The 576,716-nt window shown below is 39.1% G+C and overlaps 2 protein-coding genes across 2 annotated transcripts; one reads left to right on the forward strand and one right to left on the reverse strand.

Annotated features, from left to right (window-relative positions):
- Positions 1-194,783: 194,783 nt before the first annotated feature.
- Positions 194,784-440,920, reverse strand: LOC149302862 (TBC1 domain family member 22A-like). The gene is made up of 12 exons (XM_089482103.1): positions 440,871-440,920; positions 422,665-422,990; positions 415,621-415,782; positions 386,152-386,222; positions 378,647-378,775; positions 377,754-377,816; positions 369,122-369,236; positions 337,625-337,731; positions 313,687-313,762; positions 288,510-288,637; positions 250,979-251,074; positions 194,784-194,912 (listed from the first exon to the last, which is right to left on the reverse strand). The coding sequence occupies exons 1-12, from the start codon at positions 440,882-440,884 to the stop codon at positions 194,784-194,786; spliced, it is 1,416 nt and encodes a 471-aa protein (XP_089338229.1). The 5' UTR covers positions 440,885-440,920.
- An 82,856-nt stretch (positions 440,921-523,776) lies between these two features.
- Positions 523,777-562,724, forward strand: LOC149302863 (ceramide kinase-like). Its single transcript, XM_089482077.1, has 14 exons — positions 523,777-523,933; positions 534,115-534,186; positions 537,972-538,085; positions 538,930-539,052; positions 544,090-544,215; positions 545,417-545,480; positions 546,884-547,029; positions 548,723-548,797; positions 549,524-549,676; positions 551,560-551,665; positions 551,751-551,833; positions 560,885-561,090; positions 561,415-561,638; positions 562,640-562,724. Exons 1-14 carry the CDS (start codon positions 523,777-523,779, stop codon positions 562,722-562,724), a joined length of 1,734 nt encoding a protein of 577 aa, XP_089338203.1.
- The last annotated feature ends 13,992 nt before the right edge of the window (positions 562,725-576,716 follow it).

A 576,716-nucleotide genomic window follows, 5' to 3' on the forward strand; every position in this document is an offset into this window, starting at 1 on the left:
GTTCAATGTATTCCTCCACATCCTTAAGAGATTATTGTTACATTATTTTTATTTTATTTTACTCAAGTTAAAGTAACCTTGTCTTGGAGGAGATAAGGAAAAACTAAGTACAGAATTCAAAAATTAAAAACTTTGCCTCATTGTCACTGCCTTTTTGTAATTTGTGCTATTATGTTATGTAGTGTATTCTCGTAACATCAGAGTCAGAGAAAGAGTCAGAGAAAGACAGAGAGCTTGCTGTCTTTGCATGCAAAGTAATTAACATAATAATATTCTATACCAGGGGCGTCCAACATGCCAGGGCAACCGATCTTACGCGAGCCTCACCTCAAGCCCTGCTACTTACTTGTGGGAGGGTCTTCTGGACTGCACAGAGGAAGCGGAGTTCACGTGACATCCTACTTCCTCTGTGCTTTAGCAGAGAAGGCAGAGGGAGGCCGCGCCCCCTGCTGAAGTCTGTGAGCGGCATCGAGGAGCTGCAGTGCAGGTAAGGGGGTGGGGAGGGTGTTTGAATGAGTGTGTGTGATTGAGGGAATGAATCTGTGAATGAATGATTATATGAATAAATGAGTGTGTGTGTGATAGCATGGATGTGTAAGTGCTGGAACCTAGGCATGATGGGACTGTGATTGCTGTTAGCAATCACACTCCTATCATGCCAAGTCAGCCAGTACATGCTGAAACCTGGCTAGCTGCCCCCCTTGTGTATTGATGCTGCCAGCAGTATGGGGTCTGAACATCACTTACAGCCACCCTGTACCAGCGTGTATTGGCTGACTTGGCATGATAGGAGTGTGATTGCTAACAGCAATCAAAGTCCCATCATGCCTAGGTTCCAGCATTTACTGGATGGATGTGTAAGTGCTGGAACCTAGGCATGATGGGACTGTGACTACTGTTAGCAATCACACTCCTATCATGCCAAGTCAGCCAGTACATGCTGAAACCTAGCTAGCTGCCCCCCTTGTGTAGTGATGCTGCCAGCAGTGTGGGGTCTGCACATCACTTACAGCCACCCTGTACCAGCATGTACTGGCTGACTTGGCATGATAGGAGTGTGATTGCTAACAGCAATCACAGCGAGCACAGTCCCATCATGCCTAGGTACCAGCATTTACTGGTTGCCTGGGTATGATAGGAGTGTGATTGCTGTTAGCAACCACACTCCTATCATGCCAAGTCATATTGCTAATTTTGTCCAATTGTGTGTTACCTACTTTTATTAAACATGTGAGTTTTTATTATTATTTTTAAAGGTGGGGGTCATTTTCGGTTTTGGGTAAGTGAACCCTGATAGTTTTGGTCCAGAATTTTCATTTTAGTTCATCCCTAGAATCTAGGGAATCCTGAATTTGTAGTCGCAAAACTTTCAAGGCCCAGAAATCAGTGAGAGGAAGAGTAAAGGTTTTGTGTCATTTTACTTTATTTTAATCTGCATATTTTATTAAAGGCCATATTTTTTGTCACAGTGAAAAATGAGTGTGGCCCGCGCACGTATACAATTCTGATGAAGTGGCCCACTGCAGAAAAAACTTGGACACCCCTTTTCTATACTATGGAACTGCATGAAAACACGGTCATTCTATTGAAATGATCCACTGTGTTTAAGACATCCAATTTTCTACTACAGCAGACCATTTCCATTTAACCAGTATTCTAACTATAGCACATTTTAAAACCTTGTTTTCTATCTATATTGATTTATCAAGTTGCTCTCGTTTCTAAAGTATCTTAATAAATATATCACTTAATGTTCACAGATTTGGAGATCTTAGCCCAGTCTTCTAGGGCTGCAAGTTACAAAGCCTTCGATTATTTTTCATTTTAGTATTTATTTTGAAATTCAGCAGTCCTTTTTTAAATAAATCAAAAAGAAATAATCAAAAGGAAACATAGTCCTCACCAGAGCACTAACTAAACAAAAGTCATTCCAGACTGTTACCAAATGGCAAAATTTTTTGCCGGCAAAAGAAAAAGAAAAAGTAAATGCACAATTGGGGATTACTCTAGCCTTGGTGTAGAGCTAATTCTGAATTTTATTAAAGACAGGAGGCAAATATTTGCATAACTTCTTTACTACAAAACCTCCAGCAGCAAAGAAACAGTTAAAAAAACACAGAACAAAAGAACCAATCAGAACAGAATAGAGTCCATAAGTAATTCTTCGGAACCTCCAACTTCCTCTTCTTTGATATGCTGAAACAGGCAGCACCATAAAACATCTCCAGGAACGGGCTCAGAGAAGAAACCACAGACCACCAAAGGCATTGATCCTTAGAATCAAGCTGTAAATGGAAAAAAAACATTGTGAAAGTACACTGTATACATAAAACGTCAGGTAAATAAGACCAAAACAGTAATAAAGTAATAGTAAACATAATATAAAAAAAATTCAATGAAACCCACCAAGCAAGAAAACAACAAACCCAGGGAAGGAAAAAAACACAGGGTGGGAAATATTCGCCTTCTGTCTTTAATAAAATTTAGATTAGCTGTACACCAATGGCAAGACAGGAGGCTTCATATTTGCAATTTTAAAGCATCCCTACCACTGCAAGAGATGCATGAGAATGGGGACGGTAATAAAAGGTACGAAAGGTAGACTCCCTAGACCAATCCGCTGCGGAAAGTATGTGAGACAAGGAGCCGCCCAAATCGAAAGCAGCGGAAGCAGCTGCGCCCCTAACCGAGTGCGCACCAAAGGAGCCGTCCACTCCTGCCAAACACAGGACCCACTTAATCCAAAGGGAGAAACGTAAGAAATCCACAGAGGACCCGACGACGCTGGTCTAAGAGACAGTAAACACATAAACACGAACACATCTGGCCACACACAGTCTAGGGCGTCCAGGGAAATAAGGGTAAGATACCATGGAAGAGAAACATTTCGCCCTACGTAACTCCGTCTGGGGGTAAAAGAAAAAGAGTCCATATTGAACGCCCAAACATCTGAAACTCTCTGGAACAAGACCAAGCAGAGAAGGTGGGCTAATTTTCACCGAAAGTTGACTCAACGACAATACGTTGTTATCCGGCCACGCTTCCAGGAACTGTAGGGAGACATCCCAAAAGGCAACATACCTGAAAGGAGGGCGCCTGGCAAGACGAATCCCCCTAAGGAGACGACAAACAGTCGGATCCTTCCCGACACTAACCCCAGTAACCGGAACGTGAGCGGCAGAAATGGCTGACCGGACCACATTGATGGTCCGATAAGATTTCTCTACCGCAAACAGATAAGCCAGGAAGTTCAAGACTAACACCACAGGTGCTGTAAAGGGATCTGCCTGTTGTTCCACACACCAGCTATACCAGGATCCCCACGCCTGAAGATAGGACCGCCTAGTGGCCGGCGCCCAGGAATCCCAGAGGAGATCTCTAGCCTCAGCTGATAAGCCCGTCATATTCCAAGATCCCCTGAAACCATCCAGGCCACCAACAACTGGTCGAGAAGTACCAGCGGGTGAGGATTGTGCTGCTCCTCAACCAAGGAGGCTGGCGTCTGACTCCAGGCAAGGAGTCCAGTGGAGCTCTACGTGCACCTCATCAGTCAGCCGGATGGGTTGATCGTAAGAAGTTGACCGTCGAAGGTAGGATGTCTTAAAACGTTGCATGGCTCGGTAGTGTAGCGGGCCCGGAAACATAGCTTGGATGGATGCCGAAAGCAAATCCAGCATGCGTGCCAAGTCTCTCAGCGCGAGTTTAGACGAACACAAAATAAAGGCCTTAAAATGGACAATAAAGGGAAAATAAAATTTACTGTTTTAATAAACAACCAAATAGAACCTGTGTAGCACACTAGTATGGAGGGTGCTCACCTGGAGGCTAGCAGCAAAGAAGAGGAAGTTGGAGGTTCCGAAGAGTTATTTATGGACTTATGTTCTGATTGGTTCTTTTGTTCTGTGGTTTTTTTAACTGTTTGTTTGCTGCTGGAGGTTTTGTAGTAAAGAGGTTATGCAAATATGAAGCCTCCTGTCTTGCCATAAAATAGCATAGAATAGCATAGAACCAGACCTTCAGAATGCAGCCTTCCCTCTCTTCTGCAAGGAGAGGTATGAAGGCCCTTTTATTGTTCTGATATTTTAAACATATTTTTTAATTAGATTCAGGTGTATGTAAATAGCAGGTTCTAGAGGATGCCTGAAAATGTTGTTTTCTGGGATAAACCTTTCTGATCAATGGCGTAGCTGCAGGGGTCACATCAGTCGCAACTGCGATGCGGCCCATGCCTCTAGGCGGCCCAGGGAAACTCCTGTGACCACTTGTTCCTGCCTTATCATACATGTTCAAAATAGTTTAGAAAGGTATTTTCTAAACTATTTCAAACTAACATGGAGAGACAGGAACTTTATGTCACATGGCCCCAGAGTAAAAACAAGGCTGCATGAGTTTGGATGTGTAAGTGTGTGTGTGGGCATGGATGTGTAAGTGGTGTGAGACGGAGTGTGTGTTAGCATGAGTGGTGTAAGATGAAGTGTGTGTGTGTGTTAGACTAAATGTGTACATGTGCCAGAGTGTTTGTTGGAAGGAGCAATGGGTAAAGAAGGCACAGACAAGTTGTTTGTGGGCAATGTTGACACAGACAAGGTGTTTAAGCGAAATTATGGCCCAGACCAGCTGTTTGGGGAAAAAGACAAGCTGGGGAAAAGATGGCAAAAGCAGGCTGTTTAGGGGTTAGGGTGGTACTGATAACATGCTTGGGGCAAAGGCATCAGGGCACTGTGGGTTTTAGTTACACCTCTGTTACTGATGATATAAAGATGTAGGATTCTGGCTCCTAAGTACCTTCCTTCCACTACTTTATCTTGTATAATGTCATATATCTTCCTCCCAACTGAAACCTACTGGGGTGAGTTACCGTTGACATGAAACAATAAACTCTGGAAAGGCCATATATGCATTCTGCATTTTAGTCCCTGATCTGTATTCAAGGTTTGTAAGCTGAGAAATCAAATATGGAACCTGGGCCTTCTCCAAACTGTCCCCACAAAGTTGGAGCCATAGCATTGTCTAAAATGTCTTGATATGCTTAAGGGAAAATACCAAGACATTGTGGACAATGTTATGCTTTCAACGTTGTGGGGGCCGTTGGGAGAAGGCCCCTTTCTATTCCAGCATGACTGTGCCCCAGAGGACACAAAGCAAGGTCCATAAAGACATGGTTAGATGAGTCTGGTGTGGAAGAACTGGACTGGCCACACAGAGCCAAAGCCCTGACCCCATCGAAAACACCTTTGGGATGAACTGGAATGGAGAGTAGGAGCCATGCCTTTTCGTTCAACATCAATGCCTGACCTCACAAATGCTCTACTGGATAAATAGGCACAAATTCCCACAGAAACACTCCAATATTCTTGCGGAAATTCTTTCTGGAAAAGTGGAATCTGTAAGAGGGACTAACTACATATTCATGTCTATGTATTTCGAATGTAATGTCATAAAAGTCCCTGTTGTTGTAATGGTCGGGTGTCCCAATACTGGTGTCCATTTAGTGTATAATCTGAAACTGAGATCTATAAAATAGAGATACACATACTTTGGCTTTAGATTTTGATTACATCTGTTTTTTTGCTATTTTAGGGTCAATGTTTTCAATTCATAGAAGAAAGTCTTAAAAATATAAAAATTGCGAAATAGTATCTTTATAATATTTTGTCATTTCTACCTATTCTTATTTTTACTATTATATTATACTGCTTATTACAATTACGATTACAATGCTCTCCCTTTATTACCTGGTGGTCTAACCTTTAGAAGCCTAAGAGCTTCCATGGATTAAACAATAAATTTTCTTCTAACAACCTCATTTAATGCTTCTATAAAATTGATAAGTTTTTTGATGCTTGTTCACTGACGTGCTATAAATACATCACCTATAAATTGATAATCTGAGTCTCCAGTGGTCCATACCAAGCAATAATAAATTTCTTGTATGCGAAGAAAGGTGAACACAAATATATTTGTTTTCCTTCACATATATACAGTGTATATATATATATATATATATACACACAGCACACATACTTTTACACTTTTGTTTCATAAAAGTAAGACATCGTATTATGGTTTGGTAGGGTGTCAAATTTAATTCCATCTATCATTAATAAAACAAAATAGATGAACATAAACTATAGACAAAATTGTAAAATCTATGAAAATAAAGTAAATAGGCCATAAGAACTTAGCTGTTAACAGTATTAGAACATATACACTATTCATTTGAACTCTCCAAAATTACAATGAATAACATATAAGAAAACATGTATTCAAATGTCTTGTAACGTATTCAAGATCCTGAACATCTGTTCTGTGTAAATTAATCTGTTAAAATATGTTGGGAGTCAGAAGGGGTAAAAATATCTTTCAATCAGGCCTGTCCCAATGTCACTTATAATTTTGATGGAAGGTGCCAGCAAGGATGAACTACTATACAAATGTGCTTGTAAATGCAGTAAACCTTGGAAGAGCACAGAACACAGTCTGTAACACTCATCTGTTCTACTTTATAGAATAAAATGTGTGTTACCTGAAGTCTCCCTGTTAACATACAGGTAAAGATGAATTACTTTATTTAACATCAGATTTAAGGAAGTGGCTAAAGATATTTTGGTTACCTGTACATGTAATTTATTAAGAAATACAATGGCAATGACCCATTATGCTGCATAATAAATTCAAAGTTTGCAGAAAAGAGGGTAGGTCTTAAACTTATAGTCACTTACCCCTTCAGCTGAACCATCAGGTTCCATTATCTGCAGCAGGCTTGGACTGGCCATCTGGCAAACAGCACTTACCTTTACTGCCCTTTGGTTGAGCCACAACCAACAGAGCTGGACTGGCCATCTAGCAAACAGAGCAAGTACTTGGTGGGCCAGTAGTTTCTCATACTTACCTTTACTGCTACTAAAGCATCAGATCCAGCCTTTTAGACTTAACAATTACAAACCTATTCTTAGTAGTGATGGGAAGTTTGGATCAGTAAAGTGAATCGGTTCATTTCGAGTCGTTCATTGAAATGATCCGATTGATCGGATCACTCAATGTCGCTCTCAGCAGTTACTACCCAGTCCCTCCCTGCAGTCATACTGATGATTGGCCCCGCCCATTTCTGTTTCCCAGTCCTTCCCTGCAGCCACACTGATGGTTGGCCCCACCCCTTTCCTTATAGCATCTACACTGCTCAGCAACTCATCTAAAAGTAGAACATTAATATTTGGGCTGGTGAAAGTTAGGGGAGGTGAGGGTTAATTTAGGGGCAGTTATGGTTAATGGGATGTTTAGAGTTATTTTAGAGGCAGCTATGGTTAATGGGGTCTTTAGGGTTAATCTAGGGGCAGTTATGGTTGATGGGGTATTTAGGGTTAATTTAGGGGCAGTTATGGTTAATTGGGTGTTTAGGGTTAATTTAGGGGCAGTTATGGTTGATGTGGTGTTTAGGGTTCATTTAGGGGTAATTATGGTTGATGGGGTGTTTAAGGTTAATTTGAGGCAGTTATGTTAATGGAGTGTTTAGGGTTAATTTAGGGGCAGTTATGGTTAATGGGGTCTTTAGGGTTAATTTAATGCCGAGGACTGAGGGTTTATTAAATTAATTTAATAAGGTTAACTTAAGGTGCAGTTGGATGTAAATTCTGGGGGCAGTGAAGAATAATATTGCATTTATTCATAATATATAAAAATTATTGTGTCAGTGTGCTGTGAACGAGTCTGTTAACGAGTCATAGTTCTTCTGAAGGAGTCTCTGAATTCAAGAGCTGTAACCTGATCCCAGAGTCTGTCTTTGTGCTGTGCAGATGACTCACTCTAGGATCATGTTACAACTGCAGTTCATGATTCACAGACTGAACTGTTACAAATGAATCGTTCAGTCTACTGAACCGATTCATCCGGATCATTGAAAAGAATCGGATCAAAAGAACGATTCATTCATGAACCGGACATCACTAATTCTTAGTCAAAGTTCAGGTCAAATATTTTAGGTAAAATCCAAATATCAAACTGAAAGGTTTGGCCAGGCAGAGTTCTAGTGAAGCCACAAGGCAAGTCAAGGTCAGGTGTAATCAAACTACAGAATGCTGTATCCACAAGAGCACCGACAGGCTCATTACATGGGTGATGAAATGCAGCTCGCATTTTTTTTTAAGCAGTAGTTTTGGTGCGAAAAGCCAGACAATTTTGATGCATATGATTTTGCAATGACTGGGTATATTTTTACTTATAACAGAAATGTATTAGTCATTCTAAAATGTATTATTTTTTAGCAAAATACATTTCATACAAGATTCCTACCCCTATACCCCAAAAAATAACATTCACAATTTCTTAAACTATAATCAGTTTTGAAGTATCTTTTCTAACACAGTGATACATTCAGTCTAGAACATCCAAGAGTAAACAAGGTATTTCCCACATAAGCAGAAATGGGGTAATATAACTCTCTGACTTCATTTTCACTTTTTAGATGAATTTTCTTTATAGAATCAATGCACAGATTCAGTAAACAAGCCTGTATTCGGACAAGTGATCAAGACCTCATATGAAAAAGCATACACTGTCAATCAAGCACTTTCCTTTGTGCTTGCAAATTGAATACATTAAGCATCTATCATTTCAAAAGTCCAAGAAAGTGTGACGGGATTTTTATATAATTTTTTTAGTTTTGAGGTGTAATACACAGTTTAAAACAGTAGAACATATGTTTACTTAATGAAAATGTGTCAGAAGTGGCTGTTTCTAATGTAATGATGTTTTTCCCTTAAGTGTTTTGCATGAGTGGAACATCTCAAACTGAGGTAAGAGCACTTTGACAACTGTAATGAGGAATCAAATTCAGTTCCTTGTTGTACTGCCAATTTAAGACTCATGAGAGTCTGTCGAAAAGTGGAAAAAAAGAAAATGCTAAGGTCATGAAACAGGTTATAAAGCTTTTATTTGCGAGGATCAAATATTTTAGAAATTTAAGAATTCTTGGATAGGAAATAGAAACATTTACCATACATTTAAATATCTAGCAAAACCCAAAAAATAAGATGAATGACTATTTTTACACTGTGTCTCAATCTCTTCACTATTCTCCACTGCAATGAGAAAATACACATATTTCTGCATGGCTAAACAGACACACTTAGCAGTAAACCTGACAGAAGGTATTGCAAAGTAGCTCAGGGTGATTTACATTTATTTTGATTGCTTTCAGTTTCATTGCATTTAAATTATGCTGAAATATTTCTGTACTCAATTGTCTTAAAACAATTCAGTCAAAAAATGTAAAGGCCTCTCTTCTGACGAAATATAATGTTTTAACTATAATTGCAACCATATTTCTTCCAGGTCTGCAGTGTACGGACTTTTTTTTTTTTTTATGAAACGCAATAGCTATCTAATCCTTTGTAGCTGATATTTTCACTTTTATCCAATTTAGATAGCAGACAAATTCTGAAATGTCACTAAATTATTTTGGATTTTATTTTACTCCATAATTTGGATATATAACCAATTTCAATGAAATCTCCAACATATATTCTGTTGATCATTAAACTTCTTTTTAAGAAGACATTTGATTTGATGACATTTTTTTAAAGGGGTTATTTTGTGGAAAGTAATAACAAGGCAATTAATGATATCAGAACAGCAGAGAATTAAAAAAAAAAAAAAATAATAATAGTAAAACAAATTTCCCAAAACCATTGATTTATGCTCATTCTGTGGCGGTGAGGACCTGAATAAGTGTTTTGGGACATAAGGCACTATGGGACAGTAAAGTAACCTTTGGAATTCTAGACATTGAGTGCTATAATTTCCATTATGCATGTGCAGGTGTTATTGCATAGCCTTCATCAGTATTTGGGTAGCCAGACATACACTATATGGAGAAAAATATTTGGACACCAGACCATTACACCAACAGGGACTTTTATGTTATTGCATTCTAAATACATAGACATTTATATGAAGTTGTTCCCCACTTTGGAGCTATAACAGCTTCCTTTCTTCTAGGAAGCCTTTCCACAAGATTTTGGAGTTTTTTTTCTTCCATTCATCCAGTAGGGCATGTGTGAGGTCAGCCACTGACAAGAAGGCCTGGCTCACAATCTCCATGGTGAACCATGACTTTATGGCCCTTGCTTTGTGCACTGGTATACATTCTATAAGCCTCTTTTTTTTACATCCTATTGGTTCGATTGCTGGTGTGGAGTGTATTGATTTTTATGTCATAAGGCAATAATAAAACCTTTCCATGCAGGTAATAATCAAGTGCCTGTGCAATGTATGTATCTAAGATGAGTGGACTTGTATTTATAGATTCACAATAAAAGCAAATACATTTTCCTACTACATCTTTGCATGTGCTTGGAGCATGGTAAAAATTAAAACTTTTCCCTCATTCAAATAAACCAAGAGAATTTAATGTGAGCGCTTCAGGTGTATAACTGAAAGTAGATCTGCATACATCCTTGCTTTTAAATACAACCAATTTTTTAACAAAAGTTAAGAACCTCTACAATACTATTGTAGTAAATTATTGGAAAACGTGTATAGGTTAATCTGGAGATTAACTTGCCTGTGTTTTGGTTTTATGGAAGTATTTTGGAAGTTCCCGTTGGAACATAATTTTAATAGCACTTTTTGTTTACTTAAGTCTGAATCAGTAAAGGATCATAGAAAACATAGTAAATGCATTAATGTGGAAACAATTTTATTATTTTATCCAAATTAATACATGTAAGAAGTATTGATATAGCTATACATATGTAAGATAATACATTGATACAACACATAAAAAATAACAGAATTAATTAAATATTTTCACCATATTTTGCCTTAACTATTAGCAATCATACAGAGAAGTTCTTATGTTGCATTTTTTCAAGTGGTATACACAGTATTTCACTTAAAGTATTATGCCATATTTTAGAAAGTGTGGAAGAGAATTCCTTTTAATTTTCATAGTTCCATATTAAGGTTTAATTAGATAAAGCATATAAAGCCTAGCATTATTCTTAACACAAGTATGTGGCTTGGAAGCCCAACCACTTTGTCTTGGGTTAATAGTAACATGGTATTTCAGTTACAATTCTTTTTTTTGGTACACAATCTTGACCCGGATTGCCCTCCCCATGTAAACAGGTGAGTGTTGTTTTTAATTTCATTGCAGAGTCCTTATTTTTATGTGTATACTAAAATGAATAACTACTCAACACTTGGTTCATTGTTTTTCATATTTACACATAAATGTTTGTGAGTTTTAAAGGCTGTTTCTATCAAGTGCAAGGTGTTATACAAGGTGTTGTGTCTACATTTGAAGCATAGCATTGTCCAAAATGTTTTGGTATGTTCCATTTAGCATACCAAGATATTTTGGACGATGATATGCTTCCAATTTTGTGGAAACAGTTTGGAAGGCCCTTTTCTATTCTAGCATGACTGTATCCCCAGTGTGCAAAGCAATATCCATAAAGACATGGTTGGCAGAGTTTGACTGGCCCACATAGAGCCCTGACCCCAACCTCACTGAACAACTTTGGGATGAACTGGAACAGAGATTGTGAGCCAGGCCTTCTTATCCAACATCAGTGCCTGACCTCACAAATGCTCTACTGGATGAATGGGCAAAAGTTCCCACAGAAACAAATTCTTGTGGAACGCCATATAGTGTAGTATAGACTGTACTAATTACAATTTGAAAAATGACCCAGTACTAGAAAATCTAATCTGAAAAACAAATGTTATTGATCCATACCAAAAAGATCTATTGTTTCAGACCTGTAATGTTTCTTTTCTTGGGTTTTGATAAATGGCTCATTAAGGGTCCTAGTAGTGTGTATTGACTTCTGAATTTGAGTAAACATTTTGTATCAGCATTATATGTTTCAGTATCATAGCATTATGGAAACTGAACAAAAACAAGACATTTTTCCTGTAGTAACACATAGTTATTATCACCATTAAACAAAACAGATGAAAGTAAAAGTAGTAAAGATACATTTTCATGAAAAAAATAGACAAAGATTGGATGCAAAGACACTAGTGGGAGTGTCTACCAGACACCAAGAATTCTGATGGAAATCACATTATATTGATATTCTGCAACAAATATAGCAATTTGAAATTCTCTATCTCTCTAAAGCCTTCTCCTTTTTGAATGAATAAAGCTTTAATATTTTCTACCCTAATTGTTCCAAATGTAGTTAGGAGTAGCTCTATTAATACAGTAATGTAAATAGAAAGTAACAGAATGTTGCGGAATCTTGTGATACTTTTTTTTTTTTTGAATAACAGCATTTTGTAATGACACGCTTTCGGGAGTCTTCTCTTTACCAAATCAAAACCATTTCACACCTGCAAAGTAAAACACAGGTTTAATCTCATAAATACATGTCCTGATACTGGGAGGGGTTGAGAAACAGGGATTAAAACAATAGAGCAGATAATACAAAAATCCAAGGTCGGGTCAATAGTGTCTCATGAAGTCCAGGAACAAGCCAAGCTCAGAAGCCAGGAGGTCAAATGGTAAATAGGGATAGAAAAGGGACTGTAACTTTAAGGGAACAACTGGTAGGAGTACAGAAGGTAAACAACACAGCAGGCAACAAGCAAACACTAATGGCATGGTGTTTGGGGCTTTTATAGGAGATGCAGGAACTCCTCCTCCTCCTACTCCCCTAGGCCCCTCCCCCTACTGTTTGGGCGTATGGGTAGTGGGGATTGATTCTTCTCACTTTCCTCACTCCCCCTCCCTGTGTTTCCAATAGCGCTGCATCACCGTCCGCAAGACACGCCCCCCTACTGGGATCCAGGCTGGGGATGCGGCCTGCACGGATAGCCAGTGTAGCCAGAGGATTCCCCTGAAAGGTAGGAGTTGGGCCAGGAGCCTAACACCTATACTGTAAACTGCAACCATGCGTGGTTTGGTTCCATTATTTATGTATGTTGGTTCAATAGGTAATTTCCTATAAAACAGATCCTGAATCAGATCTGTTACTTTGGAGAAACACAGCCTATAAATTCATTACTCAGTTTAGACCAGGGGCGTCCAACATGCGGACTGCGGGCCAAATGCGGCCCGCGAGACCTCGAGGTGCGGCCCGCGTAAGATCGGCAGCCAGGGCAACCGATCTTACGCGGGCCGCACCTCGAGCCCTGCTACAACAAGAGCCCTGCTACTTACCTGTGGGAGGGTCTTTTGTACCGCATAGAGGAAGCGGAACCCAGCAGAGTTCACGTGACATCACATGACTCTGCTCCAGTCCTGCTTCCTCTGTGCAGTACCAGAGAACGCAGAGGGAGGCCGCGCCCCCTGCTGAAGTCTGTGAGCAGCATCAAGGAGCTGCAGTGCAGGTAAGGGGGTGGGGAGGGTGTTTGAATGAGTATGCGTGATTGAGGGAATGAATCTGTGAATGAATGAGTATATGAATGAATGAGTGTGATGTGTAAGTGCTGGAAACTAGGCATGATGGGACTGTGATTGCTGTTAGCAATCACACTCCTATCATGCCAAGTCAGCCAGCACATGCTGAACCCTGGCTAGCTGCCCCCCTTGTGTAGTGATGCTGCCAGCAGTATGGGGTCTGCACATCACTTACAGCCTGTAAAAGATTCTAATAAACCTCAATTAAGAAATGGACCATATATAATTATTGGTATAGGCAATAGTTCAATGATAGGCTTCAAGGTTTCCTTGACCTTAAGATATGGAATGAAGGATTTGCTGAACAGGCATTCTATAGATAGGATAGTAACTTGCTAATGCAGGGTATAGTTGTAACTCTAAAAGGGCATTACAGTATGCGTACAGCCACCACCTAAAATAGGGTCTCGACGTGTAAAGATCTTAGTGAGCATGTTTACCCAATTAGGTGAAGACCAATAGACTGACAAGACTGACATCATTATTCAAACTGTGTATATAAGTTAAGGCCTTGGAGAAGCATAGGAGGAGAGGTAGAGGGGAGATGTACTTGCCATCCATGTACTCTTCACGTCCCAACACTCCCTCCCTCCATCCTCAGGAATGCATAGGACAGATGTCATGAACTAAAATTCCTCTCCAAGGTTTTGTAAGACTTGTTTCGTATTATTTTTGTTATCTTCTTTTAATATTCTTCTTCTATTTTTGTTCGTATTAAATGTTTTACCTTTGTTTGCATCTAAGTGACTCTGCCTATTTTTGACGCACATATTTATGTGTTGTTCCTGATACGAAGTTTGTGTTTGGCCATATATATATTTTATTACATATCTGGCGAGCCAGCCCTGCGTATTTTTTCCTGACCTTTGCCCTCCAGCTTGCTCAGGGGGAAGGGCAGATATATCTGTACACTTTTTGCAAACTGTCGGGAGATAATTAAGAAAAGAACCTTTAAGGATACAGACTTCCAGATTTTATTGGAAAAACAAGTGCTAAGAGACGCTATTGACGGCAGACGCAAGAAAGCCATACAGCGTGATACAACAGCCACTCAAGGAGAGTTCATTAAGAAGGGTAAGTCATGGATTTTATAAAAACATATGCTAACAAAAGTAAAATAACTTTTCAATTTGATAATTGTCCTACTAATGCACAGTTATGGGCTAGTATGTACAAACAATGTGAGCTAGAAAATATGAAGATAGATAAGAAATTGTTATGTATTGATAAACTTAAGAAGAAACTGCAAAATGTCCTAAGCATGTTTAAAACGTTTAATGACTTGATTGTGGAGGATTTACAACCTAGACAAAGTATTTGCATGATTAACAAAGTTGTACCAGAATCTAACCCTGATGACAGTACTGACGACTTTAACAGCTGTCCCGACTGTTTTGTTTTAGCTCAGCAATTAGAGAACTTGGAGAGGGCTAGGGACAGACAAGCTCAGTTACTGTCTAAACTATGTTTAGAAAATAAGAAGGTGTCAGTTATCACAAGACAAGAAGGTAAGAAGGGCGTATCTTTTGTCCCTGAAATATCTGGTACCTCAACAATAGATTCTGATGAGGAACTTGACGTAGGAGGAGTTGAGAGACAAAAGCTCAGAGACAGTGCAACAAAATTGACTTTAAAAATTAATGATCAATTAATAAAAATTGCCAAAGATATTCCTAAATATGACGATAAGATGGATGCATTCCATAATATTGATGTATTTGAAACAAATACAGACAAATTCCAATTAAATAACAATCAAAGAAACACCATTTTTAGGCTATGGATACCTTCACATATGTCCAAAAGGTTACAGGACACACCTACAGAGGATGCATTAGGTCAATTAGTGCATGCAAATGATATGGATAGATTGAAGCAATTAATTCTGTTTACAACTGGTGACTCATCTCCATCTCTTGACTTAATTGAATCTCTAAAAGTAAATCTGCAAGATGATCTCTTTGCATTTTTGTTGAAATTTGAGAAAGCCTATAGAATGGTAATGGGAGTTGATGATGGAGATGAACCACAGGCAATGATTATAGCATTTGTAAGGAAATTTAAATATCTAGATCCTGTATCAGTTCAGCTTGCCTCTGAAAAACCTAGTTTGCAAGAAGCAGCCATATTCATTGATCGTATTAGAAGAGCAATGAAAATGTCAACTGTAAAGGTAAAAGTATCTACAGTACAGGAACTAATTGACAAACGGCGAGAATTAACTCAGAATGACTGTCACAAGCCACAAACTAATCCTACTAATTTTGAACGATTTGATAATACTAACCAAAAGATATTCAGACCAAATGTTAGTTGTTATCATTGTGGTCAAAGAGGACATTTGAAGTGGCAGTGTAAACAATTTCTTAAAAATAGAAAATTTGTCCCTAGAACACAAAATTTTGGGAAAGAGAATGGGCTGGTGCCAACAGCCCCACCTACTGGTGAACAATTTAAGTCAACGTCCCCATACACTCCACTAATAAGACAGGTGCAAGAGCTCACAACAAATAGTACTGCTACTAATGTAACAGGAAAGAATGTCAGGGGGGGTCTGACGCCCTCTCAGTGACTAGATAAGAATCAATCACTCTGTAAGTTGACCTATGTAGCTCCAGTGTCAACTGACAACTGTGGCAGACCATATGTCAAGGGAAAATTACAGGGAAAAGAGATTACATTCCTAATTGATACAGGAGCTCAATTAAGTGTGACTAATCAAGCTTTACCTATAACATCTAACTCACCTGTTTGCACGATTGTAGGTTTTAGTGGTAAAGGTAATACTTCAGCAACTTTGGTTACTGGTGTTTTGTTTGAGATTCCTGGCTATTTGTGTACTGAAATTGATATCTGGCATTGTCCTAGCTCAGAAAATATCTTAGGGGCTGATGTAATGAGAGAACGAGGCTGGGTCATTGACTTAGGGAATCAAGTGATTTGGAGAAGTAATAACCTTAAAGGGCCTGTAGTAATTGATCCAAGTGACTACAGTGTAGTGGCCGTCATCAATTTAATTGAGGCGGTATCCCCAAATCATGTATGGCCACAAATGGATTGTAATGACTTGACTCTTGTAGAAATTGTACAGAAACATCCCTCGTTATGGGCTCAATCTAAGAATGAGGTAGGGACGATGAAAGATGTTGTTGTCAAAGTGGAAGGAACAGATCCCATAGCTCAGAAACAGTACCGATTGCCTCCAGATTCAATTGAGCCTTTGTCCAAAATTATTGAAGAACTACTTCAACAAGGCGTCATACGCAAATCGAATTCGGTGACAAACTATCCGTTATGGGCAGTTAAGAAACCAGATAATTCTTATAGAATGCTTCTAGATCTGCGTATGTTTAATAAATGTACCCCAAATGTGGCGCCAATTGTAGCAGATACCCCCGACATCATGTCTCGATTGAATGCTAAGGCAAAGTTTTTTTCGGTACTGGATATCAGTAATGGTTTTTTTAGTATTCAGATAGAAAGGAGTTGTCAATACAAATTTGCTTTTACTTTTCTGAATGAGCAATATGTATTTTGCAGATTACCACAAGGGGCGCACGTCACCTAGTCTGTTTCATCAGGCATTGGCAAAAGTGTTATCAAAATTCTCAAGGCAAGATTGTATTCTACAGTATGTGGATGATATCTTGTTGGCAACAGAGAGTAGAGAGGAACACCTCACCTTGCTAGCAGAATTGTTTAATCTGTTGTACGAGTCAGGATTGAAATTAAATCCAAGGAAGGTCCAATTACTGAAACAAGAGGTTCAGTACTTGGGAGTTTTGATAAGTCCAGGCCAGAGACGTCCTTTGCAGGAAAGAGTAGCAACAGTAGCAGCTTTGCCTGTACCTACAACTTTCAAAGCTTTAAGACAATTCCTGGGACTTGTAAATTTTTCTAGAGACTTCATAGAGGGCTTTGCTGAAAAAGCTAAACCCTTATATGACTTACTAAAAAGTACTGATGATGACAATTTGTTTGGTCCATGGGGAGATGAGTAGCAGAAAGCGTTTGAACAACTAAAACTTGATTTACAGAGAGCACCAGCTTTGACAACTGTGTATCCATCTAAGCCTTTTGCTTTACAAGTTCACACCTCGGAGACGGCTGTCTCGGCAGTTTTACTGCAGCTACAGGGAAAGGAATGGAGAATAGTTGGCTATTTTTCCAAACTCCTTTCACCTGTGGAAAAAGGGTTTGAAACGTGTGCAAGACATCTGGTGGGTGTACACTTTGCAGTCAAGGCGACTGAACATATTGTTGGGTTTAACAAACTAATTCTGCAGACCCCTCACTCCACCTTGAAATTGCTTCTTGAAAAAAGTATCCCAGGAGTGTCACATCAAAGATTTGCACATTGGTTGTTGTCTTTATCTCCAAAACAGATTGAAGTGGATCATAAAGCTAAATATGTGCTCCCTCAACTAATGCAATATGAGGGTGAATCACATGAGTGTGTTGAGACATTTCAGGGGGATTTCCCATCTCTTTTTAGAAAAGAAGTAGAGGAAACTGATGAACCAGTATTTGTAGATGGTTCTAGATTTTGTTTGAAAGGACAATATTATACCGGATATGCCATTTGGTTTCCAAAGAAAGGCCGAGCTATTCAGCACAGACTACCAGGACATTTTTCTGCACAGAGAGCAGAAATTGAAGCTGTTAAAACAGTATTGGAAATTAATGAGAAAGAAAATAATGATCCTTTGGTAATCTATAGTGATAGTTCATATGTTGTACGTTCACTAACAGACTACTTACCTGTGTGGAAAAAACGAGGTTTTGTGGATTCATCTAACAAAATCTTAAGTCATGTTGATACATTGCAGACTATCTTTGAGCTAGCTTCTAAAAATCCTAACCGATATGCTATTGTCAAAGTACCTGGCCATAGCAGAGGAACTAGTGATTTAGCTTTGGGAAATAAGAAAGCAGATTCTCTAGCCAAGGAAGCAGCTTTGATAGGAGAGATAGTGATGGAACTAGAACCGTTGGAAGTACTACCAGTAAAGAGTAAGGAAGCAAATTTACCTTCATTTAGTGATGAACAGATGAAAGATCCGTTCATTGTGGAATGTAAGAATAAAATAACACCTCCTTTTGTTTGTGAAAATGGAGTGATTTGTTATGAAATGCAAGGTAATTTACTTCCAGTTGTGCCTAAACACTTGCAGACGGAATTCACCCGCTATAATCATGAAAGTTTAGGTCATGTGGGTCAGCAAAAGTTGCTGGAAATTCTCAAAGAGAAGTTTTATTGGGACAAAATGGAGGACTCTGTACAAAATGTTGTTCAGTCATGTCTCATTTGTGCTCAAGTAAACCCCAGGCCTAAAGGACAAAAGCCTCCACTTCTAAGAATTGCACCTGCAGACGGTCCATGGTCTACATTGCAGATTGACTACGTAGGTCCCCTACCTTCAGGTAAACAAGGTCTCAGGTACGCATTGGTTGTGGTAGATGTATTTTCTAAGTGGGTAGAACTGTTACCTGTCAGGAAAGATGATGCTTTGTCTACGGCAAAAGCATTGGTGAATCATGTTTTTTGTACTTGGGGAATCCCAAGGATGATTTCATCTGACAGGGGGAGCCATTTTACTGGCAAAGTCATGCAGGCTGTTTGCGCAATCCTGGGGGTACGTCAACAATTCCATGTTCCATACCATCCTCAGTCCGCAGGTATTGTAGAAAGAATGAACAGAACGATTAAGTCTAGAATTGCAAAAATGTTACTCGATAAAGGAAATACTTGGGTTGATGCAGTACCTCTGGTATTGATGAGTATTAGGGGAACAAGTTCCTCAACTACCCAGTATACACCTTTTGAATTAATGACAGGGAGGAAAATGCCATTGATCTTTCCTCATGAACCGTTTTTGTCTACTCCACAGAAAGATGCCATTGCAAGAACTAAGTGGTTACAGGTACTTCAGGATAATTTAAAAGCAATCCTTCCACACGCAGCGTCTAGAATGCAGCGTATGGTACCGCCTCACTCTTCTAAATTTGTGAAAGGAGCATCAGTAATGATTAAGACTTTTAGGAAGGCAGGACCTTGGGAAAGTAATTGGGAAGGACCGTTTGAAATAATCGACACAATGGGTCAAGTTATGATCCTTGTTCAAAGGACAGAAAAGACTGTGAAAAATACCCGTAGGCAGCAGAAGCTGTGGGTACATGTTGACCAGTGTAAATTATATGTTTCTAACTAAATTCTGTTCTTGCAGGAACACAGTTCTGCAACAAAATGGAGGAACAAAACTGTTTACTATTGGACAAAGAACCTCCAAAGAAACAGCAATACAAGAAGCGTGACATCAAGATAGCGTGCTACATATTACTTCCATGGTTGTTGGTGCTGAGTTTTTTGATTGCTGTGTTGTTTGAACAGTACCAAAAGCCAATTGAAATTGATGATCAGACAAAGGATTTACCACAGAAGATATTGTTATTGCATAAGAGAAGTTCGGGTGGATCAACTCCTGATATTGGACATTGATACATCAAGAGACATTGTTGGACAAATTAGATTCGTTATAATTTAAGACATACAGATTTTGTATTTGATGGGGAAAATCTGGAACAATTAGATGTTTCAGCTTGTCTTCATTTTGTTTCTAAAGTAATATGTCTTCCAGGGCAAGAAAAGGTTGTCTATCATTCTTGTTTTCACAATCATTCATCATGTGAGGCCAGGATTGAAAGTGTTACATCTATGCATGAATTAATGACTCAAGTAAAGATAGGGAAAGTTTGTTTTCAAGTAATGAAGGAAGAGTCATTGGTCAGAGCATTCTTTTCAAATTGTATGCATAATGATACTCTTCACAGAGGATTATATTGCATAGAAGGTGATTTGAAAAAGTTGGAGATAGATGGGAAAAAGTTTAATGTCTCCACTATAGGTACAGAGCGTTTAAGAACACTACCTCAGCAATTTAATCTGACACAGATAGACCATTTTCCTTGGAAAACATGGACAGAGGAAATAAAGAAAGATAAGGGATTATTGGCCATGTTAAAGCAACAATTGAAAGATGCAGAAATTGTTTTCCAACATAAACAAGGTGAATTAGAACAAATTCAACATCAATGGAATGATATGTCTGGAGTTAATTGGTGGTCAAATTTTAAAAAATCAGTAAATATGTGGTCACAATCTTCGGTAAAATCCGCAGCTGGGAATATATTGTTAAATCCAATTGTTATTATAGCTATACTTGTTTTATTATGTATTGTTTATCAAAGTTTTCTTATGTGTAGAATAAGTAAGATATATAAACATGTTAAGTATGAAGTAGATAAGGGAGATGGAATATTAAGGGAAATGATAAAAAGAGCACAATCCTCTCATTCCATAACAAATGTAGAGAAAAGGGTGTCTCATGCTAATGATTATCATATGGTCCCAGGTAAAGTGTGATGTGATTGTAGTATAAATGTGATACGAATGTGATACGAATGGTGAGTAAATGTGTGTATTTGAAAATATATGATAAGGATATTATCCTATCATCAGGGGGAATTGTAAAAGATTCTAATAAACCTCAATTAAGAAATGGACCATATATAATTATTGGTATAGGCAATAGTTCAATGATAGGCTTCAAGGTTTCCTTGACCTTAAGATATGGAATGAAGGATTTGCTGAACAGGCATTCTATAGATAGGATAGTAACTTGCTAATGCAGGGTATAGTTGTAACTCTAAAAGGGCATTACAGTATGCGTACAGCCACCACCTAAAATAGGGTCTCGACGTGTAAAGATCTTAGTGAGCATGTTTACCCAATTAGGTGAAGACCAATAGACTGACAAGACTGACATCATTATTCAAACTGTGTATATAAGTTAAGGCCTTGGAGAAGCATAGGAGGAGAGGTAGAGGGGAGATGTACTTGCCATCCATGTACTCTTCACGTCCCAACACTCCCTCCCTCCATCCTCAGGAATGCATAGGACAGATGTCATGAACTAAAATTCCTCTCCAAGGTTTTGTAAGACTTGTTTCGTATTATTTTTGTTATCTTCTTTTAATATTCTTCTTCTATTTTTGTTCGTATTAAATGTTTTACCTTTGTTTGCATCTAAGTGACTCTGCCTATTTTTGACGCACATATTTATGTGTTGTTCCTGATACGAAGTTTGTGTTTGGCCATATATATATTTTATTACACAGCCACCCTGTACCAGCATGTACTGGCTGACTTGGCATGATAGGAGTGTGATTGCTAACAGCAATCACAGTCCCATCATGCCTAGGTACCAGCATTTACTGGTTGCCTGGGTATGATAGGAGTGTGATTGCTGTTAGCAACCACACTCCTATCATGCCAAGTCATATTGCTATTTTTTTTTGTCCAATTGTGGTGTGTTACCTACATTTATTAAAAATGTGAGTTTTTATTATTATTTTAAAAGGTGGGGGGTCATTTTCGGTTTTGGCTAAGTGAACCGTGAATGTTTTGGTCCACAGTTTTCATTTTGGTGCATCCCTAGAATAAATAGAACTATTTCATTTTTAATTATCCTGAATTTGTAGTCACAAAACTTTCTAGGCCCAGAAATCAGTGAGAGGAAAAGTAAAGGTTTTGTGTCATTTACTTTATTTTAATCTGCATATTTTATTAAAGGCCATGAGTGCGGCCCTCGCACGTATACAATTCTGATGAAGTGGCCCACTGCAGAAAAAACTTGGACACCCCTGGTTTAGACCAAAGCCATGCATTTTTCCTGTGTAAATATTCTACACATATTACTTATTGTGTGCATTTAGGGGGTTAAAAGGCATATTATGGGGCAGAGTGGCATATAGGGAGGTATAAGGCATTTCAGGAGGCAGAGTGGCATTAAGGGGGTTAAAAGGCGTTTCATAGAGCACTCTGCCTACAGAAATCCCTTATGCCCCCCATTTAACACCCCCCCCAAAAAAAAAACTTACCGGTGCATCTGACTCCTGGTGTGTTGTCCGGGCAGCGTGTAGACATCTACGTGATTCGCGTAGGCAACATCCACTGCAGCTGGAAGGAGGTGTGGTTAGCAGCGGGGGTTGTCTGCGTCCATCGCACAGACCTTCCCCGGCTGTAATAGAGAATTCCCCGGTGAGGGGAACACCTCCTTCCGGTCTACACGCTGCCCCGGCTATGCACCGGGGACTCAGAAACACCAGTAAGTTGGGGTTGGGGAGGGGACACAGGAGGATCCAGGTCCCCTGCAGCGTTGCGGGGGATCTGGATCTTAGTCTCATAGTCATACCTTTTTTAGGTCTGATTATAAGACGAACCCCGATTATAAGACGAGGGGTATTTTTCTGAAAAAAACCTCATCTTATAATCGAGCAAATCCAGTATTTACACATTAAAGCACCCATCTCTAGTTGTTAACAAGGAAAGGAAATAGTTTTATATAATATTTTTAAAATATGAATTAAAAAAGTAAACTTTTACAGCAAATAGATACATTTAAGAAAGAATGTTACAGTCCAGTGGTAATAAACAGAAAATAATCTATTATTTAACACTCGGAAAAAAAACCAGCTACATACTTCAACTAAAAACATAGCTATACTTTTAATAGCGATCAATATTTTAATGTATTAATTTTTATTTATTTGTGTGACAATGGCTGTTTTAACAGTGCTCATGTGTAATTTTCCAATTTACTGAACCCACACAAGTGTTTTTTTTTTCTTCTTTAGATGTCAGGTATGAATTTACAGCTCCTGGTATATGTCACTGTCAAAAAACATATATGCAACATCTCCCAAGTACAGTGATACCCCCTATGCATAGGTTTGTCAGGTTGTTTGGGGGGTAATAGGCCACATTTGGGGCATGCGCAATTCAGTTTTTCAACTTGGAATTACACTAATTCTACAACCAGCAATAGTCAAAGTTTGTATTTTTTTGTATTTTTCCCCCCACCCACATTGTGCTATTAGGATGAATTTACCTCTCCTAGTATATCTCACTGTAAAAACCCAATATGTGTTCAGCAACATCTCCTGAGTACAGGGCTATTGCCTGTCTGTTTGGAGGCCAAAGGGCCACATTTGGGAGGTGCACATTTTTCAGTTTTGAACTTTGACATTTGGGGATCCTGTGCCCATGCCCTGTTCGGGACATCTTTGAGTCTGGCCAATTCAATGGACCCAATAAAACCATATATTTTTGAAAACACCCCATTTCAAATGCTGGTATTACCTCTTTACATGCACACATTTTACCACCAGCCTTCATCAAAGTTTGCAGTAGTGTATGTTGTGTGTTCTTTTCCACACAAATTTTACTTCAGGTATCTATTTGCAGCTACTGATATAACAACTGTCAAACAACATCACCATATGTGTTCAGTAACATCTCTTGAGTACTCTTGAGATCAGGTATAAATTATTTTCTGTTTACATACCCATTTGTGTGACTTCTAGAACAGTACAAAACATTAAAAATGTTTATGTAAGTTAATGCAAAAAGCAGAAGTGTCGTAGTAGAGTGCAGTAGAGGGTTGAAACAACCAGCTTCCATCCACTAAGATCATATTTTCCTCTTTATAACATTTTGAGGGGCCAAGTAATGTATATGTCATGACATTACGTTTGGTTTAAAAAGAATACTACATACCAACATGAAAACATAATCCTAACGGTGAAGCACTGTGGAGGGAACATCATGATTTGGGGCTGCTTTACTGCCTCAGGGCCTGGACGGCATGCCATAATCGGAGGGGGCAACAATGAATTCCCAAGTTTATCAGTTTAATGTTAAGATGGCTGTCCACCAGCTGAAACTCAGTAGGCATTTGGTGATGCCACAGGACAATGACCTTTAACATCAAAGTAAATCTATTCGAGAATGGCTAAAAAAAAAACAAAAAAAAAAAAAACGCCTTTTGAATTGGCCCAGACTTTAACCCAGTAGAGATATTGTGGAATGACCTTAAGAGAGCTGTTCACACCAGACATCCTAAAATGTGACTGAGGTTAAGCAGTTCTGTAAGGAAGAATGGTTATTGCTGCCAAAGGAGCTTCCACCAGTTAATAAATCCAAGGGTTCTCTTACTTTTCCCACCAGGAAATGTGGATGTTTAATGGGTGTGTTCAATAAAGACATGAAACTCTCATTATTTGTGTGTTATCTTAAGTACATTGTGTGTGTCTATACTTGTGACTTAGAGTTAGATCAGATCACATTTTATGAATAATGAATGCATTAAAATCAGGTAATTTCATTTACTTTTTTCTTGCCACTGTCACATAAATAAGAGTGTGAGATTTATACTGTTTGTGAGCTGCATGTAAACTGCGGAGTGGAGCACTGGGATGCTCCACTCACCCAGGGGAACCAAAATCCCTCCATTATCATCCAATGAATTCTGTCACTATATATATATATATATATATATATATAAATATATATATATATTAGGGCTGCAACTAACGATTATTTTCATATTCATTATTTTTTCGATTAATTGAACAAACTGGATATTAAAAACAAACAGCAGAATAAAAAAAACTTTGAGAAAAATGCATTTCTTGTTTTTATTTCCCAACCTGGCCCCCCTGTTCTGCACATTTGAGCCCAGGCTTGCCACACTGCCTCCCAGATATGCTTTATACTCCCTATATGCCACTCTGCCCCCCCAAGATATACATGGGCGTAGGAACCCCTAAAAATCTGGGGGGGACAGCATTTTCTCCCATCAGATCCCCACTTTCTCCCCATCTCTCACACTATCTACCCCCTCTCCCCCTTCTCACACTATCTACCCCCTCTCACACTTTCTTAGTATCTACCCCCTCCCTACCCTCCCTTCTCACACTATCTACCCCCTCCCTTCTCACACTATCTACCCTCTTCCTACCCCCTTCTCACTAGCTACCCTCTCCCTACCCTCCCTTCTCACTAGCTACCCTCTCCCTATCACCCCCTTCTCACTAGCTACCCTCTCCCTACCACCCCTTCACACTAGCTACACTTTCCCTAGCCCCCCTTCTCACCAGCTACCCTCTCCCTACCCCCCTTCTCACTAGCTACCCTCTCCCTACCCCCCTTCTCACTAGCTACCCTCTCCCTACCCCCCCTTCTCATTGTCTACCCCAGGGGTGTCCAAGTTTTTTCTGCAGTGGGCCACTTCATCAGGATTGTATACGATAAAATTATATCCCCTCCCATCAAAAAGAAAAAAAGAAAAAAAAAAAAGAATTGTATACGTGCACGGGCCGCACTCATTTTTCACTGTGAGAAAATATGGCCTTTAATAAAATATGCAGATTAAAATAAAGTAAATGACATGAAACCTTTACTTTTCCTCTCACTGATTTCTGGGCCTAGAAAGTTTTGTGACTACAAATTCAGGACTCAGGATAATTAAAAATGAAATAGTTCTATTTATTCTAGGGATGCACCAAAATGAAAATTCTGGACCAAAACATTCACCCGAAACCGAAAATGACCCCCCACCTTTAAAAATAATAATAAAAACTCACATTTTTAATAAAAGTAGGTAACACATAACAATTGGACAAAAAAAATTAGCAATATGACTTGGCATGATAGGAGTGTGATTTCTAACAGCAATCACACTCCTATCGTACCCAGGCAGCCAGTACATGCTGGTAAAGGGTGGCTGTAAGTGATGTGCAGACCCCATATTGCTGGCAGCATCAATACACAAGGGGGGGCAGCTAGCTAGGTTTCAGCATGTACTGGCTGACTTGGCATGATATGAGTGTGATTGCTAACAGCAATTACAGTCCCATCATGCCTAGGTTCCAGCACTTACACATCCAACCAGTAAATGCTGGAACCTAGGCATGATGGGACTGTGATTGCTGTTAGCAATCACACTCCTATCATGCCAAGTCAGCCAGTACATGTTGGTATAGGGTGGCTGTAAGTGATGTGCAGACCCCATACTGCTGGCAGCATCAATACATAAGGGGGGCAGCTAGCTAGGTTTCAGCATGTACTGGCTGACTTGGCATGATAGGAGTGTGATTTCACAGACTTCAGAAGGCGCGGCCTCCCTCTGTGTTCTCTGGTACTGCACAGAGGAAGCAGGATGTGATGTGATGTCACCTGAACTCTGCTGGGTTCCGCTTCCTCTGTGCAGTACAGAAGACCCTCCCACAGGTAAGTAGCAGGGCTCGAGGTGCGGACTGCGTAAGATCGATTGCCCTGGCTGCCGATCTTACGCGGGCCGCACCTCGAGGTCTCGCGGGCCGCATTTGCGGCGTTTCTATTGGGGGGGTTCCTACGGCCCTGGGGGGGATTTCTTCATTATCGGTCCCTCCCGCATGAGTTACTGGGGGGAACTGTCCCCCCCGTCCTGTCCCCGGTTCCTACGCCCATGAAGATATACCTTATATCCGCTAAATACCACTCTGCACCGCCACCCCAGTTTTACCCCCATACTCCATGGTCCTTGGTGTCTAGTAGAGGCAGCCGGAGAACGTCTGCGCAATGCACATAGACAAACCTCTGCTCCCGGCCGGCACTTTTGGTGGAGCTTCCATGACTGAGCACCAGAAGGTCATGTCACGCTGGTGCTCCATCATAGAAGCCCAGTGGAAGTGTCAGCAGTAGCGGAGGTTGTCTGCGCGCATAGCACAGATGCCCACCAGCTGCCAGAAAGGAGCATCCCGGTCTCCTGCAGCGGATCCTTCTCTCTGGCAGTCAGTGAACGTTGCGCAATACGCGCAGACAACCTCCGCCGCTGCTGGCCGGTACTTCCACCAAGGCTTCTATGATGGAGCACCAGCGTGACATGACCTTCCGGTGCTCCACCATAGAGGACAGTAGGGGAGGATGTCTGCACGCATCGCATAGACGCCACCGGCTGTCAGAGAGGAAGATCCAGGTCCCCTGCAGCACTGCGGGGGATCTAGATCTTAGTGTTAATATCCGACCTCTATTTGAAGTCAGATTATAAAATGAAGGGTTATTTTCAGAGCATCTTATATTCCATAAAATCTATTCAACTAATCGATAATGAAATTTATTAGCAACAATTTTACGTTACTCAGCTGATGCCTACGGCCATACCACCCTGAATACGCCTTGGATAGGAGACTTACTGAACTGATGTTCAATTAATGGCCTTTCCATCTATGTTACCACAGTCACCCACCTGTCTACTATCAGCCAGCCCCTTTCAGGCTATTTAATGGCTAAGGCTCATTCCCTCCTTGCCCTTGTGTTTTGTTCCAGTTACCAAGTGTATTCCTGAATATCCTGTGTATGACCTGGCTTCAACTGACTTCCCTTCTGGCTCCTGTACCCTGACTTCGCTGATCTCCGTACTCCTGACCCCGGCTCATCTGATTACCCACTTTGGTTACTGACTCTGGCTTTTGGATCACAATTTTATTACCTTGCTCTTGCCTGAATAAAGTAGTCTTTGTATTTTACATTTTCTATGTCTGTCTGGTTCCTGTCCCTTACAAACATCCCTTACAATCCCATTACAATTTTTCACCCCACATACCACCTCCATAAATCTCCACTAAACATGTCAACATTAATTTCACACTCAAGCATTGAAATGGCATAACATTTGGAAGGTGAAAATGAGAAGCAATACATATCAGAAGGTTTAAAACTGTATAGCTAATCTAATGTTGATGTGTTATAGGAATAATTGAATAATATTCATTCATCCCTTGTCAAAGTTTTCAAAGCCTTTAAAATACAAATTTTACTTAAAGGAGATATTTGTATGCATGTTAAAAGCGAATGAAAGGTTCAGATCATAATTAGACTTGATATAATGAAATGATCATTATGAAACCTAACAATTGCACCCCACTCAATGTCTTCATAAAAATATTTTCAATTATATTGTATGACTAACTATTTACTTATATAAAAGTAAATATGGACCTAAGCATGAACATAAAAACAGGAAAATATATATAACATTGCAGCTTGCATTATTTTGGTGCATTAAAGAGCTTTTGACATGGCACACCCATAAATCCTGTCTGACTGCATGTTTACCTCACTTTTGAAGACAACATATTTTTTTTGTTATTACATACCCACTGGTTAGTAACTCTACCAATCTTCCTTGTGCTTTCGCGTTTGAACAGTTTTTCATTACATCTCTCAAAAGGGAAATCTCAACGTGAACTTGCTGTATTCCTAGTTACCAACATTCACTGTAAAAATTCTTCAATGGCTTCCTTTGTGTACTGCCCTTTAATGTTAATGCTTTTGAAATATAAGGTAAGGGGTCGATATCAAAACATTTGCCTCAGGAAAAGTAAATTAAGTGTTTTAAAGCAGCTTTGAAAGAGACAATGATTTTAGGTGTAATGTTTAAAGCCTCCTCCGAAGTAGAGATGAAATGGACGCTGGGACAATCTCCAACATCAAGAAGAACAATTGCCAGGTACAAAAAATTGTGTAAGAATGAAAAACGCATCGGCAGAAATGAACTGGTACAACCATTAGTTTGCCAAACTAATATAAAACATCAGAGAAAAGAAAAATGTTGGTGCGCTAAGCTAGTCCCAGGCTCAAATAATACAAATGTGTAAAGTGAAGCTTACCGAACAGGTATGAGCATGCTGCAAATGCAGTATATTGGCTGTACAGTGTATACGAAAAACATTGTCTGCGCTTCTCACTCTAATAAAGTTGGCAACGAATATAAATGAGAGGTTTTGGTTATATGAATTGGCCAAAGCATAATTAAGCTCACCCGCCACATCAAGGCACACTCTCAATAGGGTGAGAACCTACTCTCACCGCTTACATATGTGAGTTTGTTAGGTCTTCATTTGTCTGGTTGCAGCTTGCTGTCCAACGGGTTAATTGGGAGGAGGTTTAATTGCACCTCCACCAACACATTAATAAGGTTTTGGTAGCAGTATAAACTGCTTTGTGTGCCCACTGTGTAGGAGGTGAGAATAGGTTCTCAGCCTATTGAGAAGTGTGTCTCCCATAATCTAATTTAATTGAAGGTAAATTCTGACTAATATACAGGGTTTAAATATATGTTAACATGTGTTTTACTGTTGAAGTTAACTGTGTATCCTATTTCCCATCAGCAAATCAATAGTGCTGTTTTATAATCACAAAGGAGGCTAAGTTCAGTAGAAATATTTAATTGAAAAACTTGAAAGATGATGTTTACTTCTAATACCGTCACACGGCTGGTATCACTTAAATACCGGCAATTCACATGCTGGTATTTTTTTGTGAGGGGGGGGTGGTTGTCAAGATGAGTCAGGCAGACTTAAACCAGTTGTGATTAGGATGTCAAAAAAAATAAGAGGTGCTGCTTTTTAAGTATTAGCAAATACAGCAAACTCTTTATTACATTAACCTCTTAACAACCAAAAACATGCCAGGCTTAATTGCTTTCTTCACTCAAACGGTGTTGCTGTAATGACTCAGCATCTGGCCCCTCCCTGGGACAACAACATCCGCTGTACATGTTAACAGACAAACCCATGCATAGGTGGTATCGCTGTACTCAAAGAGATGTTGCTGTATGAATATTGGGGTGTTGTTTGACAGTGACATATACCAGGAGCTGCAAATTCACACCTGAAGTACAATTTGTGTGATAAAAAAACAAACAAAATAAATTACTACCACACAGATTGACAAAGGGTGGTAGTAGAATTAGTGCATGGAATGGGTTAAAATACCAGCATTTGAAATACCTTGGGGTGTCTAGTTTTCAAAAATATATGGATGATGGGGTAAATTGCATTGGCCATATTCAAAGATGCCCAAAATAGCACATGGGGCAGAATAGCTTTTGTAGATGAGTAAAATATTTACTCATTAATAGGAAATTAGATCATATGATCAAACAAATGATATCTGAAGAAAGCCCTTCCTGTCCTGGAAAAAAAATATATACCTTTGTGTGTACACTAGATAGGAGAGGATAAAAATATCACAAAAAATGAGCACCACAAAAGTGTTAAAACATCCTTGGTCACAAAGGGTACCAAAAATTTAAAAACAGTCTGGTCCTTAAGGGGTTAAATAAAAGTACAAATCTCAGAGGTTCTGTGGACCTCAAGGTTCTTCTGCTGGGAGGCTGTTTCACATATTCACCACCTACTCAGTAAAGTAAGTCTTCCTTACATTAAGTGTAAAAATGTCAGGGAAGCATATTTAATATGCAAATTATTATTTACGATTTCAGTGCCTGTAAGAATTTACCTCTACAAACAAGCAATTGTCAAATTATATTTAGAGCAGCTTCTATTGCAGTCACAGAGTACACTACACCCTCTCCCCTTTCTCTTGTTGTTTTTTTCTCTCTGCAGCAGGGCATGGTCTCTGCTTCTGCAAAGAGAGATCAGAGAATACCAGAAAATGGCTGGAGAAGGTAGGTGAGCAAATGGGGGGGCATATACAAGGCACTGCGAGAGTGCAGGGGGCACAGACAGGACTGATGGACAGAGAGAGAGGAATTGTGTTGGGCAATACATTTTATTTCCGAATAAACAAAATTTGTTGCCCTAAAATGAATGTGCAAAAACAAAAGAAAAATGAGTTAAAATTTTGGGGCCCAGTGCAATGTATAATATATACCTGGGTGTGTAATTTCATCAGTACCATACTGTATTCCTAAATTGCAGAATTAAAATGTAGTCACTCTAACCCTTACTGTTAAACGTGTTGCTAGTCTTCCGCAATGCCTCTACGATGTTTATTGCTCCCAAACAGCTTGTCTGCTCCATATTTGCACAAAAACGGCTTCTCTGAGCCATCTTTGCCACCAAAAAAGATGAATATGACTGGTGGTGGTAAGTGGGGCGTTATCTGGGTCAGAAGAAAAAGTCAGAACCATTGTGACAATCCAAGATTAACTTAAAAATACAAAAATGAGGTTTAAATTGCTTATGGGAAAATGGAAGGTGAAAGTTAAAAAAAAAAATTCAAACCAATTACAAGCAACACACTTGGAAGAACAGATTAGACAGAACCATGCAGTGGTCAAATGAGATTACATGAAGGAAATTCTGTCCAGAACATATAGCCCAGAGGTCAAGACAACCCCCCAAAATTTGAATATTAATTTAGGAAAAAAAGAAAAAGCCTGAATATAAGACTACTCTATAGGAAAAAGTTTTACTAGTAAATCTTAAATCACGTATAAACTATTTTTTTCATATTGTTATCTGTAGAACTGTATATCCATATATTAGTCTCTGGTAATAGCAATTTATTGGTGGGTGTCATGGGTACACTTTGCTTAGATCTCATAAGAGCAGTGTCATTTGGGTTTGTCAACACCACTTGATAATTGTGTAGTGTGTGATAGAGAACCCATCCTGAAAAGACAACCCCAAACACTCCCAGTAGTATGTAGACACATTGTGGTGAAATTGTAGGTTCTGGATTTTGTCCTCGTCTCCTGAAAGAAAATATATTCATTGTGGATATTGGATAGACCAACCCGGGAAGATGTGTCGACCGCTGTGTGAAATTCGTTCAGGAGAAGGACCAATGTCCAATATTAATGGATGTTGGGTTTTACGTTTTTGTTTAAATCCTTGTTCCAGCAGAACTAACAGTTTTCCACGTGCATTTAAAGGCACTGTATGAGGAATTATTTAAATTATTTGTGTGTCCTTGCCCATGAAGAGTTGAAACAAAAAGCTGTACTTACAGTTCTTTAATTGGAGTCCTTTTAATTTTTACCTTTAAGGGTGAAACCTCTTCCACATGCTAACCAAAAGTGGAGGTTCCACAGGTCCTTTGACTCTGGTATAATGTGTCCAGTTCTTTTCTTCCGTTCGAAAAGCAGTTTCAGTGGTTTTGAGAACTTGGAAAGGCCCCTCCCAGATAGGTTGGAGTTTAGTCTCTTTCCAGGATTTGATCAGAATCCAATCTCCAGCTTTGAATGGATGTACTCTAATGTCAAGAGTCGGAGTCTGTGCCAGCATTCCTTGTACATTTAAATGGGATAGAGAAGAAGAAATCGCCAGTATATAATTCTTTAGAAAAACATCTTTCATTTCAAATATGGGTACATCATCAGCTTTTCCCAAAAAAGGTAACCCATATAACATTTCTTACGGTGAGACACCTATATCTTTTCTAGGTGCCGTTCTTATCCTCATTAAAGCTATTGGAAAAAATTTAGTCCAAGGCAATTTAGTTTCTATCATGAGTTTAGATATGTGATGTTTCAGAGTTTGATTCGTTCTTTCAACCTTTCCAGATGACTGTGGATGCCACGGGGTGTGAAACTCCCAGGTTATACCAAGGGCTGTGACAATCCCTTGTAACACCTTTGATGTAAAATGTGAACCCTGATTTGAATTGATATTTTCTACTCTTCCATATCGAGGTATGATTTGTTCAAGCAGAACCTTGACTACACCACTTGCTGTTGCAGTACACGTGGGTATTGCAGTACATGTGGGTATTGCCTCTACCCATGAAGTGAGATGATCTACAATTAAATATTTGTATTTTTGTACTGGCGCAATTCGGTATAATCAATTTAGATACTTTGAAATGGCCGTAGACTCCATTTTTCTGCCTCCCATTGGGGCTTTTCTCATATTTCTTTTATTTATCTTTTGGCACACCTTACACTTATCACAAATTTGCTTAGCAACCGTGTGTAGGCCAAAACATGGATATTTTCTTTTTATTGCATCACACATGGCTTGAGTTCCCCAATGACTACCCTGATGCAAAGTAGTTAACAATTCTCGCACTATTTGTTTATTGATCAATTGCCTTCCATCTGGAAGAACCCATTTTCCTTCCGATGTTTATATTTCCCCTATATTCTGCATCTTTTATTTATTTTCTGTAGAAAATATAGGTATTGGTAAATTAGTTTTAGTGTTGGTATCAATACCCTTATCTTTATACTTTCTGATAGAGTGGTCTCCTTGGATGCTTCTTCAGCGTACCGTTTCCTTTGGGCTTCTAATGAAGAGCTCTTTTGATGACCCGGTATATGTACTACTGCAATCTTATGTGGTAATAATAGATTTTCAAGTGTTTGAACAACTAACTGTCGTTTGCCCTCTATACATATTGTAGATCCATCAATAAAGTATCTTTCTCCCGATTCTAGAGGTACATCAGTCAAATCCTCCCTTGTCTTAGTTGGATATTTAATCAAATCTAAACAACAATGCTCTAGCAGATGACTCTGGTCTTGAATTAGTGAGCTATCTTTTACCATTTTGATGTAGACTTGATCTGACTGTATGTGGGCTACTAACTACCAAGACACCTCCAAAAGTTAGTTTAAGACTTTCCTCAATCAACCTTGCTGTGGCACCCACGGCCTGAATACATGTAGAACATTTACATTTCAACATTTACATATGAAATGAAAAGGCTGGTTTAAGTCGGGTAGTGCCAATACAGGAGCAGAAATCAGATCCTTCCTTAACTCCTTTATTTGATCTTTTTCCTGTTCAGACCAAATTATATAAGTATCATTTTGAGTCAATTTTTCATACAAATATTTGACCTTCTGGGTGTAACTCTCTATCCACAACCTACACTATCCCAATAGTCCTAGCAATTTTCGTATTTCCCTATAATTCTTTGGAAGAGGGAGGTTCATTATCCCTTCTATCCTTTCAGGATTTATCCGCCTTTTCCTTTCACTGATTAAGTGACCTAGGTACAACACTTCCTTTTCCACATACTGTAATTTATCTTTTGACACTCTCAGTCTCCAATGTCCCAGAAAATGTAACAAGTCATTGGTAGCTTTTTGTACTTCTGGTTTATCTTCCCCAGAAATCAACAGGTCATCCACATAACTGAATGTTGGGAGTTATTTGGAATAGTTCCAGTACTTGCTCTAGAACCTGACCAAATAAATTAGGTGATTCAGTGAAACCTTGGGGCAAAGCTGTCCACCGAAATTTTTATTTCCTTCTTGTTGAAGGATGTTCTCATTCAAATGCAAACAGATCCTCTGCCAGCGGACAAGCCCAAACGGCATCTTTGAGATCCACTACACTAAACCATTTTTTGATTATGTGGTATTTTACTCATTAGGGTGTAAGGGTTTGGGACTATGGGATGACGAACCTGAACTTATTAAGTTCTCATACATCTTGTACCATTCTGTACTGCCCATTTGGTTTCTTTACCGGTAGTATGGGAGTATTATAAGGAGACATGCATAATTCAATCAATCCATCCCATAATAAGGTCGCTATCACTGGTTGAAGGCCTTTTCCCCTTTCCAGTGAAATGGGATATTGTCTAACACATACTATCTCTCCTTTCTGTTTCAATGATACTTTTAAGGGAGGGATTTTCTGTTACCCATCAACAGGGTCAATTTCTTGTTCTGCTTCTTTGGTTAACTTGTGTATGTGTATCTGTACTTCCTGTTCTTTTATTCTAGTTTCAATTCCAAACCGAATTTGTAAATCCCTTCCCAACAAATTTATTTCAGCTTCCGGTATGTATAGTAAATCTTCACAAATTTGTTTGTCTCATATCTGTAAAGGTACATTTTTTACTACATCAACCAAAAAACGTTCTCCTTTTACCCCAGATACTTTTGAAGTGTTGTGTGTGAGAGTTATACCAGCAGGCAGAGATGCAATAGATGATCTGTCTGCACCACTATCTACCAGAAACACCATTTCTTCCTCTTCTGGTCCCACTTGTATGTTTATCAGGGGCTCTAGGTAGGACCTTAAAGGATAGAACCCCTGACACCCCTAGTTCTCATATTCCATGAGGGAAAGAATTTGTTCTTCCATCTGGATCTGAGGACATTCTCTCTTAAAATGTCCTATTTCTCCACATTCAAAACGTTTTCTCAGTCCCTGCTTCCAACCGTCTCCCGTTTCCTGACACTTTACCTCATCCTCTACTATATTCTGGTCTACCTCGTCCCCTTTGAAAAGGCCTTCCTCTTGAATAATTCACATTTACCAATGCTTCAGTACGTTTCCTCACCACCTCATCTACAGAACTCAACATGATTTTAGCTTTCTGTTTCTGTTTTTCAGCGTCTCTCCTTGCAAATGCTTTCAGTGCTTACCTTAATAACTCATTTAAGGGCTTATCATTCCACATTCCACTATTTTTTTGGAATTCATTACAAAATGTAATTTAAGTAATCCTTGACCCACAGGGTCTTTTGGATTCATGCCTGAATACTGCCGCATCCTGTCTCCTAATCTTTCTAGGAATGCTCAAGGAGTTTCCTCTCTGTGCTTCAAAAGGTTCCTTTAAATTCTGTTCCGTAGGTACCGCTTCTCCAATTTCCCTTACCACAAGATCTCTTACCTGCGTATTAACTCTATGGTCTTCATTTAAATTATGCCAATGGGGATCAACATTTGGATATTTTTGCTCTGGTGGGGGATTAGCATTATTTCCGGCTGGGTGTTCTCTCTCCCATATTGCCATTCCTGCTCTCCTTATTATCCCTCTTTAATATAGTCATTATGGACATCATTTTGGCCCATGTATATACATTAGGTCCCAAAAATTGATTACATTGTTCTGATAATCCTAGCGGAACATCTAACAATGATTTCATTTCTTTCTTAAAATTTTGCACTTCACTTCTAAACTGGTTAGAGGGGTTTCCACATATCCAATTTGTCCTGGCCCCATGGGTACTTCTCTCAAGGGGTATTGTCTATGTGTTTTAGACAGGGGCAGTTTCACTTGATTTCTTTTTCGTTATTGGAGCTCTCATGTCTGATAGTGTTGTTGGAGCTCTCGGTTCCTATCCTCTCCTAACCAACAACGAGCATATTCAGACTCTTCCTGATTAAAAGTCTGTTTATCATGTACATACAAATTAAGATTTTGACAAATCCACAATTCACTTGTTCCAAACTTAGGCCAAAATACAGCAGGAGGTAATATAGGTTGTTGGGGCCATTCAAAACAGCAATAATTAATCATGTTTTCCTTATTTTTAGTTCTTGTCTATTCCCAATTCTCCCATCCCTTTAACATCAACGGCAAAGGACTATCGGGCATAGATAATTATTTTTTTGTTTGTTTTTCTTCAGCTTTGACTGAATTATTCCCATGGTGTAGGCTCGTATTTGGTCTCACTCTGAAAAAAACCTTGTCTTATAATCGAGCAAATACGGTATATCCTTGGTTTTTACCTTCATACATTGGGTTTGAGGTTGCCAGCATTCTATGCATTTGACTGAGGTTTATGATCTGCTAACCAGGTTTTATATTCTAGCATTCACAAAGGTTAGAGGCATGGTGTGATGCTTCAGAGACAGTGATTTAAAATTTGGGCAGCCTCTAAAGGTCAGTCAGAAGAGGGCAGTTAGTACATGAAATACATGACTTGTCCTGCAATAACTGTAGGGATGTTTTTAAATGGCAAACAAGTACTTTTAATCTGCATCTTAAATCCCAAAACTGGATGATTCTTATTACTGAAAAGTAATAAATCAAACAGACAGTGGTATAATCTGTCTACTCATCTAGGTGCCTCCATCTATTTGTTTTTTACACTATAACCTCAAATATATATTAGGGTATTCTTTTTTATGGGAATTGTTTTCCTTACAGGACCAAATTATATAAATGTGATGTAGACTGCTGGAAATAGCCACTTGAGTAAGCATAAGAGGTATATGCAACAACCAATTGTGCATAAATATAAAATAAATCCTATCAATCCATTTTTGGATGCCAGAAGATGGTATTAACAAGGACTGAATGCCTATACAATGCTCATGTCAATCTTTCACACATTGACATAAAATATAATATTATATTTCAAAATTGTGCCAGGCAGTTGGTATGTTTATTTGCTTCAGTGTATAATTTTCCGCACTATTCTATTACACATTTGCCAAATATATTTCAGGTATCTAGTGCAAACAAGCAGTGATGTTCAACTAGGGAAGCAAATTGGAAAACTCCATAGAGTATAAAGTGCAGAAAGGTTAATAACATTCTTTAGTTAAAAAGCATGTCTCTCTATAAAAATACCACTGATTCCAGTACTGAGTAAAATACATAAAAAATATTTGTGGTATGTATTTTCCTCAGTTTTGTTTTCTTCTAATGGTAAAAAAGATACATATATAGAGATAGATATTTAATTATGTTATGTTTCTTTAAATGTAGAATTTTAATAGTTGGAAATAGAGAGTGATAGGGCTGGCAGGCAGAGACAGAATCTTTATTGGTCATACACTATATAATTGTCTTCCAGAGTAATACATAAATGTGTCAAGATTTTATCTGCTATATAATAAAATATATTTTATTATATATTATTACTTATGTCTAACTACTACGCAGTTATCTGTTATCACAATAATATATACAGTGCTTTACCATGATATACTATGGGATATTGCACTATATATACACACACTCTGAATGCCATTTCAGTATAGATTTCATTTTTTTCTGTGTAATGTGTAACTTTTTGAAGTTCTGTGGCAGATGGATATTTAAATATTAATGGAAATAGGTAATCTTATAGATGGATGAACAGCAAAAGATAAAAAAAATAATCTGCTAGTAGGCTCATTAACTATTTATTAAAAGAAAATGTAACATACACTAATAATACATTGCCAAGGAAGCTTACACAGACAAAATTCCATATAGAAATAAAATGTATAACCCAGGTCTGAGTAAAGACACAATGCAAAGACAAACCGTTAGATTCCAAGCAATTTAACACTGGATGCTTTAACAAGAGAGGGCTGGCATATATTTCATGGTGGCTAAATTGTATTTTTCTACAGCTTTCTTAAATATGTAAGTTATGAGAAAGTTACTAATCTGTGTTGTCTCCTTAGTAAACACTGAACTGTTTTGCTTTAGAGGCATAATGTGTGTAAGTTGCAGCTTATTTATCTTCATAATTAACTTGTTTGACTATTATTATAATATTAACATACACATGGGGTATTACGTATTGTGGTAGTGTCTGCCTATGCATGGTACTCTCACAGCAGGACAGGACATGGAAGTTTCAAAATAAAAAACATTTCATTTTGCACTATATAAGTGTAAAATAAGTATCTATAAGTATTTATACGTATCTCACAGGAAATCCATCACTGCAAACCTGGAGGCCTTTTTTTCCTGTGGCCTCTCCCTTAGGTTAAAAATTGTAGCATTTTTAAACCCAATTCATTTGTTTACCTGGTCCACCTGTGCTGCTGCTGCCTGTACACCATAGACAGAATTTTAAAGGCTTGTCTTCTTGCCCTTGTTTGGAGGTTTTAATCCTTTGTTCTTGGTTAAGGGAAGGGGTTTATACACTATACCTATACCACCAGCCTTTTGCTTCAACCTCTTGTAATGAGCTTTTGGATTTGGAGCCCTCATGCACCTCATGTCACTTCAGTTGAATCCAACTGTTTAGGACAGTGTCTCTGTTTGCACATGTGAGGGCTATATCTGCTCGCATCTCGCTGGTTCCTGGTCAATAGCAGAATATCAGCCACTGAAGTTGATAAAGCTACTCCCAAGAACATTAGTCTAGACTGAATGCTTGAGGGTCAACCAGGAGCAACTCACTTTATTATGGGACATGCACACATATTTATCCCAAACCTTCTCCCCAGACAAATAGGGCACAACAGTGCAAGTCCCAGGAGATAATTACATCAACAAATAAACAAAAGTCTCACAGGACAAGGTTTTTTTTACACTCCTGGAAACTAATAGTAAAATGGATTCCATCCTGGCACCTAGCAGCAGGGTGGTAAAACAGTCTAGTCAGTTTTTACAAGAACAGATTGTTCTTTCACACCAGGGAACGGAGGTTTCTGTGACAGTAGACATTCAGAGAGCATGAGAGCGAGAGAGTGAATAAGAGTGTGAGAGAGTGAATGTAGGCATTGAACAAGTCATTTCATTAAAATTATAATGATAACAGATATCACCCAGATGGCCCTGATCAAAAGTGTACATAATTTTGAAAGTTTGGCCTTGTTACAGACACACAAAGTGACACACACACAGGTTAAAATGGCAAAGGTTAATTCTCCACACCTGTGGCTTTTTAAATGGTAATTAGTGTCTGTATTTAAATAGTCAATGAGTTTGTTAGTTCTCACATGGATGCACTGAGCAGGCTAGATACTGAGCCATGGGGAGGAGAAGAGACCTGCATAACAAGGTAACGGAACTTTATCAAGATGAAAAAGGCTATAAAAAAAGATATTCAAAGCCTTGAAAATGCCGATCAGTGCTGTTCAATCACTTATTAAGAAGTGGAAAATTTGGGGATCTCTTGATACCAAGCGAAGGTCAGATGGACCAAGAAAGATTTTATCCACAACTGCCAGAAGAATTGTTCGGAATACTAAAAAAACCCACAGGTAACCTCAGGAGAAACACAGGCTGATCTGAAAAAAAAGGGTTTCAAGGAGCACAATACGAAGATCCTTGAACAAAAATGAGCAACATGGTCGAGTTGTCAGAAAGAAGCCTTTACTGTGCCAATGTCACAGAAAAGCCCTGTTACAATATGCCTGACGACACCTAGACACACCTCACAGCTTCTGGCACACTCTAATTTGGAGTTTATGATTGTGCCAGTCTGTTATAACCTACAGTTGAATATGAATCCCATAAGAAATAAAATAAATGTGTTTTGCCTGCTCACTCAGGTTTTCTTTAAAAATGGTACATATATTACCAATACACTCACTGGCCACTTTATTAGTGGCCAGTTCAATTGCTTCTTAACACAAATAGCTAATCAGCCAATCACATGGCATCAACTCGCATGTAGACCTGGTCAAGACAACTTGCTGAAGTTCAAACAAAGCATCAGAATTGTGAAGAAAGAGAAAATATCCAGTGAGCGGCAGTTGTGTGGACAAAAATGCCTTGTTGATGTCAGCGGTCAGAGGAGAATGGGCAGACTGGTTCGAGATGACAGAAAGGCAACGGTAACTCAAATAACCACTCGTTACAACCAAGGTATGCAGAATACCATCTCTGAAAGCACAACACGTCGAACCTTGAAGCAGATGGGCTACAGCAGCAGAAGACCACACTGGGTGCCACTCCTGCCAGCTAATAAAAGGAAACAATTCCCACAGGCTCACCAGAATTGGACAATGGAAGACTGGAAGAACATTGCCTGGTCTGATTCCAGCTGTGACATTCAGATGGCAGGGTCAGACTTTGGAAACATGAAAGCATGGATCCGTCCTGCCTTATTTCAATGGTTCAGGCTGGTGGTGATGGGGTAATGACGTTGAGGACATTTTCCTGGCACACTCACCAGATTTCAATCTAATAGAGCAGCTTTGCGGTGTGCAGCCAACAAATCTGTTGGCAGCTGCGTGATGCCATCATGTCCATATGGACCAAAATCTCTGAGGAATGTTTCCAGCACCTTGTAGAAAGTATGCCACAAAGAATATATATGCTACATTGCTACTCTAAAAGTGGAGGTGAGATCTCCTATTATGCCGTATCGCTGCTAAGTATACAAATGATTTCCTTTAGGCTGTCATAACTCACATTTTACCCCAGTTTTAAAATGTGATTGTAACCCGTCATCTCTTCTTGAGACTAGTGTTTTATTAATACACTCTCTGTGTTTTATTGTGCTTTATGCTGCTGTGCCTTGTTGTTGCATCATTAATTTTGTGCATGGTGCACTTGATTACTAAAAATACATTATTGTTCTGCCTTGTGCAAGATAGATGTATGTTATTGAAGGGTGTTCTAAACCTTTAAAATAGTCTCATTGTCAAGATTCTCTTTGTAATGGATAATGGCAAATCGGTATTAGTTCATGCCGTGGCTCCCTGGGAAATGTACTATTCAGGCTTTGTCATTTTCTGATTTTAGCAAGCATGGACTGTTTCGATACATTACTACGAAGGAAAATGGTATTTATTATAGTGGTAGAATTATCACACTATAAGCTCTGCAAGTACGTCATTGTGGATGAAAGTAAATGATCTTATTCTATTTTATACTGCAGGTAAAATAAATACAACAATTACATTTTTATAGTTGAGGGTGGGCTAGATAGAAATAAAATGTGTCTGGCTGTAAAAAATGCACAATATTAGCACCAATAATAGTCCTTTATGTACTATAATAAATACATTTTTAAAAGTTCAATACTGGGGAAAAAGCTTCTTTATTATTCAATGAATCAAGATTTTGGCAAGAACAAAAGTTAGTAAGTTCAACAACCAGATGCAATTACAAGTCAGCAACAAGTGACAGTTATAGATTATTTTCCATTTGTGCTGCTACTGCATAAAATTGTGAAATCTTTCTACGATACTTTATACATTAGTTTTCAGTTTGGTGATGAACACTGGCAATTGTATCTTTTCTTTGGATTAGTCTTTAGATTTATCACTCATGTTGGCTTTGATATAAATAAAATAAAGCTATTAAAAAAGATATGATCCCAGTTCAAATTCAATCATATGGAGTTGTTTATCTAATTCCAAGTGTGTCTTTTTTAGGTATATTAAAATAACATATATGTGAATCCACACAAATAAGATATAAAAAACAAAGCACCATTTGTGATTTTTATTTTAATTTCTATACCATACAGTGTTACTATATTTTAAATGTATGTATGAGTACTTCCTTGGTAGACTTATCTGACAATGGGGAAAACACATATCTTGAGATCTAATTTTGGAGTACCTACTCTCCTCTACATACTGCAATAACTTGGCAAGAAACAAGCAATCTATGAGATTTGTCTTAAAAAAATTATATATAATAATAATATATGCAAAAAATAGATCAGTAGATTTTGGGATACTCTTACTTCTCAGAGAGGTATGGACAAAAATGTATGTTTTACCTGGCGTACTATTTACTTATTAAATATTTTACTAGTAATACATTTTAACTTTGCAAATTCACAACTTCAAAAGCACTATTTTATTTTCCCAAGAGAAGTCTGCATGAAAATATAAATAAATAAAATGTAAATTTCTACATATATACGATAACAATATAATATAGATGAAGTCCTCCTTTAATCTTTTTTAATGTTTTGATAAGTATGTTTGGATTGGCATCAATGCACTATTCATACATATCTGTGTAATGGTTATATTCATATTTATATACATTATGGTGAAAAAGAGGAAAAATTTCACTTTTTCTGCATTTTTCTACTGATATGGTAACTTTCACTCACCTCTTATTATAGCTTGAAATTACACAGACATTCTTGACTGAGAAGGAAACCCTTTGCTTCAAAATGTACTGATATTTGTATTCTTCAATTAAAATTATGCTAAAGTGGAATAATCCAAAGGTTATTATAGATGTTCGCTGACAGAGACAAAAGGGAACTGAGAAAAAAATGGATGATGAAAGGGAGGGACAAATCCAATCCTAACCAAAGAAAAATAAGATTTTATACTTTCTCCCTGATAAGATAAGTTGTACCTATAATAGTATAGGCACCCCCCCTCTCTTTAGCAAAGGAGTATCCACTCTTTGATGTTTTAGGCAGCATTTGTTTAGAACTATTTACTTTACTTTCATTCAACTGGCTTTTGCACAGTTGAATGAGGAACACATTCAAGAGAGAATCTGGAAAATGTGTTTCTTGACTTCTCCAAGTATGAATCATAATCTAATTCCAGGTCATTGTCGTCATGAACATTGTCATCAAAGATGACCATATCCTTTTCCAACTGGGCAGAAGGCTGAGTAACATCTACTACTGCTTCAAGAGTGGACCTTCCCTCTTCTTTTTCACTATCTACTAGGGCAAAAATAGATCTGACAGTGCCACAGCTTGCTGCCCTTTTTTTGTTCTGGAGAGTACCGCTAGTGCTTACAGCAGCGGTAGCCCCAAGGGTGGTCGTGGTTGCACTGGTGGTAGTAGTTTTATTCAGCTTGTAAGCTATGTTTGCCCTGAATCCTGACCCCTCAGTGACTCCTTGGTTAAAATTTTGATTAAAACCACGCCTCACTTTGGTAGGTAGGGGGGACAATATTTTAGTGCTAGCAGTAGAGATTGCCCTCATTATAGTTGAGTGCACGAAACAGGCAATTTTTGTTAAATATAAAGTTTGTATGAAAACAAATTCATGTGCATAAGTCACTATTTCACTATTACTTTGCAGCTGTGTATTTGTCATAGTGATCATAGTGGATTTAATGTGAGCAATTTTTTAGGTAATTTATTTATTAAAATTGAAGTTAATGTAATTAATTTATGATAGCGACTCCAATCAGTTTTGATTTTTTATTTGAATCCTCGACAGAAACAAACAAAATAAATAAAATGGCAGCTCAGACCATATATTTGCTAATTTGAAACCAGATGACGGGTAACATTCTTTCCAAGGTTGCTCAAGCTTGAAATGTAGAGCACCTACTCCAACAGCAAAGCGAAACAATGACCAAACGCTGGCACTCCTTCAAGGAAGAGATGATCAACTAAAATATAATTAAAATCGTACAATTAATCCTTTTTTCAGATCCGTAGTGTCACAGTAAAAAAAATTAGATTTCAAACAAAAAAATACCAGCCAATAGAACCCATGAATTTTATTGATATTTCGTTGGATAGTCTCGTCCTTGAACGATTGTCAGCGTTTGGTCATTGTAGGGCAGAAACAAACCTATAAATTACCACTGCCCTATACGGCCCACAAATGTAATTAAAAAATAAGTACCAGAATTCAAAGCACAACAATATGTTTATTGGGTGGTAGTAAATACTGCCAGGAGCTGAACAAGGAAAAGGAATTTCCAGCTTCCCTTACCATCCCTGGCAGCAGTAACATAGAGACATAACAAAAATAAAGGGAGGAATTAACACAAGGCTATTCTTCACAAAATCTGTATCTGTCTGAAAGAACATCTAGCCTGTTAAATCTCATTAAAGTATGTAAGTTCTTGTGTTCTTTCATGCGTTGAGGCCTCTGCTTCTCTGTCTATGATGCCTCTCTTCTTCTGTGCAGGATCTCTTTCCATCACCTTATATGCTTTAAAAGCATCTGCAATAGCTGGAACAAACCAGAGAGCAATCATAGATCGCAACACCCTTTGAACACCCAGAAAAGGCAATCAAAAGTTTATAATCTATTCTCCGCAACCCAGTTATCTGATGATATAGAAGATACCCTCTCATGTCAAAAGATTCCTTTTGGCTTTAGACAATGTATAAGGGTGAATTACTTGGCTCTTATGGAAATTCTTTGTGACCTTTGTGGAAAAAAAATCCAGATGTAGCTTAAAGGTGACCTTAAAGGAGACATCAAAAACAGGTCTCAGACAGAGCTTACTCTTGCAAACTCTCCTGGCTGAGCTAATGGCTATACAAAAGGTGCCTTCTGAAGTTCAGTTCTGATGAGGCCAACACCCTTAATGTAGATGAACAGAGACTGTTATTAAAAACCCTCTTGGAAGTTCGGGGAATGGATGCACTGACTACCACAATCCATGTTGCAGAGTACCATGACAAGAACAACCTTGAAATCCTTATATAACTTAAGTGACCCACATTCTGCTCTGATGTTACGTTGACACCCCTTCAGAACCAATGTCATCAGCTTCAAACATTGTGTATTGTAATGAATCACTGAACCTTGAGGCAGAAACCCCCGGACAGAACTGCAATCTTTAGAGGTTCCCATAGTTTAAAAAGTAAGCTATGTTCAATAAAAACACAGATCAAGAACCTCTTTGGGTCAGAAAACTGTACTTGACGTCTTTAACATAGGAACACCCGAGATGTGACGCGGCATAGGCGTCTGACGCATGGCCAGTGCTCCAGCAGTCATCCTGCAGGCAAGGACAGGCACCACTAACGTTGTGTCATGTGGTAGTTGAACAGGCAAGGTATCCGGGCCAGTCATTGCTGCACATCCACCATCCAGCAATAGAGGTGGGTCACTCCTCCTCCCAGTCATCCAGGGCCAACAGCGATCTCCAAGCTAAGACCTTGGGACCACATAGTGGCTCAAATAGGTGGGAGGCCTTTTGGTGCAAGGATTGGTCCTTCTGTACTCTGATCCCTCCCCAGGGGCTGCAAATGCGGGAACCAGGCAATACAGGCAGGTTTCTGTCTCCTATATCCCTGTGACTTCAGGGTTTTCTTTGTGTTTAGAACAATACATTTTTTTTTGTTCTTACCCTGAATTAAAAAAATGTTTCCACAAAATTTCTGGATTAGCCACCCTTTGGAAACTTAGATTTTCTGAGTAAATAGGAATATGAAGGTATGCATTTGAAAATTCCAGAGTAGCTATGTAAGAAACATCAATCCCAGAGCAGGCGTTACTGTTTTCATTTTGAAACAAAGTTGTAGATATATTATGAGCCTTAGTTTCCCTGAGTCCTATGAGACTACAACCTTTCTCCTTGTTCCTTTAGTGACACAGGAATGAACACTTCTTTCGCTAGAAATTTCCGAACATTAAAATTAGAGCTTCTTGTCTGACCATGGAGGCTAGAAAAGTAGATAGCACAAAGCGAAAAGGAGGCCTTGCTTGAAATTCCATGTGGTATCCTCAACACTTTTTTGTATCCAGTTGTCAGAACTAATACTCTTTCAAGCATCTAGGAAGCAATACAGACAGCCCCGGAGAGAGACCCTAAAAGAGGGTAGAAAGGATCAACTTAGCGTGTAAATGCTCCCTTGAAATTTGCAAGACACTACCACTTCCACTGCTTATTAAATTGCGTTGAAAAAATACATATAGTCTTCCCGTCTTCTTTGAGCAACATATTGAGATTTGCCCTCGATAATTTCATATTCATATTTAACTATGTTTAGAAAAATAAATTTGCTTTATCTATTTGCCATGTATGGTTACACATTAGATAGAAAGCTAATATTGCCCTTTTGCAGCCCCCCAAAAAGGTTTTTACTCCTTAGCATATGCTAAATATCACATTTTATTCAATTAGAGCAACAAAAAAGAGCTTTTAGCATATATCAGTTAATAAAATTGAAACTCTCTATTGCCATACCTGGTAACTTCTGGGTTACCCGGAGCCTGCCCTTGCGACCCGCTGACTTTGCCCACTGACGTCGATGGGCAGCCTCGCTGACTTCAGGGGGCGTTCCCGCCGACATCATGGGAACACTCCCATTTAAAGGGCAAATGGGTGTGGAGTGAGGCCTGCCAAGACCCGCGACCCAGAGGATTCAGGTGTTGACCCAGGTCAAATCCTAGAGAGTTCCCATGTATGCCTATTGCTCTTGGTTTTGTTTGGCAATCAGTGCAATTGTTTTGGAGATGGTTTGTTTAAAATTGAGATTGGTTGAAACCCCTGGCAGATCCAGTATAATCTAACCAATTATATAGGTTTATTTGGTGTGTAAAACGCAGTGGTTATAATAAAAAGGAGAAGATCCACTTTGAGAATAAAACTGTATTTGGAGAATGGCATTACTGGAGAACGCAATAGACTACTACACATATGTATGATTTTTCCTAAATCATAATGCAGCAATGAAAGCGTTTGTACTGGAGATTTATTAGGATACTGTCTCAAGCACAAATAGTGCAAGTGTCCTATAGTGCAAATAGGACACTTGCAGAATGATTTTCATTGGTATGAGTTTGGAGGATTTTACCACTGCATGTTGTTTATGATAATGGGAATATATTGCAGATCAATAGCAGCAGCTGTATACACATTACAACCAGGAGTCAGATTGTTTGCTCTATTGCACACCAGATGTTGTATGCTTCAGTTTCTATAATGTCACATAATTATATTTTACTCCTAATAACATGGTGTCCTTGAAAATGCAATGGTATAATGTAAAGAGAAAATGTTGTAGTTAATGGAAAATAAATAATAAAGATCTCACTGAGTATTTCTTAATCATAAAAATGACCTCACCATCTGCAACACCATTTAAATGGCATTTTGTTGTATGTAATAGCATCTTAGATTTCCAAAATCGATTTGTTTAGATAGGAAAATCTATAGGAAAATTATATTGTAGTACAGCCAATTAAAAGCACAATTGTTTCATGCATCACGGTTTTAAAATGAAACATTTAAATTGCTTCAATATATTGTATATCATTTTTTATTAAATTGTTATTATAAAGTTATATTAACATTTATAAAATAACTGGATAGACTGAAGACAAAAGGCGTGCACTTTACAAAAAAAAACTTTGCTTGTACAGGAAAAAGTAGGCACAACTACCCTAAAATCTTACATACACACCCCTTTTTCAAGAGTCCTGAAAAGTGGGGGGTGTTAAACCGCTCCATGACATGCAGATTGTGCAGCTGTGCTGCAGCACAAGGTTTGAGTGGGTGTTCTGTGCGGCGGGAAAAATAAGCGCAGCTGATTGGTGCAGTCAGCTGTGCTCACGGCGCGAGGCAACTCTAAAAGAAATAAATAAGCTGCGCGCAGGGAGATTAAATTCACCTCAAGAGAAATCTTCAAGGAGCTGTTGCTGAGCAAGCGTACCACCCCCCCTCCCTTTTGTGTTTAAATGTAAGGTATGTAATATGTTATATTGTCGTAGTTTTATAAGGGGTAAAAGTCGCCTCTGTGTTGAGGTGGATAGAGGCTTGGTGTTACGCAATCTGGCTGAGAAAGGGGCGGATTGTATTTGGTGTATTATATATAAGAAGTTATTTGGTTATTACGTTAAATCGTTTGTGTTGTTAATGCCTCTTATACCCTTTTAAATAAAGCTATGGCCAATTTTATCCAATTTACAATTCTGTGTCTGTGGTTATTTTTATTGATTTGTTAGGGGTTAATATGTACATGCAATGGACATGCTTTTTCATAAATTTTTATTTTAATGTGGAAGTTACTGCTTTTATTACATTTAAAGACTTGCATGAAGAACTGGTTTTCCCATTATAAAATAAAGAGATCTTTCTATATTTGGCGGGCACACACTCGTTAATTATTAAGAAACAGGATTTATAATAGCAAACTTAAATATCAAATGCATTAGGCGCTGACCTTTTCACTAAGTAGAAATCAATAAGTTGCTGTTCAAGTTTTTATTCAGAATAATTTGAGTTATGGTCAACCTTTGCAGGAATAAGTTTCTGGCATTTGGTTTTAACAGAGCTCAAATGGCACTCTTGATTATGAAGTTAAGTGACATGTTCTTTATGTAATCAAGATAGTTTAACATGAGGTTATGAGGCACTTGCATTTAATACCATTCTTGAAGTTACACAGCTAAGGGTTTTCAAAGTATAATTCTTAAACACAGGCAAGACCTTCATAATCTTTTGTTTCTTGAGTTTCAAAGAAGTCACTATGCTTTATCTTTCAATAATTATTTTTGAAAAAATAATAATGAGGCAAAAACAATACTTTACAATCCTTAAGCTAAACAAGGTATTGAAATACCACCTGGATCAGGTAATAAAATTCCCTTTAGTAAATGTCATCTAATCTCTTTAGATATAGAAAGTAATCAACTGAGAGAAAGACTTACACCATTCAATGAAACCCAAGAATTTATACAAAATTCCATTTTAATTCAATGTAACATTGAAAAAGTTGAAACAGATACAAAACATATTAAAAAATATATTAGAGACAAACACAATTATGCAAACAACAAAATAAGGACATTTAATATAAAACAAGAATATAAATCTAATTATATACAAAGAGGAAGAACCCCCATGTAAAGATTACAAAGCAAAACACATAACCAAACACATATTCACTAAAATAAGCAATCACAAATACAAAGATCCCAATTGCAATCATATTCCTTTAAACATTCTAATGAGACACTCCACACCAGACATGATTTTGCACCAAATGTATCCTCACACCAACAAAGAACTCACTATAGAGAAAAATATAATAACAAGCAATATGCTTCACAACAAAACCACACGATCGGGCAGTTTAAAATGTAACAGCTTTCCGGGTTTCATGCTGGGAGCTGGAACATCAGATCAGACAGCAGAAAGCCGGCAATGCTGGCTTCTGCTGTCAGTGGGGAGTGTCCCTGACGCTGCACGAAGGGCTGGACATACCGGTACGTCCATAGGGGTTTCTTAATAGGCGTTTTTTGGACGCCCCGGTACGTCCATAGGGGATTGAAGGGGTTAAAGATACCAAAATATACACTTATTATCAGATACTAGAGCAGAAATTAAAAAAACTGTAACCGTATTTTTAGAAAAAAAACCAGCCAAATTTTAAATAAAAAAAAGAATACACCTATATAGATATTAAATAGCCATCCATCCCAGTGATATATTTCCTACCCAAAATACATAAAAATGACAAATCACCACCAGGCCGGCCAATAGTGTCTGGAATTAATTCCATTTTATCTCATATGTCTGAATATATTGATACTCTCCTCCAACCATGTGTGCAAACTAGTAAATCATACCTTAAGCATAGTATGAGCCTCCTACAAGTTTTAAATGGTATCAAATGAAAACCCAATTGCATCCTAGTTACCGCAATCCTTTTATACTATCATCCCTCATGATATTGGATGTGCTTCAGTTAATAGAATTTTAACCCAAGATAACAACATCCCACCCCTCCTAATTGATTTTACAATAGAAGGTATTAAACTAATTTTAGAACATAATTGTTTCTGGTTTTATGACTTTTTTACCTTCAACTATTAGGCACTGCTATGGGGACAAAGTATGCCCCAAGCTATGCCAACATTTTTATGGCAGACTGGGAAAACTCACATATTTGGACTGGTCTTGCTTGGGTTACAAATCTAATTCTATCTAAAAGATATATAGATGATCTCTTTATTTGGAAGGTTCAGAATCAGACCTCAATTTATTTTTAGCCTTTTTAAATAGCAACTCCAGAGGTAATTTAACCAGTACGTTAAGTAAACAGCTACAATTTTTAGATTGAGAAATCTATATTGAAGAAAACATATTGAAAACTCAAACACATTTTAAAAAAGCACATACAAATACTTTTATTAATCAAACTAGCTGATACTTGGCTTGATAGTATACCACAGTGGTCCCCAACCTTTTTAGCACCAGGGACCGGTTTTGTGGAAGACAACTTTTCCACGGACCGGGGTTTGATTCAAGTGCATTACATTTATTGTGCATTTTACTTCTATTATTATTACTATTAAGATATTTATTTATTATAATTTATACTCCACAGCACTACATACCTGGCTGTGTTTAAATATAAAACTTGTAAAGTAAAGCTGCGCCTTCTCCTGTCTGACTGCCTGTCCTCCTTCCTCGCGGTTTCCGCCAAACAGAAAAAAATGTAGTGTGGAAAACTTTATTGAAGACACAGCCTTCCCATGCAGCACTGCGGTCCGTCTAATGCACAATGCAATGCGCACGTAAGTTTTACACTAGTCGGCCAGCTTATTTGTATAGCAGGCAGTGGCAGGTGGCGATTTTTCATTGTGCTCAGGGAAGGGAGGGCTGGCAGCCTAAGGCTTGCAGGGCAAGTCTAGTCAAGTGGTCTGCTGAGCCACGGAATCAGCCCACCATCCATGCCCATCTTTTCCTGACACTAAAAAACGTCGTCATACACGGGACCCCTGAAGCCACAATTTAGTACCACTAATCGTTTTTAATAAAATATGCAGTGTAAGGTTTGTCTTACCAGAAGGAATCCGATATGCAGGACTGGAACACACTTGCTCAAAAACAGAACACACGCAAGGGGCCTGGTGAGGATAACAGGGCACTTGGTGGTGTAACTGTAAGCACGAGTGGTCAGAGGGCAACCGTTTAGCAGACCAGGGTCGGGACGCCAGAGGTAAACGTAGTCGGGTCGGATAGCCAAGGTCAGGATGCCAGAGGTACACGTAGTCGGGTTGGATAGCCAAGGTCAGGATGCCAGAGGTACACGTAGTAGCAGGGAGAGCCAGGGTCAGGAAACCAGAGAAACACAGGAAGCCGTTTAGCAGACCAGGGTCGGATACCGGGAGAACAGGAACAAGATATATATATATATATAGGATACGGGAGGAGCTCACGTAATACGGACAGAACCAGTATAACTGAGCACTGTGGATACTGTGCTCGAGGTTTAAATAGCCCGGGGGGGCGTTCCCCGACGTCCGGGACGTGATCGCGTCCTGCGTCGCCATAGCGACGCAGCGGAATCCAGCCGGCGGTCAGCTTCATGAATATTCATGAAGCGGCCGCGTGCGCGAGCGGCTGCTTCAAGCTCCAGTCTGCGGTGCCGGCGTTTCTGCCGGGGAGGAGAAGAGGACGGCCGGGAGCTGCTTAAGGTAGGTGCCTTACAGGATCCCCCTGCAAGACGCGACCTCCGGGGGCGAGGATGGCCTGGCTTGAGAGGATGCAGTTTATGAAACTTTTGAACACATAATGGAGCATGAACTTGACTTGCCGGTTCCCAGGTCCTTTCTTCTGGGCTATATCCTTTCCATTGTATAAGGTATTCTAGATGCCCTCGACGGATCCTGGAATCTACCACTTTTTGTACCACGTATTCTTCAATCCCGTCGATGACCACTGGTGCAGGAGGAGGAGGTACCCGGTCAGGAAAAGGATTGGCCACCCAAGGTTTGACCAGCGATACATGGAAAACCGGATGAATCCGACAGGTAGAGGGAAGTTTCAATTGCACTGTCACTGGGTTGATGATTTTCGTGATCTTGTATGGGCCAATGAACTTAGGTCCCAGTTTCTTGGAAGGGATCTGTAGGCGCAAATGACTTGTGGACAGCCAGACTTTGTCGCCACAATGGTAAGTAGGGGGACTGGAACGGTGGCGATCTGCATATGATTTGTAGGCCTTTCTGGCCTTGATTAAGTTTTGCTTCAGGACTTGAAATTGTCTTGTTAGCACGGTGACTCGATCCGAGATCCCGGGAATCGTAGGTTCGGTTGGCAGACCTGGAATCATGATAGGATGGTAACCATAGTTAGCGAAGAATGGAGACATCTTTATAGATCGCTGTGTTTGATTGTTGTAGGTGAATTCTGCGGAAGGGAGAAATTGGAGCCAATCATTCTGAAGGTGCGTGGTGTAACATCTTAAGTAATGCTCTAATATTTGATTTAGACGTTCGGTCTGACCGTTGGTTTGCGGATGAAAGGCCGTGGACAAAGTGGGACGAATGTGCAGCTTGCGGCAGAACACCTTCCAGAAACGAGATGTGAATTGCACTCCACGGTCTGAAGTGATAGTGCGTGGTAATCCATGAAGCCGGAACACTGTATCCAGGAACAAGGTGGCTGTGGTGGAAGCGGAAGGAATGCCAATTGTGGGAATAAAATGTGCCATTTTGGTGAATCTATCGATCACCACCATGATTGTGTCGTGTTTCTTGGAGGGTGGTAGATCGACAATAAAGTCCATAGAAATTTTAGACCAGGGAACCGAAGGAATAGGTAATGGGCGGAGAAGGCCCGTTGGTTTTCTACGGAGGGTCTTGGTACGAGCGCAGGTAGTACATGAACAGACAAACGAGGTCACATCTTGGTCTAGCGAAGGCCACCAGAATTGACATCGAACGAGGTCTGTAGTCTTCTTAATGCCCCCATGTCCAGAGAGGAGAGAATCATGGCATGTTTGTAGAACCTTTAAACGGGCCGGGGTCGGTACAAATATCTTATCACGGTAGTATAATAAGTTTCGGGTACGACGAACCGGAGGATTAGTTCTCGGAACTACGGCTCTGCGGGATAAGGAGCGAATGAAGTCCATGAGAGATGGTTGGTGTGTGAGGAAGAGGCTGGAAGGAAGAATAGTATCCGGTTGAGTCTCGGGACAACTCGATACAGTAGGTAACCGAGACAAGGCGTCTGCTTTGGTATTACGGGATCCAGGGCGATACGTGATATGTAGGTTAAATCTCGTGAAAAAGAGAGCCCACCGAGCCTGTCTGGGGCATAGACGCCGTGCGGAGCGAAGATACTCCAGGTTCCGGTGGTCAGTATATACTGTTACTGGATGTTGAGTCCCTTCTAGCAGATGACGCCAGGTGTCCAGAGCCTGTTTGATGGCCAGTAGTTCTCTGTCCCCCACACTATAGTTCATCTCGGCCGGGCTGAGTTTACGCGAGTAGTAGGCCACAGGATGCAAATTTTGTTTCTCCCCATGTCGTTGGGACAGAACTGCTCCTACCGCTAGATCCGAAGCATCCACCTCCAAATGGAACAGTTCCGCCACCATGGGTTGAATAAGGATGGGAGCAGTGGTGAAGTGTTGTTTGAGAGCGTCGAACGCATTCTGTGCTTCCGGTGTCCAGGCAAAACGGGAGTATTGACGAGTCAACTTGGTGATGGGCGCGATAACATGAGAGAAGTTTCTAATAAATTTGCGATAATAGTTTGCAAAGCCAATAAAACGTTGGACCCCTTTTTTATCAGAAGGTACTGGCCACTCCAAGATAGCTGACACCTTTTTAGGATCCATCTGTAGGTTTCCAGGCGTAATGATGAATCCCAGGAATTCTACCTGATCAGCTTCAAATTGGCATTTTTCCAGCTTAGCATAAAGGTGATGTGTGCGTAGACGGTCGAGAACCATTTTGACCTGGTCGCGGTGATCAGATAGGTTTGACGAGAATATGAGAATATCGTCCAGATAGACCACCATAAAGACATCCAGATAGTCCCGAAAGACGTCATTTAAAAAATGTTGGAAGGTAGCAGGGGCATTGCAGAGCCCAAAGGGCATGACAAGATATTCGAAATGTCCATATCGACTTCGGAAGGCGGTCTTCCACTCGTCTCCTTTACGTATGCGGACCAAATTATAAGCCCCTCGGAGATCAATCTTGGAAAAGATCCGCGCAGTTTTGAGTCGATCCAGGAGTTCAGGAATAAGAGGTAACGGATATCTGTTTTTAATGGTGTTCCCGATAGTCTACACATGGTCGCAGACTCCCATCTTTCTTTTCTACAAAAAAGATTCCTGCTCCTGCTGGAGAAGTGGAAGGTCGGATGAACCCTTTAGCTATATTTTCTTGGATATAGTCCTTAAGGTGCTGTAATTCAGGTTCTGATAATGGAAATATCCTGCCGAATGGGATGGGAGCGCCAGGGAGGAGATCAATGGGACAGTCATAAGTCCTTTGGGGAGGAAGTGTATCAGCTCCCTTCTTGTCGAAAACATCACGGAACTCTGCATATTGTTTAGGAATACGTGGATCAGGAGGAGGAGGCGAACAATCAGGAAGCAATAGAAGTGTAGGGTGGTCTGTCCGGCATTGATTGCGGCAAAACAGGGATTGGAAGGAGAGGGTCCCCTTGGACCAATCAATTGTAGGATTATGGAGTCTTAGCCAGGGTAGGCCAAGAATTACTGGAAACATGGGTGACGGAATAAGGTCAAAGTTCAAGTATTCCGTATGATTATTCCCCAATAGAGCATGAAGTGGTGATGTTTCGTGTGTAACGGGTCCAGTAGACAGGGGGGACCCGTCGACCACTTGTATATGTATGGGAGCTGGCTTAATTGAAGTTGGTATATGCAGTTGCTTGGCAAAGTCCTGGTCCATGAAGCAACTGCTGGCTCCAGAGTCGATGATAGCAGAAACGGTGGTAGAATTATTGGTCCACTGTAAAAACAAGGAGATGTACAGGTGAGGAGAACCGTCCTTAGGGAAGGAACTTAGGCAAACTTTATCAGGTGCAGGCTTACCCCTGGGAGGGCGTCGCGGACAGGTAGATATCAGATGTCCAGGTTCACCACAGTATAGACACAGATTGTTCCTCCGACGACGGGCCTTCTCGGCTTCTGATAGTGGGCCACGTGCCACTCCAATCTGCATAGGTTCTTCTGGAGGGGGCATGATCGCTGGAAACTGGAGAGGAGGACCAGTAGGAACCGTAGGAGCAGTATGAACCGTAGGAGGGAAGTGGCGTCTCGGGGTAGGAATGGCTGAAGCTGCGCGTTCCAGGCGTCTTTCCCGAAATCTGCGGTCAAGCTGTATGACCAGGTGTATGAGGTCTTCTAAGGAATCAGGAATGCCCACGCGAGCCAGTTCATCCTTCAATCCTTCGGCCAAACCCAGACGGAACTGATCCAACAGTGCTGGTTCGTTCCACTTGCTTTCCATAGCCAAGCTTCGGAATTCGGTCACGTATTCCTCTACTGGCCTCTTCCCTTGTCGTAAAGCACGTATGGCAGCATGAGCAGAGGTAGTGCGAAAAGGATCGTCAAATAAAGTGTCCATAGCGTGACTGAACTCGGTCCATGAGTTCAGGACTGGATTATTGGTGCGCAGTAGATGGTGAGCCCAGATCTGTGGTTCCCCTGATAATAAAGAAATCACAGTTCGTACCTTCACATGATCAGAGGCGTAGGTTCTGGGTTGGAGAGAGAACAGGATTTGGCAGGACGTCATGAAGGTACGATAACTGGCTCTGTCTCCTGAGAAGCGCTCGGGAAGAATAGCCTTGGGTTCAGGAGTAGCAGCAGCAGCAGAGGCCCCCTCCATTGGTGGAAGCGGAGCGGGAGCAGGAGATGGTGCCCCAGGGCCAGGGGGGTTAGTTTGCAGTTCATGAAGCTGGTGCTGCATATGCGCATGGCTGGCTTGGAGGTCCTGGAAGGAGCGAGTAAGTGCAGTAATCTGTCCAGCGATGGCTGCAAGAGCATCAGAAATTCCTGCGGATTCCATGTCGAGGCTCAGTTATTCTGTAAGGTTTGTCTTACCAGAAGGAATCCGATATGCAGGACTGGAACACACTTGCTCAAAAACAGAACACACGCAAGGGGCCTGGTGAGGATAACAGGGCACTTGGTGGTGTAACTGTAAGCACGAGTGGTCAGAGGGCAACCGTTTAGCAGACCAGGGTCGGGACGCCAGAGGTAAACGTAGTCGGGGCGGATAGCCAAGGTCAGGATGCCAGAGGTACACGTAGTCGGGTTGGATAGCCAAGGTCAGGATGCCAGAGGTACACGTAGTAGCAGGGAGAGCCAGGGTCAGGAAACCAGAGAAACACAGGAAGCCGTTTAGCAGACCAGGGTCGGATACCGGGAGAACAGGAACAAGATATATATATATATATAGGATACGGGAGGAGCTCACGTAATACGGACAGAACCAGTATAACTGAGCACTGTGGATACTGTGCTCGAGGTTTAAATAGCCCGGGGGGGCGTTCCCCGACGTCCGGGACGTGATCGCGTCCTGCGTCGCCATAGCGACGCAGCGGAATCCAGCCGGCGGTCAGCTTCATGAATATTCATGAAGCGGCCGCGTGCGCGAGCGGCTGCTTCAAGCTCCAGTCTGCGGTGCCGGCGTTTCTGCCGGGGAGGAGAAGAGGACGGCCGGGAGCTGCTTAAGGTAGGTGCCTTACATGCAGATTGAAATAGAGTAAAGAACACAAAACCTTTACTTTTCCTTTCACTGATTTCTGGGCCTAGAAAGATTTGTCCTCTGAAGTGACTACAAATTCAGGAGGTCACCAGAATCAGGAATCAGCACTCACTCCCCACAGGAACTCAGGTGCTTAGCTGTGCCGGGAAGGGCCAGCTCCCCAGTAAATCAAAATAGAAAAAGGCTCCAGGCACTCAAGGGTTCCATCAGACAGATTTATTGAAGGAAACGGACAACAACGTTTCGACCTCACAATGAGGTCTTTATCAAGTTGACCACACAAGTAAAAAGTAAAAGTTTAAATAGCACATATCAATAAATGAATAGCCAATCAAAAGACCAATCTAATCTAACACCATGTGTAGTATAATTGATAATCATGTATTAACATAAGTAAATATTCAAAAGTATACATCGCATAATAAATAAATGATACTTGCAGATATTAAAAGAAACCAGTGAAAAATAAAGAAATATATTAAGATCCATATGTATTAAATAACCAAAGAGAATATATTAAGAAAATACCCATAAAGTATGTGCAATCAGTGTCTATAATAGACACTTACAGAGATTTAACTAGTGCAGTTCCATGTAAACACAATCAGTGTTAATACTCCAAAAAAAAGTGTGAATCAAATCAAACCAAACAACCAAATCGACAAAAGCAAATATGCTGATTAAAATAAGAAAAAAGGGCAAGCATTTGTCAGCACTAAAGCGTGGTGACGCTCTGCGCATGCGCAAGCTTACTCCATGCATGCGCAAGAGCATTATCTCTAATAAAATGGTGCAGGTGTATTCATAAAGTGCAATAGCATTACCAAGTGCATGTATCATCAGATCGCCATCTGTTATCATAAAGACCAGACAAATAGTAAAAACGATCTATTGTGAAGGAATAAATAGTTATATGACACATATTGTGAATAAAACAAATAAAAATCACTGGTTCTTATAATATAGATAAAAAACTTGAATATTTGCAAAAACCAAAAATGGCAAAATCACCATAAATTGAATTAATATACAATGGTATATTATAATGTGGCACAATCAAATAAAGTGCAAAGTAGATATAAAATGTAACCAATTCTAAGAAAGTTAATAAAGTGCATTGAAAATAGAGGTCAGCAAAAAAGTGTAGCACATTCAGTGATGTATTTTAAAGAGGAGAAAGTTTTATTTTGCACAGAATCCCTTAAAGTGACACAGTGCTATTAAATTATCAATGAAATCATGTGAATTATGAGGGTCTGAAACTAATATAAGACGACATCAGCACATGTAGAACAGAGAGTAAAGAAGTAGAATCTAAAAAGGAAAAAGAGAATAGAAATCGATCATAAAAAATGAAAACTAAAGAAAAAACATAAATTTTAAATAAAATCAAATAAGAGGCATCAAGTCAAATTCATAATTAAGACCCCTAGGAAAGATGGTATCCAATTCTTTAATCCAAAACGCCTCCCTATATAATAATTTTTTCACCCTATCTCCCCTTCTGATAGATTCTGGCACCATATCAATAATTTGACATTTTAGTTGTGATATATTATGTCTCTTCTCTTTAAAATGTGCAGGAATGGGGAGATCAGTAAGTCCAGTGCGTATAGTGGATTTATGCTTTGAAAATCTATCTTTAAAACGCTGTGTAGTTTGTCCAACATATACTAAACCACAAGGACATTTTAAAATATATACCACAAAAGTGGAATTACAAGTAACATGATATTTAATTGTATACTTTTTACCATCATGAGGGTGAAAAAAATGCTTTCCAAGGATCATTGAATGGCAAGAGACACAATTGTAACAGGGTACATTACCTTTGTGTATTCATGTGTCTATGGATCGGTAGTAGAAATGTCAGCCTTGACTAGTTTATCACGCAAGGACGGGCATCTTTTATATGCCATCATCGGGGGCCTACTAAATTCTGGGATATTTGGAAAACTCTCAGAGAGAATATGCCAATGTTTATAAATTATTTTTTTAATGGAGCAAGATTGTTTACTAAACGTGGTAACGAATGTGAGTCTAGGTTGTGTAACAGTCCTTTTAGAAGGGTTTAAAGGAGATTCTCTTTTCAAATCATTCACTAATAACAGTTGTGACTCTACAATTTCCTCTGGGTAACCTCTTTCATAGAATCTTTGTGACATTTCCTGCAGCTGATCATTGACCTGCATTTCCTGGGAGACAATTCTCTTAACCCTAAGGAATTGGCTCTTTGGAAGTGATTTAAGTAAAGCAGGTGGATGAAAACTTGAATAGTGTAGTAAGGTGTTCCTGTCAAGAGATTTTCTAAATAAATTAGTCTCCAATCTACCATTCTTTTTATAGATCAAAATATCCAGGTATGTAATAGATATAAAATCATAAGACATTGTAAACTTGATACTATCCGAACAAATGTTTAGAAACTCAAGTAATCTCATCAGAAAGGAAAGGGTATCACCTGTGTATCCTAGATGTTTGAGTGCAATTTCTGAAGCACCCAACCCTTGACAATGTTTAATAGAAGTATACAAACTAGTTACATCCAAGGTAACCAAGTAAAGATCCTCTATTTCTGATATATTGTTCAGTTTGTTCAAGACATCTGAAGTGTCTTTCACATAGGACTTAGTTTCATATACAAAAGGTCTTAATACATGGTCCAAGAATGTAGCAAAGGGTGAGAGAATAGAGTCAACTCCAGACACAATTGGTCTACCGGGAGGGTTTTGCAATGATTTATGGACTTTAGGCAGGACATATAAAACAGGGACCACAGGATTAATTTTAAATAAAAACTTATTCAGATCACTGTCAATAATACCCCTCATACAAGCATCCTTAAGTAAAATTTTAACTTTGTTTTGTAAGTCAATAGTAGGATCTTTTGAAAGAATTTTATAGGTGTTACTATCATTCAATTGCCTCAAGATTTCATGTATACAATCAGTTTTGTTCTGTAACACAATAGCACCCCCTTTGTCCGCTGGTTTAATAACCAGATCACAATTTGTTTGTAATTTTTTAAGTTCTAACCTCTCACCTTTAGTCATGTTAGGGGGTGTATTGTGTACAGGATAGTAAGTACCAACCCTCTGGATATCTTTTTTAACAAGGTTAACAAAAGTTTCCAAAGCATGATCTACTACTATAGGATTAAAAACACTCTTATTCTTGAGGCCAAAATGTTTCAGAGTAAGCATAGACCCTGTAACAGATGACTTGTCAGTGCATGGAATTTTTTTGAAAAATACTTTTAGTTTTAAATTACGAAAGAAGCTTAATAAATCAATGTCCAAATCTACACGATTGGAAGTATGTAAAGGAGAAAAGGACAGACCTTTACCCAAAAGTGACAGTTCATCAGAAGAGAGTTCAATGTCAGATAAATGTATTATTGGAATTTCTTCCTTTTCGATGCTCCTTTCTTGTGTGTCCATAATGGGGGTAATTTCATGTTTTTTCTTACGTCTTCTGCCCCTTCTGATTCTTCGCTTGATTCCCCCTTGAATAGGGGGGTAGTGCCTAAAAAAGAAGAGGAGGTACTTGGCTGTTCTGAAGTCCTGTTCATCCGTGATCCATCCATTCTTTTCATACTGGGTTTCTCTTTAGGAGGATCTCTTCTGAAATAACGTTTGTTGCGGAGATTATCTTGTATTCCAGTCTGTCTTTGCCATCTATAGACATGCCCATTTTTATAATCCTCAAGGTCTCTCTGGAATTTATCACATTTCTTATTTTCAGTCTCCCTTCTCAACATTTGTATATTCCTCTCCAGTTTATTTTTAGCATTTATTAGTTCATCACCTTTTAGGATAGTTGATAATTCCGATTCCAATCTAACACATTCTTTTTTAGTTTCTGTTATAGTCTCTCTCAGAAATTCAAGATTCAGGAGTATCCAATCAGTTGAGCATTTATTCAGAATACTTTCAAGTCGCTTACAATAGTCCTTGTTGTCTCTAAACAATGTTGGCTGGACATTCATCCTCATACCACGAGGAATACGTTGTACTTTAACATATTCAGCTAAGGTGACACTGTGCAAATTATAACTGAGAAGTTTGTTTTGGCATTTCTCCAACATCTTAAAGGTAGCATCAGAACAAGGGGTTTGCAAGAAGGAGAAATTACCCTCAATAGATGACAGAATACTTTATGGGTATTTTCTTAATATATTCTCTTTGGTTATTTAATACATATGGATCTTAATATACAAATTCAGGAGGGCATTTTATCTCTGGATAAGTAAACATTTAATAGTTCAATTTATTCCTACAGAAATTAACGTGCCAGGAAACAGATACACACATATACACACAAGGATAGGCTCTGCCACATAGGCACCCAAGCACACACACCAGGACAGGCTCTGCCACAACAATACCCAAACACACACACCAGGACAAGCTCTGCCACACTAACACCCAAACACACACACAAAAGGACAGGCTCGACCATATCGACCCCCCAAACACACACCAGGACATGCTCTGCTACACCAGCACCTAAACACACACACCAGGACAGGCTCTGCCACACTGACACCCAAACACACACACCAGGACAGGCTCTGCCACACCGACACCCAAACACACACCAAGACAGGCTGTGCCACAGCGGCACCCAAACACACACACCAGGACAAGCTAAGCCTTGTGTATTAGTGCCCGACCAGCCCCCCCTTTAGTATTGATTAATGTGTCCCCCCCACACAACCTTGCGTATTGCCCTCCCTTGTGTAGTGATGCCCCCACCCCTTTTGTAGTGGTTAATGTGATGCCCCCAACCAGCCCCCCCTTTAGTATTCATTTATGTGATGCCCACCCTCTTGTCTATTGATGCCCTCATGTGTATTAACCCCAGCCACCCACCCCCCTGTTTATATTGATTTTGTAATGACAAAGCCCAGCCACCCCCCTCTCCCCACTTCCTTTAATATGGGTCCACTTTCCTCTAATCCTTAGCTTTTCTTTTTTTTTAAATACTTACATTTTTGTTTCTCTTTCTTTCTGCTTGCCTCCAACTTAACGATCCTCTCCTTGTCACGAGGAACTGTTCTGTGAGCCTGTCCCTTTGAGCACCACGAAAGGGGCGGGATGAAGGGTCTCAATGAGGCACTGCCAGAAGGGACGCAAGGTGCGTGCATGCCAGCAACTTTAAATGTATTAGGCAGACGACGGAGGTTGCTTTGAATGTTGGTCTGTCGGCCCACGGACGGGTCAGCCTACCGGGTATTTATATATTTAAGATAACGTGTGCAATATGTATACTAGGAAGAGTCGTGGTCATGATGGGGCCTTTGCCACGGGGGGCATGACCTTTTATTGCCTGGGACCCTGGATAATCTCAGTCTGCCCAGTCTACTAAGTATATGTTTGTTAACATTTGCTCCATGATATAAATGCACATAGGTGAGCACTACTTTCACATGTTCAACATGTCAAAACACAGTCAAAGCAGGATGGGTAGGGGAACCCCAACACAGCTTGCAAGGGGAGCCCAGGATTTGTATGCCATCTGTTACTGTCAGCAAAAACTGTTTTAACAATTAATATTAAGTTATTAAGAAATTTCAGAGGGTAATTTTTTTTCCTCATATGGAGACGTAGGCTACTTCTGAACACTTACAAATATTACAAAATCTATCCTGGCAAGACAGTAATAGTAAACACAAATACATAAATTGTGAGGGATGTCAATCAAGTAACCACTTACTGTGAGTGAGAAAAAAACCTAACAAATAACTAAGCTGGAAAAAAGACAAATATTCTTTTGCAATTAGACATACATGAATTATTTGAATTCTGCAATTTCTTACATAAAATGTAGCAGAGACAGAAATAATTGCTGTCAATATGTAGGATTTCTTATGGCAATTAGATATTATAACTAGATATTGTATTTCTGTGTTCACATATATATACTTTGATCATCTTCACATTTTGTACAAGCTAGTAGATCAAATAAATGCAAAATATTTCTTTTTTAGTGGACTTAATTATGCGTGGGCTGATCTTCAATTGTGTAAAAGAAAATCATTTCTGTACCCAAGGGGTATTTGCCTGCATTAAAAAGGGCCCTGAATATTTTGTGCTGGACATGTATCAATCTGTAGTTCGAAAGTAAGTGTTTTTCAATTTATGATATCTATAGTGATGATAGAGCAGTGGTATTTTAAACTGTCGCCCTTCAATCACCAGTGGTTTACCACTTTGTGGCCCTCAAAGTGATATAAGAAAAGAGAAAGCATGTGTTTGTGAGCAGAAAATGAGACCGGAAAGACAATTTCTGAAGTATGTCATTAGGTTTTGCATTAGATTTTATCAATTAATGTATATATATATATATATACACACCGTATTTTCCGGCGTATAAGACTACTGGGCGTATAAGACGACCCCCAACTTTTCCAGTTAAAATATAGAGTTTGAGCTATACTCGCCGTATAAGACTACCCCTCTACCCAGTATACAACAACCAGCCAATCACGGCAAGCGATGATAGGGTGCTTGGATAGGGTGGGTCAGCTCTCCCTAACATATACATAAATACACTGCCCTTACACACACACATATATATATCTCTACACATACTAACATATGCATTTATACGCTGCCCTCACCACACACCCCTGCCTTTACACACACATATATATATATATATATATATATATATACACACACACACCAGCTTACAAACACACAAATACCTACACTGCTCTTACACACACCTGACCATACACATATACTGACCTTACACACACATATATACACATACACTGCACTTACACCCCTTTCTCCCCATCTCTTACCTTTCTCATCTTCTATCTTCCATCCAGTTGTGGGAGCGTGAGGTCTGTCATTTCAGACCTCTGCTTTACTGCTCCCTCATCACTACGCGCCGGCAATTGATGCCGAGCGACAGGATAGGTGTCATGGACCGGGTGAGCAGGTCTAATAGGAGCCCAGGTGCAGGGGATATGAGGGGCTCTGTCTGTACCCCACGATGCATGATGGTTTGGGGTTGGTACAGACAGGCTCAGGAAATAAACCACAGACAGATGATGCTGATAATAATTGTAATGCAAAGGATGGTACAACATATAAACAAGGAAAGTCTCTTGGCTGGAAGCCCTCTGGATGGGGCACACACGACAGGAAGCCCTCTGGATGGGGCACATAGGGCAGGAAGCCCTCTGGATGGGGCACACACGCAACAGCTAAGCCCACTTGCAGGGCACACAGCAGATATCCCACTTGCAGGGCACTCTGCTTTGGAGTCCACTTGTGGGTTGCTGGCCGCAAAGCAGGAACAGATCAGGAACCAAAGCAGGAACAGATCAGGAACCAAAGCAGGAACAGATCAGGAGCCAAAGTAAGAACAGATCAGGAGCCAAAGTAAGAACAGATCAGGAACCAAACAGGCAGTCCTAAAACATCAATGTCAAGGCCTAGACTGAAGGGCTGGGCAGGTTTATAAAGGCTGGCTAAATCAGATAAGGTGCAGCTGGACCTGATAATCAGTCTGAGTGGTTCAGAGTGACAAGGGTGGCCACTAGTGGTTGGAAACGGAAATGAGCAACACAAAGTTTGAACAAGTCCAGCCAGCGAAGGGTGAAACGTTACATACCCCCACCGCAAGGAGCAGCCTCCGGATGCTCACAGAACCTGCGGTGTGACTTCTTTTTCTTTCTAGCACGTAGTGCCTTCTCAAACCCTTTCAGACCTTCACGACAAATCACATTTCCGTTGGAAGTCACTACAAGATCTGATGGCAGTGGTTCTGTTGTGCTGAGTTGGGCTGGATAGACCTCAGCTACTGGATACACAGATGTGATAGTCCCGGTAAGTGCTTGTCTTGTCCTACTTCTACTCCTGTGAGTGGTAGGAGTGGTGCTTCTGACCGCACAAACAGCCGGGGGGTTGATCTCCATGGATGTGTCCGTTACCTCTGCATCAGATGACGCACTGTCCATATAGGACCACTCGGGGGTGTCAGACAAGGTCTGGAGGTCCTCTGACATTAAGATGGAGGGCGCTGGATTCTCAGGTGCTGAGGACTGGTTAACCCCTGCATCACCTGTCTGTGGATGCGACAGGGTATGCTCCTGCTTTGTGACGTTGCTGGCGTCATATGCAGGTTCCTGGGCATGGGGTTTCTCCATGTGGGTTGCGGACAGCTTGACTGGTTTGTGTGGACAATACGTTATCCTGTGGCCAGTCTCTCCGCAGTAAAAACATAAGTCGTCCTCTTGTCTTCTCTGTTTTTCTTTTTTGGTGAGCGGCTCTCGCTTAAAGCTCTTTTTAGCAGCCTTCTTACTTATTGTCTGGGTCTTGGTCTTTGTGTCCACGCAATCAGCTTCCAACACAGTCCTTACTGAGTTGCATAACTGGAGTACACATTCCGCCAATAGTTCCAATACTGCAGGTATCCCCGCGGACTCCTTGTAATGGCCTTGACATTCTGTCTAATAGGAGCCCAAGTGCAGGGGATACGAGGGGCTCTGTCTGTACCCCACGATGCATGATGGTTTGGGGTTGGTACAGACAGGCGCAGGAAATAAACCACAGACAGATGATGCTGACCCCCGACTTTTGAAAAGTTTTTCATGGGTTAAAAGGTCTTCTTATACACTGGAAAATATGGTATATTATTTCAAGCGTATTAGAGTAGGGAGGTTGTGCTTAGGAACCAAATACCTGCTACCTGCTAAAAAATCTGTAAAAACTGTTGATTTTTTTATTATTAAACAATATCTATATATATATATATATATATATTACATTTATTTGATAGTATGTTTACTTTTTTCTTATTTGGTAATTGACCATGATAGTATTTTTCATAAACAGTTCTAAAATGATTTATGCCATTTTTTAAAATGTATTTTGAAACAGATTGAAACTTCCCAGGAAGTATATCTCTTCTAAGCTGGAAACAATCCGTACAACCAACTATACATCTCACAGAGTATAATTACAACATATTCTAATGCATGAGCAAATAAGTTGGCAGGTTTGTGCCAACAAAAATAATATCCATGTAAATGCACCAAATGTTTAATTATAAATATGTAGATATATTAATACATATGTTTATGCTTACATAAACAATTATATATGTACTACATGTAAAATCTAAAAAGCAATATTAGGTACGTTTCCTAAAATTACTTTTAGTTTCTGAAAATATTGCTATATTTACCATAGAACATTGTACTTTATTCTTAAGACTATTAGGCCTACATTTTCCAGGCCAGTCAACTGGGTATTTTCCGTAGGTACTGGTCTTGTTAAGGTTATGATCCAGCAGATGGCTATGCAGCAGGCACCTGAAGCAGCAAGTGTTTGCAGATTGTACAATGCATTTTTTTTATGCTGCCAAATGTATTAATATATGTTGTTTTCTTAGAGTTCTGAAAAACGATACGCTACATAAAATGTATTTATAGAAAGCCAGCAGATTTCATAGCCATTTTACAAAAAGGAAAATAAAAGTTAAAAATGTTGCAATTATTATTTTATTTACATAGAGCATGCAATACATATATTAAATGCACATTTTATAAATTCAATTGTTAACTGTATATTTTACAATGACATAGCATAGGTACACTGATACACCAGAAAACATATATTGTTTTAAAAGGGGAAAAGACTGTATTGGAATCATGTTAACAAGGAAAGTTTGAAGCCAAGCATTCTGGACACTAAGTGTGTTTTTGCAGGCTGCATAATGGTTTACAAATATGCATTTTCTCTATTAAGCTCTCACACAACAAAAAAATAGCAGAGTAGTATCACTGTTAGGTTTAGACCGGGAATAATTTGAAATGTGACATTTAACTAGGGCTGCAACCAACGATTATTTTCATAATCGATTAGTTTGGTGATTATTTTTTCAATTAATCAGATTATTATTATTATTATTTAAAATAATTGAATAAACAAACAGGATGTTAAAAACAAACACCAGAATACAAAACTTTGACAAAAATGCATTTCTTGTTTTTATTTCCCAACCTGCCCCCCCACTAATGCACATTTGAGCGCAGATATGCCACATACCCCCAGATATGCCACATGCCTCCCAGATATGCCACATGCCTCCCAGATATGCCACTCCACACCAGTATGCCTTATACCCCCAGATATGACTTATACCCCCAGATATGCCTTAGTGCCCTCATAGATTCACAGACTGGTTCTCAGCACACTGACACAATAAATACAGGATTAATCTGCAATCCTTCACCTTATTATTATTATTATTATCCTTTATTTATATAGCGCCAACAGTTTACGCAGCGCTTAATACAATACATAAATTCAAGGGATATGACAAGACAAGAATTGACAGACTAAGACAAACCGATACATTTGGTGGAGAGAGCCCTGCTCGCAAGCTTACAATCTAGAGGGAAATGGGGTGACAAACATAAGGCATAGAGAAAGGGTGAGAGGTATTGTGGGGGTTGTATCGATGACAAGGAAGTTCTAGCAGCTAAGATGGTATGCTTCTCTGAAGAAGTGGGTTTTTAGATGTTTCTTGAAAGTTGGGAGGGAGGGACAATGCTGAAGGTTCCTTGGGAGTAGATTCCAGAGATATGGGGCAGCTCGAGTGAAATCTTGTAGACGGGAAAAGGAAGAGGTGATGAGTGAGGAGGAGAGCCTTAGCCCATGGGAGGAACGTAGGGATCGAGTAGGAGAGTATTTGCTAATGAGGTCAGAAATGTACGGAGGAGCAGTATTATGGATGGCTTTATATGTCAGTACCAGGATCTTAAATTTAATTCTAAAGGTAATTGGGAGCCAGTGGAGGGTTTCACAGAGGGGGGAAGCAGAAGAGGAGCGACGTGCAAGGAAGATGAGCCTAGCAGCGGCATTTAGGATAGACTGTAAAGGAGAGAGTCGAGACAGTGGAGTGCCAACCAGAAGAGTGTTGCAGTAGTCAAGACGGGAAATGATAAGGGAATGAACGAGTGTTTTTGTGGATTCTTGGGTGAGGAATGGGCGGATACGAGAGATGTTTTTTAGGTGCAAGCGGCAGGATTTGGCGAGGGACTGAATGTGAGGGATGAAGGAGAGGTTTGAGTCAAGGATGACCCCAAGGCATCGGGCCTGGTTAGTAGGAGAGATAGTCGTGTTGTTAATGGTGATAGAGAATTCAGGTAGTGGAGTGGAGATGGAGGGAGGGAAGATAATGAGTTCAGTTTTAGAAAGATTAAGTTTCAGGTAGTGTTGTGACATCCATGAAGAAATAGCAGACAAGCAATTGGTAATACGGGACAGGAGAGATGGAGAGAGATCAGGAGAAGACAGGTAGATTTGGGTATCATCTGCATATAGGTGATACTGGAGGCCAAATGAGTTGATTAGTGTGCCAAGAGAGGAAGTATAAAGAGAGAACAGCAGAGGGCCAAGGACTGAACCTTGGGGACACCAACCGAAAGTGGAAGGGGTGATGATGTCTTGCCAGAGAAGTTGACAGAGAAGGAACGGTTAGACAGATATGAGGAGATCCAGGAGAGAGCTGTATCTCGAACTGCACCTTAAGTTAACCTTATTAACTTAACTCTCAATCCTCAGCATTAAATTAACCCTAAAGACGCCAATAACCATAACTGTCCCTAAATTAACCCTAAAGACCCCATTAACCATAAACGCCTCTAAATTAACCCTTAAGACCCCATTAACCATAACCGCCCCTAAATTAACCCTAAAGACCCCATTAACCATAACTTCCCCTAAATTAACCCTAAAGACCCCATCAACAATAACTGCCCCTAAATTAACCCTAAAGACCCCATCAACCATAACTGCCCCTAAATTAACCCTAAAGACCCCATCAGCCATAACTGCCCCTAAATTAACCCTAAAGACCCCATCAACAATAACTGCCCTTAAATTAAGCCTAAAGACCCTATCAACCATAACTGCCCTTAAATTAACCGTAAACACCCCATTAACCATAACCACCCCTAAATTAACCCTAAACACCCCATTAACCATAACTGCCCCTAATTAACCCCCACCTCCCCTATTAATGTTATACTTACTGTTAGATGAGTTGCTGAGCAGTTTGGACGCTATAAGGAAATGGGCAGGGCCAATCGTCAGAGTGACTGCAGGGAGGGACTGTAAGTAGTAACTACTGTAAGTGACATTGAATGAACCGGATTATAAAATGAGGGGTATTTTTCAGAGCATTTCAGAGTTAATAGTAACTAAAAATATCATGAACATGATTACAAAATCCAATTTCTTATAATAGTATAAGTAAAGTACAATGAATTCGACAAAAAAAACAATAGTTGCATAAATAAAGCAGTAGTTGGATTCTTACAGATTTTGGGCTAGGCAAAAGAGGGCTCAACTCAACAAGGTGGAGGAAGGAGAAGTCACTATGAGTAGTGTTAGATATACATGAGCTTGGGGAAGGCCACTATTATTAAAGATGGCTTTGAGTAAATTATCAATGTCTACTTAACTAACTTCCAAGACTATCCAAAAGCACATGTGCACTAGATCCACCAGCATTTCAGGAGATATTTTCCATTATGAATAGTAGATATGACTAAACTAGTGATCCTGTTCTGAATAGTGCATATGTAAATCTTATTAAATCTCAATGCCAGAGTGGTAAAAGAAAGAAGTATACTTAAGCCTTGGAGTCCCCATTTGGGGCTGCCCACCAAAACATTTGGTGTTCTGCCCCTTAAATAATCCCTAGAAGCAGGGCCGGCCCGACAATGGAGCCGAGTGGGGCAACTGCCCAAGCCCTTTTTTTTTTTTTAAACCGGAAGAGAGAGGGGCGCCGAGTGGGTTTCGCTTACCAAGTTGTCAGTACCTGCTCGGCGCCCCCCTCTCTTTATCCTCTGCGGCGAGTCTCCCTGTTCGGTCTCGGTGCCGGCTTGTAATGCTGAGCGCCGGAAGATGACGACATTTCCGCCGCTCAGCATTACAAGCCGGCACCGAGACCGAACAGGGATACTCGCCGCAGGAGTGCTGAAAGGTAAGTACAAGGGGGGGTAGGGTAGATAATAGGGAGGGAGGGAGAGGAAGGGTAGATAATGGGGGCGGCAGGGACGGAGGGAGAGGAAGGGTAGATAATGGGGAGACGGCATTTTAAACTTTGCCCCAGGTGGCATTTTGTCTTGGGCCGGCCCTGCCTAGAAGTGACCCTGCTCTCAGAGTATATATTTTTTTATCTGTCTCCTGTCTACGCTATCTACCAAGAGACTCCTGCTACTAACAAAATGTTTACTATAATCTCTGAAAATGCATCTTTCATTTTTATGGTGGATTCTATTTATGTGTGTTTTATAAATTTACCCCTCCATATGAGTTTTGAGCTTAACATGATACATTTATATACAAGAGAATGGAAAACATGAATTTATTTAATATTCTAGGAAACAGGAACATTTAATAAGATTACATTTACCTTTAAATTAGATTGGCAAACGTTTCCAGTTATTTAAGGTTTCATTGATTTTTGTAATAGTTTTGTGATATTTCTATAATAAAGATGATTTAGAGAGCATCTAAAATAGAAAGAATCTCAAATGTGATTACATTTTATCCCCTTGATAATCCCAATGATTAAATGGAAGAAACAGTCAGTGCACAACAATACTTAGGGTTCACAAATCAAATATAAAAAAATATCCTTTTTTGTCATAGCATTTAGCACAACCAAATTAATTTACTAAACACTAAAAAAATTGGTGTCTGTCATTCAGTGTTTTGGAGATATTACAGTAGCAGCATGTGATGCAGCCAGCTACATAATACATTTCCATTTGCTAAGTTATCTCCTTCCTCCTTCCCTCACCATTATAAATGCTGCCCAATCCAATAAACAACAATCAGCAACTTTATAAGGTGTTAGTTATTAAGTATTAGCAGAGACAAACTCCACAGTCCATTTTAGTGTCTGTAAGGAAAGCTGTGCATTAATTTACCTCTACAGAAGGATTATATTATAATTTAGAGCATCTTAAATTGCAGCCACTGTGTGTCTGTGCAATACACACCACTCTCCCTTCTCCTATGGTTTATTTTCTATGCAGCAGGACATTGTCTCCCACACTGACTGCCCACTTCCTCCTTGCTGCCTAAAAGCATGGTCTCTGCATCTGCCAATAAATCAGTGAAGATAAGAAAATGGCTGGAGAAGGTAAGTGAGCAGATGGAGGACCAGATGCAAGGAAAGGGAAGGGTGTAGGGGCTCAGACAGGACTAGGGGACAGAGATAGAGAGAGATGTGTTTTTGGACACAACTTCCATTTCGGAATAAAAAAATAGGAAACAAAATTGGTCTGAAAACAAATTAGTCAAAAACCTTGCGCACAAGTCTATAACATAGTTTATTATGCATATAAAAACTATAAAATAAAGTATTTGGGAAAAGTAACAGACACCCTTTGACCATATCTTCCCTTAAAGCATAAAAAAATTTATGCTTGAAGGCTTTTATACTAAAGTAATTGTAAGCACTTTTTTATTGTTTGATGATTGATTTCTTTTTCATCCTGCTTCAACTTAGAACCTAATAAACCCACCCCTATATTTTAAGGATAGTTAAATATTTCAAGATTACTTTACTTTGCTTTATGAAGGACAAACCCTAGTGAGCAAGAAGTCCTGAGACAGACCTACTATATGACATAGTATATGGTTCTATTTGTGACATTTTTGAACATCACCTCAACAATTGTTCTATACAATCCAAGCTATGCTAGTGTATGTGAGCAAATATAATGAATTGTATATATTGTATATCAATGAATATGTGAGTTATATTTAATAAATCAATATGTATTGTAACAGGTTCACCAAGAGAGCTGTAGGAACTCCCAGAGATCACCCACATGTATCCTCCTGTTGTCCCCGGAATCACTTCCAGCACCAGTCAGCATGCGCACCTTGGAACCCTGCTATGTGTACCCAATAAGTAGACACAACTACCTTGAACTGAGTACAGCAGGAATGAACAGTTTATTGTAGTAAAACATAGACTCATATAGCCACATAGCTTCATTAACATAAATTAACAGATACATGTATTCAGCCAAACCTTTAATCCCCAGTCAGCAATCCTATTGATGGGATTAATTAAACAATGGAGTTCCTGCCTGTTTGGCAGCCAGGCTGGAGCCATCTCTGACTAACTTGGGGCCTTGTACGACAGGTCATTCGGTCACATGTATATTCATTGGATGGATTTATTAATGATTTCAAATGAATAATTGTGTATCTATTGTGGGTTTGAGTTATATGGATATAATATATGTAAATAATGAATGTGTATAGTATAAATGTATATTCATATGTCATAGATAAGTGACATAAATGTATACAATGATAAATTATATATTTTATATAACAATGGACGTGTAATTATATTTAATAAATGAATATATCATGTATTCAATGTAATGTATGAGTGAAATAATATAAGAAAAATATAAAAAGTAAGTTTAAACTATGTATATATACACTCACAGTTGTGTGAAAAAGAAAGTACATCTTCTTTTAATTCTATGGTTTTACAGAACAGGACATAATAACAATCATCTGCTCTTTAGCAGGCTTAAAAATTAGGTAAACACAACCTTAGATTAACAATAATTTAAAAATATTTTTAATATACTTATAAACAATATTTAGTTTAAGGTGTCCTCCTTACTCTAAATAAAACCATGTGCAGCTATAATATTATATGTAAAAAGCAAATGATCATAATCAAGTGCCGCCATATTGCCCCAAGTTTAAGTGAGGGAAAAATGACAGAGCTTTAGGTGACGTCCTCTCCCCCCACCATCCAATCATGGGAGAGGACATCACCTAACATTCCGTCATCTTAGCAGACATTCCTGCCGAGTTATGTCCACCGAGATGTGGCTGAAGAGGGCAGATTGAACTGACTGGCTTCAAAGATGTCCCAAAAAGGACATGGGCACAGCATGACAAATATTAGAATTCGGGGAAAGGACATCACCGCAAGCACCACAATATTGCCCCAATATTGCGCTGACTTCTGCTCCCCAGTCAGTTCAATGCACGCCTATTAAAACTACATATATTCGAAAACTAGACACTCCAGGTTATTTCAAATGCTAATATTTTAAATGGTTCCATATATTAATTCTACTACCAGCCTTTGTCAAACTTTGTGGTAGTAATTTTTTGCGTCTATTTTTCATACACATTGTAATTCAGCTATGCATTTACAGCTCCTGGTATATGTCACTGTCAAACTACCGCCCAATATGTGTTCAGCAACATCTCTGAGTATAGTCATACCCATGTATGGGTTTGTTGGGTTGTTTGGGGGATGAAAAGCCACATTTGGGACATGCACAATTATGTTTTTCAACTTGGAATTTAGTCATTTGGGACATCTTTGAACCCGGTCAATTCCATTAAACCAATTTAAACATATATGTTTGAAAACTAGACACCCATGGCATTTCAAATGTTAGTACTTGCACTCCTTCCATGCACTAATTCTACTACCAGCCTTTGTCGACCTTTGTGGTTGTAATTTTGTTGTATTTTCCTCCATACACATTGTACTTTAGCCGTTAATTCTCAATTCCTGGTATATACAGCCATGCAACACCCCAATATGTATTAAAAAAAAGACATTTACAGGATTAAAAACACAAATCTTATTTACAATTGACAAATATATAATTTGCAATTCCCGCAATGTAGTGCATCTACTCAAATGCCAGTGTGGTTTTCAATACATAGAGTAAACCACAAGGGCACTGGAGGAAAGGATATTAGAACACCTTGGCAACATAAGAAATTAAAGTATCAAACACAGTGTACCATGACACTGCAATTCATGCCCATGTTTGGATCCTGCAAACATTCTTACCATATTAAATAGATTCTGGTAAACCAACTAGAACGAGGGTATAGCCCAAAAAGAGTGGATTTTTTAAATTGAAAACCTTTTAAGAAAGGAAGTTTAAATACAGATTAAGATGTACTGGCCTTTATGCAACGAGCCATATTTTTATAGCTTGTTCACAAATTGCTCTGATATTGTTTCTGTACCTATTGTGATCATTTGCTTTTTGCATATAATGTAATAGCTACACATAGTTGCGTTTAGAGTATGGCTAACCACTTAAACTAAATATTGTTTATAGGTAATTTTTAAGTGCATTATAATTTTTTTATTTTTTCCAGTATTTTTAAGATATATAATATGATATGTGTATGTGGCACTTTTTTTTTAAGTTTAAACCTACTATTCATTTTCTATATTTTAGGTATATTATTTCACTCCTAAATTACATTGAATATATGACATAATATAAATTTACACTATTCACATTCATTATTTACATACACTCACATTTTAGGTACACCTGTTCATTTGCTTGTTAACAGAAATAGATAATCAGCCACTCACATGGCAGCAACTCAATACATCTAGGCATCTAGACGTGGTCAAGACAAGTTGCTGAAGTTCAAACTGAGCATCAGAATGGGGAAGAAAGGGTATTTAAACGACTTTGAACGTGGCATGGTTGTTGATGCCAGGCGGGCTGGTCCGAGTATTGCAGAAACAGCAGATCTGCTGGGATTTTCACGCACAACCATATCTAGGGTTAACAAAGAATGGTCCGAAAAAGAGAAAATATCCAGTGAGCGGCAGTTGTGTGGACGAAAATGCCTCGTTGGTCAGATGAGAATGGGCAGACTGGTTTAAGAAAGGCCACAGTAACTCAAATAACCACTTGTTGCAACCAAGGTATGCAGAATATCATCTCTGAATGCACAACACGTCGAACATTGAACAGCTAAGAACAGGAAACTGAGGCTACCAAGTGAGCATCATTTAAATGTCTACCTGAGTATTGTTGCTGACCATGTCCATCCCTTTATGACCACAGTGTACCCATCTTCTGATGGCTACTTCCAACAGGATAATGCACAAATGTTACAAAGCTCATATCATCTCAAACTGGTTTCTTGAACATAACAATGAGTTCACTGTACTGGCCTCCAAAGTCATCAGATCTCAATCCAATAGACCACCTTTGGGATGTGGTGGAAAGGTGGATGGCGTGATGCCATCATGGCCATATGGACCAAAATCTCTGAGGAATGTTTCCAGCACCTTACAGAAAGTATGCCACAAATAATGAAGACAAAAGGGGGTATAACCCTATACTAGAAAGGTGTAACTAATAAAGTGGCCAGTGAGTGTGTATGTATATATATATATATATATATATATAATTTAGACCCACAATAGATATACAAATATTCTTATTTTTATGTTCATAACTTTGATGAATCCATTCATTACATTGAATACATAATATTTTTATTTACTTAAATAAAACTCACATATGTATTGACATGCACCATATACAATTCATTATCACATATTATTATATATCTACACAATATACATTAATTTACTACATATATTATACTAATATAATTTAGACACACACAAAATATACAATTACCTTTTTTTAAGTTCATAAGATATGTATATATTTAGAAATTCCTGAATATCTTTGGTCTGCCATATATACAACCAGTTTCTACATTATGAGTCCATTAAGACCAAGTGTGGCAAAAAACATTGAGCACATTATTCTGGGATTTTTGCACGTCGTTATTCATTTATTTATTTATTGGCCATTACACTTTATATGAATATCATGCACCAGACTTGATTGAAGTACTTTAAAGGGTGATTGTTTCCATATCATGTTTTGCACATATCATCCATGTGCAATTATTCCTGTAACTGTTCTGGATTTTTTCCATACCAATATTGTGAAAATACCGTGCTATTGGTGTACCTTAAGACAAACTTGTGTGTACACATTACATATATATTATTATATTTGGTATTCTACACAATTGGTTTTTTTTTCTATGTCCCTGGTTTGTATAACCCCCATATATATATGATTTCTTACCAAGTAACAAAAAAACTCTAAAAAGGAGCCTTCTCCATCAATTGATATTGCAGCTAATTAGTTATGTAGAAATATGCAGGATAATCAAAGGCCATTATTGTGATACAAACTTATTGTCTTCACACGCTTGTTTAAAAAACTGTCTTACATATCATTCTCCATGAGATATGTATCAGATTTTATGTATATCCTGATATATTGCGGCTTTATCCAGTAGTTGGAGAGCAATAAAAAAAGACCTAAGATTTATTAAGATAAACATAACAGAAAAATAACGGCTGCCAGATGGTTTAATGGAGAAACCTGCAACTTTGAAGTAAGATTGAAACCTGTCTGTTTTGTTGTTAGCTCCATTGAGGCATGTGTTCGGGGGGGGGGGGGTGTTAGAAAAAACTAATTTGCAATTCTGCATTAAGTAGTCTAGTTTAGAAAGAACATCAATTTGCACAGTTCACAGAGTTTTATGTGAAATTTATGGATTGGCTATATTTTAGTAATGGTGTCTGACATTTCAAGGGTAACATTTCTGGGTCTTATGGCTCATCTGTTTTATCCAAGTAAATGAAGCAATGGAGTAAATATAAATGGCAGGTGGCTAGTTTTACATAAATTTAGTTCAATATTTATATTGAAGAAAATATTTATCTACTCTCTTGTATTTATTTGCTATGTTTCTATAATGTTAATTACTCCAGACATTTGTTAGGTGCTAGACTATATCTCCTATGCCTCACATAATCTGTTTTAATGCACCATTTATTTGAATTATTATACAGATCTGTTATTTTCAATTGAAAGAGCAATGTTGGCTTTCAGCAGGGTCACACTATGTCAACGACCTAGGTTCCTTTTAATGCAACAACATTAAAAGGGTATTACTGTAATATCATGTAACCCAGTAGAGATGTATGTGTGATATGTAACATATCTGAGGGGTTTGTGTATATGGGATATTAGTGAGTTGACTCCGTTCCTACATAGCACCGGTGATGTCCTTTTTTTGAAAATTATCTATACGGGTAAAGTCATTGTTATCATTATTATTTATAGTTTTATATAGCTCGATCATATTCTGCAGTACTTTACAAATTACATAGAAACACAAATGTAATTTTGACAGAAGATAAAAAAAAACATTCAGCAAATCTAGTCTGCCTGTTTTTCCTAATGTTAAGACTCAAACCTTGAGACTTTGGTGTCGTCTTAGATTCAAGAGTGGTATTCCTAACCTGGACATGTTTAAATTCTCTTGCTACCACATCTGCTAGAAGTCTGTTTCACATATCTACCATTACTACTACTAATTGACAAAATGTTCGTAAATATGTATTTTATTTAAATATAGATAATAGTTATTTTCTTTTTAACTGAAAGTGAAATATGTTTTCATTTTTCTCTTTGTATACTTTTCCTCAAACTTAGTCAAATGAACTACAAATAATAACACAGTAAAAAATGTAAGCCCAATCACTATGAAATCAGTGGAAAACCAAAAACAGATGGTCCAAATCTTTGATCTTCCTTATTAGTTTACTTATTTTAAATAATCTAGTGGAATTGAATACTGTACGATACGTGTATTTATTTATTTATATATATAAGTCATGTGCAAATAGACCCCCAAAAAATTGGCTCATTTTAGTTAATTACATCCCCTGGGGACAATTTTAATTGGGGAACAAAAATATGTTGCCTGGTGCCCACATTCACTCTCTTTCCCTCTTTCACACTTTCTCTCTCTCTTATGCTTTCTAAATGTCTCCCTACCCTTGTCTGCTGACTCTTACTCTTCAACTTCCGCTTATGCATCTTCTATCTTCTGACGCATCTCCACAGACATAACCTGGCACAAACTTCCGCCAAAATGTCGGTGCTTTTGCTGAAGTCCTCTCCCTTGATATCACTGCAATGGATCAGGAACAGCTCCTGTCACTCCTCAAGGGCTTTGTAGCCCAGCATGGTGGCACTTCCCTGCAGCAGCTGCTGGAACAAGCTCAAGAGCCAGACCCCAGTCAGTCAGAGGGTCCTGGCACTGCAGAGATGCGGAGGGGAAGGAGGGCCAGGAAGACCCGGCCTCCTCCACGCCTTAGTCCTAGCCCGGTTCGTGGTCGGCGGTCCAATTGGCGCCACAGATGCAGTACTGTATCCCGGGGATCCGTGGCTGAGCTCGCGAATCCCCCTCCATCACCTCCTTCTTCCCAGCCATCCTCCGATGAGTCTTCTCCGCCATTCAGCCTTGCTCTAGGAGTCCTCGTGGCTCTGCACCCGGCCGCAACGTGGCGGCGCGGCGTACATCACCTGCGCATGCATGCTCTACACCTCAGCGTCAGACCAGGAATCCTTCTGCCAGGCCTGTTAACCCTTCCCGTGCCAGGCCTTTGCGCAGGCAGTGGCAGAGACCTTCTTCAGCTCCCAGGAGGGAGTCTTCACTCCAGCTTTCGCCTCCAGAGACCCCTGCAGTGATTCCTGAGGTGTCCTGCTCCCCACCGGTCCTGCATACAGCTCCCAGTTCCACTCTGCGTTTCGGTCAAGTGGCGGGTGAGTGCTCAGTCCTACAGGCCTGGGGCATAGGGTCTCAGACAGGTGGGGAAAGTTATGGTGGTCCACAGAATTCGGGTGACATTGTGGATGTCTTTAAGGCGGTTGTTGAGCGTCTGACCAGTCAGACTGAGCCCCAGGCTTCTGCGAGTGCGGGCGCCCCGGCTGTTTTGCCACCTGTGCCCAGTCCCGCTGCAAGCACCTGTGATATGGCTCCCCTAGGTATACATGTCTCCACTGAGATATGGGAAAAAATATGGAGAGGGGAATGTTACTCCTTCAGTACCGGAAAGGTGCGGACGGACGTCTGCTCGCACCCGCCAGTCTCAGGAATCTATACTTACCAGGGCACGGTCCTCCTCTGGTCCTGCTGACATCATAGGGGGCATGGCTAGGCAGGGCAGGAGGCTTGCTGCAGTGATGTCATCTGAGGGGCGGAGCTTAGGGAAAGTAGTGGATTTAAAAATCAGGAAGTGCTCTCTCTAGTTACCCTGTTGTGGTCTTCATGCTTCAGTATTGCTGTGAGTTTGTTTCCTGTGATTTTGACCATTTGCTTGCCTGACTTCCCTTCTGCTTATCGATTTTGTACCTCTGCCTGTGATATCCGGTTATTTATTTGGCTCGTCTGACTACACGCTCTGGTTTTGATCCCCGGCTTGTACGACTACCTGATTTGTGTACCGACCTGTCTATCCTGACCATCCTGTTCGTGTTAACCCCGGCATTGCTGAATTCATCTGTGAATCCTGTTCTACGCTGACTTCTACACCTTGCATTCTCAACTCATATCTACTATATCTGCTACACCTGGCCTCCTCACTGTTGGGATCATCTAAGTCCTGGTTGCTGCTCACGAGGGTCTCCTTTGGGAATGGTACTCCAGGTGGAAGAACTTCTGCGGTGAATGCCATGGTGTCAGCGGTTGGGTCTTTGGTGCAGCCTGACAAGGAGTCTGTGGATAGGCCTAGGAGGACTGAGGGTCCAGAGGCAGATAAGGCACGTCAGCTCCCCCGTACCTTTGATAACTGGTCGCAGGGGTTTGCCACTTTTGCTGGTATTTTATGTGAACGTTTCCTTGAGCGTGGTCCATCTTTATTTGCGTATTTAGACCTCATTTGGGGTGCCTATAAAGTTTATGGGGGTCAGATCAAATATGACCAGCAATTTAGGCAGAAAATGGCAGTGAGGCCAGGTCTTACTTTTAATATGCAGGATGGTAACTTATGGTTGTTGCTAATGACCACGTCTCGCCCGATGCCCTTTCATTGAGTGGCTGCTGCCCCCAGTGGAGCAGCGGCAGGATTTAAAAGAGGGGTATGTTGGCTCTATAATGACAGCCACTACCGCTGGTACAGCTCATGCCGTTTCAAGCATGAATGCCTGCACTGCGGTGGAGCCCACACGGCAATTCGCTACTTTAAGAAAGGTAGGACATGTCCCAAGCAGGGCGCCAGAGATGCCCCTGCCCGAGGGGAGGATGCCGGTGAGCATGGTAAAGATGCTCACGTACAGCAATAGGCGTGACGCGTTGTTGCTTGAGGATAGTTTTTCTAGGGGGCTTTGGATACCTTTTGTTCCTTCTTCTGAGTTATTGTTTGCCAATAATTTATGTTCTGTTTTGTTAAATGAAGATTTGGTGGCACAAAAGTTGCAAGCTGAGGTGTCCGCCGGTAGGATTGCAGGCCCCTTTTCTCACCCTCCTTTTTCCAATCTCCGAATGTCCCCGCTGGGCCTGGTGCCTAAAAAGGAGCCAGGAAAATACAGGTTAATTCACCATCTTTCCTTCCCAGCGGGGTCTTCGCTTAATGATAGTATCGATAAAGAGGAGAGTAGGGTTCGGTATGTATCATTTGATGGGGCATTGGACCTGGTTCGGGCAGCAGGGCAATCTTGTTTGCTGGCTAAATCCGACATTGAGTCTGCATTCCGTTTGCTGCCCATCCACCCCGACTGCTTCCATTTGTTAGGCATGTACTTCCGTGGAGATTATTTCTATGATATGTGTCTGTCCATGGGCTGCTCCATCTGCTATTATTATTTTGAAGTAAAAGGTTAAAACATGTTTTCCTGTAGTACTACAATAAAGTTGAACTGTTTTTTTTTCATAAGTATTCTGTTTATCACAAACATTGTATTTTGATATGCTTTACTTCAATATTAGAAGTAGTGTTTTCAATTCCTTTTTAAAAAAATTCTGCATAGCTTGTAGTGCAAAATAAGGAATTTCAATCTGAGTATTTTTTAAGGTTTCAAACTGTTCAACATATGCATCTAAGGTTGAATACTGTTGGTATAATGTACCATTGGTGCATTGACAGAAACATGCAAGCTTCCTTGTGACAAATAAAGATATAAAAAACATAGAAAGACCTGGAGCAACTAACAATGTTATGTGTAATTGTACATCTACAATTATTTATGTAATTTATTGTAGCTCTGAAAGATCAGGTATGGTCACTACTGCATAAGGGATTTACTAATTTGTGAAGGCATTTTCACTGTATAAACAATGAAAACTGCACTATTATTCCGCTTATTACTTTAAAAATGTATCGATTCCTTAACCCCTATATGTCAATGTTTTGGGTTTTTTTAACTCTCTTGTAAACTGCACTTTTTGCCATTTTTTCCAAAGTATGATTGCCTTTTTCATGTTTAAGGTACCCACAAAATGACTTATGGTGTCTTTAGGAATAGATGGGGATGTCTTTTGATACAGAGGGTACATATTAGATGTATGCCAAACATTTCGCTGAATTTTTGATTTGTTTTAATTTCTTTTCTTTTAATTCGGGAACAAAATGTGTTGCCCAGTGCCAATATTCACTCTCATTCAATCTCACATTTTTATTCTAGTTTATTCTCTCTCTCATGCTCTCTAAATGTTTCCCTACCTTCCATGCCGACCACTTCCGCATCTTCTTCTTCATCTTCTTCTGCATTTTCTTTATCTTCTCTTCTCTCTTTTTTATTCTATCTTCAATCCTTAATCTGGTATCTTCTTTCTTTGTCCACATCTCCATGCACATAACCTGGCAACTTCCGCCAAAATGGCGGCGCTGCTGTGACATCCCCCTCAATCCTTCAGGCGAGGAGGAGGAGATCACAGAAAGCACCAACTTAGGGCGATATGGCCTAAGATCCTCTAATTGGGGTGAGTACGTCACTGCAAGCACTACCATATTGCCCTTGGGGATAATGAGGGCAAAATGATGGCAGTTGCAGTGACATCATCTCCCCAATCAAAAGAGAACGTCATCGCAAGCGTCATTTTGCTCTTATGTAATTAAAATTACTACCACAAAGTTTGACATTTTGACATAGGTATAATACAATTTGTAGTAACGTTAATAATTCAAGAGTAGTCAACAGAAGGGCAAAACTACAAACAGAAGCAGACAATGTAGCAATGCCTGAGACACAAGGTGTAGATCTTTAAAAATGTAATTTTGAGCTCGGTAGAAAGAAGTACCTATGTTTTGTCCAGGCCCCAACTCAAGGTCGAACAGTACACTATTTGAAAATTATTTTCTGCCTTTTCAAGTAATCTTGTTTGACTACATTGCAAAGTCTACCAAGACAACAAGGAGTACATAGTACCAGATGTTTAGTTTGTCTGAAAGCCTACATTATCATTACTTAAACTAGTAAAGGTGCTTATCCAACTCAGGTGCAAAATGGAAATATAAATATGGATATTATGCACCTTTAGCTTATTTGGCCGTGTGTGTGTAAAAATCAGGAAGACACCATCATCTATCTAGTAACCTCATGATCAGCATGATATACCTCCAAAATATTACAGATTGGTATGTTTGATGTAAAAGGAATTGATTACCAAGTACCTAGCATTACATTGAAGTGAAATGTCCTTAAAAGTGCAAGTGAAGTGAAAAAATAAACAGTTTAAAAATATGTATGCTTGATTTACATTCACTGAGCACACAAGAGCACAAAGATATTAGTGACATCTCAAGAAGTATTTTATGTCGATAGTCTGAAGTACTTAAATATTTTACTTCAACAAAATTTGGAACAAGAAAAGAATGAGACTAATATCTTCTTTTAATTCAGAGCTTGAAAGGGGTACTAAAATATTAATTATATGGACTGCTTCAGTACAGTAACTTTATATATAAAGATATGTCATTTTTGATTTATGTATTAATTTACAACTCCATTTAACTGTGAACCACTTTTTATAAAATCCACAATTATTTCTCATTTTAAATTTTCTTGCCATTCTTTTAAATGACAGGTGAACATCTCCAGAGAGATTCTTATACTGTAATAAATTAAAATATCTAAACTGCCCTTTTAAAAGTTCATCTGTAGATAACAACTGCTACAAAACTCTGGTAATTAAATGTTATTACTGTATATTAAACTAAACCATTATCTTTTCTAGTCAGAAATGCAATTATGACAGTTAAATTGATAGCATAACAACTACTCACAGAGTATCTAATTAATATTCAGGTCAATCTATTATACATTATTTGCCATAGCTCAAAATTAATATAACTTTTTTTTGGTTTTTCACAACAGCTGCTAATGAATTTGTTAACTGTTATACTTCAATGTGTTTTCATTACTTTCTTACAGTATTAAATCAGTACCTGCACTGATGTGAATTCTGTCAGCAGACATATATTTATCCGTTGTTTTAAAAAGGTAGTTTTCACTATGGGTACTTGCCAATTTTAGCCAATTTTTAGCCCATTTTAAGGTTTCAAAACAGTTTTTAAACAGTTTCACAAGTTTACAAAACAAATTTAAATGGAAGGAGATATGGTTTACATCAACCATTGTATATTTTAAATGTTCATATTCTCTTGAAAAACATATGGCTAATTTCACTGTATATTTTTTTCTATTACTGACCAATTTTTCACTAGTGTGATGCTATTTGATTGATAAGGTAGTGAGCTGTAATCAAGAGCTTAATTGTAATAATTTTCGCCATTATAGATACAATTAAGAAAAACTGCGAATAAATAGGTGACAAGAATAACAACGTGTAATTAGCTAATCATATGGTATAATTTTCAATTCTTTAAAATAAATCCCCGGGTGAAAGCATTGAGCAAAAGGGGGCAAATGACTGAGGGGACGGCCGGCACCCCCCCTGTTTACTGTTAAATATGGGGTCTGTCAAACACGCAAATGATTGACTTCATGGGCTATTAGATGATCACCCACCTAGAGCCTTAATTAAAACTTGCTTTGGGACAGCATTCCTCCCTCAAGTCTATTTAGTTCCGGTTATTTCTTGGGCTGGCATGGAGCAAGAGTTAACCACCTTGGGGTGTGGTTTAACTCGTGGTGCACAGGCCCTAGCCCTAATTGCAGGACACTCCTTGGGCTGTGGTGATAAGGGCTGCCGTGCATGGGATGACGGTGGTTATAACAGTGAAATGAGTATCAGCATTTCTTGAAGCTACAGTCTTACTTAGTATCATAAGTGATATGCTTTGTGTTTCATCTAACTTAATAAAAACATATTTTTAATTTGTAAACAAGTTGTATTTTGACTATTCTAGAGGTTATAATTTCTTCATGATTTAGTTTTTATGTATTAGGTTTTTATTGTTTAAAAATGTGTTAAGTATTTTTTTAAATTAAAAATTAAAAATGAAAATATCACACCTTAGCTCAGTGCTAAACTTCATTTATGTGTGTAAATGGCTGAACTAAAAGTACATTTTAGGCCAGAATTCTATAAGTATTATTTAGCCAAAACTATTATAGCTGTGCAGAAAATCATGTAGAAATATAGATCCTATAACGTGAATGTTTTGGTAAGCCAACAAAAAAAACAGTTGATTGCTATTTAAAACTGCTTCTAAATTGCCCTTCAAAATTTTCCAAAAGTCTAAATTGATGTCAAAATAATAGATTAATATTTCATTCCACTTGGGACTGCCTCATGAACTAAAACTGGAGATCAAATACAATATTGACTACTGTATTGACAGTACAATTTAGGTTAATTGAGTTTAGGTAAAGATAATTTATAATTGATTTCTTCCTAGTCCTTTGGTTCCTCTTTGTCTCTTATAACCCAGACATGTTGAATCACTTTAATTATTATGAATTATTTACAGTCTAATTTTGTTATTATAGCCTCTCACAGCAGGAATACTCTAGATACTTCTGATGGTATTAAAATTACCTAAACTACCCATTGTACAGAGCTACAGAATTTGATGGCGCTATTTAAAACAATAAATAATAATAATAAATTTGTTAAGCTGACCAGAGGTCCATAGAACGGGACTTTTAACTTCAGCAGCTTTTGTGAGCTTTCCCAATTAACAATTTGCAGAGGGAAATAAGAAATATAAACTTGTCCTCATACAAAACTTAATTGAAGAAGTGTAGCAAAATATTTATCAATACGATTTTTATAGGGAAAACAAAAAGGACACCTTCTGAAGTGTTTTGTTAAATTAACCTACTTTGTTTCAATCTCATCCGTTTTTTGCATAGGCTCTCTGTAATAAATTTAATGTAGTGTGATGTAATACAATTGACATTATGGGTATCCAACAGACAAGTGCCAAAAACGTATCTCAAACAGGCAAACTGGGTTGAATAGATGGGTGATCATTACAGAACAGACAGGTGTGGCTTAATAGAGGGCATCAAATTGTGAGCTATGTCAGTAACTACACATTATGAAGGGTAACTCTTCTGCATAATATTTTCTAGAAATGGTGTCTGTGTCAATGTCATAGAACCAAGTCCTTGTAACATATATTGAACAGATCCAAGCTACTGAAATAATGTGTAAATTTAACCCCCTGGGAGATGAATCACATTTATCCCACTGGTAGCCCAGGTTAATTTTCATAATTTTCCTGTAGTTATATTATATTGACTACATATATATATTATTTCTTTATTATTTTTTTTAGTCTAGAGTTAGGTTAGTTTGGTTAGTGGTTAGAAGGAATTGCGGATAGGGCTTTATGGAGGGAGGAAAAATTATATATATATATACATATGTACAGTATATATGTATAGATAGATAGATAGATATTAATGTATAGTGTAGTTTGGTGGCTGGCTAGAAGGAATTAGGTAGGACATGTAGGTTAGGTCTTTTTCTTGTTAAACTTAAACTAGAACACTTCTACAGAGCAGAAGAAGCGTATTCCATTTTGTCTAACAAAGCCACTCGGCAGTATCAGATTTTCAGCCAATATCTGATTAGTCTAGTGTCACGTCATATATTGAGTCAGTATCTGAAGCGTCAGAGGACACTCATGCCTAGGTTCCATTTTCTGTCTCTGTGTCTGACCAATGCTGTATGCCCCCAAATATGTTAGAGACAAAAACCACTCCTGGAATCAGATGTGATATTCATGACAATGAGCCAATACATTTTTTTTTCCCTTTTAGCTTAACAGCCAAAACCAATATCTATGCTGTCCAGTGTCTGGCAGCTGACCAAGAAAGCAGTCGTCAACCCTGGCAACCCACTGACCCTTATGAAGTTAGGAAATTTTGGGGCTTGACCATAATGATGGGTAATAAAAAAAAAAACACCAGAAAAATAGACTCAATAGACTCACCATAAAAATAGACTCAAATAAACGTTATCAACCCCTCCACTTTTCTCCAGTATTATGACGAGACCCATATGTTTTGATCTTCTTCATTTCCTTTATTTTAGTTAAAATACTCAATGCCCCCTTGAAGTCACCCACAATTTGATTGATTATATAAGTTAAGGAATTACATTTTTTTAGAATTCAATTTATTTATCTATTTTTTTCTAATACATTTTCAGGGATTTAAATCCATGTATATATTTTTTTATTTTTTTTAATTTCAAGAGAGGCAGGTATATGGGCACCTGTAACATAACAATATTTAAGCCCTGCATATAAGCAGAAATCATACAATTAATCACTATGCGAAAAGTGGTTGGCACTCTATTTCAAGACCTTAAATAAAGCATCAGGTTGGAAAATCATTTGGTGCTATACCTGTATAATCTACAGACACATAACAGACTACAGAAAATAAACAAAGGAGTGTCATACACATTTTTACAGTTCTAATTTTTCCAACATACTGTAATAGTACAATTTAGTTATAAATTCTTATTGACACTGGTGTGTTTCTTAAGTCAGAGATTCCAGTGACTTGGTATAACTGATACAAATATTTTACAATTTTAATTCTATATAAACACTGAATGAAATATAACACGATGGTATGGTATAGTGGTCCTACTAAATACTTTGTTAGTCTGATGTTATAGATTTTACCACTGAAGGACCCAGGGACACACATTATTAACCATTATTTGTATATAGCACAGTCTTCTCAATATTCACACATAAAGTGAAGCAGCTCATACATCTTTAAGCCCCAGGGAAATTTGTATTGGCTGTTTGTTTCCACATATCTTTTCTCTCTCCATTTACTATACTTACAGTCTATCTCCAATGTTTTGGTATAATAAACATTTAACTGAAATAGTATCTGCACTATAAGTCTTTATCCAATTGAAATGAAAAAGATTTAAAACATTTAACCAAGTTATAGACTGCGTAATGAATCTGTGTTTGCCAGGTACAAAGAAGCACTGCATTTCTCTAGAGGATGCATTAACTTGTAAAACTGCTTTCAACAGACTTTTTTTTTTTTGCTTACAAATATACCCCAGCTGGCATAAGTAGATCAATGTAATTACTGCTTTGAATAAAAAGGACGAGAGTGCATTAAAAGAAAAAAACAATTTAATAATTTGGAACAAAAAAGCATTTTGGGAAGTAATGTGCCTTATTCGATAAAATACCAAGATGTAAACTAGGAGGCCTACAAAGTTAACAAAATTATTGCATTTATTAAAATAAAAAATTACATGTACTAAAGCTCTATTGATGACTGTAAACATTTACTTTAGTTTTCTTCTTTTTGCTCACTCACCCCTGTTGTGATCTTTATACCCAATTAGACATTTTAGCTCATATGAAATCATTTCACCAAGACTTGCCTGAAAAAATATGATGAAAATTTTGCAATTGCACTTATTTGCTTATAAAAAGTATGTCTTTTGTAATGATATTTTTAAAGTTCACTCTTAAATCACAACAAAAGACATAGAAGTGCAGAATTTGATGGCACATAAGAACCCATCTAGTCAGCTCATTTTCCCCTATGTGAAGACTCAAACCTTAATCAGTCCCTAGTCTTGTCTTATATTCAGGATAACTTTATGCATATGCCATGAATGTTTAAATTCCATCACAGTATTAGTCTCTACCACCCCTAAAGGGAAGCTGTTCGATTTGTCTACTACCCTCTCAATAAAGTAGCTTCCTTTCGATGTATCAATAGCTCTGACTCTCCAGTTTTAGATTGACGTCTTCTTGTAAAATCTTTCCTCTTTGGGGAAAAAAACATTTTGTATAATGCCTTAAATATTTAAATGTTTCTATCACATCTTTCCCTCTCTTTATTCCTCCATTGAGATCCATTGTTCTTTCCTGATAATTTTTATCCTGCAAACCATTTTGGTAGCCCAAAACGCATCTTTCAGGTGGGTATAATTAAACATACTGCATTTGGCATCTGCTGTAGAGGAGAGAGGAGGCAGTCAGCCTTAAAGCCCAAGACCGTGAAAAAGGTACAATGTGCAAAGTATTCTTGTGGATCTTGTTCAATTGAGGCTATTTATCGCTGGGAACTGGATTAGCTGGTCATTTGATAGTCTTCAAATTGGAGTTTGCTTATGTTGTTTTGTTACTCCATCAAAACATAATACTAAATAAATAACTTTCCAGGAAACTGCATCCTGAGGGTAATTATTTAAGTTATTAATTAATTCATTATTCCCTATGCTTAATTATCAACATTAAACTACAGCTCTCACACTTTGATTTAGACCATTAAACTATGATCTCACACTATTTTTCTAATTTACTTAAATAATTTCCCATTTGACTTGTTCCACTAGGGATGTCTTACCGTATATATTATCTTAAAAAATAAAAGACCTTTATGTAATATTGCTAATAAAAATATTAAAGAGAGAATTACCAGGAGAACAGTTGTTAAAATCTCACTGACTTCAATGTATCTTATTAATGACTAACCCGAGTAAGCTTCTGTCCCAAGCATATTTTACTCATGAAGGGTTCTTGAAAGTTACCACATTGATTGAAGTAGACATTACAGTGGGAATTACAGTTTTGCGAGTGTAATGGTACTGAGAAGGAAATTTTATAAATCCCAGGCTGTGTCTTGAGAAGCTATGGTTCACATTAAGTCCCCTTACTTTCACGTTAAAGATAATAATCATGGTGAGATCACCTGTCCTCCCTTCTTGAAAGCTTTTGAAATCCCCTATAAGGATCCTTATTTAAGGCCATTTATTGTGAGAACAAGCTGCGAAAAGTGAGGTTCATTTGCAGAGTAGTATCGCTCTCCTTCATGGTATGTTAGGATGTGCTTGTGCACCTTGGCTCTTTCAAGTGATGTCTAACTGATTTCATTGTTATCGTATCCTCACACTTGCTTCAACCATTTTAGGATGTGCAGCACTATATTCATACAAAGTTCATTTGTATGATTTGTTGTGTTAGATATTTATAAATTATTACTAGCCTTACACTAGTGCAATTATGATAACATATTATTATGTTTCTGAATTTTAGTAGATCTCAAGATAAAGAGTCTAATGTTTATTGGACTGCTTATTTTTATTTTTGGACTCTAACACCTGCTTGGACTCATGTTACGCATCACCTGATATAGATGCAAAAACAACTGATTTGGTATATATTTTTTATTAATATTATTTTCCAATAATTTTTGCTTTAAACACTAAAATTCTCAATAGCAGGGCATGGCATTTAGTTGGCATTTTATAGATATTCTAATAAATTAACACAGATATAGGAAAAAAATGTATTTACTCAACACAAAGTGTTTAGTAGATTCTTTGTTCTAACATAAATGTAAATTGTATTATAAAGGATATATATATATTAACACAAACTTTGTTATATTTTGAAGAGAAATAAAATATATCTCAACCTTGTTCAAATATAAGCAAAGGCTAAACGCTCAGCGGAATTTCTGAAGAACATAACAAAAAGAATTGGAATTAATATCTTACTATATCCAAGGGAACCTCAAACAAATACCATGATGAAGAATGCATGAAAAAATGAGATAAGCAAGACAATAGCTTCTAGGTTTACAATATAGTAATATACAGCATTGTGTACTTCACTCCCTTGGGCTGCTGGATTGCCAGTAACATATTTCACATTAACAAGCAGCCAATTAATTAACTTGCTATATGTGTTACACCATTAAACATGCTTCGGTATAATTACCTTTGAGAACATGGATTACGAAAAACACTATATGGACCATAAAGACCTTTTTTTTTTTTTTTTACCAAATCATCTAAACTAAAATATGATGAGTAAAGTATTACTTTTTTGATCAGCAAACTCACAAACAAGGTTGGCAGTAGTGATAATGTTCTTAGTCATTCTGATATTTTAGAGTGCTTTTTATTTTATCATTCATCACAATGTAATATTGTACTAGTACCGTATTTGCTCGATTATAAGACAACCCTGATTATAAGACGACCCCCCAAAATCTGAATATTAATTTATGAAAAAAAGAAAAAGCCTGAATATAAGACGACCCTATTGGAAAAAAAGTTTTACCAGTAAATGTTAATTCATGTAAACTATGTGAACAATTGTTTGTTAATAAAAGCTATGATTGAGAAAAATATTTTGTTTTTATTTCCTTTTTTTTCAACCTGCCCCCCCAGTTATGCACATCTGCCCCCTGGCTTGCCACTCTGCCCCAGAAATGCCTTATACTCCCTATATGCCACAGTGCCCCATGATATGCCTTTTAACCCTCTAAATGCCACTGTGCCCCATGATATGCCTTTTGACCCCCTATGTGCCACTCTACCTCCAGAATTGCCTTATACCCCTATATGCCACTCTGGCATTTAGGGGGTTAAAAGGCATATTATGGGGCAGAGTGGTATATAGGGAGGTATAAGGCATTTCAGGAGACAGAGTGGCATTAAGGGGGTTAAAAGGCATTTCACAGAGCACTCTGCCTCCAGAAATGCCTTATGCCCCCCCATTTAACACTCCCTCCCCCTCCCTCCTCCAAACTTACCGGGGCTTCTGAGTCCCCGGTGCTTAGTCTGGGCAGCGTGTAGAGCTTTACGCGATTCACGTAGACAACTTCCGCTTGAATGGAAGTTGTCTACGTGAATCGCGTAGAGCTCTACACGCTGCCCGGACTAAGCACCGGGGACTCAGAAGCACCGGTAAGTTTGGAGGATTATAAGACGAGGGGTATTTTTCTGCAAAAAACCTCGTCTTATAATCGAGCAAATACGGTATTACACTAGTATTTGTGTTTTATGATGCATGGAAGGTGCCAATGCTTTCCAAACCTTCTAGAAGGTCCCCTTATTGGCTGTACTAAAAGACATAAAGCCATATGTGTTGCAGTGTAATTGTGTCTTTTCACATTTTTGTAAAGGAATGCTGGGTTTATACTCTCTTGCCTTGTTTTACAGTGCAGATGGAATCTGTTTGTTCACACTCTAGTCCTGGCATTCATACCTGAGGGACAACCTGTCATAAAGCAAGTACTTACCCCAGCCATCGTTCCCACGCTGACATCTCTGCTCCTTCCCGGCTTACTGACACAGCAGCAAGCAGGGCCTCTCCAGCTACACTCCCACGCAGCTGCAGCCGGAGGTTAACAGGAGGGAGGGGGCGCTCGCTCCGTTGCCAGGGAGACGCGTCTCTCTCTAGCTGCCGGCAGAATCCAGTGAGACGCAGGACACGCTCCACCGTTGCCATAGCAACACGTTTCAAATACTGACGTCATTTTGGCGCCAAATTCGAACGTATTTAGACGCTTCAGTCCCAGTATCCTTTGCTGAAGTATCAGTTGAAGTTGGATTCCTATACCGAAGCGTTTTCTGTGTTTTGACCCTTTGTGTACCAGACCCTATTCTCGCTTACTGACCATTATCTATTTGCTGCCTGCCTCTGACCCCCTGCTTGTTTTTTGACTCTGCCTCCGCTCGTGCCCTATTGTACCTCGCCTGGATTTGTGTCCTGTGTGTATTGGAGTTTTTGCTATTAGGAACCTTTCACTTACCAGCTCACTTCCGGATAGTGACAGTATACTTCAGCCATTACTATGGTTCCTGCAGGACTCCAAGCCACACTTTCAGATATGAACGACAAGATGGAGAAGCTGGCCCAAATGATGATGGACATGCAAGCTCAATATGGAAATCTTCATAATGAAGTAGCTGACCTCAAAAACCAAGTTGCTGCTCCTATTAACCCTTCTCCACCACCTGCTCCCTCCGTTGCAGCTCCAGAGTTAGGACCGTCGTTTGAACCCCAAGTTCCTTTACCAACCAAATTCTCCGGAGACCGAAAGACTTTCCGTGCATTTATTACTAATTGCGAACTCATTTTTTCTGTTAAACCACGTACTTATAATTCTGACTCCGTGAAGATTCGTTCAATGATTTTGTTAATGGAGGGTGAACCTGCAAGTTGGGCACATCGTTTATTATCTTCAAATGATCCTGTTATTCATAATTACACCTCCTTTATTGCTACTTTGTCCTCATTATACGATGACCCACACCTCCACTCCTCGGCATGTTCAGCTATCCGTACCTTATCGCAAGGTCGCCGTCCAGTGGAGGAGTACATTACCGAGTTCCGATGCCTCGTTGCAGATACTAAATGGAACGATTACGCCCTTGCTGACCAATTTCGCCTGGGTCTTTCGGATGCTGTTCGTGACGAATTGGCTCATGGCCAAGTTCCCGATTCACTTGAACCTCTGATGGCTTTGGCTCTTTCTATTGATCGGAGATTGCGAGAACGTAGGGCCGAGAAACAACGTCCCTGGACTCCCTCATGGAGAACATCTATGCCTCGTTCACAGGATCCTACTCCTACACCCTCACCTCTATCGGAGGTGGAACCTATGCAGATCGGGCTAGCCAGATCTTCTCTGTCCGTTCAGGAAAAGAACAGACGTAGGGACAATAATTTATGTTTATATTGTGGAGCGGATTCCCATCTCCTGTCGGCCTGCCCTATCTGTCCTAAATCACCTAGAGGTGAGTCCAGAAACAGATCCTATTGTATTTCGTCCATACTTCTGGAGACCGCTACTCACCTATCTGTTCCTCTGCGTTTACAGTGGGGATCTCATCAACTCCATCTCCAAGCCATCATCGATTCCGGGGCAAGCAGCAATATAATTGATAAAGAATACCTCGCCAAACAGAAGATCCCTACCTCTTCTAAGAAACATGAGGTATTTATCCAGACCATTGATGGCTCACCCGTGTCTTCCGGACCAGTGCATTTAGAAACTGTCCCACTCACCTGTTCTATAGGGAATAGGCATACAGAGAGAATAACCTTTGATGTCATCAATTCCCCTTTATTTCCATTAATCTTGGGCCTGCCCTGGCTCAAGCAACATGATCCCGTCATTCATTGGACTACAGGACAAGTAACATTTTCCTCTCCGTTCTGCATCCGCCATTGTCTCAGTACTGCACATATTTCTCTTCAAACGTCCCCTACTGTATCCAGAACCTCCATACCGGGTTTGCCTTCATGCTATATGGAATTCCAGGACGTGTTTGATGAGAAGGGAGTTGAATGTCTTCCGCCACACCGTTCATACGACTGTCCTATAGACCTCATACCTGGATCTAAAATTCCTTACGGCCGTATATATCCCTTGTCGGAATCAGAACTGAGAGTACTACGAGATTACCTCGACGAACACCTAGCCAAGGGTTTTATTCGTCCATCCACCTCTCCGGCCGGGGCAGGAATATTCTTTGTAGGAAAGAAGGATGGGGGTTTACGGCCCTGCGTGGATTACAGAGAACTAAACGCTATAACCATAAAAAATCGATACCCTCTTCCTCTCATCCCGGAATTATTCGAACGTTTAAAGCAAGCCGCTATTTTCACTAAACTAGATCTACGAGGAGCATATAACCTTGTGCGTATTAAAGACGGTCATGAGTGGAAGACTGCATTTCGTACTCGTTATGGACACTTCGAATACTTAGTGATGCCCTATGGACTATGTAATGCTCCAGCTACCTTTCAAAACTTTGTCAACGATATTTTCCGGGATTTATTAGATACTTTCATGGTTGTCTATCTTGATGATATATTGATCTTTTCCGCTACCCTCCAAGAGCACCGCAGCCATGTACACCAGGTTCTTTCACGTCTTCGTGCCCACCGTTTGTTCGCCAAAATAGAAAAATGCAAGTTTGAAACTAATAATATAGACTTCTTGGGATTTCACATTTCATCCAAAGGCATCGAAATGGACAAAACTAAAGTGAAGGCCATTGAACAGTGGCCACAGCCTCAATCACGTAAAGATGTGCAACGATTCCTTGGATTTGCTAATTTCTATAGGCGTTTCATTCATAATTTTTCCAGAGTCGTCCTTCCTCTCACAACCCTAACATCCAAAAATACCAAGTTTTTATGGAGCACAAAGGCCGAGGAGGCTTTCGCCACGCTTAAACAAAGATTTACCTCTGCTCCTATACTGGTACATCCCAATTCTGATCTGCCTTTTATTTTGGAGGTAGACGCCTCTACAGTAGCGGTGGGGGCTATCCTTTCTCAAAGACAAGGACCTAAAAATCTACTTCACCCTATAGCATTTTTCTCTCGCAAACTCTCACCGGCTGAGAAGAATTACGACATAGGCGATCGTGAGTTGCTATCAATAAAGTGTGCACTAGAGGAATGGAGACATCATCTCGAGGGGTCTCGACATCCGTTTGTTATCTTTACCGACCACCGCAATCTGGAATATCTTCAACGAGCCAAGAGACTACGACCTCGTCAGGCGCGCTGGTCTCTTTTTTTTACAAGATTCAATTTTCACATAACTTACAGACCAGGAAGTAAAAATGGCAAGGCTGACGCTTTATCTCGCCAATATGTCAATGAACAGGATGACCCCAACACCACCCAACCAATAATTCCCCCGAGACATTTTTTGGTCACCAAGAAAGATTTTATTAGCTCCCTGAGGGACTACTTCAAATTCAGAGTTCATCGTCCTACAGTTCAACCGTTGCAGAGGAAAGGAGGACTCTTTTACCATCAAAATAAATTGATAATACCTCCACCTTTTGTGACCGACGCTCTCCGCATCTGCCATGACGCCCCGTTGGCAGGGCATCCAGGGATCTCAGGAACAATTAGTTTGCTTCGCCGTCGCTTCTGGTGGCCTAACATGGCAATGAATGCAAAAGACTATGTGAACTCATGCCAAGTTTGTGCAAGGAACAAGACCTCACACCAATGCCCTCCGGGATTGTTACAAATTATTCCCACTCCCCAATCGCCATGGTCCTCCGTATCAATGGACTTTATAGTGGAATTACCTTTATCTAACGGATATAATACCATCATGGTTGTTGTAGACAGACTGACCAAAATGGCGCATTTCATACCACTGAAACACCTCCCATCAGCAACTGAGACAGCTGACATGTTCATAAGAGAGATTGTTCGCTTACATGGAGTTCCTCTTCAAATACTGACTGACCGGGGTTCTCAGTTCACTTCAAAATTCTGGAGGTCATTTTGTAAAGGGTTGAAGATTGAACCAGCCCTATCTTCTGGTTATCACCCTCAAACTAATGGTCAGACGGAGCGAATAAATAAAAGTCTAGAACAATATATTCGTTGTTTCACATCTTACCTCCAATCGGACTGGTCCTCTTTGCTACCTATGGCAGAATTTGCACACAATAATATTAAGAACTCATCAACACAAGAAACCCCGTTCTTTCTGCTATACGGTTATCATCCTCCTGACCTACCTATATCCATAACCCCAGTAATGGTGCCAGAGGTGGCGAAAAGACTGCGAATAATACATAAAGCATTACGTATGGCAAAACAAAATCTGACGATTGCTCAACTACGATATAAGGGTCAAGCGGATAAACATAGACGTACTGGCCCTGACTATCAACCCGGGGATAAAGTATGGTTATCTACTCGAAATATGAAACTAGCCATACCCTCTTTAAAGTTGGGACCCCGATTTATTGGTCCATATACCATCACTCACCGTATTAACCCAGTCACTTATCGACTTGCGTTACCGCCATCTGTCAAAATCCATCCGGTTTTCCACACCTCTCTGCTCAAACCAGTTATTGCCAATAGACTGGCCACGCGGTCTTCCTTACCTCCTCCTCCTGTCATTGTTGAAGGTTATCCTGAATATATCGTTCAAGACATTTTGGATTCCCGTCTTAGGGGAGGCCGTTTGTATTATTTAGTGGATTGGGAGGGTTACGGACCTGCTGACCGTTCCTGGGAACCGGCCTCTTTAGTTCACTCACCTGTCTTGGTTCGTCGGTTTCACAGGAGTTACCCCTCTAAACCTGGTCCTATCGGTTCCCGGAGGTTACCGTTCGGGAGGGGGTACTGTCATAAAGCAAGTACTTACCCCAGCCATCGTTCCCACGCTGACATCTCTGCTCCTTCCCGGCTTACTGACACAGCAGCAAGCAGGGCCTCTCCAGCTACACTCCCACGCAGCTGCAGCCGGAGGTTAACAGGAGGGAGGGGGCGCTCGCTCCGTTGCCAGGGAGACGCGTCTCTCTCTAGCTGCCGGCAGAATCCAGTGAGACGCAGGACACGCTCCACCGTTGCCATAGCAACACGTTTCAAATACTGACGTCATTTTGGCGCCAAATTCGAACGTATTTAGACGCTTCAGTCCCAGTATCCTTTGCTGAAGTATCAGTTGAAGTTGGATTCCTATACCGAAGCGTTTTCTGTGTTTTGACCCTTTGTGTACCAGACCCTATTCTCGCTTACTGACCATTATCTATTTGCTGCCTGCCTCTGACCCCCTGCTTGTTTTTTGACTCTGCCTCCGCTCGTGCCCTATTGTACCTCGCCTGGATTTGTGTCCTGTGTGTATTGGAGTTTTTGCTATTAGGAACCTTTCACTTACCAGCTCACTTCCGGATAGTGACACAACCTTATGCTGTACTTTATTTTAATCATGATCCATAGGTAGAATAAATTATTAGTGTATTATTCACACCAACTCCATGTGTTGTGTGGTTGGGTCTAAGTAAGTGCTTTGCTTTTTGGTTATTGTCTTTCACATTGCACAGCGTTTGGCTAAAAAGACTTTACTCATACCTTTTTGGTTCCACTAATGCTTGAGGGCATTTGGTCTTAATTTAGACACCTCTGTTTTGTATAGCCATGAGCCCAATGCTGGATAATAAATTTTGTTTCCCGTATAATTTCCAACATTCGAGCAGTGGGATTTTTATTACTTCATTCAGCTGTATTGGGGCACATACATCATAGAGGCATCGCAGAAGACTAGCAACAACTCTAACAGTGAGGGCTAGGGTTTGGGAACACTGTCAAATATCACAGCTTGTTTAAGCCTGCCTGAACCATCTTGGCAACTGTCCCAGAAAATGTGTGATAGTTCCCACTGCACAACAAAATACTGGCTTTTGCATTGCCGGTATTTTGCCATCACTGACTTCAGAATGTTGATTACCAGCTGCGCCAGCAAAATACCGGCCGAGTGACAACCCTAGTTAGACCATAAAACAAATGGATTTACTATGCAGTAATAAGCTGGAAAACCTCCTTTCCAATCAAAGGAGTGCATTGTTACCAGTGATTGGACCCATTGCATTTAATATTTTCATTGATGGTATTGGAGAATTTGATGGTAAGGTATATCTTTTTTTTTTGCTGATGACACAAAGATTTGCAAAAGGATTGATGTTCCTGGAGGGAGAAGTCAAATGGTCTATGATTTAAGTAAACTGGAAAAATGGTCTGAGCTGAGGCAACTGATAATGACTGATGGATAAGTGTAAGATATTTCACCTGGGGCATAAAAAAAACCAAGGGCAGAGTATAGAATATTTTATCATACACACATGCACAGATGTAAGTATGAGACAGATAGACATGAGTCTGAAAAATAGCCAGTAATTGGGCAATGGAAGTAGAGGATAAAACAATCCAGCCTAAGGGTCAATCCCACAAGAGGTCAAATAAGCAATTTACACTACAGTATACATAATACTTAGCACATCCAGACCAAATGTCCTCATACTCTAACATTTCTTATGTGAAAGATGGAAAATGTTCTCCATTTTATACTGATAATTAATCTGTCTACAAGTCTGTCTACAAACCTCCTCCCAGTTAGGTCCCAGATGTTGACTGCAAGCAAGATACTGCATTTTTAACATTTTCATCAAGGGTAAATCAATATGAAATAAGAATTCATGGCATTGCAAGATTATATTACAATTATCTCTAAAGAAATCAGTCCCTTTTTGCTTAAGTGAGGACAAGCTCTCACAATCCCACCAAATATGATATAGGGAGCCCTCATTGTTAGCACATATTCAACAGCTGCTAGGAACTGATTGTTGAAATTTATGAATTTTGTCAGGTGCCGTAAACCATCCGTATAGACCATGTAAATAAACACAATGCCTGAAATGGCAGTAAATTCCCATTTCCTTATATATCTAGATTTCTCTGGATCAGATCAGTCATACAGCAGAAAGCCTAATCTAGAAATACGATTAGATAAGGTTTATCTATGAAGGTATCCAATATAGAATGTCTCCTTATTGCATTATGAAACTAAAAAATCTGATAATAATGTAAGAGAACCTGTAAGTAAACGGCAATCAGAATTTTCCTTGCAATTATCAAAAGTCAAAAATCCAATTTGTTACATATTCCAAGAGACTAGAAAACTGAAGAACTTCAATTGGAGTGGCAGTGGTAAGATAATCAGAAACCTGCATATACTTTTTAAGTTTACACATAATTTTATATTAGAAATGATTGGGGTCAAATTATCCTTTTTTAATCCAACACTTTTTTTTATCTATCCACTTAAATTTCTCATAAGAATACTATCCTATCTACGTATGTGTTTACCATCAAATCCCAGGCAAAAAATCATAAATCGTGGAAACTGCATACAATATATTTATATCAGGAAATGCCACTCCATCCTGGGAGAGCTTTCTTTTTAGGAGACTACCTGCAAGAGAGGAGGATACAGGTCCCCTGCAGCACTGCGGGGGGTCCTCCTCTCTGGGAGACGGTGAATGTCTGCGCGTTGCACTCAGACAACCTCCGCTGGTGCCGCCACTTCTGCAGGGCTTCTATGGGGGAGCACCGGAAGGTCATGTAAGGCCGGTGCTCCTTCATAGAAACACCGGCAGAAGTGCCGGCAGCAGCGGGGTTGTCTGCATCACGCAGAGGTCCACCAGCTGCCAGAGAGGAGGATACAGGTCTAAATCAAAAAGAAAAATACAAGGGCCCGGAACTGCATGTCTCGGGGGGAGGGGGAGTGCGGCTAATAATCTGGCAAATATGATATTTTATAGAGATTTTTTTGACCAAAGGTGTACCACCCTCTTAAACCGTTGAAATGGCAAGAAGATAAAACAGCCAAAATAATTTGGGTCTTAGGTTAATTTTGTAATTGGAGTATAAACTATATTCCTCTATTATTTCCAGCACTTGTAGGACTGAAGATGCTGGGCTGATGTTAGGAAAACATTGTTTGCGTACAATGTTATTTTTAAATTATATTTGCAAAGACTCAGACCTTTAACTTCAGAAGATTAGCGAATCAAAGCTGCTAATGGTTCTACTGCTAGCGCATATAACAATGGGGCCAGACGACAAGCCTGTCTTGTTCCATTGTTTATTATAAACTACTGTACTATTAAAATGATGGCCTGCAACTTTAGCTTGGGGAAATGAAAATAAAGCTATAAAGATGTTTTTGAAAGAGCTTCTAATGATTGATAGAAATATTAAGTATTTCAGACAAGATTTTGGAAAAAAATACATTCAAATCAATTAAAGAAACCAGCCTGTAATTTGAAACAAAGTTAGGATCTTTGCCTACTTTCAAACTGAACATGACTGTAACATTTCTACAGGTGATGATAGTGTTCTTTACCTCTCTTAAGAAAATAGGATCATTTAACAATTGTAGATGTCTCATAAGCTATTTGGGATAGTCCTACCGTAAGAAGAAAATCTCTTATTTCTGATTTTGACTTTCTACTCCCTGGTAGATAGTAAGCTATAATATTTGCTGCAGGTGTCTACAGTTTCTGACATTGAGAGACCTGGTTTACCATCCATCATAATTTTGGTAATCCTATTCTCTCCTGCTTTAGTTTTAGTTTACTAGTTAGTATAGACCCTGTTCTATGTATGGTACCATTTTTGTTTTACTTAAGTTCTAGTTAGTTAAGTGCTTTTCGTGTGTGTTTAGCCAACCTTTCCTTGATTCGTCTCTTTATTTACCTATTGTAATAGGAACCAGGGTGACCACTCTATCCCTGAGCATTGTTGCTGTTTTCCTCTTGCTAGTACCCGGCTACAAGATGATTAGCCGGTCTGGAACCCAGAGTCAATATGCTCCTCTGGGTAAAATCTCCATACCACCAAACACGCAGCAGTGTACACCAGTCCAGAAGCAGGGAAAGCACACACTTCAGGTAACACAGGGCTAAGAAAAGACAAAGGCAATAAAAAGGACATTAACGTGGATAAGCATTCTAATTCTAAACAGGGACTAATGAAAAGGGGAAGAGTGGGAACAAATTATAGACAAAGTTAAAAATAAAGTTCGTACGAAAACGAATGCATAAATCCAACAAATTAGAACACTCAAAGACAAACCAGGGAACCAATTACAAGACATAAAAGAGAACCAAAGAACCAAAGGCACTAAGGGATATACTAGGAAAGGGGTGATTATGCAGAGTAACCACTAGCCCTCTAACTTGCAATTAAATTCTCTGTAGGAATGTACACAGGCATAAAACCCCCTAGGTCCTGAGGCAGCCTGCGGCTTTGCTACACATATGTTTATGTAAGTATTTAATTTGTTAACCCTTTCTAATGATGCCAGGGAAATGTATAAGTCAGCCAAAGGTTTATTCTTTAGACTTCTTGATGTGAGCCCCTAGACCAATTTAAGTAACCTTTGGTAGTGCACTTAAAGGCCCACCAGAGAAAAAGAACATGTGAAAAAAAGGGCTCTGTAGTGCATGCTGGGTAATATAGAGTATAGACCCCATACCTACATTATAGTTATGTCTTGTAAAATAAAACATATTATAGAGGGGTTTTTTTACATGGTGCTTTATGCTTTAATTAAACTGAATAATATATGTCTTTATTGTCTATCTTCATCATATTTGTTTTTTTTAAATCTGCTAAATCTATACTCACACCTGCCTGAGAGTGCAATACTTCTCTACATAATATCAAGGTCACTGGCTTATTTAACATAATCACAACAGTAATAATTTTAATTCTCAGCAATCTTAGCAGGGTGTAAGAAACTGAATTGGAACAAATGTCACACACACTTATTGGGATGTCAGAAATGTATGAAAAAATATGGGGTCCGTGAATCTATAAGTCAGTGTAAAATATGACATTTTACTTTTACTTTATTACATAAAAAAAACAGTATTTGGTAGAAAATAGCTCAATACCATAATATAAATAATGTATGTAAGAAACTATTTTTCCAAACTGCATATGGTCAATATTATTCAGATTTGATGTTGGCTGTAAATAAACCTGATCTTTTTGTCAATCATCTAGTTACAATGAGTGTGTTTACACTGGCATTTGACTTATGTAGACTCTCACAGAAATAGCTTTATATTGCATCTTTTCTCATGGACTCATTTCACAGGGGCCGAACCATCAAACAAATCTGTAAATGGCAGCTATCCAAGTAGATGGCAAACGACTAATTAGTGGCTAATTAGCATCCCTTAAAAGAAAACTTCAGCAAAAACTTCATATTTTTAGGCATAACTATTTGTTCAGCTGTGAGAAGTTGACTTCACGTTAAATGCTTCCAATTATATTCTCACACTGCGGTATACAGTGTTTTGCCAAAGAACTCAGATCTGTTTAGGAAATGCAAGTCATACATGCCACATGTGCATACAAATGTGCCAGTATAATATGCCTTTGAAAACATAAACAAGAAGTCTCCTTCTCCCACTCTCCATAATTCAGCTGGTTGCAATGGTTTATTAATTATTGTAAATATTTCATTACTTCACTGTAGTTTGGGGTAGCCGTATTAATCCAGTGTATAAGAATGCAAAAAAACAGAATGTTGCAGAATCTCATAATACCTTTTTTATTGGACTAACAGTATTAAAAATAATAGACGAGCTTTCGGGAGTCCTCCCTTTATCAAGTCAAAAGCATTTCTGACCAAGCAAGTGAAAAACACAGTTTAACCCCTTCAAGACCGGGACGTACCTAGTACTTCCTGGTCATACGTCATTCTGATACAGGGGTTAAAACAACAAGGTAGAGAATTTGCAGACAAAAAACTTAAGAGGGTCGTAAATAGTAAATAGTGGCATATACTGCACAGATAAGGCTAGAGGGGGGGCAGGGGTAAGCATGTAGGAGAGAGAGAAGAAAAAAAAAAAAGCACAGGTTATAGGAAGTTTTGATAATGTGCTAAGAAGCTCAAATCCACATTAAGTCCTCTGTTTTTACAATCATAAAAATGTATCATTTTGGCTTCAAATGTCTTTCTTTCTTGGGTGTTTTTGAAATGACCTCTCAGTGTTTTGATTTTAAGGTCATATATGGAGTGACCTGTTTGGGTAGGTGATGCCCAACCGGAGTGCCAAATTTTTCTTCATCATGATGTTTGATGGATTATCTGTGCAGATTCATCCTTTTATTAAGTTGCTGGCAGGTTTCACCGATGTAACACCCTATTGTAAATTTGGTGCATTGAATCATGTATACAACATTTTGGGAAGTGCATGTGTACGATCCTTTAATATTGTATGTCTTGTTGTTGTGGGTGGCTGTGTTGCTGGTACAGATGTGTTGGCAAAGTTTGCAAAGCTAGATGCAAACTTTGCCAACACATCTGTACCAGTCTCTTCTTAGACTTCAAAAGGGTTGCACCAGTTGTAAGTTGCCCCTTAATACAAAAAAAATAAAAAATAAAAATTTTTGGGTACTAATAATGCCATCTCACCATGTTCCTTGAAAGTGAAAGTCTGACACCTGTGTCAAAAGGCACATACACGTTTCATTGAGCTATTACCCTTATGACTTGCAATATACTTAAACTGCTTAACATCGGAAATTGGCTAAAAGACAGAATGCAGAGAGGTGTTGTGAATGTGTCACGAACCTGGGTAAACAGGTTAGGATAGGAGGGGTAGGAGCCCAGACGCAGGGGATACAAGGGGTTTTGTCTGTACCCCATGATGCATTATGTCTTAGAGGAATGTTACAGACAGGCGCAAAGAAACAAACCACAGGCAGAATACTATGATATCTTTTTTTAATAAAAGCTATGATTGGGGCAGCGGGTAGACATCTACGCGATTCGCGTAGGCAACTTCTGCTGCAGCTGGAAGGAGGTGCCGTTAGCAGCGGGGGTTGTCTGCGTCCATCACGCATACACCCTCCAGCTGTCAGAGAGAATTTCCCACAGCGCTGCGGGGAACTCTCCTCTCTGATAGCCGGGGAAGGTCTGCGCGATGGACGCAGACAACCCCCGCTGCTATCCCCCTTCCGGGTGCAGCGGAAGTTGCCTATGTGAATTGCGTAGACGTCTAGCCGCTGCACACCAGGGAGTCAGAAGCACCAGCAGCAGAGGTTACCAGACAGGAGGATCCAGTTCCCCTGCAGCACTGCGGGGGATCTGGATCTTAGTCTCATAGTCAGACCTCTATTTGAGGTCTGATTATAATATGACCCCGATTATAAGACGAGGGGTATTTTTCAGAGCATTTGCTCTGAAAAAAACCTTGTCTTATAATCGAGCAAATACGGTTGAACAGCCTAATTTAGTCACAGATGGAGCCACACTACTAAATCTTTAAATAGATAGCTAAGAAATCAGGTGGAACATTAAGCAAAGAGCTAATAGATAAAGCAAATTTGCTTTGATTGTAGTAAATTCACATGTATTATTTCATTCTCATTAGCTAGGCAATAGCATTGAGTTTATTTAGTTAAATGCAAAAAATTTAACAAATTGACATGTACCCAACAGTTTTACAGACACACAAACAAAAACTATATAGGTCTTATGTCATCTTTCACAATGTATTATGTGTTTTATCTACTAATCTAAAGCATAAAATCAGTTGATGAGTATGCAAATGTTTCATGTCTTTGAAATTCAATAAAAAGAAGAGGAAATTAGCCACTAACCATTTATTTAGATGTAATAAACAAGTGTCTATTTACAAATGCCAAACTAGACTTTTTAAACTACTATTTAAGACCTATTTCATAAGGTGGAAAAATCATTCAGGGATAGGCACAGATATGGTTTCCTTTGTAAACTGCCTGAGGAAAAACATTCATGGATGAGGTTATTAACCCCTTAATGACAATTGCCGGTCCTGGCACGGCACGGAAAAGCATGTGCTTTACGACAATTGACGTGCCAGGACCGGCACGTCTTTAAACGGGTGCAGAAAGCGATCTACTATCGCTTTCTGCACCCAAAAAGCGTTGCTGAATGCCTCGACCTCGAGGCATTCAGCAACGCCGCGATCGGCACGAAGGGGCCATCTCTGGCCCCTCCACGGGGCGTCAACATCCGCCATACTTTGTATGGCGGCGGACGCCCGTTTTAAAAGCGTTTAGGAGGCGATCGACGATCGCCTCCTAAACTTAAATGGTGTCGCTGGAATGCCTCGATCAGGAGGCATCCAGCGACACCAAACACTAACCTTTTGATGGGCTGTGACCGCTCCGGAGAGCGGTCACAGCCGCAGCTGCCGGCAATCTTCGCCATCAAGGAAGATGGCCGCCGTCCTGTAACAGGAACCACAAATTTTAAAAGTTCGCTAGATAGTCCAGACCATCTAGAGAACTTTGGCTCCACTTGCAGGTTGAATACAGGTACTGCATTCACCATGCAAGTCAATGGAGCCCAGCTTTCTAATCACAGTGTGATTAGTAAAAATAAATTAAAAAATAAAATAAATAATAATTAGAAAAAAATAGTAAAAAAACAGTAAAATGTAAAAATCATTTCCCACTGATGTCACTATCAGGGGAACCTCCAAGTTGAAAAAAAATGTTAAATTTTTTTAAAAAAAAAATAAAAAAAATATATATATATATAAAAAATATATTTTTGTGAGCAAGTCCTAAAATTAGCATATTAGCTTAAAACAATTCTCGCATGGAAAGAGTTAAAATACTGGCATATTAAATGCCCGTGGGGTGTCTACTTTTAAAAAATGTATGATTTGATGGGGTAAATTGAATGGGCCAGGTTCAACAACGTCCCAATTAACACGGGGGGAAGGATGGCCACACATCTAATTTCCAATTAGAAAAATGCACACGTACCAAATGTGGCCTTTTAGTTCCCCCAAAAAATGACACACCCATGCATGTGGGGTATCACTGCACTCAGGAGATGTTGCTGAACACATTATGGGGTGTCGTGTGACAGCGGCATATACCAGGAGCTGTAAATTCATACATAAAGTAGGTGTGTGTGGGAAAAATACACACACAAAAATATTACTGCAAACTTTGAAAAAATGCTGGTGGTAAAATATGTGCATGCAAAGAGTTAAAATACCAGCATTTAAAATACCCTGTGGTGTCTAGTTTTGAAAAATATATGGTTTTGTTGGGCACACTGAAATGGCCCGGCTCAAAGATGTACCAAATAGGGCATGGGCAGTGGATCCCAAATGCCAAAGTTCAACATTGAAAAAAGCGCATGCCCCAAATGTGGCCCTTTTGCCCCAAAACAGCCAGGCAAAATCATTCATGTGAGGTATCGCTGTACTCAGGAGATGTTGCTGAACACATATTGGGGTGTTTTGTGATAGTGACATATACGAGAACATTTTAATTCATACCTGAATTAAAATGTGTGTGGAAAACCAAATGCAAAAAAATGACTACCACAAAGTTTGACAAAGACTGGTGGTAGATATGGTGCATGGAAAGAGTTAAAATACTAGCATTTGAAATACCCTGGGGTGTCTAGTTTTCAAAAATATATGGGTTTATTGGGCACACTGAAATGGCCCGGCTCAAAGATGTACCAAATAGGGCATGGGCAGTGGATCCCCAAATGCCAAAGTTCAACATTGAAAAATGCGCATGCCCCAAATGTGGCCCTTTTGCCCCCAAACAGCCAGGCAAAATCATTCATGTGGGGTATCGCTGCGCTCAGGAGATGTTGCTGAACACATATTGGGGTGTTTTGTGATAGTGACATAAACTAGAACATTTTAATTCATACCTGAAGTAAAATGTGTATGACAAAACAAATGCAAAAAAATGACTACCATAAAGTTTGACAAAGACTGGTGGTAGATATGGTGCATGGAAAGAGTTAAAATACTAGCATTTGGAATACCCTGGGCTGTCTAGTTTTCAAAAATATATGACTTGATGGGGTAAATTGCATTGGCCGGGTTCAAAGATACCCGAAATGGCACATGGGGGGAAGAATTACCAGATTTGGAAAAAATGGCTTTGAAATAGCAAAACGCTACCTGTACTTATTGCCCCATAATGGGTAGAAAAAAGCAAAAAAACATAAAAACATTGGGTATTTCTAAACTCAGGACAAATAGTAGAATCTATTTAGCAGGTTTTTTCATTACCTTTTATAGATGAGTAAAAGATTTTTCAACTAAAAGTTAGAAACAGTCATTTTTTTCTAAATTTTTCACCATATTTTATAATTTTTTTAATAGTAAATAATATGATACAATCAAAACAATGTCATCTAAAGAAAGCCCTTCTTGTCCTGAAAAAAACAATATCTAATGTGTGTGGGTTCAGTAAACGGGAAAGAAGAAAATTACAGCTAAACACAAGCAGCGCAGAAATGTTAAAAAGGCCATTGTCACAAAGGGTACAAAAAGTAAAATCAGCCTTTGTCTCGAAGGGGTTAAAAAAGAGATTTGCACCATTGGGTGAGGTAAAAAGCACATTGTAAACTTAATTTTGAAGAAAGATGCAAAACCAACATTTTTGAAATCTGGAGCAGTACCGTTGTTACTGAAAGCCTATATAATAGCTGAGTAAAAAAAAAAAATAAGCTATAGAAACAAGGAATTATAGTGCCTACAACATATAGTGCTTGGGCACTTCAACAACTATTCCCAAATTTGGCTGGAGGACAGTTTTTTCACTAATATTGGTTTAAATAATGCTTACATACAGCAGAATGTAGACAAAATATCCCAAAAACTGTTAGCCACTAATAAACACAAGGGTTTATTTTGTTATAGTTCCCGGCTCCATTGAGAACCACTGCACCGAGCAGCAGACCTGACAGTGAGAGGACGAGCATCATGGGAATGCGTATCAGCTATGTGTATAACACAATTATCAAAATCAAAATGGGCATAGTCAGAAAAGTGTGAAGAAGGATTTAGTCAAAGAAAATAAATTAGATGCTAGACTTTTGATTATTTACAATTTGGAAATACCTCTTGTTATCGCATGTGATATGTCTGCCTATGGGTTATGGGCAGACCCGTCTCTAAAACTGTAGTTAGCTCCCTGTAGCTTTTGCTCCTAAATCGTTAAGCCCAGCAGAGAACAATTCAACAGTGACTCAAACATAAAGTACAATTCAACAGAGAAAAAATATTTGGAAATTTATAGGGAAATTGTAGCTATTATCTGGGCTGCCACAACATTTTACTTATACCTATATGGTAGAGAATTTACCTAGCTAAATGACCACAACAAACAGGCCTTGTATTACAAACTGTCTTTGAAGAGCAAAAGTTTTAGTTTATTCTCTTATATTCTTACACTTGCACATACTAGACATGATCCTCACACTCAGATATCCATTCCCTAATATGCTTCATCTTTTCTAGTGTCTTTCTACATCTAACATACATGCGTACACCTTATTCATATCTCTGGCTCTATTTCTATTCTTATGTTGTATTTCTTATTGTTGTTGATGTTTTTGTCTTTAAGGATTCTAACAGTCCAGCATGAGACTCACCATGTGACCCAATGAAGATTGGTCTCATGCAGCTTGGTTGGTTTTTGTTCAATAGTTTATCCACAGGATTGAGTTCTAGTCAAACTTATTGTCAGTTACTTCAATGAAAGCAAGTTGTACCTGATCTTACCTCTGGTTCTTCCTTGCAAGTATATTACACTTGGGAATTTTTAATATAGCAATCAATTCAACCAAAAAGTTAATCCAATATATACAGTATGATGGGGAATGTAGATTGGGTAGTCACTCATAAAATGGGATCAAATGCCATAATTAGACTTTATTATTTTTATTTTGAATATATATAGCGCCAACAATTTATATACCGCTTCATACAATACATATATTCAAGGGGTCAGACAAGATGATAATTGACAGACTAAGACAAACGGATACATTAGGTGGAGAGAGCCCTGCTTCCAAGCTTACAATCTGGAGGGACTGGGGTGACAAACATAAGGCACAGAGAAAGGGTGAGAGGTAGTGTGGTGGTTGTATCAGTGACAAGGAGGTTCTAGCACCTAAGATGGAATGCATCTCTGAAGAAGTGAGTTTTGAGATGTTTCTTGAATGCTGGGAGGGAGGGTGAATGCTGAAGCTTCAGTGCAAGGATTCCAGAGATATGGGGTAGCCCGAGTAAAATCTAGTAGATGGAAAAAGAAAGAGGTTATAAGTGAGGAGGAGAGCCTTAGCCCATGGGAAGAACGTAAGGATCTAGTAGGAGAGTATTTGCTTATGAGGGCATAAATGTATGGAGGAGCAGTGTTATGCTAGTACTAGGATTTTATTCATTAGAACATAAAAACAAACACGAATCTTGAGTTTTTGTTGTTCAAAACGAATAAGGAATTAGCGAATATGGCAGCGGAAAAACATACACGAAGACGCACAACACCAAGAATCTTCGTTTCTTCATCTTCACGTCGCATACACTATTTATTGAAAGAGGAGGAGGGACATTAAATGAGCTGATCTTCGTTTGTCCAATCAGCACACTCTTGTGACATCATGCATTTAATAACACTTATTAAATTTAAAACTAGATAAATTAATAATAGCTCTTTAACCAAACCCGTGCACTACTACTATCCTTAACCTTACATTAACCCTATAACTCTAAATCTGAGCTTATTTTGAGAATTTGACCTACTTTCTTCCATCCGCATACCGGCTAACAGTCCTGAATTTCCTGGGACAGTCTCATTTTTTTCCAGTCCTGTCCCGTCAAAATTCAGATTGTAGGTAAAGTATGTAAAATGTGTCTCAAATTCCCTATTCAACTTCTTCTACATGTTGATGTATTGATTTCATCACCTTTTCACAGCATTTCCATGGCAACCAGTAGAAAACTGAGAAAAAAATGAATACCAAGGATGTATACGAATATTAGTCCAAAATAAGCAAGGAAATGGACAAATATTTGTAGAATATGAATATTTGTTTTTTCCCTGAAGATGAACACGAACACTTCACCGGCGCCCAAGTCTAATAATTATAACAAAGAAATATTAAACTTCAAGTGTCTGTACAGTTATGCCTGCTCACAAGCGAGTGAGTTGCTTTTATACTAAAGAGTAAAAAGATGCTGTCTATTTCTTCATTGGAGGACTTATGTTTGAAACACAATATTTCCAAAGGAAATAAGGAAAGGATCTCTCAACAAACAACTACTTACCAGTGGCGTCGCTACAGGGGGGCAAGGGGGGGCAATTGCCCCCCCTAGGTTAATCCTTGCCCCTCTGCCGAATTTGTAATAAAGTCGCAATGCGACTTTAAATCCCGTCTTTTTTTCTTTTTTTTATTATTATATTTTTATTTTTTTTTATTTTTTTTTAATGCAGAGGAGAGAGAGGGTGCGGCCCTGAAATCATTTAGTGGAAAAGTTATTTATTGTGTTATAATATTTATTTCAAGGATTAGTCGCACTCAATTGTGGCTTCAGGCTTCCCATGTTGAATGATCAAGTATTATTTTAGCCCAATAACAAAAGTATAATTCCAGAGCACATTACTTTTGGAAATTATGAATGCCCCCCCAGTTTGACTGTGGTATCTTGTGTGCCCCCCCCTATATATTTTTTCTAGAGTCGCCACTGCTACTTACAGAAAACATGTTTGTACAATTCAAATAAAAAATATGTAAATTTAGATCCAGGCGACAAGTTGTCACGCTGGATGAAGTGTACAGAACTACAGATCAAATGACATACTCTCCTGAACAGACTAACAACTTGTAACTTTGTGCAAAGTGTTTACTATAATCAAAGTGTAGGTAAGGCTTTTTTTCCTGTTTGCTTCTCAACACCTAACACTCTAAATCATGTGATGCTCCTAAAGCAATTTATTCAGTGTGGTTCATTTGAATTAAATCTTCTTTTTTTTCCATGTTTCCTTTTTTATTTTTAAAGTGTGTTATCATTGTCCTCTAAATAGGTAACAATTACAGTATGTTTCCCTAGTAATTGGAAAAAAAAAATGCCTGTATTGACAATCATCATAGTATCACTGTCTAAATAAATGATAGAAGTATCATTAAATAATTTGGAGCCTTTGCATTGAAACAAAGAGGAATTGTTTTCTCACACTGAAATGCATTTTAATTTCGCCTTTTATAACTGAGCTCTGGAACATTTTAACACATTTAATACTAGTAAAGTACTTCATGCTGGATATGAAGACTGCCTTAAGCACAAACAGTGCTATCACTTTAATCTACTGTTCCATTGATTAGTGTCTGCTACTTCTCCATGTATGATTTATCAACACAGCAGGTCTCAGACCTACAGGCTTGCTACTGATAAAAAGTTCATAGTGTGTGGCTTGTCATTCACTCAAAGATGATCAAAGCCAGGAGAACTACATGGTTGTTAACAAAATGTGTACTATTTCTTATGCAATATTTTATCAACCTCTGTGTGGCTTTATCCCACTTTGGGTTCTTTACAATTAATCAGTGTAAGAGTTGCATCTCTGTTTAAATGACTCATATAATGACAGCTTCATTACAATAAATAAAATAAGAAAGTCACATTTGTGCAACACATGGATAGCCAGAAGAACACTACAAGGCACTAGTCTACCAAGCCATATCCACCGACAGCCCACCCTTAGGGCTTGCAACAGCCTTTAAATATAAATTATTGTTAATTTTATCACAGAGACAATTTTGAAAGATGGTCAGCTCCATCAACCACTATGTTAAACCAGCCCTGTTATCAATACCCAATGGGTTAATCATTTTATGTATACCACTTCAAATAATCAAAGAAAAAATTTAAATCTTACACAGAGTCCAGTCTAATTGTGCAATGTTATATACCATTGTAAACCAGTCTAGAAATAGAATGCTATCAGAATGCTGAATCTATCAGCATATAAATCCCAAAAAGTTATCTTGTTACTATAGCACGTAAAGTCTGCAACAGCTCAGTGAAAACATAAAATATAGAGAAACTGAAGAAACAACACACATACATCAATAAAACAAATTAACTGGAATCATAAAGTTGGAGTTATATGCCACAATATAACCATATATACTCATATAAACTCTTGTTAAAGATAAATAATGCCCTTGAGAACATATTATGATATATACTTGCTGTAAGTATAAGTTTTTTAGAATATCAAGAAAACATAATAAAATCAGGTATAACGACAGCAAATACATAACTTGTGTTTGAGAATGCACACTATAATTTTTTGGTTTGGATTTGGCAATTATCGTTACTCAGTGTTTTATTTTATTAGTTTCTTTGCCAACCCTATCAAATTGGCGCTGTGGGATATATTGTTGTTTGATAAGTCAATAATAATAATTACGGATCCGTGATTTAGTATCTGCTACTTATTTGAGCTGCTGGCAGTCTTTTCCACAATCTAGGTTTATCTACTGAGATATCATTAATTTTCTATGACGCTATGACACAGATGATCAGATGATGTTCAAACTGATGCTATCAAAGTAAGCCCAGGGTGATTGGCTGAGAATGGGATCCAAGTAAATGATTTCCTCTTACTGTCCCTGCAGTGAGTGATATTAATGTTTTCTTTACACCAAATGTCTATAAATCTAGTCTAAAATCCGGTTGTTCACAGCAGGAGTAATACATGATGGTCACAAGCTTCACCATTGTATGAGCAGACAGTCCTAGCAAATTCTAAATTACAAGTTCCTTCCTTGAAAGTTTTTTTGAAGTTCAGCATCACTTCAAGCAGATACAGAGCACGCTATTTAACAAACACCTGGACACATTTATAGCAAATTTCAGAAGATAAATTTTGAAACTGCCTATTCAGAAGGGTTTTCCTTTAAAGCTCACTGTACATTTGGGACCTGTAACTTTTTTTACTTTATGTAGGGGAACCCATTGCAGTTCGGGCTGGGAGGAAAGTAAGCATTTAGTAGCCCATCACTTGATTACATCATTGAATGTCTCTCTCTTTTTCTAATAGTGATTGAAAAATATTGAAATGTAAGTGACATGTTATATTCTAAATCTATTATTGATATAGTCAAATAGCCAGTAAATTGAACATTTTAATAAAATTGATTCTGTGCATGAGTTCCCTAATATTTTTTTTAATTCAGCAAATGTTTTTAAAGCTTTGTTCAAACTTTTATTATAATGTTTTATTTATTCTATTTTTAAGGATTTAGCAGTTCTCTACATAGATGGTAGATTATTGCATGAAATTTACTATTTAATGAAACAATTAATGGGATTTAATACTGTGTAAGATGTCTTCGTGATGCACCCTTAGCTGCTGATTAACAGCTCAGGGACTTCCACCCTTTTAATTAAAGTCATAGTTTGGTTGATAGAATGTCAGATTATATCTTCACTGATGCCAGACACTGAGCTCCCTCACACAGAAGCCCCATATCTCATTGCATTATGTAGGATGAATTTAATCAAGAGATGTGTCTTCACAGCTTTTCCACCAGCAATATTTAAACCATTCATCTTGCAGTGACAAGCCTATGTTTATCCGCGAGATTGACATCGCTACACAGTGAAACCAGCAATACATAAAACATCTGATCTGTGAATATTATTTTTTTGCACATTTTTACAGCCATAAAAAATGAACAGGATGATAATGCTGGTACTTTTGTCTGGTACCAGACAATAGAAAAATATACAAATTCAATTATATGCACTACATGACTCTGTGACATATACATGTAAAAAGTCAAAATGTACAATAGTCTACAAGTGTCAGACACCACTAGGTGTCTGTGTTCCGTTCAGAGAAGGAGCCCAATATGCAGGACGACCAAAGGAATAGGGAAGCAAAAACAGGTGTAGTTCAGACTCACTTTACTAGGTACAGTCCAGGGTCTGGATCAAGCACAGGTACAGGTGACGGTACAGGCACAGGTATAGGCGCAGGTAACGATACAGGTGCAGGTATAGGCACAGGCACAGGTAACGGTACAGGTGCAGGCACAGGTATAGGCGCAGGCACAGGTGCGGTAGCAATACAGGTGCAGGCACAGGTGTGGGTAACGATACCGGTTCAGGCACAGGTTCAGGCACAGGTTCAGGCACAGGTAACGATACAGGTGCAGGTAACGATACAGGTGCAGGTATAGGCACAGGCACAGGTAACGGTACAGGTGCAGGCACAGGTATAGGTATAGGCGCAGGCACAGGTGCGGGTAACGATACTGGTTCAGGCACAGGTTCAGGCACAGGTTCAGGCACCAAACAGGGCAAGGAGCACAGCACTTGGGACGCTATGTAGCATACAGAGCGTCTCAGAATATCTGAGCACTGCTGAGAGGGAGCTTGGGGCTTTTATAGGGATCACAGGTGTGACGTATGACGTCACGCCTGTAGATCCAGCCCTAGTACCGCCTTTCACATGAACTCTAGAGGGAGACGGCGCTGGAAGCGCCGCCCCTCTAGCAATTGCCTCCTCAGTATCACCTCCCATCCTCTCCTGCACACAGACGGCAGAAGGAGGAGGTGCCGGAGCGGCATGAAGAAGCGCCGCCCCTCTCTTGGCACCCGACGCCGCTCCGTCGCCATCTTCCCCAGCTCCCCACGTGGATGTGGGGAGCGAAGAAGCAGCCGACCGAGACGACGCCGGCACCAGGGATCCGGGAGAAAGCCGGCGCCGACCCTCCGTGGCGGTACGTGCGTGACAACAAGTCTCGTGCCTGTGTGTAATCTGGGTGCTGGAGCAAGTCTTGTGAGTGCAGTGTGGGTGCTAGGGCAAGTCCTGTAGGTGCAATCTGGGTGCTGGGATAAGTTTTGAGAGTGCAGTCTGGGTGCTGGGGTAAGTTTTGGTCCAATCTAGGTGCTACGACAAGTCCTGTGGGTACAATCTGGGTGCCAGAGCCAGCCTTTGAGGTATCCAACCTGTGATCTATGTCTGTAATTTATGGTTTACATGTGATTTTTCCATAACTGCACAACAAATATTAAAAATTTGAGGAAACAAGGTCTACAATACCAGTGTCCAACATTAATCAAATACTCTAGTGACTTTTAATCACAGACAGCATGAGGAGCATCTCTGACTGAAGCTTTTTCTGTCCTGTCTGCACCCAGTTTTCCCATACAATGTTCAACCCTTCAGATATGAAAGTCTCAGTATATATACTGGCAAATTCTATTTTACATGTGAGACAGGGTAAATAAGCATTCTTACTCTTCCAAGCTTACAATATATTAAGAGGCTAAGGGTAAGAGACTGCATGGGCGAGGATCTTTTGATTGCAGCCAAAGTCATATGAAAAGGGACTTTTTTGTATTGACATAGTGTAGTTTTTAAGTCCAGACTGTAACCAAAATACCACATAACTGCTGGAGGTGGAGAGAGCTCCAAGCACCGAGAGGGTCCTCATCTGGACTTTCACTTCAGCAGAAGAAATACTGTATGCGTTCTGTGCAGTGCAGACACATACATCAGTTACACTGCAGTTAGCAAGCAAGCAGCAAGTGGGGGCTCCATTTGTCCAATTGTTAATCTTCCTCCATCCAGTACCCCATCTGACCTTTCACCACCCCTGATAACTGCCTTCAAATGCAAAATCCAGATCTGCACATAATAAAGTTTATTGGGTCAATACAAAACTAAACTTAATTCCTTTCAATGCAATACTAAATAACCATAAACAACACTATATTTAAAAAAACATTTTCCATGAGACTTATTTAGGAATAAACAGAATGACTTGGTTGTAGCTGTTGTAATCATTCTGATAATTCAAGTACCCAAATTGTTTTGAAATTATTTCCGGATTAGATACCGTAAATTGTGCATGATTTAGATGATTGTGTAACTACAGCGGTACATGTATTTCATATTCTAAGGAAGCCATAACTTTTGAAGTCACCATTTTACTTTATAGAGAAGGTTAACATACACTGCATGCCTGTGGGCAGATCATCAGAATTTTATGTAATCTTCTTCTGTGCTTTTAACCAATTGGAACTGGATACAGAAAATGGAATTCTCTTCCTTGAGTATTAAATCTGACAAGCAGCTCTGGACAACGAAAAGAGCTATGTATTTTTGGAAATTCATTTTAAAATACATTTCTGAAATTGTGCATGGACTCAATTATGAATATTACATACCCATCCTGGCTTGTAGTTATATTTTCTATTTTAATATTTTTTTATCAAAGACAAGTAAACCAATAGAAGAGAAATGCAGTTTTAATGGAATACATTACAATGAAAAGGGAGAATTAAGATTATTGACTATGCTATTGAATAATCGGTACTGTAAATCCACTGAGCTTCAACTGATCCAATTCTGCCAGACAACTTCTGCAAAAATAAAATAAAAAAGTAGAATAACTACAAAACCTTAACCTATTAAAGAAGACCGTTTAACATAAAAGCACAAGAGAACTTCCAATATTTTCACAATGGTTTTATTCAAGCAGATTTTTTTAAAACTATTGCATTTTGAAGTCAGGTAAGGGTTTAGAAAGTTTATTATTATTTATTCTGCAATATGATTTACAATGGATAAACAGGGCATAAGAAATAGAGCATCAGATAAAATTTTGGTGAGGAGGGCCCTGCTCAAATTAGTTTAAAGTCTAGTAGGTGGTGGCAATATATCTGTATCTGTGCAATAATTGTGAAGTGCAAATTTCTAGGAATAACAACACAGGAGGGCCACCGAGTGCTGTAGCACGTAGCGAGTAAAATTTGCCTTGTCTTATGTAGCATTAGTCACTACAAAGTTTCAAACTGATACTGGGAGCAATATTAGCATAAGCACTGTGCATTGGGAGCTTCATGGCCATGTAGGTGCACACAAGCTGAAGATCACAATGCCAAACATCAGCTGTAGTGATGTAAAACTCACCGTAACTGGACTTCGCTATCTGGAAGACGGATCTGGTTTTGGCAGATGCCAGGAGAACACTACCTACTGAAATGCATAGAGCCTTTTGTAAAGTTTGGCAGAGGAGTGATAATGGTCTAAGGCTGTTTTTCAGGCTTTGGGCTAGGACCCTTAGTTCCAGTGAAGGAAAATGTTAATGCTACAACATACTAAGACATTTTAGGCAATTGTATGCTTCTAACTGTGTGGCATCAGTTTGGGAAAGGCCCTTTCCTGTTTAAGCATTACTGTGCCCCTGTGCACAAAGCAATGTCCATAAAGAAATGAGACACACAATTGTAGCAAACAATGGATCTGATGCCTTTAAACTATATTGGAAAACAAGCAGGAAATAGCTGGCAGTTAGTCTGGGCGTGGGGCAAATTTAACTGAAATTTAAATTTACATACATGATTTTTTTCCTCTAACTTAGTGGGTATTAAAGCTTTTTTCCTGCTGTTTCTACTCAGAACTGTATGTTTTTATTGTTATACACTAATGGCTTCATATTTACACCTTTCTTACTGCTCTTTAACAGAGAGCAATGTAACATCTTGATAGACCTCAAGGATCTCTCTAACAAAAGTGACCCACTGATAATGTCATGATGACATCAAAGCGGTCCATTCGAAAATGTACAGTGCACCCATTTAATATTTATTTTTTGACACAAACACAGTGATCATCATGCCTGCTGATCGCACAGTGATTAGAAAGCAGGGCTCTAAGGTACTGTGTGTTTGTGATTAGCTGCAGGGGGTCATTGCAGATTATCTAAAAAGTGAGGAGAAGCCAAACAACATTGACAAAGGCATTGCTTTTCTCAAATGATGCTTAGCGTTTATGTGATTCCCTACAAAAAAATGATTTCATACACAAACCTAATGGAGATTTGCTGATTCTGGTCTGCCTGGGTCTCCAGGCAGCCAACAACAGTGATCTGCAGGCATATCATATGATGGTGCTATATAAAACAATAAATAATAATATCTGGCAAGAACAGTTACAGATTAAGCCAGTTCATAAATCTTGCCAGTTAATAGTTATGTACATTTTCTGAAGGGTATTAAGAAGAAGAGAAAAAAACTTCTTTAACAACAAAACCAGTCTTAAATTATATCTAGCTTTCTTGTTATCAAAACAGACTTGGTAGTGTATATATCTTATGCGACTGTTATGATCAGTTAAATAATTTCATAAACATGGTGATTTATTTCTCATCAGTTTTTATCAGTTGTATCATATACAACATGCTATAGATCTTATCTGCTTTTCTAATTGGGATTCATTTTATAAGAAGCAATAGCTTATCTTAACACAATACCTAAATTATAGAAATGAATTGGAAAGCAGATTGTGTTTGTCACCTAGAGGAACATAGGGATAGATTCTCCCTTTAATGGTTTACTGAAAATTGCTGGGACTTTATAATCTGATTTGAATTCAGTCTATCACCTTCAGTAAGCAAAATTATGAACAATATATAAAAAGATATCCACAGGAAATCAGTTGTACACCCAACTTAATAGTCCACAGCATGGTACTGGCAAAAAACCCCAAAAAGTTAAACAGAAGTTAAAGCTTGAAGTAGGAAAGGGTTTCTTAATGACAAGAGTTCGGAGGTAATTTGTCACATACAGGCAAATATTTTTCTTATCAACAGGAGATAATAGTCCTTAACATTTAGAGGGGAACAGTCAACTTTTAACTAATGGTTTGGTTTTTCTAATATGTGCAATTGTTCTACAGTTATATAAATTAAAAACACTATATTACTAGGCCCTGCTGGGATCCCTGAATAGTAATCAGCAATGCTGGTTTTACTTCAGGGAGATCATGCCAGACTAATTTTATGTATTTATTTAAACAAAAATAATAGATGAATGTGGTGCAGTGGACAATGTGTATCTAGATTTCAGTAAGGCCTTTGACACAGTTCCACATAGAAAACTTCCACTTCAATAAACTGCAATCTCTGGGTTTAGATCCCAATGTTGTTGAATGGATTAGGGAGTGGCAGACAACAGAGGGTTGTAGTCAATGGAGTATATTTGGAGCAAGGTCTTGGTACCAGTGGGGTACCTCAAGGATCTGTACTTGGGCGCATTCTTTTTAATATTTTTATTGGAGATGTTGCAGAAGACCTTGATGATAAGTTATGTCTTTTTGCTGATGACACAGATTTGCAACAGGGTTGATGTTCCTGGAGGGAGAAGCCAAATGGTAAATGATTTAGATAAACTAGAAAAATGTTCAGAGCTGTGGCAACTGATTTTAATGTGGATAAGTGCAAAATAATTCACCTAGGGCATAAAACCCCAAGGGCAGAGTATAGAATATTTGATACTATCCTAACCTCAACGTGTGAGGAAAGGGATTTAGGGGTAATTATTTCAGAGGACTTAAAGGTAGATAGACAATGCAAGAATGTTTTAAAGGCCCTCCTGCATGCTACTACAGGGCAACAGGCAACCAACTGGCCAGCCAATCCAGTCCCAGTCATAAAGTAGTTACAGCACAACACACGTTTGTTTGGACTGTAACTTTTCATAAAGTCTTAGGGCTTCTGGCTTAACTGCCTCTCTCCCTGTTTTCAGACCAATGCCTCTAACGGCTGCCCTTTAACCCCTTGATGACAATTGCCGGTCCGGGCACGTCACGGAAATTCAAGTCCGGCACGTCATTAAACGGGTGCAGAAAGCGATCTATTTTCGCTTTCTGCACTGAAACGGCGTTGCTGTAATGCCTTGACCTCGAGGCATTCAGCAACGCCATTATCGGCACAAAGGGGCCATCTCTGGCCCCTCCCCGGGGCGTCAACATCCTAAAGTATGGCGGCGGACGCCCGTTTTAAAAGCGTTTAATGGTGTCGCTGGAATGCTTCGATCAGGAGGCATCCAGCAACACCAAACACTTACCTGGGGATGGACTGTGACCGCTCCGGAGAGCGGTCACAGCCGCAGCTGCCGGTGATCTTCGCCATCAGCAAGATGGCGGCGGCCCGGGAAAAAAAATAATAAAGATGAAAAGGTTCGCTAGACGGTCTCCTGACCCTCTAGAGAACTCTGGCTCCACTTGCAGGTTGAATATAGGTACTGCATTCAACCATGCAAGTCAATGGAGCTCAGCTTTCTAATCACAGTGTGATTAGAAAAAATAAATTAAAAATAAAATAAAATTAATAATAATTAGAAAAAAAATAGTAAAAAAATAGTAAAATGTAAAAATAATCAGGGGAACCTTCAAGTTGAACAAAAATGTTAAAAAAATTAAAAAAGGCAAATAAAAAATATATATATATAAAAAATATATTTTTGTGAGCAAGTCCTAAAATTAGCATATTAGCTTAAAACAATTCTCGCATGGAAAGAGTTAAAATACTGGCATATGAAATGCCCATGGGGTGTCTACCTTTAAAAAATGTATGATTTGATGGGGTAAATTGAATTGGCCGGGTTCAACAAGGTCCCAATTAACACGGGGGGAAGGATGGCCACACATCTAATTTCCAATTAGAAAAATGCACACGTACCAAATGTGGCCTTTTAGTTCCCCCAAAAAATGACAAACCCATGCATGTGGGGTATCACTGTACTCAGGAGATGTTGCTGAACACATATTGGGGTGTCGTGTGACAGCGGCATATACCAGGAGCTGTAAATTCATACATAAAGTAGGTGTGTGTGGGAAAAATACACACACAAAAATACTACTGCAAACTTTGAAAAAATGCTGGTGGTAAAATGTGTGCATGCAAAGAGTTAAAATACCAGCATTTAAAATACCCTGGGGTGTCTAGTTTTCAAAAATATATGGTTTTGTTGGGCACACTGAAATGGCCCGGCTCAAAGATGTACCAAATAGGGCATGGGCAGTGGATCCCCAAATGCCAAAGTTCAACATTGAAAAATGCGCATGTCCCAAATGTGGCCCTTTTGCCCCCAAACAGCCAGGCAAAATCATTCATGTGAGGTATCGCTGTACTCAGGAGATGTTGCTGAACACATATTGGGGTGTTTTGTGATAGTGACATATACGAGAACTTTTTAATTCATACCTGAAGTAAAATGTGTGTGACAAAACAAATGCAAAAAAATTACTACCACAAAGTTTGACAAAGACTGGTGGTAGATATGGTGCATGGAAAGAGTTAAAATACTAGCATTTGAAATACCCTGGGGTGTCTAGATTTCAAAAATATATAGCTTTATTGGGCACACTGAAATGGCCCGGCTCAAAGATTTACCAAATAGGGCATGGGCAGTGGATCCCCAAATGCCAAAGTTCAACATTGAAAAATGTGCATGCCCCAAATGTGGCCCTTTTGCCCCCAAACAGCCAGGCAAAATCATTCATGTGAGGTATCGCTGTACTCAGGAGATGTTGCTAAACACATATTGGGGTGTTTTATGATAGTGACATATACCAGAACCTGTTTATTCATACCTAAAGTAAAATGTGTGTGAAAAAACAAATGCAAAAAAATTACTACCATAAAGTTTGACAAAGGCTGATGGTAGAATAAGTGCATGGAAAGGGTTAAAATACCGGCATTTGGAATACCCTGGGCTGTCTAGTTTTCAAAAATATATGATTTGATGGGGTAAATTGCATTGGCCTGCTTCAAAGATACCCGAAATGGCACATGGAGGGAAGAATTACCAGATTTGGAAAAAATGGCTTTGAAATAGCAAAACGCTACCTGTACTTATTGCTCCATAACGTGCAGAAAAAAGCAAAAAAACATAAAAACATTGGGTATTTCTAAACTCAGGACAAATAGTAGAATCTATTTAGCAGGTTTTTTTATTACCTTTTATAGATGAGTAAAAGATTTTTCAACTAAAAGTTAGAAACAGTCATTTTTTTCTAAATTGTTCACCATATTTTATACTTTTTTTAATAGTAAATAATATGATACAATCAAAACAATGTCATCTAAAGAAAGCCCTTCTTGTCCTGAAAAAAACAATATCTAATGTGTGTGGGTTCAGTAAACGGGAAAGAAGAAAATTACAGCTAAACACGAGAAGCGCAGAAATGTTAAAACGGCCATTGTCACGAAGGGTACAAAAAGTAAAATCAGCCTTTGTCACGAAGGGGTTAAACATGCAGGTTAATTGGATCCACCTGCTGACTTCCAGCAATTAACCCTCTCATGCTGGGAATACAGAGCGCTCCAACCTGTCACTGAAATAGACAGACTCCATTACCTTGCCACAATGTATATATATATATATATGCATACATCCATACATAAAACAAAAACTGTCTGCGCTTCTCACCCTAATAAAGTTGGCAACAAATATATAAACATAATATAAATGAGATGTTTTGGTTATATGAATTAGCCAAAGCATAATTAAGCTCACCTACCACGTCAAGGCACACTCTCAATAGGGTGAGAACCTACTCTCACCTCCTACATAGTGGGCACACAAAGCAGTTTATAACGCTACCAAAACCTTATTAATGTGTTGGGGGAGGTGCAATTAAACCTCCTCCCTGTTAACCCCTGGACAGCAAGCTGCAACCAGACTGATGAGGAGCCAACAACCTCAAATATGTGCAAACAGGGAAAAGAAAAAATGTCGGTGCGCTAAGCTAGTCACAGGCTCAAATAATACAAATGTATAATATGAGGCCTACCTTGACGTGGTGGGTGAGCTTAATTATGCTTTGGCCAATTCATATAACCAAAACCTCTCATTTATATTATGTTTATATATTTGTAGCCAACTTTATTAGGGTAAGAAGCGCAGACAGTTTTTGTTTTTTGTATACATTGTACAGCCAATTCACTGTTTTTGCAGCATGCTTACACCTGTTTGGTAGGCCTCGTATTATACATTTGTATTATTTGAGCCTGTGACTTGCTTAGCGCACCGACATTTTTTATTTTCCCTGTTTATACATACATACATACATACATACACACACACACTAAACACACATAGTCTAACACTGTTTACTTACACATACATACATACATACATACAAACACACACAAATACTCACTCTCATTCTATCTAGACATCATTGCAGCTCGCAGCTGTCCCTCCTCCTCTCTCTTACCATGAGTGGAGCCCTCTCCTTCACTGGAGCTTAGATTCTGCCTGCGAGCTACCACTCTACTACCACAAAGTCACATAACAAGCATTATATGACCTTGCAGGGCAACTTGATTACCAGGTACCTAAGTGCAGCATCGACACCCACCTTAATGTGTCATTTATTGGCATGAAAGTAACCTGTACTGGAGGATTAAATAAATTATGGGTAAACATGATAATTTAGTCCTCTATCACATAACTCAGTGCTGAAAATCTGGCTTATGATTTCTAAGTTGTTAGTTGCTTCCTTTATACTCCTAATGAATATCCCGCTTCGTTTACTTTTATTTTCAGTAATGAATGACTCATAGGAGAGAGCCAGCACTTTGCAGAGGACAGACATGGAGAGCTGACTGTAAGCAATTCATTGAACACCGGATCACACCATGTATAAAAGCTGCTGTCAGTGTGAACAGACAGCTCCCCAGGAGACAATGAATAAAACAGTAGAGACTGACATCACATGTATACAGGCTTTACGATAACCTTAAAAAAGGTTCCCTTCATATTACACTTGAAGGGAAATGTTCACCTGAAAATACACTGGATTAAACATACCTGAATATGTGATTTTTTTGCAATGCAAATTAATATGAAATCTTTAATGACATATAGAGATAAACATGCCAATCATACATACAACACAGCAGTTTGATGCACTGTATCTTACAAAATGGGAATGACAACTTGAAAGATATTAGTTATATTAGGAATACCTGTATTTTGCAGCTTATGATAAAGAAAATAAGCCCCAAACTAAATTCTTATTTGTGTGTATAAATTGATGTTAAATATATTAACCATCAGGGGGCGTGGCCGGACTCCAACCAGCATGGACGTGTGATCGTTGAGCTCCTGAGCACCCTGCCCGAAAACAAGCTTCGGTATTGCTACAAGCCGCCAAAATGGGCAAACATAACAAGATTTCTGCTACCCCTAAAGCTTCGGGTTCGAAAGAAAAGGCTCTCACCTCGGTCCGCGCGTTCTTTCAACCATCCTCGGACCAGGACTCACGCGACTCCTTTGCTGGGCCTTCCTCTGCTCCGGCTAGCCCGAGTAGTGTTGTGACGGGTGAACTCCCTGTGATCTCGGCTGAACAGGATCTGGCTCCATTGGGTCATATGTGGCAGAAGAAACTGGAGTCTCTGCCTACGAAGGAAGACATCTCTGCTATTATTGAGCGTGCTACCCACGGCATTCGCTCGACCCTCTCTGCTATACAGGTGGACATCCGCCATATTGGCGACCGCGTGGCTGCCCTGGAGGACGAGCAACCGAAAATCTGCCAGTCTGTCGACGCTCTCACTGTTCAGCTACGGGACCACTCGACTATTATCACGCATCTATCGCGAAAACTGGAGGATCTCGACAATAGGGGCAGGCGAAACAACTTGCGGATCCGAGGCCTTCCGGAATCCGTCCCCCATGCGGATCTCGTGCCGGTTCTACGTGAGATTTTTAACAAACTCTTACAGCGGCCGGCGGATACTGCTATCGACTTTGATAGAGCCCATAGAGCCTTACGTCAGAAGCCCTCGGGAGACGCTCCGCCACGGGATGTGGTCTGCTGCCTGCAAAATTACCCCTTGAAGGAGGAGATTATCAGGCATGCCAGGGATACCGCAGCGCTCAAGTGGGACACCTTTACCCTCGCTATCTACCAAGATCTCTCCCCTGCGACCCTGCGGGCTCGGCGCTTTCTACGACCAATTACCCAGGCACTCCGCGATGCCAATATCCCGTATCAGTGGGGCTTTCCATTCGCACTCATTGTGCGACGTGGCTCAGATTCCTTCGTGATCAGACACCCGGGAGATGTGCTGCCCTTCGTTGACGCTTTGGGCCTTCCTCCTTGCAAGGTGGATGATTGGGAACCCTCCTTTCTGGTGCCCTCTTCCGTGCCTGAATCCTCTGGTGAATGGTCCTCGAAGCCGCAACGACGAAAGAGGCATCGTCCGGTTGACGACACGCGCACCTGAATTGGTCCGGTCCCCGGGAGCAGACCGTCGGCCTCCTGATTTTGACGTGCACGCTTTTGTTTTGCCCGCATACGTATCCTTACCTGCGTCGTTTCGATTTGCTTTTGTTCGTTTTCCGTCCGTTGATATTCTTTGTGTGCTGTGACTATTCGCCCTGGCCGGACGGATCGTGGTACTTTTCGTCGGAGGTGCGCCACAACGGGACATGAGAGGACTGTTAGTCTGGATCGCCGCTCCGCGGAGCTAAAGGCTTCAGACATCCCTGTTCCGGGTTTGGGATTATTTTTTCCTTTTGTCCGCCTGCCGTCTACCTGTCTGCCGATGTGTGGTCCTGCAACCGCTTTCCATCTCGTGGGTGCAGCAGGCTCCCTGTATGTTATGTTTCTTTTGAGTTTTTCCTTTTTTTTTTTTTTTTTTTTTTATGCTCTCTGCAAGCCATATGGGGTATGTTTTGTGCGGCGTTAGGGCGTTATTCCTGCAGTATTATGCCTGGGTGGGGTGCGGAGACCTTCCCCGCTCGTTCTTCAGGTTGTATGTCTACTCTGTTCACATTCCTGCATAGTTTGCTTGGATTGTTGATCCCCCCAGAGCCTTTCTGCTCCGCTCCTACGGGAGTGATGCAGCAGTTTCTGACCTCTCCTGAGGTCTTTGGCTCATTATTTGATGCCATGGCATCCAGAGTCTATACCTTTGTTTTGTTTATGTGTATCAGACTCTTTCCTTGGTTCTTTTGTTTTGTTAATTTGTTTTGTGCTCAGATACTCCGAGATTGGTTATCCCGTGATGGGTTTCACCAGATGTCCACTAAATGGCGCCTGATCTGATTCGTGTCACTTCTCTGAACGTCAGGGGGCTGAACAAACCTCAACAGCGGTCCAAATTATTACACGTACTGAAGTCTTCTAAAACGCACATAGCGTTTCTGCAAGAAACGCATTTTAAATTGTCCAAAGAATTCAAACTCACAGACAAGCACTACACGCTTGCATACCTTTCTAGCTCCACTGTTTCTAAAACAAAGGGAGTAGCCATTCTTCTGCATAAATCGTTACCTTTTCGACTCCTGGACATCTGGAGGGACTCAGAGGGCAGGGCGATATTCTTGAAGGGTTGGATAGGCAACCACAAGGTCACACTTGGTAATGTATATACACCTAATGTTAACCAACCTTCCTTCCTTAGTTCTATGTTGTCGAAATTGAGTGATTTTAGTGACGGCATTACTATCTTTGGGGGGGACCTTAACATGATGCTTGATCCGGTTAGGGACTCCTCAGCACGCTCTTCTCACATTCCTTTCTCCAAAATTAGGAAAGTGAAGAAGTGGTTGCATCTCAACCAGCTGGTGGATGTTTGGAGAACGCAACATCCCACGACCCGAGACTATACCTTCTACTCTCACCCCCATGATAGGTACACTAGAATTGATGCTCTGTTCCTCTCACATCCACATTTGCTTCAGCTTCATACGTCCACGATAGGTATCCAATCGCTCAGTGATCACGCCCCGGTACATTTTACTTTGAAACTTCCCTGCTTCACCCCGCGGCCTGTGTCCTGGAGACTTAATGAGAATCTCCTTAATGACCCTACCTTCTCGTCTGACCTATCCTTACATATCCGTAATTACTTTTTGGAAAATGCCTCCGACTCCTTGCCATTTCCTATGGTCTGGGAAGCACATAAGGCGGTCATTAGGGGCCACTTAATCACATTCGGTTCACACCTTAAACGCTTGAAAAGGGCACGCGCTTTATCTTTGACGACTCAGATCTACAATTTGGAACAATCCCACAAGTCTACTTTAGATCCTAACGCACTTCAGCAACTGCAGGCCCTTAGGGAACAGCTGGCCTCCTTGTTAGATGCCACGACTAAACGTAATTTTTTGCTGACCAGGTCGCTTTTTTATGAACTGGGTGACAAGCCCGGAAAACTTCTGGCCCGGGCGCTGAGGGCTAAAAGAGCCTCCACTTTTATTTCTAAAATTAAGGACCACAAGGGGTCCACACATTATGAGTCGAATAAGATAGCTGAGTGTTTCCATTCTTACTATAAGTCCTTGTACAGCTTGCCTTCCTTAGCGCATACTGACCCTACTTACCTTGCTTCCATAGACTCGTACCTTGCTAAAAATTTGCCGTACCGCCTTCCGGCTGCAGCCACGGAATCACTTAATGCCCCAGTTTCAGAGGAGGAAGTAGCGGCTGCCTTAAAGTTGACTCCTAATGGTAAAGCCCCGGGCCCTGACGGTTTCACCGTGGGTTATTATAAACGCTTTGCTTCCCTATTGGGCCCTCAATTGGTGATTCTGTTTCACTCCTTGGCATCCAATGCCCCATTAGCTCCTCACACTAATATGGCTTACATCTCTGTCATCCCCAAACCGGGTAAAGACCCAGAACAATGCCCGAGCTACCGTCCCATTTCGCTGATTAACACGGACGTTAAATTGTTGGCGAAGGTCATGGCCATGCGCCTGCAAACTTACATCCCCTTATTGATCCACAAAGATCAGGTGGGCTTCGTCCCGGGGAGGGAGGCCAGGGACAACACGATAAGGCTCCTTAATTTATTAACATATGCTCGGGAGCATAAGCTTCCTATGGCTCTCGTTTCCATGGACGCCGAAAAGGCGTTCGATAGGGTGGCCTGGCCTTTTCTGTTTAGGGTACTGGAGACTATTGGGATTTCGGGCACTTTCCTGAATCAGGTGAAAGCATTATATTCTACTCCCTCTGCCCAAATTAGGGTTAATGGGATGCTCTCGCAACGATTCCGGCTTGACAATGGCACTAGGCAGGGATGCCCGTTGTCCCCGCTCCTATTTATCTTAGCGATGGAGCCCCTTGCGCACGCGATCCGCTCTAATGAGGACATAATTGGTTGTGAGGTATCTAACGTTACTCATAAACTGGCTATCTATGCAGATGATATATTATGCATAACTAGGAATCCTCTCCACTCCCTTAAATACATCACTTTGGAGTTGTCTGCATTTGGTGCGTTGTCCAATTTTAAGATTAATCTGCAGAAGTCGGAGATTCTGGGGGTAAATATTTCGGACACTATGAGGACCGCGATAACCAGGGCCTTCCCGTTTCGATGGCAAGCGACGGCGATCAAATATTTAGGACTGTGGATTCCCGCAGACCTCTCCAAACTTGCTCCCCTTAACTATGACTCGTTGTTACAGTCTGTGGCGGGCGATTTGCGACGTTGGTCAGCCCCTCATATCTCATGGTTTGGCCGTATAGGAGTCTTGAAAATGAACATCCTCCCTAGATTCCTGTATCTATTCCAATCACTGCCGTTCTTTTTGCCGCGGTCCTACTTCACCTCCTGTCGTAGAGTTTTCCTGAAATATGTTTGGGGTGCTCGGGCCCCAAGACTCGCCTACCGGCATCTTATTAGACATAAAACCAGGGGCGGACTGGGTCTTCCCTGTCTTGAGAGCTACTGGGTGGCTTCTCATTTGCGTCGGGTAGTCGAGTGGTCCATAGGGGCCCCTAAGCAGTGGATCTCTCTGGAGGGCTTCTTCCTGGGGGGACATGTTTCGGCGGCGCCCTGGCTACCGGCTCGGTATGGTACGTCTCTTTCGCGTTCCCATCCCACTATCTTCCCGACCCTCAGAGTCCTTCGTCGTTTGGCCGCCAAACAGATGCTGACTTCGATCCCTGGCCCGCTGTTCCCCCTTACGCATAATCCTGCCCTATCTCTCCATGTCAGTCATGATCTCCTACAGTCGCTGGTGCCCACGCACTCGAATAGTCTCAGGGTTTGCCAGGTTCTACAGGGCGACTCTTTTCGGCCCCTGGGGGATCTCGTGCCTCAGGATTCTCACTCCTTTCGCTTGACTTTCCTTTATCATCAATTAAAACATTATGTGCATACATTGTTGCCAAACCCTCAACTAAGCCGGGAGCTGACCGACTTTGAACGGCTGTGTGTAGTGAACTCTGAGCCTCCTCACCTCCTCTCTCGGTTATATGCCCTCGTTTTGGATACCCAGGGGTCTACTAAACCGTTCTTTCTTAGTTTATGGGAGAGAGATCTCCAAGCTCCTATCGCTGAGTCCCACTGGGACACCATGATTGGCCTGGTTCATAAAGGTTCGGTTTCCACTAGAATGCAGGAATGCTCCTATAAATTGCTCTCTCGTTGGTACAAAGTGCCTGCTGAACTGCATCTTTTCCTCCCGCAGGTTTCCCCACTGTGTTGGAGATGTGGGTTGGCGGAGGGTTCTTATATTCATTTATGGTGGGACTGTACTGATATCCACTGTTTCTGGCAAGCAGTGGTCCGGGTGATTAGAGAAATTGCTGAGCCTGGCTTCGTGGCCTCTCCGGGTACTTTATTATTGCACCAGGTTCAATCCTCTCCTGGTATTTACAGGAAGTCATTAACGATTCATCTTATCCAGGCGGCGAAAGCAATTATCCCCAGGTTTTGGAAGGTGGCGGGCCCCCCTCCTATTGGTGCGTGGGTATCTCGGGTAAACTGCATTGCGCAACTGGAGGATATGGTGGCCTCCTCCACGGGTCAGGAACACAACAATACTCTCAAATGGCTCCCCTGGAATTTATGGGTCGCTTCACCGCGCTTTATTGACATGTGTCAGTCGGGGGGAGGGGGGGCGTTAGGCCAGTTTTAAGGTCTTTGTGTGCTATACTTGACGTTTCATAGGGTAACTCACTTCCCTTCCTTTGTGCTTTTAATGGCGACATTGGTCAGCTTGCCTTTCACATTACATTGTCATGGACATCTTGGAGTATCTTTTTGTTTTGGTTCTTGGTTCATTGTTTTTACGTCAAGTCTGCCGTGCGATGCTCTCTGCTTGTCAGCATTAACTTGGCATACTCTCCATCTCTGTTAAGGCACAATGTTTCGCTTCTCTGTCTGAGTCTTTCGGACTCTGGTATGCTTACTGTATAAGGTTTTGTCTGACAACCTCCTGTATTACTGTATTGTTAGGAGAGACTCTGCCTATTTTTACACATGTATGATTTGTGATGTTTTCTTTCATATGCTTTCCTGAATAAACGGAGATTTGAAGTAAATATATTAACCATCATAAGAAAGGAAACTTTAACCTAATCTAATAATTGAGCAAGCAACATAGATAGACAGATAGATGATTTGCATACATAATAGCCATTCTGGTTATGTAATTTGACTGATGCTATAAAGGATACTAAAATAAAAAATACAATGTTATTACAGGAAATATATCATTTGTTTAGACTTTAAAGGACAAATGTGTATATTAGACCTCCACAATCATATCAATTTGGCACTGGCAGCCGTGAACACCTGTGTGATACGCGCAGATACCCTCGGCTGCCGGCACTTCCTCCAGGACTTCTTTGACTGAGCATCAGCCTAGAAGCCCCAGCGGAAGTGGCGAGAAGCAGCAGAGGTTGTCTAAGCGCATCACGCAGACGCCCACCGACGGCCCTCGCTAGACACCATGGAGTTTGGGGATGTATTGGTAAGTCTGGGAGAGGGGGGCAGAGTGGCATACCAGGGTGGCATAAAGCATATCTGGGGGACAGAGCAGCATATCTGGGGGGCAGAGCGGCATATCAGGGGTTATAAAGCATATCTGGGGGCAGAGTGGCATATCTGGTGGGGCAGAGTGGCATATCAGTGGTTGTAAAGCATATATGGGGGCAGAGTGGTTTATCTATAAGTAATGTGCATTACTTGAATTAAGGGGGATGACCTTAAAATGGCTATTGGCTTTCTGTTTGTATATAACCTATGCTGACTAACTGCATAATAGACACCAAAATGTTAAAATACATGTATTACTGTTCATTAGATAAAATATTGCTTTACCACTCCACTCATGTGTATTTTTTCTCTAAAAATATTTTTTTCTTTAAAATAGCACCAAACTTTAGGGGTACGGCCTATAATCGAGCCAATATGGTATATATATCTTTTTTTTGCTTAGGATTTTCATTTATTTTGGCCGCTATAGGGCCTATATTTTCCCAAATTGTCACTGACAACAGCAATGACATCACAAGTAAGGAAATGCCTGAATAAACTACTACCTCCACAGGCATCAACTGCCGGAATTTTGTTACATAGTACTACGGCCATCTTCGCGAAGGGGTTAAACAGATGAAAACGTCACACAGAAACATAAAAATAAATACCCTATAGCCCTACCTACATTGCCAACCTCAAGACTTGACTTAAACCTATCCCACCCATACATTAATTTCTTCACTGTAATAACCACTACCATTTCTGCTGGAATGTTGTTCTACTACCTTTTTAGCGTATTTAAACTCAGCAGAAAGGTATTATCATTTATCAAGACTGCACTTTAGTTACAAACTTGCTGTGTTTTCTAAACAAAAGAGAACCTCATCCGCATAAATAATAAATGTTACATGTAAATATTTACTTCATACCCTTGTACTTGAATTTCCCTTTCATGATTTTATGTTCGTATGGGAAGATGCTCATAGTATTGCAGAGATGTAGTCTGTAGCTTCCCCTTTACAACTTCTTATAATTCATTTTTATTCCTCTGAGATTTACAGCTTAGAAAATGCACCTGATGGCAAGCGTAAAAAAATGGATTTTGCAGTAACTACAAGATAAAAGATGGGAAGTAGGAGGAAAAGTAGGAGGGCCGGAGTAAGCTATGGGAATCTTTTTAGCCATGGTGGTAATGCTTACATGTTTTCACAGGAGAATTGTACAATAGAATCATTGAAAATCTGGGCACAGGTACTTTGCTGTACTACAAACATTGACAAAAAAAGAAAGAATTGGTTACAATCGTTTTGTCATGATTTCTATAGCACATGAATCCGTCCACAAACTGAGAAAAAGTACAAATGTACCATTTCTAGTGTTATTTTTTGCTACATATGTTTATATTGATTTACACTAAAACTGATACAATGTTATAAAAATGCAAATATATTCAAGGGCAGCAAATTGATTAAGATGGTTATATTTAATGTTTACACTTTATTAACAATTTGGCATTGGACATGTCTTTAATGGGGCATTGTAATCACACAAAGTATCAGGAAAAATTGCCCCCTGGGCCAATCAAGATTTTAAAAAGGGCGGGAACTCCGGAGGGACACGTAATGGCATTTTACATGATCCAGATCTAAAAATGTAGCTGCTTGCACACAGTGTGTAGAATAAAGCCTCTAGGAAGGTAAACTGAGGGAGGGGGAAGGAGAAAGTGAGAGACAGGGTAAGGGAGTAAAAAAGAGGTAGGGAGTGAGCATGTATGTATGTTCGAGTTATTTTGTATGTGTTATTGTGAGTGTGTTTGTGTGGGTTACAAGGTATGTGGTAATATGAGTATAGGTGTAATGGTGTGTGTCTTAACATGAGTGTGTAAGTGTGTGTTAGAAGTGTGTATTAGAAATAGTGTTTATGTGCGAGTGAGACATCTACTGACTGAGAAAAAACAATGAAGTGATTAGTTGAGGTATTTAAATGACTAGAGGACCTATCTGATCCTTTAGATGTGAATATATGTATTATTAATATGGTTTGGTCAGTGTTTCACAACAATCCAGCCAATGCAACTCCATTAAGAATGTCAATGTTCACTAAATAGCATATGTGCTTTAACAATGTTAACTCACCTCCCTGCGATCCCCCTGCACCGATCACACTTACTTTGATCTCACAGTGTCTGTGCCTCATCGTAGTAATCGGATATCTGTGCAGGGTCTGGGGATATCCTGTCCTCCGATAACCATCCGGGTGCATGATTGCACGATCGGCTTTAAAAACCTTTAAACAGTTGTCCGATGTTTGTGCCAGAAGATGTTACATGAGATCAGATAGAAGCCAGCCAGCAATGCTGGCTTTTGCCGTCAGGGGGGAGTCCAGGCGGTCAAACGACAGCCTGGTCTCCTGTGTAGCGGCAGGGATGTGTCCCTGCCACTGCAAGAAGGGCAGGACGTACCCGTATGTCCATAGGGGATTCTTGGGATGCGTTTTTTGGTACGTCCATAGGGGACTGAAAGGGTTAAGGGGTTAAGTCCTAAACTAGTGGACAGAGAGAACAACATAGTCTTACTTTTACAACCATGACTACAAAGATGATATACATCTTAAGAAACATTTATGTATGAAAAGCCTTTTTGTTCCTGGCAATTCTATTGTATTTTATGCTGAAAATGTATATATTTCCCTGTTAATACTTGTATAACTTGCGTAAAAAAATGAGTCTCTAAAAGGGATATGCAAAACAATATAACTGTTTCCGTAGCAACATATTGGATTGTAACCAAACAGTATAAAATCTGGCTGGAGATTAGTTTTTCTTTTCTAAAAGACCGTTATATAGCTAGAAATTGTATGTGACCACATTCTGCTACTCAAATATTTAAGAATGATCCTTTCAATTCTTATCTATCGCCAATAATAAATTAGATTGTATGCACTATAGACGGAAAGCTAATGTTCCAATGTACAAATTTTATTTCTTATATATGTTAACTACCTACCTATATTTTTAAAAAGGTAATGACAATTACATTTCATTATTTCAGAAATCTAATTGTGTTATGCCAATTTATCACCAAACATAAACTGTACTCAAATAAAAATACCAGATAAGCTACAATGAATAGCAACGCTTGGTAAAATGTTATTAATTTTCTTTGTTAATTATTGTGAAATAAAAAAAAGAATTTATATTTTAGCCACCAATCTAAAATTTTAGCCAATCAATGATGTATTGGTGAGAAAATAAACCAATCATTATAATACAGAATCGTTAACCAATCAAGCTCACTTTTTTTTTAATAATGCTATTATTACCCTAATACTCTATATTCACATATCATTGCTATTATAAGGGAAATACAGCCAATACAGCTTATATATATTGTGGCAAAGTGAGGGAGGCTTGTTAGTAGCAGAGTAGAGCGCTCTATATTCCCAGCATGAAAGGGTTAATAGATGGACGTCAGCACTTTTGAGGTGAATCCAATTAACTTGCACTGCAATGTTTAAAGGTCAGCCGTTGGAGGCATTAGTAGTCTGACAACAGGGAGAGAGGCAGTTAAGCCTGAAGCCCTAAGACTCTAAGAAAAAGGTACGATCTAAACAAACTTGTGTGTTGCTATGACTTCTCGGTTTATGACCGGGAACTGGATTAGCTGACCAGTTGGTTAGTGAGGGAATATCTTGTATAGATAGATGGGGTAGGATTTGTTTTTGTGTTTTGTTTATTTACCACTGCGAAGCACAGCACTGTGTACCTTAACCCCTAAATGTCCATTGATGGGCCAGGCATGTCATGAAAAAACAGTCACTTAACGACTAATGACGTACCTGGCACGTCATTTCATTAAACAAGATTAGAAAGTGATCTAGGATCACTTTTTTTACTTAAACAGTGTTGCTGTAATGCCTCAATGACGAGGCATTCAGCAACACCGAGATCGGCATCAGGGGCCATGTCTCCCATCCCCTCCATGGGGCATGTATATTAGGAGACGATCAATGATAGCCAACGATCACCTCCTAATTTTCGATCACGAGACATTCAGCAACACCGAACACTCACCTCAGGACGCGCTGTGACCGCTCTAGAGAGCGGTCACAACCGCCACTACGAGTGATTTTGCCACTCGCGAGATGGTGGCACGTCCTTTAAAAAAAATAACCAAGTTGGAAAGCTTCGCCAGCACCTTTGGATCACGCAATCATGTGATCTGGTCCGGTCACATGATCAGACATCGGCAGAAGGGCTACAGGAAGAGATTAAGTTATGGCGACACAAGGTATTTACGATTTGATTAGTGTCATTAATATGCCTGATTTTTTTGTAATATACTTGATAATGTAGATGTAAACATTTAAATTATTTGATGTTTTTAAATAAGATATTTAATTATCACTAATTGTTTGTATTACTTGGTGTGACTTTTCACTGAACCTAATTGGTTTATGTAGAATTATACTCATTACTTAAGTGTGTGATTTGGAATGAAGTGTTAGCTTCACAAAGGCCCTGTTTGGCCAAAACATAGCTTTTTTGTTTTGCTTTCCCTGAATAAAGTAACCTAAGGATTGGAAGCTGTTTGGAGTGCTGGGATTCTTTTCTGTGTTCGTACCCCTTTGAACCAAGGCTGTTTTAGCATTTTTGTGGTGCTCCAGTTTAGCTGTAATTTTCATCTCTCTCATTTAGTGAATGTTATATATGGGGGGGTTTCAGAACAAGAAGGGCTTTCTTTAGACATCTGTAGTTTGATCGTATCATATTATTTGCTACATTTCAAATGCTGGTATTTGAACACTTTCTATTCACTAATTTTACTACCTGCCTTTGTCAAAATTTGTGTTAGTAATTTAATTTATGCACCTAATAAGAATCCTTCCAAATTTGTAAGAAAAATTTATATAAGAGTACAACAATTAAAAAAAGGAATTTTATACATGGGAGGTGACTATAATTGCATTATAGACCCAGAAAAAGATAAAAGCATACCCCATTCCGCATTGCATTGTGGAGGCAATGGAAAGCCAATGGGGGTCTGGCAGCAAATGATGAACAATGGGATAAAAAAATACTTTCTTAGTCTGGCAGAAGTGTTCAGGATGTATTAGAACCATGAAAGGTAGTAGAAGGCGAGGTTGCTTAGTAGGAGGTTGCAAAAATCCAGAAGAGTTATCACAAGAGAATAGATTAGTATTTCAGGCTAATAGATTAGTGTGAGGAAACAATGAATGAGATATTTTGCAACTATCATTACTCTATAAAAACACACTTCATATAATGAAATAAATGAGAATATTCTCAATTAAGTTTAATCTATCTCACAAATTAATATAGTTTGATCAAGTTGGTGATATTTTATTTTTAAAAATATTTATTATGAATATTTGCTCATTAAGGAAAAAAATGGCAGGTTATGCTACTAAAGATGTTTATGTAAGAAACGTCGCCGTATGCTGCCCTAATTAGCAGAAATTTGTTATTAACTGAGACAATTTTTTATTTCAATACACACCATATGTAAATCCAAAAACAATACAGAAGGCTTTTTTAATGATGAAAAATAATATGTTTATATCTTCACCAAAAATGGCATCTGTTTTATGAAAATTACATCTAAACACATGGGTTACAGTAAAAGGTATCACTGACAAACTGCATATTTTATTTTGAATACTGCCCTTATTTACAGAAATGCCACAGGTGTTAATGCTCCCTGTCAGCGATTTATGACAATGCAAAACTTTCCAATATAGGTAACAACATTTCAAGGGCTTTTCACAGTCAGAATGTAAATATGACTAGAATTAATACACTTCCACAATTTGAGTATTCTTTTACACGACTGAAGTACTGTCCATGGCTGCCCCCAAAATAACCAGACACGTTTTAGTGTTTACATGTGTTTACTTTCCATTAATGGATGAATATTTGGCCATGTTGTGGCCACCAGTCAATCATACTGTGACCCTACAGATTTTTAAATATATAATGTAAACATACATATCATTATACACACATAATACAAGTTAATGTATTTAACTTATTTTTATACCTGGGAACTGAACTTCTTAGCTCCGGCTACATGGAGCCTTCCCTTGCAGGATGCAGCCAGAGCTGCCCACTGACACCCGATGGGTGTGTCCTACATCAGGGCATCGTTCTTAAACATCCAAATAATAACATTAACACACAAAACACAGTGGTATAGGCATCACACTTGTTGAAGCCACTGTTGTCCCCACTAGCACAGTGGTTATTATAACTAGATTTTCATCACCAGGACACCAGGCTCAGGGAGCGTCCTGCACATCTGGCCAAAGGCCTGTGCACCATGAGCAAGGCCACACCCATCAGTGCCTTAAAGCACCAAAAGCTCTTAAAGGCTAATCCAACATTGCTGGACACATTATGGCCAACCGTAATCGGATACTAAGCATTAAGAATACAAGATTTAGTGAAAATATGGGATTAACCATCAGAAATTGCATTTGCTCAACTAAAGAACCAATCATTCCAGCCACTAAATAATTCCTTACTTATAAACTTACTAGTATCAAAATTTTAATACTGGGATAACAAAGTGGAAATCACTAAATACCAGTGCATAACTAAGGTTAGCTGCAAGTCTGAGCATGCATCCCTCTCCTGCAAATATTTCAAAATCAGCACATCTCCATATGGTGTCACTAGCAATTCTGGCTATCCTGGATATCACCCAAATGTTCTACATGTAGATATATAACCTGGCCATTTAACTGTATTACTCACAAGTTTTCTAACATAAAGGTAGTAGCCCATCTAGGCCTCCCCTACTATTCAGTTTTAACCCCTTCACGTCCAGTGACGTACCAGGTACGTCATGCCAAAGTGGACTCATAGGTTCTGTGATGTACCTGGTACGTCATACGTAACAAATGCTCCCACGTTGCCACAATCGTGGTGATCACAGGTACAGGTTTACAGACAAATGTGAGGACCAGCTACATGAGAGGGCTTGTGCACCGCTAACTGCATCAATGCTGAGATTGTATCATGTTAGGGGTTAATACTTGTTTTACGCAGAGGCGCTGCTGTAGCTGTGTGCCTGGGCAGACCAGCAAAAAAGAGCCCTCATGAGCCCTCCCTACAGGAGCCTTTATGATCAAAATGGTGTGGTAACTTGTCTTGTCCCCATAAACAAAGGAAGTAGGTTAACGTGGGCGTTCTTAGAATCCTTCCCTCCCACAGTTCACTAAAGGAAGTGATGAAACAGGATGTGATGTCAAATGAAGGAAATATAATATAATGCCACACATGAACTCCTTCAGTTCTTTTCCTTTTCCTCCATGGTGGATGTGGTAAGAGTCAGCTCCCAGCATTGAGCTAGTGTCGGATCTGGAGGCTTAACAGTGGGTGAGATCAAATTGTGTTGAAGGGAGCTGTTATATGTATAGATATATGTATAGAATGAGAGACAAAAGGGGGTTGTTGTCCTGTGGGGTTTGGCTATGCGTGTGTATATGAGATAAATGTGTTTGCTGTGTTGTTACCTTATAATAAATACCTTTGAATGTAGACGAACCTTTGTGAGATATATTTTTATATTTGGTTTAAACACCACAAATGGCTCCTCCCCACAATCATCGTCTCCCCACAATTGCATCCCAGTTGCCAGAGGCAGCTTTAGGGACAGGACTGACAGCATCTTCTGCCTCTACACATTTGGAGACTAGCCCCAACCCTCCCCTGTCACTCCAATGTCACTTACACCCTCATACTCTCTTACTCTCCAAATGTTTCCCTACCTTCTGTGCCAACCACTTCTGCTTCCGCATATTCTTCTGCTTCATCTTCTTCCTTCTCTTCTCCATTCTATCTTCAATCTGCCTTCTCACGCTCTCTTAATGTTTCCTTACCTTCTCTGCTGAACACTTCTTCATCTTCTTTCTTGTCCCTTCTCTTTTCTATTCTATCTTCAATCCTTAATTTGGTATCTTTTTCTTTGTATGTATTTCCGCAGATATAACGCAGAAACTTCTGCCAAATTGGAAGATAGAATGTAGAAGAAAGAATATGAAGGTGTGGAAGAAGATGCGGAAGTGGTCGGCAGAAAAGGTAGGGGAACATTCAGAGAGTATGTGGGCTGAATTTTGGGGGCTCTGATCTCAGTTTCAGGGCTTCGTATGAATTGTAGAATATACCAAACTTAGGTGAATTTGCAATTTATACGAATCCAAATGCACAAGTCTACTATACAATACTGTAATACTGCCTATAGCTTTCCACTAACATAGACCTGATGTTACTGCTTATGTTATCTGCTAGCCTCTAACCTAAATCGTAGGTATTTTCACTAAGCTGTTAGTTATTTGAAAAAACAGCCCCAAACCCAGGGAAGGAAAGATACCCAAACAGTATTTATAAAATGCTCCCAAACCCAGCAAAGTAGAGAAACAAAGCAGCCATTTTTAAAAAATCCCCCAAACCCAGGAAAAGGGAAGAAACCAAAAACAATTGCCCAACAACCCTGTGAAGGAACTTTGTAAAAAAAAAAAAAAAAAACCCTGCCATGTGTATAGTGATACCACCATGCATAGGTTTGTCAGGTTGTTTGGGGACTAAACGGCCACATTTAGGAGGTGCGCATTTTTGGGGGGATTTTGCATCTGTTAGTATGCGCCCATTTCCTTTTTTGGGACATCTGTTTCTATGCCAGGATTTTTGGAAAGTTACAGTGTTAATTTTAGTTTTTTATATTTTGTTGGATCCTGATGGTTACATCACTGGAAAAATATTTTTACATATTACCACATTCTTTTTTTCTAATAACATTGTAATTAGTAGACTTGTGCATTCGTCTTCGGGCGAACATGAAAACGAACACGAAGAGTCCGTTTTCGTGTTCGTTCCGAAGACGCGCCGAAGAGAAGACAGCGGCGGTAAAACGTAGGTGAAGACGAAGACACACACCACGAAGATCTTCGTGATCGTCTTCGTCTACCATTCCCCCCCCCCCCTTCTAACTTACCTTGTCCTCGCGGCAGTTCACGGAAGTGGAAATCCGCAGGTTCGCCGTCACGGGTTACAGGGCAGTGCGAATGAGCCTATTGGTCGCCTACAGGGACCTCCTCTGGCATCAACCAATTGGTTGATGCCAGAGGAAGACCCTGCAGGTGACCAATAGGCTCACTCGCACGGCCTTTGTAAGTTGTAACCCCTGACAGCGAACCTATGGATTTCCATATGGAGCGGAAATCCGTAGGTTAAAGGGCCGTGCAAGCGACCAATAGGCTCACTCACACGGCCCCTTAACCCTTTAAAAAAAAAAGTTAACCCCTAATAAAAGTTAAAAAGTTAACCCCAATGCTGCAACTTACCCGGCAGATCCCACTGGTCTCCCTGTTCTATCAGTTAAATGCCCTTACAAGCGACTTTATTGGTCGCTCGTACGGACATTTAACTGATAGAACAGGGAGGCCAGTGGGATCTGCAGGGTAAGTTGCAGCATTGGGGTTTTAAAAGTCTGTACGAGCGACCAACAGAGTCGCTCGTACAGACTTTTAAAACCCCAATGCTGCAACTTACCCTGCAGATCCCACTGGTCTCCCTCCCTGTTCAATTAGTTAAATGACCGTACGAGCGGCTTTATTGGAATACGAAGATTTTTTTCCCCCCGAAGACGAACACGAAGAGCCCCCTGGTGCCCAAGTCTAGTAATTAGTAGACTTGGGCACCAGGGGGCTCTTCGTGTTCGTCTTCGTGCTCTTCTTCGGGGGGAAAAAATTATTCGTATTCTGCGAATATTTGCCCGTTCCCGTCTTCTCTTCGGGCGAATATTCGTGGACATTCTTCGTCTTCGGTTTTTCTTCGTTTCCCCGGTTAAGGGGTTAATACGGGGTTAACGCAGCTCTGGCGCCAGGAGTTTAAATGTACGTATGAGCAACTCTATTGGTCGTCAGCAGGGGGCTCGTCTGCCATTGGTTGATGGCAGACGAGCCCCCTGCTGGCGACCAATAGGGTCGCTCGTACAGACTGTTAACTCCTGGTGCCATAACTTACCCGGCACATCCCACTGGTCTCCCCCCCTGTTCAATTAGTTAGTCTGTGCCGGGTTAAATGTCCGTACAAGCGACCAATAAAGTCGCTCGTACGGACATTTAAACCGGCACAGACTAACTAATTGAACAGGGAGGGAGACCAGTGGGATGTGCCGGGTAAGTTGCAGCATTGAGGTTTTAAAACCCCAATGCTGCAACTTACCCTGCTGATGCCACTGGTCTCCCTCCCTGTTCAATTAGTTAAAGACCAGTGGCATCTGCAGGGTAAGTTGCAGCATTGGGGTTTTTAAACCCCAATGCTGCAACTTACCCGGCACATCCCACTGGTCTCCCTCCCTGTTCAATTAGTTAAATGTCCGTACGAGCGAGGGAGGGAGACCAGTGGGATGAGCCTATTGGTCACCAATAGGTTGATGCCAGAGGAGGTCCCTGTAGGCGACCAATAGGCTCATTCGCACTGCCCTATAACCCGTGACGGCGAACCTGCGGATTTCCACTTCCGGGAACTGCCGCGATGCCGCGAAGACAAGGTAAGTTAGAAGGGGGGGGGAGAATGGTAGGCGAAGACGATCACGAAGATCTTCGTGGTGTGTGTCTTCGTCTTCGCCTACGTTTTACCGCCGCTGTCTTCTCTTCGGCGTGTCTTCGGAACGAACACGAAAACGCACTCTTCGTGTTCGTTTTCATGTTCGCCCGAAGACGAATGCACAAGTCTAGTAATTAGTAAGCTGTGCTCTATTGACATGCATGGTTGAATGCAGTAACTGAACAAGAAATTCATATCAATGACCATGTGTGCAACTTCCAATCTTCGTGTTCCTGAGACTAGCAGAATATAACATTAACAGATATTTACTGCAGATAAATAATATAAAGTTGTCAAAGAATTGTTTCGTAGCTGTTACAACCTGCTCTGTTCAGAAACACAGCTGTCTGTCTTTGTTCTAAAGGAAGTGGTCAACAAATTCCTCATGCATAAGTATATATTGCTCCCTCTCATTTCCTAGGCTCTCCTCTTGCTGACTAACCCCTGGCCAACTATGAGTAACATCACTAATCTACCAGTCCTGCCCCAGTTATGCAGCCCCTTTCCAGGTTTTCCCTCTTCTCAGGACAGGCGAACTAGTGCGGAAGAGAGAGTGGGACCAAGCAGATGCTGAAAACTTTCTCACAAACTATATTTCATAGTGTTTGCTACCAAGGTATACATGCCCTATTGAAAAGCAATTGAAATGGGAAGCCCTCTGGTTTATTGAAGAAACTACAAAAAACAGTTTGCGCCAACGCGGGTGTGGAGGTCCCAGAGATGTAGCGGAGGCGAGTAGTTGTAATATCAGTCTACTAAGCAAAATGTAGAGAAAATCCACAGAAAGGAGTATCCAAAATATATTTTAGCAAAAACAGTCCACCGGGCAAGATATAAGCATTTGATCCAGTGGCAGATAACTGTCCAATGTCCAGTGTTCAGCAGAATTGAGTAACAGGCAATCAAGCCGCACAGTCAAACTCAGGTAAGGACAGGAGTGGATGGGCAAAGATGAATGTAATAGGTTGGTAGGCAGGAACCAATGAATGGGCATAGTAGCTGGAAAAAAAAAAACTAAGCTTCACGAAAACAGGGATATAACTGAGCACTAGAAAAACATTGGTCAATTCTATATTTTATATGAAAAGTTTACTTTTTTGTCTACCAAAAGCATTTTAAACATATCATAGCTAGTAGCATTCAAAACTCCTTGTTGTACTAGTAGTGGTATATAGTGTTGGGGTAAATACAAAGTATGTATATTTGTAATTAACCCCTTAACGACAATCCACGTACATGTACGGGGTTGCCGTGCAACGAGGTAACGACAATGTCCGTACATGTACGGGCTGCCGTTAAATAGCTGCATCGCCGCGATCGTGGCGTTTTCGCCGCGATCGGCGGCTTTGCAGCATCCACGGAAGCCTCACAAGTGAGGCTGACCATGGATTCGGGGAGGAAAGCCCTCCCCGGAAGAAAAATGGCCGCCGCCACACCGATCATCAAAGATCGCAGCGCCCAGCTAAAACATCTTAGGAAGCGATCGGAATCGCTTCTTAAGCATAAACGGTGTTGCTGATATGCCTCGATATCGAGGCATGCAGCTACACAACCCCCCTACCCCGATAGCCTTGTGATTGCTCCAAGGAGCAACCACAAGTGCCATCCTGTAAATGACGTTCCCGTCATTCACAGGATGGCATCAACAATAGATATGAGTTCACAGAGTTCACTTCTGGATAGACCCTCTTGAGAACTCTCGAGCTCCTCCTGCAGGTTGAATGCAGGCACTGCATCCAACCATGCAAGGTCAATGGAGCCCAGCTCACTAATGAGTGATTAGTAAAAATAAAAAAATGTAAAAAAAAAATTTCAAAAAATTTAAATGTTTAAAAAAATAAAAATAATATGGTAACATGTAAAAATCCCCACTGTCACCAAAAAAAAAAAAAAAATTTAATAAGCAAGTCCTAAAATTCTTGATCTTTACTAAAATTCCAGCATGTTAAGAGTTAAAATATTGGCATTACAAATGCCCATAGGGTGTCTCGTATTAAAAAATGCATGAGTGGATGGGGTAAATTGAATTGGCCGGGTTCAAAGATGTCCCAAATATGGGACATGGGGGCAGTAGGATCAGATGTCTAAATGGCATAAAAATACACACCTCACAAAGGCAGCCTTTTACCTCCCAAATAACCCTACAAACCCATGTATGGGGGTATCACTGCGCTCAGGAGATGTTACTGAACACATATTGGGGTGTCTAGTTTTTAAAAATATATGATTTGATTGGGTAAATTGCATTGGCTGGCTTCAAAGATACCCGAAATAGCACATGGGGGGAAGAATTACCAGATTTGGGAAAAAAAGGTTTTGAAATAGCAAAACGCTACCTGTACTTATTGCCCCATAACGTGCAGAAAAAAGCAAAAAAACATTGGTATTTCTAAACTCAGGACAAATAGTAGAATCTATTTAGCAGGTTTTTTCATTCGTTTTTGCAGATGAGTAAAAGTTTTTTGTTTAAAAAGTGAGAAAAAGTAATTTTTTAACAAAAAATCCCCATATTTTATCATTTTTTTATAGTAAATTAGATGATATGATAAAATAATGGTATCTAAAGAAAGCCCTGTTTGTCCTGAAAAAAACAATATATAATATGTGTGGGAGCACGAAATGAGAAAGAAGAAAATCACAGCAACACTGAAAAATGTTAAAATAGCCATTGTCCCACAATATACTACGAGTAATAACTCCTATTGTCCTTAAGGGGTTAATATGTGCTTGATTAAGTTTATGTGTGTATATATATGTATGATAGCTGCAAGCCACTTAGGGGGGAAGTAACAGGAAAGACAGCTGTAAGAAGATATCACACCTATACACTATGTAGAGAAGGAAGGAAATGCATCACCTGGAGATAGGCATGGGAAACATAGCAAGTCAATAACATCACACGGTGAGGTCTTGGGAACACAGGACAGGGACCTCATTTACACATCAAGAGAGAAATCCCTTAAAAAGACATAGTAGAAACACACACAAAGAGACTAGATTGGTGAGTCTCACCCTTTGCACATCACCCACACAGCATACACACTTAGCAGCAGATATTAGATAGATGGGATGTTTGTGATTGGTATGAATGATTGTCATCTGTATATCACTGTAACTCTGGTTTTGTCTTTGCTGTAACATTAATCTGGGCAGGTTCTAATTAAAGCTCTCTCTCTGGTAAGAATCTTGGGTTGGCTGTTTTATTGTTATATCAGGTAGAAAACCTTAGTAGAATTAGACATATATATTATCTGGAAAAGGGGAACTGTTTAAGAAAAACACATCATTTTGCATATTTTATATTCAAAATACTTTACAGCATAAAACATAATGCAATCTAAAGTAAACAGAGTATGCTGCATGAAGGTACTCAATAATTTCTCTTTAAAGCCTTCCACCCTCCAATATGATTCAGACAGGTAGACCTGTATCTAATTCAGATGCTAATTTCATCACAAGTAGTTCTACAATGACTGAAACCCTTAATTAAAAAGGGTTTTACATTGGAGATGAAATATATTAATGTCAACCAGGGAGTCACACCAAAAACATGATTCATATTAAAAAGCACTATTAAAATCAATCCAATCATCAATGTAAGTTTAGTAGGGCAATGAAATTATCCCCTTAATATTTAGTTTCAAGGATAGCTCTAAATAGGTCATGACCAATGCATTGAGTGTTTTACATTCATAGAAATCACCATAATACTTCATTTGACATTAAAATACAGGAGTGAATTGAACTTTTAATTTAATGTTTTTGAATAACCAAAAATATTATGAAATGTACCCCTTATAACAGAACACAAAAGGCTGGTTAAGCTATCCCATTAAGTCTGCCATTTAATTTGTACCTTAATACTCGTTTTGTTGGCTTGGATAACCTTAGCATATTCCAAGTAGGGTGGTGTAAATTAGTATTCTCCTTTTTTCCCCAGACACTACTACTGAAATACTTTTCTTTATATCCAATGTCAATAAACAATAAGAGGTAGGTATATCTTTGGCTAAATATGTTGAGATTTTAACTCCCTCACTTTGCTATTAATTATGAATAACCAACACTAACAAGAAGAGCAGAGATGATCCGCTATAAGTATAATTTAACTCGGAAAATTCTCAGTAGTTTTACATAGTAGTTTTTACTTTTTTTTTTTTACCGGACCAGCAAAGCTCTTCTGAAGTAGCTCACTGGGGTTCATAATTCCCAGTTAAATTAAGATGTTTAAACCACCGTTCTCCCTAGTTTAATGAATAGACCCTTGTGTTTCAAGGGATTATATGTCAGTGGCCTGCCATCTTTCTCTAAACCTTTTCCAGGAGCATAACAAATATAATCATTGCTTTATTTGTTAATTATAATATTAGATTTATGTATTCATACATAGTTATCCTCGGCGACATCAAATTGACTAGCTTCCCTTCAGATCATTACTAGATTGTGGCTGGAAGGACACGCATTGCCTCAGTGTTTGAGCTATCTAAGACCAGTTCCCTTTTAGAATTTTTTTTTTTTTTTACGCAAGTAGGAGATATTGCATTTAAGTTCCATAAGACCAAAATGCTTTAATTTTCTTTAGGTAAATATTGCTGGGAAGTGTTTCTAAGAAATAGATAGTTAATAGCTGGATTACATTTTTTAAAGCACAGCTAATGATTTGGAGGTTATTGCCACCTACTGAAATTAACATTTGACAATATAGAAAAAGAGAACAGATGGTTTTGAATTAATTAGAACTCTTTACTGTAACTCTTATCATTGCAGGGAAATTATCATTTCTGTATTTTTTTAAATCAGCAATTGTAATATATTTAACAGTTTTATGAAAATCTATTATATAAAGAGTTAAACGGTATTAAAATAATATTTATGAATATGAATTGGCAGTTTCATGCTATTAAGTCAAATATCCTTATGGAATGAACCCTAAGTCTTCAGACCAAAAAGTGATACACACTAAAGGAATAGCAAAAATAATAATAATATTTGTAATATTGTCATAAACTGCAGACACTCAGAGATGACTTTTAACAGCAACTTTCTTTATTTTCTTTCTTAACATCACCATATTCCATGTCCCAGCTCCCAGCAAGCCAATTCCCCACTTCCTGTTTCCTGTCCAGAGTCCTCTTCCCTTAAAGGGATGCTTACTGTATGTTACAATATTATTACATACATGTGATTTTCTTCTTTATACTATACCAGATCAACCTTTACCTTAATATATATATATATATATATATATATATATATATATATATATATATATATATATATATATATATATATATCTCGGCCGGCCGTTTTATTAACATTTAGGCTGGCCTGGGACGCAATTGCCCCCTGGCCCAGCCAGCCCCTGTCTGTGCTGTGTTTTCACTCTATTAGTGGATTTCCTACTTGGTATGGTATGATGATAACTGAAACCAAGTATGTCGGTTGTACAATGCTGTGAATAGTATTTGCCCCTAATGATGATTGTTGTTGTTGTTAATTGAGCTTTAATTAGAGGAAGAGCAGGATGTTTAGTGGTTTTAGTGGTTCAGTTTGTCAGCCCTACCCTGGTCAAGGTTACTGATAATGAAATAATCCTTCATATCTGACAAGTCTACATATGGTTTCATCATATGACTGCGAGTGAAAAAAACTTAACTCAAAATAAATTTCAATAAAGAAAAAAATATATATTTGTATATGTATCTCATAATAAATGCTCTGTTACAGTTGCCGGAAGGGTAATCTGCTCATACCACACCTTCTTAAGTAAACCATCTGATTTTATGTGTGCTACAAATCAAGTATTATTTACCAAAAATAATCTATAAAATAAAATATTCCTCATGTTATTCCTAAACACAAGCATTTAAAAGCTAGAATTTATCATAGCTGCTGGGATTGTTTGTTGATTAAAAATTATTGGCTATCTATCTTCCAGGCAGCTGCCATCATAACCAATGTTAAACGTTTGCACGAACCTTCCCTCTTGGGTAATAATAGACTTGGAAGTATATCCTAAAGATCAATAAAAATACTTAACACAATGTTTCTCATTGCATTGCAATCAATAGCAAGCTTATGGATCTCGCAAGGCAGTCTCATCATTAACCTCTAGAAAGATAAATTTACATGCTGTTTGTCTTTTTAGCAGAGTGCAGCTGTACTTCAAAATTCATCAGTAAGATTTTGCAGCCAGTAACTACTTTTGCTTAGCAGTAGAGTTGGCATCCTTGAATGTGTTCTATATATTCAGTTTCTTTATATTATATAATGTATGTATATACTTATATATATATATATATATATATATACATATATATATATATATGTGTGTAGATATATATATATATATATACTCACTGGCCACTTTATTAGGAACACCTGTTAAATTGCTTGTTAACGCAAATAGCTCATCAGCCAATCAAATGGCAGCAACTCAATGCATTTAGGCATCATGTAGACAACTTGGTCAAGACAACTTGCTAAACCGAGCATCAGAATGGAAAAGATAGGGGGTTTAAGTGACTTTAAAGGTGTCAGGGTTGTTGGTGGCAGCTGGGCTGATCTGATTATTTCAGAAACTGCTGATCTACTGGGATTTTCATGCACAACCATCTCTATTGTTTACAGAGTGGCAGTTGTGTGGACGAAAATGCCTTATTGATGTCAGTGGTCAGAGGAGAATGGGCAGACTGGTGCAAGATGACAGAAAGGCAACAGTAACTCAAATACCCACTTGTTATGAGCTATAGCAGCAGAAGGCCACACGGTGTGCCACTTCTGTCAGCTAAGAACAGAAAACTGAGGCTACAATTCGCACAGGCTCACCAAAATTGGACAATGGAAGACTGGAAGAACTTTGCCTGGTCTGATGAGTCTCGATTCCAGCTGCACAATTCAGATGGTTGTTGCTGACCATGTCCATCCCTTTATGACCACAGTGTACCCATCTTCTGATGGCTACTTCCAGCAGGATAATGCACAATGTCACAAAGCTCACATCATCTCAAACCGGTGTCTTGAACATGACAATGAGTTCACCGTATTCCGATGGCCTCCACAGTTACCAGATTTCAATTAAATAGAGCATCCTTGGGATGTGGTGGAATGGGAGATTTAGATCATAGATGTGCAGCCGACAAATTGGCAGCAACTGCGTGATGCCATCATGTCCATATGACCAATATCTCTGAGGAAAGTTTCCAGCACTAAAGGTGCTCTATGAAAGGTGTAAATCTGCACGAAATAACTATAAATGGTAGGATTATTGTCATCCATTAGAACGTGAGAGATTCTACTACCAAAAACATTAAGCGCTTGATATAATTGTGCATCTTCAGTCACTCAAAATCTCTTGCAGTTTTACTTTCATAGCTGATGTTCCAAGGATAATAAATGCATCAACCAATTAAGCACACAGGGGGTAGTATTAAGAGTAATGTTATTGAGTGGTAAATGGAAGCCCTGTTGAGGTTCTTTGGCAGATCGTCATTTTAGTTCTCATTAGATAATATATCCCATTACGTATTTGTTTTCCACTGCTAGTGGATTTGTCACTTTTCTTTAATGCTACATTTTACAATTGTTTTTACTAAATAAACCTATGTAATCCTGTTTATAGATTAAAATAATTTACATGCATGTACATTTGTCACGTTCTGCCCAGGCTGCGGAGCTGCATATCTGCCTTGCTTCAGTTTCCCTGTTTTGCTTCGATCCATTCCTGGATTTCCTTTTGCTCTGTTCTGATCTTCCATTCCTTGCTTCTGCTTCAGCTCTTTGCTTCAGCTCTGTTTCCTTTAAAAGGTGTGCCCCACCTGTGTGTTCTGTTTGTCTCAGTCTGCAGTCTAAGGTATGTCTCAGTGCTATGTGTTTTGATTACATGTTTGGTTTGTTTCATACCACTGTCAGCAGGGATTAGCGTTAGGACCCATCGTCATTGGAGTACTTTGGCGTAGTGGTGGGCTAAGCATACTATGGCCATATGATGTGACGGAATCTCCAATTGTTATCATATAGTTCTAGGCTAGTTCCTGTATTCATGTTTATTTGTCTCTTATGTACCTTTGCCCTTCTTCCTTGTATCATCTGAGGATTCTGGTTCCTCTCTCCTCTCCCTTTGTCCTAGTCAATATGGCCTATCCTTGCTTAAAGGAGAATTGTCCGAGGATTCCGGCTCCTCACTCCTTCCCCTGTGTTCCTTGCCTTGTTCCCTGTCTTTTGTCGTGCCCTGTATCATGTATATCTTGTCTAGTAATGTTTATTCCTTGTCTGGTTCACTGTAGTGCCCTGTAACATGTATATCTTGTCTGGTTATGTTTCGTGCCTGGTCTCCCTGTCCCTGTCCAGTCATCTGTTTGGACCCAGTCCGTGACAACGTTAAAAGTCTCATTAATGTATATAGTAGACATGTACATTTGGATTTGTACAGAGTTAAATTTTAACCCCTTCAGTCCCAGGGGTTTTTGGTACCTCAAGAGTCCTGGAGCAATTTTTCCCTTTTTGCGGTATGTGATTATTCTCTTTTCCTGCGAATAATGTACCAATGTAAACTATATATTGTTTTTTCAAGGAGATATAGAGCTTTCTTTTGATACCATAGTTAGATGATTTGCTAAAAATGTAGGATGAGAAATTTTGTAAAAACTAGCGGAAAAAACACCTGGTGTCCTGATTTGAAAAATACCTAATTTATATAGATTTTCCATACTTTCCCAGCACTTATAGGGAACATACTAAAAGGTGTAAACTATTCATAGAATTTTTATGCTTATGGCTTAAGGGGTTTGGGGGTTGTGAACGGGGGCAGGAGGGTTATACTTTTTAGATGTTCTGTTAGGGCAATGGGATGTAAGGGTTTTTTCTTTTTTTTATTATCTTTTTTATATATTTTTTTAAATGGTTAGAGGTCCTCTTAAGTACCTCTTGAACATGTTATTAATGCCAGTGATGTCACAATGACATCACTTAGCTCACTTTATTGTGTTTTTTTTAAATTATTATTTATTGTATTACTTTAGTGTTTTTTTTTTTCTTTGTTTCATTTTTCAGCATGGTAGAAGAGTGAGAAACATCTCACTCTCCTCCTTGCGATCTCCCTGCACTGATCACACTGTGATCTCTATGTAAGTCCCCACAGACTTGCATAGAGATCACAGTCTCTGTGCCTGATCGGAGCAATCGGATATCGCTGCAATGACCTTCCGGCTCACATCAGCAGAGAAAGCGACCCGGAAGGGAATGCCCGATTGCGTGATCGGTGTTCAAAAAATGTAACAGTTTTCCGGGGTTCGTGCCGGAAACTGTTACAGGAGATCGGGGGGAGTCCAGGCTGTCAAACAACAGCCTGATCTCCCGTGTAGTGGCAGGGAAGTGCAGGACGTACCGGTACATCCATAGGGGATTTTTGGGATGTGTTTTTTGGACGTACCGGTACGTCCATAGGGGACTGAAGGGGTTAACAAAATTTGCCAATTTTATTAATTCGTACGAATCTCTGAAAACGAGTAGGATCCCCCAACAAAACAAAGGTAAGCAAAAAGCTCAAAATTTTTATTTTCATTTCATTGGTTCTTTCACTTTCACTTACTCTCTTTTGAATATAAAGTTCCCTCCAATTTTCGTCCGAACCAAAATTAGTTATCTGAAAACAAATAGACCAAAAACAACATGAAGAAAAATGTTCAAATTGTTTTGGTGCATTTGTACAAGTCTAGTATATCACACGAAACAAGATATCTAAGCTTCTTTTTTGCAGAATTTGCACGGTTTCTCACAATTATGTTATATGTTACTCATCTTTATATTACTGATTATTGTTGATTTTAGCATAAGAATGCATAGTAATGTCAAGGAAGAGAAGAACATTTTTAACAGCTTTTAGTGATATTAGCTCAAAACTACATGCACTTGGGTGGCTGTATTGTTAAAGGCATGATGGTTATTAATTTCACTATTGAATCATGTATGTTAATGTCTAGTGTATGCATTTTTTTACGTTTCTATGACTGTGTCTATGTTATCCTGACATACAATCCCAGCTGATATTGATCTGGATACCATGATTACCATTGGGAGGGTCACAATCTTCTCAGTTATAAGGGGTTGGGCTCTCCTGGGGGGCCTGCTAGGGAAAGCACTGGACCAGTATCTAATGGCCCTTTCCATGGTGAAGGAGGTTTTGGCAAATCAGTACACACTTCTCAACTCTCCTAATTGGCTAACAGTTTATAAGCCTCTCCTGGTTTGCAAATATATATATGTGTGTGTGTGTGTGTGTGTAATCTCTTCTGCTCCATACTGTGTCCTTGAATGGCAGAAATAAAATGTGGTCACCCTAGCCACCACTGGCATGTTACTGCCCAAATGGCTTGTCAGTGTCCCAAAACGTCTTGTCTGCGCCATCTTTGCGCCCAAACAGCTTGTCTGGATCTTTCTGCCTAAACGGCTTGTCCGTTCCCCAAACTGCTTGCCTGTGTCATCTTTCTGTGCCATAGGCTTGTGAGTATCCCCAAATGGCTTGTCTGTGCCATTTGTGGGGCAAAACAGCTTCTCAGTGTAGAAGAGAACATTTTCTTGGCACGGAGGGAGAGCCAACTGGGGAAGAAGGATACAACTGGGGAGGGGGAGCACAGACCATTTGTTCTGTATAGGGGCCCCAAACTTCTAATGGCCACCATGCTGGACACCATGTTGTTATCTTAGCTCTCATGTTCAGAACCAGTTTTTTATTCCAGGCACAAAGGCTCCTATCACCCACTATGGTCTAATACTAACTTTAAAGCTTTTTAAATTGGGCGTAAAAGGAATATAGATGAAGCATAAGATTGTGTGGAATATGTTTACAAATTACCAAAGCCTGATTAAAATAGACAGAGCTACAATTAGGCTGTTTCTGTTTTACATGCCCTGTTACCTCATTCAAAAAGTAGTGCACAAGGTGTGTTACTAACCTTCCTTGCATTAAACTTTCTGATATAAAGAAACCCAGGACTCCCTTCATTAATGAAGGTTATTGCCAACATGGTTAAGCACAAAATAATGGGTGTTATTTTTTCCATTGACAAGGTGAACCATTTTAATGACAGATGCACTGTAACAAGACCATGTTAGACAGCAACATATTTGACAACAATATTGACCAAATAAGAGAATGCCGTGAAATATACCAGTCTTTTTATATCAGTGAATATCATGCACAATTGAATATGGTTATTGCACCTAAATACAGATAGATTACAAAAAAACAGATTGAAGGCACGTTTAAAGAATAAAATAATCGGATCTAGTGCTAAGGAATTTCAATAAAATATGATCAGATTTTTCTGCCTAAACAGAGACTTTCTCTGTGCTTTTTTTTCAATTTCACAAGAGCTCCTTTATTTTGATCTACTGAAATGCCAATGCATGTCATCTGTTTGTGTGTAGTCTGGGTGCCAATACCTACCCTCAAGATCACTGAGCCCTATCAAAATATTGCAAAAGAATAGTGCACATTGTGGCTACATTTTTGCTTGGAATTTAAGGATAGCATAGCATTCGCATACTTTAATGAAAATGCTAAACAAAACACATTCTTGAGAGTGCTCCATTTACATTGATTTCCCTTCACAAGGATAGCCACAGTCTAAACTCTAACTTCCAGTCAACAAATAGCAGAATTACATTTGACAAGTATATATGACTTTCTGCTTCACTTGAGCTTAAGGATATCCACACTGTCTATGGTGATTCTCAAAAGTGTCCTTTGGAGGATTTCTAACAGAGGATACTATTGCGGACCTAACTTCTTAATGTTCAGATGTTGACAAATGTAATGGCTTTTGCTATCCTGTGGTACGGTTTCCTATTGCTATATTGAAGGTTACAGGTTGAGGTGTAGTGCTCGGGAAAATGAATGAAATGTTTGCTGGTGGAAAAAAAAAAGAAAATCACATTGTCTAAGTAATGAATTGAAACAAGAACTAAATACATTCCAAAATGTAAAATGTTATTTTTTACAGGCAATTATAATTGTTAATGTATGCAGAAATCCCAAAAACAAAACTAGAAGGGTTGTTGGGTAGGTTGTGGAATTTGCAATATTCATGTAGATCAGGAAATGGGGGTTAGGAAGACAGAGGACTAACCAGCCTTGGAAATATTGAGCTTCAGGTAGTGGGATGCCATCTAGAATTACATTTCAGGCAGTTTGTGATGTGAGTTAGACGAAAGTAATGAGAAAGAATTAAAGGTAGTGAATACCATTCAAAAAACACCTATCTAATGCATAAATATTGAGGATTCCAACACACTATATGGCCATATATTGCTTAACCCGTCACTACAAAAATAAATACAAAACAACAAAAAATAAATAAGAAAAACGTATACTATAAGTACAAAAGAATATGTGAAAATCCCCAGGTTCTAAAATAAATACCAAATGTTTACATCAGATTCCAATTTTTATAGAAATCACCCTTCTTTGCCCCTAGGAAAGTGTTTATTTGGTGTTTGATGGGAGGGCACTATGCAGCCCAGGTAGTTTGCAACACTTTTAATGTGTAATAGGTACAACGTCAAAAAAACAGCAGACTTTGAGCAGTTGTGATATTACTGCAGGGTCATGTAACATGTTGCATGACCCCAATGTGCACCCGCCACCACAGTGGGCTTGTTCATGTCAGTCTAGCCCTGTCTGAACAATTGTGGACCAGCACTTGCCCACGTAAGACTGGGCCAGCCTATCCCTGGTGTCAATCACAGGAAGTTTGCATACCTGTTTTTAGCAAATCATATCATTTCTGTAGAGAGGTGAATATTAATGGAAATAAATATTTTTGTAGTCATAACGGGACAGGTTTTCCTAATATAAGCTAGTAAAAAAAGTTCTAGAAAGCATCAATGTATGACCTTAGATGACCAGGGCAATAGCCATGGTTTACTGGGTCATGTTTATAGAAAACGTCTCATGCGAAAATTGCCTTGAGGCCCCCCCAACTAGTTACACCACCGTGGACATACCTGGGATCTTCTTAGCTCTGGCTATGTGGAGCCTTTCCTTGCGGGACGCGGCCAGGACTGCCCACTGACCTCGGTGGGTGGAACGGCTGACGTTGGGGGTGTTCCCGCTGACATCACGGAGACCTGGAGAACTAGAGAAGCGGTGCTTCACCTGGAGATCTCCGGGTCAAACCCTGTGGATCCCTTAGAGCTCATGTTTGCTATGCTAGACAGCTTTTAAACAAAGCCTGGGAAAGTTTTGCAGAAACCAAACCGTGACTCCATAGTAAGTGTGTACTGTATATATTTTGAATAAAATTAGAGTTTTACTAATATAACATGTTCTGGAATATTTAACACTACCCAACTTAATCATTTCAGTAATGTTTTTACATAATTAATGAAATAAAGATTTTTTTTCTCACTTTGGTACTTGATTACAGTAAAGCTCATGACCTCATTGATTGGAATTCACATTAAAGTAACTTACTAATTAAGTTTCACTAATTGTAATTGTAAATTCGACTGAAATCAATGCCTAAAAGAACTGGACAACCAATTTTCTCAAAATATTATGCATCCTCATGTAGGAAAAGAAAAAACGTCGCTGTGTTGAAGCGGCTACTGTGATTTAACATATATTAATATCTTTTTTAGGCTTGCTTTTATGGGGTATAAAGATTAACCACATTTATTTATTAACAAAATATTAAAGTTGTGAAACAATCGCCTTATCTATGTGTACAATTGTATAAGCATCCACCTGTTTGGGCTGAGCTGTAAATATATAACACTACACAGAAAAAAGCAATTTTTCTATTTCCATCCACAATCAATAGTGACTTTAAGTTTGGTATACTACCACTGTTATTCCCCATCATACCAGATCTTTCTAGATATTGAGAAGAAACATTCCAAAATGTGTACAGATAAGAATATATAAGCAGTTATCACAGTCACATTTACTTACAGGCATTTATTATACTTAAATCCTTAAGAATGCTCTGATACTGTGTGTATGTGTTTATGTATAACTCATATAGTCAGGGTAGAGTAATGATAATGAGTATGTGATATGTACACCATTTATAATTTTATGATGTGCAGCTGCAAAGGATTTCAATTACTTAAGGCCATAGAGGGTGTACCACCAATAACTGGTTACACCAACAATATATATTAAAAAGACGATGCAGTGGAAAGTAATCTCATAAAACATGTTACAATTAAACTAAATTACCGTATTGGCTCGATTATAGGCCACACCCGAACATAGGCCGCACCCTAAAAGTTAGGTGCTTTTGTAAAGAAAAAATGTTCTAAGTAAAAAAAAAAAATTAAACACTCAGTGGAACAGATATGCTGCCACTCTATCCCCCCCCCTGAGATATGCTGCCATTCTGCTCCCCCCACTAGACTTACCGGTGCAGACTCCCCGGGGTCTTGCAGGGCCGGCGGGGGGCATCTACGCAGTACGCATATCCAACTTCCGGTGTATATATTTTTCTGTGTTTGTAGTAAGGGAAGTAAAAGTATATTTATTTCTACCTATTCCTATTAACTAAAGCACCTATCACCTTTGATAAACATAAATACTAGACACCAAGACTAGAGTAAGAATCCAGAGTCAAGGTAATTGGGGTCTTTTGCTTTGCCTGTTCACGTATACATAAAAAAGTAGTAGGTGATCTAGCCATGTGAAACTCAAATTTCATCAAAGTCCTCTGTTATTGCCTCCTTTACGCATAGCTCAATGTAATAAAATGCTGAAAATATAATGCTCTGAAAAATAACCATCGTCTTATATTCAAGGTCGTCTTCTAATCAGACCTCAAGTAGAGGTCTGACTGAAAGACTAAGATCCAGATTCCCCGCAGCGCTGCAGGGTACCAGGATCCTTCTCTGGTTTACAGGTGAATTAATATTTACTAGTATAGTAAAGGGTAGTCTTATATTCAGGCTTTTTTCCTAAATTAATATTCAAATTTGGGGGCAGGGTCATCTTATAATCGCGCAAATACGGTAATACAAAAGAAACAAAACAGATGTGGGCTTAGCAAACATAGAATATCAATTCGCAACTGCCATTAGTGCCCTGGCAGCAAATATTTCCTACAGGACAATTATTTTAATGCAGCATTTTTCTGATGTTATAGGTGTATCCCAAAGTGCCTTATGATTATGGCAGGGTTAAAGGTGCTGTCTTTAATGTTTCTGTAACTATGCATGCATTAGAAATACCATTACTGTACCAGTGAATGCCTGAACTTTTTCCAGAAATAATTATTTAATCCTGTGAAATCTTGCCAAGATCATATTTTTCCCCAAGAAATTACAAAAATATTACATAACTTTTGAGGTAAAATAAGAAATCACTTATTTTTAGACATGTAGTGATGCTCATCTAACATTAATAAACAATTATACAATACAAAGAACACAAACCTTTCCTTCTGTCATTATCAGAGGAGACAGACTATGTCTGTTCCAATAGCATTATATCTCAAAGTTATATATATATATTTAGCAGCTGTATCAGGGTCAAACTCTATAAGGCATCAATATCCGCTTGTAAATTAATCCCTTGGTCTGTTAAATACAGGGCTGTTTTCTAGACCAAATTATTCATCAAGACTACATAACTCAACTGTGGGAGCTACATGACTAGCTGGGAGCAGCCTTGGAATATATCGGACCTCAATTTAGTAACCAGCAACAAGTGCATCAGAAAACAAAGCAATAATTCAGCACATGCCCAGTGAATACCATTCAAAAACACCTAAGGCATCTATGTTAAAGTACCTCAAGTTTGCTGAGTCCGATCCCTCTGATGCTTTGGAAGCTCTCTGTGGACCATGGCTTTAGCTCTGAGATGCAACTAAGCAAATATCAGGTAAATCCTAATAAAACCGCTGGACTTTATTTGTGATTAATCAGAGTCACTTTAAATGATGGCAGGTGTGTAATGACTTCTATTTAACATGAGTTTGAATGTGATTGGTTAATTCTAAACACAGCCACAGCCCCACTTGTAAGAGGGTGTGCACACTTATGCAACTAGCTGTCAGGACTCGGGTGATCAGGTCGGGTAGGAGCCCATTGGGGTTCGGTCTGTAACCCACGGTGCATGATTATAAAAACAAACAGACACCACAAGCAGAAATCCAGGTAATGCAATGTATTGTATGTATATAACAGGACAAGCAAATAAGGGTAATACAGTCTAAGCAAGAAACCGGACGTATGGCAAAATAAATACCGGTAATAAGTCTTTTGGCAGGGAGCCCACTTGGAAGGGCACGAAAGGCAGAGAGCCCACTTGGAAGGGCACAAAAGGCAGAGAGCCCACTTGGAAGGGCACAAAAGGCAGAGAGCCCACTTGGAAGGGCACAAAAGGCAGAGAGCCCACTTGGAAGGGCACAAAAGGCAGAGAGCCCACTTGGAAGGGCACGAAAGGCACACAGCCCACTTGGAAGGGCACAAAAGGCACACAGCCCACTTGGAAGGGTACAAAAGGCACACAGCCCACCTGGAAGGACACAAAGCAGGGAATCCCCTTGGAAGGACACAAAGCAGGGAATCCACGTGGAAGGACACAAAGCAGGGAATCCACTTGATCAGGACACAAAGCAGGAAATCCACTTGATCAGGACACAAAGCAGGGAATCCACTTGATCAGGACACAAAGCAGGGAATCCACTTGATCAGGACACAAAGCAGGGAATCCACTTGATCAGGACACAAAGCAGGTAACCAGGAACGGTACAGGTGCAGAGCCACAGCAGAAAGGTCCACAGACTTCAATACAAAGGCCCTGACTGAAGGGCAGGGCAGGTTCATAAAGGTGGGGTAATCCAGGTAACAAAGCCCAGCTGGATGTATTGACTAGGGCTCAACCCAGGTAACAAGGCACACCTGATCCTAGTAATGAGTTCTGAGTGCTCCAGAGGGCAGAGGGTGGCCACTAGTGGTAGCAGATTTAAATGCCACAGGTATAAAAAAGCCATGGTCAGGCAGTGAAAAAGTGGTTCCTGACACCAGCTTATTGTGAGGTTTTTTTCCCCTCAAAGATTTCAGCTTGTTTTGCAATTAAATTGTTCACATTATAGGTCTCATTAAAGGTAGAAAAAGTTCTGACATGATTTATCTTTGTCTCATGCTTTAAAATCACAAGAACCTGGCATTTTAACAGGGGTGTGTAGACTCTTTATATCCACTGTAAATGAAATGAATTAATATTTGGTCATATCTGTTATGATTGTCTTCAAAATATAAACTTGATATACATGCTATACTATGCATAACTACTTTTTGCATGTCTCTCAGTACATCTTCTGCCTACAGCATATTTTTTTCCAGTAAGAAGAGGGGTAAACAAAATACATTAAGCCCAGAAGCTTAAAAATGTCAAATCTAAAATCTTTGAGGGAAAAAAAAAAAAAAGTAACAGACCTTTGTATACCCAGAAGTGCTTGTCAGGATCTCAGCTTGAGAACAGCATTTGTGTATGTACTTTTCAATGTCATTTGAAACTTAATGTATGCTACTGTACTTACTACTGTGCTCAATGCCTCATATAAAATACATACTTGCAGAGAAGATTTCATTCAACATAAAAAATAATCTCTCCTCTTTTGCCGAAAGCCTACCAAAGATGGCGACAGAGGACTCTGAGGCAGGAAGCAGCCCACGCTCCTTCTTTGACGAGTCTGTGGAGGAAGCAGCGCCATCAGAGGGCTGAATTCAATCACCTAACTTTACAGGTTAAATTCCTTGTAGTGGAGCAAATTCACTCTACCATTAGAGACCAATTGATGGGGAAAAATGAAATAGTAAATTTTTTCAAGGTATTACCATTCTGGGAGGAGATCCTAATCTGACTCACAATCCAACCTTGCCCACTCTCTGTTATTCCAGAATCAAGAAGGTTACAAAAAATTTTACAGAAGTAAACAGACACATGGAGAATACATAATCCAACAGTTAAGGATTACACCTTTTTCCCTCCTTCATACCAAAGTTAGGCCAAAATCAACTACCTTTGATTCAGATTGCATAAACACTTATACCTCAATCATAGTACACATAGTGACCACACTCCTGTACACGCTCCTCTACATGTGCTGTCTCCAGAGGGGATTACCATCATATCTGGTGGTGTTACCCATCCACTCGAGCATTCAGGGAGCAGATTATGGAGACCATTAGGCAGACTCTGATTTACCATCAAATCCATGGACCATCTTATTCCATAACACTGGACACAAACTGAATGCATATAAACGGTCACTCACAATACACCTTCTAAATGCAGCACAAATCCTGCTGTTTTTGGAAGCAAAGCAAACTGCCTTTTAATCAGAAGTGGCTGTCCTCTGTCGAGTCCATTCGCTCGGCTGAAGAATTAATTTCCTTGGATACTGGGCAATGTTTCTAGAAGGAGAAAAGTGTATTTAGCATGAAGAGCAAGCTTTGTTGTAATCTATGCCTCACTCTTATCTTCTGATTCTGTATCATATATGTCAATGTATTATTTTATATCTGGTGATACTAAGTGACTAGTATGTTTCCTACAGCAGGGACTCCTTGATATCCATATCTCCCCTTTATTTAGCCTTTCCTTCTCTTTATTTACATTTAACCAAGGGTATATTGTAAAAACATTTTATAAAGTGGTACAACATATAATATTGTGTCATATCCCTGTTCTACTTTCATTTAAAATGTGTTAGTCTAAATCTCTTCTTGCAAAACTTCTAATAAACAAATACTAAAAAGAAAGCACCGAAGAGCCATAGGAAACCAGCCCCCATCACATAGCCCATCCTATAGGATAGGATGAGTATTTTTATGAAATATTTAGTTTTAATTATGTATTGTATTTTTTATTGCTTTTATTTGCTGCAATTCCTAAACTATCATATTAACAACAAAATGACAGGAACTGAAATGTTAAAATTATTCATATTAGTTATTAATTTAAAATGTCTCTGATGTATTAAGGAATTCTATTGAATTGTTTCAGAGTGTGCAGCAATGCTTAACAGACTTAATGCATAGTTTCCCCTCCAGTAAACTGTGAAAACACCAATTTAAAACATAAATGATCCAGCAGCATCAGTATTAATTGTTTCTAACAATACTAATCTGCATTTTTATCAATGTATAGTATTAATGTAGAAGTGTAAATGTCATTATCACTTCATAATTAGTCTCATTATCAAGTTTTCCCATCCTATGACTTAGTGATTATAATTGCTAAACTGATTTAAAAAAAAAGAAAATTGAAAATTGAAGTTAAAATAAAATGAAGAACTAACACAATAAGAGAATTTTTAATGGATACATTGGCTGGGGATAATGGGATTTGTAATTCACTGGCAATGAAAGAGGTGCATTTTCCAAAACCCTCTACTATTTTCTAGTACAATATATTGTTGGTAATTGTGATTTCAAATTAATAATTTATAAACATTTTAATAATCTTGCCCTGGAGGAATAACCAATGCATCTCCAAGAATGTCAAATAATAAAGGACCACAAAACAAGGAGTTTAAATTGAGTTTTCTGTTACTATCACCTTCAGCTAAGCATTTAATATTGTTCTGGGATATTATACGATAATATGAATTAATCAATGTAATTAATTTTCATCTACAGATGGCTTAAGGAGTAGTGATATTTAATAGTAATGCTGTTTATGAGATGTCCACAATTTAAAAGTGACATTTGAAGTGAAAATATTAGGAAAAAACTGCAACTGGAATGTTTAATGTACCTATATGACCAATTCTCCAATATCTCATGATGATTATAGTTTTCTCTCACTTCAGTTAATAATCATTTTTTGTGAAGAAAAGCCTTTGAAACTTCTCATTCTTTTTATTAATTTCCTGCTGTGACAGAATACTCCTTATGGGATAAATATGAGTAGCTGTAAATGTTGTTGCATTAGAGATTGTTCCTCAATGATTATAAGTACACAGATAATTCTTGAGTAAATATCACTGATGAATACCTACTGAGATAGAGTATTTATTGATACATAACTAAAAACTTTACCTGTTTTTCCCTTAAATATTTATTTTAAGCCTGGTATGGAAAAAATACATAATTAAAATGTGTAAAATAAACACTGTCGCCTGCAGGGAGCATAGCTGCAAAACTGCTAATAGTATTTCTGTGTTCAGAGAATCTGTGAAAAATGTAAATAGGATTTTGGCACATCCTGTACATGATGCTATTTATCTAAAGCCACTTCAAAAAGACCATGTGTCCTCATCTGAAACTCATCTCCATTGTGGGGATCTTTCTGGGGAAGAATCTACATAGGTCAGAAGCCTACTTACATGATGACTTACTTAAATGTTGCCAATTATATGAATAATGCATTATGCAGTGTGAGACCATATACAGAAAAATGACTATTCTTTTGCTGAAGTCTTAAAGAAGCAACCTTCTGATAAGTGCTTCATTTGTGCTAACATAGAATGCCACCTGTTTAGGTGTGCCATGAGTCAGCTAAAGAGCTATAAAGTCAAGGGTTTACATCGACTTTGGTGGTCCATGAAAACAATTTGATTATGATGCATTTTTATGTAATTAATACATTGTGTTATTACACATCCAAACAGTCACATAAACATTGTGATTTTTCATATCTAAAAAAGTTTTTTTTTAATGAATATTACTGTAATAAATGTATAACAACAAGTGTAGAGAAATTCCTAAATGACAAATCTCAGGGGGTGAGGCGTGGGGGGGGTTAATGGCTAAAAGATCACTTAGAAATGGGTTCAATTGATGAGGTCGCCACAAAACCTCCAAATGAAAAACTAAGGAATGTTTATTTGAAAAAAAATACTGCAGAACCAGGAGCGATAGTATAACATAAATAAAAAATATATATAAATATATATTATTGTTATTTTTATTTTTTGTGAAAATAAAATGGAGTTCAGATAGAAGTAATCAGACTCGCTTCAAAAAAAAAAAAAAAAGTGCATAATGAAGAAACAATATGATAACCTTCTACGTGAATTATTGCACAGATATAGTGAAGAAAACAGGAAAACCAAATTCAAATTACTGACTAGTGCCAGCAAGCAGAAGCAGTCAAACAGTGCTTTAGCATATAGAGAATTGATATGATATTTTTCAAATGAAAAAACTGAGGAATGTAAATTTGGAAACAGATACTACAGAACTAGGAACAATAGTATCAAAAAGAAATTAAAATATTTAGTGGAAATAAAAAATGGAGTCAAAAGTAATCAAGCTTGTTTAAAAAAAAAGTGAAAAATTAAAAATAATAATATAATAACCTTCTACGTGGATTAGTGAAGAAAATGGAGTCAAAAGTAATCAAGCTTGTTTAACAAAAAGTTAAAAATTAAAAATAATAATATAATAACCTTCTACGTGAATTAGTGAAGAAAACACAAATTTACCAAATTCAAATTACTGACAATGTCAGCAGGCAGAAGCAATCACAACAGTGCTTTGGCATGTAGAGAATTAATATAGTCAAGTATAAACAGTCATGGATATAAATAGTTGTGCAAGTACCATCAAGTGTTACACTGTGTCCAGAGCTGTTTCAGGATACAATACACAATTTTCTGCAAACTTATGAAGATATGCAGAAATGTGCGGCAATATAGTTTATGGCAAAGTAATTGTGTATACAAATGCTATACAATATTGCCTGCTAGTATAGAACTGACTCTTAGTAAAACTAAGAAAAAGTCCAAGAAATTCAGACCAGAGGTGTCACTAAAAGACCCCTAGATTAAAATAAATTTACTATCTAGGAGCAGGAGGTAACCTGAATCAAAAACAAAAATGCATAGTGCTCTCTGTAAAAGACAATTTATTAGTTAAAACAAGATTAAGAACACTCACAAATTAGCAGAAAACAGGCTGCCATTATCGAGGAACAAGTCCCCACACAGTAGTCTCTGGATCCACTTAAGCTCACGCAGAGGACCGTTTCTCGTCCGGTAGTTATGGCAGGATCCCAAGTGTTGATTCAGTCTCTCTGTGGTCAGGTGGCCGCTGACTCCGCAGCGCCTGTCTGGTTCAGCTCGATCAGCCTGGTTCACACTGTGTGTTATAGTCCGAAACAAAACTCTACTTCATCAGAGGCATGCACTGGTACTCCGAGTACAAGGGATTTAAATAACCTTCCTCACAGTTCAAGTGGGAGGGGCCAAAATGAAGGAAGCACTATGTGACCAAAAGTAATTTAATTGCAAAATCGAAACTTCCATTTAGTGAAAGGAGACACATTAGAGTTAAGATGTAGCAGCAGGTATGTTAGAGAAAAGGCTAATGGAAATCTTGAGGACATATAAGATACATGGAAAACCTTCATTAATGGCTAAATACAGTTTTCATTTGGAGAAACTAAGTATTGAAAAAGTGAATCAAGAATATATACATATATGTAAATAACGTTAACATTATTATAAAAATGCATTGAGCTCAAAATCAACATTAAGTCCGCATAGCTCTAGGCAGTTTAATTTAAAAATCAATTTCGCTTCAATTTTATCAAGATCTTTTTCAATGTTGCCCCCTCTCCAGTGTGTCTGCACTACCTCTATAGTCATACATTTAAGACCATCTGGATTAGCCAAATGGCATTCTTTAAAGTGTCTGGAGAGATTGTGACTCTCAAATCCCTTTTTAATATTTCTAATATGTTCAGCAATTCTGATTTTAAGTTTTCTTTTGGTTCTTCCTATATAGAGGCATTTACATGGACATTCATTTTGATAAATGACACCTGAGGAGTTGCAGTGTAAAAAAATTTAATCTAGAAGACTTTTTTCATATTCTTATCCCTAAATTCTTTGCAACTTTTATTTTGAGCTTTACTGTAGATACACCCTTGGCATTTCCCACATTAAAAAAATCATGTGGCTAAGGTATTATGTCTATGTTTCTTGTTTCGTTTTAATGTTGGTGTGAGGATGGTTTTCAAAGTAGGAAGTTTATAATAAATTATACGTGGTGGGTCTTTAAGAAGTTCGCCAAGGATGGAATCTCCTTGTAGGACATGCCAACGCTATTTAATTAGATGTTTGATCGTATGAGACTGACAGCCAAATCGCGTGCTTCAGCTACACAATTAATGTCCCCCATACATAAAAAAGAGCCTTATATTAAATCTGCAAATCTGTCTAATGTTCTATTCAAGAATTGGATTTGGTGCCTATTTGGGGCATAGATATTCAGGAGAGAGACCTTTTTATTATTTATCCTACAGATAAGGAAGCCATATCTCCCTTTTGGGTCTGATAAATTAAGAATGTCTTAAGTTTCTTTGATATAAGAATTGCTACACCTCTTTTTTTTTTGCTTGCAACGATGCATGTGCTGCTACCAAAAAGTTTTGCTTTGTAATCTCTCAACATCTGTGCCACAACAATGAGTCTCTTGAACACAGCATATGTCAATATTTTCATCTCTTAACATATTATTCAAAATTAGATGTTTTTGTGGAGAGTTAATCCCCTGCACGTTTATTATGAGAAATGTTATACTAGCCATTATCATAAAGAAATTTCTTTTTACCATACCCATCGGTACCCCTTCTCTTCGCAGCCATGAAATATATCCTTACAGCCAAATTAAATACATATATTAACAAACATTCTTCAATTCTGAGTGAGAGGCTAAAATATATTGGATGGCCTTGCATCCCTAGAGGTGCTGTATGACTGTATATAGGGGAGGTGACATCTATAGTCACTAAGATAAAATTTTCTTGCCATTCTATGTCTGCAAGTATGTTCAATATTTGTGTAGTGTCACGTAAGTAGGACTTCTGTTGCGTAACCATCGGTTGTAGAAAGCTGTCCACATACTCAGAGGTTAGAGGTTAATGAACCGATATCTGAGATTATAGGTATGGGGGGTTGGTTAGTTGTTTGTGAATTTTGGGGAGGTGATAAAAGATTGGGATCCTAGGATCAGGTTCCGCCCTACTCAGCCTGGAGTATTCAAAGCCTTGCTATGCTCAGGTTGTTCTAGAACCACTAGTGGCTACCCTTCTCTCTCTGGAGCACCCAGACCTTATTATCACTAGCAGTTGGGCCTTATCTGGATTACCCTGCCTTTATAAACCTGCCCTGCCCTTCAGTCAGGGCCTTTGCATTAATGTGTATGGACCGTTTTGCTCTGACCCTGTATTCTTCCTGCCGTGCACCCCGCCATTCGGACTTTATCTTGTATGTATTCTGCCTGTAGTGTCTTTCTTTACGCCTGTCTGTATCATCCCTCAGTTATGAGGCATTGTGGAGTACTCACAGACCCCCTAGTTTCCCCTAGCGACTGGGCTCCTACCCGACCTGTTTACGCGTTTCCTGACAGTATGTCTTTTTCCACCCTTTGTATTTTGAGGATAAAAAGTGGAATTTTGGTTCATATTTGTATGAAGAAAAAAAAATTTATTGTTACTTTCCTTACAAATTTGTGTAGATCAATGAGCATATCAAATTTGTCATTTGATGTGCTTGGGGCTGACAGATTGAAAATTTTTATTTTCTCCTTTTCAATTTCTTCATTTCCTGGTTCTGCAGTATTTGCTTTCAAATACACAGTCCTTAGTTTTTTTCATTTGGAGGTTTTGTGGTTACCTCATCAATTGAACCAATTTCTGAGTGATCTTTTAGCCACTAACCCCCCCATGTCTCATCCCCTGAGATTTTCCTTTAGGAATTTCTCTACACTTGTTGTTATAGTTTACTCCTAACCACATAGGTGTTTAGTAGGGTTTTCTAATATGTTTTCTAATATGTTAGACAAGGCAGACAGAGATACCTTGATAACATATCCAGTACTTTGATCACCGATTCACCCAATGTAAGCCCAAAAGAGGAAACAAACTGAATAGGTATAAGAATGATTATTCAAAAGGGATACAAAGATCATGGAAAAAACAGACTGATACTACTACCAGAAACCCAGAAAATCAGACAACCCTAGACCAAAAGAGAGGAGATCATACAGAGATGTTCTGATGGATAACAGGTATAAGCCAGCAAACCACAATCAGTATAATCCCAACTTTCCCAAATCACACAATAACCATTACAAAAAATCTATTTTTTATCCAACACACAAAGGGAGAAGCCCTTCTAACCACACATACAACAATTACAATTCTATAAGATATCATGAAAGAGACAATCACACTTATAATTGGAGAAACAGAAACTTATCCAATACCTACCATAATGACCAACATAATCGACCAATAGAGAGAAAAACTCGACCAATAGAGAGAAAAAGAGATACCCCCTTTTTTTTTTTTTTTTTTTTTTTTTTTTAGAACAGAGGAGAAAGGGGATACTCTACAACACAGAGGAAATAGAAGCAGATCCTCTAGAAATTTTGACTCCAATCCACAGAAAAAGACAAAGAAGAGACTTAGAGGGAGATCAAGAAATAAAAGGGGAAATTAAGGAATTGAAAAGGAGAAAAACATTTTCAATCTGTCAGACAGGAAATTAAATACGAGTGAATTAAGTCTCCTCAAAAATGGGCCTACACTTGCACCAAGCACATCAAATTTGATATGTTCATTGATCTACACCGATTTGGTAGGAAAGTAACATTTTCTAAATTCTTTTTGGGAAATCAATATAACAAAAATAATTTGAAGATACAGTTTCTAGAGGTTTAGCGGTTATGAATACCAAGGATTACAATCAAGAGAGTTTTAGACTCCTTAATGATCAAGAAACATACTTACCTTTGGATAAAGATCCAACAGTCATTTACAAAGAACCTTCCCAAAATTCATAGACAACTAACCAACCCCCCAGGAAGGCCTATAATCTCAGGTATCGGTTCATTAACCTCTAACCTCTCAGAGTATGTGGACAGCTTTCTACAACTAATAGCTACTCAACAGAAGTCCTATTTACGTGACACTACACAAATATTGAACATACTTGCAGACCTAGAATGGCAAGAAAATGTTATCTTAGTGACTGTAGACATCACCTCCCCTATATACAGTCATACAGCACCTTCAGGGATGCGAGACCATCCAATATATTTTAGCCTCTCGCTCAGAATTGAAGAATGACCAAACACATTTTTTGGTTGACTGTGTTGCATTTTTTTTAAGCCACAATGTTTTTGGTCCGATGGACAATTTTAACTGCAAATTGAGGGTACCGCCATTGGTACCAATTTCGTGCCAAGTTACGCAAACGTATTTGTGGGGAAATGGGAAGAAGAGTCCATATGGAATAACTGTTCCTTTGACGCAAATCTGGTCCTATGACGTAGATACATTGATGATTGTGTTTTTATTTTGGGAGAATCTTACTCATCTATAGAATTTTTAGATCTTGAAATTTGTATTAAAAAGAACAAAATTGACATAAGGACTTCTAGAAAAAATGTTGACTGCAACAGTTTTATTCCTGCGACAAGTCACCACTTTAAACCATGGTTAAATAATGTCCCATTTGGTCAGTTTAGGAAAATTGGGCGCAACTTTTCTGAATCCAAAGAACGTGAGCTTCAAATAGAAAAAACAGTTTTTAGAAAAGGGTTATCTAGAGAAAGATTTAGCTAAAGCACAAAAAAAAAGCTCTAGCTATCCCTAGGAGTCAAACCCTTTTAATCAATCAAAAATAACAACAGCTTCTCAGAAATACCTTCTTTCATAACGCGATTAAGCCGTCAGTCTCATAGATCAAACTTCTAATTAAAAAGAGTTGGCATGCCCTACAAGGAGATCCCATCCTTGGCGAACTTCTTAAAGACCCACCAAGCATAATTTATTCTAAACCTCCTACTTTTGAAAACCATCCTTGCACCAACATTAAAACAAAACAAGAAACATAGACATAGGATTTTCTTTAAATGTGGGAAATGCCAAGGGTGTTTCTACAGTTATACCCAAAATAAAAGTTGCAAAGAATTTAGGGATAAGAATATGAAAGAAGTCTTCCAGATTAAACCTTTTTTTAACTGCAACTCCTCAGGTATCATTTATCTGATTGAATGTCCATGTAAACACCTCTCTATAGGAAGAACCAAAAGAAAACTTAAAATCAGAATTGCTGATTGTCCAGATGGTCCTAAATTTATGGCTATAGAGGTAGTGCAGACACACTGGAGAGGGGGCAACATTGAAAAGATCTTGATAAAATTGAAGCAAAATGGATTTTTAAATTAAACTGCCTTGAGCCATGTGGACTTAACATACCTGCTGCTACATCTTAACTCTAATGTGTCTCCTTTCATTAAATAGAAGTTTTGCAATTAAGTTACTTTTGGTCACATAGTGCTTCTGTCATTTTGGCCCCTCCCACGTGAACTGTGAGGAAGGGTATTTAAATCCCTTGTCCTGGGAGTACCAGTACATGCCTCTGATGAAATAGAGTTTCGTCTACGAAACACGTAAGGCGGACTATAACACACAGTGTGAACCAGGCTGATCGAGCTGAACCAGATAGTAGCTGCGGAGTCAGCGTCCACCTGACCACAGAGAGACTGAATCAACACTTGGGATCCTGCCATAACTCCCAGATGAGCCAGTACTCTGCGTGAGCTTAAGCGGATCCAGAGACTACTGTGTGGGGACTTGTTCCTCGATAATGGCCCCCCTAATTTGTGAGCAGAGAAACTAATTGTTTTAACTAATAAATTGTCTTTTACAGAGAGCACTATGCACTTTTGTTTTTGATTCCAGGTTACCTCCTACTCCTAGATAGTAAATTTATTTTAATCTAGGGTTTTTTTTGTGACACCTCTGGTCTGAATTTCTTGGACTTTCTCTTAGTTTTACTAAGAGTCAGTTCTATACTAGCAGGCAATATTGTATAGCATTTCTATGCACAATTACTTTGCCATAAACTATATTGCACATTTCTGCATTTCTTCATAAATTTGCAGAACATTGTGTATTGTATCTTGAAACAGCTCTGGACACAGTGTAACACTTGATGGTACTTGCACAACTATTTATATCCATGGCTGTTTATATTTGATTATATTAATTCTCTACACGCCAAAGCACTGTTTGATTGCTTCTGCCTGCTGACATTGTCAGTAATTTGAATTTGGTGTTCTTGTTTTCTTAACTAATTCACGTAGAAGGTTATTATATTTTTTAATTTTTCACTTTTTTTGAAGCGAGTTTGATTACTTTTGTCTGAACTCCATTTTTTATTTTCACTAAATATTTTCATTTTTTTATACTATTGTTCCCAGTTCTGCAGTATCTGCAGTTCAGCAGTATCCAAATTCACATTCCTCAGTTAAAGCACTGTTCGACTGCTTCTGCTTGCTGACACTAGTCAGTAATTTGAATTTGGTTTTTCTGTTTTATTCACTATATCTGTGCAATAATTCATATAGAAGGTTATCATATTCATTTTTTTTTAACCCCTTAACGACCTTTGCCAGTTCAGGACCATCAACGATCACTTTCTTCGCTTAAACGGCGTTACTGTAATGCCTCGATGTCGAGGCATTCAGCAAGGCCGAGATCGGCATCGGGGGCCATGTCTGGCCCCTCCTCGGGGCGTCAACAGCCGCCATACATTGTATGGCGGCGGACGCCCGTTTTAAAAGCATTTAGGAGGCGATCAACGATCGCCTCCTAAGCTTAAATGGTGTCGCTGGAATGCCTGATCAGGAGGCATCCAGCGACACCAAACACTTACCTCTGGATGGGCTGTGACCGCTCCGGAGAGCGGTCACAGCCGCAGCTGCCGGTGATCTTCGCCATCAGCAAGATGGCGGCGGCCCGGGAAAAAAAACAATAAAGATGAAAGAGTTTGCTAGACGGTCTCCAGACCCTCTAGAGAACTCTGGCTCCACTTGCAGGTTGAATACAGGTACTGCACAATGTGATTAGTAAAATATTCAAAAAATAATAAAAAAAAATGGAAAAAAAAAATTTAAAAAATGTGCTAACATTTAAAAATAATTATGCAGTGATGTCACTATATGAACCATCAAGTACCAGCAAAATGTGTAAAAAAAATATTTAAAAAAGTATTAAAAAAATTAAAAAAAATAAAAAAAATAAAGTTTATTATTTTGAACAAGTGCTAAAATTTCTCAAAAATCTCAACAAAGAGTTAAAATAAAAGCACTTCAAATACCCAAGGGGTGTCTAATATAAAAAAAAAAAAGCTGAGCTCAAAGATAGGGCATAGGTACAGACTGACCAAAATGGAGAAAAAAGCGCACTTCCCAAATGTGGCATTTTAAATCTCAAACAACACGACAAACCCATGCATGTTGGGTATCACTGCACTCAGGAGATGTTCCTGAACACACATTGGGGTGTTGTTTGACAGTGACATATACCAGAACCTGTATATCTATAACTAAAGTACAATTTGTGTGAAAAAAAAAATAAAAAAAATTACTATTACAAAGTTTGACAAAGTGTAGTTGTATAATTGGTGCATGGAAATGGTTAAAATAACAGCATTTGGAATACCCTGGGGTGTCTAGTTTTCAAAAATATATGGTTTGACAGGGTTAAATTGAGTTAACCAGATTCAAAGATATTCCAAAGAGGAGATGGAGGCAGAATGACCAGATGCTAAAAGTCTGTGTTGCCTCAAAAGTAGCCCTTTACCAGCCAAACAATCTGACAAACCCATGCATGGGGGTATCGCTGTACTCAGGAGATGTTCCTGAACACATATTGGGGGGTTGTTTGACAGTGACATATACCAGAACCTGTATATCTATAACTAAAGTACAATTTGTGTGAAAAAAAAAAATAAAAAAAATTATTATTACAAAGTTTGACAAAGTGTGGTTGTATAACTGTTGCATGGAAAGGGTTAAAATAACAGCATTTGAAATACCCTGGGGTGTCTAGTTTTCAAAAATATATGGTTTGAATGGGTTAAATTGAGTTAACCGGCTTCAAAGATGTTCCAAAGAGGAGATGGAGGCAAACTGACCAGATTTGTTAAAAAAGGTTTGGAAATCATAAAACGCTGCTTGTACTTATTGCCCTATAACTTACAAAAAACAGCGAAAAAACATAAAAACATTGGTTATTTCTAAACTCAGGACAAATAGTAGAATCTATTTAGCTAGTTTTTTTTACTTGCTTTTTTTAGGTGAGTAAAAGATTTTTCAAATAAAAGTCATAAAATGTGGGTTTTTTTCAATTTTTCACCATGTTTTTTTTATTTTTTTTTATAGTAAATAAGATGATACGATCAAAATCGGTCCCACAGGGTACAAAAAGAAAAAACGAGCCCGGTCCTTAAGGGGTTAAACAAGTCTGATTTACTTCTGTCTGAACTCCATTTTATTTTCACCAAAAAAATATATAAAAATAACAATATATATATTTTTTATAATCTTGCCTCTGTTTCTACATGGATGGCTGCACGATCCATAAATCTCCTAAACTTTGTATGTTCCCTCCCTACAATGGTAACCTACCTTCCTTCCTTGTCAATGGTACAATCATCTCCCTGCCCCCTCGTGCTTGCTGTCTTTATGTCATCCTTGACCTTTCATTTACCCTGCACATCCATTCTGTTTCCAAAAACTTAAAAGCATTGTCCACATTCTTCCCTTCCTAACACAAGCTCCTACTAAGGAGTTTATTCATGTCCTTGTTATCTCCAGTCTTGGTTATTGTAACTCTGTCTTAACTGGTCTCTCTTATACCCATCTGGCCCCTTTACAATCCATCATGAATGCTGCTGCCAGACCGTATTTTCTGGCGTATAAGACGACTTGGCGTATAAGACGACCCCCAACTTTTCCAGTTAAAATATAGAGTTTGGGCTATACTCGCCGTATAAGACTACCCCTCTACCCAGTATACAACAACCAGCCAATCACGGCAAGCGATGTACCTTACCGGTGATTGGCTGGTTGTTGTATACAAAGCCTGCTTGGATTGGGTGGATCAGCTCTCCCTAACATATGCCTGTCCACACACACATGTATAGACATACACTGCCCTCACACACCCCTTCCTTTACACACATATACACGTACACACCAGCTTACAAACACACATATACACATACACTGCCCTTACACACACCTGTCCATACACATACACTGCCCATACACAGACATATACATACATACACTGCCCTTACACACACGCATATATATATATCTATACATACTAACATACGCCTGTCCATACATACACATTTATACACTGCCCTCACCACACACCCCTGCCTTTACACACACACACACACACACACACACACACACACACACACACACACACACACATATATATATATTATATATATATATATATATATACACACACACACACACAAGCTTACAAATACACAAATACCTACACTGCTCTTACACACACTTGACCATACACATACACTGACCATCTCACACCAACATATAGACACATACACTGCCCCTTTCTCCCCATCTCTTACCTTTCTCATCTTCTGTCTTCCATCCAGTTGTGGGAGCGTGAGGTCTGTCATTTCAGACCTCTGCTTTACTGCTCCTTCATCACTACGCGCCGGCAATTGATGCCGAGCGCCGGGACATGACGTCATCCCCGCGCTCGGCATCAATAGCCAGCACGGAAGCTGAGGTCTGAAGTGCCAGACCTCAAGCTCCCTAATGCTGGGCTAGGTAGAGGGAGGTCGTGGGCTAGTTGGGGAGATCACGATCTTGCAGCTACCTCGGCGCGGCCCTGAAGACCGGCCCAGGGGAGGAGGCTTCTCCGCTCGCCCCTCCCCTAGAGATTCCGGCTCGGTAAGGAAGTAAATATACCCGGCGTATAAGACGACCCCCGACTTTTGATTAGATTTTCACGGGTTAAAAAGTCGTCTTATACACCGGAAAATACGGTATTTTACTCACCTATAGCTTTACTAACACCTATCTCCTCTGTCAGTCTCTTCACTGGCTGCCTGTGCGCTTCAGGATTCCCAATCCTGACTCTAACTTTGAAAGCTCTTCATAGCAGTTCCCCTACCTACATCTCCTCACTCTTCTCCAAACACACTCTCTCAGCTCATTTGATGACCTTTTTTCTGTCCTGTGCTCTGATTCCTAATTCTCTCATGCATGCTTGCAAGCTTTCTCAAGGGCTGCCCCTATCCTCTGGAATGCCATTCCCTGGCCTATCTGTCTTTCACTCTGCCTTTGGCCCTTCTAAAAAATACCTAAAGACCCACTTTTCTAGGGATGCCTATCTTAACACCCTTCCTCCCATCCTCATTAAACTCACTACGTTTCCTAGTCGCTCTTCTGCCTTTGGACAATACATGCACCAATTCCTAAGAGAAACGGTAAAAATTGTTATGTCATCGTCATGTATGGCTAAACTAAACAGCGCAATTAGCGATAGAAAATTTGACTTAAATGGATAGATCCAGAAGGATTTTGTCTGACTTTCAGATCAACTTTGATGTCAAAAACACCCTACTTAAAATAATACAAAATAAGAAGAAAACACAATGCACTAGCCATTCAGGAACACTTTACACAATGTGCTGCTTGTTTGAGCAGGACACTGCTTACCTTTTGTTTCTATAATTGGAAATTGTTATGTTATGCAATACTTGTTATGCACTGTTTACCTGTCGTACATCACCGCAGAACATAATACGCTATAAAACTCAGTAAATAATATTTTTGATATTTACCTTAAAATCAGACCAAATTCCTACTTTAATTTGTGTCTGCCATAGGGGAATACAACTAATGATGACTTTTAATTTAATAATTCTGTGGCATATTACAGTGGGTTATCTTCAAAGAGCCATGAATACGACATATACAATGAATCTATAACATGAACTGCACAGCGACTGCAAATGATGCACATTACATGAGTTGCATAGACCTCAAGTGCTATTTCAATGTAATTGCAGCCTTTTTTGCCCCAGTGTCACACCACTTAATGTGCAGTGTTGACAAGTATTTTAAAATGACACAATGATTTTTCACTTAGATTTCTACAATATCTGTAATTTGAGTAACGTGAAAATAATATGCTCTGTCCTAGTTTGTCTCTTAGACATTATAACCTAAGTCTGTACATTTAGCCTGCTGCTTCACGAAGATCAAAGCAAAAAGTTACCTTATCAAAGTAAGTAAATAATAGCCAGAAAGCATATTCAATATCACAGAAATAAGTCAAGGAGTAGTAAAAATGTCCAAATCAGGAACAGTCCTAAACCAAATACTAACAGGCTGGAAGCAGCTTTGCCACCCCACACAGTACACTCTTTTTTTTATATGTGTTTGCAATGCAGTATAGGCATAGGTCTAACGTGTATGCCCCATGTATTGTGGATGCTTTAACCCCTTAAGGACCAGGCTGTGTTTTACCTTTTGTACCATTGGGACCAATGCTGTTTTAACACTTTCTTCAGATACCATTGTTTTAATCATATTATCTAATTTCCCATAAAAAAATAATAAAATATGATGAAAAATGTAAAAAAAACCAAAACATTTTCTTACTTTTACCCAAAAAATCTTTTACTCATCCAAAAAAGCTAATGAAAAAACCTACTAAATATATTCTACTATTTGTCCTGAGTTTACAAATACCCAATGTTTTTATGTTTTTTTGCTTTTTTCTGCACGTTATGAAGCATTAAGCACAAGTAGCGTTTTGCTATTTCAAAACCATTTATTCCAAATCTGGTAATTCTTCTCCCCATGTGCCATTTCGGGTATCTTTGAAGCCGGCCAATGCAATTTACCCCATCAAATCATATATTTTTGAAAACTAGACACCCCAAGGTATTTCAAATGCTAGAATTTTAACTCTTTCCATGCACTAATTCTACCCCCAGTCTTTGTCAAACTTTGTGGTAGTAATTTATTTTGTGTTTTTTATCGCTAAAATTGCTCTTCTGGTATGGATTTACAGCTCCTGGTATACATCACTTTCAAACAACACCCCAATATGTGTTCAGCAACATCTCCCGAGTACAGTCATACCCCCCATGCATGGGTTTGTCGGGTTGTTTGGGAGGTAAAACGCCACATTTAGGAAGTGCACATTTTTTAACTTGGAACTTTTACATCTGGTCATTCTGCCCCAATGTCCTAATAGGACCATCTTTGAAGCCGGCTAATTCAATTTACCCCATCAAACCATATATTTTTGAAAACTATACACCCCAAGGTATTTCAAATGCTAGTATTTTAACCCTTTCCATGCATGAGATTCTACCACCAGCCTTTGCCACACTTTGTGTTAGTATTTTTTTGGTATTTTTTTTACACAAATTGTACTTTGGGTATACATTTAAAGCTCCAGGTACACGTCACTATCAAACAACACCCTAATATGTGTTCAAAAACATCTCTCGAGTACAGTGATACCACCCATGCATGGGTTTGACTGCTGTTTGGGGTTAAAAGGCCACATTTGGGAAGTGCGCTTTTTTCCCCCTATTTTGGTCAGTCTGTGCCTATGCCCTATCTTTGAGCCTGGCCACTACAATTTACCTCATAAAACCATATATTTTTGAAAACTAGACACCCCAAGGTACTTAAAATGGTAGTATTTAACCCTTTACATGCATCAGATGCTACCACCAGCCTTTGCCACACTTTGTGGTAGTATTTTTTTTTTTTTTCACACAAATTGTACTTTGGGTATAAATTTATAGCTCCAGGTATACGTCACTATCAAACAACACCCTAATATGTGTTCAGGAACATCTCCTGAGTTCAGTCATACCCCACATGTATTGGGTTGTCTGGTGTTTGGGGTTAAAATGCCACATTTTGGAAGTGCGCTTTTTTTCCCCCCATTTCGGTCAGTCTGTGCCTATGCCCTATCTTTGAGCCCGGCCACTCCAATTTACCCCATCAAACCATTCATTTTTTTAAATTAGACACCCCTTGGGTATTTGAAATGCTTTTATTTAAATTTTTCCACGTCAGGATTTTTGGGAAGATACAGCGCTAATTTTAGCACTTGCTCATAATAATAATAAACTTTATTTTTTTTATTTTGGACATTTGTTTTTTACATTTTGCTGGAACTGGATAGTTCCTCTAAAGCATAATAATTTTTAAATTTTACCATGTTTTTTTTAAGCTTTTTCTTTTTTTCCTTTTTTATTTATTTATTTATTTATTTTAATATTTTACTAATCACACAGTGATTAGAAAGCTGGGCTCCATTGACTTGTATGGTTGAATGCAGTACCTGTATTCAACCTGCAAGTGGAGCCAGAGTTGTCTAGAGGGTCTGGAGACCGTCTAGCGAACTTTTTCAACTTTATTATTTTTTTCCCGGGCCGCCGCCATCTTGCGGATGGCGAAGACTGCGTGCAGCTGCGGCTGTGACCGCTCTCCGGAGCGGTCACAGCCCGCCCTTGGGTAAGTATTTGGTGTCGCTGGATGCCTCCTGATCGAGGCATTCCAGCAACACCATTGAAGTTTAGGAGGTGATCGTTGATCACCTCCTAAACGCTTTTAAAACGGGCATCCGCCGCCATACAATGTATGGTGGATGTTGACGCCCCGGGGAGGGGCCAGACATGCTGGTGCTGACCAGAGCCATAGCTAGCTCCTTTTGCGCCCGAGGCAAGAATGGAAAATTGTGCCCCCAGCTTTTTTATTTTTACAGAGGATATTTTATTTACACTGCCCTTACACACACCTGTCCATAAACACACATGCATGCTGCCTTTACACACACCTGTTCATTAACATGCATAATCTCTCTAACCAGTCCTGGAGGCTTCAGCTGCCTCTCTCGCCTCACCCTTCCTATGGCCCTGGTGCTGACTACTGACTAAATAAGTGCTTCTACCCCCTGAACTACTCTTTTCTTTTTTATTAATTTCCTTTTGCGACAGTTTATTTTTTATGGGATAAATTTGGCATGTATTGCCCAGTTATAACTATTTAAAGGTTCCATCCTGTGTAAGGAACCTTAATCATATGTTTTCTATGCAGAGTCAATTTGAATTTAGAAAAGCTGAGATGGTGGAGTTGCCATTTGTCCATCACCCTGAAGAGTTAAGAAAATATCCTTTATTTGCAAGCAATTCACAAGATCCTTGGCAAACTCAATAAACCTTGATAGATCACAAGAAACAAGTACCGTATTTGCTCAATTATAAGACGACCCCGATTATAAGACGACCCCCCCCCAAAATCTGAATATTTATGTAGGAAAAAAAGAAAAACCCTGATTATAAGACGACCCTATAGGAAAAAAGTTTTACTAGTACATATTAATTCATGTAAACTATTTTTTTTTTGTTTTTATTTCCTTTTATTTACCAGCCTGCCCCCAGTTATGCTCATCTGCCCCCAGGCATGCCTTATACCCTCCTATATGCCACTCTTCCCCATGTTATGCCTTTTAACCCCCTATATGCCACTCTGCCTCCAGAAATGCCTTATACCCCTATATGCCACTCTGGCGTATAGGGGGTTAAAAGGCATATTATGGGGCAGAGTGGCATATAGGGGGACACTTACACACCCAGACACTAATATACCCACTTACCCACCCAGATACTAATATACCCACTTACCCACCCAGATACTAATATACCCACTGAGACACTTACCTACCCACTGAGACACTTACCTATCCAGACATTAACATACCCACTCTGACACACTTCCAAACCAAGACACGCACTCATGCAGCTAAGGCACTTCACTTACTGTGATGCCTCAGCAGGCGCTTACTGCAGCTCCCACGGGATTACGCAATGACACTGTGTGACCCACCACTAGGCCCCGCCTCCTCCAGAAAATTTAAGAGGTCTACCGGATCCGCTTTGGGACGGCACAGTGTGGTCCCGGTCCTGCTTCTGGAGCAATCTCCCCAACCGGGTTTGCTTCCCCGCAGCGGGCGGGCTATACCGGCAGTAGGAAGGTACGCACGTATGCAACCTCGGCTGCTGCCGGCACTTTCACCAGCGCTCGGTGATAGACGCCTGGTGTAAGTGCCGGCAGCAGCTGAGGTTTCCAGACAGAAGGATCCAGGTCCCCTGCAGCGCTGCGGGGGACCTGGATCTTAGTCTTATAGAAGACGACCTCGATTACAAGACGAGGGGTATTTTTCATTTGCTCTGAAAAAAATCCACGTCTTATAATTGAGCAAATACATAATGTAGCCATATCACATGAGCATATTAGAACATCCCACATTTTAAATAACTACATTCTTTTTCAGATTTTGCTTAAGGCAGCTCGGGATTGAATGCCCCCTCATTAACGGCACCAAGCTTTTGAAATTAGCTTAAATTGTTAAAAAAAAAAAAAAAGAAATTTCAGGCTGAGAGTAATTAATTCAGATTTTTGTGACATTGTAATATTTTAGACTCTAAGACTCATGTCAGAACAAATTTAACATGCACCTCCAGCCCATGTGTCACAAGTGATATGCAGATTGATATTATTATAAAATGCTACAGTAAAATGGTACAAGATTTACAAAATATAGTATCAACTTTGTACAATTACAATATAGATCCCATTAAACTTAATTCCAAGTTCTAGCTACATTACACAATGAACGAAATGACAAAAGCGACCTATCAAAGGTGACTATAGTAGTGTTTTCTTTTCGTATGCTCTAAAAAGGTACAAGATGATGTAAAAGTTTTATATGGAACATAATTTCAAAGAATCTCCAAAATGTTTGTCATTTTATTTAGGTACCTAAGTGTGATCCACTAAAAAGTCTACCTTCACAAGCATATGTTACAACATCATACAAAAGTATAACTAGGTGGCAGATGGGCTATAAAAAAGTTATGAAATCAATCTGGCCCTTCCAAGATACCATCTAGTGGAAAATGTTATCCTATACAGATGGTTTTCTTGAAATGCTGAATGACCTATCACAACAAGAGTACAGTCATTTTGATTTATATATCATTACACATTCAGTTACTTGTATAAAACAACAGGTACACTAAAGAAAAAAACTCTTCTAAGAAAGGAAGGTTCATGTAGTAGTCATAATTTTTGGGTTGTGGACACCTGAATTTAACCTTAATGTCCACTTAGAGACACTCTAGCCATCATATCCACATAGTACCTGTGCGGCCCCTTTAAATTTTCATGTTGCCTGTTTTGCAAATGCACAGTGGGATTCTGCAGAGTTTCCCAATATGCATTTGCTTTTTTCCACACTCATCAGCTAAATGCCATGAATGAGATCTCCCTGAATGTGATATACTCATCTCCTGTCAGCTTCAGCTTTGTCTCAGGTAGATGTTGTGGACAGGGGGTCTATACAGACCACTGTGTGCATGCGTGGAAAACATAGTTGAACTATGAAGGAGGATCTGCTGCAGCACAGTAGCCTCTTCTGTGTCAGCTGGCAGGATGAGGGGGTCACAGAGATCCTAGCAGTATTTGGACAGACCCTCTACAATCTCTTCTTCATCTCTTTAGTGTTGACATTACTGGCAGAGAATGCCCAAACATGGACTTTCTCACTGACTACAAACCTGTTAAACAGTTGTTACGGAATCAGAATATATCAGCAAGAAACGCTTATTGCTCAGATGAATATATGCTGGCTTCGACCAATAAAAAGGGTCACACCTCACGCAGAGATGCGGGAGAGACAAGTAGCATTGCTTTCAGTTTGACATATATCAACTTCCTCAATTATACGGTTGACCTAAATGATGCTAAAATGATCTTCTATGCACCTGGCTGCCTAACGACGCTATATAATTTGCATATAACGGTTGCTTGCTCTCAGTCCCCACCACGTATAAACTTACACAACTTTCTGCCTCGTTCCGCATAGTTTCAGAATTAACCAATTAATGAGATTTACGTAATCTGACGCCCCTCTTTCCGGGCACTATATAACCTATAACATAAACATAATAAAACAGAGTGATTTTGAACCTGACCCAGTGTGTGTCGTGTGTCTTATTTCTCTCTCCGTGCACGTACATTTATATTCAAATAATTCGGAGCAGTTCAACAATTGAAGAAAGGCTTTATTGAGAAAGCATCCAAAACACAGTCTGATATCCTGTGTACCAGCCGGGTATGTAGAACCCATGTCACCACAGGGAAATATTATGTAAATCATCTGATTAAATTCATCATGCAGACTATGATGTAATGTGGCTTTAAAAATCTCACATTCTTCCGAGCCGCAAGATGAAACACATGCTGTGAGCAGACTTCAGGAAGTTCAGTCCCAATTATGTTCCCATGCCCCCTCAGTAGAGTTCTGCTAAAGGTATCTGCTGAAATATACAAAATGCATAAGCAGTGAAAGGATGTTCCATTGCCTTTATGAACAGGATTTTTTAATGTCACATGGCTATGGAAAAGTGTATGCATAAGATAAAGGGCCTATAGTGCAATATGTGTCAGGTTTCTTAGTGGAATAACTTGGTGGTACATGTGAATTGTGGTGTCTGCTGCAAAGCTGTGTCTGAAATTATGTGGGGTTTTTTCTCCTAGTCATGCAAATTATGTCATACTTAAACTTAGTGTGCTGTAATTAAGAAAGCGTGGTATGCCCAGCTTGGTGTGGGTTCGATGGGGCCCCCTTTAGACCAGTGGACTAAGTGCTGGTGCAGCAATGGCTTCTTAAACAAATTATATTAAAGACTCTAAAGTACTAACAGTACCTCCTCCATCACATGCCAACCCCCATTTTTCTGTGCTTTTGACTGTAAGTTGAGGTATATGGAGCAGGAGCTAGAATCACATCTAAGGCAGCCAACCCTAACCATTTTGAAGACTCCAAATGACCGTTATCAAAAGAGCTATGAAGAAATATATATTTGTACATATATACATTGTAGCCAAGACATTAGGTATATCCCCACATGAAAATGAAAGTCAAATGAAAACCAAATTAAGTTCAATTTAGTGGCATGCAGATCCAGAAGCAGTTATGGCCAGATGAAAACATGTGCAGTATCAATTGTCATCTTGGGTCTTATTGGAGTATTTTGTATTATATACAGGTTCTACTGCTAATGGACTCTTGGTCTATTGAATATCGTCCCAGATATTTAATAAATGTAATTAATTGCTGTCAAGGAATGCTCTGTGCCCTGGGTTCCCGGAGGGGCCTGGGGGCCAGCCTCTCTCCTTTTTGGGGGGGGGGGGTGAGTGCAAGGGGTTTGTTGGGACTACTTCTTCCCCTGGTACAGTGTCATGTTTACTAGAGACTCTAAAAGACTGTGGAGCTTGGATAAAGATTTAAGATTCTGCATTTTAGGAGGGTGTTTTATGTGGGGTGTGCTACTCTCCACATAGGACACTATGGCCAGTTTTTTTTGCACCATAAACTGATATCCATCTGTTTTTAACTGGTTTCAACCGCATGTTTCCCATCTCCACCACAGACTACAATAGCGACCATCTACTATTCCTGTAGATGCTTCATATAAATTAAAAACTACATTATTATAGTGCACATACCCCCGATGATACATTCAAGGTCCTATTGCACACTGTTTGAATAAAGAATGCAAAAAACTGCATAGATTAAATTATGATCATTGCAGTAGTGCTGTTTTCTTAGCTGTATAATATAATCATAGGAGATGAAAACACATACTGATCATATTTTTGATGACATATAAAAATCAGTATTTTAATGGCTGACTCTGTGTGATGTTTCTTTATATTAAAGTACATTTTATCCCTGGCTTCTTGAAGATTCATTGCTTCATTACTTTATATTATATTGCCCTGAGCCTGATATCTGCATCTTTATGATGCCCTCGATCTGGAGCTCATGAAATATGCAAGCTGACATTGTCTTTTGCGGGACAGATACAAGAAGTCACTATAAAATTTGGATAGACTTTCTGAAAATTTATTGTCAGTTGAAATAAAATAAAATTTAGCAAGGTTAGGTGATACTTTAGGATAAAAAAAAGAAAAAGTTCGGTCAAATGTTAAATGTAACATTATTTTTCTATTATGTGTCTAAATAGGGCATCAATGTATAAAACATTTGTGATTGCAATAGTACACAGAGAAATAAGGTACAGTAGACATAGGAAGATACTCTCTACTTGAGATATGTAATGTTTCATTATTGACAATGACATTTCTTTCCGAATAATGAATTAAAAAAAACCTCATATTACTTAAAAGCAATGCTGACTTTCAGCATGGTCATGTCAGGTTGATAAAGCAGTTGCTTTTCAGAAAAGCTGACAGACATCATTGCATTTTCATAAAGGTAATATTTGACCTTAGGGAGTGTAGAATAGCAATGTCATCACACACATCTTGCTGTATAACACAGCTCACATGCAATCAAAATCTTTGCAACAGTGACCTGTTCTAATATTTATATGTTAGTTAAAAGATCATAAAACAGGACTGAATTACAAAAGAGAAAGAAAAGAAAGAACATAAAAAGAGAAAGAAGAGAAAAATAAGTGAAAGAAAGCATGTTATAACTGATACTCAAGGAATACTGTACATGCATAATATCATGACTTGGTAACTGAGAACTTGAATGTTTTATTTTTGAAAGAGCTTAGAAAAAAACGCCAAAATATTATGATTGATGAAAAAGTAGGCAGAACGTGAAAATCTACATACAAATCTGACCTTATTTAAAATAAAGTATTTTTGACTTCAAGTACCATTTTGTTTTTAATATTGTTTAATTATCATGAGAGATAATTATATACATAACATTATGACTAATTGCCATCTTGCCCTCGGTTGCTGCTTTTGGTGACGTCCTCTTCCCCTACCGGAAGATTGAGGAGGACGTCATCACAGCTACGCCATTTTGGCTGAAGTTGCCAGGTTATATCTGCGGAGATGCAGACGAAAAAAGAAAATACCAGATTAAGGATTGAAGATTAAAGATAGAATAGGGAAGAGAGAAAATAGAAGATGTGGAAGAAGATGCAGAAGAAGTGGTCGGCAGAGAAGGTAGGGAAACATTTAGAGCGTGTTTGATGGAATGTAAATGAGTGTGAGAGAGGCAGTGGCGGAACTACCGGGGTCGCGGCTGCGACCGGGCCCCGGCGGCAGGGGGGCCCAAGCCAAGGGGCCGCCAGAAATCTTTTTTCCGTTTTTTGTTTTTTTTTAAATAAGGCAGGGGCGTCCAACATGCGGCCCGCGGGCCCTCGAGGTGCGGCCCGCGTAAGATCGGCAGCCAGGGCAACCGATCTTACGCGAGCCGCACCTCAAGCCCTGCCACTTACTTGTGGGAGGGTCTTCTGGACTGCACAGAGGAAGCGGAGTTCACGTGACATCCTACTTCCTCTGTGCTTTAGCAGAGAAGGCAGAGGGAGGCCGCGCCCCCTGCTGAAGTCTGTGAGCGGCATCGAGGAGCTGCAGTGCAGGTAAGGGGGTGGGGAGGGTGTTTGAATGAGTGTGTGTGATTGAGGGAATGAATCTGTGAATTAATGATTATATGAATAAATGAGTGAGTGTGTGTGTGATAGCATGGATGTGTAAGTGCTGGAACCTAGGCATGATGGGACTGTGATTGCTGTTAGCTGTTAGCAATCACACTCCTATCATGCCAAGTCAGCCAGTACATGCTGAAACCTGGCCAGCTGCCCCCCTTTGTAGTGATGCTGCCAGCAGTATGGGGTCTGCACTTACAGCCACCCTGTACCAGCATGTACTGGCTGACTTGGCATGACAGGAGTGTGATTGCTAACAGCAATCACAGTCCCATAATGCCTAGGTTCCAGCATTTACTGGATGGATGTGTAAGTGCTGGAACCTAGGCATGATGGGACTGTGATTGCTGTTAGCAATCACACTCCTATCATGCCAAGTCAGCCAGTACATGCTGAAACCTGGCTAGCTGCCCCCCTTGTGTATTGATGCTGCCAGCAGTATGGGGTCTGCACATCACTTACAGCCACCCTGTACCAGCGTGTATTGGCTGACTTGGCATGATAGGAGTGTGATTGCTAACAGCAATCACAGTCCCATCATGCCTAGGTTCCAGCATTTACTGGATGGATGTGTAAGTGCTGGAACCTAGGCATGATGGGACTGTGACTACTGTTAGCAATCACACTCCTATCATGCCAAGTCAGCCAGTACATGCTGAAACCTAGCTAGCTGCCCCCCTTGTGTAGTGATGCTGCCAGCAGTATGGGGTCTGCACATTACTTACAGCCACCCTGTACCAGCATGTACTGGCTGACTTGGCATGATAGGAGTGTGATTGCTAACAGCAATCACAGCGAGCACAGTCCCATCATGCCTAGGTACCAGCATTTACTGGTTGCCTGGGTATCATAGGAGTGTGATTGCTGTTAGCAATCACACTCCTATCATGCCAAGTCATATTGCTAATTTTGTCCAATTGTGTGTTACCTACTTTTATTAAACATGTGAGTTTTTATTATTATTTTTAAAGGTGGGGGTCATTTTTCGGTTTTGGCTAAGTGAACCCTGAATGTTTTGGTCCAGAATTTTCATTTTAGTTCATCCCTAGAATAAATCTAGGGAATCCTGAATTTGTAGTCGCAAAACTTTCAAGGCCCAGAAATCAGTGAGAGGAAGAGTAAAGGTTTTGTGTCATTTTACTTTAATAAAATATGCAGATTAAAATAAAGGCCATATTTTTTGTCACAGTGAAAAATGAGTGCGGCCCGCGCACGTATACAATTCTGATGAAGTGGCCCACTGCAGAAAAAACTTGGACACCCCTGGATTATGCCCTTTGTACATGCGCCCCTTTTTCTTTGATTTTTTTACAGATATGATTCAATATGTAAATTTAATTTGTTGAATTAGTTGAAAAGAAATTGTTGGGTAAAAATCATGTTTTTTTGGGGGGGTGAGGGGGTGGGGGGGCCCTTAACAGATTCTCGCACCCGGGCCCTGAGGCGTCTAGTTACGCCCCTGGAGAGAGGGACATGTAAGAGTGGACGAAAGTTTGGACGAAAATTCTGAGATTTTTGCTTAATTTTTGTTCGATTCGGGGGGGGGTCTGCTCTCGTCTTCGGGGCTACGTACAAATCATCAAATTTACCAAAATTCTGTAAACTTGCAAATGGTAAGAATCCGAAAGCACAAGTCTTACATATTACAGTATTCAGGAGATGATGCCTTCCCGATTTCTTCTATTTTTTGCATATTTATTACATCTAGATGTTTCAGATCATCAAACTAATTTTAATACTAGACAAAGATAACCAGAGAAAATGAATATAATGAAGAAAAGCTATCCAAGCTTACCCTTTTAGTTACTAAATCAACCAATTAACCAAATGTAATTGATAAATTAAACTAGACACACCAAGGCATGATTACTGCCAGCTCTGTTGAATATAAACATTAATTAAATAGAACCTGTCTGCAGGCTAGAACATCTCAACAAGCAGCACATGATGCCGCAAACTAAACAAATTAAAAAAACAGTTGAGAAACAAAGTCTTTGACATCAGTTTAGAAATGGTTACCAAGTCTCCTGGACTCCAGCAAACCACGGTAAGACCCATTCCCAGGTGTGACCAGCCTATCAAAAGTCCTCAGTGACTCATCCAGGAGGTTACAAAAGAACCCAGACCAGGGCTGCATTAATAGGGCTCTCCAGCAACAGGGGACTCACTCTGGAGAAAAAACTTGTGGATTCTTTAAGGCATGCATACACAAAACACTTTGTCATAAATGTCTGTTAAGGCGCCTCCAAGCACATAAAGCTCTGTGTCTACTGTGCTGCTTAGTAACAAGAACTTCCGAGTTCACACAGGAGCCCAGCACCCTCGTTAATTTGTAGGATTAAAAAGTTACACAAAACAGCAAGAAATCCGCGCATACCAAGCAAACACCATTACAAAAGGATGAATAAGTAAATGAGTGACTACTATTGGGAAAGGACACAGAATGCTGAAAATGCTCTGTGTCTTACATGTATAGAATATAGAAAGCTTTCCTTCAATCTAGATGCAGATATTTGTGTTACCTACCACAAATCAATAGTCACACAAATAGTGATAAAATAGTATGCCGACTGTGATCAAAATTTAGGGGGAAAACAAAAAAATAATGATAACATATCATCAATAGCACTACACCTCTAAAGGTTTTATTTATGTTACTTTTAAACCAGAGTGACCACATCTCAATTATGTATGTGCGAATGCATACAACTCTGGACTTTACTTTTACTTGTCCTGTCCTCTGTCTAATCTCTCATTATGCCCTTGCACATCTCTTCTGCTTTTCTTTAAGCTGACTACTTTGCACTCCACATAGCTCTACAGCAGTCAGGGACTAAAGCTACACTTTGGAATTCTTTATATCGTGTTATGTGTAATTTACCGCCTTGCCCATGCATTCAAAATGTATTGCGGGTCAAGGTGTTTCTGCCAGCTTTATTAAATGCACTAACAAAAAATATGAACGTTTGTGTACTAAGAGATAAGATATTCCTCTACAATCTATACAAACAAAACTTAGATATAAGCACGCACAGTTTTGCCATCACAGCTTAAAAGAGTGTGTATACAACTACCACTGGATAAATGGATTAGATAAAAAGGAAAGAAGGAAGAAAAATCTAATTAAATTGTTAGTTGAATTAAAGAACACTGTAAGTAAAGCTTAAAGGGGCTCTTGTGTACAATTCAAGGTAAATATTATGTGTAAAGAGTCAAATACACCTCTGCAAAAGATATATTCCAAGGCCAAGTAAAGTGGTTAGGGAGATGTGGTAACACTGAAGAAATGACACTCTGCTACAATGTAAAGTAGTGAGTGTACAGCCTGTATAACAGTGTAATTTTGCTGTCCTCTCAAAAGAACAACACACAGCCATATCTAACGCCTTGGCAACAAAAGTGCATACACCCCTAAGTGGAAATGTCCAAATTGGGCCCAAAGTGTTAATATTTTGTGTGGCCACCACTGCCTTAACCCTCTTGGGCAAGGAATTCACCAGAGCTTCACAGTTTGCCACTGGAGTCCTCTTCACTCCTCCATGACGACATCACAGAGCTGGTGGATGTTAGAGACCTTGCGCTACCCCACCTTCCTTTTAAGGATGCCCCAAAAATGCTCAATAGGGTTTAGGTCGGGAGAGATGCTTGGCCAGTTAATCACCTTTACCTTCAGCTTCTTTAGCAAGCCAGTGGTCAACTTGAAGGTGTGTTTGGGATTGTTATGCTCATATGTCATATACTGCTTCAGTATGTCATAGTACATGTTGGCATTCATGGTTCCCTCAATAAACTGTAGCTCCCCAGTGCCAGCAGCACTCATACATGCATGACGCTGAGCATGTGCACTCAACTTCTTTGGTCAACCATGGCGAGGCCTGTTCCTGTGAAACGGCTGTATGGTCTTGCCCACCGTGCTGCAGCTCAGTTTCAGGGTCTTGGCAATCTTCTTAAATCCTAGGCCATCTTTATGTAGAGCAACAATTCTTTTTTTCAGATCCCCGGAGAGTTCTTTGCCATGAGGAGCCATGTTGAACTTCCAGTGACCAGAGTGTGAGAGCGATAACACCAAATTTAACACACCTGCTACCTTTTAACACTAACAAGTTACATGACACCGGGGAGGGGAAATGGCTAATAGGGCGCAATTTGGACATTTCCACTTAGGGGTGTACTCACTTTTGTTGCCAAGGTGTTAGACATTAATGCTTGTGTGTTGAGTTATGTGTGTATAAGGGGACAGCACATTTATACTGTTATACAGGCTGTACACTCACTATTTTACATTGTAGCAGAGTGTTATTTCTTCAGTGTTATCACATGAAAAGATATAATAAAATATTTACAAAAATGTGAGGGGTGTACTCACTTTTGTGAGATACTGTATGAGCAAAGACGGCTGTGAAAAATGTCTTAACCTCTTGATCTTGATACACAAACATACTCTGCTGTCATGGATATATTTAATTTTTTTTTGATAAACCTGTATTGTGTTTGTAAGTGTTTGATATCCATGAAATCACAGTATTTTTGTGTATTGAAGAAAAGATCAAGAGGTTAAACAATAAAGAAAATTTTTCACAGCCTTCCTTGCTCAATTTACCAATGGTGCCAATATTAGTGGTGTGCACTGTATAACTTTTTCTCTGATACATTGTTTCCGAAGTCTGGATATAAACGATTACATAGATATAAAGTTGGAATGACAATGGGGTCTATTTGCAAGGTTTCAAAACCACTTCTTGCCACATTCAAAGGGACTTTCTGAAAACATCTGGGAGAATGTTTTATGCATATTGGTATGTTTAGAGATAGCCTTTTCTAAAGCACAGGGACATCACTTGATCACGTTCAGAGTCATATCAACAAATGGAGAAGGTTTGGGACAGTAGTGATTTTTCCTGGAGTGGCGTTACAAAGGACCCCAGAACACCATCTTAAGAACCGGAGGCAACTCAATGCAGCAGTTGAGACCTCCCCCCATCAGAAACTGGGCAAATGTAGCAAAGTGGCAAGCTTGAAATCACATCTCCTTAAGTAGTACATAAATACTTAGTACTGGCAGCTGCCGTCAAATGGTGTGTAAAGTTAAATTTAGTGGTGCGCCAGACGGCCAGTCCGGACCAGAAAGGGTTTGCAAGAAAAAAAAATGACCGGTTTGGAATGGATTTTCGGCACGCTGGTGTCATTATGAAGTGTTGCACGCAATCAGACCACGAGTTTAACTCGAACCTGTCACCACATTAATTTTAATACTTTATTCATACATACTGTAAAATAATTGTTAAATGTTTGAGATAAACACCAAAGAACACCAATTTCCAGACAGCTTTGCAATATCATGTATTTATTTTATACGATTAGGTATCAGTCCGTGAGTAACTAACTTTGCATCAGAACAGCAGTCCTGTTTACTTATATATTTTGTCTTTTTATTTTCCACACTGACTACAATTCCTGTTTCGGTGGTTTGAAACATTTGAATGGAATAAGCCTTTGCTTACTTGTCCTTAAACAGAATATACATCATACACTAGTTGCATGCACATTTGGATGTAGTAAACTCAATGTTATGTAGATATAGCACAATTACAGAAACAGACATTATCTCAGTGCCAAAATATGTTTATATGATCGTATGACCACACTGTCCTGAATTCATGTAGAGTACTAGAGGGGGGGACGGTATGCTTAACCCTGTAGTTGCTGGGGGGTTGTAAGATATGCATTGTCCTGTTATACATTGAACATCCCCATGGCTCTCAAAGGGTTAAAACCACTCACACAATTACATCAATCATAGAAAGATCAATTAAACCTGAAAGTCAATTGTAACAATTTCTAGCACAAGATTTACTCCTTTAATTGTTCTATGTGTTATATTTACAAATGATTTCTATTTACAAACAGCAGATATTGAAAAACCTCTGCTATGTACATTTGTATATTAATTTGTACAAAATATTCTACGCACAGTAACATTTAAAACATCACTTTATCATAAGCAATGATATTTTATAAGTTTTGCAGTAACAAGTGTGGATCTGCCATAAATGGACATATAAGTGAAAATATAGCATATATTTCAACGTATAGCCTCTCAGAATGGGGCATATTTTTGTCTTAAATCGTCTAACTGATTGAACACTTCTCTTGCTTCTTCACATATGAGTGAGGGCTCCAAATTTTTGTTAAAGGTTCAGTATGTATATGCAGTGGAGTTCAATTAACCCCTTCAATCCCAGGGGTTTTTGGTACCTCAAAGCTCGGAGCAATTTTGCCATTTTTGCGCTGTCTGTTCAGCGATTATTCACTTTTCCTGTGAATAGTGTACCCATGTAAACTATATATTGTTTTTTCAAGGAAAGATAGAGAAACGTAAAGTGACAGAAAATTCCATCCAAATTTATCAATTCAGGTGTCCTGATTTCAGAAATACCTAATTTATATAGAATTTTCATACTTTTCCAGCACATAAAGCCAACATACTATAAGGTGTACATTACTTTATACAAAGCCGTAAAATTTTTACATTAGGTATGATGGGACTGTAACTCTAATTTTAAACAAATAAAACAAAAACACCCACAAAGGTATATATTTCTGTAAAGCAGACAACCCAGGCTATCCTATCAGGGGTATTTGGGCATTCTACATGCAGGTATTTGGCCACCAATCACTGTCAAAGGAGGCCACAGAAATTAGTTCCTGCGCTTTTTTCAACGTGTCTTAGTATTTTGTAGTATTCTTAGGATTTTTTGTACAGGGTATGTGTTACGGCAGAGAAATCTGTCCTAAATTGTTCAGCCGCCTTTCCTGATTACGGAAATACCCCACATGCCTAGTTTTTTTGTGGTTTTCTGGACATTACAGGGCATAAATTGTTATGTGCCGGCATACTGGATCACTGATTACAGAAATATCCCACACGCATAGGTTTTTTATGCATATGGTTATTTATGTTTTGTTTTTTTTAATTTGCAGGGAAAAAAAACTTATGGAATTGTGCCAATTGAAAATACCCCCCTGTGGCTCACCCTAACACAAAAAAAAATAAAAAAAGAAGTATAACGGAAATTTAATAATCTACCTTGGTTTGGTAGATCATGAAGCACTCATCGATTCAGAGTCCTGGCAAAGAAGGACCGGAAGGGCAGTGGTACCTGGAGTCCTTCCTAATACCCTTTTTGTAACAGACTCTGCATCTTTTCTAAGGCTTTTCTGAGGCTTCTGTTTGGCACCAGATTGTAGAAGGAAAATGCCTGCCGGTTAGACGCAGGACATTCTCATCCTGCACATGAGGGATTGGCTGCTCAAAGAGGATATCCCTCAGGATTTTGAGCTGGAACTCTAGGAAGGTGTAGATCTTCCCAGTGGCACATTTCTTGTACAACACATATGTGTTGTACATGGCAACCTGGGTGAGGTAAATGGCCACCTTTTTGTACCAGGTCTTGGTGTTAAGCAGCACCAGGTACGGCTGCAGACACTGGTCAGAAAGATCTACACCCCCCATGTTCTTGTTGTAATCGGTGATGCACTGAGGCTTGAGCCCCTGAGCATCACCTTCCCCACGTACACTGACAGGTACCACCTTCTCATTGTGTATAGTGGAGAGGATATACACATCCTTCCTGTCAGTGTACCTGAGGGCCAACAGCTCCTGACTGCGCAGAGCACTGGTAGTGCCGCGCCTCTGGTTTGGGTATGTAAGGTTTTTAGGATAACCCTTGCGGGTTGGCCTAACAGTGCCACATGCCGGGGTCTGCTGTAAAAATAAAAAATGAAACAAATCTGGGCTGGTATAAAAGTTATCCACCCAGAGGTGGTAGCCCTTATTCGAATAAGGGGACAGCAGGTCCCACACTATCTTCCCACTAGTACCCACAGATTGTGGGCAGCCAGGGGGATCAAGATGACTGTCCTTCCCTTCGTAGATTCTGAAGGAAACAGTATATCCCGTCCCACTCTCGCAAAGTTTATATAACTTTACACCGTACCTCGCTCGCTTGGACGGGATATACTGTTTGAAGTGCAGTCTACCCTTGAATAGGACCAGGGACTCGTCTATAGCCACATTTTTATCGGGGGTATAAATTTCAGGGAATTTACTTGAAAAATAATTAATAATTGGCCTCAATTTATATAAACTGTCAAATTGGGGGAATTGTCACTAAAATGTAAAAATTTTAGGAGCCCAAAGTACCTGTTCCGGGGCATTATTTGGGAAAAAGCAGGGGTGGATATTATGGGATCTGTGCTCCAATATGATCGTATAGTGGGCTTTTTCACAATGCCCATCATAAGGGTCAGGGCCCAAAATTTTCTAATTTCATGGGAGTCAGTGGGGTACCAGGTCTGGCTTCTGTCTCCTTGGTCAGCTGCCTGACACTGGGCTGCATAGATGTTTGTTTGAGCTGCTAGCAGCTCAAAAAACTCGGGGGCAAACATTAAATTGAAAAATGACTTTGGCTCACTAGCATCAATGTCACATCTGATGCCAGGAGTCCCAGTAAAAGCAGGGATTACTGGGTCTATCATATTTGGGGGCACCCAATTATATTTCCTCGCCTGGCTTTAGCAGATGGACCCTGGCCATCATCTTCTTCCTCTGACTCGTCATTATCTGACGCACAGCTAGATTCAGGTTACTTTCTGTTGAACACTGAGAGGAGTGTTGTTCTGGGCCGCTGCAGTACTGTGAGGAAGTACCTTTACATATCTTATCCTTTCACCTTAATCTTTGATTCACTATCTGGTGTTTATTTCTTTACCTTTTGGTGCACAGCTAGATTCATCAGATATTGGATCAATATCTGATGCAGTCAGAGTGGCATCGTCGTCTGACGCAGTCAGAGTGGCTTCGTCACCAGACTGAGTGAGGAAGTCATAAGCCTTCTTCAGCGCTGAAGACACGTTGCGCCATTGTACACGACACCTACCTACCCAATTTCTAAAACACTACACTATCCCCAATTCCCTCTAACCACCCACCAAACTAAACCCAATTTTTTTTTTGTATTTTTTTTTTTTTTGAGGATTGTGGGGAGGAAAGGGTGGGTTGACTTTGGGTAAGACAGGTATTTGGGGGTTTATATATGATGTGGTTTTGCACTAAACACTGCAGCTCTGCAAGATGATGTCTCTCTCTCCGATCACAATAATGGAGGAGAGAGGAAGAGCATCTGCAGTAACGGTCACACGATCATGTGACATTACTGCCGGATGTGTGGCACTGGGGGACTGCCCCGGATGTGGGGCAGTCCCCCAAGGCTAATGACACACTGGAGGGAATGTATCTGTAATAGTTTACCAGCATTCGTGCCGGTAACTGTTACAGCTCCCTCATCGGAGTGATCGGGTAGCCCAGCAGGGTCTAGACAGACCCTGCAGGGATACCCTGTCCTCCCGTGAGCTACCAGGTCACGTCAGTAGTGACGTGACCCGGAAGAGAAAGCGCGATCGCACATTTCCAACTGTAACAGTTTACCGGCATTCGTGCCGGAAACTGTTACAGCTCCCTCATCGGAGTGATCGAGTAGCCCAGCAGGGTCTAGACAGACCCTGCAGGGATACCCGATCTTCCCGTGAACTTCCAGCTGACGTCAGTAGTGACGTCACCTGGAAGGGAAAGCCCGATCACGCGATCGGGCATTTCTATCTGTAACAGTTTTCCGGCTTCGCGCCGGAAGCTGTTACAGGAGATCGGGCAGCAGAAAGCCAGCGACGCTGGCTTCTGCTGCCAGGGGGGAGTCCAGGCTGTCAAACGACAGCCTGGTCTCCCGTGCAGTGGCAGGGATGTGTCCCTGACGCTGCACGAAGGGCTAGACGTACCGGTACCTCCATAGGGGTTTCTTAGTGGGCGTTTTTTGGACGTCCCGGTACGTCTATAGGGGATTGAAGGGGTTAAACAAAGTGCTAGTGTTTGACTTTGTTCCCTTCCTTATTTTGTTGCTCTTGATATATAAAATCAGAAGCTTACAGATGGATTCCCCATCAGGGCTTATTATTTATGAACATATTTAATTGGTAAAATCAGCATTTTTACAGGAACTGATTTTGATGCAATCAGCATGTGGAAAAACTATCAAATTAAACTGTGTATACTTGCAGGGCTTAGCAAACAGATTGGTGACCCAAATAGTAAACATTTGATGCACATTTTAAGTACTGTATGGAATGGAAAAAAAACATTTATTTTAGTCCATGCAGGGATTTTTTTTTATTTTTTTCCTTACTGTGTTCTAACAAAGTTAACTATGTTTTAAAAAAAAAAAAAAAAATGTTTTAATAATTTTTCAGAACCTGTTAAATCAGTGGTTTCTTATGAATGAGCTTACTGAGTTCCTAGGAACCCTGACCGCTTTAAGTGTATGTGTTGGGCACAAGTAGCCTTCTTGCTTGGAAAAGGGAGACAATTTATGAATTCATGCTTTTATTAAAGATATGTGGCTTCATGTTCTGTAAATTTCTTCCATTATTGTGTACTTTTTGTAGGGTGTTCCTTTCTAATTCAGCCATATACTTGAACTACAGTTATTTACTCCAGTAGGTTTTTCCTAATCCTCCCTTAAGGCGTCATGGGTCTTACCTATTCTAAATCTGGGTCTGTCCGTGTATATTTATTTAGTCAGTACATACATAAACCACTTGCTGAATACTAAATGCAATGCTGATAAAACTAGTTCAATTTTGTAATGTAAACCAGATTAATAGTATAGTCAAGATACACTTATTTCTAAAACCAAGCTACCCCTGCTTATCTAATCATTGTTATATAAACTGGAAAGACAAAGTCAATAACAATGTTTAACCTTTACAAAGGGCTCTTTGTTTTACGAGTGAGCAAGTTAAAGGTGCTGTTCCACATAGACAAAGCATTAATTGAACTCTAGAGGATGCTAAGTAAAGGAACCCTGGCAGATGTGTCATTTTATTCTTTCCTGTGAACATTTTGTCACACAAACTTTAAAGAAATTTACATTTTTTAGCTCCACTGGTAACGATCTGCCCCCTGTTTTTGTGTCGTAGGAAAAGGGTTTCCAGTAAAAAGGATTAACGAGAAAAGCATTACATGGCAAAATAATTATTTGTATGAAGGATTTGAGCACTCAACAGGACTAGGAATGATATGCTTAACTTGATGTTAAATTAAGCAGAACAAGTGAAAAAAGCACCTTTCATTTAAAAGAAGCTTAAACGTAAACAAAAATTTAAATATATGAATATAGGCCCTACCCATACAAAGTTATATTAAAAACAAATGTACTGATAATTTAAGATAAGTTATTAAAGCTATTAAAATTGGTAAATTGACTTCATTGAATTCAATTATTCGACTAACCGAAAAAAGTTCTGACTTATGAACCAGATAGACCTGTAAAGAGCAACATTTTAAAATGTTTTCTACTAAAACCCTATGTACTAATTTAAATGTTTTTTCCCTAAATTCTTTAGTGGCCCATTTTATGTATCTTAAAGGATTGGTTTTACAAAAATACAACAGCACTGCGGTGCCAATACAGGAATTTTTCAGGTTATATAAATTTTTTGCTTAATTGTACAGTTAACAGTGATTATTGCAATTATGTTACAAGTGGTGGTATAACACATATACTATTGGCTATACATAAAATATTAAAAAAGGGGAGTAACTTGTACCCTGCACTAAAATTGTCTGCTAATTACCTGAACCTATCTTCTAGAGCCTTGTGTTATTTTGCTACGCCAAATTTTGCATTGGACTACCGTAATTAGGCTCTAAAGCTCGCTTGAATCACCTATTAACCACTGTGGGATGGTTAAATGGGAGAGAATACAGTTGATCGCCACATGGCTCTCTCACCTTCTTTATGCCAACAGAGAGGCGACAACTTAAAAATGGGTTATAATATTATTCATACTGATTGGAATGGAAGTGGTATAGCTAAAAACTCTACCACCAAATCTGATTTAAGAAACGGTTTCCAATTCCTAATTCATATTTATGATTACACCAAAACCACCTGGAGTTGTTTTAATTTGTTGTTAGTGTGATTATTTTCATTAGAAGCGTTTGTTTTCAAGGGGAAAAGTATATAAAAATTATTCCAGTGTGTTTGAAAGTAACATGGTAGAAGGGTTTTAATGCTAATTTGAAAAAGTACAAAGCATCTTAAAATAAACAGTTTAGGAAAAAAATGGTATTTACTCATCAAAAACAAAAATCCTAAACACCAAATCTGCTATGATAATTTCAATCACATGTGGGAGCATGTCATTTCTTCCTACTTTGATTTATAATTACAATTTAAAAATATGTTTTCTTTGGTATATGCCAGGTTTGTATATCCCATTACATGGCATTATAGATGCCTCAAAATCAAAATGTTAAGTTTCCTATGCTGATTTAAATAAATGTCATGTCTGATAAAAGGGCGTGCAAATGCAGACAAGTATATATTTATATAATCAGTAATAATGACAGAAGTGTTCAAATATTAGAGATTATGTGTAAATTCATTTTTTATAATGATTGGGGGCATCTGCAAAGGCGAACTTGAGTCTGTAAGCTTCTGCTAGTAGGACACTAATGTCTTCGTTTCCCCACTGGGCAGTTGGCAGGTTTTGAAGAAGGATCAATAATCCCTAAAAAGAAACGAAAAAAGGAAAATTAAAATGTTAGCAACATAAAAAAAACAGAGCTTTGTAAAGATCAGGCATCTTTATTTTTAAGCCATTCATAAAGCTTTCATGTCAAACTTGTCATTATGGGAAATTGTATAAAACCTTTAACATGTCCAGAAAAAAAATATATTTTATCTTGAAGCCACAAAAATGATTTAGAGAAGTCAAAAAACAGTCACAGATTTAATAATACAAGGCACAATGCATCAAAGGACTCTGGTGATGTTGAATTGAGGTACTGGATAATTCTGTTGAAATATAAAAAGCATTTTTATTGGGGTTACCCTAACAAAAAACATGGTGTAAATTGACTAAAATACTAAAAGTAACCATATAAAATAACATTTTCAAAGCCATCCAGTAGCCACTGATATTTAAGTAGAAAATAAAATGACTAAATAGTTATAAATATAATTAAATGTAATTTAGATCATTTGATTTTTTTTTGAATAACATTAGAGTTGAATAATGTATTCTAGAAAAAATATGCTGACAGCTATATAATGTGAGATAGTGTAAAAGAAATGCGTTGGTACAGTGATACAAACTAATACTATTAGCTGCATCAGCAGTATGTGATGAAGCTACAAACTGATTTTTTTAGGAAGACCTTACAGAAAACTGTGATTGCATATATTGAAAGTAAAAAAGTGGACAAACTAACTAAAAACAATAATGCGCTAAACTCTGTGCTTAAGGACAGTGCAAAGCATGCTGACCCATTAATGGTGCTGTACCAAAGTCTACCCTTATCCTCTACTCAATATATCATGCACAGTAACACTGCCATGCTTTAAGGGGATTACGGATAATGAATGTTATTAGAGAGAACTGTCAACATGTAATAGCAAATCCAGCATGGGAAGATTTCTGAGAGATGTCTGTGAAGAAACAATATGGAAAGATTTTATATTTTTTCCTATTAGTATCCTCTGTACTTTATGCAGACACTCAGATCCCCAAATTCAATTCACAAGATCTAATAATATGGTGTTCTTTTCTTTGCTAAAACTGATGCTGACATTCTGGTTTTGATAGAATCACGATAGATCATTATTACAAAACTACAATACAAAAGCAAAAAGGTGTTTGTAAGAATCCATGATTAGCAAATGTTCTTTGTTCTAGGGATGGGGCCAGCCATCTTGAAACAGCTAGCGTGGTCAGCTCACAAGAAAGTGCTGCCCAAAAGTGCACAATTTAGTCGACAGTCACGTGACTGGGTCCCTCACCTGATCACCTCAGATTGTTTTTGGGAGACAGTATATGGCTAGACCATATAACCATAAGAACATTACCACAATGGTAGTGCAAAGAAACATTTACATCACATTCTACACACAGATAACACAAGAAATGGAGCAGGAAAAACTAAGCAAAATGATATTGGTATCATTAATAAGAACAATGTAACATTGTTTAACCAATAAAAGGATGGTTGTAACCTATAACATACACAAGAATAAAACAAATAAGATTCTAATACAAAAAGAACAATGCTATCAATAACTCCTCAGGACCACCAGGCAACAAATTGCTGGGAGGGATGGACTCTGTTGCTAGGTGGCTAACCCTATCCTTAGAACACAAAGGATGTTTGCAAATAACTGGTTCTTGCAAAGCTAGCCACCAAGTGACAGCTAATGAGTAGAACTTCAGGCATCTGATGGTAGCTCAAAAACTGAAGACACTCAACTCCAAAGGTCTTCAATAATGTTTGACAAAGGTCATAGACAAAGTCCAGTGCGCTGCTTTCAAAATGGTATACACAGGAATACCCCAGCAGCAGACTTGGAGCAAACTGCATTGGAAATGTCATGGCCTCTACATTGAGTCACATCAACCCCTGCATTATTTATAGCACACACAATCCAGCCTTTTTGTATTTGTATTAATACCGGCAGATCAGAAGGGGTGTCGGGACATAATGAAAAGTTGAGAAATATTACCCTTCAACTAAGCAGTGTTAGTCAAATATGTCATGACAGCCTGAGTTAAGCATAAATTACGCTCAAATGGGTCTTCTAACAAGTCAAGCTCTACCTAGGTAGCGTCTATATCAGATGTCTACGTCCTGCATTTAAAACCAAATGGTATACTAGTGAACTGAGCTAGTCCAGCTTCCCTGGCCACAAGGGCTAAGGAAAGTAAGGAAGCTACTTTAACGGCCAATAACCTGAGGTAAATTTTTGCATACTTTAGTGTATAAGATACAGATGTATCTTAGTTAAGAGTCTATTCCAGCAGGCAAGAGCAATCCACATAAAGGGGGTAGTTTCCAAAGCAAGTCCTCTGTTCCCTGGAAGCAATCTACCAGCATACCCAGAGCCCCTGATGAGGAGGCAGACAAGCAGTCACCAAGGTTTGGTGACCACATTGGGTAAAATCATAACTAGGTCATGGATTCTGTCTGACCTGATCTTGGTCAGAGAGGGAAAGGCATATAGGCTTTTGCTATGGTTATCTTGTCATCTAATACCCATGTTTTTGGGTTGCAACCATTAGTAAGTCAGTACAATAGTATATTTTGGTGGACTATTTAAGGGTTACTATGTGAAAACATCTTAGGGACAGCTCAGCTCAGCTTCCACATAGTGGAATCTAAGATAACGCAAAGTAATAGTCAGGAAGAATAGTGCAAACAAAGAAAATAAATAGATATATATGAACACTGTCTGGAAGGCTTAATGTACATGATTGTGCTAAATGTTGACTTCTCCAAACTGCATCCGATTCTGTGAACTTCACAATAAAATCTCCCATTTTTCTCATAAAGCAGAAACCCTTCATATAATGATTTGATTTTAGTTATTCTATTATTCAAAGAAAAACAAGAACCCCATGTTTATTGTACTAACCTTTGCTCATCCTTTGAGAAATGCTGACACACATTATACAAATGATGTCTATTTAAATGCATTTTTCCTTTCAAAATGCATATATAGACATGCATGTGAGTTACCAAACTTGACAATACATGATGCAAAATGTAACTTGCTTCAGGCTCTTTTCCATGTAATTTGATTTTTATAAATAGTCACAGCAGGAGTACTTGGTTTAATTCAAAATCATTTGGAGCTCAAACTGTGTATATATATATATATTTAAAACACACAGGATGGCGTCCCGTTACCTAAAGCTCAACATCTCCGAACTCATGGTAATCCTGCCATCTGCTTCGTCCACTTTTCCTGACATCTCTATTACCGTTGACTCCATACAACCAACAGACCAGGTTTACTGCCTTGGTGTCACCCTTGACTCTGCTCTCTCCTTTATCCCACACCAAACCCTACTGCCTCCACCTGAAAAACATCCCCAGAATCCACCCTTTACTCACACAAGAAACCACCAAGTTACTAATCCACTCTTGCGATATCCCACCTGGATTATTGCAACTCCCTACTAACTGGTCGCCCCCTCTCATGTGACTCGTTAGTGTTGCCAGCAGGTGGGGGGGTCAGCCTGTCAGTGCAAAGACCACATGCCGCACACTGCATCAAATTGGTCTGCATGGCTGTCGTCCCAGAAGGAAGCCTCTTCTAAAGATGATGCACAAGAAAGCCTGCAAACAGCTTGCTGAAGACAAGCAGACTAAGGACATGGATTACTGGAACCATGTCCTGTGGTCCGATTATTATTATAATTTATAAAGCGCCGACAGATTCTGCAGCGCTGTACAAAGAGAAAAATGATACAGATAACGACAAGTACAGATACAAGAGAAATGAAGGGCCCTGTTCCAGCAGGAACTTACAATCTAGGTGGGACCAAAAATGAACTTATTTGGTTCAGATAGTGTCAAGCGTGATTGGCGGCAACCAGGTGAGGAGTACAAAGACAAGTGTGTCTTGCCTACAGTCAAGCGTGGTGGTGGGAGTGTCATGGTCTGGGCCTGCATGAGTGCTGCCGACACTGGGGAGCTACAGTTTATTGAGGAAACCATGAATGCCAACATGCACTGTGACATACTGAAGCAGAGAATGATCCCTTCCCTTTGAAGACTGGGCCGCAAGGCAGCATTCCAACATGATACCGACCCCAAACACACCTCCAAGACGATCACTGTCTTGCTAAAGAAGCTGAGGGTAAAGGTGATAGACTGGCCAAGAATGTCTCCAGACCTTAACCCTATTGAGCATCTGTTGGGGAATCCTCAAATGGAAGGTGGGGGAGCCCATGGTCTCTAACATCCACCAGCTCCGTGATGTCGTCATGGAGGAGTGGAAGAGGACTCCAGTGGCAACCCGTGAAGCTCTGGTGAACTCCATGCCCAAGAGGTTTAAGGCAGTGCTGAAAAATAATGGTGGCCACACAAAATATTGACACTTTGGGCCCAATTTGGACATTTCCACTTAGGGGTGTACTCACTTTTGTTGCCAAGGTTTAGACAATGTGTTGAGTTATTTTTAAGGGAACAGCAAATTTACACTGTTATACAGGCTGTAACTCACTACTTTGAAGCAGAGTGTCATTTTTTCAGTGTTGTCGCATGAAAAGATATAATAAAATATTTACAAAAATGTGAGGGGTGTACTCACTTTTGTGAGATATATATACTGTGACAGAATACCCCTTCACTTTGGTACTCTGTCCGGGAATCTTTACTTACACACAGTCTTCAAGGCTGCAGAGACGGCTCAGACACGAGGAGGGTAAAATAAAAGGCTGGGCCTGTTTTTATTTTTCGTCACAGGCATAACAGAAAATAAATAAATCAAAACAAAAAGCCTCGCTCTTGTGAGCACTAACTAATACAAGTTACTCCAACCTAACTGCAGTTGGACGGCTTATCCGTTCCAACAAAACAAAATAACACAATATATGCAATAATTGCAGCAGTCAGTGTTTTTGGCAGCTCTCTCTCAGGGAGCCAAATGATCTCTCTTTTGCACTGAGACCAGGAGGCTACTTAACTGCCTCTCCCATTAATTAGTGGAACCAGGTGAGTACTAGGAGAGTATCCGATAATCTCCGGACTGGATTCCCACCTGCTGGTCTTCGGCTGCTCATAAACTGTGGAGTGGAGCACTGGCCCGCCCTACTCTCCAAATGCTCCACCCCAGGGACCCAAAACACACAAATAACAACAGACGTTAATAAGTCCAATATTAACAGTACATCTCCCTGGGGCTAGAAAACCTATTGTGGGTAACCACCCTGCAAAATATAAGGGGATATATACACTCCCTCCATTATCATCCCCTGCTTTCTGTCACAATACACACAATAACTTTATGGGTTTGGAATAGTTTTGCCTAAGGATATGCTAAGAAAAGTAATTGCCAGGTAAGAATTCACATTTTTCTAGCTGTCTTAAGCCGCTCTTGCAGGAGACATACAAATAAAAAGAAAGCGTTACATAGCAGCTTGCCAGACTCTACCCAAGCAGAAGAAATTATCTTCAAAGAAGTGGAGACTTATGGATGCACCAAAAATAAGCACTTCCTAGCACTTAAAATAGTTAAAAATGCCAAAAAGCATCCTCATTACTAAGCAACAATGCCTGCACATGTGCAAATGGCCAAATCACCAGAACCTTGCATATCATGAGAACATAGTGGCCATCTTTGTGCGCAAGGACAAATTCACAAAACAAATGCTGCCAACCGTTTGTAGGCATGTAAAAAACACTATACTATATGATGAGAATCATTTTGTAGCAAACAGAAAACCTTGGAGAAATTACATATTAAAACATAACTAAAGATTAACGTCTGCCCAGAGCATAATGGGAGCATATTCATTTTTCTGTTATTCCTGGATACCCTGGGTATATTTACACACTAAACAGATACTAGAATGTAAAATGCTGGCATACATTGCTAGTCACATGGACTACTTAAATGTTTTGAAGGCATAAGAAATGTTGCATTCTGGTGGTCTTTAAATACATAATGCTGAGAATTCCAGCCCTGAAGACATTTTTTAATTTAACAGATTATTTAAAGAGTGAATGTAATCATGGTTCACCACGTCTATCACTTTAATAATGTGGTTCTAACTTTTAAGTGTTCAATCTATTACACCAGGGCTGTACAATCAGTTCTCAAAGGACATTAAGCTGCCAGAGTTTACGGGTTTCTCTAATTAACATGTAATTAACTTTGTGCATCACTAAGCAATATGTTAAGTATTAACCATAAAAGAGTAGTGTGCATGAGGGCCTGGATGACTTTAGCTGGACACCCTTTGAGTCCTAAAGAGGAGTATGATGCAATCTCCTCCGTGTACATACAGCGTTAAGGTATTTGACTGTATTACAGCAACTAAAGAAAACCGGGAAAGAATGAAGGACCCTATACAATATAAGATGATTGCATTCAATTAAAAAAAAAATCTGTTTTGGTCATACCAAAGATCAATATCCATTTCACTGAGTTCAATGAAGTCAAGCATAAGTTAAATGCAAAAGGTTCCCATGCAATACCCTCTGGTATATTAAGTGGGTGCCTTTATCTCTATACTGTATGATACCAGTGTTCTCATTTCCACTATAGCTTTCTGGCACAATTGGACGAATTATAACATCTATGCTTGCTGTGCTAAAACCCACTAAGAAATAACTTTTCTCTTTTTCCCGAGTTTCTTTTTCCATCCATTTCACTTCATATTACTATGACCTCTATAGTCCTGAGGTTGAATGCAATGCACTGGCATTATGGTAACTTACTGACTAAGCTCAACACTCAATTTCAAAATCTAATTTAGGAATCCAAGTTCAGTAGATAAAGGGTGAATGAAACTGTCCAGACCCCTGTCTTATAAAATGTTAAAGAGATGAAAATTCTATTTGTTTGACCTTTGCAGATAGCAAGGCAGAATCTTGAAAATAAAATCTGCTAACTACATTTAGGTCTGCTTTTATGGTCACCTCAATTACAGGCAGGACAAAAGACAAAGAAATCTATTTGACAGGACCTACTAACCTTTGTAAAACAAGTCAGATTGATATGTTAGCTGATCTAGATTTCAATTGTGATTTCATTAAAGGAAACGCTGAAGAGACATCAAGATGCTTGCATCAATACCGCAAAATGACCCGCTTAACATTTTTACCCGGATCTTCTCAATATGATTTAAAACGGATAGAGGTTTTTTCTTTACTTTAACCCATCACTAGACTTATAAAATGTGTTAGTCCCAGAATAAAGTTGTATGACTGTTTGCCACCATTCAATACAAAAAGTTATTAGCTAGGGCAATTATTTAATGGCGTTCACATTATCCTTGATGGAGTTGAGCGGCCTTTTTCTGCTGTTGATGTTGGATTTTTTTTATAGAAAAAGTTAGAATGATATACACTATATCATCATTGTACTAAAACTTACTTATTTGGTATTGTCTAAACAAATTGTAATGATTTACATCCATGTATTTAGTATTAGGACTATAAAGAACCTGGATAATTATTTCCCTTTTTTTTCTTCACTTTCCCCAGTAATCCTTTGATTGGACATTCTATAAATGGTGATTTCACCGATCAAACATGCCATGTGGCAACGGTCCTTTTCCAAAAGTTCATTTCACTCGGTATAATGCAGATTTCTAACTAAGTAGGCTTCACAGGCACTACATGAAATATTTCTTCCACTTAACTTTAGAACTGAGTATATTAGCTCAGATTTTTTTAATGATATAAAATAAATATATAGCAGAAATCAGCGCTATAAGTGTTAGAAAAATTAGCATCAAGAAGCATTGTACTGCTGGATTTACACTGTGTCAACACATCACGAGTTATAACATCTTTCAAAACCTAATACATTTTTCATCAGTCATTATCTCACATTGAGGGAATATGTCAGTTCATATATTAGCACATGAAAAGCTCTTTATTGACTGATAAATGCACACTTCACAGTTACATTGTTAAGTGTAACTTGGGACATATTTTCTCTCTTTGAAATGTGGACATGATTAGTGTTTTCTCAGCTGCAGCTATGGAATACGCCTCAGTCCATGTTACTTGTTACCAGTAAAGTTTGTGTGTAACTGCTCACATTGCTCTTTTCACTTAAAATTATTATTATTTATTATCTTTTAATTATATAGTGCCAATAATTTACGCAGAGCTTAATACAATACATATGTTCGAGGGTATGACAAGACATTAGGTGGAGAGACTTCCATTTTATGGAGTGTTACTTCAATATGGATCATAGTTTAGGATGATCACATGTTCTCTGATCACCACCAAGACCCTCAGAGAGGGCTAGCAAATTGCAGAGATCCATGATATCATTAAGCACCGAATTCAGAAAGGGGAAGGTTGCGTATTCATCAGATGATGTTTACATTTAACTGTCCTTATATCTATCTAGTTTAGTTCCTATGCCCAAGTCCCCCACTGAGGTCTCAACTAATGGTGCTAGAAGTAATAATGAACTTTCTGTGTTCTCTAAGCTCCACCTGCTTCAAAATGGCCTAACTTTGGATTCTGCAGTTAGCGAACAAGCATTTGGAATTACTAGTATAGGAACCACTCTGTTTTAGGCACCTATTTCGCTATTGATTCCAAAAACCCAAATTTAATGGATTTATGAAATATTTTCTTTGCTGTAAAATAGTGGATTTGGCAACATGACGGATCTGTTCGAAGGCGTGTGGAATGATGTGCTCAGTGCTATAATCACAGGTAGCTGCTCATTCAGCAATTCACATTCTGTCAGCTATGGTATATTTCAAATAAATGTTATTCTTATCTATGACATGCTGGCTCAATTCATATTTACTGAGATGGAAAGTTGGGGAAAAAAATAAAGTATCATCAAATGAACCAATGCTCTCAACAAAGGGAATCAAGAAATGTATTAACGTGAAATACATTGCACACTCTGTAGTCTATGAATAGCAATATACCTGCATACGTTATTCAAATGTACATTACTATGCAACATAAAAATAGACTCACACACTATGGCACAGAATGTGAAAAATAACTTACTGAATTGAAATAAGTTTATACATACATACATATATATATATACGCATATACATATACATATTGTACACGCACACAGCTATACAGATTCAAATATTTTGTGAAAAATATCAAATTTGTCGTGCCAGGGAGATTTACTGAGCATTTTTCTTTAATTGGTGTATAAGAGACATTAAACTGCCCCTTCAACAACTGTGCTGCTGTCTAGAGGTCTTGAGCAGATCGGATTGAGGTCCAAGACTCAAGATATGATGGATAAACTACTCCTTTAAAATTATCTTGCCCGTTTTAGTATGTTATGCTAAAACCTGTTATTCCAGACTTCAAACTTTTTTAGTCTGTCAACATAAAGTTGTATTAGTTGTTTGTTGGATACAGATAAATGGAAATAAGGTTCATATAGACTCAGGAATATATAGTTGTTATATGTGCAAAATTATAATAAATAAATAAATAAAAAAGCACACACACCGTGAAACATACCATTTTAATAATCAGAAAATTATAGGTAGGAAAGGACTTGTTGTCCAGGAATGCTGATCAGCCTCTATCATACTGGAGTGCCTGCTTGAATGAACAAACTTTCCTAAGCTTCTATAGAAATGTACGCCTCATGAGTGCAGTGCTGTTTGAGGACAGGGAAGTAGGTGTATGTAATAACTACCAACATAAGGAGATGACTGGGTGACAAATTGTTGTTCTACTAATAGGTACTGTAACTTTCGTGTTTATTCATTTACGTATTGTTTATATCTTTGTTCAACCCTTTTCCGTTTCAGTTGTGGCACGGGTTTGGCTCATACAAAAGTAATTGTTTTCTTAGTTGTAACTCCGGTTAATGGTCAAGAGCCTTGATACGCAGCAAGAGACCCTGATAAATTATAGCCAAGGTACTCCAAACTCAGGTTCTACTCCTTGTTTGCAATTTGAACATATGTTGCTAAGTGGGTCTACCGATTTCATAGTAACAAAACCTGTGGGCTTACTGGCAAAATCCCAGCCGTGTAATTAATATACCCGCTGTCATGGAAAATAAATGACAAGGAAAATAAATTCAGAACTCAGGAGTGTTTATTAAGGCTCTTAGAGCAGAAGTCCCAATTCTCTAAAAATCTGTCCTTAGACTACTAAGTATCAGAAACCTATTCATTCCCAACACATCCTTCTCACTTGATTGCCATCAAGACTCATTACATTTCTAAACATGGGGAGACAAACTAATTTGTGCAGATGTGATCTGAAAGTGTATTAGCCCAATTAACCTGAATTTCCCTTGTTTGCACGTAGAACTTAATGGCTATTGTTTTATCTCTTCTCTATGTAGAGAGAGAAGTCGGAATAATTGTAAGTAAATGAGACTCTTATCTATGCTATTAGTCAGGTCTGAGCTTTTGAATACAGATTTTCTTTTTTCATGTCAAGAATGCTTCTGTCTTTATAGATGTTAGGTAGATATTGATTAGCTGTAATATTCTCCTTTCTTTGGATAAAAATAATTACTGTTATAAAGCTTCATGATGTACCCTATTGTATATGCCAGTAAGTAATGCTCTTTTTTTATTCTGTAAAAATCTATTTTTACTTATCCCTTTCAATCAAACACGTTTTTTTTTTTTTCTTGCAACGCATCTTCTATGACATTAACATATAGTCTAGCTTTTAAGGCAGACGGTCTAAATTAATTTCTATTTTGTGGAGATGTATTTTGTGCTAAATTAAACTTGAATACATTTCTGTGACATACCAGGTTAGCTGGTACAGCGTTGTCCACCATAGGTTTGCAAGCCACAATTTGCATTTTTTATGTAGCAGTATAGCACAAAATGCAAGCTGTGTTAAAGGTCCCTTTTTCCTTTATGATATAGTTGGTCAAACCAAGTACTTGCTTGCATATGCTTATGGAACAAGTAAACTCAAGGTACCAATTTGTCATAGCACCTTGTACATTGAGGTTTCTAGTGCACTTGTCATTGGTTCTGGCTTCAAAGAGCAACAGGAGCAACTTACACAAAGTTGTGAGAATATTAACTCTTTTGTCTACACATTTGCCCCTTGTGTTTAATATAGTTGAAGGAGGACAGAAAATACCACATAGGTGACCTAGGTGGCTACCTGAACTAGCAGAGGGCACACTTGCCAGGTTCTCTCAAATGTGCATGCACCCATGAAGAAGTAAGAAACCCTAGGGCTAAACTCAAGTACGAACAGGAATATTTACCAAACAACATTGTTAATGCTGTACGCACTGAAACTAGATGCAACAGAGCATTTCAAACATCTGCTGTCTTCTGCAAAACATTGTAGCATCATTTAACAAATGCAAGACATGGAGTGAACATTTTATACAAATAGGAATAAAACCTCTGAAAATTATAGGAAGCTTCTCCAGACACCAGAAACTATACAGACATTAAAAATCTAACAATTTACTTTTATGCTGTTTATTGGGCGAAAGCTTAAGCTCAATGGGATGCACACCAGCATCACCACCAAAAAGGGAGTAATTAAAACTTTTTGGATACTTGATTATGGTGTAGTTTTCTGTTTAACCCATTAAGGACCGGGCTAATTTTTCGTTTTGTACCCTGTGGGACCGAGGCTGTTTTGACACTTTTGTGGTGCTTGTGTTCAGCTGTAATTTTCTCCTCACCCATTTAGTGTACCCACATAAGTTATATATTGTTTTTTTCAGGACAAGATGGGCTTTCTTCAGATACCATCGTATCATCTTATTTACTATAAAAAAAAATAAAAAAAACATGGTGAAAAATTGAAAGAAAACACATTTTATTACTTTTATTTGAAAAATCTTTTACTCACCTAAAAAAGCAAGTAAAAAAACTAGCTAAATAAATTCTACTACTTGTCCTGAGTTTAGAAATACCCAATGTTTTTATGTTTTTTTGCTGTTTTTTGTAAGTTATAGGGCAATAAGTACAAGCAGCGTTTTATGATATCCAAATCTTTTTTAACAAATCTGGTCATTCTGCCTCCATCTCCTCTTTGGAACATCTTTGAAGCCGGTTAACTCAATTTAACCCATTCAAACCATATATTTTTGTAAACTAGACACCCCAGGGTATTCCAAATGCTGTTATTTTAACCCTTTCCATGCACCAATTATAGAACTACACTTTGTCAAACTTTGTAATAGTAATTTTTTTAATTTTTTTTTTCCCACACAAATTGTACTTTAGTTATAGATATACAGGTTCTGGTATATGTCACTGTCAAACAACCCCCCAATATGTGTTCAGGAACATCTTCTGAGTACAGCGATACCCCACATGCATGGGTTTGTCAGATTGTTTGGCTGGTAAAAGGCTACTTTTGGGGCATGCGTAATCCAGGTGGTCATTTGGTCATTCTGCCTCCATCTCCTCTTTGGAAAATCTTTGAAGCGGGTTAACTCAATTTAACCCATTCAAACCATATATTTTTGAAAACTAGACATCCCAGGGTATTCCAAATGCTGTTATTTTAACCCTTTCCATGCACCAATTATAGAACTACACTTTGTCAAACTTTGTAATAGTAATTTTTTGTATTTTTTTTTTCACATAAATTGTACTTTAGTTATAGATATACAGGTTCTGGTATATGTCACTGTCAAACAACACCCCAATATGTGTTCAGGAACATCTCCTGAGTGCAGCGATACCCGACATGCATGGGTTTGTCGGGTTGTTTGAGATTTAAAATGCCACATTTGGGAAGTGCGCTTTTTTTCTCCATTTTGGTCAGTCTGTACCTATGCCCTATCTTTGAGCTCGGCCACTCCAATTTACCCCATCAGCCATTTTTTTTATATATTAGACACCCCTTGGGTATTTGAAGTGCTTTTATTTTAACTCTTTGTTGAGATTTTTGAGAAAATTTAGCACAAATTTTTAAATGTTAGCACGTTTTTTTAAATTTTTTTTTCCCATTTTTTTTTTTTTTTTTTTAATATTTTACTAATCACATAGTGATTAGAAAGCTGTTTTCCATTGACTTGCTTGGTTGAATGCAGTACCTGTATTCAACCTGCAAGTGGAGCCAGAGTTCTCTAGAGGGTCTGGAGACCGTCTAGCGAACTCTTTCATCTTTATTGTTTTTTTTTCCCGGGCCGCCGCCATCTTGCTGATGGCGAAGATCACCGGCAGCTGCGGCCGCTCTCCGGAGCGGTCACAGCCCATCCAGAGGTAAGTGTTTGGTGTCGCTGGATGCCTCCTGATCAAGGCATTCCAGCGACACCATTTAAGTTTAGGAGACGATCGTTGATCGCCTCCTAAACGCTTTTAAAACGGGCGTCCGCCGCCATACAATGTATGGCGGCTGTTGACGCCCAGGGGAGGGGCCAGACATGGCCCCCGATGCCGATCTCGGCGTTACTGAATGCCTCGACATCGAGGCATTACAGTAACGCCGTTTAAGCGAAGAAAGTGATCGTTGATCACTTTCTAAGCTTATTTAATTTTATGACGGTTCAGGACCGTCAAAGGTCATTTAGTGACCTTCTTGTCATGACGGTCCTGAACCGGCAAAGGTCGCGAAGGGGTTAAACATGTGATGCCAATGAGAATGCCCTGAACTTTTCACAAGATAATGATGTAAAACAGTGCTACACTGCAGCCTATTCTACTTGTTTATCTAGTTTTAACAATTGATAAACACTTGATCTAGAGACCATACACATCACTTAAACGATGTACTGTTTGATCGGCTAATTTGATAATTTAACGAGCTTTATGAAATACCTGCTTTACATGTATAATTCGTCCCCATAATATCACTACCTGTAAGCAATTTACAGAAGTAGCAATAGAACATATATAAGTATTTGAATAAATGAAAAACAAGAAACCATTAAAACTGGACACAATGAAAGAAGAGATCCATCTGCTGAGCTTGCAATCCAACATTTGCAAACCACAATGTAATACAAATCATATTTCACAGACCTGTACCGCACGAGGCATTCAAAGATACACTGTTGCCAAACACAATCAAAGGCTGTGGTTTTACTGATATATTTCAGATAAAAACTAATTTGCAAATGTAGGGTAGAAGACAACCAGCATCCTCAGAAAGCATTTTCCAAGTTCATTTGCACTTTCTTACTGAGCACATAATAAACAGTAAATACATTTTCAATGGATTTTTTCCTGAACTAAATCACAGTTCTCAAATCAACCAACAGGTCTACTGAGTCACGAATAACCGTTATATGAATTTAATCATGATGGCTGCAGTACATAAAACATTCAAGTTTCTCTGATATTGTGCACTTGTGGCTATGTCAATGTTTCTGTGACACTTTTGTAGCCCTTTGTGTGCTAGTTACTGAACACTTATTTTCCACACTGGGAGTTCAGGTCAATGTATTTAGAAATGCTTAAAACAAATCTGCACCTTAGTAAATTCATCCAATAAACACAAACTGTTAATTAAACCGACTACACATACAGAATCACTGAATATTGCAACTTTTTCATAAAAAAACAATTATGCCACTGAACAAGCTCATATTATAATGCTAAAAATTGTGGCACAGATATGCACGGCCGGCCCTACCATGGAGCAGAGTGGGCACTTTTGAAGAGGCGCCACTTTGCTGCCCCAAGCGCCATTTTTTTTTTTTTTTAAGCGGAGGAGAGAGAGGGGCGCCGAGTGGTTTCCGCTTACCCGCTCGGCGCCCCTCTTTCTCCTCTGCGAGCACTCTAGCTCAGTCTCGGTGCCGGCTTGTAATGCTGAGCGCCGAAATATGACGTCATTTCCGGCGCTCAGCAGTAAAGCAGCGCGTACCGTGGCAGAGCAGGGAGTCTGCACGACTGCTGAAAGGTAAGTGCAAAGGGAGGGATAGGGTAGATAATAGGGAGGGAGGGAGGGAGGGATAGGGTAGATAATAGGGAGGGAGGGAGGGATAGGGTAGATAATAGGGAGGGAGGGATAGGGTAGATAATAGGGAGGGAGGGAGGGATAGGGTAGATAATAGGGAGGGAGGGATAGGGTAGATAATGACCCCTGGCATCGGCAGGGGGGGCATCATTTTAAACTTCGCCCCAGGCGGCATTATGTCTTGGGCCGGCCCTGCACATATGTTTCACATTTTTGGGGGGATAAGCCTGTGTTGTGTTTGCAATTGTGTGATAAACATGAGAGCAAAGTATTTTTTGTGTATTATTTGAAGAAAAGACAATAAAGACTATTTCTCACAGCATTCTTTGCAGCATATTTAGCAAGGGTGTCCATATTAGTAGAGGGCACCGTGTGTTGTTAAAGTTCATGGGCCTCATCACAGTATGGTTGGTACCCCTCTAGTAGTTGACATTTCGATTTACCCCTTTTCCAAAACCAAACATCTAGTGAAGACTAGTGCTGCCAGCAGAAGCGGTAGAGTGAAAAACATTAAATGAATTTTAACATGCACTATATGACTGATTAAGGGCTGAGTCTTTAGGTCAGAGAAAACAAGCAGGCTGGATGGGCCAAATAGTTTGTATCCGTCCTCAACTTCCATGTTGCTGTTATTGTACTTAATGCATTCTGTGTTTATCTAAACTCTTACAATTAATGCTTGATTGTTATAGTAAAAGACTGCTTGGTTTACAGAAGCAAAATATTTAATGTCATATGCAACCATTTTTTGTTTACCTCACAATGAATATAAAAAGCAGCAAAGACAACTGTCATATTTTAAAACATTAAACTTTCAATGTACACAAATGAATCCAAAAGCAAAAATGACACATTTCACTAAACATATTTTTTATGCACCTGTGCTTCACCTTATAGAGTACACTTCGATGAATTGTACTGACTTTGATGTCTGCTGGTTCAAGCTGCACCATAAGAGCTGGATTTGAGATAACAGTTAAGTGCTCTATTGTCTAAAAGTTTCTTGTAAGAAAATTGTCTATGAAAAGTTCACCCTTATTTATCTTATTTTTAACCTTTAGCAACACTCTATGACCTTTTCGCCAATGGATCAAAAAACACAGAACACAACCTGATACATTGGAAAGATGAAACTAACTACAGACAAAAAGGTCATTCAACACACTGACTGTGATCTGAAGGTGGAATCTCATTTTTGATTCTAAATAGGATAAAAGTCAATCCATTTTGCTATGTTATCAAAACCAATCAGAGAACGGCAGATGATTGCACAGCTAGGATAAAAGTCCATTGTCCAGACACAATTAAGAAATTCAGAAGTTTTTTTCAAGAGTAACGCCCATAACCATGTTTTTTTTTTATATCTTCCGTAATTCAAAACAAACCTTGATCTTGCAAATATGGGGCAAAATATCCCCCCAGCACCGATCTAAAAACATCAGCAAATGCAGTTTTTCAGTTTATTTCTTTGACAGTTTGTTATTAGTTGGAATATCTTGTCAAGTTGTGGAGGAACCCACTGCTAAAAATAGAGAGACATTGATAGCTCAATAGGACACAACTGCCTGCCTCTGAAATTGGTCAACAACTCCGTTTGACAGCTCTCAACAAAGTGAAAAATGTAAGGTGACACTTTGACAGAGCAATCTTCTGTTAATCTTCTGATAACATAGGGAGGTATATTGCTTGTGTAATTAATTTCATATTTTTGAGTAGAAGAAATTCCACGGAGAAATGCACCTTTATATCCTGAAAATAAAAGCTTATGACACATTGATAGTCTTTGCTGCTCATATTTCTTTTATCATACACTGGGGCATATATTTTATGATCACTACATGACCCACTTAAGGCAGCAATTAAATTCCTCATGCATTTTTCCCTTACTGTTTTAGCTTCATAAATACAGGATTGGTCTGCATTACATCAGTGCCTAGAATCTGCAAATCTTTCTCAACTATTTTAAGTCATGAACATTACATTTAAGGTTTTTTATTTAATATCTGGAACTGGCATACAGGCCCAAGGGGAAATTTGTACAGATAAGGCAAATGATTCTCTCTCTATGATCAAGTAGCCGGAGTGGCTTCCTTGTCTTATATTATATGCATTTGAAGGTTTGCTGGGTGGTAGTGCCCCGTGTCTAATTGCCACATTGTTCAGGATGTTTAAAGGGGAACTGCCACTGGTATAGCAAATCCATTTTCTATCATAAAATGATCTCTTCCCCTCACCCTTACATAAAGCTGTTTGAACTGATCAGCAAGTTTATAAGAACAGAGCATATAGATACTGAGAACACACTAACTTAAGATATATTTCTCTATAGTATAGAATAAAAATGTTTCTACTATATACTATATTAAGGGCAGGTACTAAAGGAAAGTACTCAGAGGTTGGACAGACTGGATGGGCCTACTGGTTCTTATCTGCCGTCGCTTTCTATGTTTCTATATACACACGCTTACTTTAGTTAAAACGCTTTATTTAGTTAAATTCTATGAGTAGGCAAAAATCTGCTTTATATATGTTTTATTCATTTGGAAAACAGAAATAAAAAAGTTTACATTTTCATGTTTTTTTTTTATACACAAACACCTTTTTAGTCAACAAGGTGATGCAAAGCTTAAAGTACATTAATGAGCAATATAGATGAACGTTGCAAATTAATAAGACTTTGATCACACTATTAGAACAGTCAGAAACAGATTGTTAATTGTAAACAACACATTGCATTTTTAATGTGCAGTCTGGTTTTGTGTTGCATTCAAGTTGGGAAATTGATAACTGCAAAAGGGTAGATCTTATGAAAGTAACTATTATGGTATGCTAAGAAATTAAGCACAAGCTTTCCGACATTAGAGAGGGAAAAGGGCTGTGGCACAGTTAGCAAACAGACATGGCTTCAAGACTTTGAAATGTTAAAAGATCAAAGTGCTCCACTGGCTGCAATAACAACATATTGTATGCAAAGGAAGCAAAAACTTTTTTTTTTTAAGTCAAACTCTAATAAACTAATTAAAAGAAACAGAACAAAGTAAATTGGAAAGCGATTCATGGCTTCATAAATGCCATGAATTTTCTATGACTTCAGAAACTTTTGTATGCATTTCCATGGAACTTGCAGAAATCTGAAGTCAATAGTTTGGTTGATACTATTTAAAAGTAACTATATAGTTCTGTTCTCTCTAGTCAGATGGAGTGAATTAGAATACACAATTCCAGATTTTGCATGTAGCTTTTTCTAGGTTAATTCCTGACATGAGCACCTGGTTGTCTCTGGTAGTGGGTATGTATAAATGTTTGCCCCATGTGTTGGTTCATCTTGTAGGTTTGTCTCAGTTTAGTTTGTTTACTCAGTGACCTAATGCCGTATTGGTCCTTGGTCTAATGTTATGTTCAAGGTAGCCTTAAGCTTAAACTCTGTAGACCCTGTCCTGACTATCACCTCGAGATGCTTAACGTAATAAAAAGTAAAAATAAAAAAAACCACAAAAGCTATATTACATTTCACCATATAGCTATATAAATATAGATCCATATTTTCTCTCATTTGCAGTTTTGTTAAGTGTGTAAAGGTAGCATAATAACCATGACATGAGGAAGGATGGATAATTACCAGAAATTTCAATAAAATAGACCTGAAAAAAAACACACACACAAAGCAGCTTACATAGAATAAACAGATCAATGAAAGTTATTGATAAATGTTAAGAAATGCAATTAGCTTGAAAGCTGTGTACAACGACTATTATAATCTAGCCCGCAAGACATTGGATGCATGTTACAATGATTTTACATTTTAGATCACTATCAATGATCGCATTATATAAGAAGATATCACCATCCCTGGAAACGTCTTCAGGAGTGTGGATTCGTTTGGGGGGTGCCTTATTGTATCGAGGGGCGGGGCTAACCCCAGGTAGATACCATACTGCAAAGACTGAGGAAACTGACGAAGAATTCCGTGGATACTCCACTTCAATGCTAAGCCTTCTCACACAGCATCAGAGATCACTTAAAAACTCAACAGTTGAACACGTGACATATTATATATATATATATATATATAAATGGCATGAATAATTTAATTATATTTCACAAAATTCTATTGATTAATTTCAGTGACAAATAACAGGCTGTATTACTTGTTTGCCACTGAGAAAAATGAACTTGTGGAATCAGATACATTGACTTAGAATACAAAATTAATCAACAATTTCACTGCACAATTGGGTTGCAAATCTAGACAGTGTTCTAACAGATGGCATATTTATTCCTATATAATTGTTCATTTTCATAGGTCATTTTATCTGGTGTCAGTTAAATTAAGCATATTATTAACATATTTGTAGCATTAGCCAATGGGGCATGTACACACTTTTGCATTTGAATATAAACTGGTAGCATACAGCAACTGTTTTTTTTGTAAGCTCTCTACCACATACACGAAACTCCAAGCCTGAGGTCACTATTTTACAATCTTGTTCGCCTTTTTATAATTCATCCTAGAATATAATTTTTTATTAAAGAAAACATTAGATACTATTTTATCACAATTATTATAGTCAGTTTTTTATATACACTATTATAAATTGGAAGTTGGGCAGTTAGGAAGAATATTCCAGTTGCTGCTATTTCTTGCATGGTATTGATGAACTATTGAACTTGCATTTACAATTGAAATATACATTGTAAAGGAACCTTACATCTTAAGACCTAGTGCAACCTTTCCATCCGTTTTAAGGGTAAATATAGATTTTTGAACACAATGCTATGCAATTAGAAATTAAGATTGATGCTGTCAAAATGATAAGATACAAAACGCTTACATTAAGTCTTACAACAAGAGTTGTAAGACTTATATGACAGCTATTTATGTAATTGCGTAAGACTTTTACAAGAATGTATTAATGCCATTCAGTGTATACAATTTTTCTGTTTATATATACATTTTTATGTGTTTTAGGGTGGTAAGAACACTAATACATAACTACTATGTATTATGTGCACCTACAAATGAGGGGGTTAGAGGAGAAAGAAAAAAAAATAGAGGGGGTATTGAGCAGTATGCTTTTATCAGTAACCACATTAATAAAGGTACTGAAAAGCAGTGATTGACCCTTTAAAATAAAACACAAATACTTAACTAGATTTTTCAGGCAACAGAATGTTCAAACTATTAATGAGATTCATTTTAATATCCATAGATATGAATACAAATGAGAGAAAACATGCAGTTCTAAATTCATTTCTGGTAAATGCTCATCTTCGTTACAGAAATCACTTATTCATGGCCTGGTTGTATTTGTTATGAGACGGCTGGGAATTATTTCGTTATTGCAAGGAACAAACAGAGAATAATCATTACGTTTAGTTATTATAAATGGCTTATCAAAAGAAACATATTGCTTTTACCAAAGAGCAATCTAAATTTACAAGCAGAAAGATATTGATATTTGAGACTGACAAAACAATTTTGCACATACCGAGGCATTACTTATTTTCTGCCAAACATGTAAGCACTAAAGTTTAATAAATATGCAAGTTGCTCAATTTCCTAGATTGAATAGTAGGTAAGGTTTTACATTTGCAAATGGATTCAAAATGCTGCTTCAATTTAACTCTTTGTAAAAATGACATTTAGAAGAGTACCTGAAGGCTACAAGGTATGTGGCACAGAATAAAAATCGGACTGGTCACCTTTCACTGTTTGCAGTTTCACAAGCAAAATAAACATTATAATTTTGTTTGAAGATTAAAATAAGGAATGCTATTAGGCGCTAACCTTAGCACAGGAGCAGCTATTTAACGCCTTGTTCTCAAGAGGTAAGCAATTATTCCTCCCTGTTTTTTCCAATTACTACGACATTTTAGGAAAAGCTTATTTGATCAGTTCTGGCAGCTTTTGTGGTATATGATATCAAGGCGGGATCAGTCCTATGCAGGCTTGGCCATTTTTGTTACAGATTCCACAAGGCTATCGCTTTTAAAGGTGCAGTTACAACTACTCTGTAGAATGCAACCCCTTTAAAACTACATTCAGCATTAGACTGGTTCCCAAAAATAATTTTCTTTAAACTTTGTCTCAATCATATTTTTGGCCAGGAACATTTGTCATGTGACATAAAAGCTGACATTGAAAAACTATTAATAGCCCATGTGCGGACAACATGCCCAGTTTGTCACTTATGAACTGCAACAAGCAGCAGTCTGGTCACTCTAACTAGCAATACAACAACTGTATGAGAAGAACAAAATGTATCATAGCTGGTAAATCACCGCTGTCACTATGCATCCTGTGCTGGTGAAGAATGATCATGGCACCACCACGAAACGTGGGCAGAGTTTGACATGATATCACAACGAACCAGGACAGGCTGCTGGCTACTTTAAGTGTATGTCTGCATTAAACATTGTCCTCAAATTTGAATAAAAAATATAGTCTTCTTGTAACACACTCCTTTTCTATAGCACCCAAAGAGTGAACATTAAACCACAAACTGTGTTAACGACTATCAAGTCTCAGTGTAGTGAGCAATATATCTATGGAACGCAAGAAGAAGACAACTGGGTAACAACAAAACAAAAAATCTATGCATATTTTATTTCTCAAAAATTCTTCTGTTAAGGTTTGGTAGATATCTACTTAAGATATAATTTAAGGAGCATTAATTATTTAGTGTAAGTTCAGATTGACAAACCACATTTAAAGGGACAATACTATAACAATCAAATATGAACCTGCCTAATTAATTTGGTCTTAAGATGTACTCAGTCTGTTTACTTTAAATACTTTATTTCAGAAGTTCACACATTATAGATAAATCTTATCAGGCAAACTTTATTGCTCCATTTAATAACAGAGAAAAATTAATGTCTTCTCAATTGAGTGCTTTATGATCAGTGACTGATCATAAAACTTATCTTACAATTGGGCTAAAAACTCAACAATGCTTGTAAGAGTTCAGTTTTTTATGAAATGTGTCAATTGAGTTTTATTTTACTTCACTTACTTGTTCCTTACTTTCTCTAAAATGCAATGATCTTTCAGCAATAAAAGACTATTCAAATCTCATATGTTTCTCAATTGGAAATTGAAGTTCTCTCGTGATGTTGTTTTATTGAAAAGAAAAACAATTTATATGAAAGCATTACAAATAACCACCAGTTAAGACAACTTAAGTAAAGCATATAATAAATTATACTATGACCTACACAGAGCAAAGCAGAGTAGAGGTTTTTGAGATGGTTAATTTAAAATATGCATTTGACCATTTTAAAATGTTTGGATAAAATGTTATTTAGTTTTAATAAAATCTTGGATGCTTAATTTCCCAATAATGTCATGTCTGGGGTTTCTGTAATTTAATAATTCTAAGGTTTATTTCAGGAATATAGAGACAAGTCAGGAGTATAACTATTCCATTAAATTGTCACAATAAATTGCCGCAGTGGATTGGAATCCTTACTGCAATAAAAGAATAAATCATTTAACTGAAACATACTTCAGTTATATTATTTATTCAACCAAAATAAAATAAATGTGACTTAATCTTGTAGCAAAAATACGAACATACAATTCACTTATGCTGATATAGTCTTTATCAAAAACTATTCCAAGAAGGCCCAAATTAGGAACTTTTTGGCCTAGAACGAATCTAGCTTTTCTAAAAACATTTAAGAAAATATGGTTTAAGGGGCTCAATCACGATAAAATGTGTAACAAATATGACAATAAAACCAAAAATACATAATCTGAGAGAAGCTAAAGGATATTTTAAAATTATTTTAACCGATTCCATTCCTGGTGACATTATGGATTTTGTTTGAACATAGTAAGAAAGTCACAAAATCAAAAACAACATGGGTGATTTCAACTATGTAGAGTGTTTAGCTGAATTTGGAGTGCTTTTATAACAATGTACAAATAGATATAAAAGCATTGCTGGGGAAAATGTAACCCTATGTATTCAACATATTAACAACAGACAATACTTATGATTAGAAGACTAGTGTCTGATGCATCATAAAGGGCTGTGCTGTTTTCTTTTTAAAACGGTTTTATCATTTACATAATATGTTTTTAGGCAGCTGCACATTGGCCATTTGTATTTGTCCCATGTCTGTTATTTTAGCCCAATCTACAAGATAAAAGGACCCTGACTCCTTATCATACTGCCTTGTAGTAAACCATACAATGGCTCATTTTTAATCACTCAGGTGGACACTTTGACTAATGAAAGTCTTGGATACGCAGAACTTGATTAGTATTGCCATAAATAATCAGCTAAGTGTGGTGTTTGATCTGGGAATTTCATCCAAAAAACATTTCCAACAAGGGCAGCCTCCAGGTCGGCAGATAAAGCAAGTTTATTGCAGCAAAATTAAATAAAGGCAGGTTTTTGTTAATGTTACTTTACCTTGCTGTATACAGCACTATTACAGTGCTGTTTTGTAAAATATTGTTTTTCATTTTGAGCATAAATTACTTTTTCGCAAAGTGAAAAACAATATTCCGCAAAACTTCCTCTTTAAAGAGAAGGATGTATTTCACATTAAAGGCTGTAAACCCTCTGGAATGCACCAGCTGTGAAGACTTCAAATAATAATCTGGATTGCTTTTAGGGTAAAGAATGGGTATGAGGTTCTTGATTCAGGGATTTTTCTGACTACCCTCTTCTTGGTAATATCAGCATATTCTGAAAGGTTTTTCTTTATTATTATTATTGCCTTTAACTGGATCAATTCTATTAGCGTTTAGGTCTTGAATAGGTTGTGCATGATGGATGTATATAGTTTGGAAATGTACACATGTATCTGTGCCTTTTAAACAGTCCTGGTAACAAGAAGCTAAAACTAATTACATACAAGCAGCTCTATTGGAACTGTTATTATTGCTTAACAATCTGAACATAAAGTTATTGTATTCTACATACAGCAGTACAAGAGGAAAGAACTAAAATGGATTAGCAGGGAAATAAAGGAAAGCTAATCATAGATCTGTGCTTCTCTCAATGAGAGGCATGTGTCACTTTATTCTATTATACAGCTCATACTCCAAAGACTGTGAGTTTCTATTTGTTTTCTTATCAGCCGTAGTGATTGAATTTGGTAGTCAAGTGTGCAGACTCCTGTGATTTTCCCCATCTCTAGGGTTATACACTGATAAGGCCAATAACTGACACTGTTATTCAGCAGATTCCGCGGAAGAAATAAACACACAAAGAAAATAGTTTTCTTTGGAGAGACATGTCTCCAGCGACAGTGGGGAATTACTAACTAAATAAAAGCAGCACTGGCACATTCAGTCAGACGGGGCACTTAAATTGCTTAGGAAGCAGATATTTATTTCAACCCAAAGGGATTTGATCATTTTATTTTTTTTTAGACTCGCACAAAGTTAATATAAGGATTATTATGGCATTTTATAAACTAAGATAAACTGCTTGCAATGAAATAACCAACGGAATTATGGAATTTCACCTGTATTTTACACAAAGCCATTCATCAGACTAATAGACATTGATTTAACATGGCTGGCATTTGAATAACAGCATTTGCTCTGGAAGCTGGGTAGATGTCTATACTGGAGTGTTATAATGTCCTTGACATCTTATCAAGTACAGAATAGTCTATTTTAATCTTGCCAGAATGCAAAAAGAGCAATGAAATAATATACTTCAGGAAATACAAATCAGATTGGATCTGTGGAGCTCTGATGTTAACTCGTCCCAAAATCCACACTGCCTTGCTGCTTGCTGATCCTTCTATGGATAACAGTAATGTCTTTATGCTGATTATTTCAAAAACTGAGTTGTCCAAAAAATCAATTTACAGGATTTAAGACTATTTGATTTGTATGGATCTGTGGCCTACAGCAGAGTCAGGTATAAATGGTACTGAAAGCCACTGACAATGTCGCCTGTAACTGGAAGAAAAAGTATAGACAGTGGTAAGTACTCTGTCACGAAACCAATGGGGTAAAAATATCAAGTTCTAAACTTTTACAGTGCATAAACAGTACAAACAGACTAACAGCAGACAAAAAATAAAGGGGCAGAGAGAAGTTGCAGATTCTATGTGGAACCCTTAGCAACAAGATGGCTAAATCCCATTCACAATAAGAAAACAAGCACACTAGGATATATTGCAGTGCTATCCCATTGTTGGACCTCCGGCATCTACATACTCTCCAGGATCTTCACACATGAAGAGGTATGGTCCCGTATAGGACTGCGTGAGAAATGTGCTTTGTTCCAATTGGCTTAAAGCCAAAAAAATTCTTCCACAAAAAACTACGTCTGCACAGTTTTTTTAAAAATACCATTGCAAAAGCTTTTGCACCCCTGTTTACCAAAGGCATGCAATACTGTTAGACATCAAGAAAATAACACATACACATTCTATATGCTAAAATAATCCCAGTTTCAATAGACAGATAGATAGTTTATTTATTAATGAGTTTATATCCCCAACAGTGGAAAAAAATTGTGCAGTCACAAATTACTCCTATGACCTTTTCTTTGGAGAAAACGATGCAGAGAAAACCTGTCTAAATGCCTTTAAAATGCTAACATCTGTGATTACATAATAATTGCACAGACAATTCTGATCATAACAATTTAGGAATATTTTCCATACACTGCACTGTGAGAAAAGAGTAAAGTAATGCCTTTCAGTTACATCCATCAACTCAAATTAAACTGCCTGTTTATCATCTCAGTTCCATTAATTGAACATCAGCATTTAATTAAGAACAATAGCAATATGACAGTGAGGTCAACAACATTTCTTCCAACACAAAAAAGAAATATACATTAAAGAACACAACACCCTATTATAAAAACTAAATCATGACTCTTTATTATTTAAAGCAACCATATAAAATTACATTATTTTTCTTAAATTATCTGGGTTATATACTTGGCCAGTCATTAACAAAAGTCATATGGGCAAATTACTTGAGAGCCATCATTCATGACCTGTGAAAGAATATTCTGTTTAATTATGAAGATCCCATTAATACAATGCAGCCAAAAATACAACCAAAGGAATCACCAGTAAGCGTTCAAATTGCCTAAACATTTATTCACATAAACATGGGAAATTAAAAGTACTAATTACTGTGTCGTCATATTTGTCATGGGCATTGGCGTTGTGCATTCCACATTTCCAAATTTTAGGGTGCATTTTGAGAAGGAAAGTGTTTTTTTAATATAAAAAAATAATGAAAAAAGTTGGAATAACTATAAACACTCCAGAGGCAGCTATGGGGATTGAGCCACTCACTTATCTACTTGCCCAATAAGTACTCTCTATACATAACCCTCTAAAGGATTATAATCTCACAAGAGTTTTAAGAAGCATTTAAAATACAGATTACTGTCTAATATACAATGAGGCTTTGCATAAAAATGATTTGGGTGAAAAGTTGCTTTTAAAACTTTGCACCAGAATAACGTTTTTAATAAATAACCTCCAAAGCATGATCATGAAACCGATTTCTGTTTTCAGAGCAGTTCTGTTTCTAAGTAATGATTCCTAACGGAGGAGAACATTTCAATCCTACTGCTAGACCAAGGAGGAAGTTTTAAGAGGCCTCCTGTATTGTATAAAAACCTAAAGGTCCTTTCACTTTAACATTAACATTCTTTTTATCATATATTATGCAAAGTTAAATTCTAAATAAGGTTTTAAATTAAATTTTAACACGCCAAACACTGAACTGAGAACCAGGGCTGGAGAAATACCATAGCAGTCTGATAACAAATAGCTCCTAAAATGATGAGTTGCTGTATGAGTTAAAAATGTGTATTTCCATCCCCTCCTTACTTATTGTCTTCCTTTAAGGCTTGAGGTCTCAAGTCATGAATAGTCATCAGACACTATAGAATTAAAGACTAATTAAAATGATGTGCAATCTCACCACAGTGGCAGAATTCTATTAACATACTTCATCCAACATAGTCTTCACTGCCACCTTAGGGACATTATGGTAAATGCTCTACCATGCTCTACTAAGCTAATTAACGTTACGTTGCAATAAAATGATAACGTTTTAACAGTAATTTAGCACCATGTAAGTGTGAAATGCATATTAAAAATCCATTAAAACATTTTGAGCTGTGCAGTGACAGTTTCGAGCTCTTACTGTAGTTTTCAAATAGCTTTATTCTTTTACTCCAATTTGTTATCTTGAACAACTTTCTCTCTGACTAGATATAATGAGATATTTCCTTCTCAGACCTTTAGTTTACCGAATAAAGGTGTAATGTGTTGTACAAGAGTTTAACTGCAGGGCCAAATCAATAATCTGAGAATGTAGACAAACAGTGGGACTTGGCAACTGGTGTTAAAGGAACAGTCTAGTTCCAAAAATCACATTTTTAAAAACATGCTGAATTTTATTTAGCATGGACTCCAATGCATTTTACTACAATCAAATAGGAGAATGCATTCTTTGGTTACTGGTGTTAGAAAATAAGACTTCTCTTTTAATCCTCCCCAGTGAGCAGACACCCGTGTAGACTGTTTCACATACTTAACCCAATCATACAAGTATGTTTTGACAAAGTACAGTTGTTTGGGAGGGTTGATAACTTCCTTGGCCACAGACTTAATCTTACGTTATAGAAGGCCTAAACGCTATCCCACACAGTTTAAATTTCCACACTCTACATAACACTCGTAAATGAGAAATGCTTTTTCTCTTTCTAATTATACAGCGCCAACACTTCCTTTAGTACACACTATTAAAGGGTGTGAAAAAACTAGAATTGACAGAGGAAGCCAAACCGATACATTACGTAAAGAGGGCCCTGTACACATCAAATGATAGGAGCTTTGTAATGGGTTGATAGGACTGAGTTCCCTATCAGTGGGAAACTATTTCCTGTAACCCAGTAAAATAAAGACCTTGGGTGAGGAGAACCAAGCTTGCCAGGGCTTACATCAATTCCAAGAGACCTTCTTCCTTAATTCCATTTTTTAAGCAATCAATGCATGCTAAGTCTGGGAGCATTCGCTCTTACACATAGGCATGAGACACAAACAGTGAATGGCATATAGAACGATATATAAAAAATAAATATAAAATATAAATAAAATAAATGAAGATGGTACTGAGTGGCTAAATATATGGATACTAAAAGCAAACATAGTAACACCAAATAGTATAAGTAAATATTTAAAAAGCAAGATGTGTTTGACAACAAATTCCATCAGTAAACATATTAATAGAGGTATAGTCATTTCTCTTCATAAAACAAACTGGATGATGAACTTTTGGGATCAAGGATTCAAAGTGATTATCTTAAAATAACCTAGGAATCTTTTTTGTTTTAATCTGGAACCTCACAGACTGACATAATTGGGTTTAATCACTAAAGAGGGAGTTGGCACAAGTGTAGCGGTTTCATCCCACTTTACATTATGAAGGGCCAAACACAGTGAGAGTGTCTGATGCAAAAATAGCTTGGATGCCCCTGTGTAAAGCATATACATTATACAGAGTCAGCTCAGCGCTTCTTGCAGAGAAACTTACTAGAGATAGCTGCATGGTGAATTCAGGGAGTTGATAAAACAACTTTTCTAACTCCCACTTTAGACAATGAACCCAAACGTTTACTATGGTAACTACAAAGTAAATAAGCACAATGCTTTAACCGTATATGTCATAAGATATGACAGGCCACACTTAACAAGAGACATAGGGGAGTTGGACAATATCATGGTAAATAATATATATATACACATGCACATTGTATGTAATATACATATATAAGCCAAAAGTTCTGACAAGTTCTAGCAGGGTTCAATAGCTTTAACATAACACTTTCCTTTTCCTTACGTCTAAATAAAACAATAGTCACAATTTTGTTTACCTCCTATTTGGTGAAAAAAAATGTAATACAATTTGTAACAATAACTTAAGAAGCTGGGTTCTTCTTAAGGACACTTAGACAATCAAGGTTTATATCCCCAAGGTTCCATTTTAATTTTAGCCAAACGACCAGCTGTTAATGTCACAAGAGCAATCGAAAGAAGTCTCCGAAGTAAAACTCGTAATGAGAATATACGGGAAACCAAAACTGTTCATATGTCCCAGTGCATGTCCACATTGTTAGCTCATGCTGATTAGCTACCTCCACAGAATACAGCCAATTTGAAGTTACACATTATAGCAGCTGGCCAATTTTCACAATCTAATGTTTCCTTGTTTAAAGGTTCTGTACAGAATTCCAAGAACCTAGTTTATTTAACAGAGTGAGGGTTATTGGAGACCAACCGTAGCTATAATACAGTGTACAGAGAATGAAACATGTCTCATTAAGTATCCAGTTGAGCAGTCAAGCAGCTGCACACACCTCAGTTTGAGCTCAAATTTAAAATTGGTTTTCTCTATAGCAATAGTTTATTGGTTTAACAAAGGCTCAGAAGATCAACAACAAATGTTACATGATGTGTGTACCAAGGGAACATGAACTAGAGAAAGAAAGTCTTCTTCACGTTGTATTATAAACTTAAAGTAAGCCTCAGAAGCAGGGTATATTGTATATACATACATATCAATTATCTCAAATATATAGATTTGGTGAAAGCCTGTGGGGTTTTTATAGTGCTACTACAAGATCATAGGTGCAGCCTGAACCACAACCACTGAGCTGTGCAGCGGAAGAGACCTCTGACCATGCCAGGTATGGATCAGCGGGGTCAGACTGGGAGCTTTTGTTATGGATCACATGAAAATTACACAAGTTTTCTCTTTTTCCATCTACAAATCCCCATGTATTAATGTATTCATCCAAAATATAGGGATTTATAAAACTTATTTTTTGACTTTCATTTCTGGTGGAAGAAAAACCTCTTGTTTACCTTTAGAAAAGTGTCTTAGCAGCAGAGCAAGGATTTTGCTACAGTAGACTAATCTTAGTCTGGCATCAAGATTAACAATTTAATGCTGGCTCAAAAGACGTTATTAAGATGGAGCAGATAAAATACTACTTTTGAACATTATTTTGTGAAGAAGTCCAATGTTATACAAAATAAGTGAATTATTGTAGGAAGGTAGCCACTACAATATCTAAATTCCCGACGTTATCTGTCTGCAATCATTTTTACAGGTTAGGGTTGAAGAAATCGTGTACTTTTAATTAGGCAAATTAGGTCAAATAGTTGAGTATTTTACAATTTGGTAATAAAATAATGTTAGAAAATGAAGAATAAATAAGCAATCACTTAAGCAAATAAATTAATGCAGATTTTCAGTTAAACACAACCAAACAAGACAATAAAAACAATTATTCTTTACTGGCAAATGCTTAGAACTAGGTCATATGTCTCACTTTCTGTTATGGTACAGTTGCTATTCTCACTCCAGTATACCTCAATGACTTCACACTTGCTAAATTTGCTGATCCTATCCACAGTGAGTTTGAACATTTCTCTTGATACCAGTAGGGACATTGACATTTCCCTGGATGAGATTCTGGACAGTTCCTCACAAGACTTAACACTTGTAAGAACAGCAACGCTTCTCTTAAAAAGGACATGGATGCAAGTGTCAGATCATCAGTGCAAAAACCACAGTTGCAGAGATTAATCCCAAATGATGCTATATATATATATATATATATATATATATATTACTGCAATATTTCGGTAGTTTTAGTGTAAGACGAAAAGGAAAGTGTGTCAATATTGTATAACCAACAATATGGTTTTTATTCTTTAATAATGCACCATTATTATATAACCAATATGTGTTATTTTTAAATAACATATTCATTAACATGGGCAAGAATCCAAGGAACTATTCATTTTGCAGTTGAAAAGAAAAGTAAATCTATCTCACAATCACCCCTAGAATACAGATGCAAGAAGCCATACTACACAGAAAATTAAACGTTTAAAAGGACTTAATATTCAGTTGAAATTAAGTGACATTCAAAATTTCACAGAAAGGAAATACATAATTTAACATAAAGGCTTTACGATATACTATATATATTTAAGTATTTTCTCATATCCACTCTTTTCACGTGTGTTTTGTACACAAATTTGCACATTCTGAAGAGCACAACCCATGAGAAATTTACTTAAGTTATTTTCCTAGGCTTTCCAAATGTAGTGGATATTAATACATGGTTTTGCTCTTGACTTTAAGACATTTCAAGCACCAACTATGCTTGTCACTCACTCTGAACGGGATGTGGAAATCCCTGCTTTTTATCAAGGATCTATTCATCAAGTTCGAAACACAGATTGAAATATCTTGCCATTTTGTTAAACCCAAATCTCTAAATCAGTATTAACAATAAGCTCAACTCAAAAGTAGAGCTTCCTGTGACATCCAGTCGATTTATCGCAATTATTTCATCATTCCACATAGCAAGAAGCAAACTTTACTAAAGGACCCAAAACACTCACATAGATAGACCTCTCCTAGGAGGAAACCATTGCAAAAAAACATTCTCTGGAGTGCAGGCCAACTCTGCCTGAAGCCTCGGGAGATTTGTATCAGGCAAAGATCATGTTTGCTCCAGAAGTCTCCTTTTATATGCAACCAAACGCCTTGATCTCCTGTAGCTCCTCCTGTGGCTGATACAAGACTGCGTTGATCTTCTGCAGTATGTGAAAATGTAACAAATCTAGAAAACCCAAAATCAATTACCGTATTTGCTCGATTATAAGACGACCCTGATTATAAGACGACCCCCCAAAATCTGAATATTAACTTAGGAAAAAAAAAAGAAAAAGCCTGAATATAAGACGACCCTAAAGGAAAAAAGTTTTACCAGTAAATGTTAATTCATGTAAACTATTTTTTTAAATAAAAGCTATGATTGAGAAAAATATTTTTTTTGTTTTTATTTCCTTATATTTTCCAACCTGTCCCCCAGTTACACACATCTGCCCCCAGGCTTGCCACGCCAATATGGCACTGTGGCCCATGATATGCCTTTTAACCCTCTATATGTCACTGTGCCCCATGGTATGCCTTTTGACCCCCTATGTGCCACTCTGCCTCCAGAAATGCCTTATACCCCTATATCCCATTCTGGCATTTTGGGGGTTAAAATGCATATTATGGGGCAGAGTGGCATATAGGGAGGTATAAGGCATTGTATAGAGCACTCTGCCTCCAGAAATGCCTTATACCCCTATATATATGCCACTCTGGCATTTAGGGGGTTAAAAGGCATATTATGGGGCAGAGTGCTCTATTAAATGCCCCTTTAACGCCACTCTGCCTCCTGAAATGCCTTATACCTCCCTATATGCCACTCTGCCCCATAATATGCCTTTTAACCCCCTAAGTGCCAGAGTGGCATATAGGGGTATAAGGCATTCCAGAAATGCCCTATGCCCCCATTTAACACACACACGCACACACACACGCACTTACTGGTGCTTCCAATTTTCTGCTGTATTGCCGGGGCAGCGGGTTGACGTCTCCTTCTGCTGCAGCCGGAAGGAGGTGGGTTTGTCTGCGTCCGTCACGGATATCTTCCCCGACTGTCAGAGATCAGAGTTCCCCGCACCGGTGCGGGGAACTCTGATCTCTGACAGCCGGGGAAGGTATCCGCGACGGACTCAGACAACCCCTGCTGCTAGCCACACCTCCTTCCGGTTGCAGCGGACGTTGTCTACGCGGATCGCGTAGACGTCAACCCGCTGCCCCGGCAATACAGGGGGGGGGCAGGAGGATCCAGGTCCCCTGCAGTGGTGCGGGGGATCTGGATCTTAGTCTCATAATCAGACCTCTATTTGAGGTCTGATTAGAAGACGACCCCGATTAGAAGACGAGGGGTATTTTTCAGAGCATTTGCTCTGAAAAAAACCTCGTCTTCTAATCGAGCAAATACGGTACATTACTGAAAGATCATAGAGAAAGAGAAATGGTAATGATACTTAATATATTTATAACCTTTTCAATCAATTTGTAACAAATCCTATGATTTCACAGTTCTTTTATATGCATTTATTTTGGTACACATTTTTGATTCCCAGTAATGCCAATCAATATCGAAAACAGATCTGTAAATCCATCAACTGTGTGGCTGATATAAAACCACTTACAGTAGGGATTACCTAAATCCAACACATCCTTCAAATAAAAATAAGTGATAGGTGGAAAATGCTACAAAATAACTTTTGTCAGTCAAAGTAAAATCACGATTTAGAATGACAAAAACTACTGGTTCAGAATTTTCGCAAACAGAAATAAAATGAAAATAATGGGTATATTCATATATCATATAATGTTCTCACAAGCACTAGTTTTAACAAGCTAAATTTTTTTTTTTTACTGATCATCAATTTTCTGTTCATTTTGTTTGCTGTGACGTTAATCAAATACTTCATAAAACACTTAATGTCTCAAATATCAATGTTAAATATTTCACAGGTAAAAGCTTCTAGCTAGTAGCAGGTGTGCTGGGGGATCAGTAACCAGACCACAAACATATTTGTTTGTGGGTATCTAAAAAAATAGAGCATACAGGTAATAGGGATTTGTAATTTAAATGGCAAAAAATGGAAACTAATGATCCACAAGAGTGAAGCAAAAAAAAAACAAAAAAAAAATTCTATTATTCTCTTTCCAATGCACATATTACAGTTATATTCATGTATTTCTAAAGCTGAAAAACACAGGCCCATACAGTACACCCTGTCCAAGATATAATTTTTCCAGAGGTGGAGAAAAAAACATGGCTTCTGTTACAATAAACCATAAATCTACATCAAGGTGCGTACTTAATCAATTCTTCGCCGTCTCCTCATTACTTGTCACCACACCCATAGAAACCATAGTGCATTCTGGAACTTTACTGCCCTTACTATACATAATCCACATATAAGCTTATTACTGGACCGATGCACATTGTAATATTGTTTGTATATAGTGATGAGGTCATCTCTTCTTATACAGTAGATTAATTTACTTTTGGAAAGCAACTTGCAAATTCTTCAAAAAGAAGCCAAAGTGTCTTCAAGGTATAATGACACATTAACAGAATTCAGCTCCGGTCTTAGACATTAATGCTGTGAAGTATGAACAAGGGCATATTAGATATTAAAAAGGCGATTGGTAGCTTAAACAATTTTAGCGCTGAGGCTAATATACACAGGGCTAGTTGACAAACCATAACTGTTTGGCTAACCTAGTCAGGCCATTTCTTTGTGGTGTAAAATCCTGGGTCCTGAATGGCTTTCATTAACTTTTATAGTTCTCTTCCATCGCATATGGAGAGGAAGTTCAACCAGGCAAACACATTTTATTTGCCACATTTGCATTGTTTTCCTAAATTATCTAAATTACATTGCAATATCTACACAGTTCACACATAAATATGCAGATGTCTGACACAAAAGCCAGTAATTTCAGTTTTCACACCAGAAGCTTTGGTTTACTGCTACACTGTACAAGTCATCACAGCCAACTTTATGCGTGTATATATATATATTTTTTTTATTTTTTTTTTCTTAACTAAAAAGTATCTGATAAATTACTTACAGTTTACAGTCAACACTTGGGTCTATTCACTAAAGGAAGAGTTGTGTATCATCTACTTGATTTATATGTATAACTATACATTATTAAGGTCCAACACAAGTGAGCGTCTGCTGCCCTGACTGGCTCTGTTTATAGTAAAACCCATGAGATTTCTTGAAATTATGCATTATACGGGGCTAGTCCTGCCCTCTACACTACAGAGACTTACCAGGGTTGGCCCTTCATAATGAAAAGAGAAATGAGAGTTAAAACCACAAATCACCTGTTTTTCGTGAATAGACCCAATTATGCAAGCGCAAAAAATTTATATATATATATATATATATATATATATATATACACACGCAGGCTAAAAAGATGTCAGAAAAATACCCTGAACGACAGTTCTTGATTTCTAGAAGCAAAAACATCCCATTATTTACAATAAACAAATCAACCACAAATTATGTATTGGCTGTTCTTAAAGCTACACATATAGCTTGATGTTTCTGAAAACCATTGGCACAAGTGTTTGGGAGACATCGAGAAGGTAGGGACAGAAATATAATTTCTTTTGTACAGTATCAAACAGTGGTCTTTTGATGAGATAAAGTGCCAGTTTGTGTTTTTTTTCAAAATCTCCATTTTAAACAATGTCTCATGTCTTGTAAATCTTTTCTTATCACGCTGCAGTCTGGGGAGCCTGACTCTACTTTCATTTGCCACATCAAAACAACTGTTGCTTTTCATTCCTAGAACATTGTTATAACTGTGTCAATGTATTCCAGGTACAGACTTAAAATTAAGAACATACTGTACTACCTGAACCACATTGCTCACAGTGCACGGTTAAATCTAGGCTCTGTAAACAATGCAGTCGACCCTGCCCTGTTCTATATGTGGTTTTGAAAAAGTCGTAGCAATATGACGTTAATCATTCTACATATATAATACATATACATACACACATATAAGTAAAAACCGCTTAGAATCATAAGCCATCTAAGCTTGTTTATTTAGAAATGGCAGCCAGTTTACCTCAATGTGGTAGTGTTAATGGAACATGAAGGTATGTGGTTGAGTTATGATGCCTAGATGAACCCTTTGGAAGGGCGACTCCATTTTGCACTCCTCCATTTGCTGGTGAGGACTGGTCCTGTAGCCTGTATATTAGCAGCACCTAGCACCGTTGTGGTAGGGGGCCCTAGCCCCCATCCTGTAGAAAACATATTTGGTTTGTAGTATCCTGGGCTGTCATTCTGTCACCAATATCATAAGTTGTGCTGCCTGTGAGGTCTGCGTTGATATGAAGGACTGTTGGATATTAGCAGTGAGGTGCCGGCTCTGCAGCAGGTATATTACCTGATTAATCCAGCACAGAGGCAGCTCTCCTCTATCCCAATGTCCACCAGCAATGTACTCTGATTACTTGTTCAGCCTCATACTTTTTTCCCTCGCTTCACAGCCTTTCCTTTGGCTCCATGTTACAGGGACTTGTGTGCCCAGTCACAGGTTGAGCAGGAGTTTGTACCCTTCTGGTGAGAGGACCACAGGCCCCAGATGACAAGGAAGTGTCTCAAAGTGCAATGGCTGATAGCAACTCTAGGTCAGATTAAAGGCACTTAAGTGCCTCTAAACTCTAAAGTGGGAGGTAGAATTATGCTGTGCATTCCATTATATAATGGTCCTGATACGAATGAGACAGTCTTGACCAGGATGTGCAACTTGCCAACAGTCCTGTCCAATGTCACAACAAACTGGCACATCATTGCCTACATATGTGCATGGCCTTTTGACATTGAAACATGGTTTGCACATGTGCAGTGACCAGGCCTTACATTAACTGGGACATAAAATGATGCCAAAGCTTGAACAGTTAGTGACATTGTTAGGAATGGAAAGGGAATCTGCAATGAACTGGTCTTATGTTTTATTTTAGACTAATATGTTTCCATAAAAAAAAAAAAAAAATGGGTGTAAAAAGAGAGGGCCCTTTTTGGAATGAGTGCTCCCAAACTCCTTAACCTGGCCTTGTACATACAAAAAAAACTAAAGAAAAACTAAAATATCAATTTGTTCTCTACAAGATTTGTTTGAGCTATACACTTTGCTGTTCAAGTTACTTTTGATGATAGGTGCACGTTAAATCAGAGGTCACTAAGAGCACCATGATACAGCCATTAAGGATGTGCTTTCATCAGCAAAACAAAGGAGGGAGGGGCGTACCTAGAGTATTTGGCACCTGGGGCGGATCCTGTATGTGGCACCCCCACCACACACACACATAGCTTCTACCATTATATACCGGCGCAGACACTGAAGGTGGTACAGCATAACACTTACTGTTATCATTATATACTGAGGCAGACATTGACGGTGGTACAGCATAACACCGATCATTATATACTGAGGTAGACATTGACGGTGGTACAACATAACGCCTATCACTATATACTGAGGCACACATTGACGGTGGTACAGCGTAATCCCTATCCCTATACATTGAGCCAGACATTGACAATAGTGCAGCATAACTCCTATCACTATATACTAAGCCAAACATTGATGTGGTGTAGGCCTACCACTTCATTAGTAGTAGGGATGCACCGAAACGAATTCTGGACTGAAACCGAAAATGCAGCATTTACCTGGCCGAAACACCATAAAAAAAAATCTAACACTTTTATTAAAAGTAAGTAACACACCAAAATAGGACAAAACAATTAAATAACAATATTAATATATATATATATATTGTGACAGGGAACAGGGTATTGTGGTGGATAACATGTACATTTCCCACAAAATACTGCAGTGCAATGTATTCGATAACCCCAGGGAGAATGTTTTGTTACCAGCAAAGTAATGGTAATGTTGTAGTTATGTTTGGGTCCCTGGGGTGGAGCATTTGGAGAGAAGGGAGGGCCAGTGCTCCACTCCACAGTTTACTTGCAGCAGGTGATGCAGCCAGTCCAGGAGTTCTGGTTCCGAGATTTACTCACCTGTTACCAATGAGCAGCAGGGGGCTGCTACAAAAAGGAGCCCTGTAAGTTAGTCAGGTGAGAAACATACAAGCAGTGAGTGAGACTGCATTTTCTCCTAAACAAATCTGCTGAACGGTTCCTAAACGAAAAAGGTCTGTGCTAAATGTTTTTTGTTGGTAGCGGGTAAGCCGTCCAACGATAGTTAGTTGTTGTTTGTCAGTAAGTGCTCAGAGAGCAAGGCTTTTCTTTTTGTTTGTTTTATTTATGTTTGTTTACAGACCTTTTAATAAAAAGGACTACAATTCTAAAAATAATTCAGCCTTATGTGGTATTTCAAACCTTAAGACTGTGTGGTTACATGATCCCAGCTCACAATATATATATATGATTGTTAACAGCAATCACATTCCTGTCATGCCCAGGCATACCCAGATTCCAGGCTGTACTCGCAGACTTGGCATGATAGGAGTATGATTGCCCTATCTACCCCTTCTCACTCCCTTTTGTCCTACCTACCCTGTCTCACTCCCTTTTGTCCTACCTACCCCATCTCACTCCCTTCTCCCTATCTACCCCCTATCCCCCCGCCTCACTCCCTTCTCCCTATCTACCCCCTCCTAACGATCTACCCTCTCCCCCTTTGAAGTTCACTTACCTTTCAGGAGTCCTGCGGTGGGGGTGCAAGGCCTCTGTCTGCCACTGTATGGAACAGTATAGAGTGATGGGAGTTATGATGTACTAGAGCATAATTATATAATGAAAAATACATTGGAAATGGTACAGCATAACACCCATCACTCTCACACACTTACCAATCCGCACATATACCAATCCACACACACGCACCAATCCACACACACGCACCAATCCACACACACACCAATCCAGACATACACCAATCCACACACATACCAATCCAGACATACCAATCCACACATATACCAATCCAGACATACCAATCCACACACATACCAATCCACACACATACCAATCCACACACATACCAATCCACTCTCACTCACTGAATGCTTTCCTACCTTTCCTCTTTTCTCCTTACAGCTTCTTTTCCTCCTCTTCTTCAGTTCTTCTGTCTTCTTCTGGTTCAGTGGGCACGGCTTCAGTGTTGTGCGCCGGGATCTGACAACAAATCCCGGCGCACAGCAGCTGTTGCCGTGCAGATCGCAAGGGAGCGATATCGGAGGTCTTTAACAGACCTCCGGCTCCCTTGAGTGATTTTAAGCCGGGTTCAAGGGTTGAACCCGGCTTAAAATCACTCAAGGGAGCCGGAGGTCTGTTAAAGACCTCCGATACCGCTCCCTTGCGAGCCTGCTCCTCCAGCGGCGGACATTACTGTCCGTCTCTGGAGGGGTGCCGGGTGCCGGCAAGTTGGCACCCCCCTGATGAGCGGCACCCGGTGCGGACCGCCCCCCCGCTAGGTACGCTATTGAAAGGAGGTAACAGAATCAGTAATTTAGGTACTGGTGTCTTTGCCTAATGACATCGCTAAAATATGCCGTGCCGTTGGCATTTCAGAATTGTAGTCTCCAAGTTTACATCAGTCAATTAATTAATATTTTTTCTTCAAAATTCTCACATGAACAGCATCCCCACTGAGCTACTGGTTTGGTTTGCAATAAAAGCCCTTAGCTGCTTTAAACTGTACTTAGAGAGGAATGTAAAATATTTTACAAGTTTATACGTTTCAATTTTCAACATCCCAAGAGATATACAATTTTATATACTTAGAACTTGCCTCTCCAATACACCATTTCCCTGGTGTAAAACCTCTATTTGCTTTTCTCAAAACGCAATGCAAAATTTTTATTTTGGTAAATGAACAACTTTATTAAGGGTACTTCTTAAAAGAGTTAATATAAACTTACAATTAACTATGCCCATTCAGTTTAGTCTAAAATTCGGGGGGCATTTTTAATTTGGGAACGAAATTTGTTGCCCGGTGCCCACATTCACTCTCACTCCCTCTCATTCTCTCTAAATGTTTCCCTACTTTCTCTGCAGACCACTTCTATCTTCTCCCTTCTCTTCAATCCTTAATCTTTTTTCTTCAACTCTGCGGACATAGCCTGCCAACGTCTGCCAAAATGGTGGCACTGCGGTGACGTCCTCTCCAATCCTCCAATCATTGGAGAGGACGTCACTGCAAGCGCGGTCATATTGCCCCCCGGTGGAGGCAATATGGTGGTGCTGCCATGGTGATATATATATATATATATATATATATATATGACATGGACAAAAGTATTGAGACATCTGACCACTACACCAACAGGGATTTTTATGACATCATATTCTAAATACATTGACATTAATATCTAGTTGGTCTCCCCTATGACTTTAAAGTGTTTCTGTTGGAATGTCCCCTTTAGCGTAGCAGAACATTTTGGACAATGCTATGCATCCAACTTTGTGAGAACAGTTTGGAGAAGGCCCTTTTCTATTCCAGCATGACTGTGCCCCAGTGCACAAAGCAAGGTCTATAAAGACATTATTGGATGGTTTGGTGTGGAAGACTTGACTGGTCCACACAGAGCCCTGACCTCAACCCCATCGAACACCTTTGAGATGAACTAGAACAGAGATTGCGAGCTAGGCCTTCTCGTCCAAAATCAGTACCTGACCTCAAAAATGCTCTAATGGACAAAAATGCACCAAAATCTGGCTGAAAGCCCTTCCTAGAAGAGAAGAAGCTGTTATAGCTGCAAAGGGGGGGGGGGCAACTTCATTTTTATGTCTATGTATTTAGAATCCAATATCCAATATCAGTTTATATTTTTGCGGATTATTTCTCTGGATCATGCTAAAAAGTAAAAAAAAACGATAGTGGCAATAGGCAGCTATTACTAATCTAGTGATCTTTCTCTATTATCTTTTATTTATATAGCGCCAACAATTTACGCAGCACTTCTTACAATACAAATATTCAAGGGATATGACAAGGCTATAATTCACAGACTAAGACAAACGGTACATTAGGTAGACTGGGCCCTGTTTGCAAGCTAACAATGTAGAGGGAATGGGGTGAGGAGAGACATAAGGTGTGGAGAAAGGGGAGAGGTAGTGTGGGTTGTATTAGTGGCAGGGACGTTCTAGCAACTAGGTTGCTATGTTTCTCTGAGGAAGTGGGTTTTGAGATGTTTCTTGAATGTTGGGAGGGAGGATAAAAGCTGGAGGTTCTGTGAAAGTGAGTTCCATAGATATGGGGCAGCACGAGTGAAGTCTTGTAGACAGGAAAAGGGAGAGGTGATAAGTGCAGAGGAAGCCCATGGGACGAATGTAAAGATCGAGTAGGGAAGTGTTTTGTTATGAGGGCAAAAATGTAAGGAGTAGAAGTATTATGGAGGACGTTATATGTTAGTATAAGGATTTTAAGCTAGGTTTGTTTTGTAAAAAGAAATATATACATTATTGATGTGGTTCTGAAAATTCCATCAACCAATCACTATATAACCATAGTCAACCTTTCTTCACATCTACAATGTTCCATGCCAAGCATAACTACTCATATACTAGAATCACCTAAGGACTTAGGAGTTAAAAAACAATGTAAATAGGGTTATAATCAAGAAAACAAACCTCGAGCAATAACTTAACACAGCACCACATTTTCACTATGCCTCTAACTACTTGTTTAAACAAATATTGGGCCACAGTTACTTGTCACTAATTTCCAGGCTAGACAGCTTGTTTATTGCATAATCAAATAAGCCACTGTTTGTCACAAACAATAAGTTGGAGAGTGATTGTATAGTTCAATCAAATTAATCTCTGTCACACACAATATGCTGCAAAGCAGGGAATATCTATGTCAGTGTCAGATCGTGCTATAAAAATGTGTTTAGTAAAAAAAGGGGAAAGAGAAACTAAAATGGAATGACTTTGCATCTTAAAGAAAAGGTTTAAGGCAGAGAGGAGGAAGCATAACATCCAAGCCTCTGGATTAATCACAGCTAGACACATCAGAACAAGGCAACAGGTAGGTTTACTTGTGGAATGTAATTATGACTGCATAAAAAAGGGAAATAAACTTAAAAGTGAATAGATACATGCATATACAGATATGAAGTTATGTTCACAAGAACGTTCTTCAGTTGACTATGGCCAGGACACAGTAAATGCATTATTGGTTCTGCTTCTTAAAGGTACTATATTAAAAACTATCATTTTCACAATTTCCAACATAACTAAGTTCATTAATCAAACTGCTTATCAGTTTTGTTTTTCAATCAACTGTGTCATGACTAATTAAAAATAAGATGGCAGGTCTAGCGCTATCTATATCTAATCTGTTCTGACTTCTTCTTTTGCCTCAGTTTCACGCAAAGCCACACAAACAATGACTGGAACAATCAACAACTTTATTTAATAGAGGGAATAATCAAAGGACTGAGAAAAGGGAAAGTACATGTGCTATTCCACTAATTCTGCTTTATTTATCACCTTCTAACTCAATGCACCAATTGCAACATCATTGCTAATACTGTTTAATGCTGAAGTCTTAACCAAAAACATTTAACTTAACCTGGGAAAAGAATGCCTTGTTCATAATTTTTATCAGGTATGTTTTGTTGCCATGGGGCACAAAAGCAGACAATGGTGCCATAGAAAGGGAAAGTTTTTCATAAAGGTTTCTGTATTTCTCTCTAATTAATTTACAGAAGTAAAAATTAAATGATAAATCTGCAAAGGCTGATTTTCAATGGATACCTAATTAGTTTTATTACACTTAACTTTATCTGCTGAGCTGGAGACTGCCATTGTTGTCAGTCATGTGACCTTGTGTGACTCTGTCCAGACACCAAACTGAGCTGATTCTTCATGGCAAGTTCTATATGTCTGACCAGATCATTATAATTGAGCCATACTGCCACAAGGAGGTATGATAAGGAGTCACATGCACATGGAAAATATTCATCTGTGTGAAAATATGTAAACTATTGAGCTGCTTTAAAAAAGAAAAAAAGAAAAAAAAGAAATCTGCACTATATTTTTGATAACTAATTTATAATGTAATACTAGTAATAAAAATAAAAATAGTGTGTGTTCTCCTCCTAAGAAGTTATCACTTAGGAGTGTATATTGACCTTCTTCCTCACAATTAATACTTTCTGTCTCGCAATTAATCATTTCTTTTAATTATCACTATAAATACAAATAACTTATATGACTTATAAGTAACATGCATACTATTTTTAAATTCTAACTGTGCAGAATAGTTTGCCTTTGCTTTTAGAAATGTCACTAATCCTGAAGATCCCTTAACTGTTGTCATTAAAAAATAGTGGTATATATTCACATCTTGTCATGGCGGGACATAGAAGCCTGCTTCCAGAAGGGGGAATAAAAAGATATTAGGAATGAGTTCATCAAACAGGGCTTTTAATAAGAATATTCCGTTTTGTATTGATTATGAACTGGAACCCAAGATAATTTGGTCCTGTCTTCTTCTTAGCAACATTGTAAATGCAGTTCTAGAATTGAGTAAATCGTGCAAATCAACCTTGATAAAATATTGATCTGGCCATTGTATAAAAAGACTTTACTTTCTGGATCAGGTGTATGAACATTCTTAAATAACTGCAAAAACAGTAAATACTATGTTTCACCTGTGCAAAGATAATGTTCATATTTTACTTTCATCGCTGAAATATGAGTTGTACCTCATGAAGGAAGTTACAAATACACATAAATGACTTTCCAAGATAATATAAACTCTATTTCCTGTGCAGTGTTAGTTCAATTTGTATCTCGATATTTCCAAATGTAATGCAGAATAGGGGGGTTTTGAGACAAAAATATAGTAATATAAACCCAAAAAGAGAGTGATTATATATTTTTCTGTATTGGCCCAATAAAAGTTAAGTTTCAGAAGCTTGCAGGATCTTGTGAAAAAGTTACAGTCTTTGACATGTAAAACAAACCTAAGGCGAGATGTGTTTCAGGTCCTTGACCCAGTGAGCTTCTATTGTAGGAAAAGCTTGTCTAACCCTGTATAATGCATAACTAAATCAATAAGACAGTCCAAATTGGGTCACTTGAATTTGCTAGCCATCTCAACTGCAAGACCAATCTTGTTCTTGTCTGCAGACTTCTGTTTCTTTATTTTCAATTTCATATCCATGTTTATGAACTATAGTTGACTTTTCTATTGAAAAGCATAAAAGTGGGACTGCCGTGGTTTTTTCCCCTTTAATGCAACCTTTAAAGTCACACTATTCTACTGTGTTTGCTGTTTATTTGTCCTTAGAGACATTCAAGGACATTCTTGTCTGTAATTTGAAACGTTTTGTTATCTATGATATTTCTCCGGTAAACGTTGTCTGCCACCTGATTTCTGCTCCATTGGCTTTTGATCTATTTGTAAAATATCACATCAATCATAATTTAGATAACACCACAAAATGTCTAGCAGACATTTAATAGAATTTAAAGTTTATATTATAAGATAGTCAAATATAAGACATATGGTGTAAACTATGCATAGAATTAGCTATAAATGGACTGCATTGCACTTAGATATGGCACTTGCTTAATTTACTGGAAGTGGTTGCTTCCGGCCTGTTGGTATGCAGCACTGCCACAAACGTCCTCAGGAGTGAGTCTACTCACTCTCAATGAGTGAGATCGTGCTCTTCATTGACAGTGCATTATCCCCTGTTCCCCAATGTTGAAAGTTGAAAACATAACACTTCCCGTAAAATAGCAAGCATATTGTGTCTACCCTATTCATGTGTAAAGCCGATCTAACCTGAAAAGTTTTTGTCGGCTAGACATGCACGAAGCATATTGTGTTAGGTTTGTGCACTTTTGTAAAGGAGTGGTTTTTTTTACAGTTATAACTAAAAACAAAATTGCTCTAATTACATAATTAGCAGTATCTCCACATTTCATCTCAATTACATTTTACAAATTGTAAGACAAATGTAAGCTTTGGATTTTACATGCAACTTGTCTCTTACGTAAAACTGCCACATAATTTCTCTTAAAATGCCTAGCAAATGAATTTAGCACAGGGCTACAAACCTAGTTCCTCAAGGTTGATAGATAATTTAATTTTACACTACATTTGTACTGGGCCTTCTCTAAGTGGCTGTGCCAAATTGAAGTATATGCAATGGAGAGAACTTAGCTGAGTCATTTAAATACGAGCATACATGTAATTGCATTTCCTTAGTGATTTAGTGGATAAACTTATGGAAGTTTATCTGCCTTGACACCTACCTGTAGCTGCCAGGATAACTTCATTATTATAATTATTACAGACATACTTAAGGTCTTTTAGAATTTAAATAGACTACTGAAATGGATTTATGGGCTGGTTTCTAGAACACCCATTTCCCTATATTCTCCTAGCAATAAAGGCTGTGCAAAAGCAGTTAGTCTTGAATACGGAATGAGTTTTTAAACAGTCTGTGCATATATAAAGGGAAAGGTTATCAGCGAGTGAAATAGCAGTTGGGAAAGAGTTTCACTAATTATGTTTAAGGTCTGTCAGTCTGTCCATTAAGTGGCCATTTTTAGTGGCCATTAGCCCCATTTAACACTACCCCACTGCCATCCTCAGTACATGCATTGACAATGTTCATTAGCAAATGGGAAGCTCTCTGATCTGTCCCGGAGAGATAAGTGAAATCTCTCACTGCGCCACATCACACCCTGTGAATTATGAGCCTGATATCCAAACTCCCAAATAAATCAAATAGTTCAAATTGTAAGCATTTGCGGAGAACCATTTCACATTTTCCTGCCTTTTGGCAAAAAGATACATTGATGAATATATTACTTCAGCAGAACATAAGTCAGTATCATATAAGCAAAACCTACATAGTTAATAACGTCCCTGTATAGAAGCCCTGTTTGTTCCACTCTGCACCAAAGAGAATGGTTTAGGCGATGACATTTTCACCTATACATTGTGCTAGCGAATTGGCTAGGAAATTTATGGGTGGATAATTGCACATAATCTTAAATACTCCACCCCCATTATTTCTATGCCAGCACATTAATAAAAACTGCAAGCATGGCGGCTGGATGGGCATGCACCCACAATCCTCTTGTCACAGAATGCATAAATTATATTATTTTTGATTGTTTTATATAGCGCCATCATATTCAGTAGTACTGGGTATTGTGCAAAAGTTTGAAAATATGACAGGTGTGAAAAAATGTTGTAAAGTAAGAATGCTTTTAAAAAGATGAGTCAAATATTTGGTTGTAGCAGAAGGCAGTCTGTTCACCGAAGGGCTAGAGAGCGGTACACGAATTAGTGTTTGCAGGCAACAGTGAAGCATGGTGGAGGTTCCTTGCAAGTTTGGGGCTGCATTTCTTCAAATGGAGTTGGGGATTTGGTCACAATTAATGGTCTCCTCAATGCTAAAAATACATGCAGATACTCACCTATCATGCGATATCATCAGGGAGTTCAAACAGCCATAGTTATAAAGAACTATTCCGAGTAAAAAAAAAAAAAAAAAAGAGTCCTGGAAGTGATGTTATGACCCCCAAAATCCCCCCAATCTCAACATCATTGAGTCTTTCTAGGATTAGAAGCAACTGAGGCTGCCTAAATCTACAGAAGAAAAAATGGTTCTGCACTCAACTCCCAAGAAAAAGGAAAAAGAGGGACAGCATAAACCCTCTTGAAGCACTCTATCAGACCCGACGGGGACCACGTACCTTATTGCGAGGTCCGTCGCCTCGGACCGCGGTCCCCGTCGGCCGGCCTCCGTACGACGTGGTCGCAAGGTCCCAGGACGGTGCGCCACGTAGAGTCCCGGATCCCTCGTCGCGGGAACCGTCTGGCAGGAGGTCTACTCCTGCCCGCGGACCTCCCGGTAACGGAGCGGCACTGCCTCGTGGCAGGCCGCGTTCCCGACCTTTATTTAATAGAAAGCAAAAAAAAGCAATGTTTCTGCCAAACAGGGCCTTTGTCAAGCTGAAAAAAGCAACGTTTCCGCCAAACAGGGCTTGACAAAAGCCCCATTTGGCCGAAACTTTTTTTTTTTTGCTTTCTCTTAAATAAAGTATCCTAAAGATTGGAAGCTGTTTGGAGTGCTGGGATTGCTTTTCTTTGTTTAAATCTACAGAAGAACTGTGGGTAGTTCTCCAAGGTGCTTGTACCTGCTGAGTTAATTAAAAAAATGTATGCAAGTGTAGTTAGAAGAACTGATGCCGTTTTGAAGGCAAATGGGGGTCACATCAAATATTGATTTGAATTAAGATTTTTCTTTGGTTCACATACTTTTTGATAAATGAGAAAATAAACTATTAACTTGTCTATTTTTTTAAAAGCATTTTTTCACACCTGCCTAAAACGTTTGCACAGTACTGTATATATATAGATTAATTTTAAAATAAATTAGTTGTTACATTATGTAAATAACCTTATGTTTTGTATTAACTATACATGGGCATATAACGCAAGATTTGTTAAAGAGACCACTTGATCAACTTGAGGATGCAAGCCTGGGGTGTATTGGCTGCAAATGAGATCTGTGTTTCCTCTGTCCAATCACATAATTGCATGAAGCTACGCCCAAATAAAACAAGATGACAAGCAGAGATCGGCCTCATTCTACATACAAGTAAATAATTATTATGCAACTGAAAGGGTTAAAGGTGCAAGCAAAAATCCACAAATTAAATTGTCTTCTAAAAAACATTTTCTGTAGTGCTTTAGGAAGGTGAATATTGTATAAATGATGTGACACAAATCATGGGAACATCACTGTCAGCTTAACAATTCCACAGACAAGCCCATCAAACAAAAACAACTATTAATAGTGGCATACTGGCCCTAGCCTAGACAGGAAGGCCAAGGAAAATGGGAATCTGAAACATCAGGTATTTCAACAAAGTAATAACCATGATAAAGTGTTGGGGCATATTGGCAGCTAATGTAAGGGAAAGCAGACACCTGCTCAGTAAGCAAATTGAGCAATATAGTATTGTCAACCCAACACCTTTGGGAATATGCATTAAATTTACCAGACAAGGAAAATGTTCAAGGCAGAAATACGTGCCAGCTACCAAGTTTCTGTTAGAGGCTGCAGTAATGGAAAGATATTACTGCTGTTATATTATTGGTGGTAATTACCTTTTTTTTTTTTTACCTTAGTCTCATCCAGATTCATGGTTAGGGTGTTTTTCTTGCTTTTTACTAGAGTGTTAAATATGCTTTAACATTTTTTGTATTTGTATCAAGTGATTCTGTGCATCAGAAATTATAGCTATGTCTATTAAGGGAAAAAGGGTTTGCATAGAACGCTAACTGGCCAATAACATAAGTTGTATTTTGTTTAAATAACAGGAACTTCTATAAAGAAAAAATATTTTTAAAGTACTTAGTGAGTACTTTAACATGCATTCTTCCAGATCAAAAACTAAAAAATAAGGCACCTTCCTGATGAAGAAGCTGCCCTTCCCCTCTCATGGTCTGACTATTCTTGCTACTGTTTGGAACAGTCAATCAGTGCCAGGAATGTGCTCCCACTGAAACCCATGGCAGCACCCTCCACACATGCACACTGGAGACTGAACAGATCTCTGCCACCTGGTTTTCTGGAGCCAATGATGGAGCATTTCCAAAACGTAGAATGAGAAAATGTAATGGGACCACACTGCTATCATAATCATTAAAGTGCATATGACGGCTAAAGTGCACCTTTAAGAAATCATGCCACAATGACCAGTTATAATATTTTAAAATGTTATTCATTTTGTGTATGGATTTCAAGTCACATTGAATGAGTGCCATTTACTTGCTGAATGAAGGGAGAGTTATAATACACACAAAAGGCTTTGTGCAGATTGATCGCCACTTCCATGTCTTGTTTATATGTCTCTTTTGTGATAGACTACAATCAGATTGTAGTGACGCAATATTTTTACATCATATATATATATATATATGTTATTCACTATTGTCCTAGGCAATGTACGTGAAGGTGCTACTAAGCAGTTAACAGAATTAAAATTAGTCTGTTACATAAAACAGTTTTAGTGCATGTTTAAGTATCACAAAATGTATCCTGCCAGAGGCTCACCTAGTGTGTTCTAGGTCTTCTCAAACACTATTTTGACCAATTACACCAGATTTTACTAAATAAAACCATAGAAATATATACAACTCAATGCAACACTTTGTAATACAATGGCACATTCGTTTCATACATGGTTTCTTTCTGCTTATGACAGTTGATTGGCAGCTTGTGTAAATTATGATTTCAACAGAAAAAAAAATACTGACAGTTCTATATTGTACCAATTACATTTGTATTGTACCCATGCACTCTATGGTCCAAATAAGCAGCATAACATTCTTTTCTGAAGGCAAAGATTTTAGCCATGGCAAGATTTTTTGTTTTTCTGAACCCATGGCTGTAAAGGTCTAACAAGAATAATTGCCCTAAAATATGGGCATGCATTAGCATTCATACTTAAAAAATAGCAGATTTATAAAATATCATTCCCAAAGGAGACAACATTATTGCAGTCTTTTTATTAACAGTTCCTGATGCATTACTTATTTTATAGCTGAATTATAAAAATTAAAGTAGCTACCTACAGTGCTTATCTGAGAGTTGAATTATAAATAGGTTTGCATGTGCTTCTAGTACAAAACCTCCACTGCATTTCATTAAAAGTGATGTTCTCCACCATTCCCAGATTTTTATATTATGTACTACTATGGAATGCATCTTAAATATCCTTATTCCTTTTTTTTTTTTTTTTTTTTTTTTAATCATACCATTTCACTGCATTTTCAATTAATTTTGAAAACATTTCACCAAAGCCATTGAATCCTGTCTATCACCATTGCTAAACCTACTGACATCACAGAAGGGGAATTACCCTTAATCTCATTTTATAACTCTCATCACGCCTATCATGCAGCACACCTCACTTAATCACAGTCACTGGTCATCACTGTGTAAATGTGGATCTGCAGAGCTAGGCAAATTAGTAAACTTTCAAACAGTTTTTAAAAGGCAGGGAATATCAACCCTTTAACGACCAATGATGTGCCAGGCACATCACAGAAAAACGGTCAGTTAACGACCGATGACGTGCCTGGCATTAAATAAGCTTGGAAAGCGATCTAAGATAACTTTCTTAAAAGTCCACCATATAAAACATCAAGATGGACACCTGATTTAAAAGGTGTCCCTGAAATGCCTCAAAAACCTGTTGCATATAGTTCTCCTCTCTCAAACCAATCCCACCAATTCATATGTGTGGAGAATAATCCGTTCTGCGTTGTGTATTAATGATAAATGTCATTACATAAGTTATGGTGGGTAAAGGTGATGGAAACCCTTCCACTTAAATTTCAGGGGTAGTAGAAGTATTATTAAACACTAATCTAGAGACACCAGACAAGCCAGAAGGCTTGTTTTTCCCTCAGATGTGCACAACCACAAGGGATTCTGGGTAAGCACATGCAAGTAAGGTTAACAATTATCACCTTTGCCTCTATATCCACTTTACACATGATAAATGTAATACCCTTGTTACCTCCTCCATATAACCTTATTCCCCTTTCCAGATAATATATGTCTAGGTCTACTAAGATTTTCTATCTGATATTACAATAAAACAACCAACCCAAGATTATTAGTAGAGAGATTTTAAATTAGAATCTGCCCAGATTAATATTATAGCAAAAACAAAATCACAGTTACAGAGATAGAGAGATGACAATCATTCATACCAATCACAAACATCCCATCTATCTAATATCTGCTGCTAAGTGTGTATGCTGTGTGGGAGCTGTAAATGTATACCTAAAGTACAATTTGTGTGGGGGGGAAAAAACAAAATAAATTATTACCACAAAGTTTGACAAAGGCTGATAGAAGAACATTGAAAGTGTTAAAATACCAGCATGTATAATACCCTGGGGTGTCTATTTTCCAAACACTAGACATTTTATGGGTGTAAACTGAATTGGCCAGCTTCTAAAATGTCCCAAATAGGACATGGAGATAAGATTACCAGATGTGAAACAAAAGGCTTTAAAATAGCAAAACACTACTTGTACTTATTGCCCTATAACTTCCAAAACAGTAGAAAAAGAAAAAAAAAACCATAAAAACATTGGGTATTTCTAAACGCAGGGCAAGTAGCAGAATCTATTTCGCATTAGGTTTTTTCATTAGCTTTTGTAGGACAGTTAAAGATTATTAAATAAAAGTGAGAAAATATGCTTTTTTCATTTTTTTTCACCATATTTTATTATTTTTTGTTATAGGAAAAAAACAATAACTTGTCTGGGTACACTAAATGAGAGAGAAGAAAATTACAATTAAACACAAGCATGGCAAAAATGTTAAAACAGCCATTGTTACAAAGGGTACAAAAAACTAGTAAAGAAAAAAAATGGCAAATGTTTTTCCTTTGTTTAACAATATATGATCCATAACTTATCAGGGAATATTTTAAGAGGCCCTTATGCGGAACAGTACTTTAAAAGGCCAGGTGATGCTATTGGCACTACACTAATAGAAAGGGGTTTTCTGCAATTACTTCAAGCTTAAAAGTGCATGTTCTATAACAATGACCACCAACCATACATATATCCAACCCAAGATATAATTGTATTTTTTATAATATGTTCACCCCACGGTAGGACTTGTCATAATGTAGTCTGGAGGAGAAGGAGATTGATTACCAGAGAAGGTTTTATAGAAAGGTAACAGACTACTCTATTTTACAGAATAATGCAATTTAGCTTTGCTTTGTTTCTTTTCTTTGCACTAATTCTACAGACATCAGCTACTTCTAAATTTCCTTAGATAATATGAAGCATGTGGTGGCAGTATCATGCTTTGGGGCTAGAGAACCAGGGCCTTAGTCAGGGTGAAGGGAATTATAAACAGTTCCAAATACCAGGCAATTTTGTCACAAAACCTTCAGGCGTCCATTAAGAAGCTGAAGATGAAGTTCACCTTTCAGCACATCGACGACCCAAAACACACATCCAAATCCACAAAAGCATGGCTTCACCAGAAGAAGATTAACGTTTTGGATTAGCCCAGCCAGAGCCCAGACCTGAATACAATTGAACATCTGTGGGGTGGTCTGAAGAGGGCTGTGCACAGGAGATGTCCTCCCAATTTGACAGATTTGGAGCGCTTTGAAGTCAAGATGTGCCATGCTAATAGACTCCTACCCAAAAAGACTGATTGCTGTAATACAACCAAAATGTGCTTCCACAAAGTATTAGTTTAAGGGTGTGCACACTTAGGCAACCAGGTTATTGTGAGGTTTTTTTTTCTTCTCAAAGATTTCAGTTTGCTTTGCAATTGAACTGTTCAATTTAACAGGTCACATTAAAGGTGGAAAAAGTTCTGGCATGATTTATCTTTGTCTCATTCTTTAAAACCACAAGAACCTGGCATTTTAACAGGGGTGTGTGGACTTTTTATATCTACTGTGTATATATATCTCAATTTTGCTTAGGATTTCTTCTATAAAACAGGTGTCTCTGCTTAAGAACCTTCCTACTTATGGTTTAGCAACATGTCGTGATTACAGGAACATTCCACATAAGTTTTTTTTATGTTCTAGGTGGCCACACCTATCCCATTCATATTTTCCTATATTTTTAATACTGCTAGCTGAAGTAGTTTGGGGGCAGTGGAGTTTTTTTTTTTATATATATATTTTTTATTTTTGCATTCAGAGCAATATGAATAGAGATCCCTTTGGGGATTGTCTATTATATGTTATGGATGCCAGTGATGTCAAGCTGACATAAAAATCTTTAATCTAGAATAGAGTTTCTGGCATGTTTTTAAAAAACAGCTAGGATGGTAAAAACAATTTCAGTTAACGAAAATGCTTTAATTTTTTTCAAAATGTTTTTCTTTTGATTACATATAATCTATAGGGATACTCTGAAATGTGAAGATATACGATAAAAAAGAGCCAGGGTAGACTAATTAATTGCTTGTATTTTGTGAAAGTGATGAAGCCCAAGGTCATTCATTGGTCAAGAGACTGTTCAATAATGCTATCCCATGCCGTGAAAGAGTATCCTCAATAGCTACGTTGCCAGAGGATATAATCAGGTATGTATCTTAAATATCCTCAAAAGAAAAAGGAATAGCAGAAACCTAACCATCAAGTTTAAACTATGCTTTTGTAAATTTAACAAATTTATGGGATGTGATAAGTGTAAAGCATCACGCTCTGGTTGAAACGTACTTTCCAAAGGCAAGAGCAGCATGGTAACTGTCAGACATCCAACCTACCTCGGCGGCCGTGCAGGGTCCCACCACGAACTGCATCCATGTCCGGACACCTAAGACGCCGTACGAGAACCACGCGGTTGCGGAGTGGGCCGCATCCCCGGCCTCGATTGAAAGGCACCTCGCGGAAGATGGCCGCGAACACGATGTTCATGGCGGGGGGGCCTGTCCAACTTCCCAGTTCCATTGAGCTAGTGCAGGAGGTAAGCAGAGGGCGGGGAATAGGGAGGATTGACAGCTCCTCACTAAGGGTGGATAATTAGAGGGGAGGAGTCGGGATCTGGCAGGGCTATATAAACCCCCAGCACTGTTCAGTCAGTGCTGGCTTGTTAACTAAGCGGTGCCCCATTCCTGTATGCTGATTACCTGAATCTTGCCCTTCCTTACCCTTATCTTGTTTGTGGATTTCCTGGCTATTCGACCTCGGCTTGTTTACTGGACTACGTAAGTTTCCTGGCTATTTTTGACCTCGGCTTGTTTATTGGACTCTGTGCTTATCTACTACCCTTGACCTTGGCTACGTTTAAATGGACTCTTGTGTATTTCTGCAATCCCTGACCACGGCTTGTATTAAGACATCGCTTCCGGTATATGCCTGTCTTTTGTGGAATAAATACCTGTTTGCACCACTCTGGAATCACCTGTGTTTAGCGTCTCACTGCGCTGTGCTCCGTTCCCCTACCTTCTGACAGTAACAAGAGAAAATTGACAAATGCCTTCATATAAAAGATCCCATCCCTACCCGCAATATAGATCTATGTAAGTTCTAGTAGAAACAATAATGAGAGAAGCTACAGAAACAATATGCAAAAGCAGTTTTCAGAGTAACTGCCGAAATGTAAAGTTTTACTCCTGTGTTGTAAATGCATTGGGGGTTTAGAAATGAGTTCAGACAGTTTGCTACAGCAGATGTTGAATAATCTAAGTAAAAAAAATATAAGTTACTACAGTGGCTATATTGTTAAGCGATGAGCTAAAGTACAACAACTTCGGAGATACATTTTTATTTTGTATACATTTTTATTATCTATATAAACAATATGGAAAGTAAGCAGCAGCAGCAAAGAAACTGATAAAACAAAAGATATATAATAGCAGGCAACAGCTGGATGTTCTCTCTTATTCTTGAACCTAAAAAAACTACTGTTACCTTTCAAAATTCCGTACTACGGGAAATAAATATATAATTTTACTGCTACAAAAGAATGTTTGCATTGTGACTGGTAACACAGTTTCACAGCAGATTTGGAAACAGGGACAACAGGCTGACAAAAATGTCTGGATCAAACAGTATGTACAGTTTATTTATAGTTCTGGGAAAGGAGGCTTAAAAGTACATTTCAAAAGAATATTTTCAGGAGGAAAATGTTTCTGCTGAGCGTGAATAGTAAGAACAGTAAAATCAATGCATTATAGCTGCTTTATTTAGCTTATAATCAAATTTCAGTTTAAATGTTAATGCTCTCTTGCTGTTGAGAGCAGAAAAATAGAGGTAGCGGAAAAATAGAGGTAGCGGGAAAAAAGAGGAGCAGAGGAAAATAAATCCCAAGGGGCAAGGGGGGGGGGTCGTCTATCCTAAAGAGGAAAAGTTGGGAAGAATGGGAAATGACTGAGGGTGTCTCTGGATCCCTGACATTAACCCCTTCTGGACACAGGTGCTTTTGAAGTTATCATGACAAAGCAGAATAGATTGCTGTAGAAGAGATCTGAGACGAAGAACGGCTAGAACAACGAAGGCACCTACAACACTTATCCTCATGCATACAATGTTAAAGTACCTTTATTCACTTTTCCAGGCACGTTAAAGGTTCTGCTTTGCTACAATGTTCCCTGTGTCACATTTCACAGACATAAGACACAATAATGTACTATCTCAATCTGAGGTCTCGATGATCTAATATGGAGTCTATGACTGGTATTGGATGCAGCTTACAATCTAAAGCGGTGAGAAACGTAGACCAAAACAATCAATGGAAGAAAAACATATATTCTGTATACATACCCTAAAATATACGAGATATACAGTCAGCAAGTAATATGCCGTGTTTCAAAAGCCTGGTATGTGCACATACAAGTTCTTGGTAGACAATGTGGTTCCAATGTTACTTAAACATAATGTTTTTTTGGAAACTATCACAAGGCCTTAACTCATTAAATCATTTACAAAAATCACTAGGTTATAGGAACATGAGAAACAGACATAGATGTCGCTAGAAACAACAAATGCTATTTGATTTTGTTAAAAGAGGCCACAAAAATATTTTATTGAGTATGGGATTTCCTGGTTTAATGTTTTCTTGTTTACAGGTAAGAATATTTAATAAGTCTATGGGGAATCATACCACTAATACACTGACACCTATGCAAGCAGATATGAATGAGGACAGGAAAAAGCAATCAACTGTATTATTTCTATAGATTAGCATACTTTTCCCTAATATAAACCAGGGAGATTATAATCCATAATGTAGAAACGCACACTTAACCAAACATATACACTGCCCCCAAAACTTTTCAGCATACAGCTAAAAATCTAACGACTTGCATGTCTCAATATCCCACCTATACAACCCTACAATTGTGGCTTATTACTGGTATCATATTAAAATAATGTTTTTGGTTTGTTTTTCTGTTGTAAAACAGTTATCGTTTTCACGTATGTTTTCAAGAAGTTGCAATAATTGTCATGTATAGATGTTCTTATACTGTGAAGGAATTTAGCACAAGCATAGGACTATCCTGAATCTAAGATGAGACCAAAGGGTGATTAAGGTCTAAGTCGCTACATCAACATCTACGAGCAGGCTAAATGGGTCGAATGATTCTTATATTTCTATCTTTTATATTTCAGTTATCTTAGCAATAATCATATTACCTTGCTGTAAGTAATAGAGGATCCTCCGAGACTAATGGAGGAACAAGCTGCATTACATAAACAGAACTGCCAGGGCTCACTACGGTGTTTGAGCAAAGGAAATTCACTCAAAATATCACATGACTGACAATGGTGACCTACAGATCTGCAGATAAAGTGTATTGAGACAAAATTATATGAAACACACTACATTACTGTGTAAAATAAAAATATTTACTTTTAAGTCTTATATCAAAAAGCTGTAAGAATTTACATTTCAGATAAACATACTATTTACTTTTGTGGAAGGATATCAAGAGAACTCCATCTAGACAACAGTAGAATCCATAAATGGATCCCCTGGAGACAGCTGGGATAATTCACTAATCATTATCAACAGCATGTATAAATCTGCAGTTACTATCACATTTCAGAAAAGCAAGCATTTTACTTCATCACCCACTTTTCATCAATCATTTGTAAATATTTCCCTCTAGGAGGCTACAACGCGAAATGCGATGATGTTTGAAGCCACCGTTTGCAATATGCACAAATTCGCTTCCCACAGACACACAAGAACACATCTACTTACATGGAAATCTTTTTCTTCCAAAATCTCTTTTCTCCATCTCACCAGAAAAGCAGCACAGACATATAAATGGAAGTGGGAGAATCCTTCAGGTTCAGACTAAAGAAACAAAGGGGAATAAAACATGAGACATATCAGCAATGTCATGTTTACGCTTTGCAGCAGCTCTTTTTAATCATTAATTTAATAAAGTACACCATAATCAACACGTGAGGTTAATGACAAGCAGGTTGAAAGGCTAAGAGAAACCCTAAAGCAAAAGAAGAGTCTTTTTAACCACAGACTCAAAAATGTGAGCTCTGAGAAGTCTTTTGGCTCATGTGGCATGCAAAACTGATTTGAGGTTATGAAGGACGCCTCAATGTTGGTAACCATAGCTCTCAGGTGTTTGAGGTAAAACTTGCTCGTACACGGGAGTCGTTTCATGATTACCCCGTACTTCCAGCCATTTGCAGAGTGACAATGTCTATCTACATGTTCATTAATTAGGAACACCTCAAAAAAATGCATTCTTCAAAGCAGCACCGGCCTTAAAGTAACTAAGTAGTCAATTATTTCTACTAGAATTCCTAACAGCACAGGAAAAATATCGTTGGCCTACTTAAATAACACTTATAGAAACTATACTCAGCTGAACAATGCTTAGGAAGTTTACTGTATGCAAATGACAGCACTTTTGTAAGTAAACAACTGTAATTTCTCTCTTAGATGTTATATTGAAGCCCTTTATATTAAACTGCCAAAAAAAGCTTTCCAGAGAAAATAAATCTTTCCTTCTTCATGCATATTTATTTCATCCTTTGTCACCTTGTTTTCCCAGATTAGCATAAATCCACACAAGTTTCTACAATATGCTTGTTGTTGGTGTAAATGAAGGTTAAGAAAACAAAGTTGTGAAGCTGCTGTTTGCTTAAATTGGTTTAATATGACACACAACATGATAATGACAAAGTAATTGGATTTAAAAATAAACAGAAACCTTTTGATATGTATATTCTTCCTGTGATTATTTTGTTTTTTTGTGAGAGACCACTAGTAGGCTGTATTCACACAGTAGATGATGAGGCTTTGGCAAAAGTTATACAAATCCCATTCAATAGACACTAAGATCTAAAATAATCATTACCAGAAAAGGGAAAAGGAAAGTCACTGGTATGTCATCATGCCAGCAAACGGAATTAAATTACTTACGGAAGGGAAACGGACACATTATGTCTACTTCTTACACCCATAAATATACATGTTAACCATACAAAGGTGACCTGAGCGGAGTTTTCTCTCTCTCTCTCTCTTTCTTTCTCTCTCTCTCTCTCTCTCTTCAGTAGCTGAAGAGGTTTTTCGTATCTTGGATGGTACTAGGTTTATATGGATGCCTTACAATTTTGTTGGCAGTATATAGAACATGGGGAGCATTATTAATTTAAACAAATTACTTTAAATGGATATATAAAATAATAGCCAGTAGCACTGTAACTATAAGTGAATATATTTTTATGTACTTGAATTCTTATATAAAAGAATTAAAAATATGAGAAGAGAATAGTCTTCATTAATACAATACAGTTAATAAAAAAAAATCAGTGGCAACCATCAATAACATTGTATGTATCTTGCAATAACAGAAGGATGATTCAAGAAGATATTAAATCACAATCACTTGAGATTGCTAGAAAACATTCACACTTTATACCAGCTCCAAGGCCAACCCCACTATTAATTGAAAAAAAGCACATCTTATGATGTCATGCCACTTGATTGCACACACAGTGTGGATGTCAAAGCCACAGAAGCTTGTACAGTCCATATAAAAAGGTGTGAGCCAGAATATGTGCTAACGCGTACATGTATGAAGTAGAAAGACATACATGGCTAAAAACACATGCAAATAAAATCTTGAGGTATTTTCAATATATCGATGATGTGTTGGTACTATGGAGGGGTACCGTTGAGGAAGTGGAGATGTTTGTTGTGGAGATAAATTCTCTACCAACCCCTATTAAAGTTGTTGCCCAGATAAGTTCATCAACTATCAATTATCTTGATTTGTCGATTTACATTGAAAATAATAAACTAAAGTATACCATGTACAGTAAGCCAACGGATAGAAATACTCTACTACATGCCGAAAGTGCACACCCTAATCATTTGAAAAGATCCTTACCGTATTCACAATTTATTAGGGTGATCAGGAATAATACGGATGAAGATAAGAAACAGGAACAGTTACAGTTGATGTACAATACGTTTATGGCAAGAGGATATACTACTAAGATCTTGACGGCAGCTAAGGAAAAAGCCACACAGCCGCATACGAAAGTTGATAAATCCTTGAATACACAAATGGTATGTACAACCACGTACAATGCTGCATCTCAACATCTAACTAAAAGCATTAGGAAGAACTGGAATATGCTCACCTGTGACGCTTCTTTGCCTCAGGCATTCCATCAGGTCCCGTTAATGAGTTACAAGAGACAAAAGAATCTAAGGGATCTCCTGGTACGGACTGACCAGGTAGAGAGCTACTCAGAGGGTCGAAGTAAATTTAGAAACAATGCGAGTGTCAGATGTTTGGGATGTGTCACATGTGGACATATGACTCCAGGTAAAACATTTGCACACCCACATACGGGCAGAGTTTACAACATCAGACATCAGATCACATGCAAGACTGAGCATGTGATCTACAAGATACAGTGTCCTTGCATATATATAGGCAAAACAGAAACTACTCTAGGTGAGCGTATTAGGGGTCATAGATCCAGTATTAGGGTAGCTTACAGGGATGGGGAGTCTGATAAACCTGTGGCAAAACATTTTTTGGACCTTAAACACCCTTTGACATCCCTCAGGTTTATAGCAATTGACCACATCCCGGAGTCATTAAGAGGGGGCGACCGTGGAAGGCACCTACTACAGAGAGAAACATACTGGATCTTTCATTTAAAGACAATGTCCCCCTTTGGATTGAATGAAAAGCTCACATATACATCCTTTTTATGAGTTATCTCGCGAACTGTATATAGTTAGTGTCCAATGCCTGTATGCGGCCTTTTTAGGGAGTAGAACACTGTGTGTGACTGATATATATAACCCTTTTGCTAAGTTTAGAACATATTAGTGGATACTGTGCAAAATCATATAGTGTAATGTTTTGTGTTATATGGATGGAGTTATACCAGTAGAGTTCTGCTTTGGTCTAATTGTGGTATCTGGTACTATTTTAGACAATAGATACCCATGTATACTATAGTGTCTTTAGGTTGAATTTAGATTTATACATGAATAAGGAACTATGTTCAATAATAATGGACACATCAAATTATTAAACATGCCTTATATCTATGCATATTTGAATTAGGGACTTTGAAATTCCATTGATTTGTCCATTTAATAATAATAATGGTGATTTAAAGTGAGTTGGTATTGCATGTTGCATTTACAGGCACCTTTTTAGTGCTGCATCTACAGACATGCATGGTTTTTAATGTGATTTATTTATGTATTTTAATAATAAAAGTATATAATGCTTATGTTAGGGGTTAACACCTGGGAACATACTTGTACTGTCACTTAAAATTTTGGACTAGTTTTCATTTTGCACATTTGCTATTTGCACCATGTGCATTATTTGCAGTTTGCACATTTCATTGCACATTCTCAGTACTCTTTGATAGTATGTCTAGCAAATAGACTTATAATCACTATACCACATATTGTTGATATATTTAACATCTAAAGTTAATCCCCAATCATGTTTGCACATTATACCACTTTAAATTTAACATAATGAGCTCTTAGGAGCCTCAGAACATATTTCACATCACTTTAAAACATTACTGATTGTGCACAAGCTGAATAAACTATGTTACTATAGTAACCGGAACACAATAATGCTACACTGCACTTCCGGGTATGTGCGGTGTTATCACACACATGCTCACTAATGGCATTGATACGCCGATTTCAGCACACACCCATTCACTTCAGATTGGTGAGTTCTCTAGCTATTTTATTATAAATATGTGTTTGTTTTATTTCAAATGTATGTCCTGAGGAAAGTCAGCAATGACTGAAACGTCGACTTGACTTTGAATAAAGAGAAATTGTTAATTTAAAGACCTGGAGTGCTAACCATCTTTTGAAAGTGCTTTGTATGGAAACTGCTGGTTACTAGCACCAGGCTTGGGAAATTTGGAATGGTGTGCAATGGACTTTGTGAGTATATCTATATATACACACACCGTATTTCCCCATGTATAAAAGACGTACCTTTTTTAGAAAAATTTGGGGTCTAAAAACTGGGTGCGTCTTATACAGTGGTGGTAGATTTTTTTTTTACTGGAAAGGGGACCTGCTGCTTATCTCTGTGTTGCTCAGCAGCGTCTCTTGATCCGTCAAGGCGACACAGGAACCCAGTGGAGTCACGTGAATGTACATCACATCACATGACTCCGCTCAGTTCCTGTTCGAGCAACGCAGAGGGAAACAGTGGCCCCCACAGAAGTCTGCGAGCGGCACCAGAAGATCTGCAGTTCAGGTAAGGGTGGGGGAGTAAATAAATTAATACATGTGTGTGTGTGTGATAGCATGGATGCGTAGGGAGGGGGCACAGGGAGGCTGAAAGTGATGTGCATGTACTGGTTGTTTGAGCATGATAGGAGTGTGATTGCTAACAATTGCTGGCAGCTAACATCAATCACACTTATATCATGCCCAGGCAGCCAGTACAATAACTTTATGTAATATTTTTTTTTTCAAATTTCGGGCCCCAAAATTAAGATGCGTTTTATACTTGGGGAAATACGATACATTAACAAAGATAAAAGTAGCCTTACTGATTCATAGCCATTTACTAATGGAGGAATTTTGGCATTATCTTTACAAACACCTGCGTCTTATATTAACTCTCTACTGAAATTCCTTGATATCACTATTTGATCTTCCAACATATCAAGTTGTAAAGTAAAAAGCTGAAAGACTCTGAAAGTAAAATAAATTGAAAGAAAAAAAATCAAGTGACCTTCATTTTACTATGTTTGCTAAATGTCTCTAGACAGATGTAGACCCTTCCAGAAGACTTATTTTGAACATCTTACTTATGACTTAGAGCCAGTTTTACTCAAACATCTGTCACCATCAATAAAAATCATTTATATTCTAACAAATATCAAGATGCAATAAAAATGCAGATTATATGAAATTCTCATATAGCAATCATAATTAATAAAAAGCGAATTTTACAAGTTTAGCATAACATTGTGTTGACAGCAAAGTGTCATTTTTTTTTTCTTTTGAAAAAGATGTAAAGATTTAAACATGTTTAAAACAGATGTTAATAGTTATAATACAGACTTGGTAATATTAAGATGTTTAACTATATTGGGGAGAATAACATATTACATAACTATGTGTCAAAAAACTTAACTAGCTCATACCCATCTAGCCTTTCAAGACTTAAAACATTTTCTGTAAAATGTATTTAAAGTAACTGAAAGCTAATCAGCAATCTCTTTTAAATAGAAGGTAGGCATTTCAATCATTATGTAATGAACTTAAGGCAAACACACAGAATAATATTTATGTACTGGACAGTTACAAGAATAATTTCAGAAAGTAATATATAACTAAACATAAGGGTCAGATTCATTTCACTTAGTAATGTCTTCTTGCATATAAAAACGTGGATTCCATCCAGATTACATTATTGGAGAGCGTTCCTGTGTCAGTTGTAGGAATGATTTAAGCTAAATAGGTGCATTGCGGTTGATTTTTACTGGTGTTTGATTTGAACTAAGAGAGTTCCCAACTATGAGGAGTTTGTGGGAAAATATAAACTCTTCTCTCATGGTTACACTATATCTGCAATGCCATGCTTAGCCAAATTAAAGTCTTTAGAATCTCAACCAGGCATAAGCAGCTAATATGATTTATACTATTAACCTAGTATCCAAATACAAGTCAAGACAGGAGACAAATTCTAAGGTGGGAGTTATGAATGTATGTTAAAATAGATATTTTAATTTTAGAGGCCATTGAATAATAAAAAAAAAACATGTAATTAAAATTAGCAGTATACATTGGGAATTCTGGCATACTCAGCCATGGTAGAATCGTTTTAATTCAGTCACATTGGAGGGTTTTTTTTTTTTTTTTTTTAAGCATGAACTGCATCAGGACTTTGACTAGGCCACCCAAAAACCTCCACTTTGTTTCTTTTGAGCCACCCATCCTTGATTGTGTGTTTTCGATCACTGTCCTGATGAATAACCCAACTGAGCTTGAGCTCAAACTGATGGAAGGACATTCGCCTTATGAATTTTCTGGTAGAGAGCAGATTTTATGGTTCCATCAATTATGGCAGGTCACCCAAGTCCTGAAGCAGTAAAGCAGCCCCAGGCCATCACACTACTACTACCACCGTGTTTGACCACTGTGTTCTTATTGTGGAATGCTGTGTAAATGTAACAGGACCCATCCTTTCCAAAAAGCTCTACTTTTGACTCAACATGCCACAAAATGTTACCCCAATAGTCTTGGGGGTCATCAGTATGTTTTTTGCAAATGTGAGATAAGCCTTTGTTGTGAGATGAGCAAATGTGAGATGAGCCTTTGTTGTGAGATGAGCAAATGTGAGATGAGCCTTGCATCATCCTTTGTGACCCCCTGGGTGAGTCATCAATGAGCACTTGAAGGAATTTTGTTTTCACTATTTGTAGATAATGGCTCTCACTGTCTTTAACAATCTTAGAAACAGCATTGTAACTCTTCATAGACTGATAGGTGTCAATTGTATACACAATGTCATGGTTTTTGAGACCTTTAACATACCGTATTTGCTCGATTATAAGACGAGGTTTTTTCCAGAGCAAATGCTCTGAAAAATACCCCTCGTCTTATAATCAGGGTCGTCTTATAATCAGACCTCAAATAGGTCTGATTATGAGACTAAGATCCAGATCCCCCGCAGCGATGCAGAGGACCTGGATCCTCCTGTGTTAATCCCCCCCCCCCCAATTTACCGGTGCTTCTGAGTCCCCGGTGCTTAGTCCGGGCTGCGTGTAGAGCTCTACACGATACAATCGCGTAGAGCTCTACACGCTTCCCGGACTAAGCACTGGGGACCCAGATGCAGGGGACCTGGATCCTCCTGTGTTAACCCCCGACCCAACTTACCGGTGCATCTGAGTCCCCGGTGCTTAGTCCGGGCTGCGTGTAGAGCTCTACGCGATTGTATCGCGTAGAGCTCTAAACGCTGCCCGGACTAAGCACCGGGGACTCAGAAGCACCGGTAAGTTGGAGGGGGGGGGCATAACACAGGAGGATGCAGGGGACCTGCATCCTCCTGTGTTATGCCCCCTCCAACGTACCAACGTACCGGTGCTTCTGAGTCCCCGGTGCTTAGAGCTCTACGCGATTCGCGTGGAGCTCTACATGCTGCCCGGACTAAGCACCTGGGGCTCAGATGCAGGGGACCTGGACCCTCCTGTGTTATGCGCCCCCCCAACTCAGAAGCACCGGTAAGTTTGGAGGAGGGAGGGGGAGTGTTAAATGTGGGTTTGAGGCATTTCTGGAGGCAGAGTGCTCTGTGAAATGCCTTTTAACCCCTTTAATGCCACTCTGCCTCCTGAAATGCCTTAAACCTCCCTATATGCCACTCTTCCCCATAATATGCCTTTTAACCCTCTAAGTGCCAGAGTGGCATATAGGGTTAAAAGGCATATCATGGGGCACAGTGGCATATAGGGTTAAAAGGCATATTATGGGGCACTGTGGCATTTAGAGGGTTAAAAGGCATATCATGGGGCACACTGGCATATAGGGGGTATAAGGCATTTCTGGGGCAGATGTGCATAACTGGGGGACAGGTTGGAAAATAGAAGGAAATAAAACCAAAATATTTTTCTCAAGCATAGCTTTTATTAAAAAAAGTGTTTAAATGAATTAACATTTACTGGTAAAACTTTTTTCCTATAGGGTCGTCTTATATTCAGGCTTTTTCTTTTTTTCCTAAATTAATATTAATATTTGGGGGGTCGTCTTATAATCAGGGTCGTCTTATAATCGAGCAAATACGGTACTTTACTTTGTAAGATAGGTTAATTTGGTAAATTGGTTAATTTAGTAACTACGGGGGCAATTATTTTTTCACGGTTTTTCACCTGTCCAGGTAGGTTTGGATATATATTTTTTTAATTCTATAAATAAAGTAATTAAAAAATAGCATTTTGTGTTTACGTGGGATATCCTTGCCTAATATTAAAATTAGTTGTGATGATCTCAAAAACGTGTGACAAATATGCAAAATTAGAAGAAACTAAAATCTCATTCCCATTCTGACCCTTCTGTTTAGTTGGTGAAACTGTTTAATTTAGGCAGCTGTTGGCCACCTTTTGCCATAGATCTTAACTTCCTTGAGGAAGCTTAGATATACAATCAGCAGCAACCAGGGGCGTAACTAGACGCCTCAGGGCCCGGGTGCGAGAATCTGTTAAGGTACAGGGTGGCTGTAAGTGATGTGCAGACCCCATACTGCTGGCAGCATCAATACACAAGGGGGGCAGCTAGCCAGGTTTCAGCATGTACTGGCTGACTTGGCATGATAGGAGTGTGATTGCTAACAGCAATCACAGTCCCATCATGCCTAGGTTCCAGCACTTACACATCCATCCAGTAAATGCTGGAACCTAGGCATTATGGGACTGTGATTGCTGTTAGCAATCACACTCCTATCATGCCAAGTCAGCCAGTACATGCTGGTACAGGGTGGCTGTAAGTGCAGACCCCATACTGCTGGCAGCATCACTACACAAGGGGGGCAGCTGGCCAGGTTTCAGCATGTACTGGCTGACTTGGCATGATAGGAGTGTGATTGCTAACAGCAATCACAGTCCCATCATGCCTAGGTTCCAGCACTTACACATCCATGCTATCACACACACACACACACTTATTTATTCATATAATCATTCATTCACAGATTCATTCCCTCAATCACACACACTCATTCAAACACCCTCCCCACCCCCTTACCTGCACTGCAGCTCCTCGATGCCGCTCACAGACTTCAGCAGGGGGCGCGGCCTCCCTCTGCCTTCTCTGCTAAAGCACAGAGGAAGTAGGATGTCACGTGAACTCCGCTTCCTCTGTGCACTCCAGAAGACCCTCCCACAAGTAAGTAGCAGGGCTTGAGGTGCGGCTCGCGTAAGATCGGTTGCCCTCGCATTTGGCCCGCGGGCCGCATGTTGGACGCCCCTGCCTTACTTAAAAAAAAAAAAAAAAAACGGAAAAAAGATTTCAGGCGGCCCCTTGGCTTGGGCTCCCCTGCCGCCGGGGCCCGGTCGCAGTCGCGACCCCTGCGACCCCGGTAGTTCCGCCACTGGCAGCAACCTTCCAAGTGGGCCAAATGATACCACAAGAACTAAAACAGCAATAGGTAAATACTGCCTATAACATATTCTACAGATGATAATAAAGAGTAGACATTTAATAAACAATAGTGCAATGAAACTTACAATTTAAAAACAGGAATATATAAACCCCAAATATGTGTATTCTATAACAACAACTATCTACGCACCTGTTGTCAGCCACGTTTTCGAAACTCTTGATATTGCTGCTCAATGTTCTCTAACAGAGCACACCAAATATTATTGCTGTTGCTTGACCAACTAATGATATAGGTGATCTATTTGCCTATGGTATAAACTCCTCTGTAGTGGAATGCAAATGTAATGGAAAAGGAGCACATTTTGATTTATGCAATTAGGTGGTTATATTTCTTGGGGGAAAAAAGTTTCATTTAACACTTCTTTTCTATATAAATAGCAGGTAGTAAAATATACATGTACATACATGTAAATATAAACCAGTGAATTACTAGTGAATCTAGAGAATGACACTAGATGACACAATGTAATAGCAGACTCAAGAAAGTGTTCTAAAGATAACGTGTAATGAATATTTAATGCTGATGGCGTAGATGATTCAGTTCAATGACAATAATTATTGTATATATTAGCCCTTCATCCAACTAATATGTACTGCTATTATCAGGTATCCCTTTAGTATCTTGTCAGACCAACGTTCCAATATACAACCAAATTATACAAAGATATAGAGAAAACTAGACAGGATAAGTTTAGGATAGAATTGTGAGCAAGAGTGTAAATCAGAGTATGTAAAACAGGCAGCTTAATGAATGTATTCTCAAGATTATTTAAAAAAATTAAAAAACACCAAGAAAAACTTTTATTTTGTACAAGTTGGCTAAAGACACATCTCATAAACATGTCCTCAACTGCACACTCAATACTTGTGCTATAGAGAAGACTCTCCATGTCCTAAACAATTCTGCCCCTACATATAGAAAACTGCACATTAAATCTATATATACACTTGTGTTAGCATCTGTTTTCTTATATACATATGACATACATATCTGAAATGCACAGAGTATACCTTTTAGAGGAAGCATTGGTAAATTCTGCATTAGAAATATATAAAATATTACGCCTTTCTTGATCATTTGGAATTTTGTATGCATATAGCAAGCGCTAGACTAAGGATGATATACGTAATTTGTATTCTAGTGTTAGCTTTCTAACAGGCATTAATGGGTATCTTAGTCCCACTTACTTCAAAGTCCAGTCCAGCTGTTTGAATAATATGCAATCCTGAGCTGTAGAAGATTAATTATCACCATCACAAACAACTTATACCCCAATCTAACAATATAATTATTACATATTTTATACTCTGATGTCTAAACTACTTACCTCATGTATCATCTTAATTACTCTTCCACTTCTTTCTCAAAGAAGCTGAGTAATATGGCATTAATTAATGGACACAATAAAGAAACTGCCAGTATTGTTTCAATTCTTTCTGAGCACCAGGCTCATTTGCATGTCTCCTTTTTCCCTTTTATATTAAACAATAGCACCACTGAGACTTTCACATTAAATTGTAAGTCCATTAAACAAAACAGTCATATCCATTCCCATAGATATTCGTCAATTATCATATTTCACTTCAACAAGTACTTTTTACTGTAGTGTCTCTAGAGTGTTAAGCCAAGGGGTCAAATTTATATTTTATTATGCATTTTGCATGATAATGGCATTTAAGTTATACTGCCTTACATAATAAATAAATAGTACAGCATTCATAAAAAATATCTATTAAAACAGCAGTTAAAACTGAAAACCAAAATATTTTCCATGGGGTTTATAATATAAACAAACATTAAAAAGTCTTAGGAAAAAAAACCACACAGCAACAATGCATTCTTCATTTGGGATGACAGCAATGGATCCTTCAACAAGCTCTAATAACATTAATAAATACAATGTACATATACCCTACTACCTTAATAGTATGTAAATAAACAAAGCAGTCTGAGTTAAGCAGAAATATTTCAACTCTATAATATTTAATGAACATGATTAAACTATAAAAATACAATTCAATCAACATTATTATCTTTTATTTATATAGTGTCAACAATTTACACAGCCCTTCATACAATACATATATTCAAGGGGTCTGACAAGAATTTACAGACTAAGACAAACCGATACATTAGGTGGAGAGAGCCCTGCTCGCAAGATTACAATCTTGAGAGATGAAACTATGGATAGATAAGGTAGGATTAAAGTACACCTTCCATTAAAACATGATACAGTGACCCTTTGTAGAGGGTAGCTTGTGACACGTTATATTGTGTGAGCCAATTGGCAATTGGTGAAAAGTTACTTTAAGTCTTAAATGTCCCCCTAATATCTCAATGCAGGCAGAGCGATAAAAACAATGAACTTGGACACTGGGTTAGATATGCACTGCATTGTTAAGGGTTAAAATGTGTATACGTTTGGCACCCCTGCATTGAAGCGGTCAATTATACAAACAGAAGTTTTGCACTCCAGCACTTAAGAAGTTAATCACACAGATAGAAGTTTTACCTTCCAGAACGATAGAGGTTAACCAAAGTGTAACTAATACCGTATTTGCTTGATTATAAGACAAGGTTTTTTTCAGAGCAAATGCTCTGAAAAATACCCCTCGCCTTATAATTAAGGTCGTCTTCTAAGCAGACCTCAAATAGGGCCAGGCTGCTTACCGGTGCTTTGGTGTACCGGCCAGGAGAACAGGAACCCAGAACGTCACGTCACGTGCTGGGTTCCTGTTCTCCTGGCCAGTACACCAGGAGTAGGAGGGATCGTGCGAGGGATCGTAACTCCTACCCGATCCCTCTCATCTCTGAACTATTCGACAGGCTACGAGGGGCTACGATCTTTACCAAACTGGATCTTCGTGGGGCCTATAACCTTGTCCGTATCCGTGCTGGCCAGGAGTGGAGAACTGCATTTAACACACGTTCTGGACACTATGAGTACCTGGTTATGCCGTTCGGATTATGCAACGCCCCGGCGGTTTTTCAAGAATTTATTAATGACTTCGAGATTTCCTCCAGCACTTTGTCGTTGTCTATTTGGACGACATTCTGATTTACTCTGCAGACTTGCCTTCCCATCGCGAACGGGTCCGTCGTGTACTGTCCCCGTCTTTGACAACATGGACTGTTTGCTAAATTAGAGAAGTGCATCTTCAAGACTCGCAAGGTGACGTTTTTGGGGTACATTATCACTCCTGGGGGTTCAACATGGATCCGTCGAAAGTGCAAGCTCTCATGTGGCCATGGACTTTATTGTCGAGCTGCCTCTGTCTAAGGGTCATACCGTGATCCTCGTGGTGGTTGACCGCTTTTCGAAGATGGCTCAATTTATTCCTCTTAAGACGCTTCCTAACGCCTCTACCTTGGCGGATGTTTTTATCCGGGACATCGTTCGACTCCACGGAGTGCCGTCTGAAATTGTGTCGGACAGAGGTACCCAGTTCGTTGCAAGATTTTGGCGCGACTTTACTAAGTCCTTGGGCATCACCCTGGCTTTCTCCTCGGCGTATCACCCTCAGACGAACGGCCTGGTTGAGATAACTAATCAACACCTAGAGCAGTACTTGCGCCTCTTTATCAATGACCATCAGGATGACTCTCCTGATTCCCGTGTTTTGACCTTGGCTCGCCTGACTACGTTGATCTCCTGAATCCTGACCTCGGCTACGTTTATTGTTTATCTTGATCTCCTGAATCCTGACCTCGGCTACGTTTATCGTTTATCCTGCTCTCCGGAATCCTGACCTTGGTTTGTCTGAACTTGTTCTGTCCTGGAGTCCTACCTGACCACGGTGTCTCCTACTACTTGTACGTGACAATTGGATTGTTATAATCTGTCTATTCAAGTCTCATCATTTCCCTAGAATATATGTATTGTAAGAAGCACTGTTTCGTATGTCTAAAAGCCACATACATGAATATATGAACAGCATATAACATTATTCATTATTATAACAGTAGATCACTATAAGCATCATAAAAGCCTCTCCTTCAAGCCACTCAAGAAAACAAAAGTACTTTTCTTTGGCCACTAAATGTTGTGAGGTTTGGCTGTGATGTCTAACTTGTTTCCACATTGATATGTAGCCCCTTATACATTTTACCATAGGATTTTCACTAGAACCCAAAAAGTACCTTTGTTCCTCGTTACATTTATGGTCATCCAGCTAAATAATCATACCATATATAAAAAGCAAAACACTATACCCAGAATTCAATTATCAGCTAAAACGTTGCTATAGCTCCTCATCCAGGTTGTTATTGATGCCCGATCCTGCATTTTCTTATAAATAAAAGAGTTGCTCCCATGACAGATATAAGAATACGGTTTGGCAGTAGCTACTGTTATGAAACTTACTCTGCTCATTCTAATAAGTGCGATATGGATCACGGCAATTTTGAAGGCAGATTGGATTGGGGTTTTTTTTTTTCTTTTTTTAGATGAAAGCAATACCTGTCTCAATTTAAAAATCAAATAAAAAAAAATCTACTGTGTCTTGATTATTCCTGACAAAATACAGAGCTATTTATTTGAGACGAGTGCAGGATCTGCTAGATATTAGTCATATTATTGCCCTTATGTCCCTAGTAACAAACAAGCACAAGGAAACTAATTGAATAAGTCACGGCAGGCCTGTCAGCCTTAAATCTATTATAATTCTAAGATACAAAATAACTAGCATCATTTCGTATCTTAGAATTAAGCATAAACTACCTCTAGTTGATTTAAATTCTCATAATTAACTTTAAAGTTTCCACCACAATTATTTTTAACCAAGAAAGTATGCTTACTTCTGGATTAGAGTTTCGGCTAGTTTCTAAATGTAAAAAACGTGATCCAATATAGGTATAAAAAAGTTAAATATCCTGGTGGGAATGGTAAAATACAGCATTATGAGAACTGTTGCAGTAGTGTTACTGTTTTAGGCTGGCACCTGTACCGTAAATGAGCACACAGCAGGCACACCACACTGATACGTTGGGCTGGCATTATCCATGGTGATACATGCCAAGGCAGCTGGAGCTAAAACCATCAACTGTCTAAGAAGTGGTTTGGCATCAGTTGTTGATTAGCAAAAAATTATAATTATGGGTCTATCTATTCCTCTCAAGCAAGATCATATGAAAGTTAAAAAAATAATCAATGCAAAATAATTTCATAGGGATCAGCAAATACATATAATGGCAATTCTGCTACAGGTGCCTGGTATTCAGTTAAGTCAGATTTTTATAAAGCAAGCATGGAGCGTAAGAATGTGTGTGATATCCAGTGCCACACCTGCCAACACATGATGATCTAACACTTAGTGGGGCTTTTTTAACAGCATACCACTTAACGGATATTTTGGGGTCTAAGTAGTATTTGAGTTAAGATTTAGGAAGCAGCCATGTCTTATAGCACTAGGGAGGCAGCACACTGATCAATGGGTTCGAGACCCTGAAAGATGTGTAACACAAAACTGTTGACTTGAGCATGTTTTTTGTCTAACTGTGCCTTATGTGCGTGAAATGGAATTATACATAAAATGCATATTTTATTTTTTTTCTGCTTCCATGGCATGTAAGGACAATAGTTTCTGGCACGTATTTGGTAAAGAAAATGCTAATACTTCCTTTCTATACAACCTTCTAAGTTAAGTTTGCTACCAGTGGCGGAACTACCGGGGTCGCAGGGGTCGCGACTGCGACCGGGCCCTGGAGTTCTGCCACTCAGGGGGGCCCAAGCAGGGCCGGACTGGCCCACCGGGATACCCGGGAAATTTCCCGGTGGGCCCGCAGATTCGTGGGCCCAGCTGCCGGCGGAGCGGGATTGGAAGGGGTGGGCTGGGCAGGGGGACAATCGCCCACCAGGCCAGCCGAAATCTAATCTAAACGGCCACTGCGTGCTGATGAGGCCAGCCAGCGCTACTTTAATACTTTTTTTAAAATAATATTATTATTAATATTATATTAAATAATAAAAAAAAAATATTAAAGTAGCGCCAGCCGGCCGCATCAGCACCCAGCGGCCGTGTGCGATGGCCGCCTAGTGATGGGAGCAGCGTGAGGGGTAAAAGCTCCGCCCCCTCGCACGGACCTTTCACCCCTCACGCTGCTCCCATCACTATGCGGCCATCAGATTGTTGGAGATCTAATCTAAACGGCCGCTGCGTGCTGATGCTGCCGGCCAGCGCTACTTTAATACTTTATTTATTTTTAATATGGCAAGCCTATCCGGCATATTAAATAAATAAAAAAAAGGTTTTATTTAGATTTACATTTCCAGCAATCTGATGGCCGCCTAGTGATGATGAGACTGAGAGCAGGGTGAGCGGTGAAAGCTCCGCCCCCTCGCACTCAGACTGCTGGAGCACCGGATGTGGTGTTAGTGACATCCTGTTACCATAGAAAACTGCAGCCTGCAGCTACCAGAGGACGGAGGACGGAGTTCAAGATGAAAAAGCCCCAAAGTGGAAGTAGAAGGTCAGTAAACTTTTTTTTTTGTAAAACAAAAACAATCGGTATGTGTGTGTATGTAAGTGTGGGACAAACAACATAATGCTTTTTTACATTATTTTTAAATGATTCAACAAAAAAAAGAAATCTCTGTGTCTGTATGTGTTTACAAGTTCAGCTCCCCAGTGCCACCTCTGTCCCCTTTCAGCTCCCCATGTAATCTCTGTCCCCAATGAGCCCCTCCCAGTGTCACCCCTGTCCCCATTCAGATCCCCAGTGTCACCTCTGTCTCCAATCAGGAGTCAGAGTGTCCCATGATATGCCTTTTAACCCCCTTTATGCCACTCTGTCTCCAGAAATGCCTTTTAACCCCCTATATGCCACTCTGCCTCTATAAATGCCCTTTACCCCCTATATACCACTCTGTCTCTATGCCTTTTAACCCCCTATATGCCACTCTGCCTCCAAAAATGCCTTATACCCCCCTATATGCCACTCTGTCCCATGATATGCCTTTTAACCCCCTATATGGCAGAGTGGCGTATAGGGGTATAAGGCATTTCTGGAGACAGAGGGGCATATAGGGGTTAAAAGGCATATCAGGGGGCAGAGTGGCAAGCCTGGGGCAGATGTGCATAACTGGTGGGGGGCAGGTTGGCAAATAAAAGGAAACAAAAACCAAAAATGTAGCCTGAGAAAGGGGGGGAGAGGGGGTAGATGGTGTGAGAGGAGGGTAGATTGGGTTGGGGGGGGCCTTAACAGATTCTCGCACCGGGGCCCTGAGGCTTCTAGTTACGCCCCTGTTTGCTACAGATACTGAATTTATATGCTGGTACCAGTTTTACAGACCATCATACTCTGTTTTATTTGTAATATCTGAAACACAAAGGTCCACTAGATCTTGAGATTAAGGCCACTACAATAAAATGAATACCGCAGCTAAGAGACATCCGTTTATCAACACACTTAATAAAATGCAATATATGCAACAACTCAATAGGCTTTAAAATACACTGCATTCCATTTAAACAGTCGCTTTCATAACTTGGGTAATGAAATATAGGTAAATGCTACAAAGCTGTCTTTTTACTTCATTATAGAAAACAGCAATGCAGAGTGCTAGTCTCTTTCTAAAGGGAGTACTGCGCATACAGATTACTAAAACTTTCTAAAAAAAAACTAAACAAAAAAACCCCACAAAATAATATTCAAAAGTGATTTGCAAGAGAGCTTCCACAATGGTCTAGTGGCAAGGTTTCCTTTATTCTATTATCGCATCGGCAATGGCAATGAATGGCAAGAATTCAACAGACTCACACACAACCGGAATAGTAATGAGCGCATTTTCTTTTCATATACCTTTCTTGCAGATGAACATATGGGCATAGCAAAATAAATACAAAGAGAGGAGATAGGTGCATAGAACATGCACAATAACTGGCGTGGAAAAGATTAGGGTTTCAATGGGCATTATGAGCTCTGTCTAGATTAGGAAAATGCTCAGTGTTTAAAATCAAAGTCTGTTTATGAGTGCCGATTTACAGGAGTAAAACCGTGCTTTTAAAGTTTTATTATGTAATTCTTAAGGTGCATTTGGCAGATTCCCAAATCGAACATTTTACATGACTTAACAAATAGACAAATTCCAGCATGCATGCATGTCTGTGTGTGTGTGCGTATACATATATACAATCGACCAGCCATAATATTATGACCGCCTGTCTAATATATGTCTCCCTTTTGCCACCAAAACTTGCTGCAGCGCATGCGTTTCTAGGGGTCTTATAAGACCATAAACCAACATGCATTTACAGAGAGTGCTCCCATTAATTTCAATGAAAACACTTTCCTGGCACTTCAAGCAGCCAAAATTGAAGAAACCTGATCAAGGAGGCATCGCTTAAAGTTAAGGTATTTTTTAGCTTGACATATGAGGGAGCTCAATATTTTGTTTAAGGGAAACGTAAATGATAATGCATTAAAATGCAATAAGCTATAGATGGCCTTAATATAGGTATTTATTAAATGATGCAGGTATGTATTATAGCTATATTATGTCAGCTGTGAAACAAATTGAGAAATGTGATATAGTTTCCTATACTTAAGGTGAAAGTTGTAAAAAGGAATAATGTTCAAACGAATAAGTAGCTTTATAAAATTGAAATTCAGAGCTTAGACTCCCCAGAGCAAAATATTGACCGGACCAGTGATACTCAATAAAGCTTATAAGTGCAAACATTTACTCTGAATACCAAGAACAAAAACTAACAGGTACTTTAACACAATGTATTCCATACTGGTTCAGTCCTTACAACTGACATGCACACATACTGAACCGACAACCGCATACATTAATCTGTAAGAGACCCATTTTGTCTTGCATGAAATATTTTCTAGTTTGCTAAGCAGAGCAGCTAACAATAGGAAATACAATCAAAGAATGAAACACAAAGGGTTAGAATACAAATTACAAACAGTGATGTCTACTGGCTTCGGGAGGAAAGAGCTAGTTGCACCATTTGGATGAACTAGCACCCCAGTGCGCGTTGCTCAATGGACCAGTTACACGGAGCACAGGTATACATCATATCCCATATCTTTATATTAAAGGCACAGTATGCCTTTTTAATACCATGAAGATGTTGGCTGAGGAGGGGGCAGCGGACCTAGGTCAGGCATGGGGAACCACTAAAGATAAATACCTGCTGACAGTAAAGATGCTGTTCCTCCTACTAAGTAGACTTTTATACTTAGGTGCTTCCCAGAAAATATATATTTTTAATGAAAAAAATGGCTCATACAATACTAAATTATCATGTAATAAATGTATTGCAGTAGCCACAGCATCTACAGGACCAGTCTTACCATATAAACATTTTAAGCACATGGTTAGGGCCCAGAGCTGATAGGGGAACACTGAGTTCTCTGAGTTATAGAGTACAAATGGGCCAATTGGGGAGATCAGGGATTTGCCTCGTAACAGGGACACTGAGCAGCGGCTGTGGGCTGTCTCTCTGTGGTCTCTTTGGAAAGGAGACATAAAATAGGACATGAATACATGGCGTGCATACAAAACTGTGAATATTCTGCAGACATGTTTGGTTCCCAGCTGGTGCAAAAGCTTCAAATAGGATTGTCAAATAACTTCACATTGGGGGGGGGGGGGGGGGACAGCACTTTCAAAAAGTCGTATCTACTTGACACACAGGTATAATTAACTCTCTTGTAATCATTTGGTGTAAATGTGGCACCAACTACATATAGTGAATATCAAATATATGAGCCATGTCCATGTAACATATTCTTTATAATGTACAATGGAAGTATCTAAGGAAACAATGAAAAGGGCAAGTCCGGTCTAGAAAAGACAGGAAAACTGTCAGGAAACACAAGCACTGTACTGGATTAGTGTACCCTGCATGAAAAAAGTCTAGATTCTTCTAGAAATCAATACTACATCCTTGTCATAAAAGCTTATAGGTGTGATGACATGTTAGCCTTTTGTGAGTTATAATCCACTTATTTGCACCAGAGAAGGTTGAGTCTTACACCACATTAACACTCAATATTGTTTCCCCTACCAGAGAGCTCTATTACCCAGCTATGGATTGTTCTCAATATATATCAATTTCCCCAGATATGTTCTCTACAGGCAACTACTATTACTTTATAACACTTCACTGACTAGAATCACAAGCTTTATACTTTTTCTAATGGTTAAAACCACAAAAAAACCAAGACATATCACTTTTCTCTACTAGTTTAATGGAAAATTAGACTACTAATAAATACATTAAACAACCGTGGCCTTTATTGCTGTATAATGGTCAGAGCGGGGATGTTCACATGCTAAGGGGCCTCTATAAATATCTGGGATAAGAAATGGAGCACTAAAGCTTCAGAGTTATTTAATGTACACATTTGCAGGCTCGGATTGGCGAGGTGGTAATTTGTTTTCATTAAGATTAAGCGTGGACACAATGGTGTCTATTCACTAATGGAGGAGTTTACAAAAGGGGTTTTAATGCTCTTACTTCCCTAGTCATAATAAAGGACAAACACTGGCAAATTTATCCAGCTAGTGGGACTTGATTAAATTTACCACATCTGATGGGATGATTTTAAGGAGAGAATTAGTTTATTAAAGCTCTATGTATTTAAATGTTTATATCTATAATTTAAAGGGTGAGAAAACTGACAAAATCTCACTGATTTAGCTGTATATTATACAGGACCAGCCAAGCTCTTCCTGCAGGAGAAGCTCACTAGGGTTGGACCTTCATGATGTATAGTGTAAAGTCAAGAAGTTGAAATGCAACCCCCTATGATAACTCTTTTTTAAAAAAGTGATTCCTAAAGAGACATCTTGCTATTAATATAAACATTTTAACTTACCACTTATCCATCATTCTCAGCTACTCGAAAAGGGGTCATCACAAGAGCAGGAGCAGAGGTATTTGGATACTAGAGGGACAACTGGCCAAAGCTAATGTATTTATACCGTAAACTTAAAAACATGTGAATAACGCAAAACTGCTAACAAAGATTAATTATTGTATCTGAACATAGAAAAAGCAGCAGCCTTCCTCCCATTCAAGATTTGAAAGCAGATCTTTTAAGGCTTTGAGATGCAAACATAGAAAATGTCCAGATGAGCAGGAATTACAGGAAAGGAATATTGAGAATAGCTGGTTTTCAGGCATGCAGTAGTCAGCAGCTCAGCAACAGAAGCTCTAACCTCATACTATACCTAGGATTTATGGTTGCTATTAAAGGAGGTCTCAGCATATATTTCATTACTAAATGACTATTTCTGCAGTATTTCAATCAAATGAGATCTTTTGGTTATAAAGAAAACACAAAGTTTCAATGATAGGGATTCCTTAAATTCTCAGAACTTATATTATTCTCTCCTTCCTCTCTGTACATACATTATATGCAATATTTGGATGTTTTATTTAAATATATATTACAGACATGCATACAAAGTAAGAACCTTAGATTTAAACAGCACATTGAAAGTTGCAAAAGGCATTTGGTAAGTATTTTCACATTTTCAATACTAATGGATTTACCATAATAGAATAAATGCAACATTAAAAACAGAAAAAATGGCCCTTCACAGTAGGAAATGCAGATTCAGGGATGTTATTAAAGCTGTTTTGGAGACTGCGTCACATACACAATTTTGGTAGAGGACAAAAAGTATTTTGAATTACACTTATGTAAATCCGAAATGCCTAGCAACTAGAAATACAAATTCGACTGTGTTTTCTTTAAGGATCCATTTTAGAGAACTGTATTTACAGTTCACATCCAACAAAAATACGCTTTGCTCCTTTTTTTGGCAAGGATCTTTCATTTGGAAAAACAAAACAGGAGTCAATTAGTGTCTAAATGATTTGTGAAAGTGAAGAGAACTTGGCCGCTTTATCTGAAAGGTGATGATTGCTAAAATAATGTGGTTCACAATGGTTTATTGGCCTGAGAACATTTTATTACAATTATTACAATTATTCCTGAGCAGACTTTTTTTAATTAATGATTCATTTAGTAATGTAATAATCCTAATCTGCTATATGCCACATCTCGGCATGCCCATGGCATCTGGATGGTAATTTCACTATTAAAATATTAAGACCTGGTCCAACTTTTTTGGTCAAACAACCTAATTATGAATATATATAAAGTGCTTGCAAGGTCATTTTTTGAGAATGTCTTCAAACACAACTAATCTAGGGGGAAATATTACCTCACCTATATGAAATACATAATGCATCATTTCTCAAATAGATTTCACAGGTTATTTACATGAAACACACTCTATACACAACAGATTGCCACAGGTTACAATTATATATGTGTACCCTTAATCACAGTTAGAACCTTAATAAATGTGGTATGTGTCCGAAATAAAAGCATTATTTTTATACCTTCATAGTATCCTGGTGTAAATATAAGAAACTCTATTTGCTTTAAATTAGACTATTTTTTGTGCTTTTTTCACCATTATTTTCTGTGGCAACCTTTGCTTCTTTCAGTTCTTTTTTATTCTTATTTTTCTCCTTTATCCAATTTTCATTTTCTCATCCTACTCATAATATCGTACTCTCCTGCTCTCCCAAGCCATATTACTTTACCAACATGAACACATACCATTATACCAGAAGTCAAGGGTCAACAATGACCCATGAGCATACAGGATGACGGCTGTTAACCTTAAAGCCCATTCAACAAACAAAGTTTAATACAAAAAAAGACTTAAAATCCATTTTTTCATTTTGTTTATAAAAGGAAAACAGGGGGAAAAAAGTGGTTTAAACTTAAAGAGATAATTGCGTATGGCTTGCACAGATGTTATTTCTACATTAGCCTGCAATGCATTGTGTTATATCATTATTCCCACTTACTGCAGTTTTACCATGCTATAATACTTGATATCAACAGCAGGAATATAACTAGAGCCATAAGTAAAGAAAAACAATGGCTACAGCTATGTGTGTTGCTCATTTGCAAGCTGTTCGCAAAGAATCAATTAAATGAAGATGTAAAATGAATTCTCTCAGGGTTTACACATATCAATGCAGTGGCCATCTGGCAAGCAACAGAAAGGAAGTCATATTACCATCCAAGTGGACGTGCAAATTACAATAAAAGACCTTTTATCTGCATTTGGAAAATGGTCACCAACCGATAAAGACCCTCGAATCTTTCTTAATACACAGCAATGGAAATTCGAATTGGACTACAAGAAGTCTTGTATTTACTTGAGAAGAGTACAGAGTGCTGTTTCCAGGAGATGGCGGTTAACAATCAGGACATGACTTATGGACTAATTATGTAAAACTGGCCTGCAGTTGGGAAGTATGCCTGTGTGAACCATACAAAGTAGGCTTCCTTGTAAAAATTAACTATCTATATTGCTATAATTTTACAATCTAAAAAAATAAATTTAGGATAATGAATCCAGTGGGGTGATATAACATCAAAGGATATGTAGCAAGCCACGTACAACGGAATCTATGTTTATTATTATTATACTTTATTTATAAAGCATCAACAGAGTCCGCAGCGCTGTACAAGAAGAAACATTTTAAAGATAACGACAAGTACAATACAGCAATTAACATACAGATACAAGAGGAATGAAGGGTCCTGCTCCTCCAGGAACTTACAATGTTTCAGGAATACCCAGAAGAGGTGTGGGTACACAATTAAACATTCATTGTGGAGGTGTGCATACAAAATATGAAAATATTGCTCTGGGCAAATTGAGTGTTAATTTAGACCCATTTCAGGCAGACTCTTATGCCAAACAATTACCCTCAGGTTCTGGTAAGCAACTCCTTTCTTGGTCCAGGGATTTGTTTAATGCAGGCTTACCACATTATGTAGGACAAATCTTTTATTAGTGAAGTTGGTGAGAGCACTGGCCCACGATGCCATCGAAATGCTCCACCCAACAAATCCAAAATACATACCTGCTTTTTTTAATATAGGAAACTATGACTAGCGAATAAAATATCATAATGTAAGAGAATAAAAAAAAAAATAAAAGTACTTTTTTTTCAATTCAGAGATTCTATTAATGCTACAACCAACCAAACAATTTGTTTTCACTGTATTTAGGGATGGTTTTTTCATGTAAGGGCCATTTAAAAGGGATATATAATTAAAACCAATAATATATCCTTATACTATGCTTTGGTATACATGCCCTAATGTCTTCTCCTTCCACTACATATGGCAGTTGGAAAGAGGAAGCTGAGCTCAGGGGGGTCTAGCTTTTTGAAGAGTTCTTAAACCATAAGGGTAAATATAGGTGGCTACAGAGAATGAGCCAAGTTAAACATCACTCTCCTGCCTCAAGAGATAAAATACCTGGCATAGATGCAAAGTCAACAGATGTAACATCTAAAGGGTCCAAGGCAAATCTTGATGCTTTCAATTTGCTCTCAGTTAGGGCCACACACAGTAACCAGGATTCCAGGACGCTTATGAATGGTGCAAAAGGGCGACAGGTGCATATCTTTTATTAAGAAATCTGTACTAACCTCGCTTCTTTACATTTATCCTTTACAAATTAATTTACTTAAATTATACATCCTAATAAAATATTAAACACAGATTTACAATTAGCATACAAGCCTAATGTGCAACCAATCACAATTAAATATTGAAATACACGCTTTAGAATTGAGCAGGTAGCAAGGAATTGGATAAAAAGCCGGCACAGCTCTTGATAATGGCTAAAATGATGATACATTGGCTGGCCGGTTCTGAGAATGTATGGCATTGCTCCCTGGTGCCACTAAGCATCCACCCGCAGTACAGATGAAAATGCTCATAAATCAGGAAGAAGTGTTTTTCCTCTTCCTTCTTTATATCTTCTACAAAAAAATATACATGTACCGGCTTTCCTCATTTAAACAAGGTCTTTCGGCAAGCTTTTATTTCTCCCAATATGATTATAAAGTGTGAACTCTCAGCATTGTAAGTTTACCAGTATTGTTTTAAAACAAAAATCATATCTGTTTGCGGGTACCGTTCTTGAAAGCTAGCACCAATATACAACCCGACTACATCAAAAGACAAGTAAAGATTAAATAACATATGATATGTTGAAGCCATAGAGATGCATTAGCAGCGTACAACAAGAATAATGACTAACGGGTAACAAAACACGTCTTATGTTTTTTTACTAGTGCTGGGATTTTATTAGTATCACTTTATTATTGCCTTTTGTTTTCGAGTCCTTTTTATGGGGCAGTAATAACAATTAAGTCTGTAATAGTAATTTGCAAGACACATCTGTAAAATATACCTTAGTGTATTTTGAGCCATAAAATTCTCATTGACATAAAATGTGTGTCCATTACAATACAAGAGAGAATTCAACATGCTTATCTCCAGCAACCTGCACAGTCCTCATTTTCGGACCACATTATCGCAAAAGCCTTTTAGTTAGTGTTTTATTTAAAAAGTTCACACACAGCCACTTGCATGTCTAGATGAATAAGAACCTACAGCTAGTTATGGATTGGGGGGATTTGTTTAGAGTTCATTTTTAGAGGGAGTCATTTTTAGTGGATTAAAAAAAAAAAAAATACAAAAAACCCCCACCCTGCTTAACATTTTATCTCTCGGGATAATATAACTTGCTCTGAACACAGTGTATTACTGCTATCAATGCAGTTTCGGCACATATTTTGCCATATGTTTTTTTCATTCATTGGTTGGGATCAGTATTAGGTTAGTAATGTATTTATATTTTAGGGTATTCTAGGTGTGTGTAACTTAGTATTACTAAATGGCTGGAGTAACAAAACAGATAAACAATGTGCCAAAAGGAGAGTCAGGAACAAGTAAAACATTTCCATTTAAAAAACCCATCTGTTGAAATATGTTGAAAGAATGGGCCAAATTGTGTTTTGGCAATTTAGCAGGTAACTTATTACAAGTGCAGGACTGTATGCTGCCAATTCCTACACACACTGGGTCGTTTGAAATGCAAACATAAGGAACGATTTAATACTTTTCACAGCAAAATCTCAAACACATAAGGGGCAGGAAATGTTACTCGGGGTATGTAATTGAGGGTTTTGATTTTTGTATGTTTTTTTCCTTTCTTGCTCACAAAACAGGAAATCAATATTCAGGCATTAAGGAATATCTTTAGACTGTCAATGCGAACCTTGCCAAGCAATTGTTCATGATAACACGTTTCAAACAAACAGGAAAATATGAAAAGAACTGGCAAATGCTGTGCAAGATCAATGCAGAGACTAATAGCATTAAGGCTTACTTCACATATCTAAAGAAAAACAAAACCCGGCATGTTTCCTTGTCTGTGCTTGGAATTAGTTTAATCCCTTTACTGCAACAGGTACTGAGTTAATTACACAGCTCATGGCTCCAATGTAAGGTTTTTTTTTTTTTTATGAATCTACCGAATGATCGCAATAGCTAATGTTTTCAAAAAGAGAGCACCCCCAAGCATAGCAAGTGGTGACATGTATGGTGGAGAGTGGGCTGGTCCATATGTGACACAGAAGAGTAAGAGAACGTTAGCACAATAATATAAAAGGTAAGCGGGATGGACAACTGCCCTTCCCATCTGACCCTCTCTCCCAAATATATTTGTCAGGCCAGCATCAATGTTACATGTTTCAAGCTAGAAGGAAGCTAATGCAAATCTAATCAAGAAGGATGTCTAGCTCTGAAAGAACGTTACGTGAAAACATTATATATATTATATATACACATACACACTTACTGGCCACTTTATTAGGTACACTTTGCTAGTACCGGGTTGGACCCCCTTTTACCTTCATTCTCCGTGGCATACTTTCTACAAGGTGCTGGAAACATTCCTCAGAGATTTTGGTCTATAAGGACATGATGGCATCACGCAGTTGCTGCAGATTTGTTGGCTGCGAATCTCCTGTTCCACCACATCCCAAAGATGCTGTATTGGATTAAGATCTGGTGACTGTGGAGGCCATTGGAGTACAGTAAACTCATTGTCATGTTCAAGAAACCAGTTTGAGATGATGGGAGCTTTGTGATATGGTGCATTATCCTGCTGGAAGTAGCCATCAGAAGATGGGTACACTGTGGTCATAAAGGGATGGACATGGTCAGCAACAATACTCAGGTTGGCTTGTGCGTTTAAACAATGCTCAATTGGTACTAAGGGGTTCAAATAGTGCCATGAAAATGTGTCCCCACACCATTACACGACCACCACTAGCCTGAACCTTTGATACAAGGCCGGATGGATCCATGATGTCTGACCCTGCCATCTGAATGTCACAGCTGGAATTGAGACTCATCAGAACAGGTGATGTCCTTCCAGTCTTCCATGGTCCAATTTTGGTGAGCCTGTGCGAATTGTAGCCTAGTTTCCTGTTCTTAGCTGACAGGAGCTGCACCCAGTGTGGTCTTCTGCTGCTGTAGCCCACCTATTACAGCATGGTGTTATGCGTTCAGAGATGGTATTGTGCATACCTTGGTTGTAACTAGCGTTTTTTTGAGTTACTGTTGCCTTTCTGTCATCTCAAACCAGTCTGGCCATTCTCTGACTTCAACAAGGCATTTACATCCACACAACTGCTGCTCACTGGATATTTTCTCTTTTCCGGACCATTCTCTGTAAACCCTAGAGATGGTTGTGCGTGAAAATCAGTAAAAGTAAATCAGTAGTTTATGAAATACTCAGACCAGCCTGACACCAACAACCATGCCATGTTCAAAGTCACTTAAATCACCTTTCTTCCCCCTACATGCCTAAATGCATTGACTTGCTGCCAAGTGATTGGCTGATTAGCTATTTGTCTTAACAAGCAATTGAACAGGTCTACCTAATAAAGTGGCCAGTGAGTGAGTAGATTATATATATATATATATATATATATATATATATATATATATATATATATATATATATATATATATATATATATATATATATATATATGTGTGCACTTTCACTATGTCAGTGTATGAAAATTGTATATACACACATAGAACCAGACTGCTGTAGAATGTATTTGGATATGCTTCCCTATCAAACCCACATATTGACAGTCTAAATATATTTCAAAAAATCAATATACAGATTGCACATACCATGACAGAAAGGAAAAAATATCCCAAATTGCAAGTATATTGAACCAAAACCACATTAAACCATGATAAATGGATTAAAGTGCACAATGCAAGTTACAATATAATGACAAAACAGTTTGATTCCAACCACCTGAGACTTGGGTTTATTAGATCAGATAAGCTGCATTATGAAGAATAAAGGAATTTCCTTAAGCATGACAATCATTTTCAGCCTATCTGATCTAATCAAATAGGGTATTGGCAACCATGATTAACAGAATCTGGATATTGAGTGACTTACGGAGTGGAAATTTAAATTAAACAGACTGAATGATTTTTCTGTAACACAAGTAGTTCTGCATGGCTGTGCGCATGCCCTGACGACACATAACACAACATTTGTTTAAAGGAAAATCGAAACAGCTTTCACAAACTCATGCTGATGCCACATTTCACATATACAGTGTTTATACTGGGAGGTTAATCACAGTTTGGCTGTCATGTAATACGCTATCTGCAGGGTACAAAAACCAGCTCATCGCACAAATAATAACATTGAAATGGACAATATATATATATATATATATATATATATATATACTAGTTAGCATATTGTTTTGACTATGTTTCTTGTTTTTTTTTGGTTTGTTTTCCCAGTCAAGTTCTCGGTGATGTTAACCTATTTTCTCTCCAGCTTCTAAATATTTTTTTCCATTGGTGTCCGAGTCTAGAAATTCAGTTATAACATGAATCCCAGGTGTACGGGAGATAATTTAAACACCAAAAAAGTAATTAATAAAGTATCATGTGCTGAAAAATTGGTGGAACATTAACAAAATAAGTGCAAAAAATTTAAAGTAGACTACTATCCCATTCAGGAAGGTGAAATTACACTTCTGCTAACTTCCACAAAGAATAAATGCTAAATGAGTAAACAAACCAACTTCTACTAGCTATGGGGCCAAAGGAAATTTCCCATGAGGGTCTTATACTATTACCATGATGATGAGACCAGTACAAGCTAGCAACTCCACAAGAGGTATTGTTTTTCTTCTAGAACATGGAGGATGGTCACGCAGTCAATAGTAAATAGCTGTTACAATTAAAAGAGGGATACACAATAAACCTTGATATGTAGGTTAGTTAAGATAAAATCTCACCAGCTTCACTGCATAACTCTCAAGTTTCCCAATTTAATCTTGACAGCCACAATTTGTGGGCACCATTCTGTTGTTCCGCCAAGCTCCTCCACTTTTCTGCTTTTTGCAGGTAGTGGGCATCACAACCCAGTTGGAGATATCTTTTAGTTATCCCAGATCATCCCAGGGAGCTGTGAAATCGATCAAGGTCTGTGCTGCAAAAGCACCAACCTTAATCACAGCTCCCACATGGCTTCTTCCTGATGCACTGAAGCATGTCAGATCCTGGTGTTCTACTTCAATGCTCTGTTATATTACATACTATAACAATATACAATATATATACAATGTGCATCCTACTTTTTAGTAGGTTATGCAAAACTATAGAAAAATCAGCATAAAAACGTTTCATGTGATTTTTTTTATTTCATGAAATATTGCAGTCTGCAAAAGATTATGGGGAACGTTACTACAATTTTGCAAAGCAGATATAAGCTAAGATACTGTTGACTGAAGCACATATAACATGATAAATGTTCTCACTGCAATTCCCAATAGTGGTGGCCAGGTTAAGATGCCACAGATTGAGCTGAGTGATTGCTAACACTCTTAGATGGCTACAATGGCCAAATTACAACTAAGAATAGTGTCATTCACATTAACCTTTAGGAATGCCACAAACAATCTTCAAACTGTACAATGCCAGTACATGATACTGCTTACACATACACTCCCGGAAAGTATAGGGGTAATATTTTTATTTGACTGACATTAGGTTTTTAGGACAAACTTTAGATTATTGCTTTGGAATTACTAAAGGGAATTGATATATGTTTTCTCTTCAAACCCAATTCAACTCTCGGTGTTAACTGCTGGATTAAGATTACGTTCCAGAGTTTCTTCACTAAAATGGGAATTTGGAGGCGAGTTCAAGGTAAGTATGTAAACTCATACATTACTATGTATTATTCTGGCTTAAATGAAAAGCCAGAAGTATGCAAGTAAACCTGGAATGGCCCTATATAATGCATTGATAAATTGGCCAGATTTCTTTAAATATACCTGATTTAATGGTTTTATGCAGGGTCAACATGGCTATCCTTGCAGGTTAACAGGGCTAAATCCTTCATAAAGCACAGAGAAGCCAGATTTAAAATACCTCTGACCTGAAGAATCTTGGTTTTGTGAACATACCTTATATTTTAGACACTGCATTTTGCAGAGAATATATGACTTTAGACATTTATACCATTTCCACAATAACACAATTTGAGTTCTATATGTTTATAAAAAAAATAAAGCAAGTAAACCTTAATAATTCATGTTTCTGTACAAATTATATTATCTGTACAAATGGTGTCTGGGAATACACAATGTGTGTATGCATTATATATATATACATACACACACACACATATATATATATATTATATACATATATATATATATACATACATATATACATAACATTTATATGCTTGTAAACCATGGGAATGAGTATAGACGAATCTCAGCCATCAGATGAATCTTGCTAGCTAGGCACAATCATATTCTTTTATTTCAGGTCAATATTCCAAACGCACATAAAATGTCAAGGAGAAAGATTCATGGAACATGGAGTTTTGTGCCCACTTTTTGTTGTGGTTTTTTTTTGTGATCCACATCGACAGACTGTTCTTCAAATAAGACACTTTTCCTGCGCGCGCACACACACACACACACACACACACACACACACACAAGGACGGGAACAGTATTTTTTATTGCTTTATTACCTCTACTACCTGTACACCATAAAACAATGACATACTTATGTGAGGGTCTTACAATGCCAAAGCATTAAGTTATTGTCGAATCAGACAATGTATTTTCATCTCTATTAAGAAATATGTGGGCAAATAGCTATAAGGCACTAAAAACCTCTTTAAAGATGGAGCATGAGCAAGAACTGTGGACAAAAAAAAACTGTTGATGCAATGCTATATCTTTTACCCCTAGCAATTTACATACAGAACTTTTACAGTTTCCACCAGATGCACTTGCTTTTTTAATTAAACGGTTATAAAAACGTAAAGAGTGATGAGTAAACTATCGTCGCTAAGTGCTGCCAATTTGAACAGACCTCGCAACGCTTAACTGCAGCTTACGACTGACCAAATGTGCTGTTGCTAGATGCTTTGCATCCTGCTACATTTGTGAAGCTAATCCCTTAACTTCACAGATCATTGAAAGCATCCTATTAATCACATTTTCAACAAGCCAACAAATCAACACCTAGCTTTCTGCCAGGGCTAAACAGACAACCTGGAACTGAGCAATTACTTTCACAATGTAGTTTGTTCTGCATTTTAGCTATGCTCTACATTGAAAGTACCCAAACAGGGGTTGACAGAACACTAGTGGTCCTCAGAGTATGACAAAGTGGTCCATATGATGATATAAGGAGCATGGAAGATCGTATGTGGGTCTAAGATACAAAGGCGGAACAGAAGGAAAATCAGCGCTACGGAATTTGATGGCGCTATATAAAACAATAAATAATAATAATATGCGTTTGCATGAATCTTAGCCTTTGAATTAACATTATTATTATATATATATATATATATATGCACTTTACTTTATGATGAATAAAAAGAGGCATATTAATTAACCAAGTTTGCAGGACTCCACTATGCATTTTAAGAGGCCACACTCTGAGTGTATGCTGCCATCATAATGCATAGTTACAATTGTATAAAATGTCACCTCACTGGCTTTCCTATGCATTATATAAGGTATAATGCACCTTTTTACAATGGAAACTTGCAGATCGTGCATGGGGAAGCTGGTAATTAGAAATGTTCAATTATCCTGTAAGCTCCTAGGTTAGTAAATACACATATATGTTCACTGATTCATATTAAAACAAGAGTATTCACCATTCTTTGCATTTTTCCTATTTTGTTGCATTAGAACCTGAATCTAAAATGGATTTGTTTTGAGTTTGCATCATTTGATTTACACAATATGCCTAGCACTAAGAATGCTAAATAATTTTTTGCTGTGAACCAAACAAGAAATCAGACAAAAACCAGAAAACTTGAGTGTCCATAACAATTCACCCCCCGTCCCACAAAGTCAATAAATACTGTACCACAAGTCTCTTGGGGTACATCTCTATAAGCTTGGCACATCTAGTCACTGGGATTTTTACCCATTCTTCAAGGCAAAACTGCTGCAGCTCCTTCAAGTTGGATGGGTTCTGCTGGCGTACAGCAATCTTAAGTCATACCCCATATTCTCGATTGGATTGGGGTCAGGGGGCTTTGACTAGGCCATTCCAAGACATTTAAATATTTTCCCTTAAACCTCTCGAATGTTGCTTTAGCAATATGCTTAGGGTAATGCTTAGGGTCCTGCAGGAAGGTGAACCTCTGCCCCAGTATTCAATTTCTGGAAGACTGAAACAGGCTTCCCTCAAGAATTTCACTGTATTTAACGCCATCATTCCTTCAATCCTGAACGGTTTCCCAGTCCCTGCCAATGAAAAGTATTCCTATGGCATGATGCTGCCACCACCACCATGGGGGGCATGGTGTTCTCCAGGTGATGAGAGACATTGGGTTTGTGCCAGATATAGCATTTTCCTTGATAAACGAAAAGTTCCTTCCTCCATATGTTTGGGGAGTCTCCCACATGCCAAACCTTTTTGCTTATTTTTTTCTTTAAACAATGGCTATTTTCTGGCCACTCTTCCATAAAGCCCAGCTCTGTGGAGTGAGCGGCTTAAAGTAGTCCTATGGACAGATACTCCAATCTCCACGGTGGAGCTTTGCAGCTCCTTCAGAGTTAATACTCTCCTTGCCTTTTCCGTGAGTTTTGTGGGCTGTCCTCTCTTGGCAGGTTTGTTGTGGTGCCATATTCTCTCCATTTCTTATTAATCGACTTAATGGTGCTCCGTGGGATGTTCACAATTTTGGATATTTTTTTTTTATATAACTCAACACTGATCTGTACTATCATACAACCTTGTTCCTGACCTGTTTGGAGAGCGCCTTGGTCTTCATGGAGCTGTTTGCTTGGTGGTGCCATTTTCTCAGTGGTTTTTCAGACTCTGGGGCCTCTCAGGGCAGGTGTGTGTATATATACATTATTCAACTAATTATGTGACTTTTGAAGGTAATTGGTTTATCAGATTGTATTTAGGGGCTTAATAGGAAAAGGGGGCAAACACATATGCATGCACCACTTTTCCGTTTTTCTTCATTTCACTTCCCCAATTTGGACTATTTTGCGTATGTCTATTACATGAAATACAAATAAAAATCAATTTTAATTCCAGGTTGTAATGCAACAAAATAGTATAAATGCCAAGGGGAGTGAATACTTTAGCAAAGCACTGTAAACCCTGTTGTATTGTCTGATGTTACATAACTTATACATTTGCAAGTATATGACGCAATGTAATGTGACGACCTGCAGACCTACAATGTTCAGCAGTCACAGAGTTTGCAGTTGTAAGAAAAAAATATCACAAAAAGCAAATCTTTGAGTAAACTCATGTTAAAAGTTATTGTGATTTTACAATTGCGTTATGTCCACTTAAAAATAAACGTGAGCCATTATAATATAAATACACAGGCCTAAAATGACTTCCTCCCACATAATATTTACTCATAACATTAATACATTCACAGATCTGTGCAGATAATGACATGTTAATTAAATGTTTTTGCTGGGGAAGGCAACAGTAAAGAAGGCTTAAGAACCCACAAGGGAACCAGGGTTGCCTATTAAAAATATCTGGTGTCTGAGAATGCATCTTTGCCTGCTCTACACATCCCCCTATTAATTTCCAGTCATATCATTATGCTGGAGACTGTTACCTTGTCTACTCCAACCCTTTGTGCTATAATAAAGTGGGCAAGAAAGCAGTGCTGTTCACAGAAAAGGAAACTAATGACTAAGTGCTTGGAGAATAACAAATCTGTGAATAAAACAAAAATAGTTAAAATCAATACTAATGGCATCTGTGAGCAGACCCACAGTGTTTTTAAACCTTGTTTTTAACTCATTTTACACCTTACTACAGGGGTCAACAAATCTGGTTTGGATCTAGGAGCCAGACAAAAAAGTTAGGAGCCAACTATTTTTTTTCATCATCATGTTTTTATTTTCAGGGAGCCTAGGGTTTGTCGAGCTTTGCCACACATACATTTACACCGTCTAACACCATACAGTAAAACATGCACACTAATAGCTTAAAATAACAGACATACACTAACATTCTACGCTCATGTATACACCATACACTTATACACATGCTCTAACACAATATGCTGACATACGCACTCATGCTAATGCCACACTGTAAAATAAAATACACCATACATGCTAGCACAGCACTCTTATACATATGTGCACATACACACACCGGTTAACACTATACGTATATAAATTTACACACTAACACTATGCACATCTGGTACTATACATTTACACAGACATGGATTCCAGCACTATACATATACACACATACACGAATATACTACAGTATACACACACTCACAGACTGACACCAGCACTAGACATATACACATATACACACTGACTACAGCACTAGACATATACACAAATATATGCCAATAAGTGGTTTCTAGTCGCCATGGTGACCTGGCTCCCAGGGTTTGTTGAGCTCTGCCTTGCTAAATATAACCAGTAGCCACAGTGTACATTAAAAGGGATAATCTACTCCCTCAAACAGCCTTATTTAAAAATGTTCTAACCTTTCACAAAAAACATACTGCACTTGGCCACCTAATGGCAGGTGTGTATATGTGTGTTATATACACTACTGTATAGTTTGCAGTCACTTGGCTGTTTTTATGGAAAACATCCATTCAATGTTTCTTTAATGGACATTTTACTTTTCTTTCAAAACTTTCTACCGACTTGATTATATAGATATATATATATATATATATATATATATATATAAAAAATACACATATATAGGGCTGAAACAACTAATCGATAATAATCGATAATGAAAATCGTTGTCAACGTTTTTCATTATCGATTAATCGAATCGATTTTCATCGATTATAAAAAGAGATTTTTTTCAGAGCAAATGCTCTGAAAAACTCCTCTCCTTATATAATCCGACCTCAAACAGAGATCGGATTATAATACTTAGAATCCAGATCCCCCGCAACGCTGCAGGGGACCTGGATTCCCCTCACTGTCGGCCGGTCTCTCACTTCCGTCTCTCTCCCCCTCCCATACACCCCTCTGACTCCTCCCCCCTCCCATACATCACTCTGCCCGGCTCCGTTACTGACTTCATAGAAGCCTCAGCGTAAGTGAAGGGCAGTAACGGAGGCTGGCTGTGCGCATCGTGCAGACCCCCACCGGCTGACAGAGAATCATCCTCTCTGTCAGCCAGTGAGGGTTTGCATCGCACAGACAGCCTCCGTTACTCACCTTCACTTACGCTGAAGCTTCTATGAAGCTGCAGTGAAAGTGCCTGTCAGTAACGGAGCCGAGTAGAGAGGCAGAGCGGTGTATGGGAGGGGGGAGGAGTCAGAGGGGTGTATGGGAGCCACCCTCCCACACACCACTCTGGCTCCTCCCCCTCCCATACGCCACTCTGCCTCTCTACCCGGCTCCCTGGTGTCTTGTGAACCTCCGTTGCTGACACGAGGCAGAGTGGAGTATGGGAGGGGGAGGAGGCAGAGTGTAGTATGGGAGGGGGGAGGAGGCAGAGTGGAGTATGGGAGGGGGGAGGAGGCAGAGTGGAGTATGGGAGGGGGGAGGAGGCAAAGTGGTGTATGGGAGGGGGAGGGGCCAGAGTGGTGTATGGGAGGGGGAGGAGCCAGAGTGGTGTATGGGAGGGGGGAGGAGGCAGAGTGGTATATGGGAGGGGAGGAGCCAAAGTGGTGTATGGGAGGGGAAGGAGCCAAAGTGGTGTATGGGAGGGGAAGGAGCCAGAGTGGTGTATGGGAGGGGGAGGAGCCAAAGTGGCGTATGGGAGGGGGAGGAGCCAAAGTGGCGTATGGGAGGGGGAGGAGCCAAAGTGGCGTATGGGAGGGGGAGGAGGCAGAGTGGAGTATGGGAGGGGGAGGAGGCAGAGTGGAGTATGGGAGGGGGGAGGAGGCAAAGTGGTGTATGGGAGGGGGAGGAGCCAGAGTGGTGTATGGGAGGGGGAGGAGCCAGAGTGGTGTATGGGAGGGGAGGAGCCAGAATGGTGTATGGGGGGTATTATGAATTTCAGGGCATATAGGGGGTATAAGGCATATCGATATTAGGAATATCAGGGGGGCATAAAACATATCTGGGGGTAAAAGGTATATCAGGGGGCTCAGTTGCATATCACTGGCATATAAGGAGTATAAGGCATATCGGGGGCACAGTGGAATCTGGCATATAAGAGGTATAAGGCATATATGGGGGCAGAGTGGCAAGCTGGGGGTCAGATGTGCATAACTGGGGGCAGTTTGGTAAATAAAAGAAAATATAAGCAAGGCTTTTTTCTCATAGTTTTTATTAAATATGAAAAAAAGTTAACATATGAATTAATATTTACTAATAACTTTGAATTAAAACCTAGTTTGAGAAACACTGTGTTTGGGTTCTTGTAGCTTTTATTATTATGTCAGTAAAATAAGAAGGTGAATAGAGAGAGGCCATTGCAATAAAGAGATGAAAGTGTAAATTGTACGTTTTTTATTACATTATTTTAAATTTTAAAAAATTGCATTTTTTTTATCCAATTAATCGATTAATCGAAAAAATAATCGGCCAACTAATCGATTATTAAAATAATCGTTAGTTGCAGCCCTACACATATATCCCCAACATGGCCATTGGACGCATATTACTTTAATGAGCCTTTTTTTATCATGCTTAAGCTGTACTACTTTTCACATTAGTTCTCTTACAATAAATGTTCACACATATCTTTCTCCCCCAGGCTCCCAAAGAAAACAAATGTGTCTATGAAATCACAAGATTACTATTTTCCCACCATTTTTACAATCATTTTAAGTGGGACAGTGTCCTTAGGTCATCAATTTTTCTTTTTACTGATGAAACATCAAGCACCCTGCAAGGTACACATTAACAATATAGGAATCTTCATGGTAATCTCAGCAATATTATTTACCCAACAGGAGAACATATTCAAGATTTATTTCCAGCACAAATATGATATAATCAACATTGTGACACAAAGTACGATTTTACTCTTAAAGTAAATTGATATTTTCATTGAATGTGAATTTCAAGGGGCGTAAAACAACAGTACATGTTGTAGAAAAGAGGGTTTTTTTCCCCATTATTAATAAAGAATTATACAGAATTTTACAAATCAGATTACCCGCCCCCCCAACTATTTGGTGCATTGGTTTATTTTTAATGTTTTTGCATTGCAGTGAAACAAGGCCTTTGTGATAATATAGCTGAGGGAGACAGAATGATAACCACAGACAAGCAAGGCATGTGTTGTTAACTAGGAGCATGAAAGTTGATGATTTGCGTATTACGTTAGATGGTTAAAGTGGGTTTGTCACTCACACTGAAAAACATTGCACTTTGCACATTTTATTTCAAAATAAAAAAAAAAACCATCTCACGGACGTACGTTGTCAGTTACTACGATTTGATCTGATTAAAATCAGTAAGGGTGCTTGCGGCACATGAACAATAAAGTCACAACTCTATCGCACACTGCCTTAAGGCCAAACTGTTACAGGTGTTCTGTCAATAAATGTGATAGCCCGAAGGAAGCACACAAACCAAAAAAGTGGCCTATTCAACTAGCCACTAAATACAGTCTATTATGAAAGCCTGAAGAACACGCGTGTGTACAAGCACAATGGCAATAAGCAGTTTACCTGCGGCTTACACTCACCTGATATGTGTCCCAAAGCCTAATGGTGCATCGCAAGGGAACTTCTCTCATCAGAAGATTATTCATCCACCGAAAGGCAAATTGCAGATATTCCACCTCATACTGATGCAAATGTCTGTGGACATGTTCTGAAAGTCAGAATAAATGCACTCGTTACATCTAGGATACAAGCAAGCAGGTTACTGACACTGAAAAGTGCCAGATGAATTCTCAAACAATGTTCCCTGTTAGAACAAAGTATACTGCATTCACATTTATATTGTTTCCCGCTTTGAACTTTCTAATTAAAATGTAAATACCAGCTGTAGCCTTCCCGCAAAAAAGAAATTAAGCGTTTACTGAAGAACATTTTATTATAACTTAGAATTGTGTTTTTCGACGTTCTTTTTGTTTCGAGGTTCATAGCTGTCATCTTGACAAAAACATAGCTAACAAGAAGTCCACCTACGTGAAGGTTTAAAAGCCAAGTTAACATATGCAAACAACTGGATTCCTTTGTTGGCATAACATGTTAGTAATAATAAATGGCCAGTTATTCCAACAATCACACCAAGACATGGTCGGAAAACATACTTTGTAATCACCCTTGCAGTTATGTAATAGACATCCTCCTATGAAGCTTTATTCGGATCTCCACTTGTCTCCTATCACACCAGTGCCTTACTATTGTATGCTTTTGTATTTAAATGTATTTAAAAGTCAAAATAATTGATGTTAAATCTCTCAGAGGCCATAGCTTTTCCATTCACCAGCTGGTCAGTTTTTTCAAAATCTCATTACGTTTGTTTCAAGGCATAAAGGAAAAACCTAATCAAGAAGAGAAAACCTTTGCTACTGAAGAACACTAACCAGGCATCGTATAGACCAAGGACCAACAAACTTTAAAGCACCTTTTCACCAACATTATTGTGAACAAAAAGACGAGCAGAAACAAAACTTAACTTCTGCTTTTCTCATGGTAGAAGGATGGTAAAACTCTAATGTTCCCATAAATGACAATGCTCACAAACTTCCACGGCTAACAAATGGCAGTTCGAAAGCTCAACGAATTATCCGTTAAAATAAATAAAAATCTATAATAAGATTATGATCACTGACAGGCGAAGTAAACAACAATGATAATTTTATTGTAATGACACCTGGAATACGGGATATATTACAAATAAAGTGGGTGGGATATATTAGGCAGCAAGCGAACATTTAGTCTTCAAAGTAGATGTGTTAGAAGCAGGAAAAATGGGCAAGCGTAAGGATCTGAGCGAGTTAGACAAGGGCCAAATTGTGATGCTACATGACTGGGTCAGAGCATCCCCAAAACCGCAGCTCTTGTCGGGGGTTCCCAGTCTGCAGTGGTCAGATCAAACTGCTGAAAAAGTTAATGCTGGTTCTGATAGAAAGGTGTCAGAACACACAGTGCATCTCAGTTTGTTGCATATGGGGATCCATGCTGACTGCTGTCCACTGCTGAAAGTGCCTACAATGGGCACATGAGCATAAGAACTGGACCACAGAGCAATGGAAGAAGGTGGTCTGGTCTGATGAATCACACTATCTTTTACATCACGTGGATGGCTGGGTGTGTGCCTCGCTTACCTGGAGAACACATGGCACCAGGATGCACTATGAGAAGAAGACAAGCCAGCGGAGGCAGTGTAATGCTTTAGGCAATGTTCTGCTGGGAAACCTTGGGTCAAGCCATTTATGTGGATGTTACTTTGACACATACCACCTACCTAAGCAGTGTTGCAGACCATGTACACCTTTTCATGGACACAATATTCCCTGATGACCTCTTTCAGCAGTAAAAATTGTTCAGGAATGGTTTGAGGAACATGCAACAACGACTTCAAGGTGTTGACTTGGCCTCCAAATTCCCCAGATCTTAATCAAATCGAGCATCTGTGGAATGTGCAGGACAAACAAGTCTGATCCGTGGAGGCCCTACCTCGCAACTTAAAGGACTTCAGAGGTCTAGTGGAGTCCGTGCCTCAAGGGATCAGGGCTGTTTAGGTGACGAAAGGGGGACCTACACAATATTAGGTAGGCGGTCAAAATGTTATGGCCGAATGGTGTGTGTACGTGTGTGTGTGCGTATATTATTATGTATATGCCATGGTAATAGTTGAGTAAATATTGTAAGCTATTTGGATTAAAAAAAAGAAAAGAAAATCACACACACACACAAATACACACATAAAAAACTATGTGTTTCAAACTTGATAAAGCACTTCATAACCAATACAGCTGCAAGTGTAAATGTGAAACGTAATATCTTCTGCCAAAATGGTTAAAATTCCTGGTAAGTTTAATGCTAGCTCAAGGAAGAAACGGTTTCTGTTGTGGCTACAGAACATAGCTATACAATTCAACTTTATACAGTTTGAAAAACACAATAAAAAGCATAATGAAATGTGAAAATGCATGCTAAGCATCGGTTCACAGCATCGGCTATGAGATTTAATACACACAGTATAAGTGTACCAGATCCACCACAATTTCAGCAAAGTTGAAAAACTGTCTGTTAAACTCTGAACATTATTTGCCATTTATATAGATCAAATCCCAGTGGCAAATGCTGAATGGGTTCATTCTTTCTCCTTTGTAAGTAATTGTGAGCAGATGCACTTTTGCAGATAAAGGTAATTTGGTTAGCAATAACTCTAAATTTAAATTTTCCAACTCACTAGAAATAAGCATTTTCATATAATGAATGAGCAGGCAAATGTAATTATTGTCATCTATCAGGCTAAAAAATATTTTTCATAAAATACTTATACAGCAGTTTATGATCATAACATTATACAAGAGTCAAAAGAAACGATAGCTCCGATATCACAATGTACAAGGCTTAAACAAGCCCCGTTAAACACATTTCTCAGCACTTTCAATGTTTTGCAGTCATATTTTTTTTACCATCTTGTTTCTTTGGGGATGAACGATGCCTAACAAACGCTGTTAAAAAGAGTAATTATAACTGTACATCAAAGAGGCCAACTGCATCAACAAGACACCTATTAGTTATAGGGCTGTTTGTGTTACTCTGCTACATTAGCACAAGTATCTGCCCAGAAGAGATGGATAACAGTCACGTTTAGACTGTCACGTTCATGTGACTTAATCAAGTGTAGCGCTAATTAATACACAGAGCATATTTTATTATTTCATGGCCCAAAGAGCCTGACTGGATAAGGGATACAAGAGTTTTTAAATATTATGAAATAGATGAATGGCAAGCCAGCTGAATGAAACCATTTTATGCTCTACACAGTGTTCTACTAAATCAAGGCAGAGCAACTGCACACTTCTAGATCATCTGACTACATCTCTCATGATGCCTAGACAGTCCTTGGCATGGTTTTGTGGTCTCTAGACAGCTGGTATAGGGATACACTAACCCAGTCTTGTATCTTTAGTTAACAGGATTGTAGTTGGTATCAGTAGGACCCTCAAAAACACTTGTGTACAAGTCAATACACGCACCATTGTAGGACAGTTAAGGAGTAGTATTGGGTATTAATTAACTCTTTCTAAAACACATTTGAACTGCAATGGGTATGTACTTAGCATTGATTCTGTATACTGACACAAATACTTGTCACCCTCACCATTTTCTTTTATATTGTACACAAATATAACTGCACGCGAAATACAAATTTAAAGTCCAAGAGTAGATTAATTACTTTGATCTCATCTTAATTTTTACCTCCCTTAAGGAAATTAATGATTAATGTGGCATACACTTTCCATCAAATTCATGCACAATATAATAAATAATGTTGTTATTCAAAGTCTCCTGGTGCACATTATGGTTAACTAGAAAAATTGCCTGTCATGAAAAGGGTACCCCTTACAGGTGAGCTACAAAAGGATGCGGAATGGGTCAAATACACCATTCAATGCATAGAACGTAGACATTTTTCTTCAAAATGGCTCCATGTCAAAGCTTGTGATGAACCCGACTATTCATAGGGAGGCCATGGTCTTTTCTCCTTAAAGTAAAAGCAACAAAAGGGTTTACAGAATATCTAACAAGGTAAAACAGTAAAATGAGATGTATGATTATACAAATATTTGAAGAATGTACTCATTGTACAAGAACGTATTTATTATAGGGACAAGATGCTAAATGCTGAATATACAACTATTTTTCTATGTCATATCTGAAGATTAATTGTATCCTGAAATCAAACAGGTATTAAATAGATAATGGCATAGCCTATATAGCCCTGTCCAGAGTATTGTGGCATAGCAGGTGTGACAGGGGCTAATAAAAAGCGAATTTACACATTGGACAACATCCTAACCAAAAGAGAAGGCTACAGCAAATGGGTGTGCTTCTTGGGAAAACAAGTTTGTCTGTGGACAATTTTTTAACTATTATTACAGTTAATAATAATTAGGGCTGCAACAACTAATCGATAAAATCGATAATAATCGATAATGAAATTCGTTGCCAACGAATTTCATTATCGATTAGTTGAATCGATTAATATCGATTATAAAATGAGGGTTTTTTCAGAGCAAACGCTCTGAAAAATACCCCTCATTATATAATCCGTTTTAGTGACTCACAGCAGCAGCAGCTCCTACTTACCAGTCCCTCCCTGTAATCACTGTGACAACTGGCCCCGCCCCCTTCCTTCTCCCAGAAGGCCAGAACCACATGGCTGTGACACTCATCTAACTGTAAGTATAAAATTAATATTTGGGCTGCTGAAAGTTAGGGGAGGTGGGGGGTTAATTTAGGGGCAGTTATGGTTAATGGGGTGTTTAGGGTTAATTTAGGGGCAGTTATGGTTAATGGGGTGTTTAGGGTTAATTTAGGGTAGTTGTTTTAAAGGGGTATTTAGAGTTAATTTAGGAGCAGCTATGGTTAATGGGGTGTTTAGGGTTAATTTAATGATGAGGACTGAGGGTTAATTTGATTAATTTAATAAAGTTAACTTAAGGTGCAGTTAGAGATAAAGGGGGGGGCAAACTAAGGGGAATCTAAATCCTGGGGGCAGTGAAGATTAACCCAGTACTTATTTAAAAAAGTATGGTGTCAGTGTGATGCGAACAGGTCTGTGACTCTATGAGGGGACAATGAGATATCTGGGGGGTATAAGGCATATCAGGGGAGGACGGAGTGACATATCTGGGGGTATAAGGCATATACATTAAATAAGGCATATGTGGGGAGGGCAGTGTGGCATGTCTGGGGAGGACGGAGTGGTGTATCAGGGTGTATAAGGCATATCTGGGGCCACAGTGGCATATCTGGGGGTAGACTGGAGTGGCATATGTGGGGAGGGCAGCGTGGCATGTCTGGGAGGCAGTGTGGCATGTCTGGGGAGGATGGAGTGGTGTATCAGGGGGTATAAGGCGTATCAGGCACAGTGGCATATGTGGGGGTGGAGTGGCATATGTGGGAGGCAGCGTGGAGTGGCATATGTGGGAGGCAGCGTGGAGTGGTATATGTGGGAGGCAGCGTGGAGTGGTATATGTGGGGGGCAGCGTGGAGTGGTATATGTGGGAGGCAGCGTGGAGTGGTATATGTGGGAGGCAGCGTGGAGTGGTATATGTGGGAGGCAGCGGGGAGTGGCATATGTGGGAGGCAGCGTGGAATGGCATATGTGGGAGGCAGCGTGGAATGGCATATGTGGGAGGCAGCGTGGAGTGGTATATGTGGGGGCAGCGTGGAGTGGTATATGTGGGGGGCAGCGTGGAGTGGCATATGTGGGGGGCAGCGTGGGGTGGTATATGTGGGAGGCAGCGTGGAGTGGCATATGTGGGGGGCAGCGTGGAGTGGCATATGTGGGGGGCAGCGTGGAGTGGTATGTGTGGGAGGCAGCGTGGCAAGCCTGGGCTCAAATGTGCATAAATTGGGGGGGGCTGGTTGGGAAATAAAGACAAGAAATGTATTTTATCAAAGTTTTTTTTTATTCTGCTGTTTGTATTTAACATCATTTGTTTATTAAATTATTTTAAATAAATGAAAAATGTACATTCATTTTTTTATCCGATTAATCGATTAATCGAAAAAATAATCGGCCAACTAATCGATTATGAAAATAATCGTTAGTTGCAGCCCTAATAATAATATAATGGCACACAAATCTTATAAATGTTTTACAAGCAATGGCCAGACTCATGGAGGAAGATCATGTTATGACAGAAGACATTATGTTTTAAAGAAGCATGAGTGTTGCAATCAAAAGCAACACTTTTAATGAGCAACTCAGGCCACAAAGATTTACCGTCTCAGTTCTGTCCTTTGGTGGGGCATTGGGCAGCTCTAAAACTTTGTAAAAATAAATGTATCAATTTACAGTAAACCTGCAGTGATGAAGCTTATAGTCTTGGTTTGCATCTCTGGCTTGGAATGAAAGTGTGTGTGTATCGCTGCATGCAAACACCGTGTTCAGTCCCTCCTATAAGACAACTTCCTAGCCTCTGTTCTGTACTCAACATTATGGATAACAATTTCAACTGTTTCTCTACCACAATATGTGTCCCATGATTTACCCAACCATTTTCTTAATGAAATCCAATCGGAGGTGCACACACAATATCCAGGCCACAATTTATCACTTTCTTTATCCCAAGCCATAATCATGTAGGTACAGTCAGCGGACACTGCATAAATAATCACCATTACACAACGAAGGGCAGTTCCACAGAGGACAAGAGGTGCTAAAATTCCCCGTAGCAATGTCACCTTTCAGTTCTTTTTCAGAACCATACATTAGATTATACATTATCGATGTCCTTTTGTAGCCTATTCCACAGTTACATATATTTCATAGAGGGGGAAAAAATAATTGACTTGATTTATGACAACCTTGTACTTAATTATTTGCAAGCTATAGCCTCCAATATGACTTTCTTTGCAGAATAAATACTGATGTCAAACTAAGTATAAGTCTCCTAGGTACACTTAAATGTTAATTATGTCTACCTTTCTATACCTCTTTCTCAGTATATTCCCAAGTACTTGAATCACTCTTGCACTTGCAAATTTCCTTAGTCTACTCTGCTATAAAGAGTGTTTCTCAATGTATTTCTCAGCAGTGCTACTAAATGTGATGTTCAACTGTCTGACTATTCATTGATTTAGTAATTCCATTTAGTTGTCACTCAAGATTAAATTGCTGATATAGCAGAAAAAAAAATCATGTCACAGCTTGGTGGTTGTTCAAAATGGAATAAGATCTTAAAGGGCCAATGATACCATCATAACTTTTGACATAAGTTCATTAACTAAAATTACCTATAGCTTGTGCATTGGAGATTGGTTTAAGGGTCTACTTTACCTCAATGAAGCTGATGTCTCTGGATAAAGGTCGCAGGGCTAGCAACGCTCCCTTCTCCTTACGAGCCCATACAAAATAAACATAAACCAATCACCAAACTACCAATGAAGGAAAAATACTAATGCAGATCTTGGGAACAGAAAGTTAAGATGGCTGCTGAGACAGTGTACACATAAGATAACTTCCTAAAATGCATATAGTACTCATTTGAATATGCAAAACCCACTACACGGACTTATTTTTGAAGCTGAACTACAAAACGCAATATTTGGGAAAAGCGACAAATCTGCTTTACGTTTCTGCTCACAAAATCCAATGTGGAGAGTGGCTGTGTCCAATAACATATTGATGTCACCAGGCATGATTTAATTTGTTAAGTGCACTGTGTCACAGACTTGATTAAAAATGTATTAATAAATCTAATAAGGAATAATGCTAAGTGGCTGGACACTTTGCTAAACAATATCCCCATGCAGTGAACTATAAACTAGGAATTATAGAAGGTTTAATATAATTTTGTTGCTAAACTAATAAATGTGGCCATCAAGTTACTTCAATCACACTTTATTACGGCATATTGCTAAGGACGTTCTATAGCAGAAATGGTGCATTGTTTTATATTTTAAAGAGGACAAAACAAGTGCAAACATTACCACTTAACAAAGATGGGCACTAGTTTTAGGGGTTGTGTCTAGGGTCAGTTCTTTGAAGTGACTTTTCCCATGACTGTGTGTCTTAGTCATAGCTGTATGTAACCAAGAATGGAAGAATAATGTATTTAATTCACACAACTTAATTTTTTGCTATTAATATATACATCTAAACTTTTTGGGATGTAGAGGACTGTGAAACACTTATGGCCGGCAGGTGTTCTGATCTCCCAAAAAGGATGGAGATTATATATATATATATCACACACACACACGTACACTGCACTCGAAGACACACATTTTCAAAATAAACCTTAAACCTTTTCGCCTTCAGGTCGATGTATTTACTTTTCTTCCATATTCAAAAATCAATAGTCATTTTCATAATTTCTTTCATAAACAGAAAGGAAGATGTTCTTACACCGATAAAATGCTGTTCCTCCCATTCATCCAATTTCAAATTAGTGTGTTAATTCTCAAGTAATGTAATTAAAATGACTGCTGGCTTACATAAATGAAAAGCTAACACTGAGGGATTACTGAATATCATTTCTTTATTGATTTATGTTTAATGTGTAGTGTACAAAAGGGTCTTCATAAGAAAGCTTTATAAAGCTGCTCAAAAACTTGAAACAGAAACAATGGAAACAATGGAAACCTCTTGACATGATACAATAATGGAGTGCGAGGATCGCAGATTACTAATGGCTACTTAAATGTGAAATAGAAATTGAATTGATCAGGAAGTTGGCAGTGTGATGTTTAAAGAGCATTAATCTTAATGAATAATGCATTTTACTTTTTTAGTGATATAGGTTTTCATAATTAATTGAAAACCACCATAAACAATCTGTGGGTATCATGATGAGCTGCTGCATGACCCAGTTTTGCCCCTTCTGTGGACTTTTATTTAATTATGTATTGCTACTATATGTTGCTAATATTCAAAAGTTTTATTCATAAAGTGAAAGCCCCGAAGGCACAAATTTGTTAAATTGGTCAATTTGGTTTAATTACCGTATTTGCTCGATTATAAGGTATAATTGCTCGGTGTCATCTTATAATCAGACCTCAAATAGGTCTGACTATGAGACGACTAAGATCCAGATCCCCCGCAGAGCTGCAGGGGACCTGGATCCTCCTGTCCCCCCCCCGCCCCACTTACCGGTGCTTCTGAGTCCCAGGTGTGTAGCCGGGGTAGCGTGTAGATGTCTACGCGATTCGCGTAGAGCTCTACACGCTGCCCAGACTAAGCACCGGGCAGCGTGTACAGCTCTATGCGATTCGAGTACACAACTTCCGCTGCAGCCGGGAGGAGGTGCGGCTAGCAGCGGGGGTTGTCTGCGTCCATCGCGCAGACCTTCCGCGGCTGTCAGAGATCAGAGTTCCCCGGACCGGTGCGGTGAATTCTCTCTGACAGTCGGGGAAGGTCTGCGCCCATCGCAGACAACCCCCGCTGCTAGCTGCACCTCCTTCTGGCTGCAGCGGAAGTTGTCTACGCAAATCACATAGAGCTCTACACGCTGCCCCGGCTAAATGACAGGGGAGTCAGAAGCTGCGGTAAGTTTGGGGGGGGGGGGGGGGCGGGGGAAAGGAGTGTTAAATGGGGGGCATAAGGCATTTCTGTAGGCAGAGTGCTCTGTGAAATGCCTTTTAACCCCCTTAATGCCGCTCTGCCTCCAGAAATGCCTTTTTAACCCTCTATACGCCACTCTGCCTCCTGAAATGCCTTTTTAACCCTCTATACGCCACTCTGCCTCCTGAAATGCCTTTTAACCCTCTATACGCCACTCTGCCTCCTGAAATGCCTTATACCTCCCTATATGCCACTCTACCCCATAATATGCCTTTTAACCCTCTAAATGCCAGAGCGGCATATACAGGTATAAGGCATTTCTGGAGGCAGAGTGGCACATAGGGGGTCAAAAGGCATATCATGGGGCACAGTGGCATATAGGGTTAAAAGGCATATCATGGGGCACAGTGGCATTTAGAGGGTTAAAAGGCATATCATGGGGCACAGTGGCATATAGGGGGTATAAGGCATTTCTGGGGCAGATGTGCATAACTGGGGGGGGGGCAGGTTGGAAAATAGAAGGAAATAAAACCAAAATATTTTTCTCAATCATAGCTTTTATTGGAAAAAAAGTTTATATGAATTAACATTTACTGGTAAAACTTTTTTCCTATAGGGTCATCTTATATTCAGGCTTTTTCTTTTTTCCTAAATTAATATTCAGATTTGGGGGGTCGTCTTATAATCAGGGTCGTCTTATAATCGAGCAAATACGGTATGTTTAGGTGACAGGAATCATCGCCGATATCCAACTTCCACAGCTCCAGCTGACTGGAGAGTGCTGTTACTATAGGGTAACCATAAGTTATAAAGGGGTACAGTGATCTATAATTAAAAATAAATCCCTAAACTGCTATAGCACTCACATTTTAAGATTAATTGCTACATTAATCTGGTAACAAAAAACTTCACCAAATAAGGTTGCAGCAGCAATCCAGAAAATTGCATATCCAGACCCTGAGGAATTGTACACTCCATAACTATCATACCTTCTTGTATCCATCAATTAGAACAGCCATACAATACACAAGTTAATAACTATACGTAGTTTTTATTACATATGCATTTTACTTTTCAGTATCACTTTCCTCAAACAAAACTTAATTTCAAGCTTTTAGTTTAGCTTTGAAAGCAACTTACTGATATCTTGCAAAAATAAATAAAAGTCTCCAATAAGCTGCCAGAGTAAAATGATTTTAAAATAATTTTGATGAACTGTGTGCGCCTTCATGAATATTTACAGTCGCCAAAGCAACACTTCGTAAACCATTAATTCAAACATTGGTCGGTTTGTGTGTTGGCAGACGGCCAATTGCTCCCTATTTGCATAAATGTAATGGCAAACAATTAAATAATTATTGATTGAAGCATTAAAACATCATTACACATTCTAGAAAAGAAATCTTTTGGAGCAGATACCTTTTAATTACCATCTAGATTTAATGTAGGCATGTGATGTTTATATATAATGATTACAGAAATGTCAAGGCACTTACTCATTTCGGTAAAAGTTAGGATTCCTGTTTCTAGACAGTGTTTTATATACCATCTAACATTGCTTTTTAAATCTTAGCGTACCCCCTTCCAAAGCAAATGTTAAACTTTTGCATTAGTGTCGAGCCTTTAAAGGGTAAGTTCTCATGGGAAAATATATATATATATATATATTTCTCCTTGAGCATAAAATGCAGTTCTGTTAACATTAATATAGGTTAGCGTTGAAAAAATCCCGGGTTTACCTTATTTTATATGAACAGATAAGTTGGGGGTTGTATCATTTTTATGATGGGTCATTAAGCTACACATATAGCAAAGTGCACTAATGTAATAACTTAAATTTAATACAAAAACCTAACTTATAAAGAAACCCCAATTATCCAATTAATTTCCTTTTTTGCAGAAATTATCTTCTCCTTGAGCCATCCACACAAAATACTACCTGGCCAATCAACCTGGGAAGATAATGTAATGAGAAGAAATAATGACGCAGAAGAAAAGAATAAATACATAAGCATCTCCCTATGGTATATACACTAAGTAGCATTTTAATACATTATATATATATATATATATATATATATATATATATACACACACACACACACATATATATATACCATATTTAACTCTGTAGACAACACTACACAAGTTCACTTAGTCTTCAGAACTGAAAAAGCAGTATTTGGAATAAATATAAGACTCAAACATGCGTAAATGTGTACTCTCATATAACATAAGAATACATCATGCAACCCTGGGGCTTTGGATCTAAAGGTGATCCCTATAATCTTATTTTTTGCCTTGGAGTCTGTGTATTGATAACATTTACAGTTTATTTGAACAGTAACATTAAATAACAATAGCTCACAATCAAATCAGGGATTTAAAAAAGGTCAGGTACTTTGCATTCCACTTTGTAACCAGCTTTAGATCTCATGTAATAAACATCAGTAACAAGTAAATAATCCACATAGTTCCAATATATTCTATACACAAAGCATGTTAAACGAACATATAGCCTCCTTGGAAAATGTGTTTCAGCCTGAGAAGTGTGGTTGGTTTCCAAATAATAAAAAGAAAAAAGCTTGGGAAGGAAATAATAAACCATACAGATATCCGCGCAGAACGGAAAAACACTTCTGCATCCTTTCTGAAGCAAGGGAAAAAAGTCTTATCTTTCTGTTAGCTGCCAGATGAAAATGAAAAGACGCTTCGATTGGACCCAAATTAGATATTATTTTGATTTAATCTAAGATTAGGTCTCAGGATCTCCTGTGTGGCTTAGTTTCCTATCACAATCTTGCAGGGCATTTGTTAAAACGTTCCTCTACAATCCACTAACAAGCATCTAAAAAGTGGTTCATTCTGGATAAATCTCACTGGGGATACCTGCCCGGTCAGCATCATTTACTCTTATAAAGAGAAGAAAAAAGTAGAAAAGTCAATGTTAGGATGTTTTCTTATTTAGATTTGGTATGTAGCTTTTACGCAAAAAAGGTATTTTTTTTTATACACATTATTTCAGTTTTATTTTTAAGTGGTGGTAGTAGTAATTTTTTTTACAAATACCAATTTATTTTGGTTACTCACATTTATGTTAGGTTAAGAAGCACTGTATAAATATGTTAAGCTATTCACAGATATCTAGTTTAAGACAAGCTGTGCTTCCAACCAAATAATATAGTAGTAGAGAGGGGTTTTTACACTGTGTGTATGTGTGGGGGGACACTTTTTAACCCAGCTCTGACCATGGTAGCCATATTAGACTACATGGACCAACATTTGAGGGATCTGAAGCTGCTGATCATAAACTAATCAACAGCATTCTTCTGTTCAGAGCTGCAGAAATATAAATCAGCCTTTAAAGGAAGTCTCATGGGTAAACAAAAAAAAACATACCAGTGGGCAGCCATACTACAATAAACATTTACATCGATAATAAAGAATGCCACTACATATGCGGGAAGTAGCTGGCACTCTAGAGCGGATGTCTCATGAGGAAGGGGCTTTATCGAGTGACCTGGATGTCATCATCGTAGGTAATTCTGTGATATTTGGGCGCCATCACTATTCAAAATTCTTAACCCAAATGCACAAAGTAATTTCCCCTACAGAGAAAACCCCTACTGGAAAATTGTACGGTTAGCAAAAAGGCAAAGTAACCAGAACTTTGCGGGTTTGGTCTTTAGTAAGCTGTAGATAAAGGTGCACAAAAGAGGCACACAAAGCAGATGAACGGTGGTCAAAGCATGTCATTAATACCAACATAATGACTATACTAGCACTTTGAAATGCAACTGAATAAGTTGTATTAATGATTCCATTATTGGCTTTCCAAGGTTTCAAAAAGCAAAACATGGTCTTTGTGCATTATTTGCCATGTGTGATGTGTGACATATTACAGCTAAAATTGCAATTGAAAGAAAGAAATATACTTTAATGTCAGTATGTAATAACAGAAAGAGATCCAATACTTCTTGGTTCAGTTATCACCCTGCTAAACAGGCAATTTAATAATATTTATCATATTACTCTTCTGTCTACTTTGCACAAACTACTCTGCAGTCCAATTTCAAGACTCAGACGTGTGAATAATTATTGTGGTTTCAGAAAGTGACATACATTTTATATCAGAAAGGGGAATGTACACTGATAGCCATGCTGTCACCTACGTAAAAACCATATAGATTACATCGTATGCTACCTTTCATTTGTGCGCGCCCAAGCATGCTATCAGTACAATCCTATAAATACAAGACAAATGACAGTACCTAGCAAAGAAAATTTTAATCGCGTTCCTTCAGTGCCACTGTTCATCATATGCTCTCATTTTCAAAACAGAATCGTATTATGCCGCATATATTTTCCTTCTCTTGCTTTTATAGGGGAGTAAGAATATAGAAAGCACAAAACATCACAATGATGATTTTGGGAAAATGAAATTCAGCTATTCACAAAATGTATCAGGTGATCATTGCATAAAATTAAATTATATTGTCAAATACAATTCTACTACCAGCTTGAAATTGAAACATTGAATGAGATGAAAACTGGCAATAGGCATGATCACGGTGATGGTAACAAGATAGCCCAATAAAAAATTAATTCAAATAAGGGAACACTACATATTGTTTACAATCAACAAACATATTGTGGAATAACGAATAACATGAGAAAGCTTAGGTTCATCTTGTCTTCAATACTATACACTACAAGTAAATATTAATACAATTACTAGGGCTTATCTGATGTCTTTCTTTGGTTAAAATTCTCACTTCTTGAGTGTTCTATCGCTGTTCATTATCTTCTGTTGCATGGCTCTGTCAAAGTACTTTTGTTTGGATATGTATAAAGCAACTAAAACCTGAGTCTTCCCACTGTGTCCACAAGTTCCCTGCCCATGTTGTAGCTACAGGCTGGATCATTTACACCCTTACTCATGTGGTTAAAAGTATTGCATTCCAAATTATGAAGACATCATCATAAACTGGTTGGAACCAGTATATCATTTAGAGAAAACGTGTGTGTGTGTGTGTGTGTGTGTGTGTGTGTCAATCATCATTTGGTGTGAGTGTGTGGGAATTCAGCCAAAAGAGGATTTGTGAGGTCAGGCCTGGCTTACAATTGGCATTCTAATCCATCCCAATGGTGTTCAGTAAGGTTAAGGTTCTATGAAACCTACTCATGTCTTTACGGACCTTGCTTTGTACAAGGAAAGTACCTTCCTCAAACTGGTGCCACAAAGTTCAAAGCAGGAAAGTAGTGTAAAGTAGGTACTTGGTGGATGGGCTCACGGGCAGGAGTTCTAAACTCCTGATGTGTATGTATGTATTAATGTATATTTATTATGTATGTGTTAACGGCCCCCATTAAACTGTACAGCACTGCATAATTTGTTGGCACTTAATAAATAAAAGGTAATAATAATAATAATTAAATGATGCGTATTTGGGCAATACAACATGAAAGACACCTTTCTTCAATTGTGCACCAATTTGTACAGTACTGCAGTGACAAGGGATATTTTACAACATAAATACTTAAGCTTGTATGTTTAACCATTATTCCTCTTTTTGTGTTTAAGTGAACCTGCCAAAGACTAAATTATTTCAAGGTTTTATACTAAACCATATTCCATTTAATAAATATTAATTATTGGAGCATATTCCTGTACTTTTTTTAAACACTCTCATATGTTGTGCAGCAAAATATGTTAATGCTTGACTATGTAATAATATTATAGATTACTACACACACACACACACATACACTGCTCCCCCTCTATCCTTGTAAAGACCTGTCTGCACTGCAAGGTGCCACTATGCATCCATGGAACACGCCTTCTGTAGCCAAGCAGGTAGCAGCTTCCCGGGGGGCAGGAAGAGAGTTATAATCATCATGGCAACGTAGCACCTGAAGTTTGTTGATCCCTGGCATACACTAACATACACTTACACACTCTCACACGATACAGCAACACACACATGCTAATGTCTATTGCTCACAAACATTAAAACCTTACAATAACACACATGCTAATATACACACGCTGACACTATATGCACATACACACATGTATGCTAACGCCATATTGTAACATACACAAGACAATACACACTCACACCACACACACAGGCTAACACTATACATATATAAAAAACACTGCATACATACACGCTGAATTTGGAACTACAATATAGTATACATACTGGAACTATACATTCACACTCACACACTGACTAGCTCTTTACATATACACAAACGCACACTGACTGACAATAGAGTACACACACACACACACACACATACTACTCTACTTCCCCATCTCACGTTGCCTATCTTCTGCCATGGTGAATCGAGCACTAAATGCTTTCCTGGAGAGGCGTGGTAAAGCAGTTGTAGTGAGGAAAGCCAGATTTATGATGGCAGCCCTGGTCCTGCAAGACCAAGAAGTGGCTTCTCGTCACCATGGCGAAATGACTCCTGGGGTTTGTATAGCCTTGGTCTAAAATGTCTCTGTATGCTATAACATTAACATTACAGAGGAACTGGGTTAGTGTACATGGCCAGGGTAGATGTTACAAACCGATCTTTCGCAAAGGTGACATCCTATGATGGAGCCATGTTCAACCCCTTTGTGACTGGCTGTCAACCCCACATGATTTTTCAACTTTGGATTTGGAAAGGTTTTTCTTTAATATATAAATATATTTCTAGTGGGATAGACATGAGGTGTTTGGGCACATAATTTTTTTTATTTACATTTATTTTTTTTTACCAATTACACTTTGACTGGAGATCCCTTTAACCCCTTCAATCCCCTATAAACGTACCGGGACGTCCAAAAAACACCTATTAAGAAACCCCTATGGACGTCCCGGTACGTCCAGCCCTTCGTGCAGCGTCAGGGACACATCCCTGCCGCTGCACAGGAGATCAGGCTGTACACCTTTTAGCATGCTCCCTGGTAAGTCTGGAAAATCTATATAAATTAGGTATTTCTGAAATCAGGACACTTTACCTAATTTTGGGAGGATTCAGAGGGAAAATGTAAAAAAAATTAGGTTTTTTTTCTAATCTTCGCTAGTTTTTACTAAATTTCTCATTTTAAATTTACAGCTAATCATCCAACTATGGTATCAAAAGAAAGCTCTATCTCTCCTTGAAAAAACAATATATAGTTTACATGGGTACACTATTCACAGGAAAGGAGAATAATCGCTAAACCGACATAGCGCAAAAATGGCAAAATTGAGGTACCAAAAACCCCTGGGATTGAAGGGGTTAAGGTTTTTAAGGACCTCAGGGATCTTTTATGGAACTGGATGGGGTGATGGGGTTCCTCTTTATTATTATTATTATTTTTATTTTTTTAAATGTATATCTTCTATGTTTTTAAATATTTTTTTTTAAGAGGGAGAAAGAGTTTCTTCCTATTTTCTGTTTGATCCCTACTACTACTGAACACAGAGTGATAAGCAAGCAGAGCTCCACTGCACTGCATTGTTGATTATAGTATCAGCCAATAGGGTCATCAGAAGTCTCATAAGGATCTGGATATATCCTGGGAGCCTTTTTATTTTTAATGTTTCCGAACAGGCAGTCTTCATTATTCCGGTGTAACTGAAACTAGCTCCTCCTTACAAAGGAGACCCCAGGCTGTCAAATTGGACAAGGATCAAGGAGACAAAAAAAAGAAATACAATTTCTGCTTATTTTCCTTCTCCCTGCACGACAAAGCACTAATCTAGTGATATTTTATGAGACATGCTAGGTCGAACAGCACCTTTAAAATGTGTATACAGAAAAAAATGAAAGCATTTCCTACCAAGTCTTACAAAACATTTTCTTAAGCACGATGCAAGTAAACAAAGCTGGTTTATAACACAGAATCACTCAGCAGCTGTCAATGTATTCTACTGTATTAGCAATCCTGTTTTTATTTCTCTCCAAAAGGAGCTAATACAACATCAAGTAACCAGTCAAGCAGAGCCTACGCACACATACTTAAAAACATAGATAGAATGCAGATCTTAGATCAGAATATTACAAGCTATGCCAAATCTATTTGCTCTGCAGTTTTTCATGCAGTACAGAATGAACTATATTTCAATATTAGGCCTGGTTTCATCAAAGTAAAGGATGGTAATATGGGGCTGCATTTTTTCATTAACGTGAACTTTATGGTGCTTGTAGCCAAAAGAAAGCCTGTTCACCTCAAACATAAATACAACAGTCGGATGGGATGGGACAAATCTCTTTGAAGCGTGAAGCTTCCGTTATGAAGGCATTCCACCATATCCTAGAGTTCCCAGTGATCGTTGCCTGAAACTCACAAAAATCTTTTCAATACAGAACTTTAACAGAATAATAAAATCACCTCTATCACAGTATGCACATAATAGGGATGCTATAACCTTGTAGATATTCTCAATTTCTCTACAGGAAATTCACTATAGATAGCGTCTCCTACAAAGATAGAAGAGCCGGACATTGGTATGTTAAGAGACTCAGAGTATGAAGTGATTTTTCAAAACAATGTGACATAACTTGTGACTTGCACAGGACAAGAGTTATTGACTCTGAGGATCACCTACATTATAGTTTAGTAATCATTCATATTAATAGAGGTCACACCCTGCAGTAATACCTACTAAAATGCAAATGCACGCAAATGCCACCACACTAAATAACATCTACAGGATGCTGATCTACGTAAAATACAAAGTCTAATTTACTCAACTAATTTAAAAGGAGATAACGTTTGGTGATTACGGTCAATAGCTTTTTATCAATTTCAGTGCACCTCTGCAAGTTAGCAACTTTCGTATTTTGGGTAAAATAAATAATATGAATTAAATGGCACATGTTTATGTAGCATAAAAAGACTATATTGTATTCATAATTAAATATGCTAGATAACAGTAAATGTACAATATTCTCTAAATGACATCTGTTTAAAATCGACTTGTTTGCTCAAATAGACGTAGGGTGGTGACAATTTTTTTTTGAATGACATTCTCAAAAAATTTAACTAAACAAGTTCCTACAGGTGTGGAGATTCTTCACCGTGAATCTCTTTGAGTCTCTATAGACATATTTAGTGAATATGATCCGGACAGGAGTAGGTGTCCAAATTCGAACTACAGCAATGTAAAGAAACGGAAACAAAAGTGGCGTGTACATTTTAGTAGATATGATGGATCAGGAGGAGAGATAAACTGGCAAAAATTGTCAAAAATTTAAGGTGGAAACATTCCTCCATTTTCTAGGCTCATTGATCTCTAACCTGGCAAAACCTGCAAACAATGCGGTCCTACCTGTTATTCTGTCCAATTCTTCCCCTGGTCTCTGTAAAATTAACTCTAATCAGAGATATGTAACTTTTGATAGGGAGGAAATATTTAAGGTAGGATAAGCAGGTGGGACGGAAAAGTCCCCCAACTTCCCCTTCACTTCAAGCTGTCCTATAAATCATATTGCAAAAATGGACTGGCATTTTGTCTCTAAATGTTTATATCCACTGATATATTATCCAGAGTCTAGCCCACTCTAATGACCAGTTATTTGCCAGTAGTAATGTTCGACTTATTTGCCAGTAGGTAGGACATGACACAAAACTATCCCATATCCACATTTTGTCTTGATGTTACCCAAAGGTTTCTGCAAGAAAAGGTCTATCGCAAAACACTCCACCTGCCCCAAGTCAAATGTAGATAAAACACACGTTGCCAATCACCAAATCAGCACACTGCAATCAAAGCATCCATGCATTAGAAGCTTTGCACTTTCTATTGAAGGGACTTAACTTTTAATTACAGCACCTTAAAGTGGTTCTCTGCATCACTGAACTGTGTACATCTTAAAAACATAATTACACTTGCATGATTTCAACAGCTTTTAACAGAACTTATTAAAATGTTCCTTAGATAGCTAGAGTGGGAAAGAAAGAAAACTTTGAAACAAAGTAAACCAGAATGAGTGGAATAGATAGCTGCATCTTGTTTAACATTATCTTGTAAAAGAAACAAAAGTCGTCTAAAACCGTTCAAAGCATCGCATGGTTGGCTCTTCCTTCTAAATATACCCACAAATCATTAGCAATATTTTTATGAACAAAACACTTAAATAGAAGTTTTTAGTAAACCTTGCTTTTTGCCCGTAGGTTATTTCAGAAAAGGCTTGCAATCAGTGCCTTCATAAAACATGAATAAAAGATTTAAGGCCATACTGAGCTCTGTTGTAAATACTTGAATGACCCAAATGAGGTCTAGCTCAGTTTCAATTTTCTTACAAACATTAATAACTAATGAAAACAAAAGGCCATGTTACAAAACACCATGGCCAATGAACAGGAAAAAAATAAGGAAACGCAACCAGGGAATCTAAGAATCCATGCATAACAATCCATTTATATTGATTTTGACCTGTACAAATAAAATATAACACGGCTGAAAACACTTTAATGCTAGGAACACAGAGTATCAGGGAACGGAATACCAAACAAGGAGAAGGCACCAAAGACAAATGCCTTGCACTTGTCATTAGAGATATGTAAAAGGTGACATATCCAATAGAACGGAATGTGTCATTGTAAATGCCTGTGAGAACTAAGCAGCTGAAAGCAATAATGTTGGGAGTTCTAGAACAAACGGTAACCTTGAAGATGTAAGAAAAATAAAAGACAAATTGAAATCTCTATGGTTACTAATCATTTAACTTTGTTCCTCTTTTTAAGAGATTGAGGCACAATCGGAAAGCTGCTGGTTATCACTATTCTCTATAAAAGGAGTTCTAAACATTGTCCTCATTTCAACAGTCGCTTAACCTTTACATTGCAGCATCCATTAGTTCAAAATTTAATTCCAGAAAGAATAGTAAAAAGGAAATATTAAGACACAAGATAAGAACAGACAATGTTAATTGGAAGAATGTATGTCTGAAGTTACTTTGTAGGAAATAAATACTGCACTAGCATTTTTAAGAACGTCTAAAAATAAACAGCCAGGGCAGAGATGTCATCACTTGTACTCACACAGAGTTTAGGAAAGCCATCAGCATAGGGTCAGTGAGAATAGATTGGCTCTGCCTTGTAACGAGGTCCCGAGACACAGCTCGGGCTTTAGGAAACATGGTTCAATTTTCCCCAAGAATGCGGTATTCTCATGCTTAATCATGGCCAAGGAAACAAGCCTCATTAAAGGGATTTGGTCTTGTAAAAATAAGGGTGCTCATGCCAATGTATAATGTGTGTACATTTACATTAATCAGCCATAACATTATGACCACTGACAGGTGAAGTGAATAACACTGAGTCTTGTTATCATGGCACCTGTCAGTGGGTGGGATATATAGGTAGCAAGTGAACATTTCGTCCCTAAAGTTGATGTTTTAGAAGCAGGACAAATGCCAAAATTGTGATGGCTAGAAGACTTGGTCAGAGCATCGTCAAAACTGCAGCTCTTGTTGAGTATTCCTGGTCTGCAGAGGTCAGTACCTATCAAAAGTTGTCTAAGGAAAGAGAAGCAATGAACCGGCGACATGGTCATGGGCTCATTGACTCATGGGGGGTGGCAAAGCTAATGTAGCTCAAATTGCTGAAAAAGTTAATGCTGGTCCTGATAGAAAGAAAAATACAGTGCATTGCAGTTTGTTGTGTATAAGTTGAGACCTTTCAGAGTGCCCAGGCTGATCCCTGTCCACTGCCGAAAGCACCTACAACAACAAAGCACAACAACAACAGGCATGTGAGCATAAGAACTGGACCACGGAGTAATGGAAGAAGGTGGCCTGGTCTGATGAATCACGTTATCTTTTACATCACATGAATGGCAGGCTGCGTATGCATCGCTTACCTGGAAAACACATGGCACCAGGATGAATCCATGGAGGACCAACCTTGCAACTTGCAGGACTTAAATGATCTCCTGCTAATGTCTTGGTGCCAGATACCACAGCAAACCTTCAGACCTCTTGTGGAGTCCATGCCTGGGCAAGTAGGGACTGTTCGGGCGGTAAAAGGGTGACCTACACAATATTAGCCAGGTGGTCATAATGTTATGGCTGAATTATATGGTAACCTGGTTTCTCTGAAGTCCTTATTCAGGAATTAAGTGTGTGAACTTTACCCATAGCTTCACTTAAGTCCCCTGGCGCATTAAATTAAAAACATACACTACAGCACTCTGAAAAAGTATTGGCCTCTTCCAGTTTTTTGTTTTTTTTTTGCATATTTGTCACACTTAAATGTTTTAGATCATCAAACCAATTTCAATATTTCAGTTTTAAATGATTTTATGTAGAGATGGGGAAAAGGCTATCCAACCCTACCTGACCCTCTTAGTTCTTAAATCAACCAATTGAATTAATTAAATGGGACCTGTCTCGGAAAGAGAAGAAAGCTAAAGGTCTCAAAACGCAGCACATGACGTCGCAATCTAAACAAATTCAAGAAAAGATGAAAAACAAAGTAATTGACACCCATCAGTCTGGAAAGTAACAGTAAGAGTAATTATTTACAAAATGGAGAAAACTTGGAACAGTGGTAAACCTTCCCAGGTTCTGAAACATAAAAGGAAGGTAGGTTACCAGAGCACTTTCGCGTGAATCAAGGGTATCCACAGAATCATTTTAAAAGATGCTAACAGCTGATTATGATTTTGTAAAATGTAACCCATAACTTGCCCAATAGATTTAGACTTGAAATCTGGAATGCTAGCATAATCACCAAACATGCTTCAATCATCCGACAAATATACAGATGGAGCCAGAGACAAAGAAAGCCAAATGTCTAACATCTGCAGAACTTGGATAGATGAGACCTCAATCCATTCCAGCTCCTAAAAAAAGGCCAATTTACAGGCCTGTGCAATGAACGACATATTTAGAAGGATGGAGGACAGCAAGAGATAGGTTAAAATATAACTTAACCTCTGCGAGCTGCACAGATTTGAAATACACAGAAGGATCATGTGTAACGGACACTGCCAGAATTGTTACAAGAGCAAAGGAGAAAGAAAATAATAATTTCAAGCATACATACAAACCATCTTCTCCATCGCTCTTGTTTAGTCTTTTATATATCCACCTCAGTGTGAAGTTGAAAAAAGTGATTTTTAAACTGTATTGCTGTTCAAAGTAAAACAACAGCCAGTAAAAACAAAAATGCTGCTGAACATTCTGAGACTCCTAACAAGTCCTTTAATACTTGATTGAATCGCTTGGTTGTGACTTAATTGAATATCTGACTGGCAGCATTTTATTTGGTGTTTTTACAAGGGATGGATAAATAAATATACACATATACACACACACACACACATTCAGGGACAGCTCATGGGTACGTATCAGAATACTGCAAAGGAGACGAAAACATTCAACGTGGATTTCTACACATCTGATTTGATGGGGACTTTAAACAGAACTAGTCTGTGGTAAAACCGAAACTTAACACTTTAAGTCCTCTATTACATTTTTATCTTTATTTTGAAGTATTTAAGATTTATATTTTCAAAGTTTTACTTCTTGTTGCCTCTACTGAAAGAACAGCCAAGGATGTTTAGACACATTTTCCTCCATTTCCCACAATCGGAAAAAGAAGACTGCATTCTGGATTCATTCATCTGGTTTCATCACACATTTCTTAGAGATTTAAAGCATGTGATGGAAAATTATATATTTGCATATTAATATAGAGGTGAAAATTCAAAACACATGATTGACATTTTGTATATCGAAATAACAACTAGGACCAGAATATGACAGTTTCCTCCTTTGGAGTTGATGTAAGACATCACAAGTACAAGCAAACTGATAAAACTTCCCAATTTCAAAAGTGAGCAACACATAACCTTACTCACATGCTACACGAGTATGATCAGAGTAGAAAAATAAAAGAAACCATGCTAACTTGAGAAGGTAAAGTACTCTCTTTGCAATAAGTAAAGTTAGCATGTTGCTGATTGTATGTTATCCTGATTTCTGTCTTGCATATTGGGGCCACAAAATCACTGATTAAGCAGTATACTATTACATCACACATACACCTGATACCAGCATAACATCCAATAAACACACACACTATCTGCCTTATTTCTGACTAAAGTTTTCAGCACATTTTAGACTCATTAATAATGTCTCTGCTGTAAAAACCTAAGAAGCATAAAAGGCATACATATTCAGATTACCGGGTTGCTGCTTGACTAATGACCAATAAACACACAAAAAAGCAAGAATTTGTCGCATACCCAGCGAATACTATTCAAAACACACCTGAGGTATAAATATTGAGGATTCAACCACACTATACGGCAATATGTAGCTCAGCTGTATAGTGTGATTGAATCCTCAATATTTACCCCAAGTTTGGAGAGTCTTATCTAATTTTCTCAGCTATATTGCTTACTAAGGAGCTGAATCAAGTGGACTGCACTGCATTTACCCCAAATGAGACTCTCAAGCAATATTAAGCCATTTCTGGACACCCGTAATGAGGGACCTGTGTGGCAGGTGGGACTGCTCGACCCTAAGGTTTTAATGTTGTGTGAGGGAATCATCAATATTTATGCCTTAAATCTATGGGGGGGTTTTTAATGGTATTCGCTGGGTATACGCTGGATTCTTGCTTTGTTTTGTATAATTAACTTTATTCACTCAACAGAAAAACCTACACAATTTATATGTACAGATCTAAACGGTGACAATATTTGCATTACAATGCAATTACAACATAACATTTTTGACAATTCTTCTAATAATTAAAGAATGTAAAACAGGGATGAATGGAGAAGTCTGGCAATCATAATCAAAATAAGTAGTTATATAATTTCCCCAAGCTTCAACATATGCAAAATTGCCTACTTTACCAAGGAGTTTTATTTTGTTTAGAAAAACAGATGGAATTAATGATTTTTAACAAGATCCCATTAAATGATTTCAAGGATATAGAAAAAGAAGAAAAAAATGTCTTCCATCCCATCATTGACAAGCTAGTGTCACAAAAAGCTTAGTTCCGCTTGGCATCACTTTGTTAATGCCCTGTTCATTAATTTAACAAACTATCAAGAGAATACAGTTAAGAATTGGGCAAGCATTATCTGAAGAATTTCATTTAATTAAATTCTGCAACTGCAGTATGACAGTCGGCATTAAACACAGGGAATTCGTCTAAGGATTAGAGAAGGTAATATTTTTAGAAGCCCTGCTAGAAAGTAAAAGCAAAGCCAAAAATGACGGCTCTCAGAATAAAACTGGCAGACTGTTGGAGACAACTCAAACAAGCACAAAGTATACTGTGGGAAAAAACAAGTGTCAACAACCAGGGACACCAGCCCAAATTGCAACAATCATTGAGCTTAACGTGCTATGGATGCTGGCTGGCTTTTGTATCTGATCATTATGCTCCAGAAAGAGATTGCCATTGGATTTTTATTATGTAGCCTTAATATAAAGCAATGGAAGTGGTTCATGGTCTGGTGACTTAAACTCTACACAACAGAAATCGTGCAAAGGGTATTGCCACAATCTGATTGAGGATGACACCCCCATTTGAGGCAGACTCCAGCTGTCATGATGGATAATTACGCTGACAGCAATAAGATCACACTTCAGCATGTAGCTTTACACTGTCACATTTGAAGCTGTTCTAGACAACTTACCATCGATACGACTAACCAGTTCCTCTAACATTTTCACTTTCCTCTGTATTCCTGGCTGTGCAAATGTGTAGTTATCCTACGGAAGAAGAAGAAAAAAAAAGAAATAATTGCTATATATAAATATCTCATGGCTAACATAAGACTGTTTAGCTGTAAATAAGCTTTATGACATATTTTTTGACAATGAGGGGATATGAACAGAAAGGCAATTGTCTAATGAGCTCACTTCCTCAAAGGTCGCTTAACTGTGATATATATATATATATATAGATAGATATAGATATATATAAAATTTTATTAGAGAAGGATTAGAAATATATACATACATACACACATCTCTGTACTACATAGTACATAAATAGTGCTTATAAGAAAACTAAACATATGCAATTTCCTTCTGCATGTTGAATACTTCATTTTCCATTTGCTTTTGTAACATTTAAAAAAAAAATATGCATTTTGCTGGTTTATATATTTTGTATCTGACAGGGTTCAGCATTCTCTTGACAATCAATGATATTATCACTAAAGATGACAGAATAAAGGCACAGACATAAAGCACAGATATTCCTATGTATTATTGGTTTGGTGTCCATCTCCGTACGTCGCAATCATCACCAAAGCCACATCAGTAACGGCAGGACAGAGTACCACCATTTTATTACGGGCATACAAAATTAGAAAGACGTAAAAACAATTTTAATTAAAGATTTTTATTCCGATACATAGGAGTCCGAAGTAATTGGACTACATTACACATTGCTTTTTTTCAGCCAGTATATACTGTTATGGAGGCATTTTAGTGCCTAGTCAACAGTTTTTTGTTCCAGTACCAGATGGTGTTATTTGCGCACTGCAATGAAACATTTAGTTTGTGAACATTATTGTGCAGTCTTCCTTTATATAGGATTACAATTTGAAAAAGCAGACATATATATATATATATATTATATATATATATTCAATATATAGTATTGAAAAGCTCTGGAGAAACAGTTTATCTGTTTACATTTAATTGTTACGAGAAATTGCCATCTTGTATTTCTTTACTTTGATATTGTCTATAGATGCCAGAGCATGTTTCACCTTTTCCCACTTCAAATGATCCAAACAATGTTCAACTGAGTTGAGGTCCAGTGATTGTGGTGGGAAATCCATGCACTCCTTGTGCTTCTTTTGACTTCACCTACACCTGGCAGAGCTTCAACGTGTGTTTGATATCATTCTGCTAAAATACTTGCTATTTCGCTTTGATAGTGTAGTACAAGTCACACAAAACATGGATATTTTCTGCACCATATTTAAATGTGGGTTGTACAAATTGAGATGTTAGCCTCTCGTCCAGCCTTCTCCTCACATGAACTCTGAATTAAACCAAACATTTTACAGCTGGATGACTGAACAGGATCTTTCTTCTAATATTCTACTGTGAAATGTATTTATTGTTTAGCCCATGCAAATATTTAGAACTTTTTTTTTTCCAAATAACTGGTTTAGAAAGCGCTACTCTGCCATGAAGGCTCCACTTTGCCAGTCTTATTTTGACTGTGCTTTTGTGTTCCTGATTCAATTGGGCCCAAATGTGGGTGCAGATGCTTTTCTATCAAGGTAGCCTAATATATTGGTCTGATGGTGGTGTCTCTTTAGGTTTGCCTAGTCCTATTCTGGATGAAAATTATTTGGTTTCAGACAACCAGTGTGCATTATAGTGTCCCCTTAAAAATATTCAATTTAACTGCAATTTTGCTCTGGGTATGTTTTTCAGTACTCATGAGAACAATTCATATTTAATTCAATGAGCTTCTTTAAGTTATCCTTATTTAAATGCCCTAAGAGGAACACTTACAGAAGCATACTAATATAATATTAGGTGTTAATGTTTGAATGATACAAAACCAGTTGATGATGGTTTAATGTTCCCTGCAACAATTGACTGTGTCATAATGTGTCATGAAAACCCTTTACAAAGCCCAAGACCATTTACATACCATGCCGACTGAACCTGTTTAGCGGTTCTGTAAGTATTCCATGTTCCTGCACTATACTTGTACTTTAGAGATTGTTAACTTGCCTCTTACCATGAGTACATACAGTGCTTGATCTGATCTTCCTTTAAACCTCCTCAAATCCTTAGTGCTGTTTGCAAAGCCCTAGCTGAGTGCTTTGAGGCTGTTGAAGCTGAAAACCCTAGTGTCCATACAGGGGAGGGCTGGCAGCCTAAGGCCTGGGGGACAAGTCTAGTCAAGTGGCCCATTGCGCCACCAAAGCGGCTGCGAGCGACATTGAAAGCGGCCACCGTGCAGCAGTCACTCCACCGGTGCGTAATGAAATTAAAGCGGCGTGACAATACTGCAGTACAACCCCTATCACTATATACTAAGCCAAACATTGATGTGGTGTAGGCCTAACACTTCAGTGACTGGCTTAATACATAGTAGGGATGCGCCGAAATGAAAATTCTGGACCGAAACGGAAAATTCTGCTTTCATTTGGCTAAAACCGATTAAAAAAATGTAAAATACTTTATTAAAAGTAACACACCAAAATTAGAAATTAAATTAAGAATCAATATTAATATTTATATATATATATATATATATATATATACACATATATATATATACATATATATAATTAACAGCAATCACAATCCTATCATGCCCAGGTTCTAGCATGTACTGGCTGATTTAGCATGATAGGCGTGTGATTGCTGTTTGCAATCATATATATCTATTAATAATGTTATTGAATTTTTCTGTCCAATTTTGGTATGTAATTTACTTTTAATAAAAGTGTTGTTAACACACCACGGTTGGACAAAAAAAAATACATTGATAACCGCAATCACACTCCTATCATGCCTAGACAGCCTCCCTATGCCATGCTATCCCCCCACACTTCCATGCAATCTCAAACCCTCATTCACAAACATTCATCATAAACTATAGCATAACACCCATCACTCTCACACACTTACTAATATTTTCCTACCTTTCCTCTGGCACTGTCACTTTTCCTCCTCCTCTTCATTCTTCCTCTTCTTCTTCCTCTTCTGTGTCTTGTCCTTCCGGTGCAGAGAGCGCGGAAGACGGTGGGCGTGGCTTCAGTGTCGTGCGCCGGGATTTGACATCAGGTCCCGACGCACAGCCACAGTTGCCGCGCGCATCATTTTTGGAGACGTGCCGGCACCCCTCAGTGAGCGGCACTCCAGGCAGACGGCCCACCGCCAGGTATGCTACCGGCACGGCGGACAGTCCCGGTGGCAGCCGCTTAGTTTTTAAATTTGCGGCTGCCATGAATGTTCGTCTGCCGGCCACCCGGCCAGCCCGTATTCAGGGCGGCCTGGGGGGCAATTGCACCCGGCCCAGCACGCCCCTGTGTCCATAGTAGGTAACCTACTGCCCTGAACAATACTGTTATATTATTTCATCAGAATAACTAGGCTCCATGAAGGGTCAACCCAGGCTTGTGTATCTGGTAACAATGGCCCAGTCAGAAAGGCATGTGAAATATCACACATTAGGCCAAGCACACTTGCCAGGGACAGCTGGACAAGTATCTAAAAAAATCCTATGCATCAAGAAGTGGTACATTCACATGTACTGGATTCAGCCATGTCATAAGGGTTCAAAACTTACCACAACTTGCAGTTACTGAATATTAATATTGTGTCTGTCTGACCCCTCCCAAAAAGATCATGCCTAAATTTAACTTGTCAGTATACGTGGAACAAGTTATGCTTCTCCCTCATTTAAGATCTAAACGGTATTGCTACAAACGCAAGATATACTTAATGTTTTATATAACATATAGTTAAATGTTTCAATATCTAATCTCTGAATAGCGAGTCATAAAGATCTAGAATTTGTCTGCAAGTGAGAGCCATTCGGCTCATCCATTTTTCCAACTCCCCAAAATTACATGATCCTTAGCCATCTATAAAACAGTAAAACTGACACCGCACATCCCGAAAATAAACTATAAATGTAACATTTCCTGTGGCAAAAAAATAAGCTCCAACTTTCTCGGCTTTGTTATCCAAACATTCAGCAGTACAGTATTTTGCAATGAAAGTAATCACGTAATTGAAGAGATAATATTGACCACTTACAGATATCTCTGTTGCTTTTTCAATGTCACAAACACAGAAGAAACCAAATCGATGCAAAAAATCTAATAATTAAAAGCATGTGAATCCATACCAGTGACTCTCCAGTTAGACTTCTCTTGCAGTACAAAGTGAATCATAACGAGAAGCTTAAATAAACAAGGCACTTAAAACAAAAAAAGGACTAACAAGAACCAAAAAATATTTGGCTAGAAATGCTACTAGTGACGTTAAATAACTTCTGCAACATCTAAGAATCTTCAGAACTTTGCGGAAAAGTCTAACTTGTAAGCCTGTATTAAATCCTTTCGCTGGTAATCTCACTGTTTCTACTAAATCCCTTAAGAGGTACTGGCTCACTGGCATAGGATAACAAGTGATACATATGCTATACAGGTCATCTACAGTATCTCCACTTTGCTTCATCAAACAAGTAGACGTAAAAAAATAAAAAAAAAAAATTGACTTCAAATTCAGGACCATGGACAGTTCTGAAGCCCTATCTTTCCTAATATACACCGTTCAGCCCTAACATTATGACCACCTGCCTAATATTGTGTAGGTCCCCCTTTTGCCACCAAAACAGCCCTGCCTCGTCAAGGCATGGACTCAACTAGACCTCTGAAGTTGTGCTGTGGTATCTGGCATCAAGACGTTAGCAGCACAGTCCTGTGAGTTGCGAGATGGGGCCATGTGTTCTCCAGATAAGCAGTGATCATGCAACTGGCCATTCACGTGATGTAAAAGAAAACATGATTCATCAGACCAGGCCACCTTACGCTTGCCCATTTTTCCTGCTCCTAACACATCAACTTTGAGGACAAAATGTTCACCACATCTCAGTGATCATAATGTTATGGCTGATCGGTGTAAGTCTCATAATAAAAATATCAAAAGGGGATAATATAATGAAATGAAAGGACTATCTGCTTTCTGCAGAGAGCTGCACTAAAGTGACTCCAAGCCTCATGAGATACCCTCTGATTTTGGCAGTCCTCACGGAGCGAGGTATATCCTCCTCAACTGTAATAGTTTAATCAGTGCAGTGGATCAACAGATATAGGTACTAGGTAGGGTTAAACATGATAATCATGTCAAAAAAAAACAAAAAAAAACACATTCTATGTATAATAATAATAATAATACTTAAAAACTTCAGACAATCCCACTATTTTGGCAAATAAAGGCAATGTAATGTTAAAATTCTAAATTTAAAGTGCTATTTGTTTCCAAACACAAGGCAAACAGGACACTGGAAAAAGTTTGTCATTAATTTACAGACAGATGATCGAGACCTGTACACAAACTGCAATACACTGTTTTAGTCCCTTCAAGAAATGGCCATATTGCAATATGAATCTCTCTCCTCCCATAAGGGGACTTTATGGCAGAATATTCGCATCTTGCATTCTGCCCTTTTGCAACTAGGACATGTTTATTCATTAAACCCACACTTTCTGATAGCTTTCATACCTGTAGGGAAAAGATGGATACAAAAAGATAAAATAAATATGCCTACTCCTGGAATAGGCGCACAAGGCAAGATGCAGTCAGCTGAAACAAAAAGTACACCTGTCAATGTATTCAACAATATAAGCAGCGAAGGAAGGGAAAAAAAAACAAAAAAACTCTCCTATGTTAAGGACAAAAAACCTTGTTTCACCTCCATTCCCTATAAAAATTAACAGAATAATTATATGTATATATTTGTTTCATATTTATAAAACCAAAGATAAATAAAATGATCACATCAATTAGTCCTATAAAACATATAGCAATTAAATACCCAAAATAATAATTTAAGTTACAATTTTACAAGAATGCATTTTAAAGACCTCACAACAAACTTAAATATACTGCCCCTTTAAATCACAGGCATGGCTACAGTTTACGTGGGCTAAGTATAGATTATGGGGATGAAGTCGCAAGTGGTCAATTAAGGGGACTATGGCTATGTGTAAAATATATGCAGTCCAAATTTCTCACATCCGTCAGCATGGTACACAGACATTTTGTCTGTGTACATCTGAAGCGCCGTATAAGTTGTTGGCGTAATATAAAAATAGAATAATCATAATAAAACAAACCATGTTTTTTGTTTTGCTTTAATAGATTTAGCCACATTATTACCTTTATATTACAGCTTTATATGACAAATATACATTTTTTTATTTTACATTTTCATTCTATTTGTCCTATGTTCCCTTTGACAGTTTAAAGAATGGTAACACTTGTAGGACATTTCTTCATGCCCTGCAGTGGTCTGGCAGCATTAGGGACTGTATATCTAATTGTGGTTAATATTGGAGATTTAACTCCCTGTAGATCTTCAAATCTTTCCCCGTCATTAAGCTCCTACTGCCTGAGTCCAGATTTCTCAGCAAGACAGAAATGCAAAATCTGTCAATGTTTACAGTGGGTGCCCCACATCGACTGGCGCCATGTTGATAACACACACAAACCATTATTGTCCCTGTTTCAGAATTCAAGCATGACTGCAAAGATAGTTTCATCTTATATCTTGACTTCCGATAAGTCATTCTACAAATATAATTTTGTCTTCATGCTGACATTCTTGAAGCACTATACACTGTTGTGGCATGAATTGCACAGAATTAACAATTAGGAGATGCTGCGAAGAAAGACCCTGTCACTTATTTTAACAGGAAATATAAACGTGCTAAAGTTAAAATACTGCCAAGGAATAGAACCAAAAGAAACCCTGGCGCAGGAGCTTATGGGGATTAATGTGTGGCTGCGAAAGAGTTGTAGGAAGGAGGAACGGGCTGTACCTCAATGACGAGGGGGCTGGTGTACTTAGGTTAAAGAAAGTTAGAGGCAATTTTAACTAGCATGTGGAGGGCGGTGAAGATAGCATTAAAGAAAGTGCTAGTGTAGGTTCTTGGTAGGCATTAGTTTTGGGAAAATGTGAAGGTAATGATGAGATCAGCATAGATAAGGAAATAGCTAAACTGCAACATAGCCGCTTAACAAAAACAAAAAAAATAACAGACTAGTGGTAACCTGACATGTTTGCTAGTAAATGGGCCTTTCACAAAATAGAAGAACTAGCGTTACTGGCATGTGAACAGTAGTATGACCTCACTGGCATCGCATACATCTGGTTAGACAATTCTTATGAGACTGAGCAGGAAGGACAGGGTAAGTGGGAAAGGTGAGGGGTATGTCTTTATGTTTAAACTGACTGAAAGGCTAGTATTGACAATTTTATTAACCTGCAGATGTACAGGTTTTACAGGGCCAGCGAGATTAGGCTGTCTACTGACACCATGGACTTCCTCTTGGTACACTATTACATAAGGAACGCCCAATCGCAAGACGAGGCATTCCCTTCAAGTAGGTGTCACTGCTGACATCCACTAGGTGCTCTTTAGAGAGGGGAGGAGAGACATAGTAGGGCCTGTCTAAACTGAAGGGCTGGAGAGCGGTACAAGAATACAGGTAGAGTGTTTGCAGGTAACAGTGAGCCATGGTGGAGGTTCCTTACAAGTTTGGCTGCATTTCTGCAAATGGAGATTTAGTCAGAATGAATGGTCTCCTCAATGCTCAGAAGTATAAGCAGATACTTACCCATCATGCAATATCATCACAGAGGAATCTGATTCATCCCCAATTTATTGTGCAGCATGACCATGACCCCAAGCACACAGCCGAAGCCATTAAGAACTGAAGATTCAAACAAGTACAATTTGCAAATTAACCGATTTGTACGAAGCCACAAAAACAAGGCCAGACCACTCACGAATCCAAAATCTTTTTGCCTCTGTAAAAGATAAGAGTAAGACCCCACACCCATGGGCGTAGGAACCGGGGGGGATAGATCCCCCCAGTAACTCATGCGGGGGGACCGATAAGTAAGAAATCCCCCCCCCAGGGCCGTAGGAACCCCCCCAATAGAAACGCCGCAAATGCGGCACGCGAGACCCTGCTACTTACCTGTGGGAGGGTCTTCTGTACTGCACAGAGGAACCGGAACCCAGCAGAGTTCACGTGACATTACATCACATCCTGCTTCCTCTGTGCAGTACCAGAGAACGCAGAGGGAGGCCACGCCCTCTGCTGAAGCCTGTGAGCGGCATCGAGGAGCTGCAGTGCAGGTAAGGGGGTGGGGAGGGTGTTTGAAAGAGTATGTGTGATAGAGGGAATGAATGAGTATATGAATGAATGTGTGTGTGATAGAATGGATGTGTAAGTGCTGGAACCTAGGCATGATTGGACTGTGATTGATGTTAGCAATCACACTCCTATCATGCCAAGTCAGCCAGTACATGCTGAAACCTAGCTAGCTGCCACCCTTGTGTATTGATGCTGCCAGCAGTATGGGGTCTGCACATCACTTACAGCCACCCTGTACCGGCTGACTTGGCATGATAGGAGTGTGATTGCTAACAGCAATCACAGTCCCATCATGCCTAGGTTACAGCATTTACTGGTTGGATGTGTAAGTGCTGGAACCTAGGCATGATTGGACTGTGATTGATGTCAGCAATCACACTCCTATCATGCCAAGTCAGCCAGTACATGCTGAAACCTAGCTAGCTGCCCCCCTTGTGTATTGATGCTGCCAGCAGTATGGGGTCTGCACATCACTTACAGCCACCCTGTACCAGCATGTACTGGCTGACTTGGCATGATAGGAGTGTGATTGCTAACAGCAATCACAGTCCCATCATGCCTAGGTTACAGCATTTACTGGTTGGATGTGTAAGTGCTGGAACCTAGGCATGATTGGACTGTGATTGATGTCAGCAATCACACTCCTATCATGCCAAGTCAGCCAGTACATGCTGAAACATAGCTAGCTGCCCCCCTTGTGTATTGATGCTGCCAGCAGTATGGGGTCTGCACATCACTTACAGCCACCCTGTACCAGCATGTACTGGCTGCCTGGGTATGATAGGAGTGTGATTGCTGTTAGCAATCACACTCCTATCATGGCAAGTCATATTGCAAATTTTTTTGGCCAATTGTGGTGTGCTACCTACTTTTATTAAAAATGTGAGTTTTTATTATTATTTTTAAAGGTGGGGGGTCATTTTCGGTTTTGGCTAAGTGAAGCGTGAATGTTTTGGTCCAGAATTTTCATTTTGGTGCATCCCTAGAATAAATAGTACTATTTCATTTTTAATTATTTTTAGTCCTGAATTTGTAGTCACAAAACTTTCTAGGCCCAGAAATCAGTGAGAGAAAAGTAAAGGTTTTGTGTCATTTACTTTATTTTAATCTGCATATTTTATTAAAGGCCATATTTTCTCACAGTGAAAAATGAGTGCGGCCCGCGCACGTATACAATTCTGATGAAGTGGCCCACTGCAGAAAAAACTTGGACACCCCTGGGGTAGACAGTGAGAAGGGGAGGTAGGGAGAGGGTAGCTAGTGAGAAGGGGGGTAGGGAGAGGGTAGCTAGTGTGAAGGGGGTGGTAGGGAGAGGGTAGCTAGTGAGAAGGGGGCGATAGGGAGAGGGTAGCTAGTGAGAAGGGGGCGATAGGGAGAGGGTAGCTAGTGAGAAGGGAGGGTAGGAAGGTGGGTAAATAGTGTGAGAAGGGAGGGTAGGGAGGGGGGTAAATAGTAAAAGTGTGAGAGGGGGGAGATAGTGTGAGAAAGTGGGGATCTGATGGGGAAAATGCTGTCCCCCCCAGATTTTTAGGGGTTCCTACGCCTAATGCCCACACCCTGCATATGCAGATACTCCCTAATGACCAGTTTATTAATAGGACTGTGCAAAAAAAACAAGGAGGTCCAAATTGGATTTTAACTTGAAGTGGCAAAAAGGGTTCTTTACAGTAAGAACAATAAAAATGCAGAATTTATGATGTGCTATCAAATGTAATACATGTTTTTAAATAGGGGCTTGATTATCTTCTCAGCAAAAAGGAAACGAGAACATTGGCTATAAGAACAGGATTAGTTATTCTTTTTTGATCCAGTTAGAGAACAGATTGTCATTTTGGAGTCAAGTATTAATTTTTCCCCTTTGAGGCTCAATTGGAAAATTGTTTGCATTCCTCTGGATCAACACGTTGAAGCACTTGTGTCTTTTTTTCAATCTAAATGATTATGTTAAATGGTAACTTAGTCTCAAAGAGTCTCGAATCTTAACAAGTTTCTGTAATGTTAGTAGCAGGTCACATGCATGAACGCATGGGAATATCAACTTTGAGCAGCAGGTTCTAAATTTACAGCTTCCTATCTGTTCCCAGTAGTAAAAGTATCAGAATACCCTGCAAACAAATGGACTTCATTGAAGAGTTGCCCAAGTCTGTGATAGAGGGCAGCATTCTTGCTACCTGTTATTGTAAAACATCACCAAGTAATTCTGTGTCACTGAGCTAGGCACTGTGGGGATTATGGATAAAAAGTAATGGATCCAATAAACTGGATGATATGGTCATAGGACCCCTTTCCAGGGGGGGGGGGAGTTTTTTATACATAACGCCTATTTGATTTGGACATTGTTATAATGTTATAGATTATATTATAAACATGTGTGTACACCGTTTGTACGGCATCACAGTTCACACATTAAGAAGCCTTGTCCTTCAATTTTAAAGGTCAAGAAATTGCTTATTATGCAAGCATTTAAAATGAAATACAAAAGAGGAGTCTATTTATTAAAAAAGAGTGGGGCTTCAAATTCTTGGCTTCATTACACACTATGATGGGTGAACCCTAGTGATCTTCTGCGGCAGTAGGAGCCATTTGTTGCCCATTTCATAATGCACAGTGAAGAGAGGGAGCTAAAACTGCTTAACAGAAAGTATTAAATATTTTGAAACTGTTGCAACAAAGAACTATTAGCTTAGTGTTTAACCCTATTATTACTATTGTAGGAAAAGAGTGGTAATTAGAAAGAACGTAAGAGTTTGAAATGGAACGCACATTGGCTTCTAACCCAACAAACAAAGGTTATGCAAGACACTTTAATGTTTACACTGCGGCTTCTCCCTTCTTTATCAATTTAATAATGCATCTGTGAAAAAAAAAAAAAGAAAATGAAAGAAACCTTTAAACCCCCGAGCTCATTAGAGCAAGTAAATGGAACAACATTTAACAATGTGCATTTGGTTAATTCACGGCACTAAAGACAAATCAATACCAGACTGTAATGATGCTGCATGCAGCACTGTTTAACCTGATCAAAAGGGAAAAAAATAAATGTGAGCTTCTGCTAGGGCACATACACAGATGGCATATCCTAATTAACAGTAATATTCATGGAAACATGTCGCTTTCTAACTAAACTATCCATGTCATGGTTTGAAACAAGCTACCAAAATGATGATGTCCTGTATGTAGCCAGTTACACATGATGATCTTAAAGGGTTAACACAGATTGATTGGTTGATGTGTTACGAGATTAGGTAACACAATACGAGAGAGTTAACTAGGGCTGCAACTAACGATTATTTTCATAATCGATTAGTTGGCCGATTATTTTTTTGATTAATCGATTAATCGGATAAAAAAAATGAATGTAAATTTTTCATTTAAAATAATTTAATAAACAAATTATATTAAATACAAACAGCAGAATAAAATAACTTTGATAAAATGCATTTCTTGCCTTTATTTCGCAACCAGCCCCCCCCAATTTATGCACATTTGAGCCCAGGCTTGCCACGCTGCCTCCCAGACATGCTACTCCACTCTGCCTCCCACATATGCCACTCCACGCTGCCCCCACATATGCCACTCCATGCTGCCTCCCACATATGCCACTCTGCCTCCCACATATGCCACTCCACGCTGCCTCCCACATATGCCACTCCACGCTGCCTCCCACATATGCCACTCCACGCTGCCTCCCACATATGCCACTCCACGCTGCCTCCCACATATGCCACTCCACGCTGCCTCCCACATATGCCACTCCACGCTGCCTCCCACATATGCCACTCTGCCTCCCACATATACCACTCCACTCTGCCTCCCACATATGCCACTCCACGCTGCCTCCCACATATGCCACTCCACGCTGCCTCCCACATATGCCACTCCACGCTGCCTCCCACATATGCCACTCTGCGTGACACATATACCACTCCACTCTGCCTCCCACATATGCCACTCCACGCTGCCTCCCACATATGCCACTCCACGCTGCCTCCCAAATATGCCACTCCACGCTGCCTCCCACATCTGCCACTCCACGCTGCCTCCCACATATGCCACGCTGCCTCCCACATATGCCACTCCACGCTGCCTCCCACATATGCCACTCCACGCTGCCTCCCACATATGCCACTCCACGCTGCCTCCCACATCTGCCACTCCACGCTGCCTCCCACATCTGCCACTCCACGCTGCCTCCCACATATGTCACTCCACGCTGCCTCCCACATATGCCACTCCACGCTGCCTCCCACATATGCCACTCCACGCTGCCTCCCACATATGCCACTCCACGCTGCCTCCCACATATGCCACTCCACTCTGCCTCCCACATATGCCACTCCACGCAGCCTCCCACATATGCCACTCCACGCAGCCTCCCACATATGCCACTCCACGCTGCCTCCCACATATGCCACTCCACGCTGCCTCCCACATATGCCACTCCACTCTGCCTCCCACATATGCCACTCCACGCTGCCTCCCACATATGCCACTCCACGCTGCCTCCCACATATGCCACTCCACGCTGCCTCCCACATATGTCACTCCACTCTACCCCCACATATGCCACTGTGCCTGATACACCTTATACCCCGATACACCACTCCATCCTCCCCAGACATACCACTCCATCCTCCCCAGACATGCCACACTGCCCTTCCCACATATGCCACTCCAGTCTACCCCCAGATATGCCACTGTGGCCCCAGATCTGCCTTATACACCCTGATACACCACTCTGTCCTCCCCAGACATGCCACACTGCCCTCCCCACATATGCCTTAAATACCCTATATACCTTATACCCCCAGATATGTCACTCCATCCTCCCCAGATATGCCTTATACCCCCCAGATATCTCATAGTCCCCTCATAGAGTCACAGACCATACTTTTATAAATAAGTTAATCTTCACTGCCCCCAGGATTTAGATTCCCCTTAGTTTGCCCCCCTTTATCTCTAACTGCACCTTAAGTTAACTTTAATAAATTAATAAAATTAACCCTCAGTCCTCATCATTAAATTAACCCTAAACACCCCATTAACCATAACTGCCCCTAAATTAACCCTAAAGACCCCATCAACCACAGCATCCCCTAAATTAACCCTAAAGACCCCATGAACCACAACAGCCCCTAAATTAACCCTAAACATACCATTAACCAAAACTGCCTCAAATTAACCCCAAACACCCCATTAACCACAGCTGCTCCTAAATTAACCCTAAACACACCATTAACCATAGCTGCCCCTAAATTAACCCTAAACACCCTATTAACCATAGCTGCCCCTAAATTAACCCTAAACACCCTATTAACCATAACTGTCCCTAAATTAACCCTAAACACCCCATTAACCATAACTGCCGCTAACATTAACCCTAAACACCCCATTAACCATAACTGCCCCTAAATTAACCCCCACCTCCCCTAACTTTCAGCAGCCCAAATATTAATTTTATACTTACAGTTAGATGAGTGTCACAGCCATGTGGTTCTGGCCTTCTGGGAGAAGGAAGGGGGCGGGGCCAGTTGTCACAGTGCTTACAGGGAGGGACTGGTAAGCAGGAGCTGCTGCTGTGAGTCAGACTAAACGAATTATATAATGAGGGGTATTTTTCAGAGCGTTTGCTCTGAAAAAACCCTCATTTAATAATCGATAAAAATCGATTCAACAAATCGATAATGAAATTCGTTGGCAACGATTTTCATTATCGATTATTATCGATTAGTTGTTGCAGCCCTAGAGTTAACACAATATTTACCAAGAAAAGGTCTGGACAGAGCTACCAATAGACTTGGAAAACATTGAGGAGCAAATAAGTATGCTTATATGGGAGTAGAAGATGCAGGGAAAAAATGTATCATCTTGTGGTACAATAGTGGTTGGGTCCTACAGCATGATGGATATTGAGATTAGATAGGATAAATAGGTAAACCGGACATAATGAGTAGTAAACAACATACCAATTTGGATTTACAGAAGCGCTGCTGAAACTAGCTTACAATTTAGCACCATTGTTAGGGCCCTGCCAAATGTACACTGGACTGTGAGGTTCGTCTGCCCTCGGTAGTCTGGAACACTGGCAGTCACACTAATAGTTTCAGAGGTTGGCTTCATGCTAGAAAATGGAAGGATCACGAACCACGTGGCTTTACAAAACCTTTAAAGGCAAAAAGTATAGAAGTATAGACATGCAAGAATGAAAAGTTAAGCTTGAAAATGCAGAGTAATTTTCATTAGCACTTACAAAGGTATTAGGCTGTATGACTTCACACCCAAGGACAATATCAATTCAGGCACATGCGGCCCTTGTCACTCAAGTCAATCCACGATCAATGCAAGCAATGTAAAGATGGATGGCTGTTTTTCTTTAAACTGTAGCAAAATTAAGATCTCAATGTCGTTAGAATTTCACCTTGTAAGCATTGTCAATAAAATATTGAATTAGCTTGTTTTGATAAGGGCTGTTTATTTTTTATTTAGGAATATAGTCAGTAGGCAATCTGTCATTAAAACAAGGACCTTAACTGACAAACATGCGACCGATTATTTGTCTAAAACTGCAGAACTGGCAAACTCGCAAATGGCTACTTTCAGTAAAAGCAATTCATTACAAAGCTCACAAAGCTGACAGAAAGTCTGACCAAAAGCAATATGGTGACTGTGCTGCTCATTTCATTAACCACATATATTTCTAAGTAAATCAAGGAAGTTAGGGGTATCTTCCTTAGGCCATGGTATAAGCTTTAGAATCTGATTTTTTGGTAAACAAGTGCCCACAAACTTGCCAAGAGAACAGTGAGCATTCTAATCATATGAGGATAAAAACATCAGCGCTACTAAGCCACCATAGACATGCATGTTGTGATAACATGCTTACTTATGAGAAGTACCGTATTTGCTCGATTATAAGACGACCCAGATTATAAGACGACCCCCCCAAAATCTAATTATTAATTGAGGAAAAAAACAAAAAGCCTGAATATAAGACTACCCTATAGGAAAAAAGTTTTACTAGTAAATATTAATACCAGAAATGCCTTATACCCCCTATTTGCCACTCTGCCCCATGATGTGCCTTTTAACCCTCTATATGCCACTCTGCCCCATGATATGCCTTTTAACCCCCTATATGCCAGAGTGGCATATAGGGGGTTAAAAGGCATATCATGGGGCAGAGTGGCATATGGGGGGTTAAAAGGCATTTCTGGAGGTGTATATATAGCCAAAGCAAAAGGTCACTTCTCTATTCTAATTCTACTGGATCTCTCTGCTGCTTTCGATACTGTTGATCACCACCTTCTTCTACACTCACTTACTTCTATAGGCATTCGAGATACAGCTCTCTCCTGGATCTCCTCATATCTGTCTAACCGTTCCTTCTCTGTCAACTTCTCTGGCAAGACATCATCACCCCTTCCACTTTCGGTTGGTGTCCCCCAAGGTTCAGTCCTTGGCCCTCTGCTGTTCTCTCTTTATACTTCCTCTCTTGGCACACTAATCAACTCATTTGGCCTCCAGTATCACCTATATGCAGATGATACCCAAATCTACCTGTCTTCTCCTGATCTCTCTCCATCTCTCCTGTCCCGTATTACCAATTGCTTGTCTGCTATTTCTTCATGGATGTCACAACACTACCTGAAACTTAATCTTTCTAAAACTGAACTCATTATCTTCCCTCCCTCCATCTCCACTCCACTACCTGAATTCTCTATCACCATTAACAACACGACTATCTCTCCTACTAACCAGGCCCGATGCCTTGGGGTCATCCTTGACTCAAACCTCTCCTTCATCCCTCACATTCAGTCCCTCGCCAAATCCTGCCGCTTGCACCTAAAAAACATCTCTCGTATCCGCCCATTCCTCACCCAAGAATCCACAAAAACACTCGTTCATTCCCTTATCATTTCCCGTCTTGACTACTGCAACACTCTTCTGGTTGGCACTCCACTGTCTCGACTCTCTCCTTTACAGTCTATCCTAAATGCCGCTGCTAGGCTCATCTTCCTTGCACGTCGCTCCTCTTCTGCTTCCCCCCTCTGTGAAACCCTCCACTGGCTCCCAATTATCTTTAGAATTAAATTTAAGATCCTGGTACTGACATATAAAGCCATCCATAATACTGCTCCTCCGTACATTTCTGACCTCATTAGCAAATACTCTCCTACTCGATCCCTACGTTCCTCCCATGGGCTAAGGCTCTCCTCCTCACTCATCACCTCTTCCTTTTCCCGTCTACAAGATTTCACTCGAGCTGCCCCATATCTCTGGAATCTACTCCCAAGGAACCTTCAGCATTGTCCCTCCCTCCCAACTTTCAAGAAACATCTAAAAACCCACTTCTTCAGAGAAGCATACCATCTTAGCTGCTAGAACTTCCTTGTCATCGATACAACCCCCACAATACCTCTCACCCTTTCTCTATGCCTTATGTTTGTCACCCCATTTCCCTCTAGATTGTAAGCTTGCGAGCAGGGCTCTCTCCACCAAATGTATCGGTTTGTCTTAGTCTGTCAATTCTTGTCTTGTCATATCCCTTGAATTTATGTATTGTATTAAGCGCTGCGTAAACTGTTGGCGCTATATAAATAAAGGATAATAATAATAATAATAATATACACATAACTGCTAACAGCAATCACACTCCTATCAAGCCAAGGCAGCCAGTACATGCTGGAACCTGGGGATGATAGGAGTATGAGTACAGCCTCCCTATGCCATGCTACTACCTTCACCACCACCCTTACACATCCATGCTATCACACACTCATTCACAAACATTTAAATACTCATTCATTCCATTAATCACGCATACTTGCTCAAAAACCCTCCCCCACCCCCTTACCTGAACTGCAGATCTCTCACTCGAGGACTTCTGCAGGGGCCCGGCTGTGCAAGCAACTTCTCTGATTAGACGACCTCGATTATAAGACGAGGGGTATTTTTCAGAGCATTTGCTCTGAAAAAAACCTCGTCTTATAATCGAGCAAATACGGTAATCTTACACTCCCCTGAAGTTGTCAAAAGGTAACACATCAGTCTTGACAATGTTGATGGCTACAACACCAAACTTGCTGGTAGCTTCTCCTAAAAGGGTACTTTAACCCCTTCGAGACAAAGGCTGATTTTACTTTTTGTACCCTTTGTGACAATGGCCTTTTTAACATTTCTGCGCTGCTTGTGTTTAGCTGTAATTTTCTTCTTTCCCGTTTACTGAACCCACACACATTAGATATTGTTTTTTTCAGGACAAGAAGGGCTTTCTTTAGATGACATTGTTTTGATTGTATCATATTATTTACTATTAAAAAAATTATAAAATATGGTGAAACATTTAGAAAAAAATGACTGTTTCTAACTTTCAGTTGAAACATCTTTTACTCATCTATAAAAGGTAATGAAAAAACCTGCTAAATAGATTCTACTATTTGTCCTGAGTTTAGAAATACCCAATGTTTTTATGTTTTTTTGCTTTTTTCTACCCATTATGGGGCAATAAGTACAGGTAGCGTTTTGCTATTTCAAAGCCATTTTTTCCAAATCTGGTAATTCTTCCCCCCATGTGCCATTTCGGGTATCTTTGAACCCGGCCAATGCAATTTACCCCATCAAGTCATATATTTTTGAAAACTAGACAGCCCAGGGTATTCCAAATGCTAGTATTTTAACTCTTTCCATGCACCATATCTACCACCAGTCTTTGTCAAACTTTATGGTAGTCATTTTTTTGCATTTGTTTTGTCATACACATTTTACTTCAGGTATGAATTAAAATGTTCTAGTTTATGTCACTATCACAAAACACCCCAATATGTGTTCAGCAACATCTCCTGAGCGCAGCGATACCCCACATGAATGATTTTGCCTGGCTGTTTGGGGGCAAAAGGGCCACATTTGGGGCATGCGCATTTTTCAATGTTGAACTTTGGCATTTGGGGATCCACTGCCCATGCCCTATTTGGTACATCTTTGAGCCGGGCCATTTCAGTGTGCCCAATAAACCCATATATTTTTGAAAACTAGACACCCCAGGGTATTTCAAATGCTAGTATTTTAACTCTTTCCATGCACCATATCTACCACCAGTCTTTGTCAAACTTTGTGGTAGTCATTTTTTTGCATTTGGTTTTCCACACACATTTTAATTCAGGTATGAATTAAAATGTTCTCGTATATGTCACTATCACAAAACACCCCAATATGTGTTCAGCAACATCTCCTGAGTACAGCGATACCTCACATGAATGATTTTGCCTGGCTGTTTTGGGGCAAAAGGGCCACATTTGGGGCATGCGCTTTTTTCAATGTTGAACTTTGGCATTTGGGATCCACTGCCCATGCCCTATTTGGTACATCTTTGAGCCAGGCCATTTCAGTGTGCCCAACAAAACCATATATTTTTCAAAACTAGACACCACAGGGTATTTCAAATGCTGGTATTTTAACTCTTTGCATGCACATATTTTACCACCAGCATTTTTTCAAAGTTTGCAGTAATATTTTTGTGTGTGTATTTTTCCCACACACACCTACTTTATGTATGAATTTACAGCTCCTGGTATATGCCGCTGTCACACGACACCCCATAATGTGTTCAGCAACATCTCCTGAGTGCAGTGATACCCCACATGCATGGGTGTGTCATTTTTTGGGGGAACTAAAAGGCCACATTTGGTACGTGTGCATTTTTCTAATTGGAAATTAGATGTGTGGCCATCCTTCCCCCCGTGTTAATTGGGACGTTGTTGAACCTGGCCCATTCAATTTACCCCATCAAATCATACATTTTTTAAAAGTAGACACCCCACGGGCATTTAATATGCCAGTATTTTAACTCTTTCCATGCGAGAATTGTTTTAAGCTAATATGCTAATTTTAGGACTTGCTCACAAAAATATATTTTTTATATATATATATTTTTTTTTTATTTTTTTTTTTAAAAAATGTAACATTTTTTTTCAACTTGGAGGTTCCCCTGATAGTGACATCAGTGGGAAATGATTTTTACATTTTACAGTTTTTTTACTATTTTTTTCTAATTATTATTAATTTTATTTTATTTTTTAATTTATTTTTACTAATCACACTGTGATTAGAAAGCTGGGCTCCATTGACTTGCATGGTGAATGCAGTACCTGTATTCAACCTGCAAGTGGAGCCAAAGTTCTCTAGATGGTCTGGACTATCTAGCGAACTTTTAAAATTTGTGGTTCCTGTTACAGGACGGCGGCCATCTTCCTTGATGGCGAAGATTGCCGGCAGCTGCGGCTGTGACCGCTCTCCGGAGCGGTCACAGCCCATCAAAAGGTTAGTGTTTGGTGTCGCTGGATGCCTCCTGATCGAGGCATTCCAGCGACACCATTTAAGTTTAGGAGGCGATCGTCGATCGCCTCCTAAACGCTTTTAAAACGGGCGTCCGCCGCCATACAAAGTATGGCGGATGTTGACGCCCCGTGGAGGGGCCAGAGATGGCCCCTTCGTGCCGATCGCGGCGTTGCTGAATGCCTCGAGGTCGAGGCATTCAGCAACGCTTTTTGGGTGCAGAAAGCGATAGTAGATCGCTTTCTGCACCCGTTTAAAGACGTGCCGGTCCTGGCACGTCAATTGTCGTAAAGCACATGCTTTTCCGTGCCGTGCCAGGACCGGCAATTGTCATTAAGGGGTTAAACATACTGTATCAAAGCACTTGCCTTGAAAACATGCCACCCAAATAGAGCTTCAGAAGCTGCATGAACATCAAGTTTATAGTCCTTGAAAAAGATGGACATAAAGGACCGTCTAGCTAACTTACAAATTAAATCAGTGCACAGAAGGTAGAATTAGCTCTCAATCCTGGGGGAACCAGAACACCTTGTGAGTCATAGGCATTAGAGAAAGCTGAAACCAACCAGTTGCAGGAGAAAGAGGGCAAAAAACAAAGATGCCACAGGAGATGCCAGAAACATGAATCTTGTGAGATCTAAAGCAGCCCAGGAAGACTAAAAACAAAAAAGGGACCGACTGGCTAGATGAGCAAGTGGTTTTATTTCAGTTTTCCGGTCCTATCAGCTGGGAAGGGCTACCTATTTGTCAAGCCGCCAGGAATTCTTCTAACCAACAAACAATGAAAAACACACAGCACATTACTAGATTTATATATTAATTGCGGCTACACAAACAACGGGAAAGAAAGAGAATTCTGGTCTTTTGAAGTCAGTTCAACACCTGGACAATAAACACCATGGATAAACAGTACAAATCCACCAAAAATGCTCATACATTTAATGGCAAATCTATTTGGCACGCTACATTACTCCAAGCGGATATTTCTTCCTGCGCAGTGTGACACTGGTAGCAGGTTGCAAGCCAGACAGAATAAGTTACTTGTTTAAAAGAAGCCACTTATTGGAACTGACAATAGCTTTAGGGCAATCTATGTAAAGCAACTGCACACTTTTATGTGCAAACACACTTTACACATAGATTCTTGATGTCTACAGTTTAATCATTTTGTGTGATGCTTTAAAGATTGGAGTAAGCGTCAAAGACATATGTGAACTTCAAATTCAGGGCGAAGCCTTTCATTAAACTGAATAACATGAATGTTTTAGAGGACAAGCATTTATTTTTTAAATTCGGCTTGCGTTGCTTAAAGCAAAAAAAGTTCAAAAATCCAGTTAATGTGATCTAATGCAAGGGAAACCTAAGAAAACACACACATGAACAGAAGCTTGCAGGTAAAAAATGATCTGAGATCTCTGGATTATCAGGGATCCCGAGATAAATGATGCATCATTAAAGAGTGCTTTAAATGCATATATTTACTGCACATGTTAAAGCTGGTAAATGATGCATCTGATCAGATATAAGCGTATGTACGCAAAGACATTAATGTTACCTTTCAGTGAACCAATGTTTACACAGTAACATGTAAACAAGCCTTCTTCGTCTAAATAGGCTTATTTGAGGTCCTTATATGAATTCATAGAAAGTCAGCAGATTTTGTAGCACCGGTCCAACAGTTAAGAAAAACAAATACTGCCACATTTATCCTAAATTAAAATCGAGTCTTACTTTTTTATTGGACCAACAGAAAACTATGTAAAGTTACAGCCTGAGCATCTTCAAGATGAAACCATCTGGCTATTACAACAGAGAATGAAAATGAATAACATTAATATTGTCAATATACAATTTAACAACAAGACTAACACGTGCAAAGACATAAAGGTACACAAGGAGAAGAGGATCCTGCTCTGGCAAACTTACAATCTTACTCTATAAACTTTAGCCCATTAAAGGTAGCACAGCCTACATTGGGCGATCTTCTTTGAGACTAAAATGTTAATATTCATTTTGGTGTTGATGAATGCTTTACAAAGATGCGCCTATCAGACTGGCACAGAACATATGAAGTCCTCCACCTTAATACATTTCCTCTATGTGTGACTGTCTATTATTTTCTACAACGTAATAAGATAAAGGCCTTGAACAGGATGATACCGAAAGTACATCTGAATAAAGGGCTTATTATGGGACTTCTGTCTCTCATTATTCCTGTAATTATAGGAATCAGGGGGCTTGCAATGTTTATTACCCCCGCTTTGCACTTGACATACATTTTTTTTTTTAAACGGGAGAGGTATCAATGTTTAAGACATTGTGTACCTCACATATTTAGAAATATTTACACAGGCGTAGTAAGCTCATTCATATGCTGCTGGAAAACATGGTATGTATTGCTTGTTTTTGGGGGTTTTTTTTAAATGAAAATAAAAAAATGATTTATTGAATCCGAAGGAACAGCTGGACTAGTTAGTTGTGAAGACTGAATATGTGTCAGTGGTGTTTACATCCATACATACTTCAATACAGGCAATGGAGTGAAATACTCTAAAATCACTGATATAGTAAATTAGCATGTTTACTGGTTTTCTATGATGCAAGATATATAAAATGAATCATTTAAGACCTGTTAAAAAATACTCTTATAATTTCCAATATACGTGTCACTGCTCTCCTCTGCACCTCTCATCTAGAATAGTAATTGCAAATCTCACTTCTATTACGTGTATATAATCCACTGATCTACACCTAACTGTAAACCGTGTACGTAATCCATAAAAAATGAATATGACATATTTTATGAATATTTAAAGTGTTTACGTTTCTCCGTACTGATATAGCTACACTTCACAAAGAACTGTATCAGTGCTTTGGCATTCCTTACTGGAGAACGGGTAACGCTACGTTATGTCTCATTAAAGTACATGCCACAACATTATTTCAGTTCATAGCAAAACGCAGCCTATGGGAAAAATCACCAAGGAATGTCGAACATAGATGTTTACCATCACAAGCCACTGGACGTAACAATTTGTATATTTCTAAACAGTACCACATACAGGGGCCCTGGCAGCTGCTCCAGGGAGTCGAGTAATTGGGCCACTGTCAAGAACGGATCACAAATTGTGAGCCAAAATAAAAAATAGGACATCAATGACATATAGGATTATGGGAAAAGCTATAATATACGTGCCATATCAGACTCTATGAACAGGGAACAGTTAGCTGTGTTCAGCATACATCTAGTTAGGTGAGCAATTATGTTTCAAACAATTGTGTTTTATTGCTTCTGTTGTAACCAATGACAGGATATTTTATTTTTGGAAAAGAGTAAAGGTGGCAAAAGGCAGATTTTTCTTAAAATGTCCACAATTTCCCTAAACAGTAAGGATTTTAAGAAATAAGTATCTCTAAATTTACTTAAGGACACAGTACTTCATGTCAAGTTACTTTTATTAGGTGAAAAAATAGGTAACAAAAATAACAATTTATTTTAAGTATCGGAAAAAAATTAACGTCACCAAAAGTGATAATTCCCTGAACCTGTAAAGGCTATTTAAGTGCAAGCTTACAATCTAGCTTTTAGGGGCAGGGCCCTCTTTGTGTCAGTTTGTTATGGTTTGTTATGATTTAATATTATTCCGCAGATTGTAACAGCGCTATAGAATCTGCTGGGGCTATATAAATAACATGTAAAAAAACAACATAATAAAAAAGGAAGCAAATCAGGGGATCTTTATTTTAAGGATGACTGTATAGAGTGGAATTTAAAGATCACCTACTGTCCATGTTTCACTATGTCTTACAATCACATATTCTAATAATTGAAAAAACGCAGAATCTACTATTTGTACTTTACAAGCCCGCTAACATAGGGCAGTATATTTGTTGCTATTGTTTGAAGAACTTTTTCATATTAAAAAGAAGCTTATTTTGTTTTTCGTCTTTGCTATCCTTGGTGGTGAAACGGCTACATTACATTTTGAAGTGTCACGAGAAACTCCAAGTAATACAACTTGAAATCATAGCTTCAGATTACTTCCAAATTGCAAACAATCAATTCAGTACAATGCAGCTGATTGCACTGTTTACCAGTACTTAGAGACAGAGGACCATGTCCCTGGGCCAGAACCCCAAATGCAGTTACTGAGAATAGAGATTTTTAAGTCAACACATTTGTCATTCCATAAGCCAGCACTAATAATAAATCGTAGAGAGATTTCCTCAATGGGACCTTTTTTTTTATTGTATTCATTTCTCAGCTTAAGCTTTTTTTTTCCCCAAAGCCCGAGCATAAGTTGAAATTCAAGAAATAAATCAGTTATACTGAATGCACGAGGACAGGGTGAATCAATTTACCTGAATGCCATCAAGCAACTTGCTCATGCACCAGTAACTGTCAGCTTCAATGTTCCGCAGCACCTCTTCGGGCAGACTGGAAACATCAACATTTTCCACTTCTTCTTCTTCAGCTGAAACGCAAAGAGAAGCAGAGAGGTGAAGAAAGCTGTGCAGAATAAATAAAGAAAGGTCACGCATGGTTATTCATAACAAAAACATGCAGGTTAATACATATATACATATTTATGTGTATATACACACACAAATTTATATATATATATATATATATATATATATATATATATATATATATATATATATATATATATATACATACACACACACATATACTCACGCACACACACAGATAATCAGGTTAACTTTGAACTTCAGCATTCAAAAATACCCTATTTCTTAAAAAAATAGTGGATGGTGGGAATAATTCCAGATAATAAAGCATGTTTACTTATTCATTTGAAATATTTTGTTCTAAATCTGATTATTTAGAGGAAATATAATTACTTTCTTGGAGTGTATTCAGATGTTTTTTCTAGGTTGCTGTGTACCTCTATTTATAAATAAATATGCCGGTTTGTTATAAAAAATTTGATGCACCTTCTTTTTGTTTGGAAACAAAAAGTATTAATATTCTAAAGAGTAATTTCGTTCCAATACATAATATTGCATTTGTTCTTCTGATACTTACTGGATTTTTTTTTTTAAGATTACATCATATAAGGTTATGTAAATAGGACTTCTTCTAGCAAATTAATTTGTAATGAACTCGTAATCAAATCTCCAAGGATAATAGCTGTTTACAGTCACTGGTGGGCATGCAAACTATCTGTACGATACGTAACAAATGTACTTTTATATTGTATAGTAAGTAACTGCCTGTTCCAGAAGACCCATGATCAAGGAACTGCTATAGCAAAAACACTAGATTCTCTTTACCTAGTGCGCATTAAACAGAAATCATACCCCAGGAAATTTATAGGAAAACAGTGAGTGGAGTCTCATGATCCATTCTTGCATTTGCACAAAAAAAATGTTAATTAAATAAAATACTAAAAAAACAGATATAAAGTATATATGACCGCCAGGGTGTCTATTTGACAAATGAAAACTACAGCCAAGTTCCCCATGTATGCCTGTTACTGAATACAGCTAGGTGTATTTGCTTCAGTCAGTGAGTATACAGCTCACATAGTTCAACTCTCTATGATTTCAACAGGATAGATATTTTATTTAAGTTTGCCCTTAATTTGCATTATATGAGAGACGCAATCTAAAATATATATATATACACACACACAAGCACACGAGGGACGTTCATAAAGTTTCGCACCTTTTTTAAAAAAAAACTATTTAAAAGCAAATTACATCAAAAACAAATTACATCACTTTTGTACATAGTCACATTCCTTTGCGATGCAATTTTCCCAACATCGTAGCAACTCTTTCCCAGAAGACGGTCAACATTAACTTTCTTGCCGACGTTTGCATCTTGAATTTGTCTGCTACGGGAGATGATGGATGCTTCCACTACATACTCTGCCGGTTGATTTCGGACTCGTAATGATGAACCCAGGTTTCATCACCAGTGACTATCTTCAGCAGAAAATCATCACCTTCTTCACTATAACAGGCCATGTGCCGGGAACAGACGTCTAAGCGCTTGTGCTCATGCTCCTCTGTCAGCTTCTTAGGCACCCACCTGGCACACACAAACCGCATCCCTCACACCAGTACGGCCATTTTGAAACTTTTCAAACTACTCACAGACGACTCTATGAGAGAGAACTTTACTCACCATACTGAGCACACGTGAAGATGAATTTGTGCTCCCGGCACACCTTCTGCCCACAAAAAGCACATGACAGAACGTATTTCCTCTTTAGTGCAATTTATAAGTTTCGCAGCCATCTTCACCCCAGGGTGAAAACTCTTATACTAAACTGCAAGGGCAGCCGGCTCGCCAGACAGAACTAGAAACATGAAACGCTAAAACATGGCCAATTACTCCTCCTCCTGCCATCGCTGTTTCCAACGGAAACAGAAAAGTGCGGAAACTTTTCAAACGTCCCTCGTATATATATATGTCAATACTTATATTAAATGTATGCCTATCCCACATATGTTTAAATTCCCTTAATGTATTAGCCTTTACCACTTCTGATGAGAGGCAGTTGCATTTATCTATGACCACCTCTGTAAAGCAAAACTTCCTTACATTGCATAAGCATAGTTCTGTGTTTCTCTTTTTTTCTTTCAAATAAGCTTCCCGCTTACATTCCCGTACATTAAATCTCTTTTATAAAAATGTTTCCATTACACCTCCCCTCTCGTCTTTCCTCCGAGCTATACATATTAAGATTCCTTAGACTTTCCTGGTAATTGCTATACATCTTACCATTTATGTAGCTCTCATTTAAACTCTCTTTTATATGTCAATATCACAGTACTCACCAACGATCTGTAAAATGTCAGAACCTCCTCTCTCTTCCTGCTACTAATGCCTCTCAGTATAAAGCCAAGAACCCATCCGATCTCCTCAATCCCATGTATCAGCCCTTTTAATACCACCACTGCACTCTCTTCACATACACCATTAACTACAACATTGTGTCTTATGTCACTCAGCCATTGCCTTATCCATTCAAATATTTGCACATCCAAAGACTGCAATTTATTTTCTACAAGGGAGAGTGTTAAACTAAACACCCTACTAATATGCAGATAGGACAATACAATATATAGTTATTTTTTGGACTGGGTCAATATATCAGTATATATATAAGTTAGAAAGGATCATCCAGTAGTACACCTGTGCTGTTTCTAATCATCAAAACCATTCACATCCAGATATCTAACAATACTATCCTTAAGCATGGTTTCCATTAATTTGCCAGCTACTGACATAAGACTTGTTGGTTTGTAGTGGGCCGAGTGAGTCTTGTTACCTTTTTTGTGAAATGGCATTACATTTGCATACATTATTCATTTATTTTAATGACTTATATGCCATAAGGTCCCATACATTTGGCTGTTTTCACTTAGGAGAGTTCAAGTAGAAGTTCTTCCCCTGTAAACACACCTGTGGAAATTGCCAAACTGTGCATGTGTCCAAAGCGTATGAAAGTCTGTTTCTACAGTCCGCAGTCTGTTTTAACAAAAATAAAAAGACACATTGGAGTCCATACAAAGCAGACTTCAGTATGCATAAAAAATGGGACAAAATGGACAATTAATCAGGATTAGGTTCTGACCTTTGATGTTCTGATGGTCATACACCTCGGTGACAAGATGCACTCAGCAGATACTGCCAAAAGCAGGTTGTTTTTTTGTGTTTTTTTGTGGTTTTGTTTTTAGCAGATTCTTGATGAATCATGTATCCCTTTTTCAGCTGACTGCTTTTGAAACACTATAAACTAGGTCAGCATCAAAGACAGAATGATTTTATTTATATGTTTTTTCTTTCTTCTTATGTTTTCTTTTATCTGCCAGCATCTTCAAAGCAACTTGACAGTGGGCAATCACCTACAAGAAAGCGGACCAGGGCATATAGCTGGCATTAAGCAAGAGTCTCGTCTTCCTGTTACTCTTGATATACAATATTATATCTACTGTATAATATTTATTAATACTAAACTCTGCCCTGTCAATAGAAAAAATAATAATCAAGCCACATTTTTGGTGGCACTAAAGATTTTAAACTATTGCCCTGAGTCTACTTATTGTGATTAGCACTCGATAATACAAAAATCTACATTTTTGCTTGTGTCAGCTGAATATATGAATTAAAATAAATACATGTTTATGTAGAAGTCTGAATGTAAAAAGTCTATAGTCTTTTATTCTTGTTTTACTTATTTACAGTATGCATGAGTTAATTAAAAAGCAACAGACACTATAAAAGCATTACCATAAAGAATAACATAATATGGTAAGCCAAAAGATAAGACTAAACCAACCATTGTAGGCTAAATTTGTTGGGTGACAAACCTAAATAAAGTCACATTAGTGCTTGCCTGGATTTACCTTTTCACAGTAAAGAGGAAAAATACCTATACTGTGCATGTTAAGATTTTTTTCTCCATTATGTTTTTGGTGTTATATGAAAGTGTAAAAAATGGATGCTGTTGGAGGAAAGCTGGTTACAATTGTCTAATCAATATGATCACTATTATTTTAATGCTGGATTCAAACTGAATAGCAATTTTATTAATTTCAACAGTTACTTTAGTCATACCTCATCTCAGTAGCTGGCGACAGTAGGACTGCTCAGTAGTTTTATACAGCACAAATAGGCATTTCAAATTTTAAAAATAAAGATTCTCAGTAAAGAATAAATGTATCAATTCCCAATATTCTCTAATGTGTGCTGGGGGGGGGTGTTAAATCACACTATATCAAAGCCTAGCGCTTGTTTTAAAACTTAAAATTTGCACCAGAATTGCTTATATATGTCTAGTACCATCTATGGAGCTCAAGACAGATTTAAGAATAAGAAATCCAGTAAAGTTCAGTAAAGCAGAAACAATCTTGCACTACTGCCACTCGTATCCCTGCTTAGAAATAAGTCTACAAACTATTCAGCTTGTTTCCTAATACAGTTTTAACACCATTCTACAGTATTAAAACATATACGGCTGCTTCCTGTCTACAAGTTTAAAAGAAACCCTTGTAACAGGTCAATACTGAAATTGGCTTTCTATAATTACTCTTCTGCTTCAGCCATACGAGGTGGGTTTTTTTTGTTAATTTCACCATACGTTTGGTAAACCTGTTGGTTGAATTAATGGTCGAATTCTCCTCAGAAAAAAAGTTTTTTCTTTATTTAGATTATGCGCATAATCGAGACAAGGCACACAACACACAAAAGTCGAAGCGTTGTCCGATTACATGTTTGGATTACATGGTTTATATAACTTCTTATACTTCTTATCTGCTTCTAATAGCATGCATCATTCTGATTCTGGTTACTTTTTAAGCAGGTTACGCCTCTTGGTAGATATGTTGGCGCAACTCGTGATATATCATAGACTAGACATTTTCTATTGTCTTTGTCAGCAATAATATTTATGATAACATAAGCATTTTTCTAACAAAACCATTATCCCCCTTTTCCATATGTGGTGAACCCCCCACACAAACTATACATTTTGTTCAGAAGAATCAGGGCCCTTCCTTTAAAATCACAGAAATACATAAAAACATTATTGGTGATAAAAAATCTTCTATACTATAGGTGCCACAGCTCAGCCATGACTGAATTATTGTTCAGCAATCCAATTAACTATACTAACCTATATTACTATATTGGGCTAAGGGGAATTAAAATATTTTTTAATTTTCCCTTTTTTTTTCTTTGTGCTCAATGCAGTACGACCCGAGATCCCTTTGGGGAACGCTCATACATTTCTTATGTCAGTGATGTCATGTTGGCATCCCTGGGCTCTCAATAAATTTTATTTTCTTAATATTTATTTTTAGCTTTTTTTCTCTTTTCATTTTTTTGGGAAGGGGGAGAAACTTTATTTTTCTCCTTCTCCTCCTGATCTGTACATGCTAAACACAAAGATAAGCATGCAGTCCATGTGTGACACAACAAAGAGGAAAGGCAAAACCAATCAGACCTTAAAAGTCCTTGTAAAACAACACTTCATTCAAGGAGGTCCCATATGAGATTGCATAATATGCAAATTTTATATCATACAACAATGCAGCACCAAATCTTAGGTATGTTTTTTGGAGTTGTTAACGTGAAAATCATTTACAAATCAAATATTTATGCGGTCTTAGATTCTTCAAGAATCTGTTCTTACCTAATTAGTGAGATTAATGATTAATGTTATAGAAATATACAATACCAATTAATATATTATATACTGCATCGTCTAGTAAGAGGCTCATATTAAAACACCAATCACTGAAATGTTCATCCTTATATTAGGAGTTTTTTCTCCCACAGGAGACTACATCACCGATTTTATTTCAGTAATAAAGACTTACATTAACAACACACATTGACATGCAAAACACTTTTTCTACCTGGCCACCAAACCATAGATTGTATGTTTATACAGCTTACTGTAGCGATAGGCAATGATAAATTGCCATGGCTAGAAAGTTGGCAAACATTGTTATACACAGATACCTACACTATATAGACAAAAGTATTGGGACAGACCTCTTATTTAATTATTGAAATAAGACCCATTAATACAGGTGTATACAATTCTATTTTATATAGTCTATTTTATGTAGTCTGCATTTACAAACATTTGTCATACAAAAATGGGTCGTTCTGAAGAGCTCAAAGTGTGGTTCTGTGATAGGATGGCACCCTTGCAATAAGTCACTTTGTGAAATGTCATCCCTGCTACATATTCCACAGTCAGTGAAACAGTTTAGGAACAGCAGCAACTCAGCCATGAAGAGGAAGACCACGTAAAAACACAGTGTGGGGTCACTTAGCGCTGAGGCGCTAAAACTTTACAATTGCCACAATGCAATCAGACAGGTAACGTTCTTCTGGCATTCGCCAAACCCAGACTTGCCCATCAGACTGCCAAACAGAGAAGCGTGATTCCTCACGCCACTGACTGCACTTCCATTGCTCCAGAGTCCAGTGGTGGCTTTTGCAGTTGCATTTAGCTTGGACACACAAGCGAATCCTGAGCTGGGGCGAATCTCCTAAGTGACATCTCTAAGTGAGGAGTTACAAGCAAAGAAGGAGAGTATATTCATTACTATTGCAAGGGGGAGCACTGTGTTTGTTTGTGTTGTGTTCAGTGTAAAGTTTTGTTGAAAAAAGCAAAAAAAAAAGGGTAAGGGCTATTTCAGGTGTGTTGCTAATTAAGTAACCTTCTCTGTGAGTTCTGCTTGGCTTTTGCAGTTGCATTTAGCTTGGACACACAAGCGAATCCTGAGCTGGGGCGAATCTCCTAAGTGACATCTCTAAGTGAGGAGTTACAAGCAAAGAAGGAGTTAAAAAGCAAGAAGGAGGGTAAAGGATAAATCCTTGTTATTGCATATAATATATTTATATATATTTTGCGCCTTACTGTCTGTTTTTGCCAGTTATTGGAGCTATCCCCATTGCCAAGATGTCCTCCATGTTTGACAATGCGGTCAGGTGTACATCTTGCTCAATGTATGCAATCCTTGAGCAGCGCTTCGAGGGTGCATATTGCTGTGCGAGATGTGTGCGGGTTGCTCATTTGGAAGCACAAATCCTGAGTCTAGAGGAGCAACTGGCAACACTGAGATCTATTGACAACTTGGAGAGGAGTCTGCTGCTCACTGAGCAAGCTCTCTCGCAGGTAGAGGTGGGGGAGGATAGTGGGATGGAGGTACAGGACAGTCAGGCAGCTAGCTGGGTTACAGTTAGAAGGCGGGGTAGGGGGAAAAGCGCCAGGGAGGCTAGTCCTGATCTAGCACACCCCAACAAGTTTGCCCGGTTGGCAGATGAGGGGGATGTTAGTTCAGAGTTAGCAGTACTGCAGCAAGTCACTGCCTCTGACCACCAGAGGGGTGTCTGCTCCAGTAAGGAGGGAAGGAGGAGCGCAGGGCAGGCCAGACAGGTGCTGGTAGTGGGGGACTCAATTATTAGGGGGACAGACAGGGCGATCTGTCACAAAGACCGGGATCGCCGAACAGTGTGTTGTCTGCCTGGCGCTCGAGTTCGGCACATCGCGGATCGGGTTGACAGATTACTGGGAGGGGCTGGAGAAGACCCAGCAGTCATGGTGCACATTGGCACCAATGACAAAGTGAGAGGGAGGCGGAGTGTCCTTAAAAATGATTTCAGGGACTTAGGTAGCAAGCTTAAGGCAAGGACCTCCAAGGTAGTATTTTCTGAAATATTACCTGTACCACGTGCCACACCAGAGAGGCAGCGGGAGATTAGGGAGCTAAACAAGTGGCTCAGAAGCTGGTGTAGGAAGGAGGGGTTTGGGTTCATGGAGAACTGGGCCGACTTCTCTGTCGGATACAGGCTCTACGGTAGGGACGGGCTGCACCTCAATGGGGAGGGTGCAGCTGTGCTTGGGGAGAAGATGGTCAGAAGGGTGGAGGAGTGTTTAAACTAGGGAAAGGGGGGGAGGGAAACTACAATATAGAAGGGGAAGATAGTGTAGATAGAGAGCTGGGGCTTATAAATGTACCTGGGGGTGGAGCAGAGGGAGGGGTTAGAATAGTTAATAGGGATAGGCTTCATAGGGAAAAAAAACATACACCTCTAAATTGTATGCTTACTAATGCCAGAAGTCTGACCAATAAAACTGACGAACTGGAGTTAATAATGTCTGAAGAAAATTATGACATAGTGGGTATAACAGAGACATGGTTGGATGATAGCTATGACTGGGCGGTTAACATACAGGGGTATAGTCTATTCAGGAAGGATCGGAAAAAACGAAAAGGGGGAGGAGTTTGCCTTTATGTAAAGTCCAGCCTAAAGGCCACACTGCGGGAGAATATATGTGAGGGAAATGATAATGTGGAGTCATTATGGGTAGAAATATATGGAAAGAAAAATAATAAAATACTGATCGGGGTTTGCTATAAGCCACCAAATATAATGGAAGCAGCAGAAGATCAATTATTAAAGCAAATAAACAAGGCAGCTAATCACAATGAGGTGGTTATTATGGGGGACTTTAACTATCCCGACATAAACTGGGAAACCGAGACCTGTGAATCTCATAAAGGAAACTGGTTTCTGACTATAAGTAAGGATAATTATCTGTCCCAAATGGTACAGGACCCGACCAGAGGGGGCGCCCTACTGGACTTAATATTAACCAACAGACCTGACAGAGTAACTAATGTGCAGGTCAGGGGACATCTAGGAAATAGTGATCACAATATGATGCATTATAACTTGTCCTTCAATAAGGGAACTCTTAGAGGAGCCACAAGAACTATGCACTTTAGGAGGGCAAAGTTTGATCAACTAAGAGAAGCCCTTAACACTGTAAATTGGGAAAATGTCCTCAAAAACAAGAGTACAGACGCTCAATGGGAGATTTTTAAGAATATCTTAAATTCTCACTGTGAAAGGTACATACCGTATGGGAATAAAAGAGTCAGGAACAAGAGAAAACCAATGTGGATAAATAAAAATGTAAAGGGGGCAATAAATGGCAAAAAAAAGGCATTTAAGCTACTAAAACAAGAAGGCAGTGAGGAAGCACTAAAAAGCTATCGGGAAAAAAATAAAAAATGTAAAAATCAGATAAAAGCAGCAAAATTGGAGACAGAAAGACTCATTGCCAAAGAGAGTAAAACAAACCCCAAAATGTTCTTTAACTATATAAATAGTAAAAAGGTTAACAATGAAAGCGTTGGCCCCTTAAAAAGTAATGAGGGAGAAGTTATAGACGGGGATCAGGAAAAAGCTAATCTATTAAATATATTCTTCTCTGCTGTATTCACAGAGGAAAATGAAATGCCAGGTAATATACAGCAGGATGAGATAAATGCCCCAGTACATGTCGCCTGTCTAACCCAGGAAGAAGTGCAGTGCCGCCTAAAAAAAATCAAAATAGACAAATCACCAGGTCCAGATGGCATTCACCCCCGCGTTCTAAGGGAGTTAAGTAATGTAATAGACAGACCCCTATTTCTAATATTCAAGGACTCTATAGTGACAGGGTCTGTTCCCCAGGACTGGCGCATAGCAAATGTTGTGCCAATATTCAAAAAGGGGACAAAAAGTGACCCGGGGAATTATAGGCCTGTTAGTTTAACTTCTGTTGTGTGTAAACTGTTTGAGGGTTTCCTAAGAGATGCTATTTTGGAGTATCTCAATGAAAATAAGTGTATGACTCCATATCAGCATGGGTTTACAAGGGATCGGTCCTGTCAAACTAACCTGATCAGCTTTTATGAGGAGGTGAGCTCAAGACTGGATCGGGGTGAATCGCTGGATGTCGTATATCTTGATTTTTCCAAAGCATTTGATACGGTGCCACATAAAAGGCTCGTACATAAAATGAGAATGCTTGGGCTGGGGGAGAATGTGTGTATGTGGGTAAGTAACTGGCTCAGTGATAGGAAACAGAGGGTGGTTATTAATGGTACATACTCTGAGTGGGTGACTGTTGCTAGTGGGGTACCACAGGGGTCAGTTTTGGGTCCTATTCTTTTTAATATATTTATTAATGACCTTGTAGAGGGATTGCATAGTAAAGTATCAATCTTTGCAGACGATACTAAGCTCTGTAACGTGGTTAACACAATAGAGGACAGCGCACGATTACAAATGGATCTGCATAGGTTGGAGGCTTGGGCTGGGATGTGGCAGATGAGGTTCAACACAGATAAATGTAAGGTTATGCACATGGGGAAGAAAAATCCAGGCTGGGAATATGTATTAAATGGGAAAACACTGGGGACGACTGACATGGAAAAGGACTTAGGAGTTTTAGTTAACAGTAAATTTACCTGTAGCGACCAGTGTCAGGCAGCTGCTGCTAAGGCAAATAAAATCATGGGGTGCATCAAAAGGGGCATAGATGCCCACGACAAGGAAATAATTCTACCCCTGTACAAGTCACTAGTCAGACCACACATGGAATACTGTGTACAGTACTGGGCACCAGTGTACAAGAAAGATATAGTGGAGCTGGAGAGGGTTCAAAGACGGGCAACCAGAGTAATAAGGGGAATGGGAGGACTACAGTACCCAGAAAGATTATCAGAATTGGGGTTATTTAGTTTGGAAAAAAGACGGCTTAGGGGGGACTTAATAACTATGTATAAATATATAAGGGGACAGTACAGAGATCACTCCCAGGACCTATTTATACCCAGGACTGTATCTATAACAAGGGGACATCCTCTACGGCTGGAGGAAAGAAGGTTTCTACACCAGCACAGACGGGGGTTCTTTACAGTAAGAGCGGTGAGATTATGGAACTCTCTGCCAGAGGAAGTGGTGATGGTAAACTCAATAAAAGAGTTCAAAAGGAGCCTGGACGTGTTTCTTGAAAGCAATAATATTACAAGTTATGGATATTAGATTAATAGGGACAGAACGTTGATCCAGGGATTTATTCTGATTGCCATATTTGGAGTCGGGAAGGAATTTTCCCCCTGGTATGGGGCAATTAGCATCTGCTTCATAAGGGTTTTTTGCCTTCCTCTGGATCAACACAGTAGGGACACAATATGTATATAGGTTGAACTTGATGGACTTTGGTCTTTTTTCAACCTTATGAACTATGTTACTATGTTACTATGTTACACCACTCGATCTGATGCTTGCCATTGTACTGGGTGATGTGAGGCTTGTATGCAGCTGCTCAGCCATAGAAACCCATCCCATGAAGCACCTGATGCATAGTTTTGTGCAGATATTAATGGAACTCTTCAGCTATGGAATCAGCAGAACATTAACAACTTTTACGCACCACTCGTGACCCCTCTCTGTGACTTAATGTGGCTGAGTTGCTGCTGTTCCTTAAAGCGTCCACTTTCCAATAATGCCACTTACAGCTGACTATAGAATATCTAGCAGGGATGAAGTTTCACAAAGTGACTTAACGCAAAATTGGCATCCTATCACAGTACAGTATTCACTAAGCTCTTAAGAACGAACCATTTTTTACACCTGTGATAACAGATCTGATTGAAACACCTGAATTCAATAATTAAGAGGTGTGCCTTTTCTTTATAATACATAAGCTGACAGAATCATCCACCAGAGCATGCAAAAGAAATTGATCATATAGACCGATCACCCATAACATTAAGACCACTGGCAGGTGAAGTGAATAACACAGATAATGTTGTTATTATGGCACTTGTCAGTGGGTGGGATATATTGGGGAGCAAGTGAACATTTCATCATCAAAGTTGATGTGTTAGAAACAAGCCAAATTGTGATGGCAAGACGACCGGTTCAGACTTCAGAGCACCTCCAAAACGGCAGCTCTTGTGGGGTGTTCCTGGTCTGCAGTGGTCAGTACCTATCAAAATTGGTCCAAGAAAGGAAAAGCGGTGAACTGGTGACAGGGTCATGGGCCGGCAAAGCTTATTGATGCACATGGGGGGAGAAGGCTGGCCTGTATCGTCAAATCCAACAGACGACCTACTGTAGCTCAAATTGATGAAAAATGTAATGTTGGTTCTGATAGAAATGTGTCAGAAAACACAGTGCATTACAGTTTGTTGTGTATAGGGCTAAGTAGCCGCAGACCAGTCAGGGTGTCCATGTTTCCCTTTACATCACGTGGATGGCTGGGTGCGTGTGTCGCTTACCTTGCAGTACACGACACCAGGATGCATCCATGAAGGAAACAGTCAGCAATTTGCATGAGTTAAAGAATCTGCTGCTAACGTCTTGGTGCCAGATACCACAGCACAGAGGTCTAGTGGAGTCCATGCCTGGACCGGTCAGGGCTGTTTTGGTGCAAAAAGGGGAGCTACACAATATTAGGTGGTTATAATGTTATGGCTGACAAGTGTAATGGGATTGCATAGACTTTAACCCCTTAAGGACCGGGCTCGTTTTTTCTTTTTGTACCCTGTGGGACCGAGGCTGTTTTAATACTTTTGTGGTGCTTGTTTTCAGCTGTAATTTTCTCCTCACCCGTTTAGTGTACCCACATAAGTTATATATTGTTTTTTTCAGGACAAGATGGGATTTCTTCAGATACCATTATTTTGATCGTATCATCTTATTTACTATAAAAAAAATAAAAAAACATGGTGAAAAATTGAAAAAAACCCCACATTTTATGACTTTTATTTGAAAAATCTTTTACTCACCAAACTAGCTAAATAGATTCTACTACTTGTCCTGAGTTTAGAAATACCCAATGTTTTTATGTTTTTTGCTGTTTTTTGTAAGTTATAGGGCAATAAGTACAAGCAGCGTTTTATGATTTCCAAACATTTTTTTAAAAATCTGGTCAGTCTGCCTCCATCTCCTCTTTGGAACATCTTTGAAGCCGGTTAACTCAATTTAACCCATTCAAACCATATATTTTTAAAAACTAGACACCCCAGGGTATTTCAAATGCTGTTATTTTAACCCTTTCCATGCAACAGTTATACAACTACACTTTGTCAAACTTTGTAATAGTAATTTTTTTTTCACACAAATTGTACTTTAGTTATAGACATCGAGGCATTACAGTAACGCCGTTTAAGCGAAGAAAGTGATCGTTGATCACTTTCTAAGCTTATTTAATTTTTTGACGGTTCAGGACCGTCAAAGGTCATTAAGCGACCGTTTTTCCATGACGGTCCTGAACCGGCAAAGGTCGTTAAGGGGTTACAGTACAGGTCAGCAAAATGAAAAAAAAAGCCACCAAATAACTACTGTCGGTGTTCCCTGAAAAGTAAATAAATATCACTACAAGTTCCAAGACAGAATTATCAACCTTTAACCCCTTAATGACAATTGCCGGTCCTGGCACGGCACGGAAAAGCATGTGCTTTACGACAATTGACGTGCCAGGACCGGCACGTCTTTAAACGGGTGCAGAAAGCGATCTACTATCGCTTTCTGCACCCAAAAAGCGTTGCTGAATGCCTCGACCTCGAGGCATTCAGCAACGCCGCGATCGGCACGAAGGGGCCATCTCTGGCCCCTCCACGGGGCGTCAACATCCGCCATACTTTGTATGGCGGCGGACGCCCGTTTTAAAAGCGTTTAGGAGGCGATCGACGATCGCCTCCTAAACTTAAATGGTGTCGCTGGAATGCCTCGATCAGGAGGCATCCAGCGACACCAAACACTAACCTTTTGATGGGCTGTGACCGCTCCGGAGAGCGGTCACAGCCGCAGCTGCCGGCAATCTTCGCCATCAAGGAAGATGGCCGCCGTCCTGTAACAGGAACCACAAATTTTAAAAGTTCGCTAGATAGTCCAGACCATCTAGAGAACTTTGGCTCCACTTGCAGGTTGAATACAGGTACTGCATTCACCATGCAAGTCAATGGAGCCCAGCTTTCTAATCACAGTGTGATTAGTAAAAATAAATTAAAAAATAAAATAAAATTAATAATAATTAGAAAAAAATAGTAAAAAAACAGTAAAATGTAAAAATCATTTCCCACTGATGTCACTATCAGGGGAACCTCCAAGTTGAAAAAAAATGTTAAATTTTTTTTTTTTAAAAATAAAAAATATATATATATAAAAAATATATTTTTGTGAGCAAGTCCTAAAATTAGCATATTAGCTTAAAACAATTCTCGCATGGAAAGAGTTAAAATACTGGCATATTAAATGCCCGTGGGGTGTCTACTTTTAAAAAATGTATGATTTGATGGGGTAAATTGAATGGGCCAGGTTCAACAACGTCCCAATTAACACGGGGGGGAGGATGGCCACACATCTAATTTCCAATTAGAAAAATGCACACGTACCAAATGTGGCCTTTTAGTTCCCCCCAAAAATGACACACCCATGCATGTGGGGTATCACTGCACTCAGGAGATGTTGCTGAACACATTATGGGGTGTCGTGTGACAGCGGCATATACCAGGAGCTGTAAATTCATACATAAAGTAGGTGTGTGGGGGAAAAATACACACACAAAAATATTACTGCAAACTTTGAAAAAATGCTGGTGGTAAAATATGTGCATGCAAAGAGTTAAAATACCAGCATTTAAAATACCCTGTGGTGTCTAGTTTTGAAAAATATATGGTTTTGTTGGGCACACTGAAATGGCCCGGCTCAAAGATGTACCAAATAGGGCATGGGCAGTGGATCCCCAAATGCCAAAGTTCAACATTGAAAAATGCGCATGCCCCAAATGTGGCCCTTTTGCCCCAAAACAGCCAGGCAAAATCATTCATGTGAGGTATCGCTGTACTCAGGAGATGTTGCTGAACACATATTGGGGTGTTTTGTGATAGTGACATATACGAGAACATTTTAATTCATACCTGAATTAAAATGTGTGTGGAAAACCAAATGCAAAAAAATGACTACCACAAAGTTTGACAAAGACTGGTGGTAGATATGGTGCATGGAAAGAGTTAAAATACTAGCATTTGAAATACCCTGGGGTGTCTAGTTTTCAAAAATATATGGGTTTATTGGGCACACTGAAATGGCCCGGCTCAAAGATGTACCAAATAGGGCATGGGCAGTGGATCCCCAAATGCCAAAGTTCAACATTGAAAAATGCGCATGCCCCAAATGTGGCCCTTTTGCCCCCAAACAGCCAGGCAAAATCATTCATGTGGGGTATCGCTGCGCTCAGGAGATGTTGCTGAACACATATTGGGGTGTTTTGTGATAGTGACATAAACTAGAACATTTTAATTCATACCTGAAGTAAAATGTGTATGACAAAACAAATGCAAAAAAATGACTACCATAAAGTTTGACAAAGACTGGTGGTAGATATGGTGCATGGAAAGAGTTAAAATACTAGCATTTGGAATACCCTGGGCTGTCTAGTTTTCAAAAATATATGACTTGATGGGGTAAATTGCATTGGCCGGGTTCAAAGATACCCGAAATGGCACATGGGGGGAAGAATTACCAGATTTGGAAAAAATGGCTTTGAAATAGCAAAACGCTACCTGTACTTATTGCCCCATAATGGGTAGAAAAAAGCAAAAAAACATAAAAACATTGGGTATTTCTAAACTCAGGACAAATAGTAGAATCTATTTAGCAGGTTTTTTTCATTACCTTTTATAGATGAGTAAAAGATTTTTCAACTAAAAGTTAGAAACAGTCATTTTTTTCTAAATTTTTCACCATATTTTATAATTTTTTTAATAGTAAATAATATGATACAATCAAAACAATGTCATCTAAAGAAAGCCCTTCTTGTCCTGAAAAAAACAATATCTAATGTGCGTGGGTTCAGTAAACGGGAAAGAAGAAAATTACAGCTAAACACAAGCAGCGCAGAAATGTTAAAAAGGCCATTGTCACAAAGGGTACAAAAAGTAAAATCAGCCTTTGTCTCGAAGGGGTTAAACCTACCTACAAGAAAAGATTATTCACATTAAAAGCTGTACTTTCAACCTGGAGTGATGCCTCAGCATAACATGCTCAAACGTTACATGCATTAAATCATTTCACAGCTGGCTGCGTGGTTCCCTTTACACAACAGCAGATTCCATGATACCATTACAATAGGAGGACACCGAAACTTAACAACATTATATTTGAAAATAAACACTCAATAAGAAATACTGACTCGTTCTTGCAGATAGACAGACAGACAGACAGACAGATAGACGGACAGTCTGGATAATGGCCTTTTATAGAATAAGGCACATTAAGCTAAACTTGTCCACACTGAAGACCAGTGTGTGTATCTTGTAGACTAGAACGAGTAAAACATAAAATAAATCACAGGTGAAATATCCTTTATTTGCCTAATAGTTCTTTGAGGATTCATACATTCTTGCTTTTACTGGACAATTCATAACAAATAATAGACTAGAGAGAAAATTTATTGATAAAATGACATCAAACTGCCACAGAACATGATCTATTACAAACATTACAGCTCTCTGAGGTTGAATGCACCAAGAATACCTGATAGCTCACTATGACGCTTTAAAATACAAATGACACAAAAGGTTGAATTATTATAATATGAGTAACAAGGCTGCAGCTTTCACACGTATATATCAAGGCCACAACACTTATATATTTACAGTTCATATTGGGTTACTTAAAGTAGCAACCCTGTGTATTTTTTAAAATATCTAAATTATATAAAAGCATTTATGTAGCACAAAGTACATACTGTCATGTCTGTGCATCTTCTGCTGAGCAGCTGAGACTTGCTAGACAGGGAACATATAGCCTGAGCGGATAGCTTATTTTGTCCATCTGCCTTACAGTAATCAGACGCATTTGGTCCCTCATACAGCAAATTCAACCGGGGAATAGTGGGTGCATTTCTGCTGAATACAGCTTGTTTTACATCATGTTACACATACTCAGTCAGAATATGTAGCAAAGATATGGAGAATGATTCGGCCACTGAAGGGCTCTCGCATTACTCACGCCTTGCACTACCTAGATGTTATAGGTACTACTCTTCCGAAACAGATTAGCAGATTAATAAAGGCGATTCAGGAATACGCAAATCCCAATCAGTATAGCATAGTTTTTAAATGTTGAGAACGCTGATCAATCATCCCGATATTGGTCATCCTCTGGTCTCCATAACCAATTATGTGTAAGTGACTATGACACAGCAGACATGTGTTCTCAAAGTTCTGTGTTAAAACCCCATAAACCTTAAGGAGAACAACGACAATTAGGGCACTTTTATTCAAAAGCGTTCATGCAACCATTCCCAGTGGAATCTGCCTTCTTACTTTATGTAGAAAAGGTACTATCACAAGACCTTTTTCAGGACACATGAAAACCACAATATTTTTGCCAACATATCTGTGGAATAAACCCACAACAGCACAAAGTTTCAAACTAAAAGTTTAACAGACTTATACACAGCGTATACAAAAGGTAGCGGTAAAGTTCTTTTACGTATTAATCTGTTAATTTGTCCCATGTAGATGGCCAATTAATTAGCTTCTTTCAGCAGAACTTAACCTACATAGACTTAACATTTAAAGGCAATTTGAAGTTAATACTACACCTTCACAATAAAATATTAATGTTGAATGCCCAAACCTTTAAAAAATTGTTCAGTGACACTGACAAGTTGTCCAGCAAACAGAATATGAAAAATATGGTTATTTTATTTGCTTGACTTGTTTTAACCTACATTACAAATTAACTTACGTGTTTCCATTTTTTCAAGTATTACTAGTTTGTTTTCACGGCAACCTTATAACTAGTCGCTGTTCAGCAACATTTAATTGCTTTTAATATACTTATTTTTTTTACACATCACCCATATACACATGCATTATTTTAAGAATAATTCAACATTTTAATTAAGTCACATGAAGAGCTTTCATTTACAATAAAATCTTAAACTAATAAGATGAATCTTAAAAAAAAAAATAAAAAATCACAAAAGTCAAATTAGAATGGATATTACATTAGCATATCATAATTACAAAACAACTCATCATGAATCAGCCACCAAGCTTTAATTCTTTTAGTAGACTATAAAAGTGTGTTCACAATGTAAAAAGCAAAGAAAGAGAGATTGCTGTCAAGTCTAACACTTTATTATTATTAAACTTTTCTAATCATCAATCTGGTTAAATTGCCATCGAACATAGTTTCTAAACAACATGTTGTGGCTCAATAAAGCACTAGAGACGTATGCTTTTCTGCTAGATACCATCCAAATTTAAGATATTTTGTTCGGAGGCTTTCATTTCTGAATAATGCAAAAGTGCCAAAGCTGTTTTGATCAGTAATGGCTTATAACAGATATGCAACTTAGAAATAAAGACATGAGTGAAATAATAACAACAACAATACCAATCAATAATATATAAATAAAAAAGATGGATTACCCTTTTCCTTCACTTCCCTACCAGGTGACTCTGTTAGGGTGGTCTGGCATGCTAGGGAAATAGAATTCTATACGGAATCCCCTGTACTCTCTGGGACTTCAGTAGGCATATAATTGGCTTCCATGGGATTTAACTTTAGAAAGACAGCCATATTAATAACTAACCCTTTACACTACAGAGTAAATACCAACTAGCTCAGAGTTTCCCTGGAGATACCGAAACGTTTGCTCTTACTATGTCGTACTTTCTCCTTGGTATTTCATCATTTACTGTATCTTCTTTCAATCTCTTGATAAAAGGTTGGTGATTAAAATTTGAATCTTGTTTGTACGGTCTCGAGATCTGTTTATACGCCACTCCTGCATGATTATTCTAATTCATAACTATAATTTGTGTATATTTATAAAGAAATTATATATTCTTTGGAAAAACACAATTTCTACATTTTCACAAATGACACAAGTGAACCAAAAGGTATGTTAATACTTTAGTAGCAAATGTAAGATTGTACTGCAGTGCAAATGGACAACAGAAACAATGTGCTCCTTAGAGGGCCAAACGCCCATCTTGGTATCTGGGCCTATGTGTGTGTTGTCTGGCAGGAATAAGCTGGTGGATAGTTAAGAGTTGGTCAGTCTGGGCCACCCAGGTATGTGCCAGAGAGGGCTTTTATTGATTTTCTTTTAGAGAATTTCTTTTGTTCAGAAGTAAATAAAATCACAGTCCACAAAAATCTTTCTGTTCCTGAGCCTTATTGCCCTAGAGGACCGTGCTTTAAAGATCTGAAAAGTAACTTAGTTGCCCTCAGTTCAAAGAGGTTTGTCACGATACATATACAGATAGATCAGATAGATTAATAGATTCTATGTCAAAGAGTGCATACAAATTACAGAGTGGCTTGGATGAAACAGAAATCATACAAATCTAGATATATGAACATATAATTATTGAGATATATATATATATATTTAATTATATATATCTATATATACACATATGATATATTTAGCGCTGTGTAGATTTGGCTGTTTGCGCTATATAAATAAAAGATAATAATACATAATAATAAGATATATGATTACAACATTATATTTTAAAATGACTATACACTAAGGTGAGGAAACGTTTTCCCGCCATTTTGAAGTTAAAATCTTTGAAAAGACAGAGATACATTTTCTAAACAAATTCAAAAGACTCATGTGGGGTGGAGGGAGGGTAGGCAGAGTAATTGTAATATAAATATTGAAACATGTTTCTCTCCTTAATTCTGTAGACAGTGTTTACTTTACATTAATTAAACAGCGCAGAATTGGATTCTAACAGTGCAAAAAAGGTCAGGGAAGAGACCCTACAATTAAATGAGATTATGCATCGCACAGTGGTTTCTGTTAAGCCTAGGTCTCTGCATTTTAATTTGTTTAGTAATTATATTTTTTATTATAATGTGTTTATGCTTTAATGCCAGGTGTAACAGGCATAGAGTTTGAACAATTGTTTTTGAATATCTTAAGTTTAATTAAACTAATAAATAAATTTGCAGCAATACTATTGCATAGGACTTTTGAGATAACTGATGGGAGCTCAATCAACTTATGCTTCCACATTGTCAGAAAGAAATGTCAATCCTTATTCTGTCAGGATACTTTGCAATTGCATGGACGCTGGGCTTGTAACAATATTAAGCCTTTTTGGTCCATTTTGTTCTAAAATTTATACTCCCAGGTACAAAAGTCTAAATAAAACAGTCTAGTAAAAATGTGTTATAGATGTGCAAATCCAATAAAATGTGCTTCGAAACATGACATGAATCTCCTAACTTAATAAATCCAATAGTCTGAACTATTTTACTAGTTGTGGTTAAAACCAGATCATTTCTGAGAATAACTATAAATCCCAATGGTACTCAAAAAGATAGCAAGAGTAAAAAGAGGCCAGTTTCATTTTTAGGATAAAGTAGCAGATCTGGACAAATTGCCAATTGTATGCACATAACCTCATTCTTTGGAGTATAGCTTAGAATGGGAGGAACAAAACAGAACATGTACAGCATAAAACTCATTAGCTGCAATAGGACTATAAGGACTATAGGGTCCTTGTAAGGTCTCGCTTAAATGATTCTAATACAATTTTAAGGAGTCCAGGTCTAGAGGAAAATCTAGACACAGTAGAACCTTCTTAGATTCAAGAAATCCTTAATATACACAACTTCATAAAAACACAACAGTAAACATATCTTTATATTCAAAATTGCCTAATTGGCACGTTCAGAAAAAAATGTTTAAAAAAGTTTAAATTGAAACATTTAACTTACACCTCAAAATGCTTCCCATGAAGTGAAAAAGCGGCACAATATAATTGTTCCATACATACATCTTGATTGCAAGGATACGTAGTAATTCAAACAGTTGTGGGTAACACAGCCATTGCTTTCATACAGAGGTCAGCATTAAATATTCAGTATTCTTTGTATGCAGTAGCTGCAAAATGAAAATGCTGTTCCTTTTCATGGTTTAGAATACAGAGCCATAACGAAAAATAAAAAAAGAAAGATTTCAGGTATAAGAAGGAGATATACAGATGAGGGATAAAGGTCAAGCTGACTACTTCAATAATTGCTTCTCTTCAGTTTATAAAAAGATGGGCGCTCAACTACCAAAAAAAGAACAGTAAGGCACTTCAGAAATTTATAATGGCAAAGTAATTTTACTTACCATATATAGTTAGTAGTCGTTAATGCAGAATTCATTCGATTGCCATGTTATACAAATCTATAACCCCGATATATGTTCAGAGCAGTTTGGTGTCACCCCTTTTTCAACACATTGACATAGTGGCTAGTTCTGCACAGAATACTATGTGTGCGTGCAGTAGACAGCTGCTGGGAAGTAAAGTGATGCTTGAAACACTGTTTTAACAAGGGTACTGCCACAAAATAGTTTTATCCGGTTGCTATCAGACAATTAGAAACTACCAAACGGTTGAAACACCACAAAAAAAAATAAATAATAAATAAAAAAAGAAACCCCTGAAGTTAACCGCAGATAAGAACCATTCGCCCCATCTAGCTTGCCCATTATAGATTCAGGATAGCTATCCCATGCATATTTAAATTCCCATACCGTATTAACCACCATGATTCCTACTGGCAGGCTCTTCCACTTATCTATAACAGTTTCCGTAAAGTGAAAAGATTAATCTAACATGAGACTAACAAATCCTACAAATGACACCTGTTTTAAAATACCCAGTTTTAAGAAGTTAAAACAAAATAATAATCTGGGTTTATTATATGTTGAAAAAACAGTGAACATTCGAAAGTGATTCATAATGAGGTTAAAATGCTTATGAAAGAACTAGCTGCTCTGACAAAGGTTAGTACTTGGAGGTAGGAGTAATTACCTAACTAAAAGCATCAAGCATGGGGAATTTACTAAAAAAATGCCTTAAAAAATATAAAGATCCCGTAAGAGTACATTTCCGTTCCCACAATTACATTCATTGCAATTAGTTTTCCACACCTTAATAATTCTTTCATTTTGACACCTGCAGACATCCTTTGGCTTCAGTTCAACTCCATTTCATTCCTGCCATCATTATTCAAAATCTTATTTTCTTTTTAGGTCCCATGGCAGAAAACGTTTCCAACTTGCTTTTTTAGTTAATGTTCCTTTCAACGAACTCCCAGTACACTCCCCAATCTAGTGTTAATCTTTACAAACAAATTAAGTTTGCTACTGTTAAAATCAGAGACAAAGTTACCGTAGACCAAAGTTTTAATCTTCTTATTAATTGATTTAACCGTGAGGGGACCTTCATGTAATACGATTGTTAGATACACATATATTGCGCTATACTACATCCAATAACAGCATTAATGAATGTGCTAGGAACAGCAAGTCCAACAATTTTAAACTCTTCCTAAATTAACTTTTCTCAAGTAGACATACAGACGCTCTAGAAACCATCCCTATTTATCATGAAATCGTCAGACCCCCCCCCTTTTTTTTTTACTCTATCCGTTACAATCCAGTTTTTGTCCACAAAACTCTACTGAGACAGGTCTCACTAAAATAGTCAATGATGTCACAACAAAAAGTCATCACTCAATACTCTCTACGACCTCTTTGCAACTTTCCACTGCTCACCCTTCAATTCTTACGTCATCGTTGACAAAGCTCTCTCCTAGCTTAAATTCTACCCTATCTTTAGTGTCTGCTTCTCTGGCACTTGTTCATCTGCTCTACTGTTCTCTCACTCACCAAATCCTCCCACCTTCACCTGTGAAATGCTTCAATTTGTCCTTTCATGGCACAAAACTGATTCATTCCTTTCAACATCCAAGAAGAATCATCCCGCTCAGTTTCTACAGAAAACACATACGCTCCAAAACAAATAATTCCATTTTTTTTTTTAGATAAGATGTATTTGTTGCATTGATACTATTATCTTCACAAGCTCCTCAGCAATACCGAATGTGCCAAACAACTTTCAGATAGTAGACAGAAATATGTATTTAAATGCATGCCATCTGTCAGTCAGTGTTTTCTAACTCTTTTATATAGCACATTTTACAGTTCTATAAACTAAACAAACATGTTATAGTATTTGTCAATTAAAAAAATATAATTATGTGAATACCATGGAGGAGGGTATCATGTCCTCAGGGCCTGCAGAATTACTCCTCCACATTAAGGGAGTGCTCCACAGTTGTAACGTACGGGGCAGGAAAAGGATCCCAGGAGAGAACTTTATTTGGTTCTGACGCTGACCTCAGTGAAAGTCTATACAACATATCCCCCAAATAATAATAAAGGTGACATTCCACCCATAACACAAACACTGCATCATAGACTTCAGTTTTGGGGTATTTGGTCAGATGCAGATTACCAAATCAACATATTACAATTATATGCTAATAGGTTATGGTGTTGGCTTATTTTGTTTGTTTATTTTTTGGTGATGTTTTACCTCGTTTATTAATTTTTCAGTTTAATGCAGAAAGGGGGATGGAGGGCTTCTAGCACAAAGAAGGTAATTTAATTCACTAAAATCTACATTTATTGCATGAACAATTCCATCGACCACTAAAATGCAGCGTTAGATACTTATAGAATGCTATTGGGGGAAATCAAGGTAACTTCAAGTATTGATTGCAAATAAACAAAAGCTTAAAGTAAATCTGTTAAACATGGAAAAAATATACAAATGATGTTTTAATAAAAAGCCACCACTACCAAATTCATAAGATATTCAATCTCCAAATTTCAATGAAAATTACATATTGTACACATAACACAAACATTGAGTCAATTATAAGTAAAAAAAATAGTGGGAATGGCGTTTCTGTTACTAAATACAAGGAAAAACAAAAAAGCTCCCAAGATCAAATTAAATGCAAACAAGGGAAGTAACTAGAAGTGCTATATAAGACTCTAATTTATCAACATGATAACTGCGCTAGCTTGCTTTCCCTCCCTGTCATTCAAAGCTTAATTTTACACTCAGATAATTGGAATGTGTTAAGGAAGAATGGCATCACTGAGAGTCATCTAATAGTAAAATTCTATCATTATTGATTCTCTAAGTCCCTAAAGACGAGGTACATTTGCTTCCTTTGCCTGCATTACACTAATTATGACTCCTGTAGCACTTCAGTCTTCCTTTGCTGCATGCTAAAATATATTCTAGATTCCCCATTACCGTTATTGGAATGTCTCCTACTTAGCAAAGATTTATATGTTCAATGAAAAAGATTTTAAAGTCACAGAGGGCCGAGTTTATGCAAAACGCTAAGCCTTCCGTTTCACAGTTTACTTCCTTGCTACTCAACTTTGTGCCAAACTATTTGAATTTCATTGGTAAATGAAAACTTAATGCATATTTGTCAAAAAAAAAAAAAAAAAAAAGACAGAATTGTAAATAACGGTTCTAGACATTTTACAAAAGCTCATCTTCAACATGATATATAGAAGAGCATTTATTCAATTTAAATAAAAACCCTTACCAGAAGAAACCAAATTTAGCAATGTTTTTGGAGATATGGTGCTCTGAAGGCATTCAAGGTAAGCTTCTAAATAAAACCACTTGTATATGGTCTGCCATATTAAATTCTTGAGATTATTAAGACTAGTGTTTGTGGTAAAATAATTTGTAAAGTATAATACAGAATGATAGACCATAAAACTAGATTTCCTTTTCGGCTAAGGCACTCATATTGCAATGTGGTCGCTGCCATCAATATTGATTTAGAACTCAATCCGCGCACATATGCATCAACAAAACAGGTAGACATAAATACTGCACACTTCAGTAAGGTAATTAGGTACAAGTTGTTTGTCGAATATAATTTCATGTAATGTTATCGGCATTTGGGTTATACTCTGTGAAAGATCTGTCTACATAAAGTTTTATATAACAAATGTTTTATATGAAATTGTGTCTTTCCAGATATCATTACAAGCTTTGGAGTCCCCAAACCGACCATAGAATCTCTGAATCACTGCTTAGTGGTTCTGAATGTTAATGGATTGACTGTGAACTGTTAGTGTAATCTAAGTGTAGAATGATAATGACAGTAGGCGCCTACTTCTTATTATGTGCACTGTGAAGCAGCCGATCACTGGCGAAATGCGTTGTTCATGTAAAGTGTGAGGGTTCTATTAAAAGCGGTACACGGAGAAACTCACAGGGAGGAAACCAGCCTACAGATAACAGAGGTTGAGCGGAAAAAGAAGGCCTGCGGTAGAAGTTACCTTCCTACCGACAATGGACTCTACACACAAGTTAAATGGGACACAGAAAACAGAAAACCGACAGACAGTGTCACGCATAGCATAGTCCTAAGGGTCATAAAGGGGTTAAATAAACATTCTCCAAACCAACCATTCTAGAAGTCAATAAGAGTGCTTGCCAAGAATGCTCATGAGGTAGGGATGGAGGCAAGTCTGTCACTTGCAAGGCAAATGCTAGGGGTGTGAGGAAAATGGGCAAATGCATTTGGAGGGATTCTGCAGAAGCTACCCATGAATTTGCAAAAAGGAACAGCCCTAAAAGGGGCAACACAGCTATCACGTGAATTAAAGTGCAAATGATGGCGAATTCCTTGTAGTATGGCAGAGTTTTCAGCAGGCATTCCTACGAAGCAATCAGTGCGCTAAAGAGAACAATGTATTTTCCTCTGAGATAGGGCTAAAAAGTATGCGCGCTAGGCTGGAGCCTTACTTCGCATGACTAACTGCACTGCTTAATCTATCGTTGAATCATATTGACTTAAGGAGAAGTAAACTACCAAGTGCTGCACAAGGACGATAACACAGCAATATTCCAACAAACAACACTGTGTTACTTACAGCTTCATTTCAAAGTTAATGGTAATCTAGAACGCAGCGACTGAAGCCATTTAATTTGTTATTTGAAATGCAGAGCATTCGTGAGATCGTGTGTCAAAATGAAACAATAATTAAGTGAACGCTGAAATCTATTCAGTTCATAAGCTAAAAATCATGCCCGGTTTCAAAGCAAATACATTAAGCAGCAGACCATATGCCCGGTGACAAACAAACCAACCCCAAATAAAAAATTAGCAGATGCTTGCAAGATTGCCAGATAAAAGTTCTGCCATTACAATAATAAAATATTTAAAGGGACATGATAGCCCCCAGACCTCAGTTAAATGTTTTTGCGTGCTGTGATAATTTTTTGCAAGTCGTACATTATATTTTTATGCATAATGCATACTAACCTTCCAACCTTTCTTTTTTTTGTAATATCTGCAGCCTTTGCATCTACCTCTTGGAGGCTTTGTATTCTCAGTACTAGCCCAATAAAAGAATAAGCAGCCACTGAAATCCAAGCAGCCAATAACATGCTGCTGTAAAGTTTACCTGAGGGCAAGCTTTAATATATATATATATAATAAAATAATATATATATAAATATATGTATTTGCCCGAATATAGGCTGCACTCCCCCCCCCCACACACACACACTTTAACTCTTTAAAGTGGGGGTGCAGCCTATAATCGCAATTCATTTCGCCCAGGACATGCAGTTCCGGGCGGGTGTTTTTTTTTACTTTTTAATTTAGCCATGCTAAATGCAAATAAGGCCAACAATTATCACCTTTTGCCTCTATATCCACTAAAGGTGATAATTATTTTAGTGGTAGGGCTTTCCATCACCTTTACCCACCATAACTTATGTAATGGTTCGTCTTTAACAAAATGCATGGAAAATGTGAAGGTATAAAATGTGTGCAGTGTGGTGTATCGTGTAATGCGGCACTAGGGAATGGCGAGCTGCACTGGGCAAACTGCTGCTATTGTAAACATGCAGGTGGCAACAGCTCCCACCCAGCAAACTTTGTCAACAGGGTGAATTAAGACTAGGCTGGCTTTGTCAGAGGAGAAATATGTCCATAAAACTGGCTCTTAGAGTATTGGCAAGTCAATGCATCATAACCCTTCAACCACTGGTAGAAGGAGCAGGTTAAACATGCCTGACACTTCATTAGATCATTGGCTGTGTGGGGAAAGTGTGACATAGGGTTTTGTTAATACACTGCTTTTAAAACTGTTTTTTTTATTCAATTTCATCGTTACCTTGAATATAAAATGAATATAATTGTTACCTTGTAGGCAACATTAACAAACGTGATCTCTGGATGTAAAGGAGATATAGCTGCGTTTATGTGCATTTCGACAGAGAGTACAATTACCCAATGCTTTCACAGTAGTGTGGAAGCAGAAGCACGGCGCGTTATAGCGGCAGCAGCTGCTTTTCTAACACTGATCATGGGGCTAAAGGAGACAAGTGTTTGCAGTCAGTAGATTTGTAACATTTGTACATTCCATGGTGCTGTTTGGCTAACGCATTTGTGTTGATTAAAGGTTTTACACAGTCATAAGTGAATGCCTCAAATTGGACAAACTGCAGCTAGTAAAACCAACTTGATAGAAAATGTGATCATGTTACAATTTAAAATATGTCATCCAAAATTAGGATGCAGCACAACTACCGAGTAACAGTAACTGCATGGAACAGGTTGGTTTTATTTTTAATGTCTTACTTTTAGGGGAATGATTAACCCTCTTGCCCACTATGCCTTCTGGAACTACAGGTGAATACATTGGTTAAAAAAGCTTTTAAAATTATGATAATTTTCTACAGCATCATACTGTGTGAATATTTTCTTCTGCCTAGAAAAACTCATTCGACATTTGGTTTACCAAATATTTATTCAAAAGGACAGTCTAGTCCCCAAAGTTCGATATTTATCATTAATACATATTAAGAACATTGCATTTGGCTGCTCCCACCGATTTCAACAATTCTTTCCAGTAGAGGCAGCCAGGAGAAGTTTAGTAATCAAATTGTGTATGCCCCAACTTGCATACACTTTAATGCTTTGAACGCTACAAGCAAAGGACATATAACTAGGGCTTGAGAGCTCAATTAATGGAATATCATGGCTCTATCATGGAGAAATGTGGTGAAAATTAAGAACTATGTTTCTTGGCGTTTGAAGAACATGGGTTTGTTAGGAAACCGACGTAGCATACATGTGAATTCATTTATAGCACAACACACATCGGACATTAAAACCTCAAGCTACGGCATAAGAACTAAAACACCTAAAAGGGTTTTTTCTCTGCAAACTTTCCAACTGAAATAACTGTTCCATTACAAGCAAGGAAAGTTTAGTTTACCCAGGGCTTGAAAGCAGTTTTAGCATTGCATCAACCACCAATGTGCATAGAGATACACACAAGTTAGATCATGCTTAACAATGAATTAAGGGATGTTACTGGAGTCCATCACATGTATTACAAAGTATTACACACTTTGGTCCAGTATTGTTAACCAAGTGTATTATCAGAACAGTTGGCGCTTTAACAATGTATAAAAACAGATTCAAACTTGTACAAAGTCTGAATGCATCAATCAGAAGAAACACTGCATGGTATGACGATAAGATCCCTTTACAAACTTTGCTTTAGAGTCCCTTTTGATGAATATAAACCCCAATGTGTACATTGTATATTTGCTGCATATAAAGCTGTGTCAGGTGGAGGTTTTGGGGTAGTTAACTTGTATGACCTCACGGTGAACCATTACAACAAAGTTACACTGATTCATTTAATTCTCCATTTAACTGTTGAGATATGACTCCATAAGACATTTTGTATAACAAACACAGATCATTTGGCTTTCTGGAATAATGTAAACAACTAACAAAATGGCTGCCAAAAATAGAGGGGGGAAAAAAAGAGAAACAATGAAAAAAACAGAACCAATGAAGTTATCTGAAAAAGAAACATATACCTACCACTCAAAGTAGAACTGATAAAATATGCCAGTTCTTATTTTTGAACTTATTTGTTTCAGGTTTTGGTAACATATACGAGAATTTGCAGCATTATTAGGTATGTTAAAGAGATGCTGTAAAAGCATTGAAAATTAAAGGCTATTCATTGGAATCTGACATTCAACCTCCAAAAGGAACCTGCTGCCACGTCAATTTGTCCATTTAATGCAAACAGTTGGATCCTAGCACATTAATAGTTTGGAAAAGAAAGAGATAAAATGTTATCACAACATGTTTCAGAACCTCAAAAGCATCTGACAGTAATATTAGCACAAAGCTCTCAGCGTACTCCGTCTCACCAAGCAGCGAGTTCTGGGAATCGGAAACATATAAAAATAGATTTTATGTCACAGTTTCATCTTTTCCATATCTCACTTGGTGACTCATAATTTCCTTCTGTTGAGAAATGTTTATCAAAACATGGCATATTGTTATTGGGATAATTTTTAAGCCAAACATTAATGGAGTTTACGAAGAGTGTGCTTATTTCCGCAAACCCATCTTGGATTTTACATAATATTAGTGTAGCGCAAAGCAATGGCTGCAAACACGGCACAGCCAAATTTTGCACAAATAGATACGATGCCGTTTGACTGGAATAAACGTGGAACCCTGTCACTAGCAGAGTAAATGAATGTGCAGTCTTCTTGCTTGTACACATGCATTCACCTAGGGGCTGTGCTTTGTTAAAATCAGCAAGCTATGACAGGTCAGGTAAACAAGCAATTCTTCGTAATTGGTTTGCTTAGGAATCATGGCTTCTTTAATACATGAAGAATTACTTTACAGTTGCCAAGCCTACTATGAACTACATTTTGTATAACTACAAGCAATGCTTAAGTGTGTTGGGTGCCAGGAGTGAGACGTAGGGGGAGAAATGTTACAGCATTGTACTATTAAGGTGAAATATTATAAATATATCAATATGGATAATCCAGCTACAGCTACTCAACAGTTATTAAATTGGGTAGATTAAAAAAAAACATGTACTATTAAAACAGCTACAATAATCACGTTCCTCCTTCTTACAGATATAGGGGTTACTTAAGATTGGATGAAACAAGATGGTTTAGATCCACATGCTAACTATGCTGATTAAAAAGCACATGAAAAGGGACAAATCTCCCTGTTAATAAATAGCAAGGTTAATGTCTACCCAGAAAGAGAACGCCAACATTAAACAGTGTACAGAAAGCCCTCTTGTACTTGCAAAGAAGATAAATACGTATTTGCGTTCACCTATGATCTTGACACAGATGCTACTGCATTAACAGTCACTTGGGTCCCACAATGCAAGTTGCTGGCAAAGTAGTTAAGACAAACTTATTTACCACATTAATTAAATGGTCTATTTAACATGGAATATCAATTCTCTAATCACATCTCAGCTGAACTTCTTATTTCAATTAACAACTCTAAAGTCTTCCAACAGAGATCCAACTGCTCTAGGATCATTAAGAACATTTTCATTATCTGTCAAATGAGGGAGTAAAAGGAAAAAGCGGCAAGCACTCTCAGGAGTAGGCCTCTACCCTACTTAAGAGATGATTAGGGAGTAAGCAGCAGTATTTCTCATTAGTTGCTAAGCGATGAACAGACCTTCAATGAAACACGAATTTGAAACATGGAAAAAAGGCATTTTCATGCTAATCCCAACTCAAGGGCAGTTTGCCCTCTCCTAGAAACACTACATGTGAGGTTATGATGCCAAGGTATATACACTGTCAGAGCATGGGCAACAAAACTCTTGCCTTGGAAACTACAGGTGGTTAGCAACACTAGGGATGACCCCTGATTTAAAGATCCTTTGTCCTTATCTGATCTCACAACCTTGCTGTCAAGGCAGGGTCCCAGAGTATGTTAAACTAGAAACTGGACGGGTAATTAAAAAGGTTACTAGATTTTAAGTAATTATATAGGGGAAGCAACTCGGTCAGTTATTGGCTTCATATTTTAAGGACCAATTAAGCTTATGACTTGTTGTCTCATACACCGCCATTATATGGCCCTCCTACAACTCCCACTAACATGCTTTCTAAAATGTTAATAGGTAAGCAGGTGGGGAAATGGGGGGAATGAAGGAGTGGCAAATGTAAGTTTAGTGGGTTTTATGGTGCATTCTTGACCTTGACAGGTGTAGGTTAAATGGAAAAAAAAAATAGAATTTTTGTACACATGATACTTTGTCTAACTGATTTCCATAGCCATGATTAAAAAAACACTAAAATATGCAATGGTTAGATTGTTTAAGTCTAGAACCAGTTGGTTGGGTCCCTTTTTCTCCTGACGTTCTGCTCCCCACATATCTCACAAAGGTTCTTCCTCCAAGGAGTGTGCAGATTGCTTTTACAAAGCATTTACAGTGGTGAACGAATACCAGATGGCAGCAAACCACCGCTGAGGTCGCATAAATGCCATACCATCAAAGCACATTACAGCTCATTTTTCAGCACATAATGTATCAAGGCTTTCATTACTAATATACAAAAAAAAAAAGAGTTACAAATATGAAGGAAAATGTGTTTCCAATTTCCATTTTTTTAACGTTATACTTTATTAACAAGATCACTATTAAAATTAACAGTTTGGAAAATGTGCATAGGAAGTATTACATTGTCTGCAATACACCAGTCCTATAATGGCAGATACACTTAAACTGCAGAAATAAAAGCAAAGGCCGTAGTCATGAATTCCGCTCAACTTACCCGCATAGTCACTGATGAATACCACAAAGAAAGGCGTGACAAGGTCGTTAATGCCTTGGACATATCCGCTGGCTGGATGGCGAATGGCCCATATAAATAAAATCCTTTCAAATATCTGGAAAAACACAACAATAACATAGCATGACTATAATATTTATACAATATGAATTGTTAGACTGGGACAGAAAGTGAGAGACATACCAATAGCACACACGGCCACTTATTTATAACGTAGAAATATTTATGTACATGTCTTGCTGATCGAAAGATATGTGCGACACAATGTGTTTATTGGTAAGTCTTATTTACATTATATGACCAAAAGTATGTGGATACCCCTCCTAGTTATTAGTGATGTTTCAGCCACACTCACGCATTGGTATAAGGTGGAAAAAAAATCAAATCTCCTTAGACAAACATTGGCAGTAGCATAGGTAATACTAAAGAGCAAAAGAGTGAAATGCATGACCTGTTAGATCTGCCCCGGTCCACTGTAAATAAATGCAATTATTGCAAAGTGGAAGCATGAAGTGAAGGAGCTGCAGCTCAACTACAAAGCGGGGCTGCCAGGTGCTGAGTGCTAAGGTGCTGCCTCTGGAAGCAACATCAGCACAAGCACTGTGCATCGAGAGCTTCATGAAATGGGCTGCACACAAGCCAAAGATGACTACAAGCAATGCTAAGCAATGGCTAGAGTGATGTAAAGCGGTGTGCCACTGGACTATGGCACAGTAGAAACATGCTTCTCTAGAGTGATGAATCATGCTTCTCTGGAAATATGGAAGTCGGATGCACGAATTTGCATAGTGCCTAGTGTAGAAGGTTTAATGGTCTGGGGCTGTTCTTCATGGATTGGGCTAGGGGTCTTAGATCCAACAAAGGGTAATGTTAATGCTACAGCATAAAAAGACATTTTAGACAATTGTATGCGGCCCTTTCATAATCCAGCATGATTGTGACCCTGGGCACAAAACGTTTTGTGTGGAGGAACTTGAGTGGCCTTCTCAGAGACCTAGTCTTAATCTCACAGAAGACCTTTGGGATGAATTGCGAGCCACGCCTTTGTGTCCAACCTCTGCGTCTGACGTAACAAACACTTTTTATGGCTGAATAGGCGCCAGTTCCTACAGACACACTTGAAAGTCTAGGGGCTCCATATTAATGTCCATGGTTTCGAAATCGGATGTCCTGCAAGCTCATATAGGTCTGATGGTCAGCTATCTTTATACTTTTGGTCATATAGTTTATCTTGTGTCAGAACTACCCAACTAGTAGCCCTACAACTATCTCCCCTATGACACTCAGCTCATAACTTAAATATGAGTGATACAGCTACATGAACACCACAGCAGTTGACGGTCTAGAGCATTTTTATTACATTGATCCAAGTGACTAGGTGAAGCATGTTCATAAATAGACAAAGCATACGCTACAACGATCATTGCTACTTCTGATCCATCTTCATTTGCCTCGACGTTTAAAAAGCAGTGTTCTAAGTACGTTACCACCTGACAGAGAATCATACCCTGAAGGCCAGCAATGTGGAGCAATCATCATGCGGCACTATAGGAAGTTGCTGCTTATAGGACCCCTTTCAGCAAAGTGCTTTTTATGCATTTGGCCCAACATCTACCCACTACATGCAATCTAAAGTAAACGAAGCCACATGTTTTTGGGGCGATGGGTTAATTTCCTTTTAAAGAAATTAGTTACAAAGTTGAAGTTTCGTTCATTGCACTTTTAAACAGTCTAAATAACATCCCAGCTGAGGAAACTGGAAGAAAAAGTTTATGCTATTTAAAATAAGAGTAGTTTATCTGCTAAACACAAACTGTTAAGCATTAGATATTAGCATTCACATTTATTTATTTTTCCGCAGACACTAAGTTACGCGGAGCTGCATAACAAAATGGTGGAACAAAATGATGAATTTAAAAACCCCTGCAGTGCTGGCACTGCCTGTTTTCACATCAGCTGACAGCACAACTCCACCAAAGCTCACACAATGCTCAAGCGTTATCATTTAACTTATTTTTTACACTCGAAAAGCCATAATAGCCATCTTAAAATGGTTTTTCATCTTCAAATGTAATATCGGGCTAAATATGCTAAGTCACTATGATTTCAAAATAAACTGCATATTCCTATGCATTATTCATCCAGAAAAAGTATATTTATGTTTTTTTATGTCTGGTTTTCCATGGTGTGTGGAAAGGAGATAACACATTCCTTCTGTATTACATTTCCAGAAGTGTCCCCTGACTTGCAGGAGTATTTCATATTTGAATGATACTGTAATGAACCACTCAGTGTGATTTGCATTGGCTTTTCTGTTTGAAATGTCAGGTCAGCTCAACACTGATCCAGTATAAAGAGAACATTGTAAATACATTCTACTTACCAGAGAAGTTGCTTTTTATAGGTGGAGACTCATATTACCAAATATCAAATATTAATACAATCACTTTTTTTTTTTTTTTTTTAACAAACAAGAACAGAATTTGTAAAGTGAGAGAAAAAATAAATATATATATATATATATATATATATATATATATAAATCCTGACATTTCTTTCTCCTGGAGCTGGCTTAAAATGGTCATTGAAACACTTGAAAGCCGCCGGCTGAAACACGGAGAAATCATAAATTCACACCCAGAGAAAACCTTGTTTTGCAGAGAGTGAAAAATGTTCCTTGTCAAAAATCAGAAATTTAAGTTCTTATCTCTGATGCTATTATCAATTTCTCAAAAGTAATGGATGATTGTTTTAAACAAAAGGTAGGGGAAAAAGGCAGTTTCCTTGCCGCTAACTAAATGCAATAGACAAACCACCCCCCCTCGCCCCCAAAAGGTACAGAAGCGAGCCAGATTATAAATAAAGGTTAATCAAGGTTAGCCAAATATACAAATGTATTTATTGAGAAGCTTTTTAAACTACTTGTTTTCAGACATTGCCTGACCAATATACTATCTTTTGTTTTATCTCTGTGTGAAAAGCACATCAGACATACATGTAATAAACCACATCAGAGACAGGAGAAAAGTGGTTTTAGGATGTTAGCTTCACAACACTCACAAATGCTTATCATAATATCCATCCAAACACTTATTCACCACTCTAGAATGAGTCCCATGAAGAACGTGCGCAAACCTTTGTGCATTCTGTGATGTCTGCTAAGTGTAAGCAGATAGGTGGGCAAGGTTTAACTCTATAACAGAGTTGGTTCCCAGTTCTCAGAAGGAAAGCAACACTAGTTGGGTATTTAGTTTTTTCAGGAAATCATTTGTTTAGTATACTGGAGTACTTAAAGCACGAGGACATGCACAATATGAAATGTACACATTACACCCTTACTAGTTAAGTTATACACAAAGCCAGTTGTCATTTATTGTGTCTTCATATTTGGTTAATTGTTCTGGATAAAACCTCTAGTAAATATGTAAGTTTATGTATGTATGTATGTGTTAGTGTATAGTGTTATAGTGATTGTGTGTTATTGTATGGTGCTAGAGCAAATTGACGTGTTAATTACAACTGATGGCCACCATTTTCATCTATTTAAAAAATCTGGATCATATTTATTGATTTGCTAATAGACTGTAAGCTTTCAAAACGATTCAGGATGTCGGGTAAGTTCTTTATTTTTCTTTTAGCATTTTGGAAAATGCATTATACTGTAGTAAGGCCGTCAAGGACATTAGAATGTATCTTTAAGAGGTTACATGCGGCAATGTAGCTTATCATGTGAGCTTCTCATATGATCATTTACAGGTAATTCCATTTAATAAATTTAGCATCCCATGGCAGCATTTGTTACAATATTTTAAACATACACGTTCAAATGGTATGTATCAATAAAAAAGGAAGTGGGAATTAAACAGGTATGATATAAAAGTTGGCATGTACTGAACAACCGATTCAACTACACATCCAACAGGTTTCCTTCAAAGAGTTGTTATTTCCACAGCTAGTTTCACACTTTAAAAAAACTGTCACTTTACAACTGAGCAGCAGAGAAACACGTTTGTATTTATTTACCTCTACTTTAATAAAATCTCCAAAAATATCTGTCCTTAAGGACACCACGTTGGTGGAGATATACTATGCTAGCAAGTAAAAAAAATAATTATGTCTGTGTGATAACAGGGCTTCTTTTCTCAGACAGACATAAGACTCTGCTCTACTGTCAATTATATTTGTCATTAACATGTATTACAATGTGTAATTACATAGAAAAGCTGACAGCAGATATGAATCATTCAGCCCATCTAGTCTGTCCATTTTTCTTTATGTAAAGACTGAGTTTAATCAGTCATTGGTCTCATCTGGGATTCTGCATAACCACATGTCTATTCAATGCATATGTAAAATGTCCTCACTGTATTAGCCCCTACCACTTCTGCTGGGAGGCTGTTCCACTTTACCAGTTAGGTTAAAGATCAATCATATGTGCAAATGGATTTTAAGGGCTCCCTACATACTTTGTTAACTGTATGTAGCGTACTAGGTTTGACTTTCTTTGAACATGCATATAAAGCAGCATTCCAGAAGGTTAATGAACACTGCATTTTCCAACCAGCATGCAGAAAGCACAGCACAGTCTTGCACCTTTGCTCTGTTGAATGCTTCATTTTATTAAAAAATGGATGTACAATCTTAGAAGTGAGGAAACATTTTTCAAATGAGGTCATGAATCCTGCTGTACACTCCAGATTGATGGAGAGAGAGAGAAAGAAACATTTCCCCTCTGAAAGATGTATGGTGGCATTTTTAAGTCTTTCAAATATTTATAGAATCTTAGGCTAGATTAAGAACTATGATAATTGTCCAATGAGTTATTAAAATAAAGTAACTTGCTGTGGGTAAGTACTAGCATTATGCAAGTGTTGCCTATTTTCTAGAGTGGAAGAACAGTCAGTCGCACGATGAACTATGAAAAATGTATTTCCTTAATTATTTGTAAAAGTGCAGACTCCTGTACAGTGAATGAAAGACTGGCTCAGACATTCAGATTTGCATTCTGCGCGTGTTTATACCAGCAACCAGACACCCACAGCATGGACTCGGCGAAACAAGTAATAATTACTAGCAGCATGAGGATCCCAGGAAGCAGCAAAATAAGCTTAAAAGCACAATAGGAACCGAGGTTACTCACCAGTCATCCACGCTCAAACAAGCAGAGTACAGCACAAAACAAGCAAGTGAGGTACAGTGTGTGTGTGTGTGTGTATGTATATATATATATACACACACACACACACACACACACACACACCGTATTGGCTCGAGTAAAAGCCGCACCCGAGTATAGGCCGCACCCTAAAAGTTAGGTGCTTTTTTAAAGAAAAAATGTAATTTAAAGTGTAATCGATATGCTGCCACTCTGCCCCCCCCCCGAGATATGCTGCCACTCTGTGTGTGTCCCCTCCGAGATATGCTGCCACTCTGTGCCCCCCCCCGAGATATGCTGCCACTCTGTGTGTCCCCCCCCCGAGATGTGCCCCCCTCCCCTAGACTTACCAGTGCAGACTCCCCGGTGTCTTGCGGGGCCAGCGGGGGACATCTATTCTATGCAGAACGGTATACAACTTCCGGTGCCGGAAGTGCCCTGGGAGTCTGCACTGGTAAGGAGGATTGTTAAAGCTTACCGCGCAGACGTTCACCGGCGAGCGTAAATAACCTCCGCTGCCGGCACGTCTGCACGATGTGCTTTAACAATCTCCCTTGCGGGGACCCCCCCCCCTCTGGGAATTCCCGGCAAGGGAGATTGTTAAAGCACACCGAGCAGACGTGCCGGCAGCGGAGGTTGTTTACCCGTGGAAAGTGCCGGCAGGGGAGGCTGTCTGAGCGTATCGGAGAGTAGGATGCACCACTGCGGGGAATCTGTATCCTAACCCTGCTGCCTGCCCGGCGCCCGGAACTGCATGTCCCGGACGTCGGGCGCTAGACCCCAAATATAGGCCGCACCCCCACTTTAAAGACTTAAAGTGGAGGGAAAAAGTTTGGCCTATATTCGGGCAAATACGGTATATATGTATGTGTGTGTGTGTGTGTGTGTGTGTATATATATACAAATCTGATTGCCTCTTCGAGTCAAGAAGGAATTGTTTTCCCCTGATGGCAGAATTCGAAGTAACTTAATTAGGGTTTTTTTACCTTCTTTTGGATCAAGAATAGGAAGGTTAGGTAGAAGGGTTGAACTTGATGGACCAGATTGTGTATCACAATTTAATACATTAACTGCAATTTTCAAAAAGGTATAAGAAAGACGCATATCTATTTTAGTAGATATATGTAAGAAAGCAAAAAGCGGGAAGTGATCCATATTCAAGCTTAATCCACACATAACATTTACTAGAAGTAGCATCCACCCAAATAAAGAGGCTATTGTCAAATGTTCATGTAGCTAAAACCAATTTATAACATCTACTGTCATTTAATTGTAAAAGGTGCTGAGCTGATGGAAAGCAAGAAAAAAAAAAAAGGAGAAATGGCTGAGAAAGTACAAAAAGCTGAGCTGTAAGAGGGAATTCTGGCCTACAGTTTAGAAGACATGAGATATTACAGACACTTACGGTTGGAAGTATATATATGTACATGCACATGTTTAATACAAAAACATGACTTATATCATGTTACAAAAGTTCTTCAACATAAAACATATTCCTTTTCACACCAGGCAAGCCAAAAGGTCACTGGAATAGTCGGCAAACACGAGGTTGGACAAAGCACCGAAGTTGAATATAGAACAGAGAAAGGTAGAAAAGAATTTTGTTTCTGAAATCATATTAATAAAGAAATCGAATCTTTATATATATATGAAATCACAAAAAATGTTTAAGGTAAAGAAAATTAAAATGACATAACACACAATTAATAGAAAGATGGGTCTATTTACAAAAAGGGATATTGCGATAGAACCGAACATTTCCTGATATCACTATGCATTTTAAAGGGCGAATTTTAGTGAGATCATAAATTAAAGGATTTAGTTCTGCATGGATGCCTTGCCATCTAGCGAAATACTGCCATATCAACTGTTCACCAATCAGTTGACACAATCCATCTGCTTACATCAGATTGACCCGTTGCATCTCCATTCTAGGACCAAACCTATCCACAAAAACAGCTTCCTTATAATCTCACTTTTGTGTCATAATGTCCTTATTGTCATTGGAATGTCTATGCATGTAACCTGTAATGGTTCCCCAATTCATATTTCTTTAAACATACGACAGGTAATACTGTACTTATTTCTTAAGTTAAGTAAAAAGATTGGTCTAGTTCTTTTCTTCTTTTCTGTAAACGTTGCCATGATCAAGCCCCACAATAGCTGACATGTTTGGAAACCACTCCCGTCAATCTCCAACACACGGCAGGAGGCATTCACTATTAAAATACATGCACGTTTCAAAATAAGATACTGATTGGCACGTACATCAGCCTTTGTCATGGTTGATAAAAACTTCAATCATTATGTGAAGAGATATTTATATTCCATTGCAATGATAAATTCTTTGAATGGGTTCTCTCTTGTGTGAAGTGCGACTGATGCTAATTACTTGCCTCGTGCATCTATTAACGTTCTAGGGTGACTTAACCTTTTAATAGGTTTCCAAGAAGCCCAAGACCACTCTTAAGATTGATTTGATAAATAGCAAATGTCCTAAATCAAGATGGAAATTAAGATTATCTGCATGTGCTGTTAATACTAAATATCTACGGTAACACAATGTAATATCCTATATGCTCCGGCTTCCAATCCTAAGAAATTAAATAAGTATTTATAGTGAGGCGAGTTAAGATTTACAGTGTCACAACACAATTTTTTTTAGGTTGACTTTCACTGACATTTCTAAGAAAATCCCTTTTCCCTCATATATTTTTCACTGTGAACAGATTTATTTGCCCCACCATAATTACAATTTTTGTCCATATAAGTTATACTTGCTGTCAGAGACTTTCATTTTTTAATTTCCCTGGAAAACTGTTCACTGCCCGTTAAAACCCCGTGAATCGGCTGTTAAGTGTCGGCTACCTCACATGGTGATGTCAGTAGGCTAAGACAAACACTGATGTCATCACGTACTGATATTATCACATTTCTCTTCTGACACTCCGGCACCTTGGAGTGGAGCATCTGTAGATATGAATGCAGTGTTTATTTATCGTCCCTGTGACAGGGCTCGGAATAGGCTGCTGTGTTGGCCGAAATGTCGAACAGTAGGCTAAATAAATTATAGTTTGAGTTTAAATAAGCTACAAAGCTGGGTACCCTTGTCTCTTTTCAAGTAATAAATAATCCCTACAATATTTATCTCTATAAAAGTGAGTAGTGTTAAGGAAAATTCAGTTTTCTTTGTCAGAAATAGGCTGCACTATTGAAAGGGAACTGTGCGTAGAGCCGTTAAAGTTACAGATAAATTGTTAAAAACTTCAAAATATGTAAATAAAGAAACAAACCGCACATTAAACAACATGCACAGATCCATTAATATGGAAACATTTGATTAAAGATGTGTTTAAAGTGAGACAATCAATGAAAAGCAAGGAAAGGGGATGGATGGAAGGCAGGGAGATTAATTTACCATTATTCACTATATCTGGCTTGTCATTTATAACACCTTACCTCCGTCACAACTGGCTGAAGAATTAATGTTTCTGGGCTCATTCTGGGGATATCTATTCGAATCTGCAAATAGGGGGAGATAGGCATTAATATACAGAACTACATGATGTGAAAAACATATGTATTGCAACCTTCCTGGTTCAAAAAGGTTGGCAGTATAATTAAGGTCATGCTACTTTGTACATCTTAGTTGGATAAATGAGAATTGCAAAGCTTTAAGAGCCAGGGGTTATACAACATAAAGCTGGGTTTGGGTAGTTAGACCCTTGGCATGGAATGGGAAAAAAGTATGTGTACAATAAGAGCTTTCAATATCGCATTTCAGGCATGCAACAGCTAACATGGCAAAAGATACTGGCAAACCGGCTCAAAACTGGAAAAAGACTCAAAGACATACTACATGCATTTATCTAATAGCAGAACTTTCTTAACTTCCCTGGGTAAAATCACAAATAACCCTCCTGGAGTGTGCATGCATCTTTCCAATGGACTTTTTAATGTTGTTTGATGAACTCTACTATATCTGGACATATGTCAAGGAGCAATGCTGCATATACATCACTTTATTGTCCACATAATCCAACCTACAATACATTAGGAAGTTATAGGCTGGCTATGATACATTTACATTACATTTACATCCGCAGCTCTGTGAAGTGTGGTTCTCACTAAAGTAACCAGGAAGGTAGGATATATGAAAACAAGGGGAAAAAAAAAAGAAAAAGTATTAGCAAACATTTTCGAGAAGGGCAGATCTGGATGCCATGTTAACTGCGACTGTGTGCATAGGTCAAAATAGGATTGGCCTGTCATTCATCAAGCAGGGTAAAATCTTATAACTGCTAAATCAGAAGGATCCAAAAACATTAATAACAAGAACAGTATGCCATTACCTGTCTGTACGTGCTCTGATTTGTGTCATCATTCCTGGAATTGTAATATTGTTCTATGAAGGCAAAATATTCTTTCTGCTTTCTCTTTAATGTGCCGTCCCTTCTGTCCACATTTGCAGGAAGATAACCCTACATGGAAATGGGTGATATTTTGTCAGATATATAATGTTAGCATTTTAAATTCTACCAAACGCCAACAACAATTTCTTAAACTACCACCATGAAAGCAGCTGTAATTTTAACAAACACACACACACATATATAGATATATATATATATATAGATATATATATATAGTCTAGATTCTAGACTGTTTGCTTATTTGAGTATGGGCTTAGCTCTTCTTTCTGCAAATTCAATTTCTTTTATGGGATGTACTACTTGTGATGCCTATTGTACCATGTTACAGAATATGTTGGCACTACATACTTATATATATATATACATATATACATACATACAGTGAAGAAAATGATTTGATCCCCTGTTGATTTTGTGCGTTTGCCCACTGACAGACATGATCAGTCTATAATTTTTATTTGAAAAATGAGACAGAATAACAAAAAAAAATATCCAGAATAACACATTTCAAATAAATTATAAATTGATTTACATTTTACTCAGTGAAATAAGTTTTGGATCCCCTATCAATCAGCAAGATGTCTGGCTCCCAGGTGTCTTTTATACAGGTAATGAGGTGAGATTAGGAGTCAAATGCAAATCAATTTATAACTTTTTTGAAATGTTATTGTGGATTTTTTGTTGCTATTCTGTCTCTCACTGTTCAAATTAAAATTATAGACTGATCATGTCTTTGTCAGTGGGCAAACATACAAAATCAGCAGGGTATCAAATAATTTTTTCCTTCACTATATATATATATATATATATATATATATATATAGTGAAGGAAACAATGTTATATAATATAATAGGGGGGGCTGGTCCAGCAGTAAGTATATGACTTCCTGGGGACTGTGGTACTTCTTTAGAAAATATATATTGTTCCTTTTGTAAAGAGCCACTTACACAAATTAAAATATATACTCTATAAGCTAATCAACAGGAAAGAGTGTTATGATGTCATTAACTGGTAGTCACTTCTATAGTAAACACTACCCTGCAAAGTTGAGGTTGTGCCAGACATCTTAAAGACCAATGACAGCAGGATAAAGCAAGTAAAAGAGGGCAGGGGATTGTTATAGTATAATCATGGTATTTTGAAGTACGCAGGGAAAAAGAAAATTGAAGGGAAATATCCAGCTAAAAATGTATTTCAATCAACTAGGCATAAAGAAAACACTCTATAGCGCGGCTTGTTTTATTTATGTCCTGTGTGTATTTTGGGTTATTTAGAGCACAATACAACTTGTACTGTTGCCAGTTTCCCATTTCCTTCCATATAAAAGCCTTTCACACTTTATGGCTGCACATAACACGAGACAGGTAAGTGAACTTTACTTATAGCAAGCATGGCTCCCCTTAGGGGGTCTAAACATTTCTACATGGACAGCAAATAAATCTAGATACCAAAGATTTTTTCAGCACATTGGTGTGTGTGGGGAGTAGACATGACAGAAGTCCAACTCAACGGTAAATACCTAGACATATTGAAATATAGAATAGAATTTTTTTTGCGATAGAGGATAAGTTAGAAAGAAACACTAATATCAAATGACGTTTTCTATGAGAATGCCATCCCAAAAGATTATTCTGGTCCTAGCTAATTATAATATAATAATAATTAGTATTTTAGTCCTGGCGAATATAAAGAGTTTGCCCCGTCTCAAACACAGAGCGATCATATGCTGTGGGCCTCATGATCAAATTACACAGCATGTGCCAACCCATACAGCCTGGGCTTTCTCAGGTTAAGCAAGATCTAGGTTTTCATTCATTTCATGTCAGGTATAATTAACCTGTTCTGTACATGTACTTGTGATACCGAAAGATCCAGCTACTCTCAATGAACGCCTATGGACAAGGTTGTGTGGTGAGCTTAATGTGGACAGTTTTCCTGTTCCTCAGCCCATTGTCCATTCTCTGTGGGATTTCTATGGATAGGAAAAACAAGGACATCATGTATGAAGAGTTTCCCCATTACTCCTAAAAGATTTTAAACTCACAAGAGCAAGTCCCTCTTCTTCTAAACCAGTAGATCTTAATCCATATTAACGTTAGCCGATTTTGTATACTGTCAATTTTATTATTAATTTCACTATCCCTTATTGTAATATTGCTATGGAATCTGCAGTTGTTCAATGTAAAATATATTGATTTTTTTAAACAAACCAACTTTAGGATTAAGTGTAATATTCTAGAACAGTTAGTGACTATTCTGCAAATATACCGTTCTACAGTGCTCTATTCCCGAAAACTGTTAACTCTCGATTTGTCATTTCTTTTATGGAGCTTTTAAATGTTTCAATTTAAATTTCACACACTTTACATTAGTAACAGTATAACACTTACAAATTTAGAATTGCTCTGCATGTTTTTATTACATTAACGCCAAAATGTTTCAGTTTCAGCAAGCAAAGGCACTTTGTAGCCAATACGCTGTTGCACCTCCTTGTACTTTATGGAACATGAAAATTTGTTGGCATGAATTCCAAGGCAGCAGGCTAAATGCCTTATCCATTCAAGCTTTGTATCGCTTTATGATTAATTGTGCGAGAGGCTTAAGAAGTTATATAGGAGGAAATGTTTGCGCAAGTGGTTGGGCTGATACGGGTTCTCCAGCCCGAATGACAGAGTTTCTTATGTCTTTGGAAAGACAATACTTCCTTATGCCGTTGTAACACTACAGATCCCGACACGTCTCTGTCCAAAAATGAAGGAGCCTTTCATATGTTATGAGCTTGGCATATTTAAATAGTAAGATAACATTTTCCATGGATCAAGCAGAGAGCAGAAGAGCGCCAACAAAAAGACGGGCTTACGTTAATGAAGTGGATTCGCTAGCGTTAGATATTCAGTGTTGTATTTACTGTAACTGAAGATAGCAGGCTTCAACACATTGTTCCCATGTTCATCTTAATTAGCCCTTAAAAATGTTGAACAGATGTTTGCTTTCTAAATAACACAAGACAGCCAGAAACTCCAATGCTTGACGAGTGAGTGAATTATGTTTCCTTGAAACCTTTATTGATATGACCTAATTTCACTTGTGACATAAAGTATATACTAGGCCAGGGGTGTCCAAGTTTTTTCTGCAGTGGGCCACTTCATCAGAATTGTATACGTGCGCGGGCCGCACTCATTTTTCACTGTGACAAAAAATATGGCCTTTAATAAAATATGCAGATTAAAATAAAGTAAAATGACACAAAACCTTTACTCTTCCTCTCACTGATGACCCCCACCTTTAAAAATAATAATAAAAACTCACATGTTTAATAAAAGTAGCTAACACACAATTGGACAAAATTAGCAATATGACTTGGCATGATAGGAGTGTGATTGCTAACAGCAATCACACTCCTATCATACCCAGGCAACCAGTAAATGCTGGTACCTAGGCATGATGGGACTGTGCTCGCTGTGATTGCTGTTAGCAATCACACTCCTATCATGCCAAGTCAGCCAGTACATGCTGGTACAGGGTGGCTGTAAGTGATGTGCAGACCCCATACTGCTGGCAGCATCACTACACGAGTGGGGCAGCTAGCTAGGTTTCAGCATGTACTGGCTGACTTGGCATGATAGGAGTGTGATTGCTAACAGCAATCACAGTCCCATCATGCCTAGGTTCCAGCACTTACACATCCATGCTATCACACACACACACTAATTTATTCATATAATCATTCATTCACAGATTAATTCCCTCAATCACAAACACCCTCCCCAATCCCTTACCTGCACTGCAGCTCCTCGATGCCGCTCACAGACTTCAGCAGGGGGCGCGGCCTCCCTCTGCCTTCTCTGCTAAAGCACAGAGGAAGTAGGATGTCAAGTGAACTCCGCTTCCTCTGTGCAGTCCAGAAGACCCTCCCACAAGTAAGTAGCAGGGCTTGAGGTGCGGCTCGCGTAAGATCGGTTGCCCTGGCTGCCGATCTTACGCGGGCCGCACCTCGAGGTCTCGCGGGCCGCATGTTGGACGCCCCTGTACTAGGCCTTACATTTAGTAAGACCTGTACCAGTGCTAATGATACAGACTATAGGTTAGCAAGCGTAATACGATATTATGTAACCATTGAATCAATATCAGGCATGTGGACTAAACCCCCTTCCCACTTTTTTGTATGGTGCATATTTACCAACGGGGTTGAAAATAAATGTTGAGGTTAGGTGCCATAAAGATTTGTTGTTTATGAGCAAAGGCACACATACCTAGAGATCTTCTCTACTTATTCTAAGTAAAAATGCTTTTTAAGCGCCCACCTATTAAGAGAAGAACACATAATATTCTTAATACCCTCAACTTGCACCCAGGAACAAATCAATCCGATCACGCCGCACCTTTGAGATCTCCACATCAGCCTCTACTACCTTTACGAGAAAAGCCTCTCATTAGAAGTGGTAGAGGCTAATACAGTGAGGGGATATAAACATATTTGAGATAAGGCATATAGCTATGCTGAATCTAATACAAGACTCTTGTAACTGAATCTCTACATCAGGGGAAAATGGTCAGACTAGATGTGCCAAATGCTTCTTATCTGAAGTTCTATTCTATTTTTCTATGTTTCTATCAAATCATTCTCACCCATGCAGTTCCTCTCATTCTGTCTCATTCCCCTCAACCTCCTTATAGACTGTAAGCCCACAAGAGCAAGGCATTCTTCTCCTGCTGTATAAGTAGTTCTCAATGTGTGTCAATGTCATTGACATATTTTAATGTTATTGTTCATTTTCACTGCCCCCCCCCATTGTAATACTGCTACCCATGTGCTGTCCTTCTACAAATCAATGTAACATAATGTGATGCAGTACAAAAAGTTGGGTGCCAAGCAAAAGATGGTGTCATGGATACCTGGTTCCTAGGATTTGATTGGCTGTAAGGTCATTAAAACAAATTACACAACATATGAAGCAATTTGGCCACATCAAAATGCTTCAAAGTGGGTTCATGACACGGAAAAAGCGTAGAACGGCTTGGAATTGATTTTGTTTAGTTGAACATTAGGAACAGATTTCACCTTAACAGCTTTGAGCACTTTGGCCTAGCATACCACCCTTCTGTCTCCTTTGTTGTATGTGTCTAAAGCACCATGATTTTTTTAAATTTAAATGGCAAACATATGAGAATTCTGTTTCCAAACACGTATGAAACAACTAACTGAAGTACAACAGAAGAAAAACATAATAAAAGATACATTTGGCAAACATTGCTCAGCATAAAATTGATTTATTTTAAAGGAAAGAACTGAATCAATAAATCAACAATGATCCATACATACCGATACACTGCAAGGTGCTATAACATACGTTAACAGCAAAACGTACATTTTTTGTACACTTTTTTTTATATAATATAAAGTAGGAGTTCAAAGAACTGAAAGCATATTCTATTCCTAAGATTGTCCTTTTTGACATTTTGTACCATTTTAAGAAAATAGGAATGTTACATTAAGTGATCCATGACATACCCGGTAATGATACCATCCTAAACCTTAGCTATAGCCTGATTTAATTTGAATAAGTGCTTGTCATTTTATGTGCTATCATTTAAATTACAACTTCTTTCATGCTTTCTGGACAAGCAAAGATCACTCTGAGCATAAGAAAATCTTGTAGCTCGTAAACTTAAGGACAGACTAAAGCCAGCATAAGCATTTCATCGTAAAATGTTAAAGATCTTTACAATGACACATGACTTCATTTAATAACAATCACTATCCCATTATGTATATACCAGTCAATGTAAAACTAGACTTTGTACAGCGAGTGGAAGCTCCTTGAAGGCACCTAGAAGCAAAAATTTAACTTAATACACAAACGGCAAGATTTTTTTTTTCTTTTTAAAAAGCTTCTTAAATCGCTTTTTGCTTCTGTTGTCGACATAAAGGTTTAGGGTTTTTAGTCTTCTTAAATATCATTCATTTTAATGTTTGCAAACAAAGCAGTGTCCAAAAAACAAGCACCAAAACAGGTAAAAGTACCTGTTCCCTGCCATTTTTCTTCCTTCTACTACACTTTAGGTGAGATGGGCTTTAAAAGGACATGAAAAGAAGCATAAGCGGATAGTGAAATAAAACATAAGCTATTTGGTGTCCAGACCAAACAAGTAACAGAGTGTTCATTGTGAGCTTAATTATTATCAATGATACTCGTTCTTGTAGACCTAAGCACCCAGTTTCACTTAAGGGCTTAATTAACAAGGGGGTATTAGCAGTGCACACATCATGCAAAAACATAGAGCCGGGGGCCGGTGCCTTAAGTGGGTAGGTGGGTGTGGAAAACGTCAAAACAGTCACATGTATAAATAATACATACGCCGTCAGCAAGAACGGATTTTTAGATTAACTACTAATAACATACACTTAATTATGGGCTATAAGACATTCAGTGTCCACGTTCTTAATAATCGGGGATGTATTAATGGAGTAGAATTTGAAATAAATTGTTGCAAGTGGTTAATGGGAAGGAAACATTACTATATAACTAAGGTCCTTGTCATGTGCTAGATAAGGAACAAATATGTTGTGCTCATTCAACGGAGGGAAAATGGACTTGAGAAAAATGAACTTGTCCACGGCATGACAACATAATTAAGATTAAAACGTGTAATGCCAACATGCACGTTTTAATGTAAACCAAAATAGTAAATGAAGAGTGAAGCAGCAATTCATCTCATGCTGAATGCGGCTGAAAGGCAGTCAGACAGATAAGGGGATATTAACAGACTGCTTCCATTCTTCTTCAATAATATGAATCTCTGATAGGACTGAGCTTATGATTATTCACAGTTAAAAAGGGGTATTTCCACTCAAGAGTAAAGACCATTAAGCTGCAAACATATTAACACCTATTAGCAAGCGAAGGAGGAAAAAAAAAATCTTTATTAACAGGAAGAAAACGAGACAGTATCTCATGCAAATTCATTGTTTACCGTTTGATTTTATGCCAAAAAAGAAAAGCTGTCTTAAACGTTAAGAGTAGTGCTTTTCTGTGGGGAGGAAAAAAAAGAGCAGCGGTGCTAAACACTTGTGTCTACAGCTCAGAATGTTAAACAGAGGTTAAGCGCATGGAGATCCCGTGATAAAGTCTCTTTAACATTCTCCAGAGTGTGCAGCCTAAGTGAATCAGCCCAGCGCTCTACAGCTGTTAAAACTGGCACTAGTTAAAAACATTAATATTAAAAGGATCAAAACTGACAACTAATACGTTTCCCTAAACACCCCTGACATTTCATCTTTGCATGCCGCCTTCCTAATAAAATAATTCATCTAAAAACAATTTCACACCGAACACAAGAACATGCAAGAGCGTTTTTTGCTTCTTACAGAAACGAGAGGCCTGTGTTACGTTATTATAAACGCAGCCAAAGATCAACTTACCGAGAGAAGCTTCCATGTTATGGAGCGAACAGGTTTGGGAATGCCAGACCAACTCAGCTTTCTCAATTCATCTGTCAAACAAGGTAAATAAACAGCATACATCATTATAATAATGTAAAAAGAACAATATTCATAATGAGAGCATAGAGGGCAAGTGACAATCAGTGCATACGTATGTTACATACTATAATAAACACAATGATTAGATGAAGTCATGATTTTTACCCAGCGATTAATACATATATATATATATATATATATATATACATATATATGAAAATAAAAGCATCATTTTGCAAGTAAGGCAGACTTTTCATGGTTTCAATGTGTATCATGCTGGCCAGGGGGTTTCATCTCCAGAAGTGCAGCACCGACCCTGCATAATGCACAGTTAAATTGGTGAGATGGCGCAAGAGTTTCTCCCTGCATTTACGATGCATTATTATTCTGCTGGGTAAAGTCAGCCTTTACATTTGTCCCACCATCTTTTATCCCCAATATCTTCCTCTCCCCTAAACCCTTTTTGTTTGATCCTTTTTAATAACTAGCCTCTCACGTATTTGATATTCTGGCAAAAACTGGCAGTGAAGATGGTCCAATGAATGGAGGCCCAGTCTACAGGACTGAGGTCGATTGCTCCGTCAGCTTATACCACAAAGACCTGTGCAAAGACCTTTCATACAGCCTACGGAGACAGAGCGCAGCAGAGATTTTAATTTCAAATTACATTCCCCTCGCCTTCCCAAGATGCTTGACTGGCCAGGTTGCCTGACAAAAATCATAACATCAGGTGGCAGCTGGGAAGTCAACAATGAAGCAGTGTAATTTATACATGGGTGCTACCAGTCAAAATGTATCCTGTCCAAAATAAACACATAAACAGTGTTTGTTGCTATGGTTTAAGTGTGAGAAGCTGCAGTACGTAGCACACTGTATGAGAGGACACACACCCAGGTCCCACTCCCAACGTTCCTAAAAACTGCCAAGTCCAACATACTGTCATCATTAGAGAAGCAAGATCAATATTACATAACTAATCACAGTCGGAATTTATACTCTACTACTCACGAAGGACTTCTCCATGCTATGTTCTGAGAGACCAAAGCACAATGTCATGTTCCTTAGCTATTATCGTAACATAAAATGGGGACCTACTCTCTCTAGGATGTTCTCTCACGACTCTGATCTATAGATAGATAGGATAGATAGATAGGATAGATAGTATCTGATCTATATATATCTTGGGCTTTGGTAACAGGGGTTAAGATCATACATAGCTTATCATTAACACATTTCCTAGTCAGCGGGTTGCACAAAGTACGGGAGAAAAGTTACCCCTACAAAGTGACACATTGTCCAAACAGAGGGGCGTGGGGGGGGGGGATTTTTTGTTATGGTTGTTTTTGTGCACAACTGCTATAAAGGCAAGGTGTTTAGAGAGTATACTGTATGCATTTCTCTTCTCCACCTGCACCAACACAAATGTTTATGATATTAGCCTGGCTGCTTGCATAGATTACATTTACATTGTATTTACTGTCGGAATTCTTTGCATTCATTGTTGGCACAAAGGCATTGTCAACAAACCCTTATCTGCTAACCACAGCACTTTAAGTCCTTAACAAGAATGAAAATGATGCTGTAAAATAAGCAATTACATAGTCACTTTGTCTTCTGCTAAATTTTACAGTAGGTCAATAATGCCCTTCCTTAGAGTGCAGTAAAAGAAAGCAGAATTCTGGTCTCCACCTCATGGGCTTTGAACCAAAGAGTATAGGTTCAAGATCACTCTAATGTTACAATAAACAAGTCAGTCAGAGCTTTTTCCCAGGCTACTGGCGCTAAATGACAATTTCCCCGGCACACAAATAAATCGTGCCAGAGCTGTTCATACAGCATTAACCACACTGAAAGTGCGGCATATAAACAGCTTTCATCCTCCAAAACGCTTGCTTATTCTATTTTCACATAATAAAAAGGGGTTCTAAAAATAGGGAGAAAGATTTAATGGACATGATTTGCAATGGGGAATTCAATTCTAAGATTTAGCCATATTTTGGTTTACATCTTCATACACCCTACTCCAATAATAAAAGCAGTCTTATCATAAAGCAATTGATGGAATGCCCCTGCTACCTGCATTATTTCACTGGTTGCTATGGTGACAAGCAAACTTTGCACAACCACTTCATCTCCCACCCATCAAGTTTGCACTACCATCAACATGAGATATGGTGAGTCGTGAGAGATAGAACACGTACCGGAAAGGCCAACAAGGAACTCAACACTACTATAGGCAGTTGCTTACTTCCACTTACTGACCTGGACTTTTAGGAGGCAAGTACCATAAAAGAAGTGTTCATCATGGCACGGCTAAAAGAGAACTAAATTGAATTACTGAAGCTACCCACAGCTTGTGTGTTGTTCCAAACTGGTGTAATTCTTTGGGAGAATTGTTTTCAGACGGAAAAGACTACTTTACCATGGAAAAGTGATAAGCGAAGAAAAAAAAGGTAAAATAGTTAAAAGTCACCATGTTCTTGCATCTGGAAAAGGGAGATAAAAAAAATGAAAGTGCATATGATGTCTGGAGTGTCCCTTTAACATTACTGCTCTAATGGAATACTCAAAGTGGTGTTCAAATACAGAAGTTACCTTCTAAAGAAATGCTTGAATAAAATGTGATGTCGGGTTATATATATCAATTTGCTTCCAAAACATAGCTTTTTTTTTTTCTTTTACAAACAGAATCGCTTACATAAAAAGCCTGATATAATTTTCATACATATGTTTTCTCATCCTCCTGCTTTATAAGTCAAAGGGCAGAACACCACGGCCTTGAGTAGGTAGGCGCTATTATGATTATTGATTGATTTATATAGCAGCACCATATTCCACAGTGCTGTACAACGGGTAAGCCACATATCAGCAATGAGTTAATACAGACAGAAGCAGCCTGCACAAGAGTTGATGCGGCCTCGCAAACGTTGCAAGCTGATCAAATTTAAACAAAAGCATCCATTTTATTATGTTCACCCTTCTTATGTATCTGAGGAAAACCAATAATAATAATAATTTCACCCTGGGAATAAAACACAATTTTCCTATGTGAGTATATCACTAATGAGGATTTTATTAAAAGATTAAACAGGTCATTAGATGATGAATGATCGTGTTTGGCTTTATTAAAGAAAACAACCTGATTAATTCAACGCAAGCAGAATCTCGGCAACATGCTGTGTACCTATTCATTCATGTCATTTCTTTTAATATCATCCCCCATGCATAAGCAGGAGACAAAACATTATTAGAGCAGATGTTATAGTAGAAAAGGCAATATAAATTGTAGTATCTTCTGTCCTAAAGAATGCTTAATCTTTGCAAATATTTTTTTTCATATTAAGAAAATGTTTCCTTTTTTTCCCCCCTGATGCCTCCTTTTATATCAGTTATTTTTGCTCAAAAGGTACAGTACGGCACACTTTGTTTGAACTGCGTCAGCATCTTACATGGGACAGCCCACGCGATTAACATTCTCCAAAAAAGATATTCACATCAATATTCATGGCTTTGACACACTACATTAAACAAAGAAGGTGTGTAATAGAGCGTGAATAAAGGCTAAACACCATTAATCTCTATCTTACAAAAAAAACTACCTACTAGGCCATAGTTATTTCTAGCCACAAAATATATATATATAAAAAAAAACCCACTATTAGAATCCGTTCATCCGATGTTCAGAAACACTGGCATTTATTCCAAGCACTGTTTGTTCTGAACTGCTGAAAATACAGAAATAATTAATATTCCGGGCAGAATACTAAAATAGCATTTATCTAACCTTATAGGAGTTTTAATATACTTTTTTGAGCAAGGTCACAATAAAACGATAACTACAGCCACATCAAGGACGTACCTTCCAAATCAATCACTGAATGAATCTGGAGCAAACTGCTGTGTATATGCAATGTTAAGTTGCTGAATATGTTGAACAGGCTTTATGAAGATAAATCACTGATGCCTCGAGACTTACAATTGCTTTGCTTCCCGGGAACAACCAAGTAGACGCAAAGCCTTTATGCAGATCGCTCAGATACTAGGCTAATTTGATGTATATTAGAATGTTTGTGAACTAATTCCAAAATGTATTAGAAAGAAAATAAACACAGTGAAAGAAACTGAACTGGATGTGAAATGGAAGATGGAACGGAAAAGGGCGGCTGCATGGAGCTCGGTATGGTCCCACTGACAGACCTCAAAACATTTTTATGTATTTCTAAGTATTAAGTATGACCAACAGCCTGTCAAAAATTCAAAAAGAAAAACCTGGGCTGATTTTATTGATTCTATGGACAACTATTAATTAAGCTGTCCATCCATCACGGGAGGCTTGTAGGTGTTGCCAAGTGCAGTCAGATGCCACCACAATGTGTTGATCTGCACCATCAGGAACTGCCATATGTCTTGTATGGGTATCAGTGTGTGCACTGGCATATTTTCATTCTCAAAGTATACACCTATATTATATTTATATACAAACAAATGTCTTATTAAATACAAACAATGCCTATTGATTAAGAATGTAGAACCTATGGCATGCATGTTTGATTCAGTCCACTGAACTATTACAGAGCGATCAACAACTGATAAATAACTATTGTAATGTTAGTCAAATTTAGATTATTTTTAGTAAAACGAAGCAGGCTTTGGTCCATTTATTAGAGCCGGTATCTGTTCGGCACACGTGTGATCCCTCCCCTGAGCTGTCAGCTACAGCAATGACACCATGAATCTTGTTCTTCTAGCATAATTAAAATATCCATGATAACCTCTAATGCCATATTAATCACTCAGTTGGAAAATTCTAATTCAATGGCCATTCATTATTAAGTTGAAAAGTTTCTTAACAAAAAATAGCGAAAAAAAGCTTTTTTGAGGAAACGTGGAGAAAACAATGTGACGCTACTTATTTAGCTAGTTACTAAAGGCCGTCCTATTCTAGAGATTATGGGGTAGTAATTAGAGTGAGAGACATGTCAGACCAAGTACAACTATGACCTGCTGACGCTCTTGACCATATAATTGCACATTATGAGAAACTATGGAAACCTGTTTAATAAGTACTATACATATATATATATATATATATATATATATATATATATATATATATATATATATATATAACCTGTGCGTATAAGGCCAATACACTGTACTAGAAGAGCTGTACTAAACCTAAAGATTAACAGGATCTGGCCCAGACACAAGTGATTGCCAGTGGTGTTTCAGTATTTTTAACCAGTATTTTAGAGCTCATTTCTTTTTAAACTATACATTTCCTACAGTTCTAACACAATATATAATTTGCCTCTTTAGTCCATAAGGGCCTAAAGTGTCTAAAATACCATTCAAGCAACAAATTCCAATTGAAGACCCCCTACTCTGTAAAGTCAAAGCACAATTTGAAGGCACTTGAAAAAAACATCAGCATTTTCAGGCTACTTACCTTGCGGTCTAGCCGCATAATAAAGTGTACGAGCACAAAGATAAAAACACAGCCATTCTATTCTTTGATACAAATGACTGAATCCTTTCAAATGGCATAAAAGAAACACAGAACGCAATTGCTGATACAGTCTTACAAATCAATGTATGGCTATGTTTTATGTATCAATGCACGTGCTCATTTATACATATTCCTGACATTGCTGTTATTAAACCACGAATGAACTCACAATGACCCCTGGATCTGTTCTTATTGCTTTCCAATAGTGTGGCTCTATTAAACAGAATACATTAAAGCCTGTAAACGTCAAGTAGCTATTCAACGCTTGTTGCCTGCCACCGCACAGCAAACACGAGTTTTAGCTCCCTTTGAGACCACGATCTTAGAAGTTTTCCGACTAATAAGGCTTCTTTGGCACAGACAATCTAACAGTTGGCACCGTACCGCTGTTTTCTTCCTGATCTGTGCTGCCATTTGGTGAAACTTTCAGAATCTGCCATTTGGGAATGACTGTTTTCAAAGGAGCAAAGGTGCACTGTAACTCTGTTGATTTCCTCGGTAACAGCTGGGGAAGATTTTAGTTAGATTACGTTGGGTTCTTTAGCAGCAGTAGAAGAGTATAAAGGAATTTCTAAACACAATGTCCCAAAATTCCAAATCAGCTTAATAACTAATAACCAGTTTCCTTCAAGAATACAGTAATGCATATTAAGTTAAAAGGTGAATATCATAACAGATTTGGTATGATAATTAAGAGCTCTTTCTTGGCATGCATTCTAAACAAAGCAACGTACAGGAGAAATAAGAATTAGATTCCGTTTCCACGGTAAATGTATTTAGAACATTGCAAATCTTCAACCATGACATCATGCTGCTTTTCTATTTTGCTATGGTTAACCACAGTTTCAGAAGGTTTTGCTTCCTTTCTAAACCTCCTCATTTTCTGGAAAGACTACCCCTTCTCAGGGTACACTACAATGTATCCTGGCCTTATCTTCAATTTAATCTTAATGAGCGATTTCCTAATTTACCCAGTTGACCTTTTTGGTTTGGTGGCTACTGGACTGTCTGCACTTATTCACCATGATCTGAAGTAGCTCCAGTCAGCGTCATAATCTACAATAAATATGTTTTCAAAGGACCCACCAGACAACAAAAAGCTATGTAAATATATACAAGTTATAGCGTGATATTCAAATATTCTACAATATACCATGGAAACATTGCTTGTCACCTTGACTCTATGAGGAATGCAAACGAAACCTTTGTTCTTACATTGGCTATAAAGAGCAAACCTGCATCTTTTAACACAAAGTTGAACTACTTAAACACCCGTTCAGACATTCAGGTTAATAAAGTGTTCCTTGCAAACTGGCGTTTAAAACCTTTATGTTACAATGTGAGAGACCTCATTTAATTCTTTAAAAAAAAAGACTTCCATGTACTTTCAACAAGGGACTTTCTTCTGGGCTGACCCTTATACACGTGTGAAGGTTAATACAGCGAGTTAAATCCAACACATGTACAAGGCCAAGGACAGAAGTAAGGTTCAGCGTTGTACAGCTCGTAGGAAAAGGGCAAAGTATATGGGCCAAAAGTGCCTAACCTTCTGACAGCGTCTATGCCCCCGTGGACAAAACACATCACTATTGAATAATAGTAGCTTCCAAGCTGAATACTTGTCCTGGTGCTCCTTCACGTAGGAGGTGATGTACGATTAACTGCCCCAATTTGCAGGACAGCCTTTAACCATTCAATCCTAATATCCCTTTTATGATCACCAATAAATAAGGGAGCACAAGGTAAGGTTACAGTAAATTGTATATGTAACTACTCAGTATTTCAAAAATAATATATTTCATTTGTTCTAGTTAGGAAAATGGCAATAATGCAGCAGGGAAATCCAAAAATGTATATGACATTTATACGGCTTCTGTGGAACAAAAAGAAAATATAAATAAAGGTCAATTTTTTATGGCTAGGTTGTTCTGCAATGGTAGAACTGAATATATGTCATGTTCCTTATTTACAGAGATGTTTGAAGGTCAAAGGCAAAATATTTACTCAGTAGAAACGGAAAAATTAAAAAGGACAGAGAATGTGTTGGTGGAACCGTGTTCATCTGCATAGCTTATCTGTACAAAGATGGCAAATGCCATTGTAAGATAGCTTGTAGAGATCAGGAAGGATCACATACTAAATCCTCTGATAAACAAACCTGAATTGGCATGAATGAACTGCTGGTACCGCACCTAGATAAAGCAAAACTACCAGAGGATTTGCCTTCTTATGCCCTTGAATTCTTCAGTAGTGGAGAAAACAGGCTCTTACAAGACAACACACCACACCAAGGGCCAATTGGGTAATATATGTTTCTTTACAATGAGTGCAGCTTCAGTAAATCAGTTTGGGTATGAGAAACTCCTTTTGTATACGGTGTATATCTGGAACTAATGCGTTAACATATAAAGAGCTCTTCAGTGCCTGTTCATTAACAGAAATATACAAAGGAGGTCACCCTCAGACTGGAAGAGCGCGGGTTTCATAGACGATAAAGGAAGGGATTCTTTACAGTGAGGTCAATAAAGGTATGGAATTCACTGCCAAGGGAGGTAGTGTTATCCAATAGATTAGATACCTTCAAAAGGGGCCTCGATATTTTCTTAGAAAGGCATGACATACAGGGCTATAAATAGAATAACATTAATATTTCAGAGCTTCTTGATCCAAGGAGAAATCCGATTGCCTTTTGGAGTCAAGGGGGAATTTTTTCCCCTGATGGCGGAATTCGAAGTAGCTTAATTAGGGGTTTTATGCCTTCTTTTGGATCAAGAATAGGAAGGTTAGGTAGAAGGGTTCACCTTGATGGACTTAGGTCTTTTTTCAACCTTATGAACTATGTAACATTGTTTCTCAGATATACCTGTGACTGATATCACATAGGTCAGAGTCATTTAAGCTTAGCATTTCTGTGTCTGCAGTTCCTTTGTTTAGAACAGCACTGAGTATACCTACAGTAACATTAGAGGCCGCGAGGGACAGTTTTTATACACAGAAACCTTATTTCTTTTTAATAATTAAATTTACCGAATATCACACTGCTTACCAGATTTGGAACAAGATGATGTTCTACAAGCACCAGAATATCAGTACAGTTTATTTGAAGACAAACCAAAAGTTTTATTTCTTGCCACTATTGGCACCACGACTTGTAGATACAAAGTGTTAATTCCCAAGATGGTTTTGTGTGTGATTAGCACACTTCACGTTTCTCACCACTCAGACCAGATCCCCTCTTACCAAGCTTATCATCATTAGAAATGTATATACTACTGTCACACATCCTAATGTTATATTACTAAGCTGCTGTTCCGAAGACTCTCCAAAATGCCCCGACTTTTAAAGTCACAATGCAGAAAATGAAACTCTTTTCCCCGGCAGACTGGAGATTAAATTCTTTGAATCTCTCAGCAGCAAAGTAAAATTGCTGATACTATTATATGGGCCCTCTTATTGATATCAATGGCTTTGCATTGGTATTGTGCTCGCTTCTATAACAGGAGTTCTTCTTAGAGGAAGTAGGCCATGTTATTTATAAGAAGTTAATAGCTAGAGGAAAACCTCTCCCTTGCTATTACAAGATATGTCACTTCGCACAATGCAAGTGAAAGTTAACACTCTAGGCCTGCCGAAGAAGACATTATGGAACAGCCACAGACATACATCCAAACACCTATTAAATTATCACACGATTTCAGGTCAGGTGTATGTTCCAACACTCAGGTTTAACCTTTCTGAAGACATGGAAATATGGGATTGATTTGCCAAGTGACTCCAGGCACGCCTTGATGTTTAGCGAAGGGGTTAATATCATTTCTTCTTTTCCAAACCGCAAGCTAGAGCTTGTTTAATTTGTTTCAAAGCTTGTACACATCAAAAAATGACTATAAAACCGCCTTGTTTTGTTCCCTTGGTTCTGATGTAGTTTATTGATTGCAGCAGAAGCAAACAGATGAAGAAGTGTCTTTGACGTTACAGAAAAGAACTAGCAATATGCCTACAAACACATTGCCTTTCATCATTCTTATTTTAAATTGCCAATCATTCCTTAACTTGATTATTAAAGCTAACTGAGGTATAGAATTAGCCACAGTCGCTTAGTTTCTCTCCATGTAGGGCACGTATAGTAAAGAGAATAGCTTTATTGGCAAACTGCATCGCATTAGATTGCAAGCTTTTAGTGTTACTTGGATCTTCTTCAAGCATACTGTACATTACAAGGTGGAATTGCTCATTCATACACTTCTCCGGTTATATGCATGCATTGGCAGTATGATACAAAGATTATGAACTGAGATTCCATTAGCATGGTGTCAAAGTGCGACGTCAGAGGACAATGCAAATGCATGATTATGTTAAGAGCGTCAGTGTGAAATGTAACATTTGGCACAAGCAGTCTCTTTTGGTGTGATATGCCTAGAAAACATTATGTGGATAGTGAAACTCTTTGGAGTTTATTCACTAAAGGGAGAAATGTGGTTATGGTTTTCTCGCTTCTGTCTCCTCTTTATTACTTTTACCCTAGGTTTTTTTTGTTGTTGTTTTTTTCTGCTATTACAAAATAAAGTACCTATTATAATTATTGCAGGCTTATAGAGCAAAATCCTAAACACTTCCACAATTTTACTCTTTAGCTTCATTAGGTTTAAAGGGACATTTATTTAAAGCCTATTTCAAATCTACTTGAGGAAAGCGCAAGAACAATTAAAAATATACAGTGAGCTGCTCATGGTCCAGAGTTGACTGAAGTGATGGGCATAGTTTCAGCAATGTAATAATAGACGGCTGAAATTGTCATATATATAATATTGATAGCCAATGGTACGGGCACAGATACATGCGTGAATGTTCGCTTGTTTATGTACCAAGATCTACATGTGTCATATATATATATATATATATATATATATATATATATATATATATTGTGACAAACCCTATAGCATGAGGGCCATACATGTCACTTTTAGGGGTCCTAAGCACAGTCCTCTAGGGCAATCAGAGTCAGGAACACCAGCTTTGAACAAAACAGCACTTTATTTTACCCCAAAAACCAAATCATAAAAAGAAAACCTAGCTCCCAATTGGAGCCCTCTCCAACTGAACTATGCTGGTCCAGACTGACCAGCCTAATCACCCACTGACTCAACCTCCCAGCCAGACCCAGCTACGCCAGGCTCTGGAAAACCTCCCCCAGACAGCACACAAAATGTCCAGGCAGGTATTGCCTCACTTGGTTTAGGGATGGTCTTCTTCAGGGCCTCTCCTTGCCCTGGGAGCACAGGGAACTTCCTCTTCCCCCAACAGTCTCTCTGAGTATCAGGCTCCAGGGGTTTTTAATGCCCAGCACCTGTGCCTGACGCCAGCCCCATAGGAATCCCGGACCGGATCCTGCAGACTTCTTGCCTCCTGGAAAACCCGGCATGGAATTTCTACAAAATGGGGAAACGGAGCACTGGCCCACCCTGCTCTCCAATTGCTCCACCCCAGGGACCCATATGTATAATCTGCATAGCAGCTGTACTCAGATGCCATGCTAATCATCTCCCTGGGGTTCACAGTCTCACAATATATATATATATATATATATATATATATATATATATACACACATACATACATACACACACACACACACACACACACACATACATACATATACACACACACACACGTTTGCCTGCTAGCTAGAATAGGCATGATTGCAAACACTACAGGCATTTTATCATTTAACAGGGAAATGTCCTAGTACTTTTTACTGCACTAAAAACAAGTTAAAACCTTTGTGTCTGTTCACAGAAACAGTTTGAAACAAGTCTTAATGCATAATTAGTTTACATAAATTGCAGGAAGTACACTAAACACCAGTACGCAAGCTTGATTTCCTCGGAGCGTGCCACAGCTGTGTACAGATCAACTGGAACATCTGTGCAGATGGATTACAATATCGCGGACGCGCAGAACAAGAACGGCTTACTGAATAGTAGTCGAAGCAAGGTCACAAATTTGTGGAGAGATGAATAGGACGCTCTGATAAGAAATAGTATTTTACAGTAGCACATAAATAACTAAACCTTATATAAAACTCGGAATCAGAAATGTCAGATCTATCCGGTGATGCTGAGATCGGGCCGCGGAAAGCAATGCCATTATTTTTCTCACTTTCAATGTACACGTACTTTCTGTGCACTGGGCTGCGTCAAGTTTCACATCATAAAAATGTATACAATGCGAAAGCAAAAGAAATTGTCTTGGGCAGCCCATACTTCACCATATAACCCCTGACTCAAAAGACAGCGCTGGTTATCCCATGCTGACATCTGTAAATAGCAGCATTGGCGGATGCTGCTGAACTCAAAGGGCAACTCATAAAAAAAACCCAAAATACTAGCGTCAGATAAAAGTATTGTGCTGGGCTCTTTTTGAACACGGTTCTAGTTTTTGTATACGTTTTTATGGAGCTGCATATTATTTGTATTTGTTCTAGTTCTGTTTTCTGACAACGTATCATGCTGCAGTGTGGTAAACAGTATGACTTGGTCTTAACGACCCAGTTAGACTAATAAAACTCTATGGAGGAACGGACTTCATTGTTATTGTCATAACGAATCAGCTTAGTGGGCTTTTTGAGCAGGGACACACAATAGCACATGACTTGTGTCAAAGTTTAACAGGACAAAAAGTGATGAAACCAGGATTATGTCAACGCATATATTATTATTATTATTATGTATCCATTACATACATGTATCCATTACATCCATGGCATTTCCGCAAACCAAATCACAGCTATCAATAGTTTGTTTTTCTTTAAGGATTAAATGTAAGTCTTTTTCCATTTCTTCAGCACAGCATGAGGCAGATTTCAGCTTGCTTTACCAAACTTGCATTTTAACCAAGCCAACTGGCTCTCTGGAGCCTTTAATGCCCCCCAAGACCCAATGACAGAAGGGAGAGATTTAGTGGTTTCCACCTTATGGCTCATTCCCTACCCCACCAGGCAGGCCAAGGCAGGCATTGGGTTTGAGCCTGCATCAAAGCACTCACATCTGCTTTTACCCATTACACAGTGAATTGTGGGAAATTTGCGGCGAGATGGAAAATCTCACAGTATCAACGACGGCTAATGAAAAGCCAGCAGCTCATTGCAACTGGCCAAATGAATAAATGTAATATAGCTTTGAGTGGTTTAAGTGACATTTTTCTGCTACTTATCTGTAAGACGTTCCTCACGGCAATACTGTTCAATCTTATAAAACAGTGATTTTACAGTGTGTCATGCAGTGACTGTGCAGCAGAATGGGTTTGTACAAAGCTTCCAAGCTCCCTTCTTCATATAACATGCAGTAGTATGTGGAGTTTTTTCAGACCTCCTGTGGATTTCCTTACTTTTCTTGTTTCTTGGACGAGACTGGTTGCCCTACAGAAATGTGCACATGGATACTGTACATATAAAACCTTTTACCTAGAGACTTAAAAGGTCAATTAACAAAATCAAGACTTCTGTAACAAAAAGGTACCATATGACCCCTCTTGTCAAATGCGTACTCGCTTTCTATAATAGGTCACAGTTGGCTTGGATCCAGAACATAACCACCAGGGGAGAATTCACTAAAAATGCAAATCTAATTCACGTGTTTTTGTGGATTTGCAGATATTTAGAAATGCAGGAGGCAGCTATCAGGAAACTAAAAAAAAGGGCAGCAATACTAAGTGAAAGACAGTCTGAAAAACTAGCACTGTGCCTTTAAACCTAATACTCACCTGGCACCTAATGGTAAAATTTACATATACCAATCTCTACTACCAACAAAAACTAAACTAGAGCCGCTGTCAATTTTCTTAAAACACTTCACAAGGTCTAATCACACACTCTGTTTTCTTCAATACAATTGATTAAGCAGCCAATACTGTGTGAGATTTAATTAAGGAAAGCTTTCTTTTGCGTTAAAAAAAGATCCTTTGTTTCAAACAAAAACTAAAACAGCGAAGGTACTTCAGATGTTCGCTTCGCAGCTTTAGAAATGGAAGCTTTTCTAACGTAATGTACGATATGTTTAATTCTATACAACTGGATAATAAAATGGCTAGTGCTTAGTTCTTAGTTTTAATATTGGAAAGAGTAGCAAAAAATGTCAGAACTGTTAAAATTCCAAATTACTCTCAAGTGCGTAGGCGTCTGGGATTGGGATTTACACATTCTAGGTATATGTCCTTAGTTCGGAATCCCAGATTTCAACATGGTAAAGAGGACCCTGGTTTTAGAAGATTAGAGGTTGAGGGGGACGGCTTGTTGATGGTTTTCTTTATCCTGACGCGTCTCATGTGCTCACCTGGCAACATTTCCGTGAGACGTTCCCTTCCCTTTCTATACACCCCTTGCATTATTTTCAATTTAGGAGTTTTGTTACCAGCCTCCCGGCTGAGTTGACACCTAGAGATCATAACAACCCCCCTTGATAAGCTGACGCTCCGTACTTCATCGAGCCCCCTTACAATGTCTTTCCTTTATGGGCAAATTAGACCTGTTATCACATAGAGCTCCCTGTTTGGAGGAAAAGATCTCCCAGATATAGAGCTGGATGTGCTGGTCGAAGCTAAGGTTCTCAGATCTAAATTGTTGGTGTCCTGTTCTTATAGTGAGATGCTTTTAAAAAATCTACATCGAGCCTATATGACTCCGAAGCATTATCTTGCTACAAGGTTGGGAGATAGTTCTAAATGTTTCAAATGTGCCATGCATGATGCGGATCTTTTTCATTGTCTTTGGGCCTGCCCATGTATTGCAGGGTTTTGGAGAGAAATTCATCAATATATATAGTTAGAGTGCTGGGTATTAAATTTCGTTTAACTGTGGAATGGGGCCTTTTTGGGATTTTGCCACCTCTAGGCATTCGATCTTTTACCGCTAGAGAAAAGATACTCTTATTCACTATATCAGCGTTTTGTTAAAAAAACAAAACAAACAAAAAAAAAAACATTCTGGCCCAATGGATACAGTCTAGCCGATTCTTGAAATGGCCATAGGTCGATTGACTTGCGTTTTCCGTATGGATTGGTTAGAAGCAGCTATGCATAGAGAAGTGAGGGCTAAATCATTCTTCCAAAAGCGGTCTACTTTTATAGCTGTTATGGATGACTCCATTAAGATGTCCCTTTCTACTCATTTCGTTCCACTAGCTGGTTTTGTCTTCAGTCACTGCAAGGGTCTTTTCCGATACCTGGGTTTCGGCCCGCTTTGGCTGTGGTGGGGGTAGAGTCTTGAGTGTGTGTGATGGGCTTGGGGTCTGATGTGTTCACTGATTTATCTGCTTCGGTATTCTGTTTCGTCTATTTTTGCAATATCTTTTCTTCATCATGCCCCCTGACGAGGCTCATTGCAGCGAAACGTACGTTGGGGTTGGTACGTTTGGACTTGGCACCATTCATCACCAGGCTTTTTGCTGTTTTCAGCCTTGTTTCTAGGTTGGTTAGTAACTTTTGAGCACCGATGTACCATTGCTGTATATTATTTCATTTGTTCCTTTTTACTTTATTGCTGTGGTCATCCTTGTGTTTCTTATTTGTGCCTTCATATACATACGTATTTCCATCCTAGTTCCTGTAGCCCTGTGCCCTTGTCGATATGTACCTTCCTCTATGTGTCTTGGTGCTGAGATGCTTTTTTATTATATATATATATATATATATATATATGTTTTTTTATATGTATTTAAATCATATTGTTTAATAAAGATTTACTTTGTATATACCTTTTTTCCTTACGTGTTCTCCTTGTAATAGGTTGTGGTGTTTTAATATCTTTTTTTCGAAACATGATTGTGTTAGCTCATTTGCTACTTTTTCTGTCTGAGTCTCTTTCACTGATGGCTGATGTGACAGTTCTTACTAGGATTCCTTTGCAATTGTATCCTACGCATTTTATATGCTGCTGCTGCTACCTATATACTGTACTTATGACCCACCTTTTGGTTTGTCTGTTTTTTCTACGCTATGTGGCAGTCCCTTTTGGGATTTTCTTGTACTTGTCCCAACCACACCTTGTATGATGCTGATATATCTATACTGTGCCTATGTACCAGTTCCTGTTGGAATTTTCTTGCACTTGTGCCCTATGTGCCTTTTATGATGCCGATACATGTATGCTGTAGCGCTGTACCGCTATTTGGTTTGCCTATCTTATATATTTTGTGTATGTTATATGCTCTTTGAATAAAATTTTTTTTTTTATTTATTTTTTTAAATACCAAATTACAGACATCATTAATAATGGAACTTTGTAATAAGAAAAAACCCCACTGGGAATAAAGCCTGACAGTATACAATGAGCATGTGATGTGAATGTAAAATGCCCTTAAAAACACAAACCGAAGCGACACTATAAAATGCCATGTCATTTGATCAATGGGACTTGGAAAATATATGCATATGCGATATATATCACATTCTCCTACAGTATCTGCTCTCTCTCTCTTGAAGAGATCTGTTACTAGATGGTGTTAGTGTGAAGTCTTAGCTTGCTTTGTGACTTGCTACATGTTACCGATGTTTTGTGTCCTGATCCATAGCACTCCACAGAATTAGACCCAATCCAATGCAGGCTAGGGATGAATAAAGCAAGCCTGCAACCTTTTCAGCACCATGGACAGCACCCACATAGACACACACAGATTTGGCTGTCAACCTTTGAAACACAGGTAATACATGCTTTACATGTGAAGGTATACATACTTTTCTAAAAGTTAACAGTAACTAGCTCTAACGTGATCTAATATCTACCCAGTCTGTAATGACACGATTATGGACATAAACGTTTAAAGGTTCCCTTTGCAGCTTTCTTTCTAAATGTGTGTTATGTGGTGAATAAATGAATATAGTTATAATAATGTCTTTATACTTAATAGCGAGTGCCCATATCCATCAGCAATGCCCTTTCTGCAATCCAGCATACACTACTTTATGAAATCAGGCGCAGTTCATTGGACTGTACTGGCAACGTTGCAGCTTTCATGCTCAGAATTTGATGAAACCATCTCTACATTTGTAAGCTATTTTAAAGTGTCTAAACAAGGTTGCACCAACTTTATTTAATAACAAACACATATTTCATTGCATGGGACAGACATGACGTTATTCTGAATCCAAGACGAGACGAAAGAATGATTCAGCCCGACTCTCTACATCAGGGCAGACTACCATCACAATCTTGGTTTCTATGAAACTACCTGTTCCTGTATGCTGTTGGCATGAGGAGAAAGACAGCATCCGAACAGAAAAGGCAAAGTATTTTACCAAACTGAGAATATTTTTGGCTTTCACAATAACAATAACAATAACAGCGCAACTCAGATACAATGATCATTAATACAGAATGTGTAAAACCACTCTTGCCCTCCTGTCTAAATTAAACATTTCCACTTGGGAAAATATGACAGCATTGCATAAATTGTACTTTTAAGAACTTCCATTTAGGTGAAAACTGACCAATCGGCTGCTTGGCAGAGGGGCGATTGCTCCAGAATTGCCCTATATTGAGAATACCAAACAGTCTTGTGTTATATATTAAAATGCTAGCATCCAACCAGAGCAAACACACTATATTCTGCTTGATGATTAGCCTTACTCAAAATAAATGCTGCAACTTCTGTACCTACTTCCTAGCCCTGTCAAGGATGTGTTCTATACAACATACTTCCAATCCATGGTGACAATTAAATGGTATCAGCCTCTCTTATTGGCGATTGTTTAATGCTAGTAGCAATTGAATGCACACTTTCCTACCCAACAGGAATGTTCCAGAAGTACAAAACATTTAGGGGGAAAATAAAAAAATATTAAGGAGCTCAACACTTTCATCACATTCATTATTCATTCTTTGGCACAAAATTGTTATTTCAGTAAGATTACTGTAAATCGCTACATGAGGAGATGGCTTGCATGAACAATTAAACGATGGAAACGATAAACTAGATTTAGCTTTATGTTCTTATAGCGAATTTCTGGAGCAATTTAGCAGCACAAGGTCCTAAAAGCTTTTCAGATCCAACTTGAGTGGAACAGCAGCTCCCCCATCAGTCGGAAATAAATACAGCTAAGCAATGCAGTGACGGCATTAGCAAAATGCTTTGGGTGACCTTGGTAACTACAGCAACTTGCTTGCTAATGAATAATTTTCTCTTCAACATATAATTCACTTTTTTTTTTTTTTGAAAATTAAGGACCCAAGCATACTCACATTACTTACAATTACAGAAATAATGACTTTCCCAAAGAAAGGTACTGTTATTGGAAAAACACTTTCTTAATAATGTATGCCCAACGATATCTGTAATTAGGATAACTTTTTCCTGTAGCTGTCGATCCTCATCTTATCGCAAGCTAGCCTGTCCTGCATTTTAAAGATAAAAGGTTCACATTCAACTGCTGTCTAAAAGCATCTGCAACAGGGTTAACCCCAGAGATACACTAAGAATACTTCAGTTTATTTGCTGGTTTGGGAGCAAATTGATTACATCCCGGTTTGTACTTTTGCACGTAAGTGCCTTGTTACACTGCTAGGAAAAGTTAGCTGCACTTAGGTTTTCTGCATGAAGATGACACAGCTGATGAAGGGTTAACCCACGTAAACTCATTACCCTCATCTGTATCACGTACCAGGCATATAAACCGAGCATCCCAGAATGGAAGGAGTTTATTTTCAGAAGAAAATGATGTACAGACTCAAGGTCTGCTTGGGCTGGCTACTGCTGATAGATATGTGCGCCCAACGCTAATCTGCTGAACAGGCTAATGTGTCATGAGTCGGAAGGCGATGGAGCCAAGTAGTCATGCATAATGTTTCACCTAGATGCACAAGAGCGTAGAGAGACTGCGGGGACCTCTATAGTTAATTACTCAATGTTCAATATCTGTTTCAGTTGCTATCACAATCTCTTCCCACTGATCATGGCTGTGGACCATCTCCGACTGAGCAGCAACCCAAAATTGATCAATATAAGCATTCACCGACTGCTTAAGCAGCAGTCGAGGTCAGATACATTTACTATTTCTGTTAAATTAACAGGGATCTCAGGACAGATCTAAAAGGTAAAGTGGGGCTGTCTGAATAGTATTCTTTGTTTTAAATAATCACAACATTCCAATTTGCATAACCAGCTTAATTACTGTATTTTGATATGAAAACGGCCTCAGACACCAACTGATACTGCTAGGAATGTCTGTCCCTTATGATCTCCTACACACGAATCGGGTATCTTCAGCCAGTACAAATGGTATCTTCAAGGGTGTCGTATATAAAAAGACAAAGAGAAATAATAAGTGTAAATATAACACACTTTAGCCAGTACTTTCAGGGGAATAAATATACAGTGTGTTTTTGATGTTTGTTAAAATAAGAAATATACACTATTTTTATTCATTATATGCACGTAAAGCACAGAGTAACTCGGTAGGTGGATCGGTGATGGGTCAGAAGGTTCAGCAAAACCGTTGCATAGCAACAGCAAAAGTCTAATTCATATGCTTAAGTTGGTGTTTAATTTTCAGGGGGGAAAAAGAAAAACTATGCAGCGTTCATGCTACTTTGTGATTGCATATTACAACCTTCCTTCATATATATATATATATACAAAAGTATGGACAAAAGTACTGGGACACCTGACCATTACACCAACATAGACTCCTATGACATTGCATTCTAAATAAAAAGACATTAATATGTTGTCCATTTATCCAGTAGAACATTTGTGAGGTCACGTACTGATGTCGGAGGAGAAGGCCCGGCTCCCAATCTCCATTCCAGTTCATCCCAAAGGTGTTTGATGGGGTTGAGGTCAGGGCTCTGTGCGGGTCAGTCAAGTTCTTCCACACCAAACTCATACAACCGTGTTTTTATGGACCTAGCTTTGTGCACCACAATATGGACAAAGAAATTGGGACACACTTCACTGAAATCAGGGGGGGCAACTTCATATTAGTATCTATGTATTTAGAATGTGATGTCATCAAAGGTGTAATGGACATCATTTTGTCTATAAAGTTAATGTTGCCGTATCACCTGTTTTATCGACAGAAGACACATTTCATATGTTGCCGACAAGCATGTGCTCCCATGCAGTATGTAGGATTTATAATTTAGTAACCGACTACCTTTTGTTATTTTATACATCCCACATACTACAGGACAGCAGTCTACATACTAGAGGCCAAGAACATGTAGAATGTACGTGCCAGATGATATGGCAACCATAGTATTAGCCATTAGATTTTATAGCATTACAGAAAAAAAGCATCCTAACATAACATGGCCTTGGAGCGATCCTGGATGTTCATGGTAAATCTATTTCTCTCTTTTGGTTCGGTTTTGGACTTTTAAATGTAAAGCTATGCTTATAATAACTTCAAATTACAGAGTTCTAATAGGCGTACACACACCAAAAGCTTCTTGAATAGACATTTGTCATGTAGCTTTGTTATGAATTAAAGATAGGTTTTTAATTTAGCCAGAAAATAATACATTAAGAGTTTGTAACAGTTTTAATCATCTAAGCAGCAGAAGCGAGCGTACCTCGTTTGTCACATGGCTATAGGTGCCCTTTAATTAGACACCTAATGCTTCTAGTAATAAATGATGCGGGGTTTCCTTCTTTTGGCATTTAATCTTAAAGGAACAATGATTAATACAACAAACCGCACCACGCAACATCTAACAAAGTAGCAGCATCTGGGACATGTTTGAGTTTGAACATAGCTCTTAGCAACTCTTCGTTGCCCTTCGTTGCAGGTATTTGGGAAACTAAATACAAATGCAAGTCACTTGTTATCAGAATGTTAAATATGCAGATGTTTTAAATAATAAATGGCCAGTGCTTACAAGGTCTCATCACCTGAATAATTTCAAAACCATCCAAAAAAATATCACAATAAGATCAAGTGATTCAAGCCACAACCTCGTTATCTGAACGGCTCACAGGGGTACAGAAAGCTGAAACAAAAGAAGACGATAAAGACTTCTGCTGCCTATTCATTGTTGCAGGGCAATGCTCCTCTTGGTGCCAGAAATAGTCCACCATTATTTGACAGGAAGCCTTAATAAAGTGTGTTTGCTTTGCGCAGACTATTTCTGTGCCATTGTAGACAGTGTGTGTTGGATTCAGCCATTTGGTACAGCGAAGACTATTTCAGTCGATTTCCTGAGAATTGCAAATATATGAAACTAAATTCCTTTAGCTGGAGATGATATGAGAGTCAAATAAGCTCTCCTCCCCAGCTGAGCTCTCTATAAAGACGCATATAGCCAGCACGATATTCCCAGCGGCTGGAAGACACAGAATTCTGTAGACTATAAAATAGTTATTGAGCAGTGATGTCTCTGGAGTACTGGCCTTCAAAGTGCACTAGTATTTCACAATCACGAGAAATTCCCCAGGATATTAACTTCTCTTATTATCCTATATAGTTGTGCATATTGCGGGAGTGAAACATACGGCTGTGTACAATGTTTGATTTATTGTCTTTGACTCACCATTTCCCAGATCAGAAAATGTCTTGTGAAGTTAAGTCTAGCTTTGAACCATTAAAGTATAAGATCCTTTGCATCGGGCATAGATTACACAGTACCAGCCATTCACCGAAACTGCCACAGTGTAACACAAGTGCAATGCCACATATCGATGGCATTGTATGGCCTATAGCAGGGCTTGACAAATTTGTTGTGAATCTAGGCGCCAGCTAAGAAAGTTAGGAGCCAGGATTTTTTTTAAACTAACAGCTGGTCAGGAGTGATCTGATCATCATCAGCCCACTTACTAAACTCACAGCATTTGACCTGGAAGCACCCTGGACTTCCAGGTAAGTGCTGTTTTATTTTATTTTTAAATTAATTTTATTTTTTTTATTATTATTATTTATTTATTTTTAACTCTTTCAATGCTGATGCTCCATTGGAGCACAGCATTGACTGATATTTAGTCCCACAAGCTTTTGGGGACAAATGTTAACCCCTGCAATGCCACAAATGTGTCATACAGTTGTGGCATTGAAGGGGTTAACGCTGCACTGTCGCTCTCATGGAGCGATCAGGCAGCAGGGTGGTGTTGGGGCTGCTCTCCACACTCATGTGGAGACCGAAGAACCGTCTCCCCTGTCCCTGAAGCTGCCTCTGGCAGCTGGGAAGCAATTGCTGGTCTATAGACCAGCCATTGCAGGGGGAGTCTCTTTGATGACTGCTGTAGGCTTCCATGCCTACAGGAGTCATCAAAGGGCTTTTGGGGGCTCGTTTTTGCTGTTGCTGGTGTGCCTGGACTTCCAGGCACACCACCAGCAGCAGAGCCCCTTACAAAACGGGAATTAACCCCTAAATGCCGCGATCGCGGCATTGAAGGGGTTAACGCTGCACTGTCGCTCTCATGGAGCGATCAGGCAGCAAGGGGGTGTTGTGTCAGGTCCCCACACTTGTGTGGGGACCCAATCAACACACAAACCTCCTCCCTGAAGCTGCCTGTGGCAGCTGAAAACACGATTGCTGGTTTTCCTGCAAACCGTGTTTTCAGCCTACAGGATCACTCCGTGGGAGTGATCTCAGGCTCGGGGGCGGGCTCGGGGGCGGGCTCGGAGTTCACCAACCCTGAAAAGAAGAGAAGGAAAAACTAACATGGACATGTTAACCCCTTCAAGACCGGGACGTACCTGGTACTTCCGGGTCAAAGGTCACCGGCAGACCGGGACGTACCAGGTACGTCATCGATGATACGCGATCCAGCGTCGCTTTGAACGCTGGGATCATGAGGGGCGGCTGCTACTGACCGCTGGGTGTCCCCAGCGATCTGTAGCAGCCACTCCCCCTCAATTCCGTGCACGTGATCGCTTTGCAGCGAATCACGAGCACGGAATTTAAATATTTTAAAAAAAACTGCGGTCTTCAAGTGAAGACCCAGTTTTGCAAAGTCGGTCCGGAAGGGGTTAAACAGAAAAGTGCTTTGTGACTGGTGTCCTGGATGCACACAGGAGCTTTGTGAACGGTTCAAGCACGCAGGTAAATACATCAAACGCACAGAAGTAAAAGGCACGGAGTAGTACAGGACAACAGCAGCATTAATTAAAGTCCATTAAAGATTCAAGAGCTCACGCGGCTCTAGAGATTACACGGGGAAAAACAGATGCTTGTTGCTTCCTTAGCTACTACTTGAAGTGTGGGGAAACATTACAAGGAATTTAATGTGGCTTTTCACGGCTATATATTTCATTACGCAAGCCATTTACTGTGTATTAATAGTTTACATGAGCTCCAGATGGAAATCCTATCACCCAACAACATCGTTCACAAGGCTTCGAGCTCCTTCACTATCCTGGAACCAATTAAAAAAAATAGAGCATATGATTTAGATACACAAACACAATGGCAGCTGACCCCTGCTAGGGACATTTTCACAAGGCTAGGAGACCTCAAGATTGAATGAGCAGGACATATAAGAAGAACATTTAGACATCCAACATGTATTACTATATAAAGGAAATTCTTTAACGCTGCATTCATCTTCATCTTGACCTGATTTGCATGATTATTCCTCCCCATTAATTTATTCCACCCCTTTGATGAAAGCTGATATGTTCTGGCAGCTTCAAAACAAGAAGTGAGACCTTGACAGATGAACGCATAATTAATGATACTTGCAACAGAGGTTGTAAAACAGCATACACCTTTTGTCATTTTTTTTTCATCCTCCGAGATTAAATGGACCTCAACTTCTACTTTTAATACTCAATGTTTATTACTCGTAACCAGTTTAGTAGGGTAGCCATTACTATACCCATCAGGTATATCCAGATAAAATATAGAAGGTAAAAGATTGCATACTTGCCAGCATGATAAAAGCTCTTGGCATGGATATAGTGTATATGTGTGCCCTTCAGACATCCCCTACTTTGCAAACAACGTGAACTTGGGAAACTGCTCCGTACAACAGACAAGCTGGAGACTAAACTAGCAAATCAATAACGCCGGCGTATGTTCTGAAAAGAACCCAACTTTCTTCTGATTTCTGTTTACTCAATGCAAAAATTTATTGCATATTTTAAATGAGCCATTAACCTCAGACACAATCTTGTTACATGAACTCTGTCAAAATAGTGACCTGCAGGCAAAAGTATGACTGTTTCTTTCCCAAGGCCCTAGCCTTTCAAAAGATTTGTTTTTTCATTTATTTATTTTAAAGCATTTACATAATGTAACTGTGTCTGTGTCTAGCTCTTCTAGACGTGGTTCTCTAATTGGCCCCCACACTCAAAACTAAACAAAAAGAGGGACAAAACTGTGCTTCAGAAATGTAAATGGAATTTGAATGGGAAAGATTTCAGAATAGCATGACTGTGAATTTAAAGAGGTCCACAGCGTCCAGACCCTTCACCCCCGGCATACAAACATTAAAACCAGGACAGTACGCTGACGCACGAAGGTCTCGGAGAACTGGCTACACACGGAAACCACCGAAAAGCCTCGAACCATGCCAAGTCTCATCAAAGCACCTTAACTAATCTTCTCAACCGGCTTCTCTGCTGCCTAAAAGACCTCTAAATCACTGCATTTAGTAACAGTTTAAAAATAGTCAATTCTGTGGCTCACCGTGTCCAACTGCATTAGCCAATTCCTAAGCTATAGTTCATTAATGCTGGGACAAGTAGCAATTAAACAAACCTATTTAATTTTACAGAACACTACACAAGAGACCATAAGACACACACAAATAGAGCTGCACAAGACATAAGCACTCCGTTGCCTCTACAGTTACAGTCAACAAAAATTAGCTTGTCCTCCCCACATAATGTGCCGTTATTAAAACTATTTTACGTTGCCGCTTCTGACATTACTTCTAGCCAACGTGTATGCCACGGTACCAATAAGACCATTTAGCAGACCCTCTTAAGCCTGTTTGATCGATCGTCTCACTAACCGCAAAGTGTTTAATTGGTGTATTTTCCCAATGAATATTTCAGATCAATCTGCCTTAAAATATATGTCAGGCTGCATTTGATACCCTTCACAAAGCTCATCAGACTGTGACTGCTAATTCCCAAATGATTTTCACAACATGACAGCAAACATCACATAAGGCTTTAAAGCAAAGCTAGGGGAAAAAAACTGCTGCACCCACACTAGTTGTACAGTAAGGGCATTAATTAACTTTACTTAAATTATCCCATTTTAACATATCAGTATGGTCATTTTTAATGTCCATCAGAGCAAGCTAAATTATGGTTTGTGACAGCACGCACGGTGAGCTCGTCTCTATTGCCTAATCTGTGTGGCTTAATTAGTAATACAAGATTAATTCTGACACGTTCAAAATGTGAAACAGGAAGACCATTGGTAGGTCATACTAATGTATTCACATCTGTAATATTTTGCTTGGTATCTTCCACTAATTAGAATTTTAAAAGAAATTGTTCTTTTCATTAGCAATTGTACCCTTCTCAACCTTAGCCTGCTAATATCCATTTTCTATGGTTCCAGATATGTTTTTTGCAATTCTGTTAAAGCAACATATTGCAATAAAATGAACGTTAAGCACCAACCTGTATTTAGATTCAGTCGTCTCATTTGCAATCCATCTCAAAATGTAACCTTTCTTATTCAAGTTCTTTTTGTTTACAACATAAATGTGTTTTACAGCCAAGTTACATCCCAATGGCGCAGATTTTTTGTAAGAGTGCGTAACTGCCCCACTGTCCAGCTTTTGCGGTGAAAAAGTGTAGGGAGCATGGGCCGGTTGGGAGGAGTTCATTTCTTCTCCACTAACCGGTCCAGGTAGTCGAAAAATCAACCGCGCAGACTATTTTCACTCTATCTTTGCTTCCTTGTCGTTATTTGGGCAAGGTGGTGTCCATCCCTTTGATCAGCCATGCTTCTCCCCATCTCCTGCCACATGCCCCAAAACAGGTGTCCTAATTTGGACACCTGAAATGTAGGGGAGTGTGCATACCAATATATGTCTAGGATGAAGAGGTCTATGCCCCTTTTATAGATAAAGAGTGTATTTGTGCATTTTTTTTAGAAATCTTAAATAAAGTAATGCTACATGCATCTCTTAATGGGTGGTCTGTCTGGAACACATCAATATGCGATTAATGCACACACTGGTCCATTTAGACAGCCAAGAAAGAAAACAGAACAAACAAGGGTCAATTGAAGAAGCTGTCCCCAATGTAGCTCAGAAGATGACATTATCATCATTATTATTTATTTTATATAGCACCATCCAACATGCAAACATCCCACATTGGGCAAAAATAGGCACAATGTAATGAAAGCACAGTGTCAATATTTTTCTACTCCTGCGTGAACATGCTTCTTCTAACATACATGTGCCCAGCAAGTCACAGCATAGTTCCTAGAGATCTAGTCATCACTCCAATATGAAGGCAGGAAGACAGGTACTGTGAAATCCTATCAGTTACACGGTTACGTGACTAATATGGCGTTCCTTCAAGCTTCAGCCCATGAAGATTACAGATGGATAGCATTCATAAATTTAGAAAACTAAATATATTATTATCCTCAAGGGTGACTCTAGAAACCACAGGGTATTCTCACTCCATGCCTTTTTATAGGGTTCCACATACAAGGAGCTGTTCTATAAAAAGGGAGCAGTTCTAAAAAACAAACTTACCTTCTACTAGGTAATCATTCAAAATACCTGTCATCGTGCAACTGTTTATAAAACAGTAATGATAATAAGTTATCATTATTAATATATATATAATAATCGTAGTATACATGTGAGAAAATTGCACTAAATATGAGAAAATAATTGAAATTCTTCCCGGTAAAATGGTTTTCCAAATAAGATAAACATAAATAATAAAAACATGTGTGCGTGGTGCGCTCCAAAGTTGATGGGCCTCCTTTATAGTTGGGTAATTTTCTACCGCTACTAAAACAGAGAAGATTTAATGAATTAAGTTAAGTAATATGGAATACGTTAAATTAAGTCTAGGCGCTCAACATTGGACCAACAGTTTTTGTCTTAAAGTACTTTTTTGACAACGTACATACAAAAAAATCATTGATATGTTGTTTCATCACTAAAAAATAATAAACCATCTTGGGAATTTAAGGGTGGCTGATAGCAAGTATTGTAAATGACAGCCCATAACAGCAGCCTGTCTATTTAGACACATCTCTCTGCTTTAACAGCTAGCAATGCAATCTCAATGGGAAAATCAATCCACAGACACCTCTCTTACAAACCATCTAGAGAGAAAAAAAATGTTAAAAAAAGTGTTCTTAGAATTTAAACTGATAACCAAGGCTCTAGCGTAGTCAAGAAAGGGACATTTTGAGAGCAGGATAAAAAATAAAAAAAAAACACATTGTGTCAAAAATCGAAATTCCAAATATAAAAATCTGATGTTTTGTTTTCACAGGATATGCTGTGTGAAACCCAATGGGGTCTATTCAATAAAGGGACAGCTGGCAGAGAGTCGTAGTGTTAAAGTTTCTCCGTCAAGAAGCGTTGTGGGTAGGGGTGTTTCAGACCCTGCTCTTCACTATAACTTGTGAATCTCTGCTGCAGGAAGAGCTTTGCTGGAAGAGCAACTAATTTAACTCTACATTATACTGGGCAAGCAAAGCTCTTCCTGCAGCAGAGATTCACAGGTTATAGTGAAGAGCAGGGTCTGAAACACCCCTACCCGCAACATCCCTCTTAACCAAATAGGCCTGAAAGCATTTTACACACTTATTATATGCTCTGCACATCAAAACTTGGAGCAGCAGAACTGAAACTAGAGTTTGCAGCTGGCTGTGTTATAGTTTCAACAGGAAATGGTTATGTTTGTACATAATCCTACTGACGGCTTTCCAGTTACAGAACCATGCGAATGGAAGAATTACAGGATTCCAAATGTCTTGAAACATGCGTTTCTATAACCGACTTCAATATTACTTTCAGCTGTCTAAATGAGATATCACTCTGCTGTTGTACTAATCATATTGCATCCCTACAGCAACATTGAACACAGGAGACCTATCGCTTCTCCGTAACAGGAATGTAGGAAGCTTCCTTCCTGCAGAAGAGCCGGGATTCAGTATCGGACACAGATTTAAAACTTTTACAGCAATCTATAACAGAAATTAAACAAAAAGAGCACAGAGATCCTCCACTGCCATTATTTGGGGGGAATACTGTGCAATAGTTTAAGACTCTTTCCTTACTTTACCATTAGAGCCTGCCTAGTAGGAACAGGTACCCAATCCTCCTGGCAGACAAGCTATCGGGAAAGAGGTAATAGATTGAGGGTAGAGGACTGCATTGGGAGGCGGGTCCCACGGGCGGTCTTGCTGGGGTTGTGGGCGGAAGCAGGCGGTCAGGCACTGTACCTGCGGGTCCCGGTAACCCCGCGCAGTCCCGCAAGGCTGCCTTCTCGCTGCTCCCTTATAGTGTCTCCTATCTTGCTCTGCCCAGGAACAAAACGGAGTCACGTGATGTGACGTCACTTCCTGTGACTCCGCCTTGTTCCTAGGCGGAGCAAGAGAAGAGACGCTGTGAGAGAACAACTCGAGGGCAGCCTTGCGGGACTGCGCAGGAAATCAGGTAAGGAGGCGGGCGTGATTGGCCACAAATGTGGTGAAAGCGGAACACCCACATTGCGGGCGCGGGAGCGGGATTAAAAACACCGGGAGCAGAATTAAAAAAGCAGTCCCGCGCAGGGCTCTAATTGAGGGTTAATGACATAATGCACAGGACAGTAAAGCAAAAGGTCTGCTCCACTTAAGCCAATACTTTTAGTGAGCAACCTTAAAAATGTAATTACTTCAATGTCAATTCTTCAGAACAGTAGATACTTATCATGTGCTTACACTTAGGCCTTGACGCCCCTCATCTTTTAAAGATGTTTCATAAAGTATGCAGTGTCCTATACAAACAAGTAGATTACCATTCCTCATATTTTGAATAAGTCTGTGCATTATGGTTAAGATTTCACATTGTTTAGGAAGCCTAAGCCAACAAATTGCCTGTGGAAGAATTTACCACTGTAACTAAATGCTTAGATTTCACATACATCTCTATATATGTTAAAAGAAACACCAGCTTTTACATTTAAATGTAGATTCCCGGTAACAATTCAACTTATAATAGGATTGTGATGGCTTTAAGCATTTAAATAAGCCGGCAACCTTTTAATCTCTTTTACGTGCTACACTGTAATTTAAATCATAAAATTTCAAAAAAGGGAACTTTGGCTTAACCTACAAGAGAAATCAGTGGAGTTATACTTAAAATAACCAGGCTTTTAAAAGAAAATTAAACATCTTTGAAAAGCTTTGCTCAAATATCTAGCAAGTAACAACGTACATTTTTTTTCTTCTAAATAACTACTGTTAATCCAAAATATTTTCTTAAAATCAAGAATGATTATTTAAATATTATTTTGCTGAACAAGCCACTAGCTCATTAAATTTATATTTTAATATTAAAAGGCCCAAGGTAGAAATCTTAGAAAATATTACATTAATGCACAGAGGAAATATAATCAAAAAGTAATGATTTTGGTATAATAGGTAAAATATTTGTATATTTTTGTTTGCTTTATTATCTGTACTTTATCAGTAGTTATCAATAACTGCCAGAATTTCTGCTTAGCAGCAGACATTCAAATGCCTTGATTCTTAAAGGAGTCACCTCACTCAAAGTTATACCAACTTTTGAAGAAATGGTCTGGCCTAAAAGCTGAGAATCAACAATGCTGCTGGCATCAACATAATGACTCCATGACATTATTTGTATATTAATAGCATGTTGCAAACCAGCACGCTGAAAGATTGCTGAAGGACCTATCCATTTGCTTGCTTATTTGACAGGCATGATAAATCTATTTACATCAGCAGCGCAAGATGTACTTACCAAGGTCAGTGTTTGGGCCAGCTAGAAGCTGTCTAAATTTTTCTAGCCGGAATGCTTCTCTTTCCGTTAGACCAGCATTGCTTGAGATGATTTGGTCTGCCAGTGATGGAACATATGTCTGCTGAGGGACTGACTGCTGCCTCTGCAAAGAATGCCTCTCACCTGTAGCATGAATAACAAAAGAATCCAATGTTACTTATCTATCATAAAGCAAATGTTTGCCTCTATGTTCTTTTAGCATTTTTTTTACAAAATATTAGCATACATTCCATGTTGGGTCTGGAACAAAATGCTGACATCACCTTCCCAAGTGATAGATAATAAAGGCCACGGTACTGCGGACGGGATGATGAATCTTACATGTCAAAAATCACTTTGTAAACAACATAGGGGTATAAGCTATTTTACTTGAGGGTACCAAGCAACCCTGAGTGGGAGCACAAACAATTTTCATCTTGATTGCCTTTTTTGCCGCTCTAGAAAAACTGACAATTGTCCCGAACTAAATACAGGCTAGGAGAAATATATTCCAACCTTAATTGAAGCCCGACTTTTGTTTACGCTCATTGCAAACTGGAAATTGCAGAATAAGGTCAGTAAATCTGGCTCAAGGACATAAGGGCAAAATGCAAGTAAACTTCTCTCTAAGGCATGATACTAGATGTCAAACAATTAGATTCAACAGCATATTTTACTTTTAAGGTAAGTGGGTATTTTGTTAATTTAGTCTTTTAAAAGGTGTTAAAGCTGAGCTCTTCCTCTTAAAAACAATGCAACGACATTCTGGGTTACTCAGTTACCCAAGTCTGTCTTATCAAAGAGATTTTCCTAGATAACACACTATGGACACCTGACTAGCGTTTTATGAATTCTGATTTGCAAAATATGAGGAATTACTATTTTGTATTACTTGTGCTTCTAAATTTCCACTGTGCCTTCTGTTCTTAACAATGAAAACAGTTTTAATTTTATGTTTCATATTTCAAGATAGACATCAAACATTGCCACACAGAGTGCCAAGAAAAACTTCAAAGCTCTGCTAACAGCTTCCTCAAAGAAAAATACACAAAAAACTAAAGACACATGAGATATACACACACACACACACACACATATATATACATATATACACACACACACACACAAATAAATATATACATATATACATACACATGCACATGCACTGTATATGTGTGTGTGTGTGTGTGAACAGAGTCAGTTTGGCCTTCCAGTAATTACGCAGGTACTACAAGCTGTTAATAGATAATAATAATAATAATAATAATAGAGATGTCTGGGACAAGACTGGGGACTAGGTGCAGAAAAAAATGATGCGTTTCTGTACGCTTATGAAAGAGAAGACAGAAAATGCAATTAGATCCGTTTGGCTGCCACCTCTTCAATTGTACAGCATACAAAAAAAGATGGTGAGTTTTATAGAAGCAAACAAAGAAGCGCAACTGCGTCCACGTTCTTGTCCCTTTTTCTTTTTTGCTGAATTGTGACCTCTTTTTGAAGCAGCACAGACAGGGTGAAAATGGAATAGACCAAAAATACAGGCCAGTAAAATAAGCTACATTTTATTTCCTTATACACGGCTGGGACAGTCTTTTTCATGTTTTGACCGAGCTGTGCTATCAGGCTATCTTTCAGGTGGTAACAGTTTTAAACATGAATACAGACACTATGTTGGAGCTAGGGATCAACATGCACCCCCCAACTGAACTGGTACCCCAAAACAGAAAGATCTCAAAGGATGCCACGCTTCTGGGAGATAAAACATGAGGAAGTGGAGAGCTGTTGGGCTGTTACTGGTGAAAAGGACAAAGATGGCGGGGGGATTACGACATCTGTAGTTTACACAAATATTCATCATCTGAGGAAGTAGTGAATACACAAACAAAATAGCATTGTTACTTTATAGTTTAGATTGATAATATGCAAAGGTTACCATCTACTTTGAATACATTGATACCAATTACAAACGGGATCAAGTATATATGTGACCAACTTAACAACTACTTTGGGTTGATTTTTACCACATGTATCAAGTTCTCCCGACTATGGAAATTTACCTCATAGTTGTTAAATTGAACAAATTGCAAAATCTACACATAAATTATGGATTTACACGTCAAGACAAGTGAGCTTGCAAAGTCAAGTAGGGCTGAAACAACTAATCGATAAAATCGATAATAATCGATAATTAAAATCGTTGACGACTTTCATTATCGATTAGTTGAATCGATTTTTATCGATTATAAAAAGAGGTTTTTTCAGAGCAAATGCTCTGAAAAACTATAGACACATGAGATATACACACACACACACACACACATATATATACATATATACACACACACACACACAAATAAATATATACATATATACATACACATGCACATGCACTGTATATGTGTGTGTATGTGTGTGAACAGAGTCAGTTTGGCCTTCCAGTAATTACGCAGGTACTACAAGCTGTTAATAGATAATAATAATAATAATAATAATAGAGATGTCTGGGACAAGACTGGGGACTAGGTGCAGAAAAAAATGATGCGTTTCTGTACGCTTATGAAAGAGAAGACAGAAAATGCAATTAGATCCGTTTGGCTGCCACCTCTTCAATTGTACAGCATACAAAAAAAGATGGTGAGTTTTATAGAAGCAAACAAAGAAGCGCAACTGCGTCCACGTTCTTGTCCCTTTTTCTTTTTTGCTGAATTGTGACCTCTTTTTGAAGCAGCACAGACAGGGTGAAAATGGAATAGACCAAAAATACAGGCCAGTAAAATAAGCTACATTTTATTTCCTTATACACGGCTGGGACAGTCTTTTTCATGTTTTGACCGAGCTGTGCTATCAGGCTATCTTTCAGGTGGTAACAGTTTTAAACATGAATACAGACACTATGTTGGAGCTAGGGATCAACATGCACCCCCCAACTGAACTGGTACCCCAAAACAGAAAGATCTCAAAGGATGCCACGCTTCTGGGAGATAAAACATGAGGAAGTGGAGAGCTGTTGGGCTGTTACTGGTGAAAAGGACAAAGATGGCGGGGGGAAATGCAAATGCTCTGAAAAACTCCTCTCCTTATATAATCCGAACTCAGAGATCGGATTATAACACTAGAATCCAGATCCCCCACAACGCTGCAGGAGACCTGGATTCCCCTCACTGTCGGCCGGCGGGTGTCCGTGCGATGCGCACAGACAACTTCCGTCTCTCCCCTCCACTTCCATACACCCCCTCTGACTCCTCCCCCCCTCCCATACACCGCTCCGCCTCTCTCCCGACTCCCTGGTATTTTGTGAACCTCTGTTGCCGACAGGCACTTTCACTGCAGCTTCATAGAAGCCTCAGCGTAAGTGAAGGTGAGTAACGGAGGCTGTCTGTGCGCATCGTGCAGACCCCCACCGGCTGACAGAGAATCGAGGTCTCCTGCAGAGGATCATCCTCTCTGTCAGCTGGTGGGGTCTGCATCGCACAGACAGCCTCCGTTACTGCCCTTCACTTACGCTGGGGCTGGTGCAGGGTGGTGCAGGGCATTTATGGGGGGGCGGAGTGGCATATAGGGAGGTATAAGGCATAAATGGGGGCGAGTGGCATATCAATATTAGGCATATCAGGGGGGCATAAGACATATCTGGGGGTAAAAGGTATATCAGGGGGCTCAGTTGCATATCACTGGCATATAAGGAGTATAAGGCATATCGGGGGCACAGTGGCATATCAGGGGGCACAGTGGAATCTCTGGCATATAAGAGGTATAAGGCATATATGGGGGAACAGTGGCAAGCTGGGGGTCAGATGTGCATAACTGGGGGCAGTTTGGTAAATAAAAGAAAATATAAACAAGGCTTTTTTCTCATAGTTTTTATTAAATATGAAAAATAGTTAACATATGAATTAATATTTACTAATAACTTTGTATTAAAACCTAGTTTGAGAAACACCGTGTTTGGGTTCTTGTAGCTTTTATTATTATGTCAGTAAAATAAGAAGGTGAATAGAGAGAGGCCAATACAATAAAGAGATGAAAGTGTAAATTGTACGTTTTTTATTACATTATTTTAAATTAAAAAAATTTGCATTTTTTTATCCGATTAATCTAAAAAATAATCGGCCAACTAATCGATTATTATAATAATCGTTAGTTGCAGCCTTAAAGTCAAGTGAAAACAAGGATTTTCTATACAAAGCATTAGCTGTCCAGGTGTTCCATATGATATTTCCAGGGGTATAGTAAATACGTCTTGTGTACGTCTTGTGTACTCACTGTCTTCCGTTGCACTCTACTACCTTAACAGACTATCTAATATAAACCACCATAAGCATCGTATGGACTTTCAGGAGTGTCCTTTATTACACAGATACAGAAGAAAGTGTTCATTCAGAACATTCAGAATTTGCAGAGGTTCAATCTCACGATATCTACCACTATTAGACATACTGCCATCTGATCTATCTTATCTAGGGAGGTCTTGTTTCCTTGTGTTTTTCTCTTTTAATTGCAACATATTAAAGTGTGACGCATTGGCTTACAACGTCATAATGATTCTTGGCTTTGGCATGAGTTCATATCCATGTTATGGTTAGCCTGGGCATTGTATGATGCAGCTGAGCTCCGTGTCACTTGATGAGTTTGGACTGCCTGTTCTAGAGTGTATGCAAGTTGGTAACGCTACAGAATCGATACAAAAGACTCCTTACAGGCTTCTAATGCGAGCTTCTTAGAGTAATAATTTTTGTTTTAATTAAAATGAACTCAAAAGGGACAAGAAGAACCAATTCCACTGCTTGCCACAGATGTAAAATGATAATACAACGGCTACAACAGAATAAATTTGTGCAGATTCTCATTATTACGGGTAGGTTTAATGTGTACTAGTATATCTCAGGGAAATTATGAAAACTAAACCTATAGTTACACAGCTAGTATGGCTGAAAAAATAAATACAAAAGTCAACTATCTTCAGCCTTCTGAAATATCAATGTTTGAAGGCAATAAATGCGACCTAGAAGGGAGGAATAAAAATATATTTATAATTCCAATGGCAGTTATAACAATGCCTGCATAAATCACGGTGTACATAAATAGTGTACATATAAAAACCCTTACAAAAAAGAATTCCGGTTTATTTTTAATCCACAGTATCCGTACATATGTATATAGCTCCGCCATATTCCAGAGTGCTATACAATGAGTAAAAAGTACTGCAGCCCTGTTCAAAATAAGCTAACAATCTAGTAGGTCAGGGTCAGGTAACGTGCATTACATGACCTCGGTGGGAGCCTCGCAGCATCCTCTACACCACCACGGGAAAGCACAGGGTGCCAGATTCATGATGGCAGCCCTGCAAAAGTCTGGACGCCAGGGTTTGTCGAACCCCGTCAATTATTATTGTATTATTTTAACATTTGGGAAAAAATAAAACTAGTAAAACTTTGTTTTTTTGTTTCCACTTTGTGTAGCATCAGACATAAACATTTCTGTAATTAAAATTTTCTTCATTTTGCATGCATATTCAAACACCAGGGTACTTACGGGCACATATAATTATTTTCCAATGGAATAATATAAAAAGGTTTGATGTGTAGGTCCTTTAGCCAGGGAACTGAGGAGGATGGGTTTAGACATGCTGTACTTACACACGATGCATTCCACAATGAATACACTTAATTGTAATTATAATATATAGCTATAAATTAAGTGTGTCTACTCGTTATGCAGGCTTTAGAATAATAGTACATGTTACAATAATCTCAAGTAACGGAAGCGCCGCATCTGTTTGGTGGGAACGCTGAACATACTATTTATACTCACGAACAAAATGTTAATCTTCATCCGAATGGATGTTTAATGGCGTCAGCTAACAGGAGAAAAATATGTATTTTGATAGGCTTGCTGTAAAAGCTTTAGATTTGGACATAAACATTTATGACTCAACCTGAAAGTCTCTGCAGATGTGTGAATCTGTCTTCCGCTAATTTCTGGATGGTCACAATAAATCAACCCAGAAAGCAGAAGAAGTGTGAAAATCCTTAGGACCTTACAGGACATGGCTAGAAGAACAGATAACAAAAAGAAAAATATGCACTAGTTTGTCAAGACTGAGTTAGATACAAGATTTTTCTTATATTTGCGACAAAAAACGAATGATAACATTTCACAACATTCTGTGACGTAAAATCTACCTCTCCAGTATATGAAATGGGCTGGTGGTACCCCAAGCAGCGACTAACTTTCAATACAGATACTGTGGTAATCGCAGAGCACCGTTTACAGTGGATTTTCAGGATTTTCCTACTGCTACAAGTGAACTTAATCACACAGCTCTTCTAGAGCACAGCAAAAGTGGTAGAGGGTAATCATTATCGATGGCTAATACGTGTTTGGCCTTCTCCTACTTTTAGTGTGAAGTCACATAGCAACACTGATTTTTTATTTTTTTTCTAACAAGCGATAAAACATTGGATGTAACAAGATGGGACTCGTGAAGAAAAGTTAAATCCTGTGTGCATGAAATGTACGATGTTTGCAGTCAATGGTTTATAAGACTGTTCTTTGACCATAAGAAACTATTCACACAATGTATCCACCGTCGGCCAGGGTACACAATCTATCCAGTGAAGAATCAAGACCTTTTTCCTGACATAGCCTGCAAAGTTTGACAGTTCATTTTCCAAGTGATCCTGAAACTACCTTTTAGGAATCATAGGGAGAACTATAATGTTCATCTTAACCAGGGGGGTATGCAGCACACAAGGGTGCGTACAACAATCATCATTGGAGGCGTTTCATTTCAGAAACATCGTAAAAGAAAAACATAGAAAAATGCCTAATCCAAAACCAATTATGAAATAACCAGAGTAATATGTGGATGCTTGCAGCAATAAATATTTGTAATGAAAGAATGACATAAGGGAACTGCTTAATTTGCTTCAACATAACCAGGTACATGGAATGAACATTTAAATTGTATTTGAAATAATTAAAACAAAACTATTTATATCTGGAAAAAACTGTTAAAACACATACCAGTTGATGAGGGGATCTGACTTTCACTGGCTGACTTAACAATTTTATTGTCGCCGTCTACATGTGTCACAGCTTTAACTTCCACTTCCTGTATCTCTTGGCTTTTGTTCTGTTCTTGTAACTTTGTGTGATTTTGGATGACTTTGTTGGCAGTTTCCATCACTACATATGTATTCAAGCTTTCAGTTGCTATGGCCAACAGCTCATCATCATCATCTTCACCAACATCCCAGGCATCACTTGTAGTGCTTTCAAACTCTTGGAAAGTGGTGACTTTTTTCAGTTTTACAGGTGTTGTTGAGTGTTTTGGAATAGTTTTGGTTAAGCTGCAAAAAAAGATAGGTAAAATGTTAGTGATTTAGCGTTCTGTTATTTCATTGAGCAAGGCTGTTCTTCCATTGTTCAGGTCTGTCATATAAAAAATCAATGTCATTTTGCAATAAATTTAGATGTAATACCTCACTGAAATCCATACATTTCTAGTGGGTAATATGCCTAAGTCTTTAGTAGAAGGTGATATGTTACTGCATTCTATAGTAGAAAATATAGAATCACATGGATCACAGGAAAAAAAAACTCTGAGATAACAAAAGCTTCTGTAACTCTACATCAACTTCCATGTTGAATCACACGTCAACACCTTCTACTAAAAATTTTCTGTTGGACCAATACAACTATATCAATTTTCCTAATTAGAGTGTGATAACATTCTATACTCAGTTTCTACAAATGTCCACTTCCAAAGGCAATGCAAAAAATAACCAAACTCTCCTGCTAAAGTTTGTTCGCTGGGTATGAGGGAAATTCTCCACAAGTAGTGCGAAAGCTTTGCTTTGGACAACGCAAAGCAAACACCGCTTACGTCTGTGTTGCAAAAGGGTCTTTTCTTTGGGTTGTGTGTGACTATTGCGAAAGCGGTTCACGACAAAGCTAGTTTGTCAGAGAGACCACAATTCCATTCTGCATAAAGGAATACATTCCAAGGAAATACTAGAACAAGAATAGCCATAAGGTGTAACATACCCTGATCTGCTAGCACATTTCCAAGCGATTTGGCTTTGAAGTGGATCTTTTTAAACTATAACATGCAGTGCGTTGAGGGAACGTGCAATGCACTGCGGTCTAAAACGCTGATGCACAAGAAGGCTAAAAATAATTCTGGTGTTCGAAGAAACAAAATAGATTTGCATTGCATTTGTCAGTGAGGTCCAAGGTATGTTGGAAATTGGAATCACACGAAGGCATTGAAACTTTGTGCAATCACCCTAGAACTAGTGGAAGACTAAAGGTCTACACACTGTCCCTCAAAGCAGAGGTCCTAGACAGATGACAGCAAATGCCAGCTGATCAACAAAGTCATACTAACTTTGAATTGTTTTTTTTTCCCCCCATAGCTTTCAAACTATGGTAATATAAACTATAGTTTACAAAGGTAAAAACACTAGTATATACACTTCCAAATCAAACGGTATTTATACTGATGTATACAAGTTGTGTTTTCAAGTCCAGGACTAGCAGTGTAGTCAAAGAAAACAATGTCATTCAAACCAGCTCTCATATTGCAATTTTAAAGATTAAAGCTTCAAGAAATACATTCAAATTCTTGTTTTTATTAGCTTGATGTATATAGCTGTAGCAAGACAACAAAACAGGAAAGAACATTGCGCATGAGATATATAGCCTCAAAAATAAAACATCCTTTCAAAATCTTCTACTTGAAGATGACTTCATAGCTTTCATCACCAACATCTCAATTTTATTAAAAGAAAGAAGAAAAAAAGCAGAGCGCTTTCAAGTTTAAAGTCTTCTTCCAGTTTTGTTGTATTTATAATAGCTGCATTTGCTAGCTTACTGTAGTCGAACATCGGGCAATAAGAGGCTATGGCTCCGAAACTGTAACTGATGTTAGCTTTTTGGAGCATTTTACTAGGGCTGCAACTAAGGATTATTTTCATAAATATTAGTTGGCCGATTATTTTTATTATTATTAATGTACATTTTTCATTTATTTAAAATAATTTAATAAACAAACAAGATGTTTAAAACAAATGGCAGAATAAAAAAACTTTGACAAAAATGCATTTATTTCCCAACCTGCCCCCCCCCAGTTATACACGTGAGCCCAGGCTTGCCACACTGCCTCCCAGATATGCCACATAACCCGAGATATGCCACCCTGCCCTCCCCACATATGCCTTATATACCCTACATGCCACTGTGCCCCCTGATACGCCACTCCTTCCTCCCCAGATATGCCATAGTGCGCTCAGATTCACAGACTCGTTCAAAGCACACTGACACAATACTTTTAAAAATAAATACAGGATTAATCTTCACTGCCCACCAGGATTTAGATTCCCCTTAGTTTGTCCCTCCTTTACCTCTAACGCCACCTTATTAAATTAACCCTAAAGACCCCATTAACCATAACTGCCCCTAAATTAACCCGAAACACCCCATTAATCATAACTGCCCCTAAAATAACCCCCACCTCCCCCAACTTTCAGCAACCCAAATATTAATTTTTTACTCACAGATGATTTGCTGATGCTATTAGGAAAGGGGCGGGTCCAATCGTCAGTGTGACTGCAGGGAGGGGCTGGGAGAAAGAAAGGGGCGGGGCCAGAGCGACTGCAGGGAGGGGCTGGTAAGTAGTAACTGCTGTGACAACTGAATGAAACGGATTATAAAACGAGGGGTATTTTAGGGAGCATTTGCTCTGAAAAAACCTCATTTTATAATTGATAAAAATATATAATGAAAATCATTGCCAACAAATTTCATTATCAATTATTATCTCTATTAGTTACATAGGACTATATTCATACACGCGTTTCTTGGTTAAAAAAATGGTCTCCGTCATTAATACCTGTATATAGATGACAAACTTTGATTGAGAGCATTCGCCTCTTGAAAATGAAAGCACAGACCATTGTGAAATCACTTTTACGTTAACATAAAAAGTATTTTAGGTAAGTGTGCAAAGACGGGCTCTATTTCTGTGCCAAAGCAAATATTTAAAAAATAATCTCCTACCCACTGGTAAATTCATAATATGTATAGTCATTTTATATACATGTACACATAGCCCGTGTAGTTGACAGTGCACAACATACAGCAGGGTAGGCACACACAATATAGGGTTTAATGCCACAAACATACTGTAACGGGTTCACCAAGAGAGCTGTAGTAACTCCCAGAGATCACCCACATGTATCCTCCTGTTGTCCCCGGAATCACTTCCAGCACCAGTCAGCATGCGCACCTTGGAACCCTGCTATGTGTCCCCCTTCTGCGGGGGATACAGGATCCATAGAAATCACTGCCTCTGGGCAACATTGGGGGGGTAAAACCAATAGAGCTGGGGTCACAGAGGGGAGCGGGCAGAGGCCAGCGGCACACTGCCCCGAGGGCAGCGCTTCAGCTGCATTTGTAAAATCCAGTGGCACCACCAACTCTGTGGCTGCCTGACCGGACCCTCCTTGGTTACTGCGGTCAGGCTTGGGAACAAGTGGAAGTGGTGGGCAGAGGCCAGCAGTTCAGCTGGGGGATCTGGCTGGGACATGCAGGGGGGTTCTTGGTCAGTTTCTGTGCCATATTGCGGGGAATAAGGAAAAGTGTCTGGGGTGAGTAGAGGACAGTTGCGCTCTGCTCGGATGTTTGTGCTTCTGGTGGGGGCACAATACTCACAGGATCCACTGGAGTACACTGCTGAGCACGGTCAAAGAGTTCTCGGTAGGCCTGCTCCAGGAACCATTCTTGGTAAACCAAATAATCGAAATCAGCCCACAAGTCGGGCAGGTAACAGGGAACATCTGCGAGAATCCCTTCCCTGAACTCCCGGATCTCCTCGCACCGATATTTCGATGGGCTCCCCAATTCTCAGTCCTCTTGTAGGCTTTCCATTATCAATCCCGGGCCGCCAAAGTCATTGCCCTCTGGCATGTAGTCATCCTTCAGCTCTGGACACCACTGCACGGCCTGCCAATACAGGGCCTGGTATCCATAATCCACAGTGATTTCAAGTGGAAGCAACTTCTCCAACTCAGCCACCAAGTTCTCTTGAGGCTGCTCTCCCAGGTACTGCATTCGCCAATCTAGTTATAGCACGTACCATTCCTTGGAGGATGGGAGGACTATTCCCCGGACACCCTGGTCCACTCTGAGCCTCCACCCAGGCATTTATGTAACTTGCGACTCTGCTGTGCACCAACACGTCCTGTAGTGCTGGAACCATCTTTGGCTTGCTGCTGGTATACCCGCTGGTACTCCGCTGGGACGTTTGCAAGGAGGATCCCGCCGTTGCCGCCAATGTAACGGGTCTACCAAGAGAGCTGTAGTAACTCCCAGAGATCACCCACATGTATCCTCCTGTTGTCCCCGGAATCACTTCCAGCACCAGTCAGCATGCGCACCTTGGAACCCTGGTACGTGTACCCAATAAGTAGACATACAACTACCTTGAACTGAGTACAGCAGGAATGAACTGTTTATTGATGTAAAACAGACTGATATAGCCACAGAACTTCATTAACATAAATTAACATTGATAAACAGGTAGACAACCCAACCTTTAATCCCCTTTCGCTACTGAATATCCCCCTGGTAGCCATCCTGTTAATGGGATTAGTTTAACAATGGAGTTCGTGCCTGTTTGGCAGCCAGGCTGGAGCCATCTCTGAGTACCTTGGGCTCCTGTATGACAGGTCATTCTGTCACACATACTAAACAAACAGTCAAGGTTTAAAAATAAATAAATAAATAAATACACATTTCCACAAGTATGACACTTTTTTTGGCTGCCCACTTTTTTTGCCAACTCCCATCACCGTCACCATCAGTTTGGCTGAGCGTGATGCGTTGTAGTGTTTATTTTTATTCATTTATTAAAGGGAATGTTGGATTTGACAGATGGGAGAGGGTATTTGTTAGGAAACAACGTTGGATCCTTGCATAATATATGTTTTCTAAACTATTCTCGGGTACACACTCAGAACGAGGTGATATGTCATCTTGAGCACAAGTAGCATAATTCATTAAACTAGTTGTTTTCTGGAAAGAAACCACAAACACTAAATTATATGCATAACACTGTTTAACTTGAGAGGAATAATGTATGGAAATCATATACTGTATATCATATAAAAATCCATACTAGAGGCTTACAATGTTAACCTCCACAACACAAGCTGTGTGGTAAACAAATACCTTTTATACAAAGAATAATCATATAAAAAGTATTTATTTGCAATTTACAACATAATATTCCAAACATTACAATTACAAACATGCACGACGTTCTCTCTCCCAGTGGCTTGTTCCATTCTGTACCATTTTAAATTTTAGATACATTTATAAATTTAATAAACACAATATATTCTGAGCACATTCAATCCATGCATCATTGTTTGAAAGGCAAATTCTGGTCTTTGCGACTGGTTTTGGCTAACAGCGGTTAAATATATTTCACTTTTCTCTTAACAGGTAGGAGTCTGCTCATATCAGCAGGATTGTCCTCACGACAATGGATTAAGAATGAATCACTGGGCCTTTTCAGTCAGTCACCTCAATCTCAGAGGATTAAGAAAGTTAACTTCTACAGATAAACTAATCACCTTTCTGGAGCCAAGTGAAAATGTAGCCAGCTCCTGCTCATTACAGACTCTGCTTCGGGTAACACTGCAGAATTTTCAATTACAAAAAAGTGGATTTTTAGTTATTTTCTTTTAATTTTGGGAGTTGATTATTTCAGTTTATATTAACAGCCCCCTGTAAAGTCAGGACCCCGAAGTCATTGTCCTGTCCTGCAACAATATTTTCCCATCCGACACAATATGGCTATATAAGGGACAAAAAGCAACATTATAACAAGTTTAACTCTGTGTTAACTTGAAATGTCTGACAGCCTCTTACCTGGGGGTCAGGCAGTTGGTAAATACACAAGAAAGGTAACTTGCAAGAATTTCAGTATTTCACAGTGCCAACAATATGCTCCTGAACATTAGCCGTCTACAGCTGTATTGCCTATATAATCACCCAGATGCCAATTCATCACCCAAATACACTACTTACAAGCCAACTGAACCAAGAGCACTGTGCTCTGTACTCGATGCGCGTCTTCTGTTATACTACGAAGTTTCCGTTCCAAAATTCACGATTTTCCTTTTCTTGTAACGGTTCCTTAAACTCACAGCACATATAGACTTGATCTTCTTGCCATTTACACGGACCCTATGGTTCACCCCATCTACACTGACGCTAAAGGCTCAGAGACAGATTTTTTTTTTTACCTTCTACTGATCTACAGATGGTTCCTTGCGGAACACACTAGAACTAAGTGCTAACAGATCCTACAGCATTAACACATGCAATTTGTGGAGGAGAATCCTGAAGATCCAATAACAGGGGCTGTAAATGGCCTGGAGAATGGATATGGTAGGCCATGAGATGTTTGCTTACTGATTAAAAACTCAATTGTTTGCTACACTGCAGGTTTTCTTTGGTTGATTACCTTGATGGTCTTAGTCAACATTCATTCTGTATGGGGCAAGAATGCTGCTAAAAAGCCAGTTGAAGCAAATAACCTCATAAGGCTCACCCTACATAGTTACTGACTTCTAGCATGTGAATACATGCTACACTGCCCTCTGGGGCGATCACAAGCCTTCACCTGCACCACAATGAAATACTTGTATATAAGTAACTTAAGTAGTTATGTTCCACTGCTCAGGGAAACATTAAGTTCTACTTACCGAGAGCTTCTTTTCCCTGCCAATCCCTGGTGACACTGATGAGAGACTCCTCCTCCGTACCTGAGATAGGGCAGGACTCAAAAGGTTAAAAGGCCCCTCCCCTCCTAGCACCCTCAGTGAATATCAAAGACCACACAGGAAAACAGAACTGCTGCAAAAAACATTTATTGAAAGGAAGGGAGGGAACCAAACGTGTCACCAGGGATTGGCAGGGAAAAGAAGCTCTCGGTAAGTAGAACTTAATGTTTCCCTGCCATCCCAGGTGACACTGATGAGAGATATAACAAAGAAGAAGGGTGGGAAACAAAGAACCTCAGGGGGAAAGAACAGCCTCAAGAACCGTACGACCGAACAGCGCATCCTCCTGCGCCATCTGATCGAGTCTATAATGTCGTACAAAAGTACTTAGAGTTCCCCACGTAGCTGTCTTGCAGATGTGTTCAGGCGAGACGAGACATCGTTCAGCCCATGAAGTGGAAACTGCGCGGGTAGAGTGGACACGAATCCCGGGAGGGGGAACCCCGCCAGCTGCGGTATAAGCCAAGCTGATAGTTGACACAATCCATTTTGCCATTGTACGCTTAGAAATGCTAAGACCTCTACTGGGACCAGAAGAGGCTATAAACAAACTAGAAGATTTGCGCAGAGGCTGCGTACGTTCCAGATAAATTGAAAGACATCTTTTTAAGTCCAAAGTATGCAGCGCTTCTTCCTCCGCCGATTGAGGGGACGAGAAGAACGCAGGCAACACAATTTCTTGGTCCCTGTGAAAAGCCGTCTGAACTTTGGGTGAGAATTCTGGGGGCAAAGCGAGGATGACCTTATCCGGAAAAATTCGCAGGAACGGTTCCTTTATCGAAAGGGCCTGGAGCTCACTAATACGCCTCGCAGAGGTAATGGCCACCAGGAAGGCCGTCTTCAGAGACAACAGGTGTAGGGAAACTGATTGAAGAGGCTCAAAAGGTGGTAACATGAGCCTGCGAAGGACCAGGTTCAGGTCCCAGGGCACCATCTTGGAGACAGGGCGAGGACGAATACGCACCATAGCCTTGGAAAAACGCCTGATGACTGGAACAGAAATCAAGTTGAAGCCAAGTAAAGCACTGATGGCAGCAATCTGGACCTTGAGTGTAGAAGGCTGAAGTCCATGGTCAAACCCCATTTGTAAAAATTCCAGAATGGCAGCCGGAGAACTGTCTGAAGGATGAATTTTCCTGGATCCACACCAGCTACAAAACTTCTTCCACACTATTGTATCTGAAGGATGTGACCTTCGTACGACTGCGAAGAAGAGTTTCCGTAACTGACTCAGAGAAGCCTCGAGACCTCAGAATTCTCCGTTCAACCTCCAAGCCGTCAGCTGAAATACCGCAGGATTTGGATGAAGGAACTGACCCTGGTGAAGCAGGTCTTTCCAAGCCGGGAGCCGTAGGGGCGGTGCGTGGCTGAGTGCGACTAAGCCCGCGTACCAGACACGTTTGGGCCAGTCTGGGGCTACTAGTATAACAGACGCCCGGTCGGCCTTGATCTTCTGCAGAACCTTGGATATTAGAGAAAATGGAGGGAAAACATAGGCGAGGCTGAAACTCCAAGTTTGGGCGAAGGCATCCACCGCCAGTGGCTGGTCCTGAGGATTGAGAGAAAAGAATGCTGGAACTTGAGCATTGTCCCTGGAGGCCATAAGATCTGTTTCAGGCATTCCCCACCGTTGGACAATCATGTGGAAGGCTGCAGGATGCAAAGCCCATTCGTTGTTTTGAACAGAAGTCCTGCTCAGAAAGTCGGCTTGGGAATTCAAAGACCCCTGTAGGTGAACCGCGGACAGAGTCATTCGACGTGATTCTGCCCAAAAGGAAATCCTGAGAGCTAGGCGCAGCAGGCGAGGACTTCTCGTACCACCCTGCTTGTTGATGTAGGCGACTACCGCCCGATTGTCGGAACGAAGCAGGATGTTCTTGCCGAAGAGCCGCTTTTCCCAGTGATGAAGGGCATTCTCCACCGCCAGCAGCTCCAGGCAGTTTGAGGGAAGGAGCTGAGTGGCAGGTGACCAGAGACCTTGAACAAAGCTGTCCCGATAAGCGGCTCCCCAGCCTGTTCTGCTCGCGGCCGTGGTAAGGAGCTCCTTGGATGACCAGGCCCATCGTCTTCCCGAGGCCAGAGTGTCTCGTAGGAGCCACCAGGAGAGGGATGCCTTGACATGCGGAGGAAGACGAACCAGTCTGTCCAGGGCGAATGGGTTCTCCTCCAGCAGATGAAGAATATGGTTCTGAAGGACCCTCATGTGAGCCAGGGCCCAGGGAACTGCATACCTTGCTGAAGTCATCTTGCCGAGAAGAGACATACATAGCCTTAGTGGACTTTTGCGCGCAGAAAGTACCTTGCAGGTTAGGGAATAAATACCGCTGATCTTGCTTGAAGGAAGAAAAGCCTTTCCCTCGCAGGAATCCAGGCGAAGGCCGAGGAACACCAATTGTTGAGCAGGAACTAAGTTGGACTTCTCCCAATTTAGAATCCAGCCGAGATCCTGAAGCGTATGGACCACCCGGGAAAGGTGAGACTGAAGGAGAGCTGCTGAATGAGTGTGAATCAGCCAATCGTCCAGGTAAGGGATGACCGAAATGCCCTGGCGTCTGAAATGGGCCACCACCACTGCAAGGAGTTTTGTAAACACTCTGGGGGCTGGAGACAGTCCAAATGGAAGGGCCTGAAATTGAAAATGTCTGATTCTTGAACCCCAAGGAATAGCTATCCGCAGAAACCGTTGATGGGAGGGGTGCATAGGGACATGAAGATACGCATCCTTTAGGTCTATGGAGACCATGAAGTCTTGAAGGTTTAGAGAGTCCAGGGCCGATCGTACGGTCTCCATCTTGAACCTTATGAAACGAAGGTGACGGTTCAGGAAACGCAGGTCTATAATGAGACGAAACCCCTTTGGTGTTTTTGGAACCAAAAAGACACGAGAATAAATCCCTTGACCCTGTTCCTGCAGGGGCACGGGAATAAGGACTTCTGTATTTACAAACTGTTGGACGGCAGACAACAGGAATCCCCGCTGTTCCAGGTTCTGAGGAAGGTGGGAAATCAAAAACTGGTCTGCAGGCTTGCTCTCGAACTGTAGTCGATAACCCTGGGATATGATGGATCTCACCCAGGAATCTTGGGTGATGAAGAACCAATAGTCTATGAAATGCCGAAGTCTTCCTCCCACCGGGATGCCTGCCGAGTCATGCAAAACCTTTGGGGTCCTGGGCCGCTTTGGGGAAGGCGAACCTGTCATGTCTACCCCTTTCACGATGAAATCTGCCCCGGAAGGCATGTTCCCTTGCAGGACGAGAGAAACCGGAACCATAGCCCCTGGACTGGCCTGGAAAGTATGGACGAAAGGACTGCCGCCTCCTGGCAACAGTTCTGCGTTGTGGCATCCAATGTTTATCACCAGTCTTCTCAAGCAGGGACTCCAGCTCCTCGCCAAACAGAGACCCTCCTTTAAAAGGGATATTAAGCAGTCTGTTCTTTGAGGCATTGTCAGCCCCCCAGGCTTTAAGCCATAAGGCCCGTCTGGCCGCCACCGAAAGTGCAGAGGCCCTGGCTGACATCCTGACATTTTCAATTGAGGCATCGCAGAGAAAATCCACAGCCAACTTGATAGCAGCAATGTTCTTGAGGATAGTCTCTCTAGGCGTTTTTGCTGCAACGTCTTCCTCGATCTGTGACAGCCAGATTTTTACAGCTCGAGACACTGAGGCAGATGCTATGCCAGGTTTAAAAGCAGCAGTGGAAGCTTCAAAAGATTTCTTAACGGCCGCTTCAGCCTTCTTTTCCATTAGATCCGAGAAATGAGAGCCATCCTCCAGCGGCAAGGCAGTCTTTCTGGAAACTTTCATCACCGCGGTGTCAACCAGCGGGGTTGCACAAAATTTGGCAAAGTCCTCCTCAAACGGAAAAAGGCGTTTCACCCGCCTGGACAGGTTAACTCTCCTCTCTGGATGGTTCCATTCCTGCTTAATGATGTCGGATAAGGCAGGGTGCACAGGAAAAGCAGGTGACTGCTTGGAGAAGCCGGAAAAGAAGTGATCCCTCTTAGGTGTCGCTGTATCCTCCAAGTTCATGGCAGACTTAACAGCAGAAACGAGAGTATCGATTTCTTCCACCGGGAACAAAAAGGAGCTTTCCTCCCGGATTTCACCTTCCTCTGAAGAATACTCCTCCAGCTCCAGCTCGGAGTCAGAGAACTGCTGGTAACCCAGGAGAGATGGTTCCCGTACTGCCGGAAGATGGGGAGGAGCAGGAACTGACTGACGAAAGGCAGAAAAGGTGGACTGCATCTCTTCCTTAAGCCAGGCTAAAAACTCTCTCCCACCAGAGGCTTCAGAATCCGCCACGGACTTTAAACAGGCGGAACAGAGCTTTTTCTTAGCATCCTGAAGAGGCCTGTGACAACCAGAACACTGCGCATGCTTAGTTTTAGCTAAAGCCTTTTTAGGCCGCTCCTCAACAGAGGGAGGCTCAGAATTATCTGGAGCAGACATAATCAGACAGAATGCAACAGCACTGTTAGAAAAAATATATAACAATCCATTCTCAACTCACCATACCGCTTAAATAGCTCCAAACCAGGCTGCAAGCTGCAACAGCAGCAAATTTGGCGCCAAAATGTTGAATCTGAATGAAAACGAGGCTAGGAACGCATACCGGACATGCCTAGCAATCCTAGCCGGAAGAAGCAGAGACGCCATCTTGAAAAACGCCGAGACGCCGGACCGCAGCGTCTAGGAATGCAGAAGGCACCGGCAGAAGAGAAAGCAGCGGGAGCTGAGGGAAGGAAGCCGGACGGACCACCGCACAGCCGAGGTGAGTATGCGCCGGGCAGCGCGGCACCAGCCATCCGGCTACGGTGCAGAAATACCCCCACCCGAGGGGGCTTAGCCCTAGGAAGAACCGGCTCAACCTAGAGCCGAATAAAAACAACAAACGGGAGACGAGTCCTGATGTAGGGCAGGAAAAAACACTGAGGGTGCTAGGAGGGGAGGGGCCTTTTAACCTTTTGAGTCCTGCCCTATCTCAGGTACGGAGGAGGAGGAGTCTCTCATCAGTGTCACCTGGGATGGCAGGGAAAACCAAAAAAACGCTAGTTTTTTTGTACCTGTGTACAGTACTGACTCAACCTTCAAGTGGTCTGATTGAGACTATCCAAATATATTCCTATTTCCTAAACATGAATAAGGGGAAATGTATTTAAACAATATATTTTCCTTGAGAGTATTTAATTAGCACAAAGCTTAAGGTTAACGGCATCACTATAGTAAATATCTACACATGATTTATGTTCTTATCAGTATCACTTAAGTCCCAGACATCAGACCTCGGCACAGGCTGCCTGCCTTTCTAATAGGTTTTCTTCTGCTACAGTCAGTGTGCCATTTGATTTAAAGAAATCTGTAAAAGTAGCGTACATTGGGTTGAAGTCAATAATAGCATTGTTACTTATGTTTTAAGCCCCTCTATAATTTACAATTTTAAGAAACCATTATATTTTCCCCAGGATTTTGATCAATACCCTAGAGGAAGTCTTTGAAGTTAATTGAAGTTCACACGGTTTCTATCCACATGTGGACACTCACAGCACTTATTGCTCTGCAGGACACTTCAGAATAAATAGTGATGTGTTAAATGCGTTGAAATGTAAGTACGAAGGCTGCCTGGATCAATAGTATTGTAGAAAACGGCTTGTGAGGCAGAAAGGAAACATATCAAAGCGTCTACGTACACGATTTTAAGATAAAACAGCATTTTGCCATTTCGCAATGTCGTTACTATGTACAGAGTGCAGGGGGGGGGGCAAATCCAGATCTATAATTCATGGGACAGATTTGTTGGGTCTTTCTAGAAGCTATTACTAAGAGGATACTAATAGGAATAATTTGCAAAATTAAGGATATTTGTTGTTGTAGAATTTAATAAGTCAGACAATACTATAGCAACTACATCAAACGGTCAAAGGAAAAATAAGAAAGTTTCTCATTATTTTTCTATTTACACTTTTTTCTCAAACAATTTAGTGATGTGAAATTTCAAGCATGATACAAGCACATACTAACAAGCTGGGGGGCGGGAATATAACACTTCTGATCTATGGGAGTGGGGGGGTAATGAGTAAGTTTTAGTTTTGATTAGTTTTTCTAACTAGATTTGCAGCATACGTTTTAAATGCTGCTGTGGTTAAATACGGGCTTCTCAAAATAACGTCAGCAGTATTTAGAACACATTTTACATTCAAGTTACCACTTAGCTAAAGTGTTAATTGAGAAAAAGCATGTGCTCGCCAATTTATCAATAGTAAAGGCATAAACAAATGGTATCCATCTGCTCGCTAAGCTGCCATGTATGAAAAATGTTTCCTACAGGAAATATTACAGAAGTAAACTCTCTTACATCTACAAAATAAAAAAAATATCTGCTAAATAGTCAACCCACTATTTCTGTAAGAAAGAAAGAAAAAAAAAAACCGAAGCAGCCTATAGATCTACCGTTCCTATTCCCTGACTGTATTCACAGCAGGAACGTCCTCCACACAATAATGGCTTTCCAAAGTAGTTACGATGTGTAGGAAGAAGTCGGAGGTAATGCCGCTAGTAATTATATAATGCACCACCAATGGTTTTGGATTTCCTGTCACTCACTAAAAGTGGATTTCAATAGAGAGATTGGAGAAATTAAATGCAGTGGGAGAATTGGTTTGTGCTTTTACAGGGAAAGTATAGTATCAGAAACATCGTTATGGCTTTTAAAGGGCTCAAGTGTTTTGAACACTACACACGTTTCTATGTAATGAAAGAGTTGCAGGCGTTAACTTTTGAAGTTTTCACAAACAGACAGGGGAAAAAGTAAATCAGTTCAATATATACATGTTCTACCTTCAACTTCAGCTCCACACAGTTGTAAGTTAATTGAAATTATAAATGGATTCTCCATACTAATTATAACGTATGTTATTTTTGCTTTAACATATCATTACTCTCCCAATCACTTTACATACAGGCAATTCTTCCCTGCCCTAAAAGACCCCAAACATTTCCTTACATATTAATCCAAATATATAGATCTTTGTTAAGGTGGATGGTAGCACTTACTAAGAGCTCTTAAAGGCTACAATTGCAAAATACAGAAATGAAAAACCCAACGCGCGTTTCTCCAGCAGAGCCGGTGGCTTCATCGGGGTCTATCAACCCATGCCCTACCTATACAATACGCTTTTACAATGTGGTGTGGACAGAGTGGCTGCCCCCCGTTCCTCCTACAAGGCGGAAGCCAGAAACACTTAATTTATTAAATAAATAATAAATTTAATTTAATTGGTTCAGGGGGATCAGCCCACATAAACAAATTAATTATGAATGGGCCTACATAGTATTACTAAGCATCCACGTATAAGCAAGAAATAACCAATCCCTCCAAACAGCTTTGTGATAATATATACACATAACACCGGTAGCATTTAACCCTTAAAAAGGTAACTATGAAAACCTAGTATACATTGAGATATATCATAATATTAATCCGTGCAGTGGACTAAATAATGTTTAATGTTTTAAGTAGCAGAAACCAGGCCCAGACCGGCCATCTGGCAGATGGGGGAATGTTTGGTGGGCCAGTGGTTGATAAGGTATTATAAATGCAGATCTCTAGTGGAAGATCATGTTCTGTACTCTATGGCCACTGGGCTTTAGATGCCATAGGTGAACCAGTCATTCCTAGCCCAGCAATGGCACAAACAAAATGTGCAATCTAGAGAAGCTGAATTGGTTTTATCTGCTTGCCAATTCATCATTTCTATGTTTAAGATACCCAAGCTCTCCACGGAGTAGGAACAGACAGCTTTTTTTCTGCTATGCTAAAAACATAACTTAAGATAAAGTAGCTTTTCAGCTTTTTATTTTATAAACTCACTGAAAATTGATTTTAAAACTATATGTACATTAAAGCAAGGCAAATAAAAATGCAAAATAGTCCAAATTAAAATTAAATTAAAATAAATTGAAGCGAGTCTTTCATAAAAGAGGAAAGCAATCAATTAACATCCATGGAATGTCCCAGTGCTGCTAAATAGGCTCTGGCATTGAAAGAGTGTTTAAATTGAATATATTATGTGTGAAAATACAAGCAATTGTATGCAGCAATAGAGAAAGGGATTTTTAAGGTACTGGATCCATTTGTGAGGTTCAGATGCAAAGCCATATGCAAATTAGTCTTTATATACATAGATAATTGATATAAAAACCCCCATGTACAGGAGAATATAATTTACTTGGTTGCAAGAGCTTGCATTACTTGAGAAGAGCAATAAGGAATTTGGAACGTATAGAGCACATAAATGAATACAATAACGTTGTAAAAGATTAACCACATTTATTTGGCCACATACATGACACTGAGTCATTTTAAATGTATGTGGTTTATATGTCATATAAAAGACACTGGAGGTTATGTATAAATAAAGTGGACAGTTCCATTGGATGATAAGGTCACTTTTCAACATTTGCACTAGAACCGCTTTCTACACATAACCCTCAAAGATCATTTATTGAGACAAGCAGGCTGTAGTCCAAATTATGATTTTATAGCAATATTGTTTTTTTAATGCATCATCATTTCTACAAGGAAAGGAAAAGGAAAAAAGAGAAAGAAAAGATAAGATTAAAAAAAGGACATGACCATATTATGATCTGGTTTGTACTTAATTGCAGTTTCTCTAGCAGATTTCTCACTCCCAGGAGATAAAATCACTCATGCATTCAACGTATTATCCAACATTCTCTATCTCTTTCATAAATGATTTAATAACCATTTAAATATTAATCACTTTTTATCATACCCAGAAATATCAGGGGTTTTTTTTTTATATTACAAGTATTTCATACTTAAGGTATATGTTTATTGAGATTAGTATTCCTGTTGTAAGTCTAACCAAACAGGTTAAAAAAGTCACAGGACTACAAGAAGTGTGCAGATAACACAAACGATTTAGACCACAAGATTTCCCCATCCATCCTATGACCTGAAAGTGTTTTCCTGTATATATGAAATGCATCGTTAAAACAGCAGCGAGTAAATAAAACGTAAAGACCATACATATGCTGACTTGTGTTAAGTTGATTCCGATGTAGTTGCCATTATATATGTTTTTTGTTAAGGGAAAAATTCATTCTTCATACCGGTCATCTTCAAAGCAGGATGCTGCTGTAGAGCAAACTATCAATGCAGCTTAGTGAAAATACCGTTTGCGCAAATGGAGAATTGAAATCTGTGGCTATTTGTGTCATGTCCCATATTAAAATGCTGCCAAAACAAGACCTTCTAACATCAGTGGCCAAGAGGCAAAATCATTTACAGGCCAGGACGCAAGAGGCCTTAAAACACTGGAAGTGCAGACAAGACCAGGACATACTTGTACGTCTTCTCCAAAGACACTCCAAGCGCACCTGCATATAACATTTAAACGAGAACAGAAATAATTCAGTCCAGCGTTATATAATGTTCCTTCCCTGGAACCACTACATACCCAGAGAAGGGGGACTGCATTTCAACTCAAAAATGATATTCATTCACAAGGGAGATCGCATAAAGGTATTTAGTGTATTTAGTGGTAATTCTGTGCAGAAAACATGTGAGAATATTAAGAATTTGAATGGGGTCACATCTTCATTCATTTAACAGGTGGGAGACCAAAAAGGTATATTATACCACAATAGCCAATAATTACTGCTTGATTGTTGTTTTAATGTGTTATATCCCAGATTCTCCTTCTGGCTGTATGTTGAGCCCAGAAAGGACCCCCCACTGTTGATTCTGCCATCCTGTATTCAAGCATAGGAGATATATTAATTTAGATCCATACTAGTCCACAGTTTACAATTATGAAAAGCAAGTTAATGGGGAAAATGACAAGCCTCGGCTGCAGAACATCAGAATAATTCACGTGTGACAGAGGATCACAATTGCACAAAGCAAGAAAAACTGACGGAAAGCCAGCCTTTCTAAAATGCATGACATTTACAAATGTACCAGCAACACGCTAGAAAACTGGCGTTTTAGAAAGGAACTGATTCTTTGCAAAAAATATCCAGTTTAATAATCTGAGATCCCATGGCCATTGTGTATTTCCATGCAAATAATAGCCTCCACAGAATACAAATGTTTTCCGCATAAGGTGAATTTAAATCCCTGAAAAAGAACAAATAAAGTCTAGCCGTGTGATTATGTATAATAATAACACAATGTCACCTAGTTGTTAGGCATATGGCGAATGCATCAAGTGTCTCTACACAGAGGAGGAAAGTGCACTTATTCCTTTCTAAGCATAATTTGTGAAATGATGCACCGAGTATGCTGACTGAATGGAAAACAAAAACACAAAAAAGAGAAAACAGCAAAAATGTAACTGGCTTAAGTGAAAATAGCTGAGTTTTTAGAAGGCACACTATGGGAAATCCAAGTCAAGGACATGTTAAAAATCCTCAAGGAAACTATTTTCGTTTATACAGGACATTGCATTATTATGTTTAATGCAAAAGAAATGTATCTTGTTAACACACGGTTAACTTTCCTCCATTTGCACACCTAGGCAGTGTGCCAGTTAATATGAAACACTGATTTTTTTCTGACCAGATGCAAATGACACAAAAATAAACCAGGCTCACCAAAAACAGTATGTTTTTACAAACCAAATTTGCTAACATTAGCAAAATAAATGCGATATTTAACACTTTGAGTAGTAGTTGGCCAAGCAGATCTTGGAAGCCAACAGCATACACACAAAAAAATAAAGCCCAAGAGCATAATGGAAAAAAACACTTCCCATAGCACAGTTGGGCTGCCAGTCCTTCTTACCCCTGCTTGACGTCTCATGTTTAAATATTCACACAAGGCTTCTCTTACACTTGTGGAAATGTGCATTTCATTCCTAGATTATGTTTTCATTGATTATGACGTATAACTCATCTTAATGGGATGTGTGTTATCTACCACAGAGGATGGTTATCTACTACAAAGCATACGCTTATTTCTAACAATTACTGGCCAAGCTGGAAGATAATTAATTTTACCTTGGACGGTTTTTTTTTTGTTTGTTTTTTACTTTAATCTCCTCATTCTTTCTATGCCTCGAAAGAATAAGCACAAGTAGGGCCTTACTTGGAGGTGGTCATTAAAATGCTTTTTGAAGTACACCAGAAAGTGAACTGACCATCAGGACTATAACACAGTCTTTATTACTAAATTCTCACGTTATGATGTACATCAAAAACAGAGCCGCAGCTTTCCATAGCAGTCTTAAAAGAATGTGCGCAAACAGGTCAACTGCCCATGAAACCTAGAAAACAGAAGTAAAGCTCTTGTACATAGTTTTATTTTTATAAAATGCAAGATGAAAGGATCAGGAAAGACTTTACTTACGTTCCATGAACCATTGGATCAAAAGGAGGATGCTGAGCTCCATACACATGTTGAATGCTGATGAGGGGGGAAAAAAAGAAATGGTTTAGAATAAAAGGTTTTACCATTTCAAAAGAACAAATACATCAATCATATTGCAAAAAATCTAAACTTTAAACTTTTTTAAAAGCAGTTATTGATTATACCCCTAAAGAAAGGTAGATCATATTCCTAAAATATATTCCAGTCTTAAAATATGAACTATGAAGAACTTTAGGAAATACCATACTCTGCTTCAATGACCACTATATTCATTTAAAGGTATCTATAGACATTTTTATATTGTTCTGCAAAGCATTAACACAGCTGAACAGCAGCAGGTGGTAAAAACTTGCACAGCTCATTATAACCCTGTTCTGAACGCACCTTCCTTCTCCTCATTCAAACCCTTTAATCAGGTCCAAAAACAGATTCAAAATATAAAGAATGATAACTTAACAAGTAAATATACCAGCCGCACAGTTTCTGAGACAAGCGGTTAAGATCTTGGCTCCCACAGAAATAAATGTATGGCGAGATTCTAGAGTATTGTAACATGTAAAATGATATATTTACACACCCATACATTTTAATAAAGGCTGATATTCCTCAGTACTTCAGAGTGGAACACCGAAGGGTGTATCTAGCACTATTCCTTTATGTCATGTGCCACAAACGCCTCTCTGCTTTGCTTTTCCTTTATTGCTTCCTTTTCTTAGCGAAAAATAAAATAAACACCTTAACGACAAGCTTCAGAGCAAATCAATCTCCAAACCATAAGCTACAAACGAACATCGACAGGTGGTACATGGTCATCATTTCTTTTGAATGCCAATTGACCGCCATATTTACTCTCACCTGTGGAACTCTCATCCAGCCAGCTTCTCTACAAGCAGTAGTGAAGTAGATCGAAGAATCTATAAACTCCTGGCAAAGACTCCCACCATCCTGAGACTTCTACTCTAAGGCTTACGTTTCCATTTCCAAATTCCCCTTGTTCTAACCTCCCTGTCATTTCTTTTGGTAACTAAGGTCAAGCCAAGCACACTAACCATTCTAAAAATATATGCACTCCTCTCTCCTATATCAGTATATCCAAAATTGTACTACAATATTGTACATTCAATATATAAAAAAAAAAAAAACTTTCTATCCTCCAAGCTCTAAACTACTAAAATTCAGAAATGGTTCTACATGCTTCAAGCAAAAACCTAGTGTTTCTTACCAAATCCAGGATAATAGCCTACACAAGACACACTTAAACTGCAATTTGTTTGCTATTCATTCTGTAAAGGTTTTCTGTTACCGATTATTTAAATTATTCATTTCAAACAAACTTTAAATTGACAGAGGCCAAGAGGGATAATTTACCAAAGCAGACAAAATAAAGTTCCAATTCACTGAACCCAACAATGTACCTTTAAAATCAATACTGTAATATACGATTATGTGGCTCTCTGCAGAGCACCTGGAACAGTTTGAAGCCCTGTTACCCAGAAGAGGAGGCTACGCCGACTCAACGGTCATATGCATTCAACACGCACACCGAGAAAAGGCATTCACGATGAGATCCTGGTGTGGAAGTTTGCATGCACACAACAATTTGCTTTTAATTCTATTCATATTACAAAAACAGACAAAAAAAAACAACGGATTCTGAGTAATAGAAGTAAAAATACAGAGCACAAAACATTTCAAACATGTCAGAATGTTTATACACGTAGTTATTTGAAAAATCATTTCTTTTTTTTTTTCTTTTAACTTTCTCAGCAATGATGTGGCATGCTTTATTAGGTGACCACACTGGCATTCAAGAATCATGTTCTGTAGCCCGAGCAGTGGTGTTTTTTTTCTCATCATGTAGGTAAGATCCTAACATCTAAATTGAGCCACAGGCAGCATTACTATCCCGTAACTTTACATAACCTAAATGCTGCTGCTGCTGCCAGGCTTATCCTTCTAAGCTCTCACTCACCTGTTTATAACACAAAGAGTTAATACAAACCAGATCCCAAACGCAACTTTTCTTATTACACTAAAGACTCACAGTCACAGATCCTACTCCCTTCCTTCTTGCACACCGGTTTTATTTCCGCTGTTTTCCAATTCCTATGAGATTGTAACCCGTGACCCTAAAAAATCAGAACCAAAAGGTTCTTGGTTTGCCTCAGTTATTCAAATGGAGGGTTTAATATCTTTTTAGTTCTTTAAGAAGCAACTAATAATAAAATATCCATTCCATTTAAGCATGGAGCAAATACGGAATTTACACTCACTGGCCACTTTATTAGGTACACTTTGCTAGTACCGGGTTGGACCCCCTTTTACCTTCATTCTTCGTGGCATAATTTCTACAAGGTGCTGGAAACATTCCTCAGGGATTTTGGTCCATATGGACATGATGGCATCACGCAGTTGCTGCAGATTTGTCAGCTGCACATCCATGATGCGAATCTCCTGTTCCACCACATCCCAAAGATGATCTATTGGATTGAAATCTGGTAACTGTGGAGGCCATTCGAGTACAGTGAACTTATTGTCATGTTCAAGAAACCAAGTGTGAGCTTTGTGGCATTGTGCATTATCCTGCTGGAAGTAGCCATCAGAAGATGGGTACACTGTGGTCATAAAGGGATGGACATGGTCAGCAACAATACTCAGGTAGGCTGATGCATTTAAAAGTTTGCTCAATTGGTACTAAGGAGCCCAAAGTCTGCCAAAAAAAATGTCCTCCACACCATTACACCACCACCAGCCTGGACCATTGATACAAGGCAGGATGAATCCATGCTTTCATGTTGTTTACACCAAAGTCTGACCCTGCCATCCGAATGTTGCAGCTGGAAATGAGACTTATCAGGCCAGGCAATGTTCTTCCAGTCTTCCATTGCCCAATTTTGGTGAGCCTGTGCGAATTGTAGCCTCAGTTTCCTGTTCTTAGCTGACAGAAGTGGCACCTGGTGTGGTCTTCTGCTGCTGTAGCCCATCTGCTTCAAGGTTCGACGTGTCGCGCGTTCAGAGATGGGATTCTGCATACCTTGGTTGTAACGGTTATTTAAGTTACTGTTGCTTTTCTGTCATCTCGAACCAGTCTGCTCGGTTTAAATTTTAGCAAGTTGTCTTGACCAAGTACGCATGCCTAAATGCTCCGAGTTGCTGCCATGTAATTGGCTGATTAACTATTTCTGTTAACAAGCAATTGAACGGGTGTACCTAATAAAGTGGCCAGTGAGTGTATAACTATGCAATGGTAAGAGCAAGGGAAATTGGTCTAGTTACCTTTAAATGCTGTCCCAAGCCCTCTGATGAAAAAAATAAAAGACTACAGCTTCTTAAGCGTCTGATTTCTGAATTGTAATCAATGAAAATTAACAAGTTTTTTGAGTTGAACCAATGAATGTAATGATTATGGAGTGAGCAGAGGTTTGTTTGTGCTAAAAAGGGGTTGTTAGAATGCAAAAAGAACGTGCATAGCATTGTGAAGCACATTTATATGTACAAGTCAAGTGTATCAAAAAACTAGAATCGTACTCTTTGCACCTTGGAATTCCTCTTTCACGCATACAGATTCCCGCATGAGCTTCTCAAGTTTTAGAACAGACTTTCTGAATGTTACATGAAAGAACTGTTATGGACACAGCAGGGTGTAAATGTAAACTCACATCTATGGATTTATTTTGTGTATTTGTTTCTCATAAACAAGCATGCGGTCGAGGCTTTTCACTGGAACTAGCGAGCTAATAAATGAAGTGCTAGGGATCATTTAAATTCCACGGCTTAAAGCCACAAAACCACCAAGAGATTTTTCATCCCATGACCCCACATTGAAAGCTGTTTTTATTCTGTTAGATTTGCGGAATCAAGGAAGGGAAGGACTCCCTGCTACCCGCACAACTTAAGCTTCCTCTTAAGCAAGTGAAAAAAGCAGAGACCTGCTGAGGGATTTGATATCTGAATTGTATTATTCATGGCATGGTTTTTTGCCCATGAATAATAACATCGCGAACTCCAAGAGATTATAAAGGAAATGGAAATAAACCTTTTATAATATAGTTAAAGTGTTATGCATTTCGCAATCCAAGAATTTGAAGGAGGAAAGTTTTTAGGGATATTTGTATTTTTTTGCTTTGTGACAAAGTTAGCTAAAAATCATGCATATTTTTCCCTTTAGTGCGTTATTCATGTGTAAAGCAGATACGATTTCTTCAATGAAAGGGCTCGGTGAAGATATGCAAAAAAGTATGTTTCAGTGTTTCATAATATTGATGTATGTTTTACTGGTTATACTCTACACCGGTGCTTGTATAGTATTGTCATTTGATGGTGCACATTCCTCCCCAACTAGTGCAAAGGTGACTCAGAAATGCAATATAATGTGTGTGTGTGTGTGTGTGTGCGCAACACCATAACTTGATTATATACAGTATATATATCCCTATTACAAATAACAGATTAGAAACATATAAGAAGAGGTTACTAACACACATGGAAGTCTTGCCCACATGCATATGAAGTACCGAAGTGGGTTACCACACACACATACACACACACACACAGTGGCTTTGCATTTCAGCATCAGAGGTTAACTACACACCAGAGCAGACTTTAAAGGTAGTTGGCGATCAGTGAAGGAGTTTCAATATAAATGGGATGGGCATACGGCTAACCTGAATCGAAGAAAAAAAAAAAATATAACAAAGAATTAAGGTCTACTACGCCTTTACACCATTAATAATGGGCAGACTAAATGGGCCAAATGGTTCTTACCTGACCTAAAATTCTAAGGACACCTATCACATTGCATCATTTTAACTCTTGAGGAAAACACATTAATTAATAGAACTGTAAAAGTTATTTTCCCCTGCAATTTACTGTTATTTTTCCCACTATTGGTAAGGTGACCTTGCGAATGGTTCTATTTATACTACAGAGCTAGTCATGCATTTTCCAACTGTATTTTGATTTCTAACTTGCAAAGCTTTTTAGCTATTCTGATGTATCCTGAATACTGCGTTTATGAAACTGGAGGTGGTTTACAGTTTAAAACTACTCAATTATGTTGTTAAAGTGAAACATCTTTCACAGCAACTAAGATGCCCCAAAAGACACGCATTAGACACATGGGGGCGGCAGGGAAGTCATACATTAAACAAAAAAACATGAATCGCTGCCATGTACTGCGAGCAAAGGTACACAGTGCTGGCTGTGATGTGGATCCCTCTCCTGCAGAAGGGGAATATACACACTGCATTTCCTGCATACGTGGCACATTAAGTCCCTAGAGATGTAAAACGTCCGGAAATCTTGAAAAAAAGTTTTTTTTCTGTAAAAAGTGATGTTTTTGGGGGATTTTTTTGTTTTAAAAAAAAAATGCAGAGTATAGGAGTTCCTAAAGTAGTTACTCTGGGAACATGAAATGCAGCATATATTAAAGTATTATGCACGAAGAGACCTTCTGGGAATTTTTCTTTTGAATGGGCGCTGCCTTCTTGTTAGGGGCAGCATGTCTCTGAGGAGCGATCAAACGGGACCCCTGACTTTTTTTTGTGTGTTGACAAATTCCTCTATATCAAGGCGCTTCAGCAACACTGGCTCCTAGGAGCGATCATACGGGGCCCCTTTTTTTGATGTTGCTGGATGCCTCGATTTGGAAACACAACGCAATATAATTAGGGCTGCAACTAACGATTATTTTAATAATCGATTAGTTGGCCGATTATTTTTTCGATTAATCGGATAAAAAAAAATGTTTTTCAATTTAAAATAATGTAATAAAAAATGTACAATTTACACTTTCATCTCTTTATTGCAATGGCCTCTCTCTATTCACCTTCTTATTTTACTGACATAATAATAAAAGCTACAAGAACCCAAACACAGTGTTTCTCAAACTAGGTTTTAATACAAAGTTATTAGTAAATATTAATTCATATGTTAACTATTTTTCATATTTAATAAAAACTGAGAAAAAAGCCTTGTTTAAATTTTTTTTATTTACCAAACTGCCCCCAGTTATGCACCTCTGACCCCCAGCTTGCCACTCTGCCCCCATATATGCCTTATACCTCTTATATGCCAGTGATATGCAACTGAGCCCCCTGATATACCTTTTACCCCCAGATATGCCTTATACCTCCTATATGACCTGAAATTCATAATACCCCCCATACACCACTATAACTCACCCATACACCACTCTGGCTCCTCCCCCTCCCATATATCACTTTGCCTCCTCCCCCTCCCATATATCACTTTGCCTCCTCCCCCTCCCATATACCCCTTTGCCCCCTCCCCCTCCCATATACCCCTTTGCCCCCTCCCATACACCACTCTGCCTCCTCCCCCTCCCATATACCACTTTGGCTCCTCCCCCCTCCCATACTCCACTCTGCCTCCTCCCCCCTCCCATACTCCACTCTGCCTCCTCCCCCCTCCCATACTCCACTCTGCCTCCTGTCAGCCACGGGGAGGGGGGAGGAGCCAGAGTGGTGTATGAGAGGGGGAGGAGCCAGAGTGGTGTATGGGAGGGGGAGGAGCCAGAGTGGTGTATAGGAGGGGAGGAGCCAGAGTCGTGTATGGGTGAGTTATAGTGGTGTATGGGGGGTATTATGAATTTCAGGGCATATAGGGGGTATAAGGCATATCAGGGGGGCATAAAACATATCTGGGGGTAAAAGGTATATCAGGGGGCTCAGTTGCATATCACTGGCATATAAGAGGTATAAGGCATATATGGGGGCAGAGTGGCAAGCTGGGGGTCAGATGTGCATAACCGGGGGCAGTTTGGTAAATAAAAAAAATTTAAACAAGGCTTTTTTCCTCATAGTTTTTATTAAATATGAAAAATAGTTAACATATGAATAAATATTTACTAATAACTTTGTATTAAAACCTAGTTTGAGAAACACCGTGTTTGGGTTCTTGTAGCTTTTATTATTTTGTCAGTAAAATAAGAAGGTGAATAGAGAGAGGCCATTGTGATAAAGAGATGAAAGTGTAAATTGTACGTTTTTTATTACATTATTTTAAATTGAAAAATTTTGTCATTTTTTTAATCCGATTAATCAATTAATCGAAAAAATAATCGGCCAACTAATCGATTATTAAAATAATCGTTAGTTGCAGCCCTAATAATTTTTATAATCGATACAAATCGATTCGATTAATCGATAATGAAAATCATTGATAACGATTTTCATTATCGATTATTAGCGATTTTATCGATTAGTTGTTTCAGCCCTAAATATAATAACATTTTTTGAGTGCTAAAACCTCTGAAGGTTGCTTTTTATATTCACGTGATGCACTATACTAATAAATTAAAATAAATGAACGTAATTCATAAATCTAAATGCAAGCACCTTTTACAATCACCTAAATACATGCTCACATTTCTCAATATTTATCAGCCATAAAACAATGTGCTGCACTTAATTAAAGATTTACCAAAAGTACTAGAAACAGGACCTGATTTTCTAATGTATTTAACTTCAATTGCATGACCTGTATTTTGGGTCAGTTAGACATTTCACTGCTTGAAGATACTACCAGAATTTTTCAGTCCAACTCAGCTCATTCAGTCTTTGATGCTGTACTACATTCAGGATACCCCTAGGCTATTTTGCAAAGGGAAACAAAATTAGTACAAAAAATATTTGAAATTAGCAAAATTTCACTTTTGCTTAATGAGCTGCTGTCTTACTATTTCCAAAATGCGTGAATACCAAAAAGGACCTATGTCCTGAAGAAACATTCCTGCTCTGCACTGCACATAGGTACAGTCTCTCACAAAAGTGAGTACACCCCTCACATTTTCGTAAATATATTATATCTTTTCATGTGACAACACTCAAGAAATGACACTCTGCTACAATGTGCAGTGATGAGTGTACAGCCTGTATAACAGTGTAAATGTGCTGTCCCCTCAAAATAACACAGCCATTAATGCCTAAACCTTGGCAACAAAAGTGAGTACACCCCTAAAGTGGAAATGTCCAAGATGGGCCCAAAGTGTCAATATTTTGTGTGGCCACCATTATTTTCCAGCACTGCCTTAACCCTCTTGGGCATGGAGTTCACCAGAGCTTCACAGGTTGCCACCGGAGTCCTCTTCCACTCCTCCATGACGACATTACAGAGCTGGTGAATCTTAGAGACCTTGCACTACCCCACCTTCTGTTTGAGGATACACCACAGATGCTCAATAGGGTTTAGGTCTGGAGACATGCTTGGCCAGTCCATCACCTTTACCCTCAGCTTCTTTAGCAAGGCAGTGGCCATCTTGCAGGTGTGTTTGGGGTCGGTATCATGTTGGAATACAGCTCTGTGGCCCAGTCTCCGAAGGGAGGGGATCATGCTCTGCTTCAGTATGTCATGGAACACGTTGGCACTCATGGTTCCCTCAATTAACTGTAGCTCCCCAGTGCCGGCAGCACTCATGCAGGCCCAGACCATCACACTCCCACCACCATGCTTGACTGTAGGCAAGACACACTTTGTACTCCTCACCTGGTTGCCGCCACACACACTTGACACTATCTGAACCAAATGACTATCTTGATCTCATCAGACCACAGTACATGGTTCTAGTAATCCATGTCCTTAGTCTGCTTGTCTTCAGCAAATCATTTGAGGGCTTTCTTGTGCATCAACTTTAGAAGAGGCTCTCTTCTGGGCCGACAGCCATGCAGACTAATTTGATGCAGTGTACAGCATATGGTCTGAGCACTGACAGGCTGACCCCTCCCCACCCCTTCAACCTCTGCAGCAATGCTGGCAGCACGCATACGTCTATTTCCCAAAGACAACCTCTGGATATGATGCTGACCATGAAGCTCAGTTTCAGGGTCTTGGCAATCTTCTTATAGCCTAGGCCATCTTTATGTAGAGCAACAATTCTTTTTTTCAGACCCTCAGAGAGTTCTTTGCCATGAGTTGCCATGTTGAACTTCCAGTGACCAGTATGAGAGAGTGTGAGAGCGATAACACCAATTTTAACACACCTGCTCCCCATTCACACCTGAGACCTTGTAACACTAACAAGTCACATGACACCGGGGAGGGGAAATGGCTAATTGGGCCCAATTTGGACATTTGGACTTTAGGGTGTACTCACTTTTGTTGCCAAGGTTTAGACATTAATGGCTGTGTGTTGAGTTATTTTGAGGGGACAGCAAATTCACACTGTTATACAGGCTGTACACTCACTACTTTACATTGTAGCAGAGCGTCATTCCTTCAGTGTTGTCACATGAAAAGATATAATAAAATATTTACAGAAATGTGAGGCGTGTACGCACTTTTGTGAGATACTGTAGTTCTGAAATGTAAACATTGTTTTATTTATCAGCATTTATTTTGAAGTGTACAGTTCTTTTCATAAGGCATTTCTGATCTTGGGAAACGTTCTTATGGTGTTGCTGCAGGCGCGCTGATACAAACAGAATAATGTCTTTGTTACAGTATAACCAGACTACCTGCATAACATATATGAGTTTTTGAGAGCACTTATAAAATATCTAATCTTTTCATCTAAATATTGTGCACTAAAGTATAAATCAAAAGACACTGCTTGCTGTAACACATGCATAAATAGTGATCTGTTCAGCACCGATTCATCTAACAAGAAGGTATGGTGTACAGACATCACATGCAATTAAGCACCTATGATTGGTACCAAGTCAGGTTGGGTAGATAATTGTAGTTACCCTCTTATTAATCACATAAGACTGAGTCTCATAAACTCTATTTCTTGATAAGGCTGTGTAGATGAGCCAGCTTGATATTTTTAGGAGCTAGAAAGTGGTATAGCCAAACACATCTATATAAAATGCCACAAAACATTAGGACCCACGCCGAAAACTATAGGAACCATTGCTACCTGCCTTCTAGGATTTGCCAAGACCCATGATGAACATCACATACAATACGATATCTGTCACCTATTTAAGCATTTAAGCAAGTATTTTTAAACTAAAAAGTTTATTCGATTAATAAAACTTTCATGATCCATTCTGTAAAAAAACAAAAAAAACAAAAACCTTCTTTAACAATATAGGCATCACAAATGCTGCAGATTATATCCATTAGTCTCGTGATCTGCTTGCAGTTTCACTTTCAGCGGCTACAGAAGCATTATGGGAACTTAACCTGAAGAAAAGTGTCCGGCGGGCAATCTAGTTATAATATGCACGCTTTAGTGTTTACTCGTAACAGCTTCACATTAAAAGGAGCATGCCAGCTATGTTTTCATGTTAGTGTACACCAAATATACAAATAAACAATGAGAGAGCATGCAAACCGACTCATTATTGCATTATACTGCATGCAAATAGGTGCAGGTATTCATTAGTTATTTTTCAGTTTCATTCGTCCTCCCCAGCAGCCCCTACAGAAAGCAGGGAGCACAGCATAGTATGTTTCTTGCACATGCTTAGAAGAGCTCCCATTGAATTCACTGAGAGGAGCAGCAGCCAATCACACGCCACAATCTACCTGCATAAAGGCAATAAGCTGTTTTAATAATCTCAACGTGTGATACAGAGCACGTCCAAGCAGTTTACATGCCAACGCTTCCTGGTTTCAGTAGACACACCAAGAAATCTCATTTTCCAATAACGAATAAATGCATGCTTCATTTTGGACCAAAAAGGACCCCATCATGCATTGAAAATCAAATTACAATTTAGGGGACTAGACAGTCCCTTTACTTACAACCTTATTCAAGGTTATCTGTTTAACGAGTAAGAAAAACAGAGGCTTCCCTACACAATACAAAGGATCATCACAACAGCTTAGCATTTACAGACAAAAATAACAAAATCACCAGTGTACAAGGTTTGTATAGAGTCATTTGAAAACACCGTATTGGAATTTATTATTCATTTATTGCTACATCAGTGCCTACAGCAAACAAGGAAAACAACACTCACCTCTCGATCAATCCATGGGCCCAAGGTGTAGCCAACAGGCAGCTATCCAGATCATACTTAACAGCTTGAACCATAGCCAAAAAAGAATTGGCCAGAGATCACACTTTTCTTTAGTTTCCTTCTCGATCAAATATAAGGTCTACATTGTGCCAATTCTTATTCCGGCATAAAGGCACTGAATCCCTCTCCTTATCTCCAATGCATACGTGATATAGTACCTCATCAACAACAATATCCTCAAGGCTCCACATAGCGAAGCAGTACAAGAAGGAACGCTTGTAGGGCAAACACTAAAGTCTATTGTCTCAGCTCCCATTTCTAAAAACCACAAGCCCATATAACACCACTCTTCAAATGTGCCGGCTTACCAACGTTAGACACTAACGTTAAATCATTTGTTTAACCCTAACTCCATTCAGGCAAGTCAATTCCTCACAACATGTCATACAAGACGGACTGATTTACAAAAAAGCCTGCTGTCTCGTTTTTTTACTTAAAGCGATGCCTTATGCAGACGTCCAAACTACTGCTATAATATGACAAACTATATTGGGAAATTGTCAATCAAAAAACCCGGCATTGTAAATAACAGGTTACTTGGTCCAATCAATACCAATATTCACGCATCTGAATAACCGCAATGGTGCTGCATTTACAGCACGTCTTATTATATAGTTTACAGACCCCAAGTGCTGAGTGACAACACAATCACACACCCTGACACCCTACCTGGTACCTGAATCTCTGAGAAACAATATACTCTACTCCATCATTCAGCCTCAGCTACCCAGAGACACAAGGTAAATGCTGCCATATTGAGAGGGGATTCTCAGCCCTAAATATCCCCAATTGGCACTGCACACACTTATATGTAGTAAAGCTATAAAGGATCTCGGTACACTAGCTGAGAACGTCATCACACTTTGTGCTGTCATGCCACATAGACTCTTCAATGATGCCTCCATTGAAATGGCTTTAATTCAGCACCGTATACGTGTTTATTGATACTTGGGCTGCATTTAATTCCAGAGGTCTTCACCCCGCGTCCACTCCGCCTAATGCAATTCCCCACAGCATAGAGGTTATGTGTAAACCAGTGTATTAGCGAAACTTTGCAAATCCTCCTCGCAGGCTCTGCAGCTACCTATGGCAGTATATGCAAAGGTGACGCACCTCCCCGGTACTTTAGACACGTTTCTCCTCCAGAACTGCTTCCTTGCTGCGTCGTGCGACATTCCTCCTAAGCATCACCGGTCCCCTGGAGGACCCGACAAATGGAGATCAATTGGCTTATTTAGCCGACAATCCTTTCCTCTTTACCACTGGAAGCAGCCATATTGCATCCATGCAAAAAGCATTGCCGCCATTGGACACTACGACAGCTTGAGGAAAGCTGCCCAATCAGAAGTGCTGATACTAGGCAGCGCGGAAGTCAACAAACTTTTGCCAGCAATCTAGGTCTAGTTACTGACGCTGTGACGTGCAGCTTCCCGAGCTGTCACAAGCTGCTTGCTGAAACGTATTTCCGCTCATTTTGGTCGCCGTTGCGGAGATGCGCTGCCATATTGTTGGTTACCAAAACTGAATGAGACATTTACGAACTGAAGCTAATGTTCTCGAAACGGAAACCAAACGTGGAATATAAACTAGAATTGGTGAAGATCAATTGTCTACCTGCCAGTCTAACAGTGCGTGTGCATCACCTCTCCTTAACCTAATCCCACAAAGGCTGCTAAACCGGCATAGAGATGACAGACAAGGATCATAGGGTCACTTATTTTTTATGAAAGACAGACATACAGTATATATAAATAATCTATCTATATATATATATATATATATATATATATATATATATATATACATTTATTTTTATTACATATAGACCCAGTGTCTTCATCCTTATTTTTCATTAGAAAATAACTTTAAAAGGTTTTAAGATTTTTTTTCTCGTGATTTAAGGAATCATATAAATAAAACATTCTTGTACAGAGCTGCAGAGTCTGATGGTGCTATATAAAACAATAAATTATATTAATGTATTATTTTTCATTCCGTGGACCACAGTGGTTGTTAGAGTGTGTGCATTAAAGGGACACTGCAGCTATTATTTGCACTTTAATGCATATGACAGGTGTGTCAGTGGTGTCCCCTTTCCAAATGTTCCTGTCTAGCCATTTTCTATCCAGGGGTTTGAGTCGGACCACGTGCTAAAACGGCAGTTGCATTTCTGTAGCTGCAGTTTCTTTTTTCCCAAGGTGCCTGGTGCATTCTGTTCATCAGTGAAAATTGTGAACATGGTGCTCCAAAATGTAGGGCCACATTGGGTACCAAGTCCTCAATCTTTGCCTTTGTGGGCCTGCCTTTTCCACAGCGTGGGGCATGCAGCCCCTTCCTTCCTTCCTAGACCAAAGACTAAGGGGGCAAGGTCTCCTAGGGCAGCCTCGTAAGGGCAATGGTGGTCAAAAGGTTCAGCCCACCCCCTCCAACAATAAAACATCTTGGAGGACCTGGTCTGCAGTTTTTATATTAGGTTTTTACAGAATGCTAATTAATTTACAGTGCATTCTTCTTTCCAACGGCTGGCAGGGAATATGATACCTCCCTCTTTCCCAAGAGCTCAGAAAAGTTGCTGGATATGTGTTGTGTATCACAGCATTGTACATCACTAAAAGCATACCTAGGAACTCTCCGGGAGAAGCACCGATTCTCCGGGTCAAAACCCCAATCCTCCAGATTGTGGGAGCAGGCCCCACACCCCGCCCATTTTCCCTTTTTAAATGGGGGTGTTTCCCCGTGATGTCAACGGGAACGCCCACCGATGTCAGTGGTCAGTCCTGGCTGTGTCTAACAAGGGTAGGCTCCACGTGGCCAAAGCTCAGAAGCTCCCAAGTATAACTACAAGTCACAATTGAATGTCTATTGACAGGGAAAAATTAATGTATTTATTAAATTGTGTAAAAGAAATGATGTAGTTTATGCCATACACGCTAGTCATCATTAGCTGTACAGTTAGAGACAAGTTTAGAATTTTGTGGTGGAGGCATTGAACAACATTTCAGAAATGGTGTTATCATAAATGCTGTTGCTGTATTTGTTTCTCCAAACCCCTAATACACAGTCCATAAAGAGAATTACAAGCTTGACTTTAAATCATTATATACAATTTAGAGTATATGTTTTCCTTAAGTATAGCAAGCTTAAGGAAAACAGAGGTGCGGACATATCTTAGCTGTCAAGCTATATTTACTTCCTTGAAGACTTTGTGATCTGTTCACAAATTGGTTCCTGAAAAATCCTTCATGCCATGCAGCGCACAGCAACAAACAAAAGAATGCATCTAGGTGGTTGATGAAAAGGCTGGAAATATCACATACTCTTACTTATCGGAAGTGCCTTTCACATTGTCAGTTGCCTCTTCAGGGGCTTTGATCTCACAGACTGCTGGAGTCCCACCTGAAGTGAGAATTCTCCCTTACTCCCATTTCCACCATCTGACAACTGCTAACAATGGAGACATTTTATGAAGGACACAGAAATATAAAACAAAGACAGCTAGTCCTTTGTTCAATTTATCTAATATTTTTTTCTGCGTTTGAGCGCTAGCTGAGATTTTGACATTTTCCTAATTTTTACAGATAAAAGGAAAAGCATAGCCAAAATATATATTCCTTCTTTGTGGCAGTATGTTTCAGTATTCTTTTTTTTATAGGAGACACATAGGTGACATATAGGAGACAAAGAATAATTTAAAGGGGAATTCCCAAATGTATTTTTTGTTAAATAAAGCAGAAGAGCAGAAAAACATACATAAAGTTTTCATGGATTTCCTTAGTTCTTTTTCCCCCCAGTGTAATTTACGTGCAGTAGATCCAGTGTTTGCTACAGTTGCGTGTCAGCAAACTAGCCAGACATCAGACACTAAAGGTGATACTAACCTGAGCTTTTACAGTAGATAGTAGTGTCCAAAAAATGTAGGCAGGTGTGAAAATGCTGTAAAGTAGGAATTATTTAAAAAATAATAGTTTATTTTTATCATTTAACAAAATGCAAAGTGAGTGAAAAATATAAATCAAACCAATATTTGGTGTGACCACCGTCTGCCTTCAAAACAGAATTAATTCTTCTAGGTAAACATGCACACAATTGTGTAAGGAAGTCGGCAGGTAGGTTGTTACAAACATCTTTGAGACCGAACCACAGTTCTTCTCTGGATTTAGGCAGCCTCAGTTGCTTCTCTCTCTTCATGCAATCCAAGACAGAGTTGATGATGTTGAGATCAGGGGTCTGTGGGGGGCCATACAATCACTTACAGGACTCCTTGTTCTTCTTTACACTGAAGAAAGTTCTTAGTGACGGCTATATGTCTGAGGTCAGTGTCATGCTTTAGAGTACATTTGGGGCTTATCAGATGTCTCTGTGATGGTATTGTATGATGGGTAAGTATCTGCCTATACTTCTCTGCACTGAGGAGACCATTAATTCTGACCCAATCCCAAACTCCATTTCCAGAAATGCAGCCCCAAAGTTGCAAGGAAGCTCCACCATGCTTCACTGTTGCATGCAAACACTCATTCGTGTAACTCTCTCCAGGAATCGGCAAATAATGCCAGTTCCTGTGTTTTCGTGAATAGTTGAGTGGATTGGCCTTGTTTCCACAGTGGATTGGCTTTTTTGCCACAAGTCTTCCATGATGACCACTTCTGACTAGACTTCTCGGGATAGTAAATGGATGTACTAAGTTTCCTTGGCCAACCAGTGTGTCCAGGGTCCAAAACATTGCCTGTTTCTTTGTACTTCTTCAAAACAGCTTGGACAGAACATCTGGAAACCCCTGTCTTCCTTGAAATTTTCGCCTGAGAGAGACATGGTTGAGGCAGTATAATTATCTGGAATGTTGTTGCTGTGCTCAGTCTTGCTATAGTGTATAACTTTTGACATTAAACTGTCTTCAGTAGTCTCACCTTGTAAGTGAGTTTGACTGTTTCTCACTCCGTTTTTTTCATTCTACACAGTTGTTTCTGTTTCAGTTAATAATTGTGTTTTGTATAAATAAGGTTACTTGCACAAAACAGTTACTAACTCTCTTTTCATTGCCTTACATTTATATTAAATGCTTAGGTGAAATCATACTTTTTCTAGAAATCCAAGGTTCTGGACCAACCTTTTAGCTGTGCAATTAATTGATCTTGTTTTAGGTAATTATGTGAGTTTTCGAACTGCTGAATTGGCATGTATACCCAAAGGAGAATGTATGCATTTGAGTGTGTACCCAAATGTTCACCTTGGTCAGAGTTAAGGCTCTTCCGAGGCATTTAACAATTTACTACTAAATCAGTAGCTAATTACATATTTAACAACATCATACCAAGAAAGAGATAGTTTAAAGGAGCCGTGTTAATAGTAGTGATCACACATGTTGACAATTGCCATGTTTTAATTTGACTATTACCAACTTTGTTAATTTGTTACATGTTAGAGTTTGGCGAGTAGAACACAATACCACTCACTTTCACGTTCCTTATCTCAGAACAACTTTACATCTGTATTTAAAATAATATCTTACTTACATTGTATTTACACCTTGAAAAATGCATTAAGCACTTCCACCGCAGATCCTTGCTATTTCCTTTACTTTTTGAAATAGGCTCCACCTAGCATGTGTCATATGCTAACTGGTAGAAAAAATAACAATAAAAGCCTTACTAGTCAAACAGGAAGCTTTAAACTAATGATTAAATGACAGCAAAGTGGGTAGGTAAGGAACAGCTCCATGTACATATCCCCATAAACATCAATTTTTGTCATCACTCTGTGTCAAGTGGCAATTAAACTGCCAGCACCCAAGTTTATGTAAAACTTCAGCTACCTAAGGAACATTGATCAAATTTATGAGCCTAGAAAATGTTTTACACATTTGATAAAAGCACAGCATATAAATTAGCTCACATTATTAGTATTCACCACCTATCAGGGGAAAGATCTCCTACTGTATCCTTAATGCCCAAAATAACAGGCTGTAAATGATTGAAGGGTTAAAGTAACTGCAAGATAAAAAATGTTTCATAATAAAGATGAAGATAGTCAATGGTTCCAAGTGTGATATGTTTGTGTTTGTATGTAGCTTTGATGGTGGTCCATCTCTACGGAAAGACATCATCATTGCCGTATTGTGTTCATTGCCGTATTGTGGAAAAAATCAAAAGCATAAACCATCTAAACACTTCAGAATATAGTACATAATGGACGTGCATCATGAACACCTAATATTCCATTTATTTAAGTATACAGCTGTCCTAGGCTTAATGCAAAGCAGTTTCCCCCAGCCAGTCCCATGACCTATCTTGCTCTTCACATGTTACTCACAGTCCCAATGAGAGAGCACAGGGATGACATCACTTCATCACTTCCTGCTTTAAAATGGCCAGTGATGTATCCTGTTTTAGGATGACTAGGTATAGGTTGTCAGGTCCAGGGGGTATTAGTCCCCCTGCTGCCAACCCAAGGGTAGAGGGCCATGAGGGCGATCAGGCCCCCTGGTTTCCCACTCAATGGGCCGGGTAGAGGGGAGATCTTTTATCTTCTCAACTGGCCCATTTACACTATGGATTCTGTGCCAACTCAGCGCAGCCCCCATAGACTAAATATTAAGGCAGTGCAAAAGCCGATGGTAGTGCAAAAGGTATATAAGTAAACCGGATACAGCAAGAGAAAAAGATTGGGCGGTTGAAAAACCACTGCTCACCCCCAACCTTTTCATCAGTGAACTGTGGCGAAATAGGAAGCCCAATTACCTAATAGGGTGTCACCTCCTAGTAAAGTGGTCCAGATGCTGCTTCCCTTAGACCTGCCACCCTAGGCCTAATTGGCCTAGACAAGAACATGTCACTGCTTATATGAGCATGTTTACAAATACATAAATAATCATTGAATACTGTATAACCATACAGAACCTCTTATTTAACAAACACCAAGCCTCACTCTTCCAGCATTCTATAATGCTGTAAGTGCTTTTATATTTATATAATCCAGAGGTGTAACCAATCAGAAAACACATTTGTTTTATACATCCTGGCAGAGATCCAATAGGATACTTCTTTTAGTCTTCATTTTATATGGCTACACACATAATTGACAACAAAAAAAGCTGTGTGCATGTATTTGCTATACTATTAATTGCTTAAAACATTTTTTTACACTCAGGCTGCATTTGAAAACCTTTCCAGGCTTGAATACCTGCCAAAAATATGACAGTTTTCAAAATTTGAACTGGGACCAAGCCCTGAGTGGATTAGTTGGACTGCGTTGTTTGTTATGAAATAGATTAGGCCTGTAATACTAGTTCTCTGACCCACATTGCAAATTAAAGGTAGATATACTTACTGAGATTTCAAAACCCCACAAGTCCAGACAAGCTACAAGCTGGCCCTGCATAAAGCATTATTACACATGCCCTTCTATTGCGTTTAATGGAATTGGCTCCAATACATAAAACACATTGTGAATTGTAAAATTAAGCTCTTTTTGCAAACTCCCATTTTAGTGAATAAACTACAATATCTGCTCCTTCTTCCATCATACTTGTAAAATTACATCACACAGCAATACTTTCCTTAAATTGATTCTAAAACAGGAATTCTATATACATAACATACAAACATAAATGTAATACAATTCTATGATATAATATTCTGCCAATTTCCTGCTTTAAAGACCTTAATCCGTGCTTGGTCAAATCCTAGATTTAGGGTAGCCGCAGGGCCGCCATCAAGGGGTTATAATCATTAGTGCTTTAAGGGGCCCGGCTGTCCTGGAGTGTCTGCTCGGGGAGACAAAGTTTTTATTTAAAAAAACCTTGGCGGCCACACTTTGGAGTGAGAGCTCTGAGTGAAGAAGGTCACAGCCAATCAGGAACGACTTCTTGACTCTACTGATGGAAGTCTCCTGAATCTGGTCCCTCCTTCACACAAGGCTCTGTGTAAACTGCAGCCAGTACCAGGTAAGAAACCGACTGTGTGTGATATGTGTGTGACAATGTATGTGACTGGATAATAATAAAAGCTTGTTAGTGCCATTTTGTCCTCAAACAGCTTGTCTGTGCCATATTTGCCCTCAAGCAGATTGTATGTGCCATATTTGCCCCGAAGCAGCTTGTCTGTGCCATCTCTGCCCCAAAACAGCTTGTCAGTGCCCCTTGTGGTTACATTCATTACTTGTTACAAACGTTTAACCCCTCTCAATGCAACACATTTTTAATTCCCTGCTATTAATAGTCAAGCATAATCAATGTCACACACTTTTTTACAATTTGGCACCAATATATTTAATTACTATTGAACATTACATAGTCTCTTGCACTGCAAACCAGAATTTGAGGAACATTTGTTCTAAAACATTAGTCTTGTCTATGCCATTTTGCCCCCAAAAGCTTGCCTGTGCAATATAGCCCCCAAACAGCTTGCCTGTGCTATCTTTGCCACCAATTTTGGATATATCCCATTCATTTATCTGGTTTTTACTACGGAGAGTTCAAGTAGAGCTCCTTCCTCTGTAAATATGCATGCTTTACATGTCACATTGTTTCTTGTTTCTGTGGTACCTACCTTTCAATTTCCTCTGTAAAAACTAAACAGAAGTAATTATTTAGGCAATCAGCTAGATCTTTATAACTCCCTTCATTTGTCGTTAGTATATATATAATTGCTAAGCATTCTGCATTTTAATTACATGTGTTAATGTTCCTGTTTTCAAACCAAGTTAAGAGTTTAGAATCTAGTTTGTGCAATGTGTCCTCAGCTCTGACCTTCATATTTAGCATATACTCCTAATTGAGAAATAAGTAAAATATTACTTATAAGTTAGCTGTTAACCTGTTGAGTAACACATAATTACAAAATGATTATAGTCCTAAAGGAAGTCAGTCACAGAACAATCAGAAGAGTTTTCTTTCCACAAAAAGGACTGCAAACGCAAAGCACCTTTTTAACTGAAAGCTCTAAAAAGAGGATCACTGTAGGAAGACCTCAGAGTGCTACTATGTGTGGTGTATGTAACTGGTGTCACGATGCACACACCGCAGGATTTCTCCACCCTGAAACACCTAGCAATGAATTGAGCCCCAAGGTAGGTGGACAGGGACTACAGTGACCAAACAGTGAGGCACGTAAGGTATAGGCAGATATAAATAGTGGATAACCAAGCACTGCAGGAGTTACCATAAACCTGTATAGGTAACCAGGTATAGGTAGCGAGGACAGGTGCCACAGGATGCCAGGACAGGTATGCAGATCAAGTTAGCCAAAGCGGGATTTGGTACACTAAATGGGTAGTCAGAGGAAACCAGGGTAAGTACACAGAGTGGGTAGTCAGGATAGCCAGGTATAGTACACGGATCAGGTCAACATGTACAAAATCATAAGGCAGAGGGTAGTCAGAAAAGCCAGGAATCAAAATTAAAACTTCCCAACAGGACCGCGCAGCAGACAGCCATCAAGTACACGCCATACAGAGACCTCATACTGGCTGGTAGATGCCTGTCTATCGGTAGCCGGTCTCAGTGGCGTGATAGCTGGCATCGCAAGCCTACTTTGTAGTGTACATAGTTGGCAGTCTAAGTAAGTAAGTCTAAGTTAAATACCGTATTTGCTCGATTATAAGATGACCCTGATTATAAGACAACCCCCCAAAATCTAAATATTAATTTAGGAAAAAAACAAAAAGCCTGAATATAAGACTACCCTATAGAAAAAAAAACGTTTTACTAGTAAATATCAATGCATGTAAACAATTTTTTTTATATAAAAGCTATGATTGAGAAAAATATATATTTTTTTCATTTCCTTTTATTTGCCAACCTGCCCCCCCCAGTTATGCACATCAGCCCCCAGGGTTGCCACTCTGCCCACAGAAATGCCTTATACCCCCTATTTGCCACTCTGCCCCATGATGTGCCTTTTAACCCTCTATATGCCAGAGTGGCATATAGGGGGTTAAAAGGCATATCATGGGGCAGAGTGGCATATAGGGGGTTAAAAGGCATTTCTGGAGGTATATATATATATATATATATATATATAACTGCTAACAGCAATCACACTCCTATCAAGCCAAGGCAGCCAGTACATGCTGGAACCTGGGGATGATATGAGTGTGAGTACAGCCTCCCTATGCCATACTACCACCACCACCCACCTTGCACATCCATGCTATCATACACACACTCATTCACAAACATTTAAATACTCATTCATTCCATTAATCACACATACTTCACACATTAATCACAAAAACTCTACCCCACCCCCTTACCTGAACTGCAGATCTCTCACTCGAAGACTTCTGCAGGGGCTCGGCTGTGCGAGCAACTTCTCTGGCCCCGCCCCCAGAGGAAGGAGGGGGGAGGCAGAGTTATGTGACACTCTTCTAGCTTCCTGTTCTCCTGCTGCTCGCGACCAAAGCAACGGTAAGCAGGCTGGCAACCTAATCGAGGTCTGATTAGAAGACGACCTGGATTATAAAACGAGGGGTATTTTTCAGAGCATTTGCTCAGAAAAAAACCTCGTCTTATAATCGAGCAAATACTGTAAATAAAATAGGATATGTCTGCTCCTACTATTGAAAACACGGTGTACCCTTTAACACATTACCCTATTTGCCCCCTCAGAAACACTGCCTTGGCTGGAAGGCAAACCAGATGATCTTTCAATCCCTAAACCAAAACCATACATCTCAAGGGGGGGCAACAAAACATTAAATACTAAGGCAGGGGTGTCCAACCTGCGGCCCTCCAGCTGCTGCAGGACTACATCTCCCATACTCCTCAGCCGGCCCCTTAGCTGAAAACAGCATTATGGGATATGTAGTCCTGCAGCAGCTGGAGGGCCGCAGGTTGGACACCCAAGTATTAAGGTATGCTGGGGCCCACTCCATGGTATCAGGAAACTAACAAAATCAGGGCTATAGTCCTTCTTCCTTCATCACATGCCCACGTCCTCCCTCTTCCTATCTCTGCCACCTACCCCTTCCCAGGCCTATTCTTACCCCCACCACTTGCTCTCCCCTAATCATCTTGCGCTGCCTGTCACTCCCCTTTCCACAGCTGTATGTGTCCTGCCTCAGCACTATTATCTTCTCCTTATCTCTACTCACCAACTTTATTATTCCTTCCTCCGTGTTTTGCATTTTAATATGCAAATATGATTATATTTGATTTTGATCATGTGCAGTGATATGATGCACAGTACACACAGTACTAAACCAGTTGGATTGGTATGATGACTAATTTTAAGGTTACATTTAACATACAGAACATGTGATTTACAAACAATTTGTGCAACCAATGACAAACCAGCTTATCCATGTACCAAATTATAAGGTGCAATTCTTTTCTTTTCAGCGAATAAGCATAAATAACTAGTAGGTGTGTCTGGTTGATGTAAAAAAAACATTGCTACATCATCCATTGTTCGGTTTTATGTTTACCATATAGTGTCTTCGCTGCATAGCAAAATATTCCAGCAAAATAAAAATTATAACATTCCTTTTAGTGGTTCCATAATCAGTGTCCCCATTATGGATTGGCCAGTGAGTCACTTCCTCTTCTTTGTGCTATGTGCTTGTTGTGGGGTTAGGGTCCTGCATTCATGAAATTTCCAGGTGCAAAGTCCAAGCTAACAAAGTTTTAAAGGGGCAATCCAGAATCCATAAAAGGTCAGAGTCACAAGCAACACTAGAAAAGTCCAGAAAAAAAGCAAGCCACAGTCAGATTATACTAGAAATCTAATCAAAAGAAGCCACGGGTCTTCAAATTAAAGGCATCAGCTAGAGGTTTTTATTAGAAAAAAGGTTAATGTCAAATGTATAGGATGTCAGAAATGTGGTATACACTCATTGGCTACTTTATTAGGTATACCTATTCAATTGCTTTTTAACACAAATAGCTAATCACCCAATCACATGGCAGCAACTCAATGCATTTAGGCACGTAGACATAGTCTAGACAACTTGCTGAAGTTCCAACCGAGCATCATAATGGGGAAGAAAGTGGATTTAAGTGACTTTGAACATGGCATGGTTGTTGGTGCCAGACGGCCTGGTCTACTGGGATTTTCACGCACAATCATCTCTAGGGTTTACAGAGAACGGTCCAAAAAAGAGAAAATATCCAGTGAAAGGCAGTTGTGTGGACGAAAATGCCTTGTTGATGTCAGAGGTCCGAGGAGAATGGGCAGACTGGTTTGAGATGACAGAAATTCAACAGTAACTAAAACAACCACTCGTTACAACCAAGGTATGCAGAATACCATCTCTGAACGCACAACACGTCGAATCTTGAAGCAGCAGAAGACCACACCGGGTGCCTCTCCTGTCAGCTAAGAACAGGAAACTGAGGCTACAATTCCTACAGGCTCACCAAAATTGGACAATGAAAGACTTGAAGAACGTCCCATGGTCAATTCCAGCTGCGACATTCCGATGGCAGGGTCAGACTTTTGGCGAAAACAACTTAAAAGCATGGATCCATCCTGCCTTGTATCAACTGTTCAGGCTGGTGATGGTGGTTGTGTAATGGTGTGGGGGACATTTTCTTGGCACTTTGGGCCCCTTAGTACCAATTGAGCATCATTTCACCACGACAGCCTACCTGAATATTGTTACTGACCATATCTATCCCTTTATAACCACTGTTTACCCATCTTCTAATGGCTACCTCCAGCAGGATAATGCACCATGTCACAAAGCTCACATTATCTCAAACTGGTTTCTTGAACATGACAATGAGTTTACTGTACTCCCAACGGCCTCCACAGTCACCAGATCTCAATCCAATAGAGCACCTTTCGGGTGTGGTGGAACAGGAGATTCGCATCATAGATGTGCCGCCAACAAATCTGCAGCAACCGTGTGATGCCATCATGTCCATATGGACCAAAATCTCGGAGGAATGTTTCCAGCACCTTGTAGAAAGTATGCTTCTGAAGAACAAAGGCAGTTTTGAAGGCAAAAATGGTACTAGCAAGGTGTACCTAATAAAGTGGCCAGTGAGTGTAGGTCTTTGAGTTCAGTCTAAGTCTTGACCAGAATATACCACTGTGCATTGATTGGCCTTTCACCAGGAAATATGGCGAAGTTTGGTGGTATTTTTACTTCATTTCCTGCAAGCATTAATTCTACATCACTTGTATGAGCCCTGCATGGCATGGAATGTTTCATAGGCCACATGTAATAATACCAGTATGTGCCTTGTCTCTTTGATTAGAGAGAGTGTAGCACTGGATGTTTATATTGGTCGCACCTGCAGCCAGGGGCGGGCTGGGCCGGGGGCAGGGGGGCAATTGAATCCTGGCCGGCGGGCTGGCCGGGCGGGCGGCCGGCAGACGAACATTCATGGCAGCCGCATATTTAAAAACTAAGCGGCTGCCACCGGGACTGGACACCGTGCCGGTAGCGTACCTGGTGGGGGCAGTCCGCCTGGAGTGCCGCTCACTGAGGGGTGCCGGCACGCCTCCAAAAATGATGCGCGCGGCAACTGTGGCTGTGCGTCGGGACTTGATGTCAAATCCCGGCACACAACACTGAAGTCACGCCCACCGTCTTCCGCGCACCGAAAGGACAGGACATAGAGGAGGAAGAAGAAGAGGAAGAATGAAGAGGAGGAGGAAAAGTGACAGTGCCAGAGGAAAGGTAGGAAAATATTAGTAAGTGTGTGAGAGTGATGGGTGTTATGCTGTAGTTTATGATGAATGTTTGTGAATGAGGGTTTCAGATTGCATGGAAGTGTGGGGGGATAGCATGGCATAGGGAGGCTGTCTAGGCATGATAGGAGTGTGATTGCTGTTATCAAAATTTTTTTTTTTTCCGTCCAATAATTCAATAACAGTATTAATAGATATATATGGTTGCAAACAGCAATCACACGCCTATCATGCTAAGTCAGCCAGTACATGCTAGAACCTGGGCATGATAGGATTGGGATTGCTGTTAATTATATGTATATATATATATGTATATATATATATTAATATTGTTGATTTTTTTTTGTCTAATTTTGGTGTGTTACTTTTAATAAAGTATTTTAAACATTTTTTGGGGGGTTTTGGCCAAATGAATGCTGAATTTTCAGTTTCGGTCCAGAATTTTCATTTCGGTGCATCCCTACTATATACTAAGCCAGTCACTCAAGTGTTAGGCCTACACCACATCAATGTTTGGCTTAGTATATAGTGATAGGGGTTGTACTGCAGTATTGTCAGTGTCTGGCTCAATGTATAGGCACACATTGACGGTGGTACAGCGTAATCCCTAAGTATATAATGATAACAGTTATGCTGTACCACCATCAATGTGTGCCTCAGTATATAATGATAACAATTTTGCTGTACCCCTGTCAATGTTTGCCTAACCATAGAAAATATGCAGTTTTAAAGTGTGTGTGTGGGGGGGGTTGCCACATACAGGATCTGCCACAGGTGCCAAATACTCTAGGTACGCCCTTGCGTCGTGCGGCAGTCAGGCCCAATGGCCATGCCTCAGCTCTTCGTCCCACGTCTTAAAAGGGGTGGGATAAAGAGCTGAGGCACGGATATTGGGCGGCGCGGTGCATGCACGCCGGCCGCTTTAATTTCATTAGGCGCCAGTGGAGTGACTGCTATCAATGTCGCTCCCAGCCGCTTTGGTGGCGCAATGGGCCACTTGACTAGACTTGCCCCCCAGGCCTTAGGCTGCCAGCCCTCCCCTGCTTGCAGCTATTCCCCACACCATCTACATCATATAAGAAAACCGCCGTAGGCTTTTAATAAACGAAGCTTTATATCTCATCCCTAAACACTAGAAAACACTGTGCATAAGGCAATAACCCAAAACTGCAGAATTTAAGCAACTGTCATACAATTACACATGACAAGAATATTTTAGTAGGTCTCTGATGTATGAGTATATATGTATTGCTATTCATTATATCCTAATTGTGACCATCCTTGGCTGCCTCCCACCAGTATAATAGAAGCCATTCATTTGCTTCTCCATGCAATTATAGTAAAACAGAGTATACTATTATCATCACATAAAAGTTATTACTAAGCCATTTAATATACATATTTTCTGTGCTTACCACATCTACTGACTGTACCAATCCCAGTGTGGAAAGCTCATGTTTTATGTTGTCAAACTAAAGAAAATGTCAATTACCTTTCGACGCATAGTTTGCATATTAAAATGCATTGCTTACATTATATTTGTAACTGACAGGTTTCAGTTAATACAGATTTTTATAACTACTGGAAAACCTGCCAACTTACACACAATAGGAAGACTGAATGGTGCCTTTGTTTTAAATACAATGAAGTGTTGACTCCAATGTAAGTTATGTTTCACTGTAAAATATATGTACGGTACTCAAGTGTACTCAAGTATAACAGAGACTTACTCCACTGTTTGATAAGTGGTAAGATAGCCCCATTCTGCCACAAGCTGTTTGAAACAACGTTATTAAAAACAATACATACAATAAGAGCAAAATGTATTGAAATGCTGGGGTACTGAAACATATATGCATTAATGAATCAATATATGCATAATGATGTTAACATATTTTGTACATGTGCATACTGTACCAAATTCATGTATATAAAAAAACACAAATTAAATAATTATTTAGCATAATAATATACACATGGATAATAAAAGATAATTTAAAGTACTTATTTGGTAGCAAATATCTCAGTACACATTTCATGCCAAATTCTGCAAAAGACCGAATTTCTAGTCCGGGATTCCTATGAAGCCTGTATCAGGTATAGCTGCTGGACATTTAAATCCCCTTAAGCCTTGCAATCAGATAGGATGTTCCCCTATTCTTCCAGGGCAAGATGAGGACTTGAGGAAGATCCCTGGCCACGTGTGACACTACATGGTGATTAATTGGGTTCGTGTAGCCAGAGAGGGCTCCGATAAGGAGCTAGGCTTTTATTTTATGATTTTTGTTTTGGGGATATCTGTTGTGTTCACGCTTCATCATACTACAGTTGCTGTTCCTGAGCCTTATTTGCCTAGGGGACCGTACTAAAGATCCATAAAAGTGACTTTATTGACACTCAACTTTGTCATAATGCGCATGGTATGAATTGTTTGTATGATTTTGGCACAACATGATAATTTACTCATCCCCATGAAACCTTTCTAATGCAGGCTTTTGTTAATATCCCCATAGGCCCACATTTACAATAGGCAATTAGAGATGGACAATTTGGAAATAGGAATTATTTTATTAACTTGATTTATGATTGGATTTAAACTTGTTATGCAGGTACATAACAAGTCATTTTCTGTAACGTTTATTAGGTTGCTAAAGTTCTTACCTCAGTGGCTCTCTTTACAATTAGTATCTAAATTAAGATTAAATATTCATCACATTTGCAGAATTCATTAAAATTGGGGATAAAAAGTCATAATGAGACTGCCTCAGGCAGTCATTGTAGCCTTATTTTTTAAATTGGGAAAGTTAAGGCTTTTTTGGGCCAGGATATGAAAAACCATTAGTAATTTCATTATGCTTGAACATTTGCACAGACATAGCTAAGTATAGAAGGGATGTTTCAGTTTAAACTCCCCATTTCCTTACTTATATAACTATTCTCGCAAATGAGTTCAAAATGAAACCTGAAGATTTCCGCCTTATTCCGTCATAATTATAGTTTTAGCCATCTGTATTATGAATCAAAGCACAGTCAATTAATATGTTAAATATACACAAAATAATAAAACAGAAAGCTCAAAACCTAGTATCTCAATGCTACTGCAGTAAAAATAAAAACAATAAGTTCAGTGGCACACAAGGTACAGTATCTAAATATCAGATAGTCCTAAGCAATCATATTCATACAAATTTGCCAATTTTATCAATTCGTACAAATGTCTGAAAATGAAGAGGCGACAGGATGGAGACTCCCGTGAACACTCTCTCCCCCTATTGGAGGAATGGAGGAAAGATTGTCCCAGTGGTGAGTGTTGAGGCTCCATTGCAGAAGTACTACACCAGGTTAGAATAATGCAAACAGATCCTTGGAGAGATAGAAGAAATGGAGAACAAGAAGGGATAAGGCAATGAGAAGTTGACAACAAATTTTGTTTTTGAATGGAAAAAGGTTCTCCAAATTCCATCTGGCAGAAAACAAAATTTGTAAGACATAAAGGGGGGAGGCATGGAGGAATATAAGACATAAAGGGGAAAGAGATTGCAGGCATCGAAGAATATAAGACATAAAGGGAAAAGAGATGGCTGGCATGGAAGAATTTAACACATTAAGGGGTAAAGAGATGGCAGGCATGGAGGATAAAAGGAATCTATGTCCCCCTTTATATCTTATATTCTCCATGCCTGCCATCTCTTTCAGACCTTTATGTCTTATACTGACCTCTACCACTGCCGTCTATTTTCCCTGTTAAGTATTTTATTCCTCCCCCTGTTTCTGTTATATTATATACACCATTTCACTACCTTTCCTGGCTGCAGATATGAAGAGTGGTTCCTTGTGTTCTTGTAGGAAAACTAGAAACCACAGTGCTGGATGCACGATGTGCACAGACAGCCTCCGTTACTCACCTTCACTTACGCTGAGGCTTCTATGAAGCTGCAGTGAAAGTGCCTAACGGAGCCGGGTAGAGAGGCAGAGCGGTGTATGGGAGGGGGGAGAAGTCAGAGGGGTGTATGGGAGCCACCCTCCCATACACCACTCTGGCTCCTCCCCCTCCCATACACCACTCTGCCTCTCTACCCGGCTCCCTGGTGTCTTGTGAACCTCCGTTGCTGACAGGAGGCAGAGTGGAGTATGGGAGGGGGGAGGAGGCAGAGTGGAGTATGGGAGGGGGGAGGAGGCAAAGTGATGTATGGGAGGGGGAGGAGGCAGAGTGGTGTATGGGAGGGGGGAGGAGGCAGAGTGGAGTATGGGAGGGGGAGGAGCCAGAGTGTTGTATGGGGGAGGAGCCAGAGTGGTGTATGGGAGGGGGAGGAGCCAGAGTGGAGTGGGGGAGGAGCCATAGTGGTGTATGGGAGGGGGAGGAGCCAGAGTGGTGTATGGGTGAGTTATAGTGGTGTATGGGGGGTATTATGAATTTCAGGGTATATAGGGGGTATAAGGCATATCAGGGGGGCATAAAACATATCTGGGGTAAAAGGTATATCGGGGGCTCAGTGGCATATAGGGGGTATAAGGCATATCGATATTAGGCATATCAGGGGGGCATAAAACATATCTGGGGTAAAAGGTATATTAGGGGGCTCAGTTGCATATAAGGAGTATAAGGCATATCAGTTCACAGTGGCATATCAGGGGGCACAGTGGAATCTGGCATATAAGAGGTATAAGGCATATATGGGGCAGAGTGGCAAGCTGGGGGTCAGATGTGCATAACCGGGGGCAGTTTGGTAAATAAAAAAAATTTAAACAAGGCTTTTTTCTCATAGTTTTTATTAAATATGAAAAATAGTTACCATATGAATTAATATTTACTAATAACTTTGTATTAAAACCTAGTTTAAGAAACACCGTGTTTGGGTTCTTGTAGCTTTTATTATTATGTCAGTAAAATAAGAAGGTGAATAGAGAGAGGCCATTGCAATAAAGAGATGAAAGTGTAAATTGTAAGTTTCTTATAACATTATTTTAAATTGAAAAAAAATTGCATTTTTTTATCCGATTAATCGATTAATCGAAAAAATAATCGGCCAACTAATCGATTATTAAAATAATCGTTAGTTGCAGCCCTATACTATACAATCTCCCAAAGTAATTAACTTAGACCAGATTTTTTGGCGAGAATCATCAATTAAAATGTTTTCCAAATTTCTTAGATTTACAACTTCTTGTGGCTGGAGACAGCGACAAAATATCTCCTGTAATCTGTTGGTTCCAGACTCTAGAGAAAAAAATTAGACACTGCCCGTCTTCTCCATCTGCCTAGGGTGCCAAAGTATTGTCAGAGAGATTATAACAAAAAGAGCATCTGTTACATTTGCTTCACAGGAATATTTCTGTACCCTACGGAAAATATTTAGCTGTAAACATTTTAAAACCAGATGCCTGAAAAGAACAGGTGGTGATTTGGCTGGTAGATTCCTAATGGCTTGTTCTACACTTAGACTGTCTGACCCAAAGAGGACCCCCATTGCTAAAGAATGATCCTAAGTCACTATTAATAGAAATAAGTCCATTAGATTTTTATGCCTTTCTTAGTTTTCTAAAAGTTCTCACACTCCCTTCCAGTCCAACCAAGCACTAAAATAATTGCCCACACTGTGCAGCCCTAAAAGAGGGCTCTGATCCAACTGAATGTGTGAATTCTTCCATCGAAAGAATTACATCGTGGTTAAACCTACAAAGATATTTTCCTAAGGTGTATAATGTAGCTCAATGTTGAGTATACAGTAAGGAGGATGTTACATCTATGTTATAAAATAGTGCTAAAAAATCTTACACAAATAAATTTAGTAATCCTGTTTTTCTCCCTAGGTAGTGTCTACTCATCTGTCAGAGAAAACAGATATGCATTGGAGCACAGGGGTTAAATTAATGGCAGGTGCCTCATGTACATCTTTATAACATTTGAGGCATCATAGCTCCAGTGTGAGTAACAGGTGACGCTAAAATACTGTAGAGCAATTTTAAAACAAAAAAAATATCTATTAAACCAGGACTACCTATATTAGTTGTCACAACCAAAAGTAACCCCTCACCCCATTTACAAGAAATAGTATTAGTAAGTAATCCAAGCTAGAAATATTTGGAGGTCCCACTAGTTCATGAAACAGACAGTGGAGAGTGCCACTGAGAAACATTGCCCAAAATACAGTCAACCCACCACAGAGTTGTCCACTGTTTGAATGTAGGTCATCTAGTAGGTTCACATATTTCTTTGGTCAATGTGCAGGCAACCCCAAACCCAGCCCTGTCCACCTATTGCTGCCTGCTCTCATCCTCACTTATTATTATCTTTTATTTATATAGCGCCAAAAATGTACGCAGCCCCCCAGGGCCCTGATCGCAAGCTTACAAATCATTTAAAAAAACACCCCAAAACAAACAAATACAAAAGACAAAAACCAGTCTCATATACTCATTGCCGTTCACAAACTCTTTAATAGTAACTCAAACCTTCTTGCTATCAATGAAACCCGACTCTTGTCCACATACACTACCTCTACTGTTTTTCACGCTTGGAATGTAAAAAAATCCTTTTGATGGAAATAGTATTCGCTATTTCTCAAAGATCTGACTCAATTTGTTTGTCAAAATTGAGTTTTCAAATACACTTGTAAGAAATCATTAACATATGGTTGGCCAACATAGACTAACATGCTCTAAAGGACTGAATTTTTGACAAATCCAATGTAGTATCAGTGGCAGATTGACTGAATTTATGGTTCCATGTTATGTGAGAACTAGCTTCCTGCTTTTGGTGATGAAGAAGATAAATGTTATATACTTGCAGGAACATTTTATAGATGGACAGTGCTGGAGAGTATAAAAGAACCAAATTGCTGATCTTTATCATATGTTCTCCTGGTGTCAGTATTCTGTGACATATGTAAATATAAGTTTGAGAACTACCAGCCTTTTACATATTTTCCACAAATAACCACAGGCAACATCTACAAAAAAAACTGTAGCCATAAGGTCCATATGTGTGATTTTCCATATGGTGCACTGTGCTTCACAGTTCAGGTCTTATTGAATCATATGAAATATGCCTTATGAACAGATAACTGTTAAAATGCTACACATTTTTGTCCATGAGAAATAAAAATTGATACTTTTTTATTTTAGCCCTAAACCAGCAAAAATGAAGAATGGATTTCCATAGCTGGCAGTGATTGCATGTGTTCCTGTGACTGGCTCCTGTTCAGAATGTGAGCTGTTAATGCCAAGTGTCAACTTCTTATATATTATTACTTAGCCGTTACCTACTGAGGAAGAAACTGACATGTTGACAAGAGCCTATTTCAATTCAGATGTTTTTGGCTGAAGATTTTTTTTTTTATCAATCATGCATCTTTTCTTTGTAGTAAACATAACATGCATAGAACGGGGAGACATTAGAAGAGAGGACCTACATTGTTTCAATAAAATGGGACACAGCGCTGCTTGTAATCGAGTTTTCTTTACAACCAACCCAGATGAAATGAGCTGAATTTTGAAGAGAATTGCAACACACAAAGCATGATTCTGTCATAAATAATTCAGCATGCACAGACTCCGGAGCTAAAAATAATAGTTTATTTTTTTGTCCAGAGAAGTTATTTTGAAGAAATAAAACTATATCTGATTATTATGCCAAAATATGGATATAGTGGTGTTCACTACTTTAGGCAACCTAAATATATGATATTGTTAGCGTGTGGTATCTGGCATGACGTGTTAATATGAGTTTGTGGTATTGTACTGGCTTATCAAATTAGTTTCTATGAAGTACTTTTCACACTGCATTCACAGAGTACTGTAAACCATCAATTGTAGGTCATCTAGTAGGTTCACATATTTCTTTGGTCAATGTGCAGGCAACACCAAACCCAGCCCTGTCCACCTATTGCTGCCTGCTCTTATCCTCCCTTATTATCTTTTATTTAAATAGCGCCAAAAATGTACGCAGCCCTCTATAATCAAGGGGTATGACAAGACTAGAATTGACAGACTAAAATCAATCGAAACATTAGGTGGAAAGGGCCCTGCTCACAAGCTTACATTGCTGGTATTGAAATTCTATTTTAATTTATTAAGGTAGATAACTTGTAACAGCTGTGGAGAAGAGGAGTGTCCAGAAGTGTACCGCAGAGCCAGGGCAGGTAATCCTAAAACCCAGAACAGAGATTCCTGGTGGCACAATGGTTAAGGAAAAGCTCTGGCAGCCACCATAAATTCCAATTCCCAGCATTAAGATGCAGAAGAAGTGACTTTAGTGACCTATGACTAAGAGGCTTATGTCAATACATTAGAAGAAAAGTATTCTTGTGGAATACTGTCAGTGTGGTTGAGGAAGGGGGTTCCTGAAGGGGCAGATCCAGGGGCTGATCCAGAGCCTAGCCACAAGAGGGGCACTCATATTAACACACATAGGCACTCATGTCCAGACACTCACATTAACCATACACACACACAGAGACACTCAATGTACATACACACACACTAATAAGTAGACACACTAATGTACTCAGATACTCACACTAACACCAACATCCAGATGCTAATACACACTAACACACCCAGACACTCACTAACCCACACTAACACATGCAACCCAGACACTCACATTAATGTACACATCCAGACACTAACATAACCAGACACATACACGCACACAGATACTCACACTAACATAACTAGACACTCAAATTAACACAACCACTCAGAATAACACACCTAAACACTAATTCACACACACACTAACATACCCAGACACAAAACACACTTACAAAGACACATACACTAGCCTACCTACACACAAAAGCAAACATATCCACACACAAGCTAACATACCCAGACATACACAGCCCCACCTCCTTCTTGAAATTAGGAGCAAAAAGTGGTAATTCCGCTTCTCGTTATCCCTGCTAGTGAAGCATGCTGCCAGATTTTGTTTGCGGGGCAATTACCCTTTTGCCCCCCTGGATCCGTCCTTGCCAGCAGTAAACTAGTTTATGACAGCAAAATGTGAGCATGGTCTTGATTTTATACCTGGTTAATGAATGCTGAAGTGAGAAGCAATAAGACAGTTAATTAGATACACTGATTTATTGCAATATACAGTGTTAATGGTCTGAATCTAATTTTTTTCAGCAAGATTTAATGAAAAGCTACAGGCTACAGTTTGCTTACCTATTTTGTTCTATGCAGAAGATTTTATGTTTTATTTCAAAAATCTTGGCACTTCCTGCTAATTTATGTTGCAAAGTTAATTTGAATGCTAAGCTAGGAAAAATATTCAAATCTAGTCCAAGAACAGAATGTCAATAATGCATTTTACATTTCGAGGTCGTCATTTTGGCTTGAGTTTCTGTTTATTTATGTACATCCACAGTCTGTGGACTTTGAGTCTATCAAATGAGGAACTTAAATTCACACCATGTGGCGTGCAATATCTTGTTTTAATCAGTGATTAACGACTGGGAGTTAGAATAATATCCAATATAATATATTCTGCTTTGTGGTACCTTTTCGGCACAGATCAGCTGTTTACCACAAATGAAGCAGTAACCTAACCTTGATTTTTCATATTGAACGTGTAAAATGTTAATCTAAGAAACATTTCACTTAATTAATGTGAAACAAATGACCTTTATTGTATTAAAACCTTTTGTTGAAATAAGTTTCCAAGCAATTAATTTAAGCTTTGTAGCCAGACGAAGGTTAATGATAGCCATTAGATTAGTTCTCGTTAAGAGTGCTAGATAAAACAGCACTTGTGGGTATATTTAACATTGGGACAAATAAATATTTAAATGTTGTAGGAAATAAACCTTAAGTAAAACAGTCCAAAAGTACTCGTGATTTTTTATATCTATCATATCGTTCACTTTTTTAATTAAGTCTCAAACTATATCTGAGATGGAAATATAATTGTGGTTTTTTTTTTGCTAAAGGACTTCAACCCAAAAATTATTCTCAAATGTATGTTGGAAAAAAATAGACAATACATTATATGCAAATATTGCACTTGCTTTCAACATTTTGCATAACCAGCAGCTATTAACAATTACTTTTGAATTTACCAGTTAATTGTTTAAAGACGTCTCTGATACCATTCCTTTAGTTGTAAATTACAGCAAACTATTAATACCTGATTATTCTTTACCACTTTATCCTTCGTAAATCCATGGTCACTCACTGAGTTTAACATACAGATGCTGCAGTAGGAGTTAAGGTAAATAATGAAGTTAAGAAAGATGGTAAGGAAATGGAGGAATATAAAGGATTTACAAGCACTGAGGGAGAGTGGGGTTTTAACAAAAGATATTGTGCTTTTCCTTTTCTAATATACTTTTTGACAAACCCAACAGACTGTATTTCCACTATGGAAACCATAAACTGTGACACCATGGGGATATAATGATGATTAAAAAATAGTTACTGCAAGTTTAAAATAGACAGCATAATGGATCTTTTGTGACCCCAAAGCATCTGTCATATGATTCACAAGCTCAATACTTGCAAGGGTTTCCATACTGTTCTAAGCTGAGTGACCATTGATTTTAAATGGTTACTTAACTCTGACACCCATTAAGGGGGAATAACAAAGTATAATTTAGTTCACCAACTCAAGGAAGTTTGTGCTATTATGTAGTGGGCATTCTGAGAAATCTAGCCCTTTTAGTGAATAGATCCTCCCCTAACCTAATTAGAAAATCTGCGACCGATTCTGTTCCTTCCATATGATTAACAATTATATTTTAACACCTTCATGCCACTGAACATAGGATAGAGGTTTATACATTGAGATTTAGCTATTTAATTTCACGTGTCCCCTTTGTGGACATGAATGGGTGCTGAGTGCAGGAAGGTAAGGATGTGTGTGAGTGAGATGGAGTAAGGTATGAGCAATGTGATGGAGTGGGTATTTTTAGTGTAAACATATGTTAGTATGAGTGTAAGTTAAATTTGAGTGTATGTGTTTGTGTGTGTATGTGCTAGTGTGTATGTTATACTGGTGAGGGGGGCAAGGGGCTTGGGGGAGACTCGTCTGTACCTACCGTCTGAGCCAATGGTGTCAGGTGGGAAATGGGGAGGGGGTGTACTAGTTAGATGTCCAAAGGGGATTTGTCTTTTTCATGTAAAATTCCAAGCTGTAAGCTAGTATGTGCAAAAATATGTTTACAAATCAGGAAGACTTGATGTTCTTGTTATTTATTTGTTATTTAATATTATTTAGCAACAAATGTTTATTATTTACTTTCTTTTTTCTATATTACCTTTACCTTCTAGCACAAATTATTTAGTATTTGTCACCTTGATCAATAAACTGTAAAAATAAGTCTGTTAGAAACCCTGTATTGAACAGTAAGCTCATTTGCATTCTGTCTTTATATCACTATGTTTCTCCTCATATGGACCATGTTACATGAAGAATATATTAGCCAACAGTATTTTTCATTTTTTAGGTTTCATCAACAGAAATTGAAAACTAGTGCCTCAAAAAAAAATCTAATTTCAGTGCCTATATAGCATAGAATGAAATGAGTCTGGCATGGTTCATTTCAATGAGACTTGTTTTCCTACAACCACATATTTTTCAAGGAATGTTCAAAATAAAGGAAGGTTTAAGTTAAACAAAATAGAAACAGAGGCATTGCAATTTGAAACATTTGCTGTGAACCACAAGAAATTATTAAAAACAATAGGATTCAGGCTTAGACATTAGATACGGCTTTGCATTTTGCTCCATCACATACATTAAACTGATTGATATCATATACTTCGTCTTCTTCCCATAACATACAAATGTCATTATTGCATATTAATATTTTGGCAGTGAGTGTGAGAATTCCATTAAACTTTATCCAATGATTCTATTAGAATTTTTAGATTTTTTTTTTCTTCTCTACTTGGAATTTAAATTTCCAGTTGGACAGGCATGTGAGTCCTAATCTGCTGGCTGGGAAAATCATTATATTTCCCTTGTAGTGATATATTCTTACCTAGAGCATCAGTGCACTGAATACTATAATGGTTTTACTATTTGTTCTATCTTTATTGTTCAGTATTACTTTTCCCTACCAGGCTCTTCCTGTTATATCACATACTGCTTCCTGGCGCCACATAGCTCATTAGTTTAGAAGTCATCCTTCTGTCTGCTACTATTAATCAGCATTTCGTACCCTTTTCGTATTGTCAGCTGACTTTACTTTTTCCACTTGTCTGATGTGCTTTTTTTCCTTTCGCGTTTGCTCTGTCGTTCAATTTGATCCTTGCTGCTTTACTGCTTTTTCTCTGTGGTTGCTTATTTCTTTTTTCCTATCTAATCTTTGTTGGTTTAACAATTCTTCCTGGTTTCTCTGAATTCAATAATTGTATCAGCAGAAACTTCATTATTACCTGAAATGGCTGCTTCATATTTTAGAATTATGTTGCAAACCTTACATAAAAGCTCGTGAAAAATATTAATAATTCAGCTTGTATTGTATCACATTTTATTTTCATTTAACATGAAACATTTATGATTTTATCAGCAGTAAAGTTTTACATACATACCGGTAATATTCAATCTGACCAAACCATGTAACATATGTCCATTTGTCCTTAAACATGCCTGTTCTTTATAAATATAATATTAAAGCACCATTTCCATCACTTATACCCAGAGCATAATGTTTATCTCAAAACAATATAGTTTGGGTCTAAACCAATTTCCCATGCTAATGATGTCACCCCAGCCCAACAGAAGAAAGAAGATGCTTTGGAGCCCATGTACACATGCTCATGAATAACTGCACGGCTGCCTGACATCTGATGGATATCTAATTGGATTTCAGTGATCGAGGGACAGTGAAGCATAATTTGGGGGTGATGGTGCTGAGAAAAATATCTTATAGTATATCTGAGAAAAAATCCTGAATTAGTTATATTTTTCAGAACTGGCTACCAGAATTGGATAGCAGACAAGAACCATTTGATCCATCTAGTCTCTCCATTTTTCCTGATGTAAGGACTCAGACCTTAATTAGTCCTTGAATGCGCTTTAGGTTCAGGATAGCTTTTTACCTATCCAATGCATGTTTAAATTACCTCACTCTATTAGCTTCTACCACTTCTGAGGCTCTTCCTAGGAAATGTCCTTACTAGGCTATGGCATCTTGTTCTAATATTTCTCCTCTGAAATAAACTTCCCTCCTGCACGGTGTATAAACATGGTGACAAAATAACATTTGCATTATAAGAGTATTCATAAAAAGTATTTAACAAGCATCACATACATAATTTCTACTAACATTTAGTTATAATAAAGAGTGCTATACATTAAAATTCCCGGATTCTAAGTTGTTATGTGATTCACTACTTGTTACTTTCAGCAATAAATAATAATAATAATAATAATAATAATAAGCATTTGAGAGGGAATATAAAATATTTAAACAGAAATACGTGCATTAACTTCAACTAATATGTATTTAAAATAAATGATGCATTATCAGAATTGAGAGGGAATATGAAGCAGGTGCATAGGCTGGCTCTTTTGAACGTTGATTTTATTTCGGAATGTGTTTTTTCAGCCATGTGTACGAAGAAGTTGTTGTATTTTACAAAGTAAAGCAGCACTGCAGGAAGTTACTGAGAGCCGAGGGAGAACTGAAACATACTGGCAGAACAAACTACCTGTGACTTTTTCTTCACAACAAAAAAGGAAAAAATAAACCCCCGGTATCAAATTCTTGTCTAGAGAAAATACATTGATTCTTTCTTTGAAAAAAACTCCTTTATCACCTCCATTTATCTTGATACTTCCTCATAAATACTGCTAGTCTTATTACACTGAGTCTGTTAGGGTTGTCATTCTATTCTCCTGACCAAAATGGTATTTATGGATGTGTCCTGACCTCATTTATTGCAGCCTGTAGAATTATGTTGTTCATATATACCATATTATGTATCCTTTACTGCCAGTGCAATCCTATATTTTAGGGGTAAAAAGAAAAATAGCTATATTTCTGCGCCTCAGCCCCACAAATACAGAGAGTGGTCATGTTTTTCTATCTGCATGATTGCAAGTAAGCTCAGTAATACATCCATGTTTTCTCCCTCTATATAATACAAATCTCTATTGTTCTTAGTGTTCATTACCCATATATTACAGCATTGGTAATCTAGAATCTTATATTTAGCCCAGGGCATTTTTTTTTCCTAATAGGCGAACACCTTATTAACATTGAGCACACCTTGTGAGCATTTCTCCCACTTTTTTCCTATTTCTAAATTCTACAGAAATTATATCACCATATCTGAGAACAAGAAGGAGATAGGGACACTAAGAGGTTGTTGGAGAAGGGTTGACAGAGGAAGTCTGTGAGAGTGAGTGGTTTTGTTTCTTAATTGAAAAAGACCTTTACAATTCTTCCAAATCAAAAAGTCAGGAAAATAAATTAGTTGCCTAAAAATGAATGAACAAAAAAGGAAAGAAACATTTGTCTGAATCGTTTTTGTCTAATTTACAATAAGCGGATTTGCAATTTACAAGCGAGTGAACCAATACAAACATGAGTTAAATCACTTTTATGTGTGCAGTGCTGCAGCCTTCTTATTTCATATCACATATAAGTGTAACACAAGAAAGTGAGCCCAGGAGAATCAAACCTTGGCTCTACATTTGAACAGTCTCGTTATATAAGCTTAGGCAACTAAGAACCTTCATAAACATTTTTTGTCATAATGAAAACTGGAATTTAGTATTAGCTTCATAATACAATGGTACTGATTCCTCTAAAATGTAGTTGCTACATGATGTATCACTGACATTTTTGAGCTGGACATGGCCTTCCTGTGATTTTTCATAAAATAAGCCTCTGGGTATACCATCTCCCCAGATTTGAGGAATGGGAGGGAGGCTGGCCCTCTAGGTGGACAAAACGGCAGCACTTCCAGACGCAAGCCCCCCCCCATTTGGAGGACCAGGGAAGAGTGTGTGCCCAGAGGCTAAGCTTTTTTGTGGAAGTTCACTGGTACGCCATGTATAACTGTCCACAAAGAAGCAGACAAAGAAGGTATACTTTTTCGAGCATCAAATGAAGAAAGAAGACAAGAGAAGCAGCTGAGCTATGCGACGAGGAGACACAGGGACACAGAAGTGGCGGGTGACCACATGTCTGAATTGCCCAGGACAGTCCTTCTAAGGCTTCCTAATAACTAATATAAAATGCATTTTATGTGTATATGACTGTGTATATGTGAATCGGTGTGTATGCTATAGGGAGAAGATGGGGAGACATTAAGTGAGAGCGGGAGAGAGAGCGAATGCGAGTGGGAGAGAACATGAATGAGAGCAAGAGAGAATGAATAAGGGTGAGTAAAAAATACAACAAACTTCCAACCAAAATTCAGAGCTCTTTGCTTTGTTTGTTTGGTTTGGGGGTCCCTCCTCGTTTTCAGAGATTTTAAATTGGTACAAATCTGAGGTTATGACACTCATATTTTCTCTGAATAATTTTACAGATTTATTAATTTATTTCTAATTCCTTTCTTTTGACATTCTCATCCAAACTATATTTCCTCTGAGTCGCCTTTGCTCCATCCCTCCCTATGAGCCAAAGCAAAACAGTTAAGATAACCTATATGGTTCAAATCAGGTTGTATGCAGGCGATGAGCTGACGCCTCTTAGATAAAACTAGAACTGAATCCTAACCAAGACTTGTGTTATCTTTATGTGATGTTCAGTTTTTATATTTTCCAGGCCAGATACCCATTAAAAGCATCGCCTGGGCATTTTATGCACATTTTTCATTAAGTTTTCAGAGTCCCTGAGTAGAAATTGCATTGAAATGCTGTCAGCTTGTGTGTGAGAAATTGTACTATGTTTCCTAGACTCCACCTGCAATGTTTTATCAGCCTGAGCTTGAATATGATGTGTGTAAGAAATATGATCAGAGATCATCTGGAGTGTGAGAGATATTTAGTTCATATATGCATATCATATGATGGATGGCAAAAGCCTCAATATACATTTTAATACAGTGAAGCATATTGTATTGTTTTTTTTTTAATAAGCAGGGAGTAATACTTGTTTTGCCCATTAGAATAGAGCACCATGCTTTAGAACCACTGTAGGAAGAAAACAGAAGTGTCACCTACTTCTGTGTATGTTGTACCCTTAATGACCAAGCACTACCTTCTTTCTGCCAGTCTGGGACAGCTGTATTGTTTTTCTTTTTTTTCATTGTGTAGGTGGGAATGCTGAAAAGAGCATCAACAAGAATAACTATGTCTTTACGCAATAAAAGAAAAATTATTTCCACAATTTGGAAGAATGAAGATAAAAAAAAAATCACAAATTCAACCAAACCAGAGGCTGAGTACATAACTTTAAATTGCTAGCCTTGCTGCTGGGTGAGGAAGCAGATGGAGCCTTGGGCATGGTACCAATTTGGGATCCCACTCCCAATCACTTTTCATACAGGGCATATTGTCCCTGCAACATAAGAACCCAGCCTTTAACACTCTGCTCTCAGGCTGAGCTGGAATCTACAACCTGTGTCTCTAATGTAAGGTGCCAGCAGTGGCTGTGGATCACTCACATACAGAACATGCCTGGGCCACATGCAATATGATCCTGCCTCCTGAGCAACCTTTTAATATATATATGTGACAGGGCTCCCCGAGGACCTTGGACCCTAGGCATGTTTCTAGGTTCTCTAATGCCTAACTCATCTTTGTTAAAAGACTATTTGTTATAAGCCAATAAGTTTCTTACAAATGTGCCAGAACATTCCACAGTTTTTTTCCACTTGTCTTTTCTTGTTTTACCTTTATCTTTAGGAAAACATAGAAGCTATATGTTGTATGTTATAGCACATACTTTGTTTTTTTTCTGAGCCTCTGGAGTAAAAGCCCTATTGGGGCATGGTCTTTTGTAAGTATTCAGGGTGTGATTATTTATGGATTGATTTGTTAAAGCATGAGTTAGGAAATCACAGTGCCATTAGGCAAACACAGCCTCAGAATTTCATGAGTCACCTTGTTAGTTGAATTAGTGTTTGGAACATATATTAACTACCAAGTCTGGTTTGGGTTCTTTATGCAAAAGCACATTTCTGTAACAATCACGGTTAAGAGGTGGAATGGTTAGAGATTCTAGTGAATATTCATGAGATTTATATTGGCCCCCAGGAGTATAGATTCTGCCCTACACATAACTTAGTTAGCCAGCTCAATGCACTTGCAAAACCGATCAATAAGTGGGATTTTCTGGCATTAAAGATTTTGCTGGCGGATAACAGGAGCTGTTAAAGTATGTGGCTTTGTAAAAGAACAGTTGACAGAAAAAGGCCCAGGGAACACATACACATTTGTACATTTCTGTAGGCTTCGGACTTTGAAGTATAGTCTTCTAATTTGGCACAAAGCAGCTAAACTTCTCCGACATAAGCCTAGGGCATGAGAAGGAGAGTGACAGATTGCAGGGATATAATTTAATATGTCACCTTTTTATGAGCTCAAAAAGATACATTTAGTGGAGAGAAAAGGAGTTATAACTTACTGAAGCAATATCTAATTAGTTAAAGGTAGGTTGCTAAGTTGGTACAGTAGTTCTTTCAGCTACATTCTTATAAAAGTGAATGGTATCCTGGCAACCAGCATGGAGGATTGGGAAAAAAAAAATAATTTTAGTACAGAAATGCCAGCATCAAAGACGAAGGGCTTTCTCATCGCAGATAATTCTCAAGGGGAAAGTTCTGCTACACGCTACTTGTCTCTCTCATGAAATACACTCCCTTATGTAAGTTTTCAAAACTCCCTTTGGGCAAAAAATTGTATTATGAAACTTAAAGATTAAACACAGTGTCTCTTTATCTTTTTTTTGTCTCGATATAACCATAAGTAAGTTCTTTATATAGGATACATGACCCTGTTATAAATCTACCTACATGTCAATGTGTGTCCTTACACTTTGAATCCTAAACAGTAAGCAAAACACCTACTTGTGTAGGTATACTTGTGTATATATATATATATATATATACACACTGTATATATTATATAAAATATATGTAAGTTTTATCATGCTTTTTAGAATAATTTGTAGAAGGGAACTTTTAACTCTGTCCTGCACAATTTAGTGGAAATGTTTGTATACTTAACAGAATCATTTTGCAATGGTATTCTATATGTTACCATCTGTACATGGTTTACTTAGCTGCTTCTCCGTCTCCCCCAGCTTTTACCAATTGCCGTATTTGCTCGTTCATAAGATGACCCTGATTAAAAGACAACCCCCCAAAATTTGAATATTAATTTAGGAAAAAAGAAAAAGCCTGATTATAAGACTACCCTGTAAGAAAAAAGTTTAACTAGTAAATATTAATTCACATGTAAACTATTTTTTCATATTTAATAAACTATCATTGAGAAAAATGCATTTTTTGTTTTTATTTCTTTTTATTTGCCAACTTGCCCTCCCCTGACTTACCAGTGCTTCCCTAGACTTCTCCCCTTGCTTCAGATTCCTTGGTGCTTAATGGTGGCAGCTGGTGGAGGTCTGTGCGATGCACGTAAAGAACCTCTGCTGCTGCCGGCATTTCCGCCGGGGCTTCTATGAATGAGCACCGGCGCTCTGTCTGGTTCGCAGAGAACTTTTGGAACTTGTGTAAAAAGGAGAAAGCAGAACAGGGGGAACACTTCATGAGAGCAATGAAGATGGTATGAAGATATGTAGGGAGGATACATGTAATACAGTATTCATATATATATATATTTTATTTTCCATCTGATTGTATCTACGATTGTACTTCTAATAATAATAAAAGTAGACAACTGTACAACAATGCAATCCCCTTTGTTACACATGTGCTGAATTACAGGCACATGATAGAACATAGTTTATAGAACAGATATGTCCCCCTGGACTTGCTGTAACAAAGGCCAAGTGTGCAAATCCCATTTTCAATACAGAAGGACAAAGAACAAAGTTCTGACCTCCTGACTCTACATTTGAACTACTATGTACACAGAGGAACAGAAAGATGATTATTTTCAGTATCCATGTGCTTTCATAAGATACTCTTAGTACAATTGTATTCTCTTCACCTTAAAAATAAAAAAGAGCACTTAGGTTTTACTTAAGACATTGTAGGTATAATTCTATTAGCTGATTTGTTCTTATGTCTGTGTATTTAAAAGACATTCTATAACTTCTGGATTACAGCCAAGTCCCTGTTTTTGCCAGAGATATGATTCTGTGCAGGATCTGTGTTTTACCCAAAATGTCCTTACCCATGACTTGTTGCAACAGCTGTTCCATTGCAGGGTAATAATTTAGTCAATTCTGACTCAATAATTAATTTCTGGATTATACAGATATATATTTCTGGATTTTACATATAATTATATTAATAGTTTACCTGCCTACATTCCCAACCGTATTCACTACCACAAAAAATCCCCAAAGAATTTTTGATGGTGCCCAGTATGCCTGAAAAACCAGCAGGTTTAATTGTATTATTTGTTGATTTATACCAACAGGCTATTTATGTAAATTAGACATTGATAACACACTGGAATGCTATACACTGAAAAGTGGAATAAAGAGATAATAATTGTAGTGCAGATTAGAGCCTACTTTAATAGGCTAAGATCTCACTGATTTTACCCTTTGAAGCAGATTGTGTCAGTCCAATTCGAAGGGGGAGAATTGTGACGGAAGCCTCCATCACTGGGACCACTGGAGAAGCCTGACTGCCAGCCTCCTCCCTATTGACTATGGGCCCTGGGTTTGTAAAGGCTTCTGTGGCTACCCCCAGCAGTATCATCTCATCACTGGCTGAGGGGATTATCTCCAGCAGACAGCCAGGATCTGCCACCAGGTAGTGACCACCATTCTTTCAGTTTAATGTTGTATAAATCAGTCTCCCCCCTATCGTATTGTTAATCTCGTTACTGCCCCTGTTGTCTCTGGGAGGCAGATTAAGGGGGCGGTTTGTGTCCCAATATCTTGTTTTTATGTTAATGTGTGTTTTGCTGGATATATCCAGTCCTGTGTGTCAGAAATAAATCAGTCTTTGTTTGGTTTTACCCTACACTGAGTCTCGGCTAGTGACTGGGGAACCGGGGAAAGTGTGGTGTCCCAGGCTAAGGGAGCACAAGACAGCGGAGGTAGTCGGTCGGACTAGCCAGCTCCGTGACATTATCTCTTTGAGTTGGTAGAAGGCATAGATAGAGTAGCATTAATGAAACAGAATATACAGTGTATTTGCTGGTGAACATTACAATAAGTCAAACAGATATAAAAATAACATCCAATAAAATTAGGAGCAGTATGACAAATCCAGCCAGAAGCTCTATCATTACAGAGCTGCTCTTTTATATGAGCAGTGGTGTAAGAGTTCAAGCCTGGAGAAAAGGTCCTATGGCTGTTGCTAATCTTTAAGTGTGTACCGGTGCATAGAGAGCAGTTTGCCCAGTAAGACAACCGATAGTGTAGAGTCAGTGAATTATTCTGCTATCCAGATCAAAGAAAACTATATTAATTTGCTGATGCTTTAGGAGTCCCTGGGGGGGTTGTTTACATCTCTTGTGGAAAATGAAGTTGACCTACTTACTAATAAGTCAGAAATAAAAATGACATAGTACTTCCAAAGAACCTGGAAAGCTCTTGAAGGCACTGATGAATTACACTGCATTTTCTTCACCACTAGGGAAACAAAATGTAACATTAATGTATCATTAAAACAAAGGATTTGCTGTACTTTGTATAAGAAAAGATGAGGAAAGTCCTGGTTGAACAGGTTTAGGCAGAGAAGTCAGATAATTTTATAGTGATTGGTACAGCTGTTTAGTAAAGATTTCAAAATAGGATGGAATAATTAGTCAAGCATGTTTGGACACTAATGAAGACCCAAAGGTGTGCTTCAGGTTTAAAAAGTATGTAGTAGACCCTAAGAGTAGACCAATGAACTAACCATATTCAATATTTTATTTGTAGCTTTTAAACAAATGGGGGAGAGGTTTGCAATACTCATGAAATGTTGTTTCTTTCTAGTTATAACTATTGGACCAACTAACCAACAAGTATACGGTATACAGGACACTAGTACACTCACTCCTGACAATGATTTATTTCCATAAAAATATGAATATAAAAGGTAGTATCCTTGCCTTCTTTCTGCCATCTTTATGTACTGTCTCTTTAAAAAATTGTTAGCTATGTCCTTCATACTGTAATAAAGTTTGAACTGAATACTGATGTTCCAAAAGACCTTGATTTGCAGGTGTTTTATGCTATGATAAAGAGAATTTGATACATATTCCGTGGATTTTGTGCCTCTCTAACTCCTCCCTAACTCCTCCATCTGCGACTTCTTAAATCAAATGTGACATGCAAGGTTAACTGGGAGCAAAGATGTTTGATAAATAGATATTAACACACAAGTATACCATTTTTATGGCTTGATAAATAGACCCCAAACTTTATGAATATATTTACAAACTACAGATAGATGTGCGTTACGATTACTGACACAATTAAACATAAAATGTCTCTAGAAAGACCCCTTCAGGATAAACATGATTGCAATGTAGCCCTGCAGCGTACTTTAAATGGAGGGTGGTACTTTGTAAGTGCAGCCACCAGCATGATATGGTTTTCTTGCATCCAAGCGTATCCAGCTAGTGGCCGCACACTACAGTACCCGATCTGCCCCTAGAGCAGCAGCATTGGTATGTAGGTGGCCCCATTGGCCATCAGCCCACCAGACAATTACCTGGTGTGACAGAAGGCCAGTCCAGGACCAATAGCCGTATTAGCCATTTTTTGATGGACACAATTAATTTACATGCCTTCCACCACCACCTTTGGTGCTACCCTGCAGAATATAGGGTGTATATCAGAGGATAGGGGCAGCCCTTGAGAAATCTTGCAAGCATGCATGAAAACTAGAAATCAGAGTACAGACAAATCGGATGAGCGGAGAGACTGGGTAGGAGTTTGGAGAGAAGTGAGAAGGGAACCGCTATGAAGAGCTTTGAAAGTAAGAGTCAGGATTTTGTAAAGAATCCTGAAGCGCGCAGGCAGCCAGTGAAGAGACTGCAGAGGGGAGAGATTTTAGTAAAGCGATGGGAGAGGATGATAAGTCTGGCAGCAGCGTTCATGGTGGATTGTAGAGAGGCTAGACAGGTAAGAGGGAGACCAGCTAAGACAGGGTTTTAATAGCTAAGGTGGGAGAAAATGAAGACATGAACAAGGGTCTTGGTGGCATCTTGTGTTGGGAAGGGATGAAAGCAGGCGATGGTTTTAAGATGGGGATGGCAGTATTTTGAGACAGACTGGATATGGGGGGTGAATGAGAGGTCAGAGGGTGACACCAAAGCAGCAAACATGAGGGGACAGGGAGATGATTACACCATTGACACTGAGGGAAACTGTTGAAGGAGTGTTAGAATTGGAGGGAGCTAAGGTGAGAAGTTTGGTTTCTGAGAAATTGAGGAATTGTGCAGACATCCAGTGCAGACAGAGGCAAGAAAGTTAATTGCACGATCTAAGAGGGAGATCCTGAGAGGATATGTCTGGGTGTGATCAGCATACAGGTCAAAGGTTTAAACTGGACCAGGTAAGGTAGTATAAAGTGAGAACCGAAGGGGTCCTAGAACCGAGCCATGCGGTACACCAAATAAGAGGAGAAGAGGGAGATGCTGAAAGTACAAACAGGAAGTTAGGATGTGAATCAGGAGAGTGCAGTGTCAAGGAGGTGCATTTTGCATTAAAAAAAAGGAAAAAAAGAATTACTTATTTACAAAAAAATGTCTCTTTAGCTATACATGATTATATATTGTTATGTCTTGTGCAAGTTTCTTTTTGTAAAACCCTATTTGGGCTTGGAGTTGTGTGCATTCCCTTTGAGAGCTAGAAAATGTTGCTTCATACATCTAATTTTGGAGATTTATTCGGATCTTTTGCCCATCGCACCAAGATTAAAATACTACACTTGAAGTGAAGCGTTATGAAGCATTTCGCCACTAAATAAATTGCAATTAGAGGTACTCTATAAATAAGTGGGATTACTAACTGCACACGGAACATGTATTCACAGATAAAGTGAATCCTTTTCTACTTCCTGTTTTTGTGGCTGAGACAATGTTATCCTTGTTGGTTCATCATAACCCAATTCACTCTCTCTAGGGGAAGATTATCAGAAAAGTAATTATTTATACAGAATATGCTGCCTGTTTTAAAGTGAATTGTTTTAAAGTGAATTGTTTGTCCTTTGTTTCTACAGATGAAAACAATAGGTTTAGGAAACCAAGTTATTCCCCCCTGCCTCGCTACTTCCCCTTTCACTGTTTTTTCCTTAGAAATGCATATTAACAGTTAACCACAAATGTATACACTTTGAACAACAAAGGTCTAAGGGAAAACCTACTGATGTATGGTCAAGGTTTCACTGAAGACAGATGTTAAAGAAAGAAGATATTAAATAATATAAATAATAAATATGATAAAACAAAGCTCATTTGTTTACTTGCCGGGTTAAATGTGTTTATCTATATAGCATAGGGTAACGCCACAAAACGCTTGGAACAAAAAGGAAATGAGCTAGTCATCTCCAGGCATGATGTTCTTGGAAATGGCTGGTCCTATAGGGAAAATAAAATAGTTCATATGGTCTCATTACAATCATGATACAAGGTTTTGTCCCTGTCATATACAGTAGACAAGGCCTTTAAACATTAATGAATGTCCCACAATATGACTCCAGAACCTGCTAATTGCTCATTACAATCTTAAACATAGCTCTCCTTCTAAGTATCTGGTGGGGCAGATTAAGCGTTGTAAATCTGTGTGGGTGGAACCCATACCTACCGTGAGTTAAAACACCGCTATAAGCAGCTATAGCTAGAGCCACAGGGCCAAATCTGAAAAGTCCTCATGTGTGGACTGAAATGTTATATATATATATATATATATATATATATATATATATATTATAATGTATACCTAGTTCAAACAAGCAACCTCCAAGTACAACGATTGAAAGTACAATGTATACATTAAAATGCATACATTCTGCACGTTCCTATTTTGTAGCATAATATGCAAGCACTAATTCAGCATACCTCCCAACATTTCAAAATGTGAAAGAGGGACAATTTTTTTTTAAAATCTCGTGAAACTGATACAAGCAATTGCACTTTACAATGTTGAGCTTGCATCGCCACTTAAAACACGCTTTGTTTTTGTCAGCACAGTCGTGCATATTAAAAAAAAACAACACATTGAATTGAATTCCCATGAGGCTCAGCCAGACATACTACTTCCATGATGCTGGCTGAGCGTCATGGGAATTTCAGCAACAGTAAAGCTGCAGATGCTAGCTGTGAACTATAATTCCCATGATTCTCACCCAATTTTTTTTAAATATTCCAAGATCTTTTTCCAGAATTTCACCACTATCGTGCATGACCACCAAATATGGAGGTATGTTCCCTCCATTTGGCCACATCTCCAGCATAATTTTGAACTATTTGGGTATATTTCTGCAAGTCTGGTTGGAACAAGATACCATTTGTTCAAAACTTTGAATTGAGTTTCGAGCAAAGAGAGGTCATGAATCCTAGAAGTTAATCTATTAGATGCAGTTAACCATTCTTTTGTTGAGATCCTTATGTTTAGCTCTTTCTCCCACCTTTTTATGGATGGCAGATATTTTTTTAATATTAAAAAGGCTAATGTTAGCCTTCCTCCCAGGGCCCTTACACACATATATACACATACACTGCCCTTACACACCAGCTAACAAATACCTTTACTGCTCTCACACACACCGACCCATACACACACAAGCTTACAAACACATACATACACATACACTGCCCTTACACGCCTTTCTCCCCATCTCTTACCTCTTCTACCATCCTTCTGCCTCCCTCCTGCGTCCTGTGGTGAGAGCGCGAAGCCTGTCACTTCAGACCTCGCTTTACTGCTCCCTCATGCAAAGCGGGACAGAGGAAGGGATAGGCAGGACAGCGGGACACAGACCCGAAATCGGGACTGTCCCGCCTAAATCAGGACAGTTGGGGGGGGCATGATTTAGTTATATGATGCAATATAATTTTGAAACCTCTGCTAGCTTTCATTTGCCTGTCTAAACGTTTGACTATCTTCCTATTTATATTCCAAAGGCTGCTTTGCTTTCTAAATATAATATTGTAACATGTATTTAGCTCATCATCTTGAATCCTCAATCAATTTCATTTTTGAGACAGTCTCTTTTGCATTTACATCAGTGGGTCCCATGATTATAGAAAGTTGGTCTATGAAGATATGAAAACAATCACAGTTAACGTAGGACTTTAAAAATGATATTTATTAAGATAACCAACCCGCTACCTTGATGATTCAGCAAGAAGATGGCTGTTTCCAAAGACAGATAGTTATTTACTTACCTGTCAAACTGATAAGCTAGCAAGCTGAACAGAATATTAACTACTTCTCTATCTGCAAGGCTTTGCCCCTTGAAATCTAGGCACATGGTCTATTTATCAAATCTTACTATAAATTGCAGTACAATCATAGCACCCAAATGACAACTAATTTATCAGGAGAGAAAATACCACTTCTCATACGCAAATTCATTTTCCATGATTAATCTGGTTTCGTGAACTGTGCATCCAGTCTTACAGCTGCGACGCTATGACAATAGACACCAATTTGTTTTCAGTGTGACGCCAATGTCCTGCAATTGCAAATTACAAATAATAAAGAGAATACTGTTGTGACCAGTAAGTGTGTCCATGCATATTTGCTTTAGTGACTAAACTATGCCTCTTCCTTAGTATATTTTGTTAAAATGTTCATCTGTTTTTCCTTTTAGGACAGTAGAATTACAACCAAGCCACATATTACAAGACTATCAGCATCTGATCGCAGGGTCTTGTGACTTTCCACCACTGTTTTCTACTTGTTTTTATAGTAAGTTTTACATGCAAAATGTTTTTTGTTCATATTTCTTCCCTAAAATCCTGTTGGCATATAATGTATTCATTTAGATGTACAATCATATCAATGCTGTGAAAAAGTATTTGCCCCTTCTGTATTTCTTCTGGTTTTGCTAATTTGTCACATTTTAATGATCATCAAACTAACTTTAACATAAGACAAAGACAATGTGAGTAAACACAAACTGCAGGTCATTTCATTTATCAAAGGTAACGCGTTAATCAAAACCTAAGTCACCCATATAATTATTCTCCCTTAACCCAATAAACTGCAATAAAACATCTGCTATAACTGGCAATGAGTCTTTTATATCGCTGTGGAGAAATTTTGTCCCACTCTTCTTGGCAAAATTGTTTTAATTCAGCCACATGGAAGGGTTTTTAGAGCATTCACTCCCTTTCACGCTCACTTTCAATGCCTACCTACCTCCTCTGTCGACTGCTTTCGTGTCTGTGTCTCGTTAATGTGCAGCTACCCTTCTTTACTTGTATTATCTCGTTCTTGGTCCATTTATACAAATATACTGTATATTTATTCCACAGAGGTAGTGGGTAAGGGCATAAATGCTAAAAATGGTGATAGCACCCCTTTAAATGCAGTGCACCAGTGCAGCCTATTAAATATTGGGGATTCTGTCACGATATATTACCATATATTGCCTCTGATTCAGCTCCATGAAAAATTAGATAGGACTCACCAAACTTGGTGTATTTTGACTTTGTGGCTGGCTAAGCAATATATGGCCACATAGTGTGATGGAATCCCCAATATTTATGCCTTAGTTAGGTGTTTTTCAGTATTCACTGAGCATTCTAAACAGATTAATTGTGTTCCATATTTAATAATTGGAGGACCTGACATAAATTAGCTATAGTATCCCATTTATCTAAATTTTAAATGTCACCTTTAAAAACACAAATATGATATATAAGACACAAACTATCAGATTTTGCTTCATACTGAAGTATCTGAAGGATATCTGACTGATCCAGTGAGTTGAGACCAACCACTATTACACCCTATACCAGGGGTTGGTGCCTTTTGTCTGGATTTTCTTCTAAACATTCTGTGCTAAGGGACCCACCCCCTTCGCTACTCTCACGACCTATGGCTATCTTCTACTGTTGTTAACTCTTCCCTCTCCCGTATTCAGGATTTCACCTGTGCCGCACACCTCCTGTGGAATCCCCCCCTCAGACTTCCTGCCTTGTATGCAACTTTCAAAACCTCTATGAAAACCCACCTGTTCAGGGAAGCGTACAACATTCCTTCCCATTACTCCCAACCATCATAATCAAGCCATCTTAAGAAAAATCAACAGCTTCAACACATCATCGGAACCAGATCAACTCATCCCCATCCAAGCAGCCCTCTCCTATTGTCTCACTTCCTCCTCAACCACCGACTAGATTGTAAGCTCGTAAGAGCAGGGCCCTCTTCTCCTTTGCACCAGTTTGTTATTGTATGTGTGTAAGGTTCGTCTTACCAGGAGGAATCCGATATGCAGGACTGGAACACACTTGCTCAAAAACAGAACACACGCAAGGAGCCTGGTGAGGGTAACAGGGCACTTGGTAGTGTAACTGTAAGCACGAGTGGTCAGAGAGAAGCCGTTAAGCAGACCAGGGTCGGGACGCCAGAGGTACACGTAGTCGGTATGGATAGCCAAAGTCAGGATGCCAGAGGTACACATAGTCGGTTGAATAGCCGGGGTCAGGATGCCAGAAGAACACAACGTAGCAGGGAGAGCCAGAGTCAGGATACCAGAGAAAACACGGGAAGCCGTTTAGCAGACCAGGGTCGGATACCGGGAGGACAAGGATAAGGTAATTAATGAAATACAGGAGGAGCTCACGATATACGGAGAGAATCAGTATAACTGAGCACTGAGGATACTGTGTGAGAGGTTTAAATAGCCCGGGGGGGCGTTCCCCGACGTCTGGGACGTGAACGCGTCCTACGTCGCCATAGCGACGCAGCGGAATCCAGCCGGCGGTCAGCCTCATAAATATTCATGAAGCGGCCGCGTGCGCGAGCGGCCGCTTCGTATTCCAGTCTGCGGTGCCGGCGTTTCTGCCGGGGGAGAGAAGAGGACGGTCGGGAGCTGTTCAAGGTAGGTGCCTTACAGGATCCCCCCGCAAGACGCGACCTCTGGGGGCGTGGATGACCAGGCTTGAGAGGATGTAGTCTATGAAACTTCTGAACACACAATGGAGCATGAACCTGACTGGCAGGTTCCCAGGTCCTTTCTTCTGGGCTATACCCCTTCCATTGTATCAGGTATTCTAGATGCCCTCGATGGATCCTGGAATCTACAACCTTTTGTACCACGTATTCCTCAACTCCGTCGATGACCACTGGAGCCGGAGGAGGAGGTACCCGGTCAGGAAAAGGATTGGCCACCCAGGGTTTGACTAGTGACACATGGAAAACCGGATGGACCCGACAGGTAGAGGGAAGTTTCAACTGCACTGTCACTGGGTTGATGATTTTTGTGATCCTGTACGGGCCGATGAACTTAGGTCCCAGTTTCTTAGAAGGGATCTGTAAGCGCAAATGGCTTGTGGATAGCCAGACCTTGTCGCCGCAGTGGTAAGTAGGGGGATTGGAACAATGGTGGTCCGCATATAATTTGTAGGCCTTCCGAGCCTTGATTAAATTCTGCTTCAGGACTCGAAATTGCCTTGTTAATGCGGTGACTCGATCCGGAATCCTAGGAATTGTGGGTTCGGTTGGCAGACCTGGAATCATGATAGGGTGATAACCATAGTTCGCGAAGAATGGTGACATCTTTATAGATCGCTGTTTTTGATTGTTGTAGGTGAATTCTGCAGAAGGGAGGAATTGGAGCCAATCATTCTGAAGGTGCGTGGTGTAACATCTTAAATAATGTTCTAATATTTGATTTAGACGTTCGGTCTGACCGTTGGTTTGTGGATGAAACGTCGTGGACAAAGTGGGACGAATGTGCAGTTTGCGGCAGAACACCTTCCAGAAACGAGACGTGAATTGTACTCCCCGATCTGAAGTGATGGTTTGTGGTAATCCATGAAGCCGGAACACTGTATCCAGGAACGAGGTGGCTGTGGTAGAAGCGGAAGGAATGCCAATGGTGGGAATAAAGTGTGCCATTTTGGTGAATCTATCGATCACCACCAAGATTGTGTCGTGTTTCTTGGAGGGTGGTAAATCTACAATAAAGTCCATAGAGATTTCAGACCAGGGAGCCGAAGGAGTAGGTAATGGACGGAGAAGGCCCATAGGTTTTCTACGTAGGGTCTTGGTACGAGCGCAGGTGGTGCATGAACGGACAAAGGAGGTCACATCTTGATCCAGCAACGGCCACCAGAATTGGCGTTGAACGAGGTCTGTGGTCTTCTTAATGCCCCCATGTCCGGAGAGGAGAGAATCATGACATGTTTGTAAAACCTTTAAACGAGCTGGGGTCGGTACAAATATCTTATCACGGTAGTATAGTAGGTTTCGGGTACGACGAACAGGAGGATTAGTTCTCGGGACTACTGCTCTGCGGGATAAGGAGCGAATAAAGTCCATGAGAGATGGTTGATGTGTGAGGAAGAGACTAGAGGGGAGAATAGTGTCCGGTTGGGTCTCGGGACCACTCGATACAGGAGATAACCGAGACAAGGCATCTGCTTTGGTATTGCGGGATCCAGGGCGATACGTGATGTGTAGATTGAATCTCGTGAAGAAGAGAGCCCACCGAGCTTGCCTAGGGCATAGTCGCCGTGCGGAGCGGAGATATTCCAGGTTCCGATGGTCGGTATACACCGTTACTGGATGTTTAGTCCCTTCCAGCAGATGACGCCAGGTGTCCAGGGCCTGTTTTATGGCCAGTAATTCTCTGTCCCCCACACTATAGTTCATCTCGGCCGGGGTGAGTTTACGCGAGTAGTAAGCCACAGGATTCAAACTTTGTTTCTCCCCATGTCTTTGGGACAGGACTGCTCCTACCGCTAGATCCGAAGCATCCACCTCCAAATGGAACGGTTCCGCCATCATGGGTTGAATAAGGATGGGAGCAGTGGTGAAGTGTTGTTTGAGAGTGTCGAACGCATTCTGTGCTTCCGGTGTCCAGGCAAAATGGGAGTATTGACGGGTCAACCTGGTGATGGGTGCAATAACGTGAGAGAAATTCCTAATAAATTTGCGATAGTAGTTCGCAAAGCCAGTAAAACGTTGGACCCCTTTTTTATCAGAAGGTACTGGCCACTCTAAGATAGCTGACACTTTTTTAGGATCCATCTGTAGGTTTCCAGGCGTAATGATGAACCCCAGGAATTCTACCTGATCAGCTTCAAATTGGCATTTCTCCAGCTTGGCATAGAGGTGATGTGTGCGTAGACGTTCGAGAACCATTTTGACCTGGTCACGGTGATCAGACAGGTTTGATGAGAATATGAGAATATCGTCCAAATAGACCACCATAAAGACATCCAGATAGTCTCGAAAGATGTCATTTAAAAAATGTTGAAAGGTGGCAGGGGCATTGCAGAGCCCGAAGGGCATTACACGATATTCAAAATGTCCATATCGACTTCGGAAAGCGGTCTTCCATTCGTCTCCCTTACGTATGCGGACCAAATTATAAGCCCCTCGGAGATCAATCTTGGAAAAGATCCGCGCATTTTTGAGTCGATCCAGGAGTTCTGGAATGAGAGGTAACGGATATCTATTTTTAATGGTGATCTTGTTTAGTTCTCGATAATCTACACATGGTCGCAGACTCCCATCTTTCTTTTCTACGAAAAAGATTCCTGCGCCTGCTGGAGAAGTGGAACCCCTTAGCTAGATTCTCTTGGATATAATCCTTAAGGTGCTGTAATTCTGGTTTGGATAATGGGAATATCCTGCCGAATGGAATGGGAGCGCCCGGGAGGAGATCAATGGGACAGTCGTAAGTCCTTTGTGGAGGAAGTGTGTCGGCTCCCTTCTTGTCGAAAACATCCCTGAAGCCTGCATATTGTTTAGGAATACGTGGATCAGGAGGAGAAGACGAACACTCGGGAAGCAATAGAAGTGTAGGATGGTCTGTTAGGCAATGGTTGCGGCAAAACAGGGATTGGAATGAGAGGGTCCCCTTGGACCAATCAATCGTAGGATTATGTAGTCTTAGCCAGGGTAGGCCAAGGATCACTGGAAACATGGGTGATGGAATAAGGTCAAAGTTCAAGTATTCCGTATGATTATTCCCCAATAGAACATGAAGTGGTGATGTTTCGTGTATAACGGGTCCAGTAGATAGGGGAGACCCGTCGACCACTTGTATGTGTATAGGAGCCGACTTTATTAAAGTTGGTATGTGCAGTTGCTTGGCAAAGTCCTGATCCATGAAGCAACTGCTGGCTCCAGAGTCGACGATGGCAGAAACGGTGGTAGAATTATCGGTCCACTGTAAAAACAAGGAGATGTACAGATGAGGAGAACCATCTTTAGGGAAGGAACTTAGGCAGACTTTATCATGTGCGGGGTTACGCTTGGGAGGGCGTCGTGGACAGGTGGAGATCAGATGTCCCGGTTGACCACAGTATAAACACAGATTGTCCCTCCGACAACGGGCTTTCTCGGCTTCTGGTAGTGGGCCACGTGCCAATCCGATCTGCATAGGTTCTTCTGGAGGAGGCATGATCGCTGGAAACTGGAGAGGAGGAGCAGCAGGAGCAGTATGAACAGTAGGAGGGAAGTGGCGTCTCGGGGTAGGAAAGGCTGAAGCTGCGCGTTCCAGGCGTCTTTCCCGAAATCTGCGGTCTAACTGTATGACCAGGTGTATAAGCTCTTCCAAGGAATCAGGAATGCCCACGCGAGCTAGTTCATCCTTCAATCCCTCAGCCAGACCCAGACGGAACTGATCTAACAGTGCTGGTTCGTTCCACTTGCTCTCCATAGCCAAGCTTCGGAATTCGGTCACATATTCCTCTACTGGTCTCTTCCCTTGACGTAAGGCACGTATGGCAGCATGGGCAGAGGTAGTGCGAAAAGGATCGTCGAATAAAATGTCCATAGCGTGACTGAATTCGAAAAGACTGGATTATTGCTGCGCAATAAATGATGGGCCCAGATCTGTGGTTCACCTGACAGTAAGGAAATCACTGTTCGTACCTTCACATGATCAGAGGCGTAGGTTCTGGGTTGGAGTGAGAACAGAATCTGGCAGGACGTCATGAAGGTACGATAACTAGCTCTGTCTCCTGAGAAGCGCTCGGGAAGAATAGCCTTGGGTTCAGGTGTAGCAGCAGCAAAGGCCCCCTCCATTGGTGGAAGCGGAGCGGGAGCAGGAGATGGTTCCCCAGCGCCAGGAGGGTTAGTTTGCAGTTCATGGAGCTGGTGCTGCATTTGCGCATGGCTGGTTTGGAGGTCCTGGAAGGAACGAGTAAGTGCAGTAATTTGTCCAGCGATTGCTGCAAGAGCATCAGAAATTCCTGCGGATTCCATGTCGTGGCTCAGTTATTCTGTAAGGTTCGTCTTACCAGGAGGAATCCGATATGCAGGACTGGAACACACTTGCTCAAAAACAGAACACACGCAAGGAGCCTGGTGAGGGTAACAGGGCACTTGGTAGTGTAACTGTAAGCACGAGTGGTCAGAGAGAAGCCGTTAAGCAGACCAGGGTCGGGACGCCAGAGGTACACGTAGTCGGTATGGATAGCCAAAGTCAGGATGCCAGAGGTACACATAGTCGGTTGGATAGCCAGGGTCAGGATGCCAGAAGAACACAACGTAGCAGGGAGAGCCAGAGTCAGGATACCAGAGAAAACACGGGAAGCCGTTTAGCAGACCAGGGTCGGATACCGGGAGGACAAGGATAAGGTAATTAATGAAATACAGGAGGAGCTCACGATATACGGAGAGAATCAGTATAACTGAGCACTGAGGATACTGTGTGAGAGGTTTAAATAGCCCGGGGGGGTGTTCCCCGACGTCTGGGACGTGAACGCGTCCTACGTCGCCATAGCGACGCAGCGGAATCCAGCCGGCGGTCAGCCTCATAAATATTCATGAAGCGGCCGCGTGCGCGAGCGGCCGCTTCGTATTCCAGTCTGCGGTGCCGGCGTTTCTGCCGGGGGAGAGAAGAGGACGGTCGGGAGCTGTTCAAGGTAGGTGCCTTACAATGTGTTATCGTATGTGTTTATAAATTGTTCTAATGACTGTAACAGCGCTGCGGAATCTGCCGGCACTTTATAAATAAATGTAATTTATTTGTAATGTAATGTAGGAAACAACAGAAAGGTAACATGGGGTAAGTGAGAGGGATAGGTGCCAAAGGTGTGGGAGACAACCAAAGAATGGCACCAAAGACCTTCAGCAAATGTGCTGATCAGAAATATGTGCTGTTACAAAATCCTGTCTAGTGTGGATACATTCATGTACAATTCTGCTGGCTAGGGAACACTATACACTTTGACATTGAGTAGCAGTGCCTTTAAATGATATCTCTTTATTGGAATGATGCTTCTAGAATTTACGTATGGTGATCTAGAACTTTTTCTATATTTAGGTGTCATTGTCATATCCATGCCAAAGTCATTCCATGTATAGCTGTGTGTATTGTCATGGCTTTGTAAGAAATATTATTATGGTTAGTGGAAAGATTCATTAAACAGATCTATTTTCCATTCCAGGCCTATGTAGCTACAACTCCACATGATATACTGCAACACAAATAGCAATAATTTATTACCCTCTTGGCTTTTAGAAAAAAAGGAACAGCAGGACATCAGATTTTTATAATGAGCTATAAATACATGAACATTTTAACAGCTCCATGAAAGTCTGCTGTTTTATCTGCCCAGTGAGGCAGAGATTGGGCATTCCAGATAATGAGCATGTACTTTGCTTCCTATAGACCTAGAATGATGTTGGAGTAGTGATGGCTGCATTCTTTATATGTAACTAGACATAGTATGGATATTTTACATGAAAGGCTAGTCATACTACCCTGAGATATTGTATTATCCATCAGGGATTGTCAGCCTCTCCTGCTGCCTGTTTTAATACTGACAACTTGCGCTTCTAAATCACAGCGAGATTCAGACAGGAGAACATTGAATATTATGTATAAACTTATTTTTAACATATACAGAATATCAGAAGTTACAGATATCAAAATGTAAAGTTTTGACTCTTATTCCTTGAATATATGTATTGTAAGAAGCCCTGTGTAAATTATTGGCAATATATAAATAAAAGATAACTGTGGTAGAGCTTTATACTAACTAGAATATGAACCAGTGTAACTTAAAGATACAAAACCAGCCCCACGTAAATTCGACGATTGGTACGAAGCCATAAAAACAAGGCCAGACCCCCCACAAATCAGACGAAAATGAAGTAAAAAGAAAGAATTTTTGTCTGAAATACGTGGGCCCACATTCTATCTAACTCTCTCATTCATTCTCTCATGCTCTCTAAATGTTTTCCTACCTTCTCATCTGACCACTTCCGCCTACCGCTTCTGCTTTTGCATCTGCTCCTTCATCTTCCATCTTTTGTCTTCTATCTTTTACCTTCTCTAACATATTCTCTTCAATCTGCTATCTTAGTCCGCATCTCTTCGGACATAACTTGGCAGGAACTTCCCCCAAAATTATGGATTTTTCTGGTGATATCCTCTCTCCGATCCTTTAATCAGAATAGAGGATGTCACCGAAAGCACTATCATTTTCCTTTAAGCTGAATTTAGGGCAATATGGCGGCGCTTCTGGTGACATTCTCTCCCGATCCTCCAATCATTTTGGTGGACGTTTCCGCTGGGTTCTGTCCACGGGGATGCAAACAAAGATAGAAGATAGAAAAGAGAGAAGAGAGAAGATAAAAGATGAAGAAGAAGATGTGGAAGTGGTCAGAAGAAGAGAAGTGATCGGAAGAGAACATAGGGAAACATTACCGAGTGTGAATGACTGAATGTGAATGTGGGCACTGGGAATTTCGTTCCCAAATAAAAAATGCCCTCCAAATTTTCAGCCCAACGAGCAGGAAACATAATAAGTTGCCCGAAAACAAACGGGCAAAAAGTAAACCGTAATTTTTTTCTAAATAGTTTTTGGACCATATGCAAATGTCTAATATGCACATGAGCCATATGTGAAAAGTCATCCTAAGGACTAGATTGATAAGCCTCAACTTGAAAGTGTTTGTACAAGTGAGCAGTGCTGCCTGGCTTTATATGATTTTTTTTTTTTTTTTTACAGCTGCTTGGCAAGATTTGCAGTAGTAGGAAAACTATGTAATAATTGGAGAGATGGGAGTGGATTGACATAGGCTTGATGTTTAGGCTGTTGAATTTAACGTATTGCATCATGTGCAGGTCCTGGGGCTATAGGCTTCCAGGGCTCCTACTCGAAAATATTTTAGTAGCCTCTATATAAAACAAATTGTAATTTTACACTAACTATGAAACATAATACATGTATTTACATGCTTGTTAAAATAATATAATGTTATGATTCACATTTGCAGAGGGATCCTCTTTTCCATCAACAATTGAGGACCATAAGCAGCTGCTTAATCTGTTTATGTGGTAGCGCTACTGTGGGAGCCTGTGCCGCAGCGAAGCGATTAAGAAAGGATTAAAGAGAACAATGCAAAACAAAAGGGTCTCTTTTACATCAGACACTTATAGCATGTAAATAACTATGACAGTCAATCATTTGACAACAAATACATTTTCCATTTCCTGGTGTGATAGCAAGAGTTGAAGGTTTTTCTATCTTAACATTCCAAAAACAAAACTAATTTTATTAAGGCAGTTCTAATAGTCAGCTCCTATACACTTGCAGTATTTTCCCAACTACTTGCAAAGGACATTTTGCATGTTTATAAAGCGCAGAGATGATCACACACCTGCAACACTCCTTGTTACACTCCTAACAACTATTTATCTTTAAGGGGTTATTTGAGTGAATACCCTCTAGCCACCTATGAAGTGACCCAGCACCATATAGCCACCAAGCCCAAAAAAGTATCTGATTGGTTTGATTGGAGTGCATTGTGGGATGTATTTATACATTTTTTACTAGCTTGTTTGGATACAGTTATAAATGTAACAGCAGAGGTAAATAGTGAGGGCATGGTTACAGCTTATAACTGAGATAGATGGGTATATTTTATGTCTCTTTGCCTGCAGGCTGCAAGATGCTCATATTCCATCCGTTGACTTTTCACAAAGTCCTTTGACTACTGTTCCTGTGAAGTGCTGTCAGAAGAGCTCCTCCCAGGTGCTGTAGTTGAATTCCACCAGAGGCCCAACACCTGCTGTTATAGACTGCCTCGTCTAATCTACCATCTTCTGGCTCCCAATGCATTCACCGTCCCGACATCATTTTTTTTCTACAGTCCTTTATGAATTGTTTGAAGTTCCTAACACTGTTAATAGTTGATTCTGTCTCTTCCTAGGAGGCTTCCTTCTAACAAGTCTAAGCTTTTAACTTCAACATCTGTAAAAGCTCAGAAATCTCCCCAGAATTGACCCTCCTAGATGTAAATATAAAGGTAAGCGACAATAATACTTGGGGAAAAAAAGCCAAAAAGAAGCTATTTATTAATCAGAGATTAATTGGATGCATTTTTCGTACAAATTTCGTTTCCTGCCCTTTCAACTTGGTACAAAAATAGGATTATATAATAGCATTTATATTACAAAATAAAATTCATTGTATCTCACCCTCACTGACTCTCTCATGCTCTTTCACACTCTATCTCCATGAACTTCAGCAAGAAGATGGAGCCTCCAGACACATCCTCTTCCCCGTTCCTCCAAGTTTACCCTGAGGCCAGAATAATAAATACAGGTTCAGTGAGAAGTTTTCTTTCTTTTCTTCGCAAACCTATATGCATTATTTGGGCCTCTCTGTTCCCTTCCACCAGGGGAGGGCTGGCAGCCTAAGGCCTGGGGGGCAAGTCTAGTCAACTGGCCCGTTGCACCATCAAAGCGGCTGCGAGCGACATTGAAAGCGGCCGTCGTGCGGCAGTCACTCCACCAGCGCCTAATGAAATTAAAGTGGCCGGCGTGCACGCACCGCATGCCTCAGCTCTTCATCCCACCACTTTAAGACGTGGGAAGAGGAGCTGAGGCATGGCCATTGGGTCTGACAGCCGCATGATGCAGGGGGGTACCTAGAGTATTTGGCACCTGTGGCAGACCCTGTATGTGGCAACCCCCCCCAACACACACACTTTAAAACTGCATAGTTTCTATGGTTAGGCAAACATTGACAGGGGTACAGCATATTTGTTATCATTATATGCTTAGGGATTATGCGGTACCACCGTCAATGTGTGCCTATACATTGAGCCAGACACTGACAACCCCTATCACTATATACTAAGCCAAACATTGATGTGGTGTAGGCTTACCACTTTAGTGACTGGCATAGTATATAGTAGGGATGCAACGAAATGAAAATTCTGGACTGAAACTAAAAATTCAGCATTCACTTGGCCAAAACTGAAAAAAAAACCAAAAAAACCCTTTAAAATACTTTATTAAAAGTAACACCAAAATTAGACAAAAAAATCAACAACAATATTAACATATATATACACACAAACACACATATATATAACAACAATCACAATCCTATCATGCCCAGGTTCTAGCATGTGCTGGCTGACTTAGCATGATAGGAGTGTGATTGCTGTTTGCAATTATATATATATATATATTAATACTGTCATTTAATTATTCTGTCCAATAAAAGTGTTAACACACCGAAGTTGGACCAAAAAATAATTTATAACAGCAATCACACTCCTATCATGCCTAGGCAGCCACTATATGCTGGAATCTGGGCTCCCTATGCCAAGCTATCCCCCAACACTTACGCATCCATGCTATCTGAAACCCTCATTCACAAACATTCAGCATAACACCCATCACTCTCACACACTTACATTCAGCATAACACCCATCACTCTCACACACTTACATTCAGCATAACACCCATCACTCTCACACACTTACATTCAGCATAACACCCATCACTCTCACACACTTACATTCAGCATAACACCCATAACTCTCACACACTTACATTCAGCATAACACCCATCACTCTCACACACTTACATTCAGCATAACACCCATCACTCTCACACACTTACATTCAGCATAACACCCATCACTCTCACACACTTACTAATCCACTCTTTCCTACCTTTTCTTCTTTCACTCTCACTTTTCCTCCTCCTCCTCTTCTTCTTCCTGTCCTTCCGGTGCACTGAGCGCGGAAGACGGTGGGCGTGGCTTCAATGTTGTGCCGCGCGCATCGTTTCTGAAGGCGTGCCGGCATGGTGGCACCCCTCAGATGAGCGGCAGCCGGGGCGGACCGCCCCCCTCCCCCCCACGCCAGGTACGCATGACGGCCGCATTCAATCCTGCTCACGGCCGCTTAGTTTTTAACCTTGCGGCCGCAGCCGCATTGAATGCTCGTCCGTCCGGCCCACCGGCCCGGATTTAGGGCGGCCTGGGGGGCAATTGCCCCCCTGCCCCCCGGCCCAGTCCGCCCCTGCCTTCCACAACAAAAAGGCTGAGCCAGGAGGACAGCCTCTCCCCCTTTCCTAGACTGGGAAGCCATGTCCACGAAGAAAGAAAACTCAAGGAGCAGAGGACAAAGAGAAAAGACAGAAATAAAAACAGAACAACAAGTAGATGCAAGAGAAGAAACAGAGCTGTGCGGCAAGGAGGCAAACAGAGGGTAGGGAGACGTTCGGAGAGAGCATGAGAGAGAGAATGAGAGTTTCGGAGAACGTGAATGAAAGTATGAAAGATAGTGGGTGAGAGTGAAAGAATCAACAAAATTCAAATTCTGAGCACTTCAGGAGGGAGTCCCTCCTCATTTTCAGAAATTTGTACAAATTGAGGAAATCGGCAAATTTTGGTCAATTTTGGTAAAATTGTAATTCCTTTGAATCCGAATGCACAAGTCTATTACTGAATTTGGCCACAAATGGTAAAAGTACTGGGGGAGTATTAAAAGGTATCTATACACTAAATATACCTATGTAACTGTTATGCTGTTACAATGTGCAACATATTGTATTGTGTACATGGGGAAGGTATCTTAACTTTCTTTACTGCATGATTATTCCCCCCATTGTGCTATTCCTCACCAACTAAGTGAAAGAATGTTGCTAATTGGTTCAGGCAGCCTTTGTACATGCAAGTCTAAGAGAAAGGAGTTAACGTCACGACAGAATATTGATCAGATAATGTTGGCCCTGCCATTCTGAGAGACAGATCTCAGCTTCTATGAGGTTAACGTTTAAACTTAATATCCCCAGGACATTTAAACTGATTGAAAAACAAAAAAAAACAACAAGCTTTAGGAAACTGAAATCAATTAATTTAGTTAAGCTAGAAAGTGTGTTAGTGACAGGTTCCCTTTAATGCATGCTTGATGTGCCAGTGCATGCGCAGCCAGTGTTCTTGGAGTCAGTGTCAAAAGGCAGCCGCTAAGTGAATACCAAAGCATTTTTTTTTTTTTGCTTTTCTTAATCTAATCCTACCTTAAGATCTGTTGAAAGCATATGCAACATAAGCAATTGGATTAAAGTTACTGTTACAGCTTGTAGTATTTAGAGCTAAATACATAGCCTTCAGCACTGGAGACCAATGCAAAAATGATTTAACATGATGTGAAGTGTGTGGCAGACACAGATTCCACATGGAAGCATAAAAATTTAAATACCTTTAAAATACATTTAAAATGGGAAGGTGTTCCATAGATCACACAATGCCTCTTCACCTCTTTTTAACCAACCAGGGTAAAAATCTTGCTTTAGGCAAAGACCAAGGCTCAGGTGAGAACAACCTGTGCACAAAATGTGCACAATTATGTTAATGCATTTTAAACATAAGTTAAGATAGGGTCATCTTACATTATTTTAAGTTGGGTTGGAATAACTTTGGCTTATTCTTGCTTTTGTATAAGTATTACAAGAAAAATATCCATACAGTATATCCCATCATTATATAAGCATGTAGGTCTTGGGAAAAGATCCCGCCAACACTTTCTTTGCAGTTTGGAATCCCATTTGAAAGAAAGGCTTAATCGGAATACAGACCTAGAACCACATGGGTTTTGGGATGGATTTGAAAACATTTAGATAGTTACAGTTGCTTAAATTATTTAATTTCTCTAGCGACAAACTGAGAAGATGTAATATTATCACAGTGTGTAATATAAATGCTGGAGGTTGCCAGAAAAGGCAATTTTATGATACATTGTTTCTCACAAGTATTCAAGACTTGGTAATGTGAAATTCTATAGAGAAAAGGAAAAAATAAGTAAAACCATTGAGTGCTGTCTAGTTCCTATAAAGCTATGCAGGTTTCAGAAGCTGCTTGATGCTTAGCATTCATTCAGCAGGAAATTCCCAGTGCTGCTGAAAACAGGGCTGCCACCTGATTCCAATACTTACTTAGCAGCTGAGCTTTTGCTGGTTGTGAATTCATAACACAAGGTAATATTGCACTTTGGGGGCTATTTATCAAGTTACAGAAATGCAGCTAGCTGCTAAGACCTATTGCAGAGTTTTTGGTTTACTAAGAATATTAGAAACTTTAGTAGGATACCTGTAGTATAAGTGGACCTTGGGTGTTTTGTGCAAGAAATGTAGATATATGCCACTTTCATTGCTTGGGTACAAGAATGCATATAAATGTCAGTAAGAAAAAATACATATGCAGGTGGGATTAGGGAATTCAGATATCAAATCTAGATAGTTCCCATGAGATTCACCTTTTGGTGCATATGAATACTATTTGCGGTCGCCATGAAGGGGTACAACCTGTACCAATGTATGGGGCCTAGACAATGGGTGGGGCGTTGCCTCCCTGATGTCATGGGCCCCGTCATGCCCAACTACCTGTGACCTTGCAGGATCCGATCACCTCATAATTTTTCTGGCAGCTGGCTGAGATGTTACTGCTACTCGATGGATTTCATATCAATAAGCTCCCATCAATCTCATTTGAGATATCTTGAACAAGACAGCAGAAGCCAGAAAAAAAAAACGATTAAAAATAAAAGTCTGTTTGCTTCATTTAGGGCACGGAAAACATTCACATGCCACACCAAGGGTAATATTGCTTGTTTGAGTCTCCATACAAACACTCCTTTTAGAGATGTTCGATTCAGATTTGGAGTCCAAAGCGGGAATGTCTTAAACTGTTCCCCAGGAAGTGGATTTAAAAGAGGGCCCTGCAAGCTGTATAGAGACATTTACTTGTTACCATGCACCCACCCATAAACTTGGCGCCTTGTTTATATTATGCCATCACACTCCTAAGGGTTAATGCTTTGAAAAGTTAACCATGCACATAGAAGTCCGGAACTGAAGAAATTAACTACACACACATACACAAGTTACACTTTTTCGCAATCCATTATTGAAGAGATTCACACAGAGTGTGTGTTTCAGCGTCATAGGTTAACTACACACAGAGACAACATGAAAGTGCAGAGTGGTCCCTGCTTGGCTGTACTGGGAACCTTACATTGTATGCAGTCTGCTGACAGATGGAATACTGCCTGTTCCACTGTTTTTGACAGTAAAGAGTCAGCTATGTGGTTTCTGCTCTCGGGGGGGGGGGGGGTTGGCATACTTTTAGAAAACTGCCTTCTCCTTGCAAAAACCGTCTCTCTATAGAGCCCATCAGTGTATCCAACCGGCAACAGGCTTTACCTTTTAAAACTAGCCACTTGGCAACGCTAGTTGAAACATGAGGTCAAACGTCAAGTAAATCTCGGTGGTCAGAAACAAAAAAAGATCTAACCATAAAATTTACTAAAAAATATTAGCACTGAAATGGTTCATCAATGGTGAATCTGTTATCATAAAGTTATGCTAAAGGACTGTTCTATCCATAGGGATGTTACAGTTTACCTGATTTGGCTTCTAAGCTTACATTAGTTGGTTAAGGAGTCATCTGCTTTTTGGGATTAAGTGTCAGGAAAACATGAGGCTTGTTTCCGTGAGTATTTCCTCTTTTATGTATCAGTATTATTAATGATTCAGGTGTATGCACAGTGTACATTAAGTCGTTCTTATATAGGGGTTACATCAGCATAATGGTGGACAGGGCCCTTTTAACTCTAGAGGTTTTGTTTTAAGGAAGGAATTTATTTAAAATGATTAAAACACACCTGAAACCATGACAATCGCAATACGTCTGGTGACTGGCAGATAAATGGATCACATTCTGACAGATAAAAATACCATCTCGGCACTTGTTCAGTTCCCTTGTTAGCCTTTTGTCTGCTTTTTCTAATCAGTACTGTACAATGTTTAGTCTGAAATATGTGTCTAGAAGAAAAATTAAATAACTTCGCAATCCCACTCTAAATTTATCACCACTTTAATTTACTATTGTATTAATTTTGGTCCACAGAAAGGGAAGTGAGACTGTAATAATGTATTAAAAGCCATTGATGTTTTTACCTTGAATTCTGTTTATACCAACTCTGTTTCAGCAGTGGAGTAAGTGTGAAGAACCTCTACAAAATAATTTAACTTCTATTAAAAATACCTGAAAAAAGAGGTGTAAGGTCCATACAAAATTTTGGAGAAAAAAGATTCCCCTATTTTAGACCTTTGCTCTGGATTTTGGTAGAGCTGACTTGTTTGTCCTTTCCCTTGCTACATCATGCCAACAAGTCAGACATTTTTGTGACTACATCTTGCTATATGAGAGGCAGGGGCAAAGTGAAAAACAAGAGCTATATGCATATTCATCAAAGCAGCGCTCATCATCACATGTGCAATGTTTCAAATAGTGTTGCATGCGTCATGACACCAGTTGGTGGAAACTGTAGGAACAGGCAAAAAGGCTAGACACATACTTTTAGCACAACTGAGTTATTAATACATTTTGCACCAATGGTGTGGTTGAGATCCATTGGTCATAAAGGGGACACTTTACCTTTAACTAACAACTGTATAAAGAGTTATGGGTTTAAATAAGACATAGCACACTTTCCTCCCATAAAACTTCCCAGCATGTCTCATTTGTTACTCATTTTGTGTATTCCTTGTGTTCTACCTTGTGTAATCGAGTCACTCATAACGCTCGAAGGATTACTTGGCAAGTATTTCACAGATGCCAGGAAAAAAGATGCACTTTAAATGTTGAGTGTGATCGAAAGAAAAGTTATAAATGACTTTATATATTGCAAAAGTAGCTATTTTCATGGCATGAAAATAGTGTTGAGCAGGATGGTGCATATGAAGAAGAACAGCATAATATTCTAGAAATACATGCTGTCCTTTTACATTCATTGTCTTTGTTTTTCATTCCAAAGGAAAGATGTTGGTTTAAGATATTAAAAGTCTTATTAAATTTAATAACAAATGGAAAGTTGCCAAATGTCAACCTAAGGATGTCAAACATTATGGAAATAAATCATTCAAGCAAGACCTAAAATGCATATATATCACTAATAAGCAACTACTATGTGTTCAGAAATATCATTAAGTAAAGGGACAGCAACATAAAAGATTTTTGATAATGTTGTTTTTAATTTAAGGACAGTCTTAATTAAATACAAGTAGTGTTCATGTTAACACTGTTATCTTTGATGACTTTTAGCATGTTTTCTAGACTAGCAGATATTTAATAAACATTATTTCAGAATAAAGGAACATGCATGGACTAAAGGTTTGGATGACTGCCCAGTTTGCTGAACATTCAGTAAATGTAAACCTTCTTACTTATGTTTCCTACATGCATCACAAAGTTTGCTTTCTACTTCTCCACAGCCTCCTGGTGTGACATGGAAATATTTACTCTCCAAATACCAAATCCTGGGAAAAAAACACAAAGAAAAAAAACAATATGAAAAGTACTTAACTCTATACTTACTACAATAATTGCTAACAAGTTTTATATGTTCTAAACTTTTCGTTCTCAAAGTTGCAAAACTGATCATAGAAGTTCAAATAATAAACTTTAGAAAAATGTCCATCCTTCCAATATAATTCTTTTTCCTTTCTTCTTAAGTTATTTATAAATGATTGGCATAATCAACACTTATGGTAATGGGGTTTGCAACCATTGATTGTACTTGGCAAGTACTGATAAGAGTGGCGATGTTCAATTTGTCATCGTACAGGCACAAGATTTTAAAGACACAGGCTGTTGAGGGTAGTTGCACACCAATGTTGAGAAACTCTGATACAGGCCAATCACGGCTGCCATCAGGGGGGTACAACTGGTACTGGTGTACAGAGTGTACAGAGACTGGGCCCCTGGTTGGCTGCAAAGAAGCACCCAGCGGGGTCACATTACGTATATTATGTGATCTTACGGTAGACACTGGTGTAAAGAGGTCCCTGCGGGCCTCTAGCACCAGCTCCCCCCAATCCCCTCCTCGGAGTTACCAATAGGCCAGGTCCAATATGCTAGGTCTGTATATGACAACATTTCCCAGTGCTCAGGCAAATTATGTGAGCAGTGATGTATCCTGCCTAGGCCGACTTGATCTAAGGCAGCAGATCCAGCAAGGCAGCAGTCCTCCAGCATCAAAAGCAGAAAAGCTGGTACTGACCTACCCCTTCTGAGCCAACAAAAGTAGGTTGTGTGTGCGTATAGGTATGTTATGGTATAAATGTATATGTTAGTATATGTGTGTAAGTATGTTACTGTGGGTGTGTAAGTATGATAGTTCATGTGTAAGTGTCATGCTCCAGCCCTTAATGAAGGTCTGCAGATGGGTTGCCGGGGTCACAGGACATGAACCTGGGACCTTAAGTCTTCAGGCAGGTTCTCTGTTCTACCTGTCACTTGTCTAGCTGTGCTGCTGACACATAGTTAACTACCTGCTCTGCTATTTTGTTATCTGCACTCAGGATACTTTCACCTGGACTATCTCAACCTGTTTCTAACCTGCATCCCTTGCATGTTGAGCTTGTGTTGTGGCCTTTATGTAGTATCTGACTTCTTGTTTACCTGACTATGAATGTATGCTGCCTGTCCCTGGATCTGGGGCATCTTACTACACCTTTGGTTATCCTTCTGTACTGTGCCTTTGGACTTGGCTTTGTGCCTATCCACACTACTTGTGTGATTTGTGACCTGCAAGACGTGCTTTGCAGGTGTGTGCATTACCTGCAACTGGACTCTTAGACTGTGTCCTTATGTGGGACCCTGGCAGGTATGTTATGTGTGTGCACGTATGTTAGTGTGTGTGTATGTTAGCATGTGTGTGTAAGTATGTCAGTATTTTACTGTGAGTAAGTATGTTAGTTCATGTGTAAGTATGTGTAAGTATGTTAGTATGTTATTGTGTGGTTTTAAGTAACACTATACAGTATATACACACACACTCTAAATATATAAGCATGTACCGGGCCACAACACTTCTGATGGTGGCCCTGAGGCCATATATGCCATTTAGAATAAATGCCTTATTGGCTTGCATATTCCAAAAACATGAGGTCATCAATCTCACATCATAAAATATTCAAACATGTACTGTGATACTTCAGTTTTAAATACTCTGGAATAAGTCAGGACATTTTATTAAGCAGCATGGCCTACATGTATCAAGTAGTCATTAAAGAGGAATGATTTAATTGCATAGTTATTCCTCAATGGTTTATGGTGAAGCAGTGAGTGAACTTAATTTATCTAGTCTGCATATTCAGCATATTTAAGGTGAATTGGATGTAGGAGTTTAGTCACCTGGGATGTCATTAAATGTCAAGCACAAAATTCACATTAGAAGTAAATAAAAAAAAAGATGAGCTAATCATATTTTTGTCAGGTGTGACTGATTTGATTGATAGTTGTGCATTCAGCATTTACAAGAGTGTTATAATACAATGATATTCGCATATAAGGTAATGTCTGGAGAGTAGAATCACGGCAGTTTACTGGTTTGTATGATGTTATTGGACTGCAATAGACACAGGTTACAGAAAAATACTATCCAGACAAAGGTGATGCATGTATAGAATGCATACTCATTATGGTGACCTTGAGCTTATTTGCCCTCTGAATCTCTATATCCTTTTACTTAGAGGTAAGACCACTCTGTTTTGTACACCCAATCTTCTGAGCACAGGAATGTCTAGAGATAAACTAAGGACGGACCTCCTAAACCCATCACAAAGCCAATAAAATAAATTATCAAACACACGTATTGTTATACATAAATATCATTTATAAAACAACATTTTTTTATTAAAAAAAGCATTAAATATAATTGCAAACATGCAGGTCATTACCGTTACTTGATATAAGCACAATCCATGTCACATCATACATAGCAGAATTAAACTCTCAATGAACGAGCAAAACAATTGGCAGCAGATCATAAGAGTATGTATAAAACAGGGCAGATCACACCTCATTGACCAGTACTTTTTCTGAGTTTGACACAAAACCTATGGCACAGACGAAAATATTTCTTGAGGAAAGATTTCATATAAATGTTCTAGGTGTTCAGAAAAAGCTGCCATTTTCCCCAAAAATTGTTTCTGACTTTAGCTATCTTATGGCCCAAAATAAGGGCCTTATGACTTAATCAACTGCAATAATACTATGCAACTATGTAATAATGTGTTTTTGTTGCAGCTGAGATTGTAAAAGATGTATCTGTATTAAGAAGGGACTTCGACCAGTTGGACATTGTGTGGTTGAGTTTCTGTTGTGTTGATCATTGAGTTTGTCAGTCGAATAATCATGCGAATCAGAGGTCATCAGCTGAGGCATCATGCAGTTGTGTCAGTGGAGTTGATTGTACCGACTGTCAGTGCTTTTGAGTTTAATGGAGTTCTGGGTCATCTTGCCTCCTCCTTAGAAGTCAAACAGATTTTTTCCAGTTGGAAACCATTTTTCAAATAAACTGACTCAAATCAGATTTCTGTGAGCAGACAAGTTGCTATGTTTTTGCACTGCGGGTTGGCAGTCAAACGGATTTATACTGTGGTCACATTCACTTTACTGAATGAACAAACAGCTGAATTTTGTTCTCAGTCACACCACTCAATTGTCAATTTCAGCTCAGGGGCGTACCTAGAGTATTTGGCACCTGGGGCGGATCCTGTATGTGGCACCCCCCCACACACACTTTAAAACTGCATAGCTTCTACCGTTATATACCGGCGCAGACACTGAAGGTGGTACAGCATTACTGTTATCATTATATACTGAGGCAGACATTGACGGTGGTACAGCATAACACCTATCACTATATACTGAGGTAGAAATTGACGGTTGTACAGCATAACGCCTACCAATATATACTGAGGCACACATTGACGGTGGTACAGCGTAATCCCTATCACTATACATTGAGCCAGACATTGACAATAGTGCAGCATAACTCCTATCACTATATACTAAATCAAACATTGATGTGGTGTAGGCCTACCACTTCATTAGTAGTAGGGATGCACTGAAACAAATTCTGGACTGAAAATGCAGCATTTACCTGGCCGAAACCGAATATGACCCCCCCACACCTTAAAAAAAAATCTAACACTTTTATTTAAAGTAAGTAACACACCAAAATAGGACAAAACATTTAAATAACAATATTAATATATATATATATATATATATATGATTGTTAACAGCAATCACATTCCTATCATGCCCAGATTCCAGGATGTACTCGCAGACTTGGCATGATAGGAGTATGATTGCCCTATCTACCCCTTCTCACTCCCTTCTGCCCTATCTACCCCTTCTCCCTATCTACCCCCTATCCCCCCGTCTCACTCCCTTCTCCCTATCTACCCCCTCCTAACTTTCTACCCTCTCCCCCTTTAAAGTTCACTTACCTTTCAGGAGTCCTGCGGTGGGGGTGCAAGGCCTCTGTCTCCCAGCTCTGTCACTGTATGGAACGGTATAGAGTGATGGGAGTTATGATGTACTTTAGAGCATAATTATATAATGAAAAATACATTGGAAATGGTACAGCATAACACCCATCACTCTCACACATTTACCAATCCACATTTACCAATCCACACATATACTAATCCACACATATACTAATCCACACATATACCAATTCACACATACTAATCCACTCTCACTGTCACTCTCACTGAATGCTTTCCTACCTTTCCTCTTTTCTCCTTACAGCTCCTTTTCCTCCTCTTCTTCAGTTCTTCTGTCTTCTTCCAGTTCAGAGGGCACGGACAGCGGTGGGCGTGGCTTCAGTGTTGTGCGCCGGGATCTGACAACAAACCCCGGCGCACAGCAGCTGTTTTCGCTCGGATCGCAAGGGAGCGGTATCGGAGGTCTTTAACAGACCTCCGGCTCCCTTGAGTGAGTTTAAGCCGGGTTCAAGGGAGATCCTAGGGACATTACTGTCTGTCTCTGGAGGGGTGCCGGCTTGTTGGCACCCCCCGATGAGCGGCACCCGGTGCGGACCGCCCCGCCCCCCGCTAGGTACGCTACTGTTTCAGCTTATTGTAAATAGCCCCCAAAACGTATCAACCAACAGACCAAGTTTTTTTTAAATTACCTTCTATTCAATTTTATTTTTGAAGAGGTGACCAAAGATATACATATTCCAGATCGTACTGGTATCTAGTTAGTTGTTGTGCTATTTTACAATACCTTTGTGTGAGTTATTGCAGAACCATGTGAAAGTGCCTTCTTTTCATGGTAACTGCCATTAATGCATTCTAAAATAACAGAATGTCCCAATCAAAATAACTCAACACACAACCATTAATGTCTAAACCTTGGAAACAAAAGTGAGTATACCCCTAAGTGGAAATGTCCAAATTGGGCCCAATTAGCCATTTCCCCTCCCCGGTGTCATGTGACTTGTTAGTGTTACAAGGTCTCAGGTGTGAATGGGGAGCAGGTGTGTTAAATTTGGTGTTATCGCTCTCACACTCTCTCATACTGGTCACTGGAAGTTCAACATGGCAAAGAACTTTCTGAAAAAAAGAATTGTTGCTCTACATACAGATAGGCTATAATAAGATTGCCAAGACCCTGAAACTAAGCTGCAGCACGGTGGGCAAGACCATACAGTGGTTTCACAGGATAGGTTCCACTCAGAACAGGCCTCGCCATGGTCGTCCAAAGAAGTTGAGTGTAGGTGCTCGGCATCATATCCAGAGGTTGTCCTTGGGAAATAGACGTATGAGTGCTGCCAACATTGCTGCAGAGGTTAAAGGGGTGGGGGGGTCAGCCTGTGCTTAGACCATACGCAGCACACTGCATCAAATTGGTCTGCATGGCTGTCGTTTGCTGAAGACAAGCAGACTAAGGGCATGGATTACTGGAATCATGTACTGTGGTCTGATGAGACCAAGATAAACGTATTTGGTTCAGATGGTGTCAAGCATGTGGCGGCAACCTGGTGAGGAGTACAAAGAAAAGTGTGTGTTGCCTACAGTGAAGCATGGTGGTGGGCAGGCCCGGACTGGGACAAAAAATAGGCCCAGGCATTTCAGACTGAGCAGCCCATTTTTATGAAAAAACATATATGTACATACCTATACATATACATAATACTTGGTTATTCAACATTGGAAGCCTGAGGCCACAATTTAGTGCGACTAATCCTTGAAATAAATATTATAGAGTAAATAACACAATACCTTATCTTTTCCACTATTTCAGGGTGATTTCAGGGCCTTGAATGTTTTGTCCCCTGAAGTCACTACAAATTCAGGAGGGCATTTTATCTCTGGATAAGTTAAAATGAAATAGTTCCCACTGTAAATTAAGGAAACAGATAACCAAACACACACACCAGGACAGGCTTTTCCCACACCGACGCCCAGACACACACACCAGGACAGGCCCTGCACACCGACACCCAAACACACACCAGAACAGGCTCTGCCACACCGACATCCAAACACACACACACCAGGACAGGCTCTGCCACACCGACATCCAAACACACACACACACACCAGGACAGTTAAAGAAAGAAGAAATGTTTCAGCACTCAACTCCCAGGAAGCTGGGAGCTAGCAGGAAAAAGGGCAAAACAAAAACAGAAAGCATAACAAAAATAGCAACGTTTCGGCCAAACAGGGCCGTTTGAGCTTGACAAAGACCCTGTTTGGCCGGAATGTTGCTTTTTTGTTTTGCTTTCTTTGAGTAAAGTAACCTAAGGATTGGAAGCTGATTGGAGTGCTGGGGTTCTTTTCTGTGTTCGTACACACACCAGGACAGGCTCTGCCACACCAACACCCAAACACACACGCACACACACTAGGACAGGCTCTGCCACACTGACACCCGAACACACACATCAGGACAGGCTCTGCCACACTGACACCCAGACACACACATCAGGACAGGCTCTGCCACACTGACACCCAGACACACACACCAGGACAGGCTCTGGACAGGCACACCGACACCCAAACACACACACACACCAGGACAGGCTATGTCACACCGACACCCAAACACACACACACAACAGGACAGGCTCTGTCACACCAACACCCATACACAAACACCCACCAGGACAGGCTCTGCCACACCGACACCCACACACCCACCCACCCACCAGGACAGGCTCTGCCACACCGACACACACACCAGGACAGGCTCTGCCACACCGACACCCAAACACACACACAACAGGACAGGCTCTGCCACACTGACACCCAACCACAAACACCAGGACAGGCTTTGCCACACTGACACCCGCATCCGGAGGGTTTCCACAGACGGTTTCACTCAGCCTGCCTGTGGCATCTTTGCCCCCATAACAGCCTGCCTGTGGCAACTTTGCCACCAAAACAGCCTGCCTGTGGCAACTTTGCCACCAAAACAGCCTGCCTGTGGCAACTTTGCCACCATAACAGCCTGCCTGTGGCAACTTTGCCACCAAAACAGCCTGCCTGTGGCAACTTTGCCACCAAAACAGCCTGCCTGTGGCAACTTTGCCACCATAACAGCCTGCCTGTGGCATCTTTGCCCCCCCTTACACATCCATGCTATCACACACACATATTCATTCACAAATATTTATTCACTAATTCACAGATAATCATTCACTCATTCAGATATTCATTCATACATTGATACTCATTAATTCCCTCATTCAGATACTCATTAATTCCCTCATTCAGATACTGATTTACATATACTCATTCACAAACATTCAATCACTCACTCCTTCACAAATACTCACTAATTCACTCTTTCATTCAATCTCACATACACCATACAGCCTCCCTCACCCCCTTACCTGAACCGATGATGCACGCGCCGCTCGCAGACTTCCGCGGATCTGCACAGGGGAAGCAGACGCACAGCAGGGTCATGTGACGTACGTCACGTACGTCACGTACGTCACATGGCTCTGTTGGATTCCTGCGTCCCCCTGGCCGTGGAAGGGACGCTGCCCGCGCTCGTCTGCCGGTAAGTAGCGGGCCCGGTCGTAGTTGATGCAGGCTTAAGGGGCAGGTGCCCCTTTTGCCCTGCGTTAAGGACGACCGCATAGGCCCAGTCAGTCCGGTCCTGACTGGGCCTATTTTAAGGTAGGGGCCTGGAGCTGCAGCTCCATTAGCCCCTAAGTCAATTTGGCCCTGGCTGGCTGGTGGGAGTGTGATGGTCTGGGCCTGCATGAGTGCTGCCGGCACTGGGGAGCTACAGTTTATTGAGGGAACCATGAATGCCAACATGTTCTGTGACATACTGAAGCAGAGCATGGTCCCCCTGATATGCCTTATAGCCCCATATATGCCACAGTGACCTGATATGCCACTGTGCCCCCTGATATGCCTTATAGCCCCCTATATGCCTTTTACCCTTGATATGCCTCCATGCCCCCTGATATGCCTTATAGCGCCTTCATGCCACTGTGCCCCCTGAAAAGCCTTATTGCCCCTTTATGCCACTGTGCCCCCTGAAAAGCCTTATAGCCCCTTTATGCCACTGTGCCCCCCGATATGCCTTATAGCCCCTTTATGCCACTGTGCCCCCTGATATGCCTTATAGCCCCTTTATGCCACTGTGCCCCCTGATATGCCTTATAGCCCCTTTATGCCACTGTGCCCCCCGATACGCCTTATAGCCCCTTTATGCCACTGTGCCCCCCGATACGCCTTATAGCCCCTTTATGCCACTGTGCCCCCGATACGCCTTATAGCCCCTTTATGCCACTGTGCCCCGATACGCCTTATAGTCCCTTTATGCCACTGTCCCCCCTGATATGTCTTATAGCCCCTTTATGCCACTGTGCCCCCGATACACCTTATAGCCCCTTTATGCCACTGTGCCCCCTGATATGCCTTATAGCCCCTTTATGCCACTGTCCCCCCTGATATGCCTTATAGCCCCTTTATGCCACTGTGTCCCCTGATATACCTTATAGTCCCTTTATGCCACTGTCCCCCCTGATACCACTGTGCCCCCTGATATGTCTTATGCCCATCCGATATAAGAAAAACTGACATCACTAAAATAAGTTTTTTATATTTATATTTATTAAATATAGACAAAAAAAATAAATACACAATACAATATAAATATATATAATACATGAACAATATAAACAATAAATCAAATACAGTATTACAGACATCAAAAAATAAAAAAACACAAATTAAAGAATGCACATAATTAATAGAGCCCGCAAAAATTCTACCTGCCCCACCAGGGGTTAATATATCAACAGAAGAAACACAGGGCAAATGAGCATAAAAATAAAGATAATACTTACCCAGTGCTGCTTACTTGTCCTGTTTTTCTTCTGTTGATATATTAACCCCTGGTGGGGCTGGTGGAAGTGGCAGTGAGATGAAGTATCGGAGGATGCGCACATCGCGCACTAAAATCCAAATCCCCTGCAGTGCTGCACGGGACCTGGATCCTCTCCGGCAGCCGGTAGGGGTCTGTGCGATGTGCGCAGACAGCTGCTTCTCCCCTCCGCTTCCGTTGGGGCTTCAATGATGGAAGCTGCACCGGAAGGTCACGTGACGCCGGGTTCAGTAATGGAAGCCCCAGCAGAAGGGGAGGGGAGAAGCGGAAGGGGAGGGGAGAAGCGGAGGATGTCTGCGCGTTTTGCACAGACCCTCACCGGGTGGCAGAGAGGATCCAGATCTCCTGCAGCTTTGCAGTTTGAGTTATAATCCGATCTCTATTTGAGATCGGATTATGGAAGGGAGTTTTTCAGAGTATAGCAGAGTGTCATTTCTTCTGTGTTGTCATATGAAGAGCTATAATAAAATATTTACAAAAAAATGAGGGGGTGCACTCACTTTTGTGAGATACTGTAGTAACTCAAAGCCATATTCCACTGTAAATACCGTATTGGCCCGAATATAGGCCGCTCTTTTTTCCCCCACTTTAAATCTTTAAAGTGGGGGTGCGACCTATATTCGGGGTCTAGCGCACAACGCCCGGGACATGCAGTTCCGGGCGCTGGGCAGGCAGCAGGGTTAGGATACAGATCCCCCGCAGCGATGCAGGGGACCCGTATCCTACTCTCTGATGCGCTCAGACAGCCTCCCCTGCCGGCACTTTCCACGGGGGGGGGAGTGCCGGCATGGGAGGTTGTCTAAGCGCATCACGCAGACGTTCACCGGCAGCGGCGATGAACGTGAACGACCTCCGCTGCCGGCACGTCTGCACGATGTACTTTAACAATCTCCCTTGCCAGGAATTCCCAAGGGGGGAGTCCCGGCAAGGGAGATTTTAAAGCACATCTTGCAGACATGCCGGCAGCGGAGGTTGTTAATGTTCGGATCGCCGCTGCCGGTGAACGTCTGCGCGAACAATCTTGCCGCCCCCGGAAGTTGAATACGCGTTATGCGTAGGTGTCCCCCGCCGGCCCCGCAAGACCCCGTGGAGTCTGCACTGGTAAGTCTAGTGGGGGGGACATCTTGGGGACAGAGTGGCAGCATATCTCGGAGGGGGGGGACAGAGTGGCAGCATATCTCGGAGGGGGGGGATAGAGTGGCAGCATATCTCGTGGGGGGGTACATCTTCGGGACAGAGTGGCAGCATATCTCGGGGGGGACAGAAACTTTTTTCTTTAAAAAAGCACCTAACTTTTAGGGTGCGGCCTATATTCGGGTGCGGCCTATATCCGAGCCAATACGGTATTTTATATTTATTATTTCTTTTATATAGCGCTGTAATTTTGTGTTGAGCTAGACAATGGCATTTCATTGTTTGTTTTTCTATATTATTGATGTTTATCTACTATAGCCTGTTTGGCCATAATGCACTCTCTCCTTGTTTCAAAGACATAGTTGTGCAAAGCATAATGACCTTCATACATAATTTAGTTCATGTAATGTTTTAACCTTAAATATACCTTTAAGATGTTCAAAGTGTGATTTTAGGTAGCCAGAGAGATTGTGTGACCTGTACCACATTCTTTATGTTTAAATCACACCCATTTTAGCTATTGTCAACAGGGTGAAGTATAAACCCACCCAATTATGTACAGTGTTTAAACATAACTAATATTTTTCATTTGTTTGGAATATCACTCTTATTCTGTGTCAGAAACAAGCAAAAACAAAAAATTAAGAACGATAGATCATAAAAGTTACAAGGTGCTGATTTGTACCCTGAACACATTTATTTTCATGGAATATGAGCACTGTAAATTTCAGGAAATAGAAGTTTTCTCCAATATTGAAATTGTACTGATGGCATATGTGTATTACTTAAGTCTACAAGAATGGAAATTGCATGTTTGGAGAGAATCAAGATTTACATTCCATTAAGACAATATCTCCAAAAAGTCTAGTAGTAAATTCATGGTTTCAAGATTCTCTATGGCAGAGACAAATATACATTTTTTAAAATTTGACTTTGATTTACATTGTAAGGAAAGCAGCACTGCGCTACACACTTAGACAACAACTTCCCCTAGGGCTGTCCATTTATGGCTGTGTTTCTGTAGTTCCATCTACAAAAATATGAAGTGTAATATAGTGAATGTGAATCCAGCTGAAAGTCATAGATGTTAACACGATATTACATGTATATATATACATACATATATATATATATATACACACAAAGACCAGCCATAACATTATGACCACTAACAAGTGAGGTGAAAATCTTGTTATCGTTGCACCTGTCCATGGGTGGCATATATTAGGCAGCAAGTGAACATTCCGTCCTTAATGTTGATGTGTTAGAAGAAAAATGGCCAGATACCACAGCACACCTTCAGAAGTCTAGTGGAGTCCATGCCTCGTGGGCGGCAAAAGGGTGATCTGCACAATATTAGGCAGATGGTCATAATGTTATGGCTGATCGGTGTATATATACAGTATATATTATTTATCAAGCAAGTGCATGCATGAGAGGGCACCATAGATGGCCAAATTGACTAAATTCTAACTTTATCCAGTGATATCCTTGATGGTGGCTTGCAAGTGGTGAGTATTCAATGAATGAACTTGTGGAGGTGTCTAGTGTCCTCCTAGGGATTTAATACAATTTGAGGTAACAAGGAAGAGGGGGGGCTGATCCGTCATAATCTTTATAAAATAGATTGAGAAATAATGTTGGCGGATAGACATATTGTCCTTCTCTCTCAAAATCTGTTACATTTTAAACAAAATATCTTAAAAACTTAAATTTTTGAAAAAATGAAGCCTAAAATACCTGCATATAAACGAAATAATCTAGAAGAATGTCCTCCATTTACAATAAATGGTTCTGAATAACCTCACTTATATTATCATACATATTATTATTTGTTTCATTGTTTACTTGTACAAATACTTGTTCGATGGAAGAGGCAGGTGAAAAGTTTTGCTCATATTATTAAAAATGGCAAAAACATGCCACTTTTGTACCTTCATGAGATTTATATCCCATGACGTGATGTTTAGTGTCATAGCATTTTAGAAAGTAAATAGAATATTTGCATGTGTTGTGATATAAGCAAGCAAATATTCAAAGTTTCAGCACTACTTCTTTTTTTAAGAGGATACATCATGACGTATTTGAGAATACTCTAGCTGGAAGAATATTTGACTCTTCATCCAGCTCTATTCCAGGCACATAATATTTTTATACTGTCAACAGAACAGAGTTTGCAATGTTTGCAGACAACTGCGTACTTAACATATCATTTCAAGTAAATAGCTATTAACTCAATTAAAATTGCATCAATGCTATACTCCCTACACAAATAAACCCAGGAAGGTGCCATTTATTGTAATTATTCTTTAGAAACCTCTATTGCGGCATAATGCCTATAAAAGTGGTTCATGAATAACTCTTATAAAGTTCCAGATAATAATCAAGTCATTAAAAAAAGTTATTGTATCATAACTGAGATATACCGCTGTCTGAAGACTATTGAAGGAAGTTCTTTCTGTCTAGCAGAAGTGTGCCAACGGTATGGAAATTCACTGAAATGGTCCCAAAAGGCATTTCTCTTGTTTGTAATGACTGATAATGACACCAGGTGCACATCTCTCTTTGTATCACCTGTTCACACACTTTATTTTCCTGATTACCTGCTTCCTTATTTACACCCAGAAAAAAGGAAAGTTTGACACATAGGAATATTACACCTTGCTTTGTGTCACTATTCCACACCTCAGGGCTGCCAAAACCACAGGGTAAATCATTTGCTTTTCCGCATTTTAGCATTTCCAATGCATAAATGCTAATGAACTTTCTCACTTTGAATTCTTAACCAGAGAAGTATAAAAACGTGATTGTGTTACTGCCAAAAAACACTACAGTATATATATTGATTGAAAGTATGTCATATTTCTTGTCCAAACAGTGATTATCCAAGGTCGGATTAATGAGCTTTGGGTCCTGGAGCAATTATACAGGAATGGCCTCTTCTCTGGATTTCCTTGCTTTTGCAAACTCTTTCCCCCATTTTCTCTGCTTTCTGCCTCTTGAGGTCTTTTTTCTTCTGTTCTTTCTTCTCTCTTTGACAATTTCTTTACACCCTAACACTTCTTTCCACTTCACTTCTGACATCTTTTCCCTCACTTTCCTATCGTCTTTTGCTTTTTTCTGCTACCTTTTAGATTTTTCACATACACATAAATGCATACACACAGGCACACACACATATATACATTCATACACACATATATACATTCATACACACATATATACATTCATTCACACATATCCTATCGGGTCCCATGACGTGCAGGAGTCATCTTCCTTCACAGCGCACCGAGAAGTGTCATTTCCGGGCACGGTGTGTCAGTCAGATGATTGCTGCACATCACGAGACCCGATCACCGCTTTTGTGGGCACGTGAGAGATATAGACTCATCAGAATGCTGGGGTCCTGGAGCAATCGGTTCAGGACCCCTCATTACACCAGGCCCCAGAGCAATGATCCATTAAACACGTGAGATACGCCTCACATACCCCTTATGAAATTCTACTTAAAATCAAAGCGCGGGGGCCATAGGATATAGCTTAACCCCCTAAGGTCCTTAAACCCATTAAAAACAATGCATTGTGGGCCTGTGCATGTCATTAAGGGGTCAAGTGAGGAGCGAACACACAAAAAAATGTGCATAGAAGGGTCTAAAGTGATGTCTAGTGCTCTTATGGGCATAGTGTGTGGTGCAAAGAAGTTGCCCTTGTGTTCTGTAAACACCTCTGGCTTCAAAAAACCACTTAGCCATAAGGCCGGAGGATCAAGATTACCATCTCTCAAGACTCGCATACTCCTCAGAAAGTATGAGAAGTGCAATAAACACTTTGGGTTTTTGTTTTGCTTTTTATTGAAGCCTCTGTTGTAAAACAAAGAGCCAAAACGTGCCAGTGAGGCCATGGTGGACACCAGGTTCCCTTTCCTCCAGGGGCCGTTAGGGCCGGATCGTCTTTGTCCTTCCCCGCAAGGCAATAAACCCCTTTGTTGCCCAACATGCGCAGCATGTCAATTTGTTATACATTTAGATTGCCAATGTAGCCGGATGGTGGAGGCTTCAGATGTGTCCCTAGCAGGCGCCAGACAAGTTAGGTTCATTTTCAAACAACTACACTGTGCACGTTGTTGTGTTTCCCCATACTGTCCTATACCATAAGTACAGTTGAAAGAGATAACGTATATATAACATCATCAGAGCACTGCGGTCACTGACACTAGCACCCTTTCTATCTCTTTTAGCCCCGCCCCTGATGATTTGCATGCGCGGTGACGCGATGCGCATGCTCTGTGAGGCTGCTGGCCCAGACAATGGAGCCGGCGGACCGCTAGTTCACCGGAGAGTTGATGTTTGCAGTTCACGGGGCTGTCGGTAACAGACCGGCAGGCTATGTCAGGGTGCTGGCCGAGGCACTGAGTCGGACACAATGGAGTCCGCCCTGCGGCCCCCTGCCCCAGTACTGTGCTCGGTGCTCTCGGTAAAGGACCGGAGCTGTGAGGTGGCCCTGGACACTGAGCGGGCACTTCTGTCCTGGCGAGAAGTGAGGCCCAGGCGAGGGAGAGACAGGAGCCGGCCGGGAACAGGCAGCAGCAGCCGGACTGGTGAGTGGCACTGACGGTTGTTACCAGCATACTATTGCCCGTATCAGGGGCAACGGGTTGTAGCAGTATGTAGGAGTTAAAGCGTGAAATGATCACCCATCTCCCTGAGTGTGCTGTCACCGGGGCCCTTCTACCCCGAGGTGATAACATATCTCCAGAGGTGCTGTGCACACAGGGCGAGTGATCCATTTCCAGCTGTGTGTGTTTTGATAGATTGACACCCCCTTCTGCACTATGTAGAACCGGGACTCCCAATGATCAGCCATCACATAATGCTCCTGTGTGTCTTCCTTCTGAGAGAAAGCCATCTGCTGTAGTGTGGGTTCTGTAAACTGATCCCCGCTACACGTTACAGCTGCATGCTACATGATCGCATGTATGTGTGCCTTTTTCGGAGTAGGGGTCATTTAATAGTATGAGCTATGGATACGGGGCCTGGTAACACATGATCTGTCACCTCCATTATTTTGGCATCTTAAATACTGTCCTTTGCCGGTGTGCATGGAGTTGTTCTATTTGTTTAGTTTTAATACTTAGTGGAAAGTTCTTTTCAACCAGTTGTTATGTTGGCACTAAAGATCAACAGCGTTAACAAAACATGGATTTGTCTGCCTGTGTACTAACTAAAATAAACGTAACTGGCATTGTATATTTAATAATAAGTTTCCACTCTAGTGGCACTTGTGACATGTTAGTGCAACAGGTTTCCTGTAATGTGATGGTTTATTCTATACTTGTCAATCTCAGCGTGTGGATATGCTCCATACATAGACTTTGTACTGATGTTGTATAGCTTGATGACAGTTTTTTCCCCTTACTTTTGGAAGTTAGTATTTTAGGCAGTTATGCTGGTTTTGGTTTCTCTTTAACGGTGATCTTAAAGAGCATCTGGTACGATTCTCAAATCATCAAAACTATTGCCAAGCAGAAGCTATGTACTGCTAAAGAAATACAGTTGTAAAGTTTTGGTGGCAAACGTTCTTTGGAACAAGAAAAATGGACAGACTGGATGGGCCGTTTTTTCTTTCTTCCATATTTTTCATTGACAGTAGGCAAAGTTGGTTTGTTTCATCTGTATGTCTCTATTTCCAACATACACATGTTACTTGCTTCATCACTGTCCCAGACAACATATGCATATTAAAGTGCTTTGAAACCTGCCAAAAATAAAATCCCTTACCTTTAGGAGAGGATGCCTCTACTGTGGTCTGACTTTTCATGCCACAGTATGGCTGGAATGGATCAAATGCATATGGGGGATTCTGCAGAATTCTTCCATGTGTTTTCAAGGTGGACAATACAGATAAATGTAAATGGGCCACTTGGCTATCGTATCCGTATGATGGCTGGAGGGTCAGTTTTTTTTCCACAGAGAACAGGTAACATTGAGGTGTCACTTCTTGTCTTCCAGTCACAGGCAATTGCCAACCCTTTGGGGTTTCTTAGAAATTCGATTATATAACATGGTCCCTTTATGCACAGGGAATGAGAACATTTGTAAATGTTGATGCTTGTTGAAGGGTGCTAGATTGCTTCCAGCATCCAATCGTTGTGTCAGCCAAACACTGCATGTAACTCTTCAGTACAGCTGTGGCAATAACTTCTAAAATATCTTCTAGGTTTATTAATACAAACCCCTATTAAAGAAGGCTTATTCTTTAAATTTGTTTAGAAATAAAGTTTGTACTGTGCTAAACACCAATAATTGCTTGGGTTATGTAATCTTCAGCAGTATTAGCGGCAAACGAACACTTCCTGCGGTTGTGATGAAGATGAATGTTTTTAGCAGAACTCCTTGTTCTTCAACAATTTCAGCGTAGATTTATGATGGTTCTTTTGCTGCATGACCCAGCTGTGCTTCTGCTGAGGACGGATGGCTTGTCGTTGGTGGTTTTAGCATGGTTTTAGTTCCCTCAGTGATGGTATCCAGGTCCTGATACAGTTGAGTGGCTGCTAGAAATGACACTGTAACTGCCATGATTGTCTTTGTAGCAGTCAAAGGGGAGCCCTGTGTCCATAAAGCTCCATTTATAAATAAATGTTTCAGAATTATTGAGGACAATCCAGTTGCTTTCTGGCAGACTCTAGATGACCATTCATGTTCTTAGACAGAAGTGATTTCTGCCATGCTACTTTTCCATGAATACATTGTATGACCGGTGTCTTTGTAATTTTAGAATCATGACCACTGACCTTGGCTGGAGTGAGCGAAGACTGCAAATCCCTGTATAATGTTCCTGGGGCCTTAGTGACATCCGTATGATTTTTTTCCACCTCTCTATGCGAGAGATATTTGTAGGATGGCCACTACTGAAAAGATTTACCATTTTCATTTGGTAAATAAGACTTCAGCGGAGACCCAGAATCTTTATGACTGTGTAAATTTTCCAGACGTGCATCAACAACTCTTTTCCCAAAAGTGTTCCACATAGAAAAACAAATAAATTGAGCATCAAACATTGGTGTTCGGCCTCTCTTAGTGTTATCTCTTTATTATAACAACCCAGAAAACTAGTGTTCTGGCAACTTTTATATTATCTTTTAATTAGAACAACCCACAAAGATCAGTGTGAATAATCTGCAACAATACAGATAATCTGTCAAGAGGACAAGTGTGTTTTTTCCTACAAATACTTTTTACTTTTTGATAATTCTACCAAAATCCTGGCTGTGGTTTTAATGTCTGTGTGGAGGATGCCAAATGTAACAGTTTAACAGTTGTTTATGTTAATCTGTGATATTACATATGATATATTTCTGTAAACGTGAAACTAATATTTATATAGTGCCAACAGTTATATTGGTCTATTTTAAAACGTTGACATCTCTGAAGCAGATGTATGTTTCCTGTGTGTGTTCTACTGCTTTCCTACCCAAGCAGGTGTGGTGCACGGGCTTATTGGGAGTCCATGGCTAGTAGTAATGGCAGACAGTTCTCTTCTTGGTGCCTTGAATTAAGTGTTTGTCATCATTCATTTCGGTATGCATAAATACTAAGCTCTATTAACTCGCATGTGTCGCTTTACTCTGATAAATGTAAATTAAAATGTAGCAATATGCAACATATGACCTTATAGCATTATGCTTGTGACGAGAGCAGTCATCTTACCTTCAAAATGTATGTGATGCTTTGCATCATCAGACCACTGATATTGCACCCTATTGTAATTCATTGTAAGTGATTTTTCTCCCCCTTTTGTTTAATAATAATAATAAAACTTATAGATTTTTTTGCCCTGCCCACTCTAGGCTATAATTACCTCCACTCCTGTTACTGGGATTGGTTACACACTTTACAAACGCACAAGGACAGCACAAAGTTCACATTTTTACTGCAGCCGGCTTTATTTACACAGTGCTTGGACTGCTGCTTATTCATTTGGTATTGTATATGAGGAGTGATGCTGCCAAGGCAAAGCATGGAAATAACCACGTGATGCCTTTTTTTGTGAGAAAAAAATAATAGTGGTTTACTCTGGAATGCTAAATACGTATTCACAAGCAAAATCTACTTTAAACCAGTTTTTGCCAAATAACAGTGTCGTGTAGAGCGTGGTGTTTCTACGTGTGCCTTTTTCTCTTTTGAAACTGCCCTTTTGTGTGCAAAGCCTAAAGAGCCGTTCTGATGCAGTGGAAACATCTCGTCGGTATTCTGCTTCCATGGTGATGCCACTTTCAAACTTTATACTGGGATTGTTCTTTGTTGATCCTCAACATTAGTTATTTGCGTTGGTGTTTATACCGATTGGAACCAAGGCACCTGCAGTGAATATGTGTATATATGGCTAAATATCCAGACAAGAATTGACCTTCTTTAGCTCCATGGATAAGGCTACTGGCGTTTGTGAAAAGTACCAGCTCAGCTTATATTTGGACGGGTTGCGTTATGTCACGAAGGACAGATGCAGACTGAAGCTAGACCTGGGGCTTATTGAAAACATGCAATGCCCTTGTTGTAAACTCCCTTCTAAAACGAGACGGGTTATGGCTCTCAAAGATATGCATGGCAAGCTCCAGTGTTACATCTTTTCCTTCACCACTTCTCTCGGGTTTTAATTTCATGCAGCAATACTAAGTTTAGAAGATCACAAACATCTAGCAGAAGTTTTTGGGTGTTACCATATAGCGAAACAGTATAATTACTGTACATGCTGGTGTAATCCATTGCATTGTGTACATGAGGCTTCTTAGTATCAGTATGTTACAATTATTACCGGCAGATCTTCTAGTCAGCAGCGTATGATCCTTTATGCACTTATATAGTTCATTATTCGGTGGGATCTTTGTAGCATTTAGCACTAGATTGTACCCTCGATTATGTTACTGATGGTTTAAAAACGGTTTCTTATTGAATGCCTTGCAGTGAACATAGAAACACAGAATGATGAGGCGCCATTTCTCTCGACCTCTTACCGAAGCTCACGCTCACACTGTGGAGTGCCCGGCTTTCTCGAGTTTCTGTGAGGATGCACGGGCTGTCATGATACTGGCAGGGCTTTCCCTGCTTCCTCCAAAAGCTGTATACCAGGAAGCCATGTGTCCCGTTGCGAAATCAATTTGAATTTGGATGTGTCGCATAGTTCCTTTAAAAAATAGTTTTAAACACTTTTAGTTCAAAACACAAAGCCATTTGACATTTCTGTGATTGGCACGTAGGCATACAGCGTGTCCTAGACTTGGAATGGTTCAATGAAAATGAATAAAATCATTTTTGTACTCTTTTTCAAATACTCGATTGCTTTATATTTTTCAAGATCAACGAAGGGGTGCGTCCGTAGAAAGCTTTTTTGGAGCAATGACTAGCTGGCTTTGTCTCGCCCTGCTGCGGTGAATGTTCCAGTATTAGAGTCTGTGCTTTAACTGACAGGGAGCTGTGCTTTCCCATTAAACTGCCTCTTACTTCTAACAGTGATGCCTTGTCTCTTGGCTGTACAATTTACTTACCAGCCGGCAGCAACACGGCATCATGGATGTGGACAGGGTAGTTTAAACTAGGAAATACTTGTCACTCTGCATTTGTTTGAGGAATGAGTGAAAAGCAAAGGGCGGATTCACTAATAAGAGAGTTGTGGTGAGATCAAAAGTTACATCTATATGTATGAAGAAGGGCCTTCTTTAAGGCATACAATGTTTAAGCTTATTGTAGTACAATCATTTTTTAAAGCGCACTTTGGATTTAGTTTTGCAGTCTTCAATGTGTTTTACTGAATTCTAATTGTTGTTTCTGGGCGCGCCAGCCCTTTATATGATCTTTAATGCATGTGATACTTGCGTGTCACCTTACATCATATCTGCAAACACTCAGAGTTAAGCAGAATCCTCTCTATACATTTGGTGCTGTCCCTGCCAGCTATTTGGCTTGCATTTAAAATGGCAGATGGTTGGTATTCTCACCACCAGCCGTCTCCAGCACTGCCTCATGTGAGTCCCAGGAGGTCCGTGAGATGTTAAACTTCTCCAAAAACTAATCTTAGACCTAATGATTCCCAGCTCGCCCATGCAACTTACTAACCAGTATAGTAGCCCAACCCAAGGTTACAAATGCAATAATGATCTAAATTATTTAACCCTCCCAAAAATCTCATTATTTAAAATATGTAAAAAAATCCTTAAGATTAAAAAGCCTTTAAGGGAAGGATCAGCGGTATAAATACTACTAATATGATCACTAATTTATATATTGGGTTATTGTTTTACCAATCAAATGCGTGGAATGACCACAGATTGGCGAACGTTGCTCTGCCCGGCATCATCTTGTTGACGGTTGGAGCAGGAAGCTGGAGGACTTTTAAATGCCAAACATACCATTACGTCCTGTGTCCTGAAACAAGGAATTGCAGGAAGTAACAGTACGCCCTACTCGGGAAAAGGTTACAATGCGTTACTGGAATCCATAGTAAAAATATCTAATATTTGTGTTTGTTGATGGGCATGTGTGATACATGCATAGATCTCACATATGGTTATTTGAGAATACTGGTCTGTATTGAACTCAATTAATGCCATTCTCTATACGTTATATTCAGATACCTCTGCAAACGTAGCTTTATTATCCTAACAATAGTAAATACCAGTGCTGCTGTTCAATGTTCCAGAGCCTATGTATATATCGAAACAGAAAACAATGTTTACCCATGGCAAAGAATTTTACCTGGCAGTGCCAACCAGCCCTGCCCTTTACGAAGCAGAGGCTGCATTATTAACATTACGTACAGAGTATCAATAAAATGTTTAAAGTGCTATAAACACACGCATATAGTGAACACAAAACGTCTCTGTCTGGATTCTTGTTACCGTTTGCGCTAGCTTTTTAGTGTCCAGGTAAAACTGATGGGGCAGGTGTATTTTCGTAGTGTGGCAGTGCATGATGCCCACTGTATCTACAGCGTCGAAGCAGATACCTTCCCTGTTACTTTGCCGATGTATGAAGTTTTGCTCTTTAAATCTGCATGCTGTCAGATTGAGACGTGGTAGTTGTTACAGGCCTCTGCAAGCAGCGAATGCTTGAGGTTATGTGCCTGCTAATTTCCAGTCATTTGGTTGCCCTGGGATGCCAACATCTACTCATCCAAAAGCCGTTGCTGCTATTCCCAAATATATTTAAACCCGCGGTTTACCTGGTCAGAATCCTAAATGGCTGTGACCACTTCCCCTTTTTTCTGTGTGTATTTTGTGAAATAATAATTTAATGTAAATAGCAGGTATCTGCTATTTGTCAGCGTGTGCTGTTTCTGATGCCCAGGCCCATTCATAGTTCAAGATTTTTGAGTGCAACCGCATAGAAAATATTTTCCATAGATCGTTTCTCTTGCTTCTTATTGATGTGATTGTAAACATTTTTTTTAATCCGGGTAATGATACACATTTAACCTGATTGCCAGAAGTTGCGATTACAGTTAGCTCTTGGTTCTTGTGGCAATGGATAGGTTATTGCAGGTATTTAAAGCCATGCCGGAACATGTAATTGGAATTACTAGCTTTTTTTGCGATATTGTTGTTTTATAGGGAGATTTGTGCTGGTGGTAAAACAGGAAATAAATTCTAATGTGTTTGACATTAATAGAGCACACCTGAACCTCTACATTATTGATGTGCAAGGACTTCTAAGACCCTTTTGACACAGGGGACAATTTAGCTGAATTTTTCTAGGCAGATGGTTGATTTAGCAGAATACTTGTAAAGAAATGGTATCTAGAAACTGCTTTAAATCAGTCCAATCAATATGAGTTCAGGAGAAGTTCAGTGTATTAAACACAAACCAATCCCCAGTTGGTGCATGTTTAGGGCTTAGATCTCCCTTCACGTTTGATGACTTCCAGAAAACCATGCCATAGAGCAGACTGCAACGTGCTGAAGGGAAACATGAAGGGAAACAATTAGTGGGGGGAATGTACGAGTACATGATAAAGCTCCCCCCCCTCTCTCTCCCCCCACTCTCTCCCCCCCCTCTCTCTCTCTCCCCCTCCTCTCTCTCTCCCCTCTCTCCCCTCTCTCCCTCTCTCCCTCCCCTCCCCTCTCTCCCTCTCCCTCCCCCCCTCTCTCTCTCCCTCCCCCCCTCTCTCTCTCCCTCCCCCCCTCTCTCTCTCTCCCTTTCCCCCCTCTCTCTCTCTCCCTTTCCCCCCTCTCTCTCTCTCCCTTTCCCCCCCCCCCCCCCCCCCCTCTCTCTCTCTCTCTCCCTTCCCTCTCTCCCCTCTCTCTCCCCTCTCCCTCACCTCTCCCCTCTCCCTCACCTCTCCTCTCTCCCTCACCTCTCCTCTCTCCCTCCCCTCTCTCTCTCTCCACATTTTGAGATAATAGGTTACGTAGCATTAATATAGTGACGCCAATCATTTAGATTTCAGAACCGATGTGTAGATACTTGACATGTCTGAAGGGGAATCTCCGCCAAATAAAGTTTGTGAAAGCTGTGGGAAGGATGTGTTGGGAATTCATTATTAAAGGTGGCTCCTATGGTTGAGGTAACTTGGAGGAATAGTTGGAGGAGGGGCAGACTCATTAACTATATCTGTCTCTGGAGGATTGTATTGTCATGCAGTATTTTACATTATGGTAATGATTAATGAATAATTTACAGCGGAGACAGTGATAAATTTTCCATTGCATAGCAATTAATACTATGGCAGCAATTTACCGAGTGCCTCTCTGAAACATCAGCACACACAGTATTCGTTCCTAATATCCTGTATCTCTGCTTAGAGTGCTGCAGTTGTGAAATATAGTTTAATGCCATGAAGGTACACTGGATGGAGGAATAATTTACTTTATTGTATAACTTTTCTGTTTCTGCTGTAAAAGTAGCCATTACTAGAATTATTTATTATTCCCCCCCCCCCCCCCAATCTGTTATTGTCATGGATGCCCGCAGGAGCGGTTACCTGCTAGCACTCACCGTGATGTTAAGGGGGTGTGAAAGGATTAACTGTAAAAATCACCCTGCATGGCACAGAGCAACTACACCTTAACCCCAAACCTGTTCACCCCATGACCCCAAAACTTTACTCACTGCCACCACCAAGCTCCAATTAAGGTATTAGAAACACCCAAGGAGGTTTTTAGTAACCCCCGGGCTATGCAAATTATAGAGAAGCCCAATTTTATCAAAGACAGGGCTGATTATTTTATATTTAAGGTAAGTACTGTGATCACAGTGCTTATACAAGACCTGCTGCAAACCCTGAAAATGTAAGAGCTTGTGTATCTGTTCTTCCATAACAAACTAAAGACTTATGTAGAACTAAAATGCACCGGCCTACATGGACTGCTGCTGAACATAAAGCGGGCAGTGCTTCATTGTAGAGAAGCACAACGTGGGCTCCGTCTGGCTGTGCAGGCCTGGGCAGTTGTCTTTCCTGTCTTTTGCCTGTAACAGTTCCGGGACATGTGACAACGCTTTCAAATCCTGAAATACATCATCAAATATTGCGTTGTTGCGTTTGCAGTCAATTATCCGGCTCCCTTGTCAAAAAGCCTGGAAAGTAACTTGTAAGCAGTTGTGCCATATCATGTAAAGAACTGTTGTATTTGTTTACCAATTTGTAAGGAGCTTTGCCTAAAATAGTGTGTGTAAATATGTATATACACACTGTAGACTGTAAGCTTGGGTGCAGGGCCTGACTTTGTGTCAGTCAGCATCAGCGTTGGCGCTAAAGGTGGCGAGTGACTGGGCTCAGACCGTTTCAGGCAGCTATTCTACTTAAGTTACATTGTAAACTCATTATGCAAAACTGGTTTTAGGCTGTAGACATTAACTTTTGTAAGGCCTGCTGGAAATGTTTAGTCGCGGACATTTTGTAATCATTGCTGTGGCAACTGACCTTTCCATTCCACCGTAGGCTGGTAGGAATGTTTACCCCTTCCGTGCACAAAGCCATGTTCTCAGTGCCAGTCTAGACAGTTTAATTTGAGAATCTTGGAAACGCCTTCGCTTAATTAGCATGTGGTGCCCGAGGCACGCTATGCTAATTACCACGCAGAATCACGACCAAGGAGTGCTACATTTGGAAGATACATGCTAAAACAAGGAGAAAAAGAAGTCCATTTTGCAACGTCGCATATACATAACATCATTTTCTATTTGGCAGCTTCACACACACAATACAATATTACGCTTCAGTTCGGGTCTATTGCGTAACAAAATCTCATGTATCGTATGTGACAAACAAAATTGTGCTGTGACATTTTTTGCAAGCAAAGTATAGAAATGTATATATTTATTTTTAGTAGTCTTATCAAATATACGAATGAAGCAGTCTCTTGAGTTCTGTCTCACCACTAACCATATAGTTTAAGGTCAGGACAGACCACCGGGCAGCCCAGGCAAATGCCCAGTAGACCCATGCCCTTTTATTTTTTATTGTTGCTGATGTGGCAGATTCCATCCTTTTGTCTGTGGCCATGTGAAAGTAATTTAATCAGACACTGGCCTTATAGTGCCAGGGCTGACTTTAATCCCCAGTCTGGCCCTGCATCAGAACGTGGTGAAGCAACTGCATATATCAAATATTTATGCATTAGTAGGAGTTCTGAAACAATCAACAGACTGTATTAACAAAAACAATGTAATCCGTCCACATACCTTCACCTTATTTGTACTGTATCATTTTGTGTGTTGCACCAAAAAAACTAGGGAATCCGAAAGCCTTAATGTTTTCTCTTTCTTCCAGGAAGTTGCTTGGCGAGAGTATTCCGCAGGGCAAGAGGCATCACGGACAACTTCAGTCAGCAGTTCCCATCAGGTATGCAGAATATTTTTCCTGCTGTGTGTGTGGGGGAATTGTTTCATTATAGGGATGTTAACAAAGTATAAGGTACAGTATACATTGAATGTATACTGCGGTTTGCCCTACGCGGTGCAGTGACTGGTAACCTTTTGACTGCTAAATGTTGTAGCGTTGTTGTAGGTCTTTATATGTTGCAGTGGGGTACCTTACAATATTACATTGAGGCACATATGGCAACTGGCATGATCGCTCTAGCTCCCTTCCAGAAAAGGCATTGGGGCTGACATGTTGGGTGTGACCTGTTATTATGCCAGAGTTATGAGGCTCATGGTCTTAAAATGCAATTAAACTATTGAGGCCATGTCCATGGATAGATAGAAGCCATTTGTATAAATCATACTTCAGAAAATATTTTCTGTTCTGTCAGATTATTTGAGGCCAGAGAACATGTATTTTATATTGTAGTATCTATGTCACACAAAGACAAAATGGAGTCAGCCATCTTATTTCTTAAATAATCTAATAAAGGCTATACTTTTCCTATACTGAGAACAAAGATGTTCTTAGTGAAGCTAGATGCCTCATCAAGTATGTCCTAATTAAATGTATGGCCCAGCTAGATCAGTCAGAAGGAATTTGAGGAGTACAAATTGTGGCTCTCAGTGAAGGTCATAGAATGTGGAATGGCTTTTCAGAGACTTGGTATCCACTAAACATCTGAAATTAATGTATGATTACGTGGGTATTCTATTTTAAAGCTTTCCTTAAATATCGCCTTTCCCTATTATATTACTTTTGAGTAAGACTAATATGATGTAATAAGGATATCCCTGATTATTTTCAGGGCTAGTTAATTAATTTTAATGGTCAGATCTGTCCATCCATTTTGATGATTATTGATTGGAGCGTTTTAATCCATAGCAGTGAATTACTTACTCTACTTATAATCATTGGTTATTTTTCTGATTATCAGTTTTATTCTTTTCACTTAACTCTATAATTTTTAGTATTCGTATTTGCACTTTTCTCTTGGCTAATTGAAATTTGATGGCAGTTGCCTAAAGTAGACTATTATTCCCACTGAAACTGGATTTATAATTCCTCATTAACAGACACCAAGGTAAATATATTTTTTATGTTTTTAATCGAGGTAAACTTTTCATGGTGGAAATATTGGATACTACTAACACTTGCTGTTTTTTGTAAAGCGGTGTCATTTGATGAATATGGGATGTGGGTGTAACGTGCTATATTTCACTTGTTGTTTTTTTTTGCATGTTATTTCCATATGCCAGTAAATTATGCCTAATAACCTAATAAATCAATAATACACTGATAAATCAATAATACACTGTATTCTATGTCATGATATATTTTTACATGTTTTTTATTTTTAGATTTTTGTTTTAACAATAAATTATAGCTTGAGTAGCTATAGTAGTGGTATATCTCATGCATTTTGGTGTAAGAACTGGGGATCAGAGAGAAATATACGGTATCTCTTCATATTAATACCATAGGTGTGTGGTTCTATGATAATTTACAGCATCATAATTTGTCATATTTTATATTATAATTATGCCTACAGTTCCTCCTTGATGCTTGTTTTCTCTGCCCTTTTCTAACTTGTTCTTGCCAACTCTTTGCCCTGCTTCTTCTTTATCTGTTCCCTGTATTTCTTGATATCTCCCCTATTTTTTTCCTGGCTATCCATGCTCCACTCTATTGCAGCCTGTTCTCCTGTCATGTCCCTTTTTAATTGTTGGATACATGTAGCAAACATTTTGAGTCTTTTGACAGGTGCATCCACATGGCTGACTCGCATGTCCCTTTGTCAGTTTAACTCTGTGCAGGCTAGGACCAAAGCCAAGGTTTGTTGTGTAAGCAGTACACTAACGCACTGTTTAGTGCTGGAACAAACTGTAAAAAGAATACAAACCAAATGTAAATGCAGTAAACAAGTAACACAATGCGAGGAAGCTAAGGCAGACCCGGAGACCCATGTGAGATCCTGTCCCAACATTTTGGTTGATGTTGATTACTATGTTAATCAACAAGTGTGATGTAAACCATGGAGACAAACTAAACCGCTTCATAGCACTAACAGAAAAAAAACCCTGTTGTCTTCGTGTTTGTGAATTACGTTTTCTGTTTGCAGGCAGTGACTTGGCAGAATTAGCGCTACGTTAAAGGTCACAGATTCTCTCTTCCTGCTTGTGGGTTGTTTCTGCTCCACCAGTGTGAGTAGGTTTTGTGGAGCATTTACCTCCTTGGAGAGATTACCCACAGTAAAGAAAGTCTGCGATTATGGCAGATGAAGATAAAGGGATTTTCTTCACACAATACCCACTTACCTATATCAGATCATCTTTCATTTCTTGTTTCTGTCTTGTTTGGCCGTTGTGTCAAAGACTGCTGCATATGTCAGTAGACTACGGGGTTTATTCATCAAACTGTGTGTTCACCTATTAGTTGAAATGTGTAGGTACTTCAGTCTGGCCTTTCTTTTGTCACTGCAAAAGCAGTCATGGTTCATTTAGGTAAGGATAGTCACTAGTTACAGAATGAAAGTAAAGAGATCATTCATTGAAAAGTTAATTTTCTGCAGAGAATCCCCATAAAGCTATATCAAGCCGAATAACGTGGCCAAGGCCAAAATCTCTGCAGCCTAATTATGCAGAAAATGTTTTATTTCTTAGACTTAGGACTAGAACATGAACATGCTATTGCAGTAGCTGATAATTTGACATCAGTCTTATTCAACCATCAATGGTAATTGCGGCTTAGTGCATGTTTAGGCTCGAGGCTCTTCTGTGTAATCCCTCCAATGCCTGCAGCCACAGTGATCCTTGAGTGATTTAACATTTAGAGGGATTTGTGAGTGTCCTCCTGCAGCAAATAGGCTACAGCTGGCATTCCCGCTATGCTTTCTACACTGGCACATGGATCGTAATCCACCGTGCTTATTCTTGGATTGAAAATCCTTTTCTCTTTGCAGTTATTTCTGCGGGCCTAAAATATTATTGTACTGTTATCTAGCTATACTTAAAGTGGTTGTCGTTTTTCCAAATCCCATAGATAATATTGTCCCTGTCACCTTAGAAAAACAACCATCTTAACTTCCATTTGTCAGGATCTGCACAAGCTACTGCTGTTCTCTGGGCATTCTTCTTCGCGTGTGCCAGATGCCTGCAGTATGCCTGCCTGCAGTATGCTAACTACTTGTAATGGGGGTAGATGCAGGGGGACTTAAACGAGACAAAATGACCTGCACTGATATGCATGCAGTAAAATGCACTGGAGTCAATGCAGAGACATCCATTTAACACGAAAGTAGGTCTTATTAATTTGGTAAGTGTGGTTAATGTATAAGAGCGTGTGGGCACTGATCAACAACGGCTCCCCTTTCACTTCATTGGGATTTTATGATATGTTTGCTACCTTTATATATTTTGGTCTTCTCTCCTGTGTGTGTTTGCTTAGTTATCTAAATAACATTGATTGCTACTTGTGGCATTTGATATTCACCCTTGTGCTGGACAGCGATTGATTTTTCCAATGTCAGTTTGTTGAACCATTCTTTCCTCCACGTTTTGGAAGATTATTGAGCCGTGTTGGAATGCCCCCGAAACCAGCTCCATGGAAGAAGGCATACAGTATATACCTTGTATAAATTACATGCGTTTGCTAGCAATTGTAATGACACAATGTGTATATGTGTATATATATATATATATATATATATATATATATGTGATTTTCTTGTATGCAGCCTGAGTACATTTGACATGCTTTTGCAGGTGGCCGTTCTGTCCCCGTGTCGGAGATCATTGCGGTGGGAGAAGCAGAGATTGATGGGAAGTACTGTCATGGTATGAAGTGGCAGCACATGTGCAAACCTCATGCATTTACAGGTACATTAAAAATATTTTGTGGAGTGATAACATTGTATAGAATGCAAGTCTATACATGTGATTATTATATACTATGCTTCCAGAACACAGCGTAGTGTGTATAGCTATACATATTTTGTATCTAAGTTCGCTATCTATTTGACTTAGAACAGGGAATTATTATATTTTTTCTAATAAAATGGAGTCTTCTATCTCATAAAATCTGGTAGTGGATGGCTATCTGGCTTTGTGCCATGATAGATAAGCTGCTCTCACATGGTCACCAATCTGGTTGAGTATGGATTGTGTCTTTGGCTGATTGGAAGTTTCCAGAAACTTTTAGTTTGCTGTGAAGCGTGGCTGACAGAACAGCTTCCTTTACAAATGTGTCCATCGATGTTAAAATGCATTGTGAAAGGTTCATAGTAATTTAATTTTAAACAAAATGTGTCAGAGACATCTGATGTACAAAGGGACCTGTCTCTTACAAAAGACCCCTCCATGTGTTCGGGATGTTGCTTTTTAGCAAAAGGTACACATAGCTTATCGACACCTGACTTTATAAGAAAAAAAAAAAGTAAAGAGAGACAAAGATAGATGAAAGTTGGTGCTATTGCCAACCGTTCTGTAAATGCTAGTTTTAGAAACTCTGTACTTTTGTTTTTAATCTGTGGGTGATCTCTATGCACCTTTTGTTCTTTTATCCTTTCACGCTACTGGCTTCCAGCGGATATGGAATCAAATGTGCTATGTTGCAAATACAGTCAAATTTATGTCAAACAAATTTTACCACAAACTGCAGCATATAATACATTGTTTATTGTGTAAGTAGGTACCTTGAAATAACTTCTTTTTTTGTCTTCAGTACATTATGTGCAGAGAATGAAGGAGCACCGCTGGCGGTGCAAGGCAGTGACATTTTGGTGCAGTGATGAGGTTCTCTGCTGTCATTGGCTTCATGCACTTAATAATCTACTAGAGCAACAAAGTAAGTTCTGTTGTAACTGTAGTATTTTTGTAGTTTAAGTTACTGTGCTGCTCTAACTACATTTGCATTGTGTGCGGTGCTTATTTTGAGATCACTAGCACAGCTTTCCCATTCTTTGTGTTCTCTGATATTGGGATTTTGACTTGCTCTCGTCTGACCCTACTGCATAGCTTTCTATTAAAAGATGCCCTGTATGTTGCCTTGAAAATTGTTATAGGCTCTCATGTTGGTGACATTTGCACATTTTCAGTAAGCCCATGTACATGTGTGTGTATATCTATGCTATGCTATGGTTTAGGGCTGCAACTAAGGATTATTTCAATAATCGATTAGTTGGCGGATTATTTTTTCGATTAATCAGATAAAAAATGCAATTTATTTTTTATTTAACCCCTTCGCGACCTTTGCCGGTTCAGGACCGTCATGACATGAAGGTCACTAAATGACCTTTGACGGTCCTGAACCGTCAAAAAGTAAAATAAGCTTAGAAAGTGATCAACGATCACTTTCTTCGCTTAAACGGCGTTACTGTAATGCCTCGATGTCGAGGCATTCAGCAAGGCCGAGATCGGCATCGGGGGCCATGTCTGGCCCCTCCCGGAGGCGTCAACAGCCGCCATACATTGTATGGCGGCGGATGCCCGTTTTAAAAGCGTTTAGGAGGCGATCAACGATCGCCTCCTAAACTTAAATGGTGTCGCTGGAATGCCTCGATCAGGAGGCATCCAGCGACACCAAACACTTACCTCTGGGTGGGCTGTGACCGCTCCGGAGAGCGGTCACAGCCGCCGCTGCCGGTGATCTTCGCCATCAAGCAAGATGGCGGCGGCCCGGGAAATAAAACAATAAAGACGAAAAAGTTCGCTAGAGGGTCTCCAGACCCTCTAGAGAACTGGCTCCACTTGCTGGTTGAATACAGGTACTGCATTCAACCATGCAAGTCAATGGAGCCCAGCTTTCTAATCACTATGTGATTAGTAAAATATTCAAAAAAAATAAAAATAAATAAAAAATGGAAAAAAAAATTAAAAAAAAATGTGCTAACATTTAAAAATTATTATGCAGTGATGTCACTAGATGAACCATCCAGTACCAGAAAAATGTGTAAAAAAAAATATAAAAAAAGTATTAAAAAAATAAAATAAAATTAAAAAATAAAGTTTATTATTTTGAGCAAGTGCTAAAATTTCTCAAAAATCTCAACAAAGAGTTAAAAAAAAAGCACTTCAAATACCCAAGGGGTGTCTAATATATAAAAAAAAATGGCTGATGGGGTAAATTGGAGTGGCCTAGCTCAAAGATAGGGCATAGGTACAGACTGACCAAAATGGAGAAAAAAAGCGCACTTCCCAAATGTGGCATTTTAAATCTGAAACAACCCGACAAACCCATGCATGTCGGGTATCACTGCACTCAGGAGATGTTCCTGAACACACATTGGGGTGTTGTTTGACAGTGGCATATACCAGGACCTGTATATCTATAACTAAAGTACAATTTGTGTGAAAAAAAAATAAAAAAAATTACTATTACAAAGTTTGACAAAGTGTAGTTCTATAATTGGTGCATGGAAAGGGTTAAAATAACAGCATTTGGAATACCCTGGGGTGTCTAGTTTTCAAAAATATATGGTTTGAATGGGTTAAATTGAGTTAACCGGCTTCAAAGATGTTCCAAAGAGGAGATGGAGGCAGACTGACCAGATTTGTTAAAAAAGATTTGGAAATCATAAAACGCTGCTTGTACTTATTGCCCTATAACTTACAAAAAACAGCAAAAAAACATAAAAACATTGGGTATTTCTAAACTCAGGACAAGTAGTAGAATCTATTTAGCTAGTTTTTTTACTTGCTTTTTTAGGTGAGTAAAAGATTTTTCAAATAAAAGTCATAAAATGTGTTTTTTTTTCAATTTTTCACCATGTTTTTTTAATTTTTTTATAGTAAATAAGATGATACGATCAAAATAATGGTATCTTAAGAAAGCCCATCTTGTCCTGAAAAAAACAATATATAACTTATGTGGGTACACTAAATGGGTGAGGAGAAAATTACAGCTGAACACAAGCACCACAAAAGTGTCAAAACAGCCTCGGTCCCACAGGGTACAAAACGAAAAATGAGCCCGGTCCTTAAGGGGTTAAAATAATGTAATAAAACAATTTACAATTTACACTTTCATCTCTTTATTGTAATGGCCTCTCTCTCTCTATTTACCTTCTTATTTTACTGACATAATAATAAAAGCTACAAGAACCCAAACACGGTGTTTCTCAAACTAGGTTTTAATATTCAGATTTTTCATATTTTATAAAAACTATGAGAAAAAAGCCTTGTTTATATTTTCTTTTATTTACCAAACTAACCCCCAGTTATGCACATCTGACCCCCAGCTTGCCACTTTTCCCCCATATATGCCTTATACCTCCTAATATGCCTGAGATTCCACTGTGCCCCTGATATGCCACTGTGCCCCTGATATGCCTTATACTCCTTATATGCCAGTGGTATGCAACTGAGCTCCCTTAATATGCCTTATACCCCCTATATGCCACTGTGCCCCCCTGATATGCCTCATAACTTCCAATATGCCATTAGCCCCCATTTATGCCTTATACCTCCCTATATGCCACTGTGCACCCTGAAATGCCACTCCACGCCCCCATAAATGCCCTGCACCACCCTGAAATTCATTATACTCCCTGATTCACCACTCTGCCTCCCCCAGATATGCCACTCTGAAATTCATTATACCCCCATACATCACTCTAACTCCCCCAGATATGCCATTCTGCCTCGCTGAAATTCATTACACCCCCATACACCACTCTGCTACCCTGAAATTAATTATACCCCCCATACACCACTATAACTCACCCATATACCACTCTGCCTCCCCCCTCCCATACACCACTCTGCCTCCCCCCTCCCATACACCACTCTGCCTCCTCTCCCCTCCCATACACCACTCTGCCTCCTCTCCCCTCCCATACACCACTCTGCCTCCTCTCCCCTCCCATACACCACTCTGCCTCCTCTCCCCTCCCATACACCACTCTGCCTCCTCTCCCCTCCCATACACCACTCTACCTCCTCTCCCCTCCCATACACCACTCTGCCTCCTCTCCCCTCCCATGCTCCACTCTGCCTCCTCCCCCCTCCCATGCTCCACTCTGCCTTTTCCCCCCTCCCATGCTCCACTCTGCCTCCTCCCCCCTCCCATGCTCCACTCTGCCTCCTCCCCCCTCCCATACACCACTCTGCCTCCTCCCCCCTCCCATACACCACTCTGCCTCCTCCCCCCTCCCATACTCCACTCTGCCTCCTCCCCCCTCCCATACTCCACTCTGCCTCCTCCCCCCTCCCATACTCCACTCTGCCTCCTCCCCCCTCCCATACTCCACTCTGCCTCCTCCCCCCTCCCATACTCCACTCTGCCTCCTCCCCCCTCCCATACTCCACCCTGCCTCCTCCCCCCTCCCATACTCCACTCTGCCTCCTGTCAGCAACGGAGGTTCACAAGACACCAGGGAGCCGGGTAGAGAGGCAGAGTGGCGTAAGGGAGGGGGAGGAGCCAGAGTAGTTTCAGCCCTACTATGGTTTGCTTTATTCATGGTATGAGGGGTATCAGGCTTTAAGCTATATCATGCCCTACAAAGAAAAGATTACTTAGTGAACTTGCTTCATATTTTAAAATCAGTCAGGTAACAATTGTATTTTCCATCTAAGTGACATATTTGCTCGATTATAAAATGACCCTGATTATAAGACAATCCCTCAAACTTTGGATCTGAATGAAGGAAAAAAAGAAAAGGCTTGTATATAAGACAACTCTACTGGGAAAAAAATCCAAACCACTGCTTTTGCTTTCATGGCTCTCACTCATACACTTTTTCTCACACGCTCACTCACTCTCTCTGTCAATGTCTCTCTACCTTCTCCACCGACCGCTTCCATGAGAAAGAGAGATGCAGAAGTGCTTCTCTTTTCTCTGCTTATCTAAAATTCTGGTCTATTGGAGTACTTCATCAAAAGGGCACAGCCACAGCATGCACTACGGGAATAGCCTCCCCCCCCCCCGCTCCTACACTTAAGGGTTTGTACTAATAGGACACAAAACAACAGTATAGTCCTGTGCCGTTTTTAGGTCAATAGCCCCACTGCTCCAAGGTAGAGTAGATGCATGTAAAATCCACACTACATAAAGATAGCGGATATGTTAGACCCACAAACATTTCGGGGGTGTAAAAACCCCTTTCTTGATATGATGGCGGTAACATTTGTGGGACTAACTTATCTGCCACCTTTCTGCAATAAAAGTGTGGATTTCACTCGCACCTACTCCTGAGAGCTGTGGTTTTCTTTTTTGCTGGTCTAAATAAAAGGCGACCTTTTTCCGGAAAAAGTCTTATAATCAATGGAATAGGGTAATCTTTTCTTTGTAGTGCATGTTGAAGTTCACTTAGTACTTGATCCATGTCCATCGTAAATGACATTTGTTTCTGCACCATGTACTTGTGTTAACGTGGATTTTTAAGATTTCTTTCCCTGTATGTTTGCTCTTATACTTAGTTATTACAGCTGTGTTAGCCACTGTAAACTTGCTAAGCCAGTTGTAAAAATGAATGTTTAGCTTTAATTACTGATCTTTTATACTGCTTGTAAGGTGTTGGTGTTGATTTTTGTGGGGTTTATGGTTGGAATTTTTTTTTTTTAAACAAAATGGCATTTAACTGATGACCTTCAGCTCCACCTAGAAGAACTGAGCTTTTAATGGTTAAGGGGGACTTTAAATAAACCTCACTCATTAATGATACATTATACAGGGCCTGCCAAACTTTTCCTGCATCAGAAGCTTATTGAGGATGGACCCAATAAGTATAATGCATAGACATTGCATAATGTCAATGAGCTGAAACCACAATTCTCCTTTTTACTCTCCTATCAATTACCTTTAATGAATAAACCCTTTGTGTTTGACTATAACAAGCTATCACATGTGTATCATTATATATTGTTCCATCTTTTTGTTTTGCAGCATACAGACCAAAACACTTACTGGTTTATATCAATCCATATGGTGGGAAGAGAAAAGGAAAACAAATATATGAACAGAACGTGGCTCCATTATTCAGCATTGCTTCCATCACTACGGATGTTATTGGTAGGTTAATAAAGCACAAATACTGTGTAAAGTTTTAAATTCCCCCTTATGGTTATTTGCCTAAAGGCATTAAAGGCGTACTTTTCAGTCTGTTTATCTACTTCTTAACCAAAATAGAACTAGTGCTACTAACAACGCCATCAGCAGGCAAGGTCTTTAAAAAAAAAAAAAAGTGAATTTAGAACAAAAAAAGGCTCCTATAATATGTTTTCATTTTATTCATGCAAACAAGTGGTGATTTTATAAATTCTTCTCCAAAGTGCAAAACATTTCTCTGTTATATAACATAACTTTTCAAAATATTAACATGGATTTTTTCCAAATAAATTCTTTGCAGTACTTTCATAGTGACAATAGCAGTTGAGAAAGATTGCCTACTAATCACTAGTAGCCGTGCCACATAAACACAACACAACACATCAGTTCCAAGCAATGGCATATTCTGTAATTGTCCCCGTTGGATGATTTTCTTTTTTTTTTTCTTCCATGTTATTTCTGGCCTGATAACTGTAGAAATATCTGGAAAGCTGGAACTATAGAAATGATCTTGATTTCGTCAACCTGTGTTATTTATTAACGGAACTCTCAAGGGTTATTACAAACATACATTTATATGTAAATCACTGTGTGAAGTATCTCCCTGGCTTTAATCCCACTATACAAAGTTATTATATATATAATGTGTGTGTGTGTGTGGAAACAGACCAACTCATTGGCATAAAAAAACGCAAGCAATTGAACATGAAAAAAATGCAAGAAGAGGCTGAAATTGATGTTTGCCTTTGAACATTTGAATTCTTTTATAAGAAAATGTTGCTGCACGTATCTCAACCCTTTCAACCTTAAAAATAAGGAGTATTTACGGTTCACAAAGTTTATGTATGTATGTGTGTATATATATATGTATGTGTGTATATATATATATATATATGTATGTGTATATATATATATATATATATATATATATATATATATATACATACATACATAAAACCAACTTTTTGGTGTAGGCATATGCTTCCTGTGTGTTTTTTTTTTTTTTTTCTTCCGTACAGCTAATTCGTAATCAATTGACTGTTATGGGTTTGTTTTGTACCTTGCTCCAGACTCGCCTTTGCTAGTACTTTGTAAAAATAGTTCTATAAGGATTGCCATTAACATGTATTGACCTGTTATTCCACTGGATTTATTCTGTTTGCAGTGACTGAGTATGCAAACCATGCTAGAGATAACCTTTATGAAATTGATCTGGAAAAGTATGACGGGTGAGTGAGGCACGGTACAGTGCATCTTTTTAATGACAACATCCAGCTTGTGTACCTCTGCTTAACATTTATTGGGATAACACTTATCCAAACTTGACGGCTTGGAGCACAGTTGAGTATGTGTGCTGACATCAGATCTGATTATATTTTAAACATATATTTTTCACGTTACCCTAAAAGGGGGTTTCTGTATCTGTTGCTACTATTGATTATTTTATATTGCACAATCGTGTTTTGCAATGCTGTAACCATGAGGGGTTTTTTCATGGAAAACCAGGAAATTTCTTGGTGCGCCAACACAATTGCAAAAGTGTTTTCTAATGATAGATTATGTGCCTTTGAAATGTAAACTTGGATTAGTGAACACATCGTGCCATCTGTACACTTATGAAGATATTCCATTAAAAATCAGCCATTTCCAACATTAACATCTACACTGTATTTGTATCTGATGTTATTTTAATGGGCAACATTTGTTTTTTCTTTTAATAGCAAGGATATATATATATATATATATATAATATATATATACCGTATTGGCTCGGATATAGGCCGCTCCCTAAAAGTTAGGTGATTTTTTTAAGAAAAGAATTTCTTAGGAAAAAAAAAAAACACTTAGTGGAACAGATATGCTGCCACTTTGCCCTCCCCAGGTATGCTGCCACTCTGCCCCCCCGAGTTTTGTTGCCACTCTATCCCCCCCCAAGATGTACCCCCACCCGAGATATGCTGCCACTCTGCCCCCAAGAGGTCCCCCCCCCCAGACTTACCGGTGCAGACTCCCCGGGGTCTTGCGGGGCCGGCGGGGGACAGCTACACAGTACGCGTATTAAACTTCCGGTGCTGGCACTTCCGCCGTGGGAAGTGCCGGCAAGGAAGATTGTTAGCGTACATTGCTCAGACGTTCACCGGCTGCGGCGATGCAAGCGTTAACAACCTCCGCTGCCGGCACGTCTGCACGATGTGCTTTAACATTCTCCCTTGCCGGGACTCCCCCCATGGGAATTCCCGGGAAGGGAGATTGTTAAAGCACATCGTGCAGATGTGCCGGCAGCGGAGGCTGTTTACCCCGCATCGCCGCTGCCGGTGAACGTCTGCACGATGCGCTTAGACAACCTCCCATGCCGGCACTCCCCCCATTGAAAGTGCTGGCAGGGGAGGCTGTCTCGGCGTATCAGAGAGTAGGATACGTGTCCCCTGCACCGCTGCGGGGGATCTGTATCCTAACCCCGCTGCCTGCCCGGGGCGTCGGGCGCTAGACCCCGAATATAGGCCGCACTTTAAGTCTTTAAAGTGGGGGGGGGGAAAGTGCGGCCTATATTCGAGCCAATACGGTATATATGTGTGTGTGTGTGTGTGTGTAATGTCTGTGATAACTTGTATACTGTCCCTTTCCCCCAAAGGATTGTTTGTGTTGGGGGTGACGGAATGTTTAGTGAAGTGCTGCATGGCCTCATTGGACGGGTACAAAAAGATATGGACGTCGACCTCAATAATCCTGCAGCAGTGTTATCTCGATGTGATGTAAGAATTGGCATTATTCCTGCAGGTGAGGAGAATACAGGTGTAAACTATGGTTTTTTTGATGATCTAAAATGAAACAATGTAACAAATACATGACCTAAGAGCAAAGTATTGGTGCCTTTTTTTTCCTGAACAGGAAAGATGTTTTCACTCTAGTTCGAAGCTCCCTTATCGTTCTGTAATTGGTCATGCCTCAATAAAATTGAAAACCAAGCACTGTCATAACAAAATAAGTATTAATTATATTCTGTAGAGGTGTCTGTATAGTCTCAATTATTTTAAGCTTTGCAGGAAAGATAGTTCTTTGAATTTTGTTTGGGAGAAGTCTAGTTATCTTAGTCTAAGTGTCACATAGATGTTTAGCACATTAGGAGCTCATGTAAGGCTGTATACCAAAAATAGCAATTACATTTTTTTTTACAATATATTTTATACCATATTATCAATTCTGTTTGTTAAATTAGTAGTTTATCTATCTTGCCATTAGTTTACAACACACTAGATAAAGGCTAGATGCTGTTTGTACCATAACCAGTCTTATAGTGATGGAGGGTATTCTTCCTGCAATCTTTCTTGCATGTATGTAGTCTTATAAGTCTTGTTTTCAGACTGGTTTCCAAACTAACCCATATTATTCAGGCATCCCACCTCCTCAGCCTTAATACATAGCTCAGCTTCTTTTCCAAGTTCTTGACTTATTGCAACAAACTCAAAATATAATAAATACCCCTGAAATCCTAGTGCTCTGTAAAGCAGAGATTTTATTAGTAATATGTCAAAGAACAAGATTTATATGATGTGTTGACTGCAGCGTATAGTTCTATTGAAGCACCATTTTTTTCCCTAAGACCAGCGGAGACTAATCCCTTTTTGAGAAGCGTGTGCCCTTGGAATCACATTAAACTTTTTATGGGGGTAGTGATAGAAATAGAGCTGCTGCTGTACAGCAATTTGATCCATTGCAGCTCTTACAACAAGCTTAGTAAAAACTGGATTTAGCGTGGCTGTACCTGGGCAGGATTCCAGGCCGTGCACAGAACAAATGGGAATGCATGAAACTCCTGCCCACATTAACAAAAGTATGTTCTGTTTAAATAATGGCAAATCGAATTAAGATATAAAGGAATGGTGCGTGTGACTTTTGTGTACAAGAAGCTGAATTCAGGTATGTGTGTGTGTGTGTGTGTGTGTGTATATATATATATATATATATATATATATGTGTGTGTGTGTATATATATATATATATATATATATATATATATATATATATATATATATATATATATATGTGTGTGTGTGTGTGTATATATCTGAAGGGGATGTTTCAGGGTTTGTGGACTGTAACACTTGAGGAAGTGGCATATAAGATTGAAAGCTCCAATCATGTTGAGTTTGGGTGCATAGTGTCGCTCTGGTGGTCTGTCCTCTTATGGTTGCATTTTCATTCTAAAGGAGAGGACAATCCATGTTTGTCCTTCAATCTGTTGATACAAATCTGTATCCTAACTAACTGAGTGGTGTTAATTATAACAGTGTTCCTAGTCAAAGCTCTAATAACTTGTCATTATTTCACAAGCCACTATTTACTTTCATAGGTTTCTCACATATGATAGTGTATTCAATGTGTCAAATGCAGCCCAACATTTTTAAAAAGTTATCTGGATTATCCAGTTTACCGTAGATGAAGATATGTTACTACTTCATATATTTTTCAGGTTCCACAGATTGTGTGTGCTTCGCTACTGTTGGGATAAATGACCCTGTGACTTCTGCACTTCATATAATTTTAGGTATGTACATTTTGACCATGATCCTGATGTATGCACACTAAGTCATATTTCTAGGTTTTATATGAGCATAGCCCCCTCTAAATCTGTAATGGAAACCGTTGTGGTGTCCATATATTTATCCAAATAGTGTCAGTATAAAGAGTCCATTTAAATTCTGTTCTTATCTATCCCAGAAAGTGAGTGCTAAAAGCTAGTATATATGCCAGTAAGTGGTGTGTGTCCAAATAAACACAAACCAAGATATTAATCTGCCTGGGATGTCCTCCCAATTAATATGGCCAAAATGCGTAAAATCCAAAAGCTGGTATAGTGTAATGATGACGGGCTCAACCGGACATGTGTACCCAGCGCAAACATTAGCAGTGTTTCTTTGGTCATACAATACAGCTGCTATCCCATTATATATATACAGCACTTAAATAGCCTTTTTTTTTTTAAAGTTGATCTTTCTTATAAATTTGTACCCCTGCTCAGTACCTTCTCTAAAGAACACTCTGCAATGTCAGAGTTAACATGTTAAAGTAGCTATTAAAGAACTAGATAAAGCTGACGGTTTGGCCTTCCTTTATATATATGATAAGCATGCAGAGAACACTATTCATTCTGTATTTTTTCTTCAAAATGGTTTTCTAGGACTGTAGTTTTTAAAAACATCTCCCTGCAAAATTGCCTAGCCAACAGTTCAATTTCGTAATCTATTTGTTTCATTTTTTATAATAAATAAAGGTGACTCTCAGCCTTTGGATGTATGTTCCGTGCACCGCAAGAAGATGTTTCTAAAGTACTCGGTATCACTATTGGGCTACGGTTTCTATGGCGATGTTTTAAAGGGCAGTGAAAGAAATCGTTGGCTGGGCCCGGCTAGATATGACTTTTCAGGTAAACCTAAGATCAATTTTATTTTCGACATTTTACAGCCATACTGCCCTATGCTCCTATTTGTCAGTTAAAAAGTATTAAAAAATCATGTTCTTGGTCTCTGTACCGTTTCACATTCATATCCTTTAGGTAGTGGACCAACAAATGGTAATAGAGGAGGCACTCGTGAATTTTGGCAAGCAGTGTTTGTTTTTGAGAGGCTGCTGTGCATGGAGGCCAAATCCCTGCAATGATGTTTTTTTAACGAGTTATGTGAGGCTAAACGGCTATTCTTATTAGCTTTGAACTAATTAGTTATTAGCTATTAGACTAGTTAACGCAGCATGGAAGTGTTAAGAAAGTGCTGAAAATTCAGACTATTGTAACGTCGTCTAGAGATAAGCGCCGTTAAAGACTGGCACGTCTCGTTTGCTCAGTAGCAAATGATACAGACTTTACCATATTCTCGGTAGATAGAAGAAAGGTGGAAAGCAGCAGGCTGAGAAATAGGTCTCTTCGTGTGACCTCATCTCTTCGATGTGGTACAGCATTAGTATTATGGCTTCTATGCAGCATCACTCTTAAAGCAATATACAGTGACTTACCGATGAGTATTTTTCACACTTTGTATTGCTGCGTTGAAGCAAAATAGAGCTGCTAAAAATCGTATTAATACCTTTTCATGTTCGACATGCCTGACCTTGATATCGGAGTTCAAAGCTATGTGTAATTGCGGCTTAAATGCTTGTACAAGCTATAACTTATGAAAGAGAAAATAAAATCACACGTTAACAAATTTTTTTCGCCCTTTAATCTTGCAAAAGAATTTGTCGTTCCTGCTGATAAAATTTTAATCATTCATCGTGGGAAATAATTCAGATGTGCATCCACTTACTATTTATCAAGACTTCCTCTTTGCAAAGAGTAATGTTTAGAATGTAACATCCCAGTAGGAAAATTAAAAATACATTTGCAATATAGTCATAGCCGCTGTGATGAGCAATTAAAAATTTAAATGTAATTTGTGGGTTTAGGATTTCTTTTGCTGTGCAGTGGTGATCTATCATTTTACTGTAGTAAATCTATCCGACACTACAACATTCTTAAATGTGATTATGGAAATTGTATTTATTGTATTTACGATAATCTCTATGCTTGGAAATAGTATAAATCACAGCAATTGACTTCACCGAAATAGCTTTCACTCTTCTATCAAAATTAGGATAAAAGCAAATTACCACCCAACACTGTAATAGGAAAATCGTTTTGCTTATTATATTTGTGGAGTTTTTTCCATTTAAAAAGCCCCCGAGTCACTGACTTTCTAGAAACCCAACTTATTGTTTACTGATTTGTTTCATGGAGTATAATTTTTATTTTATTTCTTTGACTGACAAAATTAAATTTACCATGGATAAAAGGCGGCTCCTCCAAAGAGACTCCATCTGTTTTAACATAATGGGTTTTGGGTTTTGTTTAACAGGGATCTGGCCTTCATTCTTTGTTAAAGTTGACATGAATTTAAAATGTATGAGTTGTCATGTAGGAATATAATGCCTAAAGAGGAAACATCTTCGTAGCATCAGGTGTTTAGCAATTTAGTTTGGTTGCTGCACTCGGCATCCATCGGCAGACAGCTTCTCCCAGGCCATTGTAGCCATTCATGTTTCCTTTAGCAGTGTTCAGTGTGTTTGGGTACTACGTCTGTCTTCACTGCGTTTTTACCCCATACATAAAATCGTGCCGTTTTTCAGTAGTTTTCAGTAATATCTTTGTATGTTGATTAAATCTAACTACACTTCCACAGTAAATTCCCATTTCGTTCAACTACATTGACCTCTAGGCACACATTGAAATGCTTATTTAATACTATAGCTTTATAAGATGTTCAAATTTACTTTTAGGGATCAAGACTTTTTTGTCCCACCATTGCTATGAGGGAACGGTGTCTTTTCAACTAGCAAAGTGGGCTGCTGGAACCCCTAGGGACAATGCTTGTTGCACGTCTGGGTAAGTGGTTTAGGAGCTAATTTGATTTAATTACTGTACTCTGTACACATCGGCTGTTTTTTTGACTTGACACTTGTTGTTATAGGTGTCACGTTTGCAAAAAAAGTAGCAAGCAGCTGGAAGAGTATGAAAGGGCGCGGGCGCGTGGCCTAGAGCGTAACGGTAAGAGTTTGTTAGTGACACCACATCAGGTTTGAGCAGATTTAAGTCCTTCACCTGTTGGACTAAAACATGCGTGATGGCAACAATAGCCCAACAAGGGGATGCACGTACATCTGGTTAATCCGAGCGCCGGGGACATGCAGAGTTATCCTCATATTAGCCATTTCCATGTATACAAAGGGATTTATCTCACTAGAGTTCACTGAAGGTAGCTTTACATTTCAAAAATGTAAAAAGCATTATGGAAGTCGTAACAGCTATATAGTGCTTATTGTGCATGAACACACACACACTTTGCCTTTATAGGCACACAACCAAGTGCTTCAAAATGCACAGGCACTCACCGATCCTGACACAAGAGCAGTAAGGATGCCGCTGCAGGGTGTAATTATGAATTGACTTTTACTGAGACAAGGACATTGAAGCAAGCGTAGTTTGCTTCAGCAGTCTCCAAGAAAGCTGCTGCTGAAGCCCTTTTGATTAGCAATTTCATTTGACTAGGACATGATACATTTCAACAAATCCTACTGGTGAAGTAACGCTTCTGACCTCAAACATTGTTTAAAACATACATTTCATTCATTGTACGGAACAAAATATAAACTTTTTTTTTTTTTTTAATCTTTATTTTCATTTTTGATAAGACAAACATTAGTCTTTACATATAGACAATAATGACAAAGAAGGAGGAAAATATTCGGCATATATGATTGATAAAACACAGCAGAAAGGAATCAGTTCCTTATGATTCTTCCTTTGCTTTTATGACGAACATTCTAAACAAGGACACTTACAAAAAAAAAATACAAAAATACAAAAGTACATAGAATTCGAGAATGGAGCCGGGGAAGAAGGCGGTGCAAGGTAGACTTAGTAGTTATTACTGCTGGGTAGGTTTGAGATGTTTACTTTTTTAAGGCATGTTTCCCATATTTGTATTTTCTTAAAAGACATATGTGTTATCCACGATACTTCCCTCTCCATTGTGATCTGGAATTTTAGTTGGCTTACCAATTGAGAGAAAATAAAATGTCTATTTTGTTTCCATTCTTTAGCTATTAATTTCTTAGCTGCTATGCAAGTATGGATGGTTATATTTAATTGAACTTGAGTTAAAGGAGGCCAACCTAAATGGAGTAGAAGAGATGCCGGGGATTCTGGAATTGCAATATTATCAATTCTTTTTAGGTAAAGAAGAATTTCTTTCCAGAAAGTGTTTACTTTGGGGCAGGACCACCATATGTGTAGATAGGTTCCAGTAGATTGCCCACACCGCCAACATATATTGGAGTTTGCTGGAAACATATTTGTGACACGGGTTGGGACTAGATACCATTTATTCATTACTTTAAATTGTGTCTCCAATAAAGAGAGATCATGAATCTTAGGAAGGCAATTCCTGATCTCTTAACCAGTCATCAACTGGTATCGAGACATTAAGTTCTTTCTCCCAATTTGCAATTATTTTCATAATAGGATTATTTCCTTCTTTTAATCTTGTTATTTCTGAACATTTTGAGAAGAGTTTCGTCACTTGGCTAGGGCCAAAAATTTTAGCAAGTTTCCTAACGTGTCCCCTGTGAATTTAGAACATGTTTATTTATACAGTTCTTTATTCGTAAATAATTAAAAATAGTTGGTTTTATCGATTTAAATTTAGTTATTAAGGAAGGGAAAGAAATTATCTCTCCGTGTATCATTATATCTGATATTGTAGTAACTCCAGCTTGTTGCCAGTAATCAAGTGAAATGTTGTCGATTAACTTCTTCCAAAATACTAAACTTTAGTGAATCGATTACTTTATCTTTGATACCCAATTTTTTTTTTTAATATTTAACCATTCAGGTATGATGTTCTCTAGGATCTTATTTTTATCTTTATTTTTAATTGCTATGTCTTTATCTTTTAACCCCTTAATGACAATTGCCGGTCCTGGCACGGCACGGAAAAGCATGTGCTTTACGACAATTGACGTGCCAGGACCGGCACGTCTTTAAACGGGTGCAGAAAGCGATCTACTATCGCTTTCTGCACCCAAAAAGCGTTGCTGAATGCCTCGACCTCGAGGCATTCAGCAACGCCGCGATCGGCACGAAGGGGCCATCTCTGGCCCCTCCACGGGGCGTCAACATCCGCCATACTTTGTATGGCGGCGGACGCCCGTTTTAAAAGCGTTTAGGAGGCGATCGACGATCGCCTCCTAAACTTAAATGGTGTCGCTGGAATGCCTCGATCTGGAGGCATCCAGCGACACCAAACACTAACCTTTTGATGGGCTGTGACCGCTCCGGAGAGCGGTCACAGCCGCAGCTGCCGGCAATCTTCGCCATCAAGGAAGATGGCCGCCGTCCTGTAACAGGAACCACAAATTTTAAAAGTTCGCTAGATAGTCCAGACCATCTAGAGAACTTTGGCTCCACTTGCAGGTTGAATACAGGTACTGCATTCACCATGCAAGTCAATGGAGCCCAGCTTTCTAATCACAGTGTGATTAGTAAAAATAAATTAAAAAATAAAATAAAATTAATAATAATTAGAAAAAAATAGTAAAAAAACAGTAAAATGTAAAAATCATTTCCCACTGATGTCACTATCAGGGGAACCTCCAAGTTGAAAAAAAATGTTACATTTTTTTTTTTTAAAAATAAAAAAAAAATATATATATATATAAAAAATATATTTTTGTGAGCAAGTCCTAAAATTAGCATATTAGCTTAAAACAATTCTCGCATGGAAAGAGTTAAAATACTGGCATATTAAATGCCCGTGGGGTGTCTACTTTTAAAAAATGTATGATTTGATGGGGTAAATTGAATGGGCCAGGTTCAACAACGTCCCAATTAACACGGGGGGAAGGATGGCCACACATCTAATTTCCAATTAGAAAAATGCACACGTACCAAATGTGGCCTTTTAGTTCCCCCAAAAAATGACACACCCATGCATGTGGGGTATCACTGCACTCAGGAGATGTTGCTGAACACATTATGGGGTGTCGTGTGACAGCGGCATATACCAGGAGCTGTAAATTCATACATAAAGTAGGTGTGTGTGGGAAAAATACACACACAAAAATATTACTGCAAACTTTGAAAAAATGCTGGTGGTAAAATATGTGCATGCAAAGAGTTAAAATACCAGCATTTAAAATACCCTGTGGTGTCTAGTTTTGAAAAATATATGGTTTTGTTGGGCACACTGAAATGGCCCGGCTCAAAGATGTACCAAATAGGGCATGGGCAGTGGATCCCAAATGCCAAAGTTCAACATTGAAAAAAGCGCATGCCCCAAATGTGGCCCTTTTGCCCCAAAACAGCCAGGCAAAATCATTCATGTGAGGTATCGCTGTACTCAGGAGATGTTGCTGAACACATATTGGGGTGTTTTGTGATAGTGACATATACGAGAACATTTTAATTCATACCTGAATTAAAATGTGTGTGGAAAACCAAATGCAAAAAAATGACTACCACAAAGTTTGACAAAGACTGGTGGTAGATATGGTGCATGGAAAGAGTTAAAATACTAGCATTTGAAATACCCTGGGGTGTCTAGTTTTCAAAAATATATGGGTTTATTGGGCACACTGAAATGGCCCGGCTCAAAGATGTACCAAATAGGGCATGGGCAGTGGATCCCCAAATGCCAAAGTTCAACATTGAAAAATGCGCATGCCCCAAATGTGGCCCTTTTGCCCCCAAACAGCCAGGCAAAATCATTCATGTGGGGTATCGCTGCGCTCAGGAGATGTTGCTGAACACATATTGGGGTGTTTTGTGATAGTGACATAAACTAGAACATTTTAATTCATACCTGAAGTAAAATGTGTATGACAAAACAAATGCAAAAAAATGACTACCATAAAGTTTGACAAAGACTGGTGGTAGATATGGTGCATGGAAAGAGTTAAAATACTAGCATTTGGAATACCCTGGGCTGTCTAGTTTTCAAAAATATATGACTTGATGGGGTAAATTGCATTGGCCGGGTTCAAAGATACCCGAAATGGCACATGGGGGGAAGAATTACCAGATTTGGAAAAAATGGCTTTGAAATAGCAAAACGCTACCTGTACTTATTGCCCCATAATGGGTAGAAAAAAGCAAAAAAACATAAAAACATTGGGTATTTCTAAACTCAGGACAAATAGTAGAATCTATTTAGCAGGTTTTTTCATTACCTTTTATAGATGAGTAAAAGATTTTTCAACTAAAAGTTAGAAACAGTCATTTTTTTCTAAATTTTTCACCATATTTTATAATTTTTTTAATAGTAAATAATATGATACAATCAAAACAATGTCATCTAAAGAAAGCCCTTCTTGTCCTGAAAAAAACAATATCTAATGTGTGTGGGTTCAGTAAACGGGAAAGAAGAAAATTACAGCTAAACACAAGCAGCGCAGAAATGTTAAAAAGGCCATTGTCACAAAGGGTACAAAAAGTAAAATCAGCCTTTGTCTCGAAGGGGTTAAGGACCACATAAATCTATTAAGGGTGTTAACCTCACATGTCTTTCGTTCTATCTTGTACCAAACTTCTTGTCTAGATATTTCTTGATAGGTTTTAGCTATATGATATATTATACTGGTTTCATAATGTTGTTTTACATATGGAAAGCTCATACCTCCATCCCTAACACGAGCGCTCATGAGATTCGCATTGATCCTAGGGGTCTTTCCCTTCCACACAAAATTTAAAAAAGCAGTATGTAATATAGCAAGCCAACTTTGTGGGAATTTTAATGGTAACATTCGGAATAAATAATCCCATCTCTGCATTAAATATGTATTGTGAGCATTAATTCGACCCCACAAAATATAAACATTTTAAGGGCTCATGATATTTTAAGCTTTCAGCATATCCATAAGACATGCGGTATCATCAGGGAAGCATTTTTTTAAATGAAGTTAGACCCATCGGGTTTGCCTTTTAATGAGGGTTTTAATTGGGTGAAACTAGCTTTTTCCTGCTGTACAAAACATATACTACTGATGTTATGATCTCAATTGAAGTATGTACACATTGAAGATGTTCCATCACCTAAGATCCATTAAGTGTCATGTAGAAAGAATTCCATTTCCAGTGGCATTGATTGGAGTATCGGTAACACGTTCATAAACTAATGTATCATTTATTGTCTGGGGCTGCACTGTGTAAAATATATACTTCTTCAAAGGAAAATGAATGAGTGGTTTACGTGTTACCATAGAAATACAGAGACGGCACAAATGTGAGGGTCTTAATTAGCTCTTTCTAAAGGAAGTTTAGTTGCTAGGGGAATTTCAGGAAACTTCCACTCTACTAGATTTTAATGGGGGTTAAAAGAAAAATATTTTTATGGCTAGTTGTGCTGGTAACCGGTATTTGCAATGCATGTAACTAAAAAGCGTACTTGTATTTTTTGAAACGAACCCCAATTTGCATTGAAACCTTAGAGATCTGCATGTTAATCAGGCTTTATTCTAAAATTTGAGACCTACCATTTTGCACATATGGCTCTCGAGCGCAGAAAGCCCCAGAGCCAAATGGTGATAGAGGGTGAATGCAGTCTCCGATGCACAGGCTGTGTAATTTGCAAACTTAAAATCTTTTTGTTTTACACCTTCTGCGTCGTAACCTCCTCAAGTGCGGTTGAATTTATGAAAGCCAAAGTTCTGAAACCTACCGAATAAGGAGTAACATGGAGAGTATCAGCCCTTGACTGTAACAGATGGGCAGTAAATGCCTTGTATGATTATCTGAAATCTCTTATTACCGCGCAGGTGGGAGCCACATAATTAGCTCATCTGGTGGCAAGGACAAAATATTTGTTTCTGACTTGTTTTTTCACCCCTGTGATGTCATGCACACAACACTTGGTGCAGAGTAGCAAATATTAATTTCAAATGCAGGGATTGTTATTAACCCCATCTTCTGCTAGCGACGTGGTTAATACGGGCAGAGACTAATGGATTTATAAATTAGAGTATTTGGCAAAATGCAGTGGGCAATTTATCCACATGTCTTTGGAAACAAAAGGCAATTATAGGATTGGCAGTTGTCCTTCTTGCTGGATATCTGGCACCAGTAGGAGCCAGGATGCTTGCTTTTACTAGAAGGAGCTTGGGAATACATAATTATTCTCTGAGTATAGGTACAATTACATACTTGAAGTGTCTGCGTTTTTGTATGGATACTGCAAAAAATGTACTTGTTTTCTAGAATAAACAAAGGTCTTATCTTTGCTTTAAATACCAAGTATGTTAACATTGGTAAAATGTTAACTTTCTGCTCTCAGAATGGTGCATTTTGAACACCGAGTTGTATCCATTTCACTCATCCCAAACGATTTAATGTGCTGGCATATGTGTGTCTCTAATTGGCTGTGTCTGCAGTTTCATCTCCGTTATTAGAAGACCTAAGAACACTGGCTCAGCATCCTCTTGGCACATCCAAACACCCTCTCCGAGGGACGCAATTCTGTAGTAGGGGTATACAAAGCTCTGAACCTTTTTACTGATGGCTAAACTGAATTTTACATGTAGCAGTACATTTTAGAAGTCTATTTTAGTTGCCTGTCAGTATTACAGGAAGTAACACCAAGTGTAGTAATCATGACAACATGTTTTATAATATACAAAACACTTTGAAGTCAATTGTACTGTTGGTGCAAGAAACCTTTTTTTTAATTTTACGCAGCTGCATCAAAACATATTCAGCCACAAGTGATTCTGCGTACTGCTATGCCCAGTAGGCGATTTTTAGTCAATGACACTTTTTTAATTCAGAAAAAACTCCCCAATACTCTGCTATTATGCTTCAGTAACCTTTTCAAATAGTACTGCATATAGCTGCATATATATAGTTCTGCTGAATTTTAATTGTCTGTACAATTATACAACTTGCTGTTGCAAAGCCTGTTGGATCATCAAAGAGAAATAAGGGCTACATTGTGAACCTCCAATCCATATCTAGAAAACTACGAGTTCCCATAATTACACTGCACTGCCATGTTGTCCATTACCCTGAGTTATGGGATTTCATCCAAGAGCTTCTCGCAGTAAATCTAGTTTCTTTTAGCAGAGTATTTCCAGTTAGCGTATATTGCAGCGACTGGCAAGACAAAAACATGGGGAGATTTAGTAGTGTTTAACACATTCAAGCTTTTCATAAATTAGAAATTCTGTCCTTTCCGCTCCAAGCTGTAGCAAGACCATTTTATGGTTTAACTGGTTTATTTTTCTCAAAGTTTGTGGCAAAAATTACATCAGTGTAAATATAAAGTGTATGAGAAGTATAAAAGTAAAATTTAATGTTAATATGGACATGTTTAAGAATGCATAAAAACACAAGATACACTTTGATTCCTTACCCACTTATGTTTAAAAGCTATCTTTGAAACAGAGGGCATAGTCATATGAAGAAATCAAAAAGTAACATATCTTGAGCCTTTTAGGTGCCTGTCCTTGTCAATATGGACATGTCTATTTTATTCACCTTGTTGTGTTGTATACAGTTGATGGCTTTTGTCTCTTTTTAATCCCCCATAAACTTAATCTCTTGAGTCACTGGCCACTTCTGTGGTAGTATGATTTAGAGTGAATGTAGAGCAATGACACGTTTCCTAAGACCTTTTGGAAGACTTGAATGTAGTTCCTTATGACTTGACATGGATCTGCACTCTTTCAGTCCACCAAATCAGCTGTGAACAAGAATTCAATCAGCTGTGAATGTCATTCTTTTGCCTCAGTGATTTTTTTTTTCTTTCTTGTCATTATCTTTTTTTTGTTGTTGTAGATCAGCAGAAAATATAACCATGGAGCCATTTTCTTTTTTTTTTTCCGTTCAGATTAATTTCCTTTAAATGTTCTTCTAGTACAAAGCTAATGGCTAATTAGCCCATATAGTAGTGTGAAAAAGAAAGTGCACCCTCTTTTGAATTCTATGGTTTTACAAATTAGCACATAACAATAATCTGTTCCTAAGCAGGTCTAAAAATTAGGTAAATACAAGCTCAGATGAACAACAGCGCATGCCATATTACACCATGTCATGATTTATTCATCAAAAATAAAGCCAAATGGAGAAGCCATGTGTAAAAAAAGTACACATTATTCAACCTTGTAGAATCACCTTTAGCAGCAATTACTTGGAATTATCCTTTTCTGTATGATTTTATCTTTCTCTCAGAAATCATCTATCCAATAGGTAGATAGGGAGTGTTTGGTACCTGTACATTTGTAATAACACGGGAAACACAATCCCCCTGTAGCTATTAGCATACATGCTATCATAACAACAAAATATGGCACTTTGAAATATCCGGCAGGAGTTGACTCAACTCATTAAGATCACAAATAAAGTCGCTCAGCACTCCAGTAGTTAAGTGAGGTGTATTTAATTCAACAACAAGGGCAAATTTATTAATTTAAATAAATAACATTTACTGAACACATATGGTACAGACATTTACAGTAGTGCAGCATAACCCTTATTATTATATACTAAGCCAGACATTGACATTCATTCACCCACTCACACCCCCCCCCCACTTACCTCTCTCGCAGATTTCACTGGTCCGGGGGCTGGCCGAGCATCACCGGGGGGCCATGCAGACGTCTATGTGGCCCGACGCCCGCCTAACGTGCCCCTGCAACTTACTGCTGTGGCGCCTGCGTACTGTATGAGGAAACTATTCCCGCCCAGGTTCCTTCTCCCCCTTGTGGGAAAAGGGTTTCTTCAAACAGTGTGTGGGCAACGCAGCAGTAAACTGCGGGCCTGTGTTAGGCGGCCGTCAGGCCACCGGGCTCCCCCACGATGAGTGGCACCTGGGGCGGATCGCCCCGCTCGCCCCCCTTTAGATACGCTACTGAATGGGTGGTCATGTCATTTTAAAGTGCTCTTACTTTACAGCATGTTTTCATACCTGCCTAAACCTTGTGCTGAGTACTGTATGTGTACATGGAAAAGCACTAACATCTTTGCAAAATTGTAATCGTGTGGAAATGAAACCAGCAAAATGTGTCATATAGTGTAATCTGTTTTATTTTAATGAGTTGTGCAATTTGTTCTTAGAGGCAGATGAAGACTGGACAACCATTAAAGGAAAATTCATGGCCATCAATGCAGCCAGCATGAGCTGTGCCTGCCCACGAAGTCCAAAAGGTCTCTCACCAGCAGCTCACCTGGCAGATGGAGCTGCTGATCTCATTTTAGTCCGGAAATGTTCCAGGCTAAACCTCCTTAGGCACCTTATTCGACACACCAACGATAAAGATCAGGTATGGCTTTAACATTATCCTGTTGCATGTTTGGGACGTTATGATTGTATTTGCATGAAGCTCATACTATGGTGCCTCCTTAGCAACAACGTTACCATTTAAACGTTAAATCATATATATCTTAGCATATTTAATTTAAAAATGCATAGTAGATCAAATAGTAACTGTATAAATATACAGTACCCCTTTTGAAACTGTATCAGTTATATTAAATACAATGCAGATTTTCTTATTTTTCACAATTTCCAAATTGTATATTCCATGTATCTGTAAATTCTGAATTTTAGCAAGTCTTAAAATGACACCTTCTATCCGTTTCTGTAGTTTGACTTTCCATTTGTCGAAGTTTATCGAATTAAGACTTTCCAGTTTACTCCAAAACACTTTGAGGAGGAGGAGGATGATACAGAGAGCACAGATTTAGGGATTCCTGGGAAAAAGAACTTTGCTCAGATCTGCACAGATCATCCGTCATGTGGGTGTAGTCAGGTGAACAGCATTTGGAATTGCGATGGGGAAACACTGGACCAGACTGCCATTGAAATGAGGTATAATCTGCATATTTTTAATGTTTTTTTTCCACTCTTGTTTCCTCTCCTTCCTGTTTTTTAAAATGTTTTTTTACCATAATGCTTAATTTCTAAAATACGATTTTGTGTACCATATGGCCTTTTTATTTTTTACATTATGTCCCATTCTCGATGTTGTAGCTAGCAGCCAGGATAAGATATACAATGTAATTTTGAAGTTAACTGTCACCTTCTCGCTTTCTTTGCCAGTCTATAGACATTCTTGTCCTGCAGTGATATTACAGTGACCTTGCTTTCAGAAAAACTCCTTTTACTGTGTTTTTTTTTCTTATATCACAGATATTGTTGGCCTTTTGTATTAGCTTTTTGAAAACTGTTTTCTGGGGAACCTGTGTAACAATGTAATTCTGCAATCGACATTCTAAAAGACACTGGTCTCACTGAATGCTGTCCAGAATTGTCGAAAACTCAGTTTTGCTGGCATAACTGCTGCTTTAACTCTTTGACTGCCATGATAAACCTGTAACAATAATACATTAAATATTATTCCCTCATAAATTCTTAACCACACAGTAAAAAGTAACTTAAGCTCCTTTTTTTTAAAAGCCAAAAGATGTGGTTGTGCATACAAGTAGGTCACAGCACACAATATCGTGCAAGCTAGGCATATTTAGGAAGGGGTTACATAATTGTGTTAGGCACACACACTCTACTTGGAAGTTAGATATGCCTACAAATATGCCAACCTTTTTACACCGTTGGCACACCTACTTTTGATGACTACAACTCGCACAACTCTTGCTAATATTCTGTGACTGGAGGTGAAATCGACAAAAGCTACTCAGACGCCTCCTTATACACTACAAAGTGTTTCTCCATGATTGCATGTATCTTTCATCACATATGATATGTATATACATATGTAGATGACACTCTTCAAAGGTTTTTTTGTGTTCAAAAAGTGCAATATTGAATGAGTTTCTCCATTTGGCCTGTTTAATTATTTCTTTTCTTTGCAGGGTCCACTGTCAGTTAATTAAACTGTTTGCACGTGGTATAGAGGACCAAAAGCCAGTGGACGATGGAACCCCAAGCAGGGTGTAATAGGCAATAAGATGTCTGTCTTTTTTTCTGAACCCTGTTGTTACTGCATTTCTGTTTTATTTATTTTACTTGTATGTGTATTCTTTGAAAGACAAAAAGTCTTAAAATGTAAAAAAAAAAAAAAAAAAAGTATATGTGAATCATTTATTTGATGTGAATCATTTATAGTGATTGCTCCTGTACCTCCACTCCACAATTCTCTGACTTCATTGTTATTGTTACCATGCCTTGGTATCTCCATGCTCCTACAAGAGTGCAGATAATATACTCTGTGATATGAGATGTTATATAAAGACTTAACTAGTTATTTTTTTGGTTAATTACATAATGGTCTATGTAACCGTCACTAACATAATTGTAACAATGGTAGTCGTAGAGGAACTGTATACTGAAGGTAGAAATACTATTAGAATGGTCTACCCAGAATGTGTAGCATACTATTTAATATTTAATATTTCTGTGGCAGACCTGCCATACAAGTGGCATAGATTTGTTCATGGTATGTTTTAACATTTTATTCATTTTGCAAAAGATCAATCTTACCCATTACCCATCTTTTAATCTATCTAGGTCAGCAGAGCCCTGCTCCAGTCACTACTGGGTTAAACATTTTTAAAGCTGTTTTTAAAAATAAAATAAATTTAGGAAAGATCACACACATTTTTCACACTAAATGATGTACAGAACTGCCATAAATGAAGCACTTTGTTATAGCCCAAAACTAGGTATTCTGGAGAGTTTATTTTGGAGATTTTCAAATGACAATTATTTTGAATAAACTAAGTTTAGCAAAAAGTGATCTGTTAGATCTTATATACTTAGCTTGCTGATCACTCAAAGAATGAGTTGTGTACCCTGATTTAGGCCTTTCTTTCTGTTGGTCCAGGAGACCAACTCCTTGTGTTTTTCAAGTACTATGTTGACCATAGGAAAGAGGTGATGTATCTTAAGCCTTGTTTCTGTAAATTTTAATTAGGTACGGTTTTAGAAAGAATAATAAGAATATACGAAGCGGTAATAATCAAAATGGTTGAAGTTTAAATTAAAAATGGATTTCATAAATCAGGAATTATACATATTGTTGTATTGGCTAATCTGTGTTTAGCCATTTATCACATATACAGTCTAATTCAGAACTCCTATATACATATTCCACCAAGTAACAATGACATTTTATTCATGCTTTTGTTTCATATAATGTGGATGACCAAATATACAGAGTTTAACCCCTTAATGACAAAGCCCTTACATATACGGGCTAAAAATGCATTGTTTTCAATGGGTTTAGGGACCGCCCATTGTCCTTAAGGGGTTAATACTATTTTGAAACATTCATTTGATGCCATTCTCTAATTGGTGAAAATACACAGGACCATATTATTCATTCATTAACATGGCCCAATATTTCCAAGAAAATATGTATGCATTCTCTGATTTCGATTTTACCATGCAACCTAGCAATGCAAATATACAGATATTCTTGTTATTTTTACATCATTAAATAAATATTTTAGTATGCAACCTGTGCCCGTTTTTAGACTTATTATTTTAGTAAGAAGTATGTGTCTGTTTCTAGGCTTTGTATTTCCAGTCTTCATACACACACACAAATGTTGTTGTTTTTGTCTGAGTGTATATAAACTATGGAAGATTGTCTCAAATAAGGGCCACTTAAATGTGGCTTCTTGTGTATGCTAATAATTTAAAATGTGTGCACATTACAAACATAAAAATTAGATTTGTATACTTTTAATATACTTACATAGGAATAACAAACTTACAAACACAAGAATTTAGGATGCACCCATTTTTGTTGGTTTGGCAGTCTTTCCAAGCGCCAGGAAATGCTTAGCACCAGGGCTGATGTAGAGCCCAAGTAGATGGTAACATTTAGAATGCTAAAACTGGGGTAAAGAGAATAGCAAAGCATCTGTTGAAGATGAGACTACACTCCATCAAATGGAAGATACATTTTTTTTTAAATGAATACATTTATAATGAAAGATGGGGAAATCTATCTTCTAATGGGAATGTATTTGATAGAAATGTTAAAAGTGCACATTGCAAGTGTTATAAACATTGAATACTCAACCATATCTCCACTATATGGATTAGCTAGTGTTCATCCACTACACAATGAGATGGAATAGAACATGTCCTTTTTACTGATACAGCTAATAATTATGATGGGCCAATCCTGGCAAGATATTATGCAAAATCAAAAGTCAATTGAGTTCTGCATAACTAATATTTAAAGCTGTAAGATTATTTCAAATAAATCTTCTATTGGCTGTGCTTTTTCATGCTTAACAAGCTTTATACAAATAAAGCAATTTAAATTCTTGTCCAAATTGCCATTCTGACCAAGAATTCTCTTCTACAACCAAATTCATTGCAGCAACAATTTAATGAGGTTCCATAATCCTGTAAAATCAGTAATGGTTCATGTTGACAGGTTGGAATCTGAAAGCTCAGAAAACTAGGAGCTGCAAAGGTTGATATACAATTGATTGTATTTATTTATTTACTTTCACAGTAGTTTAACCCCTTGATGACAATTGCCGGTCTGGGCACGTCACCGAAAATCGTGACGATTATGACAATTGACGTGCCAGGACCGGCACGTCTTTAAACCGGTGAAAAAATCGATCCGTGATCGATTTTTTCACTCAAACGGTGTTGCTCTAATGCCTCGACATCGAGGCATTGAGCAACACCAAAAAAAACATTCCCGGCCCCCCCCCCGATCGCTCCTAGGAGCAAATAAAAAAACATGTTTGAAAGACTGCACGTCTTTCAAACATGGCGGCGCCCGCCGCCGAAAAACGGGTTTAGGAAGCAATCGCGAGTCGCTTCCTTTGCTTAGCTGGTGTTGCTAAGATGCCTCAGTATCGAGGCATCTTTGCAACACCTGTTTAGCAAAGGAAGTGACTCGCGATCGCTTCCTAAATGCTCAACTTACCTTCCCGGTGCCGGCGTCTTCGAAACACATGCGGTGTTTCAAGATGGCGGCGCCCATCAAGCCGGGGGCGGAGCCTGCTGTCATCATCGGGGGGGGGGGGTGTTGCTGGATGTCATGGACATCCAGTGAATAACACCCCTAGTGGTCAGATCACTCATAAGAGTGATCATGATTTGCTAAATCAAAGGCAATGTTTTCTAAACATTGCCTTTGATCAGTATTGGATCTGCCTCCCTCCTTCACTTGCTTCTAGTGAGGGAGAGAGACAGATCAGTGTGTTTTTAGGTATTCTCAATAATATATATATGTATTGATCCAAAGGCTCTTATAAGAGCCACCCATTTAATATTAACCCCTTCATTGCCATTGATCACTGCATAAACAGTGATCTTGCATAGTGGCAATTGTTTTTGGGGTTCTTTTTTTTTACATTTTTTTTTACTTTTTTTTTTTTTTGTACTTTTTTTTTAGGGTTTTTTTTATTTTTTTTATTAGAGCCATTAACCCTTTCCTTCCCCACTATTTTTGCTGCAATTGTTGCCATGCAGCGGTATACGGCTGAGGAGGCATGTTCCAAATTTGGCCCTTTTGCCCCCAAACAATCTGACAAACCCATGCATGTGGGGTATCAATGTACTCAGGAGATGTTGCTGAACACATATCGGGGTGTTGTGTGACAGCAACAACATACCAGGAGCTGTAATTTTACACCTGAAGTACAAAGTATGTTTAAAAAACAGCAAAAACAATTACTATCACAAACTTTGACAAGGGTTGGTGGTAGGATTAGTGCATGGAAAGGGTTAAACTATCAGCATCTAAAATACCCTGGGGTGTCTAGTTTTCAAAAATATATGGTTTGGTGGGGTAAATTTAATTTGCTGGCTTCAAAGATGCCCCAAATACCACATGGAGACAGAATTACCAGATTCAGAGAAAAATGGTTTTGAAATAGCAAAACGCTACTTGTACTTATTGCCCCATAACGTGTAGAAGAAAGCAAAAAAACATAAAAACATTGGGTATTTCTAAACTCGGGACAAATAGTAGAATCTATTTAGCAGGTTTTTTCAGTAGTTTTTTATGATGAATAAAAGATTTTTCAAATAAAAGTGAGAAAAAAAAAATTTTTCTCAATTTTTCGTCATATTTTATTATTTTTATTATAGAAAATTACATCATATATAAAAAATTATGGTGTCTGAAGAAAGCCCTTCTTGTCCTGAAAAAAACAATATATAACTTGTGTGGGTTTAGTAAATGGGTTAAGAGAAAATTACAGCTAAACACAAACACCTCAGAAATGATAAAACAGCCTTTGTCACGAAGGGGTTAAACGTTACCCACTCTGTTCATGCCACTAGCAAGGCAGTATAATTGACAAGCTAGGATGCAAGCATCAGCAAGAGTTCTGTTAACTAAACTCTGAGCTTAGCTTGTGGGTAGAAATAACTTGGCCTTTCCTGAGTTGATAAATTTGTAAGGCTTAAGATGAAGCTGTAAACTCTTTAGTAAATTTTCCTGGTTGGTTTCTGACCAACTCGGCACTTAGTAGATAGCACATATAGGAGAGATCTGGGTAGTATACTGTTCTTTTAGTTTTTAATAAACAAAGATGCTCTTTGGCTTGCTAAGCGTCATGTGAGATCTAGTTTTACAGTACCTGGTAGGGGCACTTACTGACCATTTTTTTTGGTTGTTTATGAAAAAATCCAGTTACAGTTAAAAAATGAATATGGGTTTAAAGTGCAGTCTCTCATGTTTAATTTGAGGATATTCACATCTAAATTGGAGTAAGGGTTTAGGAATTACAGCTCTTTAATATTTAGCCCCCTCTTTTTCCATTCACATTTGGAAGGTGTTGCTGTGAACCCACAACATGCGATCAAAGGAGCTCTCAATGCAAGTGACACAGGCCATCTTTAGGCTGCAAAAAAGAAAATAATCCATCCGAGAGATAGCAGAAACAGTTTTTGTAGCAAAAATCAACTGTTTTGTATGTTATGAGGAAAAAAGAACGCAATGGTGAGTTTTGCAACACAAAAATGTCTGGATGTCCACAGAAGACAACAGTGGTGGATGATTATATGATCCTTTCCATGGTAAAGCAAAACCCCTTTACAACATCCAGCCAAGTGAAGAACACTCTCCTGGAGGTAGGCATATGATTATCCAAGTCTACCATAAAGAGAAGACTTCATGAAAACACATACAGACGGTTCATCGCAAGGTGCAAACCATAAGCCTCAAGCATAGAAAGGGGAGATTAGACTTTGCCAAAAAAAAAAATGTAAAAAAGCCAGCCCAGTTCTGGAATAGCATTCTTTGTACAAATGAGAAACAAAGCACCTGTACAAACACAGCAGTGTGATGGCATGGATACGCATGGCTTCCAATGGCACTGGGTCATTTTTTTTGTTTGTTTTGTTTGAGCATGTGACAGAAGCTGCCGGATGAATTGTGAAGTGTGCAGGTGTATATTGTATGCTCAGATTTAGGCTAATTCAGCAAAGTTGATTGGATGGCACGTTACTTTACAGATGGACAATGACCCGCAACCCAGGAGTTTTTTTAAGGCAAAGGAATGGAATATTCTGCAATTTCACGTGCTGAAGAAAATTTTTTAGGTAGAAAGACCCACAAACAAACAAAACATTAAGACCGCTGCAGTCAAGGCCTGGTAAAGCATCACAAATGCTACACATATTATGCTACAGCTGTGAAGAAAAAAAGTAATACAAAATTGCTTACAGTAATATTAATCTAGCCCAGCAGGTCACAGTACATAGATGTCACTCTTCGCTGACCACAAAGATAAACCTAGTAAAAAAAAAAAAAAAAAAAGCAATAGAATAATGAATCCAATAAAAAAAGAAAATTACTGAACAATACAATATAAAAAATGAGTTGAAGAACTTCACAGAGAAGATTTATTTTATATTTATATATATATATTTTTTGGGGGGGACAATATGTTTGGATATATATGAGGATTAGGTGACATTTTCTGCACCTGGTTGGAAAATGGCTTCAAGATAAGTTCAGAGATGATCTTGCATTGAGTATTGAAAGCTATGTGTCAGTGTTTGTAGATGACACGAAGTTCAAATTTGACCAACGGTTGAAGTGTTGGGTGAGTTTTATCGTTGATAAATTCAAAGTTATGAAATTTGGGGGGAAAAATATAAATTATATATTTAACGGGTTTGTTTTCAGGGAAATCATTAAACGCAAAAATGGGAATAACTGTTGCTAATAAACGTAGCAGCAGTGTTCAATGCCAGGCAACTGTTGCAAGGGACAGTAAGATACTGCCATGTATAAAATAAGTATTGATTTACCTCTAGATGAGTAAGATGGTAAGACCCCACTTGGATATATTGTACAAGTTTGAGCATCTGTCCTTAAATAGGACCTTGTGGAGCTTGAAAAAGTGCAGAGGCAGGCTACAAAATTAGTAAGTTAATAGTTTTGAAGAAAGGCTAGAGAAGTTAAATGTATTTACATTACAAAAAAGATATATCTGAGTGGATAAGATATTATACTAATAGTGACAATACCAGCCACTTTCTGATGACCTGTTTATTAAAGGAACTATGCAAAGAAAAAGAGATTATGCATTCAGACTTGAAGCAAATAGTTTTCAGTTAGAGCAATGAAAAGGGTTCTTTACAGTAAGAGCAAGAAACGTGGAATTCACTATACCCAAGAAGCCTTCAAATATGGGCTTGACTTTTCAGCAAAAAAGAATATACAAGGATTTAATAAGATATTAGGACACAGTGCATCTTAGTTTGGGCAGGAAAAACACATTGGGGAAATAGAGGGTAAGGGCAAGTTATAGTTTTGTGTTTTTCCTGCCTTACCTGTTTCGGGAGGATAAGTCTCTCTGAGTAAGTGCTGCCAGGGATGACAAGGGAAAACCAAACACAAAATTAAGATATACACCAAGCTTAGGCGCCTTTGGCAGTGAACAGAGGTCAACATGGGCACCCTAACTGGTCTACGGCTACGCAGCCCCATACGCAACAAACTGCAATACAGTGTTTGTTCTTTTTTATCAGAACCAGCGTGAACTTTCTCAACAATTTGAGCTACAGTAGCTAGTCGTTGGATTTGACCACATGGGCCACATAGAAGGCATTGTCAACAGTATAGCTCTTGTCACCCTTTAAAGAAACTAAGGTACAATGTACGGCTGACCATCTTGGCTATACCTGGGACTTCCCATGGCTGGCTTCCCTCAGCTCTATCCAGTTTCCTATAGGCAGCACATATGGTCTATGTCTAAGGTGCAGGTGGGGATAGCTGTACATAGAGGTGGGTCCAGCCCCAAATATATTTGGCGTAGAGAGTGTATATAGTCAAACACTGCTCTCATTGTAAATTTATTCATAGGCTCACTCTTTGTTTTTGTTATTATTGTTATTATTATCTTATTTATCAAGCACCAACAAATTATGCAGCACTTACACATACAGACACAACAGGAGTTGGGGACCCTGCCTGTGAGCTTGTTATATAGCCTTATGGTACTTTACACAAAGTTCCTGGCACAAATGGTGGTCTTGTGAAGGCCCAGCTTGTGAGCTTTAAATCCAAATGAATATGAGTAATTTAAACAAAGCGGGTATAAAAAAAAAAAGAGAAAAAGTAGTAGCTCTCTTGTAAAAGTAATAAGGGCTAAATAAGTGGTTAGAATTAGAGATTAATAAGTGAAAATAAATGTTTAAGGTAAAAAGGGAGTTATGACTCTGGAGGATGGTGCATTTGAAAAGGTAAGCAACAGCATTTGGCCAAAAAGAAACATGTCCCCAAAAAAGATATTTGGTATGTATAAACCAAAGCATGCACAATAAGACAAAATATGAATCAACAAACTTGCTTGCAGATGTACCAAAGCAGTCCAGATGAGGTTGAATACCTGTCACGGAGCTGGCTAGTCCGACCGACTGCCTCCGCTGTCTTGTGCTCCCTTAGCCTGGGACAACACACTTTCCCCGGTTCCCCAGTCACTAGCCGAGACTCAGTGTAGGGTAAAACCAAACGAAGACTGATTTATACAACATTAAACATCAAAGAATGGTGGTCACTCCCTGGTGGCAGATCCTGGCTGTCTGCTGGAGATAATCCCCTCAGCCAATGATGAGATGATACTGCTGGGGGTAGCCACAGAAGTCTTTACAAACCCAGGGCCCATAGTCAATAGGGAGGAGGCTGGCAGTCAGGCTTCTCCAGTGGCCCCAGTGATGGAGGCTTCCATCACAATTCTCCCCCCTTCGAATTGGACTGACATAGGATGAGACCCCAAACGGGTTGACTCCGTAGTCAGTCAGTTTATTTGGCCCATTAATTCCCTCCCAAAATTGATGCTCCTGCTGCTGCTGGGGAGATGGGCCGGCTGCGCCATCTCCCGGGTACCGCTGGGGAGGGATGCCTCCTGCATCCCCTCCCTGGTGCTCCTGTTGCCGTTGAGGAGGGAGTTCCGGTTGATCCGGTCCTGGAGTTAGGTTCTGCTGCTGGGGGGGCGGGTCGGCCGCTGTATCTCCCTGAACTCCTGCAGCTTTGGTAGGTGCTGGGCAGAGGCCAGCGATGCTCTGCCTGGTTGCCAGCACTTCAGCTGGGGTTAGGGAATCTTGTGGGTCGGCCTGCCGCTGGGGAGGGAGGGCCGGTTCCTCTGCTCCCGGACATGTGAGCTGCCGCTGGGAAGATGGACCTGCTGTCACATCTCTCGGTTCCTCCCACTGCCGCTGGGGAGGAAAAACAAGTTCCTCCGCTCCCGGACATGTGAGCTGCCGCTGGGGAGAAGGGCCGGCTGCCACATCTCCCTGGATCCCTGTAGTCATTGCAGATGTGGGGCAGAAGCCAGCAGCGCTCTGCCCTGTTGCCAGCTCTTCAGATGGGACTAAGAGATCTGGGCAGACTGCCCAGCATTCTGAGGCCCCCGGTGTGGAGACCGCAGTGTTATCCACCCCTCTTGGGTTAACATCCTCAGATGTAAAATCAGTTAGATCCACAATCTCTGGATCTGGTTGTGGAGCACAGTCGCACAGCTCCAGTATCGGATCTGGATTAGCTGCCCAGTATCCCTGTGACTCAGGGGTGGAGACCGCAGTCCCATCCACCCCGCCTGGGTCAACATCCTCAGGTGACCACTCAATAACATCCACAAAATCCACACAATCCCTGGACACTGGGGCATTCTGTTGAACGCGTTCGAACAGTTTTTTATACGCCTTCTCCAGTTCCCACTCCTGCGTAATTAAAAAGTCTAAATCACCTTTAAGTCCTAGCGCATCTGGGAGGTCCCACTCCCTGAAATCCCGGATGTCCTCAATCCGCCACTCCGCTGTGCTGCCGAAGTCCGGATCCTCCTGAAGACTATCCCATAATAATCCAGGGCCACCAAAGTCATAGCCCTCTGGAGAACAATCTTTCGCAGTTCCCCAATATGCTTGCTCTGTATACCACTGCAGAGCCCTATAGTGATCTTCCAGCTCTACCTCCTGTTGGACCAGCTTGTCCAATTCGGATACCCATTGCTCCTGGGGTTGCTGTCCCAGGAATGACATCCGTAGTTCCCGCTGGTCTCTAATCTTTTGTTCGGAGCTTGGAAGACACTGACCCCGGCGTATAACAGCCCTCTGCCATACTGACCGTCGAACCACTTGCCTCAGGTTCTGGTATTGTTCTGTAGGCAAAGCAGTGGTGTAGCAGGAGAGGATGACCCGCAGCAGCCCCTGGAATTCTGATACCACATCCATGTCCTTGTCAAGGCGACCTAAGTCTGCCGTCCTGTCGGTTAATCCCGGTAGAAAGTAAGTGTCCCTCGGACTAAGAAGCAATCCCACCGCTGCCACCAATGTCACGGAGCTGGCTAGTCCGACCGACTGCCTCCGCTGTCTTGTGCTCCCTTAGCCTGGGACAACACACTTTCCCCGGTTCCCCAGTCACTAGCCGAGACTCAGTGTAGGGTAAAACCAAACGAAGACTGATTTATACAACATTAAACATCAAAGAATGGTGGTCACTCCCTGGTGGCAGATCCTGGCTGTCTGCTGGAGATAATCCCCTCAGCCAATGATGAGATGATACTGCTGGGGGTAGCCACAGAAGTCTTTACAAACCCAGGGCCCATAGTCAATAGGGAGGAGGCTGGCAGTCAGGCTTCTCCAGTGGCCCCAGTGATGGAGGCTTCCGTCACAATACCGTTTTAGATCTTGCAAGAAGCCTGGCTCAATATGACGTCTTACGGAGAGCTTGTGGAGTTTAAGGAAAGCTTTTTATTTGTTCAAAAGAGCCTGACTCAAGATGCTGGCTTGCAGAGAATTTGTGATTTTCAGGAAAGCTACTATTTTGAACTTTTTCCATTTCATTGCAAAATGTTGGTTTTTACAGCAAAATGCTGTATATCTAAAAATAAACTTTTGTATAAGTTATTTTTGAAATTTCTATAGCATAACATCAGCTTTATGCTAGCCTGTGTTTTAGCCGTTTAGTTTGTATTGACGTTCCTGTTTTTTTTTTTTATGTCCATCCTGTACTCTATTCAAATATTCATTAAATTTTAATTATCCTGGAAACTTCAATTTATAAACAACTCTCATAACAATGTATTTGCTTTAAGCATCGGCATGTGGCATGCGGAATACTTTTAGAGGTTATGCCATTAAAATATTTACATTTACCCATTTAAACTCCTATTGAAATATTATTCGCAGCTATAATAGTTTGGCACTGTTACATTTTAATTCTACTGCTTTATCACAGAAATTGGAAATTGAAGGCAGAAAAATAAAATTATATCAGTAACAATGATTCTATTGAACTGAGTGAGGCCATGGAGGCTCAAGTAACAATGCCTAACCGCCCTGCCTTCTGGAGAATAGACATGTCGGCCAGACCTCAAAGGCTAAAAAGATGCCTCCACTATTTTGCCTTTTTTGCCCTTGAGCATGTCCATTAGGACACTAACAACAACCTACATTCATGAAAGGTTAATCCAGTTTGGTTAGAGTGTGGGTTTAGTCATACTCCCAGGACAAAGGGTGAGTGACCTAAAGGGATATGACCCTGCAGCATTGAGCTCCAGGCTACCCGGTACAGGTACAGATTTAATATTAGATCTTTGATCTGTCCAGGACACACGAGATCCATACAATCACAAACTGCAGTGTGATAAAAACATGGTACGTGTAACAGACAAGCAGACCCCCAGAATATAAGCTACCCTGGTATTACTATTATGGACATTTTCGTGGGGATCATCATCAATGGCAAGAAGAAGAATCGTATGCAATACATTTGGCATTTTGTGCTATCTGGAGGTTCTACTTGGTAGCACAAATGCCCTAATCCCAGCCTTCATTTTAGAGACTAATGGAGTATATTCATTATAATTTTCTTCCTCAAGCATGCTAGATTTTCCTTTCTACATGTAGGTGTTACATTGGAGAAGACTTCCATAGTAAAAACCCTTGCATATTGCCAAGTCCTTATGTGTGTTTATGCTTTGAAGAAAATAATATATTTTTTACTGTATAATACAGCAAAATATTTAGTAGTTCTACACAGGGAACTGACCTTTTCTTTTATCTATGTTGCGCAAGCACACACATATACATCTACATTACCTAGTGGTGTTGATTAATTGAGGAGCTCTTTTAGACACTGATAAATTGGCAACTGGCTTGAGATAACACTGTTCTGGCCTAAAGACTGTAGGGAAATGTCTAATAAATGTGTAATTAGACTGAGCATGTCACCAACATATTGTATGGAGTATAAAATGATCAAACTAGCAATTTCATATACAAAAAAAACAAAACTCTCCTATGTTAAGAAAAATATCTGTGCCTCTGACTACTGTGGAGAATATGTACAGCATAGTATAGCATAGTAGGTTGAAAAAAGACTTCAGTCCATCAAGTTCAACCTTTCACACATACCTAGTTCTAATGTTGATCCAAAAGAAGGCAAAAAAAACCTACTTGGGCAATTACCAATTATGCCACAACAGGGAAAAAATCCTTCTTGATTCTATAGCACTTTGTTGCTAAGTCTATGGTCTACAATTATACCTAAGTCCTTCCCATTTTCTGCTTTTCCCAATGAAATGCCCTTAAGAGTGTAAGTTGCATACTTATTTTTGGTACCAAAGTGCATTACCGTACACTTATCTATAGTGAATCTCATCTGCCACTTACTTGAGCAGTCCCCTAGTTTATCCAAATCATTCTGAAGAGATGCTACATCTTGATCAGACTTTATGACCTTACCTAATTTTGTGTCATCAGCAAACACAGACAAGTGACTTTCAATATCTATTTCAAGATCATTAATAAATAAGTTAAAGAGAACTGGACCCAAGACAGAACCCTGAGGCACCCCACTTACCACAGTTGCCCAGCTTAAGAATTTACTATTAACAAAAACTCTTTGCACCCTGTCACTACACCAATTTCTAATCTAAACACATTTTCCCCAAGACCTATGTGTCCTAGCTTATACAATAACCGCTTTTTGTCTACTATTGGGCTATTACCTGATCATATTATGTTTTGTCTACTATTGCCTATTACCTCATCATAATGTGTTTCATCTTAACTAAAAACTACAGCTAGATCTTATTCTTTTTTTACTTCTACAGACATTTTATGTAGAACTCAAAAAGTTGGGAAGTGGATTTGTGCACTGTACTAATTGGTGGTACATCAACCTTGGGATCAGGGCCACCATGAAGGGGCATGTCCAGTACTTGTGAAATGGCCCCTCTGCTTGGCCCCAGGGTGGTGCTGATGCCTGGTGTTCAAACTTAGCATGTTGGGGCTGAGGAAATGCAGCCTGAAGCGGGGTAACGTAACATGAATTATATGACCACACGGTGGTACAGACACTGGTGTAAAGCAAGAGCCTGCAGGCCCCCAACACCAGCTCCGCCTCCTCGGGCATACCGCAAGGACGGTGCTTTGATATCATTTCCTATCGCTCACAAATAGCATGTGAGAACCTTGAGAGAGCAGAAGCAGCCTACCCCCTCCTGAGCCAACAAAGGTTGGTTGTGAATGTATGTGTGTAGGTATGACACAAAACTAGGTAGGGTAATACAGCCTAACCTTGATTTTGCTTCTCTGCAGGAGGATTTAGACAGAGTGGGAGGCTGGACAGGCAACTGCCAATTCAATACTAACAAATGTAACGTGCCGTTTCCCTAAGTTTGCATTTGGTGACGTCCTATCCCCCGATTGGTGGAGGTTAAAGATAGAAAAGAGAATATAAAAGATAGAAAATAGAAGATGATGCGGTAGTGGTTGGCAGAAGTGGAAGTGGTTGGCAGCAAAGGTAGGGAAACATTTAGAGAGCATGAGAGTGAATGAGAACGACAGAATGAGAGTGAATGTGGGGACCACAAATTATCGGCCAAATACTTTTTGGCCCATTTGCACATGTCTAATACCCACTTTATACATGGCTCTATTTAGAACCAATGTCCGCTGAACTACTTAACAAAGCCGGGAAAGAGGTACAAGAGCCAGATCACCGCTCATGGACAGCTGTTTCATCCGTAATGTCACTTATCAGCATGAGGTTGTGATACTGCCTTTAAGGATTGGAGCTGGACCCTAGGAATCATATAAATCAAATTAGTTATGATGGGGGGAAAAGTGTGATGGAAAACCCCTCCACTAAGAATTAAGTAATAGCAGGCATTATTAACCCCTTAATGACAATTGCCGGTCCTGGCACGGCACGGAAAAGCATGTGCTTTACGACAATTGACGTGCCAGGACCGGCACGTCTTTAAACGGGTGCAGAAAGCGATCTACTATCGCTTTCTGCACCCAAAAAGCGTTGCTGAATGCCTCGACCTCGAGGCATTCAGCAACGCCGCGATCGGCACGAAGGGGCCATCTCTGGCCCCTCCACGGGGCGTCAACATCCGCCATACTTTGTATGGCGGCGGACGCCCGTTTTAAAAGCGTTTAGGAGGCGATCGACGATCGCCTCCTAAACTTAAATGGTGTCGCTGG

This window comes from Sceloporus occidentalis, unplaced genomic scaffold (assembly GCF_023333645.1).
Source record: "Sceloporus occidentalis isolate IW3139 unplaced genomic scaffold, rSceOcc1.0.p SCAF_17, whole genome shotgun sequence".
NCBI lineage: Eukaryota > Metazoa > Chordata > Lepidosauria > Squamata > Phrynosomatidae > Sceloporus > Sceloporus occidentalis.

Coding starts and splice junctions, on each gene's coding strand:
- LOC149302863 (XM_089482077.1), top strand. CDS start 523,777: ATGGAGTCCGCCCTGCGGCCCCCTGCCCCAGTACTGTGCTCGGTGCTC. Junction 538,086..538,929: donor CAAACCTCATGCATTTACAG/GTACATTAAAAA, acceptor TTTTGTCTTCAG/TACATTATGTGCAGAGAATG. Junction 549,677..551,559: donor GGCTAGATATGACTTTTCAG/GTAAACCTAAGA, acceptor ATTTACTTTTAG/GGATCAAGACTTTTTTGTCC.
- LOC149302862 (XM_089482103.1), bottom strand. Junction 386,223..415,620: donor TGGCCCAAACACTGACCTTG/GTAAGTACATCT, acceptor CTTGTTTGACAG/ATGAATTGAGAAAGCTGAGT. Junction 337,732..369,121: donor ATTCATCAGTGACTATGCGG/GTAAGTTGAGCG, acceptor TTTCAGCTGAAG/AAGAAGAAGTGGAAAATGTT.